General features: G+C 37.1%; 1 protein-coding gene and 2 pseudogenes across 1 annotated transcript; all 3 read left to right on the top strand.

Moving 5' to 3' along the window:
• The first annotated feature begins 162,639 nt into the window (after nt 1-162,639).
• LOC150093385 (uncharacterized) lies at nt 162,640-497,065 on the top strand. The gene is made up of 19 exons (XM_090414082.1): nt 162,640-162,766; nt 167,521-167,567; nt 190,293-190,509; nt 190,688-190,930; nt 218,724-218,971; nt 245,574-245,738; nt 277,065-277,382; nt 285,515-285,553; nt 300,133-300,235; nt 328,432-328,586; nt 364,101-364,204; nt 374,150-374,234; nt 404,496-404,627; nt 425,005-425,156; nt 441,454-441,559; nt 468,117-468,155; nt 475,024-475,113; nt 475,218-475,268; nt 489,646-497,065. Exons 2-19 carry the CDS (start codon nt 167,537-167,539, stop codon nt 489,735-489,737), a joined length of 2,370 nt encoding a protein of 789 aa, XP_090270208.1. The 5' UTR covers nt 162,640-162,766; nt 167,521-167,536; the 3' UTR covers nt 489,738-497,065.
• On the top strand, nt 180,820-181,527 carry LOC150093387 (proteasome subunit alpha type-2 pseudogene; annotated as a pseudogene).
• LOC150093386 (5S ribosomal RNA) lies at nt 449,256-449,373 on the top strand (annotated as a pseudogene).
• Nucleotides 497,066-544,601: the final 47,536 nt, after the last annotated feature.

The raw sequence follows: 544,601 nt of genomic DNA, 5'->3' as shown, positions 1-544,601 counted from the left end.
GTCCCAAGTAAAAGAAAGAATGAATGTGGAAGAATAATTTTACTGAATGCAGATGGTACTCTAGTGTTATTCTAGATGGTACTCTAGAATAACACTAGAAGATGGTACTCTAATTAAATTGAACAATTTAATTAGAGTACCATCTGCATTCAGTGATGGTACTGAATGCAGATGGTACTCTAATTAAATTGTTCAATTAATGAGTGTTCGCGTTTTTAAGATATCAACCAGGTGTATGCAACATGGTGCACAGTGCTTCTGCTACATTGGATGAAGAGTTAAGGTTCATGAAAATGAAGTTGAAGAGCTGTTGCATAACTTGGATACGAATTTTCTATAGGGACAGAAGGAATATCAGCCCATTTCTAAAGGAATGTTCAGCCGAGATGGATAGCCTTTTCACATATTTGTATAACTTGAGTCTCAGCTCAGGAGTGATGCAAGAATGGAAGGAATGTATGATAGTTCTTGTACAAGGGTGGTGCAAAAATTGATGTGTCTAACTACCGATCTATCAGTATCTGTGGTGTGTTAGTGAAGATTTTTAAAGAAGTTGGTAAGAACTCGCATTCAGAAATGGGTAGAGAGACAAGCTATATTCTATATGCAAGTCACAGAATGGGTTTATTAAAGGAAGGTCATGTTTTAGCAATTTGCTCATATCTCATAAGAATGTTATGGCCGAGTTGGATAAGGGGAATAGATACCCTATGACAATGTTGGAGTTTGCTAGAACTAGAGAATATGGGATTCGAATATAAACTCTTGACTTAGATTAGAGGATGTTGACAGACAGATCTCAACAAGTAGTATACAGTTGTGATGTGAATCTGCCATATTTAAAGTGTCCAGTGGTTGTACCTCAGGGTTCAGTTCCTGGGCCGTTGTTGTTCAATCTATACGTTAATGACATTAGAATGGGTCTAACAGGGGATGTGCAAATCTTTGCCGATGACGTGAAGATAGGCAGGGCAATCAGGGATGCTGTTGATATTCAGCAATTACAAAAAGATTTCAAAAGGCTGGAAATTTGGGCAAACGAAAATGGCTGTACCAGGATGAAAAATTGTTTCTCCTCTCTAGGACCAACTAACCCACTTTAAGTCGGCAAGCCTGCGCTTCCTGGATGTAATTCTAAATAAGGTCTTTTATCTAAAGGATTCCTTCAAAACCGGCTGATCTGCAGACTCAGGTATTAATAAAATATAAATATTGCAGGATGCCATGAATTTTACAGTGTTTATAAGTATACATGCCGGCCACTGAATTAGACGCCTTTATGCAATACTGTGTTGGACTTTCTTTAAACCGAATTACAGCCCATATGAGGTTGGACGTGATTTCACAAGATGTTGGACTGCATGTACATCAGCAACATACCAGGCGTTCAATAGACAGTCCTTTAACTAGCTCAGATTAAATGGTAGAAGACTTCTCCCGGATCTATTTTTCTAATATTCTCAATGGAGTTCAGATCCAAGCTTTGTGGTGGAGAGAAGATGGTGGTAGTAGCTGTCATATTCACTGAACAACTTCTGAAGAATTCTTGCATGATGGACAGTAGCATTGTCGTCCTTGAAACAGTCCTCACCTGCTGGATAAAAAGTGAACGTTGCAGGATGGACTTGACCAGTAACAATATTCAGAAATTCCTTGAAGAATACTTATCTTTCCAGCAATATCAGGGGACTCGTTCCGTACCAACAGAATATGCCACACACCAATTCAACTTTGAATTGTATTTACAAGGAAAGCTGGGTTCGTTGCTTAATGGGGCTTTGCAAACTCTCTGCCTCCCGTCGGTATAGAACAAGGTATATTGTGTCTTATCGGACCACATATCTTTTTTCCAGTCTTCTAGTGTCCTGGTATGGTGTTCCACCCCAATATAGACGAACCTTCCTGTTCTTCTAAGAAATCAGTGGCCAGTACCGATCCTCTGCGCATAGTTCGGTGAGATAAGGATCGGTAACAGCCTTCATTAAATGCTTCGGTCAATTTCTGCACACAGGAAGTTCTCTTTGTCCGTAAACGTTTTCGGACGACGGCGTTCTCGTGCATTACAGACTCTCTGCGGACCACAGTTACTTACTCCTATTAGACAAGCAACGTGGATTATTTTTCGCTGATTAAACATCTGAGATATCTCACCTTTTGAGAAGCAATTGAGCTCTGCTGTTTTCAAAATCGTGGCTCTGTTTCCCATTGGGATTGGAAACAGAGCCACGATTTTGAAAACAGCAGAGCTCTTTTGGCAATTACTGACCTATTATCATGATGTCCCGGTGTAACCATTCGCTTTATTCGTTATTCATTGTATCAAGGTTTTCTGGAAAGAAGTCCAGTTGACAATGAACTGAATAATTAATAGCATCTTGGCTTCCATCTTGGGATATTTTATAAAGTGATCAAGTGTTTTTCGTAATTTTCAGTTTTACTGTTGCTCAGAACCCTTCATCAGCAGATATGAACAAGCTCTAGGCTTCCAGTTCTCTTTCAGGGGAGTTTTTTTTTTTTTTTCGAACTGTTCTTCGTTTAATATTTTTTTTCTGTTTAGCATGTAGCAAACATATTTTCTTCAAATTTAGCCTCGGAATTTTTTTGAAATTTTGGAAATCTTATAGTTAATTTCATGTAATGCAGGTTCGGACATGCGCAAACATGTTCAAACGATGGTTACGTTCATTCTCCAGTTACCTCTACTTGTCTTGCGATTTAAAAAGCTAAAAATAGACAAAAAGTGACATTAATTTAACATTTTACTATTATCTCTGGCTAATTCGTTGATTAAATGTTCCAAAAGGTCATAAAAGTTCATATACACCATTGTCCAAAAAGAAACCGAACTTTTCGAAAATAGAAGAAACTAATGGCGCCACCTGTTGTATCGTTTTTGTTGTCGAAAGCGACAACCTTCATTGGTGTTGTGTCAACTGTTTATGACATTTGTTTCATTAGAAGCCGAGTTATAGTGCCAAGAGTGACAGGGTGTTTTGACGAACGGTCGGAAAATGAGTTTCAAACAGAGAACTGCGATTGACTTTTGTGTTAAACTTGGTAAAAGTTTTACCGAAACGAATCAAATGCTTCAAAAAGCATACGGTGATGAATGCTTATCCCATACTCAGGTTTACGAGTGGTTTAAGCGATTTCAAAGTGGTGGTGAGGACGGCGAAAAGCAGGGCCGTCCAAAAACTGGATTTCTACAAAGAAAACCCGAAATCGTTCTGATCAGTCGCCGTATTCACCTGATTTAGCACCCTGTGACTTCTTTTCTCTTCCCCCCGACTTCATTTGCCGATGAAAGGAAAACGATACGACACCTTTTAAAACGTTCATGCGGCAGTAACCACGACCCTCAACAGTATTCCGAAAACCGATATAAAAAACTCATTTAACGGAAGCCTGTGTTTTATTATCTATCAAAAGTTCGGTTTCTTTTTGAACAGAGGGTGTTGTGTTAAAAAATACTTATATGATGGATTTTGTATGGAAAATTTGAGTTCAGCACATTGTAGACATCTAATTAATCGCATTTACATTTTAATTCGTTGACAAGTGCCTTCAGTTGGAACAATATTGGAAATTTAATTTTATTGAGGCTTAATTATATCTTTGTAGATGGAAATAGATTTAAAAATTATGGAGAATAAAATAATTTGAATGTTTTGGATTCACGTAAGTTTACAGCATTTTTCACACGCGAGTTACTAATGGAAAGTTACAATTAGAAGCACTCGGGTGAATTTTATTGTACTCCAAACTATCTGTTCTTGTTTACAGAAAGTCTTAGGCGTTTCTGTTGATCGGTGGGTGACGTTTACGACACACTCAAGTTAGACGATGTTAATTATATACCAAGGAGTCTGGAGGTCACGCATTTGCGGAAAAACACGCAGACCTTGGTTTAAGGTCAGTGGCACTGAAAGGTGGGCAGGTGTGCGTGGGGAGTGGGAGGTATTTTGAAGGCGACTTTCCCTTCTAAGACTAGGAGGAAGGGATGTGATTGTCAAGTGGGTTGGCTGGATTTCTTCCTGGTGTTGTAGGAACATCTCGTATGCATGTTTTATGGGGAAGGAAACTATTTGGACAACATTCCAACGAACGGAGAGTTTTCAGCGTACACGGGAGGGGAAGTTGTAAATATCCCCTTTGCACCACTGGCATAGCCCTCATCTGGATGTTTACGCACTGAATTACATAACAGACAAAGAGCTTCCGCATACTTTGAAAATATATCTTTGCTCTATCGAAAGTCTGCCCTGAGGATTTATTTAAATGAAAACTACTGGAAAATGTCTCTTTTTAAGCTAAAACGTAATGTATTAGATGATGGAAAGAAATTCATCCAAGAATGCAGAAGCAAAAGAAAGCGAGGCCATGGAATATTTATTAATTTTATCATTTTTTTTCCCAACAAATGCCATACCTGACGGAATGTTTCGGGCATGGTCTTCTCCAGCAACTTTTTTATTTCTCAAAATTTTGAGGAACATTAATCTCCCAACTTTATTAACTTTTCTTTGTTATGATATTCGATGCCTTATTTATTTACCAAATATCTCGCTTTTTTTTACACATTTCGGTTGCCACTTGATGTGGTTGGACCAAATCGCTTGTCATTATTACTTTCATTGGGGTCTTGTTTTTCACCATTCAAGAATTATATAATAATGTTCAACCCACGTTTGACTAAAATTTGATAATGATCCCCTGTTCGTGTATCACCTATGTATTTACATATTTTGAAAAACTGTTGCGAAAGTCTTAGGGATTCGAACCAAGATCTCCTTCCAATTAAAGTGCATTGTTAATCCAAGTTATGGAGTCCGTATCTTGAAAGACATTTCGTAGCACTAGTTGTATTTAGTGTTTGCTGCTTGCTTCGTATATAATACGCATAAATATATAGCGTATTAATAGCAAACTATAACTCACATAGTATGGTTCTATTATATTAGAAAAATGATCCTTCGATTGTCGTCCTGAGTCTCCACCCGTCTTAACAAGATAACACACCACAACCCTGTTAGTGCTGTAGCAATATCATGTGTGACACTCGTGCAGTGGCGGCCGGTGAAAATTTTAAGTGGGGGTGCTGCATATACAAAATAAAAAAAGAAATCTTTTTTTCCTAATCAGTAACCAATTTATTAATATGTAAATTTACATATTAAACTTGCTTTATTAAAAATATTTCACCCTTACCATGAACACACACCAATAATAAAAGTTTCGTATCTCACAGAAATAACGCGCGCAAGCATACGATACACTGCCCAAACGAGCAGTGTCGGAATGACCTTGTAACGTGCAATCAGATGAATTTATCTCCTGTTAATCGACCTCTGGTCATTGCTTCTTAATTAAGAGGTCAGTTGGTAGTTGAGCAGATGAATTATTTGGTCTCATACATAGATAGCGGAATTTTATTCCCGATCCTATTTTAACTCCCACAAGCAGGTAAATTAAGACTAATAAGGGTACATATTAATAGGATTAATAAGTGAGCTAAAACTTAAATGGCAACTTAAATCTTCAACAAGGATCAAGAAAAGACAAAAGAAAAGAAAACGAAAAAAAATCATGTAGAAAATGTATTATAGTTCTCCATTTGTTTAACAGATGGCGTTGAGAGAGATGCTTCTTATGTTCTACTTTTAGAACATAAGAAGCATCTTTTAGAACGGACTACTTTTAGTCCGATCCTACTTCATACATATACGCACTGTTAGTGAATCTGATTTCAGCTAAGGCCATAGTGAAACACTTAACTGGTGTTCAAAGTTCGTTTCAGTGCAGGTGAGGAATAGTTCCGGCGAAATTTCTTTCTTTGTAGGAAACATAACCGATGAATTCGAAAAGAATTACTTCACTTCCGACACTCATAACAGTGGCTCTCTGCTTTCTTTCTTGTATAAAACGCTCTGCCGGCCTTGTAAGACGTATCTTTGCGGTGTGTCATGTTTACTTTCAATTGAAGTCGTAGAACCGTTATTAGTATGAAGTACTGAAGCGGTTCAGGTTCAGGAATTTGTGGGAGTGATATCGAGACGTCCACATTTAGATGCAAGGTAACTATGTCTAGTATTATTTCCAAGAAGGGAAAGGGGGGGGGGAGTAGGTGTGCGACCTCAGATGTAAACCAATACTTGAATCTATAAAATATTAGAAACACAGTACAAGAGCACTAATATTAAGAAATTAAAAATACCAAGCTTTTGTGTTGGATGTTTATGCTGAAGTTAATAACTATGTCATAGAATATGTGGCTGAGAAAGATTTATCCAAACGATTATCCTAGTTTTTCTCAAAAAACAACTAAAGCTAAAGATACAATATAGGATGAACCAACTTCCACGGAACGACTGTCAATGATGACACCAGCCATTTGATATGATCTAGGATGTAACTGGTCTCAATACTCCTTCTTAAACGATCCTTCCTAGCAGAAGACCATATCCATTGTGAGCCTAATATTTTGCAACTGTTATCAATAAAATTATGGCAGATCAAAATAAAATTGAAAAAAAACCTCCCATAGAATTGCCTTTGCAATTCTATGATATTTTGATCCATTTGGCTAGGCCAACTGGGAAAAGACGCATAGGTTCGTTTCCATTCACCATCTGGTTTCTGAGTTAGTTTATCTTTGACACAGACAATGTGGCTTTTTCCCACTGAAATTAAAAAAAAAGTCTATAGAACTCACGCTGTTTCCTATATAACATAAACCTGTTTGGATTTAGATTGTCGTACTCTCCTCCCGGAAAGTCTTGATTCACTGATGATCTTGAGCTCACTTGTTATTGAAGACTAAAGGATGAAGGCTGACTGCCCATGTCTTCAGAAGTTAGGGCTAAAAAGGCTCTACTTACTCCTTCTGAAAATAAAAGGCATTTTCGAATTATTCATTTATTTATTGCCTTTTAAGCCCTAACTTCTGAAGACATGGGCAGTGAAGACATGAGAAAATGTGGAACAGTTTTTCTTTGTTCACAGCCAAGACGAAGTGAAGACCAAGAATTTCTTGGACAGGGAACGAATAGAGAGAATGGTGGAATAAACAAGAGAGACGTGTGAAGGAAAAAAACAGTACAGAGAAGGAAAAAAAGAAAGTGAAACAGAATGAAAAACAAATGCACATACAAAAAAAAAGTAGAAAAACAGAATTTGGAGAAAAAGAAAGAGCTTGATTCATATTGTTATGTAACAGCTTGGGAAACATCCGGGCCTCACCAAATGCGATTGGTCGATCATGTAGAAAAATAACTGTCCATTCCAATACTAAAGGTCTCAAAATTACTGTGCTGGTCTATCCATAAATAGAGCTGCTTGTTATGAACACAACCAAGCCAATACGAAATCAGCGGTGTTCTTCGTCCGAAGCTGCCTGAGGTGTCGGAAGTAGTCTACCGTAGGCGGCATCCACGTCGTTCTCAGTCAATGACCTGACTGACCCTGCCGCACACCGTCAGAGGTCTACCTTGAACTTACGGTTAAAACTATCGTAGCCACTACAGGTTTTCGCAAGATTGCGTGCACCGAACGTATACAAACAAGTGCCCAAGCAGAAATCTTTTATCATTTTAGGAATTTGAACAAAACATGAAAGTCTTTTGGTTACTTCTGCTGGGAGTGGCATTTATACAAGAAATAAATGGATCACCGGAAGAAATTGAAGAAACGACTGTGGAAACGATTGAAGAGACTGAGGTAGCTCATGTAGATAACGTCGAAAAAATAGACGAGACAGCTGAAGAAACTGATGCGAAAACAGAGTTGGAAAAAAGTAAGCATATTTTAAAAAAAAAAAATCAAAAATTTGAGTATTTCTGTGTCTATGTAATTTATTTCCTTTGCTGAGATCAATAACACGTGAATTGCTTGTTAAATGTTGTTTATGGCACGCTGAAATTTGCATGCTTTAGCATGAGTATCACGTGTTATATTTGCTTCATCACAGGTCTGGAAATCATCAAGGATAACGTGAATATTTTATTGAAATTTTATTAAAACATTTTATTATAATTAATAATAATAATTTTTATAATTTATAATAGTCGTTAGAATTTTTTTTATTCCTTATCTGCAGCAATATATCTGTGTCGCTATTTAATTTATTTGCGTGGCTTAGATCGATAACACGTGAATTGCTGATTACATGTTTTTCATCGCGTGCAGAGAGTTGCATGCTTTGGCACGAGTATCACGTGTTATATGTGATCATCATAAGTCTCGGGATATCGTTACAAATAGCGAGAATATGTTATTGAAATTTTATTAAAAACATTTTATTAGAATTAATAATAATAATGTTTATAATTTATAATAATTATTATAATTATTCGATTATTTATTCCTTATATATAATATATAAGTAATATATTATTTTCCAAAGAAATCAGATGAGTATCAAATATATGCAATATTATTACATTTTGATAAAAATCCAGTACTGTGTTTTCAGATTAAAAAAAAAAAAACGTCTATAATTTATAAAATTTGGAATTGTCGTTATTTAAATTATTGTTCGCATGAATATATTAATAATCTATCTTATAATGTGTTTGGCCATAAATGCGTATATAAAAGATAAAAATTAAAATAAATAAACAAGGATTATGAGAGAAAGGAGAGAAGGGAGAAGATAAAGCTATGAGTGTCAATATACTGGGTAGATATCTCATGATACGTATATTGGCGTAGTCCCTTCGTTTTTTTGGGTGTCCCTCTGTCACCACTCCTTCTACAGCCAAATGTGTTCAAAACTGGAACACATTTGGTGGTAGTTAAGTGGTCTAGGTATAAATATGAATTTAGGTAATTTGTGAAGGTTATGTTATCGTAAATAGACTTAAGTCTCTCATTCTATTAATGTGTAGGCAGTCGAACATATCTGATACGCCTGTACTGAAACGGGTGTAGAAAATGGGTACTTTTTGGGGGGGAGGCTATACCGTATTAGGGAGTTTCGAACGTGTAGGTATATCTATCAATGAGCTAGAGAAGAAACTAGAAGACCCTGAAGACTCGGAATTACTAATATTATCAGAGAGTTTAGAATCTAACGTAGCGTTATATTAAAGCTCCACATGGAATATATTCCTGAAGTTATCTAAGAGGTAGTGGAGCAGGGTGACAGTTATAACAGCAAAACGTAATCGACGCACTGTGGCAAGTCAAGCTTGCAAGTCGGTTCCATTTAAGCAAAAGTATGCGGATAGGACAAATAGGTCTGTACTCCTGAAGGCCGGTAGCCTGCTGTCCTGTATCCATAGCTCATCGTTAAGCAGGTTTTTAATGGTCTTATATCAATGAAAATGGACAAGACACCAATGGGATAAAGCACTTGCTTACAATCGCGAGAATGCTCTTGAAAATAATCAAATGAAAATGACCTAAAGTTAAACAAGGAATATAATATTAATGGCGTTTATATAAAATCAATTTATAATGTACAATGGCCACTGCCCAAAGATTCTACATACACACACACACTCAATACGATAAATGACTTGATTACTATTGGACAGGAATTTCTCCTACAAACTTGGATTTTTATGAGGCAAAGCATGATCACCTGCGATAAATAGAATAAATACACTGAACTGTTCAGATTAATATTTTTCGCAATGTGAATTCAAACATTGCAATCGAAACAGGAGTGTTTCGAAAGAGACCATTCTAGATTAAAGCAACTCAGAGATTTCAATGGCCACTTCTAGCATACTTTCCTACAGAGGGACAAAAGAGTTCCTCTGACTTCTACACAGTACACGAACAAGCACACACATTTTTTTTAAAATTTTGATTTGATTTTTTAAACTTTTGATTTAAGCTACCCGCGACGCAGTGTACTATGACACATAGAATCTATTGGCTATGGTGAGAGAGCATGAAAATTTCTTTTGTTAAATTAAAAATTAATGAAATTTGAATTCTTTTAAAACATTGCAAGTTTCAATACAAACGACTCTAAGCATGATGAAAACTGGACCTTTTCTCTAGCCGAGTACACAGACCTACGATTTGCAAACTAATTATCGAAATAAAGAACTCAACCCGGTTTCATCATGAAATTTTCTGAAAATAAAATGCAAATATTCTACCTTTGCATTTCATTTGACGACAATAATTATTCAATATCAACAACTTTAAACTTCTGCTATGGCAGAGACTTCAAGAGAGAAAAAGAGGTCTCAACTTCACTCAAACTGAAAGAAAGTTGAAACTACTTTTCTTCATGCAGCATTTTCTGTTTTGTCATTTTCTGTAAGTTATCGTATCGACCAGAAAAAACATACAAATACAACTTTCACCTTTTATTATGAATCAACATGTTTGTCCCATAGGACTTTTAGAGCAATTCCCATTACGTCTAAAGTCCTCCCACCCTACATCCAGCAGAAAGATTTCCATCAGTCACACCACCCAACCCACTCCTATAGTGACTAAGAACATCTAGAACATTCGAAGTAAATAACTCAACCGGCTTTAGCACATTAATGCAAAGAAGCAACTCTACCTTTGCATTAATATGCAATGCCACAACATAAATCTTCTGATATGAAAAAAGAAACCATGCAAAGTCGCATAGTTTCTTTGCTCATGATCTCTTGCTCGCTCCAGAGATAACTCACAAGGAGCTATTTCAGCAATGTTAAAGCTTCTCTCATCTTCTATGACCCCAAACCACCACCTTCCTCAGCTAAACTTCTAGCAAAGTTGCAGTATACTTACAACCCACGCGTGTCTTCTTCCACACCTCCCACATCCTAAATTCCGCTACCTCTGTGAGTAATCTGCACAATGATCAAGCTTCGACGGGAATACTTCGAACTCAACCAAGCCTCTCCTCTTCACGCGTGCTTTCTGCTTCTTTTAATGATTCTGTAAAAGTTTCAGTCCTGTGAAGTTCCTTAACACTCCATAGATATTTTTACCAAGACTTTTACAAGAGCTCATTACCTTTATGGTATATAATCCCATAAGGGGTCCTGATAGAACGACTCATCAGAGATGATTGGCACTATTTATACAAAGATGGTAATTGTGACGTCATCGTTAAAAATTAAGTTGACAACAATAATGGCATTCGAAACATCTAAATTTAACTGAATTATTATTATTATGCAAACAAAGTGATATTGTTTAGACCAGATAGTCTCGCTCAAATACAATTCTTTGTTGGAATGAATACATCATTGCAAAATAGATAAAATTCTTGATGCGTTTTGTTGAAATCACATGAAGAATATTGTCAAAATAAGGGGTCTTACTCAAGTATGGATGGGCTAAGTATCCAAGTATGGTGATCATGTATTTCCTTTTGTAGTGTCTACTGTTAACTGTGAAAGTTTCCTTCTAAAATATACTTTTGAGAATTGGTATAAAGCGTCTCTGTTGCAGTTATATCATCGTCAGGACATCAACTATTTAAGGCTTTTTATTCGAATCTCGCTAGGGGCTTGGAAGTTAGTTATTGCTTATTGGTGGTAGATGAATATCAACGCCCAGTGTGAGACAACCGCTGATCCTATTGAAGGCCTGAAGTGGCTTGAAAAATGTCCGTGTGAGCTATCTAAAAACAAATGAAAAAAGTACAAAAAATTATAAAAATCAATAAAAATGTCAAACGTAATCCTTAGGCCATCCGCGATACAAATGCACAAAAGTCCATTGTTTAATTTACATTTTCTGCATCCGGAGAGTTCATCGAAAAGGCAATTAATCTAACGACAATTCGTCGAAAATGCAATTCATCGAAAAGGCAATTAATCTGAAAATTCGTCGAAAATGCAATTCATCGAAAAACAATTCACCGAAAATTTTAACTTTTCGAAAATGTTCTGATAAAACTGATCCATTTAATACAGATCCTGAACCGTGCATAATCAGAAAGCAATGCTACTTTAATAGGGAATATACAGAACAATATGGTTTCGTTTATACTGACTGAACTACGTAGGCTCCATTATTATTATTGTGGCTAGTAGTCATATGCGACTTCAATACAGCAATTATTATGGGATGAATTTTACTCAGATTCGCTATTGGAAACTTTTACATGAAAATGTCGAACCGTTCCAGTTTTCAGTTCAGCTATATTCGGGGCAACAAAGAAATCACGTGTCCAAATTATGTATTACAATAACTCTCTGACTTAGCGGAATTAGTAGAAGTTGACTGTACAAGAAGCTGTCTGCATGGTTAAGTTTTTGTTCCAAATGGATCACTTTTATCGTAACTTTATCGAAATTTTAAATTTTCGGTGAATTGTTTTTTTCGATGAATTGCATTTTCGACGAATTTTTGTTCGATGAATCGGTAATTTCGATGAAAATTCATCGAAAATTACCTTTTCGATGAATTTTCATGTAACCACATTTTCCACGATTGGAAATCTACGATAGGCTTTTTAACATTCACATAGTTTTAACTCTTTTAACTCTCACCCAGTAGGAAAGCAAAGAGCTTTTCCCTACAGCCTTTTCGTCATCGAGTCTTAGATAAAAGTAGTAGGAATACACCCGCCATCTGCTAAAAACTGGAATTTTTCCTCATTCACAATGAGCAACGCACAAGATCAAAGTACTAACCATTCGCATTGTCGTACTGAATGGTTATCGTATTGATCTTTCGACTGATTGGTTATAATTTATTCAATACGGGATGGTATAATAAATTCAAAAGTGGCGCTTAGTGATCACGTGATTTGAAGATTTGTTAAAGGTCCAACTGACTAGGAGTGTTGCATACGGCTTCTTTAATAGAACTTCCGATATGTACTAAGATTATTAATTAATAAAGTTGCAAACTTGGATGTCATGTAATGTTTGATTTTACGCTGGGAAGAATTATTGTAAAAATAGAAGGCCCCACAATTACTGATGTTGCCAGAGAGTTCGAAATCTCACATTACCTAGTACCCAGGCTGTGGGCTGCGCTTCAAACTAATGGAATGTATTTCAGACGTTTCCTAAGGGGTCGCTCTCGATCTACCACATTCAGAAGAACAGATTAGAAACGATGTTAAAACAGCTAAACGTAATCGATGCACCAAGGCAGGTCAGCATGCAGTTCGGCGCCATTCAAGCACAGTTACGTGAAACAAGTAGGCTTGTAGTCTGCATGCTTTTATCCACAGCTCATCGTAGAGAACTTTCATCTGGCTTGAAAGCGGTACCTGCTTATCATTGGGAAGGCATTTTATGCTTAATGGACGCACCGAGCTACTAGTACTGGAAAAAATAACTATGACTAGTGAACGATACTGCAACGAAGTTCTTCAACGTCATGTTCGATTTTCCCTTGGAGCTCTAGGCAAAGATTTCATTTTTATGAATTCTTAGAATCAATGATTGTAAAGGAATCAATTCACAGGTTGTGCAGAATGAATGATATAAGATTTTAGGACTTAAAATCTGAATTTGACGGAGAGAAGAATCTGTATATTGCTCACGGACACTGCACCTAAAAGGTTTTGTTGTTGTTCCTCTTCTTTGGTGCATCAATCCGAAGATCGGTTAGCTATAGCAACACATGATAACATCCTGTCTTGTGATCTCCTTTTTATCTCTTCATAACTCTTAGCGCCGGTTAGCCTCATTATGTTATTTATGTATGAAATTCTTGATCTGCCTCATGGTCTTTTTCCTTCTACAGTCCCCTCCATTATTTCTCTAATTAGTCCCTCATGCCTCATATGGCGTCCAATTAGGCTCTATCTTCTCTTATTGATGTGGTTCATTAGTGAACGCTCTTCATGAACTATATTTAGAACTTCTTCATTACTTTTTCTTTCTGCCCAACTAATTTTCAACGTCTTTCTCTAGCACCAAAGTTCAAATGCCTCAAACTTTTTGATGTCTTATTTTGTTAGCGTCCAGGTCTCAAAACCATATAATGCAATGTTCCATATGTATGTTTTCACCAGCCGTTTTTTGAGCTGGGTGCTAAGTCCTTTATTGGTAAAAATGTTTCTTCTGCTGAAGAATGCGTTTTTGGCCAAGATTGTTCGTGCTTTAATATCTGATTGGTTTCTTCCATCTTCCGTGATAAGACTTCCAAGATATTTAAAAGAAGATGCCTGTTGTATTAGGTTATTATTTATTTTCAGGTTTATTTTCATTGGATTTGCTTTACTTGTAATTAATAGTTTTGTTTTCTTAGAATTAATTTTTAGGCTGTACTGTGTGAAAACGTCTTCCATCTTTGTCAGGGTGGATTTCAGTTTGCCTTCGTTATCAGCTATATCATCCGCAAACCGTAGACAGTTAATATCAATTCCATTTATCTTAATTCCTGTTTCTATTAGTTCTTTCAATTTATTTATTGCATCTTCAATGTAGAGATTAAAAGTATATGGATGACCTTTTGGTGCTTATTAAATATGAGCCTTCTATCTCTCCAATATACCTTTATTGTTTTTAGGAGGTGAAACATTTGGTTCCAGTCCAGTCAATACTATCGAAGGTTTTCTCCAAGTCAAGAAAGACTATCAGAGTATTTTGATTCTTCTCAAGATACCGTTCTTCTTTCGATAACTGTTCTTAGAGCTAAGATTGCTTCTCTTGTCCCTTGCTGTTTCATGAATCCAAGCTGATCATTCCCAATATACTCTTCAGCCTTCTTTGTTAGTCTTTTTTGTATACCTTTAGTAGTATTTTAGAAGCATGTGATATAAACTTATTGTTCAATGATTTTCACAATTGTTTGCATTATTTACTTTAGGAATGAGTATGATAGAGCATTGTGAATAATCCACGACTTTCGGAATAATCCATGTTTCATATATATCCTTTATGATCTTGAAAAGCATGACTTAGTTATATTTCCTGGATATTTTATTAATTTTGAGGGGATGTTTTCAACGCCTGGTGCCTTGTTGGCCGACAATTCACTTAGTGCGCATTCAAATTCATCTTTTAACATAGTTGGACCAATTTCTTCAACATCAATTCTTGTTTCATCTTCCATAGCCTTGGCGTCTAGATCTTTTACACTATATAGATCTTCTAAGTACTCCTTCCATCTTTCCAAAATTTCTCCTTATCTATAAGTATGTTCCCCTGTTGATTTTTGATAAGTGTACTTTTGTCTTGCTTTTCTGGCTTATTCCTTTTATAAGGTTATAATCTTTGTCGATTCTCCCAGACTTTGTTAGATCTTCTATTTCTTCACATTTCTCTATATACCATTGTATTTTTGCTTCTTTACACTTTCTATTTATCATATTTTTTATACTTTTATATTTTTCTTTGCTTTCTTCATTTGGGGAGGTTTTGTATTTTCTTCTTTCATCTATTAAGTCTAGAATGACATGGGTAATCCATAGCTTTGCTTGTTCCTTAATTCTATGCAGTCATTGGCAGCCTTGATGATTGTATCCTTCAATTGAGTCCATTTTTCCTCTATTTTTCTTTTCCTTCTCTCCAGTTTTGATACTGTCATCAGTTTGCTGATTATAATTTCTATGATTTTCCTCTGTTTTCAGATTATGAATGTTCCATTTGGGCATTTTCGTTGGTTGGGACAGTTTTTTAAATTACAGATTGCATTTCATCAAAACCAAATTGTGGTTACTGTCAACATCAGCTCCCGGGTAATTTGTGCATGATTTTACTTGATATTTAAATCTATTCCTTGTCATAATACAATAGATTTGGTATCTCCTATATCCCCTGGTATCTTCCAAATATAAGTTCTTTTTGGTACCTCATACCAGGTATTAGCGACGAACAGATTGAACTGGTGGTAGAACTCCCAAAGTCCATCTCCTCTTTCATTTCAGCATGCAAGTTCATACTTTCCCACCTCTCTACCATCTATGTTGTAAGGTGTTTAAAGAAAGAGCTTTGTTTATCCAACATGCTGAAGTGCAGATTCAGGAAAACTGAAGCAATTCTGGTAGATGCAGATGAGTTTGTGTGCGTGAGAGAGCATAAAAGCGATGAGTGAGCGTGAGAAGGACCAACAAGTGCTGAATCCCGTCTCTTCATAAAAATACTGAATAGGGTAGTCAATACAGGAAGTTAAAGTGGTTGGGGCCTAAAGGAAATAACCGTTTCTGTATACTATTGCCAGAAGTATCAGGATCAAGAGGGAGGAGTTTTTGGCATTGTTAATGATACCTCGCCAATCGGCCATATCAGTCGGGATTTGAATTGTTGTGTGGAATGAAGCCATTCATTCCAGTTATCATGGTTAGTAGGCTAACTGTTGTTTACGTTATGATGATGGCAAATGATTCAGTTTCCCTTCCGGTTTGATGTGTGAGTTGGATTAGGGGAACAAGTTTTTGCTATGGATACTAACGTTCTCATACGAAGACAGTCTCTCAATTGGGGTATTTAATTTCTCTTTTAGAGAAAACCTTCATTCTTAAGAATTTTTAAAATTAAACAATTCCGAAGACCGGTTTAAAATTAAATTCGACATCCTTTATGCATTGTACCTGTGTTGATAGATGAGTTATATGAGTTACAATATTTGAATGAATTGTTACAATGATGAACAGATGAACGGGTAGATGTATCTGTGAGATTTTACTTTTATTTCCCTTTATTATTAACTCGAGCCTTCATTTAGGTACAATCGAGACTGCTTCAAAAAAAAAAGTCTGAATTCTTAAAAGACATTACAAATTTGTTAAAATTGGTTAAACGATCTGGTGTGTTGCAATGTTTGAAGAATAATCTTTGTCTGAATTAATTTGTCTTTATTAACGAACTTGTCCTTAAACACTATCCAAATTGTGACCTAAGGCCAATCCTCGTCCACCTCAAGCTTGCCTGGAATGTGAATGCAAACGTTTCGCGGACATTAACATTTTCCGATCGCAACTGTTGGCTGTGGCTGAATCTATACAGGTAGTATTACAACTTTTTACGCAAATTACTCCATAGGATGTTTTAAGGGCTTTCCAATTGTCTTGACATAGTAATTGCACCACATACACCTGAAGCATTCGCATTTGACTGCCCAACAAGTGCATTTGCAACTTCTTCAGTTACTTGCATACTTCAAGATTTACGCTCTCTTCCTAGATGGACTCATAAACTTCCTGTCTGTTTAAATGGACAATCCATGTGTCGCCTCGCATTTGGTATCACTGGGCATTTTCTTAAAGTCTTAGGTGTCTCTACGCGCGAACTGCTGCTGCATATTCCCAATGACTACAGAAACACTGCTCACACAATGCAAGTTCAGACAGAAAGAGACCCATCGCGCAAGACAAATGACTCTAGACTCAATCTTCGCTTCTTTCTGTATACCGCATTGCGGCTCACGTGGTATGCAAAATTTACTTTTTTCTCGCTCTGAGCGCAATATTTCCCCTATCAGTCATTTGTGAACTATTTTTTATTGCCAAATCTGTTCTCCATCATCTCAAAGAAGATCTGTTGACCAAATCTCTTCATGGAAAAATAGTTGATCTTGTTATCTCGTTTCATTATCGAAATATCCACCACATTTGAGGGACTTGTCCATTGATTCTCTCTACAGATTGCTCTGAATATGAGTACTTTCATTTTAAACATCTTGTAGAAAAGCTACGTTATTTTTTTAATATTTTCAAAAACAACAAACATATTGTCTAAATTTTGAACTTAATTATTTTATTACATTTTATATGCTCCAATGGGAATTTCAGAAGAAAAAGTGGAAGAAATTAAGAAACATTGAATAGCATTGAATGCTTCTTCAGTAACCTTACGGTTCGCAGCCTCGAAATGATTTCGACTAAATTTGGTACGTTGCTCTTTATGACGTCATTTATGATTTATGGAAAGAAATTCATCCCAATCAGATAAACAGGAAGCGGACTGTAATTAAGAGAACACCCGTCATATAAACAAACGAAGTGAATCAGTAGATCGATTTTGACACGAAATTTAGCACACACGTGTTTCTTAAGATGGTAATTAAAAGAGGAAAAAAAAACACGGCCTATTCGCCCGGAAATGAATGCAGTTTAAGACACAGAGAGATTTTCTTCTAAACAATCGCTTCCCCGACATCTTTCTTTCGTTTTGACGAAATTATCAAAAAGAACAACCGCTTACGGTCTCTGAAGTGACTGCCTGAATTGGAGCTAACGGAGGATATCGTCGAAAGTAAAGGAGAAGAAAGAAAACGTCAAAGAGCTAATTAAAAAGCTTGTCGTTAAACCGATTACGATAATTTATTGTCAAACTCTTGTATCGAATTAATTCAAAAATACATGATAATCTATACCATGTATATATTCAGGTGATTAATTAAAACAGTTAGCCAAGTACAGTTAACTCGATACCGATTGCAATTTTTTAAGCATCCATCTTATGAAACACAGTATGTAAGTTGTTAAGATGCAAGTTATCCTCTGAAAACTGTTCTGCTCTTCCATAACTTACGCCTTCACTTTAATCATGTTTCTAATAAAAATAAACACTTTACTTTTAAGAGAGCCTGTATAGCTCAGCGGATCATCTTGTGCATACACAGCGCTACACTGCCTGAAGAAATTCTTTAAGTTTAGTTCTGAAATTAAAGACTTAAGTTCGCTTCTAGTCACGGACTAGAGCAACTTTTGCTCATTACACACACACACACACACACACACACACACACACACACACACACACACACACACACACACACACACACACACACACACACACACACACACACACACACACACACACACACACACACACACACACACACACACACACACACACACACACACACACACACACACACACACACACACACACACACACACACACACGATTTGTTATTACTACTGCTTTATCGGTTTTTGCGATACTGTTGAGGGTCATGATGGTAACTGCTGCTTGAGCGTTTTCAACGGTGTCGTATCTCTTTCCTTTCATCGGCAAATGTGAACCTTTAAAAAACTCTTTGCACCTTTAAAAAAACAGAAGACAGAAAACCAGTTGGAGTTCACATTCATACGATTCGTGGTGTGTGTGGAAAGAATAATTTCTTTTCATCCGCTATGAGAATGGTCAATCGGACTTTTGTATCACACATCCTCAACCATTATGGTCGCTGACTTCTGAATCCGCTTCATCACTTCCTATGAACAGCTCCATTAATCTCTCTACCGACTCCCTTCCATCACATGTTACCTCAAGTAGTTATCTCTCAGTGAATGTATACAATCGTTTCTTCCTGCTGTATGATCTTTTCCCCTTCCAATCTATACCACCATAGTTGAATACCCCTAAATAATCAGTTGTCCTGCATTCATTGTAATTTGCTATGGGTGTTTTCCAGATCATCCCTGGAACAACACGTCCTATAGCATCAACCAACATCATATTTTGTCTTATTGGCTTTGATCTCACAGGAGACTGCTTTAAACGAACAGACACCATTCGGCCTATCTCATATTCTTTTTGGCTGCACATCTGCTATTATCAGCAGTACCCATCCTCCATCCTATCTTCTCGATCTCCACTGAATATACTAAACTCTTCATATTCTAGACCGCTAAGTACGTCATCTATTTGTTTTAGATGTAAACAGCACAGTAGGAAGTGAATCTCCCAAGGCATATAGGAACGTTTTTGCGCAAAGCTAATAATAATTGTATTTGTTGGACTTTTGCTCAGGATATGGACTGTTCATTACTAACGCCATGTTCCAACATAAAGATGTGCAAAAGTTCACTTGGAGTGAAGACACAAGAAATAAGCAAAGTTTCGCTGACTACGTCATTGGTGATAGTGATCTTTTCATGCTGGTTGAGGATAGAAGATTATCCAGAGGATTTGAAATTGTAAGAGTCCATCACTTAGTTTAGCAAACACTTTAAAAAATAATTATCGGTAGAGAGATTAATGGAGCTGTTCATAGGATCAGAGGAACTATCCATAACCAAGGTTATGGATAGTTATTCCCGTCGAAGCTTGATGATTGTGCAGATCACTCTCACAGAGGTAGCGGCATTTAGGAGTGGAGAGGAAGTGGTTGAAGACACGCATGGGCTGAAAGTATACAGCAACTTTGCCAGAAGTTTAACAGAGGAAGATGGTGGTAGGGGCTGTAGAAGCAAGGAACAAGGACATCGCTGAAATAGCTTTAATTCGTTCAATCTCTGAACTTGTGTTTTAGTTCTGTTTATGCAATGCCACAAGACCATGACTCCGTAGTATTGCGTGAACATTTATTTTCATGAAAGGTATAATTTTACCTCGAATGTTTTTTTTTCTTGTTCTTAATCACTATAGGAGTGGTTGTGCAGTGTGGCTGATGGAAATCTTTCTGCTGAGTGTTGGGTTGAGGACTTGAGACGTAATGGGAATTGCTCTGAAGTCTTATGGGACAACCGCATTCATTCATAATAAAAGATGAAATTTGAATTTGTATGCTATTTCTGTTCGATAGGAATAATTTACAGGAAATGAAAGAATGTGGTTGTCCCACATTCATTTTCTAAAATTTCATAAATAAAATTTTAGTACTTATGGGATTAAACTGGTATGAGTTCTTTACTTCGATAATTATTTTTCAAATCGTAGATCTGTCTACTTGGCAAGAGGACTAGTTTTCATCATGCTTATAGTGGTTTGAATTAAGTCTTGTAATTTTATAACAAAAACACACACAATCAGGTTTTCAAAAAGACAAACGTATAAGAGAAGGAATTTTCAATTTGAAAACATGTGAAGGAAGCCTCGATAACCAGAAAAGCGTATATCGTTGTCCTATTGATCACATCAAGGCATTTGATTCAATAGATCACAAGAAAATAACACATATCCTACAGAATAAGGGGTTAAGAGGAAAATACTTACGTATAATTACAAATATATACTGGAATCAAATGGCCTCAATAAGATATAAAAATGCATATTCTGACAACTTTGAAATCAAAAAAGGAGTAAGACAGGGATGTGTCTTATTACCCTTATTGTATAATATATATAGTGAGCAAGGTTTTAAAGATATTTTAGAACTGAAGGGTGTAAATGTCAGGGGTAGGAACTTGAACAACTTTAGGTATGCAGGTGACACAGCCCTTGTAGATGAATCTGATCTTCAAAACTTAGTCACAGAAATTTACAACAGAAACGTAGACATGGGATTAATTATTAACCTAAAGAAAACAAAGTGTATGATTATATTAAAAGAACCAATGAATTAAATAAACATAACTGTTAATAAAACGAAAAATGAACAGGTTCAGTCTTTCATGTTTTGGGACAAATGTTTACAGATGGAGAAAACTCCGTTAAAGAAATAAAAAGAAGTATAGAGATGGCAAGAAAAGCCGTTATCGATATGAAAACTGTTCTAATATCCAGAGATATTAACATAGACACAAGAAAAATATTAATAAAATGCTATGTCTGGTCAAGTCGTCTCAGCAACAGTAGTCTCATCTTTCTCATCGCATAATCTGTATTTGTTGTTATTATTGATGTTCAAAATGTTTGTTTTTTCATTGCATTAGTTTGTAATGCCTGTTCTTGAGCTGTTGGAATAAATCTTTCTGTTTCTTTTTTTAATATATCCATATTGTAGCCATTGCCAAGTCTTGTTCACGTCAATTTCTTCAGTATCTCGAAGAAATTGGCCATGCAAGGGTTTATCTTTCTAGCGCACACATCAGTTATTTCGATGTTCCTTTTTTGTAATCGAATTTGTTTTCTCTGTTGCTTTTAGAAGACCCTCTTGCGTAATTTATTGAAGCAGCAGGGAAAAATGTAATGTCCTCTAATGTAAAACTAATGTCTTCTTCTTCCACAGTCTGCCTCACTTGCAGCAGAACCCGCCCACGTGCTCCATGATAGGTACAACAGGTCAACATCACTTTATGGATGTAATGCTTGATGCATAGTCATTAATTTTCTCTTTTTGCGGTCCAGTTTGTTCAGGTCTTCTTTTGTCCAGTCTATTATGCCAGCTGTGTATCGGATCATTGGTATAGCCCCAGAATTGATTGCTCTAATTGTATTTAATCCATTTAGTTTTGTTTCCAGAATATTTAGCTCTTTTGGTGTATTCTGTTGTTGCCTGTTGTTTAACGTTTGAATGGAGACTATAACTGGCTTCTAATATTCCCAGGAATTTATAGTGTTCGTCAGCTGAAATTGCTTTTATATATTTCTCGTGATCAAAATTAAAATTGCTAGTATCATTAATTTTTCCTCGTTTAATAGACAAAATTGCGCATTTATCTAAACCAAATTCCATTTTGATGTCTTGACTGAAAATACGACCTGTGTTCAGTAAAGAGTCTATTTGCTGGGCTGATTTTCCATACAACTTCAAGTCATCCATATAGAAGATGGGAAATTTTAATATTACATTTAGGAATTTCACATCCATGAAATGTCACCATTGCTCTTCAAAGAAATGTTGAAGAGCAATGGTGACAAGAAATCACCTTAGAAAATTCCACGTTTAATTCTAATATCTCCGAATCCGTCATTATGGACTGTTCAAGTTGTTTTCCATGATTTCATAGCAGCAGCCAGAAACGAGCATAGGTTTTGCTAATTCCAACTATTTGTAGTGATTTTAGGATCCAGGAGTGTGGGAGGGAATCGAATGCTTTCTTATAAACTATCCTTGCCATGTTTAAGTTAGTTTTTCGTCTTTTTGAGTTTCTGAGAATCATTTTATTAATAAGGATCGGGTCTTTTGTTCCTCTAGATTTTTGAAAATTGCCTTTTCAAAAATCTAGAGGTATGATTGCAGTGAACAGCTCAAGCATAGTTGATAGGTATGTTATTTGACGATGGTTACTTGGGTCTGCATCCTTATCCTTATCTTTCATGAAGAGAAAAGTGCGCCCAGATATCATCCAGTCTTCCACTAAGCCTAACTCCAACAAATAATTAAATTGTGTTGCCGTTCGATCATGTAAACTGGTTAGATGCTTTAACCAAAATCCATGTAGTTCGTCTTTGCCAGGTGCACTCCAGATTTTTAATTTTCTAGCTTGAGCACTGACCACTTCTTTAGTGATAATGACATTTTGCATTTGTTTTTGTTTCATTTCTGATTTTAATTTCTTAATTAGTGAGGCACCCCTTTATTGTGTTCAATAGGATTATCCGAGTTTGACTTCTAAAATTCGAGTGTTTCTTCTTTTTCTGGCGAATGATTCTTTGCATTTGTATTCCTCTGGGGAGACTGAAAGAACTGAATTGACGTCGGTACAGTTGAAATTGCATCTTTTATACATATTGGTTTATTCTTGCTTCATATCTTTTAATTTTCTGTACAGTTACTATAATTCTTTGTTTTTGCTTTTCGATAAATTCAGCAATTGTTTTGTTGGACAAATTATATGCGTTTATCAGTTCGTTTTTGATGCTATTATTTTTCAGCGCCGCCCTTCTTTCAGACGCTTTAAGTTGCTCAGATCAGCTCGAAGTTCGTTGGCTTTTCGTTCCAACCGGATTTTCCATGGTGCAGATTGCTTCATCCTCAACGTTTGCGCTTGCGATTTGCAACCATGCTTCACTGTATTGATATAAGCTATGCGGTATAGAAGTTGATTTGTTTCCTTTATACTGTAGGATGTGATTGTTTCAATTACAGCATTTGCGTCTAAGAGGAGCTTTTTCAGCTTAGATTTATGTAAAGATTTTAATGGTGGTAGTCTTGTAAGATAATTTATGGAGTTCATATGTTCCAGTACCTCTGACTTCATTTTACGCTTTGCTTCTGTCAAAACATTCTGAGGTATGTTTGATGTTCAGCTTGATGTTCACTGAGTTGAATTCCAAAGTTAGTTTTAGTTACCTCCGGATGATTTGCTGTTACTGGAGGTTTTGGTTTATTACGTAACTCTTGGAGCTCAAGTTCAGTAAATATTTTGTTGCGGAAAATTAAATTCTTTCGGTTCATAAGTCTTTGTTCTGTTATTGCAGATTCTGGGAATTTTTGTTTCCAAATTAAATGCACACCTTTCTAAAACCCTATTTTTCTGGTGTTATCTGTAAAACATTTCATAACTTCTCTGTTTTCTTCTACAGTTCATTTTTTATGTTTGGTTTCTTCCAGTTGCTTTTCAGCTTCAGGCCCTGGATGCCCAGCAAGGAGAGCTGGGTCCTGTGGCAGCTCACTTGTCGCCTGATGCCCAGGTTCCCCAACATCCGATGCAGACCTTGATGATCCGGCCTCGACTGATCTGGTTTGGATTTCTTCTTTCTTTTCACCTTTAAGATGGGGGATGGAACACTGTTAGTCTGGCTCCTCAGTTGAGACCTGTCTGTAAACCCCACCGTCACGACAAGGAGGTGTTCCTCGAGGGATTATTATTATTATTATCATCATTACCTGTGACTTCTAGGAAGTCAAGGATTCATAGAGGGAGACTATAAATCACCAAAACCAGCTGTCATACTTTCCCTTTAATTCATTCACACTAGATGCATTCACTACCCATAAAGGCAAACTATCCCATTCACTCATTGCTCTTTGAGAGAAAAACCCTAGCTCTAACCCTTTTCTTGAGTGTGAACAAACTTAATTTCCATGGATGACCCCCCAGTGTTCTCTCCCCACCTTTCATATAACAAAGAATGTCATCAGACGATACCCTATAACACCCATTCAAAAGTTTATAGACTATCATATCATCCCTCTTTCTCCTGTTAATAAGAGTTTGCAATGCACATACTCGCAATCTAAATCTCATAATCTAGATATAATCTTTGTAACTCTTCTTTGCATCCTTTCCACAGCTTCTTTATCCGCTTCGAACTCGGGAGACCAAATCTGCGCATGTGCGCAATAATCCAAGAGTGGTCTTAGCAAATCCTTATAAAGAGGCAAAAATTATTCTCTGAGTAGTATTTGAAACTTTTGCTGTGCGACCTTTGAACTTCAAATTGCAATCCACCAATACGCCATGATCCTTCCCCTTCTCGGTTTCTTGTAGCATAATCCCTCTAATATAATACACCGCTGAAAATCTCATCTCGCCAAAGTGCATAACTTTGCACTCACTAACAATAAACTGACAGGCATTTTCGTTTGCCCAAATTTCCAGTCTATTCAAATCATTTTGTAAGTGATAAATATTAGTACCATTCCTGATTGCCGTACCTATCTTCGAATCATCGGCAAACAATAGCAAATCTGATATTAGATCCTTCTTGATGTCATTAATGTATAGATTGAACAATAATGGCCCAAGGACTGAACCCTGAAGTACACCACTGGACACCTTAAATCTGGTAGAGCACCCCCATCCTATATCACTTTTTGTTATCAGTCTGTGAACCATCCCGTGGTCCAAGTGAAGAGGTTATATTCCAATCCCATATTCTCCAGTTTATGCAACAGCCTTTTGTGTGGTATCCTATAAAATGCTTTAGAAATATCCAACATTATCATAGCATATCCATTCCCTTTATACAACTCGGCCGTAATATTGTTATAAAATATGAGCAAATTGCTAAAACATGACCTGTCCGTAGTAAACCGATGCTGCTTCTCTGGAAGTAGAGCTTATTTGTCAACACATTTCCGTGTGCGAGTCTTGCCAACTTCTCCAAAATCTTCACCACCACACTAGAGATACTAATAGGTCGGTAGTTAGACACATCAGTTTTTGCACCACCCTTGTGCAATGGAGCTATCATACATGCCTTCCATTCCTATGGTAACATTCCTGAGCTGAGACTCAAGTTATACAAATGTGTGAACGACCCAGCCAATTCAGTTTAAACATTCCCTTAGCATGAACTGATATTCCATCTGTCCCTGTTGAAAAATTCTTATCCAGGTTATGTAACAGCTATTCAACTTCATTTTCATGAACCTCTAACACTTCATCCAATGTAGCATTAGCAATGTGCATCGCATTGTTGATAATTTTGATACCATTGCATTCATTGTACATGTGAATACCTGTCAATTGAATTTATAAAGTCGATCAGTATGATATATACTGTCTAAGTTTATGAAAAGATTACTATATTTGATGTATTATTCGTTATTTTATTATTATTTTTTTAGTGACGATGTTTTTCACTAGTAAAACACTCATAAGAAAACAAATATGGATTATTTACTATAAACCAATTCAGTTTTTTGTTTATGCATGTAAATTCAGTGTGGCCAAATAGAACTAATCAGTCAATTAATGGATTTATTTCTTAAGGTTGAAACTAAGTCATCGGGAGTCTATTGTTTTCATCGAAACATGAAAAAAAAAATAGAAGTAGAAATATATGTGGAAAGTTTTTTTTTTTTTATCTTGGGTGTAAAATACCTTAAAGATAGCAAGAAATTTTATACTTGGTTTTAATTCTTTTCCCAAGTAAAGATATTCGGATGGGTAATGGTGAATCCAAGTCTCATCCATAATAATAAATCAACGCACAAAATCAGTTTTATTCTTGTTGAAACGGTCCAAGCACTGTTCAGAGATTTTCATGCGAGTGCGTTTTTGATCTGTTGCGAGCAAGCGCGGCACTCATCTTGCGCAAAGCTTTTTCATTTGCAATTCTTCATGTAAAATATATCCTGCACGTTCTTTTGAAATGCATGTAGTCTCAGCAATTTCACGTACATTGACTCGTCGGTCAAAGTACCATATCGTGCACTTGATCAATCATTTCTGGTGTTACACTTTTTGGACGTCCTTCACGTGGATCATCTTCAAGGCAGGTACGGTCACGTTTAAACTTGGCAGCCCATTTCTTAATTGTCGAAAAGGAAGGAGAAGAGTGCCCATAAACATTTATGAACTTCGAATGAATTTCTTTTGGAATTAACCCTTCTTTTACAAAGAATTTTATAACCCACGATACTCAATTTTATCCATTTCAAGGGAACACGTTTGCTTTAGACAGCTGTATAAAACAAACTACTTGATAGAGTGACTTGCAATTTCACATGAATACTTACCACAGATGTACCAACTTAGAAAAAAAAATCTTTCCGATAGTGTTGCCATCTATTGTCGAGGCCGAGAACCTTTCAGACCACACTCGTATATATATATAATGGGACCAAAAGCTAAGGACGCACCACATTTTTACCTCTTTATGGAAATATTTTCATGATTACAGACAGATGCGGACAGCAGTTTCTTGCCAGCTTAGAAATAAATTATATGATACAAACATATGTTATGCATTTCGTACAAATTAAATTGAAATACGTTTTTTCTAAAGTCGCAAATTTCCTAACGACATAGTTAAGGAATTAATGCATAGTACGTAAAGAAAACTATGCAAAGAGACACTTCAGTATGGAATATGTCTACTCCGAAGTGCGATGTGCAGCTCTCACAACGTTGTGTCATACTTAGCACCAAGTGATTCAAGAGGTCTTGATGCAAACTGGTCCACTCCTCCTTCAGAACAAGAATAAGGCTTTGTTTTATGGAGGGGAACATCGAACAGCAATGCGTCTCCATGCACCACAAACGTGTTCTTTTGGGGGGGGGTTAAGATCTAGGGGGGATGGCCACTTGATTCGAGTAATATCCTGATTCTCACAAATATCATCATCCTGCTCGTGTATGATGTGGTATGACATTGTCATCCATAAACATGAACTCTTCGCCAACAGCACCACGGAACAATTTAACATGACGCTGATGAATTTCGTTACAATACCTTTCACCAGTCATAATCCCTTTTTCCAGCGTTTGTATCTCGATGCATCCATTAAGCATAACGCCTCTCAAATTCATGACACCAGCACCACCTTATATATCACTTTCAAGAACATTCTCGCGATGGTAAGCAGGTATCGCTTTCACGTTAGATAAAGTGTCGTCTATAGTCAGAGGATACAAAACAACTCTCATCTCTAAAGAGTACTTTATCCCATTCTTATCTTGTCCAAGGTTTATGGATACCACACCATTGAAAACGTGCTGAATGATGAGCTGTGGATAAAGGAATGCAGACTACAGACCTTCGTGAAGTATGTAGGCCTAATTGTCGCAGACGGCTTGCCAAATATATCTCGGAAAATATCTCCACAAATACCTGCGTACTTTTGCTTTAAATGTAACAGACTTGCAAACTGATATGCCGTGGTGAATTGATTACGTTTTGCTATTGTAACGAAAAAAAATGCCGTTATTCTCGGTGGTAGTGCGAGGACGGCCCATTTAGAAAAGTGTGGAACAAATTGCCACAAGCTTTTCATCAGAAATTGTGGTTTTCATCTTCAGATATATCTTCCTTATTCAGCATATTCTATATCATGCCATGATCAATTCATTCTAGCAAAGAATTGTTGTGTTTGGTGTATAATTAGCTGATCTAAACAATATCACTCTGTTTGCATAACAATAATAATTCAGTTAAATTTAGATGCTTCGAATGCCAGTAGTATCTTATTGTTGTGAACTTAATTTTTATCGATGACGTCACAATTACCATCTTTGTATAAATAGTGCCAATCATCTCTGATGAGTCGTTCTATCAGGACCCCTTATGGGATTATATACCATAAAGGTAATGAGCTCTTGTAAAAGTCTTGGTAAAAATACCTATGGAGTGCTAAGAAACTTCACAGGACTGAAACTTTTACAGAATCATTAAAAGAAGCAGAAAGCACGCGTGAAGAGGAGAGGCTTGGTTGAGTTCGAAGTATTCCCGTCGAAGCTTGATCATTGTGCAGATTACTCACAGAGGTAGCGGAATTTAGGATGTGGGAGGTTGTGGAAGAAGACACGCGTGGGTTGTAAGTATACAGCAACTTTGCCAGAAGTTTAGCTGAGGAAGGTGGTGGTTTGGGGTCGTAGAAGATGAGAGAAGCTTTGACATCGCTGAAATAGCTCCTTGTGAGTTATCTCTGGAGCGAGCAAGAGATCATGAGCAAAGAAACTATGCGACTTTGCATGGTTTCTTTTTCATATCAGATTTATATTGTGGCATTGCATATTAATGCAAAGGTAGAGTCGCTTCTTTGCATTAATGTGCTAAAGCCGGTTGAGTTATTTACTTCGAATGTTTTAGATGTTCTTAGTCACTATAGGAGTGGGTTGGGTGGTGTGACTGATGGAAAGCTTTCTGCTGGATGAAGGGAGGGAGGACTTTAGACGTAATGGGAATTGCTCTAAAAGTCCTATGGGACAAACATGTTGATTCATAAATAAAAGATGAAAGTTAAATTTGTATGCTAATTCTGGTCGGTAGGATAACTTACAGAAAATGAGAGAACGCAAGAAAGCTGCGTGAAAGAAAAGTTGCAACCTTCCTTCTGTTGGAGGGAGGTTGTTACAAATTAAACTATATCAGACAGTTTAAGTTGTGACATTAAATAACCAATTATTATCATCAAATGATATGTGAAGGTAGAATCTTTTCTTTACGTGTCAGGAAATGTTCATACAGATAATTTCACTTATGTGATGAAACCGGGTTGAGTTCTTTATTTCGATAATTAGTTTACACATCTTATGGTCTGTGTACTCGGCAAGAGATAAAGTCTAGTTTGCATCATACTTAGAGTGGTTTTTATTGCTTGTTTTGAAGATGGGGACGATCATAACATTTTGCCAGTTTTCTGGTGGTAATTGCCAATTTAGGATCTCCTGAATTTCTGTGGTTCTTGCATTGTTACAGTGTTGACTCTAAGTCTTCAAAGGTAAAGGAGTCTGTTGAATTATTTGCAGATAATGGTTCTGAGAGTGCGTTGTCATTAATTGTTCCATAATTCTTTAAGTCTATTATTGACGTGTCTTATAAGTCTGTATGGTTTATGTTTGAGGTTTATCAATATTGTTTTCTAAATTGGTATCAAACTTGTTCCATTGAACTCTTTTACGTGTTTGTCTTTTTACCATTGCTCTTTTGTGTTTATATTCAATTTCATCCTCTATTTTGTTTGTGCTTAACCATTTTTATAGATCTTCCTGTTTTGGATTTATGATTGTCTTGATTTCGGGGTTCCAGTTACGAAGACCCTGTTTTTTTCTTTTTCATTTTTGTTTTTCATTCCCAAAATTTCTCTGGCTGAATCTCCTAAAATATTACAGTGATCATTCAGAGTAATTGTAATATTACAGCAGCTACCCTCATCTGAAGGTAGTTGCTGTGATATTACATTTATTGTTTGCTGACATAGTTTTCTTTTATCGGAATCAGATAATGAGCTAACTTTGAACCTATTTCTCGGTTGTCCAATGGATACTGGTATTTTATCCATCTTGGTGGAAATCGTATTGATGTCATAGATAAGTAATTATGGACTAATTATCAAAGATATGTGCCCATATAATAGATTTCGATCCTCTTGGTGACCCTCGAATTTATGAACGTCTTTCTATTTGAACATTGTATTCATTATTCTTAGATTAATGTAGATATAGAAATCGACTAATTTTTGGCCATTTTTATTTTTAACTAATTTTCCAAAAGTTCCGACATGAATTTGAAATTTCATATTACCTACGAGATCGTTTAAATCACCCAGCAATAGTAACATGTAATTTTTGTTTATTTTCTCTGTTATAATTCGGAGTTGGTTACAGAAGTCCAAAGTTTGGACTTCCATGGACTTCCTCTCCTCTGGAGTGTTTAATCCGAAAACGCTGAAATATCCTCTATTAACGTTCAATCTGAATTGTGATATTCTTTCGTTCCAGTATTTATAGTTACTGGAGTTGTCTTTAAGGGATTTGTGATTCATTATTGATAACCCTGCTCTTGCTTTCTGGTCTTCTTGTACTCCACTATAGATATGTATGTGGTTATCGATTTCTTGGGTTCTCTGATTTTACTTCTTTGTTTCAGTCAATACTACAATTTTGATTTCCTTATGATATACAGTTTTCTCTATTTGGGTTTTTTTGTGAGATAAACCTCTTAGATTCCTGGTAGCAAAATGAGTGATAATCTTTTCCCAGTCGGTGCTTTTAGCCGGTGTAGGGTCATTTCCATTTTGATCTGTCTTTGAGTTCTTCGTCTATAGTGACTGAGCTACGGAGACTCAATCAATATGATATACACTGTTAATAAATTTCTCTTTTAGTATATTATACTCGTACGTTAGTTTATTTTCTTTTTTCGGTGACGATATTTGTCCTCCTTAACCTACTCACCTACGATTCTATGATTCTCTATTTATTGGAACACTCGAGAATAAATTTCAATTATTTACCTATAAAACAATACAGTTTTATGTTTATGCACATTAATTCAATAGAAAAAACAGGAGCTAAACCGTTATTTAATCCGGACATTTCATAAGTTCAACAGGATACTTCATCACGGTACTTCTAATTTCTTCGTTCCATACATAATAATAGCTACAAATTTCCTAATGACACATTTAAGAAATTAATGCATTCGACGAAGATTCCACTGATAAATGTGATAGTACATATCATCAGGTGTAAACATAAATTTACATTTCTTTGTTCATAGACCGTTTACTCCATAACATATATCGTTTATTTATTTAATATTATTTTTTATTTTCTTTTTTTGTGTCATTATGTTTATCTGCAGATCGGAACTAATGTCCTACTTGATGAAATCCTTAATTCTCGATGTTAAAAGTTGCTTTATGGACATGAAGTTTAAAATTGTCATGAAGTGGTTTAGCAATGGGTAAATATTTACTAATGTCTCGCAGGCATTTCGGACATACATTCCAAGTTTGCGAATGTATATTTGGAATGTATATCCAATATGACATATTTACGAAATTTACGGCAAATTTCCCGTACATTTCCCTTTCGTAAATTTCCCGTAAAGAAGACCAGGAAATTAATATTTTAGTGGTCATAAATGTTCTAGGGGGTTTAGAAATTATTAGATTTGGGGCCGTTTTCCTACACGTTTTGTTATCTGCTTTTTTCAGAATTCTATTCAAACCATTTTCTATACTGGGATCACATCATGACCACTTTGTGTATGTTTTCAGAGTCGCTCTCCAAAAGATTCGATCTCCTTATAGCTTATGCTCGCTGCTTACTATCCGTAAATGCTTAAAGACAGGAAATTGGCTGCCCACTACTCTACAGAAGTTAGAGCTACAGGAGGGTTGTATCGTAATATTACTTATAGCCCAGTGAAAGAAATTCACCCACCTAACAGAATAAACGGAAGGGTGTCGCAATGGATGGATATCGTTCAGCACATCGAGAAGATACAGCAAAGATTTTGACACAAACTTTGGTAGTAACGTCTTCCTTCTTAACGTTGATAGAATTCTGAAAATTCGGTACAGATTCGGTCTAATCAGATAAATTGAATTCAGACAAACCATTCTGCTCATCTAGAGTTCAACCAGTTTTCATCATATTTGAAATGCTGTTTACCAACTCAGTATATTGTAGGAACTATGTAGATTTGACCAAAATATAGGATCCATTTGAGAATAAAGGAGATTAAACTTCTACGCGTCCATCTTTGAACCGAATATGTATTTATTCAAGTAATGCATGGTGTCCACAAATGTTTACCCTAATTCAACTGGCTATAATAGTTTAACAATGAAACTAACTGAATAAATTTTGTTGCAGGCAAACTTGGGCACTCCTAAAGTTTTCATATTGGTACTTTAGTACTGCGTTTTTCCACCAGGTGCGCTGCTGCTGATTTTCTTTAAAAATGGCTTCAGTACAGGAAAAAGCCTAATGTGTTCTGTGGCAAAATCTCCAGTTAGTGCATAGAATGTTTAAGGTACAGTATGCAAAGAACCCACTTGATGTCAAGCTCATTAAGTCATGGAAGACAAAGATTTTAGAAACAGGTTCAGTTCATAAGGGTACAAGCAGTGGCAGGCCATTGGTTTCCGAGGAGACAGTTGAGGCAGAGCTTCACTAGAACTTCAAATGCCAAGGAGTACAGTCCACAAAGTGGTACGCAAACGTTTGAAATTGTTTGCGTACAAAGTCCAAATTGTCCAGGAGATAAAGCCAGATGATCGTTCAAGGTGTGAAGAATTTGCTTACCTCATTTTGAACCGCACCGCATCGATGAGGATAATGAATTTTTGCAGCGTGTTTGTTTTTCTCTGATGAGGCAACATTCCACGTGAGTGGAGTAGTCAACAGACACAATATAAGGATCTGGTGACTACTCCACTCACGTGGAATGTTGCCTCATCAGTAGAGGAATTCAATCGATTAAGATAAATTCCGTATTGGTTCTAACACCATTCTGGAATGGCCATTTTAAGCCAATTTTGTCCCAAATTCTTGAGACCTATACATCTGAAGGTCTCAAGAATTTTGGAAAGTTAGCAAACATTGATAACTAGGAATAAATTAGAACTTTCTGAAAAAAAGTACTGAAATTATGTCACATTCAAATAGTTCGATCTATAATCATTTAGTTTGTTGAAGAAATGAACGACGTCAAGCATGATTGCCAATTATGTAATTATTTCAAAGGGATCGTGCATAAAGTTTGAACCTCTTAACAGCCAAAGCGCTTACAATTGACTACAAGCGAAAAATCTACCCACCCCTCACACTACTATCCCCACATTTAATCAACTTCCACGGATGATCTATTGTTTTGTACCTTCTAACTAAGTGGCGATCCTATTAAACCTTTTCTTGTTTTTCTTCATGTAGCTTCCTCAGTGAGAGGGTGCAGCACCTTACAGTTCTCTCTGTTGGTGGCTTTCCTTTTTGTTTCTGCATAGCCATGTGATCCTGTCCATGATCTTATATCTTAAATCCATTTCCTTCGTTTTTGCTTCTTGATCCTTTTCCCTTCTAAAATATTTTTTTCATTTTTTCATAATTTTTCCTTCTAAAACTGTTAGTATCCTCTGTCCTGCTAAACCTCTCAGTACATGTCCTGCCAATCTCATCTTTCTATGGATCATTTCCTGTAATAAACATCTCTGTGTTCTCATTCTCCGTAGGACATCTGTATTTGTCACATGTGTCCATGGGATTTTCAGAGCTCTCCTACAGCACCACATTTTAAAGGCCATTATCTGTTGCCTTACCCTCTTCTTGAATATCCAGGTCTCACTTCCATATGTGAAAATTGGCCACACTAATGTTCTTATCATTCTTTTCTTTGTCTCCATACTCACAGAACTTCTTTTCCTCTCTCATCATCTATTCAGACCGGGTAAAACCTTTAACACTGAAATTTCCATCCATTCAATTGTATTTGCGTCTGAAGGTTGTCTCATAACCTGGTGAAAAGAAGAAAACGACTTACTAATACATAGATATCAATGTTTGTATTAACTTTCCAATTAATTCTGATTTCTGATAGCAATGTACCCTAAAATGCAATTTCTCTACTAAATCTCCAAGATACCCGGATTGTCCCTTTCTTATTGCACAATTCCACCAATATTATGTCATTGAATACCTCATTATATTAAACTGGTTATGAGTATATTCATTTTAATTGAATTAACGCGATTGATGCCTACTTCGAGACTTCATTTCTTTAATCTTAAATAGGATCATTTATCAATCTCTTTGTTTTGTTTCGTAGTTTTGTATATTGCGTTTGGGCTTGAGATTCCTATGCCTATTTGGAGGGATAAAAACCCATAATTTCTGAGGGAAAATATCCACGCATCTCCCCATGATCCTGGTTAATTCAGCTTCAAACAAACCGACTAATTACGAAGGCTTTAATGGTCATTTAGAACTCAACGAAGAGAGTCTATATGCACATATAATCTCTCTTTAGTGGGTTGTTTTCTTCTTTTAGTTCGAGTTTTTTTTTCTTTTTGGGTTTCTGAAGTTTGTTAAGTATACTTCAAGGGAATATCGATTTGCGATTACTTAATATTTTCATGTATACCGAATAAATATTTCTTTCATTGTTTTCTGATCAATTATAGATGGCTCCGGACACTAGGTGGCTTTCCTTTTTGTTTCTGCATAGCCACCTAGTGTCCGGATTCTTCTATAATTGATCAGAAAACAATGAAAGAAATATTTATTCGGTATATATGAAAATATTAGCGTAGAGAATCCTGCTTCTCTACGCTTCAGTTCAAATAGGATAAATTTACTTAAATGAAGAGCCAATAGGCTTCACTTCGGCGATGTAATATTATTTAAAATAAGGGGATATTAAATCCCACATAATTTCAAAGTCGAACAAGAAACTCAAAGATAGGAATCAAAGCGTTTCATGCCAAATATAGTAACTATAAAAGTATCGGCGACTACTAGTGTAAGCTAAAATACGTAGTTCAACACTAGGGCAACTCGTTGAACTTTACCCATCTTTGCAACGAGTTGCCCTAGTGTTGAACTACGTGCTTTAGCTTACGTTACAGTCCGCCGAAACTTTTATAGTTACACTTTAGGGTAAACTGGAAACTATTAACTGTTTCTGATTTATTTTTGATCGCTGATTTCAAATATCTCTTCCATTGTTCTCTAACACGTAAGGACTTTACACAAAATGAATCTCAATATTACAGTAAAATAGCTTTAAAACGTTATATTAAGTAAAATAACAATATTTAAAATTTTCCGTAAACATTTTTGGAATGAAAGTATTGGGAAAAAAATTTTAATTAAAGTAATTAAAGATTAATCTTTAGTACATACTTTATATTTCGTTGTGGTGTCTTTTTTCTTTCCTTCAAAGCTTTTTTTTTTTTTAACTTTTTTCTGTGAATTCTTTTCCCGGGTCGTCTCTGTGCAACATCCATCAATAGTCCGCCATCATGTTGGCATTCCACCTGCCCTGATACCTTCATTCCATCTCCTTGATATCTTGGTGGAATCAATCTCCTTGCTCTTCGCTCATAGTTCCCAGATTCTCAGGAAAGTAGTCTAAATGAGAGTTGAGAAAGTGCACTTTTAAGCTCATGGCGCATCCCATGAGCTTAAAAGTGCTTGAGTTTCTGTAGCATGTCTTCCACAATCATTTTACAGTTGGGATCGTTCTGACTTCCTAAAACTTTAGCCACCACCTCTTTAAAAGCTTTCCACGCTTCTTTTTCAACAGTCGCCATTTTTTCTTCAAACAGTTTATCCTTCATAAGTTTCCTGATGTCCGGACCGATAAAAATGCAATTACAGGCATCCCTCGATTAATGCGGTTAATTAATCGTTTATCAAAATCGCGTTTACTAAATATTTGTACCTACATTATTTATTGCAATTTTTTTTACCAAAAGAAGTTATCAAGAGTCGTTTGAACAGTTTTAGTTTTCTTCTTATCGGCATAAATTCTATAAAATGTCAAACAAGCAATAAAACAAAAAAAAAAAAACACTGCAAAAACAATATATGATGGTACAAATTAAGTGAATGTTGAATCCAACATTATTTCAACATTAATTCATGATGGTTTATTTATTTTCAGTTACAATCTAGAAATTATTGAACAAAGAATAAAAAAAAAACAACTAAACTATACTATACTGACACCGGAGGTCGCGGTATTATCTCTCAGATACAATTTACTGTCAAATATCACAAACCTTTACATAACATGCGTTAAACCAAACTGACAGTAAAAAACAGTGCGGAATATCACTCGTAACATATGAATGCACAGCTACTCGTGACCTCCAAGCTATACACTGAATTGTATAAGAATATTTATATTAAACATTTGGCATGTATCTGTCAGATCAGCTGCGAGCTCCTCAGGATTAAAGGCGCATTAATCAAAACTTTTGCCGCGTATATCAAGAGATTGTCACAATTAATTTCGCCGAGTTAATCAAATCCGCGTTAAGCAAGGGATACCTACACTTACCTAGATAATCCCGGAAATTTTGGACAGATGTATTTAAAACACTCTCCTTCTTTCGAACAAAGCCTTGACAAATTGCTTCATCAATACTAGTGTTATGTGAAGCGTGGGTAAAAGGATTTTTTCCCGAGCAACCAAAGTTTCGTGTAACACATTTTTACTACCAGATTCTAGTGTGACTCTTTCTGGCCATTCCGTCTTGATCCAATGTTGCTCTCGATCTCGGCTGTCCCACTCGCACAAAAAGCACAATTTGGTGTATCCTCTTTGTTGCCCCAAAATCATAGATATAGACAAGAACGTGTGTCTGCGACAACAGGAAAGCCATCCGTTCTGCGAATCAGATTCAAAGTAGCCATCTGCACTTTTACCTGCATTACTCCTTCCCTCTCCTATCTTAAGAATGAGAAGTTTCGTGGAAATTTCTTTATTTACCATAAAAAGGCACTTCAAAAAAAGCACTTATACAACTAATTATCTGTAAATAAAGGAGAATGAAAATAAATACCGATGCGCTGAATTTAAATCCAAATACTACTAATAAAAATGATAAAATTAGAAATTGGGTAAAATTGGTGGATGATGGAATTTTTTTCACCTTTTAACAAAGCCTTGACATGAAAGTAATCTAATCAGGAATAATCAGTTTTATTTTGAAACGAAAACTACGTTACGGATAAATGATAGCAGGTCTGTGGAATGAACCTTATGAGAATAGGTTGAAAATTTGTGGGTTGCAGAAATTGGTTGATAGACGGAAAAGGGATGATATGATTGAGGCATTCAAATTACTGAAGGGTTTCTATAAGATTAATCCAGAAGATATTTTTGGGAATAAGACTGGTGGTGGGAGGACTAGGGGCCATGCATGGAAGCTGGGCAAGAGTGTGGTTAGCAGGGGTGTTAGAGCTAGGTTTTTTACTTGGAGAGTGGTGAATGAGTGGAATAAGCTTCCAGAGTCTGTTGTGGGTGCTACGACCGTGAATGAGTTCAAGGCGAGGTATGATAGATACTGTGTGAATGTCGAATAGTTGTTCTTGACATGATGTTAGGGCCTCCCTGGATGAGTCTATATATGCCCATACTACTACTACTACTAATAAATGATTCTAACACAATACATTCACGTTACGTTACCGGGAGTGTCTAGTAAAACAACTTGAAATTTAGTCATAGCAACAAGGAAACTTTATATGACCTTACAAGAAAACAGCATAACACCACAATCATTATGGTACCGGAAAGGGAATAAGCATTTTTATTCCCCGTTGGAGGTCTTTAAACTGAAAGGACAAAGCACGTTGTTTATTCCCTTGTACGTTGTTTACGATGATGGAAGGTTTTTCTTCCTCCCTGAAACTTGGGTTTTTCTTACCCCAAATCAAGCGAACCGGATAGAAAAACACATGCAGTGATATTCCTTTAGAGTTGTGTGTTTCTAACTGTGCTCCACCGACCAATGGCGTCCTTAAGTTCGAATGCGATTTGCGACCTCTGCTCATCTGTTTATCAGTTGAAACCTGATTGTAAAATCTTCAGGAATGATGATTTTTTTTTCAAGTTTTCCAATATTTTTACTCTGAATTCCTTCATATATTTTATTATTATATTCTGAGAAATCCTTTACATCAAAGGATTAATTAATTAATTAAATTATTATTACGTCAAGTAGCTTAGATGTGAAATATATTCACGTCTAAGCTACTTGCATAGAGAAGCTAATGACTTAGACGTGAATATATTTCACACACAAAACATTTTTCTGCTTACCTGGGAAAAGGATTAAAACCAAGTATAAAATTTCTTGCTATCTTTAACGTAATTTAACGAATGGCAATTCATCGAATGAACAATTCGTCGAAAAGACAATTCATCGAATGAACAATTCGTCGAAAAGACAGTTCATCGAATGAACAATTCGTCGAAAAGACAATTCATCGAATGAACAATTCTTCGAACGACATTTCATCGAAATTCACTTTTCGACAATTTCGGCATTTCTGACAATTCGTCGAAAATGCAATTCGACAAAAAAAATCGGTGGATTGTTTTTCGATTAATTGCATTTTCGCCGAATTGTCGTCCAATGAAATGTCGTTCGATGAATTGTTCATTCGATGAAATGTCTTTTCGACGAATTGTCATTCGTTAAATTGTCGTTCGATGAATTCTTTATTCAACGAATTGCTTTTTCGATGAATTGCATTTTATAAACTGCCTTTCGATTAACCGTCTTTCGACGAATTTTCATGGAACCCTCTACACTAGCTCTTCTATTAATGTGCATACAGTCGAACAGCATATGCCATACCGTGTGTACTGGAGCCAGTGTTTGTCATTTAATTCAAACATCGCAATCGAATCAAAACATCATTATGGGGAAAAAACAGGGGTGTGTTGAAAGAGACAATAATAATATCCTTTCTGATTCGAGACTCTGCATTTCTCGATGTTGACTCTTTTAACACACTCCTGTTTTCCCCTTTTTCTGGGTACTTCTGCCATATTTCAACACAAACTGTTAATAAAAATACCCCAGCGACCAATGTGCTGTGTTACTTCGGTTGACTACGGTGGCAGAACATAATATTGCACATCATTATGCAATATTATGTTCTAAATTAAAACATTCTAAATGTAATTTAGAATCTTTTAATTTAGAATATAAGATTTATGTTCTGTTTTAATATGAATCAACATGTTTGTCCCATAGGACTTTTAGAGCAATTCCCATTACGTCTAAAGTCCTCCCACCCTACATCCAGCAGAAAGATTTCCATCAGTCACACCACCCAACCCACTCCTATAGTGACTAAGATCATCTAGAACATTCAAAGTAAATAACTCAACCAGCCTTTAGCACATTAAGTACTAACCTTTTCTGTATGACAATTTGTAGGCATGCAAAGAAGCGACTCTACCTTTGCACTAACATGCAATGCCACAACATAAATCTTCTGATATGAAAAAGAAACCATGGGGGGGGGGGGGGGTGGGGGGGGGGGGGGGTGGGGGGGGGGGGGGGTGGGGGGGGGGGGGGGTGGGGGGGGGGGGGGGTGGGGGGGGGGGGGGGTGGGGGGGGGGGGGGGTGGGGGGGGGGGGGGGTGGGGGGGGGGGGGGGTGGGGGGGGGGGGGGGTGGGGGGGGGGGGGGGTGGGGGGGGGGGGGGGTGGGGGGGGGGGGGGGTGGGGGGGGGGGGGGGTGGGGGGGGGGGGGGGTGGGGGGGGGGGGGGGTGGGGGGGGGGGGGGGTGGGGGGGGGGGGGGGTGGGGGGGGGGGGGGGTGGGGGGGGGGGGGGGTGGGGGGGGGGGGGGGTGGGGGGGGGGGGGGGTGGGGGGGGGGGGGGGTGGGGGGGGGGGGGGGTGGGGGGGGGGGGGGGTGGGGGGGGGGGGGGGTGGGGGGGGGGGGGGGTGGGGGGGGGGGGGGGTGGGGGGGGGGGGGGGTGGGGGGGGGGGGGGGTGGGGGGGGGGGGGGGTGGGGCGATCTGACTTCAGATGACGTCACAATTATCATCTTTGTATAAATAGTGCCAATCATCTCTGATGATTCGTTCTATCAGGACCCCTTATGGGATTATATACCATAAAGGTAATGAGCTCTTGTAAAAGTCTTGGTAAAAATATCTATGGAGTGCTAAGAAACTTCACAGAACTGAAACTTTTACAGAATCATTAAAAGAAGCAGAAAGTACGCGTGAAGAGGAGAGGCTTGGTTGAGTTCGAAATATTCCCGTCGAAGCTTGATCATTGTGCAGATTACTCACAGAGGTAGCGGAATTTAGGATGTGGCGCGGTGTGGAAGAAGACACGCGTGGGTTGTAAGTATACAGCAACTTTGCCAGAAGTTTAGCTGAGGAAGGTGGTGGTTTGGGGTCATAGAAGATGAGAGAAGCTTTAACATCGCTGAAATAGCTCCTTGTGAGTTATCTCTGGAGCGAGCAAGAGATCATGAGCAAAGAAACTATGCGACTTTGCATGGTTTCTTTTTCATATCAGAAGATTTATGTTGTGGCATTGCAGGCATGCAAAGGTAGAGTCGCTTCTTTGCATTCCTGCAAATTGCCATACATAAATGGTTAGTACTTAATGTGCTAAAGGCTGGTTGTCATACAGAAAATGTTAGTATTTTCTGTATGACAATTTGCAGACATGCAAAGATAGAGTCGCTTCTTTGCATGTCTGCAAATTGTCATACAGAAAATGTTAGTACTTAATGTGCTAATGGCTGGTTGAGTTATTTACTTTGAATGTTCTAGATGTTCTTAGTCACTATAGGAGTGGGTTGGGTGGTGTGACTGATGGAAATCTTTCTGCTGGATGAAGGGAGGGAGGACTTTAGACGTAATGGGAATTGCTCTAAAAATCCTATGGGACAAACATGTTGATTCGTAAATAAAAGATGAAAGTTTTTCTGGTCTTTATGATAACTTACAGGAAATGAGAGAACGCAAGAATGCTGCACGAAAGAAAAGTGGTTGCAACTTTCCTTCCGCAGCATTTTTGCGATTTCTCATTTTCTGTAATTTGAAATGTGCCTATGAAGGTTTTATGTTATTACACATTGCATAATTTATTATCATCAAAGCACATGAAAATGTTTTTTGCATATCTTTGCATATTTCTTTGCATGAGAATTTCTTTGCATATCAGTAAACTGTCATACAGAAAAGTTCAGCACTTACGTGATGAAGCCGGATTGAGTTCTTTAGATTATTTTTCAAAACTTAGGTGTGTGATAAGGACCAGTTTGTTTCATGCTTAGAGAGGTTTGTGTTGAATCTTGTAATTTTTAAAGGAATTCGCATCTTGTTAATTTTTAATTTAACAAAATGAAATGGAATGTTATGTTATGCCACCATAGCCAACCGATTTAACTCATTATATTGAATAAGAATACGGTAAGGTGTCGCACGGATTAGATCGTCGGCTTGTCGAGAGCTCCTGAAAAGATTAGTATTATTTTGTGTTAACATTAGATATTTTACCAGAATTTTAAGTAGTATTGTTTGCTTTTTGTTTCTTGGTGTGCCTGTGCAATTTTTGTGTGTTTTCTGTTATTTTAATTATTATTTTTAAGAAAACATAGCGTACACATGGCACCGATAAAGAAAAAAATGGCGGCCAGGTCGCCATGCTTGCTTAAGAGTTTTGATGTAAAAGAATTTATGCAATGTGCTGTCTGTGAGATGTATGCCTTGCGAAGAGCGGTAGGAGTCTGGTTAGAAAGTGATAGTGGAGTTAATATGTGTATAAAGTGTAAAGAGAATGAGGACTTCAAGCGTGTTTCGTGTATCGAGACTGATATCGTTAACGGTAGTCAGAATGCAGAAAATGGCGGTGTGCTAGAGAATTGCGTGGTAGTGCCAGATAGGTGTGAGAGCGTCGCTGAAAGTGTAAATGAAGGTAGAAACACCGAAGGAATGGATGATTTGATCGATAATGAAAATGGTGAGATAAATGCGAGTAGCGAAATTGCCCGTTTGAATGGTGCGATACACAGAGCTAAAAGGCAACTGGAGCGTATGCAAAAATGTGTGTTGAACGTACCGACAAATAACCGGCGGAAGTCTGTGACGGCAAATAATAGAATGTACGTAAACGTCAATAAAATGAAGGAGCGAGTGCTGTATGGGGATTCGCTATTAAGAGGCGTAATAATTGAGAGTTTAACGAAGTCGTACCAGCCGGGTGCGAACATAAAGGACGTCAGCGAATCTATTCGACTGCAAAAACAGAGGGTGAAAGAGATGATAATAGTGGCAGGAACGAATGATTTGAAAGAGGACAAAATGGAAATGATAGAGGATGTGAGGGAGTTGTTTGAGGTAGCAAAAGAGAAGAGTGAGAGAGTTAGGATGGTGAGTATCTTACCGCGGTATGACAGTGAAGTGTTTAGAAGGAGGGCCATAATTGCCAATGACTTTATGCGTGGGTTATGCATGGAGAGTGGTGTGGAATTTGTGGATGTGTGGAATGAGTTCGATGGGCGAAAGGACTTATATAAGATGGATGGGTTACATTTGAATGGAGTTGGTGTACGGAGACTTGAAAGAGTGTTGATGAATGATGTGCAAGTGGATGTACAGACTCAGGGAAACTAGATTTATTAAGAGGAGGGGGAGTAGATATGCAGACTTTAGGGGGGGCAGTTAAGTGTATGAATGAGTACATTATGCCCGGGCGAGTACGACGGACAACAAATCAGAATGGGATAATTAGTATAAGGAATCAAAGTAGGGATGGGACAAATGGGCTTCTGCGATTCATGTACACTAATGCCAGGAGTATTAGGAACAAGAAGGAAGAGTTTTTGGCCATGGTTGGCACTTCCAGGCCACAGGTTGTCGGTATTAGTGAAACATGGCTGACAGAAGATGATAAAGCTAGTGGGATTGAATGCGATGGGTATAGCGTGTTCAGGAGTGACAGGGTGAATAAAAAGGGGGGAGGAGTGTTATTGATGATAGCTGATGAGCTTCAGCCAAGGAGTATAGAAGTTGAACTGCAGGATGGAGAAATAAGCACATTTGAGGCTGTTTGGTGTGAGATACAATCTAGCAGAACAAAATATACAATTGGGTGCTGCTATAGACCGGGTGATGGAGTGGATGGTGGGAATAGTATGCATAAGCAAATAGAAGAAATGAATGGAAGGAGGGCAATTATTATGGGTGATTTCAATTATGGTAACATTGACTGGAAAAAGGAGAGGGCACATGGGAGGAAGGAATTGGATTTTATGCAGTTATTAAGGGACAACTATCTACGGCAACATGTATTGGAAAATACCAGGGGGCAGAGAGTGCTGGACCTAGTAATTGCAACTGAGAATGTAGCTGTAACGAACATGACCATGTTGCCACCAATTGGTGAGAGTGACCATAAGGTCATGACTTGGGAGGTGGCTAAAGGAGTCGAATTTACAATTAAGACAGGGTATATGTGGAATTACCGGGCTGGTAAGTATGACAAGCTTAGGTGTGTGCTTGGCTCAATGCCATGGCATGTAAAACTGCAAGGGCTGGATGTTGATGGTGCATGGGAGGTGGTTAAGAACTGTTTGCAGGAGGCAATGGTTGACTGTATACCAAGAGTCCGAATAATAAATCAGGTAGGAGTTCAATGGATGAATAACACTATTAAGCTTGAGCTGCAAAAAAAGAAACAATTGTGGATGGAATTTAAGGAGAAGGGTGACCATCAGGTGCATGAACAGTATAAAGCTCAGGCCAGGATGGTAACAAGGGTGGTAAGAAAAGCAAAAGCAGATTACGAAAGGAAATTGGCCATGCAGGCTAAAGAGAATCCCAAACAGTTTTTTCAATATGTTGCAAGTAAAAGGAAAAATGCTCATGGTAGAATGATCTTAAAAAATGCTGAGGATAGGGAGGTAACTGAATTAGTCGATGTTGTGGAATTACTGAGCGAGCACTTTGCAAGAGTATATCATCCAGGTGGTGGCTTTGCGGAAATGGAGGAACCAACAGCTTATACTGGAATTGTGATGAATGAGGTAGAGGTAACTAGTCTATTACAGAACCTCAATGTCAATACATCTGTGGGATTGGATGGTATACCAGCTCGTGTCGTACGTGAAGCGGCCAAAGAATTGTCAGTGTCCTTGACCATTATGTTTAATTTGAGCCTCAGGACTGGGTCAGTCCCAAGGGGGTGGAAAGAGGGGAAAATAGTTCCACTGCACAAAGGTGGTTCCAAGGCTGCTGTTGAAAATTACCGGCCAATCAGCATAACAGGAATCATTATCAAGGTCTTAGAGAAAATAGTCAAGAGGAAAATACAAGATTGGATAGAAGAAAATGGGATACTGTATCGGGGACAGCATGGTTTTGTGAAGGGTAGGTCATGCCTCAGTAACTTGCTCACGTATTATAACACAGTGACGGCTGAACTGGATAAGGGTAATGGGTTTACAGTGATTCTGCTGGACCTTGCTAAGGCCTTTGACAGGATACCACATGGAATTCTAATCAGTAAATTGCAGCATATGGGAATGGACATAGGGTTGGTGAGATGGATAGGAGGGTGGTTGATGGAGAGATATCAGAGAGTGGTTTACTCAGGAGTAGAGTCCACAAGACGGCCTGTGACTAGTGGTGTACCACAAGGATCTGTTCTTGGACCACTGCTGTTTAATTTGTTCATAAATGATATAGGAAAGGATCTGAGAGTAACAGTTCATTTGTTTGCGGATGATGCGAAGTTGGGTAGGGCAATAGTGAATGCAGATGACGTCAAAATTTTGCAGGATGATTTGGATAGATTGGAGGTCTGGGCTAGGGAGAATGGATGTCAATTTAATGTGGCAAAATGTAAGGTTGTAAAAATGTAAAGTTTCACCCCAAAATGTATGTATTTTGGGGTGAAAAGATGGGAGGCAGTTTACTGCATTGGTGGAACCGTGCTCCAGGAAATTGATGAGGCACGAGATTTAGGATTGTTGGTGGATAAGGAATTGAAATTTAGGGGACACATTGCAAAAGTGGCCAAATCAGCTCATCAAATCACTTGGTTGCTGAAGAATACGTTGACAAGCAGAGACAAGCAGGTTATTGTTCCTCTGTATCGAGCCTTGATAAGACCTCATCTCGAATACTGTGCTCAGATTTGGTCACCTAGGTTTCTTCTTGATGGGGAGGAGGTGGAGAGGATCCAGAGGCGAGTGACCAAGATGATAGCAGGTCTGTGGAATGAACCGCATGAGAACAGGTTGAGGATTTGTGGGTTGCAAAAATTGGTTGATAGGCGGAGGAGGGGAGATATGATTGAGACATTCAAATTACTGAAGGGTTTCTATAAAATTGATTCAGAAGATATTTTTGAGAACAGGGCTGGTTGTGGGAGGACTAGGGGACATCCATGGAAACTGGGCAAAAGTGTGGTTAGTAAAGGTGTTAGAGCTGGGTTCTTTACTTTTAGAGTAGTGAATGAGTGGAATGCGCTCCCTGAGTCTGTGGTGGATGCTGTGACAGTGAATGAGTTTAAGGCGAGGTATAATAGAATGTATTAATGTCGAATAGTTGTGATGAAAATGATTTGGGGCCTCCCTTGATGAGTCTAATGACTCCCTGGAGTTGCCCGTAATAATAATAAAAAAAAAATTAAAAAAAATCAGCTAACACCTTTTTTATTCCCGTATACGGGAGTAGGCGAGGCCATTTAGCCCTATCTAACTTTTGGAGACTGAGTGGGCAGTTCAATCTCCACTGGTACCAATCGGAGATAGATGGCCCAAGGCTATCACTAATTAAGCAGTACACAGTGAAGAGAGACTGCTCAAATGTGCCGCCATCTCGTGGTCCCTAACCTTAACACAATATATTTAATGTCTGAAAATAATGTGAGTTCTACGGTCGATTTTCTTGAGTTTACGAGAAAATCGACCGTAGAACTCACATTATTTTTAGAATTATTTTTAGAACTCACATTATTTTTAGAACTCACATTATTAAAGATGGGAGGCAGTTTACTGCATTGGTGGAACCGTGCTCCAGGAAATTGATGAGGCACGAGATTTAGGATTGTTGGTGGATAAGGAATTGAAATTTAGGGGACACATTGCAAAAGTGGCCAAATCAGCTCATCAAATCACTTGGTTGCTGAAGAATACGTTGACAAGCAGAGACAAGCAGGTTATTGTTCCTCTGTATCGAGCCTTGATAAGACCTCATCTCGAATACTGTGCTCAGATTTGGTCACCTAGGTTTCTTCTTGATGGGGAGGAGGTGGAGAGGATCCAGAGGCGAGTGACCAAGACCAAGAGTGACCAACCCGCTTGCCTGTGCCAGAGATCGACTAACTCGGGAACCGGTCGAAAAAAGGCTTAGAAAAATTTCCTCTAGTCGGCGACTAGATTTGAACCACCAAATCCTTTCTTCGTGCGGTCAAGCGCTGTAGAATGCAAACGCCACTTCTACTGAGCTACACAGGCTCTTAATAATAATAATAATAATAATAATAATAATAATAATAATAATAATATTATTATTATTATTATTATTATTATTATTATTATTATTATTATTATTATTATTATTATTATTATTATTATTATTATTATTATTATTCTCTAGAAACATAGATCACAAGTAGCAATAATTAACATAAAAATGTGTACTTGCTCATCTATGATAACTGATGAGCAAGAACACATTTTAGAAGGCAGAAGTCTTTAGTCCCTCCGTAGGAAAGAGTTTTCTTTATTTCAATACAGTTTTAGTAGCGTATACGAACGTTCCCTGTTATCTTCGAGAACAAGGGTTAGGGTATCTGGTGGATATATATCGGGTAATTTTATCCCTTCGTTCAACAAGGTTTGAAGGAGACACATTCTGGAATATCCATTCCTTCAATATACCCGGAAGGAAGGCATGAAGCGATTACTTATCGCTGGTATACTTTTAATACAGTTTGTATTAAAAAGTATGTCAGAAGTAAACAGAAAAAGCAAAAACAGGTGTGTTTTGAAAGCGACATTAAGATCATTTCGATCATTCCATGCTGCATTTATTGAATGATAAGAGAGGATCTTAATGTCGCTTTCAAAACACACCTGTTTTTGATTTTTCTGTGTACCAGTTTTTCCCTTAATGGTGTTTTGATTTGATTGCGATGTTTGAATTCAATGACAAACATTTGCTCCAGTGCACGCGGTATGATATATACTATTCATCTGCATGCGCATTAAGAGAAGCGCTCGTGTAGAGTTCCATGAGAATTCATACCGCGTGTACTGGCGGAAATGTTCATTCAAAAACAGTTCATCGAAAGGCAATTTATCGAAAGACAATTCATAGAAAAAGCAATACGTCGAATGCACAATTCATCGAACGTCAATTTAACGAATGGCAATTCGTTGAAAAAGCAATTCACCGAAAATATTTGTGTTATGAAAGAATTCATAGAAAAAGTCATTTTCTTGTAAACTATTGTTTATAAGTGTTCGGTAACAATATCTAACGTTACAAAATAGAAAGGTTACAAAAGATACAGACAATTAGTTGCATTTTTAGAGCATTTTATGTAACTTTTCGCTATGACCACATTTAACGTTGTTTTATTAAATACTCCCTGCAACGTAAGCTGAATATGTGTTCGCATCATTTATCCGTATCGCAGTTTTTGCTTCAAAATAAAAATTATTATTGCTGATTGGAAGATATTGCAGTATCAGAATAGCCTAATCAGCTATTCTGATACTGCAATTGTTTTCTCATCAAGCGACATCCCAACCTTAAAACGTAACGAGGAATCTGATTTATTAAGCCTGCATACAAGGGTCAGTGAAAAAAAAAATCAAATCAGCATTCCGAAAACTAAATTTATCCTATTTGAAGTGAAGGGTAGAGAACCAGTCCTGGCAATAAAATATCACACCACCACCTGGGACTACAGAAGTGACTGCATTTGCAAAGCTCCTCAATGGGTCTACAGCTACCAGTATCTGGGCATACGCGTAGATCATACTCTAAAATGGAAAACCGATGTCGAATTTGTTACAACCAAATTAATACACTCATTGCATAGAAGGCGTGATATTAAATGCTTCGTATCTCATACATTTTCAGAAACAATGATATGCACTGGTGTACTGGAGAATTCGGTGTGGAATTTTTAGTTTAGGAGAGCATTCAAAAAATACATTTGGCAAATTGTATAAAACACACAACAGAATATTAAAGAATATCTTCATGTATAACCCTGCAGAGGTCGCGGTCGAAAAAATTGCAGCTTAAGTAACACTGAAAATAAAATACATGATGGTTTATTTATTTTGAATTACAATCTGAAAATTATTGAAAACAATAATTTCTAAGAAACAACGAAAAAAAGCAAAAATTTGCTGTTTTTTTCATTGTTTCCAAAGAACCAAATTAAAAAAACAACAATTAAAGCAATACAATACTGATATTAGAGTTCGCGGTATCTCTCAGATATAATTTATTATCAAATTGTACCTGAGAGATACTAGAATAACAAAAACAAAATCGCTGAATCTCTTCAAGATCTAATGGATTATCCAATCGATATATATTTTTCCAGCCATTTTCAACGGTAAAAAAAAAAAAAATAAATAAAAACCAATACTGTACTGAGATCGGAGGTCGCGGGGTCTCTCAGATACAATTTACTATGAAATATCACACTGGAAATTGGGCCAATATTAATTACAGTCCACGCACGCACGCACGCACGCACGCACTAATGAACACTTATCCGGATTCAACACCCATAACAGTCTATGTCACAGAACTCCTGTCATCCAACGCAGTAAATGTTCATCATCATCGTCATCAATTTCTTGAGATGTTCTTCAAGTGGTGTTCAGGCAAGTATGATGAGAGCAACACATGATTAAGTTTAGATTACTAGCAATTTTTTATCAACAATTTTCATCCAAATTAGTCTATTACTTAGCACATCGTTACTGTTCATATCAAATATTACGTTCTTCTAAAGCGCGTCTGGCCGAATCAATTCAAATAGATCTCTTGTATCTGTTGAGTCTAAACTTTGATCAAGTACATTAATTCTATCCAACTCTCAGTTTCGTTACTTAAAACTTGCTTGAGCACTGTCCTATATATGCTAATTTGCTTTTGACAAATCTTATTCCATATAAATTTATTCAGATGACTTCCTAACATACGATCTTTACTAATTCTGTTGAATATTTCCAAATTTAATTACCCAACTTCATGAATATTTTACTTGTTTTATAGGATCATCATTCAGAATGCAGCTGAAGTTTTTTATGCTCCTTCCTATTTTCACAGTTTTGGTCTTTTTGTTGTTAATGTTCATTCCAAATTGCACTGAATGTGTAGGAGTAAATCTTCATGTGCATAAAGAAAAGAACAAAATTTGATATCTCCAATTCTAATATCAGGTTTAATGCCATTCACTTTCAAAATAAGATCCATATTGATTATTGAATTTGAATAAGAGTGGAGATGATGTGCATCCTTGTCTTACACGTGATTTTATATCAAACCATCTTCCTGTATTTCCTACAATTCTAACTGCTCACTTAACACCAGCTACCTTTCCACGTTTCAACTTCTATCTCTGTATTCACATGTACTCAGGTTTGCATTTCTCTCGACAATTTTTTTCTTGAAGTGTTCGTTCGCTGATTGTTTCGTTCAACAGTCTTTCAAAGTCATTCCTCCAGACATCTAGGATATCTTTATCTTCAGTTTTCACGTCATCTTTATTATCATTCCTTTTTAGAGGTACTCCTTACTTCTTTTCTCCAGGACATTGTGCCACCTTCCTGAATATTATTTCCAACGTCTTCCTGTTATAGCTACTTTCATACATAGCTTAGATCTCTTACATTTGTTCTGTATCTTAGTTTGGTTGAAACACCTTGATTATGGGTTTTCCATTTTAGATTATGAACTACGCGTATGCCCACATACTGGTAATTTTGAAAATGCAGTCCCTTCTGTAGTCGCAGGAGGTGGTATGATATTTAATTGACAGGACTGGTTCTCTACCCTTCACTTCAAATAGGATAAATTTAGTTTTCGGAATGCTGATTTTCATTTTTGTTTCTGAATCATGTATGCAGGCTTAATAAATCAGATTCCTCGTTACGTGTTAAGGTTGGCATGTCGATTGATGAGAAAACTACTGCAATATCAGAATAGCTGATTTGGCTTCCTTTCAATTCCATTCTACGATCTTCCAATCAGCAATAATAATTTTTATTTTGAAGAAGCAAAAACTGCGATACGGATAAATGATGCGAACACATATTCAGCTTACGTTGGAGGGAGTATTTAATAAAACAACGTTAAATGTGATCATAGCGTATAGTTAGATAAAATGTTCTAAAATGCAACGAATTTTGTGTGTATTTTGTAACGGTTTTGTCGTTTGTCTTTTGTAACATTATTTATTGTTACCGAACACTTTTAAAGAATAGTTTGCAAGAAAAATGACTTTTTCTATGAATTCTTTCATAATTCAAATATTTTCGGAGAATTGCTTTTCCGACGAATTGTCATTCGATGAATTTCATTCAATCCATTGTCTTTTCGACGAATTGCCATTCGTTAAATTGAATTGTTTATTCGACGTATTGCATTTTCAATGAATTGTCGTTTGATGAATTGAATTCGAGAAACTGTCCTCCGATGATTTGCATAATAAACTGCCTTTCGATGAACTGCTTTTCGATGAAATTTCATGGAACTCTCTACACGCTTCTCTTAATGCGTATGCAGTCGAACAGAATATATCATACCGCGTGTACTGGAGCAAATGTTTGTCATTGAACTGAAACATCGCAATCGAATCAAAACACCATACAGGGAAAAACAGGAATGCATTGAAATAGACATTAAGATCCTATCTGATCATTCAATAAATGCAGTCGGGAATGATCGAAATGATCTTAATGTCTCTTTCAAAACACACCTGTTTTTGACTTTCTCTGTGTACTTCTGACATACTTTTTAATACAAACGGGATTAAAAGTAACCAGCCATAAAGCATCGCTTGATGCCTTCGTTCCGGGTATATTGAAGGAATGGATATTCTAGAATGTCTCTCATTCTAACCTTGTTGAAATAAGGCATAGAATTACCCGATATATATCATCAGATATCCTAAACTTTGTTCACGAAGATAACAGGGAACGTTCGTATACGCTACTAAAACTGTATTGAAATAAAGAAAACTCTTTCCTACAGGGGGACCATCGTGTTCTGCCTTCTTGTACATAAATGAGCAAGCACACATTTTTATGTTCATTATTGCTACTTGTGACCTACGTTTCTAGCGAATAATATATATGTTACATCAGTTGGCTACGGTGGCATAACATAACATTCCATTTCATTTTGTTAAATTAAAAATTAACCAACTCCGAATTCCTTTAAAAATTACAACATTCAACACAAACTTCTCTAAGTATGAAAGAAATTGGTTTTTATCACACACCTAAGTTTTGAAAGATAATTATCGAAGTAAAGAACTCAACCCGGCTTCATCACGTAAGTGCTGAACTATTCTGTACCACAGTTTACTGATATGCAAAGAAATTTTCATGCAAAGAAATATGTAAAGATATGCAAAAAACCTTTTCGTGTGCTTTTATGATAATAAATTATGCAATGTGTAATAACATAAAACCTTTCATAGGCACATTTCAAATTACAGACAATGAGAGATCGCAAGAATGCTGCGGAAGGAAAGTTGTAACCACTTTTCTTTCGTGCAGCATTCTTGCGTTCTCTCATTTCCTGTAAGTTATCATAAAGACCAGAAAAAGAAAACAAATTTAACTTTCATCTTTTATTTACGAATCAACATGTTTGTCCCATAGGACGTTTAGTGCAATTCCCATTACATCTAAAGTCCTCCCTCCCTTCATCCAGCAGAAAGATTTCCATCAGTCACACCACCCAACCCACTCCTATAGTGACTAAGAACATCTAGAACATTCAAAGTAAATAACTCAACCAGCTAACCTTTTCTGTATGACAATTTGCTGGCATGCAAAGAAGCGATTCTACTTTGCACTAATATGCAATGCCACAACATAAATCTTCTGATATGAAAAAAGAAACCATGCAAAGTAGCATAGTTTCTTTGCTCATGATCTCTTGCTCGCTCCAGAGATAACTCACAAGGAGCTATTTCAGCGATGTTAAAGCTTCTCTCATCTTCTATGACCCCAAACCACCACCTTCCTCTGCTAAACTTCTGGCAAAGTTGCTGTATACTTACAACCCACGCGTGTCTTCTTCCACACCGTCCCACATCCTAAATTCCATTACCTCTGTGAGTAATCTACACAATGATCAAGCTTCGACGGGAATATTTCGAACTCAACCAAGCCTCTCCTCTTCACGCGTGCTTTCTGCTAAAGGCTCTGTAAAATTCTGTAAAAGTTTCAGTCCTGTGAAGTTTCTTAGCACTCCATAGATATTTTTACCAAGACTTTTACAAGAGCTCATTACCTTTATGGTATATAATCCCATAAGGGGTCCTGATAGAACGACTCATCAGAGATGATTGGCACTATTTATACAAAGATGGTAATTGTGACGTCATCTGAAGTCAGATCGCAACAATAACATGCTGTTGCCATTTAAAACATCTACATTTGGCAGAATTATTGTTATGCAAACAAAGAGATATTGTTTAGATCATTTAATTGTAGACAAACAATTCATTCTAACCCCATTGTTTGTTGGAATGAATTGCTCGTTGCGTGATACATAAAATTCTGCATAAGTTTTGAAGTAACAAGAACAATATTTAGAATAAGGAGTCAGTCAAGTATGGATGGACAAATTAACCTGGTATAAGGTGAGCATGTATTACTCTTTGCAGTTTTTCTATTGTTAGCTATGAAGGTGCCTTCTAAAATATATTTCGAAGTTATGCGAGTAAAATAGTCTCAGGTTAGGAAGAAAGTTTTTTCCTCAAAACTATACTTTTTTATCTTGCAAAGGAGGCAACAGGAATTAAGCATATAATACTTTAGAAGTATTTTTAGCCATAGTTATAATCCTTTATAGTGCAATCATAATCAGTTACAGTCAGTTATAATCACTTACAACCACTTGGACTGGTTGACCAACCAACAGATTTTGAATTCGATGTGGACAATTCGATATACAATGGGCAGGGATAATGCTTGTAAGTGGGAGATAAATTTCAATTTGTACAAATATCCATTGTTTTATTTATATTTTATACGATTAGAAATCTTTTTAGCATTCATATACAACACTCTCCCCATTAGGAAGGAAACAAATTTTCCCATCAGCTTTTTCGACTAATGCAAATCAGGAATAAGCTGCCCCCCCCCCCCCTCCAACCACTTGAAACTTCGAATCTTTTCTCATTCACACTGAACAACTCGCGAGATGGAAGTACAAATTATACGTATAATCAAATTGAATGATTATCCTGTGCTATAATTCATCCAATACGGGAAGGTGTGATCGATCCGGAAGTGGCGTCTAGTGATTACCCAATTTTTAAGCTTTGTTAAAGGTCCTTCTGAATCGAATTGTTGCATACGACTTCGTTAATAGAGTTCTGAGTAGTGCTCATATTATTATTTGATTTAATCAAATTGCACATTATTTAAATTGTTTTGCGCATTTGTAAAACATTTAAATGCACATTAGTTAAAAAAATGCACATTATTTCTGAAGATTACAATTCTAAATTCAAGCGAATCATCTTGCCGCTATTTCCATAACTTATAATTCCAAACAGAAAGCGGGTACACACAAATTTTCTAATCGCATCGAAAGGAGTCACGTGATAGCACCCAACAGCATAAACAATAAAAGGCTGCGCTAGGGAAATTATGTTTGATGGAAGCCTTTTTCGTGAATGAATCAAGCCTCAGACTTCGTTATAATGTCTCAAAGACTTCACTAGATGATTTTACCAGGGGAAAAAATATTGGAACGCATGAAGAAGGCCGCAGAATTACCGATATTGCTGAGAGTTTGAAACGTCATATAGCGTTGTATCCAGACTCTAGATACAACTTCAAACCAATGGAATGTGTTCCAGACGTTTTCTATCTCGTGCAGAATATCTGTTTGCTGTTAGTGGTTTAGCTGTTATAACCAAAAATCTATCCTCATGCAGAACAAGAGGACATATTTTTGATTATAACAGCTAAAAATAATCGATACATCACTGCAGCTCAGGTTGCAAGTTAGTTCCATACAAGAACAGGTACACGGATATCTTGACAAACTGTGGGAACGTCTGCGACAAGCAGGCCTATACGCCCGAAGGCCTCTAGTACGCATGCTTTCACTCACAGCTGATAGAGCATGTTTCAGAGATGTATCGTTTTAGTATTGCATACGACTCTAGACGATACTTGATCTGCCTTGAAAGTGGCGCTGCTCACCATCGAGATTGTATTTTTGTAAGGGATAGACACGACGGTGCTGATGCCATGGTGTGGAGAGGCAATAGGATATATTTGACGGTGAGAAATGTTTGTATAATGTTCACGGACTGTCCCTAAATGGTTTTGGTGTTAGGGTTCTATTCAGGAAAACTTAGCAAATCGGGTGGATTCAGCTGAATGTGTGTGTGTGTGTGTGTGTGTGTGTGTGTGTGTGTGTGTGTGTGTGTGTGTGTGTGTGTGTGTGTGTGTGTGTGTGTGTGTGTGTGTGTGTGTGAATGCGTGCGAGATTGATAGCCAAGTTCGGAATCTATTCTCTCAAGAAAAGCACTGCATAGTATAGTCAATCAATGAAGTTAACATGCTCAGGGAGAAAACCCGATAAGAATCACAGATTCGCTAGTACGGAATAGTTCGCATGTCTTAAATTGCAATGCAAATGTCAACATAAAACACAAAAAGGAAATATGTGAATATTATTTGGCTGTATCAGTTTAAGGGCGATACATGTTTGTTGAATTTCATTCAGAAACTCATAGAAGTGTAAAAAGTGCTAACACTGAACATTGCAAAATGTCCAGTCTTTGCACATTAAAGAAACAGAAGACACAAAAACAGTCAGAGTTCACATTCGTACGATTCGTGATATGTAGGACTAAAAATCTCTTATCAGTCGCAACGAGACGAATAGTCAATATCAATTCCTTACTTGAATTGAAGACTAACTTCTTATGGATTTTTTTCATACAATCACCTAAAAGCAAAGGGAAAAAAATCTTTTTTTAAAATAAAATTAATATATTGTTGCTTCTGTACAGTTTAACAAAATTTTGCAAACCTCAAACAAAAATGTTCATTATAATAATCACTTCGGAAGAAATATGGCTAATTAAATCGATGTAAAAACAAAACTGATATATTAATATAGTAAGCTTTGTTTATTTAAATATGCCCTTTATATGGCAAGTGGTAAGGTGAGGTGAATGAGACCTGTGGAATAGCGTATTGTTCACCTAGATTCAGAAGAAACCATGAGCTGAGTCATTTTGATCAGGAGATTCTTATGGAATTTCACAAGTATGGTAGAGGAAAGTTGAACAATCGTGTAAATCCATCATATTTAGAATGTAGAATATGTTTCGCGAAAGCTTCGATCAACCACATTCCTAAGATGATCAATGGGACTGAGATTCAATAAATAAGGAAGTCAGTCGGTTGAGATAAAATCAGTATTGGTTATGTTGTCATTCTTGCATGTTTATTTTCACAGAGTACTTAATGTAAACAATGCTTACATTAAGCACTTCAATTGCTCTTGATGTTAATGCAAACAGTGCTTACATGAAGCACTTGAAATAAGCAATTAAGAGCGCTCCTCAAGTGTTTTGGGAGCGCTCTTAAGCTGTTCTTAAAGTGTTAGTCGTGACACCTTTGGACCTCGCAAGAAAGAAATTGGGAGCGACAGCACATATTGATAACTGTGATCTTTCTAAAGATTTGTCAAATATTGCGCAGTAACACGTTTCTTTCTATCATCATTTAGTTTATTGCAGAAATAAACGAATCACGTAGAAAGGAATTTTATCCAAGATCCCATTTCAAAGGGATCGTGGATAAATTTGAACCCATTAACAGACTCACCGTTCACATCTGACAATGGCTACACAGGAAATTCATTCACCACTCTGCAATCGAAAAATCTCGCAAATAGATTGTCAGCATGAAACACCAAAAAGGTAATACTCGTATGTGAATATTATTTGGCTGTATCGGTTTAAGTGGAAAATACATGTTTGTTGAATTTCATGCGAAACTCATAGAAATTCACACTACAATTCCAAACTTTATTCAACTACCAGGGATGATCTTGTTTTGGTTGTTTTCTTTTTTTTTTTTTTGGTATATCCTGGGATGCTTTACTTATATATATATATCCAGGTGTTGTTGCGGCAGTGTAATATTCTCGGTACTTAATTTTATACGTTCCTCTAGATGACTACCTTCTGTTTTCTACACTCCTTCAACCCGAGAGCACTGGAAATATTTATTTAGATTTTATGACATGCCTCGAGATGGTGCAAGAAATATAGTACTTCCAGTAGGTTATTAAATCTTTCACAACAAAATCTCTTTATCGTCCTCAAGTTATCAATTTGCTCTGCAGTCCTGGCCCTTTTCTCACTTACTAGTTATATCAACGTTTCCCGCTTAGGATCGATTTTTATAGTCAACAAACAGGCATATATTTTACACTATAAGACAGAGGGTAATCCTCTGTAACTCTCAAAAAAAAAAACCCTAAAAACAAACTTGCATGTATCTCTCTTCTATTAATATAAGGCACACATCATGTTATCTATCTAGCTTAAAGAAATATCATTAACAAATATCGTAATACTTGAATAATCGGCGTTAAAGACATGTTACGATTAATATAACATATTGTAGGCTTAGTTAAGAAACATCATACAAGATCGTTAGATAAAAATCATAACCCAGAATATTTCCTAGGAATTAGCTATACTCATTTTTATATGCAATCATCAAAATCCAGACAGAACAAGTCTCTAAAAGTTATTCTGGCAATTAATGCCCCTCTTACATGCATTTTGCCAGTTCTACAACCTATTCTTATAGCGTCCCACAGTCTAAATAAAACAATATTTAAACTTTTAACTCTTCTGTTGGGTTGCACTCTCCAATTCCATTGGCTGCGACTTCCTATGTTTCCTTTTCTTCGTCCCGGGTTTTGGATTTCATCTCCTTCGGGTCCTTGGGATACCGGTCATTCATCAAGTTGGCTCGCGGGATGTGGGTGACGATTCATCGGCGTGTTAATACACTGCCGAAGGGTCGCGAATTGTCAGGGCCTTCACTTAGATAAGCGGAACGGCTCACAGACAAGTTCAGCTGCTCTTCAGCTGATTCGTCCCCTGGTCATCTACGGTTCTGGGCTAAATGACGGCTCGCGACATGGCTTCCCTCCTTTGGCTTCCTCCTTGTCACGTCAGGGCATCACTCTTAGGCTTTGTATTAAATCGTTTCTTCCCTGTGCAAAATACTCCCTCTGTCTCTGGAAGTCCCGTCTTATATTCCATCAGTTCCGAGACACTGGGTTTAGTTTTCTAAACCCCATGCACTCCTTGCATGCACTTATGCGAACCCCTTACGTTGTCATATGATTAATGGTTTCTGGAGCCATCGACAAGCCCTTTCTTCTCCGTCTTCGTGTTCTAATCTCATTAAGTCAGCCAGCGGAACATCCGTTTGAATTTTGCCGCCCCCTTTTTGCATCGACCTGGAGGTCACTTAGGGTTGAACTTGTAAACAAAATTTCAAACGGTGTCCCGACAGCGCGTTTCCTTTAGCCTGCAAAGTTTTAAATCTTTTGTTCAAAGAGATAGCTAATTCCCGTTGGACTGTACACATGTTGCATACAATAATAAATGGTAAGAAAAAAGACTATTTACAGGTGTTTTTGGTTCTGCCTAACTGTAAAAACTCGATGCGTTCGTTATACAAAATTTATTCTTCTAGCATCGAATTTTAACAATGGCCCACCCTTCCTAAAAGTTTTTTTTTTCATACATTGAAATGTGGATGACAATATTTTTTATCGACGTGTTTTTAGGTCGCGGATCGAAGTTTCGACGGGGTGTGTGTGTGTGGGGGGGGGGGGTAGTGGCTAGTCTTCTCTAACTCTTCTAGATCTCAAGAAATATCTGGTTTGATGGAATTTCCTTTCTCCTGCATTCATCACGTTGCTGCTCCCTTTCTCCGGAATGTCATGGGATCTTTCTGATTCTTCATCATTCAGGTCTGGATACTCGCATCTGCGATATCGTGTGGTCCCTTCCTTCAGGGCATAATTTTTGAATAACCCCTTTGAAAATCTGATTTTATGGAATCTGGTATTTCCCCCACGGCGATCCACTGCTCCTTCCTTCTCTCTTTCTTTCAACCGGGGGGGGGTGACTCTACTTCTTCCTATGATTCTTTCCATTTCCTCCCCCAAACAGACTAGTCTATCATTTCTGATTTTATAAGGCCTTAGTCGAATGGAATGCATTGTTACTATTCCGTTTTGATCTTCCTGATCCTGAATTTTATAGGTTATGGGGGGGGGGGGGAGTTTTTCTCTCCTGATGCTCTCTTTCCGAATTTTCCTTCTATGTGTTTGATGGCAGTCTGCTCGAGTAGAACTAAATTTCCTGCCTTTAAGTCTTTATATTTTCTAAGTTTATTTATGTATGTTCTGGTTTTTTGGGCGCTGTTCCTGCTGGATTCAGCGATGATCTCATATGCCAGCTTATGTTTCTCGACCAGCGCATTCAAATACTCATCAATGTCCTAAAACCCCGTGTCAGCATGGGCATGCCTCAATAATTCATTTGGGAACTTCGGTTCAAATCCGTACAATACGACAGCAGAAGACTCCTTGATTGCTGAATGAATAGCCGTCCTGCATGCGAATAAGGTGTGGGATAAGTAGGAGTCCCATTTAGAAGCTCGACTATCAACCAGTTTTGCGAGAGTGTGCTTGAGCGTCTTGTTCAGCCTCTCGTACATTCCATTTCGTTGAGGGTGATAAGGGGTTGTGAATAATTTCTTAACTTTAAGCAGTTTTCACAACTGCAACATAATCTCTGCAGTGAAATTTGCTCCCTGATCTGATAGAAGTGTTTGAGGAGTCCCATACCTAGAAATTATTAACGTAAGGAATTTCGTTGCTACGGTCTTTGCTGTCTGGTCTTTCATCGCTGTTGCTTCAGGAAACCTAGAGAACATATCCATAGCTATGAGTATATATTTGTTCCCCTTCTGCATAGTGGGGAGCGGTCCGATTATGTCGATTGTCACAGCTTGAAAGGGTGTGACAGGAACTGGGAAAGGCTGCAGCAGAGCCTTTCCCTCAAATGTGGATCTAGCTTGACATATGTGGTAGGAGGAAACGTATGCAGTCATATCATTTCTCATTCCCTTCCAAATGTATCTCTCATTGATTCTGTGTGCCATCTTCTGTCTATCCCTTGGTGGCCAGCCAAATCCGAATCATAAAATGTGTAAAGTATCCACGGTATCATGGCGGATGGGGCCAGTATCCTCTCTCTCCATCTACCTCCTACCACTTGTCTGGAGAGTCGTCCATGTGGAGGGTTCTGAGAAAAGAGAATTCTTCTGGAGGGTCCTCCCCACTCTTTATTTTATCATACATGCTTCCCCAACTAGGATCTCTCTTCTGGGCTTCTATTATTAGGGGCTTCTCCCAGTTTTGGGGCTGGGGGTCTGCCTTTGATCTCCTCAATCCTATTAATACATATTGCATAATTAGCATTCTCTATGGGTTCCTCTCTTCACTATCAGAGCCTAGAGACCTGGACAGGTACTCAGCTACCACATTTTTCTTTCCTGAATATAATTAATGTCTAAGATGTATTCCTGCAACTCGAGGGTCCATCTAATTATTCTTTGATTTTTGTCCTTCATAGAAGCAATGAAGGATAGTGGTTGATGATCCAACCTTAGCACAACATGCTGTCCCATCAGTAATTGTTTAAGGTTTCATAGTGAGAAAACAATTGCCAGTGCTTTCTTTTCGATAACTGAATAGTTTATTTCTGATGATGACAGCTTCCTACTGATGAAGGCTACGAGGAGGTGGGGGAGAACAGTAATCCTCCCCCTCCATCTGTTCCAATATGGAGGCAATTGTGTCATGAGAGGAGTCTGCTGATAAAAAAAAAATGTTTCTCCAAATCATGGGTAAGCGAGGACAGGGGATCTTGTTAAGGCAAGATTCAGAGAATCATATGCATCTTGCTCTCCACCCTCACTTAAACCTTGTGCAATTCTTTGTTAATTTCACAATTGGCTCCATTAATTTTGAACAATTAGGGATGAATTTTCTGTAGAAATTGACCATTCCTATATAGCAGCGCACCTGTCTTACAGTTCTGGGGGTCCTTGCTTTAAGTATAGCACTCAGGTTGATAAAAATCTAACAAAAATCACTACTTCTGTGAAATTAATGCCAGAAACATGGGAAACTTGATATCCTGTACTTAATTATTTAGAAATTTGTCTAATGCTACCTATTGACATTGTTTGAGTTATCTGTAAACATTTCGTTCACATACTCGAAAATCCGACCTGTTAGAATTTGGTGGTTTTACAGAGAGACAGCAGATAATTTAACCCAAAAACGTGACTTAAACTCTTAAAGTTTGGTATAGAAAAAAAGGTTTGTACTCTCCAGATAACACAAATACAAAATTTACCTTTCCCCATACAAAGTAAGATAAGAATTTTACAGAGAGACTGCAAATATTTTAACCCATCATGAAAAATGCGATAGCTGATAATGTAATTGTGTCATTGGAAATAAATAAAGTACAAATGAATTATTTTTGTGGAATTTCTGTTGGTAGTTTTTCAGAGAGACTGCAGATAATTTAACCCAAAACATGACTTAAGCTGTTAAAGTTTGGTTAGAAAAAAGTTTTGTACTCTTGAGATAACATAAATACAAATTTTACCTTTCCCGACACAAAGTAAGATAAGAATGTTACACTAGAAAAACAGTCGTACGTCTCCTGAACTGATAATACCATGCAAAACATCAATGGGAGAATATGAGTCATGAAAAGGTGACGTTTGTATTTTCGTGTGGGAAGTATTATCAAACCCTCAAGTAAGACCAGGAGAATTCCAATCCCCCCCGTCAGAAAAGTTCACAAGTAGACACAACAATTATCGATTGCTAGCGGATATATTAGTCAGCAAAAGACAGTTTGAGCTTACACTCACCACCTTGGGAATACAAACATAGTATGTCCCAATGATAAGGAATTAATCGTATTCCAAATGGATAGAAAATCTAAGGGAATAAAAGTCAAATAGCTTTTCAGGTTGTTACAGAAATTTCGTTCTTTCAAACCAGTTTTGTGTGTTGTACTGAGGATAAAAATTCAACTATTTTGGAATATCTATTTGCATTAAGAAGAGTCATTCTGGAAAGACTGTAAGTAAATTTAAATAATCGTTAGAATTTCTAGACATACTAAAAGTTATTGTAAGCGTTTTAGAGTCCGTTTATTTTTAATTTATTTTTTTAAAATGCCATTTGGTTTTTCTCTTCACATAAACTAAAATAAGCACCATTACCCAAACATTTGTAAACAAGATAACGTTATTTCGAAAAAGAGGTTGCCATTTGCCAATAATCTTTTAGTGATATCACCTCCAACTGATAGTGATAACTTCGGAGCAAAACAAAAATGCATGTTTGATAGACACCAGCATATAATTAAATTATTCAGAAAAGCTAAAACAATGCCACCATCACGACTCTACTCCAAGAATTCTCACCGTTTAACAGGAAAGAAATACCCAAAAATGTATTGGAAAATTAGCACAGCTATCTATAGACAACTAAAGACAAAACATGACGACAATGACGGATGTGTGTCACCACCGAAAAATTCTAATATATCTTATCTCAAAAACATCGCCCACAATTCCATAGGCAAATCAAAACACCATGTGATATCACAGAGAGACAGATGTTTCTCAGGAATTTCCAAACATATAATGACACGATTACTTTCTCTAAATATCACCACAATGCTATACATGAACCAAAGACACCACGTGATGTCCCTGACAGAAGGGGGCCCAGCGAAATTCCAAACATTCCAAACTTCATCTTGTCACAATCCATCACCCATAATGCCATACACAAACCATTTACTTATCTACAAATCATAACAATACACATCCACGACACTGACGTCGCTTCCCTCATTCACCAAACCCCTATTTGGTTCATAGTGTCACCCCAATCACGACACGAATGCTTATCAGCAATATATCTCGGTTTTCCATTCAAAACAATAACATCACTTATTTACAACTAACAAATTACGTCACTTATCTACATCTGATAATAACAAACATTCACATCACGGTTCCTTATCTCATCTTATCATGATCTTGATCTGGTTAGAAGTATCCCACCAATCACGATATGATTCCTTATCTACTAATATATCTTCCTTTCCATTCAAAACAATAACGTCACTTATTTACAACTAACAAATTACATCATTTATCTACATCTCATAACAACACACACCCATGTCACGATTCTTTATCTTATCTTGATCTTGATCTGGTCACAAGTGCCCCACCAATCACAACACGAATCCTTATCTCTACCACACCCACAACTCCATACACGAACCAAAACACAAGAACTAAAGCTATTGACACATATACCCGAAGGGAAATTCCAAACATTCCAAACTCATGACGTCACAGACAATGATGTCATCATCTCAATAACCAATCACGTCACGATTCCTTATCTTATCTTGATCTTGATCTGGTTCATAGTACCTACCATACTACTGAGGATTTTTAATTGGAAGTGATCACAATTTAGTCTTGAGCAGGATAAAACTGAATTTCGTATTGAAAAGAATAACATGTAAGAACGTTTTAAAGCCAACAAAAGTTGAGCAGCTCTCAGATGTGAACTGCAGACAAAAATGTATTTTTAAGATAAGGATAGAAAAATCAAAACTCCACGGTGGACACAGGAAGCATATCAGAAGTTCCTGGCAAATAAGTCTGCTTATTTGTCATGGGAGGACTTTGACAAGAACATAGAAAATAAATATCAAGAAGATGGCAAAATATTCTGGAGGTTGTTGAAGAAGCTTACAAATGGAGGAAAGAGTGCTGTAAAAGCATTTAGAGATGATAAAGTTGACATGAAAACGGGAGAAAAAGATATCCTTGAAGTATGGAGTAATTACTTCGAAAAATTGCTGAATGAAAGAAGGAGTGATAGCATAGTGATAAAAAAACACTCAACTGGCATCCAGTCAAGAATACATATCCATACTTAAAGTAAAAAAAGCTATCAAAGGCTTGAAATGTGGAAAGGCAGCAGACGTAGATGACATTCGACAGTAAATGTTGAAGTATGGTGGTATAAAAGTCTTACAGTAGCTGCACTGCATAGTTCAGATGTCCTGGACAGAGGGACGAATTCCCGATGATTGGAGAGGAGCTCTCATAGTACCCGTATATAAAAAGGGAAATAAAACTGAATGTGAGAATTACAGAGGTATTTCCCTACTGAGTGTGCCTGGCAAGATTTATGCAAGTATACTTGAGGAACGGATGAGAAGAATTGTGGAAAAAAAGCTTGGTGAAGAACAAGCTGGACTCAGGCCAAATAGAGGATGTCAGGGTCAGATTGTCACTTTACGACAAATAGTTGAGAAATCATGGGAATATAACAAAAATCTGTATTTAAGTTTTGTCGATCTTGAAAAGGCATATGACAAGGTGCCAAGAGAGAAACTATTCAATTAGCTACAATTATATGGTGTCAATGGGGCATTATATCAAGCAATACTTAGTCTTCATTTGAGTTGTACGTCAGCAGTTAGAATTGAAGGAAGTACAGGAAGATGGTTTAATGTTAAATCTGGTGTGAAACAAAGATGCACATTATCCCCTCTGTTATTCATTATCTATATGGATTACATTATGAAGGAAAGTGGTATTAAAATTGATATCAAAATTGGAGATGTTAATATCAGTTGTTTGCTTTATACGGATGATGTTATACCTCTAAATTTATTTTATTTTATTTTTTATGTTGGGCCCATACACAGGAGGTTGATTGGTCAACCTATAGTACATTAGTACTGTGTATGGGTGATAAATCCGCTACAAGTCTGCAAGATTCCCTGATTAAATTGAATAACTGTTGTAATCGATATGGTAAGAAGGTCAGCAATAAAAAGGCAAAAGCAATGAAAATAGGTAGAATCGTTGAAAATATCAACTGCATTGTGAACGGAGAACCTGTGGAATAAGTAAAACATTTCAGCTACTACAGGCACGATTTTTAGTGAAGATGGTAAATTAAATATTGAAATAGACAACAGAATCAACAAAGCTGGTATGGTAGGAAGTCAATTTAATAAATTCATATAGAATAAGAGAGAAATTAGTCGGAACACTAAATTAGGCTGTATACAAAACAGTGTTCAAACCAGTTTTAACTTATGGATCTGAGAGCTGGGTCAGAAGTAAAACACTTGACCAAAGATTAGAGACCGCAGATATGAGAGTCCTGAGAAAGATTAGAGGCGTGAACAGATGGCATCAATGGCAATATCATATTAAAAACGAGGATATTAGGAAAGAACTTGACATTGTCAGCATCCAGGAATACGTTAGCTAAGCTAATCTCAGATGGTATGGTCACTTAAACAGAATGAGCGAGAAGGTCAGCAAAACAAGTGTTTTCTGCCAGGTTGACAGGAAATATAAGATCTGATAATGTTTGGACGATAGACGATATAAACGATAGAAATATAAGATCTGATAATGTTTGGACGATAGACGATATAAACGATAGAAATATAAGATCTGATAATGTTTGGGTCGACAAGTAACAGACTGATTTGGAGGAAAATTGTAGGTAGGAAGTTAGTAATGATGTAAATGTTTCATGTTGTGCTATCATATTCAGTTCACCCCTTGAGAGTACATGGCAGGAATTTGATGATGATGATGATGATTCATTTGCATATTCATTTATGCAAATGAATATTTTTGTGTTCCATTCTGAGTGTTTTTGAAAAAGTAATATGCATCTTTCTGTTTCAGTTTAGATTCCAAGTTTATGCAAGAAAATGTTATTTAATAGATGTTAAAAGAACGGTAGAAACTGATTGGAAATCAGCAATATTTTCCTTCCTTTATATCACTTCTTTAAAGAAAGAATAGAAAGAAAGAATGAAAGGAACAAAAAGAGAAATATTCATTAGCCTGGAGGAAACTTGTCTCACATACGCGAAAACCACAAATACAAACTTCTTTATGACAGAAGGCAGCTAACATAAAGAAAATGAAAAAAGTGGTCCTAGTTAAAGATCTGAATAGCAGAGTAGGAAATGAATCTCACCTGGCATATAGGACCATTCTGTGGAGAGAAAGGTGAAGCTAATAATAATGGTAAGTATTTACTCAAGACATGGACTGGGAATTACTAATATCATGTTCCAACATGAAGATGTGCACAATTTCACATTGAGAGAAGACACAAGAAATAGAAAGCCTCATGACTACACTGCTGATAGTAACATCGTCATCGTGGTTGGTTACAAGAGTGTACAGAGGATTTGAAATTGGAAGTGACCATCACTTAGCTTTAAGTAGTATAAAACTGAAGACCGCATTTCAATTGAACAGCAAAAACGTTTAAAAATAATTAAAGGTGTGAAGGTTTTATCTGTAAACTGTAGACTCACCTATACAAACATTATTGAATAAAACTGAAACAGTTTGAAAAGAACTGAACCTTGGAGTTTCACTAGAAAACTCTTAAGACAGCATTGACTGATAGTTTGTAAGGATAGAAATATAAAAAGAACATGGTGGACGCAAGAAGTTAATGAAGTAGTCCTCGATAAGGAGAAGTATCCCGAAATCTGTTAGCAAATACGTTGACAGATGGCCTAAAAGAATACCGATAAAATGTACGAGATCTAAGCTATGTATGAAAGTAGCTAAACAAAAGTAACAGGAAGACGTTGGAAAGAATTTGGGAAATAATATTCAGGAGGGTCGCACAATGTCCTGGAGAAAAGAAGGAAGGAGTACTCTAAAAAGGAATGATAATAAATATGATGTGAAAACCGAAGATAAAGATATCCTAGATGTCTGGAGGAACGACTTTGAAAGACTGTTGAACGAAACAATCAGCGAACGAACACTTCAAGAAGAGATTCTATCCAACTCTGAGTTTCATTACTTAAAGCTTGTCGTATATATTGCTAATTTAGTTTTGGACAAATCTTATTCCATATACCTTTATTCAGATGACTTCCTAACATACGAGCTTTACTAATTCTATTCAATATTTCCAAATTTAATTTGCCAACTTCACTAAAAACTGTGCCAGAATAGCTGAAATATTTTACTTGTTCTATAGGATCACCATTCAGAATGCAACTGACGTTTTCTATGCTCCATCCTATTTTCACAGTTTTGATCTTTTTGTTGTTGATTTTCATGCCAAATTGCACTGGATGTGTAGGAGTAAATCTCCATGTGCAGAAAGAAAAGAACAACAAAATTTGATGTCTCAAATTCCAATATCAGGTTTAATGCAATTCAAAATCTGTTGGTTGGTCAACTAGTCCAAGTGGTTGTAACTGATTATAACTGACTGTAACTGATTATGATTGCACTTGACTATAACGGATTATAACTACGGCGAAAAATACTTCTAAAGTAGAAAGGGGGATGATAAATCCATTTATGTTTTTTTATAGCCGGGTACGAAACTCGGATCGAAATCCCTAGAGTTTCAAGCCGAAAAACCATCGGCAGGCCCAAGGGTAAATGATCACGTGGGTAGTACAACAAAAGGGCAACTCCATGCAAAAGGTGGAGCAAGCTCTATCACTAACTTTAATATTCTCTCATAATGTAAAACCCAGCTCCTAAGAGATGTATATATATATTATGAGAAGAGGTCACTACCCAGACCGGTTTTAACCTTTTTGAGGTCTCATCAGTGAGTAGGTAGACCTGGAATATCAAGGGTTTAAGTGAACACGAACTTACATACCTCTACTATCGAATTGCCGAAGTGGTGTACTCCTATATTTAATCTTCATTACTAATTTATTAAGGCCTAAAGGCCATTTTACCGGCGAACATGTTAATAGACAGAGGGATGTTAAATCCGTTTATGTTTTTTCGCCGGTAAAATGGCCTTTCGGCTTATTATATTACTAATTATACTTTTAAAGTGTTATGTGCTTAATTCCTGTTGCCTCCTTTGCAAGATAAAAAAAAAACAATTTTGAGGAAAAACCTTTCTTCCTAACCTGAGACTATTATACTCGCAAAACTTCGAAATATATTTTAGAAAGCACCTTTCTAGCTAACAATAGGAAAACTGCAAAGAGTAATACATGCTCACCTTATACTAGGTTAATTAGTCCATCCATACTTGACTCACTACTTATTCTAAATATTTTTCTTGTGATTTCAAAACTTATGCAGAATTTCATCGATCATGCAACGAGGAATTCATTCTAACAAAGAATTGTGTATGTCTACAATTAAATGATCTAAACAATATCTCTTTGTTTGCATAACAATAATTCCGCCAAATGCAGATGTTTTAAATGGCAATAGCATGTTATTGTTGTGATCTGACTTCAGATGACGTCACAATTACCATCTTTGTATAAATAGCGCCAATCATATCTGATGAGTCGTTCTATCAGGACCCCTTATGGAATTATATACCATAAAGGTAAGGAGCTCTTGTAAAAGTCTTGGTTAATATATCTATGGAGTGCTAAGAAACTTCACAGGACTGAAACTTTTACAGAATCATTAAAAGAAGCAGAAAGCACGCGTGAAGAGGAGAGGCTTGGTTGAGTTCGAAGTATTCCCGTCGAAGCTTGATCATTGTGCAGATTACTCACAGAGGTAACGGAATTTAGGATGTGGATGGTGTGGAAGAAGACACGCGTGGGTTGTAAGTATACAGCAACTTTGCCAGAAGTTTAGCAGAGGAAGGTGGTGGTTTGGGGTCATAGAAGATGAGAGAAGCTTTAACATCGCTGAAATAGCTCCTTGTGAGTTATCTCTGGAGCGAGCAAGAGATCATGAGCAAAGAAACAATGCTACTTTGCATGGTTTCTTTTTTCATATCAGAAGATTTATGTTGTGGCATTGCATATTAGTGCAAAGGTAGAGTTGCTACTTTGCATGCCTGCAAATTGTCATACAGAAAAGGTTAGCTGGTTGAGTTATTTACTTTGAATGTTCTAGATGTTCTTAGTCACTATAGGAGTGGGTTGGGTGGTGTGACTGATGGAAATCTTTCTGCTGGGTGAAGGGAGGGAGGACTTTAGACGTAATGGGAATTGCGCTAAAAGTCCTATGGGAGAAACGTTGATTCATAAATAAAATAAGAAAGTTAAATTTGTTTTCTTTTTCTGGTCTTTATGATAACTTACAGGAAATGAGAGAACGCAAGAAAGCTGCACGAAAGAAAAGTGGTTGCAACTTTCCTTCCGCAGCATTCTTGCGTTCTCTCATTTTCTGTAATTTGAAATGTGCCTATGAAAGGTTTTATGTTATTATACATTGCATAATTTATTATCATCAAAGCACACGAAAAGGTTTTTTGCATATCTTTGCATATTTCTTTGCATGAGGATTTCTTTGCATATCAGTAAATTGTCGTACAGAAAAGTTCAGCACTTGATGAAGCCGGGTTGAGTTCTTTACTTCGATAATTATTTTTCGAAACTTAGGTGTGTGATAAGGACCAGTTTGTTTCATGCGTAGAGAGGCTTGTGTTGAATCTTGTAATTTTCAAAGGAATTCGAAGTTTGTTAATTTTTAATCTAACAAAATTAAATGGAATGTTATGCCACCATAACCAACTGATGTAACTTATCATATTATTCGCCAGAAACGTAGATCAAAAGTAACAATAATGAACATAAAAATGTGTGCTTGCTCATCTATGATAACTGATGAGCAAGCACACATTTTAGAAGGCAGAACTCTTTGTTTCTTCCGTTGGAAAGAGTTCTCTTTATTTCAGTACAGTTTTAGTAGCGTATACTAACGTTCCTTGTCATCTTCGAGAACAATGGTTAGGATATGTGATGGATATATATCGGGTAATTTTATCCATTCAAGGTTAGAATGAGAGACATTCTAGAATATCCATTCCTTCGATATACCGGGAGGGAGGCATGAAGCGATTCCTTATCGCTGGTATACTTTTAATACAGATTGTATTAAAAGCATATCAGAAGTACACAGAAAAAGTCAAAAACAGGTGTTTATTGAAAGATACATTAAGATTATTTCGATCATTCCGGACTGCATTTATAGAATGATCAGAGAGGATCTTAATGTCTATTTCAACGCATTCCGGTTTTTGTCCTTCTTAATGATGTTTTTGGAAGACACTGAAAATGGTGCTTACATTATCTGATACTTCATTTTACTCCATGACGTAAAGGACCTAAATTATAATTTAATCTTCAATGAATCACCTTTTAATTAACAAAATGAATTACTAAAGTGCAGATTAATATACCAACATTATTATTTCGTTCAACGTTGACGAACTATGATTGAGCATTGACAAGACGTTTCTAAAGTCAGAGAAATTGTTCGACTGTATACGCATTAAGAGAAGCGCTCGTGTAAAGAGATTCCATGAAATTTCATCGAAAAACAGTTCATCGAAAGGCAATTTACAGAATGCAATTCATCGAAATACAATTCACTGAAAAAGCAATACGTCGAATAAACAATTCATCGAACCGCAATTTAACGAATGGCAATTCGTCGAAAAGACCAATGCATTGAATGAAATTCATCGAACGACAATTCGTCGGAAAATCAATTGACCGAAAATGTTTGAATTATGAAAGAATTCATAGAAAACTTCGTCATTTTTCTTGCAAACTATTGTTGAAAAGCGTTCGGTAACAATATCTAAAGTTACAAAATACAAAAGTTACAAAAGATACACACAATTAGTTGCATTTTTAGAACCTTTTATGTAACTATACGTTATCACCACATTTAATGTTGTTTTATTAAATACTCTCTGCAACGTAAGCTGAATATGTGTTCGCTTATCCGTATCGTTCATTTATCCGTATCGCAGTTTTTGTTTCTTCAAAATAAAAATTATTATTGCTGATTGGAAGATCGTAGAATGGAATTGAAAGGAAGCCTATTCATCTATTCTGATACTTCTATAGTTTTTTCATCAAGCGACATACAACCTTAAAACGTAACGAGGAATCTGATTTATTAAGCCTGCATACAAGGGTCAGTGAAAAAAATCAAATCAGCATTCCGAAAACTAAATTTATCCTATTTAGTTTTCGGAACAAATATCATTGTGTGTGAAAATATATGAGATACGAAGCATTTAATATTACGCCTTCTATGCAATGTGTGTATTAATTTTGTTGTAACAACTTCGACATCGGTTTTCCATTATAGATTATGATCTACGCGTATGCCCAGATACTGGTAGCTGTAGACCCATTGAGGACCTTTGCAAATGCAGTCACTTCTGTAGTCCAAGGTGGTGGTGTGATATTTTAATGAAGGGTAGAGAACCAATCCTGTCAATAAAATATCACACCACCACCTGGGTCTACAGAAGTGACTGCATTTGCAAAGCTCCTCAATGGGTCTACAGCTACCAGTATCTGGGCATACGCGTAGATCATAATCTATAATGGAAAACCGATGTCGAAGTTGTTACAACAAAATTAATACACACATTGCATAGAAGGCGTAATATTAAATACTTCGTATCTCATATATTTTCACACACAATGATATGCACCGGTGTACTGAAGAATTCGGTGTGGAATTTTTAGTTTAAGAGAGCATTCAAAAAATATATTTGCCAAATTGTATAAAACACACAACAGAATATTAAAGAATATCTTCATGCTTAACCGTTCAGAGGTCGCAGTCGAAAAATTGCAGCTTAAGTAACCCTGCAAACAAATATAATACATGATAGTTTATTTATGTTGAATTACAATCTGAAAATTATTGAAAACAATAATTTCTAAGAAACAACGAAAAAAAGCAAAAATTTGCTGTTTTTTTCATTGTTTCCAAAGAAACAAATTAAAAAACAACAATTAAAGCAATACTATACTGATATTAGAGTTCGCGGTATCTCTCAGATATAATTTATTTTCAAATTGTATCTGAGAGATACTAGAATAACAAAAACAAAATCGCTGAATCTCTTCAAGATCTAATGGATTATGCAATCGAGATATATATTTCCAGCCATATTCAACAGGGTAAAAAAAAAAAAAAATTACTGTACTGAGATCGGAGGTCGCAGTGTCTCTCAGATACAATTTACTATGAAATATCACACTGGAAATTATGTCAATATTAATTACAGTCTACACACACACACACACACACACACACACACACACGTGCACGCACATATTCACAATGAACACTTTCCCGATTCAACAGCGCTAACGGTCTATGTCACAGAGCTAATTTCATCCATGGCAGTAAATGTTCATCATCACACCTTCTACATACCACATATTAAACCAAAACTGACTGCATAAACAGTGTGGAATATCACTCGTAATATATGCATGCGCAGCCACTCATGACCTCTAGATATGTGTAAGAATATTTGTATTAAACAATTTGTTCGTATCTGTCAGATCAGCCGCGGCCTCCGCAGGTATAATCACACCGCAGTTAACTGACCTGATTCATCTGCACTGTACCCTCAGGCAAGATGGTCTTATTTTCCTGTGTGTGTGTGTGTGTGTGTGTGTGTGTGTGTGTGTGTGTGTGTGTGTGTGTGTGTGTGTGTGTGTGTGTGTGTGTGTGTGTGTGTGTGTGTGTGTGTGTGTAATGAAAATAAAGGGGTCTGCAATATGATTTGTAGGAACATCCATCCTATTCCCAGATTTGGCTCCCTCTAACTTCTCTATCTTCACAAAACTAATACACTTCCTAGCTGGTCAGCGTTTCCTTCGAATCAAGAGGTGATTGCAGCTATAGAGGAGTATTTTGCAGATCTTACTGAGAATCACTACATTAAACCTAAAATCAGTTGATTGGTAAACTTATTTTTCATTTAAAAATTTTTACTACATGAAATTACTGGTAAAAACTATAGGAATGAAATTAAATAATGAAAATGTACAAAATTATAGCTTTCAAAAGGTTAAGGATTTTATTGTAAAGTGCGATTTTAGGTTTCTGATAAAATCTAATAAAGTTGTTTTGGAAAATGTAATATTTTTTTTTATAATAATTTGAGGATTCATGTTTATTAAAACTGTTTTGCTAATATATTATACAGACTTCTTAAAGATATAATAAAAATATGGAACGCAGCAGCTAATAATTATGAAAGCATAAAATTAAATATCCTCGAGTGAGGAAGTCAAAAAACTAATTGTGTGTATCTTTTGTAACTTTTGTATTTTGTAACTTTAGATATTGTTACCGAACGCTTTTAAACAATAGTTTGCAAGAAAAATGACTTTTTCTATGAATTCTTTCATAATTCAAACATTTTCGGTGAATTGATTTTCCGACGAATTGTCGTTCGATCAATTTCATTCAATGCATTGTCTTTTCGACGAATTGCCATTCGTTAAATTGCCGTTCGATGAATTGTATATTCGACATATTGCTTTTTCAGTGAATTGAATTTCAAAGAAATGCATTCTATAAATTGCCTTTCGATGAACTGTTTTTCGATGAAATTTCATGGAACTCTTTACACGAGCGCTTCTCTTAATGCGTATACAGTCGAACAGTTTCTCTGACTTTAGAAACGTCTTGTCAATGCTCAACCATAGTTCGCCAACTTTGAACGAAATAATAATGTTGGTATATTAATCTGCACTTTAGTAATTCATGTTGTTAATTAAAAGGTGATTCATTGAAGATTAAATTATAATTTAGGTCCCTTTACGTCATGGAGTAAAATGAAGTATCAGATAATGTAAGCACCATTTTCAGTGTCTTCCAAAAACATCATTAAGAAGGACAAAAACCGGAATGCGTTGAAATAGACATTAAGATCCTCTCTGATCATTCAATAAATGCAGTCTGGAATGATCGAAATAATCTTAATGTATCTTTCAATAAACACCTGTTTTTGACTTTTTCTGTGTACTTCTGATATGTTTTAATACAATCTATATTAAAAGTATACCAGCGATAAGGAATCGATTCCTGCCTTACTTCCGGGTATATTGAAGGAATGGATATTCTAGAATGTCTCTCCTTCTAACCTTGAACTAATGGATAAAATTACCCGATATATATCCATCACATATCCTAACCCTTGTTCTCGAAGATGACAGGGAACGTTAGTATACGCTACTAAAACTGTACTGAAATAAAGAAAACTCTTTCCAACTTTATTATTTCGTTCAAAGTTGGCAAACTATGGTTCAGCATTGACAAGACGTTTCTAAAGTCAGAGAAACTGTTCTACTGTATACGCATTAAGAGAAGCGCTCGTGTAAAGAGATTCCATGAAATTTCATCAAAAAACAGTTCATCGAAAGGCAATTTATAGAATGCAGTTCATCGAAATACAATTCATTGAAAAAGCAATACGTCGAATAAACAATTCTTGAACGACAATTTAACGAATGGCAATTCGTCGAAAAGACAATGCATTGAATGATTTTTATCGAACGACAATTCTTCGGAAAATCAATTCACCGAAAATGTTTGAATTATGAAAGAATTAATAGAAAAAGTCGTTTTTCTTGCAAACTATTTTTTAAAAGCGTTCTGTTACAATACCTAACGTTACAAAATACAAAGGTTACAAAAGACACTCACAATTAGTAGCATTTTTGAACATTTTATGTAACTATACACTATGACCACATCTAACATTGTTTTATTAAATACTCTCGGCAATCTAAGCTGAATATGTGTTCGCATCATTTATCTGTATCGCAGTGTCTGCTTCTTCAAAATAAAAATTATTATTGCTGATTGGAAGATCATAGAATTGAATTGAAAGGAAGCCTATTCATCTATTCTGATACTTCTATAGTTTTTTCATCAAGCGACATGCCAACCTTAAAACGTAACGAGGAATCTGATTTATTAAGCCTGAATACAAGGGTCAGTGAAAAAAAAATCAAATCAGCATTCCGAAAACTAAATTTATCCTATTTGAAATGAAGTGTAGAGAACCAGTCCTGTCAATAAAATATACCCTGAAAATATAATACATGATGGTTTATTTATGTTGAATTACAATCTGAAAATTATTGAAATCAATAATTTCTAAGAAACAACGAAAAAAAGCAAAAATTTGCTGTTTTTTTCTTTGTTTCCAAAGAACCAAATTAAAAAACAACAATTAAAGCAATACTATACTGATATTAGAGTTCGCGGTATCTCTCAGATATAATTTATTTTCAAATTGTATCTGAGAGATACTAGAATAACAAAAACAAAATCGCTGAATCTCTTCAAGATCTAATGGATTATGCAATCGAGATATATATATTTCCAGCCATATTCAACGGTTAAAAAAAAAAAAAAAAAATTACTGTACTGAGATCGGAGGTCGCAGTGTCTCTCAGATACAATTTACTATGAAATATTACTCTGGAAATTGTGCCAATGTTAATTACAGAATACACACACACACACACACACACACACACACACACACACACACACACACACGCGTGCACGCACATATTCACAATGAACACTTTCCCGATTCAACAGCGATAACGGTCTATGTCACAGAGCTAATTTCATCCATGGCAGTAAATGTTCATCACCACACCTTCTACATAACACATATTAAACCAAAACTGACTGCATAAACAGTGTGGAATATCACTCGTAATATACAGGGTGTTCGGGATAAATTTGACAGTTTCGTAAGGAAAAAGAAAATATTCTTTGTATCTATTAAATTTAATGAATTGACAAAAAAACATTACAGGCAGAGTTAATTACAATACTATCAACAAGATTTACTCAAAATAACCACCATTAGCATCGATCACAGCTTCAATTCTGCTTCGGAACCTCGAACAAGCTGATGCTACAGTCTCCCTGGGAAGGGCCGCAAAAACTGTTTTAATTTTATCCATTAACTGGGCTTTTGTATTACTGGAAGTGCGATTGGTGTCTTTTCAACTGCGCCCCATACAAAATAATCCATGGGGTTAAGGTCTGGGGAGTTTGGAGGCCAAACATTTGGACTGGTGAAGTTGTAGAAATTTTCAAACCATTTTTGACTTTTCCCAGAGGTGTGGCAAGGGGCAGAATCCTGCTGCCATACATACGGCCTACCGTTGGCTACCCTTGTTATCCAGGGCTTGACTACAGTTAGCAACTCCACGAACAAAGCCCGAATTCCAATGCCAGGGTTCTTCAAAACCTGTTCCTGCAGATTTGCGAGGAATTCTGCTGTACGAACGCAATCAGATCGTCTGCTAGGGATCTTTCTTCTTGCTACATCCTCGTAGTCACCATTGCAAGTCTCTAGTTCATGCCTGATTGTTTTTACTGTATTCAGGGAGCATTGGGCAGCAGTCGTAATATCCTTATTTTGATGGCGGGCACGAATCATCATGATACAAGTTATTCTCTTCCATGATTCAGGCGGGTTCCAGCTATCCATCCTTTCTGACATCTTGTATATGAATGAAGAAGGGTCCAAACTTTTAAATGAAGAGAAGTGTGTGTTAATACATGTAACTTACGGAAAAATATAATTAATTATAAATATGTCAAATTTATCCCGAACACCCTGTATGCATGCGCAGCTACTCATGACCACCTCTGGATATGTGTAAGAATATTTGTATTAAACAATTTGTTCGTATCTGTCAGATCAGCCGCGGCCTCCGCAGGTATAATCACACCGCAGTTAACTGACCTGATTGATCTGCACTGTACCCTCAGGCAAGATGGTCTAATTTTCCAGATACCCAAGGGAAAAAATGTCTGGTGTGGCATTTCACATTCGTGTCACAAAAATCTTTAACTGTCTTAACTCAGAAATGAGAAGTCGGAAGCAACCTTTAAGACAGACAGGATGTACGCTATTTCTTGGATTCATAAATGACTCTGAAATATTGTTTTATTTTATGCAAATAAACACTAATCAATTTCGGAGTAACTTGCAAATACAGTACTCGATGTGACTATACATATATACATTCATTGGGATGTAAAGAATGGTGAAGAACACCCACTGAAATGCCAACCTCACCTTCTCGTGGTATATCACGTTCTAAAAGTACAAACTATGCGCTGGCGACCAGGTTTGAGAAGTATAACACTAACAGAGCAAATGTTGTCAGAACTGCCTGTCCAGAAGTATCAGGTAGCAATCCTATCACTAGACATTTTCAGCAAAAGTCTTGGGGGAATCTCACACAGTTCAAATTTCACCCAAAGTAAAATAGCCGCAAAGACTGCCAGGGGATACAACCAGCATTCAGGGAAAAGGTAATCGAAACTGTAAGAATGAACATATAATGAAAATCTCAACTTGGAATGTAAGGACACATAATGAAGAGGAACTTGATGAACAACTAAATCTAGTCAACATAAGTTATTTCTACGTTATGCAGTCCAGTTCGATTTTTAAAACGGTGAAACCATCCTAAACTCACAGTAAAGCTTAGGATGGTTTCACCGTTTTAAAAATCAATATTAGATTTTGGATTTCGCTCACGATAAGCTTTACTGTGAGTATAGCATCTCAACCAGAATACAAAGTATCTAACGGTCGTCTTACGCTCTTGTTAGGAGCCAATGCAGAGGGAGACGTTAAACTCAAGCTTATATTAGTTTATCGTGAACGAAATCCAAAATCTAATATTTTGTGGAAATCATCACAATTGGAAAAGAACTGCGATTTAATGAACTGGATAAACTTAGATAAAGGATTCAACTAAGTATAGAATTTCTTGGTATCTTTAATTTATAGTATAATCAACTGGAAAAAACTTCTGACACTAATATACTTTAGTGATCAGCATTGATTGACGTTGGATAGCTGTAATGGTTTATTTATTGATGATTTATTTTTGACTTCCTCACGCGAGGATATTTAATTTTATGCTTTCATAATTATTAGCTGCTGCGTTCTATATTTTTATTAAATCTTTAAGAAGTCTGTATAATAAATTAGCAAAACAGTTTTAATAATCATGAATCCTAAAATTATTATAAAATATAAAATATTACATTTTCCAAAACATCTTTATTAGATTTTATCAGGAACCTAAAATCGCACTTGACGATAAAATCCTTAACCTTTTTAAAGCTATAATTTTGTACATTTTCATTATTTAATTCCTTGGCTATAGTTTTTACCATAAATTCCATGTAGAAAACATTTTAAAGGAAAAATAAGTTTCCCAATCAACTGAATTTAGAAGGTTTAAGCGAGGGACCGTCTTGAATCCCCTTGAGCAAATATAGAAAAAGAAATATACCGTGAGCTGTTGAGGACATATTCAGTATTTACCAAACATGAAATTTTGTCATCCAAAAACGAATTTTTAACAATTTATCAAGGCTTATTGTTTTTAATTACAAAGCAATTAAAACAATTTAATTATAGTGCATGAATAGTGTATTATTGGTCTGAAATGTTCTCGGTCTAAGAATGATATAATACTTAAATCAAAAATTAATTTATAATTTCAAAATAATTTTTATGTTTCAATAAAATCTCGTTTAAGACTAATACGTTTATTCCAGCGATGCTCCAGTGCAATTATCCCGTCCCTGTAGTGATTCTCAGTAAGATCTACAAAATTCTCCTCTATAGCTGCAATCACCTCTTGATTCGAAGAAAAACGCTGACCAGCGAGGAAGAGTATTAGTTTTGGGAAGATAGAGAAGTTAGAGGGAGCCAAATCTGGGGAATAGGATGGATGTTCCAACAATTCATATTGCAGATCCCTTAATTTTCACATTGCCAAAACACTTTTGTGGCCAGGCGCATTGTCCTGATGAAAGATGATATTTTTTTTTGCAAACCGGTTCTTTTCTCACGAATTTTCTTCTACTCTGGTTAGAAGATTAATAATATTCCGCATGTTATTGTTATACCCTTTTCAAGATAATTAATAAACCAAATGCCTTTATCATCCCAAAGCAGCCATTATCATGAACTTGTCTTCTGTGAACAAGGTCATGATATTGGCTGAACATCGGCTTCTGTCCACTGTTTTGACTGCTGTCTGGATTCTGGTGGGTAATGGTGAATCCAAGTCTCATCGATACTAATAAATCGACGCACAAAATCAGTTTTATTTTTGTTAAAACCTCCAAGCACTGTTCAGAGATTTTCATGCGAGTGCGTTTTTGATCTTCTGTGAGCAAGCGCAGCACCAATCTTGCTCAAACTTTGCAATTCTTCACGCAAAATATATCCAACACGTTCTTTCGAAATGCCTATAGTTTTATATTATTATTCATTCACTTTTACTCGCTGGTAATCTAATATGACATCGCGTACTGGATCAATGATTTCTGGTGCTGTTATACTTTTAGGACGTCCTTCATGTGGATCACCTTCAACGCTGGTACGGCCAAGTTTGGACCCGTCAGCCCATTTTTTAATTGTCGAAAAAAAGGACAAGAGCGCCCACAAACTTCTATGAACTTCGAATGAATTTCTGTTTGCGTTAAACCTTCTTTTACAAAGAATTTTATAACCACAAAATTTCATCCATTTCAAAGGATACAAACAACTATTTGGCTTCCGACGACTGTACAAAACAAACTACTTCATAGAATATCTTGTAATTTCAAATTGATGCTTATGAAAGATATATATATACCAAGTTAGAAAAGAAATCGTGACGATAGTGTTGGCATTTATTGTCTAGGCCGAGAACTTTTCAGACCCCCACGTATATATATATATATATAAACAACAGAATAAATTTCAACAGAACAGAATATCAGGTCGGATAGCTTCTCGAATGTGTGCATTATGTGTATTATGGGATACCAAGGCAATTGATACGAAGTCGTTGATCTCTATATACAGGTAGCCGCGTCGTAAGTTAAACATGTGAATTTAACGTGCAAACTTTGCTTAAACTTCAAATCAATGCCATGGAAGACAGATTTTTGGTTATAACAGCAAAATGTAATCGACGTACCACGGCAGATCAGCTTGAAGTAGCTTCCATTCAACACACAGATGCCACGATATCTTGACCAACTGTAGCAAGTAACTGTGACAGGTAGGCATATATGCCCGAAGGCTTGTATTGTTTCCCTTTATCCACAGCTCATTGTAGAGCACGTTTTATGTAGTGTAGTGTGGTTTTCATTAAAATTGTACAAGACATCAATGGGCGAATGGACTCTTTACAGATGAGAATCGTTTTATAGTCTTTCCCCCGATTCTACACGAAGCTTGATCTCGTGTGAAATTGATATTGGTTAGCATCGTGAGAATGTTCTTGATATGGATAAATATGGTGGTGCAGGGGTGATGGTGTGGGTAATCATTATGCATTGTAGAGGCGCCGAGCTACAAGAGCTGGAAAAGGGACTATGGCTAGTAAACGATATTGCACCGAAGATATTCGTTGTCATGTTCGATTGTTCCGTTGTACTGTAGGCGAAGAAATCATTTTTTATGAATGACAATGTCACAACACATCCGACACGAGCAGTGGAGATACGTCTGTAGTCCGAGGGTATTAATCTAATCGAGTATCCGGCACTTAACTCAGATTTCAGCCTCATAGAATATTTTTGGGACGCATTAGGAAGACGCAATGATGCTTGGAATTTCCCTCCAGAAAACAAACGAGGTATTGTGATTGTTCTAAAGGAGGAATGGGCCAGTTTGCCTCAAGAACTCAGAATCGCTTGGTGTTAAGCGTGGTACAACATTGAGAAACCTGCGTCGAAGATCAGGCGGACATACTTCATACTGAAATGTTTCTTTGCACATTTTCTGTAAGCAGTGCACATTCATTCCTTATGGCAACAGCCCATACAGTATCGTAACCATTAAACTTACTAATAAAAAGAATGGGCTCAAGCATGGAAATAAATATAAGATTATCAAAGTCTCTTTCATTCATCTAACAACTTAGTGTTAAATTAATTGAACATATTCTAATAAGAAATTCCTCAGATAAGTGAAGTTATGCTTGCAGAGCAGTAATAAGATAATGGCAAGGAGAACGACTGATCACTAGGACAGTACTCCACCATGTACAGGACTAGCTCCAGATCTGTCCTTGAATGCAACAGCGAAATTCCTTAAAGTATGGTCCTCACTAGGTTTTAAAAATAACAGAAACAAAAAGGCTTACTTCACTTTAACAAATTTAGCTTTGATTTCGATTGAAAGGGGGTGTTCTGCATATTAAAAATATGAATGTGGACGCAGCAATGGGATTGGATGGCATAACCGCTCGTGTATTTCGTGAATATGCAATAGAATTGGCTTGCTCCTGACTAAGTGTTTCAATCTACTTCTCATATCTGGCAGGGTTCCAAGGTAGTGGAAAGATGGTAAGATAGTACCGTTTCCTAAAGTTGGCTTTAAGACAGTGATAGCAAGCAACAGACCAATTAATATATTGGTAGTCGTTGTCTAAGTTTTGGAAAAATTGGTGAAATGTAAAATACAACAGTGAGTGGAAAAGAATGCAATAGCTATAGCTGGCAAGATGGCATTGCAAAGCCTTAGTTATTCATATTTTATAATAATAAATTGACAGCAGAATTGGATGAAGGTATTGGCTACACCATGATACTGCTCAACTTCCGCAAGGCATTTGACAGAATGCTAAATGGAAAATGATTTATAGAAACTAGAGCAAATAGAAATGGATGTGAAATTAGTGACATGAATGGGAGTGGCTGACAGACAGACACCAGAGATTGGTATATGGGGGAATGGAATCTAGAAGAATGATGTGACTAGTACCTTAACTGAGGGTACCAGGGAAAATAGTCTTTAATTTCTATATCATTGACATTTAAAAGTGGATATTCAGTTGATTGTTGATGATGCAAAACTAGGGGAAACCAATAGTTGATTAAGGTAATGTTGATATCCGGCAGGAAGACATAACAATGATGACGTCATTTGTTATGTCACAAAGAACAAACAAACATTGCAGCATGAATAAGTTCTAGAAGTTTTCTTTCTATGATTACAAACAAACGAATTGTTATGCATATCATTGTTGCCACTATATAAAAGGAGTGTGAGAGTGGTGAATTTATCGGGCAAAATACTTGAGTGTATAGAATAAAAGTCAAAGGCTATTTTTCTGACAACCTTAATAATAATGAAAGGTATAGAAATCCTTTGATGTTTATCTGCCAGTAAACGAAACTCTAAGAACTAGGACTAAGATCTATGAGTTTTATACTGATAAACTATCGGCAAATACAAGTGTAAGTAACCACATGGGAGTACAACACCACGGCAACTCGTATCAAAGGTGGAGCTAGTTCCCTCATTATCCTTGATATTTTCTCATAATGTAAAAATACAGCCCCTGGGGGATATAATACTGTAATTACATTATGAGGAGAGGTCACTATCCACACCGGTTTCAACCTTTTTTGAGGTCTCATCAGTGAATAGGTAGACCTAAAAGATAACAAGTTTTAAGTGAAAAGAACTTAAATACCTTCACTATACAAATGCCCTAAAGATATGCCTCTATATTATAACATAGAATAAAAGCCAAAAGATATTTTTCTGAATATCCTTTCGCTTTTATTCTATGTTATAATATACAGGTACACGTTTAGGGCATTCGTATAGTGAAGGTATGTAAGTTCTTTTCATTTAAACCTTGTTATCTTCCAGGTCTACCTACTCACTGAGGACACTTCAAAAAAAGGTTGAAGCCGGTCTGGGTAGTGAAATCTCTTCAAAAAGTAATTACAGTATTACATTCCCAGGGGCTGCGTTTTTACATTTGAAAAAATATCAAGGATAGTGAGGAAGCTTGCTCTACCTTTGATATGAGTTCACGTGGTGTTGTACTACCATGTGGTTACTTACATTTGGATTTGCCAATAATTTTTCGCTATAAAACTCATAGATCTTAGTCCTAGTTATTAGAGTTTCGTTTACTGGCAGATAAATATCAACGGATTTGTATCCCCTTCATTATTATTTGAGTGTATTTTAAGCTGGTTATAGAAAGGTTTCGTCCCGGTCGCGGTGTAATTCTTAAAGGAAATTATTCTGTTACTATTCTGTATTGGACACACTTCTGTGGGTCCAAGAGTGTGGAATATATATTTTTATCAGTTGTGTGCTTCCAACCGGCATCTGTTGATCTAAAAATGTTCTTTTATAGAATTAAGGGGCGGTTTTGGTGGGAATTTAAAATGCCACATAACGTGACATTTTATGTGGAGGCACATTTTTAAGAGGCCGGTATATAGTGGGATTATTGCGATTGTATTATTCTAATCAGGATAATCAGATAATGTTGTTACAGTAGAATAATCGATTTTGCTAATTTATTCCAGAATAAATTAAACTATATAAAATAAACTTTGAGGACTTACTATTAGGCGAACCAAGCAATGATAGAATCGTAGAAAAATAGAAACAATAAAAAAGCTTTGAAATGAGAAATTGATAGTGAAAGTTATTTGTGCATTTGGTCCCAGAGAGGTATAAGAAAATTTTCTTAAATAAAAATTTCGAGGCCACAGATATATTTTAAATTAAAGATACCAAGAAATATGCTTGGTTTAATCCTTTATCCAAGGAAGCCGATATGGGTAGTGACCCTTCCAGTTTCCATATCACACTGGAAATATCAATTTCCAGTGTGATATTTCATAGTAAATTGTATCTGAGAGACACCGCGACCTCCGATCTCAGTACAGTATTGTTGTTTTTTTTTTTTTTTTTTTTTTTTTTTTTTTTAACCGTTGAATATGGCTGGAAATATATATATATATATATCTCGATTGCATAATCCATTAAATCTTCAAGAGATTCAGCGATTTTGTTCTTGTTATTCTAGTATCTCTGAGATACAATTTGAAAATAAATTATATCTGAGAGATACCACAAACTCTAATATCAAGAACAAAATATTTGTTCTTGATATTATATTATATTTGTTTGCAGGGTACTTATGCTGCAATTTTTCGACTGCGACCTCTGAACGGTTAAGCATGAAGATATTCTTTAATATTCTGTTGTGTGTTTTATACAATTTGCCAAATGTATTTTTTGAATGCCCTCCTAAACTAAAAATTCCACACCGAATTCTTCAGTACACCAGTGCATATCATTGTGTGTGAAAATATATGAGATACGAAGCATTTAATATTACACCTTCTATGCAATGAGTGTATTAATTTTGTTGTAACAACTTCGACATCGGTTTTCCATTATAGATTATGATCAACGCGTATGCCCAGATACTGGTAGCTGTAGACCCATTGAGGAGCTTTGCAAATGCAGTCACTTCTGTAGACCCAGGTGGTGGTGTGATATTTTATTGACAGGACTGGTTCTCTACCCTTCACTTCAAATAGGATAAATTTAATTTTCGGAATGCTGATTTGATTTTTTTTTTCACTGACCCTTGTATGCAGGCTTAATAAATCAGATTAATCGTTACGTTTTAAGGTTGCATGTCGCTTGATGAAAAAACTATAGAAGTATCAGAATAGATGAATAGAGTTCCTTTCAATTCCATTCTACGATCTTCCAATCAGCAATAATAATTTTTATTTTGAAGAAGCAAAAACTGCGATACGGATAAATGATGCGAACACATATTCAGCATACGTTGCAGAGAGTATTTAATAAAATAACGTTAAATGTGGTGATAGCGTATAGTTACATAAAATGTTCTAAAAATGCAACTAATTATTGCTACTTATAATCTACGTTTCTGACGAATAATATGATGAGTGACATCAGTTGGTTATGGTGGCATAACATTCCATTTCATTTTGTTAAATTAAAAATTAACAAACTTCGAATAACAAACAATAGTCTGCAAGAAAAATGCCTTTTTTGTTAATTCTTTCATAATTCAAACATTTTCGGTGAATTGATTTTCCGACGAATTGTCGTTCGATGAATTTCATTCAATGCATTGTCTTTTCGACGAATTGCCATTCGTTAAATTGTCGTTCGATGAATTGTTTATTCGACGTATTGCTTTTTCAGTGAATTGTATTTCGATGAATTGCATTCTGTAAATTGCCTTTCGATGAACTGTTTTTCGATGAAATTTCATGGAATCTCTTTACACGAGCGCTTCTCTTAATGGGTATACAGTTGAACAGTTTCTCTGATTTTAGAAACGTCTTGTCAATGCTCAACCATAGTTTGCCAACTTTGAACGAAATAATAATGTTGGTATATTAATCTGTTCCATGTTGTTAATTAAAAGGTGATTCATTGAAGAATAAATTATAATTTAGGTCCTTTTACGTCATGGTGTAAAATGAAGTATCAGATAATGTAAGCACCATTTTCAGCGTCTTCCAAAAACATCATTAAGAAGGACAAAAACTGGAATGCGTTGAAAGAGACATTAAGATCCTCTCTGATCATTCAATAAATGCAGTCTGGAATGATCGAAATAATCTTAATGTATCTTTCAATACACATCTGTTTTTGACTTTTTCTGTGTACTTCTGATATGCTTTTAATACAATCTGTATTAAAAGTATACCAGCGATAAGGAATCGATTCCTGCCTTACTTCCGGGTATATTGAAGGAATGGATATTCTAGAATGTCTCTCCTTCTAACCTTGAACTAATGGATAAAATTACCCGATATATGTCCATCACACATCCTAATCCTTGTTCTCGAAGATGACAGGGAACGTTCGTATACGCTACTAAAACTGTACTGAAATAAAGAGAACTCTTTCCAACGGAGAGACCAAAGTGTTCTGCCTTCTAAAATGTGTGCTTGCTCCTCAGTTATCATAGATGAGCAAGAACACATTTTTATGTTTATTATTGCTACTTATGATCTACGTTTCTGGTGAATAATATGATGAGTTACATCAGTTGGTTATGGTGGCATAACATTCCATTTCATTTTGTTAAATTAAAAATTAACAAACTTCGAATTCCGTTGAAACTCACAACATTCAACACAAACCTCTCTAAGCATGAAACAAACTGGTCCTTATCACACACCTAAGTTTCGAAAAATAATTATCGAAGTAAAGAACTCAACCCGGCTTCATCAATTGCTGAACTTTTCTGTACGACAGTTTACTGATATGCAAAGAAATTTTCATGCAAAGAAATATACAAAGATATGCAAAAAACCTTTTCGTGTGCTTTGATGATAATAAATTATGCAATGTATAATAACATAAAATCTTTCATAGGCATATTTCAAATTTCAGAAAATGAGAGAACGCAAGAATGCTGTGGAAGGAAAGTTGCAACCACTTTTCTTCTATGGGACAAGTTATCATAAAGACCAGAAAAAGAAAACAAATTTAACTTTCTTATTTTATTTATGAATCAACATGTTTGTCCCATAGGACTTTTAGCTCAATTCCCATTACGTGTAAAGTCCTCCCTCCCTTCATCCAGCAGAAATATTTCCATCAGTCACACCACCTAACCCACTCCTATAGTGACCAAGAACATCTGGAACATACAAAGTAAATAACTCAACCAGCTAACCTTTTCTGTATGACAATTTGCAGGCATGCAAAGTAGCAACTCTACCTTTGCACTAATATGCAATGCCACAACATAAATCTTCTGATATGGAAAAAGAAACCATGCAAAGTAGCATAGTTTCTTTCTCATGATCTCTTGCTCGCTCCAGAGATAACTCACAAGGAGCTATTTCAACGATGTTAAAGCTTCTCTCATCTTCTATGACCCCAAACCACCACCTTCCTCTGCTAAACTTCTGGCAAAGTTGCTGTATACTTACAACCCACGCGTGTCTTCTTCCACACCATCCACATCCTAAATTCCGCTACCTCTGTGAGTAATCTGCACAATGATCAAGCTTCGACGGGAATACTTCGAACTCAACCAAGCCTCTCCTCTTCACGCGTGCTTTCTGCTTCTTTTAATGATTCTGTAAAAGTTTCAGTCCTGTGAAGTTTCTTAGCACTCCATAGATATTTTTACCAAGACTTTTACAAGAGCTCCTTACCTTTATGGTATATAATTCCATAAGGGGTCCTAATGGAATTATATACCATAAAGTATTGTTATGTATATGTATATACCATAAAGTATTGTTATGCGGAATTATTGTTATGCAAACATAGAGATATTGTTTAGATCATTTAATTGTAGACAAACACAATTCTTTGTTAGGATGAATTCCTCGTTGAATGATAGATGAAATTCTGCATAAGTTTTGATATCACAAGAAAAATATTTGGAATAAGGAGTCATTCAAATATGAATGGACTAATTAACCTAGTATAAGGTGAGCATGTATTACACTTTGCAGTTTTCCTATTGTTAGCTAGGAAGGTCACTTCTGAAATATAGTTTGAAGTATTTGTACAAACGTTCCCTGTCATCTTCGAGAACTGATGGATATATATCGGGTAATTTTATCCATTAGTTCAAGGTTAGAAGGAGAGACATTCTAGAATATCCATTCCTTCAATATACCCGGAAGGAAGGCATGAAGCGATTCCTTATCGTTGGTATACTTTTAATACAGTTTGTATTAAATGTATGTCAGAAGTACAGAGAAAAAGTCAAAAACAGGAGTGTATTAAAAGATTCAAGATCAATCTTAATGTCTATTTCAACGCATTCCAGATTGATCTTGAATCTTCATTAGATCTTGAATCTCTTCAAGATCTAATGGATTATGCATTCAATATATATATATTTCCAGCCATATTCAACGGTTAAAAAAAAAAAAAAAAAAAAAAAAAAAACAATACTGTACTGAGATCGGAGGTCGCAGTGTCTCTCAGATACAATTTACTATGAAATATCACACTGGAAATTGTGCCAATATTAATTACAGTCTACACACACACACACACACACACACACACACACACACACACACACACACACACACACACACACACACATATTCACAATGAACACTTTCCCGATTCAACAGCGATAACGGTCTATGTCACAGAGCTAATTTCATCCATGGCAGTAAATGTTCATCACCACACCTTGTACATAACACATATTAAACGAAAACTGATTGCATAAACAGTGTGGAATATCACTCTTAATATATGAATGCGCAGCTACTCATGACCACCTCTGGATATGTGTAAGAATATTTGTATTAAACAATTTGTTCGTATCAGTCAGATCAGCCGCGGCCTCCGCAGGTATAATCACACCGCAGTTAACTGACCTGATTGATCTGCACTGTACCCTCAGGCAAGATGGTCTAATTTTCCAGATACCCAAAGGAGAAAAAGTCCTGGAGTGGCATTTCACATTCGTATCACAAAAAACCTTAACTCTCCTATCTCAGAAGTGAGAAGTCGGAAGCAACCTTTAAGACAGACAGGATGAAGGCTATTTCTTGGATTCATAAATGCCACTGAAATATTCTTTTATTTAATGCAAATAAACACTAATCAATTTCGGAGTAACTTGCAAATACAGTACTCCGAAATTGATTAGTGTTTATATGCATTAAATAAAAGATTATTTTGAGAACGTGACTATACATATATACATTCATTGGGCTCTGGTGAAGAACACCCACTCAAATGCCAACCTCACCTTCTCGTGGTATATCACGTTCTCAAAGTACAAACTATGCGCTGGCGACCAGGTATTAGAAGTATAACACTAACGGAGCAAATGTTGTCAGAACTGCCTGTCCAGAAGTATATCGTACCAATCCTATCACTAGACGTTTTCAGCCAAAGGCTAGTAACCTGTCTTGGGGGAATCTCACACAGTTCAAGTTTCACCCAAAGTAAAAAAGCCGCAAAGACTGCCAGGGAAAACGACCAACATTCAGGAAAAAGGTAAACGAAACTGTAAGAAGGAACATATAATGAAAATCTCAACTTGGAATGTAAGGACACATAATGAAGAGGAACTTGATGAACAACTAAATCTAGTCAACATAAGTTATTTCTATATTATGCAGTCCATTTCGATTTTTAAAACGGTAAAACCATCCTAATCTCACAGTAAAGTTTAGGATGCTTTCAAAGATTTAAAAAATCAATATTAGATTTTGGATTTCGCTCACGATAAGCTTTACTGTGAGTATAGCATCTCAACCAGAATACAAAGTATCTAACGATCGTCTTACGCTCTTGTTAGGAGCCAATGCAGAGGGAGACGTTAAACTCAAGCTTATATTAGTTTATCGTGAACGAAATCCAAAATCTAATATTTTGTGGAAATCATCACAATTGGAAAAGAACTGGGATTTAATGAACTGGATTCAACTAAGTATATAATTTCTTCGTATCTTTAATTTATAGTATAACCAAGTGGAAAAAACTTCCGCAACTGATATACTTTAGTGATCAGCATTGATTGACGTTGGATAGCTGTAATGGTTTATTTATTGATGATTTATTTTTGACTTTCTCACGCGAGGATATTTAATTTTATGCTTTCATAATTATTAGAACTTGACGATAAAATCCTTAACCTTTTTAAAGCTATAATTTTGTACATTTTCATTATTTAATTCCTTTGCTATAGTTTTTACCAGTAATTTCATGTAGAAAAATTTTTAAATGAAAAATAAGTTTCCCAATCAACTGAATTTAGAAGGTTTAAGCGAGGGACCGTCTTGAATCCCCTTGAGCAAATATAGAAAAAGAAATATACCGCGAGATGTTGAGGACATATTCAGTATTTACAAAACATGAAATTTTGTCATCCAAAAACGAATTTTTAACAATTTATCAAGGCTTATTTTTTTTAATTACAAAGCAATTAAAAAAATTTAATTATAGTGCATGAATAGTGTATTATTGGTCTGAAATGTTCTCGGCCTAAGAATGATATAATACTTATATCAAAAATTAAATTATAATTTCAAAATAATTTTTATTTTTCAATATAATCTCGTTTAAGACTAATACGCTTATTCCAGCGATGCTCCAGTGCCATTATCCCGTCCCTGTAGTGATTCTCAGTAAGATCTGCAAAATACTCGTCTCCAACCTATTGATTCGAAGAAAAACGTTGACCAGCGAGGAAGAGTGTTAGTTTTGTGAAGATAGAGAAGTTAGAGGGAGCCAAATCTGGGGGAATAGGATGGATGTTCCAACAATTCACATTGCATATCCCTTAATTTTCAAATTGCCAAAACACTTTTGTGGCCAGGTGCATTGACCTGATGAGAAATTATATTTTTTTTGCAAACCGGGTCTTTTCTCACGAATTTTTTCTTCTACTCTGGTTAGAAGATTAATAATATTCCGCATGTTATTGTTATACCCTTTTCAAGATAATCAATAAACAAAATGCCTTTAGCATCCCAAAACACCGATACCACGACCTTCTCTTCTGTAAACAAGGTCATGATATTGGCTGAACATCGGCTTCTGTCCACTGTTTTGACTGCTGTTTGGATTCTGTTGGGTAATGGTGAATCCAAGTCTCATCGATAGTAATAAATCGACGCACAAAAGCAGTTTTATTTTTGTTAAAATCTGCAAGCACTGTTCAGAGATTTTCATGCGAGTGCGTTTTTGATCTTCTGTGAGCAAGCGCAGCACCAATCTTGCTCATTGCTCAACCTTTACAATTCTTCACGCAAAATATATCCAACACGTTCTTTCGAAATGCCTGTAGTTTTATATTATTATTCATGCACTTTGACTCGGCGGTAATCTAATACCACATCGTGCACTGGATCAATGATTTCTGGTGCAGTTATACTTTTTGGACGTCCTTCATGTGGATCACCTTCAACGATGGTACGGCCACGTTTGGACCCGTCAGCCCATTTTTCAATTGTCCAAAAAAAGGACAAGAGCGCCCACAAACTTCTATGAACTTCGAATGAATTTCTGTTTGCGTTAAACCTTCTTTTACAAAGAATTTTATAACCACACAATTTCATCCATTTCAAAGGATACAAACAACTGTTTTGCTTCCGACGACTGTACAAAACAATTTACTTCATAGAATCACTTCAATTGATGCTTATGAAAGATAAATATATACCAAGTTAGAAAACAAATCGTGACGATAGTGTTGGCATTTATTGTCTAGGCCGAGAACTTTTCAGCCCCCACGTATATATATATATATATATATATATATAAACAACAGAATAAATTTCAGCAGAAGAACAGAATATCAGGACGTATAACTTCACGAACGGCTAATGGACTCTTTACGGATGAGAATCGTTTTATAGTCTTTCCCCCGATTCTGCACGAAGCTTGATCTCGTGTGAAATTGATATTGGTTAGCATCGCGAGAATGTTCTTGAAAGGGATAAATATGTTGGTGCAGGGGTGTTCGTGTGGGCAGGCATTATGCATTATAGAGGCGCCGAGCTACAAGAGCTAGAAAAGGGACTATGGCTAGTAAACGATATTGCACCGAAGATCTTCGTTGTCATGTTCGATTGTTCCGTTGTGCTGTAGGCGAAGAAACCATTTTTATGAATGACAATGTCACAACACATCAAACACGAGCAGTGGAGACACTTCTGTAGTCCGAGGGTATTAATCTAATCGAGTATCCGGCACTTAACTCAGATTTCAGCCTCATAGAACATTTTTGGGACGCATTAGGAAGAAGCATTGATGCTTGGAATTTCCCTCCAAAAAAAACAAACGAGGTATTGTGATTGTTCTAAAGGAGGAATGGGCCAGTTTGCCTCAAGAACTCAGAATCACTTGGTGTTAAGCGTGGTACAACATTGAGAAACCTGCGTCGAAGATCAGGCGGACATACTTCATACTGAAATGTTTCTTTGCACATTTTCTGTAAGCAGTGCACATTCATTCCTTATGGCAACAGCCCATACAGTATCGTAACCATTAAACTTACTAATAAAAAGAATGGGCTCAAGCATGGAAATAAATATAAGATTATCAAATTCCCTTTCATTCATCTCACAACTTAGTGTTAAATAAATTGAACATATTCTAATAGAAATTCCTCCGATAAGTGAAGTTATGCTTCCAGAGCAGTATTAAGCTGAAAATAATGGCAAGGAGAACGACTGATCACTAGAACAGTACTCCACCATGTACAGGACCAGCTCCAGTTCTGTCCTTGTATGCAACAGCGAAATTCCTTAAGGTATGGTCCTCACTATGTTTTAAAAATAACAGAAACAAAAGGCTTACTTCACTTTAACAAATTTAGCATTGATGTCGAATGAAAAGGGGTGTTCTGCATATTAAAAATATGAATGTGAACACAGCAATGGGATTCGATGGCATAACCGCTCGTGGATTTCGTGAATATGCAATAGAATTGACTTGCTCCTGAATAAGTGTTTCAATCTACTTCTCATATCTGGCAGGGTTCCAAGGTAGTGGAAAGATGGTAAGATAGTACCGTTTCCTAAAGGTGGCTTTAAGACAGTGATAGCAAGCAATAGACCAATTAATATATTGGTAGTCGTTGTTTAAGTTTTGGAAGAATTGGTGAAATGTAAAATACAACAGTGGGTGGATAAGAATGCAATAGCTATAGCGGGCAAGATGGCATTGCAAAGTCTTAGTTATTCATATTTTATAATAATAAATTGACAGCACAATTGGATGAAGGTAATGGCTACAACATGATACTGCTCAACTTCCGCAAGGCATTTGACAGAATGCTAAATGGAAATCGATTTATAGAAACTAGAGCAAATAGAAATGGATGTGAAATTAGTGACATGAATGGGAGTGGCTGACAGACAGACACCAGAGATTGGTATATGGGGGAATGTAATCTAGGAGAATGATGTGTCTAGTACCTTAACTGAGGGTACCAGGGAAAATAGTCTTTAATTTGTATCCCCTTCATTATTATTAAGGTTGTCAGAAAAATAGCCTTTGACTTTTATTCTATACACTCAAGTATTTTGCCCGATAAATTCCCCACTCTCACACTCCTTTTATATAGTGGCAACAATGATATGCATAACAATTCGTTTGTTTGTAATCATAGAAAGAAAACTTCTAGAACTTATTCATGCTGCAATGTTTGTTTTGTTCTTTGTGACATAAAAAATGACGTCATCATTGTTATGTATTCCTGCAGGATATCATCATCACCTTTATCAACTATTGGTTTCCGCTAGTTTTGCATCATCAACACTCAACTGAATATCCACTTTTAAATGTCAATGATATACAAATTAAAGACTATTTTCCCTGGTACCCTGGTTTAAATGAAAAGAACTTACATACCTTCACTATACGAATGCGCCCTGAACGTGTACCTGTATATTATAACATAGAATAAAAGCGAAAGGATATTCAGAAAAATAGCTTTTGGCTTTTATTCTATGTTATAATATACAGGCATACCTTTAGGGCATTCGTATAGTGGAGGTATTTAAGTTATTTTCACTTAAAACTTGTTACCTTCTAGGTCTACCTATTCACTGATGAGACCTCAAAAAAGGTTGAAACTGGTCTTGGTAGTGACCTCTCCTCATAATGTAATTACAGTATTACATCCCCAGGGGATGTATTTTTACATTATGAGAAAATATCAAGGATAGTGAGGGAAGTAGCTCCACCTTTGATACGAGTTGCCGTAGTGTTGTACTACCATGTGGTTACTTACATTTGGATTTGCCGATAGTTTATCGGTATAAAACTCATAGATCTTAGTCCTAGTTCTTAGAGTTTCGTTTACTGGCAGATAAATATCAACGGATTTGTATCCCCTTCATTATTAATTGAGTGTATTTTAAGCTGGTTATAGAAAGGTTTCGTCCCGGTCGCGGTGTAATTCTTAAAGGAAATTATTCTGCTACTATTCTTTATTGGACACACTTCTTTGGGTCCAAGAGTGTGGAATATATTTTTTTATCAATTGTGTGCTTCCAACAGCCATCTGTTGAGAAATGTTCATTTATAGAATTAAGGGGCGGTTTTGGTGGGAATTTAAAATACCACATAATGTGACATTTTATGTGGAGGCACATTTTTAAGAGGGCGGTATATGGTGGGATTATTGCGATTGTATTGTTCTAATCAGGATAATCAGATAATGTTGTTACAGTAGAATAATCGATTTTGCTAATGTATTCCAGAATAAATTAAACTATATAAAATAAACTTTGATGACTTACTATGAGGCGAACCAAGCAGTCACAGAATCGTAGAAAAACAGAAACAATGAAAAAGCTTTGAAATGAGAAATTGATAGTGAAAGTTATTTGAGCCTTTGGTCCCAGAGAGATATAAGAAAATTTTCTTAAATAAAAATTTCGATGCCACACATATATTTTAAAGATACCAAGAAATTATATACTTGGTTTAATCCTTTATCCAAGGAAGTCGATATGGGTAGTGACCCTTCCCATAATGCTTAGCATTATATATACACACGTAAAGTTACGTGCTTTGCATTATGGGAGACTAAGGCAAGAGATGTACATTCCTTAGCTTCTATATATATACGAGTTGATCTAGTCCTGATTATATTTCCGATGCCAACTAGGGCAACTCGTATACATGAATGAAAGAGACCAAATTTATAGATGAAGAATTGCAAAGGATTATTCAGGAGGGTGATAATAATGATGGGAAAATATTAACGTCGAAAAAAATGGGCTCTTTTGGAAGCGTATGCCAACAAACACTTTCCTAGCTAAAACTTGGTCACAGAGTCTTTATCAGAACTACCAGAATTCCCCAGTTATTTCTACGTTATGCAGTCTAGTTCGATTTTTTAAACAGTGAAACCATCCTAAACTCACAGTAAAGCTTTATTGCGACTTTAGCATCTCAACCAGAATACAAAGTATCTAACGATCGTCTTACACGCTTGGTAGGAGCCAATGTACAAGGAGACGTTAAACTCGTGAGCGAAAGCCAAAATCTAATATTTTGTGGAAATCATCACTATTGGAAAAGACCTACGATATAATGAAGTGGATATAATTGGATAAAGGATTCAACCAAGTATATAATTTCTTCGTATCTTTAATTTATAGTATAACCAAGGGGAAAAACTTCTGATACTAATATACTTTAGTGATCAGCATTGATTGACGTTGGATAGCTGTAATGGTTTATTTATTGATTTATTTTTGACTTCCTCAAGCGAGCATATTTAATTTTATGCTTTCATAATTATTAGCTGCTGCGTTCTATATTTTTATTATATCTTTAAGAAGTCTGTGTAATATATTAGCAAAACAGTTTTAATAAACATAAATCCTCAAACTATTATAAAATATAAAATATTCCATTTTCCAAAACATCTTTATTAGATTTTATCAGGAACCTAAAATGGCACTTGACGATGAAATCCTTAACATTTTTAAAGCTATTATTTTGTACATTTTCATTATTTTGCTATAGTTTCTACCAGCAATTTCATGTCACAGAATATTTGTAAATGTTATATCTACGACATTTAAAATAAGTTTCCCACTCAACTTATTTTAGGATTTTTAAACGAGGGTCAAGGTCAAGATAGGAACTTTTTGAATTGGTAAAAAAAATATTGATTTTTAATTGATTCATACGGATATTAATTTCATATCATATAAAATTAGTATCTATATACCTGACCTTTTTTTACTTCAGATGATTACTTAAAATCTGATATAAAATATAATATTGTTTATAACAGATAAACAATATTATAGAGCCCCGTCGTCAGTTAATCATATGAATTTAAAGTGCAAACTTTTCTTAAACTCAAATCAATGTCACTGAAGACAGATTTTTGGTTATAACAGCAAAATGTAATCGACGTGCTACGGCAGATCAGCTTGAAGTAGCTTCCATTCAACACAGATGCCACGATATCTTGACCAACTCTAGCAAGTAACTGTGACAGATAGGCAAATGCCCGAAGGCCTGTAGTCTGTTTCCCTTTATCCACAGATCATCGTAGAGCACGTTTCATGTAGTGTAGTGTGGTGTTCATTATAATTGTACAAGACACCAATGGGCGAATGGACTCTTTACAGATGAGAATCGTTTTATACTATTTCCCCCGATTCTGCACGACACTTGATCCCGTGCAGAATCGGGGGAAAGACTATAAAACGATTCTCATCTGTCCTGCTTCACATTACGCAACTGTGAGTGACAGATTAACTGTACTGTTAAAATGTGGTCGTAAACCTGATAAGTCAGCAGTAATACACGCTGAACCAACCTAGAGATAGTTCCGTCATATTTCAAATATTAGAATTCTAAAATAATAAAATGAGAAAGTAAATTTATTTACGATGGCAAGAACTTCATAAATTACTTTAGTTCATATTGAAATATGACTCCGTCATATTTCAATATGAACTATATATGTGGTGTTCAGGCTAGCATGATGAGAGTTTATATTACTAGCAAATTTTTATCAACAATTTCCATCCAAATTAATTTATTGCTTAGCACGTCGTACTGTTCATATTAAATATTACATTCTTGTAAAGCATTTCTGGCCGAATCAATTCATATAGACCTAGTTTTTGAAAAATCTTAACATACGAGCTTTACTGATCCAAATTTAATTTGCCAACTTCACTAAAAACCATGCCAGAATAACTGAAATATTTTACTTATTCTATAGAATCACCATTCAGAATGCAGCTGAAGTTTTCTATGCTTCTTCCTATTTTCACAGTTTTGGTCTTTATGTTTTTTATTTTCATGCCAAATTGCACTGAATGTGTAGGAGTAAATCTTCATTTGCAGAAAGAAAGAACAAAATTTGATATCTCCAATTCTAATATCAGGTTTAATGCCATTCACTTTCAAAATAAGATCCATATTGATTATTGAATTTGAATAAGAGTGGAGATGATGTGCATCCTTGTCTTACACGTGATTTTATATCAAACCATCTTCCTGTATTTCCTACAATTCTAACTGCTCACTTAACACCAGCTACCTTTCCACGTTTCAACTTCTATCTCTGTATTCACATGTACTCAGGTTTGCATTTCTCTCGACAATTTTTTTCTTGAAGTGTTCGTTCGCTGATTGTTTCGTTCAACAGTCTTTCAAAGTCATTCCTCCAGACATCTAGGATATTTTTATCTTCAGTTTTCACGTCATCTTTATTATCATTCCTTTTTAGAGTACTCCTTCCTTCTTTTCTCCAGGACATTGTGCCACCTTCCTGAATATTATTTCCAACGTCTTCCTGTTATAGCTACTTTCATACATAGCTTAGATCTCTTATATTTTTTCTGTATCTTAGTTTCGTTGAAACGACTTGGATATGGGTTTTCCATTTTAGATTATGATCTACGCGTATGCCCAGACACTGGTAGCTGTAGACCCATTGAGGAGCTTTGCGAATGCAGTCACTTTTGTAGTCGCAGGAGGTGGTATGATATTTAACTGACAGGACTGGTTCTCTACTCTTCACTTCAAATAGGATAAATTTAGTTTTCGGAATGCTGATTTTGATTTTTTTTTCACTGAACCTTGTGTGCAGGCGTAATAAATCAGCTTTCTCATTACGTTTTAAGGTTGGCATGTCACTTGATGAGAAAACAATTCCAGTATCAGAATAGCTATTCAGGCTTCCTTTCAATTCCATTCTACGATCTTCCAATCAGCAATAATTTTTATTTTGAAGCAAAAACTGCGATACGGATATTTGATGCGAACACATATTCAGCTTACGTTGCAGGGAGTATTTAATAAAACAACGTTAAATGTGGTCATAGCGTATAGTTACATAAAATGTTCTAAAATACAACGAATTATGTGTGTCTTTTGTAACTTTTGTCTTTTGTAACGTTAGGTGTTGTTACCGAATACTTCTAAACAATAGTTTGCAAGAAAAATGACTTTTTCTATGAATTCTTTCATAATTCAAACTTTTTTGTTCGATAAATTCCATTCTATAAACTGCCTTTCGTTGAACTGTTTTTCAATGAATTTTTATCGAACTCTTTACACGAGCGCTTCTCTTAATGCGTATGGAGTCGAACAGTATATGTCATACCGCGTGTACTGGAGTCAAAACATCATTAAGGAAAAAACTGGAATGCGTTGAAATAGACATTAAGATCCTATCTGATCATACAATAAATGCAGTCTGGAATGATCGAAATGAATCATTTCGAATATTCCAGATCAAAATGAATACTTTTAATACAAACTTCTGACATACTTTTAATACAAACTGTATTAAAAGTATACCAACTGTATTAAAAGTATACCAGCGATAAAGCATCGCTTGATGCCGTCGTTCCGGGTATATTGAAGGAATGGATATTCTAGAATGTCTCTCCTTCAAACCTTTTTGCACTAAGGGATAAAATTACCCGATATATATCCATCAGATATCATAACCCTTATTCTCGAAGATAACAGGGAACGTTCGAATACGCTACTAAAACTGTATTGAAAGAAAGTACTCTTTCCTACGGAGTGACCAAAGAGTTCTGCCTTCATGTACACAGAAGTGCAAGCACACATTTTTATGTTCATTATTGCTGCTTGTGATCTACGTTTCTAGCGAATATGATGATGAGTTACATCGGTTGGCTATGGTGGCATAACATTCCATTTCATTTTGTTAAATTAAAAATTAACAAAATTCGAATTCCTTTAAAAATTACAAGATTCAACAGAAACCTCTGAAAGCATGAAACAAACTGGTCCTTATGACACACTTAAGTTTTGAAAAATAATTATCGATGTACAGAACTCAACCATGCTGAACTTTTCTGTATGACAGTTTACTGATATGCAAAGAAATATGCAAAGATATGCAAAAAACGTTTTCATGTGCTTTGATGATAATAAATTATGCAATGTATAATAACATAAAACCTTTCATAGGCAAATTTCAAATTACAGAAAATGAGAGAACGCAAGAATGCTGCGGAAGGAAAGTTGCAACCATTTTTCTTTCGTGCAGCATTCTTGCGTTCTCTCATTTCCTGTAAGTTATCATAAAGACCAGAAAAAGAAAACAAATTTAACTTTCTTATTTTATTTATGAATCAACATGTTTGTCCCATAGGACTTTTAGCTCAATTCCCATTACGTGTAAAGTCCTCCCTCCCTTCATCCAGCAGAAAGATTTCCATCAGTCACACCACCCAACCCACTCCTATAGTGACTAAGAACATCTAGAACATTCAAAGTAAATAACTCAACCAGCTAACCTTTTCTGTATGACAATTTGCAGACATGCAAAGAAGCAACTCTACCTTTGCACTAATATGCAATGCCACACATAAATCTTCTGATATGAAAAAAGAAACCATGCAAAGTAGCATAGTTTCTTTCTCATGATCTCTTGCTCGCTCCAGAGATAACTCACAAGGAGCTATTTCAACGATGTTAAAGCTTCTCTCATCTTCTATGACCCCAAACCACCACCTTCCTCTGCTAAACTTCTGGCAAAGTTGCTGTATACTTACAACTCACGCGAGTCTTCTTCCACACCGTCCACATCCTAAATTCCGCTACCTCTGTGAGTAATCTGCACAATGATCAAGCTTCGACGGGAATAGTTCGAACTCAACCAAGCCTCTCCTCTTCACGCGTGCTTTCTGCTTCTTTTAATGATTCTGTAAAAGTTTCAGCCATATGAAGTTTCTTAGCACTCCATAGATATTTTTACCAAGACTTTTACAAGAGCTCCTTACCTTTATGGTATATAATTCCATAAGGGGTCCTGATAGAACGACTCATCAGAGATGATTGGCGCTATTTATACAAAGACGTTAATTCTGACGTCATCTGAAGTCAGATCACAACAATAACATGCTGTTGCCATTTAAAACATCTGCATTTGGCGGAATTATTCTTATGCAAACAAAGAGATATTGTTTAGATCATTTAGTTGTAGACAAACACAATTCTTTGTTAGAATGAATTCCTCGTTGCATGATAGATGAAATTCTGCATACGTTTTGATATCACAAGAAAAATATTTAGAATAAGGAGTCAGACAAGTATGGATGGACTATTTTGGATATCTGATGGATATCTGATTGGATATCTGATGGATATATATCGGGTAATTTTATCCATTAGTTCAAGGTTAGAAGGAGAGACATTCTAGAATATCCATTCCTTCAATATACCCGGAAGGAAGGCATGAAGCGATTCCTTATCGGTGGTATACTTTTAATACAGTTTGTATTAAATGCATGTCAGAAGTACACAGAAAAAGTCAAAAACAGGAGTGTCTTGAAAGAAACATTAAGATCATTTCGATCTTCCCAGACTGCATTTATTGAATGATCAGAGAGGATCTTAATGTCTATTTCAACGCATTCCAGTGTTTGTCTTTCTTAATGATGATATGGGAAGACACTGAAAATGGTGCTTACATTATCTGATACTTCATTTTACTCCATGACGTAAAGGGACCTAAATTATAATTTAATCTTCAATGAATCACCTTTTAATTAACAAAATGAATTACTAAAGTGCAGATTAATATACCAACATTATTATTTCGTTCAAAATTGCCAAACTATGGTTGAGCATTGACAAGACGTTTTAAAGTCAGAGAAACTGTTCGACTGTATACGCATTAAGAGAAGCGCTCGTATGAAGAGTTCCATGAAATTTCATCGAAAAACAGTTCATCGAAATACAATTTATAGAATGCAGTTCATCGAAATACAATTCATTGAAAAAGCAATACGTCGAATAAACAATTCTTGGAACGACAATTTAACGAATGGCAATTCGTCGAAAAGACAATGCTTTGAATGATTTTTATCGAACGACAATTCGTCGGAAAATCAATTGACCGAAAATGTTTGAATTATGAAAGAATTAATAGAAAAAGTCGTTTTTCTTGCAAACTATTTTTTAACAGCGTTCTGGAACAATACCTAACGTTACAAAATACAAAGGTTACAAAAGACACTCACAATTAGTTGCATTTTTAGAACATTTTATGTAACTATACGCTATGACCACATCTAACATTGTTTTATTAAATACTCTCTGCAATCTAAGCTGAATATGTGTTCGCATCATTTATCCGTAACGCAGTTGTTGCTTCTTCAAAATAAAAATTATTATTGCTGATTGGAAGATCATAGAATTGAATTGAAAGGAAGCCTATTCATCTATTCTGATACTTCTATAGTTTTATCATCAAGCGACATGCCAACCTTAAAACGCAACGAGAAATCTGATTTATTAAGCCTGAATAATATCCTATTTGAAGTGAAGGGTAGAGAACCAGTCCTGGCAATAAAATATCTCACCACCTCCTGGGACTACATAAGTGACTGCATTTGCAAAGCTCCTCAATGGGTCTAGAGCTATCAGTATCTGGGCATACGCATCGGTTTTCCATTATAGATCATAATCTATAATGGAAAACCGATGTCGAAGTTGTTACAACCAAATTAAGATACACACATTGCATAGAAGGCGTAATATTAAATGGTTCGTATCTCATACATTTTCACACACAATGATATGCACTGGTCTACTGAAGAATTCGGTGTGGAATTTTTAGTTTAGGAGAGCATTCAAAAAATATATTTGGCAAATTGTTTAAAACACATAACAGAATATTAAAGAATATCTTCATGCTTAACCGTTCAGAAGTCGCGGTCGAAAAATTGCAGCTTAAGTAACCCTGCAAACAAATATAATACATGATAGTTTATTTATGTTGAATTACAATCTGAAAATTATTGAAAACAATAATTTCTCAGAAACAACGAAAAAAAGCAAAAATTTGCTGTTTTTTTCATTGTTTCCAAAGAAACAAATTAAAAAACAACAATTAAAGCAATACTATACTGATATTAGAGTTCGCGGTATCTCTCAGATATAATTTATTTTCAAATTGTATCGGAGAGATACTAGAATAACAAAAACAAAATCGCTGAATCTCTTCAAGATCTAATGGATTATGCAATCGAGATATATATATTTCCAGCCATATTCAACGGTTAAAAAAAAAAAAAAGAAAATACTGTACTGAGATCGGAGGTCGCGGTGTCTCTCAGATACAATTTACTATGAAATATCACACTGGAAATTGTGCCAATATTAATTACAATCTACACACACACACACATACGTGCACGCACATATTTACAATGAGCACTTTCCCGATTCAACAGCGATAACGGTCTATGTCACAGAGCTACTTTCTTCCATAGCAGTAATTGTTCATCATCACACCTTCTACATAACACATATTAAACCAAAACTGACTGCATAAACAGTGTGGAATATCACTCTTAATATATGCATGCGCAGCTACTCATGACCACCTCTGGATATGTGTAAGAATATTTGTATTAAACAATTTGTTCGTATCTGTCAGATCAGCCGCGGCCTCCGCAGGTATAATCACACCGCAGTTAACTGACCTGATTGATCTGCACTGTACCCTCAGGCAAGATGGTCTAATTTTCCAGATACCCAAGGGAAAAAATGTCCTGGAGTGGCATTTCACATTCGTATCACAAAAATCTTTAACTCTCTTAACTCAGAAATGAGAAGTCGGAAGCAACCTTTAAGACAGACAGGATGAAGGCTATTTCTTGGATTCATATATGACACTGAAATATTGTTTTATTTTATGCAAATAAACACTAATCAATTTCGGAGTAACATGCAAATACAGTACTCGATGTGACTATACATATATACATTCATTGGGCTCTGAAGAGTGGTGAAGTACACTCACTTCACCACTCTTCACAGTGGTGAAGTGGGTGTACTTCACCTCACCTTCTCGTGTTATATCACGTTCTCAAAGTACAAACTATGCGCTGGCGACCAGGTATTAGAAGTATAACACTAACGGAGCAAATGTTGTCAGAACTGCCTGTCCAGAAGTATATCGTACCAATCCTATCACTAGACGTTTTCAGCCAAAGGCTAGTAACCTGTCTTGGGGGAATCTCACACAGTTCAAGTTTAACCCAAAGTAAAAAAGCCGCAAAGACTGCCAGGGAAAACGACCAACATTCAGGAAAAAGGTAAACGAAACTGTAAGAAGGAACATATAATGAAAATCTCAACTTGGAATGTAAGGACACATAATGAAGAGGAACTTGATGAACAACTAAATCTAGTCAACATAAGTTAATTCTATATTATGCAGTCCATTTCGATTTTTAAAACGGTAAAACCATCCTAATCTCACAGTAAAGTTTAGGATGCTTTCAAAGATTTAAAAAATCAATATTAGATTTTGGATTTCGCTCACGATAAGCTTTACTGTGAGTATAGCATCTCAACCAGAATACAAAGTATCTAACGATCGTCTTACGCTCTTGTTAGGAGCCAATGCAGAGGGAGACGTTAAACTCAAGCCTACGTTAGTTTATCGTGAGCGAAATCCAAAATCTAATATTTTGTGGAAATCATTACAAATGGAAAAGAACTGGGATTTAATGAACTGGATACACTTAGATAAAGGATTCAACTAATTATAGAATTTCTTGGTATCTTTAATTTATAGTATAACCAAGTGGAAATATCTTCTGATATTAATATACTTTAGTGATCAGCATTGATTGACGTTGGATAGCTGTCATGGTTTATTTATTGATGAATTATTTTTGACTTCCTCACTCGAGGATATTTAATTTTATGCTTTCATAATTATTAGCTGCTGCGTTCCATTTTTATTATATATTTAAGAAGTCTGTATAATATATTAGCAAAACAGTTTTAATAAACATGAATCCTCAAATTATTATAAAATATAAAATATTGCATTTTCCAAAACATCTTCATTAGATTTTATCAGGAACCTGAAATCGCACTTGACGATAAAATCCTGAACATTTTTAAAGCTATCATTTTGTTCATTTTCATTGTTTTGCTATAGTTTTTCCAGCAACTTCATGTCGTAGGATATTTTTAAATGTTCTATCTACGACATTTAAAATAAGTTTTAGTTATTCATTTTTTATAACAATAAATTGAAAGCAGAATTGGATGAAGGTAATGGCTACACCATGATACTACTCAACTTCCGCAAGGCATTTGACAGAATGCTAAATGGAAAACAATTTATAGAAACTAGAGCAAATAGAAATGGATGTGAAATTAGTGACATGAATGGGAGTGGCTGACAGACAGACAGACTGACACCAGAGATTGGTATATTGGGGAATGGAATCCAGGAGAATGATGTGTCTAGTACCTTAACTGAGTGTATCAGGGAAAATAGTCTTTAATTTGGGTGTCATTGACATTTAAAAGTAGATATTCAGTTGAGTGTTGATGATGCAAAACTAGCGGAAACCAATAGTTGATAAAGGTGATGATGATATCCTGCAGGAAGACATAACAATGATGACGTCATTTGTTATGTCACAAAGAACAAACAAACATTGCAGCATGAATAAGATCTAGAAGTTTTCTTTCTATGATTAAAAACAAAGGATTTGTTATGCATATCATTGTTGCCACTATATAAAAGGAGTGTGAGAGTGGGGAATTTATCGGGCAAAATACTTGAGTGTATAGAATAAAAGTCAAAGGCTATTATTCTGACAACCTTAATAATAATGAAGGGGATACAAATCCTTTGATGTTTATCTGCCAGTAAACGAAACTCTAAGAACTAGGACTAAGATCTATGAGTTTTATACCGATAAACTATCTGTAAATCCAAGTGTAAGTAACCACTTGGTAGTACTACACCACAGAAACTCGTATCAAAGGTGGAGCTACTTTCCTCACTATCCTTGATATTTTCTCATAATGTAAAAATACATCCCCTGGGGATGTAATACTGTAATTACATTATGAGGAGAGGTCACTACCAAGACCAGTTTCAACCTTTTTTGAGGTCTCATCAGTGAATAGGTAGATCTAGAAGGTAACAAGTTTTAAGTGAAAATAACTTAAATACCTCCACTATACGAATGCCCTAATGGCATGCCTGTATATTATAACATAGAATAAAAGCCAAAAGCTATTTTTCTGAATATCCTTTCGCTTTTATTCTATGTTATAATATACAGATACACGTTTAGGGCATTCGTATAGTGAAGGAATGTAAGTTCTTTTAATTTAAACCTTGTTATCTTCCAGGTCTACCTACTCACTGATGAGACTTCAAAAAAGGTTGAAGCCGGTCTGAGTAGTGAAATCTCTTCAAAATGTAATTACAGTATTACATCCCCCAGGGGCTGTGTTTTTACATTATGAGAAAATATCAAGGATAGTGAGGAAGCTTGCTCCACCTTTGATACGAGTTGACGTGGTGTTGTACTACCAAGTGGTTACTTACATTTGGATTTGCCGATAGTTTTTCGCTATAAAACTCATAGATCTTAGTCCTAGTTCTTAGAGTTTCGTTTACTGGCAGATAAATATCAACGGATTTGTATCCCCTTCATTATTACTTGAGTGTATTTAAAGCTGGTTATAGAAAGGTTTCGTCCCGGTCGCGGTGTAATTCTTAAAGGAAATTATTCTGCTACGATTCTATATTGGACACACTTCTGTGGGTCCAAGAGTGTGGAATATATATTTTTATCAGTTGTGTGCTTCCAACCGGCATCTGTTGATCTAAAAATGTTCCTTTATAGAATTAAGGGGCGGTTTTGGTGGGAATTTTAAATGCCATAGGACGTGGCATTTTATGTGGAGGCACATTTTTAAGAGGGCGGTATATGGTGCGATTATTGCGATTGTATTATTCTAATCAGGATAATCAGATAATGTTTTACAGTAGAATAATCGATTTTGCTAATTTATTCCAGAATAAATTAAACTATGTAAAATAAACTTTGATGACTTACTATTAGACGAACCAAGCAGTGACAGAATCGTAGAAAAACAAACAATGAATAAGCTTTGAAATGAGAAATGGATAGTGAAAGTTATTTGTGCCTTTGGTCCCAGAGAAATATAAGAATATTTTTTTAAATAAAAATTTCGAGACCACACATATATTTTAAATTCTATACTTGATTATTATATAGAAATTATATAATTGGTTTAATCCTTTATCCAAGGAAGCCGATATGGGAAGTGACCCTTTCCATAATGCTTAGCATTATATATACACACATAAAGTTACGTGCTTTGCAATATGAGAGACTAAGGCAAGAGATGTACAGGCCATAGCTTATATATATATATATACGAGTTGCTCTAGTCCTGATTATATTTCAGATGCCAACTGTGGCAACTCGTATACATGGTTACTCTTAAAGATCGTTTGGTCTCAATGAAAGAGACCAAATTTATAGATGAAGAATTGCAAAGGATAAATCAGGAGGGTGATAATAATGATGGGAAAATATTAACGTCGAAGAAAATGGGCTCTTTTTTAAGGGTATGCCAACAAACACTTTCCTAGTTAAACATGGTCACAGAGTCTTTATAAGCACTACCAAATTCCCCAGTTATTTCTACGTTATGCAGTGCAGTTCGATTATTTAAACGATGAAACCATCCACTACCAGATTCCCAAGTTATTTCTACGTTATGCAGTCCAGTTCGAATTTTTAAACTGTGAAACCATCGCAAACTCACAGTAAAGCTTTATTGCAAGTTTAGCATCTCAACCAGAATACAAAGTATCTAACAATCGTCTTACGCTCTTGGTAGGAGCCAATGCACAAGGAGACGTTAAACTCAAGCTTATGTTTGTTTATCGTGAGTGAAATCCAAAATCTAATATTTTGTGGAAATCATCACAATTGGAAAAGACTGCGATTTAATGAAGTGGATATAATTGGATAAAAGATTCAACCAAGTATATAATGTCTTCGTATCTTTAATTTATAGTATAACCAAGTGGTAAAAACTTCTGACATTAATATACTTGAGTGATCAGCATTTGATTGACGTTGGATAGCTGTAATGGTTTATTTATTGATGATTTATTTTTGACTTCCCCACGCGAGCATATTTAATTTTATGCTTTCCTAATTATTAGCTGCTGCGTTCTATATTTTTATTATATCTTTAATAAGTCTGTATAATATATTAGCAAAACGGTTTTAATAAACAAGAATCCTCAAACTATTATAAAATATAAAATATTACATTTTCCAACACATCTTTATTAGATTTTATCAGGAACCTAAAATGGCACTTGACGATAAAATCCTGAACATTTTTAAAGCTATCATTTTGTTCATTTTCATTGTTTTGCTATAGTTTTTCCAGCAATTTCATGTCGTAGGATATTTTTAAATGTTCTATCTACGACATTTAAAATAAGTTTCCCACTCAAATGATTTTAGGAGGTTTAAGCGAGGGACCGTCTTTAATCCATTAGGGTGATAGGAACTTTTTGAATTGGTAAAAAAATATTGACTTTTAATTCGATTCATACGGATATTAATTTCATATCATATAAAATTAGTATCTATATACCTGACCTTTTTTAACTTCAGATGATTATATAAAATCTGATATAAAATACAGTATATTATTGTTTATAACAGATAAACAATATTATACAGCCCCGTCGTCAGTTAAACGTGAATTTAACGTGCAAACTTTGCTTAAACTCAAATCAATGCCATGTAAGACAGAGTTTTGGTTATAACAGCAAAATGTAATCGACGTGGCACGGCAGATCAGCTTGAAGTAGCTTCCATTCAACACTGATGTCACGATACCTTGACCAACTGTAGCAAGTAACTGTGACAGGTAGGCATATATGCCCGAAGGCATGTAGTCTGTTTCCCTTTATCCACAGCTCATCGTAGAGCACGTTTTATGTAGTGTAGTGTGGTTTTCATTATAATTGTACAAGACACCAATGGGCGAATGGACTCTTTAGAGATGAGAATCGTTTCATAGTCTTTCCCCCAATTCTGCACGACACTTGATCTCGTGTGAAATTGATATTGGTTAGCATCGCGGAATGTTCTTGAAAGGGATAGATATGTTGGTGCAGGGGTGTTGGTGTGGGTAGGCATTATGCATTATAGAGGCGCCGAGCTAAAAGAGCTAGAAAAGGGACTATGGCTAGAAAATGATATTGCACCGAAGATCTTCGTCGTCATGTTCGATTCTTCCGTTGTGCTGTAGGCGAAGAAATCATTTTAATGAATGACGATGTCATAAAACATCCAAAACGAGCAGTGGAGATACTTCTGTAGTCCGAGGGTATTAATCTAATCGAGTATCCGGCACTCAACTCAGATTTCAGCCTCATAGAACATTTTTGGGACGCATTAGGAAGACGCAATGATGCTTGGAATTTCCCTCCTGGAAACAAACGAGGCATTGTGCTTGTTCTAAAGGAGGAGTGGGCTAGTTTGCCTCAAGAACTCAGAATCACTTGGTGTTAAGCGTGGTACAACATTGAGAAACCTGCGTCGAAGATCACGTGGATACATTCCACTGAAATGTTTCTTTGCACATTTTCTGTAAGCAGTGTACATTCATTCCTTATGGCAACAGCCCATACAGTATCGTAATCATTAAAGTCACTAATAAAAAGAATGGGCTCAAGCATGGAAATAAATATAAGATTATCAAAGTCCCTTTCATTTATCTCACAACTTAGTGTTAAATAAATTGAACATATTCTAATAAGAAATTCCTCAGATAAGTGAAGTTATGCTTGCAGAGCAGTATTAAGCTGGAGATAATGGCAAGGAGAATGAGTGATCACTAGGACAGTACTCCGACATACACAGGATCAGCTCCAGTTCTGTCCTTGTATGCAACAGCGCAATTCCTTAAGGTATGATCCTCTCTAGGTTTTAAAAATAACAGAAACAAAAAGGCTTATATCACTGTAACAAATGTAGCATTGATGTCGATTAAAGGGGGTTTTCTGCATGTTAAAAATATGAATGTGAACACAGCAGTGGGATTGGATGGCATAACCGCTCGTGTATTTCGTGAATATGCAAAAGAATTGGCTTGCTCCTGACTAAGTGTTTCAATCTACTTCTCATATCTGGCAGGGTTCCAAGGGAGTGGAAAGAGGGTAAGATAGTACCGTTTCCTAAAGGTGACTTTAAGACAAGGGGTATTGGTGTGGGTAGGCATTATGCATTATAGAGCCGCCGAGCTACAAGAGCTAGGAAAGGGACTATGTCTAGTAAACGATATTGCACCGAACATTATAAAATTACTTATCACTAATTTTTAACAAAAACCTAAACTGTTAACTGAAAGGTGGCTTCAAGACAGTGATAGCTTGCTATCACTGTCTTAAAGTCAAAACTTAACAGTTTAAGTTTTTGACTTTAAGTTTAAGGTCAAAACTTAAACTGTTTAAGTTTTGGAAAAATTATTGATAAGTAAAATACAACACTGGGTGGATAAGAATGCAGTAGATATAGCGGGCAAGATGGCTTTGCAAAGTTTTAGTTATTCATATTTTATAATAATAAATTGACAGCAGAATTGGATGAAGGAAATGGCTGCACTATGGTTCTGCTCAACTTCCCCAAGGCATTTCACAGAATGCTAAATGGAAAACGATTAATAGAAACTAGAGCAAATAGAAATGAATGTGAAATTAGTTACGTGAATGGGAGTTGCCGACAGACAGACACCAGAGATTGGTATATGGGGGAATGTAATCTAGGAGAATGATGTGTCTAGTACCTTAACTGAGGGTACCAGGGAAAATAGTCTTTAATTTCTATATCATTGACATTTAAAAGTGGATAGTCAATTGAGTGTTGATGATGCAAAACTAGGGGAAACCAATAGTTGAGAAAGGTAATGATGATATCCTGCAGGAAGACATAACAATGATGACGTCATTGGTTATGTCACAAAGAACAACCAAACATTACAACATGAATAAGTTCTAGAAGTTTTCTTTCTATGATTATAAACAACATTAATTGTTAAGCATATCATTGTTGCCACTATATAAAAGGAGTGTAAGAGTGGGGAATTTATCGGGCAAAATACTTGAGTGTATAGAATAAAAGTCAAAGGCTATTTTTCTTACAACCTTAATAATAATGAAGGGGAAAGAAATCCTTTGATGTTTATCTGCCAGTAAACGAAACTCTGAGAACTAGGATTAAGATCTATGAGTTTTATGCCGATAAACTATCGGCAAACCCAACTGTAAGTAACCACTTGGTAGTAAAACACCACGTTAACTCGTATCAAAGGTGGAGCAAGCTTCCTCACTATACTTGATATTTTCTCATAATGTAAAAACACAGCCGTTGGGGGATGTAATACTGTAATTACATTATGAGGAGAGGGCACTACCCAGACCGGTTTCAATCTTTTTTGATGTCTCATCAGTGAGTAGGTAGACCTGGAAGATAACAAGTTTTAATTGAAAAGAATTTACATGCCTTCACTATACGAATGCCCTAAACGTTTGCCTGTATATTATAACATAGAATAAAAGCCAAAAGCTATTTTTCTGAATATCCTTTGGCTTTTATTCTATGTTATAATATACAGGTACACGTTTAGGGCATTCGTATAGTGAAGGTATGTAAGTTCTTTTCATTTAAACCTTGTTATCTTCCAGGTCTACCTACTCACTGATGAGACTTCAAAAAAGGTTGAAACCGGCCTGGGTAGTGAAATCTCTTCAAAATGTAATTACAGTATTACATCCCCCAGGGGCTGTGTTTTTACATTATGAGAAAATATCAAGGGTAGTGAGGAAGCTTGCTCCACCTTTGATACGAGTTGACGTGGTGTTTTACTACCAAGTGGTTACTTGCATTTGGATTTGCCGATAGGTTTTCGCTATAAAACTCATAGATCTTAGTCCTAGTTCTTAGAGTTTCGTTTACTGGCAGATTAACATCAACGGATTTGTATCCCCTTCATTATTACTTGAGTGTATTTAAAGCTGGTTATAGAAAGGTTTCGTCCCGGTCACGGTGTAATTCTTAAAGGAAATTATTCTGCTACGATTCTATATTGGACACACTTCTGTGGGTCCAAGAGTGTGGAATATATATTTTTATCAGTTGTGTGCTAACCGGCATCTGTTGATCTAAAAATGTTCCTTTATAGAATTAAGGGGCGGTTTTGGTGGGAATTTTAAATGCCATAGGACGTGGCATTTTATGTTGAGGCACATTTTTAAGAGGGCGGTATATGGTGGGATTATTGCGATTGTATTATTCTAAACAAGATAATAAGATAATGTTGTTACAGTAGAATAATCGATTTTTCTAATTTATTCCAGAATAAATTAATCTATATAAAATAAACTTCGATGACTTACTATTAGGCGAACCAAGCAGTGACAGAATCGTAGAAAAACAGAAACAATGAATAAGCTTTGAAATGAGAAATGGATAGTGAAAGTTATTTGTGCCTTTGGTCCCAGAGAAGTATAAGAAAATTTTCTTAAATAAAAATTTCGAGGCCACACATATATTTTAAATTCTATACTTGATTATTAATAGAAATTATATACTTGGTTTAATCCTTTATCCAAGGAAGCCGATATGGGTAGTGACCCTTCCCATAATGTTAGCATTATATATACACACGTAAAGTTACGTGCTTTGCATTATAGGAGACTAAGGCAAGAGATGTACAGTCCTTAGCTTCTTTATATACTGTATACGACTTGCTCTAGTCCTGATTATATTTCCAATGCCATCTGGGGCAACTCGTATACATGATTACTCTTGTATCTGCATCTATAAATTTGGTCTCAATGAAAGAGACCAAATTTATAGATGAAGAATTGTAAAGGATAATTCAGGAGTGTCATAATAATGATGGGAAAATATTAACCTCGAAGAAAATGGGCTCTTTTGGAAACTTGGTCACAGAGTCTTTATCAGCACTACCAGAAACCCCAGTTATTTCTACGTTATGCAGTGCAATTCGATTTTTTAAACGGTGAAACCATCCACTACCAGATTTCCAAGTTATTTCTACGTTATGCAGTCTAGTTCGATTTTTTAAACGGTGAAACCATCCTAAACTCACCGTAAACCTTTATTGCGAGTTTAGCATCTCAACCAGAATACAAAGTATCTAACGATCGTCTTACGCTCTTGGTAGGAGCCAATGCACAAGGAGACGTTAAACTCAAGCTTATGTTTGTTTATCGTGAGCGAAATCCAAAATCTAATATTTTGTGGCAATCATCACAATTGGAAAAGAACTGCGATTTAATGAAGTGGATATAATTGGATAAAGGATTCAACCAAGTATATAATTTCTTCGTATCTTTAATTTGTAGTATAACCAAGGGGAAAAACTTCTGATACTAATATACTTTAGCGATCAGCATTGATTGACGTTGGATAGCGGTAATGGTTTATTTATTGATGATTTATTTTTGATTTTCCCACGCGAGCCTATTTAATTATACAGACTTTAATAAGTCTGTATAATATATTAGCAAAACGGTTTTAATAAACATGAATCCTCAAACTATTATAAAATATAAAATATTACATTTTCCAAAACATCTTTATTAGATTTTATCAGGAACCTAAAATGGCACTTGACGATAAAATCCTTAACATTTTTAAAGCTATAATTTTGTACATTTTCGCGATGGTAATCGCGAAATTTACAAAATTTCTTCGTAAATTTACAAAATTTACGAAGAACTTTAGGAAACCATAATAAACACAAATAAAATAGGCTATTTACTAATAGAAGGGGACTTAAATGCCAAAATAAGAAACAGGAAATACAAACCAAACATAGGGAAATTTGGTGAGGACTCACGCATGTAATCAAAATGGTCATAAACTGCACGATTTTGTCATTTATTATAATATGAGAATAATGAACTGGAAGCCTTTCTCTAGATATCGAAACCTTAAACTTTTTCAAGCCACCTCTGGCCTCCAATAAGTGGGACGGTCGTCTCACACCAGGCGATGACATTTCTTCCACCTGAACACAATTGCCAACACCCATGTCGACGTCCGGATTAGAAACAGCAGCCTGTTGCTTGAGAGCGGTTATAATATCCATGCAGCCAAACAGGCCGACAGCCAGACGCGATGTATAAGCTTACTTGTCTGTGACAAGTAGACCTATACGTCCAGTCCTGTAGTCTGCGTTCGTTTATTCACAGCATATCGTAGAGCACGTTTTCAGTGTGTCCTTTCCAATTTTATGGACTATGACTGATGCGCTATCGTTCATCAGTCATAGTCCATTTTCCAGCACTTGTAGCCCTATGCACCCATTAAGCATAATGCCTCTCCAAACAATATCCCCAGAATCGCCGTATCTATTCTTTACAGATGAGAGTATTTTTACAGTCTTAGCACCGATTCTAGACGACAGTCGATTTAGCGTGAAAGATAAGATACTGCACAGTATCGCAAGAGTGTTGTTGTAACGGATAGATACGGCGATTCTGGGGATATTGTTTGGAGAGTCATTATGCTTAATGGGTGCATAGGGCTACAAGTGCTGGAAATGGACTATGACTGATGAATGATAGTGCACTGATGTTCAACGACATTTTAGATTGCTCGGTGGTTCTGTAAGCAAAGAATTCATTTTTATGGATGACAACGAGTACCCAAGCAGTAGAGATAAAGAACAAATGAAGACCGAGGATATTAATCGAATCGAGTGAATAACACACTCCCATGATCACTACCCCACAGAACACGTTTAGAAAGCAATAGGTAGACGCTTCGCTGCTAGAAAATTCTCCTCGAGAAAACCAACAAGACCCTGAGCCTTCCTAGGAACGAGCATTGGAATGGCTTGCATCAAATACGCCTGAATCACTCGTTGTTAAGCATGTTACACGTCGTGAGAGCTGCATCGTTGTACGCGGTGGGCATATTCAATACTGAAATATCTCTGTACGTAGTTTTCTGTAAGCCCTACACTACGTCCTTAGGAAATTTGTAACTTTTGCCAAAATCATATTACAATTCAATATTTACAAAAATTTATAACATATTTTTGTGTAATATATTATTAATTTTTCAATAAATGTATGCCCACATTTGGCTGTAATCATGAAATGTTTTTGATATGCAGATAAAAATGAAGTTCGTACTTAGCTTTTGACAGCAGTGTATTTTATCCTTACAGTCATAGTAAACAACTCTAGAGTAAGACAAAGACCTTTGCATAAATAAACTAGAAGCAATTTTAAAGATGTAAAATTTGTTCATAAGCATGTTTTCATTTTCATCACTAATATTTCATTTTGTTAATTAAAAGGTGATTCATTGAAGATTAAATTATAATTTAGGTCCCTTTACGTCAAGGAGTAAATTGAAGTATCAGATAATGTAAGCACCATTTTCAGTGTCTTCCAAAAACATCATTAAGAAAGACAAAATCTGGAATGCGTTGAAATAGACATTTCATGATTACAGCCAAATGTGGGCATACATTTATTGAAAAATTAATAATATATTACACAAAAATATGTTATAAATTTTTATAACAATTTGAAATACAATTTGAAAATAAATTATATCTGAGAGATACCGCGAACTCTAATATCAGTATAGTATTGCTTTAATTGTTGTTTTTTAATTTGGTTCTTTGGAAACAAAGAAAAAAACAGCAAATTTTTGCTTTTTTTCGTTGTTTCTTAGAAATTATTGTTTTCAATAATTTTCAGATTGTAATTCAACATGAATAAACTATCATGTATTATATTTGTTTGCAGGGTTACTTAAGCTGCAATTTTTCGACCGCGACTTCTGAACGGTTAAGCATGAAGATATTCTTTAATATTCTGTTATGTGCTTTAAACAATTTTCCAAATATATTTTTTGAATGCTCTCCTAAACTAAAAATTCCACACCGAATTCTTCAGTACACCAGTGCATATCATTGTGTGTGAAAATGTATGAGATACGAACCATTTAATATTACGCCTTCTATGCAATGAGTGTATTAATTTTGTTCTAACAACTTCGACATTGGTTTTCCATTATAGATTATGATCAACGCGTATGTCCAGATACTGGTAGCTGTAGACCCATTGAGGAGCTTTGCAAATGCAGTCACTTCTGTAGTCCCAGGTGGTGGTGTGATATTTTATTGACAGGACTGGTTCTCTACCCTTCACTTCAAATAGGATAAATTTATTTTTCGAAATGCTGATTTCATTTTTTTTTTCACTGACCCTTGTATGCAGGCTTAATAAATCAGATTCCTCGTTACGTTTTAAGGTTGGCATGTCGCTTGATGAAAAAACTATAGAAGTATCAGAATAGATGAATAGGCTTCCTTTCAATTCAATTCTATGATCTTCCAATCAGCAATAATAATTTTTATTTTGAAGAAGCAGACACTGCGATACGGATAAATGATGCGAACACATATTCAGCTTAGATTGCAGAGAGTATTTAATAAAACAATGTTAGATGTGGTCATAGCGTATAGTTACATAAAATATTCGAAAAATGCAATTAATTGTGAGTATCTTTTGTAACTTTTGTATTTTGTAACGTTAGGTATTGTTACCGAACGCTTCTAAAAAATAGTTTGCAAGAAAAATAACTTTTTCTATTAATTCTTTGATAATTCAAACATTTTCGGTCAATTGATTTTCCGAAGAATTGTCGTTCGATAAAAATCATTCAATGCATTGTCTTTTCGACGAATTGCCATTCGTTAAATTGTCGTTCCAAGAATTGTTTATTCGACGTATTTCTTTTTCAATGAATTGTATTTCGATGAACTGCATTCTATAAATTGCCTTTCCTTTCGATGAACTGTTTTTTGATGAAATTTCATGGAACTCTTTACACGAGCGCTTCTCTTAATGCGTATACAGTCGAACAGTTTCTCTGACTTTAGAAACGTCTTGTCAATGCTCAACCATAGTTCGCCAACTTTGAACGAAATAATAATGTTGGTATATTAATCTGCACTTTAGTAATTCATTTTGTTAATTAAAAGGTGATTCATTGAAGATTAAATTATAATTTAGGTCCCTTTACGTCAAGGAGTGTTTTTCAATGTAGTTTTCATAGTTATGCAATGATTCCTGGGATTTATTGTAGCGTTTACTTCAAGCAGTTCATTGACAGTGTTGTCGCAGTTTTCATATAAAATAAGGTGGCCTGGAAGTATTTAAATATCTGCGGGATTGTAATTTTGGATGGGCGCAACAGGTCTTTCCCAAGTTATATCCTGTTGCAATTCCGCTTCACATTACGCAACTGTGAGTGACAGGTTAACTGTACGGTTGAAATGTGGGCGTAAACCTGATAAGTCAGCAGTAATAAACGCTGGACCAACCTAAAGATAGTTCCGTCATATTTCAAATATTAGAATTCTAAAATAATAAAATGAGAAATTTAAGTGTATTTACGATGGCAAGAACTTCATAAATTACTTCAGTTCATATTGAAATGTGGATAGTACATGCATTCACAATGAACACTTATCCCGATTCAATACCCTTAACATTCTATGTCACAGAACTCCTGTCATCCAAAGCAGTAAATGTTCATCATCATCGTCATCAATTTCTTGAGATGTTCTTCAAGTGGTGTTCAGGCAAGTATGATGAGAGCAAAACATGATTAAGTTTAGATTACTAGCAATTTTCATCCAAATTAGTCTCTTATTTTCTTATTTCTATTACCTAGCACGTCAGTACTATTTATATCAAATATTACGTTTTTCTAAAGCACTTCTGGCCGAATCAATTCAAATAGATCTCTTGTATCTGTGGAATCTAAACTTTGATCAAGTGCATTAATTCTATCCAACTCTCAGTTTCATTACTTAAAAATTGCTTGAGCACTATCGTATATACTGCTAATTTAGTTTTTGACAAATTTCTATCTTATTCCATATACATTTATTCAGTTGACTTCCTAACATACGAGCTTTACTAATTCTGTTGAATATTTCCAAATTTAATTTGCCAACTTCACTAAAAACTCTGCCAGAATAGCAGAAATATTTTCCTTGTTCTATAGGATCACCATTCAGAATGCAGCTGAAGTTTTCTATGCTTCTTCCTATTTTCACAGTTTTGGTCTTTTTATTGTTGATTTTCATGCCAAATTGCACTGGATGTGTAGGAGTAAATCTTCATATGCATAAAGAAAAGAACAAAATTTGATGTCTCCAATTCTAATATCAGGTTTAATGCCATTTACTTTCAAAATATGATCCATATTGATTATTGAATAAGAGTGGAGATGATGTGCATCCTTGTCTTACACGTGATTTTATATCAAACCATCTTCCTGTATTTCCTACAATTCTAACTGCTCACTTAACACCAGCTACCTTTCCACGTTTCAACTTCTATCTCTGTATTCACATGTACTCAGGTTTGCATTTCTCTCGACAATTTTTTTCTTGAAGTGTTCGTTCGCTGATTGTTTCGTTCAACAGTCTTTCAAAGTCATTCCTCCAGACATCTAGGATATCTTTATCTTCAGTTTTCACGTCATCTTTATTATCATTCCTTTTTAGAGGTACTCCTTACTTCTTTTCTCCAGGACATTGTGCCACCTTCCTGATGGGGGGTGGGGGGGGGGGGGGGTGGGGGGGGGGGGGGGTGGGGGGGGGGGGGGGTGGGGGGGGGGGGGGGTGGGGGGGGGGGGGGGTGGGGGGGGGGGGGGGTGGGGGGGGGGGGGGGTGGGGGGGGGGGGGGGTGGGGGGGGGGGGGGGTGGGGGGGGGGGGGGGTGGGGGGGGGGGGGGGTGGGGGGGGGGGGGGGTGGGGGGGGGGGGGGGTGGGGGGGGGGGGGGGTGGGGGGGGGGGGGGGTGGGGGGGGGGGGGGGTGGGGGGGGGGGGGGGTGGGGGGGGGGGGGGGTGGGGGGGGGGGGGGGTGGGGGGGGGGGGGGGTGGGGGGGGGGGGGGGTGGGGGGGGGGGGGGGTGGGGGGGGGGGGGGGTGGGGGGGGGGGGGGGTGGGGGGGGGGGGGGGTGGGGGGGGGGGGGGGTGGGGGGGGGGGGGGGTGGGGGGGGGGGGGGGTGGGGGGGGGGGGGGGTGGGGGGGGGGGGGGGTGGGGGGGGGGGGAATTATCCGCGTGGTTAGCCTAGTGACTTTGCGCTTCGCAACCATATGCCTGGTGAAGGAGTGTCCTGGGTTCGATTCTCGTCGACGACGTGAGGATCTTAAGGATCTTCCTCAGCCATAGCCAAGTTAGCCGGTCTTGGGCATGGACGGTAGGGTTTTTCCCCAGTTTATCCTGGGGTTTTTCATCCTGGAAACTGACAAACCTGCCCCGTGAACACACGGGGCCGGTTTGAGTGACGAACCAGCCGCGTTAATTTTGTCTTGAATCCCTCATTAGGGGACTCTACCCGTCCTAAAGGGATGCATGAGATCAATCAATCAACACATAATTAAGGTTTCTTCTTCTTTCTGATCCATCAGATGATGGATTGAGTCCTCTACATGCAAATTTTTGCTATCTGGTTGTACCTCTGGCCATTTCTATCATCTCTCTGAAGCTCGATAATTGTGACTTTTCCTTCAAAGAGTGTAACCAAATTCTTCGCCCCGCCTCTTGATCGTTTCCCTTCAATGATTCCATTCAAGACTAATTTCGTAATCTTTAAAAGGACATTCAGTGGAATTGTCTAAACCATCTTAATTGCTGCTTAAGAATTACAACTATGATATAGTTTAATTCGTGTTTGACTTGCGCATTTGTTTTGTGACCAGTGAATATTATTTATTTTTCATAAGCATTTTGAATGCTCTAAATTTTTGTATTTTTTGCTGATTGAATGTCCATGTCTTGGCTCCATACACTGTGTAGGTATAATAATGGTTTTTATAGAATTTTAGTTTGATGGATTTTGAGATGCTGTCATTCTTCCATATTGTGTTTACTATAGTCATATTAGACCATACTTTGTTAATTTTGTATATTACTGTTTCTGTATTGTTGGGGTTGTGAGTAATAAGACCTCCAAAATATGTAAATTGCGTTACTTGTTCAACGATATAATTTTTTAAGTTTATTGAAAATTTTCCTGATCTCTTTCTATTTTCATTGCTGTAGTTTTGTTTACACTGATTTTCGTTCCAAAAGTTTTGCTTTCTTCTTTTAAAATTTTCTATCTTTTTTTCCGATTGTTCTTTAGATTCTGCAAGAATAATAGTAACGTATGCATATTTAGCGTGGTTGATATTCGTGCCAGTTATTTGTAAACCTGGCTATGGATTTGTATTTCTTCGAACTAGTAAATAAATTTGGTGAGCGTGAGCAATTCTTCATGTCTCCTTTTTCTACTTTTAATTTGTCTGTTTTTATTTTATTAAATTTGACAGTTGCTTTAGTATCTTTATAATAATTCGTAATAAAGGTCTGTAGTTCTGAATGTAATGTCATAGATTTTAAGAGATTTATAATCTTATTCCTGTCAGTGGAACAAAAATGGAACCATTAGGTTTCAATTAGGTTTTTTTGTAATACAATAAGACTACAAACTTGTATCTCATCTGGTTATTTGTACCTGTGAGTAATGATAGCCTACGTATCAATGTCGTCACTACGTGATCTGCAGAGATACCTCTTTGCACCTTGCTGAATAGAAGAATTCTGCTGTTATGAAGTTATGAATAATTCAGTATATTTATTAATGTTTGTTTATTTCAAATGAACTTCCTACTAGAAATAAATAAGCGCAGGAATAAGAAGAAAATTTATGTCGTGTCAGCAAATGACGTGAATTTTTCGGTCTGGTTGGCCGAGTATAGTTACTTTCCAACCAACAAGCTTTCCAACTAACATAAAAATTGCAACAGATCTCTTCGTTCTCCACGGTATTAATTTATTATAGGTTTGCAACCTCTCATAGGTAGGATATATATATTATATATTATTAAAAAATCAGCTAACGCCTTTTTGTTCCCGTATATACAGGGAGTAGGCGAGGGCATTTTAGCCATAACTAACTTTTTTGGAGACTGAGTGTGCAGTTCAATGTCCACTGGTACCCAATCAGAGATAGCTGGCCTAAAGCTATTTAATCGGTACGCAGTGAAGAAAACGGCTAACAAGTGCTGTCATCTCGTGGTCCTTAACCCTAACACATATTTTTAATGTCTGAAAATAGCGTGGGTTCGATGGCCGATTTTCTTGATTTTCCGGGAAGAAAAATCCGCTTACCCGTGCCATAGATCGACTAACTCGGGAACTGGTCAAGAAAAGGCTTAGAAAATGTTCCTCTAGTCGCCGGCTAGATTTTTACCCAAGTCTTTCTTCGTGAGGTCAAGCGGCGTAGAGTGCAAATACCACTTCTACTGAGCTACACAGGCTGTTATATGTTATTACAATATAATTATTATATGATTATTAACTATTAATAAATATTTATTAATAGTTAATTATTAATAAATATAATTAAAAAAAATGGGAAAACAGAAATGTTATTGATCAAATTCTTATTTTTCCTAAAGCGCCACATTTTTATACTAAAAGAATGCAGTTACTTACACGTGCGTGGAGAGGTGTAAAAGAAAAAAATCACTCCAAACAGAGAGAACTGACTTTGAACATACATCAAAAATACATACTACTGAAGTTTCTTAATGCCTTTGTCGTTTTAAGATATGTTCAAGTACCCTCTCTTTGATGTAAACAAATTATATTTATTCCGATAATCCATAAAGTCTTAGAAAGATAAAAAGAATCCATAAAAAAGAAAGAACATGTTAAGTGGATGATATCTGCCAACCATTAACATCGAAATGTTGCACAGGTGTTATCGGAATCACATATTCTTTCCGCTTATCAGACGATGTCTTTCTATATTTTCTGACCTAGTCAGTTCACTCGGCCTTTAGAAAAAATTGGGTGCGCCGTTAAGTATATATTGCATTGATGCCAATTATTATTGCTGTATTCGCACTTAAAGGAAAAATATTTAACACGTGATTTTCTAGAAACTTTTTTCAGAAATTAATACATATTATACAGTAATAAAGGTTAATAAATAAAGATATAAATCTTGGTTTATTCAGAAATAGTTACTAATCACATTATAAATTTAAATACAAGCAATAATTAAAAATTTTAAAAAATTAGGCTTTCATTTTGCTTTACAAAGAGAGAGATTAGAGCGCCTCCGTAGCGCAATTGGAAGAACGACGGTACATTGCGCCCTTCGATTGGAACAGGCCTAAGTTCGATTCTCGTCGCGACAGGAGGAATCTTTATCTGGTCGATTTCAATCGAAGGTGAGTTAGCCGATCTCATACGGAGGTAGCAGGGTTTTTTCTCCCGGAAACTCGGGTTTTTCATCCCGCATACATACAAATCGGCCCTTCAGAACACACGCAATTTACAGACAAAAATTACTAGTTTGGTGGTGTTGGAGGTGGGCGGTAGATGGCGTTGATGGAGATGATTCGTAGTAGAGGTTAGGTGTAGAGACAGTTGTAGGTGTCCTCCCGCGATGAGTCTTCGGACTCCTTGGAGGTATCAGGAATAATAATAATAATAATAATAATAATAATAATTAGATATCTTGTAAAGAGTTTTGGCATATGTGCAACACAGATGTCTTTCAAATCTAATATCTAATGTAATCTAATATCAAATCTTGCTCTCTCTTTCTCCCTCTCTCCGCAAAAAAAAATATAGTCTTAATTTTTAATTCGTGTTAAAGTTTTGAATAATTAAACAATATTAATAGTTAAATATTTGTTAATATTTATTTTTTCATAGCGTGTATCATATTTCATTATTTACGCCTTTAACTGTTGTTGACTAAAAGCAGGCGGCGCTGCTATTGCTAATATATATTATATCACATATATAATATTGACATCGAAAATGTGTTAAAACTACGTTTTTGTCTTTCGATTCACCTATGTGAAAATGATAAGTAATCAATTTCAAGAGCAATACCTAACAAAAAAAAAAAAACAACCTATATTTTTGTTAAACTTTTCGAACGAGTTTGTTAACATTCGGTGAATACACCGTAATTTTCATTTTCATACATGACGACAGACTGTTTTTTTTTTTTCAACTTATTTGTAATAAAATTCCCTATTATTGTTATAAGAGAGTACTAGAATTCACTGCGGAATGCACTCTACTCTACTCCACTCCGCTACACACATCCCACTGTCTCACCTTCTATTTAATTCTCCTACTACACACAATTACCATAATCACGATCTACCGTTATGGGGGGGGGGGGGATTCATGTTAGAGAATATTTGCTCACAGAAGTATGTCGATCTGAATAGTAAAATTTAATGGTTTTTCAAGTTCTTTCTATAGTTTGTGATGTCCTCTGTTATGTTCTATTCCATCTTATTCCCTCAGCAATACAGCTGGTTGGGGTAGCTATATCCTACCATACTAGGGAGATGATTATGAGCAAGATGGTTTCCGGTTGCCTTCCTTGCTGTACTATGTTTTATGACTGTAGCCGTGTGTGTTCACGGAAGCGGTTTGCCTGTTTAAAGGGATGAAAAACCCTCCATCTCCGTATGAGGCCGGTTACTCACCTTTAGTCGAAAGAGACCAGATAAAGGTTCCTCAAGTCACTGATGGGAATCGAATCCAGGTTCTTTCCGACCAAATGGCTTCGTCTATACTGACCGCTTGCTCACAGCAGATCAAAAACGCACCCGCATGAAAATCCCTGAGCAGTGCTTGGATCGTTTTAACAAGCGTAAAACTGATTTTGTGTGTCGATTTATTACTATGGATGAGACGTGGATTCACCATTACACACGAGAATCCGAACAGCAGTCAAAACAGTCGACAGAAGTCGGTTGTTCAGCGCCAAAGAAGACAAAGTCAGTTCCACAGCAGGAAAGGTCATGGCATTAGAGTTTTTGAATGCTAAAGGCATTTTGTTTATTAATTATCTTGAAAAGGGTAAAACAATAACAGGGGAATATTATTCCGATCTTTTAACCAGACTAGAAGAAAAAATTCGTGAAAAAAGACACGGTGTTTGCAGAAAAAAAAAAAATCATCTTTCATCAGGACAATAAACCTGCCCACAAAAGTGTTTTGGCAATGGGAAAAATTAAGGGATCTGCACTATAATTGGTTGAATATCCACCCTATTTCCCAGATTTGGTTTCCTCTGACTTCTATTTCTTCCAAAAACTAAAACTGTTACTCGCTAGTCAGCATTTTTCTTCAAATCAAGAGGTGATTGCAGCTCTTACTGAGGACCACTAAAGGGACGGGATAATGGCACTTGAGCATCGCTGGAATAAATGTACTGTATTAGTCTTAAATGAGATTATGTTGAAAAATAAAAATAATTTTGAAATTTATAAATTCGTTTTTTCATTATTAGACCGAGAAATTTTCAGACTACGTGTAGGCGCAAACTTGACTTACTTGTCTGTTTGCTTACTTGGGAAAAAGGATTAAAACCTAAGTTATAAAATTATAATATATATATATATATATATATATATATATATATATATATATATATATATATATATATATATATATATATATATATATATATATATATATATATATATATATACATTATATATATATATTTGAGTATTGGTGATAATCCACTTCCTTGAATGAGACCTCTAGTGGTTTTACTTTTTTTTTCGGTTATTTCATTATTAATTTTAAATTAATTAATTAATTAATTTCATTTTTATTTTAATGCAGCTTTCTTCCATTACATTTGCTATTGCTTTTGTGGTTTGAGGCGGAGCTTTCAATTCATACAATACATTGATTCATTTTGTTCTGTTAATTTGATGGTATGCTTTCTCATAATCCAGGAAGGTCATATATGTCGGCTGGTTAAATTCTATTCTTTTTTCTATAATTTGTTTGAGTGTAAATGTGGGATCTGTGCAGGATCTTCCTGTCTCAAAGTCGCATTGTTCTTCTCCAATAATTTCTTCGGCCCATGGTGTTAAGGATATTCCTCTGTAGTTTCCGTAATCACTTCTGTTTCCTGTTTTGAATATGTTTATGACTATTGCTGTCTTCCATTCTTGTGGGATGTTTCCTTCTAATCGTAATTGAAATGGTTTAGAGCTGTATTTGTATAGTTCTGAATTTATTCCATCTTCTCCAGTAGCTTTTCTATTTTTTAGTATTTCTAATATTTCTTCTAGATCATTTAACTGTATTTATGCTTCATTTGTTTCTTGACTTCTTGTTTTATTTCAATTTGATTATTATTGTTTAGAAGCTGAGTGTAGTGATTGGTCCATTCCTTTGTGGAGGTGCCTTCTAATTGTAGATTATCCTTTGTTTGAGTTATTTGTTTAATGATTTTTTGTAGCTCTTTAGTTGAGCTCCATTCATGTCATACTTTTATCTTGATACAAATGTTTCCCAGTCTTGTTTTCTAATTTTCCTGGTTTCTCTTCTTGTTATTGCTCTGATTCTTTTATATTCTATTTCATTTCCTATAGTTCTGTCGTTTAACCGTTCAAGGTACGTTTCTTTTTTCTTTCTTATTAAAGATTCTATTTCTGGATTCCAGATTCTGAGTCCTTTCATTTTCTAGATCTGTATCTTCATTTATTTTCTTTGTATGATTTGTAAGATATATATATATATATATATATATATATATATATATATATATATTTATTTATTTATTTATTTATTTATTTTTTACTTTAGTGTAATATAGGTTAAACATACCAACAAATTTTATATACAGTACTTGATTTTAATCCTTTACCCAAGTAAGCTAAACAAAGTTTTGCACGTGAAATATATTCACATCTAAGCTAATTGTATAATGACTTTGTCTAATGACTTCGTATCACTTGCCTTAGTATGTATCCCATACTGCAAAGCACATCCCCTTTCGGTGTATAATGCAATGCAAGTGGGAAGGGCAGTACCCAGACCGGTATCGACCTTTATTGAGGTCTGTTCAGTGGGAGCGAAGTAGCTTAGACGTGAATATATTTCACGCGCAAAACTTCCTTTTGCTTACATGGGAAAATGATTAAAACCAAGTATATAAAATTTCTTGGTATCTTTAACGTGTATTACACCGAAGGTAAAAAAACTTTCTACATCTTTCTCTCATCCAAAGATTTTTATTAAGAAAGTCAAGCACCTTTTGTCTACTTGTATATGATATATATATATTATGTATATACATATCATATACAAGTATATAATTCTAAGCACAAAAGACCTAAAGCCATCCTAAACCCCCTCACTGAGGATTAATCTCCTAGCCCAATCAGGGCGAGCAATATAGCTCATAAACTCTTTCCACTCACAGTCTCTGTTAAGATAGCCGGGAATATGAAAAGCTTTTGCTTCACCCGTTAAGCCAGTAATGTTACTAGTTACTATACAAGTATATATGAATTGGCATCCTGGGAGGGTAATGGATGGCAATGCTGTAGCCAATGAAGTTCTAACTGAGGCTCGGCTGATGCTGTTACCCTCCTGCCATGATCAGAGCTTTATTTATATTATATTTATATTACATATATTATATACAAGTATATAATGAAGTAGGATGGAGAACGTGATTGAAAGATGGCGGCTCGCGTGTTAGTGTTTCGTGTCGTGTATTATTGATGGTGAACTGTGAATGAATTTGACTGATATGTTTTTAGAGATTTATGCATATTCATTAGTAATATCAGTTAATTGCTTGCTGCCATAAACAGGCACTTTATTTTCCATACTGGTTCATCCAGGTAAGTCAATTGAATTTACAAGAGCGATACGCTAGGCCTACTGCCGTTAGTATCGCCATTGTTGTATTTCATATCGTGACATCTTATTGCTGGTAGACACCTTAGCGTGTCTACGGGATTTGCTAGTGGATCTTCAAAAGTCCACAGGATTATCTTTACCTGCTCGGAACACCTGAGCAATCTCTACTCTTTCTCCATCCGTGTCTTAACACATTTCCAAATTATAATCATGGCAAAACTGCTGAATGGGGCCAAATTCGAGGAAGTATACTTCGAATTCCTCAGACTAGGAAGGCTGCTGAGTGATAATTGGCCAGGAAAAGTCAAACTCTTTGACACATTCCCCCCCACAGCAGTCTCAGAGGATAATATGGTTGACATGAGTGAAGAGCCCATAACTCTGAAGCAATCAGATTTAGCACACTTCCCAAGTATGCAAGATGCTACATCACAGGACAGCAGTTATCATACCTTGGAAACAGATACAGAGTTCCAATTGGTGAAAAAGAAGAGGAAAATCTTCACCAATGTGGAAGAACCCAAAACAACAGGGTATAGTCATAAACAAAAGATATCACCAGTAATAATAAGGGATAAGGAAAAATGGATCCCTGTCTCATCAGTCCTAAGAGAACAAAACATCTCATTCTTATTGGCTAAAAACTCAGATGAGGGAGTTAAAAATATACAACCCACTAATGTCTCGGATCACAGATAGATGACCAGATTTATGGACAATGCTAACGTCCCATATCACACCTTCACTTTACCCAGTGAAAAGAACCTGAAGGTTGAGTGATACCTTCAGCTATCCCCTACGTTGGATAGCTGAAGGTATCACTTCTGAAGATGTGTCTACTGATCTCTCCAGACAGGGCCTGTCCCCAGTTAAACTTAGCAGAATGCTCAGATCAGATAAAAGACCAATGTCTTTGGTGCTGGTGGAAATAAACAACACACAAAAGCAGATCTCCCAACTGAGCCTCTCAGAAAAAGAGCATCTGCAGGTCAGTTTCATAGATGCCAAAGGTTTGGTCATGCCCAAAAATTATGTAAGGCAGCCTTCAGGTGCTGGAAGTGCGGCGAGGGACACCAGACCATCTCTTGCACCAAACCTCGCACAACTCCCGCATGCTGTGCAAATTGCAGAGGACCTCACCCCGCTAACTACAAGGGATGCCTTTCGAATCCAAAAAATCGAGGACCAACAAAAGTCAATCTTCCTCCGCCACGTAACAATGTCTTAAGCAACCAAACAAATCATCTTCCAGTCCGAAACTCCTTGCCTTCTACCTCACAAGAAGGAACAACCATGACCAAAACGTATGCTGAGGCTGCAAGAACTAAGCCTCCTACATCTCTCGAGCTAGAAAGCTCCAACATAACATCCGTTTTAACAGCCTCACTTGCCACTATGCTGTAAGTATTCAGCAAACATGCCCCTCAACATCTTCCAGAAAGAGATTCCTGCAAAGCACTCAAAACATTATAACAGCCATCTGTCATGAATAATAAATTCAAACCAAAATCTCTTAAGATAATAGCATGGAATGCAAATGGATTGATGAACAAGATTCTGGAACTTCAAGAATTTTCAACTCGTCTCAGTGCTGATATCATCTTGATTGGTGAAACACACCTAAGATCAGCTAATAACCCAAAAATCCGTGGATACACTATGTACCGAAATGACAGAATTGGCACAAGAGGTGGAGGCACAGCCATATATATAAAGAGTTATTTTGAATCATAATACAATAGACAAGCCCAAAACAGTAAACCTGGAGGTGACCGGTCTGGAGGTACATACCTTCAATGCTGGGAGTCTCAAGATCTTTGCTGCTTATAACACTCCAAGCATTCCTCTGCTGACAACAGATCTGGACTCCATACTTTGTCCAAATGACTCCATAATAATAGCAGGAGATTTCAACTCAAAACACACATCTTGGAACAGCTCATCAACTAACACCAAAGACCGCACACTTTTCAGCTATGCAATGCTCAACTCTGTTGTAGTGGCCGGCCCCACTGAGCCAACCCATTTCAGCCCTTCGGGTGGCTCGGATGTGCTGGACATTTTCATCTTTAAAAATTTAAGATACCAATTCAAATTGGAATCAGTCAACGAATTATCTTCTGACCACAGTCCCATAGTGCTTAATCTAGGTTCATCAGATCAATTCTCTCCTCTGCACACATTCATACCATGGGACAAGTTAGCCAAGGTTCTTCCTGATCATATTGGTCCGGTGCCCAATATCAGTAAAAAGGAAGAGATTGACACAGCAATAAATACCTTAACCATACAAATTCGGAAAGCAATTGAATCCGTCACACAATCCACTGTCTTCAACCCAACCAACCATCCCTGAAGAAATCATGGATCAAATCAGAGCAAAAAATAGAGCCAGGAAGAGATACCACAATACAAGAGCCCCACAAGATAAAAAAGTATTGAACAATCTAAGCAGGCAGGTCCGAGAAGCTCTTCAAAAGCATAGAATCCATCAATGGGAAACCAAATTGGCTAACATCAACACTGATGATCATACTGTATGGAAATTCTTAAGAGCAATCCGCACCAAAAAGCAACTCATACCCCCTATACAAACCGAGGAAGGGACAGTTCACAAAGATGAAGAGAAAGCCGAAGCACTAGTAGATAACCTAGAATCCCAGTGCAACCCGTCGTATACAAATTTAAATATCAACCTTATGTACAAGATACATCGTCATGTTAGGACAACCTTAAGACAGAACACAGGTACCTCCGAACATATCATTCCTACAAATCCAACAGAAATGATAAATATCATCTCCTATCTAAACAATAAAAAAGCTCCAGGACCGGATGGCATAACTAACAGAATAGTAAAACTACTTCCAAGAAAGGCCATAGTCCATCTCATAAACATTACAAATGCCATCTTTAGATTCCAGCATTTCCCTACTACATGGAAAACAGCCACAATCATACCACTGAAGAAGCCAGGAAAAAATGCTCACCTTCCCGAAAGCTACGGACCCACAAGCCTATTATCCAGCCTCGGAAAGGTGACAGAGAAAGTGATCCTCTCAAGATTCCAAGCAGAAACAGATAAGTTATGAATTTTGCCTAATGAACAGTTCGGATTCCGTAGGGCCCATAGTACAGCGCAACAAGTGCACCGGCTGGTAGAAATCATTACTAAAGGTTTTAACTGGAAACTCAATACAGCTGCCATCTTCATCGACGCAGAGAAGGCGTTTGATAAAGTATGGCATCAAGGTCTTCTCTACAAACTGATAAAATTTAATTTTCCAGTCAGGTTAATAAAGGTAATACATTCTTACCTGAAAGACAGATATATGCAGGTCAGGGTAGGCGAAACGGTTTCGACCAGACGCAGGATCTCGCAGGCGTACCTCAAGGATCTCTTCTGGCACCTCTCCTGTTTTCAATCTATGTAGCAGATATCCCTCTGAACCCAAGAACAACATTCACTGCATTATGTGCAGATGATACTGCACTGATGGCAAGATCGCTCAGCCCAAAACTGGCAACTAAAAGACTACAATCTAGCATACACACTCTTAGAAAAGTGGATGGTAGACTGGAGGATCCAAGTTAACCCCCAGAAAATCTCACCTATATTGTTTACTAGAAAGAAAGTCCATACCATGGAGGATATTTATTTATTGGGAGTAAAGATTCCATGGCAGACTGAAGTTAAATATCTTGGAGTGATTCTTGATAGTAAACTCCTATTCAGCAAACATATTAGTTACATTACCTCAAAGACATCCAACGTCTTAGCACAGCTCTACCCTATGATCAACAGACAAAGTAAACTGGACACGCAAACAAAATTAACAATTTACAAGATGGTAATTCTACCGGTTATCACTTACGCATCGCCAGCATGGAGCCACACCGCAAATTCGAACATTCTAAAACTTCAGAGATTACAGAATAAGTGCCTGAGGATGATTCTGGATGCCCCTTGGCTCATAAGAAACACCCAAATCCATAGAGAAGTTAATATCCCTTATATCTCTTCCTTTCTCATAAATCTAGCTGAGAAGTTCTTTACCAAGACAAGTAACCATCAAAACCCGTTAATCAAGGAAGCCTCGGAATATAATGAAGAAGAAATCAACAAATATAAAAGGCCAAAATCTATTTTAAGTTCAGCTGAACACAACTAACTTCACTGCCCTCAATGGGCGAGCATATAGCTCACAAACACTCCATTCAAAGTTCTTCCATTACAAGACAAAGGGGACTATGAAAAGCGATTTTGCTTCACCCATCTAGCCAGAATGTTAATGTTAATGTTAATACACGTATAATGTATAATGACTTTGTGTAATGACTTCATATCACTTGCCTTAGTATGTATCCCATACTGCAAAGCATACCCCCTTTCAGTGTATAATGCAATGCAAGTGGGAAGGGCAGTACCCAGACCGGTATCGACCTTTATTGAGGTCTGTTCAGTGGGAGCGAAGTAGCTTAGACGTGAATATATTTCACGCGCAAAACTTCCTTTTGTTTACATGGGAAAAGGATTAAATCCAAGTATATATATATATATATATATATATGTTAAGAATACCAAGCAATTTTTAAAACCTGGTTTTACTCCATTTCCCAAGTAAGCAAACAGACAAATAAGTCAAGTTTGCGCCTGCAAGTGATGCAAGTCTAGCTGATCCTACAGGTAGTGCAAGACCAAGACAACTCATGGTAAAGGTGGCATGAGCTCCGATCACTAATCTTTATATTTACCCTTAATGCCAAAACACATCTCCAAGAAGGAGATGCATGATGTTTTGTATTAAAGGCAAGAGCCACTACCCAGACCGGTTTCGACCTTTATTGAGGTCTCATCAGTGGGAGCTAGGCTAGAAATACCAAGATTTAGTAATACAGAGCTCATAAGTATTTTACCAGAACAAGTTGCCATAAGGTGTTTTAACCTTATTAAATAAAAATCTCTGGAGGAGATATAAATGTAGAAAGTAAATGTAGAAAGCAATGCAAGTGGGAAGGGCAGTACTTTCTACATTTATATCGCCCAGATCCACCGGAACATAAATATCCCTTGCATCTCTCCACTACTACGCTCCCTAGCAGAGAAATTCTTTATGAAGACATCTACGCATCCAAACCAACTAATACAGCAAGCCGCTAACTATGACGGTAATGACGGCTGGAAACATAAAAGATCGAAAGCCATCCTAACACCCAACAACGAATAACCACTTCTGCCCACTCAGGGCGAGCTAAAATAGCTCACAAATCTCTCCCATCACTGCTCCCGAAACAGACAACAGGGAACATGAAAAGCGTTGAGCTTCACCCTCTGCGCCATATATGTCCTGCGCCCTGCATGATATGACTTCCGAGTAAGAGCCGAAAAAAAAAAGATGGCGGCTCGTGTGTTAGTTTTTCGTGTCATGTATTATTGATGATGAATTGCGAATTTGATTGATATGTTTTTAGCGATTTATATTTATGCTTATTCATTAGTAATAGTAGTTAATTGCTTGCTACCATAAACAGTCACTTTATTTTCCATAGTGCTTTATCCAGGTAAGTCATTTGTAATTACAAGGGCGATACGCTAGGCCTACAGCTGCTAGTATCGACTTTGTTTGTTTCTTATAGTGACATTTTATTGCTGGCAGACACCTAAGAGTGTCTACGGTATTTGCTAGTGGACCCTCAAAAGTCCACAGGATTATCTTTACCTGCTCGGGACACCTGAGAAATCTCTACTCTTTCTCCATCTGTGTCTTAACACATTTTAAATTATTGAAATGGCAAAACTTCTGAATGAGACCAAATTCGAGGAAGTATACATGGAATTCCTCAGACTAGGAAGGCTGCTGAGGAATTGATAATTGGCCGGGAAAAGTGAAATTGTATGACACTTTTCTCCCCGAATGTGTCTCAGACGTTGTCGCTGAAGATCATTTAGAATCGGTGCCTTCTACTCCTTCAGACTTTGTAGAAGTGCGCGCACGCAAAAAGCGAAGAACACCAGATGAACCGCACAATGACAATACTGAAATGGAACAGAATTCTCAGGGTTCGGACGCCGCTATTTCTCCCAAAGAAAAGGTGCCTCTGATCATCCTTAGAGAAAAGCATAAGTGGGCAGATTTAAGATCCACAATGTCCAATTTGCATATTGGCTTCATTAAGGCCAAAAACATGGATGAAGGCATAAAGATCCAGCCAGCAACAGTGACAGACTATAGAAGGTTGACCAAAGATCTAGACTACAGAGGCATCCAGTATCATACCTTTGCGCTCAGCTCCGAAAAAACTTAAAAGTAGTCCTTTGGTGTCTATGAAGACATTGACACAGCAGAAATAGCCGTTGACCTAAATTCTCAGTATATGCCTCCAGTCAAGGTCAGCAGAATGTACCAAGCAGACAAGACTCCCATGCCATTAGTCCTTGTTTAGATTCATAAAATACAAGGATATCTACAACTTAAAAACAGTCTGTGGTCTCATCGTCACATCGGAACCACTCCGTAAAAGATCATCTTCTGGGCAGTGCCACGGGTGCCAGAAGTTTGGCATGCCCAGAATCTATGCAGAGCGGAATTTAGATGTTTAAAATGGTGAGACAGCCACGCAACCAATACCTGCACAAAGCCGAGGACCATCTCGGCCAAATGTGCCAACTGCAGTGGCCCTCATCCTGCGAACTACAAAGGATATACTCAGCATCCAAAGAACAGACGGATGGAGGCAATCAATCAGCCCTCCTCCTACAGTACAAGAACACCAGAGGCCTAGACATCAAAACCGGAGACTCAGCGGCCAGAGTCGGAGACCCCCAATAATAGAGACACCCAAATGCAAACAAGAAGTTATGCCGATGTGACCCGTACAATTAGACCAATTCCAGAACAAAATCAACCAACAGCACTTAAAAACCAACAGCTGTTATTACCGCCTCACTAGCAATCATGCTACAAAATTTCAGCCTATCAAACCCTACTGAAACCTCCACAAAACGATTTCTTCGTGAAACGCAGGTGATCCTCACAGCTCTCATAAATGAATAGTAACAAACTCATTCCAGCATCTCTTCAGATAGTTGCTTGGAACGCAAATGGCCTCAAAAACAAAATTCTGGAACTCCGAGACTTCACATATAGGTATCAACCAGATGTTATTTTAATCAGTGAAACTCATTTAAGACCCTCAGACAATCCTATAATAAGGGGCTATCACCTATACAGAAATGACAGACTACTCTACAGAGGCGGCGGCACTGCCATCTTCATTAAAAACTACATTAAGCACCACTCTGTGAGCAATCCTTCAACCACTAACCTTGAGATCACAGGAGTGGAAGTAGTCACCAGCTCCACTGGCAAACTGAAAATCTACTCAGCTTACAACCCTCCCCGAAAATCTCTACTTCACTCTGATCTAAATGCCATCTTATGCATCAGAGAGCCCACCATTATTGCCGGGGATCTGAATTCCAAGCATCCTGCGTGGAATTGTACAACCACAAACAAGAATGGTTGCATCCTTTCCAATTACTTAGGATCAAGCAACGCTGTTGTAGCAGGCTCCACCGAATCAACTCATCTCAGTACGTTGGGCACTGCTGACATCCTGGATATAGCTATCCTGAAGGATATTAAACTTCAATTCAGCATCATATCTATGGATGAACTATCATCCGATCACAATCCAATTCTACTACAGCTGGGAAATCAAGAATACCTGTGTCCTCCTTCCCACTCCTACATAGCATGGGAAAGACTGTCAGCAGCACTCAAGGATTATATTGGACCTGTTCCTCACATACGCACAAAAGAAGAAGTAAAAACTGCAGTTACAAATCTCACACAACAAATTAATTATGCTATAAAGGTAGCTTTCTCCTACAAATCTGCCCGCAAGCCAGATCGTTTGCCTGAAGACATCATGAACTTGATCAGAGACAAAAACAGACCTAGGAAAAGATTCCGTAACACGTGTGCACCACAAGATAAAATAAATCTAAACAGATTAAATGGGGCAGTAAGAGATGCTCATAGAGACCAAGTATGGGAGATGAAAAGTTATCCTCCATTTCACATACTGATCACTCCATCTGGGGACTACTGAAAAATATCAAAAACAAAGACAGATCCCTTCCCCCAATATTCTCTGACCAGGGCCTTGCTCACACAGATGTAGACAAAGCAGAAGTTATAGCATACAACTTAGAGGAGCAATGCAGGCCTTCGTATGGAAACCTTGACTTTGACCACATATATAAGATTCACAGCAAGGTCAGACACTCACTCAAACTTCCACCAGCACTGACCATATTGCACCAACATCACCTGCTGAGATATATGACATTATTAAAAAAATTAAAGAACAAAAAAGCTCCTGGGCCAGACGGCATTACTAATCGGGTGATTAAACTTCTTCCCCGAAAAGCAGTAGTGCACATGACCAGTATAATAAATGAAATTTTAAGATTTCACTGTTTTCCTTCCACCTGGAAACTGGCTGACGTAATTCCTATACATAAGCCAGGCAAAGACCCACACCTACCGCAAAATTATCGTCCAATCATCTCAAATCTCTGTAAGGTTGCAGAGAAGGTCATCCTCTCACGACTCCAAACCTCAGTAAATGACCTAACATCCTCCCTAAAGAACAGTTTGGTTTCAGGCAACACCATAGTACTACCCAGCAAATCCACAGAATTGTCGAATACATTACCACCAGCTACAACTGGCACCAGTGCACAGGCGCTGTTTTCCTAGACTTATCCAAAGCATTTGACAAAATCTCGCATTTTTGGACTCCTGCACAAACTCATCTCAGCCGGTACCTCACTAAAAATGGTTCATTTAATCCATTCTTATCTTCAGAATAGATCACTGCAAGTAAAAATCAACGGTTCTACATTCTCCCAGCGCCACACCTTTGCTGGAGTGTCGCAGGGATCTCTATTGGCTCCATTGCTGTTCTCTATATACATGTCAGACATCCCGCACAATCCGATGACTTCCATTTTGGCCCAATATGCGGACGTTACGGTAATACTAACCAGATCTCTCAGACCCCATTTCATTCCAGAAAGCTTCAAGAAACATTCTAAAGCTGGAGGGTTGGTTCTCTAAGTGGAGGAACTCAACCCCCAGAAAAGCTCAGCCGTTCTTTTCTCAAAAAAGGCCAATGTCTCCTGTAGGAGATGTGTTAGTATTCAATACTAAAATTCCCTGGCAGACAGAAACAAATTACCTGGGTGTAATTCTCGACAAAAAGCTATCTTTCAATCAGCGCATGCTATCTCCTGTGCGAAACTGACTGATTCACCTTAGTTGAAAAAGCCCATATAAAATTTTTCTCGTCACGACAAGAATCGAACTCAGCGTGCACAAAGGCATATAAAGCCATAGCTCAGATCTATCCGCTAATTAATAGAAATAGCAACAGAATCAAATTGCAACTATACCAGATGACAATTCATCCTATAATCACCTACGCCTCTCCGGCCTGGAGCCACACCTCTAATGCTAAGATTATCAAAATACAGCGAGTGCAGAACAAGTGCTTGAGAATGATTCTGAACGCCCCGTGGTATGTTAGAAACAATCAACTCCACAGAGACACAAATATTCCCTATATTTTCTCTTTTCTACAATTCTTAGCAACCAAGTTTTTCCTTAGGACGTCCACACATTCCAACTATTTGGTTCAGCAAGCTGCAGCATACGTCCAACGGACATATTCAAATATAGAAGACCAAAACCTATATTAGCCTCCTTTAGTGATGCATAATCTCCATGCTCATTTAGGGCGAGCAATCTGTTCATAAATTTTACCTTCACTGTAACCACAACAGATAGCGGGGAATATGAAAAGCACCTTGCTTCACCCCTAAAGACATAAATGTCAATTGTCACTTCCGCGGCGGGAGATCGACCGTGAGATGCGGTGATTAATACCCTTGGAGGGTAAAGAATGGCAATGCTGTAGCATAATGAAAAGAAAACCCGACTTTCCTACAGAAAAACCCTGCTATCTCATTTGTGAAACTGACTGATTCACCTTAGTTGAAAAAGCCCATATAAAATTTTTCTCGTCACGACAAGAATCGAACTCAGGTCTTTTTTCAGTCGAAGAGTGCAATGTCCCGTTGTTCTTCCAGTGACGCTACAATAGACATTACTGGTTTAGTGACTTGATTGTATCAATGGCTGAAGCATATATTATACTTCTTACATCGCAATCAACTGGATATGGGATCCATCGTATGTTGTCAATTGGAGATAGCTTTTCTGGAGATATAGGAATAACTGGCTGATAACTTTAAATTTTATTTAAACTTGAAAAATTTTCAGATGGATCATCTCCATATTCTTGACTAATGAACTGCGATGTATTGGCTTAATTCATCGAGACGTTAAAAAAATAGTTTAAAAATTTACGAACTGTTTCTAGAAAATCGGAGAGAATTTATTTCACACACACACACACACACACACACACACACACACACACACACACACACACACACACACACACACACACACACACACACACACACACACACACACACACACACACACACACACACACACACACACACACACAACAACGCACTTAGAAATATAAATTTATTTGGTTTCAAACCAAATAATGAACAAACACTGAATTCAGTTTCTCAAGAAATTGAATCAATAGACGGCTCGCTCGAACATCGTTGCTGACTAAGCACGTAAGCATTAAGAACGAAGATTTATTCTCGTTATGTATTATCTTTTACTTTTTATTTCTGAAATAAACATGACGTCCGGCCATCAAACAAAGAATTTTTCATCCATGGTGAAACAACATGATCGAGAAATGAACGAAAATGAATCATTTCGTCATTCACTTTAACAAGAGACTCTGGAATATCCTTGCAGTATGGTCATCGGAAATATTGGTGAGCCACAGGTGACAATTCTGGTTCAAGAAGTCCAGGAATTCTTCAGATAATTTCATGGATTTCAACGCAAACGAATAGTCGCTTGCTTTTATGTTTACCAATTCTATAATAACGATAGACAACAACCGTTTTGTGTATGATTTACGAGCTTGTTTTGAGTCAACATTACTCAAAAATAGTAATTTCATTAAAAATGGTATAGAAACTGTTTTGATTAATCATGTTTATGACATAGAATAAGGGAGTTAGTCCTCTTCAAATGAAATTATTTAACTAAAATGTGAATCAGTGGGGACTATGAAATCTAGGGTTCACCATTGTGAACGTCTGCTATTATTTCTTTTGCCAACAAAAAATTAAGAAGTTCTACTATGTAAAGATCCATGGATTTTACAATGAAATTCATTGAACGTGAATTGAATTCCTCAAGTTTATTATGAATGTTTTTTTTTTCTGCGTGAAAAGTTAAAGATAGTTAAATCGGTTTCAGAGTTAATAGCAGATTCACTTCGAAATATTGATTAGAACCTTTCATGAGGACAGGCACTTTCTTCATGAAAGGGTCTCATGAATGTGTGTGTGTGCTTGCGTTTTGTTTTTCAGTATGCCAACAATTAATCACGTGAGTTATTATCCCATGGAGGATTTTTCATTTACATACAAAGAATTTTAATTTTCTATATTGGACAAAACTGTTAAAAGGCCATATTCATGACTGTAACAGGTAACTGAATTAAATCACTGTTTATCAGGATGGTTAAAGATGAACAACTGATTTGTATCCTTTATGGATATAAATATTTTTGTTTCGAGTTTTTAGCCAAATTAAAAAATGGCAAAATAAAATAAAAAGCTTACACTGCAGTCATTTCTTTAAAAAAAAAATTCTCTCTTTCCTCCAATTTTCCTTCGTGTGCACTCTTCCCTTTTTACTATTTATTAGAATAAACATTTTACGATATTTCTGTTTAGTGAAACTGAAGGCAATCTGCCCTAACAATAGCGGTGGTTCATTAAAGATTGAGATGTCAACACTCAGTTGATACCCCACTTATGATGTTATTATTATTATTATTATTATTATTATTATTATTAGTAGTAGTAGTAGTAGTAGTAGTAGTAGTAGTAGTAGTAGTAGTACTGGTAGTATTCCACCGATTAAATATAATAATCCATGCGCACAACAATAACAGCATTTATACTTGTATTTAAACTCACATGTAGCCCATAGTGTTTGCTTTTTCATTTTATTTATTTTTGTTTTGTTTTTTGTTTTTATAGGATTGTCGCGACAACAGAGGTCCCTTGTCGATACGATGAGAAACACCTTACATATGATAGCACCACTGACAGGCATCACCCTAATGATATTTGTTGTGGAGCCGTTTGATTACGTGTTGCCTCCATCCCCACGTCACTATACATATCGAAAGGGGTCGCGCCATCTCAAGCGCCACAGAGAAGGTGATTCAGTTACTAGCAACTATGGAAAATAATGGGAATGAAGATGTAGAGACCAGTGATGGCAGCTCTTCGCAGAACGTGAAGATGGAATCTAAGAAGCAGATGACTGCAACAGGTGAAATGATTCGTCAGATGAGGTAAGCATATGACGAGAAACATATAAGCAATCTAAATATTTTTGATTTTTGGTGAATATCGATGCGATTAAACAAACAAATTTTTGAATCACAGTTTTAGTAATAATTTAAAAATACTCTTCAAGCATTTCCGGTTATATTTTAAAACGAAAAGTTAATCATAATAACCGATCAAAAGTATCATTAATAGCTTTCCTTTTTTTCCTCTTTTTTGTAGTGATCCTACATGGTAAAGGATGTAAACCTTAAGTACTTTATTATCATGTGTGGTTGAGCGATTCAAGGTGACACAAGGTGACGTTATTGGCATTCATTTTTACTAATTATAAGTAAAGTGACTCAAAAAATAGGTTGCAACGATTACCAAACAGACATGAGCATTTGAAAATGATTACATTCATCTCTTTCTCAATGACTCGAGGAATATTTAAGAAAATTATTATTGCTAGTTCAATTGACCAGCTCCCATCGCATTATTCTCGAATAATCGGGATAATCGTTTCTGAAAGTAGCCTTCCTCATGAGAAAGAGCTGATTTCGTGGTCAAGTGGACAGCACATCCAATCGGAAAAATGACAGATATGTGTTCAAATTCCTGTGAAAAATAGAGGGCTCTGAAAGTCTTTATGTGGCAGTTTACTTTTTCAATTGTCTTTAAAAGGTTTGGAGTGTAAGTATATCAGATTATCAAACTGTTTGCTCAATAGAGTACAAAAAAGAGAGCCATCTTTGCAACACTGCCTTCGTGTCATCCAGTTAACAGTAAAAAAGGGAAAGAAAAATAAATCGACTACTACCTTTTATTCCATGATAGGAGTTTGCGAGAACGTTTAGCCCTGACCGACAATTAAAGACAGCTCATCAGCCAATCACAGATGGGTGGTTGCGGTTCAAGGTCATCCTTACTTCCCTACAACTATTATTATTATTCTTGACACCTCCAAGGAGTCCAAAGACTCATTGCGGGAAGACACCTACAACTCTCTCAACTGATATATATATATCAGTTGAGATATATATATATATATATATATATATATATATATATATATATATATATATATATATATAAATCTAAATGTAAATTTGAAAATTGATACAAAAATATAAATAGAAATGTTAATCAGTACTTATAAGCTACATGTAATATAAGCATTGTAATGCAATGCTTATATTGATAGGAGCATGTAGGAATAAATTACCTCCTGGTAGGGCTACTATTGGGAGGAACACACACACACACACACACAGATAAATGCTTATTAGAGAGTAGTGATTTATAAGGAATATGTTTGTAATTAGAAACTGGTTGTCGATAATATTAATCGGAAAAGAGATATTCGATTTGAACGTTATTGTATTATCATTTGGTAAGGACGACAGGTCTTCGAAGAAGATAATTATTTTTTTTACTGTAAAGAACATGGATTTTTTTTTTGTTTTTGGTTTCCTTCCATTAATAATCCTAGCTGGAGGTAATTTATTCCTACATGCTTCTCTGCGTACAATGCATATATAGGGTGTTTCAAAGAGAATGACCCGATTTCAAATAATTATATTTAATAACGAAAATGTGTACAGTTACAAAATAAATTACCAAGTATGAAGTAAGGCCTGAAGTTTCACTCACCACAATTACAAATGCTCAATGTGCCCTCCACCTGCTGCACGGACAACATCAAGCATATAGCTGAATTCACCCCAAACGCGTCTGAGAGTGTCTTCTGTCACAGAATTTACTGCAGCCGTGATTCTGGTTCTGAACTCATCCAAGTCAGTGGGTGATAGAGGAACATAAACACAATCTTTAATGTATCCCCATAAAAAGAAGTCACAAGGTGTGATGTCTGGAGATCTTGGAGGCCAAGAGCCAGTCCTGTAACATTTCAAGATAAGAGTTTCCCGTAACAGTGCTTTCCTCAAAAAGATTGGGCCATAAACCTTTCTAACAGAAACCGCGCAAAAAACATGGCGCAAAAACACTCTCTGCCAAGGACGTTCTCATGGTACAAGTAGCATTTATTTGTGGTTCGTGGTTGCAGAGATATATCGTTTACAAATCGGGACATTTTCTTTGAAACACCCTATATTACATGTAGTTTACAAGCAGTGGTGTAGCCAGAGCTTTTACCGCCCGGGGCGGTCCCTGAGTTTGCCGCCCATCTCAATACATACCAAACAATAGTACAGAAACTCAAAACGACGTATAGGGAAATAGATTTAAACACTATGTTTATTTTTGAAGTAAAACTTTAATTTCAACTTTCTAATGCTATTTTTCGTGCTTTTCTATTAGCAAAACCGTCGATGACATTGGCGAAGTCTATTTCATAGTAATGTTGGTAATTCTTAATCAATTTTATTTAGAAAAACTCCTCCAACAACTAGCAACACTTATAGCATTTGTGAGGAAAATTCGCAGTTGTATTACAATATTTTGAACTCAGTTCTCGAGACTGTATTTTAGAATTAACTGCAAAAGTTCAGTGTCGCCCGGAGCGGACCCCCTACCCACGCCTCTGCTTACAAGTACTAATTAATATTTATGTTTATATTTTGTATCAATATTCATATTTGTATTTATATTTTTTCATCAAAATGTACGTATTTCAACCTTTACAATCATGTTTATATTTTTATATATGCATATATTTCCACTATATAATTCATATATTATCAGTAATTTGTTACATTACAGCTACTGGCAGTTGAACTTATTGGCAAAGTTAATTAATTCTGAGTAACACTTTTGGATAAGTCTTTTTTGACAGAAGTGATGACGTGTTGTATTAGCGGGATCCAGATGGAGTAGAGTAGTTGACATTCGCAAAGTACGTGATCGACAGTCTGTTGAAGGTGTGGACAATAAATGCATGATATTAATTCCAGGATATGATATCTGTGTAGGTAGTGTCTTAGTTTTCGATGTCCCATTAATAGCGTGGTTAAACCTGAAGAGATGGCGTGTTCTTTACTGCGGAGTCTGCTTTTGATATACTTGACAAAAATTCTTTTGTTGTTGATCCATTTTTTTTTAGGTTTTCCATTCTTCTTCCCACAAGTCTAGGCTTCTTTCTTCCTTCTGCAAGTGTTTTTATAGCAGATTTCGGGTACTTTTTGTAAGTTGTTTCTAGCTGCTTCTTTAGCCAACTGATCCGCTCTCTCTTTCCCTGCAACCCCAGTATGTGCGTTCACCGAGCAGAACTTGATTTCCCATCCCTCTAGAGTGAGATTCCAAACCAAATTTCTTGTCTATTCTATTAATGCAATATGGTTGTTCTGGTTTTTTTATACCGTCTATAGTGCTTCTACTATCACTGTAAATTGTTCCTGTCTTCGGATGAGGGGTGCTGAGTTCTAATTCACGGAGATATGTAAATTAATGAACTATAGCGAGTTGTTCTGCTTGGTTGTTGGAAGAGAGAGCATGCAGTCTCGAGCATCGTTCTTATATAATGAACTGCCTGTTATATGCAATGAAAGAACAACCGACGTTCCTTTCGGTTTTGCTTCAGTGTATATTTGGAAGTCGTCACTTTCAGAGCTTTCCTTCTCCTTAATATTTGTTCTCTTTGCTGGGTGAGGCCACCTACTCTAGTGAAGCAGACGTTCGCAGCAATTTTGATCGATGTTGGAATTTTCGTTATATATTCCGGAAGTGCGTCATATATAAAAGAGAATTCTTGCATTTTTTAGGCAGATCGGTGTTATAGCTTCAATAATCCAATCTGCCTGGAAAGATATTGTCCTGTTCCCTTCAATCATACTGTTTAGTTTTTGGCGATGTTTCTTATATTTTAGTGCATATTACCAATCAGATATAGCATTAGATATCAATGGTAGTATAGCTCGGTATATATTGTTTTCAGCTCTCGTTGGTCTAATCCCCATTTCCTTGCCGACTTAGCTCGAAGATTTACTATTTATAAGCTTTTTTTTTTCTTTTTCGACAGCATATAAGATGTGCTTGTTGAAGGCAAATTCTTCATCCCTTGTTACACTTAGGTATTTTAGCTCACAGCTGCCTCGAGAACTTCCCTGTTTAGGAAGTTTGTTTTGATTTTTTGCGTGAGATGTGGAGCACCTTAGACTTGGTGCTATTTGAAGGAAACTTTCTTCTCTCGTGCCCACTCTGCAATTTTAAAGAGTATGTTCATTATTGGGCGTTACTTCTAACTGTAAGCCGTCGCTTCCCTGAATCGTTATCATCGCATCATTGGTGAAAGCTATGATTATGTTTCAGTAGTGAAAGGAAGTCTTAATAGCGAGTCATACTGGATGTTCCAGAAATCCGGTCCACAGCATGAACCTAGCCTCGTTTGAATTCTTTTATTACAGCTGTGGTTTTTAATGTCATGGTTATTTTTCTCTCTGTAAAATAATATTTTGTAAGGTGGAGTCGTTTTTTTCTACATTTTGTATCATGAGACAAGATAAAGAATGTCGAAAAGCTGTTTCTTTTCTGTGAAAAAAGATTTGCATCTGTTTCACTGAAATCAACAACGATCTAAATAAACACATCAACCAAAGCGTGAACACTTAATGAAAAGTCTCATAGCTAACTTATTACCAATTGCATGCCTGGTTGACCAAGTGGTTATTAAATCTACTCTCCAGCCAAGTGGCTGCAGGTTCGAATCCAGCCGTGGCCATGGGTGTTCGTGATTGTCTCTAAAAATACTAGTGGTGGTGGTTGCCAGTAGATGGCGTGAGTGTAGATGATGATGGTAGTAGCGATATGGTGTAGTTGGTAGCGGTGAAGATGGAGAGTTGTAAACTAGGTGCTCTCTCTCGATGAGCCTTTGGACTCCGTGGAGTGTCACGTAATTAATAATAATAATATCAGGCCTGACGCCACTTTCTTTCATAATGTGATCCATATACATGATAAATAAGTGTAGATTTAATGTGCGTCCTTGTCTTACACCTGATTTCCCAGCAATTCCTCTTACTTTATTCCTTCGATTCTAAGTGTTCAATTACATATATATGGGCTATGCAGTGGCGGCTCGTGGCTTGAAATCGTGGGGGTGCTGGAACTTTCGAAATGTACATACACACTGTAAGCACAGTGTATATGTGTTTGGATAAAATATCAAAATTATAGTAAAAATTAAAAAAAATTATTAAACATGAAAAAATATCGTTTATTATCGATAAAATTATACAGTTTGGTATAATTCAAAATTACTTAAAAATAAAATCAATTCCTTTAATTGTAATTAAAGGAATGGATTTACAATTTTTGGACATTACACTTAAATCTTTTAATTGTAATGTCCAAATATTTAAAAAGACGGAGTAAACATGATAAGCACTACGAACACTCTACTACTGGCGCAAACTACATATAAACAACAGTGGAACTGTGCGACGGACAGTGCCACATTACGCTAATAGCTCGCATCTCACTATGACGCGCATATGCTTGCGCGAGTAGCAATATGACACTGCGGTAAGCACAATGCTGCTAGCATCCTTCGCCCTCCTAAGTGCTACAAGATGGATTTTTATTATTTTTTATACAAAATAAGAGAATTGTATAGGATTGTTGATGATAAAATTTAATATTACAAACAAATATAAATAAATTAATAAATATGTTTATATATCGAGAAAAATTGGGGTGCTGCAGTTCTGCAGTGCTTATGCACGAGCAGCTCCTATTAGTATTAAGGGAGATCATGTTGAAAAATAAAAATAATTTTGAAATTGTAAATTCGTTTTTTCATTGTTAGGCCGAGAACTTTTCAGACCACCCTGGTATATAATATACAATTTCGTGGTATGTTTAATTTATAGTATAACCAATTGAAAATATCTTCCAACAAAGCCACCTAATGTTTCTGGATTACCTCATTTTTCCATTCTAGAAATCTTGTCAAGAAACAGAATAGAGGAATACAAAACATAGCGTCTATAGTGCTTCTACTGTCATGCAATGCAAGATTTCGGATACCATTTAGAAGCTACTACTTTGGCAGATTGTCGCTGTTCATTAACCCTGTAGAGGTTGCTGCTGAACTGACAGATACAAACAAATTGTTTAATATAAATATTCTTACACATATCCAGTGTATAGCTTAGAGGTCATGAGCAGCTGGGCATGCATATATTACGAGTGCTATTCCACACTGTTTATGTGATCAGTTTTAGTTTAACACGTGTTATGTAAAGGTGCGTGATATTTCATAAATTGTATCTGAGAGATACCGCGACCTCCGATGTCGGTATAGTATTGGTTTAGTTTATTTATTTATTTATTTACCGTTGGAAATGGCTGTGAAAATATATCGATTGGATGATCCATCAGATGTTGAAGAGATTCAGCTATTTTGTTACTCGAGTCCGATGATGAGAATGATAGAGTCGAATGCGAAAGTGATATTCGATAGTAAATTGTATCTGAGAGATACTGCAAACTCCGATGTCAGTACAGTTGGTTTAGTTATTGTATTTTTCTTTGTTTCTTTGTTCAATAATTTATAGAATGCAAAAATGCAATAAAATTAAAAAAAAACACTGCAAATATAATACATGATGGTTTATTTATTTTTAGTTACAATCTATAAATTGTTGAACATAACTAAAAATAAATAAACCATCATGTATTATATTTGCAGTGTTTTTTTTTAAATTTTATTGCATTTTAGCACATACTAGTAATGAATGTGTCTCACAGATACATGCGACCTACGCTGCAATTTTTTCGAACGCGATCTCCGTACGGTTAAATAGTTAAGGATATATATATGGGAAGATTAACGATCAAAGCTGTATAACTGAGAGGAGACCTCCACATAGCCTTTAATAGAATGCGGAGAACAAACCAGGACTTCTGACTTAATGTCCAATCCTGACCATCTCGCGGTGCGTATCTACCTGGATACTGAACAGACGAGGATGGGATGGCAATTTGGGATTTAGCCGACCAAATTGTACCCTCCACATGGATGAAGAATGATTACTCCTCTCCAGGCAAGTGGTATGAGGTAGATGGAGAGAGAGGATACTGGTCCCATCCGCCATGATACCGTGGATACTTTACACATTTCATGATTCGGATTTGGTTGGCCACCAAGGAATAGACAGAAGATGGCACAGAATCAATGAGAGATACATTTGGAAGGGAATGAGAGATGATGTGACTGCATACATTTCTTCTTGCTACATATGTCAAGCTAGATCCACATTTGAGGGAAAGGCTCTGCTGCAGCCTTTCCCAGTTCCTGTCACACCCTTTCAAGCTGTGACAATCGACATAATCGGACCGCTCCCCACTATGCAGAAGAGGAACAAATATATACTCATAGCTATGGATATGTTCTCTAGGTTTCCTGAAGCAACAGCGATGAAGGACCAGACAGCAAAGACTGTAGCAATGAAGTTCCTTACGTTAATAATTTCTAGGTAGGGACTCCTCAAACACTGCTATCAAATCAGGGAGCAAATCTCACTGCAGAGATTATGTTGCAGTTGTGTAAACTGCTTAAAGTTAAGAAATTATTCACCATCCCTTATCACCCTCAACGAAATGGAATGTGCGAGAGGCTGAACAAGACGCTCAAGCACACTCTCGCAAAACTGGTTGATAGTCGAGCTTCTAACTGGGACTTCTAATTATCCCGCACCTTATTTTCATGCAGGACGGCTATTCCTTCAGCAATCAAGGAGTCTTCTGCTGTCGTATTGTACGGATTTGAACCGAAGTTCCCAAATGAATTATTGAGGCATGCCCATGCTGACATGGGGTTTTAGGACATTGACGAGTATTTGAATGCGCTGGTCGAGAAACATAAGCTGGCCTATGAGATCATCGCTGAATCCAGCAGGAACAGCGCCCAAAAAACCAGAACATACATATATAAACTTAGAAAATATATAGACTTAAAGACAAGAAATTTAGTTCTATTCGAACAGACTGCCATCAAACACAAAGGAGGAAAATTTGGAAAGAGAGCATCAGGACCATTTGTGATCATAGAAAAACTTTCATCCGTGACCTATAAAATTCAGGATCAGAAAGATCAAAACAGAATAGTAACAGTGCATTTCGATCGACTAAGGCCTTATAAAATCAGAAATGATAGCCTAGTCTGTTTGGGGGAGGAAATGGAAAGAATCATAAGAAGGAGGGGAGTCACCCCCCTGGTTGAAAGAGAGAGAGAAGGAGGGAGAAATGGATCGCCGTGGGGGAAATACCAGATACCATAAAAACAGATTTTCAAAGGGGTTGTTCAAAAATCATGCCCTGGAGGAAGAGACCACATGATATCGCAGATGCGAGTATCCAGACCTGAATGATGAAGAATCAGAAAGATCCCATGACATTCCGAAAAAATGGAGCAGCAACGTGATGAATGCAGGAGAAAGGAAATTCCATCAAACCACATATTTCTTGAGATCTAGAACAGTTAGAGAAGACTAGCTACTATCCCGCCCCCAAGAGAAACTTCGATCCGCGACCTAAAAACAAGTCGATAAAAATTATTGTCATCCACATTTCAATGTATGCATTTTTTTTTTTTTTAGGAATGGTGGGCCATTGTAAAAATTCGAAGCAACAAGAATAAATTTTATATAACGAACGCATTGAGTTTTTACAGTTAGGCAGAACCCAAAACACCTGTAAATAGTCTTTTATATTACCATTTAGTATTGTATGTCACATGTGTACAGTCCAACGGGATTTAGCTATCTCTTTGAACAAAAGATGCAAAACTTTCAAGGCTAAGGGAAACGCTCTACAGTCGGAACGCCGTTCGAAATTTTGTTTACAAATTCAACCCTAAGTGACCTCCAGGTCGATGCAAAAAGGGGTAGCAAAATTCAAACGGATGTTCAGCTGGCTGACTTAATGAGATTAGAACACGAAGACGGAGAAGAAAGGGCTTCTCGAAGGTTCCAGAAACCAGGAATCATATGACAACGTAAGGGGTTCGCATAAGTGCATGCAAGGAGTGCATGGGGTTTAGAAAACTGAACCCAGTGTCTCGGAACTGATGGAATATAAGACGGGACTTCCAGAGACAGAGGGAGTTTTCTTGCACAGAGAAGTAACGAGCATAGGAGGAGACGATGTGATATAAAGCCTCAGAGTGATGTCCTGAGGTGTCACAGAGGAAGCGAAAGGTGGGAAGACATGCCGCTAGCCGGCATTTTGCCCAGAAGCGTAGATGACTAGGGGACGAATCAGCCCGTGAAGGCCCTGACAAATGGCGACCCTTCGGCAGCGTATTAACACGCCAATGAACCGTCACCCACATCCCTCGAGCCAATCTGATGAGTGGCCGGTATCCCAAGGACCTGAAGGAGGAGAAATTCAAAACCCGAGACGAAGAAAAGGAAACATAGGAAGTCGCAGCCAACGGAATTGGATAGTGCAACCAACAGAAGACAGTCCACGTGAGTTAAAATATTGTTTTATTTAGACTGTGGGACGCTATAAGAATCGGTTGTAGAACTGGAAAAATGCATGTAAGAGGGGCATTAATTGCCAGAATAACTTTTAAAGACTTGTTCTGTCTGGATTTTGATGATTGCATATAAAAATGAGTATAGCTAATTCCTAGGAAATATTTTGGGGTATGATTTTTATCTAACGCCTATGTATAATCTTGTATGATGTTTCTTAACTAAGTCTACAATATGTTATCTTAATCGTAACCTTATCGCCGATTATTCAAGTATTACGATGTTTGTTAATGATATTTCTTAAAGGTAGATAGATAACATGATGTGTGTCTTATATTAATAGACGAGATATATGGAAGTTTGTTTTTAGTTTTTTTTTTTTGAGAATTACAGAGGATCACACTCTGTCTTATAGTGTAAAATATATGCCTGTTTGTTGACTATTAAACCCTATGTTGCATTTTTAACGAATTTTTTGCCTAATCTTATTTTTAATTGCAATACACGGATCCTAAATAAAAATCGATCCTAAGCGGGAAACGTTGATATAAATAGTAAGTGAGAAAAGGGCCAGGACTGCAGAGCAAATTGATAACTTGGGGACGATAAAGAGATTTTGTTGTGAAAGATTTAATAACCTACTGGAAGTACTATATTTCTTGTACCATCTCGAGGCATGTCATCAAATCTAAATAAATATTTCCATTGCTCTCCGGTAGAGGGAGTATAGAAAACAGAAGGTAGTCATCTAGAGTATTAAAGGGGAACTTATAAAATTAAGTACCGAGAATATTAAACTGCCGCAGCAACACCTGGATATATATATATAAGGAAAGCATCCCAGGATATACAAAAAAAGAAAACAACCAAAAAATATAACAATATCGTAGCATCGACTGAATATATAATAGGAAACACAACGAAATATTACACCGTTGGTCCTGAAAACTAGCTTTTCAAAAATTCCTACATCCATGATGGTCAAGCTACAGAAGAACAAACGCCATAGTCACTGACGCAATATAATACTTCAACCCCACATGCTGAACAATCGCCAACTTCACCTAAATGGTATCTAATGATCCTCCCTCAGGGTCAGTGAAGTCACGTCAGCCGCAAAAGCTGCAAAGGTAAGACAGACGAAAATGACGTATACTGCAATGCAAAATGACATTAAAACTGCATTAAAATAGAGACGGTTTAAATTCAACTAAAGCAATAAAAAAAGACGACGGGGAAGCTGACGTGAGCGTTTTCCTAAGAAACTTCAGGGGACCAAATATTAGAAGACATAAATGCTATTAAAGTAGAAATTAGAGGCGATAACTCCTCGATAAGAAAGGAATTAGTTCTTTTGATTTAATCAAAAGAACTAATTCCTTATGAACTAAATCATTATAAGGTCTCAAAACCATTTTTGGATTCCCTAATCAATCCCTAAGTAGATGGACATATCAAACTAACAGTCTACCGTCAACCAACACACACTGGACGTATCTTTCTTTTCAAATCAACTCACCATATTTCCCAGAAGCTCAGCATAATACATTTCGAAATAGCTCTACGAACATCATCTCAGAAGAAAAAGAACTCTATGATGAAATTACTCATATATCAGAGACAATAAAAAATGGCTATCCAAAGAATCTAATGAACAAGATTCTTCATAGAAATCCCCCGCAACAACAACAACAACAACCTACCATCACTCAATACAGTTCATCCTTAGTTATTCCTTATGCAGTTACAGTGTCCGAGAAGATCGCAAACTTTTTAAACCTTTCAACATCAGAGTTGCGTTCACACCGGTCAAGACTGTCCGTCACGTTTTAAGATCGTCAAAAGACATTAATCCTTTTTTTCAAACAGGCTGGAGTGTACAACATCCCATGTGCTTGTGGTCTAAACTATATAGGACAGACAGTGAGAAGCCTCGAAATCCGAAAAAAAGAACATATAGGCGATGTTAATAACAACAGAACAGACAATTCAGGTCTAGCCCATCATTTTGCGATTACAAACCCATACCATTGATTGAGATAGTAGCTCCATGCCTTATCTAGAAGAAGACTTCCGTTGTAGAAATTTCAAAGACGTTGTAGTCCTCCGTTCTGGAGAAAATCTTAACAGAAACCAGTCAATGATAATAGCTGACTTATGAAAAACATTAATAAGATCACTGAGTCTGCCAGAGTTTAATTTTGCTCAAAACTACAGAGCGTGCTCTCACAACAGTGACTAACACAACACGCTGTCTGCGTGTAATGTTACGCATCCTGTTTTAATTTTTAATTTATACGATAGTGGGGGGGGGGGGGTGGGGGGGGGGGGGGGTGGGGGGGGGGGGGGGTGGGGGGGGGGGGGGGTGGGGGGGGGGGGGGGTGGGGGGGGGGGGGGGTGGGGGGGGGGGGGGGTGGGGGGGGGGGGGGGTGGGGGGGGGGGGGGGTGGGGGGGGGGGGGGGTGGGGGGGGGGGGGGGTGGGGGGGGGGGGGGGTGGGGGGGGGGGGGGGTGGGGGGGGGGGGGGGTGGGGGGGGGGGGGGGTGGGGGGGGGGGGGGGTGGGGGGGGGGGGGGGTGGGGGGGGGGGGGGGTGGGGGGGGGGGGGGGTGGGGGGGGGGGGGGGTGGGGGGGGGGGGGGGTGGGGGGGGGGGGGGGTGGGGGGGGGGGGGGGTGGGGGGGGGGGGGGGTGGGGGGGGGGGGGGGTGGGGGGGGGGGGGGGTGGGGGGGGGGGGGGGTGGGGGGGGGGGGGGGTGGGGGGGGGGGGGGGTGGGGGGGGGGGGGGGTGGGGGGGGGGGGGGGTGGGGGATGTATGTAATTTATCTGAGAAATAATAAAATGTTAAAAAAAAATTATTATTATTATTATTACTGCTGCGAAGGCTATATGGCAGAGAGATTGCCTTGTTTTCTGAAACGAAAATGACAACAGCGGCAAGCTGCTTATTTTTTCACCTAAAGCTGGAATTGCATTATAAGTCTCATTATTATAATTCTTATAATTTATTATAATGAATTTAAAAATTTTGATAGTTTTAAAAAAGTACCAGGGCATCGCCCTGCCGCACCCTGGCCCGACTACACTCCTGCTACATCCCATACATAAACATAACAACAACATAAATAATGAAGGCTAAATCCCACTCTCTTCATAAAAGCTAACCCAAGCTTCGAAGTAGGTGGGATTAATTCGCCTCACTTATCTACACGTAATCCTTATAATCAAAGAATGCAAATTATGTAACAAAACAGTCAGTAAAATGTATTACAATAATGAAGATACTGATATTAAAAAAAATGTGTATATGTAAATAGGCTGTATTATAATAATAAGCTATGATATTGATATTGGAAAAAAAAAACGTACATTTATATTTAAAAAAATCACTGTACTCTACAGTGATTTTTTTCTACATTTGTACTGAACAGAAAATGTTCAGTACAAATGTAGTGTATATATGTAATACTCTGTATGATGATAAATAAAATGTTATTACAGTTTATTACATATTATTATTATTATTATTATTATTATTATTATTATTATTATTATTATTATTATTATTATTCGTATAACACGACGTATCTTATCGACATAACATATCGTATAAAACGACCTACAACAACTCTCTACATCCCCACACCCTTCATCAACTCATAAGGTTCTTTTGTGAGATCACATCAGATACCCACGCAACTCAACGGCCTACCAAGAAAGTTAAAACACGTAGATAACTACAGAACATTAAAAAACGAACTCTGGAAAATATACCAACAAAGTTAAGAAACCATTAACAATAATATGCACATCGCAAATCACTAGCATCCAATGCCTACATCCCATACATAAACAGCAACAACACAAATAGTGAAGGCTAAATCCCACTCTCTTCATAAAAGCTAACCCAAGCTTCGAAGTAGGTGGGATTAACTTGTCTCACTCATCTACAAGTAATCCTTATAAGCATATGCAGAAATTTGTATGAATAATCACTCTTTCTCAAACTTAAAAAAAAAAATTTTATTATTATTATTATTATTATTATTATTATTATTATTCCTAGATCTACAACAATACCTAGACCTATTATCGGCATACAACATAACCCCATCCATACAGTCGTATACACGAGAAGAGATAGTCGGAAACACAACAACCTCAACCTGCATTGATCATATAAATATAAGGGCACCCCCCCCCAAACAGCCACACAGCAGCCGTCATAACATGCAAACCAGCAGACCATTATTTCACAGCATTGCAGTTACACACTGAACCAGAACCCATAAAAATCACTGAGACTACAAAACAGTATCATAGCATTGTAAACGAAGCAATAGTGAACGATGAAATCAGAAAAACAGACTGGATGCAGATAGCATCTCTAGACTCTGCTGAAGCTGTATATAATAATCTTAATCTTGCATTTAACAAAATATATAACAAAGCATTAACAAAAATAAAAATACGCCCCAAACGAAACAAAATCCATGGATAACAGACAACATACTAACAGACATACAAAGAAAAGATGCCCTATGGAAACAACTTAAGAAGTCGCCAAACAATATCGCTTTAAAAGCTGAATACAAAAGAAAACGGAATCTCCTAACAACCAAGATTAGAACGGCAAAAAGAAACTATTACAGCAACAAATTAACAACAGCGCAGAATGACATAAAGGAAACCTGGCACCTGATTAATGAAATGCTGGACAATATACACAGACCCACTGCCTCAGAAACAATAAAACACAGCTTTCCCTGCGACCACAAATCCCTCAAACAGCTGGCAAACAACTTTAATCAGCACTTCGTGAACTCTGTCCAAAAGCTACAAGAAACAACCTTTCCTCACACAAACGAACATTCTCCACTAGGTCCACGAGCAACCCAGTCGATGTGGTTCCCCACAGTAACAAAAGAAAAACTATCACTGGCAATTCAACAAATTAATCCTAACAAAGGACTGGGGATAGACGGAATCAGACCAAAAGACATCAAGAAACACTCAACCGACCTACTTCCAGTTATACAAAAACTGTTAAATAAAATCTTCGAAACGGGACACATACCTGAAACACTGAAGACTGCACTAATCACATCCATACACAAACAGGGAAAAAGAAACATAATAAGTAATTACAGACCTATCGCCACGCTGCCTGTAATCAACCAAATCATGGAGCGCATTGTACATCAGAAACTCTCCACATACGTTGAAAAATTTCAAAGCATACCCAAAACACAATATGCCTTTCAAAAAAATAAAGGAACAGCAACACTCCTGGAAGATTTCACAGATCTAATAAACGCTGCATTGGATAAAAACAGAATAACATTAGTGGTATTCATTGACCTAACAAAAGCATTTGACACACTAACACATAAAACCTCGTTAACGAAACTTACCCATATCGGAATTGGAGGTCGTCTACTCCAGTGGTTTAAAGCATACACGAAAAACAGAAAGCACATCACACGTATAGGATCAGCACACAGCAAAGAGGTACATGTAACCTGTGGAGTACCGCAAGGAGCTGTCCTATCTCCCATTCTATTTAACATATACACACACGACATAAGCCAACTCCCCCTAAAAAGTAAAATCTTCCAGTATGCAGACGACACTGCAATAGTATCCATTCACAACACTGCAAAAATCGCTTACAAAAATATGCAACACGACATCAATCAAATCACTAACTGGTTAACCGAAAACGGCATATATATAAACCCTAAAAAAACATGATATTCAAAAACCCCCAAACCCTGCCCATAGAAACTAAATATCTCACTATCAAACATTCATCCTCCTATACACAAAGTGCAGAACCTAAAATCACAACCATCACACAGGTGAAAACAACACGCTACCTTGGACTTCACTTCGATGCAGATCAAAGTTTTAATAGCCATACAAACTACCTACATACCAAGCTTAGGATAATAGCAAGCAAATATACAGATTAAAAGACATTGCCCCAACCGACATAAAAATACTAATCTATAAAGCATTATGTGAAATCATTTTAAGATATGCAATCACATCATACGCATTCTGCGCAGACTACAAACTTAACAGGCTACAATGGTTGCAAGATAAAATGATAAAACTGATATTCTGGGAACAACCCACTCTTATGCAGGAAGCATGGACAAAACACAAAATATTTAAGGTGAAACACTTACGCCACTACACAGTCATGTTAAAACACTACTACAGCCCAACATATAGAGTAACCAGAACAACATATCAAATAACAAGACCACAGTCAACAAACTACATAACATATAAGTACAACAATCATCACTTCAAAGCCACCCGAAACTTCTACGTACCTGACATGATAAACAAACTGCCGTTCGACAACAGAAACCTAGGAACATACAGAGAGCTGAAACAGACACTATATAAATATTATAGCGAGAATGAAAATTAGAGCAATTCCTGTTTCTCTCTCCCCCACCACACATACACAAACACACACACACAAACCTACGACAACCCCCCCTCCCAAAAAACTATCACTACAAGAACACAAAGAAACAAACACACCATGTCTAAATCCAACCCTATTTGCACAAAAAAAAAAAAAGTTAAACTGTAATAGCAGTCGAAGTCTTTCAAGCACGTACCAACAAACAGTAAAATCAACACCTGGCTTGTGAACACTATAGGAACACTACCATGAAACCACCACCCTCTGTCATCTATTATCTTCCTGATATAAGCTCTGCTAAGCTTAGAGGAAGAAAATTACTAACTTGCAAGTATCTGTTATACACACTTGTAATGCATTATAAATATTATATACATATAATTACTACAGCAACTATGTATGCAATTCATCTGAGACATAAAAAAAAAAAATTCTGTATAATCCTTATTGTAAATACTGTAAATATTATTGTATGTAACTTATACTGAGACATAATAAAATGTAAAAAAAAAAAAAATATTATTATTATTATTGAATTGTGTGTGTATGCTGCATTACTGCATTGTATCGTGAATTGTGTGCACATTGGTGCCAATCCATATTTAGCTAGTTTAAAAAAATGTATATTCATATTTATAAAATGTACTCTGCATTTTGTATATCGAATTTTCGCACTGTACAGAAAAGATAACATGTTTTTCACTGTGTGTGTGCAGATACTCTTTGTGATAGTAAACCTTATCATTTTCATTGTAAAAACAAAAACAAATAAGTCGTTTATAAAAATTAAAAAAAAAAAAAAATTATTATTATTATTATATTCTAAATTCAAAAATTCTGTATAAACCTTATTGTAAATATTGTAAATATTATTATTGTATGTAATTTATACTAAGACATAATAAAAAAAAATTATTAAAAAAAAAATATTATTATTATTATTATTATTATTATTATTATTATTATTATTATTATTATTATTATTATTATTATTATTATTATTATTATTATTATTCGAGGCGGTGGTATAATAATATTTACCAAACATAAACTAGAAGTAACAGAAATAAACTATAAATTAGAATACGCAGAAAACATATGCATCGAAATTAAAAACATCAAGCAAGAAAACTCCCTGATATTAAACGCAATATACAGACCACCCAATTTAAGCACCACAAAATTCTTAAAAGAACTAAACAGATTGCTTTCAGCCACGAAAGTAGGCACCTCAAAATACTTGATAATAATAGGAGACATTAATATAAACATTAGGAAACATAAAAAACTATGCCCCCAAACGAAACAGAACAATACCTAGACCTATTATCGGCATATAACATACAGTCGTATACACGAGAAGAGATAGTCGGAAACACAACAACCTCAACTTGCATTGACAATATAAATATAAGGGCCCCTCCAAACAGCCACACAGCAGCCGTCATAACATGCAAACTGGGAGACGATTATTTCACAGCATTGCAGTTACACACTGAACCAGAACCCATAAAAATCACTGAGACTACAAAACAGTATCATAGCGTTGTAAACGAAGCAATAGAGAACGAGAAATCAGAAAAACAGACTGGATGCAGATAGCATCTTTAGACTCTGCTGAAGCTGTATATAATAATCTTAAACTTGCATTTAACAAAATATATAACAAAGCATTAACAAAAATAAAAATATGCCCCCAAACGAAACAAAATCCATGGATAACAGACAACATACTAACAGACATACAAAGAAGAGATGCGCTATGGAAACAACTTAAGAAGTCGCTGAACAATATCACTTTAAAAGCTGAATACAAAAGAAAACGGAATCTCCTAATAACCCAGATTAGAACGGCAAAAAGAAACTATTACAGCAACAAATTAACAACAGCTCAGAATGACATAAAGGAAACCTGGCACCTGATTAATGAAATGCTGGACAATATACACAGAACCACTGCCTCAGAAACAATAAAACACAGCTTTCCCTGCGATCCCAAATCCCTCAAACAGTTGGCAAACAACTTTAATCAGCACTTCGTGAACTCTGTCCAAAAGCTACAAGAAACAACCTTTCCTCACACAAACGAACATTCTCCACTAGGTCCACGAGCAACCCAGTCGATGTGGTTCCTCACAGTAACAAAAGAAGAACTATCACTGGCAATTCAACAAATTAATCCTAACAAAGGACTGGGGATAGACGGAATCAGACCAAAAGACATCAAGAAACACTCAACCGACCTACTTCCAGTTATACAAAAACTGTTAAATAAAATCTTCGAAACGGGACACATAGCTGAAACACTGAAGACTGTATTAATCACACCCATGCACAAACAGGGAAAAAGAAACATAATAAGTAATTACAGACCTATCGCCACGCTGCCTGTAATTAACCAAATCATGGAGCGCATTGTACATCAGAAACTCTCCACATACGTTGAAAATTTTCAAATCATATCCAAAACACAATATGGCTTTCAAAAAAATAAAGGAACAGCAACACTCCTGGAAGATTTCAGAGATCTAATAAACGCTGCATTGGATAAAAACAGAATAACATTAGTGGTATTCACTGACCTAACAAAAGCATTTGACACACTAACACACAAAACCTTGTTAACGAAACTAACACGTATCGGAATTGGAGGTCGTCTACTCCAGTGGTTTAAAGCATACACGAAAAACAGAAAGCACATCACACGTATAGGATCAGCATGGAGCAAAGAGGTACATATAACCTGTGGAGTACCGCAAGGAGCTGTCCTATCTCCCATTCTATTTAACATATACACACACACGACATAAGCCAACTCCCCCTAAAAAGTAAAATCTTCCAGTATGCAGACGACACGGCGATAGTATCCATTCACAATGCAAATATCGCTTACAAAAATATGCAACACGACTCAATCCAATCACTAACTGGTTAACCGAAAACAGCATATATATAAACCCTGGAAAAACAAAGCTAATGATATTCAAATACCCCCAAACCCTGAGGATAGAAACTAAATATCTCACTATCAAACATTCATCCTGCTATACACAAAGTGCAGAACCTAAAATCCAACCATCATACAGTTGAAAACAACACGCATCTTGGACTTCACTTCGATGCAGATCAACGTTGGAATAGCCATACAAACTACCTACATACGAAGTTTAGGATAATAGCAAGCAAACTATACAGATTAAAAGACATTGCCCCAACCCACATAAAAATACTAATCTATAAAGCGTTATGTGAAAACATTTTAAGATATGCAATCACATCATACGCATTCTGCGCAGACTACAGACTTAACAGGCTACAATCTTTGCAAGATAAAATGATAAAACTGATATTCTGGGAACAACCCACTCTTATGCAGGAAGCACGGCCAAAACACAAAATATTTAAGGTGAAACACTTATGCCTCTACACAGTCATATTAAAACACTACTACAGTCCAACATATAGAGTAACCAGAACAACATATGAAATAACAAGACCACAGTCAACAAAGTACATAACATATAAGTACAACAATCGCCACGGCAAAGCCACCCGAAACTTCTATGTATCTGATATGATAAACAAACTGCCGTTCGACAACAGAAACCTAGGAACATACAGAGGGCTGAAACAGGCACTATATAAATATTATAGCGAGAATGAAAATTAGAGCAATTCCTGTTTCTCTCTCCCCCACCACACACACACACACACACACACACACACACACAAACCTATGACAACCCCCCCCCCTCTCAAAAACTATCACTACAAGAACACAAAGAAACAAACACACCATGTCTAAATCCATCCCTATTTGCGCAAAAAAAAAAAAAAGTTAAACTGTAATAGCAGTCGAAGTCTTTCAAGCACGTACCAACAAACAGTAAAATCAAACCTGGCTTGTGACCAGTATAGGAACATAACCATGAAACCATCACCCTCTATCATCTATTATCTTCCTCAGATAAGCTCTACTAAGCTTCGAGGAAGAAAATTATTAACTTACAAGTATCTGTTATACACAATTGTAATGCGTTATAAATATTATATATATATAATTACTACAGCAACTATTTATGCAATTCATCTGAGACATAAAAAAAAATAATAATAAATAAATAAATAAAATAAATAAATAAATTATTATTATTATTATTATTATTATTATTATTATTATGTATATTCTAAATTCAAAAATTCTGTATAATCCTTATTGTAAATATTGTAAATATTATTATTGTATGTAATTTATACTGAGACATAATAAAATGTTAAAAAAATATTATTATTATTATTATTATTATTATTATTATTATTATTATTATTATTATTATTATCATTATTATTATTAGAGCACGTATAAAGTTTTATAGATACGCTTAAACACTGGTATTTGATATGTTTAAATTAAATTCGCATATTGTTTTAAAGTTTTTTAATTCACTTTAAATTTTACTACACAAGAAATTATATTCTTCTTTTCATTCTTAGGTGATCTTTGCCTAAAAAAACAATAAGGTCTGAATGAACCAAATTCATCATTTGTTTTTTTTTGTATACTGCTCGAGTTGATTTCGTTTCGAGTGGCACATATAACCCTTGTAACTCGTAAAGGTGCAATGCAAACTTTCATTTATAGTAGGTATGGATAAAAACAATAATAGTATACGAAACAAGGAAATGTTACTTAATGAAGGTGGAAATATTCCATAATGGTTTTATAAATTGAAGTTTAAAAGAGCAAATACGTTATTGTTATTTATGAAGCAATTAGCAAAAAATGTTTTATTGAAAATATGTAATATTCTTAAAGACATTAAATATTTTTACGAATTACAGAAATGCAAAATCCCTACTTTTTTGACGGATGGAAACACTGATAAGCAATATTTCATTCAAATAAGTCTCTATTCCATTTGGAAGAAATGTATATCGAAATGCAGACGATACCACACAATTCCACAGGCATCAACAATGCCCTCTACGAAACTCACAAAATATAAACGTACTAAACACTTTATTTATATCGTAATCCAATTATAATAATACTAAAACACTAATGTTTAAAGCAAAAATCGCAGAATCACTTGCCCACTACCACCAGCCATTGTCCTTAAATTAATTATAACATATACTGAATATTTAGGCCTCTATATACGCTACTAACGGAAAACACATATAAAAATACCACAATAGCCAACTCTTAATCATTGCATTAAAATTCTTACAAGTTAAAAATATGATACCAATCAGCACTAAGAAAACTGTCTATCTATCTATCAGGATATTAAAATCATCTTAAGATATAGCATAGCAGTGTATTCTAATATCGAAGACAGATATCTGTAGAAATTAGGAATACTGGCCAGAAGAATCATTTCCACGATCATTTGAAGACCGAATATACAAGAAACATTGACCAACACTTTAATGGATACATATAAAATTCTAAACATACCAAACTTGAGACAATTACTTCAATGAGGACTGAATGGAGAATTTACTGCATACTCAGCCTCATATGGTGGTGGAAGGTCGTTTTCCCTCCAGGAAACTCCGGTTATTATGTCCAAAGCCATTAAGCCATAATCTTAATAGCTTTGGCCGTATTTCAGAACAACGGAACTGCCTTACCACAAAAGTGAAAGATATATAAACAAAGTCGACTATCTAAGAGATTGAAGAGAAAACACCACTTATGATGTTCCTCAAAACATAAATGGTATACGTTAACTTTACTTTCTTAAATAAAACACTGTTATGCTTACGAAGACATGAATGGAATTATATTGCAAAAATACGCTACCTGGAAAAAGAAAGTCAACTGACATCACCCCCTATGGGCAAGGTACATCGTGCCATGTAACGAGCTTGTAGCTGATATAAATTGGAAGAATATGATGCTCCCAAGTCAGCGCAAATGTGTTCAGGATGAAATGACCGCGAGAAGTAAATGAAGGAGTTTAAACGAGCATTAGGAGAGTACATGTTGAAGATCTACCTGTTCGGCAAACTGTTCACAAATCAGGCGATTTCAGATCGACATTCTTAGATGATACCATTCTTAGACGGAAGCGAAGGAATTCAACTGTAAATGCTACCCGCAGTGGACGACCGTGCACTCCCGAACTTGACCGTCGTCTGGAACCAAAGATAATATGTAAAAAGCTCCATTCGTCTATGGATACGTTGAATGCGAAGTTTTAGGACACTATTCTCGACTGGAACACGATTCTGCACAACAAGCATTCAGAATCGAGGCTCACAAGATGGGTTTCCATGATAGGACTGCAATACGCAAGAACCACATTACCCGAACTAACATCCAGCTTCAGTTTCAGAGGTGCAAAGGGCGTGTACAAGGGGACGTGAAAGCTTGGAAATCTGTTATGGAGGGACAAATCATGGCACATCCTCTACTGAGAAGATGGATGGGTGTGGGTGTGACAGATGCTCGATTAGCATATCCCTTGATACACTCGATGAGCGTATCTCAGAGTGCGTAATCCCAACTATGAAATTCGAAGGTGTCGGTGTGATGGTATGATCCAGTTTTTCTTGGTTTGGCCTCGGACTCTGTTTGTGGTGCCAATAACATTGAACTCCGAGAGGTGTCTGAACATTCTTGACAACGCAATGCTTCCTACTTTGTGGCGTTTCTACGGAACTGACCATTGTCTCCTTAAGCAAGACAAAGAACTGTGTCATAAGGCTGTTGCTGTAGCTGCGTGATTTGTGTAAATAAACGTAATAAAACGGCATTTTATGTAGTTAATATCAAATTTGGATTATACAATGCAGTATTAGGGGCGGCCTATAAAAGTTTGCACCCTGGCAGCAAATACCCTTGGCGTGCCACTGATTATCTCGTTAATCGGTGTGGCATTTAATGAAGGCCGTTCCCGACTCATATCTCATCGAACTGTTCGCTAGGATATGAAGAGGATCGGTATTGGCTTAGCAGTCGCCTATACGGACAAACACCGATTTGTGCGAAAAACCGGAAAGTTCATATACGGTGATATCAGGAACACTGTAGACTGAATACTGAAAGACTGGAAAAAAGTCATGTGATCCGAGAAGTCATGGTACTTACCGACGGAGTTTGGCGAAATCCCCATGAAGCAATGAACCCAGCTTGTCTTGTAAACACAACTCAAGGTTCTGAAGGTTGTGTAATGGTATGGGACATGTTCTGTTGGTAACGAAAGGGTTCCCTGATATTTGTCGAAAATCGGGTGTCCTCCAAGGAATAGCTGAACATTGCTACCAATGAAGTCCGTCCTGCAATGCTGACTTTTTATCCAGCAGGTGATAGTTGTTTCATGGACGACAATGCTACTGTCCATCATGCAAGAATTGTTCAGCAGTGGTTCAGCAAGCATGACAACGACTTCCACCATCTTCCCTGACTACAACAAAGCCCGGATCTGAATCCCATTGAGAACGTATCTGACATGTTAAAAAAAAAAAAAAAAAAAAAAAGATCAGGGAGCAAAATCCTCTTCCGTCAAATTCGAGCCTGTTAAAGGAGTGTCTGGCGAATGATGTAGACCAGAGGTCGGCAACGCAGTGCCCACAGTGAATCTTTAGCGCGCCCTCAGAGAAATTATTGTAAACTGCTTTGGAGCTCGCAGCAGTAATTTTGCAGTGTAGATCCAAGTATATCTGAGAGATACATTCATTACTAGTATGTGCGAAAATGCAAGAAAACATAAAGAAAAAACACTGCAAATATAATATATGACGGTACAAATATTGTGTCCAACATTATTTCATAGCCGAATATAGAAACTACAAGAGTTTCGTGCCGAATATATAGAAACTAAAAGTTTCGGCCGATGGAAGCATAAGTAGTACCTTATGGGCACCTCGTAGTGCCCATAAGGTACTACTTATGGGCACTCCAGACGTCTTTCCTTAGTATTTTCCATAAATACAAGGCACATCTTGTAGAGGTCAGCAACAAATCAAACTACTTATGATCAGAGGTCTCTCGTCCACTCGCATCTGATCTGACAGATACATGCTAATTGGTAACATGAATATTCTTTGATCGTTAAAGAATATTAAATTTTCTTATTTAAATTATTTTTTAATTTAAATAAGATTTAAATCAGGAGGTGTTGGCAACGCAGCGCCCGCGAGCGTCATGGCGCCCACAGTATTGTGCCCTTCATATTAAAAAGGTTAGCGACCACTGAGACGAATCCAACACCTTTTGGAATCTATGTCAAACTGCATTTGCTGTAATTCGGACTAAAGGAAGTTCAACACAGTATTAAAAAAAGTTTTTAATTCAGTAGCTGGTGTGTGTGTGTGTGTGTGTGTGTGTGTGTGTGTGTGTGTGTGTGTGTGTGTGTGTGTGTGTGTGTGTGTGTGTGTGTGTGTGTGTGTGTGTGTGTGTGTGTGTGTGTGTGTGTGTGTGTGTGTGTGTGTGTGTGTGTGTGGTTCTTGGGAGAAACAGTACGAGGAAGTCGGTCCTAAAGAACAGAGATCAATGAAATGAAAGCAAGGGAGGAGAAGTTAATTTGATGGTAACTGGTTGCGTTTTTACACAGTGAGAAGAAAGCTCAACTTAGCTGAATATATTCATATAAAAAACGAATTGATAACTTCGATAAGCACAGCCAAGTGCAAAAATACATTTCACAATTAACACTCTATTTTGTTCTTTTGATGTTTTTTTTAACAAAAACTTAAAAATCAAGAGCGAACCATGGAGTTGATGCACTGTGGGAAATATACATTGGAGCACATTGTTTCTGTTGTAACTAAAAATGAATGACGGGTTTCTATTCAATACTTAGAATTCACCCTTCTGTAAATGTCTGGCATGTTTTTGGGCACGAGGTGTACACACAGTAACTGAAAGTGTTCTATTGCTATCTTTCCTTAATGAAGAATATTTGAACGTTACTTCTCATTTCAAATGGACTGAGAGTAATTTTTACCTTATATTCTGAACAATGATGATGGCAGAAATATTGTATATAAACAAAAGTGCTTAAAAAGTTCAACACATGTTTATATGCTTTGGACGAGAACAGAAGCTAATATAATAATACACCTGTTCTTAATAAATTTGGAGGAAAAAACTTAAAAAAAAAGAAACGAACTGTAAGCAAGTCTGTTTTTATTATTTTCAAGTGTTTTTTTTTCAGTCAAAATTAAGTAAGAAATGTTGGTAAAATTATCAGTTATACTTGTAAATTCTTCTGTTGTCGACCACATATGTTGTCGGCTAATAGTATCATATTCCAGAGGATTTGCGCTTCCGGATAAACGTTCTCACAAAGAAAGATATAAAAAAACGCACTTAAATAATATCACTACAATGCCAGGGCGAAGTTCACTCATAGAATGTCTCTTCTTGTTTGAGTAAGATAACGGTTCAGTGTCTCACGAACAGTCAGTGTACCACTCTGGATACAAAAGGTGTGAGAGAAAAAAAGGGCGGCTGTTCTTTATCAAGAAGCGGACATTTGTAGTTGTGTACGAATAATTGGAAATATTTTATCGTGGAACTCAGGTAAGCATTTACATAAATTCATAAGTCGATGTTTCTATCATTTTTTTTAAACTGAAGATTACTTAAAAAAATAATTGGTATTCAAACGGTAGAAGAGCAATTAGCTAAAGTCGTCATCCGTGGAGTATTACAATCTTGTAAAATTCGTGTTGTTAGCTAAACACAGTTTAGTTGAAGTTACAGCTTCTCAGTGTTCCTCTGTATTTTTATTAGGGTTAGAAAACTAACACAGTAATTACTGCATTTCAAAGTGCAAATAATAGAAATTGGCATACATTATACGTGTATATATATATAAATGCTTATGTAGTTACATCACACAACAGGCCAAACGTTATTTCTACGCGAAAACTATACTTTATGTAGCTCTAATATAATACTATTAATAAATAATTGACAAACATCGCGTAATTAATAACGAAATAAATACCACAACCTGCTAAGATTTTAAAGAATATGTGTTCATTCTTTGGCGTATCTTTCTTTTAATTTTTACTTCCATAACCACTTTCATGTAGACTTACTTGAACTTATTAAACCCATCCGTATTCCATTAAAATAATAATATTTATGAAAAAACATATACTGTTAAGCTAAAAGCAGCTTCTTAATCAATGTTGCAAAATCCATAACGTTACTGCTGCTTACTAGAAGATATGGTTCTAGTCCTAGACTATGTGGCGCCAATGGCGAGAAACATCTGGAGTGTCCCCCACTACAGCATAAGATTCTCTGACTTTTTTTCTTATTGACTGTCATATTATTGTAGAATATCATAATGACCATGAAACTAAACTTTTAACGATAATAATATGCTCATTTCTTGTTACTCAGGAAGTTTGTCTTGTTAGGGATACTTTTGAGCTTTGACTTAACATGCTGTAACCTGTGTCCTGGCGCAGCATGACTCTTGATGTCTTTGAAAATAACTAACCGGCTTCTAACAAGGTTCTATTGAACTTAGTACTTCCAACGTTCAGCGCGCTGGATATCCATCTGATACTAAAGCAAATCAGTTATGAGTATTTGCATGACTATTATACAATTACCTCTTATCTATAGAAGAAAATGAGATACAACAAAATATTAGGTTCAATAACTTTTTCGAAAGCCCTCGTGAAAAAATTCACGAGGACTTTCGAAATGATGTGAGGCCCTACTAGGGCATTTCCCAAAGTGTGGTAAGAGGAAGGTGGTAAGAGGCAAGAATAAATCACTAAAATTCAAAAGACATGAAATTTCCAAAACGAATGGACGGCACTTCACAGTACTGGCTGCACCAACTACAACTAAATGTCTGTTTTTGTCCATCAAATGATAGATAATACAACAGCTAAAGTGAAGATCATGTGTAGCTCAGTGGATGTGGCGTTTGCGTGGCTTCACCGCCCGAAGGAAGACGAAGTTTTGAATCTAGTCGGCAACTAGGGAGAATTTTTCTAAACCGTTTTTCGACTGGTCCCGAGTTAGTCGATCTCTGGCACGGATAAGTGGTTTTTTTTTTTTTTTCTCCCGGAAACTAGGATTTTTCGTTCCCTAAACTCAAGAAAATCGACCGTAGAACCCACTCTATTTGCGTTAGCTGATTTTTTTTATTTTTATTTTATTTTTTTTTTTATAACAGCTAAGTTAGGAATAAGTTGCCGAAAAGAAGGCATAACTCTTATCCGTAAATCTTACTTGGTTTTTCTCGAATTTATAAAAAAACTAATGTATAAATATTTCAAATAAATAATTCTTCTTCTTCAACCCATCTGTCCTTTAGTTCGGGTAGAGTCTTCAGATGTGAGGTCACGGCGAATTAATGGAGTTGGCATGCCACTTCTATGCTGCATCCCTCTGAGGATAAGTATTTTAAGTCTGTAGATATCTGTGTTCACCGTATAAAAAACCGTTTCCATGAGGGGTAACCCTCTACCTTCGTATAAGACCGGTTAAGTTCACCATTTGATTGAAAAGACATGATCAAGATTCCTTAAGTCCTAGAAGAGGGTTTTTTTAAAGGCGGGTCTTTTCAACCAAGTGGCTTGTCCATATCAACTGAGCTACGCAACCTCCAAATAAAATTAAAGGGTAAATTAGTAGAGAGAAAGCAAGCCAAAAGGCAGTTAACCCTAAAGACCTTAACACATATATTCATGTTTACGCTCTTGGTACGGTTTCTACTCAAGGCTTCCATCATTTGAACCCCATCAGTCTATTCTTCCAGGGTAAGTTAATACCAAAAACTGGAGATAAAACTGGAGATAAAACGCCACAATCGCGGTGAATTTGTTTTCTTTTCTTCATCCTTCATGAGTTATTAAATTCTACTCATGAAATCGATTTGAATGTGTTGCAATAAATGAAGCAACATCTAAAAAACTTGCAAAATAGATATGATTGTGAAACCCTTTTGTTATCAGTCTTCAAATATTGCCAAGTAGCTTGTCAGAAGAGAAACACTTAGAGATACTTTCAAATGGATTCCTGATTCGAAATATCAACCCAACTCGGACAAACAGCTGACGTACTTATTACCCTCTGCAATTTTTTAAAATCTCGTACACAGTGCGAGTTTGAATTCTTTATACTTGCTAATAGAGCTTTTTGCTACGTAATATCCGTGTTAAACTTGAAAATATTGAACCTGACACCTTTGTCCTAGTATCTGGTCACAAACAGTTATATTCTTAATATTATATAATTTGTTTATATAAAAGTTAAACGTTTTCAATTTTTTTTCAATAAAAGTATTAATCCAATACGTTTTTCTATAGCCCTAACTTTCCATGTTATCTTCCTCTAGGACGGTGGCACGCCGATAAGGTCGTGCCTTAAAGTGATACTCGACTACTGTGGCTTTAAGAAACACTGGACTGGAGAAACATGACCTTAAATCCCTCACTGTTTTATTAATATGATTACCCTTTCTATACTCATAATTTATGTAGCTGTACTATCTTGTATATTAAACGTCTGTTACTTATTGTGTAGTATACAATCCCTTTACAAGGGTCTGAGCGAAGTGAAACTTCATTGAAAAATTCAAGTCCCTCCTTCCGATAAAAATTAAGTCAGTTATTGCAAATAATTAATTCTTATAAATAAATAAATAAAATAATAATAATATTTTAGAGATATCTTCTTGTGAATCGAGGCCTCCGCCAAACTACTATACCGTCTCTCTCTCTCTCTCCATTTCTCTCTTGAGGTATTGTCTTTAACTGAAATTATATTTCCTTAATTCCAATCTGTTAATGATATGGTTTTTAAAATCATGGCCTCTTGTACTTTTGCCTTGTATCATTTTTCATGCCATTCCATTTATTCATCGACTGGCAAATCAACATAATCTCTTCATGAAAAATGATTCTCTCATAATTGCAATTCATAATTCTCTACCTTTCTTCATAAGTCACATCTTCCGTTCCCGTTGATCTCCATTTTGCATGAAAGGCATTAATGCTTATTGAAGATGTCAAATATTTAATTAATCAAAGAAAATTATACAAAGTTTCTCCCATTCTTTATTAATCATTTATTTATTTATTTAATTTATTGGAATCATTTATTAATCCCAATTGCATTGGGATTATTAATAAATGAATCCGATAACACTTTCAATTTTCAGAGATCTGAAGAATAAAAATCATATTTTTTCCCATCTTTCCATTCTTGAGAAACAGTAGAAACTCTGTTTTAGACGTATAAAGAATCTTGTAAAACAGACGAATATAATTTATAATAAAAATTTATAATCGAATTCATTAACAGATAGAATCGTTTGTTTGTTTTTAAGCAAATCCTAGTCACCTCTATCTGAAACTGGTTAACTCATCTTCAGCTGAAGAACTCTTATAAAGGGTCCTATCGTTCTACGTGGGATCTATATATTGAGGAAATATAAAACGTGGGCCTAAATGTTTTGTCCAGTGAAATCAAATATAATACATAAAAAATTAAGGAAAGCCCTTGAAGCAATGCGAGCTAAGATATTGTGAACCTTGTTCATGGTGTCATATTATTTTTGCATATTATTTGCCATATGCAAAAATATCATATGTTTATGCTAGAAACCTGATATGATCATTATCCATAACTAACTTACAGTTATCAATACTGATTATCCGCAGTTACTGAATAAGTGGTCAATTAATTTAGAAGTGTCATGTTGGATTATCTTCCTTTTCGTTCTACACATTTATCATACTATTAGCCATATTTACTGTACGCCCACAGATGCGACACCTTTCGACACTTCTGCGCATGTCAGAAGATGGAGAATCCATTCCGATAATAGGGTAAATAAATGCGTTTCGTGGGATGAGTGTTTATTATTATACGTGGTAAAATTAAATTTTCTTTTATGAAAATTCTAGTTCTTAAAGTGGTAACTATATTACTTATAGTTATATAAGTAGTATAGCATCACATGCTTTATACGTGAATTTTCCAACTGTACAATAGTTGGAAAATTTACGTATGTGATTTCGCATGTTGGTGACCAATTCGTACAATCTTTATTTCTTTCTCCCCTTCCGCATGAATTGACTAATCTTGGCACATTGCCAAGCTCGGTTCTATGAAGTGTGGACGTACAATACTAATGTATAGCTAATTGAACTGTCATAATCTTATATTACAATATTTGAGTGGTATAATTTCATACGTACTATTTTTAACGATGTTTATTATGTTTTTAGTAATGAGCCTGAATATGTAATCAAATACCTTTTTCCAAGTCAGATACTCTTTTATTTTTATTATTATAGACTGAAATTCACCATTATGAAGTTCTTAACTGTAGTCTTCGAACTTGGTAAGTATCACTATTGTCATAAGTATTTTAGCATTCTTGAAAAATATTTCAGAAATCTTCTAAACATATATTAATATTTTATAATGATAATCTTTTGACGACACAATAATTTTTATCTTGCTTCTTTTTTGCTTAACATAATTATAATTTATATTCCTACAATATAATCAGTGGTTATCTGGGTATTGTTTGCCTAACTTGTGGTAATCCGGAAAATTAAATGCAGAGTACTGTTTCTGAATATTCATTAGAGACTATTCTACCGGCGTATAAAATTCCAGTTTGTAGTGAAGAAGAAGACATATCAAGAAATTACGTAGTTGTTTCCGTGTTTCTCAGTTCCATTGATTCATATATAGGTTGAGATCTTAGGTTCTCTTCGTGAGGCATAAGGGTTACTTTGTTCATCAAACTTGCAACACAGTTTATTTCATAGATGATGCTGAAGGAATAAGGAAGAGTACTATGCAGTGGTCACTGCCACCTGCATAAATAAATAAATAAATAAATAAATAAATAAATAAATAAAAAAACATGCCAAAGAAGGGTACCTTCAGAATCTCAGAAAATGATGTGCTAATCATTGCTCTAACATTACAAGTCTAAGTTTTGTATGATAATCTCGCACATGAAAGGTTGAAATTCGTGGGTAAGCAAGAGTTAAATGGCGTGGAAAGAACCCTGATCTACAGACTATACGTGGTCTTTTTCATGAAGCTCCACACGTAACATCCTATGTTATTGTTGCATTGCCTCTACTTATTCTTCTCCATCGTAATCTGGTATATCCAAAACAACAACAGCAAAAAAAAAAAAAAAAACCTGCGGTTACTGGAACAAGCACTCATTACCACCACAATAATAACAAGCGAGTCCGCGTCCTTCACCTAGTAGCTACTTCTCTAATCAAACAGTCAAAACTGCTCATTTCAGATATTCCCACTGTGGGCCAAAATTTCAGAACCAAAAGATTTCGCCATTGTTATTCCCAATCCGTGGATAGGATTCCGTCCATCATAAGAGGATCTACGTTGCTAATGTAGCTTCTTGGGGGGATTTATATAAAAAAAAATAATTTGAGTATTTGATATTATTATACAAAACATTATATACAACTATTTTGCGTTTTATTGACTTTATTCTGTTAAATGCCAAAATCTTTGTTCTATTAGAAATTGTTCTCATAACATATCATCAACAAAAGGCTAGATTGTGCAGTGCTAACTAAATTTATCATCTTATTAGAAATCAATATTTCTACATCAACACTAAATTCAATAACATATCTTCTTCTTCTTCTTCTTCTTCGTCTATGATCTCTTATGCTTTTAAGCGTCGAGATTTTGCCAAAGAGATTTCCATGCCGTCCTGTCCAAGGTTTGTTGTTTTGCTTCTTTCCAGTTAATTCCCTTCTTTTCCAATTTTTTCTTTAATTTCCTTTTGCCAACCTTTCCTGGGTCTGCCTATGCATCTTTTTCCTATTTTCTGGCTTTCGTATACAGTTTTTGCTATTCTTCCTTCTTCCATTCGATTGAGATGTCCAAACCATCTCATTTGGGCTTGTGTGATGAATTGATTCAGAGGTGCAACTTGAAGGCTGTCTCTTATGGTTTGATTTCTTATTCGGTCTAGTCTTGTTTTTTGTGCCACTTTCCTGAGATATTTCATTTCAATTGTTTGTAGTTTATTTGTGTTTCCTGTTGTTAAACACCAAGATTCACAACTGTATGTTAATGTTGGTAGAAACACTGAACGGTACACTGCCATTTTGGTATTTTGGGTGACGTCTTTCTTATCTAGGAGTGGGCCTTTCATTGCATAGAATAGCTTTGTTCCCCCTCTTATCCTGTTGTTAATTTCTGTGTCTAGTCTACCATCTTCTTGTATACATGATCCCAAGTATTTAAAGGATTGGACTTGTTCCACTTGGTGATTCTCTATTTTTATTATGTGTTTCTGTTGGTTTCTAGATATGATCATTGTTTTAGTTTTATTTATATTTATGGCCATATTCCTTTTCTTTGTTTCTTCAATAACATATTTAGTTTGTAATTTCATTTTAATACAATCCTAACTTATTTGCTTGTTTATACGTAGATACTGCATTGCTTTTTTTTTTGAACGTATATTGTTTACTCATTTCTCTTTGATTATCTATGTACTGCTGTAACCTTTGCTGTAATTTTATCTCTATGTATATACTGATTTGCTTTGGCTTCATTTTCGTACGTGCATATTGTTTACTAGTCTGTCTTTGTTTATGCATTGCTGTAACCTTTGATCTGGTGTATTGCTGTAAGTTTTGCTATGGAATGGTTCAGTATGACCTTTGCTATTCTTGCACCAATAAACCATGAACCAACCAACCAACTATCCTATTTGCTTTGCTATTCTTTTAATGCACTGTTCGACAAAATGGAAAAATCACTTAGAAAATATGGTGTAACTGTTGTAATTTGAGAATGAAGCTGGTCAAAATTGGGTAGGGTGGTGTATAATAAAATAACAAAGAAATTATTATTATTAATTTATTATTTGTAATAATAATTATTATTACTAATTATTATTAGCTGTATATTATTATATAGGTATCTCCATGGAGTCAGAAGACTCATCACGAGAAATCCATTATTCACACAATACCTGTCATACTCCTTCCTAAACTCATTCACTGACGAAGTACTCACAGCCACCTCTAACAACCCATTCCACCCATCCATTCATCACCCTCCAATCAAAATACATAGCCCTAACACTTTTGCTAGCCACACTCTTACACAATTTTAATCGGTAACCCCTCGTTCTTTCCCTTCCTGTTATATACTCAAAAAGTCTTCAGTGTCAATTCTCTAAAAACCTTTAATAACTTATTTGCTTCTATCATGTCTCCTCTTTTTCATGTATCAAGTATTTTTTGAAGATTTTCAATCTAATATCATAGGTAACAATACAAAGATCTTCCACAATCTCTGTCACTCGCCTATGGATCCCATCCACCACTTCTTCATCATCATGAAACCCAGGTGTCCAGATTTGTACGTAGTAGCCTAGACTTGTCCTGGCCTTTTTTAACGCAAACAATACTCCCGCCCCTCCTTGCTTGTCAGTGTGTTCTTCAACAACCACGTAATCTGATGTGCTGTTTTTGGCTACCTTTCCAATATGTCCTCTGAACTTCAATTACATGTCCACAATCATGCTTAAGTCTCTGAACTCATCAGTTTCCTACAGTTATTTCCATCAATATACTACGTAGCTTGTGATCTCTTCTTCCAAAGTGAATCACCTTACACTTGACCACATCAAACTAGGAGCTGTTCACTTTCGTTCATACTGCCAGTCAATTTAAGACATCCGCAGGATCTCCATTGGCTTGGTTTTCGTGCATATTTACAATACGCTTGAAATTAGCATCACAAAACATCAGTATAGCATATGATCTCCTCTAATGGCTAAAGAAGCTTGAGAGCGCTGGACTATACTCGATATAAGGGTGGTCTATAAGATTATGTGACCATAAATTCAATTTTTCCACCAGAGCAGGCTCCACTTCACCTTTGTTTTCATAGGCATGAATAATCGTGTGCAGACCTGTTGAATGGCAGTTAAATTTTTATTGGATAATCGGAATTCACATACCAGAATTCCTATTTTATAAAATATCCACCTTAAGATACTGTTAAAAATTTAAATATTCATGCGAGACATTTTGTTGTGTTAATTTTGTCAAGCAATGTATTTCATGGATGTACGAGTGTAAATAAAAAAAAAAAAAAAGAAAACAGAGATTGGAAACAAGCGCCTTACACTTTTATTTTTTATCCCTTCAATAGTTATAAAAATAAATAAAATAAATAAATCCTCCAATGCATTTTATTTCCCAAAGAAGTATAAAAATCTTTAGGCCCAAATGTCTATTCGAAATCGATATCGTATGTTCAAATATGCCGCCAACTGGTTTTGCTAATTATGGTTTTACTAATAACTCTAAAAAGTTTATTTCTTTAAACTAGATTAACAGGGTTTCATAATTTATGAATAGGAATACGAAGCTTTAAGTCGCGATTCTCTTTTCGTTTTTCATTGTTTTAGTTCTAGTTCACGGTTTTAGTTCTAACAGATAATGTGATAATGATGATATTTGATTATCAAAGCTTAGCTTGATATCGAGCTCTCCCAACACAGCCAACCAGCGGCTACTTTTGCACACTAACTGTCATACTTCGCTTTGAACTGGTTCAGTCGGCCTGGTTGGCCGAGTGGTTAGCGTATCCCCTCTCCAGAGTTTCGAATCTGCCAAGGGCATGGATGTTTGTGATTATCCTACTAACCAATTACCATATGTACTGTTGTAACCTGTGTCCTGGCGAAGTATGACCTTTGATGTGTTTGCGCCATAAAAAAATCAAATCAATCAATTAGCTCATTTATGAATAAGCTGACTCAGGCATTACATCCCAATCGTTCACCACTCTCCAAGCAAAAAAAAAAAAAAAAAAAAAAATGTACTCCTTAGATCTTTCCTAACTACACTTCTACTCAGTTTCTAGTGTAATTTTTCCTACACCAGTAACTCTACTGAAATATTTTCTCATAATAATATAATACTAAAAATCTTCTTCTTCTTTCACTATGCCTTATCCCATGTTAAACGGGGTCTGCGCACCGATCTTTAACCTTCCTCTTCCAAGTTCTCCGGTCCAGGGCGTCCTTCGGACTCCATCCTTTCTCCTTAAGATCCTCTGTCACCTTATCCCTCCACCTGAGCTTGGGCCTGCCTCTTTTCCTCCTTCCCTCCAACTCCATATACTCCACTCGTTTACCAACATACTCCTCACCCTTCCTCTCTACGTGTCCGAACCATCTGAGCCTACTTTCTTGTATCTTCTTGCCAATTGGTCCCACCTTAACCGTCTCTCTGATGTAGTCATTCCTTATCATGTCCTTCTTTGTCACACCACTCATCCATCTCAACATCCGCATCTCCGCTATCTCCATCTTCCTCTCCTGTGCCTTTGTTATAGGTCACGTCTCCGCGCCATGAAGCATCGCTGGCCTCACCACCATCTTATACAGTTTTCCTTTCCTCTTACAACTCACTCTCTTGTCGCACAGGACCCCGCTTCTTCCTCCAGTTCATCCAGCCGCATGTTATTCGGTGCTGAATATAATATAATATAATACTAAAATAATATAATATAATACTGAATATAATATTAAAAATAAAAATTAATAATATAATTTTAAAATATATATAATAATAAAAGTTTTCTATAATTTTTTCACCCATGATAATCATTACGTAAATTATATCTCTATCATATCCATTCCCTTGGGGCCTATCAAACAATTTCTGTAACCTAAAAATCTTCAATCTAACCTCATAAGAGATATTGCGTAGACTTTCCACCATATTGGTCACTCCCCTCTGAATCATCTCCACCTCTTCCAAATCCTCAAGAAATCCAGATGGCCATATCTGTGCACAATATTCTAGATGGGGTCATATCATGGCCTTCTAAAGCTGTATAATTACCTCCTTATTTCTGCTTATTCGTGTTCTACAATAACAGGCAATCCAATGAACTATTTTAGCTACTTTTGCATTATGAACTCTGAACTTTAACAGTTCGCTAGCACGTCCAAATTCCTAGCCTGATTGATTTCCTGCAGTTCAGTAGAGTACACAGTTGGCCATCTTTTTCATTCCAAAATTCATAACCTTATACTTTGCCGCATGAAATTTTCAGCAGTTTTCTTTTCCCCATATTATCAGTTAAATCCTGCAGGATCTGTACACCATCTTTATTAAGAATTATTCTACGAGTACATCATCGGCAAACAACTGAGTATTTTTCCTCAGATCATTCCCATTATTAAAATTTAATAATTCTTTTACAACAAATTAAAATGTAAGATATATTAATATTCGGCATACCGAACATTCCTTAAAGGGCAGAAAGAAAACAGATAATGATTTCCTTGAATCTTGTAAAATTAGTTTTATTTATTTAATTATTTATTTTTAACCGGACTTGTAATAGAGCAAAAGTCATTATAAAAGTGAAGATTCAAAAATATATAAAGGGATAAACCTATGAGTTAGAAACTTAAAATAATATAATTGTGAATAAAAATTTGATTTATCAGATAATATGAATGTAACAATTTATATGCATCAAATGTACCTGCTGTGGGTTGGAATCCCACCGCTGGTATGGATGGCTGTGATCATCTTTAGGTTGACGATGAACTTCATGGCTCGGAGCGAGACCATCACACTGCTTATTGGGGACTGGAAGTGGCTTTAAAGATTTCCATGTTTCGTTTCTAGAGCAGGATTTCTGGAATTAGCCAAAAATGAATAAAAATACAAAACGATATATAAAATCAATCAAAATTCTTAGCTTCCCAATAGCAGGAATCTACTAAGGTTACAGATATATCCACAGTGGGAGAGAGCTACATAAAATATAAAGATTAGAAATTAAGAACTTCTAAAATACATGAAAAATCATCAAAATACATGAAGTACGCAAATCTTTCCATTCTTATCATACATTCTCCACAATATTAGAAAACTGGATCTTAATCTCTGCTGAGCTCTATGAGCGCACTTAGAGGAACGGAGATACTAAAACTGTAAAGTTGTTGCATAGAGAATTAAATGTTTAATTACTTCGCACCGTTATCCAATAATGAATCTAAAATAGGATATGCAGGAGTTCGACCTACTTCTTTTGGGAGTAAATTTAAAAAAAAAAAAAGAGAGAGAGAGAGAGAGAGAAGAGGCCTAACATGAACAATAACTGTTATACCTTGCCTTAAATTAATTTCGAGAACACATTTCATTTTATCCACTACTCTCCATACAAAAACGAAACAAACAAACAAAAAAAAAGCCATACTCTCATGCACATTGTACAATTTCCCGGCACGGCTTCTTGTACCTATTCGTTCAGCTTTGAAAATATCATTATTAGGTGACACTTCCAAGGAGTCCAAAGATTCATCGAGGGAGGGCGTCTACAACTCTCCGTCTCTACCACCAACTACAGTGAACCCAAATCATCTACACCAACGCCATCTACTGCCCACCACCACTAGTATTTTCACAGACAATCACAAATATCCGACGAATCTCCGTTCGAATCTCGCCCAAGGCGTGATTCGAATCCGCAGCCTTTTGGCTAGAGAGCGGATACATTAACCACTCGACCAACCAGGCTGGCATATCTTAGGTACACATCTGGTAAGTTCCTCCAAACAGTTTATTTGCATCAATCATATAACACCCTTCTTCTGCTTATTCACCAAGGTCTGTAAATTACATTCACTCAGTCTATCGTGATAACCAATATTTCACAAACCTAATACTATCTTTGTTATTCATCTACAAACCTTTGACAAGAGAACAAATCTGTACATAGTGTAATCTAATGAAAGCTTTGACAGTGAAATTAAAATTACCACGTCTACCTTTTTTTTACTTCAGTTTTCTTATTATAACAACATTTTTTAACCTTTTCATCACTTTTGCAACACGTTCTTTGAAATTCATCTACCTATTCACTATTATCAGCAGATCTCTTGCTTCCACCAAATACAATACAATACAATGCAATACTAATACGGTCAGTGGCTCACCCAGGGGAACTAATTCCCCCCCCCCCCCAAATACCCTATAGATCTCGGGGATCACGGCCGCTGTGAACACAAGGCGAACGAAGTAGCGCTCGGTTGGACCGAGCGCTACTTCGTTTGCCCGAGCCTGGCCAGAGGAGATCACGGGTATCATGTATTGGCGATCACTGGAGATGCTCAGTCATAGGTCGTAAACAATGCGTACTGTGTATTCTCAAATCGTCTACTCAACTCGCCCTCCCCCCAAGATTAAATCCTAAGTGCGCCACTCAATACGGTACACAATGTTGCATTTCGGAGTTAAAAAGGTCACGCTTACATGTATATCGATATTAAGCCATTGGAAATACTATTAGCATGCAGATTTAACAGCTCTCATCCCCGAATAGGAGAGTAACAATTGAGCCTTGTGAGGCTCAATTGTTACTTTCCTCCTCCTCCTCCTAGAGATGCAATATTTCTATGCGTATTTCATATTTATAAAAGAATCAGCCCTCTGTACAACAGCCCAAGTCACCTGAACGATTATACTAATCCATTTGCTGTAACTTATACACCACTCTATTGTGTTGTAATCTGTCACATGCCTTCTTAAAATCCAGAAATATCAATTTCTGAAACCCTCACTCATTCGCCACTAACTAGATTACTGAAAGTAAACTTTGTTTTAACACACAGAATTTTCTTCTCGTCTGCCCAGTGCTGTATCCTATTCCTAATCAATCTCTTTAAAACCATAGAAGCCACTTCAGGATATTCAAACTGGTTTGTATTAAATACACACCAGATTTTTTTTTGTGTGTGTGTTTTTTTCTTTTGCACTTATGAAATGGAACACTTGCTTTCTGTTCGCTGCTCTGTGATCTATACAGAAGCAAAGCTCTCATTAAACTAATGAGAGATGGACAGCTAGTAAAACAGCGGGCGTGAAATGCAGCGAGAAAGTGATTCAAGACATAAAATTGACAAGAGGCCAGATACGTGAGAACTTTTCTGAGAAAGGGATATATGTGGAAATATAAAGAAGCCATGAGAAACTCACTCAGGAGATTTCTTGCAACTATATCACGGAATGAGAAATTGGAACTGTCTGGTGGAGGCAAAGTCCGAATGTTTTCCAAAGGTCAAGAGGGCAAATAAGATAGGTGACATGAGGCATGCAATCTGGAAGAAGGCATTAAGGAAGTAATAGATGAGTGGTGATAAACAACTGCATGAGTAGCCATAGAAAGGGACTCGTGGTATGGGTAGCAAAACTGCACTATAACCAGGAGTTAGCAAATGAAGCAAAAAATAATAAGAATAAATAAATTAGAGGGATACTTTCGCATGTGGTTTCTATATAGAATGTAGAGGCCACATCATTTGAAAGAAGGAATATAGTAGAAGAAAATATGAACATTAACGGATGATATTAGTTGGTGAAAATGATGGAATGATAACAATATCGATGGATATAGTTCAGATATTAAATAAGCAATTTATAAAGGCATTTTATCCTCTCAGTGTGACATTGTACAGTGGGGAGGAAGGAGGAGGTACTGAAGGTGAATAAGCAGGGATGTATGATGAATTGAGTAAACGTGGTGTAAATAAAACTGTAGGGCTTGATCATATATTACCGGATATTTTGAAGGAATATTCCAGAGAGCTAAAAACAGATTTCAAGCATTTTTTAAGATGAGTCTTACACTGGCCAAGTTCTAAAGGAATGGAAAGAGAACAAAATTATTGCACTTCATATGGGAAGAAACAAGACTAATGTTTCGGATTATAGGCTACTCTGCGTGATTAGAGTTATTATTAACGTGTTAAAGAGGTTGGTGAGGACTAAAATTCAGAATTGTGTTGAGAACATCGGCATTCTTTCTCTGTGGTGTACAGCATGAATTTGCTAAACGGAGATTGTGTTTTCGCGATCCACTTAATTACCATAATAAAATGACAAATGCATTGGATAAGGTGATGCATACAGAGTAGTAGATTTAGATCTTACAAAGATGCCTTATGGAGAATGCTTATGGAGAATGATATCCAGAAGAGGAAAGTCACTGGCGATGTGACCCAACAGCCTTTTGGAATTGTTGTTTAACTTGTATTCTAATGATATCGGGAAAAATTTGAATAGTAATCACTTGCCAGATTATGCAAAACTGGGAACAATTATAAGGAGTAGAGAAAATGTAGTATTACAGGAAGATTTGAATAGAGCGGATGAATGGATAAATGAGCGGGTTTAATGGTTCAGTGTTGCAAAGGTTTCAAAATATGAGAGCAAACATGGGATGTGGAGTATACATTTTATTGAATTCGTAGAAGAGGCGGAAGCGATGATGAATCAGGTGTGAGGATGGTACAACACATTCTGGCAATTAAGGGAACACTGATATATAGAAGTAAGGAGGTTATATATATATATATATATATATATATATATAATTATGAAATTTAAATTTTCAATGATAAAAAAATTCAACAAGACAAATGAAATTGAGCCGAGAGTTCCTACTAGATCTTTCAAGCAATTTTAATTTAAAATTTTAATACAAACAGTTCGTATCACTCTGTCCTAATGGAGGTTACTTGGTACACGAAAAGACATGCATTTTGTTTTAAACTTTGTTTAAGGTTTTTTTTTTTTTTTTAGTTATTGAAAATTAATTATAGAATACAGCTGCACTTATCTGCAACGATGCGGCGAGAAAAATATAAATTAAAAAAGTAATTAAAATGTTTAAAAAATGTTCTCTAACATGCGCTTTAAATACATTTTGCGTACGCTTGATGGTATGCTTACCACAAGTTGGGAAACACTGTTTTAAAATAGTATTAATTCTAGAATAAAGCTTCAACAAAATAATCAACATACGGAGGTAGCAGGGTTTTTATTCCCAGAAACTCGGATTTTTCATCCTGCATACTAGCAAATCGGCAAATCGAACACACACACACACACACACACACACACACACACACACACACACACACACACACACACACACACACACACACACACACACACACACACACACACACACACACACACACACACACACACACACACACACACACACACACACACACACACACACACACACACACACACACACACAAATTGATAGATAATACATACAGTAGCGAAAATATTAATCCGAACACTCACATTTTAAAGAATTTCGCAAGAAAATAAGTTTCTACTTTTTTTATATGTGCCCCTCTGTTCTTAATAAGTTCGTTAATTAGCTTAGGCATAGACTCTACCAACGCAAAACCCATTTTTTTATTTCTGCATCTTGAAATTATACTTTTATAATGGATTGTATTAAGTTAAGTTATCCTTTATATCACAATTTAATGCTCCAAATCTCTTTATCACTATGGCCCACGAATTTTCTAGTGAGTTAATGACAAGAGAGTTACCTGGCCACTGAAGCAATTAGATAATGTGATTTTTGAGGAACTCTTTCACTTTTTTTGAAGTGTGGCATGGAGCGAGAGCCTGATAGAAGATGACTTTGTTGTCTTTCTAGATGTGGGACCACTGTTTTCAACAATAGTTTTATGCATTTAGTCACTTTTCATCATACCGTCAACAGGCACAAGTGTTACTGAACTCTCACGTGTAAAATAACCTCAGCACATCTTCTTAGCTGGGTGTTTAGGAGCGTGTTGAAGGTGGGTGGGTTGGTGGGAGAAGTCTTCATGGCGATAATTTGCGAACTTAGGGTACTCGCTTTCCTTGTACAATGGCTCTTATCTCAGAATATGACCTTTTTCCACTTCTCAAAAGTCTAATCTTTCTAGATGTTTGTCCACTGGAGCATCTTTCACTCCATGGCCTTCATCAACAGTTGTTTCTCTCTTTTGGTCTGTGGGCAGTCCAACCTGCTTTCAACAATCTTTGACGGACTGTCATGTGAGAAACATTAATCCAAGTCTTTATTTGATCCTACAGCAGAAAATCATGGGTTCGTTTTTCGCCCATATTTTCCTTTTCAGTTAAGAGAAAAGGTAGCTGTCTCCCTAAAAGTCTTTAAAATGATATTAACAATACCCAACCAACACCACACTCATTAGCAATTTGTCTTTCAGTCTTGGATGTGTGGTGAGAAAGAGTACATATTTTTGAACGCTTCCTTGGGATGTATCCATTTTATAGCTATACAAAATGAATAAAACGCTATGACTATCAAACTTGTTTACACTATTAAAAACGCGTAGCATTATTAGTAAACATCGAAGAGAAAACAGTTAAAACATGCACCACACTTAACCAAAATAGTGAACTAAAACCAAAACCGAAAATAGTAAATCGAAACCAATAATAAAATTATTGTGAGCTAAAACAAAAATGAAACTAAAACTAAAAACTTGACGAAACTTCGGTTTATTCGGATTAATTTGCTGGTTACTGTACTAGTGGTGGGCGGTAGATGATGCTGTTTGTTGATGTTAGTAGTGTTGTGTAGTTGTATGGTTTCCTGAGGGAGACGGTGAGTTGTAGCGCAGTGGCATGATGAGTCCATCGACTCCTTGGAGGTGTCCTGTAATAATAATAATAATAATAATAATAATAATAATAATAACTTTTGCCTTGTTTACACTTACATAAATCAGTTCCACCCAACAAAATAATTCTCTCATAGTTATTCTTTCTCTTGGTTACTACAAAACAGAGTTGTCCTTAGCCAGTTCTGCTAGTTTCCTTCCATAGAATTTCTCCATTCTTATTCTGACTGTATATCTGCTAATTTTCTAGATGTACCTAGTCTGTTATTGCTATCATCAAATATTTCTTAACTATTTCCCACGAAATATTAATCTATTTTCCTTCAAGTTCCCTTTCCAACTGTACTGGTTCAAGTTGATTTTCGACCTTTCATAATCTTCTACTATCCAGTCCCCCCCCCCATATATATATATATATATATATATATATATATATATATATATATATATATATATATATATATATATATATATATATATATATATATATATATATATATATATATATATATATATATATATATATATATATATATCTTCGCACCGTCCAGATCAGGACTGTATGATGATACTCGCTCAATTGCTGTCACTTTTGATACCTTGTTCATAGTCTCATGCTATACTAATATCCTTAACCCCCTTGCTCCATCAATCACAACTATATAAGATAGGGATCGCATAAGAACTTAAGAAATTCCCTTTCTTTACTCCCTCATATACTATTTCTTTCTCCTTATTTTATGTTAAACTTTTTGTAATAGCTAAAGCAATTTGCTTGAACATTTCTATTTCATTCCCAGGCTTGTAGCATATTTCCCCATAACCTCCGCTTCACACTAAGTAAATACTTTCAGAACTACTATCACAACCATTGCCATTCTCGACTTTAAATTGATACAATTGATTTGCCTCATCAGCACTTACTCTCTTGATTAAATAAGAAGTTTTAATTATAATAATTATACGGATATGAAACAATGACAAGGTAGCGTTGCTTGTATCTTCCCTTCAGTAAACATAACTCTAGACGATCTTGGAAAGCAAGAGGTTCTTCGTTAGGTGTTTGTTATTTGACAGGTAGAATTTATTTAACGAAAACATGTCCAGTGAGCGTTACAAGTTTTCTTTAACAACATTTAGTCCTACTGGAAAATTAATGCAGATTGAATATGCTCTAGCCGCTGTGGTTGCAGGTTCGAAGTCAGTTGGAATCAAAGCATATAATGGAGTTGTGCTAGCTGCTGAGAAGAAACATAAGTCAATCCTTCAGGAAGAGGAAAGCGTTAATAAAATCGTAATGATAACAAAAAATGCAGGAATGACATATAGCGGTATTGGTCCTGACTTCAGATTGCTGGCAAGAAGGGCACGGAAATTAGCCCAATCATATCATACATTGCACAATGAATTAATTCCTGTAAATCAGTTAACAGAAAAGATTGCTTATGTTATGCAGGAATTTACTCAGACTGGAGGCGTTCGCCCGTTTGGTGTTTCTGTTCTTTTAGCAGGATTTGATGCCAATGGAAATCCTAAGCTTTTTCAGTGTGATCCGTCGGGCGCCTACTTTCCTTGGAACGCCGCAGTAATGGGAAAAGATGAAGTGAATACTAAAACATTCCTTGAAAAAAGATATACCAGTGATATAGAATTGCAAGATGCAATTCACCTTGCTATTTTTGCCCTGAGAGAAGGATTTGAAGGAACAATGACGGAAAATAATATTGAAGTTGCTACGTGCACCTCTGAACAAGGTTTTCGGAGACTGACTCCTGCCGAAATTAACGATTATATGGCAGTTATGTAATTGGAATGTTTAAAGCAATGCTTTTGATTATGTTATTATATTTTATAGGTATAATTTAATATTATTATTATTGCAGTGCAGCTTTTGTATTAAACATATGAAGAGATTTCACATATATATATATATATATATATATATTCTCCATAGTCTCATGAGTGCTGTATTGTTATTATTGCACTGCAGTTTTTGTATTAAACACATGAAGAGATTTCATAAAATATAAAATGTTGGAAATATTATTTCATAGATTTTTGCTAAAGAAAATCACATTTCTTAATACAGTATTTCTTTTAGATGTCATTATAGCTGTATATTACTAGTCATAATAGGCTGTTTGCTTTTTATATTTGGCTTCATTTTCTAAATTTCAAAACACTCCATTTACTTTATAGGACCAGCTTATATACTTTATGAAAAGAATAACTATGAAACATGCTTTATAGTAAAATTAGCTGTTTAAACTACTGTAAATGGAAATTTCAATATTAAGTTGGTTTCTATTATTATTTTATTTTATTTTTTAAGTAAATGGTATGCATTTGTATAGTGTTTCTCTTTTTATAACATACCTTGGAAATTCATGAAATGGCTTTTTTATAATATGCAAATAAAAATTCATATGAATTATTGTATCCCATTGAAATATTTTGGGTGCACCAATTTCTGTGTTTATATTACAAAGCACTTCCACCCTAAAATTGATTGTTACAGATCAGATATTCTTAACAAATACTCAACTATACAGTTTTGTGATGTAAAAATTAATAAATTCATGAAATCTTAAAATGGTCTGTTTGGGAGCAACTAACTGGCTATAGCTGACATGTTTTCATGTGAGCCATCTCCTCTCTATAAAACCATTTAGCATATCTCAAATGATTTCAGTTTTACATCCGTTTTTAGTTTTATGATTTTGATGTTATGCCGAAACTTATATAAGTTTTTTTTTCAATAAATATAAAAAGAAAGTAACATATTAAGTAATGTAAAATACAAATCAAAATAAAGTATAATAACTTGGTAAAGCAAATAGAAACAAGAATAATGAATGAATGTTATACAGATTACAAAACAAAGAGCAACTTCCATTCCTGAAAGTTGTGAGCAAGAGGGTGAGGAATGGTTTCTTTGCATGGAGAATGGTTGAGCTGTGGAATGTGTTCTTAATAGGGTGGTGAGAGCATGAACTGTGAATGAATTTAAGGAGTATTTATGATAGATTAGATGGGTATACTACATTGAGTCTTATGATTCCATGGTGGTCCTGAATAATAATAATAATAATAATCCGTGTTGCTCTCTATGTAATCGGTGTATATCTGTAATGTGTGACATATGCTAGTCATTCAGTACATGGATATACACGTTTGCAATTGGGTGGGTATGTGGTATCTGTGATGATATTGTGTTAGCTATTGTAATGAATCTGAGATTTCTGCTGTTCATTTTTTTTCTCCTTTTTTGTTCCCACCCACAGAGGGTTATTTGCAATAGTACATTTTGTACTATTGGTGGTAGGCTAAGGATTTTTGTATTATATTTTTATCAGTTTTATATATATATATATATTATTAGAATTTTTAATTTAATTTTTTTCATAGGCTGGAAACCTAGCTCTAGAGACTAAACCAGGAACTTTTTTTCAGGCCACTTCAATCCTCCAATAAGTGGGACAGTGGTCTCACACCAGGCAATGAAATTCATCTCCCACCTAAAGACAATCACAAACATGTCAAATATAAACAAACATACCCACAGCCTGTTGATTAGAGAGTGGGTACATTAACCACTCAGCCAACCAGACTGGCATTTGTTTTATGTTTTCATTTCACTTCAGGAGGACCAATGGGATTTTGTAGAACAATCCTGTAGCTGTATACAAGAAATTGTGAATTGTGAATATAGCCAAAGGATTGAGGTGGTAAACACAACCATAGATGACTTCTTATTAAGATTTACCACCATATCTATCACTGAATTCATGTTGATATAACTACTAGGTGTATGAATTTAATTAGAAAATGCATTTCCAGTTTTAATGTAAGATATTATTATTACAACACAGGCATCTCCATGGAGTTAGTTGACTTACTGTGGGAAGCCCACACTGACCATTATTCATATAATACCTATCATACCTGACTTAAACTCATTCATTATCAGGGCACTGCCAACTACCTCTGACAATCCATTCCAGTCATTCACTACTCTCTCCAGGCAGAAAATCTTCTCTGCATACTTTCCTAACTCCACTCTTATACAACTTCCAGGGATGACATCTAGTTCTCTCTCAACTCATCATGTGTTGGAAAATTAGTTTTGTATCAATCTTATAGAACCCTTCTAGCAACTTAATAAGTTTCAATATCATGTCCCCCTCTTTATGGCCTGTAAACAAACTTTACATCCCACACACACGTATCTTCAATCTGTTTTCATGGGGAGCACTCCATAGACTCATTACCATCTCTGCTTGTACCCTGGTTATCTCCACCACATGCTCATCCCCAAGATACATAGGTGACTAATCAACTGTATCATGGCATTATAAAGAGGAATAATAACCTCTCTCTCTCTCCACTTTTCAGTGTGTTTTTCAACATCCAAGTAATACTTTAAGCTCTTTTGCTAACTTTTTCAGTATGCCGAACTTCAACTGTTTGTATATCATCATTGCCAAATCCCTAGCCTCATCAGATTACTGTAATTCACAGCCATCAATATAACAGAGAATGTAATCTTTCCACCCCAAAGTGAATAACCTTGAACTTTGCCAGATTAAACTGACAACTTTGTGGATATATAATCCAGTGAGTAGGGTTTTACACTTTCCTCAAGTTAGTGAGAGTGATCACCAGGATTATGGCTATGCATATGAAGACTTTTGTGAGGAAAGGATATATATGGAATTATAAGGTTTGTGATTACGACAAGCTTAGGCTTAGAGCTGTAGCATGGAACAAGAAGTTGAGTGGTAAGGAAATAAATGCTGCTTTGGGGACAGATAAAGAAATACATAACAGCATCCATGTGTGAATGTATTCTGAAGGCCAAAAGTCTGAATGAGATAGGTATAAATGGATGAATATAGAGTTTAAGCATGAAATCTGGAAAAATAAGGTCATTTGGAGGCAGTACAAAATGAATAATGGTAATAATCAGTTACATGAAGAGTACAGGGGCGGGCTGGCCATATGTGCAATGTGTGCGATGCACACAGGCTCCAATATAGTAAAGGTGCCCAAGAGGAGGAAATAGAAGGTTGGTCAATTGGTAGAGCCTCTGCTACTAATTGCTCAGTTAAGTAAGTTTGAGTGCGGTTAGTAGTTGGAAGGAGGGCCAATCGTTCGATGCTGTTGGCACACTCTCCCTCGATGAGTCTTTGGACTCCCTGGAGGTGTCAAATAATAATAAAACATTTTTTTAAAGTGACTTTTTATTGGGGGGGGGGGGGATAGGAGCGCCAACTAAAGTTTTGCACACAGGCGCCGGACACTACTGGCGTGGTAGAATGGTAACTGCTGCAGAAGACACTGTGAGCTATTCAGCGATCAATTTATAAGGGTGTTCATTCTGATCAGGGAGGAATCATGAGGAACTTAAGTGTAGAGGACATAGGAGAGGATGGCTTAATTGTGAGTGAGAAGGAGGTATTTGAGGAAATAACTGATATCAATAAGGTGATAGGATTTGATGACATATCACCATGCATCTTAAGGGAATGTTCCAGGGATTGGCAGTAGCACTGGCATCCCTGTTTAATAAGTGTCTTCAGCAGCATAGGCTCCAAGGGTGTGGAAGGAGGGTAAAATTGTTCCAGTGCATAAAGGTCATGATAAGGCTGTAGCTTCAAATTATAGGCCAATCTGTATATCTAGAGTTGTGATGAAGGTACTGGAGAGCTTGATGAGAAGTAGGATACAAAAATGAGTTGATAACAGCTGTATTCTCTGTGGTGCATGAGTTTGTTAAAGAGAGATCATGTTTTACTAATTTAGTAATGCACTATACCAAGGTAAAAAATATCTACCTTGAACAGGGAAGATGCATATTGGGTATGCAGGGGAGTACATGTAAGTGGTGTACTTGGATTTTGCAAAATCTTTTGATTGACAAACTTATTATTTAGTGGATGATGACACAACGGCCATGAGGACCTTTTTACAGGAAAGTACGGCACCATCACAATCCCTCTCCCCTAATTTAATCTGGGCTCGGGACCAGCTTAGCTGATTAATCAGGCCTATGGTTGGGTCTTAAATATTCCTGACTGTAATCCATGTTTGCCTGTTCTGGGAATGAAAAGCCCAAGTATCCAGGTGAAAAAAAACCCCGAGCTCCGTAGGAAATTGGCTAACTCGCCTTCAGTCGAAAGAGACCCGATAAAGGTTCCTCATGTCACTGACAGGAATCGAACCCAGGTCTTTCCTACTAAAGGATTTCGTCTATGCTGGTTGAGCTACGGAGGCTCTATGACAAACTGTTAAATAAATTGAAACAGATGGGATTGGATAATAGACTTCTGAGTAGGATCAGTGACTGGCTGTCAGATAGGTATCAGAAAGTTGTATATGGGTGTGCAGTGGCTCGAAAGAGGAAGGTCACTAGTGGTGTACCGCAGGGGACAGTTTTGGGACCATTGTTGTACAATTTGTATGTTAATGATATTGGGAAGTATTTCACTAGTGATATCCAGCTGTTTGCAGATGATGCAAAATTAGGGAGAGCAATGCAGAGTCAAGTGGATGTTATGGCCTTACAGGAGGACTTGAATAGATTAAATGAATGGACAGGTAAGTGGGACTATCAGTTCAATGTTGCAAAGCGTAAGGATTTTGAGATTTGGTAAGCAATGATGGGATGCAAAGTACATACTTGGTGGGGAAACTTTAAAAGTAGAGGAGATGAGAGATATAGGAGTGATAGTGGACAAGTACCTGAAATTCAGGGGCCACATTGCACAAGTTATGATGATGTCACATCAGATAATGGCAGTTATGTGGAGGGGACTCTGACATGCAGAAATAAAGAGGTTATGATACCACTGTATAAGGCCTTGATCAGGTCTTATGTGGATTATTGTGCACAGATTTGGTTGTTGGGTTTTCATGGTGATGAGAATATGTTGGAAAGAGTCCAGAGAAGATTCACAAAAGGCGGTCAGTGATCTTTGCAATGTGGAGTACAAGGGCAGATTGAGAGAATGTAAGTTGCAAAGCCTCATGAATAGGAAGAACGGGGGGGAGGATTTGATTGAGACATAAGCTAGTCAGGTGTTATCAGGTCGAAATGGAAGAGTTCATAGAATGGGAGAGAGAGGGGTAGAACAAGTGGCCATCGCTGGAAACTCTATAAAGAGGATGCAAGGAGAATGTTCTTTGCATTGAAAGTGGTTGGTGAGTGGAATGCATTGCCTGAGTGTGTTGTGAATGTAATAATATGTTCTATAAGATGGTGACTGAAGTGAGAGAAGGGTCCTAATTAACCAGATTGCCCTCTTTTGAATATCAAGTATTTTCAGAGATGTGTACTGAATCAGTTTAAGGCATGGTTGGATAAGAATTGTGTGCAATAGTGACCTCCCACGATGAGTCTGATTCCATGGAGGTCAGATAATAATAATAATAATAATATTTTAAAAAATCTCATTATGAGCAGAATCAAACTAATACTTGAACTAAGACTTTATTTAAATAAAACTATTCAAAGCCATTCACACATTATTTTTGTACTTGAAGTGAAGGACATGGCACATGATATTCCACATTTTCTCTAGAATATGGGGAACATTTTCTAGCCCTTCATGCCCATTCTTTTCTGTGACTAGCAGGGGCGGCTCGTGCATAGTCACTGCAGAACTGCAGCATCCACAATTTTTCTTGATACATAAATATATTTATTAATTTATTTATATTTGCTTGTAATATTTAATTTTATCATCAACAATCCTATACTATTCTCTTATTTTGTATAAAAAATAATAAAAATCCATCTTGTAGCACTTAGGAGGGCGAAGGACGCTAGCAGCACTCTGTTTTACCACAGTGCTATATTGCTACATGCGTAAGCATATGCACGTCATAGTGAGATGCAAGTTATTAGCGTAATGCAGCATTGTCTGTCACGCTGTTCCACTATTGTTTACAGTATATGCAGTTCGCACCAGTAGTAGGGTGTTCATAGTGCTTATCATGTTTACTCTGTCTCTATAAATATTTGGACATTACAATTAAAGACATAACATTTGTTATAGTTTTTATTTTGGAACATTATTGGGGTTATGATAATGGATTTGATTTTCAAGTAATTTTGAATTATACTAAATTGCATAATTTTATCGATAAACTATTTTTTCATGTTTATTTTTTACCATAATTTTGATATTTTATCCAAACACTTATACACTGTACTTACAGTGTGTATGTATATTTCGAAAGTTGCAGCCCCCCCAAGATTTCAAGCCATGAGCTGCCACAACTCAATTTTGTCTCCCAGAAACTTTTCTTTTTCCTTTAGCAAAAAAAGATTGATTGGCAATCATATGTAGTTGATAAAGCATTTTCCATTTTGATCTTATCTACCATTGCATTAACTCTAAACAAGCCAATTTAAAATGTTTACTTATTTTTTTATATATAATCCTACACACAAGAAATTGCAAAGCCTATAGTACATCAGTATAGGCAAGTAATCAAGACGAAACTTGATTACTTGCTATGCTTTTTGAACAACTTGAGGCTCGTTGTTAAACTGTGTGAGGAAAAAAAGTTCCTCACAAAGCAAACAGGTAAATGGAATGAAAGAGAAGAACGAGACAAGTAGTTTGAAGCTGGACAGCAAACAGATGTCAAATAGTAGCATCTTGTGTAAATGTTTGTAGGCTTGAGAGACAGTGGACATGAAAATATCTGTAGAAGAGGCCTAAGACAGACACAGCATGTTTGGTGTGAGTCTGAGAGAGAGGGATCACTTGTGTAGGGACTTGAGATAAAGTGGAGGAATTGGTGTCTACCAGTTTGCTGGATCAGCACTCATGAAAATATCTGTAGTTTTTTCTACAGATGTCAAGCAAGTTTGAGTGAGGTTAGTGGTTGGAAGGAGATCAATCGTTTGATGCTGTTGGCACACTCTCCCTCGATGAGTCTTTGGACTCCCTGTAGGTGTCTAATAATAATAAAGCAATCAAAATACTACTAATAATGATAGTGATATCATAAATTATTTACAAAACAGAACCACTTATCTATATGGCACATGTACCTTGCAACGTTCTGCCATGTCATTACATGCTGCCTTCTGATGTGGTGACACGGACATAGTTTCACATATATTCTTTTTTCACCAGTGCCCTTGTAGTTGGCCACTAGAAAGAAAATTTCTACCTCATTAATAATAACATTCCCTCTTATGTTAAAATTAGGTGAATCCAATCCCACATACTCTCTATGACATATTGTTATAAAGGTAGCTGTTCCTTAGAATTTGAAGACATTTCTTGTTTCCAAATACTACCTCCAACCAATCTATATTTCTATATGGAAAATCCCATGTAATGATCATTCTCTTTGTTATTCGCCAAGTCACTCTTCTGAAATATTTCAAAGCTGTCACTCTGCATTTTCATGCTTATAATCATATCCTGCTAAACATCTCATTTCATCTGCCTCCACCTTACACTATACAGCCTCAGAACCACTGCTTCTATTATTTCCTTATATATCCACCTTGAGTGGATATAATTCCTCTGCTGTCATCAGCATTCTCTCCCATCCTTTTGCCTTTCCTATCTGCACTGAAAATACCATATCCTTCCATGTATTCTCATCAGTATTTCATCCATTGTGGCACATTGTGACCTTCAGTTGGAAAAGAGTTGAGTTTGATTCTCATCATGATTAGAGGAATCTTTATGTGGTATTTTCAATTGAAGTGTTAACCAACCTCATATGGAGATAGCAGGTTTTTTTCCTCCTCTAAACTCATGTTTTTCATCCCTCATACAGGCAATTGGAAATCCTAGTATGTATGCAATTTATGGAGGGAAACTATTAGTGATGGTAAGTGGTGCTGTATGTAGTTGGTGAATTTTAGCTTAGGTCTGTAGATGGAGATTTTAGTAGCGTAGAGACAGTGAGTTGCATAGAGTGGAATGCCTTTCCACAATGAGTCCTTGGACTTTAGGTGTTATGTAATAATAATAATAGTCCTCATTTTTGGACAAACCAAGTCAGTCAACAAAGTCTTTCTTCTTGTTCCTGATTCCCAACCTACACTAATTCTAAGATGTAATTCCTTGCCAGGTATTGACCTCCTTTGTGATTGGATCACTATGCTGTATTTTTTCAAGCATAGCCAATGCCTATACCATTGCATCATTCCTACGACAACCATTGGACCTACCCACTTTCAGTTCTGTATCACCCTCTCACTCTCTCTCATTTCCCTGTTTTTGCATTCCCACATCTTACTCCTTGCTCTTCTGCTTTTTCACTGACTATCCATTACTGCTCCTTCATTTTTACTTTCCTTGCTTGTCTGTTCTCTTATATCTTCTTTTACTTTCTTCAGTCTGTGCTTCATTATGGCAATATCTTTCATTATTTTTGATCTTTATCTCAAGTCGCTACTATCGTATAGCTGTTCTTCCCAGTTTAAAAATAAATAAATAAATAATAAATTGACATATATAAATTTATTATTTAGGATACTCAAAGTGACATGATTTTTGTTGATGTATTATTCAATATATCTTATTATACTTCTAGGAGTGCTTTTTACACTTTCGTTTTCTTTGTCACTTAATGATTTTCGTCAGGAGTTTGAAAAGATGTGCTATAATAAGAGTAATGGAGAAGATTTGGTAAATGGGCAGGAATTGCCAATGTCTACAAGTATTGAGTATTTTATCTCTATAGTGGAACAACTAGAACGTAACTATACCAGTCTAACAATTGAACAAATAGTGGAAAGTCTTTTAACTAAGTAAGTAAAGCACTTTTGTTTTTTCAGTATAAATAACTGCACATTTATATGAGACAAATTGTACATCACTTTTTTTTTGTATAATCAGCTTTACATCTAATATAGTAAAAGTAATATTATTAAATCATGTTATTTGCTATAATTTTAAATATGAAAATCCTTACTTTATCAATTTCAGATTTAGTATTCAAGACTTGCAGTATATGATGGTAGCTGGAATAAATGTATTTGATACTGATGCAACAAAAAAGCCGCATGACATCCTTACAAAGACTTTGTTAAAGTTGAATTCAGATAGAGATTATTTGAGATATAATATGTTCACCCCTAGTCAGAAGTGTACCCTTTACTACATGCTTTCCCACACTATGAATTATACAGCTAGAGAAGGAGAATATACTTATCAAAGTAGGAAACTGTGGTATGTACTCATTTCATTTGTATCTGTCAGAACTCAAACATTTCATACATAAACTAATTAGTGTTTGCCTGTGTATTCTTAATTTGCTTATTTGAAAAATATCCCATCATGAAATGTTAAATTTTCTTCCACTTGAAAGTGGAAGGGCTTAGAAACTCAATAATGAATTTTCATCTGTCACTTATCATCATCGTCAAATTCCTGATATGTATCCTCAGGAGGTGTACAGAATAATTATGATAGTACTACATGAAAAAGCTACACCATTACTATCTTCGAGTTAACAATTTTCCTCTAAATTAATCTGTTATCTGTTCTGTGTTCCTAATCTTTTTTCTGCCAATCTGGTAAAGAACACTTGTTTTGCTAATCATTCCTTTCTTCCATTCTCTTTAAGTGAAAATACCACCTGGGATTAGGCTTACAACACATTCCTGAATGTGGTAGTGGAGCTAACAATGGCAAGTAAGTTATTTTATAATATCCTCATTTTTAATGTGATACTGCCATCTGTTCACTCCACTAAACTTTCTCAGAACTCTCATATCAGAGGTCTCCAGTCTTTCATTAAGCGTGTTGTTTCTAACCCAGCTCTCGGATCCATAATTTAAAATTGGTTTGAATATTGTCATGTATGCAACTAATTTAGTGTTTTGACTAATTTCTTTTTATTCCATATAAATTTATTCAGTTGACTTCCTACCATACCAGCTTTACTAATTTTATTGTCTATTCCAATATTTAATTTACCATCTTCACTAAAAATTGTGCCTAAATAGCTGAAATGTTTCACTTGTTCTATAGGTTAACCATTCAGGATACAGTTGATGTGTTCAATGTTTCTGCATATTTGGATTGTCTTTGTCTTTTGATTTTCATACCAAATTTATTACAACTTAAGTGATATAATAACAATGAAAGAATTAAAGGACAACCTAAGTAAAAAAAAAGAAAAAAAGAAAAATGGTAAATCAGAAGAAGATGGGATAAACTCCGAACTGTATAAATTTGAAATTATTTTTTAAATAAAATATATATAAATGGACAAATACCAATAGAATGGAATATGAGTATAGTAATACCTATATATAAAAAGAGGGGTAAAACAAAACCTGCTAATTACAGGGGTATTGAATGAATGCTACAAAATATATAGTAGAATACTTAATGAAAAATTTTAAATATACAGTGAAAAAATATTATTAGAATATCAAAATGGATTTAGAAAAGGACTCTACAATGGATGCAGGTTATTGTTTAAAACTACTTATAGAGAGAAGAAGAGAATTTAATTTAGAAACTCATCTTTTGTTTATAGATTATGAAAAAGCATTTGACAAAGTAAAAAGATATATACAGTTTGATATATTACAAAGAATAAATATACCTAATAGTTTATTACGTGCAATATTAAATATATACAAAGATAATAAAATGATAATAAAAATATGTCTGAAAAACAATCTAAATCCAAGAAGTAAGACAGAGATGGCCTATGTTTATAAAACTTTTCAATATTTATATTAATGAAATATTAATAAGGTATTCAATCAATAAGGTATTATTACCCAAGACCCTATGGAGTCAAAGACTTATCTAGGATGTCATTTTATCAAACACACAGCTCATCATACCATTCTTTAAACACACTCAAATTCTCTGCAGAGACCACACTCTCAGGCAAGGCATTCCAATCATTCACAACTCTGCATGAAAAAAAACCTGCTTGTCCCTCCCCTACTCACAACCTCCTTATACAGTTTCAGGGATGACCTCTGGTTCTCCCCTGATCTCCCACTGTTTTCTGTAGAACCTATCCAACACTGATCCTATAATAGCTTATAGGATCAGTGTTGGTTATAACCCCTTACTAACTTGTAGGTCTCTATCATATCTCCCCTCTTCCTCCTGTCAGCCAGACTCTGCAAATTGCATCTTCTCAATCTTTCCTCATACTCGACATTCCAGAGGTCAGAAAATACCTTAGTCAGTCGCCTCTGGAACCTCTCAAACATCTTTTCATCCTTCTGAAAACCAGGCGACCAAATCTGGGGACAATAGTCCATGTGTGGCCTAATCAAAGCCTTATACAAAGGAACAAGAATCTCCCTACTTCACACGTCAGTGTCCTCCACATCATTCCCAGAAGCTTGGGTGTTGTCTTCACAATTTTGGCTATGTGTCCCCCTAAATTTCAGATCCTTATCCACTATCACCCCCAGATCTCTTATTTCCTCCAACTCTGACAATTATTGGGATCACTGAGACATGGTTGACAGAAGGGGATATAATAACAGGAATAGAAGTCGCTGGGTATAGCATTTTTCGTCAGGATAGGAGGGGAAAACGTGGTGGTGGTATCCACTATCACCCCCAGATCTCTTATTTCCTCCAACTCTGACAATTATTGGGATCACTGAGATGTGGTTGACAGAAGGGGATATAATAACAGGAATAGAAGTCGCTGGGTATAGCATTTTTCATCAGGATAGGAGGGGAAAGCGTGGTGGTGGGGTACTGCTTATGATAAGTGATGACCAATGTCCTCTAAGAGTGGAGAATTTGGAAGGAAGTGAGACAAATGATTTTGAGAGCATATGGTGTGAGGTAGAGGTAGGCAAGACAGGATATTTAGTGGGGTGTTGCTACAGACCCAGGAGCACAGAGGATGGGGACCAGGAGATGTTTAGACAGTTAAGTTTGGCAAGTGCAAGAAGAATGATTGTTATGGGAGATTTTAACTTCAGTAGTATAAATTGGAGAGAGGAAGATGCATGTAGCAATAGGGGAATGGAATTTCTAGAATTCTTGAGGGACAAATGTCTTAGGCGACATGTAACAGAGGGAACAAGAGGTTCAAGAGTTTTAGATTTGGTTATAGCATCAGAAGAGTTGATAATAACCGAGATGACATCTCTCCCACCAGTTGGAGAGAGTGACCATATGGTTTTGACTTGGAAAATGAATAGACATGCAGGAGTATCAAAGAGACGGGAACTTATGTGGAATTATAATGCAGGTGATTATAATAGTCTTAGACGTCAATTTCAGGAAGTTTCATGGAGGGAGGAATTGGAAGGCCGGGATATCGTTAGTGCATGGGAAATTGTGAAAGAATATTTGTTAGCAGCAATGGTAAGTTGTATACCACGAGTGAATAAGAGGACACAATTTGGAGTAAAGTGGATGACAAACAATATTAAACAGTTATTGCATGTGAAAAAGAGGCTATGGAAGAGATATAAGGAGACAGGTGAAGAGAGGATGCTTCAAGAATATAAGACACAGGCCAGAAGAATGACTAGTGTGGTAAGGAAAGCAAAACTGGAATATGAGAGGAGACTGGCCCTAAGATCAAAAGAAAATCCTAGGGAATTTTTTAGCTATGTGGCCAGTAGGAGGAGAAATGACTGTGGAAGAATGATATTGTGGGATAAAAATGGGAATAGAGTTATTGATGCAGAGGACATAGTGGAATTGTTCAATGATCACTTTATTGGAGTATTTCATCCTGGAGGAGTCAGTTTTAATGCTAGAGGGATAGGGCAGGTTCAGGGTTTAGAGGTACAGGAGGAGAGTGTGTTTCAGATACTGAGAACTCTTGATGTCAATAGAGCTTTGGGACTGGATTGTATTTCACCATGAGTTTTGAGAGAATGTGCTAGGGAACTGACAGTGCCTTTAACCTGGCTTTTCAATGAAAGTCTGGCTTCAGCAAAGATGCCCAGGGAATGGAAGGAAGGTAAGATAGTGCCATTGCATAAGGGTGGTAACAGACTGGAAGTGTCTAATTATAGACCAGTCTGTGTGTCATCAGTAGTTGTTAAGATCTTGGAGAAAGTAGTGAGGGACCGTATACAGCACTGGGCAGATGAGGGTAATGTTATCTGTGAGAGTCAACATGGATTTGTGAAAGGGCGCTCTTGTTTTAGCAATATGCTAGCCTTTTATAATAAAGTTACAAGAACATTAGATGAGGGAAAGGCATATACTGCAATTTTCTTAGACTTAGCAAAGGCATTTGACAGGGTGCCACATGATAAGCTGATATTTAAGTTGCAACACATGGGTCTGGATGTCAGATTGGTCAACTGGATTCAGGATTGGCTGTCTGATAGGTATCAGAGAGTTGTGTATGGTGGAGCAGTTTCAAGGAGGCAGAAGGTTACAAGACGGGGTCCCACAGGGCTCAGTACTAGGACCTATATTGTTTAACCTTTATATCAATGACATTGCCAGTGGATTGCAAGGGGATATTCAGTTGTTTGCAGATGATGTGAAGCTGGGAAGGATTATTAGTAATAGTGCAGATGTGGTAGCCCTGCAAGAGGATTTGAATAAGCTAGAGAGATGGGTAAATGAATGGGGGTGTCAGTTTAATGCAGCAAAATGTAAGGTCTTAAGGTTTGGGAAACATCGATGGGATGCTGCATACTCTATGGGAGGAGTTATACTGGAGGAAGTAGGGGAGAAAAGAGATCTTGAGGGTAATGATTGATAGAAAACTAAAATTCAGGGAGCATATTGCAAATGTGATGAAGGTAACACAGAGGATTGCTGCAATAATGAGAAGGACACTGCCCTGCAGAGATAAGAGAGTTATCATTCCGTTGTATAAGTCTCTGATCAGACCACACTTGGATTATTGTTCTCAGATTTGGTCCCCAGGATTTGAAGGGGATAAATTAACTGTGGAAAAGATACAAAGACGGATGACAAAGATGGTCTCAGGACTGTACAAGGATAGTTATGAGAATCGGCTGAGGGAATGTGGACTGCAGAGTTTAGCAGATAGAAGGAGAGGTGATATGATTGAGATTTTTAAACTGTTGAGAGGTGGTTACAGGGTTGACACTGGGGAGTTCTTTCACTTGGTTGAACAGCGGGAAGGAGTGATGACAAGAGGCCATCCCTGGAAGTTACAAAAGGAAACTGTGAGCAAGAGGGTGAGGTGGTTTCTTTGCATGGAGGGTGGTTGAGCCGTGGAATGCATTACCTGATAGAGTGGTGAGGGCGAGAACGATCAATGAGTTTAAGGAGTGGTATGATAGACTTTGTGTTTCTTAGGGGGAATCTCCCCTCGATGAGTCTTGACAGACTTTATGTTCTTAGGAAGGACCTCCCACGATGAGTCTTTTAACTCCATGGAGGCCTGAATAATAATAATATCCTCACCAAGCATAAATTCTGCATCCCATTTTTGTTTTCCAAATTTTAAAACCTTAAATTTTGTAATATTGAACTCGCATCCCCATTCCCATGTCCAATCACTCAATTTATTCAAATCTGTCTTCATGTAAGGCCATAACATCTTCTGTACTCTTCGTGGTTTGTTCCAACTTTGCGTCATCTGCAAACAGCTGAATATCTCCATCCAAATCTTCACCAATATCATTAATGTGCAAGTTAAACAGCAATGGCCCTAAAACAGACCCCTAAGGCACACACTAGTAACTTTCCTTTTCCTGGATATCGCTCCCCCATACACAACTTGTTGATACCTATCAGATAGCCAGTCTCCAATCCAATGCACCAATCTAATATCCAAATTCATCCACTCTAGTTTGGCTATCAACTTATCGTTCGGTAATCTATCAAATGCCTTTGCAAAATCTAAGTATATTATGTGTATCCTTCTCCATGGAAACAGTCACCTTATTGTAATAAGTGAGAAGATTACTAAAACATGACCTCCCTTTAGCAAATCCAAGCTGTTCATCAAAGATAATACCATTGTTGTCAACCCAATTCTGGATCCTAGTTCTCACAAGCTTCTCCAACAACTTAGCTACAACATGTGACACACAGATAGGCCTATAGTTTGATGCTTGAGTTCTAACACCTCCTTTATGAAGTGGCACAATCATGCCCTCCTTCCACTCCTTAGGAACTTGACCAAGTGCAAGACTCGTATTAAAACAATAGTTCAAGGCCAGCATCAACTCCCTGCAACATTCCTTCAGAATACATGGGGATATATTATCAAGTCCCACAGCCTTATTTACATCTAGTTTGCTCAGCTCCCCATACACCTCTTACAGTCAGTCTCTCTTCCCCATCATCAACTGCTCTCAATCTCTCCATGAAGTCACACTCACAAGATTGAAAGAACTTTATGAATTGCTCATTAAGTATCTCCACCATACCTTCTGCAACAGCTGTCTTTATACAATTTTCTACAATCAATGTCATCTTTCCATAATCATTCTTTCTTTTGCTGGTTACATATCGAAAGAACTCCTTAGGATTTTTTTGGCTTCATTAGCTAACTGCCTCTCTTTAGCTACCCTCACCAACCAAGTCACCCGCCTTGCCTGGTCTTTGTAGTTCAGTAAGTTATTTCCACTTCTCTTATGCTGCCTCCATAATGCCCTTTTTCTCTGTATTGCATACTTAATCTCTTTATTCATCCATTTATGGATGAATACATTGGAATACATTTAGACATTGCATCTACTACTAGATATTTTTAAAATATTCCCCAAGCTGCATTGATCTCTTTTTCCAGCTAACTCCTCATTCCCTGCTACACCTGCAAGCTGTCTCCTGAGCTCTTTATAATCATCCCCCCCCCCCCCCATGTAGTTCCACATATACCCTTTTCTTACAGAGGTCCTCACATTGCTGGCAACCACCCAGGTAATCACCTCATGGTCACTCTCACCAATTGGTGGGTGATTTAACACTTCATTTATAATTACATCCTCTGATGAGATGACCAAATCCAAGACCCTCAATCCTCGTGTGCCCTCTGTACATACTGTCTGAGGTAGTTATCTCTCAAAAACTCAAGAAACTCATTTTTTTACTTCCAGTTGCTATCTCATCATTCCAGTCTATATTGCCATAATTAAAATCGCCCATAATGATCACTCTTTTCTTATTTGCTTGGCTAATTTGATTATACATTTCATAGTCACTACCATCCACATTTCCTGGTCTATAACAACATCCAACCAAGAATATCATTCCATTCACTTCTATCTCACACCATACTGCCTCAAAACCACTTGCAATATTTCCCTCTTCCATCTCTACTTTGTATGGACATAACTCTTTCTCTATAATCAATAGCATCCCCCTCCCTTTTTACCCCTTCTATCCTCATGAACCACATCATATCCTTCCATTTCTATTCCTTTCAGGATGTCGTCTTCATCTAACCATGTCTCACTTATTCCAACAATTTTTGGGTGAACACACTCAATTAGTGCAATTATTTCATCTGCATTGTTCCTTACACTTCCAACATTTGTATATAAACACAACAGCTCATTCCTGGATCTACAGCTAGTTCCACTGATAACACTCATTCAATGTGATCTCTCCATGCTCCTCTGTATTGAGTCAAGCATTTTGAGGGAGCTTTTAGGAGCCCCACTCCAAATGTGAGAGCTGTATTCGATAGCTGGGCAGATTTATGATTTGTATAATGTTAACAGCTGTTTAGAGGTGAAGTAGCATCTTGAGCAAAAGAGAAAATCTAGTTTTTTTGGAAGCTGAGGATGCAATGGTTGTGACATGTTTATGCCAGGAGAGGCTTGATGTCAGGGTAATTCTGAGAAGAGAAATCTCAACTTGTCTGGGAATTTGAGTGTTATCAAAATCAATGCTGGGGGAAAATGGTTCTTTTTTGTGAGAAATAAAACAGAACTGGGTTTTACTAGTGTTGAAGTTAACGAGGTTATCTGAGCCCCATTGGAAGATGTCTTGGAAGTCAGAATTAAGGGCAGTGGTGGTTGATTTGTGGGTTGAAGTGAGTTGTGTAGAGTAGGGTTTGTCAAATGAAAGGGAAGAGTGTAATATACTGTTATCTGCAAAACTGTGTATTGGGTTAGAGGTCAACTGAAGTAAGTCACTGATATATAGAAGGAAGAGGATCGGCAAGAGAACTGAACCTTGTGGGACCCCAGCATTAGTTGGATGGTGAGAGGAGAGGGAACGTCTACCATCACACATAGTGTGCATCCAGACAGGAAGCTGGCAATCCATCTGCAGAAGTCCTGAGACAGTCCAAATGATGGGAGTTTGCTTAGTAAGCTTTGTGCCAGACTCGGTCAAAGGCTTTAGAGATATCAAGTGCAACTACTTGGGATTCTCCAAATTTCTCCATGGCATTTGTCCAGCGACGGGTGATGTATGAGAGTAGATCTCCTGTTGATCGGCTTCAACGGAATTCGTACTGGTGGTCGCTTAATAGCTGGGTACCTTTGAGGTAGATTAGGAGTTGAGAGTTGATGGTTTTCTCCATCACTTTAGATAGGACTGAAGTGAGTGAGATAGGGCAGTAGTTAGATGGCAGTAATTTGTCACCCTTTTTAGGAATAGGTTGAATATAGGCCAGTTTCCAAGCTTTGGGATATTTACCAGTGGAGTAAGAGAGTGTGTACAGATGGCATAGGATAGGAGTCAGTTCTGGTGCACAGACCTTCAGGACAATTGGAGGAATGATGTCAGGGCCAGGAGACTTTTCTGTATCTAATTTAGACAACAGGTTTATGGTATCTTTTTGGGAAAAGGATACAGGGGGCATTGTATGTTGGCCAGTTGGAATGATTGGAGGGCATTTGCCATTGTCAGTTATGTGTGCATTGGAGGAAAGTGTAAAGCCAGGAGTTTAGCTTTTTCTATGGATGATGTTGCAATTGAGCCACCTGGGTATGATAGAGGTGGGAATATTGTTATGGCCAATTGCCTTGGCAAGAGACCAAAAGGCATGGCTGCCATTTGGACAGGCTGCAAGCTTCCTGCTTTTTGCCCGTTCAAATTCTGTTTTAGAAGCATTGGTAATTTTCTTGCATCTGTTTCGGGCTTCAGTATAGGCATTGAAGGAGGATGGGGTTCTTGATTTGAGCCAGCTGTGGTATCCCTGATTTTTCATTTGTACAGCCTTGGCACATCTTTTGGAGAACCAAGGTTTAGTTAGGGGATGGCAGTTCTGAGTGGTGTGGGGAATGTATGTTTTCATGCCAGTGAGGATTACTTTGGTGATACGTTCGGTGCATATGTTTGGGCTGAAGACTGGAAACAATAGTCCAACTATGGGAATGAAGCATAGTAGTCTCAGAGACTGTGTGTTGAGGCTAAAGTGATGTGGAGAATTCATGTTGGAGGTTTAATGGAATATTATCAGCACTAAGAAAGGATTAAAACTAATTTTAATACTTCCAATATTTCGTCTCTGTCACAGACACATCTTCAGGGATTACAAAAAAACTTTTTGTGACAACACACACACAAATAATTAAAACTTTCCAAAATTTGGGAAACATTAATTATCAGAGATCCCTCTTTACATCCTAGACCACCTGCAAATGCCCATAGAGGGTGCACCACCTAGATAGGACTTTAGTTTCACTCACTATTGTATTGTATTTGTGTGTGTGTGTTGTTACAAAAAGCTTTTTGTAATCCCTGAAGATGTCTCTGTGATGAAGAGGAAATATTAAAATTAGTTTTAATCCTTTCTCAGCTGATAATATTCCATTAAACCTTCAACATGGAGTCTCAGAGACTGTCCCATTTGGCACTATTATAATGCCAAACTACTCTTGTGTGGAAGTGAGTGTGTATGTGTTGTTGCATGAGGAGGAGATGAGCACTAGGTTGTGGTCAGAATTACCCAGGGGGCTCACTACATTCACTGCATATTTGGAGGGAGTCATTAGTAAGGAAGAGATCTAGGGTATTGAGGGAATGGTTTGGGTTATCTGGTATTCTGGTCGGTTTTTGAACAATTTGTGTAAGGTCATTAGTAATGGCAGATGTTTCAGCATCTCTGCCTGCAGGATCTGTATAACTGGAAGGGGAAAGCCAATTGATCTGGAGATGGTCTTGATTTGGAGGATGAATGGTGAGTAAAAGTGACTAACTTGCAGAGAGAGAGAGATAGATGAGTTGAACGAGGAGGTGGAATGTCTCAGGAATGAGAAGAAGTATGAGAGATGAGAGTAGGCGAATGGAAGAGATGACATTAAAATCACCCAGGAGGATGATTTCACTGTTAGGAGAGTGGGACTGGAGAATTTTCAACTTTTAAGGAAAGGAAATGAAAGAGTTCAGAGTGATTGGTGGTATTAGGAGAGCGATAAAGACAGCAGATGAATTTGACTGAGTGGGGGAGGGATATCTTCAGCCAAAGAAGGTCGAAGTTGGGCGATTCTAGGTTAGGTGTTCTCTGGCAGAGTATGCCAGAGCAGATATATGCACAGATGCCACCCTTGGATCAAAAGGATATCTTCAGCCAAAGAAGGTCGAAGTTGGGCGATTCTAGGTTAGGTGTTCTCTGGCAGGGTATGCCAGAGCAGATATATGCACAGATGTCACCCTTGGATCAAAAGGAGTTAAATAGTGTATAGTTAGGAAGGTTGAGATGAATAGTGCTGAGAGAAGGTGAGATTTGAGTTTCTGTTGAAAAGAGTAGGTGGGGTTTGGTACACTGCAGATGGTAGTGCACGCTATACTAGTATAAATATAGTTTATACTTGTAGTACTGTGTAAGTAAATTAGCTTACAGTAGAGCATATAACATAGTATTTAGCGTTCAGCCAAGGAAGAACTACTAAAACTGAATGCTAAATACTATGTTATATACTCTACTGTAAGCTAATTTACTTACTGATAAGTTAATTATGGCGGCAGCTGCAGTTCCAATTACAAATGGTGTGTCACCAAGTCCTCTCCCATTCAAGGACTCTATTTTGTGTAACATAATACAGGGTTTTGTGGCATGTATGCATCCCAGCAGTTGGATGTGGCAGTGAGAGAAGGGGGAGTATGTATATGTGTAAAATGTAGGCAATGGGTGGAACTCAGTGAGTTAGATATCATGACAACTGACCTCATTTGCATCAGGAATGGGAGAATCTCGAGATACGAGTAGTGTGATAGTTGAGAATAACAAGCAATAACAAGCAAAATATGAATGAAAAAATAAGAGTGGGGAGTGTGGAAGACCTGAATGATTGTAAAGTTTCGAAATTTTCAGAGATGGTCTTGATTGGGAGGATGAATGGCAAGTAAGAGTGACTAACTTGCAGAGAGAGATAGATGAGTTGAAAAAGGAGGTGGAATGTCTTGAGAATGAGATGAGAAGTATGAGAGATGAGAGTAGGCGAATGGAAGAGATGAATGCAAGGCAAATCAGAGGAGGAGTGAGAGAGAGTTATGGAAATGATAGAAGAGGAGAGAATAGAAATGGTAGAAGACAGAGGGAATGGGAGAGACGTATGAGAATGAAGAGAATAGAAACAGTAGAACAGAGAGAATGAGAGAGAGAGAGAAAGAGGTATGGGAATGATAGAAGAGTAGAGAATAGGAGCAGTAGAAGAGAGAGAATGAGAGAGAGAGGTATGGGAATGATAGAAGAGGAGAGAATAGAAACAGTCAGAGAGATGAAATGAGAAGAATGCGAGGGAGTGCTGATACCAGGGATAGAGTGATGCCAGGACAGCAGGTAAGTAGGGAAACACTGAGAAAAAATGGTTAGAGGAGAGAGAGAGAGAGAGATTGAGGGATGCAGGTGAGAAATCAAGGAACAGAGTGGTAAGAGGTGTGATGTATGGAGACTTGATGATCTGTGGTGTGTAAGATAGGATGCCACAGGAGTGTTTACCTGGAGGAACGAAAGAAGGTGTGGCTATGGCAATTAGGCGGGGTGAGAGGGTGAATGAAATGATTGAGATGGTGGGCACAACTGACTTCAGAGGTAGTGTAAATCGAGTGGCAAGAGATTCTGAGATTCATGCTTGAGGTTGTACAAAAGAAAATGCAGAGAGGAAAGATTGTGTGTGTGTGTGTGTGTGTGTGTGTGTGTGTGTGTGTGTGTGTGTGTGTGTGTGTGTGTGTGTGTGTGTGTGTGTGTGTTACCCAGGTACGATAATGAGCAGTTTAGCAGAAGAGCATTAATAATGAATAGCATAATAGCCAGAATTCGTCAGAAGAGAGGATTGGAATATGTAGATACTTGGAGGACATTTGGGGACAGAATGGAACTGTATGCGAGAGACCACTTCTATTTGAATGAGAACGGACATAGACATCTGGAGAGATTGCTGTTTTCTGAATGAGTTGGTATGTCAATGCAGGGAAACTAGAATTTCCTGGATGGATGGTAGCTGGAGTGGCCTCTTGTGGGAATGAGTGCTTCAGGAAAGGGGAAATGACATCAGGTAACACTGAGTCCAGTGGAAACTGAATGGAATAATGATAAGTATAGAAGCTGTGACATTTTTATACTTTATACCAGGAGTATCTGGAATAAAGGAAATGAATTGGTGGCACTGATAGCATTAGCCTGGCGAAAGATTATTGAGATCACTAAGATGTGGTTGACGGAAGATGATATAATAACAAGAATAGAAGAAGCAGGGGGCAGCATGACCAATATCACAGAAAAGAGAACATATGTGGAATTATAAGGTGGGTGGTTATAATAGTCTTAGATATCAAGCTGGGGCAGTTCCATGGAGAGTGGAATTGGAAGGCCAGGATATCATTAGTGCTTGGGAAATTGTAAGGAATATTTGTTAGCAGCAATAGTAAGCTGTATTCTACGAGCGAAGAAGCGGACACAATTTGGTATAAAGTGGATGACAAACAATATCAAGCAGGAACTGCAGGTGAAAAAGAGATTGCAGAAGAGATATAAGGAGAGGGGTGGAGAGCAGAAGCATGAAGAATATGACTCAGGCCAGGAGAGTGACCAATATCGTAAGGAAGGCTAAACTAGAATATGAGAAGAGACTGGCACTAAAATCCAAAGAAAATTCTAGAGAATTTTTTAGCTATGTGACCAGTAGGAGGAGAAATGATTGTGGAAGAATGACATTGTGGGATAAAAATGGGAATAGAGTGACTGATGCAGAGGACATAGTGGAGTTGTTTAATAAGCACTTAATTGGAGTATTTCATCCTGGAGAAGAAGGTTTTAATACTAGAGGAGTAGGGTAGGTTCGAGGTTTAGAGGTGCAAGAGGAGAGTGTGTTCCAAATACTGAGTACTCTAGATGTCAGTAAAGTTGTGGGACTGGATTATTTTACTACTGCTTTTGAGAGAATATGCTAAAGAACTGACAGATACTGTGACCTGGCTTTTCAATGAAAGTCTGGCTACTGGAAAGATACCCAAGGAATGGAAGGAAGGTAAGATAGTGCCGCTGCATAAGGGCAGTAGTATGTATTAGAAATTAGTGAAGGACTATATACAGCATTGGGCAGATGAGGGTAACGTTATCTGTGACAATCAACATGGATTTGTTAAGGGGTGCCCTTGCTTTAGTAATATGATTGCCTTTTATAATAAAGTGACAAGAGCAGTTGATGAGGAAAAGGCATATACTGCCCCATTTTTTTTGGATTTTGCAAAGGCATTTGACAGGGTACCACATGATAAGCTGATATTATGTTGCAGCACATGGGTTTGAATGTCAGGTTAGTCAAATGGATTCAGGATGGGCTGACTGATAGGTATCAGAGAGTTGTGTATGGTGGGGCAATATCAAGGAAGCAGAAGGTTACAAGTGGGTTTCCACAGGGCTCAGTACTGGGACCTGTATTGTTTAACTTTTATCAATGACATTGTCGATGGATTGCAAGGGGATATTCAGTTGTTTGCAGATGTGGTGACCCTGCAAGAGGATTTGAATAAACTACACCAATGGTTCCCAACCTTTTTCCACTTGTGTACCCCTTTTAAACCCATTTCTATAAATTGTACCCCTTGTTTTTAAAATAGCTGTTTGTAAATTCTGACACTTTTGCAGTGCCTCAGAAGATGCAAGATACAGTCCTAAATCTCAAAATTCATGTACCTCTGAACGGCCAAGCATGTACTCCCATCATATACTTGCCACCGGTTGGGAACCAATGAACTAGACAAATGGGCAAATGAATGTGAATGTCGGTTTAATGCAGCAGAATGTAAAGTCTTGAAGTTTGGGATACATCGATGGGAGGCTGCATACTTGATTGGAGTAGGCTGTACTGGAGGAAGTAGGGGGAGACGAGATATGAGGTTGATGATTGATAGAAATCTGAAATTCAGGGGACATATTGCAAATGTGGTGAAGGTAACACAGAGGATTGCTGCAATAATGAGAAGGACATTGACCTGCAGAGATAAAAGAGTTTTCATTCTGTTGTATAAGACTCTTATCAGACTCACTTAGACTATTGTTCTCAAATTTGGTTCTCAGGATTTGAAGGGGATAAATTAACTATGGAAAAGGTGCAGAGGCAAATAAAAAGATGGTTTCAGGACTGTACAACATTAGTTATGAGAATCGGCTGAGGGAATGTGCACTTCAGAGTTTGGTGGATAGAAGGAGAGGTGATATGATCGAGAATTTTAAACTGTTAAGAGGCAGTTACAGGGTGGACACTGGGATGTTCGTTCACTTGGTGGAGCAGCGAGAGGGAGCGATGACAAGGGGCCATCCCTGGAAGTTATGAAAGGAAGCTGTGAGCAAGAGGGCTGAGGAGTGGTTTCTTTGCATGGAGGGTGGTGGAAGCGTGGAATGCATTGCCTACTGCAGTGAGAGCAAGAACGGTCAGTGAGTTCAAGGAGTTGTATGATAGACTTTGTGTTTCCTAGGAAAGACCTCTCACAATGAGTTTCTTGACTCCATATAGGCCTGAATAATAATAATATTAATAATAATAATAACAAAATCAGATCGTACATGTAAACCAAATGACCAACACCCGATATCCTAAACAAATAATAAAATACAACCCAACTGGAAAGAGATAGCCAAGTAGACCTGAAAAGAGTATATTAGATGGATAATAAGACTGGAACAGACCAGTATAGTCTATATCTGTAATTAGTGTTATGATGAAGGTGATAATTTATTATAACAATTATTCACTTTAGTCAAGGAGTCTTGCAAACTTGTACTGGATTTATGCAGAAGGATAACATCTGCATAAATTAAAGAGCTATGATTAACATTGTCAATTTTGATATCAGATTTACTACCACTTTCCTTTGTAATGTGCACCATATAGATAATGAATAGCAGTGGAGATAATATGCACCCTTGTTGCACTCCTGATTTTACCTCAAACCATCTTCCTGTGCCTCCTTCAAGTCTAACTGTGGATTTGCAGCTTAAACAGAGATTATGTATTGTTTAATATAAATGTCCCATTCATACCGTATAACTAGCATTTTGAAGAGCTTTCCTCTTGGCACCTTGTCATATACCTTTTACAGATCAACAAAACTTAAATACTGTGAGTAGGGTTTCACACTTTCCTCCAGTTGGTGAGAGTGATATATGGAGTAAGTATTTGGTCTCTTCACTGTAAGATCTCCTTCCAATTTTGCTGTGAAGTTATTCCATGTTTCTCTATTCTTTTTTCAACATGCTTTTTTGTATTTATAATTAATTTTTGCTTCTAGTGATTTTGTGTTATATACAATGTTTATATGCTTATTTCTTATCTTTGATATGGAAGTACAAGGCTGGTGATTATGACAGACTTAAGAGATAGCTTGATGCTATAGCATGGAATGTAGGAGTTGAGTGGTAAGGAAATAGATGCAGCTTGGGAAATGACAAAGAAACACATAACAGCATCAATGCATTCACACTTTGATACTGTTATGTATCAATGTGTGAATAACAGCATCAACGTGTGAATGCATTCTGAAGGCCAAATGGCTGAATAAGGTAGGTGTAAAATGGATGAATGAGGGCTTAAGCATGAAATCTCGAAGAAGAAGAATGTACTTCAAAGGCAGTATAAGAAGAATAATGGTAATAATTAATTACATGAATTTCATATTCCTTGGCATTTTGTAAGTATTTGGTCTCTTCACTGTAAGATCTCCTTCCAATTTTGCTATGAAGTTATCCCATGTTTCTCTATTCTTTTTTCAACATGCTTTTTTGGCTATTGCTTTTTTTGTATTTATAATTAAATTTTGCTTCTAGTGATTTTGTGTTATATCCATTGTTTATATGCTTATTTCTTATCTTTGATTATTGCTTCAATGTTTTCATCCCAGTTTCTTATTCAATTTCTCCTCTTTCATTTACTTTTTATTCCAAGGTAGGTTGTTGCTGCATTTATTAATACATTATTAAATTATTCCAGTCTATCTCTATATCATCATTTTTTTTAATTTGCTCTAGTTTCCCATTTATTCTTTGCAAATAAAGATAGTTGATACTTTCGTCATCAAAGAGTTCAGTGTGGCAGTGTGATGGTATGTTCCAGTTTTTCCTGGTTTGGCCTTGGACCCCTGAACTTTGAACTCCAAGAGGTATCTGAACATTCTGGACAATGCAATGCTTCCTACTTTGTGGTGTTTCTATGGAACTGATTATTGTCTCTTTCAGCAAGACAATGATTGTGTCATAAAGCTGCTGCTGTAGCCGTGTGGTTCGTGGACATGAATTTCACCACACTTTATTGGCCTCCCCAGAACCCTCATCTCAGCTCTACTGAACTTCTAAGGATGAACTGGCGTGTTGGGTAAGGTCCCCACAACAGTCCAGAACCTCATTACATATATGCCTACAGAAAGAATGGGCCAAAATTGCCATTGATCACTACTACATGCTTCTGGAAAATATGTCCCATAGGATTGCTGCAGTCATCACAGTGAAAGGAGGTCCTTCATCTTATTAAGGTGGATGCCATGGCTGTTCCTCATGCTATGTGTCCATTGACTTCTTTCCAGTCAGTGCATTTTTCATTTTTCTTGTGCATATTCACTTAAATTACTTCAATCTAATCACCAATTATTTGGATTACCTTTCCACATGACTGATAATTAGGAAATCCTATCTACTAAGTGGTGCTTCTGTATATCCATTTGACATATGTCATCATTGTTTAAAATATTTCCTCCTTAATTGTTCTTTCATTTTAATGAAAAACCAAAAGTAAGTCAAAGCGAGCAAGACTTAGAAAAACTCCAGTTGACAAATAATTAGAATTAGACAAATATTCAGCTTTCCACACATTGCTAGCGTCAGGGGGACTAAGTCAAAGTTAGAGAGGTGAGACCTGTGTTACAGAAGCAGGGCTAAATATATCAATATGTTTTAGTCTGTGTAATTATTGATTGATTGAACTACAAAACTGTTTAAAAACTCTGATCCTTTTCTGTCTATTCACCCATTTATTTCTACATCCAGCATCCATACTTTTCATGCAGTGTCTACCCATCCACTGCAACTTCCCCCCATTTCCCTGTCTATCTTGCATTCTTGTTCTCTCATCCTTCTCACTCACAGTGCGAAGTTTGAGTTTCTCCTACCCTACTTTCCAGCATTTTCACACCACTTCTTCTAGTCTAACCAAGTGCAAAATAAACTTCCAACATGGTTTACTAAAATAAACTTGTGTATGTACTGTGTTATTAAGTTTTACATTACAGTACAGTAGCTTTTTTCTATCAGTTACTTCATTTATTTACAGAATTAAATCGATGTACCATTAGAATCTGATTATTTTTGTCTTAAACGCTAGCTATTGTTGCCTCTTGGGGGAAATTCGCTAATCTGAATGAACATGGTTTTTATTAGTTCGGATTAGCGAGATATCACTGTATATGTTAAAGTCCTGTTTGCAGAAACAGGCACACAGCATGAAGTGTGGGATGGACTGAAAGAGTGAATTCTTCAAGACTAAATTTGGCAGATGAGTGCAATAGTGTTCACGGGGGGGGGGGGGGGGGGGGGGGGGGTCACTATAGATTTTTTTTAAGGAGCACTGTTGTTTCAGTTAGTTGGTCACATTGTATAATAGATTAGCAAGACTAGTGGAAGAGAGAAATGTATATATTGTAATTTTTCTCTATTTTGCTAAAGCATTTAACATGTTGCCATATTGCAGGTTGATATATAAGTTGCAATATGTGGATTTAAATATCAAGTTAGTTGATTGGCTGTCTGATTGATATCAGAGTTGTGTTTTTTTGAAAAGCAGTATTAGGTAGATGGCAGACTGCAGGTGAAACTCTTCAGAAGTCAGTTTTGAATCATTGCTCTGCATCTTTATGCCAGCAATAGTTTTACTACATTGCAGGGAGGTATTCAGTTATTTATGGATGTTGTAAAGCTAGGAAGCATTAATAGTAATAGTACTGGTGTTGTAGTTCTGCAGGAGAATTTGAATAAGCTTGAAAGGTGAGAAAATAAGTAAAGATTATAGTATAATTTATCTCAGTGTAATATGAACTTTGTGATCTACAGATGGTTACTCTGTTGCAGGAGGAAGTAGAGGAGATTAGGGATCTTGAAGTGATGATGGATAGAAATCTACCAAGGAATATATTGCAGATGTGGTGAAGACAACCCAGGGGATTGCTATAACACTGAGAAAGAATTTGATCAGTTGTGGTAAGGATCCATTGTGTAAGGTCCTGCTCTGATCACATCTGGAATACTGTGCTTAGATTGGACCATCAGATATGGAGGAGATAAAGAAAAACTTTAGAGAGAGAGAATAAAAAGGCAGTTAAAATGAAATCAGTAATGTAAAGTGTTGGTGTTATAAGGGTAAATTAAGGGCATTAACCTCACATTTAGAAAAAGGGATGATTTGATTGAGACATTTAAGCTGTGAGACTACTGCCCCACTTATTGGAGGCCTGAAATGGCTTGAAAAAGTGTCATGTTTAGTCTCTTAGAGCAGGGTTTCTGAACTATGAAAAAACAAATAAAATACAAGAAATATATAAAATTAATAAAATTAACAAAATCCTTAGACCACCCATAGTGCAAATGTACTAAGGTTTACAAAAACTTTTGTGGGTGGGAGCCACATAAAAAAAAATAAATAAATTGCAGAAAAAGTTGGATGGACACAGAATTAGATCAAATGACAGAACAAGGATAGAGACAAGGAGAGTGGACCATCCTGACATGTGAGGGAAGTGAGTAATTTGTTTGTTTACATAGAGAATAGTAGCTGCATGGAATGTATTGTTTGAGAGGCAATAGATTCCATGAGAGTGCAAACATTAAATGTGTTCACAGAGTGATACAGAATATTTTGTGGCATCTAAAGCAGACCTCATAATTCCATGAAGATTTGAGTAACAATAATGATGATAGATAGGCTGCAGATTGAGTGAGACTTGCTTTGATGAATCCTTTGAGATTTATTATAAATAATAATTAACAATATAATAATAATAATTATTATTATTTATTTATTAATATTAATTAATATAAATGCTAAATTATTATTAATAATTTAATTACACACACACACACACACGCACATATATATATATATATCTTGAATGAACAAGATGAACTACAAAAAGAAATAAATCAACTCTCGCTTATCTTTAAACAAAATGGTTACTCTGAAAAAACGATTAAGAAATTTCTTCTGGATCCTCCTAGACAGTGTACCACAGGAACTAGTAATTTTAAAGGCAGCATCTCCATCCCATATATTAGCACAGTCTCTAACAAATTAGCAAAAGTCCTTAAAAAATATAACATCATTCACCACCCTTCCAAAAATCCATTCTCTAATCAGCCATCCAAAGCCTCCTCATCACAACCTAAAATATCCAGGTGTATATAAATTATGGTGCGATTGCAATATCCCTTATTTCGGACAAACTAACAAATCTGTTGAGCAACGTATAGAAGAGCATAAAAGAGACATCGCTTACAAAAGATCACATGCAACTGCGTTATCCAGTCATGTTCTTTTTTCAAATAATCCTAATGATGATCAACAAAGCCACTCCGTTTGCTGGGATTGATCAGAAAATATTTTTCGCTCTGATGATGAGTTTGAGAGAAAAATTATAGAATCAAGGGAAATCCTTCTGAATCCTGTCCACTTAAACAACAATTTGAGTTATGACATCCCAGATAGCCATGCTGCAGTTATTCAATATTGACGTTCACGTGAGTCTGCACGCATACTTGCAATAAACAATGGCACGTCTATTAGAACAACTTGAAAAAATACATTTTTTATGTATCAATTATATGTGGCGATATTTTACCTGTAATTTCAAGTTTTTAGATACTTCGATGTTTATTACTATTCTCTTCCTTTAAGAATACCTGATGAAAGCTATTATAAGCCGAAACTAGTTGTATTAATCTTATTAAATCTTTATAAGTAATCTCGGTTTTTAAGTCATTAAATCTATTTTAAAAAAAAAAAAAAAAATATATATATATATATATAATTTATATAATTATATATAAATAATATAATATATAATAATATGTAAACAAATTGCATAATATATATATATATATATATATATATATTGTGATTATTCATATTTACTCAGTAGAAAATATTATAAATTATTTTAAATGACTGATACTGAGAGATAAAGAGATGACATGGTTAATTTAAAGAGATACTACTAGTTTCGTTGAATGGATCAACTTCTTCAGGTATCACAGATGAAAGAAATATACAAAAAATAACAGAGACTTAAAAATTGCATTAACAGTACTAGTCCAAAAAAGCAGTAGTACATTTTGAAAACAGTAATGCGAGCATGAGTTCCAAATAAAAGTTGACTACGTGCTGTCACGAGTGCGCCAGTATTGAACAGAGGCAATGTGTGCATCAGAAAGATTGAAACTTAGGGAGTTATTTATATGGGAAGAATCTAAGGCAATTCCTCTGGATTCGGCAAGTTCATCATAGCACACATGGATATTAGAAGTTTGTGTCCAGTCCACAATGTGTTGGCGGCCTTCATCTGAGTTAACGGAGAAATGAACATGGCTAGAGAGAACGCTGGCTCTAGTCCTGTTGTAGGAAATATCTCTACGGTGTTCTTCCAAAGGTAGAAGGATGGATTTAGCAGTTTGGCTGTAGTATGGCTTTCCACAATCACATAAGATCTTGTAGACTCCTGGAGACTGAGTTGGAAGATGTTTCTCTTTAGGTTTACTAAGTATGGAGCTAAATTTTGGGAGTGTAGTGAAGCAAGTTTTGAAGTTAAATTTCTTGAGAATTTTAGCTAGTTTTGGTGAAAGAGAGCTGATGTGAGGAGAAGAAATAAAGGCTCTGGGGAAAGAGGGATCTTCAGAAGCAGTTGAGTGATGGAGAGAAAGAAATTTTTCAATCTTATTAGGAGAGAAACCATTATTGATAAAAGTCTTTTTAAGAAAAAGGAGTTCATTTTCAATTTCTGTTTTTTCTGTTAGTAAAGATTTGGCCCGGTGTGCTAAGGTAGAAATAATACCAAATTTTTGCGGAGGGTAGTGATGGGAAGAAGCATGAAGGTATCTGTCAGTATGAGTAGGTTTTCTAAAAATTGAGATTTTAATACTTTCAGAACATCTGGTAAGTTTCAGATCTAGAAAGGGGAGGCGGTCATCAGATTCCAGTTCGAAGGTAAAAGAGATTTTTTCATGAAACTTGTTTAGGTGGTCCAAAAATAAATTGAGGTTGTTGACACTGTCTTCCCAGATGAGGAATATATCGTCTACATAACGATACCAAAATTTTGGTTTAAGGGGGAAGGAGTTAATAACTTTTTCTTCAAAATCGTTGAGAAATATATCTGCGAGAATCGGAGAAAGTGGGCTGCCCATAGCTAAAACTGAGTTTTGTAAGTAGATCTTATTGTCATATTTGAAGTATCCTGACTTTATGCAATGGGAGAGTAAAGCAAAGAGTTTTTGGATAATTTGTTCTTAAGAAGATTGAAGACTTCTTGAGCAGGAACATTTGTGAAGAGAAAGACATTATCGAAACTAGCCATTAAATCTGTTGTTTTAAGTTTGATGTCCTTGATTTTTGATACAAAGTCAGCTGAGTTTTTAATATGAGAAGAGGAAATTCCAGAAAGATTTCTTAAAAAGTTGCGAGGTACTTAGAAAGGTTGTAGGTAGGTGAGTGTATCCCTTCAACTATTGGTCTGAGCGGGACGTTTGCCTTGTGTATCTTGGGGAGACCATATAATCGAGGGATTAAAGGATGAAATGATCTAAGTGAAAGACAGATGTTTCTTGGTAACTCCAAGGTGGTTTTTAATAAATTATTAGTCCTATTGTGTAATTCAATTGTTGGATCACTGTTAAGTTCAGAGTAAGTATCATTGTTTAAAAGTTCCAAAATTTTATTATGGTAATCAAACTTGTCTAAGATGACAGTCACATTCCCTTTGTCAGCAGGTAGAATCACAATGTCATTATTATTTTTTAAAGACTTAATAGCTGCTCTTTCAGAGTAAGAGATGTTGTCTGGGTGGTCTAGCATGATTTATGGTGAAAATGGCTTCTGTACGAAGGAGGTTAGCTTCTTTGATTGGTAATAAAGATGCCACCTTTTCTATCTTCGTTAAGAGTTGTTCTTTAGATATGGAGGTAGGAGCAGTGACAAAATTAAAACCTTTAGCAAGTATACTTTCTTCTGCCGAAGACAGTTGTTATCAACTTTTTGAAAAAAGTTGATAACAACTTTTTTCAAAAAGGTAGAATTAAAATGAGAAGTTTGACGGTCTTGCATATATTTAAGAGAATCAAATTTTCTGATTAGGTTAATTTTATTAGAATTCTGAATTTTAGAAACTTTAAGAGTGCTAATTTATTTTAAATGGTTCCAAGATGAACTGTCTAGAGAATTAGATAAACGGGTTTCAAAATAGGACTTCTTTGAGAAATAAGTGGCAAGACAACGTTTGGTTTCAAAAATTATTAATAAATATATTTAATATTTATTAATATAAATAAATATTAAATATTAATATTATTATTTATAATAATAATATAAATAATAATATTACAATGTTAATTATGAGGATCGGCTGAGGGAATGTGGCCTGCAGAGTTTGGTAGATAGAAGAAGAAGAGGTGATATGATCGAGAAATTTTTAAACTGTTGAGAGACAGTTACAAGGTGGAACATAGGGAGTTCTTTCACTTGGTGGAGCAGTGGGAAGGAGCAATGACAAGGGGGCCATCTCTGAAAAGTACAAGAGGAAGTTGTGAGCAAGAGAGTGAGGAGTGGTTTCTTTGCGTGGAGGATGGTGGAACCGTGGAATGCATTGCCTGATAGAGTGGTGAGAGAGCAAGAACTGTCAATGAGTTCAAGGAGTGGTATGATAGACTGTGTGTTTCCTAGGTCTCTTGACTCCATGGAGGCCTGAATAATAATAATGATAATAATAATAATCATGATAATCCACATGTATGAGCATCAACAGGTAACAGCTAATTAAATTGCTCACCAGCTGCTGCTGAATGGAAAATTCCCTAAAAAGCACCCAAAAAATAAGATACTTAGAACCCCAAGTGAGGAACAAAATATGATTAACTCAGATTTCACCATCACTGAACTCAATGCTGCCATAAACCTATTAAAACCTAGAAAATCTGCAGGCCTTGATGATATCTGTAATGAACAAATTAAACATTTGGATCCAGGAGTGAAGAGTGGTTATTAAACCTATACAATACTTGCCTCAGAACCCTAAGAATACCAACTATCTGGAGACATGCTAAAGTGGTGGCCTTTCTGAAACCAGGGAAAACTCCAACTGAAGCAAAAAATTACAGACCTATATCACTACTCAACATTCTCTTTAAACTCTATGAACGATTAATTTTGAATAGGCTACAACCCCTAATTGAACCCCATCTTATTGCTGAGCAGGCTGGTTTTTGACCAGTGAAAGCCTGTACATCACAAATTCTCACCCTCACTCAATATATAGAAAATGTGTATGAGCAAAAACTAGCCACAGGAGCAGTCTTCAGCATATGATACCATAAACCATCTCACACTCAGAAATAAAATATACAGAATAACTAGAGACTATCACCTTGTCCTCCTGATCCAATCACTTTTGGAAAACAGATGATTTTTTGTGGATGGGAAGAGCCTCTGGCATTCCCCCCAAAATGGCCTCCCCCCAGGGAAGTGTGTTATCACCATTACTTTTCAACATCTATGTCAATGATTTCCCCATCTTTCCAGGAACTAGAAATTTTATCTATGCTGATGACCTTACCATAGCTACTCAATCAGAAAATTTCAAGTTCATTGAAACTACTCTATCATTGATTGCCTTAAATAGTCTAACCACATATTATAGCAGTAATGAATTAAACCAAACCCTTTGAGAACCCAGACTGACCTTTTCCATCTTAACAGTAAGGAAGCCAACAGGAAGCTACAGATTTCTTGGGAAGGCTCTAACATAGAACATTCCTGGAACCCAATTTACCTTGGTGTGACTCTTGATTGCACTCTTCCATATAAAACACACATAGAAAACACTGAAATGCAAGAAACTGAATGCAAGAAACAATATACTAAGAAAGCTTTCCTCCTCCAATTGAGGTGCAGACCCTAGCACAGTGAGATCTTCTGCCTTGGCCCTCTGCTATTCTTCTGCTGAATATGCCTGTGCAGTATGGTCCAGATCTGCCATGCTGAAAAACTTGACCCAGCTTGAAAGCTTCCGCTTAATTACAAGATGCCTGAAACTAACACTGCTAAGAGATCAGTATACTTTGGCTGGTATTGCACCCCTTCGATTTGAAGATCTGCATTCTCAGCTGAAAAAAAAAAACCCATGAGCCATTAGTAGCAGAGGCTACTAATGGCTCATGCAAAAAGTTAAGCAAGTTTGAATGCGTTTAGTAGTTGAAAGGGGTGCAATTGTTCGATGCTGTTGGCACACACTCCCTCGATGAGTCTTTGGACTCCCTGGAGGTGTCACATAATAATAATATTTTACTTATTATTCAATGTATAATTCACCTATCAAATTTAGCTATTCTCATTTGTAGTTATTATAATTATTATTATTTAGGCTTCCAAGGAGTCAAAAGACTCGTCGCGGGAGGTCCTTTCTAGGAAACACAGTCTATCAAGACTCAACATGCGAGTTCCCTCCCAGGAAACACAAAGTCTATCATACCACTCCTTAAACTCGTTCACCGTCCTCGCTCTCTCCACTCTATCAGGCAATGCATTCCACGATTAAACCACCCTCCATGCAAAGAAACCACTTCTCACCCTCTTGCTCACAGTTTCCTTTCGTAACTTCCAGGGATGGCCCCTTGTCATCACTCCTTCCCATTGTTCAATCAAGCAAAAGAACTCCCCAGTGTCAATCCTGTAACCACCTCTCAACAGTTTGAAAGTCTCAATCATATCACATCTCCTTCTTCTATCCACAAAACTCTGCAGTCCACATTCCCTCAGCCGATCCACATATTTTGTTATCTGCCTGTGTACCTTTCCACAGTTAATTTATCCCCTTCAAATCCTGGTGACCAAATCTGAGAACAATAGTCTAAGTGTGATCTGATCAGGGTCTTATACAACGGAATGATAACTCTTTTATCTCTGCAGGTCAACGTCCTTCGCATTATTGCAGCAATCCTTTGTGTTACCTTCACAATCTTTGGAATATATCCCTTGAATTTCAGGTTTATATCAATCATCAAACCCAGATCTCTTGTCTCCCCTACTTCCTCCAGTATGTCTCCTCCAATAGAGTATGCATTGTCCCATCGATGTGTCCCAAACTTCAAGATTTACATTTTGCTGCATTAAATTGAACCCCCATTGCCCATCTGTCTAGCTTATTCAAATCCTCTTGCATGACTACCACATCTGCACTATTACTGATAACCCTGCCCAGCTTCACGTCATCTGCAAACAACTGAACATTTCCCTGCAATCCACTCACAATGTCATTGATATAAAGGTTAAACAATATAAATCCCAGTACCAAGCCCTGTGGGACCCCACTTTGACCCTCTGGCTCCTTGAAACTGCCCCACCATACATAACTCTCTGAAACCTATTGGGCAGCCAATCCTGAATCCGGTTGACTAACCTGACAACCAAACCCATGTGCTGCAACTTAAATATCAGCTTATCATGTGGCACCCTGTCAAATGCCTTCGCTAAATCTAAGAAAATGGCAGTATATGCCTTTCCCTACACTACTGCTCTTGTAACTTTATTGTAAAAGGCTAGCATATTACTAAGACAAGAGTGCTCCCCTCACAAATCCATGTTGACTCTCACAGATAACATTACCCTCATCTGCCCAATGTTGTATACGGTCCCTGACTAATTTCTCCACGATCTTAACAACTACTGATGACACACAGACTGGTCTATAATTAGACACTTCCAGTCTGTTACCACCCTTATGCAATGGCACTATCTTACCTTCCTTCCATTCCCTGGGCATCTTTGCTGAAGCCAGACTTTCATTGAAAAGCCAGGTTAAAGGCACTGTCAGTTCCCTAGCACATTCTCTCAAAACTGAAGGTGAAATACAATCCAGTCCCAAAGCTTTATTGACATCCAGAATACTCAGTATTTATAACATGTTCTCCTCCTGCACCTCTAAACCTCGAACCTGTCCTATCCCTTTAGTATTAAAATTTCCTCTTTCAGGATGAAATACACCAATAAAGTGTTCATTGAACAATTCCACTATGTCCTCTACATCTGTTACTCTATTCCCATTTTTATCCCACAATGTCATTTCTCCTCCTATTGGCCACATAGCTAAAAAATTCCCTAGGATTTTCTTTGGATCTTAGAGCCAATCTCTTCTCATACTCCAGTTTTGCCTTCCTTACCATACTAGTCACTCTCCTGGCCTGTGTCTTATATTCTTCATGCATCTGCTCTTCACCTTCTCTTTATTCTCTTCCATAATAACCTCTTTTTACAGATGTAGCTCCTGTTTAATATTGTTTGTCATCCACTTTACACCAAACTGTGTCCTCTTCTTCACTTGTGGAATACAGCTTACTAACAAATATTCCTTCACAATTTCCCAAGCACTAATGATATTCCCTGCCTTCCAATTCCTCCCTCCATGAAACTTCCCCACATTGATGTCTAAGATTATTGTAATCACCTGCCTTATAATTCCACATATATTCCCGTCTCTTTGATACTCCTGCATGTCTATTCATCTTCCAAGTCAAAACCACATGGTCACTCTCTCCAACTGGTGGGAGAGATGTCATCTTACTTATTATCAGCTCTTCTGATGCTATGGGCAAATCCAAAACTCCTGAACCTCTTGTTCCCTCTTTTACATGTTGCCTAAGATATTTGCCCTCAAGAATTCTAGAAATTCCATTCCCTTCCTGCTACATGCATCTTCCTCTCCCCAATTTATACTGCTGTAGTTAAAATCTCCCATAACAGTCATTCTTCTTGCACTTGCCAAGCTCAACTGTCTAAACATCTCCTGGTCCTCACCCTCTGTTCTCCTTGTTTTAACACCCCACTAAATATCCTGGCTTGCCTGTCTCTACCTCACACCATATGCTTTCAAAATCATTAGTGTCACTGCCTTCCAAACCCTCCACTCATAGAGGACATAAGTCATCACTTATCATAAGCAGTACTCCACCACCATGCATTCCCTTTCTATCCTGCTGAAAAATGCTGTACCCTGCTACTTCTATTCCTGTTATTATATCCTCTTCTGTCAACCACATCTCAGTGATCCCAATAATCTTTGGCCAGGCTGATGCTATCGGTGCCACCAATTCCTCTCCTTTATTCCGGATAATCCTGACATTAGTATAAAGCATAAAAATGCCATATTTCTATACTCAGCATTATCCCCTCTAGACTCCCCTGGGCTTACCGCTACCTGATGTTGTCCCCCTTCTACCAAGTACCCTTTCCCACATGTATCCTAATTTGTTGTAAATAATGTTGTACCACTTGCTTACTGCTGTACCACTTGTGTTTGGATATGAAATAAATAAATCATGATAATAATAATAATAATAATAAAACTAAGAAAATTATTTAATTAAAGTTATATTTTACAGGAATGGTGCTTTTGCATCACAAGCTGAAACCAACATGCCTCGTGAACAAGGAGTGGTAAGCTTGAAAGGTAATAATGTGCATGGCATTGCTTTAGCTAAAGTCCTACAAGGTATCCTGATAGGTTTAAAAGAAAGTGAAGATAATTCAAAACCATTTTCACTTATCTACAGAGATATGAATGGAAAGAGTGATACCATTTCTGTGCCGTCTGGAACAATTAAATCATTATATGCTACTACAATATCAGGTAAGAGAAAATATATGACTATATTTATCCAGAATCAAAAACTTGTTACAAATAACCAGCCTATATATATATATTAACATTTCTATTTTTCATGAATGTTTATTATTATTATACCTTAATGGAATTAAAAGGCTTACTGTGGAAGGCTCGCCCCGTATTCCACAACATATATATATATGTATTGTGGAATCCATTACAATTTACAATATATATATTTTAGGGCTAGGGAGATGGTTCATTTGAGGCTGTCTGGTGTGGGATAGAGGTCAACAGGACAAATTATATCGTTGGATGTTGCTACATGGCTTTGTTAAAGGGAGATCGTGTTTTACTAACTTATGTACTATAACAAGGTGACAAATACCTTGGACAGGGGAGATGCACATACAATGGTGTACTTGGATTTTACAAAAGTTTTGATTGACTGCCACATGACAAACTGTTAAATAAATTGAAACAGATTGGGTTGGATAACAGACTTCTGAGTTGGATCAGTGACTGGCTGTCAGATAGGTATCAGAAAGTTGTATATGGGGGTACAGTATCAAAAGAAGGTTACTAGTAGTGTACTGCAGGGGGTCAGTTTTTGGACCATTGTTATTGAGTTTGTATGTTAATGGGATGGGTTTAACTAGTGTTCTGCAACTGTTTACAGATGATGCAAAATTGGTGAGAGCAATGCAGAGTTAAGCAGATGTCATGGCTTTTCAGGAGGACTTGAATAGATTGCATGAATTGGTGGGTAAGTTCAGTGTTGCAAAGTGTAGGGTTTTGAAATTTGATAAGCAGCGATGGGATGCAAAGTATACACTTGGTAGGAAAACTTTCTCTCATCTCATGGTGAGATGTGAGATCTGGAAGTGGTGGTGGACAAGGACCTGAAATTCAGGGGCCACATTGCACAAGTTGTGAAAACATCACATTGGATAATGACAGTGATTCAGAAGACCCTGACCCTCAGAAATAAAGAGGTTATGATGCCATTCTCTTAGGGCTTGATTAGGCTTCAGATGGATTATTGTGCACAGATTCAGTTACCAGGTTTTCATGGTGACGGGATGTTGGAAAGGGTCCAGAGAAGATTCACAAAGGTGTTCAGTGGTCTTTTGAATGTGGAGTATGAGGACAGATTGAGTGAATATAGAATGTAAATTGCAAAGCCTCATGAATAGGAGGAAGAAGGGAGATATAATTGAAATAACCTCCTTCCAGACATATTACTTACCACTTGCCAATCAGTCGCTCAAGCTCACGTTTTGTCCTGTGAAGGAGTCCATGTAAGCATGCAATTTCATTCTGTGCTAGCATCACATCATCCACGTTACTCTCAGCTACTTTCTTCTAACTCTCAACCATATTTTGTGCACTATCTTTTACTGCTTTCTACTGCATCCTCCATGACACCTTGACAATTCTGTCTTACCATATTTACTCGAATGTAACTCGCACTTTTTTCCCCAAATTTAAAGTTAAAAAATGGTAGTGCGAGATATATGCGTGGATTTTTGGAAACTAAAGTTTTTCAGGAAAAAATTAAATTGATGTTTATAATGACATCCTCAGTATTCACTATAATCTATAATTGCTCAGATTATTTATAAAATTAATGCATTTAAATTTTTATTATCAACGTTATTTACTTGATCGCTACTCACTTTCATCATGCAATATATTTGAATCTTTAGTGATAATGCTTCTGTAATTAAATTAAAACACAGTTATTGCTTATTCTTTTATCATTTCAGAATCATAAGATCACAATGATTTTTAAAAAAACTGAAAATGGACAAGAATCTCCTATTCGCTATTGCTACTTCCAGTCTGTAGAGTGGTTTCCTTGAGTGCATTGTTAAGGTCATCTACCCAAATATTGTCAGCTTCACTCGCATTCAGGGCATTAGAGATGCCGTTTTTTTAAAAAAAAAAACTCTTGGCAAAATCATGTCCCAAGCTCTCAAAATTCAGTTGCACAACAGTTCGAATGATGGTCTCTTTAATCTTCCCTGCCAGGGTCAGGTCATAGCTGCCGGCTGTCATCCACTCTGTGTAGAATTTTTGTACATAGTCCTTGAATGATTTGTTGATCAATACAAGGGCCATAGACAAGGTGTAAGACAAACAGGAATAATGGCCACATCCGAAAGTTGTTTAACTATTTCAGGTTCTAAGTGTTCACAGGAACTAACCCACATAAGGATAGTTGGATGACAAAATAAGCCCCTGGCCATTTGTTCCAAACTGTTCTAGTCCAGTGGTGAACCATTGCAGTGTCTATCCATCATTTTTCTTGAACTCTTACATGAATTCCATGAAGAAATTTCCCCTTCAACATTGTTTTTCTTTTGAATATTATGTAAGGAGGCAACTTTCTTCCATCTGCTCTAATTGCAGCAGTGATTGTGCATCACTGTTTTTCACTTCCAGTTGTGTACATTATCACAATTTTTACCGTTTTCTGTTATTGTTGTTTGGTTGCGAGATGCAACAACAAATGCAAGTTGATGATTGTTGAGTTGAAATGCTGATTCTCTTCAACTGAAGTGAATTGGCATTTCCGAAATATATGAAACTGCCATAACAACATAATAAATTTAGTTTAATCCTTTATCCAAGTGTGAGCAAACAAAGTTTGTGCCTGAAAATATCTTCAGGACTGGGGTAAGGTGGTACAACACCGGGACAACTTGTTGCAAAGGTGGAGCAAGCTACCAACACTCCTATCTCAGTATCTCCTATAATGCAAAACACATCTCTTTGCGGATATGTCTAATGTTATGCATTAAGGGAAGAGCCTAAGAGCCAAAAGCAATGCTTCTGCCTAGTATCTCCACTTGGGTCTGGCTCCCACTGAAGAGACCTCAATAAAGGTCGAAACTAGTCTGGGTAGTGGCCCTTCCCTTAATGCATAACATTAGACATATCCGCAAGGAGATGTGTTTTGCATTATAGGAAATACTGAGATAGGAGTGTTGGTAGCTTGCACCACCTTTGCAACGAGTTGCTCCAGTGTTGTACCACCTTACCCCAGTCCTGAAGATACTTTCAGGCGCAAACTTTGTTTGCTCACACTTGGATAAAGGATTAAACTAAATTTATTATACTCTAACCAAGTGAAAAATCAACTGCCATAACAACACCCACTATCCATTTCTTAAAGTTTTAAACTTTTTTTCGTGTGCGAGATATATATATGAAACATTTTAATTTATTTTTTCGTAAAGTAAAATCAGGGGCACAAGATATATGCAAGGGCAAGTTATATTCGAGTGAATACAGTATATCCTTATTATCAGTGACTTCATTCTTTTGCGACTTGCATTTCTTATATTCATTTACAAAGCATTTCCGACAAATAGTTTCTCCATTCTCTCTCTCTCGTACCAAAAACCATTCAGCAACAAATACATTGAACTAAATCCTGCTTGTTGATATGGGCCAACATCAATGTCTTGGTTGCCATTTTTCTCATGTAAATTGGTGTCATAATGAAAACAATTCTGAAAAGAATATCGATAATAGATGACTAAAACAACACGACTTAACTACACAGTCAAAATAAACAAATTTAAATCATCCTGCAGGATATCTACATCACTTTTATCAACTATTTCTCTCCCCAGTTTTGCATCATCAGTAAATGAAATTTAAGGAATTTGTAACGTATACTGGAATATTAATTAAAAGAAACTTTAATTAATATTTAATAAATGCCTCCTATATTTCTGCAATGTCACATTGCCATCTTCATGGGAACATACAACTATGGTACGTGCACACAGGCACTACAAAAATCAAATGAACAGAAGAGAGAAAACTACTGTTGTTCCTACAGTCCTAAAGGTGCCCCCTAGCAGGCTATATTGGGTTATCTTGGCTGTTGGGCTGAAGTTCTCAAGATGCAAGCTTCCCAAATTTGGGGCAGTCTCATGCACCCAAATTTGTTGAGGTTTGGTAAGCTTTTAGAGCTGAGGCTGATTCCATGAACAATCTTTCATATTTAAATTTGCTGCGATGTATTGACGTGGCTTTCTTCCAACATATTCTGTGGTGGGTATCCAGAGCATGGTCTGCAAGCCCAGAGTGGCTGTACTGTTTAAACCAGATGTAGTCTTTGTGTTCCAAAATCCTGACATTTGCTGTCCAGCCTATTTGGTCAAAGTAGGACAGTTTACAGCTGCAAGGGATGTGGTATATCCACAGGTAGGTCTAGGGGAAGTGGTTGGTCTTTGGTGGAGCTGATAAGGGATGCCAATTTTTTATATGGTTTGTAACAAGAAATCAGGTCATATTTTTTTAAGATTTTGGTTAACTTTTCAGAGGTGTCCCAGATATAGGAAATGGTGATGGATCTAGTGTAATCTTTGTTATGAAGCGGGGGGGAGGGGGGTAGTTAACTGGTTTTAATATTTTTTGAATTTTTTGGGGGCTGTAGCCATTGTCTAAAAAAGTGTTAAGGATGTGGTTTAGTTCAGTGGTTAGGGCATTGTCATCTGAACAGATTAATTTTGCCCTGTTACATAGTGTTTTTATAACCCCATATTGTTGTGGGGGGGAGGAATTGCTGGTGAATGTATCTGCCTGTATTGGTGGGTTTTCTGTAAACAAAGAAAACCAAGGATCCATCAGGCTGGCGAGTGATTAGAGTGTCTAGGAAAGGGAGACTGTTGTTTTTCTCTTTTTCCAAGGTGAACTGGATTCTGGGGTGTGTTAAGGAGGAGGGGAATGTATCTGAGCCATGTGGCCAAATAGCGAACACATCATCAACGTAGTGAACCCAAACAGTGGGTTTTTGTGGGGCTGAGTTTAAGGCGTTCTCTTCAAAAGTCTCCATAAAGAAGTTGGCCAGGGGTGGGGAGAGTGGTGAACCCCTGGCTGTCCCCCTCTATCTGTTTGTTGATAGTGCCCCCTCCCTCTATCTATTTCCAGGTCCCTTGCAGCTGTAAACTGTCCCACTTTGGCCAAACAGGCAGGACAGCAAATGTCAGGATTTCGGAACATAAAGACTACATCTGGTTTCACCAGTACAGCCACTCTAGGCTTGTAGACTATGCTCTGTATACCCGCCACAGAATACATCGGAAGAAAGCTGCGTTAATATGCTGCAGCAAATGTAAATATGAAAGATTGTTCATGGAATCAGCCTCAGCTCTAAAAAACTTTCCAATCCTCGACAAATTTGGGTGACTGCTCCAGAGGGAAGCTTGCATCTTGAGAACTTCAGCCCAACAGCCAAGACAATCCAATATAGCCCACTAGGGGGTACCTTTAGGACTCTAGGAACAACAGTAGTTTTCTCTCTTCTGCTTCATTTGCTTTTTGTAGTGCCTGCATGCACGTATCATAGTTGTATGTTCCCATGAAGATGGCAATGTGACATTGCTGAAATATAGGAGGTGTTTAGTATTATAAAAAAATGTAATAGTCATTATGAATAATAGGAGGTGTTTATTAAAGTTTCTTTATATTCCAGTTGTAAATTCCTTAAATAAATATAGTCGTATTGCCAATGAATAAGCCTATCTACAAGAATTATCATCAGCAAACAACTGAATATACCCTCTTAAATCTTTCCCTATATCATTGATATACAAATAAAGAGTAGTGGTCCTAGTACTGAACCATGCGCTACTCCACTAGTCACCATCACTCTCCTATATTCCATCCATCATATACTACAATCTGGTGTCTATCTGTCAGCCACCCCTATCATGCTACAAGCCTCATATCCATTCCCATTTAAAATAATTAAAAGAAAACTTAAAAGAAAACCATTTAAAGAAAACTATTACAACTCCAGCTGTTGTAATAGTTTTCCATCTGGTATTCTGTCAAATGCCTTGACAAAGTCAAGCAGTATAATGATATAGCCATTAGCTTTATCCAACTCTGCTGTCAGTTTATTATAAAATGTGAATAATTTCTAAAACACACCTCAAGGGCTCACTTTAGTGAGTATGGGCATAGCAAACCCAAGGTACCAGATGCTGGACCATGTCTTACTTCATGTAATATACATCTGTTATATTATTCTGTAGACTGGTCCCTCCCCTTCTTTCTTTGCTTCTTTCTCCTCTCCTTGCTCCTTCCCCCTGATGCTATTAAAGTATTTGAGGGCTAGGGGTGAATCTTTCCTATCTTGGTAAGTCATTTCGTCTTATGCAGCCACCAAAGGAGGCAAGCTAGCCGCAATAGGTGCTGGTCCCAAGCCCGGATAAATGGTAAGGGTTGATGTCAGGAAGGGCATCCGGTCGTAAAACTTCACTGCCAGCTCTAGCTATGATATGAGTCAAAGAGAAAATGATATAAGGGCTAGGGCGTACCCCTTAAGCGATGCGCAACCACATCGCCATACAGCTGCGAGAAGTGGAGGGCCACCGCATCAAGGGTGGGTGCGGTTAAAGAAACGAGCCCAGCAGTTGGAGAGGATGTTGCGAGTGGGAACACTCACAAAACAGGAACTATCCTTTACAAAGCCATGCTGCCTACTATAGAGTATTATATCCCTATTCCACCCACTGTTGTATTTTACCTTTCACCAACTTTTCCAGTACTTTAACAACCACTCCTGATATATTAATTGGTAGTTTGCTACATCTGTCTTGGAGCCACCTTTATGTACTGCTACTATCTTACCCTCTTTCCACTCCCTTAGAACTCTACCAGAGCTGAGACTTAGATTGAACAACTTCATCAGAGGCAATGCCAATTCTCTTGCATATTCATGTAGTACACAGGCTGATATGCCATCCAGTCCCACTGCTGTGTTTACATTCATGTTTTTTAATATGCTGAACACCCCTGTTCATCTACCTCATTGTTGAGATGCATATCTGTAACAGCAGAAACTGTAAAATCACCACCAGGATGATACACCTTTGCAAAATGATCACTCAGCAACTCAACTATTTCTGTCGGTTTAGTCACCTTCCTATCATGAGCATTGTTTAAAGTCTACCATAGTCATTTTCCCTCTTACTTGGTACACAATGAAAAAAACTCTTATTGGCTTACTGGTTTCTTTGGCTAATTCTCTCTCATAGTCTGATTTGGCCTTCCTTACCATACTAATCACCATTCTTGCCTGCACCTTGTGGTGTTCATGAGTATGCTGATCACTTTTTTTTTCTTTATATATCCTCCAAAATGTTTCTCTTTTTTTTTTCTTTCTTTCTTTTTTTTTTTTTTTGCAGCTCTTGCTTTATATCCCTACTCATCCACTTAATTCCAACTTGGTTTATCTTTCTGACCTTGGGTATGTAGTCTGATATTGCTACCCTCAAGCAATCTCAGACCACTTGCTATGCACTACTGACATTCTCCAAGATGACTCCTGAGTTTCTCATAATCTTCACCTTATAGTTGATGATTATGAAAAGTGACCATTCAGTTCTTGTTCTGGGAAGTTGCCAAGAATGTGGAGTTCTATGTCAAAAAGGGGTTTACATAGAACTCCACATGCTTGGCAACTTCCCAGAACAAGACTGAATGGTCACTTTTCCCAATTGGAGGCAGAGTGTCTATCTTGGTTATGGATACATCTTCTGATACTATTATCAGATCCAACACTCTCAAACCACTTGTTCCCTTTATAACATGTTGTTTCATGTAATTATTCCTTAGCAGCTGTATAAATCTCACTTCTCTCTTGCCATTACAAGAGCATTAGATGAGGGAAAGGCATATACTGCCATTTTCCTAGACTTAGCAAAGGCATTTGACAGGGTGCCACATAATAAGCTGATATACAAGTTGCAGCACATGGGTCTGGATGTCAGATTGGTCAACTGGATTCAGGATTGGCTGTCCGATAGGTATCAGAGAGTTGTGTATGGTGGAGCAATATCAAAGAGGCAGAAGGTTACAAGTGGGGTTCCACAGGACTCAGTACTGGGACCTATATTGTTTAACCTTTATATCAATGACATTGTCTGTGGATTGCAAGGGGATATTCGGTTGTTTGCAGATCATGTGAAGGTGGGAAGGGTGATTAGTAATAGTGCAGATGTGGTAGCCTGCAAGAGGATTTGAATAAGCTACATAGATTGGCAAATGAATGGGGTGTCAGTTTAATGCAGCAAAATGTAAGGTCTTAAGGTTTGAGACACATCAATGGGATGCTGCATACTCTATGAGAGGAGTTAAACTGGAGGAAGTAGGAGAGACAAGAGATCTGGGTTTGATGATTGATAGAAACCTGAAATTTAGGGGACATATTGCAAAGGTAGTGAAGGTAACGCAGAGGATTGCTGCAATAATGAGGACACTGACCTGCAGGGATAAAATGGTTATCATTCCGTTGTATAAGACTCTGATCAGACTACACTTAGACTATTGTTCTCAAATCTGGTCCCCAGGATTTGAATGGGATAAATTAACTGTGGAAAGGGTACAAAGGTGAATAACAAAGATGGTGTCGGGACTGTACAATGTTAGTTATGAGGATAGGCTGAGGGATTGTTGACTGCAGAGTTTGGTCGATAGAAGAAGGAGGGGTGATATGATTGAGACTTTTAAACTGTTGAGAGGTAGTTACAGGGTTGACACTGGGGAGTTCTTTTGCTTATTTGAACAGCAGGAAGGAGTCATGACAAGGGGTCATCTTTGGAAGTTACGAAAGGAACGGTGAGAAAGAGGGTGAGGAGTGGTTTCTTTGCATGGAGGGTGGTTGAACCATGAAATGCATTGCCTGATGGAGTGGTGAGAGTGGAAACGGTCAATGCATTTAAGGAGTGGTATGAAAGACTTTGTGTTTCCTAGGAGGGACCTCCCACGATGAGTCTTTTGACTCCATGGAGGCCTGAATAATAATAATAATAATAATAATAATAATAATCATCATCATCATCATCAAATTCCTGCTATGTACCCTCAAGGAGTGTACAGGATATGACAGTACTACATGAAAAAATTACATCATTACTAACTTCCTATCTACAATTTTCCTCCAAATCAGTCTGTTACTTGTCAAGACTCCAACATTATCAGCTCTTATATTTCTATCGTCTAAGGCACTTTGTACCGTATCAATCCACCTATATCTTGGTCTTCCTCTGGGTCGTTTTCCTGCCAACCTGACAGAGAACACTTGTTTTGCTAATCTTTCCTCTCCCATTCTATTTAAGTGACCATACCACCTGAGATTAGCTCTGCTAATGCATTCCTGGATGCTGACAATGTCAAGTTCTTTCCTAATATCCTCATTTTTTAATATGATATTGCCATTGATGCCATCTGTTCACGACTCTAATCTTTCTCAGGACTCTCATATATGCGGTCTCTAGTCTTTGGTCAAGTGTTTTACTTCTGACCCAGCTCTCAGATCCATAAGTTAAAACTGGTTTGAACACTGTCTTGTATACAGCTAATTTAGTGTTCCGACTAATTTCTCTCTTATTCCATATGAATTTATTCAATTGACTTCCCACCATACCAGCTTTGCTGATTCTGTTGTCTATTTCTATATTTAATTTACCATCTTCAGTAAAAATTGTGCCTAAGTAGCTGAAATGTTTTACTTGTTCCACAGGTTCTCCATTCACAACACAGTTGACATTTTCAATGATTCTGCCTATTTTCATTGTCTTTGTCTTTTTATTGCTGACCTTCATACCATATCTATTACAACAGTTATTTAATTTAGTCAGAGAATTTTGCAGACTTGCAGCAGATTTATTTAGAAGTATAACATCATCCGCATAAAGCAAAGAGCTGACATTAACATCTCCAATTTTGATATCAGGTTTAATACCACTTTCCTTCATAGTGTGATCCATATAGATAATGAATAACAGAGGAGATAATGTACATCCTTGTCTCACACCAGATTTAACATTTAACCATCTTCCTGTACTTCCTTCATTTCTAACTGCTGACTTACAACTCAAATAAAGACTAAGTATTGCTTGATATAATGCCCCATTGACACCATAACTGCAGCGTATTGAATAGCTTCTCTCTTGGCACCTTGTCATATGCCTTTTCCAAATCGACAAAACTTAAATACAGATCTTTGTTATATTCCCATGCTTTCTCGACTATTTGTCGTAAAGTGAAGATCTGATCCTGACAGCCTCTATTTGGCCTGAATCCAGCTTGTTCTTCACCAAGCTTTTCTTCCACAATTCTTCTCAACCGTTTCTGTATACTGGCATAGATCTTGCCAGGAACACTCAGTAGGGAAATACCTCTGTAATTCTCACATTCAGTTTTATTTCCCTTTTTATATATGGGTACTATGAGAGCTTTACTCCAATCATTGGGAATCCGTCCCTCTGTCCAGGCATTCTGAACTATGCAGTGCAGCCACTGTAACACTTTTATACCACCATACTTCAGCATTTCTGGTCGAATATCATCTACTCCTGCTGCCTTTCTACATTTCAAGCCTTTGATGGCTTTTTCTACTTCAAGTATGGATATGTACTCCTGACTGCATGCCTGGTCAGTGTTTTTTATCACTGTGCTGTCATCACTGCTTGTTTCATTTAGCATTTTTTCAAAGTAATTACTCCATACTTCAAGGATATCTTTTTCTCCTGTTTTTATTTCACCTTTATCATCTTTAACTCCTTTTACAGCACTCTTTCCTCCATACCTAAGCTTCTTCAACAACCTCCAGAATATTTTGCCACCTTCTTGATATTTATTTTCTATATTCTTGCCAAAGTCCTCCCATGACTTTTGTTTAGCTAGTTTAACACACTTTTTAACTTTCTTACATTTGTCTCTGTATTCTGTAAGAGTAAAAGCTGACTTATTTGCCAGGAACTTTTGATATGCTTTCTTCTTTTCCTTCACTGCCTCTTTAACTTCCTGTGTTCACCTGGGAGTTCTGATTTTTTTATCCTTGCACACAACCTCACCACATGCCTCTCTGGCAGAATCAATCAATGTTTTCTTCAGAGTTTGCAACTGAATCTCCAAGATTTGATACCTGTTCTCAAACTCTTTCATTTTCTTTTCAATAATCTTTCTGTATTTTAGTCTACAGTTCACATCTGAGAGCTGCTCAACTTTTATTCGCTTTAAAACTTTCTTACATGTTATTCTTTTCAATATGAAATTCAATTTTATCCTGCTCAAGACTAAATAGTGATCACTTCCAATTTCAAATCCTCTGTACACTCTGGTGTCCTGCACCAGGGAGAAAACATCACTATCAACAGTAACATAGTCAATTAGACTTTTCTTATTTCTAGCCTCTTCTCTCCATGTGAATTTGTGCACATTTTTATGTTGGAACATGGTGTTAGTAATAACCAGTCCATGTCCTGAGCAGAATTCCAACAGGTATTTGCCATTATTATTAGCTTTGCTCATTTCTCCAAATTTTCCCAAAATATTTTTGTATGTCTCGCAATCATTTCCTACTCTGCTATTTAGATCCCCAACAAGGAACCAACTTTTCCTTTTTCATTGTGTCAGTTGCTTTTTCTAGAGCATCAAAAAATTCCTCCACTTCTACCTTAGTAGAACCTTCTGTGGGACCATAGGCACAAATAAGTCTCATTGTCCAGTTCCCCATTCTCATATTTGCCCACATTACTCTACTTGAGACTGACTGCCATTCAAGAAGATTAGCCTCGTATTTTGTGTTGAATACTATGGCTACTCCTTCTTTTCCTTGATTGTTATTGCCTGAATATAACATTTTGTATTTATTGCTTAGAAAGATCTCACCAGTTTTGGTCTTTTTTGTTTCAGTCACCCCTATTATCGATCTGGTACTTATCTAATTCCTCAGCTAGCTCTATTTCTTTGCCATTCAGGCTTCTTACATTGATAGTACCGATCTTTAACTCTGGTGATGTTGAGTTGGGGTTTGTTTTCAGATTTGTTCCAGTAGCTGACTTTTCGCTGTTCGCCCTGGTTCCCTGGCGAAAACAACGGGGGCCTTGTTTAACCGGGTGACGCCCCAGCCGGCATGAAATTTTGTCATGTTGTACCATCATTTTTTATTTTGGTTTAACCAATAAGAATACAATTTGGTCGGCTAAATCCCAAATTGCCAGCTCATCCTCGTTCGTTCAGTATCAAAGTAGATACCCAACAGGGTGCACCACAAGAAGGTGAGGATTGGACATTAGGTCAGAAGCCCTGGTCGGTTCTCCACATTCCTTTAAAGGCTATGTGGAGGTCTCCTCTCAGTTATACAGCTTTGACCCTCAAGCACCCCTAATAATAATAATAATAATCGTGGTGAAAGTGTGGTGAGAGTTTGTCTTTTGGAGAAGTTAACTGATTGTGAATTTGGTTGATGGGTTTGTAGGTAGTGATAAGTTAATATTTTCTCATAATTTTGCCACTCGTTCAGAGATGCTTTTAATATATGGTATAGGAGTCGTGTGGACTTCTTCTTGTCTAAGTTGCTGTGTAGAAGATTGTTAATTATTTTCTGTGTTATTCTTTAATTGTATGCATTTTGTAGAGCTGGTTTGCTTGATAGTTTCCAATATTTGTTTAAGACATCCTTTGGAGGAACAAATAAAATTCCTTATTGTTGTTTTCTGTCCAAACTGATGATATCTTGTGATATGTAAGATGAAAAATCTGTATAACAAATCAATTTTTCTTGTGGTATATGTGTGATTCTATAATAATGGATATCCCACAGGTTTCATTATACAGGAAAAAATGTTTAAGCAAACTGGCTTAGTTAAGAGAAGAATAATATTATGATTGAATTTCATTATGCTATACTGACTGGAATGAAGTGATGGCATCTGGGAGAAAGTAAAATTTGCAATGAGTCTTTTAATACAGAGATCCGATCTGGTATTAATAATAAAATGAATTAATTCCTTGAAATATCAAGGGGCAACTATCTTAGCCAGTTTATAAGTGAGGGCACACCAGGCTTGAGAGTCTTAGATCTGATTTGTTTCATTAATTAAATACCATGAATTGGCATAATGAAAAGAATTATAAAAACAGAGGTAAAATCCTTTATTAATCTAGAATTTTCACTTAAGTATCTAATTTTTCTCCAGTTGGCAAATGTGACCTTGCTTGTAACTAGTCATGTGAGAACTTCTGTGAGGACAGGATATACGTGGAACTACAGGGCAACGATTATGAAAGAATGGTGCCAATATAAATTATAGCATGAAAAAAGGAGTCAGGTGGAATGGAGACAGATGCTGCTTGTGCACTGATCACAAGAGAGATATTTAACAGCAGCGATGTCCGAGTGTATTCCAAATGTAAAAAGGCTAAATAAAGCAGGAGTAAAATAAATGTGCAGATTAAATATGCAATCAGGAAAAAGAAAGCTTTATATAGGCAGCACAGGATGAAGGATAATAATCAGTTACATGAGAAATACAGAGTGGGAAAGGAAGTTGAATCAGTAAGGTGTTAGCAAAAGTGTAGTGTGAGCATAATTTAGCCAATCAGGCTAACAAACATCCTTTTCAGTTATTTCAATATGTGGTAAGTAGAATAAATAATGATTACAAGAGGTTGATGTGTCTATATGAAAATAGTAGACTGCTAACGAGGATATAGTTTAGTCAATGAGCACTTTTTCATGATATGAATGCAACATCATGAGGAGCTTGAGTATACAGGATATGGTGGAGGAAGGACTGATAAAGAGTGAGCATGAGGCATATGAATAGTTAGGTGAACTTGTTAATAAAGCAGTAGAACTTGATAACATATCACTTCATGTTTTAAAAGAATGCTCCAGAATGCATTAATAGTACACATCCATACCTTTTTAACAAAGTCTTTGCAATAGGATGAATCCCAAAGTCCTGGAAAGAGGATAAAATTGTTTCCCTTCCAAAAGAGGAGCTAATAAGACTTAGACTACAAATCGTAGGCCAATCTGTGTGTCTGGGGTTGTGATTAAGGTGTTTTGAGATTTTGGTGAGGCTAGAATTCAGAATTGGATTGAATAGAAGTTTTCTTTGTGATTGTCAGAATGAATTTGTTAAATGGAGATCATGTTTTATCAATCTGCATATGTACTACAACAAGGTGAAAGATTCATTGAACAAAAGGAGATGCATATATAGAGATGAACGTTTGCATTTGAATGAGGAAGGACGTAGGCATCTGGAGAGATTGCTGTTCTGAACGAGTCAGTGTGTCCCAGGGAGGATGATAGCAGGGGTGGCCTCTTGTGGGAATGGATACTTGGGAGAAGGGAGACAATGTCAGGTAAGACTGAGCCCAGTGGAGTCTAGAAGGGATAATGCTGGGTATAGAAACAATGGCATTTATATGCTGTATACTAATGCCAGGAGTATCCGGAATAAGGGAGAGGAATTGGTGGCGCAGATAGCATCAGCCTGGCCAAAAATTATTGCGATCACTGAGACGTGGTTGACAGAAGGGGATATAATAACAGGAATAGAAGTCACTGGGTATAGCATTTTTCGCCAGGATAGGAGGGGAAAGCGTGGTGGTGGGGTGCTGCTTATGATAAGTGATGACCTATGTCCTCTAAGAGTGGAGAATTTGGAAGGTAGTGAGGCAAATGATTTTGAGAGCGTATGGTGTGAGGTAGAGGTAGGCAAGACAGGATATTTAGTGGGGTGTTGCTACAGACCCAGGAGCACAGAGGATGGGGACCAGGAGATGTTTAGACAGCTAAGTTTGGCAAGTGCAAGAAGAATGATTGTTATGGGAGATTTTAACTTCAGTAGTATAAATTGGAGAGAGGAAGATGCATGTAACAATAGGGGAATGAAATTTCTAGAATTCTTGAGGGACAAATGTCTTAGGCAACATGTAACAGAGGGAACAAGAGGTTCAAAAATTTTGGATTTGGTTATAGCATCAGAAGAGTTGATAATAACTGAGTTGACGTCTCTCCCACCAGTTGGAGAGAGTGACCATATGGTTTTGACTTGGAAAATGAATAGACATGCAGGAGTATCGAAGAGACGGGAACTTATGTGGAATTATAAGGCAGGTGATTATAATAGTCTTAGACGTCAACTTCGGGAAGTTTCATGGAGGGAGGAATTGGAAGGCCGGGATATCACCAGTGCGTGGGAAATTGTGAAAGAATATTTGTTATCAGCAATGGTAAGTTGTATACCACGAGTGAAGAAGAGGGCGCAATTTGGAGTAAAGTGGATGACAAACAATATTAAACAGGAATTGCATGTGAAAAAGAGGCTATGGAAGAGATATAAGGAGACAGGTGAAGAGATGCATGAGGAATATAAGACACAGGCCAGAAGAGTGACTCGTGTGGTAAGGAAAGCGAAACTGGAATATGAGAGGAGATTGGCCCTAAGATCCAAAGAAAATCCTAGGGAATTTTTTAGCTATGTGGCCAGTAGGAGGAGAAATGACTGTGGAAGAATGATATTGTGGGATAAAAATGGGAATAGAGTGACTGATGCAGAGGACATAGTGGAATTGTTCAATGAACACTTTATTGGAGTATTTCATCCTAGAGGAGTCAGTTTTAATGCTAGAGGGATAGGACTGGTACGAGGTCTGGAGGTACAGGAGGAGAGTGTGTTTCAGATACTGAGTACTCTGGATGTCAGTAAAGCTGTGGGACTGGATGGTATTTCGCCACGAGTTTTGAGAGAATGTGCTAGGGAATTGACAATACCTTTAACGTGGCTTTTCAATGAAAGTCTGGCTTTGGCAAAGGTGCCCAGGGAATGGAAGGAAGGTAAGATAGTGCCATTGCATAAGGGTGGTAACAGACTGGAAGTGTCTAATTATAGGCCAGTCTGTGTGTCATCAGTAGTTGTTAAGATCTTGGAGAAAGTAGTGAGGGACCGTGTACAGCATTGGGCAGATGAGGGTAATGTTATCTGTGAGAATCAACATGGATTTGTGAAAGGACGCTCTTGTTTTAGCAATATGCTAGCCTTTTATAATAAAGTTACAAGAGCATTAGATGAGGGAAAGGCATATACTGCAATTTTCTTAGACTTGGCGAAGGCATTTGACAGGGTGCCACATGATAAGCTGATATTTAAGTTGCAGCACATGGGTCTGGATGTCAGATTGGTCAACTGGATTCAGGATTGGCTGTCTGATAGGTATCAGAGAGTTGTGTATGGTGGAGCTGTTTCCAGGAGGCAGAGGGTTACAAGTGGGGTCCCACAGGGCTCAGTACTAGGACCTATATTGTTTAACCTTTATATCAATGACATAGCCAGTGGATTGCAGGGGGATATTCAGTTGTTTGCGGATGATGCGAAGCTTGGAAGGATTATTAGTAATAGTGCAGATGTGGTAGCCCTGCAAGAGGATTTAAATAAGCTAGATAGATGGGCAAATGAATGGGGGTGTCAGTTTAATGCAGCAAAATGTAAGGTCTTGAGGTTTGGGAAACATCGATGGGATGCTGCATACTCTATGGGAGGAGTTATACTGGAGGAAGTAGGGGAGACAAGAGATCTGGGGTTGATGATTGATAGAAACCTGAAGTTTAGGGGACATATTGCAAAGGTGGTGAAGGTAACACAGAGGATTGCTGCTATTATGAGAAGGACACTGACCTGCAGAGATAAGAGGGTTATCATTCCGTTGTATAAGTCTCTGATCAGACCACACTTGGACTATTGTTCTCAGATTTGGTCCCCAGGATTTGAAGGGGATAAATTAACCGTGGAAAGGATACAAAGACGGATGACAAAGATGGTTTCAGGACTGTACAAGGATAGTTATGAGGATCGGCTGAGAGAATGTGGACTGCAGAGTTTGGTGGATAGAAGAAGGAGAGGTAATATGATTGAGACTTTTAAACTGTTGAGAGGTGGTTACAAGGTTGACACTGGGGAGTTCTTTCGCTTGGTTGATCAGCGGGAAGGAATGATGAGAAGAGGCCATCCCTGGAAGTTACGAAAGGAAACTGTGAGCAAGAAGGTAAGGAGTGGTTTCTTTGTGTGGAGGGTGGTTGAGCCGTGGAATGCATTGCCTGATGGAGTGGTGGGAGCGAGAACGGTCAGTGGGTTTAAGGAGTGGTATGATAAACTTTGTGTTTCTCAGGGGGGGACTTCCCCTCGATGAGTCTTGACAGACTTTATGTCTTAGAAAGGACCTCCCTCGATGAGTCTTTTGACTCCTTGGAGGCCTGAATAATAATAATAATAATAATAATAATAATATATGGTGGATTGAGTTTTTTCAGAGATCTTTGATTGTTTGCACACATAACAAGCTGGTAACTAAATTGAAATGGTGGATAGGATAAGAGACTAGTAAGTTGAAAGGTGAGTGACTGTCTGATAGGTATCAGTAGGTTGTGTATTGGGAAGCAGTATTCCAAAATGGGAAAGTCACTACCTGTGTAAATTATAATAGACAAGAAATTATTCTTGTTTTAATCTTATATCCAAGTGTAAACAAAGTTTGCACATGAAGTATCCTCATGACTAGGCTACTTGTATACAGAGGCTGTTAACTTTCCATCATTTGCCTTATTATCCCATAATGCAGAGCACACTTTCTTTAAGATATATATTGTGCATCTTTCACTTATTGTTTTGTGTGTTCTGTGTATGTTATTACAATTTTTATATTGTATCCCTGAAGATGCCTCTGTGATAGAGATGAATATTGAAACTGTTATATATGTAATTGTTTTATGTAATTGAAATATTAAAACCTGTGTTTAATTATATCTCTAGGCTGTATTCATTCCATTTAACCTAATTTTGAGATTGTTCAACCTCCCTACCGGCCAATGTGGATGAAATAGTGACACCAAATTGCACTTCGTATCCATGTTATTCAATGGGTATTAGAGCTTCATATCCAGATTTATCTGGACGTCTGTAGACGTCGTGGCCAGTTGGGGGGTTAACTTGTACATTAATGATATTGGGACAGGCTTAACTATAGATGTATGCAGTCATTGCAGATGATGCAAAGTTGGGAAGAACTATGAGGAGTAGAATGATGTTTTGGCCTTACAGGAGAATCTCAATAGACTGTGTGAGTGGACTGCGTATTCAATGTTACATAGCATAAGGACTTGAAATTTTGTAAGCAAGGATGGAATGAAGAGCATACAATTAATGGAAATTTTGAAGGAGATGAAGAGATCTGGAAACAGTATTGGACAAAGACTTGAAGTTTAGGGGTCACGTTAAAACTGTGAAGACATCACAACAGATTATGGCATTGACGAAGTGGACCATAACATTTAGAAGCAAAGAAGTTATGAGCATATTTATACACAGTAGTTAATAGATGCCTTGATCAGGACATATATGGATTTTCAGGTTGATGAGGATACCTAATAGAGGGTCCAAAGAAGATTCTCTAAGGTGGTATCATGCATCATGCTTCTGGAATGTGAGATATGAAGACAGATTGAGTGAATGCTGTTTGCAGAGCTTTTTGACAGCATAATGTGGTGAAGGGTTGTTACTAGATTAATATGGAGGAGATTTTTCAGAGAGAGAGAGAGAGGGGGGGGAATTTAGAACAAGAGGCCATTCCTGGAAACTATATACAGAAGTTGTGAACAAGGGGAGTCTGTCCGTTTTATCGATCTGTGTTCTTTGTCACAGCCAGCAATGTTATTGCCATCAAGTCTGCCTCATCTTTTCTCTCTATTTTCTTTGTTTTCTTATCCTTTTCGTTTTTTTTTTTTCAGAGAGTTTTAATGTGTTGGGCTTTTCTTCCTGTTTATTGTAAATTCTGTATATATATATATATATATATATATATTGAGAATGAAAAAAATGAAAAAAAGGTTGAGAATGAAAAAGCTAAAATACTCTGGGATTTCAAAATCCAGACTGACAAAAGCTGGGAATGTAATACACCCGATATCACAGTGGTTGAAAAAAGTGAAAACCAGGGTGTTAAGTTTATCGAAATATCAGTACCAGGAGATAGTTGGATTGACAACAAAGAAAATGAAAAAATTACAAAATATCGCGATTTGCAAATTGAAGTTGAACGAATCTGGCAAAAGAAAACGAAAGTTGTTCCCATAATAATAGGTGCTTTAGGCGCCATCCCTAAAACATTGAAAAACATCTAGAAACATTCGAGTTAGATGGATTAAAAATTGGGCAGCTGCAAAAGGCCGCTTTGTTTGGCACAGCTTTCATTTCCAGAAAGTATTTCCACAACTCATAGGCCCTTGGGTAGGGCTCGAATTAGTGGAATATAACCAGCTTTTTCTTAAGACTGAGGAAGCAAATCAAGTTTTGATGAATATTATATATATATATATATATATATATATATATATATATATATACACACACACAACAATTTGTAGTATTAACTCGGAATTGGGATATGTTCATATTTATATATACTGACTATAACCGAGACTAGAATAACAATTAAATTTATTCAAAACGCAACATGTTTCATTGGATTGTCCGACTTCTTCAGGTGTGGGAACATAGAAAGCAAATAAACACTATAAGAAACATCGTATCACTATAAAAACGACTATTATAAAATTCAGTTAGCTTTGAACTGTAGCTATAGTCCATGTTGAAGTTCTATTGTTAGGCAGCTGCGTGGGTCTGATTTCATGAGTGTGCCAATATCGGATAGCAGAGCTGAAAGAGTCCTGTAGATTATAGCTAGGGTGATGAAGAGCTAAAAAATGAACTACAACATCTACAAAGAACTTTCACAAGTAATGGCTACTCGTCGAAAACTATTAATAAGCATCTATACCACCGCCATCAAAACAACTCAGAAACACAAGACAACCCCAAAGGTTATATCTCCTTACCATACATCAGCTCGCTCTCCATGAAACTAAGAAGAATTTTACGGAAGTTCAACATAAAAACCTGTTTCTCTACTCTTCCTAAACTAAGATCAATTTTAAGCAAATACAAACAAGCTCATAATCATCTACATTTCCCAGGAGTGTACAAAATCACGTGTGACTGCGGGAAGCAATACTATGACCAAACTGAAAAATCCATCCTCCTACGCCTGGAAGAACACCAGAGGGACATTGCCTATAAAGAACTAGAGCAAGTGCACTGTCAAGCCATGCACTGTTTTCAGTAAACACAAATGATAAAGGCCATCAACATAAGATAAACTGGACAACATATATATGGACACGTCATATATGAACACGTCATATATGCCGTGACGAGGTGGAGCGCCATATAGTCGAGTCTAAGGAAATTGTTATGGACCCTCATCACATAAATTATAACCTTAGCTATAATCTACTGGACTCTTTCAGTTCTGCTATCAGATATTGGCACACTCGTGAAATCAGACACATGCAGCTGCTTAACAATAGAACTTCAACACGGACAATAGCTACAGTTCAAAGCTAACTGAATTTTATAATAGTCGTTTTTTATAGTGATACAATGTTTCTTATGGTGTTTATTTGCTTTCTATATTCTTACGCCTGAAGAAGTCGGACAATCTGATGAAACATGTTGTGTTTTAAATAAATTTAATTGTTATTCTAGTCTAGGTTATAGTCAGTATATATAAATATGAATATATATATATATACAGGGTGTTCGGGATAAATTTGACATATTTATAATTAATTATATTTTTCCGTAAGTTACATGTATTAACACACACTTCTCTTCATTTAAAAGTTTGGACCCTTCTTCATTCATATACAAGATGTCAGAAAGGATGGATAGCTGGAACCCACCTGAATCATGGAAGAGAATAACTTGTATCATGATGATTCGTGCCCGCCATCAAAATAAGGATATTACGACTGCTGCCCAATGCTCCCTGAATACAGTAAAAACAATCAGGCATGAACTAGAGACTTGCAATGGTGACTACGAGGATGTAGCAAGAAGAAAGATCCCTAGCAGACGATCTGATTGCGTTCGTACAGCAGAATTCCTCGCAAATCTGCAGGAACAGGTGTTGAAGAACCCTGGCATTGGAATTCGGGCTTTGTTCGTGGAGTTGCTAACTGTAGTCAAGCCCTGGATAACAAGGGTAGCCAATGGTAGGCTGTATGTATGGCAGCAGGATTCGGCCCCTTGCCACACCTCTGGGAAAAGTCAAAAATGGTTGTCTGAAAATTTCTACGACTTCACCAGTCCAAATGTTTGGCCTCCAAACTCCCCAGACCTTAACCCCATGGATTATTTTGTATGGGGCACAGTTGAAAAAGACACCAATCGCACTTCCAGTAATACAAAAGCCCAGTTAATGGATAAAATTAAAACAGTTTTTGCGGCCCTTCCCAGGGAGACTGTAGCATCAGCTTGTTCGAGGTTCCGAAGCAGAATTGAAGCTGTGATCGATGCTAATGGTGGTTATTTTGAGTAAATCTTGTTGATAGTATTGTAATTAACTCTGCCTGTAATGTTTTTTTGTCAATTCATTAAATTTAATAGATACAAAGAAGATTTTCTTTTTCCTTACGAAACTGTCAAATTTATCCCGAACACCCTGTACTTATTTAGCTCCCAATTTATTCAATCCACTAACTTTCACACTAAGATATGAAACTAACCCAAACAAGTACAAAATTCCAATGAAGGATATATTTTTTTTCTCACAGGAACAAGGAAGCTTTAATCAAAATAATTGCATAAATGATTGGATTTAGCATACTTGTATTCAAAGATTCAGTTTCATCTGTAAAATGATAAATTTAAATGCTATTTAAATTTATCATTTTGGAAGGCTTATTAGAGAAATTCCTCTGTACTTCTTACATTCAGCTTAATTCCATTTTTTTAAAGATAGGTACTATTGAGAACCCTCTCCCATTATATGAAATTCGACCTTCTCTGACCAGCCCCTCTGAAGTAAGTAACGTGGTCGCTGCAACCATTTATACCTCCATATATAAAGATTACTGGCTGGAAAATCATAAATTCAAGTTGCCTTTCAACATTTCAAATTTTTATTGGCTTTTTCTATTTCATTATTGATAAGTATTTTTGTTTGAATTTCCCCTTGAGAAATTTCTTCTCGAAGAGTTCGATTATTTCAATTAACAGTCTTTCAACGTAATTACTCCAGACAATCTCGGATATCCTTCTCTTCATTTTGTGTAACTTTACCATCTTTGATTTCTTTTACGACATTTTCCTTCCTCCATTTCTAAGCTTTTGCACATCCACCAGAACCTTTTGTCACATTCTTGATATATATATATATATATATATATATATATATATACACTTTTGGTAGTCTTTCTTCTTTTGAACAATTGCTTTAACATTTTGTGTCTACAATGTCATTGTTATTTTTCTATCCTGGAAGCAAATGCAGCACCTGTGTTCCTAGCTGATCAATCGATGTTTTTTTTCAGGGTATGCTACTTTGATTCTGACGTTTGATTTGTTCAAGTCCTTCCAATTTCAAATCCTTTGCATACTCTCGTATTCTGAACCACCAGGTTGAAGATATCAGTATCAACAATGTCTTAGATCCTGAGATCTTCTTATTTCTCCTTATGAAACGACCACGTCTTGATCAGAAGTCCACCAAATAACATATCATTAGCTTTGCCGTTTTCTCCAGATTTTTTCTAAATATTTTTTTTTTCGTATACACCTGGAGACACATTTCCTACTCTGATATTCACGTCTCCAACAATGACAACCTTTTCCCATTTTCTTCATGTCGGATGCCTTCTATTATTACAAGAAATTTTCTTCACCTTTTCCTTAGAACATGCTTTCGGTCTATAAGCACACAGTTAGAATTTGCTCTAATAACAGTAATTAAAATTGCCTTTAAATTAAAATGTTTATGTTCTTGTTTAATGTTGAATACTATCGCTACACCATCCTTTTTTTGGATCGTTATATCGCGAGTATAATATCCTATACTTATTATATAGAAAGAACTCCTCTGAATTTGTCTTCTTTCTTTCAGTGATTCCATTTATATCCAAGTGGTATTTGCCCAGTTCTTCTGCTTCCTTTCCATTAATAATCGTTATATTGATGGTTGCTGTCTTCAGTTGTAATGACGCTTGGCTTGATTTTTTTCTAGATGTTGGCTTGAGTGTATGGAAGTGAAGATATTGTAATTAATTCACTTAATCATTGATCTGAAATCGAAACATTTCAATATCTTTAGGAGATGTTGCACCGAAATATTCGGGAAGTACCTACGATGAACATATAAAAAAGCAATTATTTAATTTATGAGATATATGAGATACAATGTGGGAATAAATTCTCATTTATTCCCATATTCAATATGGGAATAAATGAGATGAATTCAATATCTCCCCCCAAATATGGGGGGAGATATTGAATTCATCCATCAGCAACTTAGTGCAATGAGTGAAGGCTTGGTGATTATTATGGGGGATTTTAATTACGGTGATATCAATTGGAAGGAGGAAATATCACGTAGCAAAAAGGAAATGGAATTCATACATCTTCTACGAGATAATTACTTGAAACAGCACGTAACTGAAGGGACACGTGGTGTGAGAGTGTTGGACCTGGTTATTGGTTCAGAGGTTATATGCATAAGTAAGGTGTCCTCGTTACCTCCAGTTGGTGAAAGCGATCATGTGGTATTGACTTGGGAGGTTGCAAAATCTGTGGATTTTTCTATTAAGAAGGGGTATGTACGGAACTACAGGTTAGGCAATTATAACAAGCTTCAGATTGAGCTTGCAGCCATCCCATGGCAGAACATATTGCAAGGGAAAGATGTTAGCAGTGCTTGGGATAAAATCAGCGGGTATCTGAGGAAAGCAATATCAGATTGTGTCCCCATGGTTAGGAGGTCAAACAAGGCAGACATTAGATGGATGAGCAGTAGTATCAAGCTTGAACTGCAAAAAAAGAAAATGTTATGTAGAATTTACAAGGAGAAAGGCGATCAGGACACCCATGAGCAGTACAAGGCTCAAGCTAGGAAGGTTACCAGCATAGTAAGAAAAGCTAAATCAGATTATGAGAAGACCTTAGCCAAAGAGATCAAGGGTAATCCCAAAGAGTTCTTCCGCTATGTGGCAAGTAAGAGGAAGAATGACTTCGGAAGGATAACCTTAGTGGGTGCTGATGGTATTGAGGTGACAAAATCAGATGTAATAGTCGAGTTACTGAGTGATCACTTTTCAAAAGTCTATCACCCAAGTGAGGATATCTCTATACCTACAGCAATACCTAATGTGAGAATTGAAGCTAAAGAATCAGAGGTCTTAAATATATTGCAAAGCTTAAATGCAAACACTGCGGTAGGCTTAGATGGAATATCAGCTCGGGTGTTGCGTGAATGTGCAAATGAATTGTCAACCCCTCTCACCTGGATATTTAACTTAAGTTTGAACTCTGGTATGGTCCCTAGGGAGTGGAAGTTAGGCAAAGTGGTTCCTTTGCATAAGGGTGGCTCTAAAACTGCAGTATTGAATTACAGACCAATCACCATCTCAGGAGTAGTGGTAAAAGTATTGGAAAAGTTGGTTAAAGACAAAATTCAAGAATGGGTGGATCAGGATATGATACTCTATAGAGGCCAACATGGTTTTGTTAAAGGTAGATCCTGCCTTAGCAATCTATTAACTATTCATAATAGAATAACATCTGAGTTGGACAAAGGAACTGGCTATACAGTGGTACTTCTGGATTTTGCTAAGGCTTTTGACAGGATACCCCATAGAACACTGTTACGCAAATTGGAGCAGATGGGAATGGATATTAAATTGGTGATATGGATAGGAGAATGGCTCAGGGAGAGATACCATAAGGTGGTGTATGGAGGAGCCGAGTCCAAAATGAGGCAGGTGACCAGTGGTGTGCCTCAGGGCTCTGTGCTTGGGCCAGTGTTGTTTAATTTGTATATAAATGATATAGGAAATGGCTTAAAGGGAGATATTCAGTTGTTTGCTGATGATGCAAAGTTGTGTAGTGCAATAAAAAATCAAGCTGATGTTGAAAGTTTGCAGGAGGATTTAAATAAGCTGGTAAAATGGGCAAAAGATAATGGATGTCAGTTCAATGTGGAAAAGTGTAAAGTCATGCATTTTGGGATTAAAAGATTACCAGCTGTGTACTACATCGATGGAAAGGTACTCCAAGAGATTGATGAGGCTAGGGACTTAGGGGTATTGGTAGATAGGGAGATGAAGTTCAGAGGACACATTGCTAAGGTGTCCAAGATTGCACATAGGATTACTTGGTTGTTGAGGAACACACTGACATCCAGGGATAAAGAGGTTATTATTCCCCTTTATAAAGCATTGATACTTCCACATTTGGATTACTGTGCTCAGGTCTGGTCACCTGGATTCCTTGGAGATGAGGAGGCTGTGGAGAGGGTTCAGAGAAGAGTGACCAAGTTGGTGAGTGATATAAAAAATGCTCCCTACATTGAAAGATCAAGAGTTTGTGGATTGCAGAGATTGGTTGATAGGCGAAGAAGAGAGGATATGATAGAAACATTCAAATTACTAAAAGGTTTTTATAGGATTGATGCAGGGGAAATGTTTCAGCTGTGTGATAGTGATGGAAGAACAAGGGGTCATCTCTGGAAATTAAAGAAGAGTGTGGTTAACAAAGGTGTCAGAACAAGGTTTTTTGCCTGGAGGGTGGTGAATGAGTGGAATTCATTGCCTGACTTAGTTGTGAGCTCTTCATCTGTAAATGAATTCAAGAAGAGATATGACAGATATTGTTTTGCTAGTTTGGGTCTCCCGCGATGAGTCTACTGACTCCATGGAGATACCCGTAATAATAATAATAATAATAGAATTTGACTATAATACTTTCACAATTCTTTTTTTTTCTACACTTTCCATGTTTTTATTTTATTTAATCATATATTATAATTTTAATTTTAATATCCTTTTCTAACTAGACTGTGACATGCCTTTTCCTACAGGAAGTGTTTATCATCTCCTTTTCTTGAAAATACAGGCATATCTTTGCATAATTTTGTCTCTTCTTGTTAGATTATAGAAGAATGGCTCAAAATTTGATAGGACCCTTATTCTAGAGCTAACAATATATATATATATATATATATAGGTGGAACAAGATAGTGTTTGTAGATATGTATATTGCCTGTTTTGGAGAGGATTCTTTGCATGGAGAGTGGTTGGTGAGGGCAGAAACTGTGAATTGATTTGGCGCGATTTGACAATGCTTTTGTGTGAAAGTGAGTCTCTTGACTCCATTGAGGTATGTTGGTAATAATAAACATCAATAATAATTGAAAGGTTAGATAGCTGAAAATAAAATTATTTGGTACTGTATCAGAAATTAGGCACACTAACCCATTTAAGGGTCTTTAATTGAAGGTTTGTTTGGTCATTTGACAGATAGATAACTATAAATGAAGAGATATTCAAAAATGAAATATTTTGTTCCTGTAATAAATGATCCTCATGTAATATGAAACTAAGTATATCCATTGAAAAAGACATATTAAAAAATAAAAAATGAAAGAAAGAAAAATAAAAAAACTGAAAGGAAAATGGATTGACAACGAATTTGTTTGTCATTTTTTTTCTTTTTTTAGTGTGCACTGAGCCAATTTTAATTAATAATTAATTATATTTCATCCATAATTAGACAAATAAGCAATCTTATTTGTTTGGTTTTAAGTGGGTACAAATATTATTTTAAATTTTGTTTTGAAGATTCTAATATGACTAAGGTTCATTTTAAATTCTGAGTAATAATGAAATCAATTGAATTATTATTTTTGTTTACAGATATTATAGCAATGTCAGCAGTATCTCTTGGAAGTGAGGGATTTAAGCGATATTTCGGTAATGGATATTGGAATTCTTCGTTATGTCCAACATATTATAAGTTTGATGATATTCAAGGATTAGATGCATTTGGTACTTATTCGCTTATACGAGGGGGTATCGATGGTAAGTTTCATAGGCATTTATTGTTTATGGTCATGATATTAATGTTATCTGTAACATGTGCTAATGTGTATTATTCTCACAAAATATTTATTTGAGATTATGTAGAAATACATCCTTTGATGATATGTCTAGTATTTTTTGAAGCATAAAATGTCTTATTCACATTGAATATATATTCAGAACTAATTCAGTTTAGAAACTGATATCATACTTCCATAATCATTCTCTTTTCTGCTGACCACATGGCAAGAGGATTCTGTGGGATTTTTTTTTTTTTTTTTTGGCCTCGTTAGCAAACTGCTGCTCATACTTCACTTTTTGCTCTCCTTACCAAGCAAGTCACCTTTCCAATCTGCTCTTTGCAGTTCTCATGCAACTGATTACAGTATTAACACTCGTCTTATGCTATCTCATTAAATCAAACAACATAGAACTCAGACTTTTTACCAGATTTTATAAAACTATCATTATTCAGATTACGCATACATCACATCTTGTCATACACAATTTGCTCAGGTACACTACATGTAAAAATTGCAAGTGGTGTTAATTATTATTATTAGTAGTATTAGTATTCAGGCCTCCATGGAGTCAAGAGACTCATCGTGGGAGGTCCTTCTTAGGAAACACAAAGTCTATCATACCACTCCTTGAACTTATTGACCATTCTTGCTCTCACCACTCTCTCAGGCAGTGTATTCCACTGTTCAACCACCCTTCAAGCAAAGAAACTACTCCTCACCCTCTTGCTCACAGCTCCTTTCATAACTTCCAGGGATGGCTCCTTTGTTCATCGCTCCTTTTCACTGTTCCACCAAGTGAAATAACTCCCTAATGTCCACCTTGTAACTGCCTCTCAACAGTTTAAAAGTCTCGATCATATCAACTCTCCTTCTTCTATTGTACAGTCCTGAAACCATCTTTGTTATCTGCCTGTACCCTTTTAACAGTTAATTTATCCCCTTCAAATTCTGGGGATTTGGAATGGAAATGTAATCTGGAAATGTAGTTAATGCAGTGTATAGTAGGTGTTCACATGGCTTACAGATAAGTCTTTTATTTAGTTTAGTGAATATTAATAATTTTAGTAATTATTTTTATAGTATTTTACTTTGTCGAGACTGTAAAGTTAAGGGTGTGTGTGTGTTTTTGTTTTTGTGTGTTGTGAAATTTAATATATGATATCATTCAGAAAGTGTTTTTCATGGCACAAGTAATGCATATAAAGAAAACAGTAGTCAAGACTTCCTGTTCACTGCATTCAGCGTGAGATATTTTGTATGATATAGTGTATGTATTCATTGTCAAGAGTGAATGCTTTATGGTACGAAAGAAAGAGTGTGTCATGAATGTTTTGTCTGCAAGTGAAAGAATGTGAGTCATGGAAAGTGAGAGAATGAAGTGACTAATATTAATGATATAACGAGAGATAGAGAAAGAGAATGTTGTAGAGAATGTGGAAGGAGTGATCAATAGTGAGTGAAATATGAATGAGAGCATGAAATAAGTGGCTGAAAGTAATGTGCATGATGAAATGTTAGTAAAGAGCTAAATAACACACTTATGGCATCCTTTACAGGATGCCATAAAATGGAGCTGAAGCAACTGGAAAAATGATACATCAGGAAAGAAATAGATGAGTGAATGGGAAAAATATAAAAGTTTGAGAAATTGGAAATAAGAAGAAGGTATTGTATAGAGATCTGATAATAAGAAGTATATTTAATGAGAAAGTGACAAAAGCATATGTCCCAGGTACAAAGATCAAGGATGTTAGTGAAGCTGTTAGCTTGCAGAGGGGAGAAGTGCAAGAATTGCTTGTTTTGGCTTTCACAAATGATTTGAAGTGTGAGAAATATGCAATTAGTTCGCCTGGTTGACAAATAGTTGGCATGTCCACTCTCCAGCCAAAAGGCTGAGAATTCGAATTTTACCATGAATGTTTGTGATTATCTTTGGGTGGGAGATGAATTTGGTCATCTGGTGTAGGTGATCACTGCCCTGCTTATTGGAGGGCGTGGAGTTGCTTGAAAACAGCCATGTTTGGTCTCTTGAGCAGGGTCCAGACTATATAAAAAATAAATGAAAAATACAAAAAAAAAAGAAAGAAAAAAAAAAATATATATATATATAAATTGATAAAAATAGACAAAAATACTAGATTTACTAATAAATCTGGTAAATCTAGATTTATTAGTAATCTAGTACATTAGTAGATTTACTAATAACGTTTCGCAGGTGGTAGCCACATAAAAAAATTAATAAAATAAATAAAAAAATTAGAGAAAATATGCAAATATGAAAGAGTTGCTGATAACAGCTAAAAAGAAGAGCAAAAAAAATAAAGATTTTGAGTCTGCTGAGAAGATGGGCGATAATTGCATATGAATCAATAAAATCATGCAGGAGGAATGGTGTATAGTTTATAGAAAAATAGAATGAATTTCATGGACAAAAGGAAAATTAATTTTATTAATGGATGACATTTGAACAGTTTTGGAGTTAGATGCTTAGAAAGGATGTTGTTCTGTGAGTAGTTGAAAGTACAAAATAAAATAAACTAAAGGCATTTTATAAGACTGACACAAAAGAAATTGAAAAATTTCTTTTGTGTCAGGAATATGTAGTCAGATTGAGACAAATGAGTGCATGTATGTACAGAAATTATTATTAACATTTAACTTCCATGGAGTCAGACTCTCATCATGGGAGGTACACATTATCACACACGAAGCTCATCCAACCATACCATGAACTGATTCAACGTGTATACATGCACAACACACTCAGGCAATGCATTCCACTCTCCATGCAAAGGACCTTCTACTCACTCCTCTGCTCATACCCTCCTTATATAGTTTCCAAGGATGGCCTCTATTTCTCTCTATCATATCTCAATCATATCCTCCTCCTATTCAAGCTTTGCAGTTTACATTCTCTAATTCTGTTCACATTCCAAAGACCACTGACCACCTTTGTGAATCTTATCTGGATCCTTTCTAACATATCCTCCTCATTATGAAAACCCGGTGACCAAATGTGTGCATAATAATCCAGATGAGGCCTGATCAAGGCCTTATACAATGACATCATTACCTCTTTATTTCTGCATGTCAGGGTCTTCCACATCATTATGATTATCTGATGTGATGTCCTTGTCCACCACCACTCCCAGATCTCTCATCTCCTCTACCTTCTTTAAATTTCCTAACCAAGTATACTTTGCAAGTGGAGCTGTCACTTCATCGTTGGTTACCAAATCTCAAGCCTTACACTTTGCAATATTGAAGCGACAGCTCCACTTACCTGCCCATTCATGCAATCTATTCGAGTTCTCCTATAAGGCCATAACATCTGTTGACTCTACATTGCTCTCCACAATTTTGCATCATCTGCTAACAACTGCATATCACCAGTTAAACCCATCCCAATATCATTAATATACAAACTGAACAACAGTGGTCCCAAAACTGACCTCTGCAGCACACCACTGGTGACCTCTTTCAGGATACTGCATCCTATATACAACTTTCTGATACCTATCTGACAGCCAGTCACTGATCCAACTTTTATTATTTATATTTATATGTATACTCCATGGAATCAGACTTATCATGGGAGTCCCACACTATCCATTAACACAATACCTATCATATATCTCATTAAACACATTTACTGTTGTGGCACTCACAATCACGTGTGACAATCCATTCCACTCATTACCACTCTCCAAGTAAAGAACTGTCTGCACACCCTTACTAACCACACTCTTAGATAACTGCGAAGTGTGACTCCTTGTTTTCTCCCTACTCCCAATATATTGAAAATTGTCTTTTGTATTAATCTTATAGAATCGCTTTAGTAACTTTTACGTTTCTATGATATCCCCTTTCCTCTGCATCTCAACCTACACACCTTCAATCTGTCCTCATAGGGAACATTCCATAGATTTGTCATCAGCTTGGTCACTTGTCTCTGAATCCTCTATATCTCCTCCTGATCCCCAAAAAACTCAGATGATCAAATCTGTACACATATGGCAGAATCATAGCCTTATAAAGAAGTCAATAATCCCCTCTATCTTTACTTGTCAGTGTGTTCTTCAAAATTCATTTAATCCTCTGAACTATTTTGCTAATTCTTGAAATATGTCCTCTGAATTTCAAATCTCTGTCCACCATCACTCCTAGATCCCTAGCCTCATCAGTTTCCTTCAACTGGAACCATCATCATCATTATTATTATTATTAAACAAGACCTCATGGAGTCAAAGACTCATCTAGGAGGTCCTTTTATCTCACACACATCTCATCATACCGCGTCTTAAACACATTCAAACTCCTTGCAGACACCACACTCTCAGGCAAGGCATTATAATCACTCGCAACATCTGCACGAAAAAACCTGCCTTTCACTCCCCTACTCACACCCTCTTTATACAGTTTCCAGGGATGACCTCTGGTTCTCCCCTGATCTCCCACTATTCTCTGTAGAACTCCTCCACCATTGATCCTATAACAACCCCTTACCAACTTGTAGGTCTCTATCATATCTCCCCTCTTCCTTCTCTCCACTAGACTCTGCAAATTACATCTTTTCAATCTTTCCTCATACTCGACATTCCAGAGGTCAGAAAACCTTGGTCAGTCGCCTTTGGACCCTTTCCAACATCTCTTCATCCTTCTGAAAACCAGGTGACCAAATCTGGGCACAACCATGTGTGGCCTAATCAAAGCCTTATACAATGGAACAAGAATCTCCCTACTTCTACACGTCAGTGTCCTCCACATCATTCCCAGAAGTCTTTGTGTTGTCTTCACAATTTTGGCGATGTGTCCCCTAAATTTTAGATCATTATCCACTATCACCCCCAGATATCTTATTTCCTCTACTTCCAACAATATATTCTCACCAAGCATAAATTCTGCATCCCATCTTTGTTTTCCAAATTTTAAAACCTTACATTTTGCAGCATTGAACTCACATCCCCATTTGCGTGCCCAATCACTCAATTTATTCACGTCTTCTTGCAAGGCCACAACATCTTCACTACTCTTTATAGTTCGTCCCAACTTTGCATCATCTGCAAACAACTGAATATCTCCATCCAAATCTTCGCCAATATCATTAATATACAAGTTAAATAGTAACAGCCCTAAAACAGATCCCTGAGGCACTCCACTAGTGACTTTCCTTTTTCTGGATATTGCACCCCTATACACAACTTGTTGATATCTATCAGATAGCCAGTCTCCAATCCAATGCACTAATCTAATATCCAACCCCATCTGCTCTAGTTTGACTGTCAACTTATCATGAGGTACTCTATCAAAAGCTTTTGCGAAATCCAAGTATATTACTGTGTATCCTTCTCCTCTGTCCAAGGAAGCAGTCACTTTATTGTAATAAGTAAGTAGATTACTAAAACATGACCTCCCTTTACCAAATCCATGCTGTCCATCAAAGATTATACCATTGTTGTCAACCCAACTCTGGATTCTAGTTCTCACAAGCTTCTCCAACAACTTAACCACAACACCTGACACACAGATAGGCCTATAGTTTGATGCTTGAGTTCGATCACCTCCTTTATGAAGTGGCACAATCTTGTCCTCCTTCCACTCTTTAGGGACTTGACCAAGTGCAAGACTCGTATTAAAAAAATATGTCAAAGCAGGTGTCAACTCTCTGGCACATTCCGTCAGAATATGCGGTGATATATTATCAAGTCCCACAGCCTTATTTACATGTAGTTTACTCAACTCCCCAAACACCTCTTGCTCACTTACAGTCAGTCTCTCCTCCCCATCATCAACTGCTCTTAATTTCTCCATGAAGTCACATTCACAACATTGAAAGATCTTTATGAACTGCTCATGAAGTATCTCCACCACACATTCTGCAACAGCTGTCTTTATACCATTTCCTCCAATCAATGTCATCCTTCCATAATCATTCTTTCTTTTGCTGGCTACATATAGAAAGAACTCCCTAGGATTCTTTTTGGCTTCATTAGGTAACTGCTGTTCATACCTCTCTTTAGCTACTCTCACCAGCCAAGTCACCCTCCTTGCCTGGTCTTTGTAGACCTCATGAAATTGGTTACTTCCACTTCTCTTATGCTGCCTCCACAATGCCCTTTTTCTCTGTATTGCATGCTTAATCTCTTTATTCATCCATCTCACACCTACCTTATTTAACCTTCTCACCCTTGGAATACATTTAGACATTGCATCTACTAGATAGTTTTTGAAAATCCCCCACGCTGCATTGATCTCTTTTCCAACTAACTCCTCATTCCATGCTACACCTGCAAGCTGTCTCCTGAGCTCTTCATAATCACCCCCCCCCCCCCGCCTTGTAGTTCCACATATACTCTTTTCTCAGAGGGGTCCTTACACTGCTGGTAATCACCTCATGTTCACTCTCGCCAATTGGTGGATGATTTGACACCTCATTTTTAATTACATCCACTGATGAGATGACCAAATCCAAGACCCTTAATCCTCGTGTGCCCTCTGTTACATACTGACTGAGGTAGTTATCCCTCAAAAACTCAAGAAACTCATTTTCTTTACTTACAGTTACTATCTCTTCATTCCAGTCTATATTGCCATAATTAAAATCACCCATAATGATCACCCTTTTCTTATTTGCTTGGCTTATTTGACTATACATTTCACTATCACCACCATCCACATTACCAGGTCTATAACAATATCCCACCAAGTATTTGATTCTATTCACCTCTATCTCACACCATACTGCTTCAAAACCACTGGCTCCATTTCTCTCTTGCATCTCTACCTTGTATGGACATAACTCTTTCTCTATCATCAATAACACTCCCCTTCCCTTTTTACCCCTTCTATCCTCACGAAACACATCATACCTTTCCATCTCTATTCCTGTCAGGATGTTATCCTCATCTAACCATGTCTCACTTATTCCGACAATCTCTGGGTGCACAGACGCAATTAGTGCAACCATTTCATCCGCCTTGTTTCTTATACTTCTAGCATTGGTATACAAACACAACAACTCATTTCTGGATCTACAGCTAGTTCCACTGATACCACTCACTCGATGTGATCTCTCCATGCTGGACTGGGGCCATTTCCCTTTCTGCTGTTACGAAGCATGTCATCTTTCATCCAAAAGTGCATTACCTTACATTTTAAATTGACAACCATTATCCTTTACCCATACTGCCATTTTATTTAAATCATCCTGTAAGATATCTACATCACCTTCATCAACTATTGCCTTCCCCAGTTTTGAATCATCAGCAAACAAATGAATAGCTCTAGGTATACTGTACTAGTCACCTTGATTTCATTCCACCATACGCCAACCTCTGATATCCATCAGTCACCCCTATCCATGCAACTCAGCCACATATCCATCAGTCATCCCTATCCATGCAACTCAGCCACATATCCATTCCCATTTGCTCCAACTTATGCAATAGTTTTCCTTGTGAAGTCCAGCAGTATCATGGCATAGCCATTTCCTTTATCTAATTCCATAGTAATTTCACCGTATTATCAAATGTGAATGTCCACTATATTCCTGTGCACCCACTTCTGAATGTTACTTTTTAACCAACTTTTCCAATATTTTAACCACCACTCCAGAAATACTGATCGGTCTGTAATTTGCTGCTTCTGTTTAGGAACCACCTTTATGTAATGGAACTATCTTATCCTCTTTTCATTCCTGTGGAACCTTGCAAGAGCTGAGACTTACATTAAACAACTTCAGAAGAGGCACTGCTAATTCACTTTCACAATCTCATACCATCCAGGCCCACTGTTGTATTCACATTGATATATTTTAATATACTGAGTTCATTAACCTCAATTCTCACATCAGTCTGTCACCTCAGTAACTGCAAAATCACCACCTGGACGATATACCCTTGCAAAGTGATCACTTAGTAACTGAACTATTTCTTCTGCTTCTATCACTTTCCTACTATCAGTGCCGAGAAAAGTAATCTTTTTATAATCATTCTTTATCTTACTTGCTATGTGAAAAAACTCTTTTGGATTTACTTTGGCCTGCTTAGCTAATTTTCTTTCAAAATCTGATTTAGCCTTCCTTACTATACTAGTTACCCTTGTTGGTTGTGCTTTATGTTTCTCATGAGCGTGCTGATCACCTTTTTGTTTATATTCCTTCCACAATGCTTTCTATTATATTGCTACTCATCCACTTAATCCTTACACAGTTTATGCTCCTAACCCAGTGTTTCTCAATGTGGAGCAATTTGAATATTTTGGGGGGCAATTAGAAAATGTACATGTACACATTTATATTATACTTTTTCAGAATTTGGCTGACTATTATGCTAGGGGAAGGGGGGCCATCAAAATCTTTGAGACATTGAAGTGGGGCATGATCCAGAAAAGGTTGAGAAACACTGTCCTGATCTTAGGTGTGCACTCTGATACTGCCTCACTCAAACAATCCTTGATTGCTTCCCATGCACTAATAACATTCATTCCATGTAGTATCTTACCATGGCACCGCACCAATTCTTTATCCTATTTTATATTATTATTATTATGATGATTCAGGTCTCCATGGTGTCAAAAGACTCATTTTGGGAATCCCACCCTAGAAATTATATATTTGATTTAATCCTTTATCCAAGTGTAAGCAAACAAAGTTTGCGCCTGAAGTATATTTTCAGGACTAAGGCAACTCTTGGATACTGCACACTATATACATATAAGCATAACTTCTCATCACTTGCCTTAGTATCCCATAATGCAAAGCACATCTCCTTGCAGACATTTATAATGCTATGAATTAAGGGAAGAGTCACTTCCCACACTGATAGTGACCCTTCATTGAGGTCTTATCAGTGACAGCCAGACTCAGAGGGGGTGATACTAAGTTGGAAGTAATGGAGAAGTCATATTTCTGTATACCAGTTGCCAAAAAGTGTCACATCTTATTATTAAAATTCTCTGGATTAAAGATAAGTTGGAAGTTTTTTTCACTTGGCTGGGTCTGGCTCCCACTGATGAGACCTCAATAAAGGTCGAAACTGATCTGGGTAGTGACTCTTCCCTTAATGCATAGCATTATACATGTCTGCAAGGAGATGTGCTTTGCATTATGGGATACTGAGGCAAGTGATGAGAAGTTATACCACCTTTGCCACAAATTGCCCCAGTCTTGAGAATATAATTCAGGCACAAACTTTGTTTGCTTACACTTGGATAAAGGATTAAACCAAATATATAATTGGTAGCATAGCCAAGTGAAAAAACTTCCATCAACTTATCTCTAATCCAGAGAATTTTAATAATGTGTGACACCTTTTGGCAACTGGTATATGCACTGTCGGTGGCAGGTTATTTTGCACCCTAGGCAAAGTTTACAAGTGCGCCCCTTATTTCACAAGTTATGCCTCTTATTTCATAAACTAAAATGTTTCTAATTGACATTAAACAAAATAAAATTGTCTTTCAGGTTAAATTAATAGGGCTTTTTTTTATTTTCTTTTTTAATTAATTTTAAAATTCTCTTTTATAATTCCATAAAAAAAAAAAGTTATAAAATACCAAAATTTAATATTTTAAAATGTTAACGTTTTAAAATATTTATTTTAACTGAATTTTAAATAGCAGTAAGTTCAAATCATTTAGGTAAGGAACAAAAAAGAACGAAGAGTTAAATAGTAAAATTGTGTGAGGGATAAGGAAAAAAATCGATACCTAAATCATATATCACTATTTAATTTTGATATTTTAGTAAAGTATGAATAAAGTATAGCTTGAAGTTTTGCACCCTAGGCGGTTGCCTAGTTTGCCTAAATGGTCATGCCGGCCCTGGGTATATGGAAATATGACTTCTCCATTACTTCCAAGTTAGTATTACCACCTCTGGGTCTGGTTCCCACTGATGAGACCTCAATAAAGGTCGAAACCGGTCTGGGTAGTGACCCTTCCCTTAATGCATAGCATTATACATGTCCACAAGGAGATGTGCTTTGCATTATGGGATACTAAGGCAAGTGATGAGAAGTTATACCACCTTTTCCACGGGATGCCCCAGTCCTGAAAATATACTTCAGGTACAAACTTTGTTTGCTTACACTTGGATAAAGGATTAAACCAAGTATATAATTTCTGGCATAGCCAAGTGAAAGAACTCCCACTCTAGAAAACACCAAAGTCTATAATACCACTTCTTGAACTCATTGACTGATTGTGCTCTCACCACTCTATCAGGCAATGCATTCCATGGTTCAACCACTTTCCACACTCCTACAAGCTCTCTCCATCACCCAACTTTGTATCATTAGCAAACAACTGAATATCTCCCTTTAAATAATTTCCTATATTATTTGTGTACAATTTAAACAAGGCGAGTCCAAGCTCAGAGTCTTATTATTATTACATGACACCTCCAAGGAGTCCAAAGACTCATCAAGGGAGGGCACTTACTCTACAACTCTCTGCCTCCACCACTTAATCAACCAACTACAGCGAAGTGCCACTACCATCATCATCATCTACACTAATGCCATCTACTGCCCATCACCACTACTAGTATTTATTTTGTCTGAAAATTGCACGTGTACTCTAGGCCTATTTGTCTGTATGTGGGATGAAAAACCTGAATTTCTGGGAGGAAAAAACTCTGCTACCTCCATATGAGATCAGCTAACTCACCTTCAATTGAAAAAAACCCATCTAAAGATTCCTCTCATCATGATGAGAATTGAACTTCACCTTTTAAAATCAGAGGGTGCATCATACTGTCATTCTTTCAATTGCCCTACAGAGGCACTTATTCTTGTGGAACATAACTGGTCTCTTGCTTCCACCTGGACTCTGCTCCTCCATACTTTTTAGTATCTCTCCATCAGCTACTCTAGTATCCAAATTACCAGTTTCATATCCATCCCAATATGTTCAAATTTTCTAACATTATCCTATCAAATGCCTCAGCAAAAATCTGTACATATTATTGTAGCCATTCTCCTTGTCCAACTCAGCTGTCACTCTTACTAGGAAAGGTAAGACAAACATTAAAAAGCCATGCTTCCTCCCCAGAGAGTATCATATCCATTCATGATTCTGTCTTTAACCAACTTTAATTTTCGTGTACTTTTACCGCAACTTCCAACTCAGTGATTTCCCTATAATTTTCTACTGCACTGGTGTTAAAGCCTCCTTTATGAAAAATGAATCTTATCACCATCCTTCCACTTCCTTGGGACCTTACCAGAGTTAAGACTAAAGTTAATTAGCTTAGTAAGAGCTTTAGCCCTTACTAAGCTGATTAACTCTTTAGCTCTGTATAGCTTTAGAGATATATATCTGTATAGTATTTATATTTTTATCTGTATTTATATTTATATCTGTATGGTATTTTTGGCAGTCTATTATTGCCCATTCGATTTAGATGTTCTAATAATTTTTGTTTATATTTACTTATACAATGGTTAATCGGTTTTATACACAGGAATTGTAAAATTTCTTCATTTGTTTTATAGTTCCACTTCAAATATCCAGCTGTTTTTCTGAGAAACTTCATTTCTGATATTTGAATCCTTTCATTGTAACTGTTAATATTTGGTCCCTTTACACTAAGTATGAGAAATTTTCTTTTGGATTTATTAGTGGACCATAGTTCTTTATAAATATATACAATTGTTGACAAGTTTTGCCAGCTTAAGTCTGTCTGGCTTCTTCAGGACAAGAAATGGGTACACTAATGTTAAATGCAAAAAAAAGAATGAAGTAACAACAGTTAAATTAAAATTGAAATTAAAATGACGCGTAACATCAAGAGCATGGAGTCTTAGTCATTGTTTGTTGATTGCGTTTTATAGTTTTGTGCAAAGTTGAGTTCTGCTAAACATAGTGAATTTATTAAGCTTTTCCAAATGTCTTTTAGTATCATGCCTTGATTTCTGTTGAGATTGTCTCCTGTCCGGAGTACCACTGCAGCTTCTTTAAAGTTTCTACATCTGAAATCTTCTTCAATCTACGGCATGGAGCTGTTGTCCCAATCGATGGAGTGCTTCGAAATCGAGAAATGATGTGCTAATCCTGATGTATCTGTTCTGTTGTTGTTCACATCCCCTATATGTTCTTTTTTTCGATTTTCTAGGCTTCGTGATGTTTTGCCTATATAATTCAGTCCACACGAACATGGGATGTTATATACACCTGCGTACTTGTAGAAGACGATGCTGTCCTTAGGAGATCTTAACATGTCTCGTGTAGTTTAAATAGGTTTGAAGGCAACCCTGATGTTGAAAGACCTCATGATTTTTGCTGTTTTTGTTGAAATTGAGCTGGCATAAGATATGACGGTGGACGATGTATACTGCATGACTGGAGGTTGTCGCCGTGGGGGGTTGTTTCTATTGAGAATCTTTTGGATTATATTTTTTAGGTAACCATTTATGACTAGAGTTTGAGATATGAGTGAGAGTTCATCAAGCAGATCTTTTTCTTCTGTGATGATATTTGTTGCTGTATTTTTAAGCATATGTATAATGCTAAGTTTTTGTGCATGATGGTGAGTAGATTTAAAGTGAAGATAACGCCAATGTCTGTATGTTTGCAGTAGATTGTGAGCTTGATTTGTCCATTCTCTTGTTTTTTTATTAGCGTGTCCAGAAAAGGTAATTGATTGTTATTTTCTAACTCTAACATGAACTTGATTTTTTGGTGGAAAGAATTTATTTTTTGAAGGAACTCATGTAAGGCATTTTCTGAGTCTTTCCAAATAATGAAGACATCATCCACGTATCTTCACCAGACTAATGGTTTCGGATTTATTTTGGATAGGATGTCAGCTTCTAGTTTTTCCATGAACAGATCCATGCAAGGTGGTGACAAGGGACTGCCCATGACTAAGCCATCAAGTTGTTCATACATTATATTATTTACTTTAAAGTAGTTTGATATGAGACAATGGCAGAAAAGTTAAGCAATGTCGTGTGGATAGAGATTTTCTATGATCTTAATCACTTCTTCAACTGGTACGTTTGTGAATAATGACACTACGTCTAGGCTTGCAAGTATGTCTGTATTTGAGATGTTGATACCTTTTAATCTTTCACTGAAATGCTTAGAATTCATTATAAAAGAGTCAGATTTCTTTATCTTCTCTTTCAACAGACCGGCTAGGTTTTTGGCTATTAGGTATGTTGGAGAATTTCTACCATCCACAATCGGGCAGAGTGGAACCTGGACGGTAGAGAGTTCATAAAGTGGTGATAATGGATGTAGAGATTTTAGATTTCACTGTAATTCCAGAGGCCATCTAGTTATATCATGTATTGAGAGACTGGTCTCTTTGTGGTTTTTTTTATGGTTGGATCTACATCTAATATATGATAGGTAGACGTGTCAGAAACTAAATCACTGATCTTCATTATGTAATCCTTGGTATTCATAATAACTGTTGAGTTGCCTTTGTCTGCTTTTAGGATGATAATCTCTTTGTTCTTTCTTAATTTTGAGAGCGCTCTTCTTTCAGAGGAGGTAATATTACGTTTTGGTGGTTTTGAGGTAGAGTGCTTTTTAATTTTATGTCATTTGCTACCGCCTCTGAAAATGAAGAAAGTCTTTTTTCAATGTTGCTTATAAAATCTATTTTTGAGATGTGATTTGGAGTTATTGCAAAGTTGAAACCTTTTTTTAATATGTCTGATTCCTGTTTAGAAAGAGTGTAGTCCAAAAGGTTGAAAATAACTTTATCATCCGGGTGACATGGTCTAGAGTTGCATTTCCTTTGGTAAAGTCTATCGAATTTTTTAATTTGTGATTCTTGACTAGATTGAAAAACTTTGTTGTAACTATTTTGTACCATGTGGTCAATTATGCTCCAAATGTTATTATCTATGTTATTAGAGATGTCATCGAAAAGATCTAAGCATTTGAGGTCTATTTTATTCAGTATGTATCTAACATGCTGGATTTTTTCACGTGGTAAGGCTAAAGAGGTTTTAAAGTAAATCCATTTTGCTCTTATAGATTTTATCTGTTCTTTAATGATTAGGAACTTAGGAATGCTATTAAACTGTCTGCATCTTTTAAAGAAGGTTATATGGTTAAGCAATCTTGCTTTTTTTGCATTTTAGTTTTTCAAAGGAACGTACCTTGTGCTTTGTATATCCACCTAGATTATTCATGCCTTACATGAGTTCCTTCAAAAAATAAATTCTTTCCACCAAAAAATGAAGTTCATATTAGATTTGGAAAATAACAATCAATTACCTTTTCTTGACACACTAATAAAAAAAACAAGAGAATGGACAAATCAAGCTCACAATCTACCGCAAACCTACAGACACTGGACGTTATCTTCACTTTAAATCTACTCACTATCATGCACAAACACTTAGCATTATACATATGGTTAAAAATACAGCAACAAATATCATCACAGAAGAAAAAGATCTGCTTGATGAACTCTCACTCATATCTCAAACTCGAGTCAGAAATAGTTACCCGAAAAATATAATCCAAAAGATTCTCAATAGAAACAACCCACGGCGACAACCTCCTGTCATGCAGTATACATCGTCCATTGTTACACCTTATGCTGGCTCAGTTTCAACAAAAATAGCAAAAATCATGAGGTCTTTCAACATCAGGGTTGCCTTCAAACCTGTTCAAACTACACGAGACATGTTAAGATCTCCTAAGGACAGCATCATCTTCTACAAGTATGCAGGTGTGTATAACATCTCATGTTCCTGTGGACTGAATTATATAGGCCAAACACAGATACCTCAGGATTAGCCCATCATTTCTCGATTTCGAACCACTCCATCGATTGGGACAATGGCTCCATGCCATATATTGAAAAAGATTTCAGATGTAGAATCTTTAAAGAAGCTGCAGTGATACTCCGGACAGGAGACAACCTCAACAGAAATCAAGGCATGATACTAAAAGACATTTGAAAAAGCTTAATAAATTCACTATGTTTAGCAGAACTCAACTTTGCACAAAACTATAAAACGCAATCAACAAACAATGACTGAGACTCCACGCTCCATGCTCTTGATGTTACACGTCATTTCAAATTTAATTTAACTGTTGTTACTTCATTCTTTTTTTATCATTTAACATTAGTGTATCCATTTCTTGTCCTGAAGATGCCAGACTGACTTATGCTGGCAAAACTTGTCGATGATTGTATATATTTATAAAGAACTATGGTCCACTAATAAATCCAAATGAAAATTTCTCATACTTTGAATCCTTTTTGATTTTCTTTCTTATGGTCCATGTTTCACTTCCGAGTAATAAAGTTGGCTTAGACAGAAAGTTATATAGTCTAATTCTGGTGTGTTTTTGTACAGGATGGATTAAGCATATTATTTATTATGTCATTTACTTTAACAAAATTCAATATTTTAATATCTATATCTTTTTCATCTTCATACGAAAATCACATCTGGTGTTTGAAAGTATTTGCTTTTTCTAATATTTTGTTATCTATCATTATTTTACTTCTTATTGGTTTTCTCCTTTGAAAGCCATTATTATTAATATATGAAGACCACATGGAGTCACATCTAGGATGTCCCTCGTCATATACAGCTCATCATACTCTACCTTAAACACATTCAAATTCTCTGCAGACACCATGCAATGCATTCCAATCATTCACAACTTTCCACGCAAAAAACCTACTTCTGGTCAGGTCATTTGTTCATACACCCTCCTTATACAGTTTTCAGGGATGACTTCTTGTTCTCCCTCAATCTCTCACCATTTTATGAAAAATCTCTTGAACATTAATCCTGTAACAACCCCTTACCAACTTGCATGTCTATCATATCGTCCCTCTTCCTCCTATCTGCTAGACTCTGCAGATTGCATCGTCTCAACCTTTGTTCATATTCAACATTCTAGAGATCAGAAATTATTTTCATCAATTGCCTCTGGACCCTCTCCAACATCTCTGTATCCTTTTGAAAATCAGGTGACCAAATCTGTGAACTGTAGTCCATATGTAGCCTGATCAAGTCCTTATACAATGGAACCAGAATCTCCTTACCTCTACAAGTCAGTGTCCTCTGCAGCTTGATTTCATTGTGTTGTCCTCACAATTTTGGCAATATGTCGTCTAAATTTTAGATAATTGTCCACTATCTTTATTACCTTGCACGTCCACTATCTTACAACTCACCAATAAAGACTGGTAATGCAGAAGGAAATGTTAAGGCAAATTGGTCTGGCTAATAAGAAAAGGGTAATGATAAGACATCATATAAAAATGACAAAGAGTTATGTTGATTTATAAGACAGCGTGCATAAATGGTGGTGAGTTAGTGGCAGTGAGTTGTAAGATAGTGGATTTTCAAGGTAGTAAAGATGCAATTTGCATAAATGGCACTGAAAAACTAATTGAAGACATGAAAGCAGAGTTGGTAAAGATGAGGCAAGAGATTGTACCTATGAGGAGAATTATGGATTTGCATGGGAATGCAAGGAAGAATGGGACAAAAGATTTCAAAGAAATATTGAATGATTTGAGAGTAACAGTGTATGGAGATTCAACAATAAATGGTGTGGTGAGAAAAAAGGTGCACCAGGCCTATTTTCCAGAAGGTAGAATGAACAGTGTAGTTAAATCATTGGATAAGAGGAGTACACCAGCAAAAGAGTTGGTAGTGGTAGTTGGCACGAATGATTTCAATGGTAACAAGAAAAATGTAAGAAGGGATGTCATGAGTCTCTTAAGGAGAGTGAAAGATAACACTGTGATAGATAAATTGGTCAGTGTTACCCAGGTATGATGATGAGTTGAGAAGGGAAGTGAAGATTATGTATGCTAGCAGAGTTGTGTGAGGAGAAAGGAATTCATTTTGTGAACTCTTTTCTCACCAACTGACTCACACCAAATCCATTTGAATGGATTTGGTGTGAATCAGTTGGAAACTGTTGCTGCAAGAGAGAGAGAGAGAATGACTGAAGTGAATGTAAGATCTGAGGAAGCAAGTGGTGCGGGGGAAGAGCAGTAGAGTAAGATAGGCAAGATTGTGAATGGAGAGGTGAGTGGCACAAGTTAAGAGAATGAGATAGAAAAAACACAGAGTGGACAGGGAAATGAGGAAGGTCAGGGTGGATAGGGGAACACTGCATGAAAAGTGTGGATGATGGTTTCAGGAGTAGATGTGTAAGTGCACAAGAAATGATTAAGGCAGTCAAGGATGTTGAGGTGACATTTAGGTCTGGGGAGGGGTGTAATGTCAATGATGATAGATAGGAATGGACAGGGGGAGTGTGGAGGAGCCATATCTAAGAAGTGGAGTTAGTGGGACTTGTTATAAAAACAGAAATGAGCTAGCGTGTATGTTTACAAATGCTAGAAATATCCGAAACAATGAAAATGAAATTGTAGCATTGATAGAGTTCATTCACCCAAAAATTGTTGGTATAAGTGAGACATGATTGAATGAGGATGACATTCTGACAGGAATGGAGATGGAAGGATATGTAGTATTTCGTGAAGACACACAAAGCAAAAAGGGAGGAGGACTGTTATTGATAATGGCAAAGAAGTTTTGGCCATCCAGGCTGGAGATGCAGGGAACAAATACTGACAGTAGTTTTGAAGCAGTATGGTGTGAAGTGAGGTGGGTAGGATGAAATGTTTAGGTGTTGCAATAGACCTGGTAATGTGGAAGTCAGTGAAATGGAAATGTTTAGACAAAATGGTCTGGCTAATAAGAAAAGAGTGATCATTATGGGCGATTTCAAGTATAGTAATATAGGCTGGAGTGAAGAGACAGCATCAGGAACCAAAGAGAATGAAAATTTCTTGAGTTTTTAAGAGATGACTACCTTAAGCAGTATGTAACAGAGGCCACCCATGAATCAAGGGTCTTCGATTTGATTATCTCTTCAGAAAATATTCTAGTAAATGAAGTGCCACATCTTTTTCCATTTGGAAAAAAAGAGACCATGAAGTGATCACTTGGGTGGTAGCCAGCCATATCAGGACATTTTCTGAGAAAGAGTTATATGTGGAACTATAAGGCAGGTGATTATGACAAACTCAGGGAGTGGCTTGCAGCGATATCATGTAATGAGCAATTGGATGGATAAAAAATCTATGTTGTTTGGTCTCTATTCAGGAAGTATCTGGCAGAGGCAATGACTGAGTGTATTCTATACAAAATAAATAATGGAAAAAACTCACGTAGAAAGATTATTTAATAGTATAATTTTCACCTGTGTGTCACAGGCATCTTCAGTACATTAAGCTCAAAATTAAACACTAACTGACAATTCAAACAAAATTTTGAGCTTAATGTACTGAAGATGCCTGTGACACACAGGCGAAAATTATACTATTAAATAATCTTTCTACATGAGTTTTTTTCGTTATTTATTTTGTATCGATATGTCTACTCACGGTATACCTCTTTTAAAACTGAGTATTCTGAAGGTCAATATATTAAATAAGGTAGGTGTAACATGGATAACTGAAGAGGTGAAGGATGCAATCTGAAAGAAAAAGGCTTGTAGAGACAGCACATGAGGAGTACAAAGAGCAAGCAAGCAAGCAATGATATATTTTTTATATGTGACAGAAAGAATGAAAGGACAAAGCTATTTTTTATTAGCTTTGTCCTTTTCTCTAAAATTTTGCTAAACCATTTGTGTATGTTTAAGATTCATCTACTCATGTTATTTTTTTAAGTGATCTGCCCTTCTCCTGTGATTTAAAAAATTCTACAAATGGGGACTGTAAAGTTTTGATAAAACCTAGAACAAAAATGATATTAAAGCAACTTATATAACAACAAGAAAGAATATATATTAAAACCCTTCGGCCCTGATGTCTCATCAAATGGTAATAATTTGTTCTTTTTCTTTTAGTATATATAAGAAGACATGTCAGAGATTTTGAAGAAATTCAATGACACAAAGGAGCAGGCGATCATTACGTTTTTCATACTGTAAAAAAAATCCACAACTGAGATTCACCAAACTTTGTGTGAGACTTTGGGGGACTTATGTCCGAGCATATCCAACAGTTGCCAGATAGGTGGCCAAGTTTAAAACTGGGCATCTTCAGACAAGAGATGCCACCAGTCCAGGAAGACCTTCCACACTGATCCCACCTGAAAACATTAATGCACATGCTAGGATCCTTGATGAGAGATGAATACCAGCAAAACATTGCAAAGACTCTGCGGATATCCAGGGAATGAGTTGGGGTCATCATCCACCAACATCTGGACATGCAGAAACTCTCAGTGAAGTGGATCCCCAAGTGTTTGAATGCTGACCAAAACAGAGAATGCGTGATGTCATCTCAAGGGATTTTGGGTCATTTTGAGAAATCAGGCGCAAATTTTTGGCTCATATTATTATTATTATTATTATTATTATTATTACCCCAAGACCTCATGGAGTCAAAGACTCATCTGGGAGGTCTTTTTATCACACACACAGCACATCATACCATGCAATGAACACATTCAAACTTCTTGCAGACACCACACTCTCAGGCAAGGCATTCCAATCATTCACAACTCTGCACGAAAAAAACTTGCCCCTTACTCCCCTAATCACACCCTCTTTATACAATTTCCAGGGACGACCTCTGGTTCCCCCCCCCCCCCGATCTCCCACTATTTTCTGTAGAACTTCTCCAGCATTGATCCTATAACAACCCCTTACCAACTTGAAGGTCTCAATCATATCTCCCCTCTTCCTCCTGTCCACCAGACTCTGCAAATTACATCTTCTCAATCTTTCCTCATACTCAACATTCTAGAGGTAAGAAACTATCTTAGTCAATTGCCTTTGGGCTCTTTCCAACATCTTTTCATCCTTCTGAAAACCAGGTGACCAAATCTGGGCACAATAGTCCATGTGTGGCGTAATCAAAGCCTTATTCAATGGAACAAGAATCTCTCTACTTCTACACGTCAGTGTCCTCTGCATCATTCCCAGAAGCCTTAGTGTTGTCTTCACAATTTTGGCTGTGTGTCCCCTAAATTTCAGATCCTTATCCACTATCACCCCCAGATCTCTTATTTCTTCCACCTCCAACAATATATCCTCACCAACCATAAATTCTGCATCCCATCTTTGTTTTCCAAATTTTGAAACCTTACATTTTGCAACATTGAACTCACATCTCCATTTTCGTGCCCAATCACTCAATTTATTCAAGTCTTCTTGTTAGACCACAACATCTTCACTACTCTTCATGGTTCATCCCAACTTTGCATCATCTGCAAACAACTGAATATCTCCATCCAAAATCTTCACCTATATCATTAATATACAAGTTAAACAGTAATGGCCCCAAAACAGACCCCTGAGGCACTTCACTAGTGACTTTCCTTTTCCTGCATATCGCACCCCCATACACAACTTGTTGATATCTATCAGATAGCCTGTCTCCAATCCAATGCACTAATCTAATATCCAACCCCATCTGCTCTGTTTTGACTATCAGTTTATCGTGAGGTACTCAATCAAATGCCTTTGCGAAATCTAAGTATATTACTGTGTATCCTTCTCCTCTGTCTAAGGAAGCAATGTAATAAATAAGTAGACATGACCTCCCTTTAGCAAATCCATGCTGTCCATCAACGATAATACCATTGTTGTCAACCCAACTCTGGATCCTAGTTCTCACAAGCTTCTCTAACAACTTAACCACAACACCTGACACACAGATAGGCCTATAGTTTTATGCTTGAGTTCGATCACCTCCTTTATGAAGTGGCGCAATCTTGCCCTCCTTCCATTCCTTAGGGACTTGACTGAGTGCAAGACTCATATTATAAAAATATGTCAAGACAGGTGTCAACTCCCTGGCACATTCCTTCAGAATACGTGGTGATATATTAACAAGTTCCACAGCCTTATTAACATCTAGTTTACTCAACTCCCCATACACCTCTTGCTCACTTACAGTCAGTCTCTCCTCCCCATCATCCACAGCTTTCAATCTTTCCATGAAGTCATATTCACAAGATTGAAAGTCCTTTATGAATTGCTCATTAAGTATCTCCACCACACATTCTGCAACAGCTGTCTTTATACCATTTTCTCCCATCATTGTCATCCTTCCATAATCATTCTTTCTTTTGATGGCTACATATCTAAAGAACTCCTTAGGCTTCATTAGCTAACTGCTGTTCATACATCTCTTTAGCTATCCTCACCAACCAAGTCACCTTCCTTGCCTGGTCTTTGTAGACCTCATGGAATTGGTTATTTCCACTTCTCTTATGCTGCCTCAACAATGCCCCCTCTTTCTCTGTATCGCATGTATCCATCTCACACCTACCTTATTTAACCTTCTCACCCATGGTATACATTTAGACATTTCATCTACTAAATATTTTTTGAAAATCCCCTAAGCTGCATTGATCTCTTTTCCAGTTAACTCCTCATTCCATGCTACACCCACAAGCTGTCTCCTGAGCTCTTCATAATCACCCCCCTTGTATTTCCACATATACCCTTTTCTCACTGAGGTCCTTACACTGCTGGTAATCACCTCATGTTCAATCTCACCAATTGGTGGATGATTTGACACCTCATTTATAATTACATCCTTTGATGAGATGACCAAATCCAAGACCCTCAGTCCTCGTGTGCCCTCTGTTACATACCATCTGAGGTAGTTATCCCTCAAAAACTCAAGAAACTCATTTTCTTTACTTCCAGTTGCTATCTCATCATTCCAGTCTATATTGCCATAATTAAAAATCGCCTATTATAATCACCCTTTTCTTATTTACTTGACTAATTTGATTATACATTTCATTATCACCACCATCCACATTGCCTGGTCTATAACATCATCCCACAAAGTATTTGATTCCATTCCTCTATCTCACACCATACTGCCTCAAAACCACTGGCACTATTTCCCTCTTGCATCTCTACTCTGTATGGACATAACTTTTTCTCTATCATTAATAGTGTTTCCACCTCCCTTTTTATTCCTTCTATCCTCACGAAACAGATCATATCCTTCCTTCTCTATTCCTGTCAGGATGTTGTCCTCTTCCAACCATGTCTCACTTATTCTGACAATCTTTGGGTGAACAGATGCAATTAATGCAACCTTTTCATCTGCCTTGTTTCTTATACTTCTAGTATTTGTATACAAACACAACAGCTCATTTCTGGATCTACAGCTAGTTCCACTGATGCCACTCACTCGATGTGATCTCTCCATGCTCGACTGGGGCCATTTCCCTTTCTGCTTATTCATATTGTGACTGTTGATGGAATATTGCTTCATTACTATGACCCAGAATGAAACAACAGTCAATGGAGTGGAGACCCAAATCCAAAAGTCAACAGGGAAGGTTTTTTTCCATTGTCGTTTGGGATATGGATGGTGTAATCCTTACCTAGTGCCTCAAAAAAGGTGAAACTGTTACAGCAGTAGTTTGTTCAACAGTTCTGAAGAAATTGAAGGAAGTTGAAGGTAAAATGCCATGGGAAACTGAGCAAAGGCTTGTTGCTTTTGCAGAACAATGCACCTGCTCACACTTCTCATGAAACCCAGCAGACAATGCACAACATGGGCCCTCAGTATCTGCCTCACCCACCCTATTTGCCTGACCTGGCTCCAGCTGACTATATCCTATTCCCAAATTTAAAGAAATGCTTGAAAGGAACAAAATTTACCACAGATGATAAATCATATCTTTAGCTGAGGACTGGTTTGTGCGACAAGGGAAAGCAAATGATTTCTAAATGATGCAGCATCATAACAAGTGTATATGAGTGTATATGTATATTCTACATGAGGAATATGTAGAATAATGTGTAAGTTACATGGTTTTACCTCAATTCCTTCATAGTGATTATCACAACTTTTCAGCACACCCTTGTACTTCCTACTTCTTTACTACAAGATATACTTGAGCACCTTAGGCACAAATAGATAGATAGATAAAACAGAATAGCTACTCCTTCCTTATCCTGATCACTCTTGCATGAATATAGCACCTTATACTTATCCTTTAAAAGTATCTTGCCTGTTTTAGTCTATTTTACCTCATTAACACCAGTCATATGAACATAGTATTTCTTTAGTTCCTCTGCTAGCTCCACTTTTTCTGATATTTATGGGACCTGTTTTAGTTTTGTTGCATTTGAGGTTATTCCAGTAGCAGGATCCTTGTTTAACTGGGCATTTCCTCAGTTGGCATCACTTTTGATAATGCGCCATCATGTTTGTTTGCAGTTTAAACCAAACAGAGTGTACCGTGAAAAAGTGAGAAACAAGCTTCGGTCTCCACATTTCTTACTGTCTAACTAGAGGTATCCTCCAGTTAGCTAAATTTGATCTAAACCTAGAAGGCGAAGTGTTGTCCATTGAAACAGTACTGCACGTGTTATTCAGATAAATCTTTTATTTTAGTAACCTTTCATGGTTAATCGTTATTGATGGTACAGTAGATGGCACTTATTATGATCACTTTGGGACAGTCGCTTTTCGATAACAATAATAACTGACTGATAACATTAAGCTAGGATATAAGAAATTGCATCATTTATTTCAGTTTATTGTTATGAACATTATTTAATTTAATTTATTGTTATAAACAACTTTTTAATAAGCAACAACACAAAATTTATTTTAAAAACTTATCTAATGTTATCTGTCGTTTCTTTGAACATAGTTCATGTGTCTGCTGGTCACCGGCAGGCACATGAACAGTATAAAGCGCAGGCCAGAATGGTAATGAGTGTGGTAAGAAAAGCAAAAAAGGATTATGAAAGAACATTGGCCATGCAGGCTAAAGAGAATCCTAAACAGTTTTTTCGATATGTTGCAAGTAAAAGAAAAAATGTATATGGCAGAATGATTTTAAAGAATGCCAATGGTAGGGAGGTAACCGATTCAATTGATATAGTTGAGTTACCGAGTGAGCACTTTGCAAGAATATATCATCCAGGTGGTAACATTGCAGAAATGAATGAACCAATAGATTATACAGGAATTGTGGTGAATGAAGTGGAGGTGAGTAGTCTATTGCAAACCTCAATGTCAATACATCTGTGGGATTGGATGGTATACCAGCTCGTGTCGTATATGAAGCGGCTAAAGAATTGTCAGCACCCTTGACCATTTTGTTTAATTTGAGTCTTGGATCTGGGTTAGTCCCGAGGGGGTGGAAGGAAGGGGAACTAGTTCCACTGCATAAAGGAAGTTCCAAGACTGCTGTTGTAAATTACCGACCGATTAGCATATCAGGAATCGTTGTCAAGGTCTTGGAGAAATTAGTCAAGAAAAGAATACAGGATTGGATAGATGAAAATTGGAATATTGTATGGGGGACAACATGGTTTTGTAAAGGTAGATCATGCCTCAGTAACTTGCTCACATTTTATAACACAGTGATGGCTGAACTGGATAAGGGTAATGGGTTTACAGTGATTCTACTGGACCTTGCCAAGGCCTTTGACAGGATACCACATGGAATTCTAATCAGTAAAAAAAAAAAAAAAAAAAAAAATCTATATCCATCCCCATCTGGAGCAGATGGGGATGGATAGGAGGGTGGAGAGATACCAGAGAGTGGTTTATTCAGGAGTTGAGTCCAAAAGACAGCTTGTGACTAGTGGTGTGCCGCAAGGTTCAGTTCTTGGACCACTACTATTCGATTTGTTCATCAATGATATAGGAAAGGATCTGAGAGGAAGTGTTCACTTGTTTGCTGATGATGCAAAGTTGGGTAGAGCAATTGTGAGTGCACAGGATGTCAGAATTTTGCAGGATGATTTGGATAGTTTGGAGGACTTTGCTAGGGAAAATGGATGTCAATTTAATGTGGCAAAGTGTAAGGTTATGCATTTTGGGGTGAAAAGATTAGCAGCAGTATATCACATTGGTGGAACTGTACTCCAGGAGATTGATGAGGCCAGGGATTTGGGGGTGTTGGTGGATAAGGAATTGAAGTTTAGGGGGAACATTGCAAAAGTGGCTAAATCAGCTCATCAAATCACTTGGCTTCTGAAAAATACTTTAACAAGCAGAGACAAACAAGTTATTGTTCCTCTGTATTGAGCGTTGATAAGACCCCATCTAGACTTCTGTGCCCAGATATGGATGCTAGGGTTTCGTCTTGATGGGGAGGAGGTGGAGAGGATCCAGAGACGAGTAACCAAGATGATAGCAGGTCTGTGGAATGAACCTTATGAGAACAGGTTGAAGATTTGTGGGTTGCAAAAATTGGTCGATAGGCAGAAAAGGGGTGATATGATTGAGACATTCAAATTACTGAAGGGTTTCTATAAGATTAATCCAGGAGATATTTTTGAGAACAGGACTGGTGGTGGAAGGACTAGGGCCATACATGGAAGCTGGGCAAGAATGTAGTTAGCAGGGGTGTTAGAGCTAGGTTTTTTACTTGGAGAGTGGTGAATGAGTGGAATAAGCTGCCAGAGTCTGTTGTGGGTGCTGTGACCGTGCATGAGTTCAAGGCGAGGTATGATAGATACTGTGTGAATGTCGAATAGTTGTTCTTGACATGATGTTAGGGCCTCCCTCGATGAGTCTGTCGACTCCTTGGAGTTGTCCGTAATAATAATAATAGTAGTTCATGAATAAATTGCTCATACTCATAATGTATTTCAAAGTTTGTCGCTTTATGTTGCACACCACATCGAAGTATTCGTACAGCTTCTTGCATCTAGGCATTGTTGGAGGAGCTTCTAAAATTTGTTCTTCTCTACTTGTATTAGGTTCGCTTTCTTCTATTAGTTTAAAGTTCTCATCAGAAGCAGTTTGACATATTTCTGACACTGCCATTGTAGCCACCACTTCAACGTTGTTATCAGCATCTAACCAATTTTCAAATTCTTCTTTTGACATACCATCTGGTGTTTTAATTAATAACTTGTAAAATATTCAAATTCTTTAGAAGAAGAAGTTTCAGAGTTTCTTTAAAAAATCCATCTTTTTGGAAGCAGTTTTCAATAGTCTTCTCTGAGACCTGCTTCCATGACATTGCTACCAAATGCAATGCATCAAGAAGGGAAATCTTTTTTGCAATTGCACTTGCATCAGATTGGTCTTTTATATAATCAAGTTCAGCATAATTCTTGTATGAACTTCCTCCCTGCAATAATAAGCTTTAAAAACTCATATGATACCTTGGTCACATGGTTGAATTAACAATGTAGTGTTCGAAGGCAAGAAAATTACATTGATGTTCTTTAACGATAAATTGTTTGCAGTTGTCTACTAACAAGACAATTTTTCACTTTAATTTAAGATCTCATTTATCTAACCAGTTCTTGAAAATGTCATTAGTCATCCAAGCATTTACACTAGAACAGTAGTCAACAGACAAACTTTTGATACCTTTAAAACACTGAGGATTTTTACTTTTTCCAATCACTAGAAGCTCTCTTTCTCACCTTTCATATTAGCACAATAAAGAATTGTCACTCGCTCTTTTGAAGATTTAAATCCTTTAGTATAGTAAAACCTTGATATATCGGACTAATTCAAGCGAGGGGATGTCCATTAAATCCGGAAGTCCGTTATATAATAAAGTAGATTTTCTGAATGCATTGGCCGGCACGCATTAAAACTGCCGCAGAAAGTCACGCCACTTGACAAAAGAACCAATTACAGCATGATTGATGTGATCACGTGCTATTCATTCACTGAACATGTTTTATGAGTGGTGACTCATTTATGTCGGCTAAATTACTACAGTGTTTTTCCAACATATAATGGCCTATTCACCAAAATTTGTTAAAAATAGCAAAACATTAATAACAAAAAAAACCTGTTAATTTAATTATAAGCAAATCTTGGTTGAAAGCATTTTAAATTTAACAGGATGTTAATCTTCACATGTGACATACGGACTGGAAATTTTGTCTGTTAAATCCGAAGTCCGTTAAATTGAGGTCCATAAAATCGAGGATTTACTGTACTTTCATTTTTAAACAAATAAGCATGCTCGGGCATTGCACAAAAATAGAGTCCTGTTTCATCTGCATTGTAAATATCCTCGGGAGAATATTTAGCAATAATTTTTGGCTACTCGGTGTTAATCCATGCATCAGCTGATAAAAAATGAGCACATTTTTCTTCACCATGAATACGCTTGTACACAATATTCTCTTGCTTTTCCCACCTGTTAAACCATCCATCAGTTGCAGTGAAATTTTCTTTGCCCATTATTTTTGCAAGTTGTGCTTTTTGATGCATCAAAGGCCCATTAATTGAAACATTCTTTTCACAAACATTACTAAGCCAAATTTTTAATGCTGATTCAACTTGAGTATTTTTACTAGATCGGACTCTCTTCTGATCCATGTTCTCATTAGTAAGAGCTGAAGTTTCAATGTTTGATTTGTTTTTTTAAGATCTTACACAAGAGCAGTTGTGAAATTTTTAACTTTTGTTATTAAATGTGTAGTGGATGAGTAGGCGCACAAGGTCTGTTTTCAAGGGGGAGGAGGATGAATAGGATGATTAATGCCCCGATATGAGAAGTATATGGTTACTCAAAATTTCAACTTTATTACAGTATTAAGGTCATAATCAGAAATAGATAGAGGAGAGGTCCACTTGTAGGATGGAGGAGATTGAGACTTTTGTCTGATCGATGAAGCGACATATGACAGGAGTATACACACAGCCAAGGTGGCGATGAGCCATAACGCGTGCCACCAAAGAGTAGTAGAAAACCGCCCAATAATAAAAGAGAAAAGCAAAGGAATAATGAAATAATAAAATGAATTACGATGAATATAATAATAGTAAGAATATGTAGCCAGCAAAAGAAAAAGTGATTATGGAAGGATGATATTGATAGGAGAAAATGGTATAAAGGCAGCTGTTGCAGAATGTGTGGTGGAGATGAGCAATTCATAAAGGTCTTTCAATCTTATGAATGTGACTTCATGGAGAGATTGAGAGCTACAGATGATGGGGAGGAGAGACTGACTGAAAGTGAGCAAGAGGTGTATGGGGAGTTGAGTAAACTAGATGTTAATAAGGCTGTGGGACTTGATTATATATCGCCATGTATTCTGAAGGAATGTGCCAGGGAGTTGACACCTGTCTTGACATATTTTTTTAATACGAGTCTTGCACTCGGTCAAGTCCCTAAGGAGTGGAAGGAGGGCAAGATTGCGCCGCTTCATAACGGAGGTGATCGAACTCAAGCATAAAACTATAGGCCTATCTGTGTGTCAGGTATTGTGGTTAAGTTGTTGGAGAAGCTTGTGAGAACTAGGATCCAGAGTTGGGTTGACAACAATGGTATTATCTTTGATAGACAGCATGGATTTGCTAAAGAGAGGTCATGTGGTCATGTTTTAGTAATCTACTTACTTATTACAATAAAGTGACTGCTTCCTTGGACAGAGGAGAAGGATACACAGTAATATACTTAAATTTTTGCAAAGGCTTTTGATAGAGTACCTCATGATAAATTGATAGTCCAACTAGAGCAGATGGGGTTGGATATTAGATTAGTGCATTGGATTGGAGACTAGCTATCTGATAGGTATCAACAAGTTGTGTATGAGCTAGCGATATCCAGGAAAAGGAAAGTCACTAGTGGAGTGCCTCAGGGGTCTGTTTTGGGGCCATTACTGTTTAACTTGTATATCAATGATATAGGTAAAGATTTGGATGGAGATATTCAGTTGTTTGCAGATAATGCAAAGTTGGGAGGAACCTTGAAGAGTAGTGAAGATGTTGTGGCCTTGCAAGAAGATTTGAATAAATTGAGTGATTGGGCACGAAAATGGAGATGCGAGTTCAATGTTGCAAAATGTAAGGTTTTAAAATTTGAAAAACAAAGGTGAGATGCAGAATTTATGGTTGGTGAGGATATATTGTTGGAGGTGGAAGAAATAAGAGATCTGGGGGTGATAGTGGATAAGGATCTGACATTTAGGGGACACATAGCCAAAATTGTGAAGACAATACAAAGGCTTCTGGGAATGATGCAGAGGACACTGACTTGTAGAAGTAGGGAGATTCTTGTTCCGTTGTATAAGGCTTGATTAGCCCACACATGGACTATTGTGCCCAGATTTGGTCAGCTGGTTTTCAGAAAGATGAAGAGATGTTGGAAAGGGTCCAAAGGGGTATGACTAAGGTGGTTTCTGAACTCTGGAATGTCGAGTATGAGGAAAGATTGAGAATATATAATTTGCAGTCTGGTGGACAGGAGGAAGAGGGAAGATATGATAGAGACCTACAATTTGGTAAGGGGTTGTTATAGGATCAATGCTGGAGAAGTTCTACAGAAAATAGTGGGAGATCGGGGGAGAACCAGAGGTCATCCCTAGAAACTGTATAAAGAGGGTGTGAGTAGGGGAGTGAGAGGCAGGTTTTTTTCATGCAGAGTTGAGAATGATTGGAATGCCTTGCCTGAGAGTGTGGTGTCTGCAAAGTGTTTGAATGTGTTCAAGGCACGGTATGATGAGCTATGTGTGTGTGTGTGATAAAAGGAAATCCCAGAGGAGTCTTTTACTCCATGAGGTCTTGGGGTAATAATAATAATAATATATGCTGCTTGGAAAGAAGTCAATAGATACCATATTGTGAGGAACAAACAGCCGTGGCACCAACCTTAATAAGATATAGGACCTCTTTTGGCTGTGATGATTGTAGCAATCCTATGGGGCATACTTTCCACAAGCTTATGATAGTGATCAATACTGTTGTGGTGAAGACATCCCTTGACTTCACCTGATACTCTAGTTCATCCCACAGATGTTCAGTAGGGTCGAGATCAGTGCTCTGTGCATTGTCAAGTGTGGCAATGTTTGTGTCCACAAACAATGCAGTTTACAACAGCAGCCTTATGATACAATGGTTAGTTCCATAGGAACACTATGGACAATTCAGAATTATGGACAGTGCAATACTTCCTACAAAGTAAGAAGTATTGCATTGTCCATAATGTTCAGATGTCTCCCAGAGTTCATTGTTCATAATACCACAAACTGAAGTCCTAGCCCAAAACAGAACCATATATCACAATGCCACCTCCAAATTTCATATTTGGAGTTATGTACTCTGGTAAGAGACTTTCACCAGGGAACTTGCCAGATCTACATGTGTCTATCTGCTTGGTAGAAGGTTTAGTGTGATTTGTGATATTGTGATCTTACTATGGAAATCCATGTTGTGAGTCTTGGTTCTGAATGTTTTTGTGCAAATTCATGTTCCAGTCAATGCCCTGAACTCTGCATTCAACATGTCGTCAAATAGTGGTTTTTACATATTATCCTTTGTAGCAACCTAGGTCAAGTTCAGTGAGTGTGGTGGGTTATCCACTATGGGTAGTACTTACAATTGACTCCCCGCACTTCCTTTTCAGTATGGTATCACTGATTGTTGACCTGGGATGATCCAATTTGTCAACAGTTTGCTGAACAGATAGGCCTGCAACATAACATCCTATCACAATGCCTCTTTCAAACTCTGTCAGTTCCTTTCTTACAGCCATTTCACCCCAACACAGCACTTGGGAACATCATATTTGTGTGCAATTTATACTGGCTACCAACACTTGGCTTGTTACATGGCACAATGTACCTTGCCTTTGAGATGTCTGTTGACTTCTTTCCAAGCAATGTGTGTGTGTGTGTGTGTGTGTGTGTGTGTGTGTGTGTGTGTGTGTGTGTGTGTGTGTGTGTGTGTGTGTGTGTGAGAGAGAGAGAGAGAGAGAGAGAGAGAGAGAGAGAGAGTGTCTTTCAGACAAAGCATTATTTTCTGAGGGTGAAATTTTTTTGAACCATCAAAATCGAACCAAAACAATTTACAGGGGGGGGGGGGGATTGCTTCTCTGGACTAAATCCTCAAAGACAGATATCCTGGAACCTAAACATTAATTGGTTTTGTAGGATAGAAATATATTTCAAAAAAAAAATTGTTCCACTCTGGAATAATTGTCTGAAGATAAAAAAGGATTCATTCTTTGGATATTTACTTCAATCCCTGTTCATTGGTCTTCTTTTAATACAATTTACATTTTTTACACTCAAAGACAGAGCATTCCTCATAGGAATTCTTCTCAGGATTTCTGTTGGAAATGTTTTATGTGTCCTCTTCACTTTTTTTTGCAATGTATACATTGAACAAACACCGCATCTCACATTGTTGTTTTCAATAAGAATAATATATTTTCAGTATTATTCTTAAACAGTCGAAGATTTCATAACATTTTAATAACAATTTAATTTGGTTTCATAATCTGAAATAATAATTATAATCATAATATGCTATTACAGAATGAAATGGAACACCTCAAAACAAATATTTTGTTTTTGTTTTTTTTAACAGGACTTGTCTTAGGAAGACACATTCGAAAGATTAAGTTAAACAACAACAAACTGAAGCTAAGCCAGTTATTGCAAATGTATTACTTAAACCAAGGAGGTATTCCAGAAGTTCAAGATGGTTCGGTTTGCAGTCGAAGAAGAAACATTGATAACTTAAGGGAGACATTGAAAGAGGAAGCCACTAATTATGCTCGTTTGTATATGTATATCAAGTTTAAGAAGCAAGGACCCTTAAATCCAAATGTAGAGCGTTCTTTAAATAATGCTCTCAACACTATTTTGCTCCAACCCCCAAGTGATCTATTTGATACCATTTTTGGTAAGTACATTTATTGATTTCATTTTATTTATTATTTATTATTATTATTATTAACAGCAGACCTCCATGGAGTCAAAAGAATCATCATGGGAGTCTTTTGACTCCCATTAAACTATGCTTTAAACTCCTTCAATGTATCTGTCATCACCACAATGTCAGGCAATGTATTCCACTCACCAACCACTCTCCATGAAAAGAACCTGCTCACACCCTCCTTATACAACTTCCAAGTATGTCCCCTTGTTCTACCCACTTCTCCCATTCTCAAAAAATTTCATTCCCATTTAACCTGGTAACAACCCTTTACCAACTTAAATATCTCAGTCTTATCCTCTCCCTTCCTCCTCACCTTTGCAAACTGCATTCCCTCAATTTGTTCTCATATCCCTCATAGCAAAGACCAGTTGAAAACTTAATCTTTCTTCTCTTGCCCCTTTCCAACATCACCACGAAAACCCAGTGAATAGAAATCTGTGCACAATAATCCATACTAGACCTAATCAAAACCTTATACATTGGAACCATAACATCTTTATTTCTACAGGTTAAGTTTAAAATTATATATATAAATAACATGTAGTAAAATAATAAAATAACATATAGATAACTTCTTAATATATAAACATTATCAGTACAATCATCAAACAACAATACAAACTAAATTCAAAAAAAAAAAAAAAAAAAACATTAGCACAACACATGCTTAAATTGGAATCCCTCTATACAGTCACGCATTTATGAATTAAACCTAATTGGGCTGTAAAAATTAAATTAAAATATAATGGATAAATTTATTTATACACTTGAGGATAATAACTTTCCAGACTTTTGGAACAGTGAGACAGTCGTTTCGATTAAGATTAAGTCTATAACATAAGGCTTTAGCATTTCTTTATATAAACATTCATGTTTATATATGGATCTAGGTAATAGTTTAATGTTTTGCAATTGGATCCTGTGATTAACGTTTTCAGATCCATGTTGTGCAAGGCCAGATTTATGAGGTTTGATAAGACAGATGTGGTCTTGATGTTCAGAGATATGTTTATTTATAGATGAAAAAGCTTAAATCTGTACCATGGCATAAAACACTGCAGGATAAGGATGTTAGTAGTGCATGGGATATAGTTAAGGGTCATCTAGAAGAAGTTGTATTAAATTGTATATCTAAGGTAACGAGGGTTAATCAGATAGGAGTTAGATGGATGAGTAATATCATTAAGCATGAGCTGCAGGAGAAGAAAATGTTGTGGAAGGTATATAAAGAGGAAAGGAAAGACCAGAAAATTCATAAGAAGTACAAGGCTCAGGCAAGAAAGATGACCAGCATGACAAGGAAGGCAAAATCAGATTATGAGAAGGATCTAGCCTAGCAGGCTAAAAGAAATCTCAGAGTTCTTTCAGTACATGATAAGTATGGAGATAATGACTATGGAAGAATAACCTTAATCATTTCTGATGATGACAAGATGAGAGAAGCTGATAAAATAGTTGAGTTACTGAGTGACCAATTTCCAATGGTATGTCTTCCAAGTAAGGTTACTGCTATAACATATGTGACAGACACTAATGTGGGAACAAAGGTGGATGAATTGCAGGTTCTTAGGATATTGCAGAATCTCAATGTAAATACAGCTGTGGGATTAGATGGAATATCATCTAGGGTTTTTATAAGAATGTGCAAGGGAACTGGCAATGCCTTTGACTAGGTGCTTTAATTAAAATCTCAACTGTCGTAGAGCTCCAAGGAAGTGGAAAGAGGGCAAAATAATTTCTTTGCATAAGCGAGGTACTAAGACTGCAGAAGCAAATTATAGACCAATCAATATCTTAGTTGTGGTGGTAAAAGTACTAGAAAAATTGGTCAAAAAGAGAATTGAAGAATGGGTAGATAAAAATATAATACTGTATGAGGGTCAACATGATTTTGTGAAGGGTCAATCATGCCTTACTAATTTAATAACTTTTTATAATAGAATAACAGCTGAGTGGGATAAAGGAAATAGCTAAACAAAAACTTTGCTGGATTTTGCAAAGGAATTTGACAGAATACCACATGGAACACTGTTATGCAAATTAGAACAAATGGGGATGGACATGACACTGATTAAGTGGATAAGAGGGTGGCTGCTGGACAGATATGAAAAATGGTATATGGAGGAGCAGAATTGAGACGAAGATAGGTGACTACTGGTGTGTTGCAAGGTTCAGTGCTGAGACCATTGCTGTTTAATTTGTACATAAATGATATAATAACCTGAAAGGAAATATTTAGTTGTTTGCCAATCATGCGAAATTAAGTAGGGAATAGTTAATCAAGGCAATGTGGAGAGCTTGAAGGATGATTTAAATAGACTGTCAGTATGGGCAAAAGATAATGGTATTAGTCTAATGTGGAGAAATGTGAAGTTATGCATTTTGGGAAAAATAGATTACAAGCCATGTATCATATTCATAGTGAAGAATTTATGGAAACACAACGAATGTTAGAATAATTACTATATTTATTGTTAAGAAAGTAACATTTGACGTTTCGACCTCTGTATTCAGTTCATCATCATCAAGAAAACATACATATATACTGATATAAGATACATGACACTACACTATACAAAAGTAAGATGAATCTAAATGTTTGTTAATCATTTACCCTAGCCTGACTTCTGGTGTGAAAAAAAAAAAAAAAAAAAAAAAACAGAACTGCATTAAACAATTTTTAAAATCCTCTTGTATTAAGATTTTCTTCTGTTTGGGGATGTTCGGGGTTGAAGATGGGTCCTCCAAATTCTTGGAATAATTAATCCATCATTCTTGTTCGGATGTGGATGATGTTTCAGCATTTCACAGGCTGCTTTGAATTTTCTTTCAAACCAGGTTTTGGTGCAGTGTAGAGACTTGATGCCTTTCTAGTCAGTTCTGTGACATGATTGGAGTGCACGATCTGACAGGCCTGTTTTACCATACTGGAGGTATTTAATATGCCGTTTGTGTTCATCTTTTCTAATTGGGATGGTGCATCCTGTTTTCCATATGTAAGGTAGATTACAAGATACATTGAATCTTGTAAACCCCTGGGTGGCCAAATTATGGAAAAGGATCTTTGGAAGAGCTAAGTAAATTTCGTAATTTTGCTGGGGACTGAAGGTTGTCTTAATATTGTATTTATGTAGTGCTCTATTTATTTTTTTACAAAATGCCCCTAATGTATGGTATGGCTATGGCATTGTAATCTTTTTTGCTTTTAGTTGCATTTTTATGGATGATCTTGTGAACTGTTTTTTTATTGTAGCCATTTTTTTACAAATGTATGGTTAATAATTTCAGATTCTTGGTTCAGAGCTTTTTCATTGGAGCCATTTGCTAGGGATCTCTGTTTGAAGGTGCTGATGACCCCTAGTTTTTTGTGTTGATGGTGGTATGAATTTTTATGTATGTATTGTGTAGGTTTGCTGTAAACTGTGAAGGGGAGGCTGCCTGAGGGAAGACATGTGACAAATGTGTCTAGAAAAGAGAGTTATTGTTTTTGATCTCAATGTCAAATTGGATATGTTTGTGTTGTTTGTTCGGGTGGCTTAGGAATATATTTAATATTTCATAGCTTTTATTGTAGTTCACCATTTGGTATGTGTTGTGGTCAGATACCAATTGGTTCATTTTTTTCAGGTATGCTGTCTAATAATAATGTTTTTTTATTGTAGCCATTTTTTTACAAATGTATGGTTAATAATTTCAGATTCTTGGTTCAGAGCTTGTTCATTGGAGCCATTTGCTAGGGATCTCTGTTTGAAGGTGCTGATGATCCCTAGTTTTTTGTATTGATGGTGGTATGAATTTTTATGTATGTATTGCCCTGTGTGTAGGTTTGCTGTAAACTGTGAAGGGGAGGCTGCCTAAGGGAAGACATGTGACAAATGTGTCTAGAAAAGAAAGAGAGTTATTGTTTTTGATCTTGATGTCGAATTGGATATGTTTGTGTTGTTTGTTCAGGTGGCTTAGGAATATATTTAATATTTCATGGCTTTTATTGTAGTTCACCATTTGGTATGTGTTGTGGTCAGATACCAATTGGTTCATTTTTTTTCAGATATGCTGTCTAATCAAGGGCAACAGTAGCATTGCCTTTATCCACTTTTGTAATAATGATGTCTCAGCTATTTTTTAAAGATTTACAGGCCAGTTTTTCTGCTTTGGTTAGGTTCGCTATTAGTTTTTCTTTGTTTTTAAGTAACATGTGCTTGCCAAGTGTCTGCAATCCTCTCCAGAATATCCCAAATATCAGGATTTTTGTAGCTCGATAGCTCTAATTTTTGTTGTAAAAACATTGACTTGGGTAACTGCTGAATTTTTCTGGCCTCATGAATTTGTTCTCTCAACAAAGCTTTTTCCAAACAGGCATAAATATGGAGCACTTTGGCAGAAGTAAACTTCTTTATTAGCTTAATTCAAGTTAATCATCAAATTGCTGTCTCTACATCATTTTAGAAAGGCTAGCCAATTAATTAACATAAAAATACATTACTTAAAAGCTGTTACTTAAGAACAAAGAAAAACTAATAGTGAAGTTTCAAGTACTAAAACAACAAGAAAGCAACAGACAATCCAGACGCCATGCCTGGAGGAACAGCCAATTACAAACCAATGATACAAGGGGCAGTCAATCACCTACAAGCAAAGTTAGGAGAACCAACCACCAGCTAATCATAGCAAGGTTATCAACAAATCCAGCTACAACCTTAATGAAGGAGAACTCTCACTTCTGTAAATAGGCCTGAACTACTCCATTGCACCAAGGTCAGTTAACAAATTAGATTTCATTTATAACATTGAAAGAGGTCTAAAATCCCTCCCTTCCAATATAGCTGACAAAATATGAATGGAAACATCGTGCATATTAAACTCTAATAAAGAACTAAGTTGCAACCTAACCAGAGTATAAAAATTGGCCCTTAAATCTCTAAAAAATAACCAACACATTGTTATTACAAAAGCTGATAAACGCAATGCTACCACTGTCCTTGATTGGACAGCATACCCGAAAAAAAAAAAATTAACCAATTGGTATCTCACCACAAAACATACCAAATGGTGAACTACAAAGTTCGTCAAAAAAGAAAACAACAGAATTAATCAAATCGGTGATTGCATGGGCAGAAGAAAGAAAGAAAAAAATTAATACTGCATTATGCCCACTCTCCCAGAATTTATGGTCTGCCAAAATTATACAAAATAAACACACCGCTATGACTGATAGTTGAAGGAATCGACAGCCATAATTATCACCACAAGTTTCTTTAACCAAGAAACTAGTGGCCACATTTCCCCCTCCTACATAAAAAAATACACAACACTTCACAAACAAAATTAGAAACATCACTCTCAACAACAAAAATTTATTAGCTTTGCCATAACTGCCCCTTTCACTAATGTCCCAATCAATGACACCATTCTTCTCTTACAGAAGATATTTCCATCCGATATCATGGCCTTCTTTGTCCACGTACTCCAACCCGGGTATTTCATGTGGCAAAATAATTTTTACCTACAAAAAGAAGGTATGACCATGGGCTTAGCACTTTCTGCCCAATAGCTAACTTTTACATGGAGGACTTTGAGCATTGAGCTTTAGATTCGGCCAGTCTAATGTCCAAAGTGTGGTTCAGATATGTTGATGATATCTTCGTATTTGGCCCCACAGCCACGAATCATTAAATACATTCCTAAGCCACCTAAACAAACAACACAAATGTATCAAATTCGACATCGAGATCGAAAACAACTCTCCTTCACATTCTACCGCAAAGCTACACACACCAGCCAATACATACATAATAATTCATACTACCATCCAACACAAAAACAAGGAGTTATCAGCACCTCAAACACAGAGCCCTAACAATTTGCTCTAATGAACAAGTTCTGAAGCAAGAATTTGAAATTATTAACCAAACATTTGTAAAAAATGGCTACAATAATTAAAAAAAAAAACAGTTCACAAGACAGTCAAAAAACAGTCCATAAAAATGCAGTTAAAAGCAAACAGGATTACAATGCCATTAAGGGCATTTCGGAAAAAATAGATAGAACACTACTTAAATACAATATTAAGAAAACCTTCAACCCCCCCCCCCAAGCAAAATTAAGAAATTTACTTAGCTCTTCCGTATTTTGCCCACCCAGTGGTTTACAAGATTCAATGTACCTGTAACCCTCTTTGCATAAGGGAAACAGAACACACCATCCCAAGTAGAAAAGATGAACACAAACGCCACATTAAATACCTCCACTATGGTAAAGCACTATGGTAAAAAACAGGCCTGTCAGGATCACGCACTTCAATCATGTCACAGAATTTTCTGGAAAGTCAGCAAGTCCCCACACTGCACCAAAACCTGATTTGAAAGAAAATTCAAAGACGCCTGTGAAATGCTGAAACATCATCCACATCCGAACAAGAATGATGAATTAATTATTCCAAGAATTTGGAAGACCCGTCTTCAACCCATATAGTATCCAGAACATCCCCAAACAGAAGAAAATCTTAATACAAGAGGACTTTAAAAAACGTTTAATGTAGTTCGGTTTTTTTTTTTTTTCATACCAGAGGTCAGGCTAGGGTAAATGATTAACAAATGTTCAAATTCGTCTTACTTTTGTATAGTGTAGTGCCATGTATCTTGTATCAGTATATATGCATGTTTTCTTGATGATGACCTGAATAAAGAGGTTGAAATGTGGAATGTTACTTTCTTAATGATAAATAAAATAATTATTCTAACATGTGTGTTGTGTCTCCATAAATTCTTCACTATGAATGCTGGCCATCTTGTAACCTTAAAGGAAAGACATGTATCATATTTATTGCACTGTGCTCCAGGAAATAGATGAAGCTAGAGATTTAGGGGTGGTGGTCCCAAATGTGATTACTTAGCTCAGGTCTGGTCCCCTGGGTTTCTTGTAGATGAGGAAGCAGTGAAAAGGATTTAGAGGTGAGTGACCAATGGTGAGGGGCCTGTGGAATGTCCTTATGAGGACAGATTGAGTATGTGTGGATTGTACAAGATGTTTGTTAGAAGAAAAAGATGGGATTTGATAGAAACATTTTAAGTTGCTTAAAGGGTTTTATAGGATTTTATAGGTTTTTTTCATGCAGAGTTGTGAATGATTGGAATGCCTTGCCTGAGAGTGTGTCCGCAAGGAGTTTGAGTGTGTTTAAGACACGGTATGATGAGACGTGTGTGTGATAAAAGGACCTCCCAGATGAGTCTTTGACTCCATGAGGTCTTGGGTAATAATAATAATAATAAAATAACTCAGGTATCTATCTATCAGATAGATATCTGAGAAAAGTATATCATAAAATAGAATTCTGCAGAAATGGCTAGAGCAACTCGTAAATGCCAGTGAATGTATTCCCTTTAAGCTCTCTGGTCAAATTTCATATGAACCTTTTATAGTTTCTGTATTCGGCTTTGAAATAATGATGGATTTAATATCCACTTGATTTTTATAATTTTTGCAATTCTGGGCTGAAGCTTTTTGGCTCTTTATTTTAGTAAATATTTTTACTCACTGATCAAGAGTTCGCTTACAGAAAATACACCTCTCCATTTCAAGTTCCTTAGTATTGATTGAGAGTTTTGCTCTCCTAAGGTTTCTTCTTGGTCTCTGATGAAAACCAACCAGTTTGAAAAGCTGTCAGACCAGTGAAACCTTATCAAAATGGACCAATCGGTGGTGAATATACAGACGCTTGGGCATAGCTATCAAGTCTCCTATAAGGTCCGGCTAGGACAACTCGTAAATGCTGGCGAGTGTATTCAAGTAAGCTTTCTGGTCAGATTTCATATGAAACTTTTATAGTTTCTGTATTCAGCTTTGAAATAATGCTGGATTTAATATCCACTTGATTTTTATAACTATAATGTGTTATAAAAATTTTAGTTAAGGCAGCTTTCATTATGTGAAATAATAGAAATTTCTGGAATAGATTTTTGAAATATTTGAAGTGTTTTTGAAAATTAACTATAGTTACTAAGAGTAAATTTAATAAGAATAAGTTTTTACATATCATTATAATAATTAAAAAGTTATAGCTGTTAATTATGACTTTTTTGTCTTTTTCAATTTTAAAGAGGAGAATGACTGCACAGATCTTCAACCAAACTTTAATGGTAAGTTACCTTTTCATTTAAAGCTTGTCTGTTTTGTCATTCCAATTCTAACTCCCACCAGTTTCTAAAATTCACCTTGACATGTACAAAAAAACTAGTTTAGCTTATATATGGTTGAATGTAGACTTCTGTTTATTGACCTCGGGAATAGTTTGTGGCTAAAGTTGGAAGGACACAACAACAACAACAACAGGATGTACCGATAGTTCCTCTGTTGTGCAATTGGTAAAACAATGAGGCATTGCACCCTTTAATTGGATCTGAGTTCAGTTCCTGTATGCAGGATGAAAAACCCCAAGTTTCCAAGAGGACTCCTACCTCTGTATGAGATCAGCTAACTCACCTCCAATTGAAAAAGTCCATATAAAGATGAATTAGCTGATCTTACAGAGGCAGCAGGACTTTTCTCCCAGAAACTTATGTTTTAATCTTGAATACAGGCAAAGTGACCAAGACGACACACACAATTTAGAGATGAAATACTAATGATGGTAGCAGGCAGTAGATGGTGTTGCATATTGATGGTAGTGGTGGTGTTGTTGTTATTGTAGTTGGAAGATTAAGTACGGTAGATGGTGAGATTGTGTGTAGTGGACTAGGGTACTCTCCCATGATGAGACCTTAGAGATGTCACATAATAATATTAAGGGTAATATATTTAGCCGGCCTGTTGGCCGAGTGGTTAGCATATCCGCTTTCCAGCCAAAAGGCTGCGGGTTCGAATCCCGCTGTGGCATGGATGTTTGTGATTGTCTGTGAAAGTGGTAGTTGGCAGTAGATGGCGTTGGTGTTAGGTGATGAAGGTTAGTGGAGTATTAAGACGAAGAGTTGTAGAGTAGATGCCCTCCCTCGATGAGTCCTTGGACTTCCTGGAGGTGTAATGTAATAATAATAGTAATAATAATTGCAAAGGGTTCTAAAATGAAGAAGCAGAAAGGGAAATGGCCCCAGTCCAGCATGGAGAGATCACATCGAGTGAGTGGTATCAGTGGAACTAGCTGTAGATCCAGAAATGAGTTGTTGTGTTTGTATACCAATGCTAGAAGTATAAGAAACAAGGCGGATGAAATGGTTGCACTAATTGCGTCTGTGCACCCAGAGATTGTCGGAATAAGTGAGACATGGTTAGATGAGGATGACATCCTGACAGGAATAGAGATGGAAAGGTATGATGTGTTTCGTGAGGATAGAAGGGGTAAAAAGGGAGGGGGAGTGCTATTGATGATAGAGAAAGAGTTATGTCCATACAAGGTAGAGATGCAAGGGGGAAATGGGGCCAGTGGTATTGAGGCAGTATGGTGTGAGATAGAGGTGAATGGATTCAAATACTTGGTGGGATGTTGTTATAGACCTGGTAATGTGGATGGTGGTGATAGTGAAATGTATAGTCAAATAAGCTAAGCAAATAAGAAAAGGATGATCATTATGGGTGATTTTAATTATGGCAATATAGATTGGAATGAAGAGATAGCAACTGGAAGTAAAGAAAATGAGTTTCTTGAGTTTTTGAGGGATAACTACCTCAGACAGTATGTAACAGAGGGCACAAGAGGATTAAGGGTCTTGGATTTGGTCATCTCATCGGAGGATGTAATTATCAATGAGGTATCAAATCATCCACCAATTGGCGAAAGTGACCATGAGGTGATTACTTGGGTGGTTGCCAGCAGTGCAAGGACCCCTGTGAAAAAAGGGTATATGTGGAACTACAAGGGGGGTGATTATGAAGAGCTCAGGAGACAGCTTGCAGGTGTAGCATGGAATGAGGAGTTAGCTGGAAAAGAGATCAATGCAGCTTGGGGGATTTTCAAAAAATATTTAGTGGATGCAATGTCTAAATGTATACCACGGGTGAGAAGGTTAAATAAGTTAGGTGTGAGATGGATGAATAAAGAGATTAAGCATGCAATACAGAGAAAAAGGGCATTGTGGAGGCAGCATAAGAGAAGTGGAAGTAACCAATTTCATGAGTTCTACAAAGACCAGGCAAGGAGAGTGACTTGGTTGGTGAGAGTAGCTAAAGAGAGGTATGAACAGCAGTTAGCTAATGAAGCTAAAAAGAATCCTAGGGAGTTCTTTCGATATGTAGCCAGCAAAAGAAAGAATGATTATGGAAGGATGACATTGATTGGAGGAAATGGTATAAAGACAGCTGTTGCAGAATGTGTGGTGGAGATACTTAATGAGCAGTTCATAAAGATCTTTCAATCTTGTGAATGTGACTTCATGGAGAGATTAAGAGCAGTTGATGATGGGGAGGAGAGACTGACTGTAAGTGAGCAAGAGGTGTTTGGGGAGTTGAGTAAACTAGATGTAAATAAGGCTGTGGGACTTGATAATATATCACCGCGTATTCTGAAGGAATGTGCCAGAGAGTTGACACCTGCCTTGACATATTTTTTTAATACGAGTCTTGCACTTGGTCAAGTCCCTAAAGAGTGGAAGGAGGGCAAGATTGTGCCACTTCATAAAGGAGGTGATCGAACTCAAGCATCAAACTATAGGCCTATCTGTGTGTCAAGTGTTGTGGTTAAGTTGTTGGAGAAGCTTGTGAGAACTAGGATCCAGAGTTGGGTTGACAACAATGGTATAATCTTTGATGGACAGCATGGATTTGCTAAAGGGAGGTCGTGTTTTAGTAATCTACTTACTTATTACAATAAAGTGACTGCTTCCTTGGACAGAGGAGAAGGATACACAGTAATATACTTGGATTTCGCAAAAGCTTTTGATAGAGTGCCTCATGATAAGTTGACAGTCAAACTAGAGCAGATGGGGTTGGATATTAGATTAGTGCATTGGATTGGAGACTGGCTATCTGATAGGTATCAACAAGTTGTGTATGGGGGTGCAATATCCAGGAAAAGGAAAGTCACTAGTGGAGTGCCTCAGGGATCTGTTTTAGGGCCATTACTATTTAACTTGTATATTAATGATATTGGCGAAGATTTGGATGGAGATATTCAGTTGTTTGCAGATGATGCAAAGTTGGGACGAACCATAAAGAGTAGTGAAGATGTTGTGGCCTTGCAAGAAGACTTGAATAAATTGAGTGATTGGGCAAGCAAATGGGGATGTGAGTTCAATGTTGCAAAATGTAAGGTTTTAAAATTTGGAAAACAAAGATGGGATGCAGAATTTATGCTTGGTGAAAATATATTGTTGGAAGTAGAGGAAATAAGAGATCTGGGAGTGATAGTGGATAAGGATCTAAAATTTAGGGGTCACATCGCCAAAATTGTGAAGACAACACAAAGACTTCTGGGAATGATGAGGAGGACACTGACATGTAGAAGTAGGGAGATTCTTGTTCCATTGTATAAGGCTTTGATTAGGCCACACATGGACTATTGTGCCCAGATTTGGTCACCTGGTTTTCAGAAGGATGAAGAGATGTTGGAAAGGGTCCAAAGGCGACTGACTAAGGTAGTTTCTTACCTCTGGAATGTCGAGTATGAGGAAAGATTGAAAAGATGTAATTTGCAGAGACTAGTGGAGAGAAGGAAGAGGGGAGATATGATAGAGACCTACAAGTTGGTAAGGGGTTGCTATAGGATCAATGGTGGAGAAGTTCTACAGCGAATAGTGGGAGATCAGGGGAGAACCAGAGGTCATCCCTGGAAACTGTATAAAGAGGGTGTGAGTAGGGGAGTGAGAGGCAGGTTTTTTTTCGTGCAGAGTTGTGAATGATTGGAATGCCTTGCCTGAGAGTGTGGTGTCTGCAGGGAGTTTGAATGTGTTTAAGACCCGGTATGATGAGATGTGTGTGAGATAAAAGGACCTCCTAGATGAGTCTTTGACTCCATGAGGTCTTGTTTAATAATAATAATAATAATAATAATAATAATAAAATAGGAAGGGTAGTTTGTGTGTTGCTCAGGTATGACAATAATGAATTGTGGCAGAGAGCAAATCTCTTAAATGGAATGTTAGCAGGAATGTGTGAAGAAATAAGAGTGCAGTTTGTGATTATGTGGGATGAGTTTTAGGAATGAATGGAACTGTATCAGAATAATGGAATGCATCTGAATTGTTTTGGAATGAGTCATTTGGAAAAGTTGCTGCTAGAAGGAAGTGTAATGAGTGATGCAAAAAAGGTATCACTGTAAGTAAGAGATTATGTGAATGAACAGGAGAGTGGACCTGACTAATTTAATTGTGAATAAAAGTAGAATGTGAGAACAGGAATGCAAGTTGGATGAGGAAACAGAGTTAGGTCAGGAAGACACGGTAAGGTGAGTAGATTCTGAAAGTAGTAATGAATGCTTATATTATTATTATTATTATTACCCCAAGACCTCATCGAGTCAAAGACTCATCTGGGAGGTCCTTTTATCACACACACACACACATCTCATCACATACCGTGTCTTAAACACACACAAACTCCTCGCAGACACCACACTCTCAGGCAAGGCATTCCAATCATTCACAAATCTGCACGAAAAAAACCTGCCTCTCGCTCCCCTACTCACACCCTCTTTATACAGTTTCCAGTGATGACCTCTAGTTCTCCCCTGATCTCCCACTATTCTATGTAGAACTTCTCCACCATTCATCCTATAACAACCCACACCAGACTCTGCAATTACATCTTCTCAATCTTTCCTCATACTCGACATTCCAGAGGTCAGAAACTACCTTAGTCGATTGCCTTTGAACCCTTTCCAACATCTCTTCATCCTTCTGAAAACCAGGTGACCAAATCTGGGCACAATAGTCCATGTGTGGCCTAATCAAAGCCTTATACACGGAACAAGAATCTCTCTACTTCTACACGTCAGTGTCCTCCACATCATTCCCAGAAGCCTTAGTGTTGTCTTCACAATTTTGGCGATGTGTGCCCTAAATTTTAGATCCTTATCCACTATCACCCCTGATCTCTTATTTCCTCTACCTCCAACAATATATTCTCACCAAGCATAAATTCTGCATCCCATCTTTGTTTTCCAAATTTTAAAACCTTACATTTTGCAACATTGAACTCGCATCCCCATTTTCGTGCCCAATCACTCAATTTATTCAAGTCTTCTTGTAAGGCCACAACGTCTTCATTATTCTTTATGGTTCATCCCAACTTTGCATCATCTGCAAACAACTGAATATCTCCATCCACATCTTCGCCAATATCATTAATATACAAGTTAAACAGTAATGGCCCTAAAACAGATCCCTGAGGCACTCCACTAGTGACATTCCTTTTCCTGGATAACGCACCCCATACACAACTTGTTGATACCTGTCAGATAGCCAGTCTCCAATCCAATGCACTAATCTAATAGCCAACCCCATCTGCTCTAGTTTGACTGTCAACTTATCATGAGGTACTCTATCAAAAGCCTTTGCAAAATCCAAGTATATTACTGTGTATCCTTCTCCTCTGTTCAAGGAAGCAGTCACTTTATTGTAATAAGTAAGTAGATTACTAAAACATGACCTCCCTTATGAAATCCATGTTGTTCATCAAAGATAATACCATTGTTGTCAACCCAGCTCTGGATCCTAGTTCTCACAAGCTTCTCCAACAACTGACGCACAGATAGGCCTATAGTTTGATGATTGAGTTCAATCACCTCCTTTATGAAGTGGCACAATCTTGCCCTCCTTCCACTCCTTAGGAACTTGACAAAGTGCAAGACTCGTATTAAAAAAAATATGTCAAGGCAGGTGTCAACTCCCTGGCACATTCCTTCAGAATATGCAGTGATATATTATCAAGTCCCACAGCTTTATTACATCTAGTTTACTAAACTCCCCATACACCTCTTGCTCACTTACAGTCTCTCCTCCCCATCATCAACTGCTCTCAATCTCTCCATGAAGTTGCATTCACAAGAATGAAAGATCTTTATGAACTGCTCATTAAGTATCTCCACCACACATTCTGCAACAGCTCTCTCTACATATCGAAAGAACTCCCTAGGATTCTTTTTGGCTTCGTTAGCTAAATGCTGTTCATACCTCTCTTTAGCTTCTCTCACCAACCAAGTCACCCTCCTTGCCTGGTCTTTGTAGATCTCATGAAATTGGTTATTTCCACTTCTCTTATGGCGCCTCCACAATGCCCTTTTTCTCTGTATCACATGCTTAATCTCTTTATTCATCCATCTCACACCTACCTTATTTAACCTTCTCGCCCTTGGAATACATTTAGACATTGCATCTACTAGATAGTTTTTGAAAATCCCCCAAGCTGCATTGATCTCTTTTCCAGCTAACTCCTCATTCTACACTACACCTGCAAGCTGTCTCCTGAGCTCTTCATAATCACCCCCCCCCCCGCCTTGTAGTTCCACATATACTCTTTTCTCACAGGGGTCCTTACACTGCTGGTAATCACCTCATGGTCACTCTCACCAATTGGTGGAAGATTTGACACCTCATTTTTAATTACATCCTGTAATGAGATGACCAAATCTAAGACCCTCAGTCCTCGCGTGCCCTCTGTTACATACTGTCTGAGGTAGTTATCCCTCAAAAACTCAAGAAACTCATTTTTGTTTTACTTCCAGTTGCTGTGTCATCATTCCAGTCAATATTGCCATAATTAAAATCACCCATAATGATCACCCTTTTCTTATTTGCTTGGCTAATTTGACTATACATTTCACTATCACCACCATCCAAATTACCTGGTCTATAACAACATCCCACCAAGTATTTGATTCCATTCACCTCTATCCCACACCATACTGCCTCAAAACCACTGGCATTATTTCCATCTTGCATCTCTACTTTGTATGGACATAACTCTTTCTTTATCATTAATAGCACTCCCCCTCCAGTTTTACTTCTTACATCCTCACAAAACACATCATACCCTTCCATATCTATTCCCGTCAGGATGTCATCCTCTTCCAACATGTATCACTTATTCCGACAATCTTTGGATGAACAGACGCAATTAGTGCAACCATTTCATCTGCCTTGTTTCTTATACTTCTAGCATTTGTATACAAATACAACAGCTCATTTCTGGATCTACAGCTAGTTCCACTGATACCACTCACTTGATGTGATCCCTCCATACTTGGCTGGGGCCATTTCCTTTCTGCTTCTTCATTTTAGAATCCTTTTCAATTCCAACTGTTTCCTCTTGATTCTTGGTCATCCCATCCTTTCCTGCCTACACATGCTCTCACCTCCTCTTTGGACATCCACTTTTCTCACACTGTGTACCCCTGTCCACCCTAAGCATCCCCGTTTCCCTGCTCCTCTTACGCACCCATTCTCTCGTTATATGTATATGTAGATGGAATGGAATGCATGAGGGGGTCTGGAGAAAGAATGTAAGCAGACATGAGCAAATGAAGAGAGGTCACAGATAGGGTGCAGCATGAATAGGACTGGTTATAGACCAGTAAATGAATTGTTATGCTTATTTACATAATCAATATATTCAGAGCAGCCTTAATAGGAAACATGTACCATGTCATGGATTAATAACCCAATTCTGTATACAACAATCTTTACTGATATCTCCAAAATCTTCACAGCCACAGAAGACGTACAAACATGTATAGTTTTATGCCTTCACTCTGCTATCACTCTCAGTCTCATGCAATGGTGTTATCTTACCTACCTCCCACTCTTTATGAACTTTTCCCATACACTTTTGTTAAACAGCCATGTTGTTGGCATGATCAATTCTTTAGTACATTCCCTTAAATCATGAGGTGGTTAAACTTGACAGTCCCACTGTCTCACTAACGTCTGGAGTATTAGTTAGCATTTGAAATACAACGTCTTCATTCACTTCTAATCCTTATCTCTTCCCATTGCTCTAGAAATTAAACCTGCTTTTCTAGGATGAAATCCATTAAATCCATGCAGATACATAATAGAGGCATTAAATGATTTCATTATTTAATTTGCATTGGTAATTTATATGCCACCTTTATATAACAAGGTCATTTGTTCATAAAAAGCTCCTACTAGCCATATAACAAAAGAATTCCTTAGGATTTTCCTTGGATCACAGTGCTGATCTCTTCTCACATTCAAATTTTGTTTTCCATACTGCACTAGTCACTTTCCTGGCTTGAATCGTATATTGCTCATACAGCTAGTCTCCACCTTTTTGATTTTAATAGGCACATACTTTACAAATTGCATACCTCTTTTCACTTGAGGTATGCAATTTGCCATTGCATCTGATAAATATTTCTTAACCTAACTCCCAGGCTTTTGATCATTCCTTCAAATTCTTCTATCAGGAACCATCCCTGGTTTATGGCCATTACTGTTTAACTTATATATTAATGATATTGGTGTAGATTTGGATAGAGATATTCAGTTTTGCAGATGATGCAAAGTTGGGACAATCCATGAAGAGTAGAGAAGATGTGGCCTTACAAGAAGACTTGAATAAATTGAGTGATTGGGTAAGAGAATGGGGGATATGAGTTCAATATTGCAAAGTGTAAGTTTTTAAAATTTGAGAAACAAAGGTGGGATGCAGAATTTATGCTTGGTGAGGATATATTGTCAGAGGTGGAGGAAATAAGAGATCTGGGGGTGATAGTGGATAAGGATCTGAAATTTAGGGGATACATTACCAAAATTGTGAAGACAACACAAAGGCTTCTGGGAATGATGCAGAGGACACTGACTTGTAGAAGTAGGGAGATTCTTGTTCCATTGTATAAGGCTTTGATTAGGTCACATGGATTATTATGCCCAGATTTGGTCACCTGGTTTTCAGAAGGACGAAGAAATGTTGGAAAGGGTCCAGAGACAACTGACTAAGGTAGTTTCTAACCTCTGGAATGCCGAGTATGAGGAAAGATTGAGAAGATGCAATTTGCAGAGTCTGGTGGATAGGAGGAAGAGGGGAGATATGATAGAGACCTACAGGTTAGTAAGGGGTTGTTATAGGATCAGTGTTGGAGAGGTTCTGCAGAAAACAGTGGGAGATCAGGAGAGAACCAGAGGTCATCCCTGGAAACTGTATAAGTAGGGTGTGAGTAGGGGATTGAGAAGCAGGTTTTTTTCATGCAGAGTTGTGAATGATTGGAATGCCTTGCCTGAGAGTGTGGTGTCTGCAGAGAATTTGAGTGTGTTTAAAGCATGGAATGATGAGCTGTGTGTATGATAAAAGGACCTCTCAGATGAGTCTTTGACTCCATGGGGTCTTGGGTAGTAATAATAATAATAATAATCCCAAACCTGCCTTATAATTCCATATAAATTCCTTTATTCATGATATTTCTGTATGTCAGTTCATCCTCTCAGTTAAGAACACGTGGTCACTGTTTCATTGAAGGCTAGGATGACATCTCAGTTACAATTAGTTAAGATCTTCCATAATGACCACTTGCTTTGCAGTTTCCAGACCGATATGTCTAAATATTTTATGCTCATCACCAATTGTGTTTTTTTATCCTGCAGCAACATTCTACTAAATATTGGTGCCATTCCTTCCAAATTCTTTACTTTGCAAAGACATAATTACCACTTATCACAACATTCCTTCCCCTCCTTTAACTCATACTATCCTGCTGAAATATATTAACCTTCCTATTTCTAATCCTGTCAGGACATCTTCTATTAAGTACATTTCACTGATTTCAGTCATCTTTAGACAGGATGAGACTATCAATGCTGCCAATTCATTTTCCTTATTCCTGATACTCCTGACATTTGTCTGGAGAAACATCAGTGCATGAGTCCTATACCCATTATTATTCAGTTTGACTCTACTTGGCTTTGTAGTATACCATATATCTTCCCATCTTCCAAACATTTGTATCTTCAAAAGGCTAATCTTGCTACTGTCCATCTTGGAAACTCTAGTTTCCCTATCCTGACATTCACTTGCTCAGAGAACAGCAGTCCCTTGAAATGCTCACATTACATGTTCAAATGTAGCTGTGTTCTGTCATCAAAATACACTCCAAGCAGCATCCATATATTTTAGACCTTCCTTTCAACATATTCTTGCTATCATTTCATTCATTATTGCTGCACTTCTCCTCAATTCTGCATTATCTTGTCTAGACAGTGTATACTATCTTCTCTCTCTGATGCTTTTTCTACTGTACGATCTCTAACATCGGCCTTCAAATCTCTTGCCAGCCAATTCACACCACCCTGATACCATTCATACCAACCATGACTGTCACTTCATCCACATTCTCTCTTCACTTTGTAACACTTTATTGTCACTCCATTCAAGCATTCCTCTTGAAAATAATGAAAAATATCATTAATGGCATCTTGAAGACCCAGCATTTAATTAGTAATTACCAATATGGATATTGCCACTCCTGCTCCACAGCAGATTTCCAAGCTAACCTTACCCAGCTTTGGATTCAAGCCATGGAAACTTTGGGGAAAACTTATGATTACCCTTGATATTTCCAAGACAACTGATCGAGTCAGGCATTGCAGCCTTCTTACCAAGCTATCATCTTATGGTCTTCCTCCTATCCTTTGTGAATAGATTTCTAACTTCCTCTCTACATTCTGTGCATGTAGTCATGGATGGTTTCCTCTCATCAGATTTTTTCATAAAGCTGAAGTACCCCTACACCCTTCCTACTATACAATAATAACTTTCTTTCACTGACATCCACTCCTGCTCATAGTTTTTGCTGGTGACAGAACACTCCATTTTAATTCTTTATTCACAAATCCTTGTAGTGTTCAAATGACTCAAGCTTGAAGGTCTTCTACTCCTTAAAAACTGATCTCCTTGCTGCCATTCTCAAATGGGATGAAGAGAAAGGAGTGCACTTTGTCAATGTGTTGATTGAATTTGAGGTACGAATGGAACTGTATAAGAGTGGTGGACTGCATCTCAATGGTTTTGGAGTGAGTCTGGAAAGACTGCTGCTGAAAGGAAGTGTAATGATTGATGCAAACAAGGTATTAGTGGAAATCAGAGATGATGTACATGAGCAGGAGAGTGGATCAGATGAGACTGATAAGACTGTGAATGGAGATGAGAACGTGAGAAAAGGAATGCAAGTCGGATAGGGAAACAAGGTGGGCCAGGAAATTCAGGGACAGAATGTAAGGCAAGTAGATTCTGAAAACAGTAATGACTGCATGCATGTAGATGGTCAACATAAGAATGAAATAGCCTAGAATACATGAAGGGGGGGTAGGGATTGAGTCTGGAGGATTATATTGGATAGAAGGTGAGCAGACAGAAGTAGGTGTGGAGAAGTCACAGATGAGGAGGCAGCATGGTAGGAATAGTTATAGACCAAGAAATGAATTGTTATGCTTATTTACAAATGCCAGGAGTATCACACAAGAGAGATGAAATTGTTACATTGATTAAGTTTATTTGCTCAAAATGATTGGAATAAGTGAAACATGGTTGGATCACAATGATATCATGATGGGAATAGAAATGGAGGGATGTGATGTTTTCATGAAGATAGGAAAGGTGAGAAGGAAGGAGAGTGCTGCTGATGATACCAGGAATGTATGTCCACACAAGGTTGAGATAAGGGGAAAAAGTGGCAATGGTTTTGAAGCAGTATGGTGTGAAGTGGAGATTGATAGAGTGAGATATTTGGTTGGGATATTTGTATATTGCTACAAATCAGGAAGCATGTAGGGTGGATACAAAGAAATATATAGGCAACTTGGCTAAGTGAGCAAGTGATGACGATTGATCATTATGGATAATGTCAGTTATGGTACTATTGATTGGAATGAAGAGATAGCATCGGAGAATAAGAAGAATAAATATCTTGAGTTGTTAAGGGAAAACAATCTTAGGCAGTATGTAATGGAAGGCCCACAGTGGTTAAGAGTCTTATTTCTGGTTTTATCATCAGAGGATGTGATTGTAAATGGAGTGTCTAATCTTCCCCCAGTTGGTGAGAGTGACTATAACGTCATCACTTGGGTTACAACCAGTCATATGAGAACATCTATAGAAAAGAAAGATGAGGTGGTTTTGAAAGAACATCTTTCAAAACCACCTCATCATGCTCTTAAAAAACCAGGAGTCTACAAAATCCATTGCTCTTGCGGGATTTGCTACGTAGGACAGACAAGAAGATCTGGAGAAATACACATGGCTGAACACCAAAAAGACATACAATACAAAAGAGAACAAAAAATGGGTGTTGCTTTCCATACCACTTCCACTGGACACGATGTACTCTGGCAAAAAACAACAATGTCATACATAGAAAACAACAGTTATATAAGAAAATTTAAAGAAGCTTCTAATATGCTAAAAAACCCAACCCAATGCAATAAAAATCAAGGTTTAATTCTCCATCAAGTGTGGTCAGCTCTAATAAAAAATCTACCTCAATCTGAGCTCGGACTGTATGAACGAGAAGAACAAGAACACGTGACATCGTCCAGTATTGTTCACCGTCAATAACGTTTTATATCTGCATTCTGTTATTTGAGTTTATGAATAGCCAGATGGTTATGATTTGTATTTATTAATTCTCTGGAGATCAGGAGACAACTAGCAGTTATAGTATAGGAAAAAGACAGATACTGCTTGGGCATTGATAAAGAGCTGTTTATTGGCAGCAATGTCTGAATGTATTCCAGGGTGAAAAGGCTAAATTAGGTAGGATTAAAATGGATGAATGCAGAGATTAAGCATGAAATCTAGAAGAAAAAGACACTAGAGGCAATGCATGTTGGTAATAATCAGTTGCATAATCAAAAGAGCAGGCTAGAAGACTAAGAAAAATCCTAGTGAGCTCTTTCAATATGTGGCATATAGAAAGGACAATGACTGTGGGAGGGTGATGCTAGTTAATGACACTGGCAGATTAATAACCGGTACAGAGAGTATAGATGAAGTATTCAGTCATCAGTTTATCAATATATTTTATCCTCATAAAGGCAACATCAGAAGAAGCTGGAGTGTAGAGGGTATAGTTGAGAAGGGACTTATGATAAATGAGCAGGAAATAAATGAGGAATGAAGTAAACTTGATATTAATACAGCAGTAGGGTTTGACAATATATCACACTGTGTCTTAGGGAATGTGCTAGGAATTAATGGCACCTTTGGCACACCTGTTTAACATGTCTAGCAAACAGGGTGAGTCCCATAGGAATAGATGGTGGGAAAAATTGTTGTACTACTTCACAAAGGATATGGAGGGGGGCGGGGTATACATCTGAAGCTACAAATTATAAGCCAGTCTATGTGTTTGGGTATTGTTTTTAAGGTGTTAGAGAAGCTGGTGAAGACTAGGATTTAGAAATAATTGCTAATAGGAATGGTCTTTATGATGATCAACATGAGTTTGTTAGGGGGGGGGAGGTCATGTTTTAGCAATCTGCTTACATATTACAAGGTAACAAATTTACTCAATGAAAGGGATGCATGTACAATGATGTATATGGAATTTTTAAAGGCCATTGATAGACTTCCATGACACACTATTAGTTAAATTGAAACAGATGGGATTAGATAACAGACAGTTGAGTTGGATAGCTGATTGGCTGTGAGACAGGTATCAGCAGGTTGTGTATGGAGGAATGGTATCCCAGAAGAGGATGGTCATTAATGGAGTGCCACTGGGATCTATTTTGGGATCATTATTGTTTAATTTGTACACTAATGACATTGGGATTGGATTTAATGGATATTTGCTTTATTTGCTGATGATACAAAGTTGAGAAGAACCATGAGAAGTAAAGCAGATGTTGTGGCCTTGCAGGAGGATCTGAATAAACTATGTGAGTGGGCAAATAATTGAAGCTATCAGTTTAATGTTGCAAAGTGCAAGATCATGAAATTTGGTAGGCAAGATATTAATTAATGCAGAGTATATAATTAATGGAGAAATTTTGAGGGTAATGGAAGAAATGAGAGATCTGGGAGTGATGATGCAGAGAAACTTGAAGTTTAGGGATCATTGCTAAAATCGTAAGAACATCACAATAGCTTGTGGCAATAATGAGGAGGACATTGACATGCAAAACAAAAGGTTATGGTTCCTTTGTATAAGGCTTTGATCAGGCCACATATGGACTATTGTACACAGATTTGGTCGCCTGGTTTACAGAGGATGAGGATATATTAGAGAGGGGTCCAGAGAAAGTTTACTAAATTAGTGTCTATGGAATGTCAGATGTGAGGAGAGATTGAAGGAATGCAACTTACATAGTCTTGTGAATAGAAGAAGAGGAGGGGATATAATTGAGACATATAAGTTGGCGAGGGATTGTTACCAGATTAAGATGGAGGAGATTTTTCATGGAATAGAGGTGGGCAAATGGAGAACCAGAGGCCATCCCTGGAAGCTGTATAAGGGGGGGGGTGAGCAGAGGAGTGAGAAGCAGGTACTTTTACAGAGAATGATTAGTGAGTGGAATGCATTGCATGAAAGTGTGGTGAGTACAGAAACTGGGAATGGGTTTAAGGCACAGTTTGATAATCATTTTTATGAGAAAATATGGACATCCCACGATAAGTTCTTTGATCCCATGGATGCCATTATCAGATAATAGTGGTAATAATAATAATAACAATAATAATTAATAAAATTTTATTATTAACATCTCTTTTTTTTTTTAAAACAACCAAATTGTGAAATATAAAACTATCATAACTGAGATTAATAAATTTCTTTTAGATCCAAAATGTGAAGCTTCTACTGATCTTTTTGTTATTTTGGATGTGCGTAGTAACCTTGGCAGTAGTGAAGACATTTTTGGTAACCAGAAATATTTAGTCGGGTATGTGTTTTACTTGATCATTTTGAATATATATATATGTGTGTGTGTATATACACTAGACCCCCCCCCCTACTTTTATGACCTAATTCCTGAAAAAACATCGTTACACAAGCCATTGTAAATTAATTCTTAATTTCCTATATGCTCAATGTTATTAATTGAAGTTCCTGAACTATATAATTCCACACCATAATGATATGTAAATAATGAAATAATAAATAAACACATTTATTTAATTATTCAAAAAGTGAAAATGTTACAGGATTTACTGTTTACAGTTCTTAAAATAAAAATCTACATTAATTAGTTTTCTTTTGAAAGAAACGAAAAACAGGAAGGGCCCTTTTTTCCTTTTCTCAGTAAATTTTTCCTGACCATGGTTAATGCCTTCAACTTCCATTTTTTTAAAAATTGGGTAATCAGTTTCCAAATTTTTCTAACTAGAAATCAACTTTTCAATGCCTCTGTAATGTATAAGTTGAGATAGGATAAGGTTTTCAGTATCATCTTCTTCAGTAGTTCCTTAGTCTGCCATTTCAATAGTTTTTTTACTTATGGATCAATAATCTTTCCTTTTTATGCAAGCTTGACAATTCATTTACATCTCCAGTAGATATCTAGAGCAAACCGATTTGCTATTCCAATCACATTCCCTTTTCCAAAGTAGATTCAAGCTTTCAAAGTCTTCAATTAATTGTGAGGAGAATTTCAAAATCCATTCAAATTGGATTTGACAAGTTCATTCTATGCATCTGTAATGGTTTTATATCATTCGAGTGCTGAATTGAAATAAGATTCAAACCATGGAGAGACATTGGCAGACTTGGAAGAAAACATTGATTGAGTCAGCCAGAGAGGCATCTAGTCAAGTCATATGCAGGGAAAGAAAAATCAGAACTCCTATGGTAAACTCTCAGGAAGCTAAAGAAGCAGTCATAAAAAAAAATAATAATAAAATAAAATAAATAAAAAAAAGAAGAAGCCAAAAAGTGGTCACAAAAAAAAAAAATTATTATTTTTATTATTGTCTGACCTCCATGGGGTCAGAGACTCATCATGGAAGGTACACACTATTACACACAATGCTCATCCAACCGTATCTTAAACTGATTCAATGTGTCTACATTGAACAATTGTTGTTCAATTTGTATGTTAAGTACCTTCACCACAACCCCAAATATATAGATTGGCCAATAATTTGAAGCTACAGTCTTATCACCACCTTTATGCCATGAACAATTTTACTCTCCTTTTGCTCCCGTGGAACCTGTGCTGTTGTAAGACTCATATTAAACAGGCATGCCAATGCTACTGCCAATTCCCTTAAGATGCATGGTGATATGTCATCAAATCCTATCACCATATTGACATCAAGGTTATTTATTTCCTCAGACACCTCCTGCTCACTCATAATTAAGCCATCCTCTCCTATGTTCTCTACACTTGAGTTTTTTCATGATTTCACCCTGATAAGGATGAAACATCCGTATATAAATTTTTCACTGAATACTTCAGTGATGCTTTCTGCTGCAGTTACTATTCTACCTTTTTAATCCATTAACATCATCTTATCATAATAACTTTTCCTTCTATTTGGCACATCTGAAAAACTCTCTAGGGTTTTTCTTTGACTGATTTGCCTAATTTCTGCTCATACTGTAGTTTTGCTGTTCTTATCAACTGAGTTATCTTCCTGACTGCTCTTTATACTCCTCATGCAATCGATTGCTACCATTATACATCTTGTACTGCCTCCAAAGTACCTTCTTCCAGATTTCATGCTTAAACTCCTCATTCATTACATTATTCATTCTTTTGGCCTTCAGAATACATTCACACATTGATGCTGTTATGTATTTCTTTGTCACTTCCTAAGCAGCATTTATTTCCTTACCTCTCAACTCCTCATTCTATGCTATAGCTCCAAGCTGTCTCTTAAGTTTGTCATAATCACCAGCCTTATAATTCCACATATATCCTTTTCCTCAGAAAAGTCTGCATATGAGTAGCCACAACCTGGGTGATCACTTCATGATCACTCTCACCAACTGGAGGAAAGTGTGAAACCCACTCATAATTATATCCTCTGATGTAATGATCAGATCTAAAACTCTCGATCCTCGTGTGAGCTCCTTTATGTGCTGCCCGAGACAGTTATCTCTCAAGAACTCGAGAAATTCATTTTCCTTATTCTGAAATACTATCACTTGATTCCAATCTCTACTGTCATAATTAAAATCACCCATAATAATTACCCTTCCTGTGTTTGCTAATCCAAGTTGTTTATACATTTCTTCATCACTATCCTCTACATTTCTGGGTATATAGCAACATCCAATTAAATGTGTATTCCTGTCAACCTTTACATTACACCACACTATATCATAACCATTACCACTATTTTTCTCTTTCATGTCTGCCTTATGTCGACATAATTCCCCTGCTGTCATCAGCAGCACTCTCCCTTCTTTCTTGTCCTTTCTATCCTTGTGAAAAATACTGTATCCTTCTATTTCTATTCCCGCTAGAATATCATCTTCATTCAACCATGTTTCACTTATTCCAATGATTTTAGGGGAAATAAACTCAATCAGTGAAACCATTTCATCTCCCTTATTTCTGATACTTCTGGCATTTGTAAACAAACATAGTAATTCATTTTTAGGTCTATAACCATTCCTATCCAAGCCGCTTGTTGGCTGTGATTTCTCCACCACACCTACCCAATCATCTCTATTACCACTCACCACATATATTATGCTCAGTTTTAACTTCCCCACCCACATCACAATATACTCCATCTTTATACACATTCACTGCCACTTTCAGCATTAACTTTCTCTATGCCATATCTCTCTGTCCACCCAGGCTTCCCCGTTTCCCTGTTCCTCTTGCATTCCTTTTCTCGCTTCATCTTTCTCCGCTTCATCCACTCCATCTTCAGCAGATCTTCACCCACTTTCACTTCATTCAGCAACACGTTTTCCAGTCTCCGCACACCAAATCCATTCAGATGCAAACCATCCATCTTGTATAAGTCCTTTTGCTCATCAAACTCACTCCACACGTCCACAAACTCCACACCACTCCTCCTGCATAACCTGCGCATAAGATCATTTGCAATTATGGCCCTCCTTCTCAACTCTTCTCTGTCTCACTCTTTTCTTTTGCTACCTCTAGTAACTCCTTCAGGTCCTCTCTCATAGTAAATTTATCACCTTTTAAATTATTTGTTCCTGCCACTACTATCATTTCTTACACCCCTCTGCTTTTGCGCTCTAATAGCCTCATTTACATCCTTAATTTTCGCACTCAATATTGCAGGAATAATAGCTTATATGGGAAATTAGCTGAATAGTACGTAGGCTGTTCAGTAAGTTATAAGACTATATTTATACAGAAAACAGATTACCTTTAATTGTCATCATTTATATGGTCTTTTTCGAAGTAACTACTGTGAGACGCAATGCATTTGTCCCAACGTTGCGTCCACTTCTTAAACACATGTGAAAGTCCTTTTTTTGAGAGTTCTTTCAAACCGCCTCCACAGCTTTTACACATACTTTGTTGCTTTCGAAATGGCGGCCTATTATTCTATTATTCTTGAGCTGAGGAAACAGCCAGAAATCGCAAGGTGCGAGATCAGGACTGTATGGAGGGTGTGGTAGGATATCTATTGTTCTTCTGCAAAACGTCCACTACACAACCAGCAATATGTGGCCTTGCATTATTGTGGTGCAATAAGAAGCAATTCTTCAGCAATTGACGCTTCCTTTTGACATGCTGTACCATTGTCCATAAAACATCCGCATAGTATGAGCCATTTACAGTATTCCCGGGTTCTACAGTGTGTTGGTAAACAATGCCTTCGTAGTCAAAAAACATTATGGTCATAACTTTTCCAGCCGATTTTACAGTTTTTGCTTTCTTCGGGGTAGGCGAAGATGGATGCTTCCATTCACTGCTTTGTTGTTTCATTGTAGGGTCATAGTGATACAACCAAGCTTCATCGGCTGTAATGATGCGTTTTAAGAAGTTGTCGCCTTCTTGTTCCAGTCTTTCTTTCCATTCTGTGCACACATCCACTCGATGCTGCATTTGCTCTGGTGTCAAGAGTTTGGCAATCCATCGGGCACAAACACGTTTCAGTCCCAAATGTTCAGCCATGATTGAGTGAACACTTCCCACAGAAATATTCAGGACAGCATGCAGCTGGCGTACTGTAATTCTGCGATCCTCCTTGATGATAATCGCTGCTGTGTTGATCATTGTCTCTGTGATGGACGTTGAAGGTCTTCCCTCACGTTCAGGATCTTCCACATTTTGCCTTCCTTCCTTAAAAGTTTTATGCCAGCAAAAAACACTTACCCTCAACATTGCTTCATAGTGGAAAGCTTCGCGTATCATGTTAAAAGTGTCCGATGCCGATTTTTGCAAATGCACACAAAATTTAATCGCATAACGCTGTTCCAAGGACGCTTCCATTTCGGCGGCTTGTAGGCGCGCCGAAACAAGCTTGTGTTTGGTCACATGACACTCTGGCACATCAGCCCGTATACGCCATCTAGCAATTTCTTTTGTTAATACAGAAGCAACATTTCTTTATTCCACAGAAATTAATATTGTGATGAGTGGTTTCGCGACAGTAAAATTAGTCTTATTACTTATTGAACAGCCCTCGTATATTACAAAACCTTAATGTGAATACATCTATGGGATTGGATGGTATACTAGCTCGGGTCTTATGTGAAGTGGCTAAAGAATTGTCAGTTCCCTTGACCATATTGTTTAATTTGAGTCTTGGGTCTGGGTTAGTCCCGAGGGGGTGGAAAGAGGGAAAATTAGTTCCACTGCATAAAGGAGGTTCCAAGACTGCTCTTGACAATTACCGACTGATCAGCATATCAACAGTCGTTGTCAAGGTTTTGGAGAAAGTAGTCAAGAGAAAAATACAGGAATGGATAGATGAAAATGGGATACTGTATGGCAGACAGCATGGTTTTGTGAAGGGTAGATCATGCCTCACTAACTTGCTTACATTTTATAACACAGTGACCGCTGAACTGGATAAGGGTAATGGGTATACAGCTGGACCTTGCTAAGGCCTTTGACAGGATACCACATGGAATTCTAATCAGTAAACTGCAGCATATGGTAGATACACTAATCACTTGTGATTGTCTGTGGAAATGCTGGTGGTGGTGAGTGGTAGATGGCATTGGTGTAGTTGGTGGAGACAGAGAGCTGTAGAGTAGGTCCCTCCCCTTGATGAGTCTTTGGACTCCCTGGAGGTGTCACATAGTAATAATAATAATATTCACTCCCCATTTAAGAATTCTCATAATATGTGGGCAGTTGTCTTTGGTAAATTGTTTCACAAATAGATCTAACCCAGTTCTCAAATCCATAAGTTAAAATGTGAGCATGGTCTTTTATACTACTATTTTAATGTTTTGATTAATTCCTTTATTATTCCACATAAATTTATTCACATGACTTCTACTTCTAGATTTGCTAATTCTGTAGTCTATTTCTATATTTGTCATCTTCTCTAAAAATTGTGCAAAACAGCTGAAACATTATACCTATTCTATAGGTTCTCCATTCAGAATACACTTAAAGTTTTCCACTGGTTATTTTCATGTCTTTAGTCTTTTTATTGCTGATTTTCATGTCATATTTGTTAAAGTAGTTATTCAATTTAGTTAAGGAATTCTGTAAACTTGTACTAAATTTATTTAAGAGAATAGCATTATCTGCATAAAGTAAAGAGCTGAGATTAATACTCCAATTTTGATATCACATTTAATATCAATTTCGTTTCTATTGTGATCCATAAAGATAATGAAGGAACCCATCAGACCTTCAATTCTAACTGCTGGTTACAATTGAAATATCAACTATGTATTGCTCAATATAATGTATCATTTACACCAGTGCTTCCCAAACTTATGGATGTAAAGGCCCCTTTGTTAAAAATTAAAATATTTCACGTCCTCCCATTGAAAAAAAAATCATAATACAGACATATATTATTATAATATTTAATGTATTTATATTTAATACAATTTATATTCAAGATTTTGCGTTTGTAAGCTTTTTTGTGCTTCTTATCAATACCTTTGAAATAAAACCAGGCTAGCAAATTTTCATTTGTCAGCCTGATTTCGTTTGCCAGGGCCTGGCTGGCCAAGTGGTTAGCGTATCTGCCTTCCAGCCAAAAGGCTGCGGGTTCAAATCTCGCTGTGGGCATGGATGTTTGTGATTGTCTGAGGAAATACTAGTGGAGGTGGTGGTCGGTGGTAGATGGTGTTGGCATAGTTAGTGGATTGAGTGGTGGAAACAGAGTTGTACAGCAGGTGCCCTCCCTCGATGAGTCTTTGGACTCCCTGGAGGTGTCAAATAATAATAATAATAATAAAAACTTATATGAATAAGCATATATTTACTAATATTCATTAAGCAGCGAAATATGCAGGAAGCAACATTTGTGAACCAACACCAATGTGTGATTTTTTATCCATTAAATATAAAAAATAACAAAAAAAATAATAAATAATAAATAATAAAAATTAAATACGTTTCTTTTAAGATTAAGAAAAAGAACTACTTAGTCTTAAAACATTTTAAATTTGTTTTCATTATTTCATGGCCCCCACACAACAAAACTTATGGTCCCCAATCGGGCCGTGGCCCACAGTTTGGGAAGTGCTGATTTACACCATATAACTGCAATATTTTGAACAGCTTTTCTCTTTGCTTGCTGTATGCTTTTTTCAATATACAAAACTTAAATACTGATCCTTGCTATATTCCTATGATTTCTCAATGATTTGTCTTAAATAAAAGGCTGATCATGATGACCTTTATTTGGCCTGAACCTGGTTTGTTCTTCTCAAAGTATCTGTTCCACAATTTTTTGCAGCCTCTTCTCAAGTGTGCACAGCTATATCTTTCCTTGAACGCTCAGTAAGGAATTTCATTTGTAATTCAGTTACATTTCCCTTTTATAGATGAGTGCCATTAGCACTATTACAATAATTTGGAATTTGACTTTCTGGCCATGCCTTCTGAATTATTTAGTAAAGAACTGATGTAAAATTTTTATATCTTCTTATTTGAGCATTTCTGATCAAATAAGATCTATCCAGCTGCCTTCCCACACTTCAGATTTTTGATGGCTGCAAGTGTTGATTGATATTACTCCTCATGGCATTTGTCTTGAATATTTTCTGCACACTGTTTTGTCATTTCTTGTTTCATTTCACAACTTTCAATGTAATTACTCCAAACATCTAAGATATCTTTATCTCCAGGTTGCATGTTACTTTTATCTTCTCTGATTCCTTTTATAGTATTCTTTCTTCCATTTCTAATCTTCTCAATAGCTTCACAAATATTTTGTCACATGCTGACTTACTTTCTAAGAACTTTCAATATGATTTCACTGGAGAAACTTTTGCTAGATGGAAGCAATGTGTGATGTGTGCAAGAGATGAAGTGAAAAATCAGGAGATTAGTACAGAAGAGACAGAAGTGCTTTGCAGTGAAAACAGAAGCAGTGTGAGAGATTATTATTATTATTATTATTATTACGGACAACCCCAAGGAGTCCTTACTCATTGAGGGAGGCCCTAAACATCATGTCAAGAACAACTTAACATCCACACAGTATCTATCATACTTTGCCTTGAACTCATTCACAGTCATTGCACCGACAACACTCTGGCAACTTATTCCACTCATTCACCACTCTCCATGCAAAAAACCTAGTTCTAACACCTTTGCTAACCACACTCTTGCCCAGTTTCCATAGATAGCCCCTAGTTCTCCCCCCACCAGACCTGTTCTGAAAAATATCTTCTGAATTAATCTTATAGATATCCTTCAGTAATTTGAATGTCTCAATCATATCACCCCTCTTCCACCTATCAACCAATGTCTGCAATCCACAAATCTTCAACCTGTTCTCATAAGGTTCATTCCATAGACCTGCTATCATTTTGGTCACTCACTCTGGATCCTATCTACCTCTTCCCCATCAAGAAGAAACCCTGGTGGCCAGATCTGGGCACAGTAGTCAAGATGAGGTCTTATCAAGGCTCGATACAGAGGAACAATAACTTGATTGTCTGTACTCATCAAAGTATTCTTCAGTAACCAAGTGATTTGATGAGCTGATTTAGCCACTTTTGTAATATGCCTCCTACACTTCAACTCCCTATCCACCAACACCCCCAAATCCCTGGCTTCATCAGTCTCCTGGAGTACAGTTCTACCAATGTGGTATACTGCTGCTAACCCTTTCACCCAAAAATGCATACCTTGCACTTTGTCACATTAAATTGATATCCATTCTCCTTAGCCCAGTCCCCCAGTATATCCAAATCATCTTGCAAAATTTCGACATCATGTTCATTCACTATTGCTCTATCCAACTTTGCATCATCAGCAAACAAATGAATAGTTCCTCTCAGATCCTATCCGATATCATTAATGAACAAATTAAATAGTAGTGGTCCTAGAACAGAATGCTGTGGCACACCACTAGTCACAGGCAGTCTTTTAGACTCTACGCCTGAATAAACTACTCTCTGATAGCTCTCCGTCAACTACTCTCTGATATCTCTCCATCAACCACCGTCCTATCCATCCCCATATGCTGCAGTTTGCTGATTAGAATTCCATGTGGTAGTCTGTCAAAGGCCTTAGCCAGGTCCAGCAGTATAACTGTAAACCCATTACCCTTATCCAGCTCAGCCGTCACTGTGTTATAAAATGTGAGCAAGTTAGTGAGGCATGATCTACCCTTCACAAAGCCATGCTGTCCCCCATACAGTATCTCATTATCATCTATCCATTCCTGTATTCTTCTCTTGACTACTTTCTACAAAACCTTGACAATAACTGTTGATATGCTGATCGGTCGGTAATTGTCAAGAGCAGTCTTGGAACCTCCTTTATGCAGTGGAACTATTTTCCCCACTTTAAACTCCCTCGGGACTATCCCAGACTCGAGACTTAAATTAAACAAAATGGTCAACGGCACTGACAATTCTTTTGCCACTTCACATGAGACCCGAGTTGGTATACCATCCAAATCCACAGCTGTATTCACATTAAGGTTTTGTAATATACTATCCACCTCCATTTTATTCACCTCAATTCCTGTATAACCTGTTGGAGCTTTCATTCCTGCTTGTGTAGAGGCTTAAGTGCTGTGAGGACATTATGTTGGAGGTTTAATGGATTTTTTACAACACTCGAAAAGAATTAAATTAGAATTTAATACTTCCTATATTTCGTCCTAGTCACTAGGACTACGGGGATTACAAAAACAATTACTGTAACATGCACACAAAAACTTACAATACTAAGCCCAACCACGTGGGTGACACTAAAGTCCTATCTAGGTGGAGCGCCCTCTAAGGGTGGTAATAGGTGGCCTGGAATGTAAGGTGGGACCTCTGGTGATGAGTGTTTCCCAAATCTTCGGAGGCTTAATGCAACCGTATTTGTTAAGATTTGGTTGGTTTCTGAGAGCTGCTGCTGCTTCTAAGAAAAGTCTCTCTTTCTTGAATTTGCTGTGGTGGAGCATGGTGGTTTTCTTCCATGATACTCTGTGGGTGGTGTCCAAAACATGGTCAGCCAAGCCTGAATGGCCATAGTTGTGTTTAACGATGTATGACTTGTGTTCCTCCAGGCGGATGGATGCTGATCTGCCTGTCTGTCCAATTACCTTAATACCAGCGAATACAATCGTAAAATGAACATTATCCTCCGCGATCGCGCTACCTACATCCCGCTAGAACACGACCCCACAAAAACACAAGTTAAGAAATTAAAAATCTTATTAAAAAAGTAACCTCCTGGCCCCCTGACATCACGAAAAAACTTAAACCTTTCCACTCCCATCCCCCCCGAATATACGGTTTACCAAAAATCCACAAACCCAATTCCCCACTCAGACCTATAGTAGATGCCACCAATGCACCTTGTTACAGACTGTCTAAACAGCTGGCCAACTCTCTGTTCTCCCTCACCGGAAATTCAGCTTCCTATATAAAAAACTCGATCCACTTTAAAGCCCTCACAGAAAATTTAACCTTGAACAATACAGACATATTAGTAAGCTTTGATATCTCCTCTTTGTTTACCAATATTCCCTTAACTGACACTTTATCTCTCTTAGAAAACGTTTTCCCCTCTGACATCTTAGATCTCTTTTCCTTTGCCATCAACTCTGAGTATTTCTCTTGGAATAACAAAATCTACAAGCAGATAGAAGGAACCGCCATGGGTTCCCCCCTCTCACCTCCCCTTGCCAATTTCTGTATGGAAGATTTTGAAAAACGAGCCATAGACTCAGCCCCACTCAAACCTTCTATCTGGCTAAGATATGTAGATGATGTGTTCTCCATTTGGCCTCATAGCCCAGACACGTTAGACTCCTTCCTCGGTCATCTCAATAGCCTACATCCAAGAATCCAGTTTACTATGGAAAAGGAAAAGAACAATTGTTTACCCTTCCTAGACACCTTAGTCATGCGCCTACCTAATGATACACTTGCCTTCACTGTATACGGAAAACCCACACACACAGGCAGATACATTCACAAACTCTCCCACCACCACCACCCCTCACAACAATATGGCATCATTAAAACCCCTACCAAGAGAGCCCACAATCTTTGTTCCAGTGGAACCGCCCTCACTACTGAGCTTAACCACATACACAGAACTTTCCTCTCCAATGGCTACAGCGAACACAGTATCAAAAAAATAATCAATTCCTCCCCCATTCCCCGTCCCTCTCGTCAACAAGATTTTAAAAATGCCATCACCATACCCTACATCCGAGGCACTTCGGAAAAAATAGCCAAGATACTAAAAAAGTATAACCTACACACAGCATATAAGCCCTACTGCAAACTTGCTACCCTTATCTGTTCTACGAAAGATCAGCTCCCTCCTCTCTCTTTCTGCTTGGAGTTTACAAAGTACCCTGTTCCTGTAAGCTTGCATACTTTGGACAGACAGGCAGATCAGCATCCATCCACCTGGAGGAACACAAGTCGTACATCGTTAAACACAACTATGGCCATTCAGGCTTGGCTGACAATGTTTTGGACACCACCCACAGAGTATCATGGAAGGAAACCACCATGCTCCACCACAGCAAATTCAAGAAAGAGAGACTTTTCTTAGAAGCAGCAGCAGCTCTCAGAAACCAACCAAATCTTAACAAATACGGTTGCATTAAGCTTCCGAAGATTTGGGAAATACTCATCACCAGAGGTCCCACCTTACATTCCAGGCCACCTACTACCGCCCTTAGAGGGCGCTCCACCTAGATAGGACTTCAGTGTCACCCACGTGGTTGGGCTTAGTATTGTAAGTTTTTGTGTGCATGTTACAGTAATTGTTTTTGTAATCCCCGTAGATGTCCTAGTGACTAGGACGAAATATAGGAAGTATTAAATTGTAATTTAATTCTTTTTGAGTGTTGTAAAAAATCCATTAAACCTCCAACATAATTTCATTCCTGCAATATCACCACCTGAATGATATACTCTTGCAAAGTACTCGCTCAGTAATTCCACTATATCAACTAATTCAGTTACCTCCCTACCATCGGCATCCCTTAAAATCATTCTGCCATATACATTTTTTCTTTCACTTGCAGCATATCGAAAAAACTGTTTGGGATTCTCTTTAGGTTGCGTGGCTAATTTTCTTTCATAATCAGCTTTTGCTTTCCTTACCACACTCGTTACCTTTCTGGCCTGTGCTTTATACTATTCATGTGGCTGCAGGTCACCTTTCTCCTTAAATTCCCTGTACAGTTGTTTCTTTTTTTTTCAGCTCAAGCTTAATTCTGTTATTCATCCATTTAACCCCTACTTGATTTACTATCCAGACTCTAGGTATACCATCAGCCATTATCTCCTTCAAACACTCCTTTACCACTTCCCATGCACTATCAACTTCCAGCCCTTGCAGTTTACATGCCATGGCACTGAACCAAGCAATCTCCTGAGCTTGTCATACTCACCAGTCCGGTACTTCCACATGTACCCTTTCTCAATTGAAAATTCCACGCATTAGGCCACCTCCCAGGTCAAAACCTTTTGGTCACCCTCACCAATTGGTGGTAAAGTGGTCATATTCATTATAGTCAAATTCTCTGATGCAATTACTAGTGCATCTCTGATGCACTTACTGCAATTACTCTGATGCAATTACTGATGAATCATCATCATCATTCGCAAACAACTGTAGTCCCATGGCAAAATGGAACCCTACAGAAATCCACTATCATACCATATCTTAAATCGTCCACCATTTGCACTATCACTACCCTCTCAGACAACCTTTTATTCTCCTACCACTCTCCATACAAAAAATGTACTTCTAAACCTTAACAAATCTGTGTTGACCTGGATAAGTAATATTGCCTGTAATCTGCTAAATTCCGTTTGACAAGCTTTGGTGTTAATGCAACAGCTGTAATCTTCCCTCTCTGATATTGCTTGCTACCATATACAACTTTCTGATGTCTATCAGAAAGCCAGCTACTAATCCAGTCTACTAACCAGATGTAATAACCTATGTGTTGCAAATTAAAAACCAACTTGTCATATGGTACTTTGTCAAATGCCTTTGCAAAATTTAAAAAATGGCAGTGTATGCCTTAAACTCATCCATTGCTCTTGTTATACCATAGGAGGTAACCAGATTACTAAACAAGAGCATCCCTTAACAAATCTATGCTGACCTGGATAAATAATATTGTCCTGTAATCTGCCCAATTCTGGTTGACAGGCTTTGGTGTTGGACATTAATCATAACTTATTTTTACAGTTTTATGGTCTCCTTCTTCCTACCCCTCCCCAAACACAAGAACAAAAACACCACTATTCCTATTCCACATATCTGAGGAACATCTGAAAAGACAGTCAGAGTTCTAATAAAATAAAACATTAACATCACATTCAAACCACATGTCAATTAATAACTTTCATCTGCTCTCCTAAATACAAGTGGCATCCTCTAGCATATCCTGGAGTGAATAAAGCTCCCTTTGTGAATTAGCTTACTATGGACAGACAAGATCTGTTATGATCTGCCTGAGAGAACATAACAAATACATTCAGTACCATTATTATGGAAAGTCAGGACTGGCAGACCACACTCTGGAAACCTCTTCACACAAGATCAGATGGAAGAAAACTAATGTGTTAAATAGAAGTCATTACAGGTCAAAAAGATTATTTTTAGGGTCTGCAATAGCTATGAAGCATTCTCCTAACCATAATAAGTATGGCTGCATTAATTTACCAAAATTTTGGGAGACTGCCACCTAAGATCATCTCCTTCACAATTGTAATACTTCTTTTATAGAACATTAGCAAGCATTAAATTAGGAATTAGATCTTTTGTCCATTACAATTTGAATGATTTCACTCTGTTGCATGAAAATTGTAATATGTTGTTTGTTCTGAAGATGCTAGCTTGAAATCCAGCAAAATATAATCAATGAATAAACATCTTTTTATAATTTACTTTTATGTTATAATACTCTTAAAATAAGTTATGAATTCCTAATTCTGTATGAGTTTGTACCATTTTCTCCAAAATCTTAACAACAAAAGAAGAAATGCAAACAGGCCTAAAATTTGATGCCTTCATTCTACCACCACCACCACCACCACCTTTTTTAAGTAATATTATCTTACTCTCCTATGCTCCAGGAACTTGTCCTGTTGAAGACTTTCATTAAACAGTCAAGTTATTGGCATGGTCAGTTCCACATCTCATGGCAAAATATCATCTAGTCCCCCCGTTATACTGACATTTAATGTACTCAGTATTTGAAAAACATCCTCTTCGTTTACTTTTAACACTTCACCACTCCTTATATCTCTAGGAATAAAGCCTACTATACCAAGATAGAACACTCTAATACAATAATCATTAAATAGCTCAATTATGTCATCTTTATTGGTCACCTGAGTCCCATTTCCATCCAAATTCACTTTTCCCCCTGCTTGCCACATAATGAAAAATTGGAATTCTCCTTGGATTGCAGTTCTAGTCTCCTCTCAAATTCTAATTTTTCTCTTCTTACAATGTTAATTACTTTCCTAGCCTGAGCCTTATATTCCTCATGCAACTATTCTCCACAGCAGGCTTTGTTCCATAATCTCTTTAATACTTCAAGATTAAAGTTAAATTAAATTCCAGATTTATACTTGTATACTTAAACATTAATAATTTATTAATTAAACTGAATTTTTACATATGTATTACATAACTATATACATATAACATAACCCTTTCATATACAGTCACAAAAATGATAGAAATAAAGGATTTTCACACAGAAATATTTCGCCATAGTAATAGTATAGAAATTTCAGCAGCAAAACAATGCATGCAGAATCTACATTAGGGGGAAAAAAATCCATGTAAAACAAGTCTTTTTTCAGATAAAAATTCCTTTTCCCTTTATTTTATAGTCAGCTTAATAAGAAGTGTTCCTTCGAGATAGAAGTATCAGCAGAGAGCACTAAATCAGGTTTTCTTTGTACTACTGTCAAACAGCATACAGACTTTGATCAAGTTCGTCCTATCTCAATATAGAATTTCCAAGAAAAACAGTGATCCTAATATGTCAAGTAGCTTTGTTCAGCTCATAAATATTTCCGTTAAACGTTGTGAATTTTATAGAAAATTCTGATAATGATTCTTCCTACTATTAATGGTTATTCACATGAATCGACTATTCTTGGCATTTTGCCAAGAATAGTCTATTCATGCTGAAGGGGAGAAAGAAATGAAGGATGTATGAATTGGTCACCAACATGCAAAACCACGTGCTTTCTTGTCTGTCGCTATACTAGTAGTTTTTTTATTATTAATTTTTATGATGGATCCGTTCTGTTGTTAAACGTTTGAGTAGCTCTTGCAAAAGAATATTGAATAATGTGCTTACATTATTCAGTATTCGTCAAAAAAGAATCGTTAAAACACAATCTCCTTGTTCCCCTTTCTCAAGTCATAAAACATGCAAATGCAATTGCGGACATATCAGGGTCGACTGTTAAAAGAATTCATAGGGAATCAAAAGGTGAAGGTAAGCCAAAATTTAAATTGCTTAAAAAAAAGCACCCAAGAAAGAAAACCATCGAAACCGTAGCTTTGAATGATTTTGATGTAGACGTTATAAGAAGAACTATTCACGAATTTTACATGGTTGAGAAAAGAGTGCCAACTGTTCTGAAATTGATTCCTGTGCTTAAAGAAAAAATTAATTTTTTTTGGAAAAGAGAAACTTTAACGAAAATACTTCAAGAAATCGAATTTTGTTTCAAAAAGTCCCAGAATGAAAGGAAACTTATCATGGAGCGAAGTGACATTGTTTTATCTAGAACGCAGTATTTGAGGATCAGGGAGGAGAAAATACCAATTGTGTTTCTAGATGAAACTTGGATTGATAGTAATTTAACTTATGGAAAAGGTTGGCAGTCTAAAGAAGAATGTGGAGTGCTACAAACCGGAAATGCCTCGCAGCGCATAATAATTTTGTGTGCGGGTGGAGAAATGGATTTTTTACTGAATTCAAACTTACTATACAAAGCCAATTCAACTACTGGAGATTACTATGGGCAAATGAATTGTATGATCTTCGAAAAGTCAGCAGAAGAAAAACTGATTCCAAACCTTCCTAAAAATGCTGAAGTTATACTTGGTAATGCTTCATATCACTCTATTCGATTAAGCAAAGTTCCAAATTGGTCTAATAAGAAGCAAGTTCTTATGGATTGGCTCTCTGCAAATAACATTTCTCATTCCCCAGATATGCGAAAAATTGAATTGCTTAATTTGGTCAAAATAAACTCGCCCACAACTAAACTATTTAAATTCGACACAATGCTCAAAGAGCATAGATTTCTAGCTTTGAGGCTACCACCATATTATTGCAATATTAATGCTATTGAGTATGTTTGGGCAGAAGTGAAAAGTTTCATTTGCCATCGCAACATAACTGGGGATATTGACATGTCGAAACTTTTTAAGTTTTCAGAACAGGTGATTGAAAGTATCACAGTTCAAAACTGGGGAAAATATTGCTCTCATGTCACCTGATTGGAAAATATGTATTGGGACAGAGACGGAATTATCGAAGAATTATGCAAACCTTTGATGATCAGTTTAAGTGAAAGTGATGGCGATTCGGACACCGATTCAGATGACTCTGAAGATTAAAAGGATTTGACAGTGGTATTTTTTTTCCAACATTTTTTTTTTGCATGGATTTGTTAAAAGAGTCACAACAATTCATAAATAATTAATCGGTTTAGGACATTAAAGTGTCTCAGTTCTCTCAACTGTAAGTTTAGAATATCTAAGTTCATTTGAAAAAATTTCTGTTTTTCTGTATAATTATTTTTATTTTATAGAAAACTTTCTTAAAAATAAATTTCGTGAAATTTTTGTTTTATGCTATATGTTTTTTAATTTTGTTAATATTCTACGTGCATTTTTCCAACTGTTATACAAGCAAAATAGTTGCTCTTTAAAAACTACGATGTTCGTAAAAGAAAAACTAAATTTTCCAACCTGTAATAATAAACAAACCCATCCCAGAAGACAGATTGATTACCCTATTATCGGAATGGATTCTCCTTTTTGGGACATGCGCAGAAGTGTCGAAGGATCTCTAATCGGTGGGCGAACTATACCATAAGTATAGAGAATGAGAGAACAAGTCTGCAAGACAAACAGGGTAGCTCAGAGTAGACAGGCGAGAACAGCATGATTGAACACAGCAAAGGTTGATGCTCCAAGAAGATGTGAATGTGTGTGCAGACAAAACAGGAAGTGGGGGGGGATGACCTGAGATCAAGGGAAAACAGCTGGATTTGAAAAAGGAGAAAAAGAAATGGCTCCAGTTAAGTATGAAGAAGTCACATTAAATAAGTGGAATCAGTTGAACTTGCTATACATACAGGAATGAGCTGCTATGTTTGTATACAAATGCTAGAAGTGTAAACAAGGCAAATGAATGTGTTGCATTAATTGAGTCTGTTCACTCAAGAATTGTTGGAAAAAGTAAGACATGGTTGGTTGAGGATGACATCCTGACAGGAATAGAGATGGAAGGGTATGATGTGTTTTGTAAAGATAGAAAGTGGGGGGTGCTAATGATGACAGAAGGTAGAGATGCAAGAGGAAAATAGTGCCAATGGTTTTGAGGCAGTATGGTCTGGATAGATGTGAATAGAATGAAATGAAATACTTAGTCGGGTGTTGTTATAGACCTGGTGATGTGAATGGGACTGAGCATGAAGTGTATAATCAAATTAGCCAAGCAAATAAGAAAAGGGTGATCATTATGGGTGATTTTAATTATGGCAAAATAGATTGAGATGATGAAATAGCAACTGGAAGTAAAGAAAATGAGTTTCTCGAGTTTTTTAGTGACAACTGCTTCAGACACTATGTAACAGAGAGCACACGAGGATTGAGGGTCTTGGATTTTATCATATTATCAGAGGATGTAATTATAAATGAGGTCATATCACCCTTGAGTTGGTCAGAGTGACCATGAAGTGATTACCTGGGTGGTTGCCAGCAGTGTGAGGATCTCTCTGAGAAAAGGGTAGTATATGTGGAACTACAAGGCATATGATTATAACGAGCTTAGGAGACAGTTTACAGGTGTAGCATGGAATGTGGACAAAGTCACATGAACAAAGATCAGTGCAGCTTGGGGTATATTCAAGAACTATCTAGTAGAAGCAATGTCTAAATGTATTCCAAGGGTCAGAAGGTTAAATAAGATAAGTGAGAAATGAATAAATGAAGAGATTAAGCATGCAATACAGAGGAAAAAGGCATAATGGAGGCAGCATAAGAGGAGTGGTAGTGATCGGTATCATGAGGATTACAAAGAACAAGCAAGGAGAGTGACTTGGTTGGTAAGGGTAGCAAAAGTGAAGTACGAGCAGCAGTTAGCTAATGAAGCAAAAAGAATCCTAGGGAGTTCTTTCGATATGTAGCGAGCAAAAAAAAGAATGATTATGGAAAGAATTGGATTGCAAAATAGGATATGAAAATATGGGTTGCAAAATAGTATAAGAAAATATGGGATGCAAAATGGTATAAGAAAAACTGCTGCTGAGGATATAGTTGTGGTACTTAATGAGGAATTTATAAACATCTTTCATTCTTGTGAATGTAACGTCATGGAGAGTTTGAGAGCAGCTGATGAGGAGGAGAGACTGACTGCAAGTGAGCAAGAGGTATATGGGGAATTAAGCAAACTTGATGTTAATAAGGCTGTGGGATTTGATAATATATCACCACATATTTTGAAGGAATGTGCCAGGGAGTTGGCATCTGCCTTGACATATTTGTTTAATATGAGTCTTGCATTGGGTAATGATGGTAATAGAACTCAAGCATCAAATTATAGGTCTATTAGTATGAAGCCATCCCCTTATTACAATAAGGGGATGGCTTCACTTGACTGAGGAGAGGGATACACAGTAGTATACGGTTTGCAAAAGCTTTTGATAAATTATCACATGATAAGTTGAGAGTCAAACTAGATGGGGATTGGATATTAGATTATTGCATTGAATCGCAGATTGGCTATCTGATAGATATCAGCAAGTTGTGTGTGAAGGAACAACATCCTGGAAGAAGAAAGACACTAGTGGGGTGCCTCAGGGGTCTGTTTTAAAAGCATTGCTGTTTAACTGTATGCTAATGATATTTTCGAGGATTTGGGTGGGATATTCAGTTTGTAGATGATGAAAAGTTGGACGAACTATGAAGAGTAGAGCAGAAGCAGATGTTATGACCTTACAAGAAGAATTGAATAGATTGGATGAATGGGCATGGTAGTGTGGGATGCCAGGTCAATGGTGCAAAATGTAAGGTTTTAAATTTTGGGAAACAAAGATGGGATGTAAAATTTACTCTTGGTGGGGATATATTTTTGGAGGTGGAGGAAATAAGAGATCTTGGAGTGATAAAGATCCAAAATTTAGAAGATAAATTGTCAAAATCATGAGGGGCAACACATCGAATTTAGGAATGATGCAGAGGGCACTTATTTGTAGAAGTAAGGAGATTCTTGTTCCATTGTATAAGGCTCTGATGAAAAAGAAGAGATTTTGCAAAGAGTACAGAGGTGACTGACTAAGCTATTTTCTGATCTCTGGAATGTTGAATATGAGGAAAGGTTGAGAAGATGCAATCTACAAAGTCTAGTGGACAGAAGGAAGAGGTATGTTATGATAGAGACCTGCAAGTTAGTAAGGGGTTGTTATAAGATCAATGTTGAAGAGGTTTAACAGAGAATGATGTGAGATCAGGGAAGGAGAAGAGGTCATTCCTGGAGGCTGTATAAGGAGGATGGGAACAAGAGAGTGACAAGTAGGTTTTTTTGCATGCAGAATTGTGAATAATTGGAATGCCTTGCCTGAGAATGTGATGTCTGCAGAGAATTTGAGTGTGTTTAAGGCATGGGATGATGGGATGATGAGCTGTGCATATAACAAAAGGACCTTCTGTCTCTGACACCATGGGGTCTTAGGGTAATAATAATATTAATTAGTCTGTAGTTTGCTTGCTATGTGTTGGAGCTAGGGTTGCCACCTTTTGGTAAGTCCAAAGAGGGACACACTTATCGAATATGAGTCTTCCTCTCCTCTAAATATATAAAATGAAAAATCCAAAGTTGAATATGTAATTCTAACCTTATAAAAAATTAAAAGATTGAATACATTGGTACCGGTATTACTGATTTAATAATATTTGTATTTTAAATATATAAGTTGTCCCGCTTAGGTGTAATAGGGACTCTGAAAGTTTTCTTAAAATTCGGGATGTCCTGCCTAATTCAGGACAGGTGGCAACCCTAGTTGGAGCCACCTATATGCAGTGGTACTGTCCTACCTTCTTTCCACTCCCTTTTAACCCTGCCAGAGATGAAACTTAGATTAAACAACTTCATCAAAGGCAATACCAATTCTTTTGTTCATTCATGTGGTACACGGACTTTTATGCCATCCAGTCACACTGCTGTGTTCACATTCATATTTTTTAATGTGCTCAACACCTCCTGTTCATCTGCTTCAATGTTGATATGCATCTCTATAACATCAACATCTGTAAAATCGTCACCTGGATGATACACCTTTGAAAAATTATCACTCAGCAACTCAGCTATTGCTTTTGGTTCAGTCACCTTTCTACCATGACAATTGTTTACAGTCATCCTACCATTGCCATTTTTCCTCTTACTTGCTACATAACAAAAATCACTCTTTTGTTTACTTTGGCCTGTTTGGCTAATTCTATCTCATAGTCTGATTTGGCCTTTCTTACCATACTAGTCACCATTCTTGCTTGCACTTTGTAGTGTTCGTGAGTATGCTGATCACTTTTTTTTTTTAATTTTTATTTCCTCCACAGTGTTTTATTTTTTTGCAGCTCTTACTTTATATCCCTACTTGGAGGCACAGTGTCTACCTGGTTATGGATAAATCTTCTGATGCTATTAGCAAATCCAACACTTAATCCATCTACTTAATTCCAACCTGATTTATCTTCCTGACATTGGATATGCTGTCTGATTCTGCTACTCTCAAGCCAATTCAGACCACTTACCATGCACTACTGACATTCTTTCCTTGAAGGTTCTCAAGCCATGACACACTTTTCTAAGATGACTCTGCATTTATCACAAATACCAGCCTTATGGTTGAACATAAACTTTGTGACAGAGAACTTGACATGCTTGGCAACTTCCCAGAACAAGACTGAATGGTTGCTCTCTTCAATTGGAGGCACAGTGTCTACCTGGTTATGGATAAATCTTCTGATGCTATTAGCAAATCCAACACTCTTAAACCTCTTGTAAACTCTAAAACATGTTTCATGTAATTATCCCTAAGCAATTGTATAAATCTCACTTCCATCTTGCCATGCCCCCTTTCCTACCTCTAGTCAATGTCCCCATAGTTAGTCTCCCCTAATAATTGTTTGGCCTGCACTCATTGTGCTAATCTGCTGATATATGGCATCTTCCTGTGGACTCCCAGTTTATAGCAGCACCCGACAACATATTTTGTCCTATTTGACTTTGTCTTACGCTAGATAGCCTCAAATGAATCAACTCCCTCAGACCTAAAATCTTCTTTAACTTCTAATTTTGATGGTTATAATTCTTCAGCTATCATCAATAATACCCCACCTCCTGTCCTGTTCCTTCTATCCTCCCTGAAAATACAATACTCTTCATATTTTATCCCTGTAACTATATCATTTTGATATAGTTACAGGGATAGTATAGTCATCAGTATAGTTTGATACTGATGACTATACCTTTTGGCAAAGTTGAGCTGACTAATGCCAAAAACACTTCATTCTTTTCCTGATATTTCTTGCATTCATGAACATGCATTTTAACATCCCTTTGTAATAGTTACCCTTGTGTAATGTCATTACCAATCCATTCATATCAGTAACCTGTGAAATCCCAAAATCGGCATTGCATAATCATTACTGTACAGTGTACACATGCTTGATTTCATCCTCCCTAATATCTAGTTTCCCTGGTTTTGCACTAGCACACTCTCACTAAACAACACTTTCTTCAAACATAGAACTCCAAAAACCATTTTAATGTAGTCCATCTGTATTTATATATAAGTCCTTTCATCCATCAAATTCACCACACATATCAATAAATTGCACATTATTCCTCCTGCACAATCATCTCATTGCCCTTCTTCCCAGCTCTCTCCTATTATGCTGAGGCAGCAGACTTACAATCTTTACTTTTTTACTCTTCAGTTTTGCTTCCATTAACAACTGTTTCATATCTGCTCTCATTGCATATTTCTCACCTTTCAAATCATATGTGCCAGTCCGAACAATTAACTCATTCGCTTCTTTCTTCTGCATGCTTACTGCATCACTAACATCCTTTATCTATTCACCTGGAAAACATGCTTTCATCACTTTCTCATTAAATATACCTCTTATCATTGAATCCCCATATAATACTTTCTCTTTTCTTCCAATTTCTTGCACTTTTATGCTTTTCCCATTTACTTTTTCTTTCATTCACCATCCTTCTGTATCACACGCAATCATTTCTCTCGTCACTCAAGCTCATGTTTTATCCTGTGAAGGAATCTGCATAAGTCTCCAATTTCTTTCCGCATTAGCATCTCATCATCCACATTATTACTTTCAACCACTTCCTTCAAACTTTCATTCATATTTTCTGCATTATCATTCACTGCTTCCGCTACATTCTCCACAACACTTTGACAATTCTTCTTGTATCCTTATTTTCAGTTGCTTCCAGTCTTTCATGACTTGCACTTTTAATACTGGCATACGAAACATTTCTGAAAAATATTTTCTCCGTTCTTGCTCTGATACCACAAACCATTCTCTCCAAGCAATGACTAAATTAAACACACACTACACTGTACAAAATCCTGCACTTTGATATAAGTTAACATCGATGTCTTGGTCACAATTTTTCTCATATGCATCAGTGCTATAACGAAAAACGTTTCTAAAATTATATCACTTAATAGTAGTTGAATTTTATTATTATTATTTTATTTCATTATTACCCCAAGACCTCATGGGGTCAAAGACTCATCTGGGAGGTCCTTTTATCACACACACAACTCATCATACCGTGCCTTGAACACATTCAAACTCCTTGCAGACACCACACTATCAGGCAATGCATTCCAATCATTTACAACTCTGCATGAAAAAAACCTGCCTCTCACTCCCCAACTCACACCCTCTTTAACCAGGGATGACCTCTGGTTCTTCTCTGATCTCCCACTATTTTGTGTAGAACTTCTCCAGCATTGATCCTATAACAACCCCTTACCAACTTGTAGGTCTCTATCATATCTCCCCTCTTCCTCCTGTCCACCAGACTCTGCAAATTACATCTTCTCAATCTTTCCTCATACTCAACATTCAGAGGTAAGAAACTACCTTAGTCAATCACCTTTGGACCCTTTCCAACATCTCTTCATCCTTGACCAAATCTGGGCACAATAGTTCATGTGTAGCCTAATCAAAGACTTATACAACGGAACAGGAATCTGCATACTTCTACGTCAGAGTCCTCTGCATCATTCCCAGAAGCCTTTGTGTTGTCTTCACAATTTTGGCTATGTGTCCCCTAAATTTCAGATCCTTATCTACTATAACCCCCAGATCTCTTATTTCTTCCACCTCCAATAATATATCCTCACCAAGCATAAACTCTGCATCCTATCTTTCTTTTCCAAATTTTAAAACTTTACATTTTGCAACATTGAACTCACATCCCTATTTGCATGCCTATCACTCAATTTATTCAAGTCTTCTTGTAAGGCCACAACATCTTCACTACTCTTCAGGGTTCATCCCAACTTTGCATCATCTGCAAACAACTGAATATCTTCATCCAAATCTTTACCTATATCGTTAGTATACAAGTTAAACAGTAATGGCTCCAAAACAGACCCCTGAGGGACTCCACTAGTGACTTTCTTTTTCCTGGATATTGCTCCCCCATACACAACTTGTTGATACTTATCAGATAGCCAGTCTCTAATCCAATGCACTAATCTAATATCCAAACCCATCTGCTCTAGTTTGACTATCAATTTATCATGAGGTACTCTATCAAAAACTCTTTGCAAAATCTAAGTATATTACTGTGTATCCTTCTCCTCTGTCCAAGGAAGCTGTCACTTTATTGTAAGTAAGTAAGTAGATTACTAAAACATGACCTCCCTTTGGCAAATCCATGCTGTCCATCAAAAATAATTATTATTGTTTATTATTATTATTCTTTCTGGTAACTTTAGGGAATCGTTAGACTCATCGATAACTATACGACATTCTCACAGTATCTATCATACCTTGCCTTGAACTCTCTCACCATCATAGCACCCACAACAGACTCTGGCAGCTTATTCCACTCATTTACCACTCTAAAAGTAAAGAACCCAGCTCTAACACCCCTGCTAACCACACTCTTGCACCGCTTCCATAGGTGTCCCCTAGTTCTCCCACCACTAGTCCTGATCTCAAAAATATCCTCTGAATTAATCCTATAGAATTCCTTTAGCAATTTGAATGTCTCAATCATATCTCCCCTTTTCCGTGTATCAACTAGTTTCTTTCTGCAACCCACAAATCCTCAACCTGTTCTCATATGGTTCATTCCATAGACCTGCTATCATCTTAGTCACTTGCCTCTGGATCCTCTCCACCTCCTTCCCATCAAGAAGGAACCGAGGTGACCAAATCTGGGCACAGTAGTTGAGATGAGGTCTTATCAAGGCTCGGTGCAGAGGTACAATAACTTGCTTGTCTCTGCTCGTCAAGGTATTTTTCAACAACCAAGTGAGTTGATGAGCTGATTTAGCTACTTTTGCAATGTGTCCCCTAAGCTTCATCTCCCTATCCACCAACACTCCCAAGTCCCGGGCCTCATCAATCTCCTGGAGTACAGTTCCACCAATGTGGTATACTGCTGCTAATCTTTTCACCCCAAAATGCATAATCTTACATTTTGTCACATTAAATTGACATCCATTCACCTTAGCCCAGAACTCCAATCTATCCAAGTCATCCTGCAAGATTTTGACATCTTCTGCATTCACTATCGCTCTACCCAACTTTGCATCATCAGCGAACAAATGAACTGTTCCACCTTGATCCTTCCCTATATCGTTAATGAACAGATTAAACAGCAGTGGTCCAAGAACAGAACCCTGTGGCACACCACTAGTCACAGGCCGTCTTTTGGACTCTACTCCTGAATAAACTACTCTTTGATATCTCTCCATCAACCAACCACCTATCCATCTCACCAACCCTATATCCATTCCCATATGTTGTAGTTTACGGATTAGTATTCCATGTGGTATCCTGTCAAACGCCTTTGCCAGGTCCAGCAGTATCACTGTAAACCCATTTCCCTTATCCAGTTCAGCCGTCACCTTGTTATAAAACTTGAGCAAGTTACTGAAGCATGATCTACCTTTCACAAAGCCATGCTGTCCCCTGTACAGTATCTCATTTTCATCAATCCATTCCTGTATTTTTCCCTTGACTACTTTCTCCAAGATCTTGACAACCACACCTGATATGTTGATCAGTCGGTAATTTATTCAACCGTAGTCTTGGATCCTCCTTTATGCAGTGAAACTATTTTCCCCTCTTTCCACTCCTTTGGGACTAAACCAGACCCGAGACTCAGATTAAACAACATGGTTAAGGGCACTGATAATTTCTTAGCCGCGTCACGCAAGACCCGTGCCAGTATACCATCCAATCCCACAGATGTATTCACATTAAGGTTCTGTAATAGACTATTCACCTCCACTTCATCCATCACAATTCCCGTATAAACTAATGGATCCTTCATTTTTTCAATGTCACCACCTGGATGATATACTTTTGCAAAGTGCACGCTCTGTAACTCCTTTATATCGACTGATTCAGTGACCTCCTTACCATTGTCATTCCTTAAAATCATTTTGCCGTGTACAGTTTTTTTTCTTGCTTGCAGCATATTAAAAGAACTGTTTGGGATTCTCTTTTGCTTGCATAGCCAGTTTCCTTTCATAATCCGATTTTGCTTTTTTTTACCACACTCTTTACCCTTCTGGCCTGCGCTTCATACCGTTTATGTACCCTGCAGGTCACTTTTCTCTTTAAATTCCCTCCACAGTTGTTTCTTTTTTGCAGCTCAAGCTTAATGGTGTTATTCATCCATTTAACTCCTACTTGTTTTACTATTTGGATCCTAGGTATACAATCAGCCATAACCTCCTGTAAATGCCTAGTATTTTCAATTACATGCTGTCTCAGATAGTTATCCCTTAATAATCGAACAAAATCCATTTCCTTCCTCACATGTGTCCTTTCCTCCTTCCAATCAATGTTACCATAGTTGAAATCCCCCATAATAATTACCCTTCTTCCACTCATTTCATCAATTTGTTTATGCATACTATCTCCACCATGTATTCCATCACCTGGTCTATAGCAGCACCCAACTGTATATTTTATTCTGCCAGTCTCAATCTCACACCAAATAACCTCAAATGAGCTCCTTTCACTATCCTGCAATACAACTTCAATCTCCTTGGCTGCAATTCATCAGCTATCATCAATAACACCCCTCCCCCCATTTTATTCTCTCTGTCCCTCTTAAACACACTATAACCTACACATTCTATCCCACTAACTATATCATCTTCCGTCAGCCATGTTTCATTAATACCAATAACCTGTGGCCAGGAAGAGCCAATCAAGGCCAAAAATTCTTCCTTCTTGTTCCTAATACTCCTGGCATTAGTATACATGAGATGCAGTGATCCCTTTGTCCCACCTATATCTTGATGCGTTATTCTAAATGTCCCATTCTCATTTTTTTGTCCTTAGTGCTGGCTCGGGTACATTATATACATTCTTACACTCAACTGTCTCACTGATGTCCACATATCCATTCCCCTTCTCCTTGGTAGTTCTAGTTTCCCTGGTTCTGTACATCCATTTTCACTTCATTCAGCAACACTTTTTCCAGTTTCCGCACACCAAGTATATTCAAATGCAGGCCATCCATCTTGTATAAATCCTTTCGCCCATCAAACTCATTCCACACCACACCGTCTGCATAACCTGCGCATAATGTCATTTGCGATTATGGCCCTCATTCTAAACTCCTCTCTGTCATACCGTGGCAACAGACTCACCATTCTAACTCTGTCACTCTTTTCTTTCACTACCTTTAACAATACTTTCAAGTCCTCTCTCATAAAAAATTTATCACCTTTCAATTCATTTGTACCTGCCACAACTATTAATTCTCTCACCCTCTGTTTTTGCACTCTAATACTCTCACTTACATCCTTAAATTTTGCACCCGGTAAGTACAAATTAGTTAAACTCCCATCTATCACTCTTCTTAATAACGAGTCACCATACAACACTCTTTCCTTCATTTCAGAAACTCTCCCAGTCTTACACTATTTATTGACATTAGCCGAATCACTCTGGAAAGAGTTTTACAGGTGCTCTAATTGCCATTGCACATTTTGTATTACTGCGCGCAACCTACCGATCTCACTTCCTACAAATAATTCCTCATTTTTTTTATCGTTCAAACCATTTTTTCTCTCTCTCTCTCTGTATAGCTGCTTTCACTCTTTCTTTGATCACCACTCTCATTGCCATCTTGTACATCGCAATTCCCTATCAAGCCACTATTTTCACTCACATTCTGGCTTTCTTCAACCATAACTGTCTCACAACCTGACACATACTTCAACTCCTCACTTTGCTTACACTTTCTGCACATTCTCCCACCACTTTCACTTTCAATCCAAACTCCAGCCTCATTCGGGAATGCATACATCCCACACACATCACATTGGACAAACTCTCTCAGATTATAGTTTTTGAACAATGACGTCGTATTTTTGGACGCCATTATCTTATGTTGCATTGGCGCCATATTCAAATCTATGATGTATCGTTAAATACTAAATTAAATAATGGAATTCACACCAAAATCACACAGACACAACAAGCTACCAAAATTATACAATATTATGTTATGATTTTAACCTATATTCTAATTTTCACTCAAAATTATACTTGGCTTTTGGGAGCTCTCTGAAAACACAACCGACCATCTAGCCCTCTCAATCCTCCCAACTCTGAATCCTAGTACTCACAAGCTTCTCCAACAACTTAACCACAACACCTGACACACAGATAGGCCTATAGTTTAATACTTGAGTTCAATCACTTTCTTTATGAAGTGGCACAATCTTGCCCTCCCTCCACTCCTTAGGGACTTGACCGAGTGCAAGACTCGTTTAAAAAAATATGTCAAGACAGGTAATAAACAAGACCAATTAACAACACAGTCAAAAATAAACAAAATAGTAAATAGTACCAAATATGTATAACAATATTGCTAATATCTACCAAAAAATAATGACTTAACTAAGCAACACATATATGCCATCGAATACTAAGGATGATGCTAGTGCCCTCCAAGATAGAGGAATTATATTTATTTTATTTTATTTAAAATAGAAGAATTTTCTTTTCATTTTTTCCAGAAATCTATCGAGTAAGCTAGATGTCAGAGCAGATGGCAGCAGTATCAGCATATTTTATAATACACAGCAGATGGCTAGACAGGATCTAGATAGCATTGCATATAACATTACATCTAATGGCTGTCCTGAGTGTTTGGTCTCCTGGAATAATCCAAGTGAGTACTCCCTACATTTTTACTTCATTTCAGAATCAAAACAAAAACTTATCTGGAAAAAAAAAAAAAAATCATGCAGCAACTAACTGACTACATTATATCACATTGCTAGTGACTGAAGAAAAATAGAATAAAATTTTATAGCTGAAGATTATTAAGTCACTAGGAAATACTTAATGGTTATAAGTCAAAAAAGAATTTTTTTTTTCTTTCAGGAGTATAAACAGGACTTATATATAGCTGGGTTTAATTTTAAAACCTATTTTAAATTAAACTGGTTTTAAAGCAGCTTACCATATCAGTGCTTTACCAGGGTTTCTCTGGCATCATCAGGGTTTTTATTATTATTATCTTAACACCACGTTGTTTTCGCCAGGGAACCAGGGCGAACAGCAAAAAGTCAGTTACTGGAACAAATCTGAAAATAAACCCCAACTCAACATCACCAGAGTTAAAGATCGGTACTATCAACGTAAGAAGCCTGAATGGCAAAGAAATGGAGCTAGCTGAGGAATTAGATAAGTACCAGATCGACATAATAGGGGTGACTGAAACAAAAAAGACCAAAACTGGTGAGATCTTTCTGAGCAATAAATACAAAATGTTATATTCAGGCAATGACAATCAAGGAAAAGAAGGAGTAGCCATAGTATTCAACACAAAATACGAGGCTAATCTTCTTGAATGGCAGTCAGTCTCAAGTAGAGTAATGTGGGCAAATATGAGAATGGGGAACTGGACAATGAGACTTATTTGTGCCTATGGTCCCACAGAAGGTTCTACTAAGGTAGAAGTGGAGGAATTTTTTGAGGCTTTAGAAAAAGCAACTGACACAATGAAAAATGAAAAGTTGGTCCTTGTTGGGGATCTAAATAGCAGAGTAGGAAATGACTGTGAGACATACAAAAATATTTTGGGAAAATTTGGAGAAAAGAGCAAAGCTAATAATAATGGCAAATATCTGTTGGATTTCTGCTCAGGACATGGACTGGTTATTACTAACACCATGTTCCAACATAAAAATGTGCACAAATTCACATGGAGAGAAGAGGCTAGGAATAAGAAAAGTCTCATTGACTATGTTATTGTTGATAGTGATGTTTTCTCCCTGGTGCAGGACACCAGAGTGTACAGAGGATTTGAAATTGGAAGTGATCACTATTTAGTCTTGAGCAGGATAAAATTGAATTTCATATTGAAAAGAATAACATGTAAGAAAGTTTTAAAGCGAATAAAAGTTGAGCAGCTCTCAGATGTGAACTGTAGGCTAAAATACACAAAGATTATTGAAGAAAAAATGAAAGAGTTTGAGAACAGGAATCAAACCTTGGAGATTCAGTGGCAAACTCTGAAGAAAACATTGATTGATTCTGCCAGAGAGGCATGTGGTGAGGTTATCTGTAAGGATAAAAAAATCAGAACTCCCTGGTGGACACAGGAAGTTAAAGAGGCAGTGAAGGAAAAGAAGAAAGCATACCAAAAGTTCCTGTCAAATAAGTCAGCTTGTGCTCTTAGAGAATATAGAGACAAATGCAAGAATGCTAAACACTGTGTAAAACTAGCTAAACAAAAGTCATGGGAGGACTTTGGCAAGAATATAGAAAATAAATATCAAGAAGGTGGCAAAATATTCTGGAGGTTGTTGAAGAAGCTTAAGAATGGAGGAAAGAGTGCTGTAAAAGGAATTAGAGATGATAAAGGTGACATGAAAACGGGAGAAAAAGATATCCTTGAAGTATGGAGTAATTACTTTGAAAAACTGCTAAATGAAACAAGCAGTGATGATAACACAGTGGTAAAAAACACTGACCAGGCATGCAGTCAGGAATACATATCCATACTAGAAGTAGAAAAAGCCATCAAAGGCTTGAAATGTGGAAATGCAGCAGGAGTAGATGATATTCGACCAGAAATGCTGAAGTATGGTGGTATAAGAGTCGTACAGTGGCTGCTCTGCATAGTTCAGAAAGCCTGGACAGAGGGACGAATTCCCGATGATTGGAGTAGAGCTCTCATAGTACCCATATATAAAAAGGGAAATAAAACTGCATGTGAGAATTACAGAGGTATTTCCCTACTGAGTGTTCCTGGCAAGATCTATGCAAGTATACTTGAGAAACGGTTGAGAAGTATTGTGGAAGAAAAGCTTGGTGAAGAACAGGCTGGATTCAGGCCAAATAGGGGCTGTCAGGATCAGATCTTCACTTTACGACAAATAGTCGAGAAAGCATGGGAATATAACAAAGATCTGTATTTAAGTTTTGTCGATCTGGAAAAGGCATATGACAAGGTGCCAAGAGAGAAGCTACTCAATACGCTTCAGTTATATGGTGTCAATGGGGCATTATATCAAGCAATACTTTGTCTTTATTTGAGTTGTAAGTCAGCAGTTAGAATTGAAGGAAGTACAGGAAGATGGTTTAATGTTAAATCTGGTGTGAGACAAGGATGTAATTATCCCCTCTGTTATTCATTATCTATATGGATCACATTATGAAGGAAAGTGGTATTAAACATGATATCAAAATTGGAGATGTTAATGTCAGCTCTTTGCTTTATGCGGATGATGTTATACTTCTAAATAAATCCGCTACAAGTCTGCAAGATTCTCTGACTAAATTGAATAGCTGTTGTAATAGATATGGTATGAAGGTCAGCAATAAAAAGACAAAGACAATGAAAATAGGCAGAATCATTGAAAATGTCAACTGTGTTGTGAATGAAGAACCTGTGGAACAAGTAAAACATTTCAGCTATTTAGGCACGATTTTTACTGAAGATGGTAAATTAAATATAGAAATAGACAACAGAATCAGCAAAGCTGGTATGGTGGGAAGTCAATTGAATAAATTCATATGGAATAAGAGAGAAATCAGTCGGAACACTAAATTAGCTGTGTACAAGACAGTGTTCAAACCAGTTTTAACTTATGGATCTGAGAGCTGGGTCAGAAGTAAAACACTTGACCAAAGACTAGAGACCATAGATATGAGAGTCCTGAGAAAGATTATAGGCATGAACAGATGGCATCAATGGCAATATCATATTAAAAACGAGGATATTAGGAAAGAACTTGACATTGTCAGCATCCAGGAATGCGTTAGCAGAGCTAATCTTAGGTGGTATGGTCACTTAAACAGAATGGGCAAGGAAAGATTAGCAAAACAAGTGTTCTCTGCCAGGTTGGCAGCAAAACGACCCAGAGGAAGACCAAGATATAGTTGGATTGATACGGTACAAAATGCTTTAGACGATAGAAATATAAGATCTGATAATGTTGGAGTCTTGACAAGTAACAGACTGATTTGGAGGAAAATTGTAGATAGGAAATTAATAATGATGTAATTTTTTTCATGTAGTACTATCATATCCTGTACACCCCTTGAGGGTACATGGCAGGAATTTGATGATGATGATGATGATGATGATAAGACCACTATAGAGTAACTGACTCATCTAGGAGATCCTTTTTGTCATACACAGAGCTCACGATATATGCATTAAACACAAATTCTCTGCAGAAACCACACTCTCAGGCAATACATTCCAATCATTCACAACTCTCCATTCAAAAAACCTGCTAATCACTCCATTCTTCACACCATCCTTATGCAGCTTCCAGGGATGAGCTCTTGTACTTCCCTGCTCTCCCAAATTTTTCTGTAAAACCTCTTCAATATTGATACTATAACAACCCCTTAACTTGTAGGTCACTAGGCTCTTAGATTACATTTTCTCAATCTTTCCTCATATTCGACATTCCAGAGATCAGAAAGTACCTTAGTCAGTTGCATATCTCCCCTCTTCCTCCTGTCCACCAGACTCTGCAAATTACATCTTCTCAATCTTTCCTCATATTCGACATTCCGGAAGTCAGAAACTACCTTAGTCAATTTGGCTTTTGGACCATTTCCAACATCTTTTCATTATTCTGAAAACCAGGTGACCAAATCTGGGCACAATAGTCCATGTGTGGCCTAATCGAAGACTTATACAACGGAACAAGAATCTGCCTACTTCTACATGTCAGTGTCCTCTGCATCATTCAAGAAGCCTTTGTGTTGTCTTCACAATTTTGGCTATGTGTCCCCTAAATTTCAGATCCTTATCTACTATCACCCCAGATCTCTTATTTCTTCCACCTCCAACTATATATCCTCACCAAGCATAAATTCTGCATCCCATCTTTGTTTTCCAAATTTTAAACCCGTACATTTTGCAACATTGAACTCACATCCCCATTTGCATGCCTAATCACTCAATTTATTCAAGTCTTCTTGTAAGGCCACAACATCTTCACTACTCTTCATGGTTCGTCCCAACTTTGCATCATCTGCAAACAACTGAATATCTCCATTCAAATCTTCACCTATATCATTAATATACAAGTTAAACAGTAATGGCCCCAAAACAGACCCCTGAGGCACTCCACTAGAGACTTTGTTTTTCCTGGATATTGCTCCCCCATACACAACTTGTTGATACCTATCAGATAGCCAGTTTCCAATCCAATGCACTAATCTAATATCCAACTTATCTGCTCTAGTTTGACTATCAATTTATCATGAGGTACTCTATCAAAAACCCTTTGTGAAATCTAAGTATATTACTGTGTATCCTTCTTCTCTGTCAAAGGAAGCAGTCACTTTATTGTAATAAGTAAGTAGATTACTAAAACATGACCTCCCTTTAGCAAATCCATGCTGTCTATCAAAGATAATACCATTGTTGACAACCCAAATCTGAATCCTAGTTCTCACAAGCTTCTCCAACAACTTAACCATAACACCTGACATACAGATAGGCCTATAGTTTGATGCTTGAGTTTGATCACCTCTTTTATGAAGTGACACAAGCTTGCCCTCCTTCCACTCCTTAGGGCAGGGGTGGCCAACCTATGGCACATGTGCCAAAAGTGGCGCATCGCATGATTAGAAGTGGCGCACTGAACCCCAGAGAAAAATTTTAAAAAATGTTCTATACGATTTATATATATATATATATAAACACACAATTAACCTACCACTGAATTCTAGAGTGCGCACTTATTATACTTATTTGATCTTGAAGCAACAAGCACCGGCAAATGCTGACATGCGTCACTAGTTACTCAATCAGTTTACAGCTGACTCTCGTGTCATAACGTTCGATGAACTTCTGATTCGATGTGACTGAACAATCCCATGTTTTCGAGGATTTCAGTTCTTTAAGTTTAAGATAAGATTTCTGTTTTCATGAAGGCTTAATATAGTTCTGTAAATTTAAAAATAAATGTTTTCATTTTGAATGCGTTTGTCAAGTTCTTTCTCGCTCAACTAATTTTCTGATTACTGAAATATGCAATTATTCAGTGTATTTGTATGTGTGTGTATTTTTATGTTTTTTTTAATACAATATCTTTCCTTTTTATTTAAGTATAGTAGGTTTATTCCTAAAATTGAACTGATCATCAGCAAAGCTTTCGTAATGAGGATGTTTCGCTTGTGCGTGTGATTGCCAGCTGATCGAATGTTTTATGGCAGGAAGCGATCTCGTATTTCATTGGACATAATATATTATGAGAGAGAGAGACAAAAACTCTCTATGAAAAATATATATATATATATATATATATATATATGTGATTTTTAAACTTATAGAACTGTATTTGGCCGTCAAGAAAACAGGAATCTTATCTTAAACTTGTAGAACTGTTTTTGAATGTTCATAATGTTAAAAACAATAAAATAATTTAAATAAATTATTTAATAATAAGCTTTACTTTTTGGGATATTTTTTTTTACAGTCAGTAACCCATTAATTTGCAAAAGAAAATGAGCAGAAGAAAAGCAAAAGGTGATAGCAAGCACCAGTTTAATGGACTGTGGGAAAATGAGTTCTTATTTATTGCGGGTCGTTCAGGAAAACCGTTGTGCATTGTTTGTGAAAGCATTCTCTCAGATAATAAAAGACACAGACACTATAGAAAACATCAAGCTGAATTAGAAGAAAAACTGAAGTTAGTTCCTGGGTCTGAGTTGCGGAAAGAATATGTGGTTATGAAAAAGGAAGAAATAAAAAAAGAGACAAAATATATTTGTGAAACAAAGTTGTGAAGGTGTGGCAATGCTGGAGGTGTCTTATGAAATTTCCTTTGTATTGGATAAAAAACACAAGCCTTTCTCTGATAGAGAGAAAGTTGTTAAGCCCTGTCTTGAAAAATTTGCAAAATGTCATGGTGATAAGAATGTTGAAAGAAAAGTAAACCAAATTGCTCTGTCCAAGCAAACAATTACAAGACGCATCGAAGAACTTTCCCATGATGTTAATGAGCAATTCACAGTCCATGTTCATGCTTGTTCTTTCTTTTCTTTAGCCTTGGACGAATCAGCTGACATATGTGAAGTAGCACAATTAAGCATATTTATAAGAGGAATTGATGGTAATTTTAACATCTTTGAAGAACTTATCGGTCTTGAGTCATTTCATGGAAAAAAAGAGGGTCAGACATATTTGACAAAGTAAAGTCATGTCTAGAAAATCAACAACTAGAATCTAGTAAGCTCATCAGTGTTTGCACTGATGGAGCACCGTCAATGGTAGGTAGAGTTTCTGGGACTTTAACTTTACTTGAAAGGTTTTTAGGTCATTCTCTACTAAAGTATCATTGTATTATACATGAAGAATCTCTTTGTGGGAAAACTCTAAATTTGAAGCATGTTATGATACCAGTTGTAAAGTGTGTGAATAAAATTAGAGCAAGAGGGTTAAACAGAAGAGAATTCAGAGAATATTGTGAACTGCTAGATATGGAATATGGTGAACTCTTCCTTCATTGTGAGGTGTGCTGCGCTTTCTAAAGGACAAGTTCTCAGTAGATTTTGGAAGCTGAAAGAAAGTGTTCGTAATTTTCTGGAAGAGAAGGGTGAGCTGCATGAGGTAAAAGCCCTGTTGTGTGATGAGAAATGGCTATTTGATTTAGCATTTTTAGATGATGTTACCAGCCACCTCACTGATCTAAATTTGAAACTGCAGGGCAGGAACCAGTTGTTTCCTAGCTTAGTAAATGACATCAGTGCATTTAGAATGAAATTAAAACTGTTCATCTCCAAGTTAGAAAACGGGGATTTAAGTCAATTTCCACATTTAAAAGAACAACCTGTTGAAGATAATGGCAACTTTACAGAATATACTGAGAAACTAAGATTATTGCAAGAGTTCTTTAACAGTCGTTTTAGCGATTTTGCCGAAGAAGAAGACTGCATACTTACATTTATAAATCCCTTTTCACTTAGTGAACAAAAAATCTTGACGATGTCTAGTAACATACAAATGGAACTTATTGATCTCAGAACCAATTCTTTATTGAAAATGAAATTTAATGAACTTCCATCACTCCCAGATGCTTCTGATATAATTAATTTCTGGCAATCGTTGCCCTGTGAACATTTTCCAGACCTGAAAAAATTTGTTCAGAGTTATATCTGTCATTGTGAAACTACATACAGATGAGAACAAGCATTTTCATCAATGAAAATGATTAAGAACAAACTACAGTTGTGACTGGCTGATTCAAATTTCAAAAACTGATTGATGCTTTCTGTAACTGATTTAACTCCAAACACAAGCTTAGCAAAAGCAAAGCAATTTCAAAAGTCTCAATAAAATAAATAATAAATCAATAAAGTAATCATATGAAATTGAAATTTCATGTGATTACTTTATATGAAATCCTTTTATTTAAAAGTGTCTATATTACCATATATATATAATAAAGCATTCATGCATAACTGTTAAATATATCCATATTATCTTATTTTAAAAGGGCTGAAAAGTGGTATAAGTTGGCGCATCTTAACTTTAAAATTAAAAAATTGATGCACGAACTATAAAAGGTTGGCCACCCCTGCCTTAGGGACTTGACCGAGTCTAAGACTCATATTAAAAAATATGTCAAGACATGTGTCAATTCCCTGGCACATTCCTTCAGAATACGTGGCGATATATTATCAAGTCCCACAGCCTTATTAACATCTAGTTTACTCAACTCCCCATACACCTCTTGCTCGCTTACAGTCAGTCTCTCGTCCCCATCATCTACTGCTCTCGATCTCTCTATGAAGTCACATTCACAAGACTGAAAGACCTTTATGAATTGCTCATTAAGTATCTCCAATACACATTCTGTAACAGCTGTCTTTATACCATTTTCTTCTATCAATATTATCCTTCCATAATCAGTCTTTCTTTTGCTGGCTATGCATCAAAAGAACTCCTTAGGATTCTGTTTGGCTTCATTATCTAACTGCTGTTCATACCTCCCTTTAGCTACCCTCCCAAACCAAGTCACCTTCCTTGCCTGGTCTCTGTAGACCTCATGGAATTGGTTATTTCCACTTCACTTATGCTACCAACACAATGCTCTCTTTCTCTGTATCGCATGCTTAATCTCTTTATTCATCCATCTCACATCTACCTTATTTAACCTTCTCACCCTTGGAATACCCTTAGACATTGCATCTACTAGATAGTTTTCGAAAATCCCCCAAGCTGCATTGATCTCTTTTCCAGCTAACTCTTCATTCCATGCTACATTCGCAAGCTGTCTCCTGAGCTCTTCATAATCGCCCCCTTGTCAATACTTGGCTTTTTTTTTTTTTAAGGTGAGCCCATACATGAGAGGTTGGTTGATCAACTTATAGTACATTAGTACCATGTGTTGGATCCTGAATGAGAAAATTTTGAGAAGAAATTATTTATTCAGGATTTAACCTGCAAAAACTAACAACTAAAGGAGATTCCTGCACTTCAGCAGAAAATAGAGAAAACTTGTTTACTGTATGTGAAAGTATGTAAATTACTAAGATCTTATTGTATCATATTTAACCCGAGATCAAAGTGAGAATTTGTATCATAATATAGTATTTGTGTAAGGAAAATAATTTAGTTCATTACGATATCCAGTGTATTGTAAGTCTCCAGACAATTTTAAGTCTGGAGACTTACAATACACTTACAATACAATAACAGTCCAAAGGTCGTGTGCTATCCACCCAGATTGGCGTAAAGCTGGGGGCAATAACATATGTGGAAGGTGACAGAGGCACGCTTTCCAAGAACAGCACCCTAACAGCAAAGGGAGAGCAAAGGATCAACTTGGGGACATAAAATAAAGAGTGTCGTGTGAAAAGATACGGTGCATATAAGGAGATGCGTGCCATATCTCTCTCTCTCTCTCTTGTTCCTGATTCCTGCTTGGTGATTTTGACTGGTGGCTTGTGAAAGACGTGCATAGGTGTTGCGAGGTAGAACAGCTGGCCTTTTCCTGAAGATGCCTAAGAAATTCTATGCGGAGCTGTTCATGAATTATCGGCCTTGCAGAATCGTGCCAATCGCTGGATGTCCCATCGGAACGAGTGGAGAAAGTCCCCTAAGACGTGGTAGCAATATGTGTTCGTATCCGGTAGCAGAATTCAAGGACAGTGTGAGCTTATCGCCAGATGCAGACGGAATAAGCAGAAGGTAACCAGACCACGTGGAAGCGACATATTGTCCAGAACAGAATCGGTAATGTAGAATATTTCATTGTATGTTTCAGAATTGTTAGAGGAAGAAAAAACATGTCTAAGCATAAAGTATGGACAATTAATAGGGGACTTTAGTAAGAATTCCTTTTTGAAAATAACTAGTAACCTTTAGCAGAGATTGTCTGGAGCCAGTTATATTATTGAATGAGATTGAACCTGAAAAAAAATGAAATGGGTATTACTGAGAGCTTTTAATTGAAAACCTTAAGAATGTGTATATGTGTAACTTAAGAATAGTGTGAGGAAAGAGATTACAGGGCAATGTGCAATGTGATATAGCATTTTGAACTAATTTAGCGTGAACTGATTTTATTTAGCATGTACTCATTTCTTTAGCATTAAATATACGTTGCCTTTTAACTGAAATAGTTGATTTCCCAATAAACATGTTTTATTACATATGCCTCAGTAATGCCTGATTGTAAGGACAAATTATCACTTATAAAAAAATAGAACCTTAGCAGGAAGAATTTAGAAGTTATATAACGATAGATTACAGATCACGACTGCAAAGTACCAGAAATCTTTATAAGCGTAATGAAGAGTAAAGTAATGTGTGTATGAATTAAGATCTAGGATTATTTCCCTGAGCAAGAATCTTTTCTGTTATAGGATACTGGCTGGCACAGCATAATACAAATTTTGCCAGTATCTGAAGAGGAAATAACCCTGGATAGAAATAAGATAGGCTAGATCAATAGAATAGATAATAGCAGATATTGAGATAATAAAGAAAGAAAATCGTAGAAAGTAACGACGTAACAATGGTACAGCTGACAGGATATGATTAGGGCTCCTAAATTTAAGGTTAAATAATCCATAATCAGTGTAAGTTGGTTTTGACTTCACATCAGGCAGTCAGGCAATTTTGGGAAAATGGAAATTTGATAATAGGCTCTGTGTTAGATTGTAAGCTAAGGTGCAAGTATGTCTCTCCCGAGAAGCTCTGTATTAGACAATTCGGAATTTTTCCGAACAATTAACCCTCAACAAGTATTCCTACAGTTCTCAGGGGAAGAGACTGATGATGTGATCACATTTTTCGACTCTATAGAAGAACTGAGAAAGATTGGCAGATGGTCTAACTTCCAACTTCTTGTGCTGCTACGCAGTAATTTGGTAGGGAAGGATAAAACCTATTTTCATTCATCACCAATCATGAAAGAAACCCGTGATTACTGTGAGTTTAAAGAGACCCTAATCTCGCAATTCTCCAGAGTAAAGAATGTAGGACCAAACCTCTGGAAGCTCCAGAAGATGGTACAAGGGGAAAGGGAGAAAGTATCAGATTTCTACAACAGATTACTGACTCTCTCAAATACCTTTAACATCTCAAGTGAAGACAACCGACATTTAATCTGGGCAGTCTTCCAACATTTCAGGATAGGTTTGAGTTAAGAGAAACAGCATTTGGAAAGGGCATAAGAAATTTAGCAGAGTGTTATAAGGCTGTAACAGAAAGAGAACAACTACTAAGAGACATCAGTCCCACAGCCGCTTCAGGGTATGTCAATGTAATTAAGGAAGAGAAAGGTAATAGTAATGACCCAGGTTCTGTGAAAAAATGTAAAGAAAAGGGGGAGCAACAGAAAACACAAAAGCGGAACGAGGAGTATAGAGCTGAATCAGTTTGTCAGGTAACAACTAGCATTCCCGATCAAAACGAGATCCATTCCATAATTAAACAGGAAGTCGAAAGACTACAACAGCCTGTTATGGAACGCCTCGATGTGGTGCTAAACCAACTGAAGACAGGCTCTATGAAAAACTCAGAGGATTCTTTCTCCCAAGATGAGAGAACCATTGAGTTAATACATAGAGAAGTTGAAAGAATGCAGAGACCATTATTAGACAAACTGGATACAGTGATGCAAAGGTTAGCAGAGTTATCTGTTAGTGATGCTACAGGATCTCCTTTGTCTTCGGACGGTGATAATGAGAGAAGTAACTGGAGAAAATTCCAGGGTGCTACACTTGCAATAAAATTGGGCATCTTGCCCGCAATTGCTTTAGCAGAAGGAGAACCAACCCCCAGAAATGAATCAAGGTCACACTTTTGCACCAAACAAGTCTGGAAAGGGGAAGGAAGAAATCAGGGACAATTACTTGGAATTTCGGTTGAGGGAAGGATATCCGGAAAAGAATTCAGGGCGTTAGTTGACACCGGTTCCCAAGCTTCCATCATATCTAAAAATTTCTTCAAGAACTAGAACCACTTGTGAGAAAAGGAGTCACTTACCTTAAAAGACCAGTTAAACTATTAGGAATATCCCCCTCCCCCTCAAAAAATTCACGCGCTAAAGTCAGTACGATTGAAGGTCAAACTACCTGAATACAACATGCGTGTTTGGCATGAGTTTTTGGTTCTGCCTAGAACCTCTCTCCCACACTTGAAGTTAATTCTAGGAAATAATTTCCTAATAAATTACAAATTTTCGTGTAACTACTTGAGGAGGGAATTAAATTTTCTCGGAAGAAGAAAATTTACTGGGACAAATCAGAGGTCACAGACTCAGAGAATAAGAAACATCCAAATTGACAAGTCCCAGTCAGAAAGTAAGGTAGAATTGTCAGAGAGAAATATAGACCATGTGGCCCACAGTCAATCTGAATCAGATGAGATCGCCTCATCGAATGAAAAGGAATGCCCTGATGTGGACAATGCTAAAGATCTTAAGATGTCCATAGATAATGATATTTCAAATGAAGAACAGAATATCTTTTTCCAAGGGACCTTGGGAGTCAACTATGCAGGCATTGAAGGTAAAAGAAAGGGAACTTATAGAAAAGGTAAGGGTGACACAATCATATTTCGGAAAGAGCACAGTGAGCATAGCAGGGCAATTGGCATAAACAAGACAATTAAGGATGACACCGAATATATAATTTTACCCAGACACAAATTTGAATTGGGTCCCAAGCGAAATAGAAGGGTTTTCCCCAGAGAGCTGAGGGAAGTATAAAAAGAGTTTCTCTGAAGAAGCAGAAAAACTCTTTTATTTGAAGGGGGGAGACCTTTGTTGGATCCTGAATAAGAAAATTTTGAGAAGAAATTATTTATTCAGGATTTAACCTGCAAAAACTAACAACTAAAGGAGATTCCTGCACTTCAGCAGAAAATAGAGAAAACTTGTTTACTGTATGTGAAAGTATGTATTCCTTTGTATGTAAATTACTAAGATCTTATTGTTATTTAACCCGAGATCAAAGTGAGAATTTGTATCATAATATAGTATTTGTGTAAGGAAAATAATTTAGTTCATTACGATATCCAGTGTATTGTAAGTCTCCAGACAATTTTAAGTAACAGTCCAAAGGTCGTGTGCTATCCACCCAGATTGGCATAAAGCCGGGGGCAGTAACATATGTGGAAGGTGACAGAGGCACGCTTTCCAAGAACAGCACCCTAACAGCAAAGGGGGAGCAAAGGATCAACTTGGGGACATAAAATAAAGAGTGTCGTGCAAAAAGATATGGTGAATATAAGGAGATGTGCACCATATCTCTCTCTCTCTCTGGTTCCTGGTTCCTGCTTGGTGATTTTGACTAGTGGCTTGTGAGAGACATGCATAGGTGTTGCGAAGCAGAACAGCAGGTCTTTTCCTGAAGATGCCTAAGAAATTCTACACGGAGCCGTTCATGAATTATTGACCTTGCAGAATCGTGCCAATCACTGGATGTCCCATTGGAAAGAGTGGAAAAAGTCCCCTAAGAAGTGGCAGCAATATGCGTTCATATCCGGTAGCAGAATTTAAGGACAGCGTGAACTCATCGCCAGATGCAGACGGAATAAGCAGAAGGTAACCAGACCATGTGGAAGCGACATATTGTCCAGAACAGAATTGGTAATGTAGAATATTTCATTGTATGTTTCAGAATTGTCAGAGGAAGAAAAAATGTGTGTAAGCATAAAGTATGGACAATTAATAGAGGACTTTAGTAAGAATTCCTTTTTGAAAATAACTAATAACCTTTAGCAGAGATTGTCTGGAGCCAGTTATATTATTGAATGAGATTGAACCTGAAAAAAAAATGAAACGGGTATTATGAGAGCTTTTAATTGAAAACCTTAAGAATGTGTATATGGGTAACTTAAGAATAGCTTGAGGAAAGAGATTACAGGTTGTGCAATCTGATATAACATTGTGAACTAATTTAGCATGAAATGATTTTATTTAGCATGTACTGATTTCTTTAGCATTGAATATATGTTGCCTTTTAACTGTAAAATATTTGATTTCCCAATAAACATGTTTTATTACATATGCCTCAGTAATGCCTGATTGTAAGGACAAATTACCACTTATAAAAAAATAGAACCTTAGCGGGAAGAATTTAGAAGTTATATAACAATAGATTACAGATCACGACTGCAAAGTACCAGAAATCTATATAAGCATAACGAAGAGTAAAATAATGTGTGTATACCTTAAAATCTAGAATTTTTTCACTGAGCAAGAATCTTTTCTGTTATAGGATACTGGCTTGCACAGCCTAATACAAATTTTGCCAGTATCTGAAGAGGAAATAACCCTAGATAGAAATAAGATGGGCTAGACAATAGAATAGATAATAGCGGATATTAAGATAATAAAGAAAGAAAATAATAGAAAGTAACGACCTAACACGTGTATGGGTGATGGGTTTGGAAAGAAGGTACTTGTTCACATTTTATTTGAATGACTGTATATCATGTTCCTTGGGGAACACAGCAAGGGGAAGACTGTTCCATATTACAACACTTGCAGGGTGGAGGAGAAGGAACTTGTTCTGTGGGTGAACTGTGAAGGGATGTTGAGCAGCAACTGCACTTGTTCCAATGAGCTTAGTACTCAGTGGGGGAATTATTGATGTTATTTCAGATGAACACTTTCCATGGAAATATTTGTAGAATACACGTAGTGCAGAGAATGATCGTCTGTGTGAAAATCAGGGGAGTGAATTTGTAAAAGATTGGTCATTAATAAGTCTGATCTCCTGTATTGAGTCAAGCATTCTGAGGGAGCTTTTGGGGCCCCACCCCATATGTGAGAGCAATATTCAATGGTTAGGCAGATTTCTGATTTGTATAAGGTTAGCAACTGTTCAGGGGTGAAGTAATGTCTTGAGCAAAAGAGAAATCCTAGTTATTTAAATAGGCCTGTTGAAAATGTTGAAATGAAGCCTGTTGGCTCTTTATCTTTATATTTGAGAAATCCTAGTTTTTTAGAAGCTGAGGATGCAATGGGTTTTATGTGTTTATGCCAGGAGAGGCTTGATGTCAGGGTAATTCCAAGAAGAGAAATTTCAAATTATCTGGAAATTTGGGTGTTGTCAAAAATAATACTGGATGAAAATGGTTCTTTTTTATGAGAAATAAGACAGTACTTGGTTTTATTAGCATTGAAATTGACTAGGTTATCTGAATGCCATTGGAGGATGGCTTGGAGATCAGAATTGAGGGCAGTGATGGTTGATATTCTGTAGGTTGAGGTAAGTTGTGTGGAGTAAGGTTTATCAGAAGAAGGGGAGGAGTGCAATGTACTGCCATCTGCAAAGCTGTGTATTGGATTGAAGGTCAGCTGAAGTAGGTCATTGATGTATAGTAGGAAGAGAGTTGGTGAGAGGACAGAACCTTGTGGAACCCCAGCATTAGTTGAATGGTGAGAGGATAAGGAACAATCCACCACCACACATAGTGTGCATCTAGACAGAAAGCTGGCAATCCAACTACAGAGATCTTGAGATAGACCAAACAATGGCAGCATGCTTAGTAAACCCTTGTGCCAGACCCGGTCAAATGCTTTGGGGATATCAAGTGCAACCACTTGAGATTCACCAAACTCCTCCATGGCATTCGTCCAGAGATGGGTGACATATGTGAGTAGATCTCCTGTTGATCGGCAGCAACGAAATCCACGCTGGTGGTCATTTATTAGACACGTAGTTTCAAGATAGTGCAGGAGTTGGGAATTGATGATTTTTTCCATTACTTTAGATAGGACTGAGGTGAGCAAGGTTATGGCATGGTCATTACTAGACCTTTAATTTTAGTTCTGCAAAATATATATAAGCTCTTTCTAAGATTCAACACAGGACAAATTTTTGTGATCACTTCTGATCCTTTGAAGAGTCTCTTGCTTATAGTGGTTTCTTTGTAAAATAAATTTTTATTCCATTTGTTGCAGTGGTCTGTGAATGTATCATAGTTGAAAAGTCCAGTTTTCCATGTTGTGAGGATTAGAGCCTTGGTGTTTCTATTTGAATGCAGGGCTTACCATTTCATCATAATAAGAAAACTTACATGAGGAAGGGTGTAATAGACTACTGGATGAGAGGGAAAAAGCAGGTGCACTTTAGTTGATGACTGTGTAATATCTTTGTTGGCTGCACCATTGTAACGATTGATGTCTAATGCGTTTTTTTTTTTTTTTTTTTGTAATATCTTTATTCTAATTAGCAGTGCGCTTTTGCTTTTGTAACCTTCCTCACTTATTTTATTACGTACTACGTTTATCCACCTTTCGCATTTACTAGTCATATGTCTATGAACACTGAAAAATTTATTTCTTAAGACTGTGCCACCAGTATTTCTATATCGGCATAAGACTCAGTAATGAGTCCGATAGATCTCTCTCTCACTAGCATAAATTCCCTCAGTAAAGTTTACGTAAACATTCGTGGTTTCACAAGCACTTAAACTAAGCTTGATATGCCTTAGTTGTTTCCCGCTCACAAGTCTGAGTTTATTTAGGAACAGTGCATCGTAATTTAAAGAATCAGGCAGCACTCTATTGACATATAAATAAAACACATTTATTTACATTAATATCAATGTACATTAATTAAACGATAGGGAGGTTACTCTCTCTACCTATCTGTTAGACTTTCAGCATAAAGAAACAGTTTCCCTTTTCAATACTAATTAACTATACAATGCAATTACTCAGTTACTTCTCTGCTTATTAAATCAAATTATTGAAAACTCTTATTTACTCACTAAGAGGTTTGCTAACTATGCCAAATTATTTCACAAATCTTATGCCAATCATTACCGTTCCAAATGACTCTCTTATGGACATTTCTTATTACTATTAAACTAATTCTTATCAGTCTATCTATAACATCTCCTAGATTATAAAAGGAAATGTACAAAAAAACAAAAACAAACTCACAGAGGCTCTGTATCGCACATTCAATCAAAAGTCTTGCACTAAAGTCTCTATGGTTTTTCTTTCATCTCAGGTCTTGGGGTTCCTTCAGGAGTGTCTTGCATCAGCAGTATCTCATCAGGAATTGGCGGGCTGTGGACTGCAACCTGTGGAACTCGAATAGCTCTGGCAAGAGGTTGATCTCTCGCGGCAGGACTTCCGAACAAAACTGCTTCTGGTATTTACATCGGCTGTTCTCTCGTCATTCCCAATTTTCTCCTCTGGCATGGGCTCACCGTAATGTCCAGTCCTCTGGATCCTATTCCCGATATTTCTGCTTCTTCCGATAACTCTCTGCTGACTGCCGACGACTGGCTTCTTGATTGCCGACTGCGATAGCTCTAACTGCCACCTCCGATGACTGTAACTGCCGCCGACTGGCTCCCCCTGATGTTCGGCTCAGTCCCTTTTTATTACACCTTCTGCAGGACCTTTCACAAAAGGTTGTAACCCCCGAAAAATTCGTCACAACTCCTTGATCTTTTTTCAAGACCGACCTGTTCTTTCTTCTCCTCCGTGCATTCCTTTGATTGTATCTTGTCAGGCAGCAGAAACTTGTCTGAACCTTTCAGATCTCTCAGGCACTGACTTTGAAGGTGTTTATGCGCAGAGCTCATAAGCAATTTTCTCATACACAAAAATTGTAAACAACTTTCTTATGCCTTCATATAGAGCTATTATTTATACAAAGTTCTGGTGGCAAAGCATTGCCTTTGTTTTTGACATTCAAAAATATTCTTGTTAAAGGAGTAAATACAGTTAATTCCCATAGGATTATTTACAGTAATATTTAGCATAAAACATACAGAGGCAAAAGGTTATTTTTGTAACATTCGTAACCGATTTTCTTTTCTCTTCCTTCCACTTATACGTAAACACTTTTTATAACTGTAAACACTTTTAACAATAAACGGCACTCATTAAATAATTCTTCTAAGTAATAACTAAATTAATCATCGGTCACAATACACATAAACAAACGTTGTTGCATAAAGTAATACTGATCACTCATGAAATAAGGCAACACAACAATTCCTTAACTTTGGGTTTTATATGCACAGTTGTTCATTCATCCGGCATTCAATTAATTCTTTAGGCACTATAATTCCAAACACAGCTAACGGTAAACTTCAACTTTTACAGCCTCAACTATTCTCCAGTAACTTAGTGCTTTGCTTCAAGGTTCTGTATGTCCTTGAAAGGTCGGCCCTGAAATTGAATCTCAACTCAAATATCGCAAGTCTATTTAGTAGTCACTCAGCTGTCTTCCATAGCTATAATTGTTATTCTACAATTTATTAGTTAACCGCCTCTCAACGAGTAGACTTTATTAGCTGCTTGAGTGACTTGCCGACTCGCTATTATCGCACTGTGATTTTCGAATGCCAAATGCTCCGATTCCAACCTAATGCCAAATTCCCTCTAATAAATCTCCAATTCTCTTTTTTCCAGCGTTCCTCACTTTTTATATCCGTTCTTCCCACCTAAATCATTCTCGTGATCTCTTTAACTTTCCAGTAAACTTTCAGCATTTTCCCTCACGCCTTGTAACACACTCATTCAAGCTTACTTACATACGTCTCCATGACAACAAAACAAAACGTAATAAAATTGAGCTATTGCATAACGTTAAACTTTTACAAACAGGAACAAAATAAGAATATTTACATTTCAATTAATGCACAGTAAATTATCAAATACAAGTTCTTATAATATTAATACAGTAATAAATAAAATAGCTTAATAATATTTAATACAGTCTTTTCATTATTAATACATATATCTTTGATTAAATAATTAGATATTAGACAAAATTAAAGTAGTTATATGAATATTAAATTGTAAAATAAGTTGTTTACATTAAATAATATTTACAAGTCTAGCCTTTGTGATGGAAGATCATGTTGGATTCAGAAGCGAATAATAATTACTCTAATCTCTACATAATCAGAATCCAACAAAGGCTTACTCTTCCTTTGAAAAATTTTTCTTTAAAGAAAAATTTTTCACACTAGACTCACAAGTGGAGAAAACTGACTTCTTATCTCCCTTCCAAGATATTAAATAACACTTAGTTTGAATATAATTGGATTTCTTATTACAGTCTATGTATATATTTCTCCGCATTTTTCCACTTGAGTTCTTGCTAATATTAGTACAAGGAAAGACTTGTTTCCTATTCCTATAGTGAGATAATGTTCTTTCAGAGCAGAAATCATGTTCTCTATCACTAGAATTGAGTCTTAGTTGTCTTACAACTTGGTGATTTGTTCCATGATGTAGTTTGATTATTTTGGCAAAATTAACTTCAACTGTTAATTTATTTTTAGTGGCAACTTCTGATTCAGGTTTGGGTACTACTTATTGTGACGGTTCATCAGTGATAAGTTGTGTTTCAGGCTGATTGTGCACATCAGAATTAGTATCACTATGCTTCACAGTTGGTTTAGTCATAGACAGCTCTACCTTATCTGGAGCAATTTTTTTATTAGGTATTCAAAACCTTTCCCTTTGTGTCCGTGTTCTATCATACATATAATTGCCAGCTCTTCTGATACTTCTTTTCCTGCTCATTAGGGATATTTCTTTTCTAAAAAAATCACAGGAGAATTGATACTTTTCCAAGAAATTTGTCCCTAGTATAATGTGGGAGCTTATGTTGGATGTAGTGGGGACAACAAGTAAATCTTGCCACACACATAGTCCAAATTCTGGTAGGTATATCCTTGCATGAAGTTTCTCATATGCCATGAAGCTTGAGTTTGAGAGAGTATTAATTCTTACAGGTTCTCTCAGCTTGGCAGTGCTTTTCCATAATTTGTTCTTCAAGGTTAAGAAATAATCCATTTTAATGATAGAGGCATTGCATCCTGTATCTAATAAGATGTCACATTTAGAGCCCAGGATATCTCCTCTAACTCTCATCATTCTTTCATTAGGTGCTTGGTGTTTCTGAATTCCATTATTTCTTCTGAGGGGTTTGTATCCAAACTTCAAGTCCCATCTGCTATTAGAGTAGTTTCCCTTGTTATAGAAACAATTCCTGGCATAATGTCCAACTTTGTTGCAATTATAACATTTGGGAGGATCTCTATGTTTTGTCTCTGTCTTAGGTTGAGGGATAATAGACATCTGTTGTTTAACATTATCTAGTCCTTGAATTACCTTATCTAGACGAGCTAAAATGGGTTGACTTTGTTTTTCCACTTCATGTTTAATCATCTTATTAATTTTATCAGTTGTGGGGTTTTGATCTTCTTGAGACTTTAAAGTAATAGCTGATAATTATCTCAAAACCTCATTAAGACTATCCATTATTGGCTGATTTAACCTATTTACTTCCTGGTGAATTAAGGTTTGCACTTCTGTCATCAGCCTTTTGTCAAATTGTTCTTTACTTTCAGTTATGCAATTAATACTACTTGGATTTTCTCCAATATTCTTTCCTTTTCCTTTTTCATCCTTACTCTTTTCAACTTCAGATTGGTTCAAGGAACAACCAGTCTTATTTACAACATTTACAAGACCTACACTGGCTGTGAGGGATAAAGGTCTCCTAACATTTGTTCTTTTTCCTTGACACTTTTGAGACACTCTTCTAAGGTGGAAATTTTCTTCTTATAGGCTGTTTCTCTTAATTCTTGCCTAACACCTTGTCTAAATTGTTGGAATACAGCCCAATCTAAATATGGTTTATCCTCATTAGTCACATTTAAACTGTTGGCTAGTGTCAATAAACGATTGTGGAAATCAGCGACAGTTTCTTTATCTTCTTTTGTAAAACTCTCTGTAACTTCCATAAATTTGGGTAATACTTCTTAATTTTGAGAACTGTGAAATCAAGTTATCCTTAAATTTCTGATAATCTAATGTTTCTTTTAGCACTGGAGATGAGTACAAAAAGGTTTTAGCCTTGCCTATTAATTTACTTCTTAATAATATAAGTAATTGGAAATCAGTCCAGTTAGCTATTTCCCTAAGTTTTTCAACATAAGTAAAAAAGGACAGTACATCATCTGATTCTTCACCTGAAAACTGAGGAGAAACTTGTTGTGGGTTAACTGTACGAAAAAAATCACTATCTTCCATTTTAGAGCTAGATGCATCAGCCATATTAATCTATTAACGACAACCTTAAAAAAAATTCAGAATTCCAAAATAACTTCTCTGTTTGCCTGATTCTAGTTTACAACCAATTCACTTGATTCCTTTAAATTATTTTTAAAGTTTCTGAGATCACTTTTTCTAATACTATCTTAAAATTAATGCTCGATATTTTAACTAATATTAGTGGAATCAAATCCTGTTGACTGCTGCGCCATTTTGTTGGATCCTACTTCTATCAATTTATACCTTGGATCCAATATATGGTTATTACGATATTCTTAACTAGTTGATAGGTTGCAAGTTGATTTCTAATTCAAATATAAAGAAAATTTATATTTAAAGATTGCGCCACTTTATATCTGAATTAGTTCAATAATTGAAGATAAACCAACTCTTAACCACCTTTCCCCTTATATGATGTTATTTTATATACTGGCTGAGTATATTTAACTTACTTAATCTTCCCGCTTTGGTTCGAATATTTTATGAATGGTGCAGTAAAAGAGATTCAGGCAAAATACAACTTTTCATTAACAAAAACATATATAAAAAAAAAAATAAAAAAAAATCAGCTAACGCCTTTTTATTCCCGTATATACGGGAGTAGGCGAGGCCATTTAGCCCTATCTAACTTTTGGAGACTGAGTGGGCAGTTCAATCTCCACTGGTACCCAATCAGAGACAGATGGCCCAAGGCTATCACTAATTAAGCGGTACGCAGTGAAGAGAGACGGCTCAAATGTGCCGCCATCTCGTGGTCTCTAACCCTAATACAATATATTTAATGTCTGAAATAATGTGGGTTCTACGGTCGATTTTCTTGAGTTTACAGGACGAAAAACCCGAGTTTCCGGGAGGAAAAACCTGCTTGCCCGTGCCAGAGATCGACTAACTCGGGAACCGGTCGAAAAAAGGCTTAGAAAAATTTCCTCTAGTCGCCGACTAGACTCGAAACCAAGACTTCCTTCGTGCGGCCTAGCGCGGTGGTGTGCAAACGCCACATCCACTGAGCTACACAGGCTTCAAATCACTTCAAATCACTAATTAAGTTATTATAATCACTTCAGCCTTTCTGATAACACTGTTATACAAACTCAGACAATGGTAAATTTGTCATCTCTAATACAGTCTTCTCACAGTTCCTTCATTTCCAAAATACAATAAAATCGCAGTAACACCGCTTTACAAGCAAACACTTTTAAATTTTCACTTCAGTTAATCTTCGCAATAGTTATTGTTAACATAAGGAAATTCTAGGATGAAACGCACACACTTTTCTATATAGAATACTAAAGGTTGGAATAGTCTTACCGATAATCTTTTCTCTTCCTTCCACTTATACGTAAACACTTTTTATAACTGTAAACACTTTTAACAATAAACGGCACTCATTAAATAATTCTTCTAAGTAATAACTAAATTAATCATCGGTCACAATACACATAAACAAACGTTGTTGCATAAAGTAATACTGATCACTCATGAAATAAGGCAACACAACAATTCCTTAACTTTAGGTTTTATATGCACAGTTGTTCATTCATCCGGCATTCAATTAATTCTTTAAGCACTATAATTCCAAACACAGCTAACAGTAAACTTCAACTTTTACAGCCTCAACTATTCTCCAGTAACTTAGTGCTTTGCTTCAAGGTTCCGTATGTCCTTGAAAGGTCGGCCCTGAAATTGAATCTCAACTCAAATATCGCAAGTCTATTTAGTAGTCACTCAGCTGTCTTCCGTAGCTATAATTGTTATTCTACAATTTATTAGCTAACCGCCTCTCAACGAGTAGACTTTATTAGCTGCTTGAGTGACTTGCTGACTCGCTATTATCGCACTGTGATTTTCGAATGCCGAATGCTCCGATTCCAACCTAATGCCAAATTCCCTCTAATAAATCTCTAATTCTCTTTTTTCCAGCGTTCCTCACTTTTTATATCCGTTCTTCCCGCCTAAATTATTCTCGTGATCTCTTTAACTTTCCAGTAAACTTTCAGCATTTTCCCTCATGCCTTGTTCCACACTCGTGCAAGCTTACTTACATACGTCTCCATGACAACAAAACAAAACATAATAAAATTGAGCTATTGCATAACGTTAAACTTTTACAAACAGGAACAAAATAAGAATATTTACATTTCAATTAATGCACAGTAAATTATCAAATACAAGTTCTTATAATATTAATACAGTAATAAATAAAATAGCTTAATAATATTTAATACAGTCTTTTCATTATTAATACATATATCTTTGATTAAATAATTAGATATTAGACAAAATTAAAGTAGTTATATGAATATTAAATTGTAAAATAAGTTGTTTACATTAAATAATATTTACAAGTCTAGCCTTTGTGATGGAAGATCATGTTGGATTCAGAAGCGAATAATAATTACTCTGATCTCTACATAATCAGAATCCAACACTGTTAACTCTGTGGAATTAGTTACCTAATAATAATAATAATAATTTTCATTCCCAAATTTGTTCCAGCTGTTTTTCATGGATATGTTTATTAATGCAACATTATCTACATAAAGCAAAGAAATGAGTTTGATATCTCTGATTATAGTATCAGGTTTAATGCCACTTTATTTCATAATATAAATAAAGTAGGTGTGAAACGGATAAATGAAGAGATTAAGCATGCAATACAGAGGAAAAAGGCATTATGGAGGCAGCACAAGAGGAGTGGTAATAATTAGTTCCATGAAGATTACAGGCAAGTAGGCTGACATGGTTGGTAAGGGTAGCAAAGGTGAAGTATGAGCAGAAGTTAACTAACGAAGCCAAAAAGAATCCTAGGGAGTTCTTTCGATATGTAGCCAGCAAAAAAAAAAAAAAAAAAGAATGATTATGGAAGGATGACATTGTTGGAGAAAATGGTAAAAGAAGATCTGCTGTGAAAGATATAGTAAAGATACTTAATGAGCAGTTCATAAAGGTTTTTCATTCTTGTGAATGTGAATGGAGAGTTTGAGAGCAGTTGATGATGAGGAGGAGAGAATGACTATAAGGAAGCAAGAAATATATGGAGAATCTTTGACTCCTTGGGGTCTTTAGGATAATAATAATAATTCTTGGAGGTGGCAAAATGTTCAGGATGATGTGAAAAATCGTAGTTGTTGATTATTAGTGCTGTTGAAAGATAACTCATTTTTTCATAATTTAGTTACTAATAATAAGTTAATTTATTGTGTTTTTTATATAGGTGTTTGATAGACTGAGTTATTTAGTTTGAAATAAACCTTGTATTTTTGTTTAAATTAGATATTTTCAGTATGGTGCCAATTCATGATTAAACAATAGCAGCCATGATGCCCTTGTTAGGTGAACTGTATTTGTGTGATTTTGTTCAGTGTATGTGGGTGTGTCATTGGGAAATGAAGGATTTTTGGAAGGAGGATGAAAACTAGTGAATGTTTGAAAGTGATTTCTTGTTGGCTGGAGAAAATGAAGCACATATTAATAGAATAGACAGTATTAATGATAGACTGGAAAATGTTAATGTTAGAATTAACATTGTTTGTACATCCAGTGGTGGAAGTTCAGGAGAGCAAGTGGACTGCAAGAAAAATATAGCACATCTGCATGTTATCCTTCACAGGACAAGCACAATATTAAAAAATTGCAGAAATATCAAGAGATTAACAAGGTTCAAAAAAGAAAAAAAAAACATGTCTGAGGTATGGATTAAGATCATATGAATAAACAGAAACTAGATACAGATAAAATTTTGTATGAAGATTCTATGATGAGAGCTTTACAAAATCTTGTTAATGAAAGCTTAACAAAAGTTTGTTTCCTTGATGCAAAAATTAATAACATTAGTGATACTATCAGGATGCAGAAAGGTAAGTGAAAGAATTGTCTTATTTGGCTCTAATGACCTGAGAGGTGATAAGTATTCTATCAGGGAGGATGTGAAGAAGTTGGTAAATAAACAAAAGTTTGCCTCTGTCATGCACTATGATAAAGGCAAACTTAGGAGGTGGGCATTGATAGTAACCAAGTCAGTTTGTGTAGATGAAAGGATATAGGAATTGTAGATGAATTTGATGGAAAGAAGGGTCTGTATAATGCTGATGAAAATGTACCTAAATGGCTTTGGTGTTAGGTGTCTAGAGAGAGCTTTATTCACCAAGAGTGCTGAAGTGCAAAGTCAGGGAAACTTAAGCAATTAGAGTGCATATAGGTGTCTGTGAAGGCACCCATGATGTGAATGAGTCTGATAATTATTATTATGATGATGATTAAAGTTCTCCATGAAGTCGCAACATTCATCATGGCAGGTCCACACTATAAAGCAGTCTATCATACCACTCCTTGAACCCATTGTCCGTTCGTGCTCTCACCACCACCACTCTATCAGTCAATGCCTGATAGAGTGGTAACAACCATATCAAATAGGGTAGTCAATTTAGGAAATAAAGGTGGTTAAGAGCCTAAATGGATGCTACAGCTTGATACAAATTGTCGGTATCAGGAACAAGGAGGAGTTTTTGGTACATTGTATAGTGCAACCTTGCCTAAAGTTATAAGCATTAGTGAGACTTAGCTAACATTAGCTGATATAGTTACAGGGATAGAATATGAAGGGTTTAATATTTTCAGAAAGGATAGATAAAAAAGGATGGGGCAGGGGTAATTCATCTGTTATCATCTGCTGATGATAGCAGATGAATTAAATATATGGTTGATTGCTGCTATAGGCCAGGAAATTCCAGAGATGATTATTATTTTTATTTATTATTATTATTATTGCCCCAAGACCTCATGGAGTCAAATACTCATCTGGGAGGTCCTTTTATCACACACTGTTCATCATACCGTGCCTTGAACACATTCAAACTCCTTACAGACACCAGGCTAAAATAGCCGTTAATTATGTTAATAGTGCCTATCACTCCCCTACTCACACCCTCTTTATACAGTTTCAAGGGATGACCTCTGGTTCTCCCTCGATCTCCCACTATTTTCTGTAACACTTCTCCAGCATTGATCCTATAACAACCTCTTACCAACTTATAGGTCTCTATCATATCTCCCTTCTTCCTCCTGTCCACCAGACTCTGCAAATTACATCTTCTCAATCTTTCCTCATACTCGACATTCCAGAGATCAGAAACTACCTTAGTCAATTGCTTTTGGACCCTTTCCAACATCTCTTCATCCTTCTGAAAACCCGGTGACCAAATCTCGGCACAATAGTCCATGTGTGGCCTAATCAAAGCCTTATACAACGGAACAAGAATCTCCCTACTTCTACATGTCAATGTCCTCTGCATCATTCCCAGAAGCCTTTGTGTTGTCTTCATAATTTTGGCCATGTCCCCTAAATTTCAGATCCTTCTCCACTATCACCCCCAGATCTCTTATTTCTTCCACTTCCATCAATATATCCTCACCAAGCATTAATTCTGCATCCCATCTTTGTTTTCCGAATTTTAAAACCTTACATTTTGCAACATTGAACTCACATCCCCATTTACATGCCTAATCACTCAATTTATTCAAGTCTTCTTGTAAGGCCACAACATCTTCACTACTCTTCATGGTTCGTCACAACTTTGCATCATCTGCAAACAAATGAATATCTCCATCCAAATCTTCACCTATATTGTTAATATACAAGTTAAACAGTAATGGCTCCAAAACAGATCCCTGGTACTCCACTAGTGACTTTCCTTTTCCTGGATGTCGCTCCCCCCCCCATACACAGCTTGTTGATACCTATCAAATAGCCAGTCTCCAATCCAATACACTAATCTAATATCCAACCCGATCTGCTCTAGTTTGACTATCAATTTATCATGAGGTACTCTATCAAAAGCCTTTGTGAAATCTAAATATATTACTGTGTTTCCTTCTCCTCTGTCAAAGAAAGCAGTCACTTTATTGTAATAAGTAAGTAGATTACTAAAACTTTATTGTAATTACTAAGTAGATTACTAATGACCTCCCTTTAGCAAATCCATGCTGTCCATCAAAGATATTGAGTTGGGTTGACAACCATTGTTGGCAACTCAATTCTGGATCCTAGTTCTAACAAGCTTCTCCAACAACTTAACCACAACACCTGACATACAGATAGGCTTATAGTTTTATGCTCGAGTTCAATCACCTCCTTTATGAAGTAGCACAATCTAGCCCTCCTTCCACTCCTTAGGGAGTTGACCGAGTGCAAGACTCATATTAAAAAAATATGTCAAGACAGGTGTCAACTCCCTGGCACATTCCTTCAGAATATGTGGCGATATATTATCAAGATCCACAGCCTTATTAACACCTAGTTTACTCAACTCCCCATACACCTCTTGCTCACTTACAGTCAGTCTCTCCATGAAGTCACATTCACAAGATTGAAAGACCTTTATGAATTGCTTATTAAGTATCTCCACCACACATTCTGCAACAGCTGTCTTTATACCAGTTTCTCCTATTAATGTCATCCTTACATAATCATTCTTTCTTTTGCTGGCTACATATCGAAAGAATTCCTTAGGATTCTTTTTGGCTTCATTAGCTAACTGCTGTTCATACTTCCCTTTAGCTACCCTCCCCAACCACGTCACCTTCCTTGCCTGGTCTTTGTAGACCTCATGGAATTGGTTATTTCCACTTCTCTTATGCTACCTCCACAATGCCCTCTTCTCTGTATCGCATGCTTAATCTCTTTATTCATCCATCTCACACCTACCTTATTTAACCTTCTCACCCTTGTAATACACTTAGACATTGTATCTACTAGATAGATTGTCTTTGAAAATCCCCCAAGCTGCATTGATCTCTTTTCCTTCTAACTCCTTATTCCATGCTACACCTGCAAGCTGTCTCCCGAGCTCTTCATAATCACCCCCCCCCCCACACACACACACACTTGTAGTTCCACATATACCTTTCCTCACAGAGGTCCTCACACTGCTGGCAACCACCCAAGTAATCACCTCATGGTCATTCTTCCCAATTGGTGGATGATTTGACACCTGATGAGATGACCAAATCCAAGACCCTCAATCCTCGCATGACTTCTGTTACATACTGTCTGAGGTAGTTATCCCTCAAAAACTCAAGAAACTCATTTTCTTTACTTCCAGTTACTATCTCATCATTCCAGTCTATATTGCCATAATTAAAATTGCCCATAATGATCACCCTTTTCTTATTTGCTTGACTAATTTGATTATACATTTCATTATCACCACCATCCACATTGCCTGGTCTATAACAACATCCAACCAAGTATTTGATTCCATTCACCTCTATCTCACACCATACTGCCTCAAAACCACTTGCACTATTTCCCTTTTGCATCTCTACTTTGTATGGACATGATGTGGAAGACATACATCAACAAATTAGTACATTGAGTGCAGGTCAAGTAATTAGTATGGGAGGATTTCCTATGGAAATCTAGATTGGAAGGAAAGATCATGTGGTAGGAAGGAAATGGAATTTATACGCCTACTGAGAGATATTTACTTGAGGCAGCATGTGCTGGTTGGTACTCCTCGTATGAGAGTATTGGATTTGGTCATAGGATCAGAAGAACTATCCATAACTAAGGTAGCCACACTGCCTTCAGTTGGGAAGAGTAATCATATATTCTTTACTTGGGAGATTGCAAAACATGAGGAACATTCTCTCAAAAAGGGGTATATATGGAAATGGAAGAAAGGTTATTATGACAAGATGAAGCTTGAAGCTGAGCCAAGGCATAAAAACCTGCAAGGGAAGGATTCTTAGTAATGTATGGAAAATAATTAACCCTTTAACTGCTGAGACCTTATTATTACAGGCTCGGAAATACATGCCTGCTTTGCTGAGCCCGTATATGTATGGTTGGTGCTCCTCCCATATTCAGACAATTTTTTAGTATGGAAAGAATCATCGTAAGGTATTCAAACTTCGCGGGTCGGTTCCTCTATCTATTGCCAACCGATTGAAGTTAATTTGACTTGGGTTTCTGTCCTTGTATGACATCTAAAGAGAAAATTTTGAACTGGTGCAACTAATCATATGCAGCAGGATGCATAAACCACGTGACTGCAGGGATTTCATAAATGTCACAATATGGCGTCTACCAGTAAATATCCATATTATCTTACCGATGAACAAATTGATGAATTGTTAACAACAAATGAGTCAGGAGCAGAATTGTCCAAGTTAAGTGAATTGTGTACTTCAGATGAAGAAGATCCTGGTGATATAAGTGTTACAAGTGAGCAAGATAGTGACAAAAGTCTCAATACAAAAGTGCATAAGCAAATGCGTACCAAAGATGTATTGTTCAAGTGGTATGATGATGCATTTACTCCAAGTGTACATGAATTTGATAGCAGCAATTGAGGAATAATCACAGGTAATATCACTGATGATTCTTCAGCTTTAGATATTTTTGAACATTTTTTTACCATAGAACTAATGACAACAATAGCTGACGAAACAAGTTTCATACCTTCACCACAAATAATAGACCATCTACACCATCCTCACGACTAAAGCAGTAGAAAAATACCACCCCTCAGGAACTTTACATTTTTTCTAGCTATTACACTGCTAATGACAAGGGTAAAAAAAAATTCTGAATATTGGTCTACAGATCCTCTCCTCTCAACCCCCCAGTTTTCTGATTTGATGGCCCGGGACAGATTTTTATTGTTAATTAGATTATTGCATTTTAGTGATAATGAAAATCAAAAGAAGGAGACAGATTATATAATTTGAAATTTGTAATTGAAAGTCTAAGAAAAAGTTTCAGCGAAATGTTCTACCCTTTTCAAAATTTGTGTATAGATGAAAGTCTTGCTCTTTTCAAAGGTAGATTATCATTTGCCTATACATTCCTTCAAAAAGAAGTCAATTCGGAATAAAACTATTTCTCATCTGTGACTGTGAAACAGGTTTCATCATATATTTCATAGTGTACACTGGGAAGGACACAGACATCCTTCCTGAGCGTGACCTTGGTGTGTCAGGTGCAGTTGTGAAAACACTTATGATGAAATATTTACATAGGGGTCACACACTATGGATCGACAACTGGTATTCCAGCCCTCTACTTTTCGACTGGTTGCATAAAAACAAGAACAATGCATGTGGTACAGTCAGGAAAAATAGAAAGGGAATGCCTAAATTTTCACAGAAACTAAATAAGGGACAAATAGAAGCAAACCATACAGACAATATTCTTGCAATAAGGTGGCTTGACAGGAGAGAAGTTTCTATGCTGACAATATTGCATGAAAATGATGTTACACAGATGGACAAAAAAGATTGACAGACAGGAGAGAATATTGTGAAACCACATTGTGTAGTGGATTACAATGTCAACATGGGTGCTGTAGACAGGACAGATATGATGGTCACTTCTGTTGAGTGTATGAGAAAAACTATGAAGTGGTACAAAAAACTATTTTTCCACCTTCTGGACATGACCATACTAAATTCCCACTGTCTCTATAATGTAAAATTTGAAAAAAAAACAAAAACTTAGCAGACTACCAACTCATGCTTATCAGGGAAATAATTCAAAAGTACCATATCATCAGAACAACAGGGAGGTTGAAAGGATGTCCATCACCTGGAGATCAACCACTGCATCTCAAAGAAAGGCATTTCCCTTCTCTTGTACCTTCTACTGAGAAGAAGAAGAATGCAACTCGAGTTTGTTATTATTATTATTACCCCAAGACCTCATGGAGTCAAAGACTCATCTGGGAGATTCTTTTATCACACACACACATCTCATCATGCCGTGTCTTAAACACACTCAAACTCCTTGCAGACACCACACTCTTAGGCAAGGCATTCCAATCATTCACAACTCTGCACAAAAAAAATCTGCCTCTCACACCTTCTTTATACAGTTTCCAGGGATGACCTCTGGTTCTCACCTGATTCACTCCGTGTACAAAGGGCTGTACACGGAGCTAAATTTTTAGCTCTGTATACATTCCATGCTAAATTTTTAGGATTTTCATACCCTGGCACTTGGTAAGCTTAGTAATAACTGTGTTGTAAATAATAGTGCTCTTTATATATTTTGATTAATTTCTACATAAATTAATGTGTGTAATTTGCATAATCAAGTGGACATCCCTTGATTATGCAAATTTTATAAAACACTATTATTGCCATTTTTGTGAGTGAACTAGTGTATATCAAGAATGTATGATGCTGTCTGGACTTCTTACTTCAGTAAGAATTTTAATTGATTTTATTTATAAATTTTTTGCAAAATTAATTCAGCACATGGGACAATGTCAGTAGAATATAAAAATAAAATCAGCAGTTAAAGAGTTAAGGGGCATATGGAGGAAGTAATATCAGTCTTTACACTGAAGGCAAGAATAGTTAATCAGGTATGAGTTAGATGGATAAGTAGTATCAGCAAGCAGTAGCTACAAAGAAAGAAAGTATTATAGAAGATATATAAGAAGAAAGGGTGATCAGCAAGCTCAGAAACATTACAAAGGTCAGATAAGAAAGGTGAAAGGTGATCAGCATGGTAAGGAAGACAAAATCAGATTACGAAAAGAAACTAGCCAGCAGACTAAAGGAAATCCTGAAGTGTTCTTTCATTACATGGTGAGTAAGAGGAAGAATGACTATGGATGGATAACCTTAATGAGTGCTGATGGTAACAAGATGACAGAAGCAGATAAAATAGTTGAGTTACTGAGTGACTACTTTGCAAGGGTATACCATCCAAGTGAGGGTACTACTGAGACATATTAACAGGGACTGATGTGAGAACAGAGGTGGATGAAGTGGAGGTTCTTATGATATTGCAGTATCTCAATATAATTACAGCCATGGGATTAGATGGTATATCAAATCATGTTTTAGGTAGTCATTCTGATTTAAGTTTGGGTGGTGTAGAAGTGTTTCGGTACTCTCTCTAAATAACTGTTCAAACCTATAACTGCACAAATGTAAATGTTGAGTACTGGACTAAGAGGATATTGTGGTCAGTGTATGCTCCATGCTGAGCAAGGACAGATTTTTCAGGTTTATTGTTGTTAATATAAGGTGTTCCTTCAATTGGTTTCATGAATGTCTGATTGCCCTACCCTGAAAAATCTGGCCTTGTTTAGTATGGAGTGGATACAGACTACAATATCCTCTACTCCAGTACTCATCTTTTATGTTGGTGCCTTTTTAGGTTTAAGCAGTTATTTAAAGAGAGAGGTCTGAAGCACTTCTACTCCACCCAAACTTAAATCAAAATGGCTGCCTATCCATTCCCAAGATATGGGAGAGCCTCATCCTTATAAATGGCAATGACAGGCAATAGTGTACCCCCCCTTTTTTTTTTAATATAATGCTGTGCCATTCAGTCATTTTATTTTTCTAAATTTTCTTAATTTTTGTATTTCAACTAATTTTAGTTTTAACTTTAATTGTAATTTTATTTGATTTTTAACTATGTATGGTGGCATTCCAGCATTCAGTTCATCTCTGTAAATAGGATTAACATTCTTTATTATAGCTTCACCTTGTGATTCACCCATTAATTTCTGGGTGAAATATTTGGAACAATAAAAAATTATTAATTCTTTATTCTTGTGTATACATGATGTGCCTAATAATCTTGTTGCCTGTGTGCTTTTTGCTGTTAATGAGCTTTCTGATTCCATTTATCATTATATTCTCTCCACAACAAAATATTCTTTTTTTTTTCCTGGAGCTCCTTCATCATCAGCATGATTGGCTGAGTGTTTAGATCCTCTCTCCAACAATAGGCTGTGAGTTTCAATCCTGCCATGGGCATGGATGTTTGTGATCATCTTTAAGTGGGAGATGAATCTGATCATCTGGTGTGACTGCCACCCTGTTTATTGGAGGCTTGAAGTGGCTTAAAAATTTCCATGTTTGTCTCTAGAATAGGGTTTCTCAATTATGTAAAAAATGTATTTTTTATATGGTCAAATATTTTAAAAAATACTTAGCTCAACCATGGAATGAATGTATGATAAGTTTACAGGAATGTTTTATGGGATGGGAACCTCATAGGGGAAAAAAAAAGATCCATCTCATCTATTCAATTCCATCTGATTTATCTTTATCTTCCTGATGAAATTGTTAATGGTGCATTAACAATTTCAGTGCTTACATTCCTCACTTCTTATTAGACTACATGATTGTTTTACCCAGTTCAGTGGAAAGATGGCTAGCTACCTTGTTTATGGATGGATCCTTGGAATCTGTCACTAAATCCAACACTCTCAATTTGTGCACACATTTCTCATTTAGTCACATGGGTTTCTTGTGAATAAAGAAGTGATGGCCCCTGGATCTTCCTTTAAAGTTTGTGGGTTGCAAAAGCTGGTTAATAGAAAGAAAATAGGAATATTATATAAAAGTATAAGTTACCAAAAGGATTTTATAGGACTGTGCAGAGGAAATTTTTCAGTACATAACTGGTGAGGAGGGGGGTGGAACCAAGGGGTCTTCTCTAGACATTGAATAAGAGTGTGGTCAGGAATGTCAGGTTTTTTTTTACATCTATGCTTGGAGAACAGTTAATGAGTGAGATAGATTGCCAGTCTGTTAGTGCTCTGTCAGTGAAAGTGTTCAAGGAGAAGTATGATAAGTATGTGAATAGTTAAATAGTGTGGGTCTCCCATGAAGAGGTTTGATACTTTATGAAGATGTCTGTGTGATAATAGTATTAATAATAATGCTGTCATCAGCAATACCTTCCCTTTCTCTCTATCTTTCTCTCAAAATACAATACCACTTGTATATATGTCTTTCTCTTTCTAATATGTAAATTTTTTTAAAGTTCAGCTAACTAATGCCAAAAACTCCTCACCTTTGTTCCTCATGCTTTTGGCAGTATTATTATTATCTTCTTGACCTCTAAGGAGTCACAAGGCTCACCATGTGAGGTCAATCCTAGTCAATACAAAGCCTATTATTCCACTCCTTAAACACCATTTGCACTTTTACCACCTTTTCAGGCAATGCATTCCATGCTCCTACCATTCTCCATGCAAACAGCTACCCTTTTATTCACTACTTCCTTTTATAACTTCCAGAAAGGCCCTCTTATCTTCATTCCTTCCCTGATTTGACCATATGAAAAAATCTCCTTAGTGTTAATATGATAATAACCCTTAAAAAACAGCTTAAATGTTTCAATTATATTCACTCCTTGTCTTTCCACCAAACTTTGCAGTCTGCATGCCTTCAGTCTATCATTATAATCAACATTGTACAGTCTTGATATCATTTTTGTCATCTATCTCTGCACCACCTTCAAGGTTACTTCATCCCTTACAAATCCTAATGACCAGATCTGAGCACAGAAATCAAGGTATGGTCTGATCAAAGTTTTATACAATGGGATCACAACCCTTTTATCTCTCATAGTCAATGTCCTCCTCAATACTGCAGCAGTTCTCTGAGCTATTTTCACAACCTTTGCAATATGTCCTCTGAACTTCAAACTTCTATCTACAATCACCTCAAGATCCCTTTGCTTCTTCCACTTCTTCCAATAAAGCTCCACCAAGTGAGTATGAAGCATCCCATCTGTGGATCCTGAATTTTAGAACTTTACATTTAGTAGCATTAAACTGTGTCAACTATGTTATCTGCATTGGTCACCTGAGTCGTACTTCCATTTTATTCTTGGATCTCAGTTGTCTCAAGGATGCCTTTGCTCATGTTCTCCACCTCTTTTGGCATTATTATTATTATCTCCTTGACCTCCATGGAGTCACAGTACTTATCATGGGAGGTCAGCTTTAGTCAACAGAGTCTATCATAGCGTCCTTAATAAACTCATTAGTATATGAATATTCCCCTTCATCCCTATCTATCTTTGCCTATTTTAATGATTTCCCCATTGAGATTTGAGCCTATGAAATTATGTTCAGCCTTTGATTGTCAAACTCAGTTTCTTCAGGGATGACTGCGCTTATGCTCAGGCTTCCTTTAGGCAACATATTGATTCATTTACAATCATAACCTTTTTTGGTTCCTTTCCATCATACTTTGTAAAAATTAAATCTTTACTCCTCTCTCTCTCTCTCTCTCTCTCTCTCTCTCTCCTTTTTTCACATCTTCTCTTTTTCTATAATTTTTTTCAAATCATTCTTACATTCCAAAGCTATAAACTTTTTCAAAAGTTGATGACTTTGAAATGTGTGAATTTTATTCAGAAGTGTCATTAATGTTTTAAATTTTTGCACTAACATACATAATTTTGTCATTCTCCCATCAAGCACACCCTGATGACCATACAATGCTGAATGCTGTATTCTTACGCTGTCTTATTTTCTCACATTCTTTCACAGTTGTATGTCACTTCTCTTCTTTCTCTTTTTATCTGTACCACTCTTCAGGCATTACTCCAGTCAACATTGCTATGAGAACACAACAGGACTTTGTTGTGTTATTGCAGCAGTGCTGTATGAGATTTAGTACTAATAAAGTATAATTATTTTGTTATTTTCATGTGACGTCACTGGTTAGCAATGAATTATACCTGTATCTTAACAAAAATTCAACAAGAAAATGTTAGTTGAAATGAACTGTCATGTATGGCTATAAAACAGTTGATTTTTGCTGTTCATTCATTTTTGATGTTAGTGATAATAATAACGATGATGATGTTGTTGTTTTTTTTTTAGGAACATCGACAGCAGTTGAGGATGCCACTATTTTTACAAAGCTGAATAGCACCCTGGTGGATTTTGAAGAGAAAAAGGCTTTTCTTCCTGGAGTTCCTGCAAAAGTATGTTATGCATTTGGGAAGTATTACAAATAGTAATAATGAAGCACACCTTAATCATAACAATCATAACAGTAATAAATTGTGAATCACATTAACATCCTTTCTTTCCAAGAATAATGTCAGTATATGGGCTTCTCTCAACAAATCCCTTTCCAAGCATCAGTTGTTTCTTGTTATTTGGCATTATTATGAATAAGATTAATTTGTAAGGAAAGTGTTGCTACTTTTGGAATGAATGTAGTGGTGTTTAGAACTGTGCTGAAAAAATAGTGATTTAAATTGTATAATGTAGCTTTTTTCCTTTTGTAATAGTGCTTTTCATGTGTGTGTGTGGGGGAGGAGGAGGGGGGGCTGGATATTATAGGTATTCTTCTGTGATGTTTGTTATCATTTGTTGGTTATCAGTGTTCTTGTTGTTTGTTTTCCTGTTGGTAGTTTTGAAACATGAGGAACTGCATATCAGCAGCATGAAAGTTGCAGTCGTGGATTTTTCTCAGTGAATTCACTATGAAAATTGTTAAAAATATAAACAGTTTATGGACTCCTGTTGGTAATTTTGAAACATGAGGAACTGCATGTCAGCAGCATGAAAGTTGCAGTCGTAGATTTTTCTCAGTGAATTGACTATGAAACCTTCAGAACACACGCAATTTACAGACAAAAAAATACTAGTTGTGGTGGGCGGTAGATGGAGATGATTCGTAGTAGAGGCTCGGTGTAGTGGTTGAGACAGCTGTAGGTATCCTCCCGCAATGCGTCTTTGGACTCCTTGGAGGTATCAGGAATAATAATAATAATAATAAAAATTGTTAAAAATATAAACAGTTTATGGACTCATAGAGTGAATGACAAGAAGAAAAGTATCAGAGTGTGTGAGAAGTGTAATCATGGGCTGGGGAGTTTCAAAAAAGGAGAATAGTGTTGCTAAGAGTAGTAAGAAAATAAATGAAAGCAGTAATAATAAGTAATGAAATTGGAGTTAAAAGATTAGGCAAGAGTTGATAAAAATGAAGAATGAAATGAGGTGTCTGGAGGATGAAACTGAATGTCTAAAGAAGCGATTGACTAATATAAATGAGAAGGTAGAAGTTATCAATATTATTATTATTATTATTATTATTCAGGCCTTCATGGAGTCAAAAGACTCATCGTGGGGGGTCTCTCCTAAGAAACACAAAGTGTCTATCAAGACACATCGAGGGGAGGTCCTCCCCTAAGAAACACAAAGTCTATCATACCACTCCTTAAACTCTTTGACCGTTCTCGCTCTCATCACTCCATCAGGCAATGCATTCCATGGTTCAACCAACCTCCACGCAAAGAAACCACTCCTCACCCTCTTGCTCACAGTTTCCTTTTGTAACTTCCAGGGATGGCCTCTTGTCATCACTCCTTCCCGCTGTTCAACCAAGCGAAAGGACTTCCCAGTGTCAACCCTGTAACCACCTCTCAACAGTTTAGAAGTCTCAATCATATCACCTCTCCTTCTTCTATCCACCAAACTCTGCAGTCCACATTCCCTCAGCTGATCCTCATAACTATCCTTGTACAGTCTTGAAACCATCTTTGTCATCCGTCTTTGTATCCTTTCCGCAGTTAATTTATCCCCTTCAAATCCTCGGGACCAAATCTGAGAACAATAGTCTAAGTGTGGTATGATCAGAGACTTATACAATGGAATGATAACTGTTTTATCTCTGCAGGTCAGTGTCCTTCTCATAATTGCAGCAATCCTCTGTGTTACCTACACCACCTTTGCAATATGTTCCCTGAATTTCAGGTTTCTATCAATCATCAACCCCAGATCTCCAGTCTCCCCTATTTCCACCAGTATAACTCCTCCCAGAGAGATTGCAGCGTCCCATCAATGTTTACCAAACCTCAAGACCTTACATTTTGCTGCATTAAAACATCTGCACTATTACTAATAATCCTTCCCAGCTTCACATCATCTGCAAACAACTGAATATCCCCTTGCAATCCACTGGCAATGTCATTGATATAAAGGTTAAACAATATAGATCCTAGTACTGTGGGACCCCACTTGTAATCCTCTGCCTCCTTCAAACTGCTCCACCATACACAACTCTCTGATACCTATCGGTCAGCCAATCCTGAATCCAGTTGACCAATCTGATATCCAGACCCATGTGCTGCAACTTAAATATCAGCTTATCATGTGGCACCCTGTCAAATGCCTTCGCTAAGTCTAAGAAATTTGCAGTATATGCCTTTCCCTCATCTAATGTTCTTGTAACTTTATTATAAAAGACTAGCATATTGCTAAAACAAGAGCGCCCTTTCACAAATCCATGTTGACTCTCACAGATAACATTACCCTCATCTGCCCAATGTTGTATATGGTCCCTCACTACTTTCTCCAAGATCTTAACAACTACTGATGACACACAGACTGGCCTATAATTAGACACTTCCAAACTGTTACCACCCTTATGCAATGGCACTATCTTACCTTCCTTCCATTCCCTGGGCACCTTTCCTACAGCCAGACTTTCATTGAAAAGCCAGATTAAAGGCACTGACAGTTCCCTAGTACACTCTCTCAAAACTCATAGTGAAATACCATCCATTCCCAAAGCTTTACTGACATGCAGAGTACTCAGTATCTGAAACACACTCTCCTCCTGTACCTCTAAACCTCGAACCAGCCCTATCCCTCTAGCATTAAAACTGATGCCTCTAGGATGAAATACTCCAATAAAGTGTTCATTGAACAATTCCACTATGTCCTCTGCATCGGTCACTCTATTCCCATTTTTATCCCACAATATCATTCTTCCACAGTCATTTCTCCTCCTACTGGCCACATAGCTAAAAATTTCCCTAGGATTTTCTTTAATGAAACATATATCAAAGAATGATCATATGATGTCAAATGAGGATTCTGTCAATAGAAGTATGATGAATAACAGGATACAAAAAGGAGAGCAGAAATAATAAAAGTGAAGATTGCTGAGTCCTGTGAAGCAAACAGTGTTCAGTTTGAAAATGCATATGACTTTCTTCCTGTTGGAATGGCTGTTGATGGATCGAATCTGAATGTGTTGAGTGTTTGATATTTAGTGAATGCTGTTTGTCAGAGACACCAGATACACAATAAAGTTAGTGCAGCTGACAGTCAGAGAGAGAGAGAGAAAGAGAGAGAGAGAGATTGTGAAACATGTTTTGGAAGGACAGTAGAAAAGAGATACAATGGAAAAGAAATTAGTATAGTAGGACAGAGTGATGAAATGTATAAAGGTGAGAATGAGAGAGATATGAATGGGAATCAGAGTCAGGAACATGGAAATGGGAGAGGGTAGAGTGAAGAGAGATATTATTATTATTTTTTTTTATCATCCTCATCATCATCCTAAGACCCCATGGAGTCAAAGACTCATTATGGAATGTCCTTTTGTCATATACATAGCCCAACATGCCATGCCTTAAACACATTCAAATTCTCTACAGACATCATGCTCACAAGCAATGCATTCCAGCCATTGATAACTCTTGATGCAAAAATAAACCTACTTCTCACTTCCCTGCTCACAAGCTCCTTACACAGCTTATGGGGATGACCTCTTGTTCTACTCTGATCTCACACCATTTTATGAAAACCACTTCAACATTAGCCTTATAACAATCCCTTTAAAACTGCATGTCTCTAATCTTATCACCCCTCTTCCTCTTATCCATTAGACTCTGTAAATTGCATCTATTCAACCTTTCTTCATTTCAACCAGAGATCAGAAACTACCTTAGTCAATTGCCTCTGGACCCTTTCTAGCATCTCTTTCCTTTTGAAAACCAGATGACCAAATCTGTGCACAATAGTCCATATGTGGCTTAATCAAGACCTTATACAATGGAATCAGAATCTCCTTACTTCTACAAGTCGGTGTCGTCTGCAGCACTTCCAGATATATATTCACTGAAATTTCATATATATTCCTTCCTTAAAGAAGTCATCATATTGATGGCCATCATCAAGCAATTACCTCATATTCACTCTCTTAAATTCAAAAAAAAAAAATAATAATAATAAAAAGACAGGATATTTAGTGGGGTGTTGCTACAGCCCCAGGAGCACAAAGAGTGGGTACCAGGAAATGTTTAGACAGTTGAATTTGGCAAGTGCAAGAAGAATGATTGTTATGGGAGATTTTAACTACAGTAGTATAAATTGGGGAGAGGAAGATGCATGTAGCAATAAGGGAATGGAATTTCTAAAATTCTTGAGGGACAAATGACTTAGGCAACATGTAATAGAGGGAACAAGAGGTTCAAGAGTTTTGGATTTGGTTATAGCATCAGAAGAGTTGATAATAACTCAGATGACATCTCTCTCTCTCACCAGTTTGAGATCATATGGTTTTGACTTGGAAAATGAATAGGCATGCAGGAGTATCAAAGAGACGGGAACTTATGTGGAATTATAAGGCAGGTGATTATAATAGTCTAAGATGTCAACTTGGGGCAGTTTCATGGAGGAAGGAGTTGGAAGGCCAGGTTATCATTAGTGTGTGGGAAATTATGAAAGAATATTTGTTAGCAGCAATGGTAAGTTATATACCACGAGTCAACAAAAGGACACAATTTGGAGTAAAGTGGATGACAAACGATATTAAACAGGAATTGCATGTGAAAAAGAGGCTATGGAAGAGATATAAGGAGACAGGTGAAGAGAAGATGCATGAAGAGTATAAGACACAGGCCAGAAGAGTGACTAGTGTGGTAAGAAAGACAAAACTGGAATATGAGAGGAGATTGGCCCTAAGATCCAAAGAAAAATCCTAAGGAAGTTTTTAGATACATCGCCAGTAGGAGGAGAAATGACTGTGGAAGAATGATATTGTGTGATAAAAATGGGAATAGAGTGATTGATGCAGAGGACATAGTGGAATTGTTCAATGAACACTTTATTGGAGTACTTAATCCTGGAGGAGTCAGTTTTAATGCTGGAGGGATTGGTCAGGCTCGAGGTTTAGAGGTACAGGAGGAGAGTGTGTTTCAGATACTGAGTACTCTGGATGTCAGTAAAGCTGTGGGACTGGATAGTATTTCACCACGAATTTTGAGAGAATGCGCTAGAGAACTGACAGTGCCTTTGATCTGGCTTTTCAATGGAAGTCTGGCTGTGGGAAAGGTGCCCATGGAATGGATGGAAGGTAAGATACTACCTTTGCATAAGGGCGGTAGCAGACTGGAAGTGTCGAATTATAGGCCAATTTGTGTGTCATCAGTAGTTAGTAAGATCTTGGAGAAAGTAGTGAAGGACCATATACAGCATTCGGCAGATGAGGGTAATGTTATCTGTGAGAGTCAACATGGATTTGTGAAGGAGCGCTCTTGTTTTAGCAATATGCTAGCCTTTTACGATAAAGTTACAAGAGCGTTAGAAGAGGAAAAGGCATATATTGCCATTTTTTTAGACTTAGCAAAGGCATTCGACAGGGTGCCACATGATAACCTTATATTTAAGTTGCAGCACATGGGTCTGGATGTCAGATTGGTCAACTGGATTCAGGATTGGCTGTCCAATAGGTATCAGAGAGTTGCGTATGGTGGGGCAGTTTCAAGGAAGCAGAGGACAAGTGGGATCCCACAGGGCTCAGTACTGGGACCTATATTGTTTAACCTTTATATCAATGACATTGTCAGTGGATTGCAAGGGGATATTCAGTTATTTGTGGATGATGCAAAGCTGGGAAGGATTATTAGTAATAGTGCAGCATTGTTAGCATCAAATCCTGCAAGAGAATTTGAATAAGCTAGAATAGATAGGCAAATGAAAGGGGATGTCAGTTTAATGCAGCAAAATGTAAGGTCTTGAGGTTTGGGAAACATCGATGGGACACTGCATACTCTATGGGAGGAGTTATATTGGAGAAAGTAGGGGAGACAAGAGATCTGGGGTTGATGATTGATAGAAAACCTGAAATTTAGTGAAATTTAGGAGGTGAAGGTAACACAGAGGATTGCTGCAATAATGAGAAGGACACTGACCTGCAGAGATAAAACAGTTATCATTCGATTCTATAAGACCCTGATCAGATCCCATTTGGACTATTGTTCTCAGATTTGGTCCCAGTGATTTGAAGGGGATAAATTAACTATGGAAAGGGATGGTTTCAGGACTGTAGAATGGTAGTTATGAGGATCGGCTGAGGGAATGTGGACTGCAGAGTTTGGTGGATAGAAGAAGGAGAGGTGATATGATTGCAACCTTTAAACTGTTGAGAGGTGGTTACAGGATTGATACTGGAGGAGTTCTTTCACTTGGTTGAACAGCAGGAAGGAGTGATGACAAGAGGCCATTCCTGGAAGTTACGAAAGAAAACTGTGAGCATTCAGGATTATATTTATAATTATTATTATATATAATTTATAATTCTTATTATTATTATCATACCAGTGATTGAACTCATTTACCGTTCTTGTTCTAACCACTCTCTCATGTCATGCATTCCATGGTTCAACCTCCCTCCACACAAAGCAACCACTCCTCACCCTCTTGCTCACAGTCCCCATTTGTAACTTCCAGGGATGGCTCCTTGTCATTGCTCCTTCCTGCCATTCCACCAAGTGAATGAACTCCCCAATGTCTACCCTGTAACCACCTTTCAACAGTTTAAAAGTCTCGATCATATCACCTCTCCTTCTATTCACCAAACTCTCTGCAGTCCACATTCTCTCAGTCGATCCTCATAACTGACATTGTATAGTTCTGAAACCATCTTAGTTATCTGCCTCTATACCCTTTCCACAGTTAATTTATCCCCTTCAAATCCTGGAGACCAAATTTGAGAACAATAGTCTAAGTGTGGTCTGATCAGGGTCTTATGCAATGGAATGATAACCCTTTTATCTGTGCAGGTCAGCGCCCTTCTCAATATAACAGCAATCCTCTGGGTTACCTTCACCACCTTTGCAATATGCTCCCTGAATTTCAGTTTTCTATTAATTATCACCCCCAGATCTTGTCTCCCCTACTTCCTCTAGTATATCTCCTCCCATTGCGTATGCATCCTCCCATCGATGGATCCCAAACTTCAAGACTTTACATTTTGCTGCATTAAACCGACATCCCAATTTATTTGCCCATCTGTCTAGTTTATTCAAATCCTCTTGTAGGGCTGCCACATCTGAACTATTAATAATAACCCATCCCTGCTTCACATCATCTGCAAAGAACTGAATATCTCCTTGCAATCCATTGACAATGTCATTAATATAAAAGTTGAACAGTACAGGTCCCAGTACTGAGCTCTGTGAAACTCCACTTGTAAGCTTCTGCATCCTTGATATTGCCCCAACGTCGCAACTCGCTGATATCTATCAGATAGCTAATCCCGAATCCATTTGACTAAACTGACTTTTAAACCCATGATCTGCAACTTAAATATCAGCTTATCATGTGGAACATGATAAGCTGATATTTAATCAAATGCCTTTGCAAAATCCAAAAAAATGGCAGTATATGCCTTTCCCTCATCAACTGCTCTTGTCACTTTATTATAAAAGGCAATCATGTTACTAAAACAAGAGCGCCCCTTAACAAATCCATTTGGATTCTCACAGATAACATTATCCTCATCTGCCCAATGCTGTATATAGTCCCTCACCAATTTCTCCAAGACCTTAACAACTACTGATGACACACGAATGGACCTATAATAAGACACTTCCAGTCTACTACTGCCCTTATGCAGCAGCACTATCTTACCTTCCTTCCATTTCTTGGTTACCTTTCACACAGCCAGACTTTTATTGAAGAGCTAGGTCAACAGAGCTGTCAGTTCTTTAGCACATTCTCTCAAAACCCTTGGTGAAATACCATCCAGTCCCACAGCTTTATGGGTATCCAGAGTACTCAGCATTTGGAACGCACTCCTCTTGCACTTCTAAACCCTGAACCTACCTTTTCCCTCTTGTATTAAAACCTTCTCCAGGATGAAATACTCCAATAAATTGCTCATTGAACAACTGCACTATGTCCTCTGTATCAGTCACTATATTCCCAGTTTTATCCCACAATGTCATTCTTCCACAATCATTTCTCCTCCTTCTGGCCACATAGCTAAAAAATTCCCCACGATTTTCTTTGGATCCTAGTGCCAATCTCTTCTCATATTCCAGTTTTGCCTTCCTCACTATACTGGCCACTCTCCTGGCCTGCATCTTATATTCTTCATGCATCTGCCCTCCACCCCTCTTCTTATATCTCTTTCATAATCTCTTTTTTAACTACAGTTCCTTTTTGATATTGTTTGTCACCAACTTTATGCCAAATTGTGTCTGCTTCTTCACTCATGGAATATAGCTTACTATTGCTGCTAACAAATATTCCTTCACAATTTCCCATGTGCTAATGATATCCTGCCTTACAATTCTGCCCTCCATGGAACTGGCCCCTAGTTGATACCTAAGAGTATTATAATCACCTGCCTTATAATTCCACATATGTTCCCTTTTCTTTGATACACCTGTATATCTATTCATCTTCCAAGTCAAAACCACATGGTCACTCCCTCCAACTGGTGGGAGAGATGTCATCTCAGGTATTATCAGCTCTTCTGATGCTATGACCAAATCCAAAACTCTTGAACCTCTTATTCCCTCTATTATATGTTGCCTACGACATTTGTCCCTCAAGAATTCTAGAAATTCCATCCCGTTATTACATGCATTTTCCTCTTCCCAGCTTATATTGGTATAGTTAAAATCTCCCATAACAATCATTCTTCTTTCGCTTGCCAAGCTCAACTGACTAAACATCTACTCCCCACCCTCTGTGCTTCTTAGTTTGTAGCAACACCCCACTAAATATCCTGTCTTGGTCACTTCTACCTCACATCATATGCTTTCGAAACCATTAGTGTCACTGTCTTCCAAAGCCCCAACTCTTAGAGGACATAAGTCCTCACTTTACATAAGCAGTACTCCACCACCATGTTTTCCTTTCCTATCCTGCTGAAATATGCTATACCCTGCTATTTCAATTCCTGTTATTATATCATCCTCCATCAACCACGTCTCAGAGATCCCAATAATCTTTGGCCAGGCTGAAGCGTCACCAATTCATCTCCTTTATTTCGGATACTCCTGGCATTCGTATAAAGCATAAAAATGTCACTGCTTCTATACCTATCATTATCCCCTCCAGACTCCAGTGAATTCAGCGTTACCTGATGTCATCCCCCTTTCCCCCACCCATTCCCACAAGAGGCCACCCCTGCTACCATCCACCCCAGGGAATTCTAGTTTCCATTGCATTGACACACTGACTTGTTCAGAAAACAGTAATCTCTCCAGATGCCTTCGTCCTTCCTCATTCAAATGCAAGCGGTCTCTTGCATACAGTTTCATTCTGTCTTCAAATACCCTCCAAACATCCACATATTCCAATCCTCTCTTCTGACACATTCTGGGTATTATGTTATTTAGTATTACTGCTCTTCTGCTCAGCTCATCACTATCATACCTGGGCAACATACACACACATCTTTCCTCTCTGTTTTTTCTTTTGCACAACCTCAAGCAGGATACTAAGAGAATAGTAGCTAATAAGAGAATAGTAACTCTCCTCCTGTTCAGGACAGTTCCTAATTTTCATGACTTATTCACTTGCAGTTATTAGCAAGTGGCCTAATTAAATTCAGTATACACTTGTGCAAAATGATATCACCCTTAGAAAAATCTAAGAATGATATCATCTCAGATTTTTTTGTTATTGGCTGTTTTGAATATAAGGAAGTTTCTCTTCTCTTATGATATTATTATGCTAAATCTTACTAAAAATACATTTTCACTTAATATAGATTAACACTATAGTTAAGCTTTGAATTGAATAACTGAATAATGACTTCATACAAAATATTTTAGTTATTTATCTGTAAATGATATATATTATAATGTCATTTAATTATATGTATCTTTTAGGTAGTAGTTTATTTCAATTTTGGTAATCCTAGAGATGATAGAAAATTAAGGGATGCTGTGTGGACAGTTCAATATTATCATAGAGGTATGTGCTCACATAATACTTAATGTTTAAAATGTTAAGATGCATTTTTTCTTTCTTTCTTTCTTCTTAGAAAGAAAGAAAGAAAAAAATTATTTTATTATTTTTTATTATTTTATTTGATTATTATTCACAGATCTCCCATTAATTCAGTAGACCTATCATGGGAGATCTCATTCAACCAACAGTATGTTGTACCTACTAATTCATACTTTTCAAATTAATGATAAATTTTGTCAATGTATTCCTCTCATCTCTCCTTCTCTTCATGTAAAAAGCTGTTCCTAACTCCTTTACTCACTACATACTCACTCATACATAAATTTGAGACATGACTTCTCATTCTTCTTCTTTCTCTCTTATAAATAATCCTTTTGTATTTATCTGGTAAAAAATCCTCATCAGTTTAAACAACTAGATTTTGGTTTAATCACTCAGCATTTCTCCATCACTACAGAAATCAAGTAAACAAATCTGAATACACACAGTATTCCATGATGTGGTCTGATCTAGGTCCTGTACTGGAGCAGTACCTCTATGCTACTATTCCCTTATCTCTATTGGCAATGTTTGCCTTATCATAATAGCTAGCAATATGCTAAGTGGTCTTCATAACTCCTGTAATGTGTCTGCTGAACTTCAAGTTTCTTTCAACTGCCATTCCTAGATTCCATGTCTCATCCACCAGCACAATTCTGCCAGTAGTGCACACTGTTATGCTTCCATATTAAGAAGTGTTATGGTTATGGAAGAACTTCAAGAATTTCCATAACCATTATCTTAAACAGTGATCTCAGCATCCTCCAGTGAGGTAAAAATAATTTAGTGAACTTTAATTCAAAGATTACTCTTACATCACTGTTTTCTGTATTATTTCTCATAAGAAAAATCTCACTTCACTACCCTCCTCTCCCTCTCAACTTCTGATAATATTTAGATCTCCAGGTTATCAGATTTCTCTCTTTGGGCTGGCTTACACCTCGAGCCTTTCATGATGTAAGCACATTACATTCATAGCTTCCTCAGCCCCCAAAAAACTAGTATCCTCTTCTGCTCAAGACACAACTTCTCACCTGTACCATTCCAAACACTACATGAATCTCTAAATCAATGAAACTATATTATTATTATTATTATTTGACACTTTCAAGGGGTCCAAAGACTCATCAAGGGAGGGCACTTGCTCTACAACTCTCTGTCTCCACCACTACAATCCACCAACTGCAACCACCATCATCTTCTACACCAATGCCATCTACTGCCCACCACCACCACTAGTATTTTCACAGTCAATCACAAACGTCTGTGCCCACAGCAGGATTCGAACCTGCAGCCTTTTGGCAGGAGAGCAGATATACTAACCACTCAGCCAACCAGGCCTCACTTAGAATGCACTTGATACTATTCAGTTGATGGTATGCTTAACAGATGGTAGGTCTTCTGTCTTAGATTTGCTCCAATCACTTTCTCATAGTTGCCTTTTTTTTCTACATTTCATGAGCGCTGCTCCACTGAACTGACCACCACCATTCCTCTACTTTTTTCTAATCATGCAAAATCAAGCACAGCTGCAGATTAATGTCCATAAGCAGCTTCAAACATATCAAATCAATTTTTCATCCACTCTTTTCATTCCATTTACTTCTGTCCTTTGGAACAGCCTTATCTATGCAGTTTTCCCCAAAATGTCAAGAAAGTACTAAGGCAAGTGATGTGAAGTCATTAGCCTCTATATACGAATTGCCTAGTTATGAAGTTACTTCCATGCAAACTTTCTTTGCTTATACTTGGATAAAGGATTAAATGAAGAATATAATTTCTTGACATCCTTAATTTAAAGCATAACCAAGTGGAAAAACTTTCAACATCTATCTCTAATCCAGAGTATTTTAGTAATAAGGTATGATACCTTTTGGCTACTTGTATATGGAAATATGATTTCTGCATTACTTCAAACTTGGTAGCACTTCTAGTTTGGCTCCCACTGATAAGAGCTCAATAAAGATCAAACAGGTTTGGGTACTGACCCTTTCTATAATGCATACATAATATTATACATGTCTGTAAGGATATGTGCTTTGCATTATGGGATACTAAGGCAAATGATGTGAAGTCATTAGCCTCTATATACAAGTTGTCCAGTTGCGAAGTTACATCACATGCAAACTTTGTTTGTTTACACTTGGATAAAGGATTAAATCAAGAATAAAATTTCTTGGCATCTTTAATTTATAGTATAACCAAGTGGAAAAACTTTCAATAACTTTTTATCATCATAAACATTTGAAGATCCCCAGTCAATCCACATGAAATATTATTAACAAGTGAGTCAACCAATAGGGACCCAAGAATAGAACCTTGAGGCAACTTGTCACTTTCCTTTTCTGAGGAAAGTTACTCGTGCTAGTGTCTAACAAATGCCTTTGCAAAGTACAAGAAAATCACTGTATATGAATGCATTTGTCACCTTATCATAAAATGTAACTAGATTGCTAGAACACGACCTGTCCTTCACAAACCCCTGCTGACCATAGAAAATCTTATATCCATCAATCCAATCCTGTATTCTGTTCCTAACCAGTTTCTCCAACACTTGGACCACAACTTCAGATATACAGACTGGTTTATAACTGATTCTGTCCTACTGGGGAATGTGATGACTGAAGAGGTGGAAGATTTGAAGGATGTAGCTGATTGTGTACTGAGTGAGAGAGAGGAAGTGGAAAGTGTGAAAAATGAATTGATTCATGTAAATGGAGAGATTAGGATGCTTGAAAAGCTAACCGGCATGGCATGAACAAGATTAGGAGTCAGAGAAAGTTATTTCAATGAGAGCAGGAGAGAGAATGTGCAAACAAGGGATGATTGAAAGTTGAGAGAGTACAGAGCAACAGATAAAGAGGTAAACGAGAAGACAGATAATAAAAGAGGGGGCTACACAGCGCTCTGTACTGGTAGTTTAACCTTTCTGTCAATGATATTATCTGAATTGCAGGAGTTGTTGCAGATGATGTGAAGCATGGAAAGGTTGGTTATTAGTAATAGTGCTGATATGATAGCCCTTCAGATGAATTTGAACAAATTGGACAGATGGGCAAATGAATTGGATGTCATTTCAATACAATGAAGTGTAAGGTTTTGAACTTTGAGATCCACAGATGAGAGGTTTCATATTCTATTGGTGGAACTATATTAGAGGAAGTAGAGGAGGCAAAGGATCTTGGAGTTATAGTCAATAGAAATTTGAAGTTTATGGCACATATTGCAAAGGTGGTGAAGGTATCTTAGAGAAATGCTTTTACATTAAGAAAAATTTTGATGATAAGAGAAGGAAAAAACATGGTGATTCCATTGTATAAAGTCCTTATCAGACCATATCTGGATAACTTGCTCAACTCTGGTCATCAGAATTTGAAGAGGATGGAGTAATCTTGGAAAGAATACATAAGTCAGAAATGATATCAGGACTGTATTGTTGGTTATGAGGAGAGACTGAGGTCATACAAACTGCAGACCTTGGTGAATAGAAGATAAAGGTCTGATGTGATGGAGACATTTAAGCTGTTGAGAGGTCTTTACAGGATTGATACTGGAGAGGTTTATCATACAGTAGAAAAGGGGCAAGAAGCAAGGACGAGTCATTCCTGGAAATGTGAACACAGATGGTGAGTAAGAGAATTGGAAGTGGCTTTCTTTTTTGCATAGAGGTTTGATAGACCATAGAATGCATTGCCTGATTGGATGGTGCATGTGCAGATGGTTAATGTTTAAATAATGGTATGATGACTTTTGTGTTGTCTAAGATGAGCCTCCCAGAATGAATCTTTTGACTCTGTGGAGGTCCTGAATAATAATAATAATAATAACAGTCTTATGCAGCAGGTGTCAATTGGTCAGTTGGATAATTCCTTTGCTCTCCAGCTAAGTCTATGGGTTCATATTCCATTATAGAATGAATGATTTGTCAAATCGGACTGATATGCATTAGCCTTTGTAGCCTGTTGTATGTTTGATTGATATGGAGTGGTATGATAGACTTTGTGTTTCCTAGGAGGGACCTCCCTCGATGAGTCTTGATGGACTTGTGTTTCTCAGAAAGGACCTCCAGCGATGAGTCTTTCGACTCCATGGAGGCCTGAATAATAATGATTTTTAGTGGAACCTGTGGCATAGTAATTAAATAATAAAGTAGCACGTAAAAACCACAGTGAAATCTTTAATTAGTAAAAAGACAGATATTTCGTACTAAAAATAATAGTACATCTTCAGTGTCTGTAACAGTAATAGGAATGGAATACAGGCAAATGTTCGGTGGATCACCTATTAAAATACAATTGTTACCGTGTGCTAGGAAATAATAGAAATAACAAATTTAATCTATTAAGATAAATGGTTTTTTTTTACATGAGATAAAAGTCTCCCAGATCTTTGAGAGAGACATACAGTCATTCTATTTAAATTTGGTCGGTGTAAGATAGTTTCCTTTCTTTGAATAAGTGTTCATATTTGAATCTGCATCTATGGAGGAGAACTGCTTTATCCCACTGGACACTATGAGTAGAGTCAATACTGTGCTGTGCCAGAGCAGACTTCAGAGGTTTGTTATAATCAATGTAATATTGATGTTCTTTTTTCAACAAAACAGCCAGTTTGTCCAAAATAAGAGACATCACATTCGCAAGGTATTTGGTAAATGCCAGCCAAAGATAGAGAGGACGGTTTATCCTTTGTAGAAGGTAATAAAAAAGAAATTTTGTTGATAGGAATATATGTTGGGATCAGTTGATGCTTTTTCAGAATTCTACCTATAGGTTCTGAGATTCCTGGAATGTATGGAATAGGAACTCTGCGGACAGTTGAAGAAACTTTAGGTGTTGGAACATAAGAGTCAAGTATCTGTTGGATTTGATTGGAGTTGTAATCATTTGATTCCATTAACTTTTTAATGATGGAAAGTTCTTGTTGTAAGATTATTGGGGAAGAGCAAACTTTATGTGCTCTAGGAATTAGAGATTTAAGAATACCAAATTTTTGAGACATGTGGTGCGCAGACTTTTTGTGAATGTATCTGCCAGCAAAAGTGGGTTTTCGAAAGACGCTTGTAGATAAGGTACCAGAAGATGTTCTAGTAAGGAGAATATCCAAAAATGGTAAAGTACCAGAGTTTTCTTTTTCCATAGTGAATTGGATGCATGGGTGAAGGTTATTTATCTGTTGTAGAAAAGTGGAAAGTTTATCTTCAGTGTGTGTGGCCAAATAGCAAAAATATCATCAACGTAACGGTACCAAAGAGATGGTTGAAAATGAATGGATGAGAACATAGTATCTTCGAATTGTTTCAAATAGTAGTTTGCCAAAGGTGGAGACAAAGGGCTACCCATGGCAGTACCTTCAATTTGTTTGTAGATTTTGTTTTTCCAACTGAAATAACCTGAGTGGATGACATATTCGAATATCCTTGCAATATCTGGAGGATAATCTTCGTATAATGAATTGACTGTGTCGTTTAATGGGATATTGGTGAACAGAGAAATGATGTCAAAACTAACTAATATTTCAGAATCTGTAATTTTTATATCCTTGATTTTTTCAAGAAAATCTGTTAAGTTTTTGATATAGGATCTGGAATGAACAGTGGGAGCACTTAAGGAACGTGATAATATTTTTGCAATCCTATAAGTTGGAGAGTCAATGCAATTCACGATAGGTCATACAGGACAGCCTTCTTTATGGATTTTTGGGAGTCAATAAAGATGAGGAGTTCTTCCAAAGTAGGTGAGTATTTTATCTACATAGTTCGGATCCCAACTTATAACCTCATCAAATAATTTATTTAGCTGTTTAATTTGCGAATTAGTAGGATTACGTGATCTCTTGGTAGATCGTGGTGTCTTCTAATGTGCTGGATACTTTTGTCTCATAGTCAGTCTTATTCATAACTACAATAGCTTTTCCTTTATCAGCTTTAGAAATGGATATTGTATTATCTTTTCTTAAAGAAGTTAGACCTTTAATTTCAGCATTTGATAAACTGCATGGAGGTAATTAGCTTTTGAATAAAGAAGTCGCAACTTCAAAACGTAGTTTGTTGACATCTTCACTGAAATTAAAGGTCTAACTTCTTTAAGAAAAGATAATACAATATCCATTTCTAAAGCCGATAAAGGAAAAGCTATTGTAGTTATGAATAAGACTGACTATGAGACAAAAATATCCAGCCAATTAGGAGACACCACGACCTACCAAGAGATCACACGTAATCCTACTAATTTGCAAATTAAACAGCTAAATAAATTACTTCATGAGGTTATAAGTTTGTATCTGAACTACGTGGATAAAATATGCACCTACTTTGGAAGAACTCGTCTTTATGGATTCACAAAAATCCATAAAGAAGGCTGTCCTGTATGACCTATCGTAAATTGCATTGACTCTCCAACTTATAGGATTGCAACAGTATTATCACGTTTCTTAAGTGCTCTCACTGGTCATTCCAGATCCTATATAAAAAACTCAACAGATTTTCTTGAAAAAATCAAGGATATAAAAATTACAGATTCTGAAATATTAGTCAGTTTTCACATTATTTCTCTGTTCACCAATATTCCATTAACCGACACAGTCAATTCATTATACGAAGATTACCCTCCAGATATTGCAAGGATATTCGAATATGTCATCCACTCAGGTTATTTCAGTTGGAAAAACAAAATCTACAAACAAATTGGAGATACTGCCATGGGTAGCCCTCTGTCTCCACCTTTGGCAAACTACTATTTGAAACAATTCGAAGAGACTATGTTCTCAACCATCTCTTTGATACTGTTACGTCAATGATGTTTTTGTTGTTTAGCCACATACTGAAGATGAACTTTCCACTTTTCTACAACAGATAAATAACCTTCACCCATGCATCCAATTCACTATGGAAAAAGAAAACTCTGGTACTTTACCATTTTTGGATATTCTCCTTACTAGAACATCTTCTGGTACCTTATCTACAAGCGTCTTTCGAAAACCCACTTTTGCTGGCAGATACATTCACAAAAAGCCTGTGCACCACATGTCTCAAAAATTTGGCATTCATAAATCTCTAATTCATAGAGCACATAAAGTTTGCTCTTCCCCAATAATCTTACAACAAGAACTTTCCGTCATTAAAAAGTTAATGGAATCAAACGATTACAACTCCAATCAAATCCAACAGATACTTGACTCTATGTTCCAACACCTACAGTTTCTTCAACAGTCCACAGAGTTCCTATTCTGTACATTCCAGGAATCTCAGAACCTATAGGTAGAATTCTGAAGAGGTATCAACTGATCCCAACATATATTCCTATCAACAAAATTTCTTCTTTATTACCTTCTACAAAGGAATAAACTGTCTTCTCTATCTTTGGCTGGCATTTACCAAATACGATGCGAATGCGATGTCTCTTATTTTGAACAAACTGGCCATTCTTTGGAAAAAAGAATAAAAGAACATCAATATTATATTGATTATAACAAACCTCTGAAGTCTGGTCTGCCGCAGCACAGTATTGACTCTTCTCATAGTGTCCAGTGGGATAAAGCAGTTCTACTCCATAGAAGCAGATTCACATATGAACGCTTATTAAAAGAAAGTTGTGAAAACTATCTTACACCAACTGAATTTAAATAGAAATGACTGTATATCTCTCTCAAAGATCTGGGAGACTTTTATCTTATGTAAAAAAACCTTCTTCTTCTCTTCCGTCTAAGACGGGTTGAGTCTTCTCTTGAGCAGGATCTTCCAGTCTTCTCTATTCCTTGCTGTTCGAAAAAGTTCCTTATATGTTCTGCATCCAGAGATGTTCTTTATTAATTTCAGCCAGGTAATTCTTGGTCTTCCAGGTTTTCTTTTTTCAGTTGGAAAAGTATTGATTAGGACGTTAGGAAGTCTGTCTGCATCCATGCATACAGTGTGTCCAAACTATCTCAGTTGTTGTTTTCTAATTTTTTCTATTATTATCTTTATATACAATAGTTCTTGTCTGACTGTGATGTTTGTTTTCTTTTCTATCCAACTTGTTCTATTTATTTTTCTTAAGCATTTCATTTCAAATGTCAGCAGTTTTTTCTCCTCTCTTTTTTTAACTGTCCACACTTCTGCTCCATAGATGACTGTTGGTATAATTATTGCTTCATATAATTTGATTTTGGCTTGTTTAGATATCTTGTTTGTTTTCCAGATTTTCTGTAATTTTCCCATGGTGGTCCATCCTATCGCTATTCTGTGTTTGATTGTTTTGAGTTCATCTATTGTTTCTGTTAGTTTTGATCCAAGGTATATGAAATTGTCTACTTGTTCTAATTGTTCTCTGTTTAGGGTGGCTGAGATGGTAGTTTTGTTCCTCCCTATTTTCATCACTTTTGTCTTTTGTATATTTATTGTCATGTCATATGTTTTACAGGTTTCGTTTAGCTTGTTGATCAACTTTGTAGTTCATTTGGGGTTCTTGCAAGAAGGACGAGATCATCTGCATATTTGATATTATTTATGTTTAAACCATTGACATTGATTCCAGGCTCATTGTCTATTGCTTATTTACAACTTCTTCTAGATATATGTTGAATAGGCATGGGGATAATGGGCATCCTTGCATTACTCCTTTTTGGATCTCTATGGGTTCTGTTGTGAGTGTGTCCTTTTTAATTATTGCATTTGTCTTAGAGTAATATTTTATCAGAAACTGTATTATATATTTGTCTATTGCTTTTTCTAGTAGAATTTTGAGAAGGATTTCTCTGTTGATGTTATCGAAAGCTTGTTTAAAGTCCACAAAACAACAATATAGTTCTTTATGGTCTTCCCAGCTGAGTTCTGCTAGTTGGTGCAATGTGAAAATTTGGTCTATTGTTGAATAGTTTCCTCGGAAATCAGCTTGTTCTATGCCTATCATTTCTTCGTAGGTTTTTTTTAATCTATTTTGTATAATTCTTATGAATATTTTATAGGACGTTGAGGGAGTAAATTGATTGGTCTGTAATTTCTGCAGTCTCTTTTGTCTCCTTTCTTGTATATTGGGATGATCTTTCCAGTTCTCCAGTCAACTGGGATCTCTCCTGTTTGTAGTATTTTATTGAATAGGGTTGTTAAATATTCTATTGATATGCTGCCTCCATATGACCACAGTTCAGTAGGGATAGTATCAATGCCTGGTGCTTTATTGTTTTTCATCTGTTTTATTGCATATCTAACTTCTTCTTGTAAAATTTTTGGGTGATCATTATTTTCTTCTATTGTTGGCATTGTAGTTTTGTTTCCTTGGTGGAAGATAGTCTTAAAATGGTTTGACCAGATTTTTCTTATATATTCAATATTCCCGGTTTCAGTCATCTTGTTGTTTATCATTGTTACTGCTTTTGCTGAGAATTTCTTTGTAATTTCTCTTACAGCATCATGGAAGACTTTTAGGTTGTTTTGTTGGTATGCTTCTTGGCATTTCTTAGCTTTTTCTTCTAACCATTTTTCTTTGGCATTTTTGCATACGCTGTCAACTTTATTTTTTAGTGCTCTGTATTTTTCTCTATTCTCTTCATTGTTTTGTTGGTTTACAAGTATCTTGGCCTCTCTTTTCTCTTCTGTGGTAGCTATGATTTCTTGGGTTATCCACTGTTTATTTTGGGTTTGGAACCTAGAGTGTCTTTTGCAACTGATAACACTGTTTCTTTTCCTTCTTCCCAGAATTTTCCGCTGTTCTGTAAGATGGAGGGTTTTAATTTCAAGCACATCTGTTCTAAAAATCGACTTCTGCTTGAGTAAAAAAACCATTTATCTTAATAGAATAAATTTGTTATTTCTATTATTTCCTAGCACGCGGTAACAATTGTATTTTAATAGGTGATCCACCGAATGTTTGCCTGTATTCCATTCCTATTACTGTTGCAGACACTGAAGATGTATTTCACCTCCACCTTAATTATTTTTCCAAAACTTTCATCATATACATTTTAAGGTTTCAGCAGGTGAAGGAAGGCCATGGGCTACAACCACAGTGGGTGATTGATTTCTCTGATTATCCACTCACTGAAACAGGAGTGCTGCCCTGAATCAGCCACAGTGTTATCTCGCATTGGCTACGGGAAAGTTGGTATCTGCTTCCACTGTATGCAGAAGGCTTCATGAAGGTGGTGTGTGTGTGCTAGGTAACGGATAATCTGCATGCCCTCCGCTTTCTTATGCCACAGGAGAGAGTGTTTGAAATGTCTCAGGCTCCATGTCAACTGGACTCAAGACTAATGGGAGTTGGTATTGCTTACAAAGAAGTCCCGATTTTCTCTGTAAAGTGATACCAGGCATACTCTGATCAAGAGAGAACCAGAAATATGTTATTATCTCTCGAATATCTGTCCCTTTTACTGACCTGTATGTTCTTCCTAGAAGAACCATGAATGCTGCAACTTACAGAGATGAGGTCCTAAAATACTATGTTCCATATGTGGATGCAAAAGGGGGAGATATTATCCTACAAGACAATCATTGAGGCAAGCTTATGGACCACTCTATCTTCAAGAAGAGACATCATACATATGGACTGGCCAGCTAGGTTGCCTGACCTTAATCCTATTGAGCATATCTGGGATTTATTTATTTAGCATATGATGATACAATGGCCATGAGGCCCTTTTTACAAAAAGGGCCTCACAGAAGTACAGCACCATTTCATCCCCCACCCTAATTTTATCCGGGCTCAGGACTGGCATAGCTGATGAATCAGGCCTATGGCTGTGTCTTAGGTATTCCTGATTGTAATCTGTGTGTATTCATGGGGCCAGTTTGTCTGTTTTGGAGACGAAAAGCCTGAGTTTCCCAGTGGGGGGAAAACCCTACCTCTTTATAAGACTGGCTAATTCACCTTTTGTTGAAAGAGACCAGATAAAGGTTTCTCACATCAAGGATGGGAATCGAACCCAGGTCTTTCTGACCAAAGGGCTTTATCTATACCAACTGAGCTACAGAGGCCCATATCTGGGATGCTCTAGATTGATGTGTTGCTGGTCTCAATCCCCTCCCCCCTTCCCAAAATCTTGAGAGACTTAGGAGACCTTTCCAAAAATCGGCTAGAGAGATACTTAGGTAAAGGCCATTAAAAGTTTGCTGTTGAAACGATAAGTTTTTAATTTTGTAGTAAATTAGTGATTTAGATTTGTGTTTTAATGTTTATTTTTTGTAACTTAGCATAACTGAGTGATTGTGGAGCTTTGTTTATTTGAAAAGCCATTTTCTTTACTATTTTTTAAGCCTGCAGTGAATGATAACAACATGGCGATATGATTAAGATCTGCATGTCATCTGGCATGAAAATCAAACATAATTAATGGCTTGGACTTTTCAACAATGGTTTGTTGATGTGAATGTGGAGAGTGTATTTGTGGAGAGACTGAACAAGAGATTAGAGAGGTATCAATATGTCGAAAGTGTGATATTCTGTTAAACTACAAGTTATTAGTAAATGCAAAACTGACTCATAGGATGAAAGAGTGCATAATTGTGGGAGAAAATCACAGAATGGAAGCGAGTGAGACTATGGAAGTGAAAAAAAGTATAACTGATGAAACAAAGCAAGTGATACTGTGAAAGCAAAGGAAAACAGGAATACAGAAATGAAAGAAAAACAAATGACAGACTGACTAATAGTGTAATTTCCACAATGTAATAACTCTTGAAAAATGAATTGAGCGAATGAGAAGCGAGATGAAAAACGTGTAGTGAGGTGAAAAGTTTGGTGGATAAGAATGTAAGAGTGTAAAAAGTTAGGTGAAATGTAAGAGTGTGAAGGAAAACAGGGAACAAAGATGTGACATGATTAAAGAATAACAATATATTGAGATTCCATTATTAGAGGTGTGGTAATTATTATTATTATTTGACACCTCCAGGGAGTCCAAGGACTCATCGAGGGAGGGCACCTGCTCTAAAGCTGTCTCCACCACTCAATCCACCAACTGACCACAACTACACCAACACTGTCACCTCTGACCACCACCACCACTGGTATTTCCACAGACAATCACAAACATCCATGCCCACGGTGGGATTCGAATCCACAGCCTTTTGGCTGGAGAGTGGATATGCCAACCATTCGGCCAGCTAGGCTGACAAATTATTATTACATGACACCTCCAGGTAGTCCAAAGACTCATCGAGGGAGGGCACCTTCTCTACAACTCTGTCTCAATCAACTACACCAATGCCATCTACCACCTACCACGACCACTAGCATTTCCACAGACAATCACAAACATCTATGCCCACGGTGGGATTCGAACCCACAACCTTTTGGCTGGAGAGTGGATACACTGACCACTCGGCCAACCAGGCTGGCAGTAAATAACAGATATCAAAAGGTGTGTTTTCCAGGAGGGAGAATTAGCCTGATAATTGATGCGATGAATGCAGAAGATCAGGAGAGAGAGGAACTTGTGAGACTGAGATGGTTTTACAACCATTAGAATAGTCATAGTGTGAGAGATAATGATGAGAGAATATGAATGAAAATATAGATTGACAGTGAAACAGGGAGTTGAGAGAGATAGGGAGAGAGAGAGTAAGGAGAGTGAATGGTGGAAGTAGTAGTGAATGTATGTATGAAAATGGTTAGCATGGAAATGGTATGGCCTTGGATGTAATTGAATCTGAGTAGATAGATAAGGATTAGTGGTGATAAAGGCATTGGGAATGGCTAGGTGCAGGGAAATCACAACCAACAGGTGGCATAGAACTGCTTATGGACCTCTAAGTGAATTGTATTTATTTACAAATGCCAGGAGCATCAGACATAAGGGAAATGAATTGGTTTTGCTGAATGAGTTTAAATTATTGGAATAAGGGAAACATGTTTGGATAACAATGATATCTTCACAGGAATAGAAATTTTACTTTTTTTTATTCATATGGTGTACCTCATCCATCCCTTAGGGCTAGTTGAACCATCCTAATGAAGGATTGAGTATGTATTTATGACTTTAGATCCATCTATGTTCATGAGCCGGTTTGCTTGTTCTGAGGGATGAAAAATCCACGTTTCTGGGTGAAATAACCCTCTACCTCCTATGAGACTAACTAATTCACCTTCAGTCAAAAGAGACTAGATAAAGAAAGTAAAGAAACTGGAATCAAACCCAGATGTTTCCAACCAAAGGACTTCATCTAAACCAACTGAACTACAGAGGCTCAGGAATAGAAATGGAAGGGTATAATGTTTTTCATGGGGAGAGAAATGGACAAAAGAAGGGAGGGGAATGCTGTTGATGATAGTAGGCAAATTATGTCCACACAAATTGGAGATGCGAGAGGGGAAATAGTGGCAATGGTTTTGAGTCAGTATCATATGAGGTGGAAGTTGGCAAGAAGAGATATTTAGTCAGATGCTGCTATATTCTGGAGAATATGGTGAAAGAGAGAGAGATGATAAAGAAATGTAGAAGCAAAGTGAGTTAGCAAAAGAAAGAAGGGTGATTATTATGGATGATTTTAATTATGATGGGAATGAATTGAAATAATATAAGAGGACAAAATTTGGTGTAAAGTGGATGACAAACAATATTAAACAGGAACTGCATGTGAAAAAGAGGCTATGGAAAAGATATAAGGAGACAAGTGAAGAGCAGCTGCATGAAAAATATAAGACAGGCCAGGAGAGTGACTAGTGTGGTAAGGAAGACGAAACTGGAATGTGAGAAGAGATTGGCCCTAAGATCCAAAGAAAATCCCAGGGAATTTTTTAGCTATGTGGCCAATAGGAGGAGAAATGATTGTGGAAGAATGACATTGTTGGATAAAAATGGGAATAGAGTGACTAATGCAGAGGACATAGTGGAATTGCTCAATGAACACTTTATTGCAGTATTTCATCCTGGACGAGTAAATTTTAATACTAGAGGGATAGGGCAAGTTTGAGGTTTAGTGGTGCAGGAGGAGAGCATGTTCCAAATACTGAGCACTCTGGATGTCAATAATTAAGCTGTGGGACTGGATAGTATTTCACCACAAGTTTTGAGAGAATGTGCTAAACAACTGATAGCTCCTTTGACCTGGCTTTTCAGTGAAAGTCTGGCTATGGGAAAGGTGCTCAGGGAATGGAAGGAAGGTAAAATAGTGCCATTGCATAAGGGCAGTAGCAGACTGGAAGTGTCTAATTATAGGTCAGTTTGTGTGTCATCAGTAGTTGTTAAGATCTTGGAGAAATTAGTTAGGGACCGTATACAGCATTAGGAAGATGAGGGTACTATTATCTGTGAGAGTCAACATGGATTTGTTAAGGGATGCCCTTCTTTTAGTAATATGCTAGCCTGTTACAATAAAGTTACAACAGCAGTAGATGAGGGAAAGGCATATACTGCCATTTTCTTAGATTTAGCGAAGGCATTTGACAGGGTGCCACATGATAAGCTTTGTCAACTGGATTCAGAATTGGCTGTCCGATAGGTATCAGAAAGTTGTGTATGGTGAGGCAGTTTCAAGGAAGCAGAGTGTTACAAGTGGGGTCCCACAGGGCTCAGTACTGATACCTATATTGTCAGTGGATTGCAGGGGGGGGATATTCAGTTGTTTGCAGATGATGTGAAGCTGGGAAAGGTTATTATTAATAGTGCAGATGTGGTAGCCCTGCAAGAGGATTTGAATAGCTAGACAGATGGGCAATGAATGGGGGTTTAATTTAATGCAGCAATATGTAAAGAAGTTTGGGATCCATCGATGGGAGCAAGCATACTTCATTGGAAGAGCTATACTGGAAGAAGTAGGGGAGACAAGAGATCTTGAGGGTGATGATTGATAGAAAACTGAAATTCAGGGAGCATATTGCAAAGGTGGTGAAGGTAACCCAGAGAATTGCTGCAATACTGAGAAGGATGCTAACCTGCAGAGGTAAAGGAGTTATCATTCCGTGGTGTAAGACCCTGATCAGACCACACTTAGACTATTGTTCTCAGATTTGGTCCCCAGGATTTGAAGGGGATAAATTAACTGTGGAAAGGGTACAGAGGCAGATAACATAGATGATTTCAGGACTGTACAATGTCAGTAATGAGGATCGGCTGAGAGAATGTGGACTGCAGAGTTTGGTGGATAGAAGGAGAGGTGATATGATTGAGACTTTTAAATTGTTGAGAGGTGGTTACAGGGTTGACACTGGGGAGTTCGTTTGCTTGGTTAAACAGTGGGAAGGAGTGATGACAAGGGGCCATCCCTGGAAGTTACGAAAGGAAATTGTGAGCAAGAGGGTGAGGAGTGGTCTCTTTGTATGGAGGGTGGTTGAACCATGGAATGCATTGCCTGATAGAGTGGTGAGAGTGAGAACGGTCAATGAGTTTAAGGAGTGGTATGATAGACTTTGTGTTTCCTAGGAGGGACCTCCAATGATGAGTCTTTTGACTCCATGGAGGCCTGAATAATAATAATATAAAAATATATATAATATAAAAATTTTAATAATATAGATTGGAATGAAGAGACAGCACTTGGGTATATGGAAAATGAATCTGAGAGACAACTATCTTAGACAGTATGTAAGGGTGGGCACTTGAGGATTGCAAATCTTTGATCTAATCATTTCATCAGAGGATATTAATGTAAGGTAGGTGTCACATTTCTCCATTGGTGAAAGTGACCATTGGTGACCTTGGGTGGTTGCCAGATATATGAAGAAAGGATATATATGGAACTACAAGGCTGTTTATTTTGAGAGGATTAAGAGATAGCTTAAAATGAAGATTAAGCAGAAGGGGGCTGAATGCTGCTTGGGATTTGACCAAAACATATAACATTCATGTGTAAATATATTCTCAAGGTCAAAATGCTAAATTCATTTGCACATTGATGTTGTTATGACAGGATTTAGCACAAAATATGGAAGAAGGGGATACTGTGGAGGGAGCACAAAACGAACAATGATAACAGTCAGTTGCATGAGGGGTATAAATAGTAAGCCAGACAGATGACTCAGTTGGTAAAAATAGCAAAAATTCAGTATACACAGAAATTAACAAACAGACAAAGAGAAATGCTACTGAGGTTTTTAGATATGTCACAAGTAAAAGGAAGAATAATTATGGTAAAAAAATAAAAAAAATTTGGCCACCACACGAAAATTGGAATTTCGTGTGGTGGCCAAATTTTTTTTATTTAGTTTTTATTGTGCTCAAAATAAGTTAATATATTATTTATATGCTTTTATTATTATGTACATAGGATTTATGTACTCTAAATATATATTACGCGATATCGCGTGATATGTAATTCGGTCAAATAAGTTATATATTTTACAAATAAAAAATATTTAAATATAATAATTATAACTTTAATTATCAGTCTTTTATAATCACATAGAATTTTTAAAAATAACGTACAAATAGAAAAAATAATTATCAAAAATCAACATTTATAGGGAACTTAACAAGTTTTGGTTTCGTTGGACTAATTGGTTTCGTAATTGCACATATTATAATATCACTAAAAATCTTATATAACTACTGAACTTACTCTAAATTGTAAATCACTTACATATTCAAAAAATAAAAAAGGGGTACAAAATATAAAATTATTTAGCAGTGCAATCATGCAATTCAAAAAAACAGTCAAAACATAATGGGGGAGAACCTGGACATTTTTTACATTCAGTGGTGGTGTTTACCCTTTTTATATTTTTATAACAATTTCTGCAATCCTTTCTGGACGTTGCGTTTACTGTTTTGCCGGTGCTGAGACATCGCGGTTTGGTTTTTTTAATTTTAGTTAGCTTGTGTTGGTCTCGGTCTCCACGTGTCTTCTGTGTTATTTGTGGGTCAGATGTTATTTCTGGCAAATAGGATTCAATAATTTTTTCCCTGAAATCATAAAGTGTCATGCTCTTCTGATTAGAATATTTGTTATAAAGTACCCGAGCATTTATCAGACTCATCATCAAAGTATGTATAAAAATTTTCATATACCAACGTAAAGTGTTCCTTTCGAATGGGTAGTAACTGAGCATTTGATCTTGTAGATCAACGTCGGACATGTTTTTGTTGTAATTTATGATGGCTGCAGGTTTCGTTGCCACAGTGCCGCGTCTGGTGGTCACTTCTTGCATTTCGTCAGGAAATTCAGTAGATATGTAATTTATCTCCCTTTTGTCCTTCCATTTCCCTATATGGACACCGTTACGACACTGTGATACATTTTCGCCTTTTTTTAGTTTTTTTGTAATTATGCTGTTTGGGTTATCTTTACGTTTCTTGTTCAATGTGCCGGTGCAATATGTATTTTGCTCCAATAGTTTGGCAGCTAAACTGTAGCTGTTATAAAAATTATCCATGAACACTGCATGGCCAGCATTCAATTTTCCCTCTAATAACTTTTCCACTATATTTTCTGTGTGGCCTTTCCCAGCAGTTACATCTAACGTACTGGCAAAAACATGCACTTTTAGGATGATACCATTTGGTTCCGCAAGTACATGCAACTTGATTCCATATTTATGTCTTTTTCCCTTGATGTACTGGCGGAAAATAAGTCGACCACGCCATAAAATCATCGATTCGTCTAAAGACAAATTTTTACCGGGGTAATAAATACACTCCATAACATTATTGAAATTATCTATTACTAATTTGCATTTATCCATGCGATCGGCATTATTTTGTTCATCAACAAAATGAAGACATCTTAGAATTATTTGAAATCTATTTCTCGACATATATTGATGGAAAACTGAGTTATATAAACGGTGAATTTTCCAGTAATCAACAACGCGATTCATTTTTGCTGTACTAGTGTGTAATAGTAACCCAATAAAGATTTTTAGTTCTTCTAGAGTGAGCGACTTCCATTGTGTAATTCGAGACTGAACCTGATTAGATGAATTTTTCAAGTTTTTTGCGTATCTATTTGAGAAATCGACTATTTTTTGTAAATAATCTTCACTGACAAATAAATCAAAATAATCCCTCGGATTATTCGGCGCTGGCACTAGTAGTGCATTTGTCCGAGTAAAGGGAATTTCCCTCATAGAACTGAAGTCGGTACTCCAACATGTCTTGGAAACTGCACGCGATGGCTGGTCAGGCGGACATTGTGGTGGTGACGCAGTTATTGCAAATGGCGTCGCAGAACTAGAAGGAAAAACGGGACGAACTGAGATTTGATTGAAGGATATTTGTTTTTCATTTACAACCTCATTATTTTGTTTCACCTGCAACTGCGAAGCTTCGTCTTCTTCGGATTCCGAGTCACTTTCACTATCAACAGATTCATAGTTTATATCATCGATATCACCCCCTGCATAAAAGTCGTCGTCCGAATCCAGTAATAACTCTTCCACCTCTATACTTTTTAGACGTTTTTTTGCATGATCCGGCATTGCGCTGAGTCTTTTCGAGGGTCCTGGTTGGTCACTCATATTAGAAAAAACAAAAACAATACTCAAAATAAATAAAAACCAAACTTCAAGCACACTAAATCAACGAATAACTAAACAAAGTCGTCGCCTTGTCCGAACGCTGCCACTGTGCGCACGGGCTAACATAAACAATAGACGATGGCTGGCGGCCATCCCCACTCCACGAAAGTCTATCCCTTCCCTAGTGGCGAATATAAATATTACGCGCCGTTTCGCTGTGGCCGCTGTACTATTCCGCTTAGAAACTTGATAGCGATAACGCGTGATCGGCCGTTTGGTGACAACTCGCATCACGCGATATCGCGTGATTGGCAATTAACGTGCTAAGATGCTCAGTGCAGTGAACAGTTAATCAGAGAGAAACCAGAAGAAGCTAATATATAAATGTACATATAATGTATAAATAAGTTTGATGTTAATAGAATGTGGTGACAAATCACCACATATCTTAAGGGAATATTTTGTAGAGTTAGCAGTAGCACTGGCATCTCTGTCTAATAAGAATCTTACAACAGCATAAGTCCCAAGAGAATGGAAAGGAGGTAAAATTGAAAAAAAAAAAAAATAGGTGGTGATAAGATTTTGGCTACAAATCATAGTCCAATGTATACATCTGGAATTAGGTATTGGAATGGTTAAGGTATTGGAAAGATTGGTTAGAACTAGGATACAGAAATGGGTTGATAGCAGTATTCTCTATGGTTGTCATTGGGTGTTAAAGGGAGATCATGTTTTATTGACTTACTTATGTACTATAACAAGGTGACAAATGTATTGGAAAAGAGAGATGCATACACAGTGGTAAAATTAGATTTTGCAAAGGCTTTTGATAGACTGCCACATGACAAGCTACTGAATAAACTGAAAGAAATGGGATTGAATGTAGGTTCAGTATACCAAAAGAGGAAATTCACTACTGGTGTATCACAGAGATCTATATTGGGTTATTGTTGATCAACTTGTATATAAATGATACTGAGGTTTAACTGGAAATATGTAACTGTTTGCTAATGATGCAAAATTGGGGGAACAGTGGAGTTAAACAGATGTTGTGGCCTTACAGGAGGATGAACAGATTTAATGTTCCCAGTTCAAGGGTGCAAAGTGTAATTCCACGTATAAATTTCTTAGTTGTCGCGCTGTTATTCGTATCAAAGTTTCTAGAGCTGACACGTAAATAAATAATTTAATAACTAGAATTAATTATTTAAGTAGGTTTCTGTTACGGAAACTTCAACATGAATAATTGCAAAGTGTCAAAGTTTTACTATTATGATTATTATTCCAAAAATTCCCAAGAAGACTCATAATGGGCAGTCCCTTTGTCATACACAGCTTATCATACCATGCCTTAAATACATTTGAATTCTCTCCAGACACCACACTCTCAGGCAATGCATTCCAGTGTTCACAACTCTCCATGCAAAAAACTTACTCCTGAATCCCTTGCTCACATCCTCCTTATACCCTTATACAGATTCGAGGGATGATCTATTGTTCTCCACCCCATCTCCCACCATTTTATGAAAAACCTCTACAACTTTAACACTACAACAACATTTTATCAACTTGTACATCTCTATAATATTACCTCTCTTCATCCTATCCACTAGACTCTGAAAATTGCATCTTCTCAACTTTTCTTCATACTCAACATTCCCGATACCTGAAATTACCCTAGCCAATCATCTTTGGACCATTGCTATTATTTCATTATTCTTTTGAAAACCAGTGATGAAATCTGTGCACAATAGTCCTTACAATATATCCCCACCAAGTGTAAATTCTACATCCCATCTTTGTTTTCCCAATTTTAAAACCATACATTCAGCATGATTTTTACTCCATTTGGGGTCATTATCATGCATTTCAAGGATTTAAGGCTGTTTTGGCTTAATTTCCAAGCCTTTTCAGAAAACAACCAGGTTCTTTTTTTCCTAATGGTTTATAAATGAACTTATTTTTGGTTAGTCTTCCCATTTGCATTCTTTTAAAATGCTCTTTCGAATTGTATTTCTTTACTTGATTCTGAAGATTATCTTTAGAATCAGGAATTATTGCCGATCATCAAGCAAAGAGAAGTTTGCCTTTAGTAATCTCCTGTTTCATTGCTTAGTGATAACCAGCAAATTTTTTGAAATGTCTATTTGTTTAAGTGCTTGACATTAGTGTTTTTTTTTTTAAGATTAACCTGTTCTTTTTAGTATAGTTCCACAAAATGTGTAAATATCTATTGGATTATTTTATGTCTAACTTATATTCTTTACGTGCACTGCTTTCTTGAAAACCTCAAGTGCAAAGAGTGCAGTATTTTTAGGAAGCCAAACAGGATTGGAGATGAGGGGCATGCTGCTAATGATATGAAATGTTTGAATCAAGTTAGAGTTGCGACCTATGACTGCAATACTAGTAACAGTTTTTCATGTGGCAGTGAGTTTGAAGCTATCTGGTGTGAGGTGGAGTCTAACAAGATTAAATACACAGTGGGGCATAGATACAGACCTGGGGAATTGGTTACTAGTGATGAAGAAATTAATCAGCAAATAAAACAATGGATGTGAAAAGTATAATCATAATGGGAGACTATCCAAACATTGATTGTGTAGCTGTGAAATTGCATGAGAAGAATGAAACTAAATTTATTGAGCTGTTACGATAAGCAGCATGTGATAGAAGGATCTCAAGATTAGTGTTAGATCTGATTATAGTGTTTCAGGTTTTGGTTAAAGATGTAGCTATTGTCTGCGGTTGGAGATGGTGATTATGCAATACTCACTTGGGAAACGGCTAAGCTTATGAATGTTCCGTTCAAAAAAGTTTTTTTTATTGCCTGCCTGGTTGGCCGAGTGGTTAGCGTATCTGCTCTCCAGCCAAAAGGCTGCGGGTTCGAATCCCGCCATGGGCATGGATGTTTGTGATTGTCTGTGAAAATAGTGGTGGGATTGGCAGTAGATGGCACTGGTGTAGATGATGAAGGTAGTTGTAGTTAGTGGAGTGGTGGAGACAAAGAGCTGTAGAGCAGGTGCCCTCCCTCGATGAGTCCTTGGACTCCCTGGAGGTGTTATGTAATAATAATAATAAACATTTTGCAACATTGAACTGGTATCCTCTTTTTGTGCCCATTCACTCAGTCTATTCAAGTCTTCTGTAAGACCACAATATCTGCTCTTCACCTCATAGTTCATTCCAACTTTGGATCATCTGCACTAAAAATCCCCATTCAAATCTTCCATAATGTGAGTAGCATATGGGTTAAAGATCAGTGGCCCTAAAACAGACCACTGAGGCACACCATTAGTGACTTTCCTCACCCAGGATATTGATCTCCCATACACAACTTGCTGACATCTATCAGATATCCAATCTCCAATCCACTGCATTAGTATAATATTCACGCCCATCCACTCTAGTTTCGTTATCAACATATCATGCAGTAATCTATCAAAAGCCTTTGCAAAGTCTAAGTTTACTACTGCATGTCCATCTCTTACATTAAATGCTTCTGTCACCTTTTTTTAATAAGATGACTGCTGTCACCTTATTACAATAAGTAATTAGTAAGTAGATTATTAAAACATGACCTTACCTTAGCAAATCCATGCTCGCAATCAGAAATTATAATTTATAATTATTATAATTTAATAATTATAATAACGAAAGCAATGGGATGACCAGGGATCAAGAGGGAACAGTTGGAATTGAAAAGGGTTTTAAAATGAAGAAACAGAAAGGGAAATGGCCCCAGTCGAGCATGGAGAGATCACATTGAGTGAGTGGTAGTATCAGTGGAACTAGCTGTAGATCCAGAAATTAGCTGTTGTGTTTGCATACAAATGCTAGAGGTATAAGAAACAAGGCAGATGAAATGGTTGCATTAACTGCATCTGTTCACCCAAAGATTGTCGGAATAAGTGAGACATGGTTGGAAGAGGATGACATCCTGACAGGAATAGAGATGGAAGGGTATGATGTGTTTCGTGAAGACAGAGGGGGTAAAAAGGGAGGGGGAGTGCTATTGATGATAGAGAAACAGTTATGTCCATATAAAGTGGAGATGCAAGAGGGAAATAGTGCCAGTGGTTTTGAGGCAGTATGCTGTGAGATTGAGGTGAATGGAATCAAATACTTTGTGGGATGTTGTTATAGACCAGGTAATGTGGATGGTGGTGATAATGAAATGTATAATCAAATTAGCCAAGTAAATATGAAAAGAGTGATCATTATGGGTGATTTTAATTATGGCAATATAGACTGGAATAATGAGATAGCAACTGGAAGTAAAGAAAATGAGTTTCTTGAGTTTTTGAGAGATAACTACCTCAGGCAGTATGTAACAGAGGGCACACAAGTGTCTTGGATTTGGTCATCTCATCACAGGATGTAATTGTAAATGAGGTATCAAATCATCCACCAATTGGTGAGAGTGACCATGAGGTGATTACCTGGGTGGTTGGCAGCAGTGCAAGGACTTCTGTGAGAAAAGGGTATATGTGGAACTACAAAGGGGGGGGGTGATTATGAAGAGCTCAGGAGACAGCTTGCAGGTGTAGCATGGAATGAGGAGTTAGCTGGAAAAGAGGTCAATGCAGCTTGGGGGATTTTCAAAATCTGTTTAGTAGATACATTGTTTAAATGTATTCCAAGGGTGAGAAGATTAAATAAGGTGGGTGTGAGATGGATGAATAAAGAGATTAAGCATGCAATACAGAGAAAAAGGGCATTGTGGAGGCAGCATAAGAGAATGAGGCCTACAAAGACCAAGCAAGGAGGGTGACTTGGTTGGTGAGGGTAGCTAAAGAGAGGTATGAACAGCAGTTAGCTAATGAAGCCATAAAGAATCCTAGGGAGTTCTTTCGATATGTAGTCAGCAAAAGAAAGAATAATTATGGAAGAATGACATTGATTGGAGTAAATGGTATAAAGACAACTGATGCAGAATGTGTGGTGGAGATACTTAATGAGCAGTTGATAAAGATCTTTCAATCTTGTGAATGTGACTTCATGGAGGGATAGAGAGCAGTTGATGATGGGGAAGAGAGACTGACTGTAAGTGAGCAAGAGGTGTATGGGGAGTTGAGTAAACTAGATGTTAATAAGACTGTGGGACTTGATAATATATCACCACATATTCTGAAAGAATGTGGAAGGGAGTTGACATCTGTCTTGACGTATTTTTTTAATATGAGTCTTGCACTCGGTCAAGTCCCTAAGTAGTGGAAGGAGGGCAAGATTGTGCCACTTCATAAAGGAGTTGATCGAACTCAAGCATCAAACTATAGGCCTATCTTTGTGTCAGGTATTGTGGTTAAGTTGTTTTAGAAGCTTGTGAGAACTAGGATCCAGAGTTGGGTTGATAACAATGGTATTATCTTTGATGGACAACATGGATTTGCTAAAGGGAGGTCATGTTTTAGTAATCTGCTTACTTATTATAATAAAATAACTGCTTCCTTGGACAACGGAAAAGGAATCCTTTATCCAAGTGTGAGCAAACAAAGTTTGCACCTGAAAGTATCTTCAGGACTGGGATAAGGTGGGCAAGGAGTCATCCTGGATAAGGTAGTACAACACCAGGACGACTCCTTGCACCATCGTATGTACCACCCTATGTTGTGCCACCTTATCCCAGTCCTGAAGATACTTTCAGGTGCAAACTTTGTTTGCTCACACTTGGATAAAGGATAATTAAATTTATTATATTCTAACCAAGTGAAAAATAATCTTTCAACAGTAATATATTTGGATTTCACAAAGGCATTTGATAGAGTACCTCTTGATAGGTTGACAGTCAAACTAGAGCAGATGGGGTTGGATGTTAGATTGGTGCATTGGATTAGAGACTGGCCATCTGATAGATATCAACAAGTTGTGTATGGGGGAGCAATATCCAGAAAAAGGAAAGTCATTAGTGGGGTGCCTCAGGGGGTCTGTTTTAGGTCCATTGCTGTTTAACTTGTATATTAATGATATATTTGAAAATTTGGATGGAGAGATTCAGTTGTTTGCAGATGATGCAAAGTTGGGATGAACCATGAAGTGTAGTGAAGATGTTGTGGCCTTACAGGAAGACTTGAATAGTTTGAGTGATTGGGCACGGAAATGGGGATGCAAGTTCAATGTTGCAAAATGTAAGGTTTTAAAATTTGTTAAACATAGATGGGATGCAGAATTTATGCTTGGTGAGAATATATTGTTGGAGGTAGAGGAAATAAGAGATCTTGGGGTGATAGTGGATAGGGATCTAAAATTTAGGGGACACACAGCCAAAATTGTGAAGACAACACAAAGGCTTCTGGGAATGATGCGGAGGACACTGACATGTAGAAGTAGGAAGATTCTTGTTCCGTTGTATAAGGCTTTGATTAGTCCACACATGGACTATTGTGCCCAGATTTGGTCACTGGGGTTTCAGAAGGATGAAGAGATGTTGGAAATGGTCTAAAGGAGACTGACTAAGGTAGTTTCTGACCTCAGGAATGTTGAGTATGAGGAAAGATTAAGAAGATGTAATTTGCAGAGTCTGTTGGACAGGAGGAAGAGGGAAGATATGATAAGGGGTTGTTATAGGATCAATGCTGGAGAAGTTTTACAGAGAATAGTGGGAGATCAGGGGATGTTATCCCTGGAAACTGTATAAAGAGGATGTGAGTAGGGGAGTGAGAGGTAGGTTTTTTCATATAGAGTTGTGAATGATTGGAATGCCTTGCCTGAGAATGTGGTGTCTGCAAAGAGTTTGAATGTGTTTAAAACACAGTTTGATGAGCTGTGTGTGTGTGATAAAAGGACCTCCCAGATGAGTCTTTGACTCCATGAGGTCTTGGGGTAGTAATAATAATAATAATAATAAAATACAAATATGTGTAGACATACATCAACTCCTTGGCATATTCCTTCAAAATTTGTGGTGATTTATTATGAAGCCCTTCTGCCTTATTAACATGAACTTTTCTCAATTTCCTATATACCTTTTGCTCACTCACATTTATTCTCTTCTCTTCATCATCCACTGCTCACAAACGCTCTATAATGTCACATTCATTCACAAGGATAAAAGACCTTTACAAACTGCTCATTAAATATCTCAACTATATGCTCTGCAGTAGTTATCCTTATTCCATTTTCTCCAATAAATATCATTCCACCATAATTTTTTTTTTTTCTGGCTGTATGCCAAAAGAAATCTTTAAGAACCCCCTTCCCCAGATTAGCTAAATACTGCTCATAACTGCACTTTTGCTACCATTACCAACCAAGGTATTGAGTGGCAATAATCATTGAAATGATTATTGCCACTCATCTTACATCTCACAATCTCCTCATTCACCCATTTTACACCTTCTATATTTAATGTTATGACTCTTGGAATACCATTAAACATTGCTTCTACTTGATAGTTCTTAAGTAGCACCCAAGTCATGTTGATCTTCTTTTCACCTAATGCCTTATTCCATTCTATAGCTGCAAGCCATCCCCTGAGCTTCTCATAATCACATCCTTGTAGTTCCACATATAACATGTCTTCACAGAAGTCCTGACATGGATGGCAACCACCCGAGGTAATGACTCTGTAGCCACTCTCACCTTAGAAGTATTATATTATGGTATTATCTTTGATGGACAGCATAGATTTTCTAAAGGAACGTCATGTTTTAGTAATCTACTTATTACAATAAGGTGACAGCAGCAGCATTGGATGTGGGAGATGGATACACAGTAGTATACATAGCCTTTGCAAAGGCTTTTGATAGATTATCACATGATAAGTTTATAGTCAAACTAGAGCAGATAGAGTTGGATATTAGACAGATTAGAGAGTGCACATATACGAAGAAAATGTAGGAAATCGGAAGAATTTTTGAGTTGGAAATTAGTATAACAGACCTCACCAGCGATCAGTAGCATTGTGTCAGAGGCAGGAGAATGCCGACCTAGAGAGAGAGACAAGTAGTAATGGACGGTAACGATAGCAAGCAAAATGTAAATGAAAAAATAAAAGTGGGGAGCAAGCGTGGGTAGCTTGCAGAGAGAGATAGATGCATTGAAAGAGGAGGTGGAATGTCTTGGGAATGAGTTGAGAAGAAGCATGAAAGAAGAGATTAAGGGAACGGAAGTGATAAATGCAAAGCAAATCAGAGTTAGAGAAAGTTATAAGCATGATAGAAGAGGAGAAAATAGAAACAGCAGGAGAGAGGGAATGAGAAAAATACAAGGGAGTGCTGGAACCAGGGACAGAGTAATGCTAGGACAGCATGTAAGTAGGGGAACAAAGGAAAAAAGTATTAGATGAGAGAGAGAGGAATGCAGGTGAGCAAGGAAGGAACAGTGTGGTAAGAGATATGATGTATGAAGACTTAATGATCTGTGGTGTGCAAGATAGAATGCCTGAGGAATGTACGCCTGGAGGAACAATACAAAGTGTGGCTATGGCAATTAAGCAGGTTGAAAGGGTGGATGAAATGATTGTAATGGCGGGCATGTATGACTTGAAAGGCAGTGTGAATCAGGTGGCAAGAGATCTGAGCTTCATGCTTGAGGTTGTACAGAAGAAGACTCAGAGAGAGAAGATTGTGTGTGTGTGTGTGTTACCCAGGTATGATAATGAAGAGCTGAAGAGAAGAGCATTAATAATGAATAGTATGATAGCCAGAATGTGTCAAAAGAGAGGCCTCGAGTACCTGAATGCTTGTTAGGCATTTGAGGACAGAAAGAAACTGTATGTGAGAGATGGCTTGCATTTGAATGAGGAAGGACGTCGATATCTGGAGAGAATGTGTTCTCTGAATGAGTCAGTGTGTTACTGCAGGGAAACTAGAATTGTACTGCTTCAGACCACCTTTTGAGTGCATCATAATCACCTGCCTTATAGTTACCCATATATATATATATATATATATCCCTTCTTAACTGGAATTTCCACATGTTTTGTTACCTTCCAAGTCAAGACCACATGATCACTTTCCCCTAGTTGAAGACAATGTAGTCACTTTAGTTATGGATGGACAGGTCTTCTGACCCTATAACAAGATCCAACACTCTCATATCCCAAGTGTCCGTGCAGTTAGCCTAGTGGCTTTGCGCTTTGCAACCATATGCCTGGGGAAGGAGTGTCCTAGGTTCGATTCCTGTCAATGACATGAGGAGCTCGAAGATCTTCCTCAGCCATAGCCAAGTTAGCCAGTCTTGGGCGTGGACAGCAGGGTTTTTCCCACCAGTTTATCTGGTGCTTTTCATTCCGCAAGCAGGCAAACCGGTCTGAGGACACACACAGATCACAGTCAGGAATACTGACCCAGCCATAGGCCTGATTCTTCAGCCTATGCCGGTTCCGGAGCCTGGATAAAATTTGGTGGGACTAGATGGTACCGTGAACTCCCATAAAAAGGGGAACTCTGTATCATCACATGGAATTTATTTATTTATATCCCGAGTCCTTTCTGTCACATTCTGCTTCAAGTAATTATCTCTCAGATTCTGTTAATTCCATTTCCTTTCTGCCATTGATCTTTACTCCTTTCAGTCTATGTCTCCAAAGTTGAAGTCTCCCTATAATAATTACTTGCACTCATCGAACTTATCTGCTGATACATATCTTCATAATAATTTCTGGCACCCTTTGGGCTCGAGCAGCAATATATTTTGTCCTATTAGCCTCAGTCTCACACCAGATTGACTCAAAATAGCAGCCATCTACCAACTGACTCCTAATTTTGTTGGCTGCAATTCATCTGCTATCATCAGCATTACCCCACTCCTGTCCTATATACTCTATCTGCCCTGAAAATACTAAATTCATCACATTCTATCCATGTAACTATGTCATTTGCTGTTAGCCAAGTCTCACTAATGCCTATACCTTTTGGCAAGGTTGCACTAACCAATGCCAGTAAATCCTCACTCCTGTTCCTGATGCTTGTAGTGTTAGTATATAGAAACTGTAGTATCCCCTTAGGCCCCTGATCACCTTTACATGCTGAATTAACTATCCCATTCGATATTGTTGCCTGAGAGACTAGATTCTGCATTTTTTGTTCATTCACATGCACACTCATTTAGTTTGAGTGCCTTCATACACACCTGTCTACATCCACTTTAATTGCTTTAGTTTTCCTGACTTTGCATTTCCACATTCACTCTCACTGAATAAAGCTCTCTTCAGCCATCTAACTCTGAATCCATTTAAGTGCAGTCCATCAGCATTGTACAAATCTTTGTCCATCAAACTTAGGCCATAGGTCAACTAACTCTACATCATTCCTTCTGTGCAACTTTACAACTATTGATTTATTCTGTATAACTATTGATTTGTTAGCTATCATTTCCCTCATTTTCAGTTCACCTCTATCATAGTGTAGCATCAGACACACAAACTTCATCCTGTCATTCTTCTTTTTTGCTTCTTCCAACAATTATAATTGACATCATCCCTCATACAATATTTCTCACCTCTCAGGTCACTGGTTCTAGCCAAAACAATTAATTCTTTTACCTTTCCTTTCTGCATTCTGACAGTATTACTGATATTATTAATTACTGTGGTTTACGTGTGTATGTTTAGTTATTATTAAATTTTGCACCAGGAAAACAAGATTTTGTATAACTCCCCTTATCATAGAATTGCCATAAATAATTATTTGCTTATGCTCATTCTGTCAATTATTCTTACAAGTTTCTTTTTGGTTTCAGACCACCCATTGTTTTTTTTCTGTTTTCAGTTCGACTGACCTTTTACTATTTCTGCAACCCTTCAATCTCACATTTTTGTTTTGTGAAGGACTACATGCAAGCACACAATTTCTTTATTCAGGTCTTCTATGTTCTCCTGAACCTCTGCTGCACTTTCAGTATTAATACCAATATTTACATTTTCCAGTCTTGTATCGATGCTCTCTACTCTGTTATCATGTAATTTATTCTCTCCATATTCCCTTTCAAAGCATTTATTACACGTACACTCTCATATTTGCTCTTCTTCCATATCATATTGCTTTTCACCAAATTTTATAAAAATTCATCATACAGTTTCTGAGTTATTGTGATTTTTCTCTTTGTTCCTTAATTTATGGAAACCAGTGTACATATTAGTGTTATGTTTAAAGATTTTATAACATACATTACTTACAGTTAGTTGGCTATCTTACATTATATCATGCTTAAAAAAATAAATAATATGGAAAATAATTTTTCATATTATTTTATTTTATTTTTTGCATTGTTACAGACCATTATTATATATACGTACTTGAATAACAATTTCATATTAGTGGGGAGTATCGCTTATAAAATGCAGTCCTGGAAATATTTTGTAATAAAAATTCAGAGCTATTATTTGGTTCCAGAGAATAAGACTTGGTGGTTTGCAATAAAAATATTATGTTGAAAGGAGTTTGCATGTCATAAATGGTTGGGAACTACTGATTTATATCTTCAGACAGGAACGTGCCCAGGGTAAACTTTTATTGGCCGCTCCTTAATATTATATTAGTTAAATTTTACGATGTAGGATATACCAAGAAATGAATATAATTACTATTAATGATTATACTGCATTGTATAATCCAAATTCGATATTAGTTACATAAAATAAATATTGGATATTTGTTTCTTGCCGCCCAGGTGCAGTGCACCCTTTGCACCCTCGGGTTGGCACGGCCCTGTCTGTTGACCAATTGATAATTAACTATAATAATAAAAGTTATGATCTTCATCCATTTTTGTTTATAAGAAATAGGTATTGGCATTATTATATTTGAACTGTATATATTTCAGCATTTTAAGTTGAAACTTATCAGTAATCAATCTCTATATCTCCTATATTTTCTAACTACCAAATTAGTTAACTTTTGGTGTTAAATTTCAGATGTGCCTGTTCTTACAATTGGATCCAACAAGGATGCGTTAAGTAGCATGTTAGGTGGCAGAAAAGATGATGTGTATTCAAATGATGAACCATCAGTGCTGGCTAAAAAACTTCTAGAAAGAATATGCAAAAGTAATTATTTTATTTGCTTTAAAATATAATTATTTTATTATAATTTGTCTTATTGTCATTATCCACACCTCTGAAACTCAGATGGTAACAACAAGTCTCTTTCATTGAAAAGATCTGATGCAAATCCTGTCTAGACAGAGAGAACTTTTAGGTTACTTGGTTGGTTAGTTGGTAAGGGTAGCAAAAGTGAGGTACAAGCAGCAGTTAGCTAATGCAGCCAAAAATAATCCTAGGGAGTTCTTTTGATATGTAGCCAGCAAAAAAAAAAAAGACTGATTATGGAAGGATGACATTAATTGGAGAAAATGGTGTAAGGACAACTGCTGCAGAAGATATAGTGGAGACACTTAATGAGCAGTTCATAAAGGTCTTTCATTGTAATGTGACTTCGTGGAGAGATTGAGAGCAGTTGATGATGGTGAGGAGAGACTGACTGGAAGTGAACAAGAGGTGTATGGGGAGTTGAGCAAATTTGATGTTAATAAGGCTGTGGGACTTGATAATATATCATCATGTCTTCTGACAGAATGTGCTAGGGAGTTGACATCTGCTTTAATATATTTTTTTTAACATGAGTCTTGCACTGGCTCAAGTTTCAATGGAAGGAGGGCAAGATTGTGCCACTTCATAAAGGAGGTGATAGAACTCAAGCATCAAATTATAGGCCTGTCTGTGTGTCAGGTGTTGTGGTTAAGTTGTTGGAGAAGCTGGTGAGAACTAAGATCTAGAATTGGGTTGACAACAATGGCATTATCTTTGATGGACAGCATAGATTTGTTAAAGGGAGGTCATGTTTTAGTAATCTACTTATTACAATAAGGTGATGGCTTCCTTTGACAGAGGAGAGGGATATGCAGTAGTATACTTAGATTTTGCAAAGGCTATCGATAGATTACCACATGATAAGTTGATAGTCAAACTAGAGTGGATGGCGTTGGATATTAGATTAGTGCATTGAATCGGAGATTGGCTATCTGATAGATATTAACAAGTTGTGTATGGGGGAGCAGTATCCCAGAACAGTCAAGTCACCAGTGGTGTGCTTCAGGGTTCTATTTTTAGGGCCATTGCTGTTTAACCTGTATGTTAATGATATTGCCAAAGATTTGGATGGAGATATTTAGTTGTTTACAGATTTGAGACAAATTATGAAGAGTAATTTGTTAAAGGGAGATGTTGTGGCCTTACAAGATGACTTGAATAAATTAAGTGAATGGTCACAGGAATGGGGGATGCCAGTTCAATGTCGCAAAAATGTAAGTTTTAAAATTTGGGAAACAAAGATGGGATGCAGAATTTATGCTTGGTAGGGATATATTATAGGAATTATAGGGATATATGCTAACTGGCGCTAAGAGTTATGAAGAGATAAAAAGGAGGTCACAAGACAGGATGTTGTCATGTGCTGCTATATTTATCAATTTTCGGATTGATGCACCAAAGAAGAAGAAGAGGGATATATGTTTTGATGTGAAGGAAATAAGAGATCTTGAGGTGATGGTGAATAAGGATCTAAAATTTCAAGGACACATTGCCAAAATTGTGAAGACAACACAACTAATTCTTGTAATGATGCAGAAGACACTGACTTGTAGAAGTAAGGAGATTTTTGTTCCATTGCATAAGGCTCTGATTAGGCCACACATAGACTACTGTGCACAGATTTGGTCACCTGGTTTTCAAATGGATGAAGAGATGTTGTGAAGTGTCCAGAGGCTGCTTATTAAGGTAGTTTCTGATTTATGGAATGTTGAATATGAGGAAAGGTTGAGAAGATGCAATTTACAGAGTCTAGTGGAAAGGAGGAAGAGGGGTTCTACAGAAAACAGTGGGAGATCAGAGGAAAACAAGAGGTCATTCCTGGAAGCTGGATAAGGAGAGTGTGAGCAAGGGAGTGAGAAGCATGTTTTTTGCATTGGAAGTTGTGAATGATTGGAATGCATTCCCTGAGAGTGTGGTGTCTTCAGAGGATTTGAGGATAAGGCACAGTATGATGAGCTGTGGGTACGATGAAAGGACCTCCTAGATGAAGTCTTGGGGTAATAATAATAATAATAATAACTATTCTCTAATGATTCTATATTATTTTTGACCATCTAATGAATGCAAGAAATTAACAAAAACTGGGTTGTATATTGGCCGAAGGATTTTAATAATTGATATTAAGTAAAAAACACCAACAAGTTTTGCCAACTTAGCTGTCTGGCTTTGTCTAGGTATATAAAAGAGATAGAAAAGAACTTAAACTGTTCATGAAGGAATGAACCGAATACAGTTGTATTTTTTACAAATACAGAAGAATGCATACATCAAACGTATGGAGTGTGTATGATATCAACTGTTGTTATGCAGGAATGTTCTGTAATTAGCAGCAAAATTTAACTCTGGCATGCTTAATGATCTTATGAGGGTCTTCCAAATATCAGCTAGAATTAAACCTTGATTTCTATTGAGGTTGCGTTTAGAACTGATGACTGCTATAGCTTCTTTTATGTTTCAGGAGCGGAAATCTTCCACTAAATAGGGCATGGAGCTTTTGTCCTATTCGATGGTATTGTTTGTCCTCAAGAAATGAAGGGCTAACCCAGAGTTGTCTTCCTTGTTGTTGTTTACATCTCCAATGTGTTCTCTTTTCCTTATTTCCAAACTTCTTAAGGTCTGACCAATGTAATTTAATCAACATGAACAAGCGATGTTATAGACTCTGGCATATTTGAAGAAGGCATAACTGTCTTTTGGAGATTTTAAAAAGTGGCAGATAGTATTTAAAGGTTTACAAGTCACTCGCATTTCATGTAGCTTGAGGAGTGTATAGTTCGCCCACCGTTTGTATGTCCCTGCTTCGCGTCTTTCCAAGAATAGTCGATTCATGCTGAAGGGGAGAAAGAAATGAAGGACGTCCGAATTGGTCGCCAACACGCAAAATTACGTGCTTTGTAGGTAAAATTTTCCAACTGTTATACAAGCAACATAGTTAACTACAATAATCATAAGAGAGAAGTTAATTTTCCGACCGGTAATAATAAACAACTCATCCCACAATACGGACTGATTACCCTATTATCTAAATGGGTTCTCCTTTTTCTGAGATGCGCAGAAGTGTCGAGGGACCTCTAATCGGTGGGCGAACTATAGCAATCTTTTTAGAAATTGTCCCAGCATAAGGAATGGTTTCAGGACTGTACAAGGATAGTTATGAGGATCGGCTGAGGGCATGTGGACTGCAGAGTTTGGTGGATAGAAGAAGGAGAGGTGATATGATTGAGACTTTTAAACTGTTAAGAGGTGGTTACAGAGTTGACACTGGGGAGTTCTTTCACTTGGTTGAACAGCGGGAAGGAGTGATGAGAAGAGGCCATCACTGGAAGTTATGAAAGAAACTGTGAGCAAGAGGGTGAGGAGTGGTTCTTTGTGTGGAGGGTAGTTGAACCATGGAATACATTGCCTGATGGAGTGGTGGGAGCTAGAACGGTCAATGAGTTTAAGGAGTGGTATGATAGACTTTGTGTTTCTTAGGGGGAACCTCCCCTCGATGAGTCTTGACAGACTTTATGTTCTTAGGAAGGACCTCCCACGATGAGTCTTTTGGAGGTCAAATGCTGAATAAGGTAGATGCAGATGGATGAATGGGGAGATAAAGCATGAAATCTGAAAAAAGAGATACTCTGGAGGCAACACAAGATGAATAGTGGTAGCAGTCAATTGCATGAGGATTATAAAGAGCAGGCAGGGAGGTGACTCAGTTGATAAGAAGAACAAAACTACAGTATGAGCAGAAATTAGCAAATCAATCCAATCCATTTTTCAGACATATGGCAAGTAGAAGGAAAAATTATTATGGTAAGATGATGTTAATGGATTAAAATGGTAGAATAGTAATTGTAGCAGAAAACATCATTCAACACTTTATTGTAGTATTTCATCCTGGAGGAGTCAGTTTTATTGCTAGAGGGATAGGGCAGGTTCGAGGTTTAGAGGTACAGGAGGAGAGTGTGTTTCAAATACTGAGTATTCTAGATGTCAATAAAGCTGTGGGACTAGATGGTATTTCACCACGAGTTTTGAGATAATGTGCAAGGGAATAGACAGAGCCTTTGACCTGGCTTTTCAATGAAAGTCTGGCTGCAGGAAAGGTGCCGATGGAATGGAAGGAAGGTAAGACAGAGCCATTGCATAAGGGCAGTAGCAGACTGGAAGTGTCTAATTATAGGCCAGTTTGTGTGTCATCAGTAGTTAGTAAGATCTTAGAGAAAGTAGTGAAAAATCTTATACAGCATTGGGCAGATGAGGATAATGTTATCTGTGAGAGTCAACATGGATTTGTGAAAGGGCGCTCTTGTTTTAGCAATATGCTAGCCTTTTATGATAAAGTTACAAGAGCATTAGATGAGAGATAGGCATATATTGCCATTTTTTTAGACTTAGCGAAGGCATTTGACAGGGTGCCACATGATAAGCTGATATTTAAGTTGTAGCACATGGGTCTGGATGTCAGATTGGTCAACTGGATTCAGGATTGGCTGTCCGATAGGTATCAGAGAGTTGTGTATAGTGGGGCAGTTTCAAGGAAGCAGAGGATTACAAGTGGGGTCCCACATGGCTCAGTACTGGGACCTATATTGTCTAACCTTTATATCAATGACATTGTCAATGGATTGCAAGGGGATATTCAGTTGTTTGTGGATGATGCGAAGCTGGGAAGAATTATTAGTAATAGTGCAGATGTGGCAGCCCTGCAAGAGGATTTCAATAAGCTAGATAGATGGGCAAATGAATGGGGATTTGATTTAATGCAGCAAAATGTAAAGTCTTGAGGTTTGGTAAACATCGATGGGATGCTGCATTCTCTCTCTGGGAGGAGTTATACTGGAGGAAGTAGGGGAGACAGGAGATCTGGGGTTGATGATTGATAGAAACCTGAAATTTAGGGGACACATTGCAAAGGTGGTAAAGGTAACATAGAGGATTGCTGCAATTATGAGAAGGACACTGACCTGCAGAGAGAAAACAGTTATCATTCCATTGTATAAGTCTCTGATCAGACCACACTTAGACTATTGTTCTCAGATTTGGTCCCCAGGATTTGAAGGGGATAAATTAACTGTGAAAAGGGTACAAAGGCAGATAATAAAGATGTTTCAGGACTGTACAATGATAGTTTTGATGATCGGCTGAGGGAATGTGGACTGCAGAGTTTAGTGGATAGAAGGAGGAGAGGTGATATGATTGAGACTTTTAAACTGTTGAGAGGTGGTTACAAGGTTGACACTGGGGAGTTCTTTCGCTTTGTTGAACAGCGGGAAGGAGTGATGACAAGAGGCCATCACTGGAAGTTACAAATGGAAACTGTGAGCAAGAGGGTGAGGAGTGGTTTCTTTGCATGGAGGGTGGTTGAACCATGGAATGCATTGCCTATTGGAGTGGTGAGAGCGAGAATGGTCAATGAGTTGAAGGAGCGGTATGATAGACTTTGTGTTTCTTAGAGGGGACCTCCCCTCAATGAGTCTTGATAGACTTTATGTTTCTTAGAAAGGACCTCCCATGATTAGTCTTTTGACTCCATGGGGGTCTGAATAATAATAATAATAAAGTATTCAATGAATTATTTATAAGTGTGTGTTATCCTCATCAGGGTGAAATAATGAAAAACTCAAGTGTAAAGAAAATAGAAGAGGATGGCTTAATTGTGAGTGTGCAGGAGGTATATGACAAAATAAATAAGCTTGATGTCAATAAGTCAATAGGATTTGGTGACATATTACCACATTTTAAGAGAATGTTCTGTTCCAGGGAATTGGCAGTGGCATCAGCATGCCTTCTGTAATATAATACGAGTCTTTCAACAGCACAGATTGCAAGAGAGTGGAAATAAGGTAAAACTGTCCCACTGCATAAAGGTAGTGATAAGGCTGTGGCTACAAATTACAGGCCATGAAGTTGTGGTTAAGGTATTGGAGTGATTGGTGAGAACTAGGATACATAAATGGGTTCATAACAGCAGTATAATCTGTGGTGGTCAGCATTGGTTTTTGTTAAAGAGAGATCATGTTTAACTAACTTACATATAGGTAACTAACTTATGTACTATAACAAAGTGACAAATGTCTTGGACAGGGGAGATGTATGTACAGTGGTATACTTAGATATTGCAAAAGCTTTTGATAGCAAACCACATGACATGCTGTTAAAGAAATGGAAAAAATGGGAAACACTTCTGAGTTGGATCAGTGACTGGCTGTCAAATAGGTATCAGAAAATTGTACACTTTAATAGAGATAGAGGAGGTGAGAGATCTGAGAATGGTGGTGGACAACGACCTGAAATTGAGGGGCCACATTGCACAAGTTCTGAAGACATTACATTGGTTAATGGCAATGATGTGGAGGACCCTGACATGCAAAAATAAAGAAGTTATGGTGCTACTGTATGAGGCCTTGATAAGGCTTCATATGGATAATTTTGCACAGCTTTGGTCACTGGGTATGATGAGGATATGCTAGAAAGGGTCCAGAGAAAATTCTGAAAGTGGGTCAGCGGTGTTTAGAATGTGGAGTATGAAGACAGATGATTGAAAGAATATAAATTTCAAAGTCTCGTGAATAGGAGGAATGGGAGAGGATATTATTATTATTATTATTAAACAAGACCTCATGGAGTCAAAGACTCATCTAGGAGGTCCTTTTATCTCACACACATCTCATCATACCGGGTCTTAAACACATTCAAACTCCTTGCAGACACCACACTCTCAGGCAAGGCATTCCAATCATTCACAACTCTGCACGAAAAAAACCTGCCTCTCACTCCCCTACTCACACCCTCTTTATACAGTTTCCAGGGATGACCTCTGGTTCTCCCCTGATCTCCCACTATTCTCTGTAGAACTTCTCCACCATTGATCCTATAACAACCCCATACCAACTTGTAGGTCTCTATCATATCTCCCCTCTTCCTTCTCTCCACTAGACTCTGCAAATTACATCTTTTCAATCTTTCCTCATATTCGACATTCCAGAGGTCAGAAACTACCTTAGTCATTCTTGTCTCAATATTATTGAGACATATAAGTTAGTCAGGGGTTGTTATCAGATTGACATGGAAGAAATTTTTAATAGAGTGGGAAAGGAGGAGGAAGAGTGGAACAAGAGACTCTTCCTGAATTTTATAAGGAGGGTGTGAGCTGAGGGGTGAGGAGCAGGTGCTTTTCATAGAGAGTGGCGTGTGAGTGGAATGCTTTGCCTGAGTGTGTTGTGAATGTAGACACATTGAATCAGTTTAAGGCACAGTCGGATGAGCTTTGTGTGTGATAATGTGTAATGAGCTTCTGACTCCATGGAGGTCAGATGGTAATAATTCTTTAATTATCACTTTACTTCATATGTCATCCTGCAAAAAGTAGGTTTTATTGCTAGAGAAGATGGGGAGGATTCAGAGTTAACAAGTGCATGAGAATGATGTGTTTTGAATATAAAGTTATTATTATTACTATTACTATTATTACGGGCAACTCCAGGGAGTCATTAGACTCATCGAGGGAGGCCCCAAATCATATTCATCACAACTATTTGACATTCATACAGTATCTATCATACCTCGCCTTAAACTCATTCACTGTCACAGCATCCACCACAGACTCAGGGAGCGCATTCCACTCATTCACTACTCTAAAAGTAAAGAACCCAGCTCTAACACCTTTACTAACCACACTTTTGCCCAGTTTCCATGGATGTCCCCTAGGCCTCCCACAACCAGCCCTGTTCTCAAAAATATCTTCTGAATTAATTTTATAGAAACCCTTCAGTAATTTGAATGTCTCAATCAAGTTCTCTGGAAGTCAGTAAGAAAGTGGGACTGGATTGAATTTTACCCACATGTTTTAAGAGAATATGCTAAGGGAGAATAAACTTGAATATGAGAATATTCAAGATTTTGGTAGATTCTTCTACCTCAAGTTATAATATGTACTCCTGTTTGCATTCCTCTTGAAAATTTTCTGTTGTTCTGTCGTTGCTTCTTTTGTTTAACAATCATTCAAAGTAATTAGTCTACTTGCAGTACAAAATTTACTATAGGATTGCAAATAATCTTTCGTCGGTAGGTGCAACAATAAAAATTACTCTAGACATCTAGGATATTCATATTTTCAGTTTTCTTATCACCTTTATGATCTTTGATTCCTTTTCCAATGCTCTTTCCTTCATTTCTAAGCTTTTTCAATAACCTGCAGACCATTTTGTTACATTTCTGATACTTGTCTTCTTTATTTTTACTGAAGCCTTCTCATGACTTTTGTTTACTTTACTGATGACTCACTTAGCTCTCTTACATTTTTCTCTATATTCTTTTAGGTCAGCTAATGACTTATGAATGCCAGCAAAGGTTGGTCGATTGGTAGAGTCTCTGCTACTAATGGCTCACGCAGAAAGTTAAGCAAGTCTGAGTGTGGTTAGTAATTGGAAGGGGTTCAATTGTTTGATGATGCTGACACTCTGCTGAGGATTGCCCATTCTCATAGGGTTAACTTTGGCCTGTAAATTGATGTATGTCAGACCTCTGTGCCCTCGGGGCATGTGGGTATATGACAATGGCAAATGACTTATGAATAAGTCAGTTGTCATTGCTATCCCCAAACCAGGAAAGGATTCAACACATGCAAATAATTATCAACTGATTGCTCTGACCAGCTATCTTTGTAAGATGCTAGTTAATGCCAGACTTCTCTGGTATTTAGAAAGCAATGATCTCTCCAATACACAATGTGGGTTCCATTCAACATCGTTCAACTTTAGACCATTTGGTTCGTTTAGAAACTTGTATAAAAGATGCTACTTGTATTAAAAGACCTCTAGAGAGGATGGGGAGGATTCAGAGTTTACAACTGCATGAGAGTGATGTGTTTTGAATATAAAATACTCTGGAAGTCAGTAAGAGAGTGGGACTGGATTGGATTTTGCCCACGTTTTAAGAGAATATGGTTCTGGGTCTAAAAGGACACCTTCCTGTATTTATTAAAAATTTTCTGTCCAAGTGAACTTTCCAAGTCAGAGTGGGAAGTACACTATCTCGACCATATCATCAAGAACAGGGTGTTCCCCAAGTTTGGGAGAGAGAAAGACAATCGTACCGATTCAGATTTGTCCGATGTAAAAGGGATTTGTGACTTTCTTTGAAAAGGCATTCATATTTATTATTATTATTATTACATCACACCTCCAGGGAGCCAAAAGACTCATCGAGAGAAGGCATCTACTCTACGTCTCACTACTCCACCAACCTGTTTCTGTAGAGAAGACGAGCTTCATCCCACCAGACACTGTGTTTAGCATCAATACTGTGTTGTGCCAGACCAGATTTTTGAGATTTCATGTATTCAATATAATAGTGATGTTCCTTAATTCTTTATTCCACTTCTTCTCCATTGAAGCAGGTTTAAATATGAATGCCTTTTCAAAGAAAGTTGCAAAGCCCTTTTACATTGGCCAAATCTGAATCGGAATGATTGTCTTTCTCTCTCTCTCTCACAAAAGTGTGAGTGATTCTTATCTTATGTAATTACTAAAAATAGTTTTAATAATATTTTAATAATATTATTTATTAATATTAATTTCTAGCACATGGCAACAGTTTTTAATTGGTAAACCACCGACTGCTGTGTGTACCTCGTATTTCCCGTTCGTTTGATTTGCTTGTTTCAATACATTGATGTACTGTTATTTTCAGTACGAAATATCTGTACTTTCATTTCATTAAAGTAAATTACTGTGGTTATCGTGTAATTGTTTAAATTACTAATCACCTGCTTTGATTGATACTTCTGCATGCCTGTTCATCCTCCACATGAAGATTACATGTTCACTCCTACCATCAGAAGCAGAGATGAGATCTCAGTTATAATCATATCCTCTGATGCAAGGACCAAATACAAAACTTTTGAACCTCATGTTCTCTTTTACTGCATGTTGCTTAAGACATTTCTTGTTCATGAATTCCAATAATTTCATCTCCTTTTTACTATATCAGTACTCAGTTTGTTGCTTTGAACTCCAGACCTCTTTTACTAAATAACCATCTACAAAATAATCTAACATTTTACTAGATAATTCAGTAAAATGTTAGATTATTTGCTAAAGTAATTCTCTGGGACCAAACAATCTCCACACTTACATGATCTACTATCATCTTAATCCAATAGCTGGATATCCTTCAGTGACCTCTCTCCAAAACTTATTATTATTATCATATGAGCACCTCTGTGGAGTCTGAAGACTCATCGCGGGAGACCCGATCTATCCACACAATTTACCATACCTCTCCTTGAACCCATTAACAGAAAAAGCACTCACAACTATTCAAATTAAGTGGATATTGAATCCGACATTATTTCAAAGTTGAATAGAGAAACTACAAAAGTTTTGTGCAGAATATAGAAACTATAAAAGTTTCGGCAGATCCAAGCATAAGCAAATCTTTCATGACAGGGAAATTTGTGGTAAAGGTGGAGTAAGCTCTGATCACTTTCCTGTATTTCCAATAATGTAAAACACATCTCCTTGCAGACAAATATCATGCTTTACATTATGGGGGGGGTCACTACCTAGACCGGTTTCAACCTTTGTTAAGGTCTCATCAGTGGATCGGTAGACCCAGATGTAAATACCCAGGTTGAAGTGATGCAGAAGTTATACTTGACCATACAAGTTGCCAAAAGGTGTCACATCACAAAAGGCACCAAGAATTACTGAAATAAAGGGCCAAAAGTGTTTTTGAGTAAATTGAGTGCTAAATTGTTTCTCTGAATACGAGTGTACTTCAGTGGTTGTTTTTTGGAAGTTAGTTGCTGTCGCAATATAATATATTTTGGTACCGTCGGAATCGAACGCGTAACGGTGGAAGACAAAACGAAGCTAAGTTACTGTATTTAGTTATATTTCATTTTATTTAATTATATTTAGTACTTAAATGTTCTGATGTTTGTACTTTTTTTTCCTCTTATTTATTAATTGAATAATTATTAAAGATTACGCTACTCGGCAGTAAGGAATGATGGTGGATTCAGCAGCAGTCGCAAGTGGCGTAACGCCAAATCCTCCGCCATTTAAGAACTCAGTTATTAGCAATATCATAAGGGACTTTGTGGCATGCAGTACTTGCGGCATGTATGCGTCTCGGGAATTACATATGTGACTTGTTAAAGAGAGTGGAGAGCGTATGTGCGCAAAATGCAGGCAGTTGGAGGAAATAAGTACATTAGATATATCAATATCCAACTTTGTTGCTCCAGGAACGGGGAATGAATGTTAGGAAGACAAGTAGTATGATAGGAGAGAATGAGAAAATAATAGTTGATAGTGTGGAAGGTGTGAGTGACTGTGAAAGTTTAGGAGATGGTTTTGTTTGGGAGAGTGAATTTAGATTAAGAGTGACTGACCTGCAGAGGGAGATAGATGAGTTGAAAGAGGAGGTGGAATGTCTTGTGAATGAGAGCAGAAGTATGAAAGATAAGATTAGGAGAATGGAAGAGATAAATACAAGGCGAATCAGGGTAGGAGGGAGAGAGAATTTAGGGAGTATGAGTGAGAGGTATGGGGATGCTAGAAGAGGAGAGAATGGAAACAGTAGAAAAGAGGGAATGAGAGAGAGGTATGGGAATGCTAGCAGACGAGAGGATGGAAACAGTAGGAGAGAGAGATATGGAAGTGCTAGAAGAGGAGAGAATGGAAACGGTAGGAGAGATGGAATGAAAGAGAGGTATGGGAATGCTAGAAGACGAGAGGATGGAAACAGTAGTAGGAGAGACAGAATGAGAGAGGGATATGGAAGTGCTAGAAGTGGAGAAAATGGAAACAGTAGGAGAGAGGGAATGAGAGAGATGTATGGGAGTGCTAGAAGAGGAGAGAATGGAAACAGTAGAAGAGAGAGAGGTATGGGAATGAAAGAAGAGGAGAGAATGGAAACAATAGGAGCGAGGGAATGGTAAGAGGTATAATGTATGGCGACTCAATGATCCGTGGTGTTCAAGATAGGATGCGTGAGGAGTGTTTGCCAGGAGGAACAATAGAAAGGGTGGCTATGGCAATTAAGAGAGGTGAAAGGGTGGATGAGATGATTGTGATGGTAGGAACGAATGACTTGAGTGGTAATGTAAGTCGGGCAGCGAGAGATATGAGATTTTTGCTTGAGACTGTACGGAAGAAGACAGAGAGAGGAAAAATAGTGTGCGTGTTGCCTAGGTATGATAATGATGAGCTGAGCAGAAGAGCGGTGATATTGAATGGCATAATAGCGAGAATATGTGACAAGAGAGGACTGGTATATGTGGATGCTTGGAGTGTGTTTGAGGAAAGAGAGGAATTGTATGCGAGAGACCATTTACATTTGAATGAGGAAGGACGTAGGCATCTAGAAAGATTGCTGTTCTGAATGAGTCATTGGGTCCCAGGGAGGATGATAGCAGGGGTGGCCTCTTGTGGGAATGAATACTTGGGAGAAGGGAGACAATGTCAGGTAACACTGAGCCCAGTGGAGTCTAGAAGGGATAATGCTGGGTATAGAAAAAATGGCATTTATATGCTTTATACTAATGCCAGGAGAATCCGGAATAAGGGAGAGGAATTGGTGGTGCAGATAGCATCAGCCTGGCCAAAAATTATTGCAATCACTGAGACGTGGTTGACAGAAGGGGATATAACAACAGGAATAGAAGTCGCTGGGTATAGCATTTTTCGTCAGGATAGGAGGGGAAAGCGTGGTGGTGGGGTACTGCTTATGATAAGTGATGACCTATGTCCTCTAAGAGTGGAGAATTTGGAAGGAAGTGAGACAAATGATTTTGAGAGCGTATGGTGTGAGGTAGAGGTAGGCAAGACAGGATATTTAGTGGGGTGTTGCTACAGACCCAGGAGCACAGAGGATGGGGACCAGGAGATGTTTAGACAGCTAAGTTTGGCAAGTGCAAGAAGAATGATTGTTATGGGAGATTTTAACTTCAGTAGTATAAATTGGAGAGAGGAAGATGCATGTAGCAATAGGAGAATGGAATTTCTAGAATTCTTGAGGGACAAATGTCTTAGGCAACATGTAACAGAGGGAACAAGAGGTTCAAAAGTTTTGGATTTGGTTATAGCATCAGAAGAGTTGATAATAACTGAGTTGACGTCTCTCCCACCAGTTGGAGAGAGTGACCATATGGTGTTGACTTGGAAAATGAATAGGCATGCAGGAGTATCAAAGAGACGGGAACTTATGTGGAATTATAAGGCAGGTGATTATAATAGTCTTAGACGTCAACTTCGGGAAGTTTCATGGAGGGAGGAATTGGAAGGCCGGGATATCACCAGTGCGTGGGAAATTGTGAAAGAATATTTGTTATCAGCAATGGTAAGTTGTATACCACGAGTGAAGAAGAGGACGCAATTTGGAGTAAAGTGGATGACAAACAATATTAAACAGGAATTGCATGTGAAAAAGAGGCTATGGAAGAGATATAAGGAGACAGATGAAGAGAGATGCATGAGGAATATAAGACACAGGCTAGAAGAGTGACTAGTGTGGTAAGGAAAGCGAAACTGGAATATGAGAGGAGATTGGCCTTAAGATCCAAAGAAAATCCTAGGGAATTTTTTAGCTATGTGGCCAGTAGGAGGAGAAATGACTGTGGAAGAATGATATTGTGGGATAAAAATGGGAATAGAGTGACTGATGCAGAGGACATAGTGGAATTGTTCAATGAACACTTTATTGGAGTATTTCATCCTAGAGGAGTCAGTTTTAATGCTAGAGGGATAGGACTGGTTCGAGGTCTGGAGGTACAGGAGGAGAGTGTGTTTCAGATACTGAGTACTCTGGATGTCAGTAAAGCTGGTGCACTGGATGGTATTTCACCACGAGTTTTGAAAGAATGTGCTATGGAATTGACAGTGCCTTTAACGTGGCTTTTCAATGAAAGTCTGGCTTTGGCAAAGGTGCCCAGGGAATGGAAGGAAGGTATGATAGTGCCATTGCATAAGGGTGGTAACAGACTGGAAGTGTCTAATTATAGGCCAGTCTGTGTGTCATCAGTAGTTATTAAGATCTTGGAGAAAGTAGTGAGGGACGGTATACAGCATTGGGCAGATGAGGGTAATGTTATCTGTGAGAATCAACATGGATTTGTGAAAGGGCGCTCTTGTTTTAGCAATATGCTAGCCTTTTATAATAAAGTTACAAGAACATTAGATGAGGGAAAGGCATATACTGCAATTTTCTTAGACTTGGCGAAGGCATTTGACAGGGTGCCACATGATAAGCTGATATTTAAGTTGCAGCACCTGGGTCTGGATGTCAGATTGGTCAACTGGATTCAGGATTGGCTCTCTGATAGGTATCAGAGAGTTGTGTATGGCGGAGCAGTTTCCAGGAGGCAGAGGGTTACAAGTGAGGTCCCACAGGGCTCAGTACTAGGACCTATATTGTTTAACCTTTATGTCAGTGACATAGCCAGTGGATTGCAGGGTGATATTCAGTTGTTTGCAAATGATGCGAAGCTGGGAAGGATTATTAGTAATAGTGCAGATGTGGTAGCCCTGCAAGAGGATTTGAATAAGCTAGATAGATGGGCAAATGAATGGGGGGTGTCAGTTTAATGCAGCAAAATGTAAGGTCTTGAGGTTTGGGAAACATCGATGGGATGCTGCATACTCTATGGGAGGAGTTATACTGGAGGAAGTAGGGGAGACAAGAGATCTGGGGTTGATGATTGATAGAAACCTGAAGTTTAGGGGACATATTGCAAAGGTGGTGAAGGTAACACAGAGGATTGCTGCTATTATGAGAAGGACACTGACCTGTAGAGGGTTATCATTCCGTTGTATAAGTCTCTGATCAGACCACACTTGGACTATTGTTCTCAGATTTGGTCCCCAGGATTTGAAGGGGATAAATTAACTGTGGAAAGGATACAAAGACGGATGACAAAGATGGTTTCAGGACTGTACAAGGATAGTTATGAGGATCGGCTGAGAGAATGTGGACTGCAGAGTTTGGTGAATAGAAGAAGGAGAGGTGATATGATTGAGAATTGTAAACTGTTGAGAGGTGGTTGCAGGGTTGACACTGGGGAGTTCTTTCGCTTGGTTGATCAGCGGGAAGGAGTGATGACAAGAGGCCTTCCCTGGAAGTTACGAAAGGAAACTGTGAGCAAGAGGGTAAGGAGTGGTTTCTTTGTGTGGAGGGTGGTTGAGCCGTGGAATGCATTGCCTGATGGTGTGGTGGGAGTGAGAATGGTCAGTGAGTTTAAAGAGTGGTATGATAGACTTTGTGTTTCTCAGGGGGGGGGACCTCCCCTCGATGAGTCTTGACAGACTTTATGTCATAGGAAGGACCTCCCTCGAGAGTCTTTTGACTCCTTGGAGGCCTGAATAATAATAATAATAATAAAAGGCTTCACTTCAGCAATGCAAAATTATTCAATTAAGTGGATATTGAATCCAACATTATTTCAAAGCCGAATAGAGGAAACTATAAGAGTTTCATATCGAATATAGAAACCATAAACATTTCGATGGATCCAAGCATAAGCAAACCTTTCATGACAGGAGCAACTCGTGGCAAAGGTGGAGTAAGCTCTGCTCACTTTCCTTAGTATTTCCCATAATGTAAAGCACATCTCCCTGTGGATATGTGTGATGCTATACATTATGGGGGAGGTGGAGGTCACTACCTAGACCAATTTCGACCTTTGTTGAGGTCTCATCAGTGGATAGGTAAATCCAGATGTAAATACCCAGGTTGAAGTGATGCAGAAGTTATACTTTACCATACAAGTTGCCAAAAAGTGTCACAGTGATCAGAGCTTACTCCACCTTTACCATGAGTTGCCCCTGTCATGAAAGGTTCGCTTACGCTTGGATCCGCCGAAACTTTTATAGTTTCTGTATTTGACACGAAACTCTTGTAGTTTCTCTATTTGGCTTTGAAATAATGTTGGATTCAATATCCATTTAATTTGAATAATTTTGAATCGCTGAAGTGAAGCCTTTTGGCACTTTATTTCAGCACTCACAACTGACTGTGGCAACCCATTCCAACCACTCTCCAAGCAAAAAAATCTAGTCTTGAAATCACTACTGACCACACCTTTATTCAACTTCCAGGGATGACCCCTTGTTCTGGTCCCTCTAGTCAAATGCTGAAACATTTCCCCTGCATCTATCCTATAAAACCCTTTAAGCAACTTAAACGTTTTTATCATATCAGCTCTTTTTCTCCTATCAACCAACTTCTGAAATCCACACATGTTCAATCTAATCCTCATAGGGCACATTCCACAGGCCAGCTTTGTCACTTGCCTCTGAACCTCTCCATTAATTCCTCATCCCCAAGAAACCCAGGGGACCAGACTTCAGCAGAGCAATCAAGATGTGAGCATATCAAGGCTTTATAAAGAGGAATTACAACTTCCTTATCTCTACTTGTTAATGTGTTCTTTACTAGCCAAATAATCTTATATGCTACCTTAGCAATCTTAGTAATATGTCCTTTAAACTTTAACTCTCTGTAAACCGCCACCACTAAATCTCTTTCCTGGAGTACAGTGCCATCAATGTGATAAACAGCTTGTAATCTATTTATCCCAAAGTGCATAGCTTTACATTTCTCAACATTAAACTGACACCCATTAACTTTTGCCCATACTGAAGACAACACAAAGGCTTCTGGGAATGATGCAGAGCACACTAACGTGTAAAAGTAGGGAGATTCTTGTTCCGTTGTATAAGGCTTTGATTAGGCCACACATGGACTATTGTGCTCAGATTTGGTCACCGGGTTTTCAGAAGGATGAAGAGATGTTGGAAAGGGTCCAAAGGCAACTGACTAAGGTAGTTTCGGACCTCTGGAATGTTGAGTATGAGGAAAGATTGAGAAAATGTAATTTGCAGTCTGGTGGAGAGGAGGAAGAAGGGAGATATGATAGAGACCTGCAAGTTGGTAAGGGGATGTTATAAGATCAATGCTGGAGAAGTTCTACACAAAATAGTGGGAGATCGGGGCAGAACCAAAGGTCACACCTGGAAACTGTATAAAGAGGGTGTGATTGGGGAGTGAGAGGCAGGTTTTTATCATGCAGAGTTGTGAATGATTGGAATGCCTTGCCTGAGAGTGTAGTGTCTGCAAGGAGTTTGAGTGTGTTTAAGACACGGTATGATGAGCTGTGTGTGTGTGATAAAAGGACCTCCCAGATGAGTCTTTGACTCCACGAGGTCTTGGGGTAATAATAATAATAATACTAACAGTCTATTTAAATCTTCCTAATTTTCCTAGCCTATTACTCTACCTAATTTCGCATCATCAGCAAATAACTGAATATTTTCTTTCAGGTTATTTCCTATATCATTTATGCACAAATTAAACAGCAATGGTCCCAGCACTTAAACTACCACTAGTCACCTGTTTTTACCTCGATTCTGCCCCTCCATATACCACGTTTATAAATTTCTCCAGCAGCCACCCTCTTATCCACTTAACCAGTGTCATGTCCATCTCTATTTGTTCTAATTTGCATATACACTTTATCATTCCAAACTTGAGGAATTGTGCTTGAGGTATAGATTTGAGGAATTTGTGGATAAGGGAAATGGCTACACCATAATACTGCTGGACTTTGCAGAATCCTCTCAAAACTATTTCATGTATACCACATGGAAAACTATTAGAAAAGTCGATACAAATGGGAATGGATATGAAGTTAGTAGCATTGATTGAGGGGGGGGGGGGGCTGACAGACACCAGAGAGTAATATATGGTCAAATGGAATCTGACTAGTGGAGTATCTCAGGATCCAGTACTGAGGTTACTATTCTTTAATTTATATATCAATGATATAGGGAAAGATTTAAGGGAAAGGGGGAGTTCAGTTATTCACTAATGATGCAGAACTGAGGAGAGCAATAATTGATAAAGATGATGTGGATATCCTGCAGAGTGATTTAAATAAATTATAATTGTGGGCAATGGTTGATGATTGTCAATTTAATGTTGCAAAATGTAAGGTTATGCACTTTGGGATGAAAAGATTGCATACTGAGTATCACTGATGAGGCTAGGGACATGGGACTAATGCTGGACAGAGAGTATATTGCAGATATTTCAGAGAGCATATTGCAAAAGTTGGTAAAATAGCTCATATAATTACTTGGATGTTGAAAACACACTAACAAGTAAAGATAGAAAAGTTATTATCCCTCTTTATAAGGCTATGGTTTGGCCACATCTATCTTAACTGCTGTGCACAGATTTGGCCACCAGGGTTTCTTGGGGATAGGGAGGATTCAGAGATGAGTGAATAAACTGAGGACAGGTCTGTGAAATGTTTCTTATGAGGATAGGTCAAAGGTGTGTGGGTGGGTGACAAAGTTTAGTAGATAGGCAGAAAAAAGGGGATACAATAGAGAGAGACTTATAAGATATTAAAGGGGTTTTATAAAATTGACACAAAGAAAATTTTTCAATATATGACAAATAGTCAGAGAACTAGGGGTCATCCGCAGAAGTTGTGTAAATGTGTGGTTAGTAAGGGTAGGCGAACTACATTTTTTGCATGGAGAGTAATGAATGAGTGGAATGGATTACCAGAATTAGTTGTGAGTTCCCTGACAGTGAATGCATTTAAGGAGAAGTATGATTGGTTTTGTATTTATGATAGTTAGCTTGATTCTCCAGACTCCTTGGAGATACCATATAATAATCATAATAATAAACGTATAAACACTTGCATCCACCCACAAGCAATTTATATAGTATAACTTTTATCATGTACTCTGAAATGGTGCCAATTCTGAAACTAGAATTCTACATCATTCTTCTCGTAGAAAGGCTTATGCTTTGGTTGCACATGATTATTAAATAACTTAAGGAATTCACAATGTATGGTGGTATATAAATTAAAATAAACTTTAATATGTACTTCCTATATTTCGGTAGTGTCACGTTGCCATCTTCATGGGAACATAAGATTAAGAAACGTGCACGCAGGCACTAAGAACAGCAAATGAGGTAGAAGTGAGGAAACTATTGTCTTTCCTAAAGTCCTGATGGTGCCCCCTAGTGGGCTATATTACTTATTCTTGGCCGTTGGGCTGAAATTCTCAAGATGTACGTCTCCCAAATTTGGAGCATTCTCATGCATCCAAATTTGTTGAGGTTTGGCATGTTTCTTAGGGCTGAAGATGATTCCATGAATAGTCTTTCAAATTTATACTTGCTGCAGTGTATTACTGTAGCTTTCTTCCACTGTTTTCTGTGGCGTGTATCCAGAGCATGGTCTGCAAGCCCAGAGTGGCTGTAATGGTGAAACCGGATGTAGTCCTTGTGTTCCGAAATTCTGATATTCGTTGACCTGCCTGTTTGGCCAAAGTATGACAGCTTACAGCTGCAAGGGATCTGGTATACACCAGATAGGTGTAGGGGAAGTGGCTGGTCTTTAGTGGAGCAGATAAGGGATGCCAATTTTCTATATGATCTGTAACAAGAGGTCAGGTCATGTTTATTCAGGATTTTGGTAATTTTTCCGAGGTGCCTCAGATGTAGGGAATGGTAGAGTAATCTTTCTTGTGAAGGGGGGGGGCTGTGGTTTACTGATTTTAGTATTTTTTGGGGGGGTTGTAGCCATTGGCTGAGAAAGTATTAAGGATGAGATTTAGTTCAGTAGTTAGAGCATTGTCATTTGAATAGATTAGTTTAGCCCTGTTGTATAGTGTCTTAATAACTCCGTATTGTTGTGAGGGGGGGGGGGATTGTTGGCGAATGTACCTGCCTGTATGGGTAGGTTTTCTATAAACTGAGAAACCAAGGTTCGATCAGGCTGGCAGGTGACTAATGTCTAGAAAAGGGAGGCTGTTATTTTCCTCTTTTTCCAGGGTGAACTTGATTCTGGGGTGTTGGTTGTTTAAGTGCATTAAGAAGGAAAAGAGTGTATCGGAGCCATGTGGCCAAATAGCAAACACATCATCAACGTAGCAAAGCCATATGGTAGGTTTTTGTGGGGCAGATTTTAAGGCTTTCTCTTCAAGTCTCCATAAAGAAGTTGACCAAGGGTGAGGAGAGTGGTGAACCCATGGCTGTCCCCCTCTATCTGTTTGTAGAATTTTCCCTGCCAAATTTCTGGTACTCTCTACTATGAGAAAAGGATATTATCATCACAGTTACCTACTATATCTAGAAAATTTTAATATGTTGATTATATGCCATTTTTAGGTAGCAGTTCTGAGGACAAGGGCATGGCTGCTGATTAATAGCTGTACATTTTTATATGCATGCACTTGTGCATTAAATATAATATAAAACATGTTACCCATATTCTCAAATATTACATTAATAATAATTGGTCTATTTTTTTTATCAGCCCCATCTACCTTACAGTATGAAGAATGTGATAGTAGGGATGTCAATACAGAAGCCAAATACATATATACTGGTTTTGTAACTCCTAATCATGTTCAGTACTGGGCTATGTATCCAGAATATTTCCTAAAAAGTTTTGGTTATGAATTTATTGTAAGTATATCTGTGAATTAGATTTTTGTTATATTTCAACATAACATTTAATATCATATATCATAATGAAATTACTTTTTCATATTACACAGTGCAGTGATTAGTATGGTAAGAAGTATAAAAATGAGAATGGTGTTATAAAAATTTTATTAATGGTTCCATCTAAAACACATGATTTAAAAGATTGATTGTTCCTTGATTGGTGTGTACATTGTCATTATCAATATTCACTATATTAAAAAATGTTATGAGAGCTAAAGCTTAAGTATATTTGTTTATGGTGATAATTGTCTATCTTGATAAAGAATCACTAAAAGATAATGAACATCCTGGACCATTAAAAACAGTTCATACACTAGAATTAATTGAAAAAGTTGAGGAAATTGTAACCAATGATGTGCAAATGCAATACTCAGAATGATTTCAGGAGATCTATATATTAATAAGAAAATAATTCTTCAAATAATTACTTAAGATTTGAAGAAAACAAAGGTTTGCACACAGTTTCTTCTGCTTGCATTAGACATTGATCAAAGAGAAGAGCAAGTTAACTGAACACTGTAGAGAATTGAAACATCTGAAAGAAATCAAACTTCCTGAATGCAACTATTGTCTTCATTACATTCCAGGGATGACCTCTGGTTCTCCTCTGATCCTCCTCCTGTCCGCCAAACTCTGAAAATTACATCTTCTCAATCTTTTCTCATACTCCACATTCCAGAGGTTGGAAACTACCTTAGTCAGTCTCCTCTGGACCCTCTCCAACATCTTTTCATTCTTCTGAAAACCAGTTGAACAAATCTGGGCACAATAGTCAATGTGTGGCCTAATCAAAGCCTTATACAATGGAATAAGAATCTCCCTACGTCTGCACATCAGTGTCCTCTGCATCATTCCCAGAAGCCTTTGTGTTGTCTTCACAATTTTGGCTATGTGTGCCCTAAATTTCAGATCCTTATCCACTATCAGCCCCAGATCTCTTATTTCTTCCACTTCCATCAATATATCCTCACCAAGCATTAATTCTGCATCCCATCTTTGTTTTCCGAATTTTAAAACCTTACATTTTGCAACATTGAACTCACATCCCCATATACATGCCTAATCACTCAATTTATCCAAGTCTTCTTGCAAGGCCACAACATCTTCACTACTCTTTATGGTTCGTCCCAACTTTGCATCATCTGCAAACAACTGATTATCTCCATCCAAATCTTCGCCAGTATCATTAATATACAAGTTAAACAGCAATGGCCCTAAAACAGCCCCTGAGGGACACCACTAGTAACTTTCCTTTTCCTGGATATCACTCCCCCATACTCTTCTTTAACATCTTTGATGATTGAGAATTACCCTCCCTTTTTTAATTGTACAAACAGCTGCTTGACTTTTGATGGAAAAAAATTGGATTAGTTTGATATGTTTAACATTTATACCTTGCTCCTGTAGAGCAGTTTTTCCCAGAATGTGGTACGTTACCTTCCAAAGGGTATGTGGAAGGTCTTTAGGCAGTAGGAGGCACTTTTTTTTTTAATTTTGATTACCAGTTTTTTATATTTTTGTCACACTCAAATTATACAAAAGTATAATTTGAGTGTGACAAATTTTGCAAATAAGCACAGGTCTATTTCAATAACTAAAATACCTAAAGGAAATTATCTTGGCATGTATCAGCTGAACTCTGTTAGAGTGTGTCTGGTTGATGGAATGATCATGTTCAAACCAAGTAGTTTGAACTGTTTGCATTAAATGTTTAAATTCAGATAGTTCAAACAACATGGTTTGAACTCTCCACTAAATTTTCAAATTATTGACATCTTAAATTGGAATGATCCTCAGCAATTGTTTCACCATCTGTACGTGCATCTATACATGTTTATAGTGTTTGTGTCACCAGCTGTATTCTTGATGGAGCCCCCATCTACAGCTTAAAACAAGAAATATATTCCCAGATTTCACCAAACTAATTTTTTCTCAACAGAAACAATTTCATTAATTTCATTAAACTTATTATTATTATTATCATCATCATCATCCCCCAGACCTCCATGGAGTCAAAGACTCATTGTGGAGTCCCTCTAGCATACACCATACACACAATTCATCATTACTATGGCTTAAATACATTCATATTCTCTGCAGACACCACACTCTCAGGCAATGCATTCCAGTCAGTCACCAGTCTTTGTGCAGAAATCCTGCTTCTCTCTCTTTTGCTCACATCCTCCTTATACACCTTTTGGGGATGACTTTTTGTTCTCTCCCAAACTTCTACCATTATATGAAAAAACCTAATCAACAATAAGACCTCCTTACCAAGTTATAAGTTTCTATCATATCACCTCTCCTCCTCCTATCCACTAGCCTATGTAAACTGTATCTTCTCAACCTTTCCTCATACTCAACATTCTAGAAACCAGAAACCACCTTGATCAATTGCCTCTGGATCCATTGCAATATCTCTTCATTCTTTTAAAAACTAGTTGACCAAATCTCTGCACAATAGTCCATATGGACCAGAATTTACTTACTTCTACAAGTCAATGTTCTCCTCATCATTGTCAGAATTCCTTGTGCTATCCTCACAATTTTAGTAATGTGTCCTATAAATTTTAGTTCCCTATCTACCATCACAGTCAGATCTTTTATTTCCTCCACCTCCTCCAATAAATCCTCACCATGTATACTACATCCCATCTTTGTTTTCCAAATTTTAAAACCTTACACTTTGCAACATTCAACTTAAACTCCCATTCATTTGCTTAGTCTATTCAAGTTCTCTTCTAAAGCCACAGTATTAAAGCCAAAACATCTGCTCTACTCCTCATAGTTCTTCTCAACTTTGTATTATCTGAAAACAACTGAATATCCCCATTCAAATCTTCTCCAATATCATTAAAACATAGGTTAAACACTAATAGCCCTAAAACACATTACTAGTTACTTTCCTCTTCTGGGATATTGCTCCACTATATACAACTTACTGATAAATCTCCAATCCAGTGTACTAATCTAATATATAACCCCATCCATTCTAGTTTAACTCTCAGCTTATTGTGTGGCAGTCTATCAAAAGCCTTTGCAAAATCTAAGTATACTACTGTGCATTCATCTTCTTTGTCCAATGCACCTGTAACCTTGTATAAGCAGATTTGCTAAAGGAAGGTAATGTTTTAGTAATCTGCTTATTTCAAAAAGAATGTCACTGTTGTCAAACAAATTCTGGATGATAATAATAAATTTACTTTAATCCTTTATCCAAGTGTGAGCAAACAAAGTTTGCGCCTGAAAATATCTTCAGGATTGGGGTAAGGTAGTACAACACCGGGCAACTCGTAGCAAAGGTGGACCAAGCTAACATCACTCCTATCTCAATATCTCCCATAATGCAAAACACATCTCCTTGCAGATATGTATAATGTTATGCATTAAGGGAAGGGCCACTACCCAGACTAGTTTCGACCTTTATTGAAGTCTCTTCAATGGGAGCCAGGCCCAGAAGTGGAGATACCAGGCAGAAGCAATGGCGAGGTCATCTTTACCTATTGCAGTTGCCAAACGGTGTGCCACTTTTTTATTAAATTACTCTGGATTTAGAGAAAGATGTTGAAAGTTTATTTTTCACTTGGTTAGACTATAATAAATGTAGTTTAATCCTTTATCCAAGTGTGAGCAAACAAAGTTTGCACCTGAAAATATCTTCAGGACTGGTAGGTAAAGATGACCTCGGCATTGCTTCTGCCTGGTATCTCCACTTCTGGGCCTGGCTCCCACTGAAGAGATCTCAATAAAGGTCGAAACTAGTCTGGATAGTGGCCCTTCCCTTAATGCATAACATTATACATATCTGCAAGGAGATGTGTTTTGCATTATGGGAGATATTGATATAGGAGTGATGTTAGCTTGGTCCACCTTTGCTATGAGTTGTCCGGTGTTGTACTACCTTACCCCAGTCCTGAAGATATTTTCAGGCACAAACTTTGTTTGCTCACACTTGGATAAAGGATTAAACTAAATTTATTATAGTCTAACCAAGTGAAAAATAAACTTTCAACATCAGCAATACTCCTGATAATTCTACTTAAATGTGCATCATCAGCAAACATTTGAAGATCCACATGAAATATCATTAACAAATGAGTTAAACAGCAAGGACACACAGATTGGCCTATAATTTGAAGCTTGAGTTCTGTCATCCCTCTTATGAAGCAGTACAATCTCACCTTCATTATATGAAGGTGAGATTGTAATATGAATCCACTCCTTTGGATTCGTATTACAAGAGTATGTCAAGGCAGATGTCAACTCCTTGGCACATTCCCTCAAAACACACACAATGATATGTCATCAAGTCTCACAGCTTTATTAACATCAGCTTTTCTCGATTCCCCACATGCCTCTTGTTCACTCACTAGTCTCTGATCACCGATCCAAAAGTAGGGAAATTTATATTTATACTGCGCCACCCTATTCTTAGATTAGTCTATATAAATAGTAGGATCAGTTCTAAATTAAGTTAACAGTCATCTCATTAGGCCGAATCATCTATTATCATTTTTACTTGGGGTTCCCGCAAGATTCGAATATTTATGAACGGTGCAATAATAAGGAATTCAGGCAAACACAATATTTAGATCAACAAAATAAAACATTTAATATATGATATGGTTAACAAATACAAGAACTCTATTTTAAAATGGAACTATACAATTAACTTAACACTTCTCCTTAGGTCACTGATGCTAATTCAATGTTCTAACTTTCATATACTATTCACAGTCTCAAAAACACAAATCTTCTTATCTCAAGTTAATATAACAATTTCACATCTTATTCAGTCTTCACAAATCTATCAGCTCAATGTTTATATTCACAGCAGGCAATAAACTACGTAAGCTATATTCCAAGCAAATATATTCCCGGACCTTGAGCATCGGAGATATATTACAGTTAATGCTAGAATAGAGAAACTTATACAACTACTCTTACCAGACAAATTCTTCAATACATCAAATTATTGAGAGAGCACTTATGAATTAACTTAATTAACATTAGCGGAACACACATAACAAATATTCTCCATAGTTTAAACTGTATTACTGTAAGTCGCACTTCACTATTCCAAACAACAGTAATTAGGTACTAATATCTTTTCCTGTTCACTTTTCTCCAAGTAACCAATATAACCTTTTCCTAGGGCAACATAGAATTTAATCGTAATCCAGATTAACTGGAACTAGTCAGAATTTTCGCATTGACTGTCCAGTTTCCTTTTATCTGATTACGGCATCAACCTTTCTTCATAACAACAGCAGTTTTCGCTTATAACATTAAACTTTATGTTTCACTTCTTATAGGTTCACTTCCGAACACTATACTCATAAATTTCTGCCCTGAGGATTATATAATCTTGGTTCCGCAAAACTCTCTCCTCCTTCTTAATAATAATTCTTCTCTTCCTTTCTATCTTATCTCTGACCTTCCCTCTTCTTTTCCTTTCTCTCTCTATATCTCTCTCTATATGACCTTCACTCCCACCTTACGTTCGAACGCCACGCTCTACTCCACTCGTGGTTGTTTACGCGTGCGTCTCCATGACAACAGACTGCACGTAAACATTTCGCTAATGTAATGTATGGTCTAATATTATTCATGAGTGATTACATAACATTAAATATTTCACAAATAAAAACAACAGAATATTTAAGCTACTTCTTTAACTTTTTGATTACGTATACAGTTAAATATAAATTAACACTTTACGTTACACCATATATATTTAGTTACACAAAATTCTAAACATATTATTATTTTATAAGTTAATAGCAGGTCAGATTTTTAGTAAATATTTAATTAGTAATTCTTAATTAAGGAATAATAAACAATTTTATATAAACCATGATTAATATTTAATAAGCAATGTTAAATGTGAATGAAAAATAATAAATTACATAACATAGCTTCATTCACAATTTAACACATATTAATTTAGCAATTTCTTATAAATTTCAAGGTGTTGAACATGAATATGACAATGAAAGTGCAAAATTGGCTATGGTTTGTGAGAGATCTGCAATAGGTTCTTATTTCACAGAGCAATATGGACTTATCACATATACTGGTAAATGTCTGCTTCTATGTCCGATGTCGCCTTGTCTATCGCTTGTTTATTATAATCAAAGTAATAATAATAAATTATAAAATAGTAATGAAATTGTTATTGGAGGGTTCCAGTAACAATTTCTTTACTATTTTATAATTATATATATATATATATAATGTCAAAGTATATGTCCAAACCACTTATCCCTTCTAATTTTGATCGATTTTATTAGATTTCTTATTTCTTTTATCTCTCTCAGGACTTGTTGGTTTGATTTTTTTTCTGTCCATTTTATTTTGTTCATGCGACGCCAGCACCACATTTCAAAAGCCTCCAATCTTCTCTGCCTAGAATCCAGGTTTCACATCCATGCAGTGCAATGCTCCATATTGTACATATAATTCGACAAGATGGACTTGTGTAAAGAATAACTGAAGGCAAAATAGAGGGGAAAAGAAGAAGAGGCAGACCAAGGAAAAGCTTTCTTGACCAAGTCAAAGACAGGACGGGTTTGAGGAGTTACCAGGAGGTTAAGAAGAAAGCCAATGACAGAGCGGAATGGAGGATATTGCTGCTGAGCTACCAGTCCCAAGACTGATGCAACTGATGATGATATATATATGATATATTTATAATATATAAACATATATATATATATATTTATTTATCATCATCATCATCATGCATATCAAGGATTTAGGCCTAGCATGGCCTGTTACGGCCTTAGAAGTCATTGTTGAATCGTTTAAGAGGACGTCCTGTTTTTTTTTTTCCCTAATGGCTTGTACTTTAAGGCTTGTTTTGGTAATCTTTCTGTTTTCATTCTTTGAACGTGTTCCATCCATTTATGTTTATATTTTTAAATTTTTTCTATTACTGGTTCTTGGCTTAATTCTTTCATAATTTCTTCATTTCTTTTGTGATCAAATAGGGCATACTTTGCAGTTTTTCTTATAAACTTCATTTCTGCTGTTGTTAATCTTTGTTTGTCCTTTTGTTTTATTGTCCAGATTTCGCTTCCATACATTAAGACTGGTAGGGCTAATGTATTGTATACTTTTAGCCTGGTTTGTTTTTGAACTAGGGTTGGTTTAAATATAGAGTTAATTACACCTGTTATTTTTAAATATTTTGCAATTTTTACGTTTATATCTTTTTCATTTTCATATGTCTGTTCTAAGATCTTTTTATCTATTACTATTTTAGTTCTTGCTGGATCTTGTCCTTTAAAGGCCATAGTTTTTGATTTTTCTGTTGATATTATCATACCATAATCTTTGGCTATCTAATTTAGATCTAAAATAGCTTTCTGTAAATTATCTTCAGAATTTGTAATTATTATTTGACCGTCGGCAAAGAGGAGAGTGTTTAAGTTTACTGTAGGAGAAAGTTTAATTCCTTGATGTAAATTTTTATTCCATATTTCATTTAAGTAGATATTAAAAAGAGTTGCTGAGAGGGGACATCCCTGTCAGACCCCTTGGTTTATCTCTCTTGTATATGATAGCTCATGATTTAATCTTATTTGTATTTGATTATTTTCATATATACTTGTGACAGCTTTTAGGATATTATTGGGTATTTGTCTTTCTTTTAATATGTTAAATAATATGCTTCTTTTAACTTTATCAAATGCTTTTTCAAAGTCAATATGTGTTTCTAAATTGTATTCTCTTCTTTTCCCTATTATTAATTTTAGGCAAAAGGCCAGGTTTATACATCATCGTCCTTTTCTAAATCCATTCTGTACTTCTAAAATAAAGTTTTCGGAATATTTCATTAGTTTGTTATTTAAGATTCTGCTATATATTTTATAACAGGAATTTAGTATACTGATACCTCTATAGTTTTTAGGGTCATCTCTAACTTTTTTAAAGATAGGAATCACAATTGCTTTTTTCCATTCTATTGGGGGGATACCAGTTGAATAAATTTTATTTAAAAATAATAAGAGTCTTTCTTTGAATCTTGTTCCATCCAAATCTTCACCAATGTCATTAATATACAAGTTAAATGGTAATGGCCCTAAAACAGACCCCTGAGGCATTCCACTAGTGACTTTCCTTTTCCTGGATATTGCACCCCCATACACAACTTGTTGATACCTATCAGATAGCCAGTCTCCAATCCAATGCACTAATCTAATATCCAACCCCATCTGCTCTAGTTTGACTGTCAACTTATCATGAGGTACTCTATCAAAAGCTTTTGCGAAATCCAAGTATATTACTGTGTATCCTTCTCCTCTGTCCAAGGAAGCAGTCACTTTATTGTAATAAGTAAGTAGATTACTAAAACATGACCTCCCTTTAGCAAATCCATGCTGTCCATCAAAGATTATATCATTGTTGTCAACCCAACTCTGGATCCTAGTTCTCACAAGCTTCTCCAACAACTTAACCACAACACCTGACACACAGATAGGCCTATAGTTTGATGCTTGAGTTCGATCACCTCCTTTATGAAGTGGCACAATCTTGCCCTCCTTCCATTCTTTAGGGACTTGACCAAGTGCAAGACTCGTATTAAAAAAATATGTCAAGGCAGGTGTCAACTCTCTGGCACATTCCGTCAGAATACGCGGTGATATATTATCAAGTCCCACAGCCTTATTTACATCTAGTTTACTCAACTCCCCAAACACCTCTTGCTCACTTACAGTCAGTCTCTCCTCCCCATCATCAACTGCTCTTAATCTCTCCATGAAGTCACATTCACAAGATTGAAAGATCTTTATGAACTGTTCATTAAGTATCTCCACCACACATTCTGTAACAGCTGTCTTTATACCATTTCCTCCGATCAATGTCATCCTTCCATAATCATTCTTTCTTTTGCTGGCTACATATCGAAAGAATTCCCTAGGATTCTTTTTAGCTTCATTAGCTAACTGCTGTTCATACCTCTCTTTAGCTATAATAAATTTAGTTTAATCCTTTAACATCTTTCAACATCTTTCTCTTTAGCTACTCTCACCAACCAAGTCACCCTCCTTGCCTGGTCTTTGTAGACCTCATGAAATTGGTTACTTCCACTTCTCTTATGCTGCCTCCACAATGCCCTTTTTCTCTGTATTGCATGCTTAATCTCTTTATTCATCCATCTCACACCTACGTTATTTAACCTTCTCACCCATGGTATACATTTAGACATTGCATCTACTAAATATTTTTTGAAAATCCCCCAAGCTGCATTGATCTCTTTTCCAGCTAACTCCTCATTCCATGCTACACCTGCAAGCTGTCTCCTGAGCTCTTCATAATCACCCCCCTTGTAGTTCCACATATACCCTTTTTTCACAGGGGTCCTTGCACTGCTGGCAACCACCCAAGTAATCACCTCATGGTCACTTTCACCAATTGGTGGATGATTTGACACCTCATTTATAATTACATCCTGTGATGAGATAACCAAATCCAAGACCCTCAATATTTGTGTGCCCTCTGTTACATACTGTCTGAGGTAGTTATCCCTCAAAAACTCAAGAAACTCATTTTCTTTACTTCCAGTTGCTATCTCATCATTCCATTCTATATTGCCATAATTAAAATCACCCATAATGATCACCCTTTTCTTATTTGCTTAGCTAATTTGATTATACATTTCACTATCACCACCATCCACATTACCAGGTCTATAACAACATCCCACCAAGTATTTGATTCTATTCACCTCTATCTCACACCATACTGCCTCAAAACCACTGGCCCCATTTCTTTCTTGCATCTCTACCTTGTATGGACATAACTCTTTCTCTATCATCAATAGCACTCCCCCCTCCCTTTTTACCCCTTCTATCTTCACGAAACACATCATACCTTTCCATCTCTATTCCTGTCAGGATGTCATCCTCATCTAACCATGTCTCACTTATTTCGACAATCTCTGGGTGCACAGATGCAATTAGTGCAACCATTTCATCCGCCTTGTTTCTTATACTTCTAGCATTGGTATACAAACACAACAACTCATTTCTGGATCTACAGCTAGTTCCACTGATACCACTCACTCGATGTGATCTCTCCATGCTGGACTGGGGCAATTTCCCTTTCTGCTTCTTCATTTTAGAACCCTTTGCAATTCTATCTGTTTCCTTTTGATCCCTGATCATCCCATTACTTTCCTGCCTACACATGCTCTCACCTCCTCTTGGAGCATCCACCTTTCTCACGCTGTGTATCCCTGTCCACCCTGAGCCTCCCCGTTTCCCTGCTCCTCTTGCACACCCATTCTCTCATTTTCTATACTCATACCACTCACTTCCCCATTCATTTCCACTCCTTCAATCTCTCCTGTCTTACTCTCCTGCTCTTCCACATCACTCCCCTCTCGATCTGATTCATTCTTTCTATTCACTTCTCCACTTTCCAGCAGCAGTCTCTCCAAGCGACTCACACCATAACCACTCAAATGCAGTCCATTGCTCCCATACAGCTCACTTCGTCCCTCAAACTCATTCCACACATTAACAAACTGTACTCCCATCTCCTCACACATTTCAGCCAGAATATCATTCATAATCCTTGCTCTCTGCCTGATTTCACCACAATCATACCTAGGCAACACACTGACTACCCTTCTTGTCACACTATTCTCCTTTATCTTTCCAAGCAGTCTCCTGACATTCATTTTGACATGCTCTTTGTTCTCTCTCAAATCATTTGTACCAATTAATACAATTAACTCTTTTGCTCGTTTCCGCCTCATATTAAATGCCCCAATCACTCTACTCATTTTACCGCCTGGAAAACATACCTTGTGCATTTTATCCTCTAGCACACCTTTAATAATGGAGTCACCATACAACGCCACTCACTCATCTTTTGTTAACTCTTTCATGCCATCATGATTTATTTTAATAGTTTTGACCTGAATTCTCTTAATTTCATTCTGCATCCATTTCATTTCTTGCTTCATGCAATCCAATTCACCTTCCGAACCTCGCGACACATTCTATCATTAAATCTTTCTAACTTTCTAACTCTCGACCCCCTCTTCTCACTTTCCCTCTCATTCATCCTTCTTTGTTTCCGTACTTTCAGTCCAACATATGTCCAACTTTCATTATCATTCTTCTCACTTTCACTCTCACATATCTTTCTTTGTTTCCATACTTTCGGACTAACATGTGTCCAACTTTCGGTATCATTCTTCTCACTTTTACTGTCATTCATCTTTCTTTGGTTTAGTACTTTCGTTTCAACATGCATCCAACTTTTGCCATCAGTCATTCTTTTTTCGCTGTCATTCATTCTTTTGATATTTTTTACTTGCGATTTCTGCATCACGCCATTTCTACTTTCATTCGTTCTCTCAATTTCGTTTCTTTCCTCCTCACTTTCATCCCTTTTAACATCCGTTACGGTTGTCAAATCGCTCTTTTTCTTTTTTTTTGATTTTTTAACATTTTTTCTTCTGTCTTTCTCACCATCCTTCTCTTTCAAACGTGCACTCGCGACACAATCGGTACTAGCACTTTCTGTCATCACCTTCATATTCGCATTCATCAATTCCTCGTTCAGGTCACATTTCGCACACACCCTTCTTCCATCCGCACTAACCATCCACAAATCATTTATGTAATCAAAGGAATACATATAACAGACCTCACACTTAACGAACCGAAATCCAAATTAAAATCATGGAATGACAATGCCGCCGCCATTTTTTTTTTTTTTTCTCTGCAGGTTACTCGGTCTAATATTTAAGTTTTCGTATTAATTTAAGCAAGAAAAAAAACCCCACACTAATAATATCGGTAGCGTACAACGTTTACATCCGCTCTTACTTAAACAATTACGCATATATACTTAATTATTCCTAGTAAAACTTATCTAAATCAGGAGCTCTTCGAAACACGTCCATAGCGCTTGACCCACTAGCGCCCTCTTCAATGTTAAGCCATTTTATTTCTTCAATATTAAGCCATTCTATTTCTATTTCTTCATTTTGTTTTATTTTATCAAGATATTGGTTAATTCTTTGTTCATATAGCCATTGTGCATTCCTGTCATTCAATAGTCTAGTTTTATAAACAAATGTTTCAATTTTCTTTCTGTTCTTGTTACTTGTAGCCATTTAGGTGGTAATCTTAATTTTATTTTAACAAGGAAGTGGTCACTGCTTATTTCATATCCTCTGTGAACTCTAACATCTAGTGAAAATTTTGATGTCATTTAATATAAAGTAATCTAATATTGATTTCCATCATCCTCTTGCTGCCCAAGTATATTTATGTATGTCTTTATGTTTATAGAAGGAATTCATTATTTTTAGGTTATTATAAACTACAAAGTCAGTCAATTTTTTACCATTCCTGTTTAGAGTATGTTCTCCATGTATTCCTATATTATTATTAATTTTCGTGTTTCCAATTCTTGCATTTAAGTCTCCTGCTAAAATTACATAATTATTTTTATTTATTTTATTATATATGTTTTGCAGCTGATTATAAAAATCAATATTATCCTGTTCTCTTCCTTCTTCTGGGGCATATAAACCAATTATTGTTAAATAGCCTCTATCTATTTTTATTCTAGCTTCTATCATTCTTCATTCCATAATTTATAATGTTTTAACTGTTTTGAAAGGGAGTTATGAATCCAAATCATGACTACTGTGTGTGCTCTTTGGTCTCTGTCGACTCCACTGTATATCACATTAAAATTTTTGGTTCTCATAGTTCCTTTTAATTTCTTTTTTGTTTTACTGATATTTTAAAATTTCTTTCATTTAATAGTTGGTTTAATTCTATATCTTTATATGCTATTTTTGTTTTACCTTTTCCATTCCAGGGTCGTTTCCCATAGATTCAATCTGATTATCTTTTTCTGTCAGCTTACAAGTAGAATTATGTTCTCCATGTAAGGGGACTAGCCTGACAATGGAATAGTTCGGTGGTAGGGCTGCTACCTTAAGGTTTCTGAACTAGCCTTCTTCCAAATTTAAACCCATACGAGGAATAGAGTATATTGAAGGGGAAAAGAGTAGATTATAGAAGAATTATACTAAGGTTTATAGAGAGGGCATAGTTGTAAGGCCAGAAAAGATCCCATGGCCCTCGAGTACTCTAATAGCATAAGGGTCATAAAATAAGAAGATTTGGCTGATAAGGCCTTATAGGAAAGATTAAAGTAAGTGGATCTTCCTCAAAGTAGAAGAAGAAGAGGATAGATCCAGCTAGGGGTCCATGGGAGTGCTGTTTCTCTTACAATCAAGATGATTGGCCCAGTTGGTCCACGAGTCCTTATTCACTATATTCGGACCATCCCCACCATACATGCATGCACACGCACACACATGGTAGGCTCCCCTATCCGCCACCCAGGGGACGTGCTCTCTAGGGGTTACAGGGTCCCCCCGATTTATTTATTTATAATTTTTTTAATTACACACACACACACACACTATTTTACAAAAGGATTTTGGATACCTAGTTGTGGTCAAAAAATGCATTTTAATTACATTTCTAGTACTAAGTGAGACCACCTTTGGCCTGAATGACAACTACCTTAAGTGCATGCTTTCAACCAATTTCTGATATGTTGCAACAGGAATATTTTTCTATTCCTTGCACAAAGCTTCCCCCCCCCCCATTGCTGATGCTGGCCTCTGTGGTCCTGAGCCAATTTGGCATTCTAATTCAGTCCAAAGATGTTTAATAGGGATGAAGTATGGTCTCTGAGCAGGCTGGCCCAGCACATTAACATTGCTTTCTGGTAACCAGTCTCGGACATGCAGTGTACCATGGCATAGAGAATTGTCATGCTGAAACATGCAAGGGCCACTGCCAAAGTGCTTCCACATAAAGTTGTCCAGGATGTGCCTTTACGTGCCTCCATAGTGCAATTGGAAGAACGGCGGTACATTGCGCCCTTCGATTGGAATAGGCCTAAGTTCGATTCTTGTCATGATGGGAGAAATCTTTACATGGACTTTTTCAACTGAAGGTGAGTTAGCCGATCTCATATGGGGGTAGCAGGGTTTTTTCTCCCTTTAACTCGGATTTTTCATCCTGCATACAGACAAATTGGCCCTTCAGAACACGCAATTTACAGACAAAAAATACTAGTTGTGGTGGTGGGCAGTAGATGCCGTTGATGGAGATGATTAGTAGTAGAGGTTTGGTGTAGTGATGGAGACAGTTTTAGGTGTCCTCCTGCGATGAGTCTTTGGACTCCTTGGAGGCATCACGAATAATAATAATAATATCCAGGTACCCATCAGATCCCCATGTCATGGTTTTGGGCACATCCACCAATGAACCAAGCCCCATCCAACTGAAATCCTCGTACTATTATCGTGCCTCAACCAAACTTGACAGTTGGAATGATGCAGTCCTGCCAGAACTGTTTCCCAAGTAATCTCTAGATCTCAATACGACCATGAGAGTGAAACATTTGGAAGTGTGATTCATCGCTCCACAGAACCCTTTTCCAATCTTCTGGTCCAGGAAGAATGTGAAAGCACCAGTCCAAAGTTTAAGCGATTTCAAAGTGATTGTGAGACGCTTGAGGACAACAAAAAGCCAGGCCATCCAAAAACTGAACTGAGCAAAGTTAACATCCAAAAAGTGCATGATTTCATCAAAGAAAACCCGAAATCGTCCATGAGATTGATTGAAGCTGAATTCGGGATTCCAAAATCAACCGTGCACAACATTTTGACCGAGAGTTTGGGTTCGTAAATTGAATTCGCAATTTGTTCTCCACAAGTTGACCAACAACCAAAAAATGTATCAAATTGAACACTCCAAGGACCTCATTAAAACTGCTCTTAAGGACTCAAACTTGCTTGAAATGATCGTTACTGGTGACGAAACATGGTGTTTTGAGTATGAGCCTGAAACAAACCACCAGAGTGCTGAGTGGAAACCACCAGAAGAGGGGCATCTGAAAAAAAAGTCGCTTGGAGAAGTCAAAAGTAAAGACAATGCTGATTTGTTTCTATGATTCCAAGGGCATTATCCACAAAGAATTTGTTCCACCTGGCCAAATGATCAATGGTGAGTTTTATCTCGAAGTTTTGAACCGATTGATAGTGAGAATTCATCGCATATGGCATGAATATCGTGATGCAGACAGCTTGGTCACTTTTGCACGATAATGCGCTATCTCATCGTTCGAACATTGTGAGAGAGTTTTTGAGCAAAAACTAAGTTTGTGTGTTGGATCTTGCCGTATTCTTGATTTAGCACCCTGTGACTTCTTTCTCTTTCCCCAACTTCATTTGCCGATGAAAGGAAAGAGATACAACACAACAATACAACACAAAAAATGTTCAAGCGGCAGTAATCACGATCCTCAACAGTATCCCAAAAACCAATATAAAAAACTCATTTAACGAATTAATTGACCATGCCAAACGCTGTATCGAAGCTGAGGGAGAGTATATTGATTGAAATAAATGATTTGAATAATTATAATTGGCTTCTGTTTATTTTCTATCAAAAGTTTGGTTTCTTTTTGGACAGAGGGTGTATTAGCAAACTTACACAGACACTCTGAATATTTGCATGCGGTAGGATCTGAAATTTGCATGGCACAAAAGGTGTTGAAATACTTTTGTCAACATAGTGTTCATGAGAGCCTCCATAGCTCACTTACTATAGAAACCCTTTGGTTGATAAACCTAGGTATGAATTCTATTTAGGATGTGCAGAACCTTTATCAGGGCTCTTCAGCTCAAATGAATTAGCTGGTCTCACATTAAGGTGACAAGGTTTTCACTACCAGAAACTCAAGTTTTCATCCTATAAAACGGGCAGTTTACAGGTGGTCAATCCTATCTATTTTGTCAATTTACAGTCATAGTAGACAATGCAGATAAGATTAACCACCCTATCATAAGCAGTATTGGATTCCCAAGTAACTGAGTTACTTGGGTGTAATAGGCCATTGAGCCTAACAAAGATGGGATGAATGAGTTATATATATATATATATATATATATATATATATAAAGGAGAAAGGTGGTCTTCCTACAAAATTATTCCTTGTCTAAAATTAAGCTTCTTCAAACGTATCTTGGTTTTTCCCTCACCCCTCCTCTTAAAAGTTTCCTTAGTCTTTTTTCTCTCCCCAGTTACTCTATATTATACTTGGAGGTGGTATGCAAAGGAGGAAAAATGCTGAAAATTATTATTCTGTAATACTATTACTTATGATTTTCATAAAAACTAATTTTATTTTATAGTTCACTGGTGCTGAAGGTGATATTAAAGTGTGCTATACGAGAAATTACAATACCTATATGTATGACATGCTCACAAAAGGAGAATGTAGGGAGACAAGTGCAGAAGGTAAGTTGTCAAACTATATAATAAATAACTATGCTGCAAGAATTTCTATTCTCTAAAAATTCTTCAATTTCATAAGGGTGTATACTATTTCCTGTTTAACTTCATACCAGGTACAAGTCAAGAGACATACAAACTATTAATTTATATGTTAGCTTATCATTGTACATATTATTCACTTGCTAATGCTTTTGACTGGAATTTTGTAAGTTTGCTGGAGTCTTCTTCACATTATTTATATTTTCTCTTAGTTCTTTTGAGTAGACATTGGAAGTTTTTCCAACTTCCAACTTGGTTATACTATAAATTAAAGATGCCAAGAAATTATATTCTTGGTTTAATCCTTCATCCAAGTGCAAGCAAATAAAGTTTGCATCTGAAGTATTTTCAGGACAGGGCAACTCGTATATAGAAACTAATGACTTCACATCATTTGCCTTAGTATCCCATAATGCAAAGCACATATCCTTATGGACATGTATAATGCTATGCATTATGGGAAGGGTCACTTCCCAGACTGGTTTTGACCTTTATATATGTGCTTTGCACATATCCTTATGGACATGTATAATGCTATTATGAGAAGGGTTACTACCCAGACCAGTTTTGACCTTTCCCATAATGCATAGCATTATATCTGTAAGGATATGTGCTTTGCATTATGGGATACTAAAGCAAGTGATGTGAAGTCATTAGTTTCTATATACGAGTTGCCCTGTCCTGAAAATGCTTCAGGACAGGACAACAGGACAAAAGGCTGCCGTTTTAAATCCCGCTGTGGCCATGGATGTTTGTGATTGTCTGTGAACATACTAGTGGTGGTGGTGGTGGTGAGAGGTAGATGGAGTTGGTGGATTGAACGGTGGAGACAGAGAGTCATAGAGTAAGAGCCCTCCCTCGATGAATCTCTGGACTCCCTGTAGGTGTCACGTAATAATAATAATAATAATAATATTTTGTTTGTTTACACTTGGATATTAAACCAAGAATATAATTTCTTGACATCTTTAATTTTTGAGTAGATATTTTCTGTCATGAGACATCAAGAAAATACAAAGATCAGAGAAACTCAATCCAACCACATCATATCCACTTAAAAAAAAAAAAAAAAAACTTGTCTTAAGCACCAAAATATTTATAAAAACAAATTTCCTCTTTCTTCTCTCTCTCTCTCTCTCTCTCTCGACTTTTCTTCATGCTTTTTTGTAGCTATACCTTCATGATTAATGAATTAATAATAAAGTTTAATGATTTCCTTATGGTTTTGAGGTTGATGCCTCAATAACTGTATTGTGATAACTCAAACATAGATATGAAAAAGATATTCCTGAACCGCAGATAAAAAGAATGAATAGCTCAGAAGCTGTCTAAATTGCATTGTTATGAAAATGGGAAGTGAGTATTAGACACAAAAGGTAAGCATAAAGAATTGAGGCAAAGTGGCAGAGCAATACAAGTGAAGGAGTGTGAAAAGGAATTCAGAGAGGATGTGAAAGAGTGATGAATGAATAAAGACAAAAGTATTGTGGACAGATTATTATTATTATTACTCAAGAACTAATGGAGTCAAAGATTCATCTGGGAGATCCCTTTATCACACACACACACACAGCTCATCATACCGTGCTTTGAACACATTCAAACTCCTGCAGACACCACACTCTCAGGCAAGGCATTCCAATCATTTACAACTCTGCACAAAAAAACCTGCCTCTCACTCCCCTACTCACACCTTCTTTATGCAGTTTCCAGGGATGACCTCTTGTTCTCCCCTGATCTCCCACTATTTTCTGTAGAACTTCTCCAGCATCGATCCTATAACAACCCCTTACCAACTTGTAGATCTCTGTCATATCTTCCCTCTTCCTCCTGTCCACCAGACTCTGCAAATTGCATCTCCTCAATCTTTCCCATACTCGACATTCCAGAGGTCAGAAACTACCTTAGTCAGTCGCCTTTGGACCCTTTCCAACATCTCTTCATTCTTCTGAAAACCAGGTGACCAAATCTGGGCACAATAGTCCATGTGTGACCTAATCAAAGCATTATACAATGGAACAAGAATCTCCATACTTCTACACGTCAGTTTCCTCCGCATCATTCCCAGAAGCCTTTGTGTTGTCTTCACAATTTTGGCTATGCGGCCCCTAAATTTTAGATCCTTATCCACTATCACCACGAGATCTCTTATTCTACCTCCAACAATGTATCCTCACCAAGCATAAATTCTGCATCCCATCTTTGTTTTCCAAATTTTAAAACCTTACATTTTGCAACATTGAACTCACATCGCCATTTCCATGCCCATTCACTCAATTTATTCAAGCCTTCCTGCAAGATCACAACATCCTCACTACTCTTCATGGTGTGTCCCAAATTTGCATCATCTGCAAACAATTGAATATCTCCATCGAAATCTTCACCTATATCATTAACATACAAGTTTAACAGTAATGGCTCTAAAGATCCCTGAGGCACTCCGCTAGTGACTTTCCTTTTCATTTTTTCATTTCCCTTTCTGCTTCTTCATTTTAAAACCCTTTTCAATTCGAACTATTTCCTCTTGTTCCCAGGTCATCCCATTCCTTTCCTGCCTACACATGCTCTCACCTTCTCTTGGAGCATCCACCTTTCTTACGCTGTGTACCCCTGTCTACCCCGAGCCTCCCCATTTCCCTGCTCCTCTTGCACGCCCATTCTCTCATTTTCTATACTCATACCACTCACTTCCTCATTCATAATCACCTCTTCAATCTCTCTTATCTTACTCTCCTGCTCTTCACATCACTTCCTGCTTGATCTGATTCATTCTTTCTATTCACTTCTCCACTTTCCAGCAGCAGTCTCTCCAGGTGACTCACACCATAACCACTCAAATGCAGCCCATCGCTCCCATATAGCTCACTTCATCCCTCAAACTCATTCCACACATTAAAAACTGCACTCCTGTCTCCTCACACATTTCAGCCAGCATATCATTCATAATTCTTGCTCTCCGCCTCATCTCACCACAGTCATACCTAGGCAACAAGCTGACCACCCTTCCTGTCACGCTATTCTCTTTTATCCTTCTAAGCAGCCTCCTAATATCCATTCTGACGCTCTCTTTGTCCTCTGTCAAATCATTCGTACCGATTAAAACCATTAACTCCTTTGCTCGCTCCCTCCTCATATCCAATGCCGCAATCACTCTACTCATTTTACCACCTGGAAAACATACCTTATGCATCTTATCATCCAGCACACCTTTAATAATGGAGTCACCATACAACGCCACTCGTTCATATTTCGTGAACTCTTTCATGCCATCATGATTTGTTTTAATATTTTTTAACCAAATTTTCTTAATTTCATTCAGCCTCTATTTCCTCTCTTTCCTCATCCAATTGAATTCAACTTCCGGATCTCGCATCACATTCTCTCTATCATTCAATCTTCCTAATTTTCTAACACTCGACCCCCTCTTCTCACTTTCACTCTCATTCATCCTTCTGTGCTTCCGTACTTTTGGTCCAACGTGCGTCCAACTTTCGCTATCATTCATTCTTTCGATTTTTTCTACTTTCGATTCCTTTATCATGCCGTTTCCAATTTCCTTCTGCCACTCTCGTCACTTTCGATTCCTGCATCATGCCATTTCCAGTTTCATTCATTCTCTCAATTTTGTTTCCTTCCACCACTCTCGCCTCACTTTCATCCTTTTTAACATCCAGTACAGATTTTTTAATTCTTTCGCCTCTCTTTTACACCATCCTTCTTTTTCGAATGTGCACTCATTTTCCCTGTGACATTCTCGCTACTAACACTTTCTGTCATCAATTTCATATTTGCATTCATCAATTCCTCATTCAGGTTGCACTTCGCGCACACACACACACCCTCTTTCCATCCGCCCTAAATATCGACAAATTTATGTAATCGAAAGAGTACATATAGCACACCTCACACTTGACGTAATGACTGTAGTCTAAATTAAAATCATGGAATGACAAAGCCGTCACCATGTTTTTCTGCCGGTACTGCTCTAAGGTCTAATAATAACAAATTCGTAGTTAATTTGGAATTATTTCTGTAATTATGCTATAAAACTCTGTAGTACAACAATCACACCAAAAACCACAATAATACACCAAAAATACCATCAGATCAAAGAAAACAATCAACAAATCAACAAAAATCACAGATCTTTCAGGAGCTTTCTAACAGCACGTTATTTCACTTATTATTATTATTATGTCACTCCTCCATGGAATCCTAGGATTCATCATAGTAGATCATTTAATACCACACAGCTACTGTCTACAGAATTCACCATCCACACTATGTGATTTATCACTTCTAAACACTACATAATTCACCATCTACACAGCACACCTTGCATTTATTATTATTATTATTTGTCACACCTCCAAGGAGTCCGAAGACTCATCGCGGGAGGGCACCTACTATACAACTGTCTCCACCACTATACCGAGCCCCTACCAATCATCTCCATCAACGCCATCTACCGCCCACCACAACTAGTATTTTTTGTCTGTAAATTGCGTGTGTTCTGAAGGGCCGATTTGTCTGTATGCGGGATGAAAAACCCGAGTTTCTGGGAGAAAAAACCCTGCTACGTCTGTATGAGATCGGCTAACTCACCTATGATTGAAAAAGTCCACATAAAGATTCCTCCCATCACGACGAGAATCGAACTTAGGCCTATTCCAATCGAAGGGCACAATGTACTGTCGTTCTTCCAATTGCGCTACAGAGGCACATTCTTGAATGAATTATTATTATTATTGTTGTTGTTATTATTATTATTATTATTATACTGACATCTCCATGGAGTCAGTAGACTCATTGTGGGAGACCCAAACTATCCACACAATATCTGTCATACCTCTTCTTGAACTCATTGATGAACTAAGCACTCACAACTGAGTCAAGCAATGTAAAAATTCACTCACCACTCTCCAAGTAAAAAATCTAGTCCTCACACCCTTGTTAACCACACTTTTACTTACTTTCCAGGGATAACCTCTTGTTCTTCCACCCACTGCTAAAATAGTTCCCCCTGCATCAATCTTATAAAACCTCATAGTAACTTAAATGCTTCTATCAAATCTCCTCTTCTTTGCCTGTCAACCGACTTCTATAATCCACAAACTCTCAATCTATCAATGTAGGGAGCATTCCTTACACCATGGACCAACTTGAACTCAGATTTTTCCATTTAAATAATGCAATGTCCCATAACTAGAGAATAACACATATGCCACAGTAAAATAAATTTTTTATTTTATTATGTAAATATTTCATCTTATGTATCATAAGACATTATCAGTACGATTATTGAACATGGTAGACATGTTATTTTCTAGTTATATGGATACTCCACATGTGTTATTATACAAAAAAGCAATGTCCCATCATTGTTCCAAATGCACTACTGAGGCTTATGAGGATTAGAATAGAGTACACGAAATTCCGGAATAAGCTGAAGTGTATGTGTGCAAGATAAATTGGGCAATTTGAAAAGATTGAGGAACAGAAGTGAAAGGCAAGGTGGACAATAAAGTAACAATTAAGCTAGAAAAAGAAAATGGCTGTTCAGATACTGCTGGACTTTACAAAGGCATTTGAGAATACTGCATGGAAAACTATTACATAAGTTGATACAAATGAGAACAGCTATGAAGTTAGTGGCATGATTTTGGGAGGCTGACAGACACCAGTGAATAGTATATGAGAGCAGAATCCAAGAGAATATAGAGTCTCAAGGGTCTGTACAAGGGCCACTGCTATTTAATTTGTATATTCATGATATACGGAATTATATGAGGGTGGAAGAGTATTCAGTTTTTTGCTGATGATGCAAAACTGGGGATGACAATAGTTACTAAAGATGATGATTTAAATAAATTGGCAGTGTGAAAAATACTCCCATTACTACAGACCAAAGTTGTAGGTTGCAAATTTTAGTTGTGGAGGAAAATAAGGAACATGATAGAAACTCATAATTTATTAAAAGGATTCTTTAAGATTGATAAAAAATAAAAAAAGGAAATTTTTCCATACATGACAAGTTGAGAGAGAACTAAGTTCACTTCTGGAAGTTGTTTAAGAGTGGACTGTAAAGATATGAAAACTAGGTTGATTTTTTGCTTGGAGAGAGGTGAATGAATGACTGGAATCGATTATGAGAAGCAGCTGTGAGTGCTCTGACAGTGAATGAGTTTAAGGAGATGTATGATATGTCTTGTATGAATAATAGTTGTTATGGACCTCTCACAATGAGTCTTCCAACCCCACAGAGATGCTCATCATAATAATAATGATAATGAAAATAATAATCATTATTATTGTTATTAATAGCTTTAATGGAACATGTGCGCTAAACATGTTAAAGTAAGTTTCATGGCTTACACAAAATGTAACAAAAATTATATAGAATTTATTTAAAAACTCCAATATATTTAAACTCCAATATATTTCATCCAATGCTATGTGGACATTGTGAAGGAGATAGATGGCTTACTACATTCAAAAGATGAATCAAAATAATGATTTTGATATGCATCATTTATGACTCATTATTTTGAATTTATATTTTGAATGTAGTTAATGGTCTATCTCCTTGATGATGTTCATGTAAAATTGAATGAAATATATTGGAGTTTTAAATAAATTCTGTATAATTTTTGTTACATGTTTAAGCTGTGAAACTTGCTTTAATATTACTGTTACTATTAACCATGCTTCTCCATGAAGTTCCACAAATCATCACAAGAGTACCACACTCGCACATTCACTATCAAAGCACTCACAGCCCATCTATCATATTCATTCATTCATTCACTGACTATTCCCCAAGCAATTATCCTCAGGGCCTTGCTAACACAGCCAGAGATGATCCCTTCTTTTTTTTTTTTCTTCTCTCTCTGGTATACCATCCAATCCCACAGATGTATTGACATTGAGGTTTTGTAATAGACTATTCACCTCCGCTTCATTCACCACAATTCCCATATCAGCTATTGGTTCATTCATTCCTGCAATGTCACCACCTGGATGATATACTCTTGCAAAGTGCTCGCTCAATAATTCCACTGTATCAACTGATTCGGTTACCTCCCTACCATCAGAATTCTTTAAAATCATTCTACCATATACATTTTTTCTTTTACTTGCAACTTTTATTTCCCTATTCTGTGTTTTCACTTAATCACATTATCACTCTTGGCACACAGTTGTATGCACAGTTATAATAATTTTTCACACACATCCCTACTACCCCTAAAACTAGAATTGATCTTCACTTCTCACAGCTATTCCCAATGTCATTCCCATCTACTAGGTACAAATGTTACTGGCGGAGAGAAAAGGTATATATATATATGTGTGTGTGTGAAGCATATATACCATAAGCATAGCATTATACAGATTCTGTAATATATTTTCCAAAACTCTGATTCTTAAATGGTGGAGGACTAAGCAACAATAATTTAAACAATGTATATATGACAACTGTCATGATAGTAAGATATGATGAACAAGATGCAATGCCAAACAATTAGCATGACTTAATTAAACCAGTGTTCTTTAAATCAAAATTACCAGATGATGACTCAAATGTTCTTCCACTAGCTATAAAGAACAGGACTGTAAATTTGATGTAGGAGAAACTAAAAAGCATTGAATCAGGTAACATGTCAGCGGCCAGATTGGTTTCAAAGCACCAGTTCTCGTCTGATCACTGAAGTTAAGCAAACCTGAGCTTAGCTAGTACTTGGGAGGGTACCAGCTGGGAACCCTGGGTGCTGCTGGCATTAATCATATTAATAGTGACGACTTATCTCCTCTAAGAGTGGAGGCTTTCGAGGGCAGTTACACTAATGATTTTGAAAACATATGGTGTGAGGTAGAGGTGGGCAAGACTGGATATTTAGTAGGGTATTACTACAAACCAAGGAGCACAGAGGGTGGGAACCAGGAGATGTTCAGACAGTTGAGCTTCACAAAAATGCAAGAAGAATAATTGTATGGGAGATTTTAACTACAGCAGTATAAATTGGAGAGAGGAAGATGCATGTAGCAATAAGGGAATGGAATTTCTAGAATTCTTGAGAGACAAATGTCTTAGGCAACATGTAATAAAGAGAACAAGAGGTTCTCTTGTCATCTCACTTATTATCAGCTATTCTGATGCTGCATTATACAGCATCAGAATAGCTGATAATAAGTGAGATGACAGTTGGACAGAGTGACTATGTGGTTTTGACTTGGAAGATGAATACACATGCAGGTGTCGTGACGTTGTTTTCTTCATTTTGTGTTCGAATCCGCCATCTTGTTACAAGTCACTTTCATAAAATAAAACACAACTAATTGTAAATTGATCACTAATCCAAGGGTAGAGAAATTTCTATTATACTGCGCCACTCTATCCTTAGATAATTCTATATGAAATAGTGGGATCAACTCAAAGTTAGTTAGCAGTCTTTTCATTCATTCAGGCCGAAGTATTTATTTTCTTTCTGGGATTCCCGCTAGATTCGAATTTTTGTGAACGGTGCAGTAAAAAGAAATTCAGGCAAATACAATAGTTAGATTAACAAATGAAGCATTTAATATAGGTCATATAACACATACATAAATTTTACTTCTAATTTTTAATAGTAGAAACAAGTCAAACATTAAGTCAAGTTAATCACATTAGCACAATCTTTCAAGTCTTCACATGCACTTTCTCAGCTTCTGGGTTACAAAGTTTCTACACTTAAATAAATATAATAGAATATCCAATCTAATCAGTTTTCACACATTTCTCAGTCATGCTATAAGTTCAAAATATCACATGCACTAATAGTTGAAAATATCTTTCAAACAATTCTTATCTCCAACTCTCAATCACGAAGAGTTTCCACAGTTAAAGTTAGATTAAGCATAGTGTAATTAACACACAATTCTTCAAACATTGAAATAATACACTATGATAGACCTTACCGGAATTAGTTCCTAGTACATCAATTATGTTGTGAGCAAACTTTTGGAATTTATTTATCTTACTTAAAAAAAAACACATCTACAAGACTTATCCACAGTTATACTTAAAGCACTATCAATCGCACTTCAGAATTCTAGACATCAATTACAGGGTACTTCAACTATCCTTGTTACCACTCATAGACTAATTAAGACACTGTGAGGTTCTTTTTAGGGCAAATCGGAAATAAGCCGCAATTCTAGACCAGTTGGGTTTATTCAGAATTCTTCCTTAAACGTCCAGCTTTTTATTTTATCCAATTGTAGCATTAATTTCCCTTCTATTATTACTGCTGATTTCACTTTCAGCTAACTATAAAATTCGTTTCGTCCTTGCTCACTTATAAAAATTATCCACTTAACTCCTACCCTTAAGAACCTTTTATTTACTTCTACTTCTCTAGTTTATCCCCTTGCTTCCTTTCACTTCCAAGTTTCTGTCCCCACTCTCTTACCTCCTATATATTTTCTCTTCTTTATTTCGCCCACGCTCTGTTCCACTCGCGCTCGTTTATTTCACGCGTCTCTATGACAACAGATAAACGTAAACATTCTCGCCAATGTTACATTAGGCTATACTACTACATTGAGTTATTACATAACGTTAAGCTTTCACAAAATAGGAATAATTAGAATATTTGCTTTTCAATAAATGCGTAGTTAAATTGCAAATATAAGTTCTTATAATATTGACATAACAATAAATAAAAGAGCTTAATAATATTTAATACAGAATCTTATTATCATTAACACATTCCTTTGATTAAATAATTAAATATTTGATATAATTAAGGTAGTTATATGATATCAAATTATAATTTATGTTATTTACATTAAATAATATTTACAAATTTAGCTCTTGTGATGGAAAATCATGTTGGATTCTGAATCAAATAACATTTATTCTAATCTCTACATAATCAGAATCCAACACAGGTGTATCAAACAGAAGGGAACGTATATGGAATTATAAGGCAGGTGATTATAATAGTCTTAGATATCAAGCTGGGGCAGTTTCATGGAGGGAGGAATTGGAAGGCCAGGATATCGTTAGTGCTTGGAAAATTGTGAAGGAATATTTATTAGCAGCATCAATAGTAAGCTGTATTCCACGAGTGAAGAAGTGGACACAATTTGGTGTAAAGTGGATGACAAACAATATCAAACAGCAACTGCATGTGAAAAAGAGGCTATGGAAGAGATATAAGGAGTCAGGTAAAGAACAGATGCATGAAGAATATTAGAAGCAGGCCAGGAGAATTACCAGTATGATGAGGAAGGCAAAACTGGAATATGAGAAGAGATTGGCACTAAATTTACTGGAGAAGTAAATTTTAATACTAGAGGGATAAGGCAGGTTCGAGGTTTAGAGTTACAAGAGAAGAATGTGATCCAAATACCGAGTACTCTGGATGTCAGTAAAGCCATGTGATTGGATGGTATTTTACCACGAGTTTTGAGAGAATGTGCTGAAGAACTGACAACTCCTTTGACTTGGTTTTTCAATGAAAGTCTGGCTACGGGAAAGGTGCTCAGGGAATGGAAGGAAGGTTAAGATAGTGCCATTGCATAAGGGCGGTAGAAGACTGGAAGTGTCTAATTAGAGGCCAGTTTGTATGTCATCAGTAGTTGTTAAGATCTTGGAGAAATTAGTGAGGGACTGTATACAGCATTGGGCAGATGAGGGTACTGTTATCTGTGAGAGTTAACATGGATTTGTTGAGGGGCGCTCTTGATTTAGTAATACGCTAGCCTATTATAATAAAGTTACAAGAGCAGTAGATGAGGGAAAGGCATATACTGCCATTTTCTTGGATTTAGCAAAGGCATTTGACAGGGTGCCACATGATAAGCTGATATCTAAGTTGCAGCACATAGGTTTGGATGTCAGGTTGGTCAACTGGATTCAGGATTAACTGTCTGGTAGGTATGAGAGAGTGTTGTATGGTGGGGCAGTTTCAAGGAGGCAGAAGGTTACAAGACGAGGTCCCATGGGGCTCAGTACTGGGACCTATGTTGTTCAACCTTTATATCAATGACATTGTTAGTGGATTGCAGGGGGATATTCACTTGTTTGCAGATGATGCGAAGCTGGGAACGGTTATTAGTAATAGTGTAAATGTGGTAGCCCTTCAAGAGGATTTGAATAATCTAGACATATGGGTAAATGAATGGGGGTGTTGATTTAATGCAGCAAAATGTAAGATCTTGAGGTTTGGGACACTTCGATGGGACACTACATACTCTATTGGAGGAAGAAGTAGGGGAGACAAGAGATCTGGGGTTGATGATTGATAGAAACCCGAAATTCAGGGGACATATTGCAAAGGTGGTGAAGGTAACACAGAGGATTACTGCAATAATGAGTAGGATGCTGACCTGCAAAGATAAAAGAGTAGTAGATCAGGGTCTTATATAATGGAATATCATTCCATTGTATAAGACCCTGATCAGACCATACTTAGACTATTGTTCTCATATTTGGTCCCCAGGATTTGAAGGGGATAAATTAACTGTGGAAAGGGACAAAGGCAGAAGTTACGAAAGAAAGCTGTGAGCAAGAGAGTGAGGAGTGGTTTCTTTGCATGGAGGGTGGTTGAACCATGGAATGCATTGCCTGATAGAGTGGTGAGAGTAAGAACAGTTAATGAGTTTAAGGAGTGGTATGATAGACTTTGTGTTTCCTAGGAGGGACCTCCCACGATGAGTCTTTTGACTCCATGGAGGCCTGAATAATAATAATAATTTCACATAAAGATAATTAGGTAGTCAGAATTGATTATAAAATCGCCATGAATTAACGTTATATTTAATAGCGATTCAATTATAAAACATGTGATTGATGACCATGAGTTTACTTCAAGTTTTCCAAGTGCTAAAATAAAAAATTTAAGTAATGTAACTTGTTAAGGTTAAGTTATTAAGATTATGGTTAAGATATTGGAGAAATTGGTAATTTTTCCAATTAGGAATTCAGAACTGGTTGGATAGGAATATGATACTTTAAAGGGTGATTATGGTTTTGTAAAGGGGCAGGCCTTGCCTTAGTAATATGCTTACTTCTTATAATAAAGTGACAATGGAGTTGGATAAAGGAAATGGCTACTTAGTAAATGGGGATGGATATGAATCTGGTGATTTAGATTACAGGTGGCTGATGGATAGATATCAAAGAGTGGATTAGCCTGGCCCTCAAGCGGGTTGCCGCTAGAGGGCCAGGCAAATGGTCGTGTTTTCAGGGAGCTCCCGAAAGCTAAGTACAATTTTGAATGGAAATTAGAATATATGTTAAAATCATAACGTAATATTGTCTAAATTTGGTAGCTTGTTGTGTCTGTGTGATTTTGGTGTAAATTCTGTTAATTTAGTATTTAACGATACGTTTCATAGATTTGAATATGGCGCCAATGTGACGTAAGATAATGGCGTCCAAAAATACGACGCCATTGTTCAAAAACTATAATGTGAGGGAATTTGTTCAATGTGATGTGTGTGGAATGTATGCATTCCCAAATGAGGCTGGAGTTTGGATTGAAAGTGATAGTGGTGGGAGAATGTGTAGAAAGTGTATGCAAAGTGAGGAGTCGAAGTATGTGTCAGGTTGTGAGACAGTTATGGTTAAAGAAAGCCAGAATGCGAGTGAAAATAGTGGCTTGATAGGAAATTGCGGTGTACAAGATGGCAATGTGAGCGGTGATCTAAGAAAGAGTGAGAGCAATTATACAGAAAGAGAAAATGGTTTGAATGATAAAAAAAATGAGGAATCATTTGTAGGAAGTGAGATCGCTAGGTTGCGTGCAGTGATACAAAATGCGCAGCGGCAATTAGAGCACCTGCAAAACTCTTTCCAGAGTGAGTCGGCTAACGTAAATAAACAGCGTGGGAGAGTTTCCGAAATGAAGGAAAGAGTGTTGTATGGTGACTCGTTATTAAGAGGAGTAATAGATGGGAGTGTAACTAAATCGTACTTACCGGGTGCGAAATTTAAGGATGTAAGTGAGAGTATTAGAGTGCAAAAACAGAGGGTGAAAGAATTAATAATTGTGGCAGGTACGAATGAATTGAAGGTGATAAATTTTTTATTAGAGAGGACTTGAAAGTATTGTTAAAGGTAGCGAAAGGAAAGAGTGACAGAGTTAGAATGGTGAGTCTGTTACCGCAGTATGACAGAGAGGAGTTTAGAAGGAGGGCCATAATCGCAAATGACATTATGCGCAGGTTATGCGGACGGTGTGGTGTGGAATTCGTGGATGTGTGGAATGAGTTTGATGGGCGAAAGGACTTATACAAGATGGATGGTCTGCATTTGAATGGACTTGGTGTGCGGAGACTGGAAAAAGTGTTGCTGAATGAAGTGAAAATGGATGTGCAGAACCAGGGAAACTAGAACTACCAAGGAGGGGGGGGGGGGAGTGGATATCCAGACATCAGTGAGACAGTTGAGTGTAAAAATGTATATAATGTACCTGAGCCAGCACTAAAGACAAAAAATGGGAATGGGACATTTAGAATAACGCATCAAGATAGGGGTGGGACAAAGGGATCACTGCAATTCATGTATACTAATGCCAGGAGTATTAGGAACAAGAAGGAAGAATTTTTGGCCTTGATTGGCTCTTCCTGGCCACAGGTTATTGGCATTAGTGAAACATGGCTGACGGAAGATGATATAGTTAGTGGGATAGAATGTGTAGGTTATAGTATGTTTGGGAGGGACAGAGAGAATAAAATTGGGGGAGGGGTGTTATTGATGATAGCTGATGAACTGCAGCCAAGGAGAATTGAAGTATTGCAGGATAGTGAAAGGAGCTCATTTGAGGCTATTTGGTGTGAGATTGACACTGGCAGAATAAAATATACAGTTGGGTGCTGCTATAGACCAGGTGATGGAATAGATGGTGGAGGTGGTATGCATAAACAAATTGATGAAATGAGTGGAAGGAGGGTAATTATTATGGGGGATTTCAACTATGGTAACATTGATTGGAAGGAGGAGAGGACACGTGAGGAAGGAAATGGATTTTATTCAATTATTAAGGGATAACTATCTGATACAGCATGTAATTGAAAATACTAGGGGTGTGAGAGTGCTTGACCTGGTAATTGCATCTCAAAATTTGATTGTAATGAATATGACCATGTTGCCACCTATTGGTGAGAGTGACCATAAGGTCTTGACCTGGGAGGTGGCTAAAGGTGTGCAATTTGTGATAAAGACAGGGTATATGTGGAATTACCGTGCTGGCAAGTGACAAGCTTAGGAGATTGCTTGGATCAGTGCCATGGCATGTACAACTGCAAGGACTGGACGTCGATAGAGCATGGGAAGTGGTCAAAGAGCATTTACAGGAGGTTATGGCTGATTGTATACCTAAGGTCCGAATAGTGAAACAAGTAGGGGTTAAATGGATGAATAACACCATTAAGCTTGAGCTGCAAAAAAAGAAACAACTATGGAGGGAATTTAAAGAAAGGGGTGACCTGAAGGCACACGAACGGTATAAAGTGCAGGCTAGAAGGGTAACGAGTGTGGTAAAAACAGCAAAAGCCAATTATGAAAGGAAACTAGCTATGCAAGCAAAAGAGAATCCCAAACAGTTCTTTCAATATGCTGTAAGCAAGAAAAAAACTGTACATGGCAAAATGATTTTAAGGAATGACGATGGTAAAGAGTTCACTGAACCAGTCGATATAGTGGAGTTACTGAGCGGGCACTTTGCAAAAGTATATCATCCAGGTGGTGACGTTGAAACAATGAGGGAACCATTAGTTTATACGGGAATTGTGATGAATGAAGTGGAGGTGAATAGTCTATCACAGAACCTTAATGTGAATACATCTGTGGGACTGGATGGTATACTGGCACGGGTCTTGCATGAAGCGGCTAAGGAATTATCAGCGCCCTTGACCATGTTGTTTAATCTGAGTCTCGGGTCTGGCTTGGTCCCGAAGGCGTGGAAAGAGGGGAAAATAGTTTCACTGCATAAAGGAGGATCTAAGACTATGGTTGCAAATTACCGACCAATCAGCATATCAGGAGTCGTTGTCAAGGTCTTGGAGAAAGTAGTCAAGGGAAAAATACAGGAATGGATTGATGAAAATGAGATACTGTACAGAGGACAGCATGGCTTTGTGAAGGGTAGATTATGCCTCAGTAACTTGCTCAAGTTTTATAACAAGGTGACGGCTGAACTGGATAAGGGAAATGGGTTTACAGTGATACTGCTGGACCTGGCAAAGGCGTTTGACAGGATACCACATGGAATTCTAATCCGTAAACTACAACATATGGGAATGGATATAGGGTTGGTGAGATGGATAGCTGGGTGGTTGATGGAGAGATATCAAAGAGTAGTTTATTCAGGAGTAGAGTCCAAAAGATGGCCTGTGACTAGTGGTGTGCCACAGGGTTCTGTTCTTGGACCACTGCTGTTTAATCTGTTCATTAATGATGTAGGGAAGGGTCTAAGTGGGACAGTTCATTTGTTCACTGATGATGCAAAGTTGGGTAGGGCGATAGTGAATGCAGAAGATGTCAAAGTCTTGCAAGATGACTTAGATAGATTGGAGTTCTGGGCTAAGGAGAATGGATGTCAATTTAATGTGACAAAATGTAAGGTTATGCATTTTGGGGTGAAAAGATTAGCAGCAGTATACCACATTGGTGGAACTGTACTCCAAGAGATTGATGAGGCCAGGGACTTGGGAGTGTTGGTGGATAGGGAGATGAAGTTTAGGGGGCACATTGCAAAAGTAGCTAAATCAGCTCATCAACTCACTTGGTTGTTGAAAAATACCTTGACGAGCAGAGACAAGCAAGTTATTGTACCTCTGTACCGAGCCCTGATAAGACCTCATCTCGACTACTGTGCCCAGATTTGGTTACCTCGGTTCCTTCTTGATGGGGAGGAGGTGGAGAGGATCCAGAGGCGAGTGACTAAGATGATAGCAGGTCTATGGAATGAACCATATGAGAACAGGTTGAAGATTTGTGGGTTGCAGAAACTAGTTGATAGGTGGAAAAGGGGAGATGTGATTGAGACATTCAAATTGCTAAAAGGATTCTATAGGATTAATTCAGAGGATATTTTTGAGATCAGGACTGGTGGTGGGAGAACTAGGGGACACCCATGGAAGCTTGGCAAGAGCGTGGTTAGCAGGGGTGTTAGAGCTGGGTTCTTTACTTTTAGAGTGGTAAATGAGTGGAATAAGCTGCCAGAGTCTGTTGTGGGTGCTATGACAGTGAGTGAGTTCAAGGCAAGGTATGATAGATACTGTGAGAATGTTGAACAGTTGTGTGAACATGATGTTTAGGGCCTCCCTCGATGAGTCTAAGGACTCCCTGGAGTAGCCCGTAATAATAATAAATAATAATAATAATAATTATGGAGGAGATGAATCCAGTCATCAGTACATGTTTTTATGCTATTTAATTTGTACATCAGTGGTATAGGAAATAATTTGATAGGAAATATTTGGTTGTTTGCTGATGCTGCAAAACTGGGAAGAGCAATAGTATATGAAGGTTGACTTAAATAGACTGGTAGTATGAGCAAAGGTAAATGGCTTCCAGTTTATGTCTCCAAGTGCAACATGATTCGCTTTCGGAAGAAGAGACCTCAAGCTCTGTATTATATTGATGAAATTGAACTGCAGAAAACTGATGAGACTAGGGAGTTGGGGATGATTGTGGATAGGGAGTTGAAGTTTAGAGGACATATTGCAGAGGTAGCCAACACAGCATGTCAAATTATGTGGTTGTTGAACAACATACTAACAAGCAAGGATAGAAAAGTTCTGGACTTCAGATCTGGACATCCAGATTATGTGGGATCCAGAGGTGAGTGACAAAGATTGTGTCAGGTCTGTGGAATGTTCCATATGAGAATATATTGAGGATCTGCAGGCTTCAAAAACTGGTTGATAGATTTTTTAAAAGGAGGAAACCTGCAGAATCCATAATTTCAAAAATGAATGCTGATCACCGTGTAACATTAAAAGAAAGGAGGAAACATGCTAGAAGCATATAAGCGATTGGAAGGGTGTTTCATAGGTTATAGAATTCAAAAAAAGTCTTTTTTTTTTTTTTTTCAGTACATGGCAGGAAGGGAAAGAATGAGGGGGTTACCCATGGAAATTGTGGAAATGTGGCTAGCAAGTTTGTTAGGACAAGATTTTTTGCTTGGAAGTTGACAAATGGGTTGCCACAGGTGATTGTGGGTGATTTGTCAGTGAATGAGTTTGACACATATGATAGGTACTGTTTGAATAATGGCTAGTGTTGCCAATTAATGAAATAATGATAACTTAAAAGTGAAAAGCAGAAAAGAAAAGTAAAAGAAATGGTAGGAACAAAACAATTTGTCTGGTAATAATTGCAGTACGAGATTGAATGTGAAAGGACTGTTGGAAGAAGCAAGATTGAAGGATGAGAAAGTGAAAATATTTAGTATATTACTTAGACACTACAGAAAATAATTAAGAATGATGTTTATGCAAATGTTCTGGCTATGTAGAAAGAACATTTGAATTATTATTATTATTATTCAGGCCTCCATGAGTCAAAAGACTCATTGCGGAAGGTCCTTCCTAGGAAACAAAAAGTCTATCAAGACTCATCGTGGGGAGGTCCCTCCTAGGAAACACAAAGTCTATTATACCACTCCTTAAACTCATCCATTCTCACTCTCACCACTCTATCAGGCAATGCATTCCACAGTTCAACCACCCTCCATGCAAAGAAACCACTCCTCACCCTCTTGCTCACAGCTTCCTTTCGTAACTTCCAGGGATGGCCCCTTGTCATCACTCCTTCCCGCTGTTTAACCAAGCAAAAGAACTCCCCAGTGTCAACCCTGTAACCACCTCTCAACAGTTTAAAAGTCTCAATCATATCACCTCTCCTTCTTCTATCCACCAAAATCTGCAGTCCACATTCCCTCAGCCGATCCTCATAACTATCCTTGTACAGTCCTGAAACCATCTTTGTCATCCATCTTTGTATCCTTTCCACAGTTAATTTATCTCCTTCAAATCCTGGGGACCAAATCTGAGAACAATAGTCTAAGTGTGGTCTGATTAGCGTCTTATACAACGGAATGATAACTCTTTTATCTCTGCCGGGCAATGTCCTTCTCATTATTGCAGCAATCCTCTGTGTTACCTTCACCACCTTTGCAATATGTCCCCTAAATTTCATGTTTCTATCAATCATCAACCCCTACTTCCTCCGGTATAGCTCCTCCAATAGAGTATGCAGAATCCCATCGATGTGTCCCAAACCTCAAGACCTTACATTTTGCTGCATTAAACCGATACCCCCATTCATTTGCCGAAGAATGAATTTGAAAAACTCACCCCACACACCAAATACCCCTATCTTTGCAACATCAGCAAATAGATGTATGTCAAATCCTTCCCAACGCCATTAATTTACAGATTGAATAACAATGGACAAAGAACTGATCCTTGTGGCACAGTTCTTCAAAATTAAAACCTTAAATCTTCAAAACCTACCCCCCCCCCTTTATACCACTTTTTGATATCTGTTGGTCAGCCATTCTCTTATCCATGCCAATAATTTATAATCCAATCCCATATTTTCAAATTTATGTAACAGTCTTCCATGTGTCAAAAGCCTTAGCAAAATACAAAATTATTATGGTGTATCCATTCCCCTTGTCTAGCTGACTGGTAATAACATTATACAATGTTAGCAAGTTCTTAAAACACGACCTTCCTTTAGTAAATCCATGCTGTTCATTGCAGAGTAGAGATTCTCTGTCAGCCCATTTCTGAATTCAAGTTGAATGAAGTTTTCCAAAATCTTCATCACCACTCCAGAGATACTGATAGGTCAAGAGTTGGATATATTGGTCTTTGTACCACCTTGTGTAATCGGCTTACCATACATTCTTTCTACTCTTGTTGAATCTTTCTTGTTCTGAGACTCAAATTATATAGCATGATCAGAGGAATAGCCACTTCACCCGAACACTCTTATAACATCTGTGCTGATATCCCATCAGTCCCTATTGAATTCTTATTTAGTTTGTGCAACAGCTCGAATACCTCCTCCTCATATGAGTTTCTTCATACAGTGAAGATGTAGCAGTGAGCTCAATGTTACATACACCACTGAATAATCTCTTCTATCAGTCACCTGCATACCATCTGCATTCGGTAGAGTTATTCTTTCACAGTCATTCTTATTTTCACTTGCAGCATAACAATAGATTTCTTTTGGGTTATTTTTAGGTTGCAGAGCCAGTTTGTTTTCATACTCGGACTTAGCTTTCCATACAAACAGTCATGCACTCTTCTGGCCTGTTGCTTATAATTTTCAAAACTGACAAAACTGAAATTTGAACTTTAGGGATACATTCTGATATTGCATCATTTAAGTATTTTTTTAAACATTCCCCATGCACTGTCAATATTCTTCCCAGCCAACAATTGATACTATGGTGCAGAACTTAGTATACTTCTCAGGTGGTTATAATTTCCTGCTTTGTAGTTTAGCATGCAACCTTTTCTGAATGGAGCATTCATAAACTCATCCATTTCCCAAGTGAGTACTACAGGATCACTATCACCAACTCTAAGCAGATTAGTTATATCTTTAATTAAAAAAAAACCTCTGACACTATAATCAGATCTAACCCTCTTTCACCTCAATTTCCTTTTCACCTCAATTCACATGCCACTTGAAGAAATTGTCTTGTAATAGCTCAGTAAATTCAGTTTAATTTTTCTCATGAGATTTTACAGTTACCCAACCAATGTTCAGATAATTAAATTATCTGAACATTATGATTATTTATTACTCACTCATCATCTTTATTTGGTAATGCATTTCTTCTTTACTAGTAACTGATGCATAGTGGGATGTTGCTACAAACCACTAGGTGTTTGTAACTACATCCCACTATGTATTTGATCTTATTTGACTCCAACTCATGCAAGATGGCTTCAAACTCACTGCTACATGAAAAATTGTTACTAGTATTGCAGTCATAGGTTTCAACTGTAACTAGATTCAAGTCATCTAATATCATTAACAGCACATCCTCCTCCTCCTCTCCTATCCTGTCTATACCATTTAGTTCAGTATGTCTGCTTCTAATAGCCAGGTCTCACTAATGCCTACATTATGAGGCTTGAAAGCATTGACCAAGGCAACAAACTCTACCCCTTTGTTTGCGATACTCTTAGCATTCTTGTATAGACATGATAAGTTTACCTACATGCTTTTTTTGTATACTCTCATCTGTTAAATAAGATCTCTTCTTATCTAGTGCCTTACTTATGTCAATATCTTTTCACGTGCTTGATAGGTCCGAATGAGACGAGCACAAAATCATTCTCTCCTCATAATCATTTCCATAATAATACCCATTCCATCATTAGCATAGTTACATAATATTGTCACTTTTACACACAGATTTTCACCATTCCTCCTTATCATAATTGAGTTTATCTGACACTCTCTGTTAGGTCTTTTTTTCAAGACTCCTGATACCAAACACATTCAAGTATAGGCCATATCTCTTATACAAATCCATTCATCCCTCAAACTCAATCCACACATCTAAAAACTCAGCATCCATTCCTTTTTTAAGAAAGAGATTAAGATATGAGATGAGATTGGAGTCAGGCTCAGGAAAATTCAAGAGGAAGACTTAAGAAAGAGATTAAGACAAGATGGCAAGATAGAATAGGAGCAAGGGAGGGAGAGAGCATAGGATAGAGAAAGAGAATAGGAGCAAATGGTAGAGAAAGAGAGAGGAGAGCAAGGGATAGAGAGAAAGACAATAGGAGCAACAGATAGAGAGGAAGTTAGAAATGGTTGGAAGGTAGATGATAAGCGAGAGAACAAGGAGGAAGAGTGTTAGAAGAAAGAGAGTGTGGGATGCAGGTATAAAAGGAATGAGGAGTGCTTGTCTAGAGAAACAATAGAGCAATAAAGTGAGGTCAGAATGTGGATGAGATGATAGTTATGGTTGGTGCAAGTCATCTGAGAGGTAGCATGAATGGATGATGAGAGATCGGATGTCAATCTTAGAAATTTTCCAGCAGGAAAATGTAAGAGGGTAGATAATGAGTGTATTGTTCAGATATGATAATGCAGAATTGAGAAAGAGAGCAGCAATAATGAACTACATGATAGTGGGAATATGTCAAAAGAGAGGTCTGGAATATGTACATGCATAGAGTGCATTTGAGGATAGAAGAGACTGCATCTGAGAGATGGACTACATTTGAACATGAAAGGATGTAGGCATCTGTAGATTGTTATTTCTGGGCACAAGAATGTAGGGAAGAGAAACTACAGTTACCAGGGCTGGTAGCAGGGATTGCTTCTTGTGAAGATAGTTGCTTGGGAGATAAGACAATGTATGGTATATTGCAGAGTTAAATAGAGGGAATAATAATTATTTTTGGATAATCAGAGTCCCCCATAACAATTACTCATTTTGCATGCATCATATTTATTTGGTAATGCATTTTGTCAATAGCAACCAATCTAATAGGGTTGTATCAACACCTCACTAGGTATTTAAACTTATACTGACACCTCTCACCAGATAGCGTCAAACTCACTGCCACATGGAAAATTGTTGCTAGTGTTGCAGTTATAGTTTTATACCCTAACTGGTCTAAAATCATCCAGTATCTTTAGCAGCACATCCCATTCTTTCCTATCCTGTCTGTCCTTCCTAAAATACTGTACTACCCTGTGCACTTGATATCAGTTAGTATGCCTGCATCTTATAGCCAATCATAAATGCCTACAAACTGAGACTCTAGTGTGTTCACCAAGGCAACAAACTCTACCCTTTGTTTCTGATATCCCTGAACATTTGTATGCAGACATAATAAGTTACCTGCATGTTTTTTTATATACTCATATCCATAGTCTGTGACCCAGTTGGATAACTTTCTGACATCTTTGCACTTGCTTAATAAGTCCAAACTGGATCAACACAAAATTGTTATTTTCTCATAATCATTTCTATGATAATGAACATTCATCTCATTAACACAGTTGCATAGCATGGTCACTCTGTTACACAGATTCTTACCATTTCTCCCATCATATAATCTAGTTTCTCTGACTTTCTGTGTTAGGTTCATACAAGTTAATAATTCTGCAGACTTCTGATAATAAACACATTTATGGGTAGGCCATCCCTTTATACAAGACCATTCTTCCCTCAAACTTACCCCACACACCAAATACACTGAAATATTTTTACATTCAGCTTTGAAATAATGATGGATCTAATTATTATTATTATTATTATTACCCCAAGACCTCATGGAGTCAAAGACACATCCAGGAAGTCTTTTATCACACACACACCTCATCATACCGAACCTTAAACACATTCAAACTCCTTGCAGACACCACACTCTCAGGCAAGGCATTCCAATCATTCACAACTCTGCACAAAAAAAACCTGCCTCTCACTCTACTACTCACACCCTCTTTGTACAGTTTCCAGGGATGACCTCTGGTTCTCCCCTGATCTCCCACTATTCTCTGTAGAACTTCTCCACCATTGATCTTATAACAACCCCTTACCAACTTGTAAGTCTCTATCATATCTCCCCTCTTCCTCCTCTCCACCAGACTCTGCAAATTACATCTTCTCAATCTTTCCTCATACTCAACATTCCAGAGGTCAGAAACTACCTTAGTCAGTTGCCTTTGGACCCTTTCCAACATCTCTTCATCCTTCTGAAAACCTGGTGACCAAATCTGGGCACAATAGTCCATGTGTGGCCTAATCAAAGCCTTATACAATGGAACAAGAATCTCCCTACTTCTACACGTCAGTGTCCTCTGCATCATTCCCAGAAGCTTTTGTGTTGTCTTCACAATTTAGGCAATGTGTCCCCTAAATTTTAGATCCTCATCCACTATCACCCCCAGATCTCTTATTTTCTCTACCTCCAACAATATATTCTCACCAAGCATAAATTCTGCATCCCATCTTTGTTTTCCAAATTTTAAAACCTTACATTTTGCAACATTGAACTCGCATCCCCATTTCCGTGCCCAATCACTCAATTTATTCAAGTCTTCTTGACAACATCTTCACTACACTTCATGGTTCATCCCAATTTTGCATCATCTGCAAACAACAGAATATCCCCATCCAAATCTTCGCCAATATCATTAATATACAAGTTAAATAGTAATGGCCCTAAAACAGACCCCTGAGGCATTCCACTAGTAACTTTCCTTTTCCTGGATATCGCACCCCCATACACAACTTGTTGATACCTATCAGATAGCCAGTCTCCAATCCAATGCACTAATCTAATATCCAACCCCATCTGCTCTAGTTTGACTGTCAACCTATCATGAGGTACTTTATCAAAAGCCTTTGCAAAATCCAAGTATATTACTGTGTATCCTTTTCCTCTGTCCAAGGAAGCAGGTCACTTTATTGTAATAAGTAAGTAGATTACTAAAACATGACCTCCCTTTAGCAAATCCATGCTATCCATCAAAGATTATACCATTGATGTCAACCCAACTCTGGATCCTAGTTCTCACAAGCTTCTCCAACAACTTAACCACAACACCTGACACACAGTATTCTTGTTGAGAGGCTTATACGCTGGTTAGACATAATAACTAATATTTAAGGAATTGACAGCGTATACTGGAAATATAGATTAAATAAACTTTAATATACACTTTCCGATATTTCGGCGAACGTCACGTTGCCATCTTCTTGGGAACTTACTAAAAAGACTAAAAAAACTGTCCTACTTTGGCCAAACAGGCGGGACAGCAAATATCAGAATCTCAGAACACAAGGATTACATCCGATTTCACCAGTACAGCCACTCTGGGCTTGCAGACCATGCTCTGGATACTCGCCACAGAATAAGATGGAAGAAAGCCACAGCAATACACCGCAGCAAGTTCAAGTATGAAAGACTATTCATGGAATCAGCCTCGGCCCTTAGGAACATGCCAAACCTCAACAAATTTGGATGCATGAAACTGCCCCAAATTTGGGAAACTTTTATCAAAAGAACTTCAGCCCAAAGGCCAAGAACTACCAATATAGCCCGCTAGGGGGCACCATCAGGACTTTAGGAAAACGCTAGCATCCTAGCCTAAGCCTCATTTGTTGTATTAGTACTTGTGTGCACGTGTCTTTTTAGTAAGTTCCCAAGAAGATGGCAACGTGATGTTCACCGAAATATCGGAAAGTGTATATTAAAGTTTATTTAATCTATATTTCCAGTATATGCTGTCAATTCCTTAAATATTAGTTATTATACCTGACACACAGATAGGCATATAGTTTGATGATTGAGTTCGATCACCTCCTTTATGAAGTGGCACAATCTTGCCCTCCTTCCACTCCTTAGGAACTTGATCAAGTACAAGACTCGTATTAAAAAAATATGTCAAGGCAGGTGTCAACTCTCTGGCACTTTCCTTCAGAATACACGGTGATATATTATCAAGTCCCAGAGCCTTATTTAGATGTAGTTTACTCAACTCCCCAAACACCTCTTGCTCACTTACAGTCAGTCTCTCCTCCCCATCAACAACTGCTGTCAATCTCTCCATGAAGTCACATTCACAAGATTGAAAGATCTTTATGAATTGCTCATTAAGTATCTCCACCACACATTCTGCTACAGCTGTCTATATACCATTTTCTCCAGTCAGTGTCATCCTTCCATAATCATTCTTTCTTTTGCTGGCTATATATCGAAAGAACTCCCTAGGATTCTTTTTGGCTTCATTAGCAAACTGCTGTTCATACCTCTCTTTAGCTACTCTCACCAACCAGGTCACCCTCCTTGCCTAATATCCACTTTACTTATATAATTTTGCATCACTGAACTGAAGCCTTTTGGCTCTTTAGTAAATACTTTTACGCACCGACCGATAGTTCGCTTACAAAAAATACACCTCTCCAACATTTCAAGTTTCTTAGTACTGAATGAGAGTTTTTGCTCTCTTAAGGTTTCTGTTTGGTCTCTGAGAAGAACCAACCAGTCCAAAACAGCTGGGAGGCCTGTGAAACCTTATCAAAATGGACTAATAGAAAGCAAATATGTAGACGCTTTGGCGGCACCTATGTTTTCTAAGTGGTTCGTGCTAAGGCAACTCGTAAATGCAGTGAGTGTATTCCCATAAGCTGTCTGGTCAACTTATTTTTATGAAACTTTCATAGTTTCTACATTCGGCTTTGAAATAATGCTGGATCTAATAATATCCGCTTTACTTATATAATTTTGTATTGCTGAAATGAAGCCTTTGGCTCTTTATTTTAGTAAATCATTTACTCTAGTCTAATGAAAATTGCCCTATTTTAGTTTTCTGTAAATCTCTGAAGATGAAATAATTGCCATTGTGAACCAATAGAAGAATTGATAACCATGTTAAATACCATATTGAATGAAAGCATATTAAAAAGTCATCAATTTCAAAGTCACATATTTTAAACTTAACCACGGTCTGCCCAGTTAGCCGAATGGCTATGCGCTTTGCAACCATATGCCTGGGAAAGGAGTGTCCTGGGTTCAATTCCCATCACAGATGTGAGGAGTTTAGGATCTTTCTCAGACATAGCCAAGTTAGCTGGTCTTGCATGTGGACTGCAAGGTTTTTCTGCCAGTTTATCCTTCTGTATGGTTGAAGTTAAATGAATTGAAAACCCTCGACATCGCAAGGTAAAAGTGGTGAAAAGGAAGAAGAAGAAGAAGAGATGTAATGTAATGTAAAGCATTGATATTGACTTAAGAGCTTACAATATCAAAGTTTCCTTGGTGTGGTTTTCTTTAGCATTCCCATGTTAGAAAATTGTATTATTCTGCATAAGTGGACTCTCGGTCACTGCACAAATTGTAATAGTTGAGTGTTTACTTATGTAAAATACAGCTTTTCAATGTGAGATTGCTATGGTATTGAAAATAGAGTTCTTCCCTTTTAAGATTTCTGTCTAGTTTTGGATGAGAACCAACAATTTGAAACAGCCATCGTACCTGTGAAATCATAATCAAAAGCATTAATAAAAGGCAAACATGTGGGCTCCTGGGCAGGTTCATTTCTTTTAAATAATGCCATATCAAGGCAGTAAAGGTTAAAGGTATATTCTCACAAGCTTTCAGACCAATATTGAAGCTTTTAATTAAATTTGAAATATTTGGCTTTTAAATAATGATTGATTTTTAATACCCTTTTGTTTAATAGTTTCACATCACTAAACTGAAGCCTTTTAGTCTCTTTCTTTGACTATTAATTTTTTTGCCTTCTCTGATGCTTTCCTTAGAATTAAGTAATGGTTACATTGATGTTTTCATACTTATAATTTTTATAGATATTCTCAATGATATTTTAATCCTATTTTCATAGATATTTTATATTCGTAACACTTCCCTTTCAATCTCATACTAAAATGGAACTAAGGGAATTGTATCTTGACCAATGTAAATACATGAGAAAGCATCACATTTAGTAATAATAAAATTTATTTTTCTGTAGAAAGGACCATAAGATTTTCGGGTAGGAATCCTTGCAAAGGTAAGCATTTAAATTCAGTCAGTTTTTCTAATACTTTTAGATGATGTTTTGGATTTGTATTCTTTTTTTTTCACAGTTTTACTGTCATTGTAATTTGGGAGCTTGATAAACAGGAGGAGATGGCATGTTCAGATATCATTGAAAAAAACTATGGTCCTACACAAAAGCATTTTCTTAGATTTTACGAAAAGCTATGAAACCTTACTTCATCATTTCAGTCTGAATAGAAATGATGAACTGACATTATCTTATGGGAAATCATTTTTCTTCATATACTTTGCCATAGTGAATAATTTTAAAAAAATTATTTTTGATATATATGTATATATAACTTTTTTAAAAATATCGTTAGTACCTAAAGCTACTTCAGAATGGGTCTCTCTATGTCATTTATGTGTAACTCACACATTCTCATTGTTGCATAATTGTTTTGTTACTTGTTCATTTAATTATTAATTGTAAATTTAATTTAAATTTCTTAGTGCAGATGCTCTGGAAAATTTTATGGAAATAAAATTCTTGTATAAGTTATCCATTGTTCATTATTGTCTTTAATTCAGTGTCTACTGATTTTTGTATTCTTTGCAACATATCCTCTGAACATCAAATTTCTACCTACTATCACTCCAAGATCATTTTCTCCTTACATGTTCTCCAGTATAGCTCCACCAAGAGAATACGTAGTCTTCCATCTGTGTATCCCAAATTTCAGAACTTGACGTTTAACTGTATTATACTAATATCTCCATTCATTTTGCCACCTTACTGAAATCTTCCTGAAGAACCATAACATAAGCACAATTATTAATAACCCTCCCAAGCATCATGTCATCTGCAAACAACTGACTATCTCTCTATAATCCAGAGACAGTATCATTGATATAATCGTTTTAATAATAAAATGGTCCCAGTATTGAACCATGTGGAACTCTACTTATAGCCTTCATATTTATAAGACAGGGAATGAGAGAGAGTTACAAAAATGATAGAAGAGGAGAGAATAAAACAGGGGATAATGATAGGTATAGAAGCAGTGGCAGGGAATGAGAGAGAGTTATGGGAATGATAGAAGAGGAGAGAATGGAAACAGTCAGAAAGAGAGAATGAGAAAAATGCAAGACAGTGCTGGAACCAGGGATAGAGTGATGCCAGGACAGCAGGTAAGTAGGGGAACACAGAGAGAGAGGGAGAGGGGGGGGGGCTGCAGGTGAGCAATCAAGGAACAGACTGGTAAGAGGTATGATGTATGGATACTGAATGATTCCGTGGTATGCAAGATAGGATGCCAGAGGAAGTTTGCCTGGAGGAACAATAGAAAGAGTGGCTATGGCAATTAAGCAGGGTGAAAGCGTAGATGAGATGATTGTGATGGTGAGCACAAATGACTTAAGAGGCAGTATAAATTAGGTGGCGAGAGATCTGAGATTCATACTTGAGGTTGTACAAAAGAAAACGCAGAGAGGAAAGGTAGTGTGTGTGTGTGTGTGTGTGTGTGTTACCCTGAGCAGAAGAGCAGTAATAATGAATAGCATAACAGCCAGAATGGGTCAGAAGAGAGGATTGGAATATGTGGATGTTTGGAGGGCATTAGAGGACAGGAAGGAGCTGTATGCAAGAGACTGCTTCCATTTTAATGAGAAAGGACGTAGGCACATAGGAAGAAAACAGCAACCTGGAGAGATTGCTGTTTTCTGAAAGAGTTGGTGTATCAATGCAGAGAAACTAGAATTCTCAGGATGGTAGCAGGAGTGGCCCCTTGTGGGAATGGGTGCTTGGGGGAAGGGGGACGACATCAGGTAACACTGAGTCCTGTGGAGTCTGGAGGGGATAATGATATGTATAGAAGCAGTGACATTTTTATGCTTTAGACTGACTAATGCCAGGAGTATATCTTCCATCAACCACATCTCAGTGGTTGACGGAAGATGATGATAACAGGAATAGAAGTAGGGTACAGCATTTTTTGGCAGAATAGGAAGGGAAAATGAAGTGGGGAAGTATTGCTTATGATAAGTGATGACTTATGTCCTCTAAGAGTGGAGGCTTTGTAAGACAGTGACACTAATGGTTTTGAAAGCATATGATGTGAGGTAGAGGTGGACAAGACAGGATATTTAGTGGGATGTTTCTACAAGCCGGGGAGCACAGAGGGTGGGGAGCAGGAGATGTTTAGGCAGTTGAGCTTGGCAAGCGCAAGAAGAAGGATTGTTATGGAAGCTTTTAACTGCAGCATTATAAGCTGGGAAGAGGAAAATGCATGTAGTAATAAGGGAATGAAATTTCTGGTATTCTTGAGGGACAGATGTCTTAGGCAACATATAATAGAGGGAACAAGAGGTTCAAGAGTTTTGAATTTTTTCATAGCATCAGAAGAGTCGATAATAACTGAGATGACATCTCTCCTACCAGTTGGAGAGAGTGACCATGTGGTGTTTTGACTTGGAATATGAATAGACATGCAGAAGTATCAAAGAAAAGGGAATTTGTGTGGAATTATAGGCAGGTGATTATAATAGGCTTAGATATCAACTTGGGGCAGTTCCATGGAGGGCAGAATTGGAAAGCCAGGATATCATTAGTGCATAAGAAATTGTGAAGGAATATTTGTTGGCAGCAATAGCAAGCTGTATTGCACGAGAAGAAGAGGACACAATTTGGTTTAAAGTGGATGACAAAGAATATCAAACAGGAACTGCAGATAAAAAAGAGATTATCGAAGAGATATGAGGAGAGAGGTGGAGGGCAGATGCATGAAAAATATAAGATTCAGGCCAGGAGAGTGACTAATATGGTGAGGAAGGCAAAACTGGAATATGAGAAGAGACTGGCACTAAGAACCAAAGATAATCCTAGGGAATTTTTTAGCTATGTGACCAGTTGGAGATGAAATGATTATGGAAGAATGACATTGTGGGATTAAAATGGGAATAGAGTGACTGGTACAGAGGACATAGTGGAGTTGTTCAATAAACACTTTATTGGAGTATTTCTTTCTGGAGAAGTAAGTTTTAATACTAGAGGGATAGGGCAGGTTCAAGGTTTAGAGATGCAAAAGAAGAGTGTGTTCCAAATATTGAGTACACTGAATGTCAGTAAAGCTGTGGGACTGGATGGTATTTCACCAAGGGTTTTGAGAGAATGTGCTGAAGAACTGACAGCTCCATTGCCCTGCCTTTTCAATGAAAATCTGACTAGGAAAGGTATCCAAGGAATAGAAGGAAGATAAGATAGTGCTATTGCATAAGGGTGATAGAAAACTGAATGTGTCTAACTATAGGTCAGTTTGTGTTTTATCAGTAGTTGTAAAGATCTTGGAGAAATTAGTGAGGGCCATACTGCCATTTTTTTGGATTTTGCAAAGGCATTTGACTGGGTGCCACATAATAAGCTGATATTTAAGTTGTAAAGATGCAAAGAACCACTTCTCCTCCCTCCCTTACTCACATCCTCCTTATACAGCTTCCAGGAATGGCCTCTTGTTCTACTACTTCCTTCCTCTACTCGACAAAAAAAAAAAAAAAAAATCTCAACATCAATCTGTTAGCAGTTCTTCACCAACTTATGTATCTCAATTATATTCAATCTCTTTCTTCTATTCACAAGCCTCTGATAATTGTGTTCCATCAATCTGTCTTCATATCCAAGATTCAAAAAACCCAACACCAACTTAGTGAATCTTTTCTGTGTGCTGCAAATTATTCTATATTTGCTCCAATTTATGTCAAGATGTCCATGTAGTTTGCTGTAAAATGTCTTTGCATAATCCAGTAGTATCATGGTATAGCCGTTTCCTTTGTCCAACTCAGCTGTCACTCTGATATAAAAAAAGTGAGTGAATTAGCAATAAATTATTAAGATGATTTACTGAGACTTAAATAGCTTGGTCAGGGATATTTCCACTTCTCTTGCACATGCACTGAATAAATCATATTGGTGATTCATTCTCATTATGCCAAGCACCTCCAGTTTTTCTACTTCTATTCTGACATTGGTTTCTGTCACAGTGGCAACTGCGACATTTCCACCTGCATGATATACTCTTGCAAAGTTATCATTTAGTAACTCAGCTCTTTCTTCTGTTTCTGTTACTCACCATACAGTGAAAGACCTCTTTAGGATTTCCATGCCCTACTCAGTTAATTTCCTCTCATAATCTGATTTTGCCTTCCTAATTTTCCTTTGTATTGCTCATAAGTATACTGATCACCTTTTTCTTAATTTTTCCTCCCCAATGTTTTCTTTTTTTTTTCCATCTCTTGCTTGATGATGCTGCTCATCCATTTAACTACCACATGATTTATCCACCTGATCATGGGTTGGCAGTCTGATGCTTCTTCCCTCCCCTGACCATTTCCTATCCACTACTGACATCTTTCCCATGTTGCTTCTTAAGCCATGGCACTTCTCCAAGCTGTTTCCTAAGTTTGTTATTAGATAAGAAGGTTGACAGATATTGTTATGTTCAGCTATGAGGGATGTTTCAGTTAGAATGGAGATTGATAGTTCTGATAGCTAATACATGGTGTCCACATTGGACCTCACTAGTTTCAATGTGTTGCTACTACTTAATTGTATGGACCATGGTGTCAAAATTGTACAAATGAGAAGGAACACTGACGAAATTTTTGTAAAAAAAATTCTGGATGAAACTTGTAGGGTCTCTGGAACATTTGAACAACCCAAACCTTACATATTTCCACGTTTTGATTTTTTACCATTCTTTGAAACTTGGGAGGTTTAGTGTGGACACCCTGTACTATACTGTTGGAAGAAACAATGGTAAAGTTTGCCCATGTGAGTCAGTTTTCTGTACTAGGAAAGAAGGGATGTTGTGTAAAGAAAAGCTAGACTATTGTTATTCTCTTTTTTATAATAAATTGAATTCTGTAATGCAGAGGTGGAAGAGGAATGTGTCTAATATGTTAACCATGTGGCCAAATTAGAGACCATATCACAATTATCATAACCAGATAGAAAGTTAAAGGTCACTGAGTGAAGGTCAAGAGCATCCTTTCAAAATGCTCCATTTAAAAACTAGCAAAAAAAAAAAAAAAAAAAGGTGAGAATCATAGCATTGCGTATTTTTTTCTTTCAAGAAGTAAACAACATAGATGACAAAATGAAATAGCTGTCATGTCAAAACTGCCCAGAAATGTTTAAAAATAAATTTTGGATTAAAATGAATCCAAACTAGCATCCATTGAAGGGCCTTCATGTGGCCTCAAGTCTAATCATTGCCACTTTGTCTTATTATATGAGGTGGAAGAGGAATGTGTCTAATATGTTGACCATGTGTGTGTGTGTGTGTGTTACAATCCTTTATGCTATCTCTGATAAGACCTCTGTGATGTAAAGAAAATACTGGAGTCATTTAATCATCACTGAAGACAACACAAGAAATTAATGTTGTCTTTATCCTATTAAATTGTCAACATGATCTACTTTTTACTATTTATTATACGAGGGTTGTTTGAAAAGTTTGGTAAAAAAATAAGTTAAACACATTTTTTTGGAAAAAAATCACTTTTATTTCTCAACATAGTCTCAGCTTTATTTCACCTTTATTTCTCAACATTTGGTCTAGCAAGTTTCCAATTTTTTCATCCCATCTAAAAAGTAGGATTTGTCAAATTGTGCAAAATAGTCATTGACAGCCTTGATAACATCCTTGTTTGAAGAATTTTTTTTCTCTCTGAGCCAAATGTTTAAGTTTGGGAACAAGAAGAAGTCACATGGGACCAAATACGGTGGATGTGGAACCAATTTGAACCTCAATTCGTGCAATTTTGCCATTGTGACGGCTAATGTGTGGGATGGTGCATTGGCTCTTGATGAAAGAGCACTTTTTTTGTGCAGCAATCTTGGCCATTTTTTTCTTCAGTTCTTCTTTTAAATGGCCCAACAACGATGCATAATAGACTCTTGTTATTGTCTTACCCTTTTCCAAATAGTCTATCATGATAATTCCTTGGAAATCCCAAAAAACATTCTGACATTCAGGTGACGAAACGGTCTTCACTTTTTTTTGGTGCCCTTTCACTGGGCATTGCAACTGTTTTGACTGCTGCTTGGACTCGGGTGTGTAGTGGTGGTGATAAAATATTCATCTACAGTCACCCATTGATGCAAAAAATCCTGCAAATTGCAATTAAACTTTGCCAAACACTGCGTTGAAATGTCTTTTCGCATGCGTTTTTGATTGACAGTCAACAATCGTGGTACCCATCGTGCACACAGCTTTTTCATGTGCAATTTTTCGTGCACAATATTATACACCCATTCAGTTGAGATGCCTACAATCTCAGCAGTCTCATGCACCTTCACTCGGTGGTTTTCCATAATGATACCATGGATTTTGTCAATCATTTCCTTCATAGTGACCTCAGTTGGGCATCCAGTGCATGCTTCATCTTCGATGGACTTACAACCACGTTTAAACTCATTATCCAAAAATAAATAGTTTTTAATGCTGCATTTAACTCGGCTTTGATCTGCACAGCTGTCCACTTCTTCAAAAATGGTGTATCATTCACAAGTGTTTTATCACTGCATGAAACTTGTTTTTCTCCATTTTTATGAAAAATGCAAACATGGTCATTTTAAATGTTTGCCAAAAGAGAACTACGTGTCACAATGGCTAAAATTTTGCCAGGGGTCATGAAAAGATGATACATGCTGACACTGGTATGAATGAACGAATTGTGTCAGCGTCTATTGGAAATTTATCAAACTTTTCAAACAACCCTAGTTAAGGTCCTTAACATTTTCTAAGGATCTTATTAAAAAATGGCATATATATAGATATATACTATACTTCAAAACCTATGCATTTTTTTTACTAATATTTTGTTTTTGGTATTGTGTGCAGGGCGCAAACTTCACAACTGTGATCCATTTTACTTTGCTGTGATTGGTAAAGGTGGAACTTCTGATTCTTATTCTGAGCCAAAATGCAATGGTAAATTTTATCTGCTTCAGATTTAAGAATTTAAAGATACATTACTCTTTTATAATTTATTCATGCTATATTTCCACCAATACAATGGTGTATCATTCTTTCAGATCAAAGGTGTAGGTCAAGCAACCAAATTAAATTTACTGTGGCACACGAAGGTAAGCTATAATAAACTGCTAGAATAACCACATTTAAATTTATTTAAAATTGGGTAATAGATATTCATTTACTGCAAGTTAAATATCTTTGCCAGCTTGCTTTATTAATTCACTTTATTAAAATGTGATGTTTTCATTTGTTTAAGAACATGTTATCATCATTTTCTACTGCATATTCTCAAGAACATATATGGCACATAACAGATATACCAAGTGAAAAAATCTTTCAATGTCTATCTCTAATCCAGAGTATTTTAGTAATAAGAAGCAAAATATGACTTCTGCATTACTTCAACCTTGGTATCCCTTCTGGGTCTGGTTCCCACTGATGAGACCTGAATAAAGCTCAAAACTGATCTGGATAATGGCCCTTCCCATAATCCATAGAATTATGCATTATGTATTACTATACATAATGTATAATAATACATTATGGAATACTAAGGCAATAGATGTGAAGTCATTAGCCTCTATATACAAGTAACCCAGATGTGAAATTACTTCACATGCAAACTTTCTTTGCTTACCCTTGGATTCAGGATGAAATCAAGAATATAAATTCTTGACAGCTTTATTTTTAAGGTGAAAAGGTAATTGTAAGCAATTTATCTATACTGATGCCAGAAGTATCAGAGTCAGTTAGAGAGACCATTGCAGCAAGGAAGAATGAGTGATGTGAGCAAGAGAGCAGAAGTAAGAGGTTAAGCAAGAGATCAGGAAAACCGAACTGGTGAGACTGAAGTTATTGTAAATGAGAACAGTACTAGGAGTGATAATGATAGAAAGAGAATTCCCGATGGACAGGAAAATGGGGGGGGGGACAAGGAGACATAGTACAGGGTGTCCCAAAATTCACGCAAGATTTAAATTTAGCGCCATTTGTGCGATAGTGTTGCCAACGAGAAAAAGAAGACAGCGTGACAGCTGACAGTTCAGGGTTATTAAAAATGGAGCACAATGCATTTTCATTGTTGAGCAATATTTTAAAAATAATGAAGGTTTGGCAGCTACAGTTTGCAACTTTCGTACAAAATATGGTCGGAATAGTGATTTAACTTCATCAACTGTGAAAATATTAATTAAAAAATTCAAGGAAACTGGATCAATTAGTGATCTTATACACTCTGGCTGTCCTTCAACAAGTCATTCAACAGAAAACATCAAAGCAGTTCGTGCGAGTGTTGCTGAGAGTCCAGGAACATCAATTCGGCACCGTGGTCTTGAATTGGGCATTTCGAGAAGCTCCCTACAGTGTATTCTCATGAAAGATTTGCATCTTTATGCTTACAAAGTTCAATTGACTCAAGAACTGAAGCCTACTGACCACACACACACAGTGAAGAGAGTTTGTTGAATGGATTATGGAACAACAACAAGTGGATGCTTATTTTTCGAACAAAATCATCTTCAGCGATGAGGCTCATTTTCATCTTGATGGCTTCATTAATCGAAAAAATTGTTGCATTTGGGGTTCAGAAAATCCACGAGTGATTGTTGAGAAACAAATGCATCCACAACGTGTCACTGTTTGGTGCGGATTTTGGGCTGGAGGCATCATTGGTCCATTCTTCTTCGAAAATGCGGCTGGTAAGGCAATAACAGTTAATGGTGCTCGCTATCGCGACATGATAATCCAGTTTTTTGTGCCTAAATTGCAAGATATCGATGTGGATGACATGTGGTTTCAACAAGACGGTGCCGCATGCCATACAGCCTGAGAAACAATTCAATTACTGTATGAGTCATTTCTTGGTCGTGTCATTTCCCATTTTGGTGATCAAAATTGGCCGCCCAGATCATGTGACTTTAATGCCGTTGGACTTTCTTTCTTTGGGGTTTTTTGAAGTCTAAGGTTTATGCCAACAAGCCCACAACCACCCACACCTTGAAGGAGGAAATTGAGCGCTGTATCAACGAAATTCAGCCACATTTATGCAAAACGGTCATGGAAAATTTCGACAAAAGAGTGCGTATGTGCCAGCAAAGCCGTGGAGGCCATTTACCCGACATGCTATTCCATGCATAACCCTATACTGTATACTTTATGAATCAATAAGAAATTACAATTTTTAATTAAAAACCTGTGTTTTCTATCAAAATTACTTCTTGTGTGAATTTTGGGACACCCTATATAAGGAGAGTGGATGCTGGAAGTAATAGTGGATATGTGTTTGAGGATGTCAGTGTGGGAATGGGATGTAGTTGTGTCTAAAGAGATAGATAGGTTAAGTGGTGATAAAGGCAGTTTTGAATAGATAGGTGTGGGGAAATCACATCTCACAAATGGCATGGGCAGGACATTATAAACCTAAAAGTTAATTGCTATATTTATTTACAAATACCAGAAGCATCAGGAATAAGGAGATGAAATGATTTCATTGAAAGTAAGAGTTTACCTACCCAAAAATTTTTAAGCAAAACATAGTTGGAAAAGGATGATCCTGATGGAAATAGAAATAGAAATGGAAGGATGAGGGTTTCTCTCTGTGAGAAAAAGACAGGAAAAGAAGAGAAGGGGAGAGAGAGAGAGATGCTGTTGATGATAGAAGGTGAATTATGTTCATGCAAAGTGGAGATGTGAGATGTAAATAGTGGCAATGGTTTTGAGTCAGTATGGTGTGAGGTGGAGGTTGACAGGAAATGATATTTAGTTGGATGCTGCTATAGGCCAGGAAATGTGGAGGGTAGTGATGAAGAAATGTATAAGCAACTTGGATTAGTGAACAAGGGAAGGGTAATTTTAATTATGGCTGTATAGATCGGAATGAAGAGATGGCATTTGGAAATAAGGAAAATTAATATTCTGAGTTACTGAGAGACAGCTATCTCAGGCAGAATGTAGAGATCACACTAGGATAGAGAGTTTTAGATCTGATCATTTCATCACAGGATGTGATTGTGAGTGGAGTTTTGTACTTGCCTCCAGTTGGTGAGAATGATCATGAAGTAACCACCTAGGTTGTGACTAGCCATATGAAGATGTCTATGAGGAAAGGATATACATGGAATTAGAATGCTGAATGCTGGTGTTTATCAAAAGCTTAGGAGACAGCTTGGAGCTATTGTGTGAAATAAGATGTTAAGTGGGTGAGAAATAAATGCTGCATGGGAACTAACCAAAAGATATTTAACAACATCAATGTGTGAATGTATTCTGAAGGTCAAAATACTGAATAAAGTAGATGAAATGGATGAATAAGTAGAGTAGATTATGCATGAAATTTGGAAGAATAAGATATTGTGGAGGCAACACAAGATGAATAATGATAGCGATCAAATGCATAAGGAGTATAAAGAGCAAGCTAAGAAGGTGAGGTGACTCAGTTAGTAAGAAAACAGCAAAACTACTGTATTAGCAGAAATTAGCAAATCAGTCAATAAAATCTCGAGAGAGTTTTTTAGACATGTGGAAAGTAGAAAAACGATTATGATAAGTTATTTAAGTTAAAGGATATTACATCCCATATTGTTTCTTAGCCGAATATAAGAAACTCAAAGAGTTTCATGCCGAATATAGAAACTATATAAAGTTCGGCGATTCCAATCATAAGCAAATACCTGGGTAGTACAGCAACTGACCCTTAAGGTAGTGCAAGCTGAGGCAACTCATAGCAAAGGTGGAGCAAGTTCCGATCACTATTCTTGATATTTACCCATAATGTGAACTTAGCTCCTAGGAGCTGTATACTGTTCTACAGAAGCTAAGTTCACATTATGGGTAAATATCAAGAATAGTGATCGGAACTTGCTCCACCTTTGCTATGAGTTGCCTCAGCTTGCACTACCTTAAGGGTCAGTTGCTGCACTATCCAGGTATTTGCTTACGCTTGGAATCACCAAACTTTATATAGTTTCTATATTCGGCATGAAACTCTTTGAGTTTCTTATTCGGCTAAGAAACAATATGGGATGTAATATCCTCTAACTTAAATAAGTTATGTCGCCGAATTGAAGCCTTTGGCTCTTCATATATTTAGTGATTATGATAAGATTATGTTAATAAATAAAAATGATAGAATAGTAACATAATTAAGGTATTCAGTAAACAATACATAACGGTGTTACATCCTCATCAGGGTGAAATCATGAAAATCTGAAGTGTAGAGGACATAGAAGAGGATGGCTTAATTGTGAGTGAGCTGAAGGTATATGTGGAAATAAGTAAGCTTGAAGTTGATAAGGCAATATGATTTGACCAATTATATATTTGGTTTAATCCTTTATCCAAGTGTAAGCAAACAAAGTTTTTCGCCTGAAGTATATTCAATACTGGGGCAACTCATGGTAAAGGTGGTATAAGTTCTCCTCACTTGCCTTAGTATCTCCCATAATGCAAAGCACATCTCCTTGCGGACATGTATAATGCTATGAATTAAGGGAAAGGCCACTATCCAGACCAGTTTCAACCTTTATTGATGTCTCATCAGTGGGAGCCAGACCCAGAGGTGGTGATACTAAGATGGAAGTAATGGAGAAGTCATATTTACCTATACCAGTTGCCAATCATGCTCATCATGTCAAGTACAACTATTCGACATTGACACAGTGTCTATCATACCTTGCCTTGAACTCATTCACGGTCGTAGCACCCACAACAGACTCTGGAAGCTTATTCCACTCATTCACCACTCTCCAAGTAAAAAACCTAGCTCTAACACCCTTGTCAACCATGCTCTTGCCCAGCTTCCATGCATGGCCCCTAGTCCTCCCACCACCAGTCATATTTTCAAAAATATCTTCTGGATCAATCTTATAGAAACCCTTCAGTAATTTGAATGTCTCAATCATATCATCCCTCCTTCACCTATCGACCAATTTCTGCAACCCACAAATCTTCAACCTATTCTCATAAGGTTCATTCCACAGACCTGCTATCATCTTGGTCACTCGTCTCTGGACCCTCTCCACTTCCTCCCCATCACGAAGAAACCCTGGTGCACAGTAGTCCAGATGGGATCTTATCAAGGCTCGATACAGAGGAACAACAACTTGTTTGTCTCTGCATGTTAAAGTATTTTTCAGAAGCCAAGTGATTTGATGATCTGATTTAGTCATTTTTGCAATGTGCCCCCAAAACTTCAATTCCCTATCCACCAACACTCCCAAATCCCTGGCCTCATCAATCTCCTGGAGTACGGTTCCACCAATGCGATATACTGCTGCTATTCTTTTCACCCCAAAGTGCATAACCTTACACGTTGCCACATTAAATTGACATCCATTTTTCCTAGCCCAGTCCTCCAAACTATCCAAATCATCCTGTAAAATTTTGACATCCTGTGCACTCACAATTGCTCTACCCAACTTTGCATCATCAGCAAACAAGTGAACACTTCCTCTCAGATCCTTTCCTATATCATTGATGAACAAATTGAAAAGCAGTGGTCCAAGAACAGAGCCCTGCGGCACACCACCAGTCACAAGCCGTCTTTTAGACTCCACTCCTGAATAAACAACTCTCTGGTATCTCTCCTTCAACCACCCTCCTATCCATCTCACCAACCCTATATCTATCCCCATCTGTTCCAGTTTACTGATTAGGGTTCCATGTGGTATCCTGTAAAAGGCCTTGGCAAGGTCCAGTAGTATCACTGTAAACCCATTACCCCTATCCAGTTCAGCCGTCACTGTGTTATAAAACATGAGCAAGTTACTGAGGCATGATCTACCCTTCACAAAACCATGTTGTCCCCCATACAATATCCCAATTTCATCTATCCAATCCTGTATTCTTTTCTTGACTAATTTTTCTAAGACCTTGACAATGATTCCTGATATGCTAATCGGTCGGTAATTTACAACAGCAGTCTTGGAACTGCCTTTATGCAGTGGAAATATTTTCCCCTCTTTCCACCCCCTCGGGACTAACCCAGACCCAAGACTCAAATTAAACAAAATGGTCAAGGATACTGACAATTCTTTAGCTGCTTCTCATACGACACGAGATGGTATACCATCCAATCCCACAGATGTGGTGACATTGAGGTTATGCAATAGACTACTCACCTCCACTTCATTCACCACAATTCCCGTATAATCTACTGGTTTATTCGTTTCTGCAATGTCACCACCTGGATGATATATTCTTGCAAAGTGCTCACTCAGTAACTCAACTATATCAACTGATTCAGTTACCTCCATACCATCGACATGCTTTAAAATCATTCTGCCATGTACATTTTTCCTTTTACTTGCTACATATTAAAAACTGTTTAGGATTCTCTTTAGCCTGCATAGCCAATGTTCTTTCATAATCCAGTTTTGTTTTTCTTACCACACTCGTTACCCTTCTGGCCTGTGCTTTATACCGTTCATGTGCCTGCCGGTCACCTTTCTCCTTAAATTCCCTCCATAGTTGTTTCTTTTTTTGCAGCTCAAGCTTAATGGCGCTATTCATCCATTTAACCCCTACTTAATTTATTATTCGGACTCTAGGTATACAGTCAGCCATTGCTTCATGCAAGCACTTCTTAACTGTCTCCCATGCACTATCAACTTCTAGCCCTTGCAGTTGTACATGCCATGGCACTGAACTAATCAAACTCCTAAGCTTGTCATACTTACCAGCCCGATAATTCCACATGTACCCTGTCTTAATTGAAAATTCCACACCTTTAGCCACCTCTCAAGTCAAGACCCTATGATCACGCTCACCAATTGGTGGCAATGTGGTCATATTTGTTACAGCCAAATCCTCAGATGTAATTACTAGGTCAAGCACTCTCTGACCCCTAGTATTTTCCATTACATGCTGTCGCAGATAGTTATCCTTTAATAACTGCATAAAATCCAATTCCTTCCTCCCATGTGTCCTCTCCTCACTCCAATCAATGCGACCATAGTTGAAATCTCCCATAATAATTACCTTCCTTCCACTCATTTCTTCTATTTGCTTATGCATACTGTCACAACCATCTTTTCCATCACCTGGTCTATAGCAGCACCCAATTGAATATTTAGTTCTGCTAGCCACAATCTCACACCAAAATGGCCTCAAATGTGCTCTTTTCTCTATCCTGCAATTCAACTTCTGTTCTCCTTGGCTGCAGCTCATCAGCTATCATCAACAATACTCCTCCCCCCCATTTTATTCTCCCTGTCATTCCTGAACACACTATACCCATCACATTCAATCCCACTAGCTATATCATCTACAGTCAGCCATGATTCACTAATACCAATAACCTGTGGTCTGGAAGTGCCAACCATGGCCAAAAACTCTTCCTTCTTGTTCCTAATACTCCTAGCATTAGTGTACATGAATTTAAGACCCCCATTTGCCCCAACCCTACCTTGATGCCTTATATTAACTATCCCACTCTGATTTGTTGTCCTTATTCGCTCGGGCTTATTATATTCATTCATACATTCAACTGCCTCCCTAAGGACTGTATATCTACTCCTCCCCCCTTAATAAATCTAGTTTCCCTGAATTTGAACATCCACTACATTCAGCAACACTTTCTCAAGTCTCCTTACACCGTAACCGTTCAAATGCAAGCCATCCATCTTATATAGATCCTTTCGCCCATCAAACTCACTCCACACGTCCACAAATTCCACACCACTCGTCATACATAACCCATGCATAAAGTTATTCGCAATTATGGCCCTCCTTTTAAACATTTCACTGTCATACCGTGGCAAAAGTCTAATCATTCTAACTCTCTCACTCTTTTCTTTTGCTACCTCAAACAATTCATTCAGGTCTTCTGTCATTTCCATTTTATCTCCTTTCAAATCATTCATACCTGCCACAACAATCATTTCTTTCACCCTTTCCTTTTGCTTTCTAATAGACTCAGTTACATCCTTTATGGTTGCACCAGGTTGGTACGATTTTGTCAAATCCTCTACTAACACACCTCGTACTAACGAGTCTCCATACAGCACTCTATCCTTCATTTTGTTCATGTTCACACTCATACGCCTATTTTTCCTGTCATACTTTTTGTTATTGGCTGGTTCATTCAGTCGACTTTTGCTCATTGCTCTAGCTGCTGTTTTGCTCTTTGTATCGCACCATTCATCAACGCGATCTCATCTATCTCATCTTTTTTATTCTCTGTAAAACCATTAATACTATCATTCACACTTTCTACATTCACACTCTCACAATTCTCTGGTACAACTTTGTCGTTTCTTGTCATATCCCTATTTTCTTCATTCTGAAGTTTGACAAAAATATCGCACTCACGATCCGAAATACACTTCATTTCCTCATTCTCCCTACATTTTCTACACACATTCACTCCTTTATTATCATCATCTAACCACACTCCGACTGCACTCCGCAAAACGTACATTTCGCAGATAGTATACAGAATTATCTCCTTTATATTACCATTCTTGAAAGAAGATGGCGAACCATCATTACTGGCCGCCATTTTCCTTCGTACTGGAGCCATACTTACTAGTAACGTATTATATCAAATTATAAATTATAGAACACCAAAAACACACAAAAGATGCACTAAGATATTTAAGGCAAACAAAACTACGCAATATTAAAGTAAATTTATCAACGATAACTGAAAATACACTTATCTTATCAGCTTTTACAAACACTACACACTACGAATCCCTCTAGCCCATATTGGTTAGATGGATTGGCGATTGGCTCTGAGTCTATACCATCAAGTTATGTATGATGGAGCAGTGTATCAAAAAAGAAGGGTATGCTCCAGGGTTTTGTTCTTGGGTCCCTGCTATTTGTAAATGATATATCATGTGGATTGACAGAGGATCAGTTGTTTGCTGATGAAGCAAAGTTGGGGACAATTATAAGTAGCACTGCTGGTGTTAATTCCCTTCTGGAAGATTTGAATAGACTTTTGACTTGGACAAAAAAGTGGGTTTGTAGTTTTAATATTAATAAGTGCAAGGTGTTGCCTTTTGGAGTGCAGAAATATAAGGCTATGTACTGTATTGATGGTGCCATACTGCAGAAAGTGGATGAGATTCAATATTTTGGAGTGATTGTTGACAGTAGACCGAAGTTTAGAGGACATATTGCTAGTATTGCAAAGGCTGCACATCCTAGTGCTACCATCATAAGAAGTACTCTAATATGAAGGAATAAAGACGTGGTTGACCCATTGTATAAAGCACTGGTCAGACCGCAAATCTGATCACCTGGTTTTCAGTGTGATGTGGAAACATTGGAGAGGGTCCAGAGATGAGTGACTAAGATAATAACAGGACTTTGGATTGCTGGCTATGGAGAGGTTAAAGAAATGTGGATTGCAGAGTTTAGTGGATAGGAGGGAAAGAGGTGATATGATAGAAACATTTCAGTTAGTGAGAGGATTACATTGGATTAAGATTAATACAGAGGAGATTATAAAAAGAGTAGAAGGCAAGAAGGGAAAAAACCAGAGGTCATCCCTCAAAATTATGTAAGAGTGTGATGAAGATTTTTTTTTTTTATATATATATGGGGAATTGTCAGTGAATGGAACACATTACCAAAATGTGTTGTTAATGCAAGGGGTATTAAAGATTTTAAGAATCAGTATACTAAATATGTTGTCAGTTGAAGGAACTTCCCATGATGTGTCTGCCAACTACATGAAAGGTGTAATAATAATTATTATTTATACAGTTATTATAGCTTTTTATACAATTAATATACAATTATTATAGCTTGTTTTCATTTAGGAGTGTCCCTTATTTTAAATACATTGGCTTTTTACTCAAGAATTTTTAGGGCATTATAAGCATATATTTACCTCTAAAATATCTCAAATTTGAGATATTTTAGAGGTAAATATATGCAGACTAATAGAGGAAGAAATTTTGTACATACCTTGTTTGGATGTTAGGATGTCTTCGTTCTCCATACTTCTGCTGTTAGGCCGTTAAAGGGGTAGGAAACGTGGGGGAGGGGGTGTTGAGGCAAGGTGGGAAAATTAAATTAGAAAAACCCGTATTTTTTTTTAAATAATATATATATACATATATATATTATTATACTTAAGGACACTTTGGGAAAAGGAAGGGATTTATGGGAAAGAGGGGTGGGGGGGGCATTAATGGGGTGTGAGCCATCTCGATCATGTTATTGTCATCAGAACATTTCGGGATAAGTGTAGGGCTATGTCCCGTAATAATAATAATATTTTACAGAAGTAAATACAAGACTGTTGCTTGAATCCACCTCTACCTTTAATAAACAGTTCTAACTTAAATAAGTCTGGATGCATAAAACTATCTCAAATCTGAGATATTCCCAACATCCAAGAATGCCCAACCCATTTGGCACAATGTGTAACTTAAAGACTGGTATTGTTTCTTCCCATTAGTTTCTCTTACTCATGTAGTGCTTGTGTGCACATTTCTTTACTTGCTTGTTGTTACCTGAGACATATAAGCTGGTCAGGGGTTGTTATCAGGTAGACATGGAAGAGATTTTTCAAAGAATGGGAGAGGGGAGTAGAACAAGAGGCCATTGCTGGAAACTGTATAAGGAGGGTGTGAGCAAGGGAGTGAGAGGCAGGTTCTTTGCATGGAGGGTGGTTGGCGAGTGGAATGCATTGCCTGAGTGTGTTGTGGATAGGGACACATTGAATCAGTTTAAGACGCGGATGGATGAGCATTGTATACAGTAGTGAGTATCTCCCACGATGAGTCTCTGAATCCATGGAGGTCAAATGCTAATAATAATAATAATAACAACTTGATTTTGGCAAAATATAGGAAATAATAATTAAATTATTTTAGTTATTTTATTATCTGTGTTGTCATTTCATTTCTAAAATTACTATTATAGCTTTCTACCATATCAATCTTACTTATCCTATTATCAATTCATAGAAGTAGGTCTTAGTAGAGGTTTACTACTACAGAAACCACCCGTTCATCGAACCATCAAAATAACCCTTAATTAAATGACCTAACCTAATCTAACCTACCCAACTTCTCATAGCACCATATAACTGTACTTAATTATCCAAGACCTTTCAATTAACAGAACAGCAACTTATCTTCCTGATGTGATCAGATAAATAGTGGGTTGTAGCATAATATATTAATGCAAAATAAGTGTATTGGCCAAATTACTAAAAATATTCCCCCCCCACACACACACAAATGGCTTCCTACTAATAATGACCCACAGGATGAGATCCATTCTCCACTAAGAAAAAAACAGCAGCCATAATACTATTTCATTCATGACTTTCCAACACAAGCTAGTGTTCTGGCAGACTATTACAAAATAAAATAATCTCACTACTGTTACCTATTATCATTATTGTCACCATTTGCTTGTGTTTAATCACAAGGGATATACAGTTTTTTTACTTGGTTATAAAGTATATTAGACTAAACAAGATTTTATATTCTTGTTTTAATTCTTACCCAAGTGTAAGCAAACATAGTTTTCATGTGAAGTATCTTTCGACTAATCTACTTGTATATTAGGAGATAAGGAGAGGGATGGAGGACAGATACACAAAGAATATAAGACGCAGGCCAGGAGAGTGACCAGAATGGTGAGGAAGGCAAAACTGGAATATGAAAAGAGATTGGCACTAAGATCCAAAGAAAATTCTAAGGAATTTTTTAGCTATGTGGCCAGTAGCCAGAGAAACGATTGTGGAAGAATGACATTGCGGGATAAAAATGGGAATAGAGTGACTGATGCAGAGGACATAGTGGAGTTGTTCAATGAGCACTTTATTGAAGTATTTCATCCTGGAGGAGGTTTTAATACTAGAGGGATAGGGCAGGTTCAGGGTTTAGAGGTGCAAGAGGAGAGTGTGTTCCAAATACTGAGTATTTGGGATACCAGTAAACATGTTGGAGTGGATGGTATTTCACCACGGGTTTTGCGAGAATGTGCTAAAGAACTGACAGCTCCATTGACCTGGCTTTTCAATAAAAGTCTCGCTGCGAGAAAGGTACTCGGGGAATGGAAGGAAGGTAAGATAGTGCCACTTCATAAGGGGAGTAGTAGACTGGAAGTGTCTAATTATAGGCCTGTTTGTGTGTCATCAGTAGTTGTCAAGGGCTTGGAGAAATTAGTGAGGGACTATATACAGTGTTGGGCAGATGAGGGTAACGTTATCTGTGACAATCAACATGGATTTGTTAAGGAGTGCTCTTGATTTAGTAATATGATTGCCTTTTATAATAAAGTGACAAGAGCAGTTGATGAGGGAAAGGCATTTACTGCCATATTTTTGGATTTTCCAAAGGTGTTTGACAGGGTGCCACATGATAAGCTGATATTTAAGTTGCAGCACATGGGTTTAAATGTCAGGTTAGTCAAATGAATTCAGGATTAGCTGACTGATAGGTATCAGAGAGTTGTGTATGGTGGGGCAATATCAAGGAAGCAGAAGGTTACAAGTGAGGTTCCGCAGGGCTCAGTACTGGGACCTGTATTGTTCAACCATTATATCAATGATAATGTCAATGGATTGCAAGGGGACACTCAATTGTTTGCAGATGATGTGAAACTGGGAAGGGTTATCAGTAATAGTGCAGATGTGGCATCCCTGCAAGAGGATTTGAATAAACTAGACAGATGGGCAAATGAATGGGGATTTCAATTCAATGCAGCAAAATGTAAAGTCTTGAGGTTTGGGATCCATCAATGGGAGGATGCATACTCGATTGGAGGAGCTTTACTGAAGAAGGTAGAGGAGACAAGAGATCTGGGGGTGATGATTGATAGAAAGCTGAAATTCAGGAAGCATATTGCAAAGGTGGTGAGGGTAACTCAGAAGATTGCTTCAATACTGAGAAGGACACTGACCTGCAGAGATAAAAGCGTTATCATTCCGTTGTAAGACTCTGATTAGACCACACTTAGACTATTGTTCTCAGATTTGGTCCCCAGAATTTGAAGGGGATAAATTGACTGTGGAAAGGCTACAGGAAAGGGATAACAAAGATGGTTTCAGGTTAGGTTACAATATGAGTTATGAGGATCGACTGAGAGAATGTGAACTGCAGAGTTTGGTGGATAGAAGAAGGAGAGGTGATATGATCGACACTTTTAAACTGTTGAGAGGCAGTTACAGGGTAGACATTGGAGAGTACTTTCACTTTGTGGAATGGCAGGAAGGAGCGATGACAAAGGGCCATCCCTGGAAGTTATGAAAGGAGGCTGTGTGCAAGAGGGTGAGGAGTGGTTTCTTTGCGTGGAGGGTGGTTGAACCATGGAATGCATTGCCTGAGAGAGTGGTTGGAGCGGGAACAGTCATTGAGTTCAAGGAGTGATATGATAAACTTTGTGTTTCCTAAAAATGACCTCCCATGATGAGTCTTTTGACTCCATGGAGGCCTGGATAATAATAATAATAATAATAATAATATATTCCCAGATTCATTTTGACTTCAATAAAGGTCAAAATATTTACTGAATATACACACCTGAAAAGGAAGTGTGCTTTGCATTATGGGATACTAAGGCAATTGATGTGAAGTAGATTAGTCAGGCTGTTTTTGGAATCAACTTTAAAACATTCCCCAAAACTCAACAAGTATGGTTGTATCACTAAAATAAAGAGCCAAAAGGCTTCACTTCAGCAATGCAAAATTATATAAATTAAGTGGATTTTACCAAAAATCTAGGAGACAGTTATTTTAAGATTAAATTAATACTTGTTAATTCTCTTTTAATCCAACAAAAGATACCACCGATTAGGACTTTAGCTCCTTATGTTGTCTTGTGTTTAGCTACTTGTGTTGTCTGTTCCAATTTTTAAACTGGTCCCACTGTTAACTAATTGTTGCTGTTCACATACAGTGACAAACTGTTTTGTACTTTGAAGATAGTGGATATAACATAAAATAAAATATCAGCAATAAGTTAAATAAATATTAATTATGAACTGCAAACACATAAGCCTTTCTACCTCTTAGTCCTGATGCCTAACATCCTTGCTAACCAGTCTTACACAGTTTCCATGAATGAGCCCCTTGTTCTCTCCCTTCCTGCCATGTACTGTAAAAAGTCTTCAGTGTCAATTCTACAATTGTTTTTGGAATCAGCAATTTTGGAATCTACAACTACCAACAACAGTATTTGTTATCTGTAAATTACATGTATTCTCATGGCCAGTTTGCCTGTATGCAGGATGAAAAAACCCAAGTTTCTAGAAGAAGAAACCCTGTTACCTCCATACGAGATCAGATAACTCACCCCTTCAAATGAAAAAGCCCATATAAAAATTCCTCTCATCATGACGAGAATCAAACTCAGGTCTTTCCAATCGAAGGACACAATGTTTCGTATTTTTATTTATCTGTTTGGTTTTTGATGTTTTATCAGTGATGTGCAAACTGAAGCTCTAGTATATATTTAAATTTATTATATAATATAAGTTTTATAATATTTGTTTAAGACTTCAGTATTTACTTTCAGGTATAGCATGCAGTGGAACTACATCACTTGTGTCATCTTTTGCAGTCTTATCTCTATTCAGTATGCTGTACATTATGAATATACATGTTTAATCATGTTGTAATGTTATTGTGTATATATATGGATCGATAGATTTGTTTGTTTCAGTAGCAAACAATCTTGTCAGCTTTGTATAAATTCTGTTTTGTACCGCAATAGTAAGATATATCAGGACTTGGTGGCTCACTTATATCACACAAAAAATTTTTCTTACTGTGACTGTCCAATATAAACCAGTATTGAAATAACTTGAAAACTTGACATCGCAAAATATCAAATTTAACCAGAATTTATCCAGCCCGAAGCATTCAAAGTGAATGAAACAAATCAATGTTATTAAGTTTGCTCACTCTGCAAAATGCAAAATGGTCTATCTTAATGAAAATATCACTAAAAATGAGAAAAATGTAAAACAAAATTGCATTCTTGTTGAGTATACTTAGAGGTTCATAAAATAATAAAAACAGATTTTCAAACCAAGATTCATTTCAGTGGTGTTGGTGATGATGTTATGAGTTGGTCATTAGGAAAAGGGGAATATTATCTAAACTAAAAAAAATGTGCATACTGTAAAAAAAAATGATGATGATGAAGCTTTTGACTTTTTTCAAATGGAAATAAACATAAGTAGGTTTTGGGGATTTGTGAAAAATTTTAATTTAAAATGGGGAGGGGAAATAAAAAATTAAATCAAAATGAGAACTGCTGAGAAGGGCATGTGTGTGTGAGAGAGAGTGAGTGGTTGAGTAGAGTGTAAGTAGTGAGTAGTGTGTGTGAGAGATAGAGTACCGATGTTTATTTTCATATTATGAAGGATAATAAATTTAAGTTTTTCTGTTTTCTGAGTTTCATTTTTTTCTTTCTTTAATGCATTGCTTTCAGTTTCTAATTAATCAGTATTATCATATTAATACTAAAAATTTAGAAAACAAAATTATTTACATAATGTATGAAATAAGAAAAACTCAAAATTTAACGGTAAATTTATTTATTTATTCATTTTTTAAGAGAAGTGGAAGAATGAAGAGGAAGTTCATAAACTAAAATAAAAGTAATATTAGGACTCGATAAGTGGACTGGCTTTTCCTTAACCCAAGTTACTACAATAGAATGGTTAATCTTTCTCTGCAGTCTATCATATCATATAAACAGTAATATGCCTTTTGTGCTCCATGGTTTAACACCACACATCTTATGTTTTACCTCAGTACTCTATCCTACTTGACTGCCATCTTCTGTAACATGGATGCAAGAGTATATTCAGCCCCTTTCAAAAAAAAAAAGTGATAAAAAAAGTTCTATTAAATGCATTACCCTCACTCACCTTATTTTTATCTAACATAATGAAAAAGATCGTTATCAGTCAACTTCTTCACCATGCAGAAACCCACCAGTTAATTAACAATAACTATCCTCAATTTGCAATAAATCACCCTGCCTACATTCTCATCCATATACACATACAACAGAAAGGTTTGCAAAACCTGTGTTGTCACTCTTGAAATTTCCAAGTAGGCAGCCAAGAATAGCTGCCTACTTGGCAAAAAATCACACTGTGCTCTGCCTTCCTCACCAATTTCCTTACCTTTACGCCTGCCTAGTCGGCTGAGTAGTTATCGTATCTGCTCTCCAACCAAGAGGCGGCTGTGGGTTCAAATCCTGCTGTGTGCATGGATGCTTGTCATTGTCCCACTATTTGTGATTGTCTTTTGGCAGTAAAGTCTTGTAGCACTATGAGGTATGGGATGACCATTCAGCATCTAGTGACACCAGATGTGAATACCTAACACATTCACTTAATACCCACAGTGATATCTCATCCCATTAACCTAACGGAAAACTAATAAGGATATATTATTGGAACAGAGATGGATGAATTGGAGGTTCTTAGGACATTGCAGAATCTCAATGTAAATACAACTGTGGGAATAGATGGGATATCAGCTCGGATATTGTGAGAATGTGCAAGGGAAATGGCAATGCCTCTGACTAGGCTATTTAATTTAAGTTTAATCATGATAGAAGCATTCAAGTTGCTTAAAGGATTTTATTGAATCATTGCATGGAAAATGTTTCATCATTTGGCTAGAGGGGACCAGAACAAAGGGTCATCCCTGGAAGTTGAATAAAGGTGTGGTTAGTAGAGACGTGAGAACTACATTTTTGCTTGGAGAGTTATGAGTGGAATGGGTTGCCCGAATCAGTTGTGAGTGCTTTATCTGTAATGGGATCAAAGAGAGATATGATAGATTGTGTGGATAGTTTGGATCTCCCACAGTGAGTCTTCAGACTCCATGGAGGTGCCTGTACAAAAATAACAATAACAATGTAAGACTGCTACAGAGCTCTATTCTTTCACATACTGTCTATCTCCCTCCTATACATGAATGATCTTTAATTTATCTCAAATACTAACCTTTGTTTTGCTGATGATAGTATTCCATTCTTCTCCATTTCACAGATCTTGAAGTGTTCTAATCAATATTACAAATGTTCTAATCAATATTCCCTCTGATTTTTGCCTTCCCATGTATGCATGAAAAAACATTTTGTATGCAAGCTTCCAGTCTCAATGTATGTGGTAGTCTGTGCTCATGCTTAAGTAGGGTCGCTGTTTGAGTCTCCTACACATCCTCTTGTCTTGGGCTGTAACCACATCTGAGTTCTTCATCCTGAAATCCTCCTATACCAGCTCCCTCCATCTCTTCTTTGGCCACCCACAGTTCCTCCTCCCCCTGCACATATATCTGCATGACCTTTCTTCCCACATACTCATCTTCCCTCTTCATCACATTACCAAGCCATCTCAACCTTACTTCCTATATCTTCGCTTCTAAGTTCATAACTTTTACTGTTCTCCTTGCATAGTAATTTCTCAAACGATCCTTTCTGGTCACACTACACATCCACCTAAGCATTCTCATCTTTGATACCTCCATCCTGCTGATGTTATTTTTCCTCAGAGCCACAGTTTTCTTAGCATATGTCAGGGGTGGGCAAATTCTTCAGTAATAAGAGCAGCATATAATACATTTTTGAATGTTCAAGAGCCACAGAAAATATTATTTTAAAATTGTTTTCATAAATAATAAAAAATACAACTATATAGTAGTCCTACTCACCAAAGAAGAATATGTTTAATCTCTACTCATTGAAGGCTTTGATTGATTCTTCCTTTGTGCAGTTAATAGTTTAAAATCTGGGTAGTAGGATGTCAAAACTGTTCTAAAAAGCTCGGTGAGGTGGCTGTTAATGGGGATAGCACTTGACAAATTTCATTACAGAGAAGAGAAATTCACAGCAGTAAGTTGTCTCAAAAACAGAGAGTAGTCGGAAGCCAGTTTTCTGAAGATTGAGATACTTTGCTTCTGGGATTTGTTTCCAAAAGTCAATTACAGATAAGCTTTTATGTACTAGCTTCAAACCCACATCTTCTTGCAGTTCAATAAGCTCTGTCTCTATCAAAGCAACATCCATGGTAAAAGGTGCAACAACAGGACATCCATTGTTGATGACATCAATCACACAAGGATTCACAAGAAATTCAAAACATGGCTTTAACTTTTTTAGTTTCTCAAACCTATTCTCCAAATCATTATAAAGTGTTTCTAAGTTTCCTTTGCACATTGTTTCAGTTAAAATAGTCCTCCCATTGTTGGTTAAACACTCTCATTTCTTGTTCATATTTCTGTTTTATACTCTTCTATTATTCAGTCATTTTAAACAAGGGTTTTATAACTTTCACTGAAATCAGTCTTAATTATTTATTAATCAGAAAAGTACTTATCTACACTAAAATTCACTAGTTATGTTCTGCTACCACCACAAGCACATAACTTGTGTTTACTGCATGAAGAGTGATGATGCAGAGTCCAGGCAACAGAAGCGGTGGGTAATGCAACGATCACAGGAGTCACTTTTGGAACTAATTTTGGCAGGAGCGACACAGGCCATACAATGCCAAAACACTGTTTACCAACCAAATACGATAATAAAATCCACATTAACAACCCTTTTGGCCAGTACCATTTAAAAGTTAAAAATGTAAAGTTTCAAAATATATGTTTTTTACTTATCTTTAAAGCATTTACGAAATAAAATATTCTAATGTTGGTACATACTATACTACTACTACTTCTCTTCCGTCTAAGACAGGTTGAGTCTTCTCTTGAGCAGGATCTTCCAGTCTTCTCTATTCCTTGCTGTTCGAAAAAGTTCCTTATATGTTCTGCATCCAGAGATGTTCTTTATTAATTTCAGCCAGGTAATTCTTGGTCTTCCAGGTCTTCTTTTTTCAGTTGGAAAAGTATTGATCAGGACGTTAGGAAGTCTGTCTGCATCCATGCGTACAGTGTGTCCAAACCATCTCAGTTGTTGTTTTCTAATTTTTTCTATTATTGTCTTTTTATACAATAGTTCTTGTCTGACTGTGATGTTTGTTTTCTTTTCTATCCAACTTGTTCTATTTATTTTTCTTAAGCATTTCATTTCAAATGTCAGCAGTTTTTTCTCCTCTCTTTTTTTAACTGTCCACGCTTCTGCTCCATAGATGACTGTTGGTATAATTATTGCTTCATATAATTTGATTTTGGCTTGTTTAGATATCTTGTTTGTTTTCCAGATTTTCTGTAATTTTCTCATGGTGGTCCATCCTATCGCTATTCTGTGTTTGATTGTTTTGAGTTCATCTATTGTTTCTGTTAGTTTTGATCTCTATCGTACGCTTTCTCCAGATCAATAAACACCAGATGTAGCTCCCATTGTTTCTCTCAAAATTTTTCTATCATCTGCCATAACCCAAAGATAGCATCTGTCGTCAATCGACCAGGCATGAAGCCAAATTTCTCCTTTGCAATCTCCACCTCCTTCCTCAGTCTTCCATTAAGAACCCTTTCTAGGATTTTCATTGTATGGAACATCAACTTTATTCCTCTGTAATTCTTAGTCTTGTGCATCTGCTTCCCCCTTGTAGATGGGAACAAGAATACTTTCTCTCCACTCCTCAGGTATATTTTCTTGTTGGCAAACTTTTATGAACAGGTCCCACAGCAGGTCAATTCCCTCTTCCCCCAGTGCCTTCCATTCCTCCACTTGGATCCTATCAAGGGCCCACTGATTTTCCATTCTTCATCCTCTTTATAGCCTCCTTCACTTCCACTCTACTGACGTTCTGACCATTCCCTCATAAGGCTGCCCATCTTCTCTGTGAGTCCTCGCATTTACCTCATTCAAAAGCCCTTCAAAGTATATTCTCCATCTGTTTCTTATATCCACATCCCTCCTTAATATTCTTCCTCCAGAGTCTTTGATCTGCCTCACATGTAAGATGTCCTTTGATGCCTTATTTAGTGACTGCACTATAGACATGCTAAACAAATATGCCTCTGCAACTTGCTGACATTGACATGTGTTTGCCCACATGGTGCAAGCTAAAAGTAATTAATTAAAATTTATTAAGTTGGAATGGGTTAGAATGATGTTGGAGTGAAGACACTGTAGAAATTATTAAATAAAATAAGTGATAGGTACACTATAGACACAAGTGAGATTTTGCAGTTCATGAATGGTGGCAGTAGAACTCAGGGTAATGAGGTGTGAAATGGGCTCCCATTAGATGTTGTGAGCACATCTTCAGTGTGTTCAAGGAGCAATAACAAGTTCTTGGACTCCTTGGAAGTACATTCATAATGATAGTAATAATAATAATGGATTTATCAGAAGCAGCAGGATATCAGGTTACATTTGCTCACTTTATTTAGATAGTCACTTGAAAAATTAACTAATTCCTTTTGCAACTTCCAGGAATGGCCCCTTGTCCTTTCCCTTGTTCTGTAATATATGAAAAATCTTCCCAGTGTTAATCCAATAATAACCCTTGAACAGTTTAAATGTCTCAATCATATCCCCCTTTGTCTTCTATCCACCAAACTGCAGTCTACATGCCCTCAGCCCATCCTCATAATCCACATTGTACAGTCCCGATAAAGATTATTTTTGTTTTCTGTCTTCTGTCTTTTACACCCAATCCAAGGTTACTTCATTCAAATCACAGTGACCAGATCTGAGCACAGAAATGCAGATTTGACCTGATCAAAGCTTTATGCAATGGGGAACACTACTCCTTTATCTCTTGTGGTCAATGTCCTCCTCAATATTGCAATATGTTCTCTGAACTTCAAATTTCTATCTGCAATCACTCCAAGATACCTGGCTTCCTCCACTTCATCAAGTATAACTCCACCAAATATGTGGAACCCAAATTTTAAAATATTACATTTAGTGTTACGTTAAACTGACATCTCCATGCATTAATTGCTCACCTTTCCATCTTATTCAAGTCATCTTCAAGAGTCAAAATATCAGCAATATTCCTAATAACCCTCCCAAGCTTCACATCACCGGCAAACAATTGAATATCTCCCTGTAGTCCTGTAACAATATATCATTGATATAAAGATTGAACAGTAATGGTCCCAGTACTGAACGCTCTGGAACTCTACTTGAAATCTTTCTACATTATAATTCCTACATTGTAATCTTCTCTAAAACTTTCTCTGATTTCTATCAGAAAGCCAGTAACCAATCCAGTAACCACTAATTTGATATCCAAACCAATATTTCTTGATTAAACAATCAATGATTAAGCTGACTGCATTTGCAAACCATTTATTAGTGCAAAATGAATAGCATAAAATTTAGCTTTGTTCTTTTAATGCCATATAATGGGATTGGTTTTGTATTAGAACATTGTTTCCAATTTTAATTAACATTTATATTCAAACAAAAGTGTAATAATTGTTTAAAGCAATGGAGTTTTTAAGAGAAAAGCTGGAAGATGCATGAAGTATGAATGTGTGACATTACATTTCACAAAGTCAAGCATTCACAAAAAAGGACATAAGTGAGCCAAAAATTTCGTATACCTAAAACTTATTTCATCATTATATCATTTTTTCTTTATGGCATTTTAGCTTTCATATTCAATGTTCTCAAACAATATTTACTGTTAATTTTATTCTGTATGCCATTTCTCTACATGTCTATTAAATTTTGTATATTTAATGGTCATGTAAACTAGAAAATACAATGAAGTAATATTTAATTCAAAGGCACTCACATCTTTTTTAAATGCATTTATATTCAGCATTGGTTATTATGCACTTTTATATTATAAATGCTTAACCTTTTGTATATTGGACAGTAATATAATTACATCATTATACTATATTAAGTACAGAACTTCTGTGCTATTTACAAAGTGCCAACAAATTTATCAGACAGATTCGAAACCATCAATGTTTTTCTTACATAACTGTGAACCTGTGTCAACTATTTCATATTGTTTTGTAAAGAAATAAAGTTTTTACTTTCTCTAACAGAATACTATTTTTTTGACAATCTTGACCAATAACACTGACTAAAAATAGAATATTAGAGCATTTATTACACTTTTATTATACAAAATAGAATTTAAAAGATTTTATCTACAATTACTTTAAAAAAAAACAGTATAGTACACAACAGTAACAATTGCCAGCCTGGTTGGCCGAGTGGTTACGCTTTCCGCTCTCCAGCCAAAAGGCTGCAGGTTCGAATCCTACCATAGGCATGGATGTTTGCAATTGTCTGTGAAAATAGTGGTGGTGGTCAGCAGTTGTACAGCCGACTGTACAGTAGATGATGAAGGTTATAGTTAGTGAAGTGGTGGAGATGGAGATTTGTAGAGCAGGTGCCCTCGTTTGATGAGTCTTTGGACTTCCTGGAGGCGTTATGTAATAATAATAATAATAAAAACAAATAGGAAATGGAAGGAAGATAAGATAATGCTGCTGCATAAGGGCGGTAGCAGACTGGAAGTGTCTAATTATAGGCCAGTTTGTGTGTCATCAGTAGTTGTTAAGGTCTTGGAGAAATTAGTGAGGGACTATATACAGCATCGAACAGATGAGGGTAATGTTATCTGTGAGAATCAACATGGATTTGTTAAGGGGCACCCTTGCTTTAGTAATATGATTGCTTTTTATAATAAAGTTACAAGAGCAGTTGATGAGGGAAAGGCATATTCTGCCATTTTTTTTGGATTTTGCAAAGGCATTTGACAGGGTGCCACATGATAAGCTGATATTATGTTGCAGCACATGGGTTTGAATGTCAGGTTAGTCAAATGGATTCAGGATTGGCTGACTGATAGGTATCAGAGAGTTGTGTATGGTGGGGCAATATCAAGGAAGCAGAAGGTTACAAGTGGGGTTTCACAGGGCTCAGTACTGGGACCTGTATTGTTCAACCTTTATATCAATGATATTGTCAATGGATTGCAAGGGGACATTCAGTTGTTTGTGGATGATGTGAAGCTGGGAAGTGTTATTAGTAATAGTGCAGATGTGGTAGCCCTGCAAGAGGATTTGAATAAGCTAGACAGATGGGCAAATGAACAGGGTGTCGGTTTAATGCAGCAAAATGTAAGGTCTTTAGGTTTCAGACACTTCATACTCTATTGGAGGAGTTGTACTAGAGAAAAAGTAGGGGAGACAAGAGATCTGGGGTTGATGATTGATAGAAACCTGAAATTCAGGGGACATATTGCAAAGGTGGTGAAGGTAACACAGAAAGGATTGCTGCAATACTGAGAAGGACGCTCACCTGCAGAGATAAAAGAGTTATCATTCCATTGTATAAGACCCTGATCAGACCACACTTAGACTGTTATTCTCAGATTTGGTCCTCAGGATTTGAAGGGGATAAATTAACTGTGGAAAGGGTACTGAGGGAGATAACAAAGATGGTTTCAGGATTGTATGATGTTAGTTATGAGGATCAGATGAGGGAATGTGCACTACAGGGTTTGGTAGATAGAAGAAGCTGAGGTGATATGATTAAGACTGTTAAACTGTTGAGAAGTGGTTACAGAGTTGACACTGGGGAGTTCTTTCACTTGGTTGAACAGCAGGAAGGAGTGATGACAAGGGGTCATCCCTGGAAGTTACGAAAGAAAGCTGTGAGCAAGAGGGTGAGGAGTGGTTTCTTTGCATGGAGAGTGGTTGAACCATGGAATGCATTGCCTGATAAAGTGGTGAGAGTAAGAACAGTTAATGAGTTTAAGGAGTGGTATGATAGAGTTTGTGTTTCCTAGGAAGGACATCCTGCAATGAGTCTTTTGACTCCATGGAGGTCTGAATAATAATAATAATTCCATCAACATCAGGTTGCAAAGTGATTTTTGCAACCAGACTTTCTTCTGCCGGGGAGAACACATTCCACACCATTCCATGCTCTGTCATTTCGTTTCCAGATCAAACTGAAAACACCAACTTTCATCACCAGTGACAATTTTTTGCAGTACATCACGATCTTGATCAACTGCATGGATGAAATTCTGACAACACATAACCCGCTGCTCTATCTGTTAGTGTGTCGATGTGTGTGTGGCACAAACCTCAAACAAATCTTCTTCTTGTTCAAATCTCTTTCTAATATTAATTTTGCCATTTATCAAGCTGTACAGCAAGTAGTCTAGTGGTTATTCACTACTAATCATGGGCAACAATTTCCCTAGCTTTCACCACATTTTCACTTATCCATTCAGAAACTGGCCATTCACAGCGTGGCTCATCCTCCAGGTACTCCCTCCCCTCTTTAAATGTTGAAAACCAGCAGAAAAAAAACAGCCTACCTTATTACTACAGACCTGAAGTAGCTTTAAAAAGTAGTTTTGATCCCTAAAAGAGAACTGGATTATATAATACCATACTCTATCAAGGTAAAATGTATGATAGGTTTATTATTATTATGCATGCTTCTCTAGGTCGAGAGTTTTTTTACCACTTGAGATATGCTTTTAGAGAACCAATTCCCAAACCACTTGCAAAAAATAGTCTGGGATTGGGGAGTTGGGATGAGGGTCCTCATACCTGCAAAGATTATTCCAGTTGTTATTCACATAATGCACATGCTTGAATCCGAAAAGGCAAAATAGTAATTGGACCATAGAAAGGAGAAGTAGAAATAATTTTGGTTTCTCCATTTGGTACCACTGTGGTGCCAAAAGGTACACGAACACTATTGGAATGAAAGAAGGTACCAAGTTTTTGGAGGCTATGGATGTTATGTGTTTTGTACCAAGATAGACTAAATGTGAAAATCAGATCAAGAATAGAATACTGACCTTGACTACAAATTGGAATATTATCAAAAGTAACGATGAGTGAATAAGAAACAAGACCGGAACATGTTTTGGTAGCACTGAAATTTACTAAATTTTCTTCACCCCAGTTAGAATCATTTCCACACAATTCTTCACAGATAACTCATTGAAGTAAAAGCTCATCACGGAGAATATTCTTTGCAGAGAAAATTAATTGCATAGAATATTCTTTGCAGGGAAAATTCTTCATGAGGTAAGTGATATAATATTTTAATGATATGCATATATAAAAAACAAATGCAAAACAAGAAATATTTTAGAAAATGTAGTCTCTTTCTGTATTTATTTATTTAATTAGATTTCTTTCATTTAGCTTTTTTGCAATATTTTTATTCTGTATTAAAGTGAACAAAATATTTTTTTTTATTTTACACATAAGTGAGTTCCCTAATTTCTGTTTATTTCTTAATATATATATATTTTCTTACTTAGATACTACTGACACTTTAGATGGGATATTAATATTTTACAAAAGTGTGACAGGGTGGATGGTTAGTCAGAGAACCAAATTTAAGAATATTTATCTATTTTTGTAACATTTCCCTAGTTTTCTATACACTTTTTTTTTTTTTTTTTTTTTAAACTGAACTAATTCAGAAGATGAAGTTCTTTAAATTATAGGATACCTGTATATTTTGGAACTAACTTCACTTTGTTTTGTTTTACAAGGGTAGTGTAAGACTATATGTGCACGTGCTGAGTAATTATATTAACAAAAGTGATGGAGAAATTGCATAAATCATTTCATGCTGTAAATCACTTTAAGGCAAACTTCCCACCTGTGACTGAAACAATAATTTTTGTTTCAGTGAAATTGATATTTGATATTTGTCTTCTTAACTGAAAAAAAAAAAAAAAAGTATTCATGCTCCCAAATTGAAATACATAATTAATTCTTACAAGAGAATTACTTAACTATGCAGTTAACTACTCAACCAACCAAACTGACTATCTAGTCAACAGTTTGAAATATATAGCTAATTATCTTTTGAACAGTTCAAAAATAAACTACATTTTATTTATTTGTTTATTTATTTATTTTTTATGTACATCTGTTGCTTATGCAGACAGGCATGTCATCTTGCACACCAACGTTTTTCCAACTCAAACAAAATATAGCTACTAATTATACAAAAATGGGATATTTATAACTTCCCACTGGGATTAGCCCTCTGAGAAGAGCCCTTTGAACATTCTAGGAATTTCAGAACTCCCAATGTTTATAACAGACAAACTGAGCAGAAAAGTAAAAAGAACTTGAAGAAATAGGCTATAAGTTTTCTCTCCTCTGCAAGATCCACCATTATCAAAACAGTAATTCTCCCTGTGATTCACTTTACACACTTAACAGAAATTGAAGAAGCTGCTCTGTACAACCACTTATTTTAAACAATTAAAATCAGGAAGTTGAATTCAAGCATATACCTTATCAACTCAAAGGGATTTTGAATCCCTTTGAGACTCAAATCCTTCAGTTCTCATCCCCCAAGATATTGTTACATGTAAACTTCTATCAAAATCATGAAGAAATTTTTTTTACCCATCCAATTAATCATCTGGGATTCTCTATCCCACTTTGGATTGGATAACTAAAAAGGACTGTATGCAGAGGTGAACCCTATGCACTGTTTAGACATATGCAACTAATTATACAAGCTCACCTTAAATGCATCAATCTATTATCAGTTAAAGCTAACCAGACTACAAAGAAATTTTTAGATATCATAATCATCGATACCCAGCCTCAGCACATTTGTTGGAATCTTTCTATGTGCTACAAGGAGTAGTCTTCTTTTTTTACTTCTGTCTGTCTGCTGGTAAAATGCATTGGGAGGTATGTTTGTAGTGCTTTAAATGTCCCCATGCTCACGAAAGAAGAAATCATATTATTACAGCTCTCTCCACCAGTCACTAAGAAAAGACTTTAAAATTCAAATAATCACCTCTGAGTGATGATAATTATTATTATTATTGCATGGGCACCTCCATGGAATCCTAGGTTCTCATCATAGGAAACCCAAATTATCAGCACAATATCTATCATACCTCTCCTTGAAATCATTAAGAGAAAAAAGAACTCACAACTGACTTGGGCAACCCATTCCATCCATTCACCACTCTCCAAGCAAACAATCTAGTCCTAACACCATTGTTAACTCTTGTAATGCCACAGTTGTCCTCAGTGGCATGGAATATAATCAAAAAATGGATATTATTCTCTGAGATCACATTACCTACATCCTACGAGATCACGATATCCCACAAAAAAAAACCCAACTTAAAAAATTAAATTACTTAAATCTTCCTGACTGCTGGACATTACAAAAAAACTTAAATTCTTCAGTTCTCATCCCCCAAGATGTATGGTTTGCCTAAAATCCACAAACCTAATTCCCCCACTAAGACCTATAGTAGATGCCACTGATGCTCCATGCTACAAATCAAAACAGCTGGCTAATTCTCTTAAACCCATCTTAAAACCTTGGTTGAAAATCTAACTTAAAATAATGGATGATAGAGATATATATGGAAAATATATATGTATAAAAGTAAAAAAATGTAGAAAAAATATATAAATGGAGAAATATGGAAATAAAATATGATGGAGATAATATGCATCTACAAATAGACTCAGTGAGTAGAGGATAGGTAATTATTATGGGGATTTCAACTATGGGAACACAGAATGGAAGGAGGAGAACACACACGGGAGGAAAGAAATGGATTTTATGCAGTTATTAATATAATGGAATTAATATAATGAAAAAGCATATAATGGAATATACTAGGGGTTCGAGAGTGCTCGATCTAGGAATTGCATCTGAGAATTTGTCTATAATGAATATGACCACTTTGCCACCAATTGGTGAGTGTGATCATATGGTCTTGACCTAGGAGGTGGATAAATGTGTGGAATTTTCAGTTAAGACAGGGTATATGTGAAATTACAGGGCTGGTAAGTATGACAAGCTAAGGAGATTGCTGGGATCTGTGCCATGGCATGTAAAATTGCAAGGGCTGGATGTTGATAGTGCATAGGAAGTGGTAAAGGAGTGGTTCAGGGAGGTAATGGCAGACAACATACTTAGGGTCAGGAGAGTAAATCAAGTAGGAGTTAAATGGATGAATATAATCATCAAGATGGAGTTACAAAAAAAAGAAAGAAACACCTGCTGTGGATGGAGGGAATTTAAAGAGAAAAGTGACCAGTAAGGCATAGGCCAGAAGGGTAACTAGTGTGGTAAGAAAGGCAAAAGCAGATTATGAAAGGAAGTTAGCAATGCAGGCTAAAGAGAATCCCAAACAGTTCTTTCGATATGCTACAAGTAAAAGAAAGAATGTATGTGGTAGAATGATTTTAAGGAATGCCGATGATAGGGAGGTAACTGAATCAATCAAAATAGTAAAATTACTAAATGAACACTTTGCAAGAGTATATCATCCAGGTGAAGATATTGCAGGAATCAGAGAGCCAAAGGCTTATACGAGAACTGAGGTAAATGAAATGTAGGTGCATGGCATATTACAGAACCTTAATGTGAATACAGCTGGGGGATTGAATGGTATACCAGCTCGAGTTTACGTGAAGAGGCAAGGAATTGTCAGTACCCTTGACCATATTGTTTAATCTAAGTCTCAGCTCTGAGTTAGTCTCAAGGAGATGGAAAGAGGGGAAAACAGTTCCTTTGCATAAAGGAGGCTCCAAGACTGCTGTTGCAAATTACCGACCGATCAGCATATCAGGAGTCTTTCTCAAGGTATTGGAGAAATTAGTCAAGAGCAAAATACAGGAATGGATAGATTAAAATGGGATACTGTATGGGGTGGGGGAGGGAGCAGCATGGTTTTGTGAAGGGTAGATCAGGCCTCAGTAACTTGCTCGGGTTTTATAATACAGTGACAACTGAGTTGGATAAAGATAACGGGTTTACAGTGATACTGCTGGACTTTGCAAAGACATTTAACAAGATACCCATGGAATTCTAATCAATAAACTACAGCACATGGGGATGGATATAGGGTTGGCAAGATGGATAGGATGGTGGTTGAGAGAGAGAGATATCAGAGAATAGTTTATTCAGGAGTAGAGTTCAAAAGAAGGCCTGTGACTAGTAGTGTACTGCATGGTTCTGTTCTGTTCTTGGACCGCTACTGTTTAATTTCTTCATTAACGATACAGGATAGGATCTGAGAGGAACTGTTCAGTTATTTGCTGATGATGCAAAGTTGGGTAGAGCAATAGTTAATACAGATGATGTCAAAATATTGCAGGATGATTTGGATAGATTGGCAGACTGGGCAAAGGAGAATGAATATCAGTTTAAAGTGGCAAAGGGTGAGGTTATGCATTTTGGGTTGAAAAGATTACCAGTTGCATATCACATTGGTAGAGCTGTACTCCAGGAAACTGATGATGCCACAGCCTTGGGAGTGTTAATGGATAGGGAGTTAAAGTTTAGGCAGGCACATACAAAAGTGCTAAAGCAGCTCATCAGATCACTTTGCTACTGAATAAAGAATACCTTGATGAGTAGAGACAAGCAGGTTATTGTTCCTCTTTATAAAGAATAAATTACATGATAAACACAGTAATTAACTTTAATGAAATGAAAGTACAGATATTTCGTACTGAAAATAACAGTACATCATCAGTGTGTAGAAACAAGCAATCAAAGGAACCGGATTACAAAGTACATACAGCAGTCGGTGGTTTAAAAACTGTTGCTGTGTGCTAGAAATGAGTATTAATAAATAATAATATTAAAAATATTAAACTATTTTTGATATTTACATAAAATAAGAACCTCCCAACTCTCAGGGGACCCTGTAACCCCTAGAGAGCGCATCCCCTGGGTGGCGGATAGGGGAGCCCACCATGTGTGTGTGTGTGTGTGTACATGCGCGTGCGTGTATATATATATATATGGTGGGGTGGTCCGAATATACTGAATAAGGACTCGTGGACCAACAGGGCCATAAGGGGTAATCATCTTGATTGTAAGGGAAGCGTGGCACTCCCATGGACCCCTAGCTGAATCTATCCTCTTCTACTTTGAGGAAGATCCACTTTAATCTTTCCTATAGGGACTTATCAGCTAACTCTTCTTATTTTATGACCCTTATGCTATTAGAGTACTCGAGGGCCATGGGGTCTTTTCATTTCTGGCCTTACAACTACGCCCTCTCTATAAACCTTACTATAATTCTTCTATAATCAACTCTTTCCCCTTTCAATATACCATATTCCTCCTATGGGTTTAAATTTGGAAGAAGGCGAGTTCAGAAGCCTTAAGGTAGCAGCCCTACCACTGAACTATTCCATCGTCAGGCTAGTCCCCTGATATGGAGAACATAACCATACTTGTAAGCTGACAGAAAAAGATAATCGGATTGAATCTATGGGAAACGACCATGGAATGGAAAAGGGAAAACGAAAATGGAAACGACAAAATATAATGCACATAGCAAACTGGAATGTAAGAGGAATAGCATATAAAGAAATAGAATTAGACCAGTTATTAAATGAAAAAAATTTTAAAATAGCAGTAATCACTGAAACAAAAAAGAAATTAAAAGGAACTATGAGAACTGAAAACTTTAATGTGATATACAGTGGAGTCGACAGAGACCAAGGAGCACAAGCAGGAGTCATGATTTTGATTCATAACTACCTTTCAAAACAGTTAAAACATTATAAATTATGGAATGAAAGAATAATAGAAGCTAGAATAAAAATAGATAGAGGCTATTTAACAATAATTGGTTTATATGTCCCAGAAGAAGGAAGAGAACAGGATAATATTGATTTTTATAATCAGCTACAAAACATATATAATAAAATAAATAAAAATGATTACATAATTTTAGCAGGAGACTTAAATGCAAGAATTGGAAACACGAAAATTAATAATAATATAGGAATACATGGAGAACACACTCTAAACAGAAATGGTAAAAAATTGATTGACTTTGTAGTTTATAATAACCTAAAAATAATGAATTCCTTCTATAAACATAAAGACATACATAAATATACTTGGGCAGCAAGAGGATGGAAATCAATATTAGATTACTTCATATTAAATGAAAAGACATCAAAATTTTCACTAGATGTTAGAGTTCACAGAGGATATGAAACAAGCAGTGGCCACTTCCTTGTTAAAATAAAATTAAGATTACCACCTAAATGGCTACAAGTAAACAGAAAGAAAAATTGAAACATTTGTTTATAAAACTAGACTACTGAATGACACAAATGTACAATGGCTATATGAACAAAGAATTAACCAGTATCTAGATAAAATAAAACAAAATGAAGAAATAGAAATAGAATGGCTTAATATAAAAACGATACTAAATGCAGCAGCAAATGAAAGCTTAGGAAAAACCAAAAAATTCAATAAAAGAAAAAATTAAAGATCTGGGATGATACAATCAAAGAAATAATCAAAAAGAAAAAAGAAGCCTATCACAAATGGTTAAGCAGTAAAAGATTAGAAGATGAAATAGAATATAAAAGAATAAGAGCCATAGCTAAAAGAGAAGTCAGAAAAAGACAGAGAATCATGGAATAAATTTGTTTCTAATTTAGAACATGATTTATATAAAATAAGTCCCAATGTATATAAGATTTTGAAACACTTAAATGCAGATACCAAAGAAAACATAAAATTAAACACTGAATTGAAATTAGAAGAATTTCTAAATTACTACACACAACTGTGGACAGACAAATATTTTAAAAAAGACAACTGGCAAACAATTAACGAAAATGAAAAGGAAATAACTGAAGAAGAATTAGAAATCAGCCTGAAAGAAACAAGAAACGGAAAATCACCTGGAGAAGATAAGCTAGGTTCAGAACTATATAAATACGCAGGAACAAGATTCAAAGGAAGACTCTTATTATTTTTAAATAAAATTTACTCAACTGGTATCCCCCCAATAGAATGGAAAAAAGCAATTGTGATTCCTATCTTTAAGAAAGGTAATAGAGATGACCCTAAAAACTATAGAGGTATCAGTATACTAAATTCATGTTACAAAATATACAGCAGAATCTTAAATAACAAACTAATGACATATTCTGAAAACTTTATTCTAGAGGTACAAAATGGATTTAGAAAAGGACGATCATGTATAGACCCAGCCTTCTGCCTAAAATTAATAATAGAGAAAAGAAGAGAATATAATTTAGAAACACATATTGCATTTATTGACTTTGAAAAAGCATTTGACAAAGTTAAAAGAAACATATTAAAAGAAAGACAAATACCAAATAATATCCTAAAAGCTGTCACAAGAATATATGAAAATATTCAAATACAAATAAGATTAAATCATGAGCTATCATATACAAGAGAGATAAACCAAGGGGTCCGACAAGGATGTCCCCTCTCAGCAACTCTTTTTAATATCTACTTAAATGAAATAATAATAAAATGGAGTAAAAATTTACATCAAGGAATTAAACTTTCACCTACAGTTAACTTAAACACTCTCCCCTTTGCCGACGACCAAATAATAATTACAAATTCTGAAGATAACTTACAGAAAGCTATATTAGATCTAAATGAGATATCCAAAGATTATGGTATGATAATATCAACGGAAAAATCAAAAACTATGGCCTTTAAAGGACAAGATCCAGCAAGAACTAAAATAGTATTAGATAACAAGATCTTAGAACAGGTGAATTCATTTAACTACCTAGGATGTATGATCACTTATGAAAATGAAAAAGATATAAACATAAAAATTGCAAAATATTTAAAAATAACAGGAGTAATTAACTCTATATTTAAACTAAACCTAGTTCAAAAACAAACCAGGCTAAAAGTATACAATACATTAGCCCTACCGGTCTTAATGTATGGAAGCGAAATCTGGACAATAAAACAAAAAGACAAAGATTAACAACAGCAGAAATGAAGTTTATGAGAAAAACTGCAAAGTATACCCTATTTGATCACAAAAGAAACGAAGATATTATGAAAGAATTAAACCAAGAACCAGTAATTGAAAAAATTAAAAAATATAAACATAGATGGATGGAACACGTTCAAAGAATGAAAACAGAAAGATTACCAAAACAAGACTTAAAGTACAAGCCATTAGGAAAAAGAAAACGAGGACGTCCTCTTAAACGATTCAGCGATGACTTCTAAGGCTGGAACAGGCCATACTAGGCCTAAATCTTTGATACGTATGATGATGAAGAACCTCCCAAACTTTTGGGAGAAAGAGAGAATTGTTCTGATTTAGATTTGGCCAGTGTAAAAGGGCTTCACAACTTTGTTTGAAAAGGCATTCATATTTAAACCTGCATCTGCAGACAGATAAGATGACTTTTATCCTACTTTAGTGTCAATACTATGTTGTGCCAGACCAGAATTTTGAGGTCTCATGTATTCGATATAATATTGATGTTTATTAATTCTTTTTTCTACAGAACGGCCTGTTTGTCCAAAGTATGTTATATAACATTCAAACAGTACCTGATAAACGCCAGCTAATGATAGAAGGTGCCAGTTTGTCTTTGTAGATGGCAACAGATGAGAAAATTTGTTAATCAGAAAATATGTGGAAATGAGATGATACTTCTTCAAAATTCTACCGATTGAGATGTCAGATATATAAAAAGGATTGGAACCCTGCAGTCTGTTGAAGAATCCTGAAGTGTTGGAATGTAGGAGTCCATTATCTGCTGGATTTGACTAGAGTTGTAACCATTAAATTCTAATAACTTTTTGATAATAAGAAGTTCTTGTTGTAAGCTTGAGGGAGAGGAGCACACCTTATGTGCTCTATTAATTAAGGACTTGATAACAGTAGTTTTTTGAGAGGTGTGATGAGCAGGCTTTTGATGGATGTATCTGCCAGTGAAGGTAGGTTTTTGATAAACACTGGTTGATAAATTACCAGAGGCTGTGTGTGTTAGGCAGATGTTCAAGAATCGTAAACTACCAGCCTTTTCTTTTTCCATAGTGAACTGAATGCATGGGTGAAGGCAATTGATCTGTTGCAGGAGTGGTAAGTTCATTTTCAGAATGAGGCCAAATAGCAAAGATATCATCAACATAACAAAACCAATGAGAGAGTTGGAGATGAATGGATGAGAACAAGGTATAAGAGAACACAATGTGAGAAAGGTGGATGCTCTAAGAGGAGGTGAGAGCATGTGTAGGCAGGAAAGGAATGGGATGACCAGGGATCAAGAGGAAAGAGTTGGAATTGAAAAGGGTTCTAAATGAAAAAGCAGAAAGGGAAATGGCCCCAGTCGAGCATGGAGAGATCACATCGATTGAGTGGTATCAGTGGAACTAGCTGTAGATCCAGAAATGAGCTTTTGTGTTTGTATACAAATGCTAGAAGTATAAGAAACAATCAGATGAAATGGTTGCGCTAATTACGTCTGTTCACCCAAAGATTGTCGGAATAAGTGAGATATGGATGGAAGAGGATGACATTCTGACAGGAATAGAGATGAAAGCGTATGATATGTTTCATGAGGATAGAAGGGGTAAAAAGGGAGGTGGAGTGTTATTGATGATAGAGAAAGAGTTATGTCCATACAAAGTAGATGTGCAAGATGGAAATAGTGCCAGTCGTTATGAGGCAGTATGGTGTGAGATAAAGGTGAATGGAATCAAATGCTTAGTGGGATGTTGTTATAGACCAGGTAATGTGGATGGTGGTGATAGTGAAATGTATAGTCAAATTAGCGAAGCAAATAAGAAAAAGGTGATCATTATGGGTGATTTTAATTATGGCAATATAGACTGGAATGATGAGATAGCAACTGGAAGTAAAGAAAATGAGTTTCTTGAGTTTTTGAGGGACAACTACCTCAGACGGTATGTAACAAAGGGCACACGAAGATTAATGGTCTTGGATTTGGTCATCTCATCAGAGGATGTAAATATAAATGAGATGTCAAATCATCCACCAATTGGTGAGAGTGACCATGAGGTGATTACCTGGGTGGTTACTTGCAGTGCGAGGACCCCTGTGAGAAAAGGGTATATGTGGAACTACAAGGGGGTAGTGATTATGAAGAGCTCAGGAGACAGCTTGCAGGTATAGCGTGGAATGAGGAGTTAGCTGGAAAAGAGAACAGTGCAGCTTGGGGGATTTTCAAAAACTGTTTAGTAGATGCAATGTCTAAATGTATTCCAAAGGTGAGAAGGTTAAATAAGGTAGGTGTGAGATGGATAAATAAAGAGATTAAGCATGCGATACAGAGAAAAAGCGCATTGTGGAGGCAGCATAAGAGAAGTGAAATAACCAATTTCATGAGGTCTACAAAGACCAGGCAAGGAGGGTGACTTGGTTGGTGAGAGTAGCTAAAGAGAGGTATGAACAGCAGTTAGCTAATGAAGCCAAAAAGAATCCTAGGGAGTTCTTTCGATATGTAGCCAGCAAAAGAAAGAATGATTATGGAAGGATGACATTGATTGGAGAAAATGGTATAACGATAGCTGTTGAAGAATGTGTGGTGGAGATACTTAATGAGCAGTTCATAAAGATCTTTCAATCTTGTGAATGTGACTTCATGGAGAGATTAAGAGCAGTTGATGATGGGGAGGAGAGACTGACTGTAAGTGAGGAAGAGGTGTTTGGGGAGTTCAGTAAACTAGATGTAAATAAGGCTGTGGGACTTGATAATATATCACCGCATATTCTGAAGGAATGTGCCAGAGAGTTGACACCTGCCTTGACATATTTTTTTAATACGAGTCTTGCACTTGGTCAAATCCCTAAAGAGTGGAAGGAGGGCAAGATTGTGCCACTTCATAAAGGAGGTGATCGAACTCAAGCATCAAACTATAGGCCTATCTGTGTGTCAGGTGTTGTGGTTAAGTTGTTGGAGAAGCTTGTGAGAACTAGGATCCAGAGTTGGGTTGACAACAATGGTATTATCTTTGATGGACAGCATGGATTTGCTAAAGGGAAGTCATGTTTTAGTAATCTACTTATTTATTACAATAAAGTGACTGCTTCCTTGGACAGAGGAGAAGAATACACAGTAATATACTTGGATTTGGCAAAGGCTTTTGATAGAGTACCTCATGATAAGTTGACAGTCTAACTAGAGCAGATGGGGTTGGATATTAGATTAGTGCATTGGATTGGAGACTAGCTATCTGATAGGTATCAACAAGTTGTGTATGGGGGTGCGATATCCAGGAATAGGAACGTCACTAGTGGAATGCCTCAGGGGTCTGTTTTAGGGCCATTACCATTTAACTTGTATATTAATGACATTGGTGAAGATTTGGATGGAGATATTCAATTGTTTGCAGATGATGCAAAGTTGGGAAGAACCATGAAGTGTAGTGAAGATGTGGCCTTACATCAAGACTTGAATAGATTGAGCGATTGGGCATGGAAATGGGGATGTGAGTTCAATGTTGCAAAATGTAAGGTTTTAAAATTTGGAAAACAAAGATGGGATGCAGAATTAATGCTTGGTGAGAATATATTGTTGGAGGTAGAGGAAATAAGAGATCTAGGGGTGATAGTGGATAGGATCTAAAATTTAGGGGGACACATCACCAAAATTGTGAAGACAACACAAAGGCTTCTGGGAATGATGCGGTGGACACTGACGTGTAGAAGCAGGGAGATTCTTGTTCCATTGTATAAGGCGTTTGAGTGTGTTTAAGACACGGTATGATGAGATGTGTGTGTGTGTGTGATAAAAGTTCCTGCCAGATGAGTCTTTGACTCCATGAGGTCTTGGAGTAATAATAATAATATATCTTCTACGTGGTTCAAAAAATAGTTTGCCAAAGGTGGAGATAGAGGGCTATCCATGGCAACTTGTCTATAGATCTTGTTTTTCCAGCTGAAATATCCTGATTGTATAACAAATATAAATATCTTTGCAATATCAGGAAGGTAATCATCATATAGTAAATTAACAGTGTCAGATAATGGAATGTTGGTAAAGAGGAAAACAATGTCAAAGCTGACTAACAAATCCGATTTTTGTATTTGAATATCCTTGATTTTTTCAAGAAAATGTGTGAAATTCTTAATGAATGATCTGGATTGTCCAGTGTGAGAGTTAATAAATATGACAGAAATGTAGCAATTCTATAGGTGGGAGAGTCAATACAGTTCACTATGGGTCTTAATGGATAACCTTCTTTATGAATTTTTGGAGGCGATATAAACCGTTTAGCGATTGGTTTACAAATTTTTAATTGGTAAACCACTGACTGCTGTATGTACTTTGTAATCCGGTTCTTTTGATTTCTTATTTCTACACACAGATGATGTACCGTTATTTTCGTACTTTCATTTCATTAAAGTTAATTACTGTGGTTATCGTGTAATTTATTATTCATAATCATGCCACAGGTACCTTATAAAGATTGTTCCTCTTTATCAAGTTTTGATAAGACCCCACCATGACTACTATGCACAGATCTGGGCACCAGGATTTCTTGGTGATGAGGCGGAGGTGGAGATGATCCAGAGACAAGTGACCAAGATGGTAGCAAGTCTATGGAATGAACCTTACGATAACAGGTTGAACATTTGTGGATTACAGAAACTGGTTGATCGACTGAAAAGGGGTGATATGATTGAGACACAAATTACTGAGGGTTTGTTACAAGATTAATTCAGAGGAAATTTTTCAGAACAGGTGTCTTGGTGGGAGAACTAGGGACCATTCATGGAAACTGAGTAAAAGTGTAGTTAGCAAGGGTGTTAGAACTGGGTTTTTTACTTAGAGAGTAGTGAATGAGTGGAATAGGTTGCCAGAGTCTGTTGTCGGTGCCATGACTGTGAGTGAAAAGCAAAGTATGATAGATACTGCAGAAATGCTGGATAGTTCTTGACATGATGTTTAGTGGTTCCCTCAATGAGTCTAAGAACTCTTTGGAATTGCCAGTAATAATAATAATACAGATATATTGGTAAGCTTTGACATCACCTCACAGATAGAGGGAACTGTTTTTCCTTCTGATATCTTTTCCTTTGCCATTAATTGTAATTATTTTTCTTGGAAGAACAGAATTTACAAACAGATAGAGGGAACTGCTATGGGTTCCCCCCCTCTCACCCCTCACCAATTTTTACATGGAAAATTAAAAAACAAGCCATAGACTCAGCCCCCCCCTCACACCGTCTATCTGGCTAAGATATTATTATTATTATTATTATTATTATTATTCCTGATACCTCCAAGGAGTCCGAAGACTCATCGCGGGAGGACATCTTCAACTCTCTCTACACCTTACCTCTACTACGAATCAACGCCATCTACCGCCCACCTCCAACACCACCACAACTAGTAATTTTTGTCTGTAAATTGCGTGTGTTCTGAAGGGCCGATTTGTATGTATGCGGGATGAAAAACCCGAGTTTCCGGGAGAAAAAACCCTGCTACCTCCGTATGAGATCGGCTAACTCACCATCGATTGAAATCGACCAGATAAAGATTCCTCCCGTCGCGACGAGAATCGAACTTAGGCCTATTCCAATCGAAGGGCGCAATGTACCGTCGTTCTTCCAATTGCGCTACGGAGGCGCTTAAGATATGTAGATGATGTGTTCTCTATTTGGCATCATGGCCCAGACACATTAGACTCCTTCCTCAGCACCTCAATAGTCTATCCAAGAATCAAATTTACAATGGAAAAGGAAAATAACAATAGTTTACAATTCCTAGACACCTTAATAACATGCCTTCCTAACGGTAACTTCTCCTTCGCTATATATAGAAAACCCACTCACACAGGCAGATGCATTCACAAACTTTCCCACCACCACCCCTCTCAACAATATGGCATTGTTAAAACTCTAATCAATAGAGCCTATAATCTTTGTTCCAATGGAACTTCTCTTTCAATCGAATTCAGTCACATACACAACACCTTCCTTTCCAATGGCTACAGTGATTACAGAATTAAAAAAGTAATCAGATCCTCCCTCATTCCTCTACCATCGCTTCAGAAGGACTTCAGAAATGCCAACACCATCCCCTGCATCCGTGGCACATCAGAAAAAATAGCCATGTCTTTAAAAAGTACACAGCTTTTAAGCCCCACTGGAAACTTGCTATCTTTATCCATTCTACAAAAGATCAGCTCCCTCCTCTCTCAGTGCCTGGAGTATATAAAGTACCCTGTTCCTGCAAACTAGCTTACTTTGGACAGAAAGGTAGACCAGCAATGATCTGTTTAGAACACAAATCATACATCTGCAATCATGACTATGGACTATGGTCAGTCTGGTCTTGCAGACCATGTATTGGATATAACCCACAGGATCTTCTGGAAGAAAATCCCATGCTCCACCATAGTAAATTTAAAAAGGAAAGACTGTTTTTAGAATCTGCAGCAGTACTCATAAATCAACCCAATTTAAACAAATACAGATGCATAAAACTTCCCAAAATTCACGAAACAATAATTGTCAGAAGTCTCACTTGGCATCCTAGGTCATCTACAAATGCCCTTAGAGGATGCACCACCTAGATAGGACTTTAGAGTAACCCACATATTTCATTTAGCATTGTGTTGTCTTAGTGTGCGCATGTGTGTTACAGGAGTTATTTGTAATTCCTGAAGATGTCTCAGTGACTGAGATGAAATATTAGAAGCATTAAAATTAGTTTTTAATCCTTTCCTAGTGATGCAAATATTTCATTAAACCTCCAACTTGATGTTAACCACACTCTTACCCAACTTCCAGGTATGCCCACTTGTTGTTCCCCCTCTAACCAAGTGCTGAATATTTCCTTTGTATTAATCCTATAAATCCTTTAAGTAACTTAAATGTCTCTATCATATCATCCCCCCCCTGCTCCTTTTTTGCCTATCAACCAACTTTTGCAACACAAACCCTCAATATATCATCATAGGAAGCATTCCACAGACCACTCGCCTCTGGATCCTCTCCACCACTTCCTCATCCCCAAGAAACCCAGGTGACTAGAAACCTGAGCACAGTTACCCAGATGTGTACATATCGAGGCTTTATAAAGATGAATGATAACTCTCTTATCTCTGCTTGTTAGTGTGACTTTTAATAGCCAAGTTATTCTGTGAGTTACCCTTGCTACTTGAACAATACGTGCTCTAAACTTCAACTCTTTATCTACAGTGCAACTCTGCATCAATTTCCTGAAGTACAGTTCCCAATCTTTGTATCCCCAGATTCATAACTTTCCACTTTTCCACATTAAAGTGATATACATTGTGTTTGACCATTGTTGTTATGTTCTATCAAGTCGTTTTTGACTCCTGGTGATTCTTTGAACATACATTCTCCATTCAGAACTGTCCCTGGCCGATATCTTTGACCATACTGTCAACCTATTTAAATCATCCTGCACGTTCTCTACATCACCACAATTAACTATTACTATTAACTACCCAAATTTGCATAATCAGAAACTAACTGAATATCTCCCTTCAAATTATTTCCTAAATCATTTATGTGCAAATTAAACAGAAGTGATCCAAGCACAGAACCTTGCGGCGATACTAGTTACCTGCATTCTCTTGGATTCTACTCCTCCATATACTACCTTTTGGTATCTGTCCATCTTTTATCCATAAACTGCTTCAAAGAAGTCAATGGACATCCCTGTGGGTAAGCTGCATCATACCATGTAACAAGTCATGTTTGTACCTGGTATAAATTGGAGAAATATGATGCTCCCAAATCAGGGCAATTGTATCTGGGTGAAATGGCTGCAAGAAGGGAACTGACAGAGTTTGAAAGATGCGTTGTGATAGGATGCCATGTTGCAGGCCTATTTGTTTAGCCAATTATTAACAAATTGGGCCACTCAGGAACAATCTGAAGTGGAAGTAGAGGGAATCAACTGCAAGTGCTACCCACAGCGGATGACCCACCACACTTACGAAACGTGACCACAGGTTGTTACAAAGGATGATATGAAAAAAACTGCCATTCGTCAGCTGGCATATTGAATGTGGAGTTTTGGGCATCAACTGGAATACGATTCTGCACAAAAAACATTCAGAACTAAGGCTCACAACATGCCCCCTCATTACCCGAACCAACATGCTGTGTTGTCTTCAGTAATATAAAGACTGTGTGCAGTGGAAAGTGTTATGAAGCAATGAATCATGCTATACCCTCTATTGAGAAGACAAGTGTGGGTGTGGCAGACATCCAGTGAACATCTCTTACCAGAGTGCATAACTCCGACTATGAAATTCGGAGGTAGTGGTGTGATGGTATGGTCCTGTTTTTCCTGGTTTGGCCTCGGAACTCTGTATGTGGTGCCACCAACATTGAACTCCAAGAGGTATCTAAACATTCTGGACAATGCAATGCTTCCTGATTTGTGGTGTTTCTACGGAACAGATCATTTTCTCTTTCAGCAAGACAATGCACCATGTCATAAGGCTGCTGTAAGTTTGCGGTTTGTTTATATGAACATCACCACACTTGACTGGCCTCCACAGGGCCCTGATCTCAACCATACTGAATATCTGCAGGATGAACTTGTGTGTCAGGTGAGGTCAAGAGATGTCCACCCTCAACAGTCCAGGACTTCATTACATGTCTACAGGAAAAATGGTCAAAAATTCCCATTGATTGCTTTTGTACACTTGTAGAAAGTATGCCCCATTGCATTGCTGCAGTCATTGCAGCAAAAGGAGGTCTTACATCTTATTAAAGCAGCCACCATGGCTGTTTGTTCCTCACACCACGGTGTTTGTTGACTTCTTTCTAAGCAGCATATCACCAGTTTTATATCCATCCCCCATTTATTGCAATTTATAACAGAGTTCATAATATGCAAATGTGACAATAAAATTGACTGCAAAACTCTATGCCTTCTATAAAGTGGGACCCTTTTACAGCTTGCTATCTAAATTCCTCCTCCTAGAACAATTTATCCTGGGGGGGGATTTAAAGTTTTCAACCTGTGGTATTCACCTATTGCACTCTGTAATTTAAGAGCAGCATCAGTATGACTTTGGTTCCTTTTGTTATATTCGGATTTTTTTAAAATCCATTTAGAACCAGCATAAGTTGTTTTTCATAAATGAGTAACTAGAATTAGCAATCATGGGGAAAGTTCTAAACAATCCTGAGTAGCAAAGGCCAACAAGGTAGAACGGACTCAAGAGGGGGCGCCCACCCAGGTATGGATTCTTCATCGTCCTTCTTCCATCTCATGACTAGCTCCAACCAGTCAAGATTCATCCAGATAGACAAGGCTACAATATTAACTTATAACTTGAATGCTGTTACTGAGGTATTGACTTAGAGAAAAGAAAGAAGTGTCTAAAGTGATGGAAAAGATTCTCAGCAGTCAACTTCCTCAACACCTTGAGAACTGCTATCTAATTAGTGACCATCAGTGTGGATTTTGACAATCTAGATCCACAGAAGATCTCCTTGGCCTGCATCACACACCTTTGGACCTATTCCATGGAAAGGTTTGGAGAAACTTGTGCTGTTGGTCTTGACATCCTCAAGGCTTTTAATAGAGTCTGGCATGAAGGGCTTCTCAACAAATTACCATCATTTGGACTGCCTTCATCCTTGTGTAAATGGAGTGCCACTTTTCTCTGAGATCAATCCAAACGTGTAATGGTGGATGATGTTTTCTCCTCAGACTCTCCTGTCAATGCTGGTGTCCCTCAAGGCTCTGTCATTTCATTGACCCTCTTTCTAACTTATATAATCAACCTGCTCTCTATATCTGCAAACCCTATTCATAGTTTTGCTGATGATAGCGCACTCCACTTGTCCTACTCATATGACAACCCTTGCAGCACTCAAGCATCTCAAACTTCAAAGATTATCTGTAATAAGTGCCATGAACACTGATCTCCACAGTATCCTTGATTGGAGTGCAAGCAACCTAGTCAATTTCAGTGCTTCCAAATCACAGTTTTGCTTCTTTTCTCCTAAAAAAAGATCTCAAATCTTCTACACTTACTTTTGATAAAACTCAGTTCAACAGTCAAGACCAAATCTCCAAAGCAAGGACTGACTCTTACTCCAAACCTTTCCACACAATCATATCACCTTTATAGCAGGATCAGCTTCCAAAAAACTTGCCATCCTTTTTCCACTCAACATGGTACTTCCCTGCTGAATAATTACTTACTGTGTATAAATTTCAAATTCAACCAATAATTGAATACTGCTCTCGTGTTTGGGGTGGTGCACCTATGACCTCCCTAAAAATTCTTGATGCTATTCAAAAAAGAGCAGTCTGGTTGATTAATGACACTTCTTTTACAGACTCTCTGCAGCCAATATGGATTTTCTATTTCCCCAAAAAAATCACTTTTTGCATTATGTCTCTTCTACAGATATTTCCATGGCAATTTTCAGCAGAACTTTTATCCATTATGCTTTCCATTTTTGCTAGATGTAAAGGAACTTGAGCATCAGCTCCTCAACATCCTTATATTTCTTTTTTCTTTTCTAAATCACTTAGGGAATTGAAACAACGTAGATCCGAATATAAATTAAATTATACTTTAATAAATATTTCCGATATTTCGGCAATGTCACATTGCCATTTTCAAAAGGAACTTACATAAAGGCAGTTGCACACAGGCACTAACAATACAGTAACTGAGAATGAAGATATTAAGCTATCGTTCTCCTAGAAGTCCTGATAGTGCCCTCTATTATTATTATTATTATTATTATTATTAAACAAGACCTCATGGAGTCAAAGACTCATCTAGGAGGTCCTTTTATCTCACACACATCTCATCATACCGGGTCTTAAACACATTCAAACTCCTTGCAGACACCACACTCTCAGGCAAGGCATTCCAATCATTCACAACTCTGCACTAAAAAAACCTGCCTCTCACTCCCCTACTCACACCCTCTTTATACAGTTTCCAGGCATGACCTCTGGTTCTCCCCTGATCTCCCACTATTCTCTGTAGAACTTCTCCACCATTGATCCTATAACAACCCCTTACCAACTTGTAGGTCTCTACCATATCTCCCCTCTTCCTTCTCTCCACTAGACTCTGCAAATTACATCTTTTCAATCTTTCCTCATACTCGACATTCCAGAGGTCAGAAACTACCTTAGTCAGTCGCCTTTGGACCCTTTCCAACATCTCTTCATCCTTCTGAAAACCAGGTGACCAAATCTGGGCACAATAGTCCATGTGTGGCCTAATCAAAGCCTTATACAATGGAACAAGAATCTCCCTACTTCTACACGTCAGTGTCCTCCTCATCATTCCCAGTCTTTGTGTTGTCTTCACAATTTTGGCGATGTGTCCCCTAAATTTTAGATCCTTATCCACTATCACTCCCAGATCTCTTATTTCCTCTACTTCCAACAATATATTCTCACCAAGCATAAATTCTGCATCCCATCTTTGTTTTCCAAATTTTAAAACCTTACATTTTGCAACATTGAACTCACATCCCCATTTGCTTGCCCAATCGCTCAATCTATTCAAGTCTTGATGTAAGGCCACATCTTCACTACACTTCATGGTTCTTCCCAACTTTGCATCATCTGCAAACAATTGAATATCTCCATCCAAATCTTCACCAATGTCATTAATATACAAGTTAAATGGTAATGGCCCTAAAACAGATCCTTGAGGCACTCCACTAGAGACTTTCCTTTTTCTGGATATTGCACCCCTATACACAACTTGTTGATATCTATCAGATAGCCAGTCTCCAATCCAATGCACTAATCTAATATCCAACCCCATCTGCTCTAGTTTGACTGTCAACTTATCATGAGGTACTCTATCAAAAGCTTTTGCGAAATCCAAGTATATTACTGTGTATCCTTCTCCTCTGTCCAAGGAAGCAGTCACTTTATTGTAATAAGTAAGTAGATTACTAAAACATGACCTCCCTTTACCAAATCCATGCTGTCCATCAAAGATTATACCATTGTTGTCAACCCAACTCTGGATCCTAGTTCTCACAAGCTTCTCCAACAACTTAACCACAACACCTGACACACAGATAGGCCTATAATTTGATGCTTGAGTTCGATCACCTCCTTTATGAAGTGGCACAATCTTGCCCTCCTTCCACTCTTTAGGGATTTGACCAAGTGCAAGACTCGTATTAAAAAAATATGTCAAGGCAGGTGTCAACTCTCTGGCACATTCCTTCAGAATACGTGGTGATATATTATCAAGTCCCACAGCCTTATTTACATCTAGTTTACTCAACTCCCCAAACACCTCTTCCTCACTTACAGTCAGTCTCTCCTCCCCATCATCAACTGCTCTTAATCTCTCCATGAAGTCACATTCACAAGATTGAAAGATCTTTATGAACTGTTCATTAAGTATCTCCACCACACATTCTGTAACAGCTGTCTTTATACCATTTCCTCCGATCAATGTCATCCTTCCATAATCATTCTTTCTTTTGCTGGCTACATATCGAAAGAACTCCCTAGGATTCTTTTTAGCTTCATTAGCTAACTGCTGTTCATACCTCTCTTTAGCTACTCTCACCAACCAAGTCACTCTCCTTGCCTGGTCTTTGTAGAACTCATGAAATTGGTTACTTCCACTTCTCTTATGCTGCCTCCACAATGCCCTTTTTCTCTGTATTGCATGCTTAATCTCTTTATTCATCCATCTCACACCTAACTTATTTAACCTTCTCACCCGTGGTATACATTTAGACATTGCATCCACTAAATATTTTTTGAAAATCCCCCAAGCTGCATTGATCTCTTTTCCAGCTAACTCCTCATTCCATGCTACACCTGCAAGCTGTCTCCTGAGCTCTTCATAATCACCCCCCTTGTAGTTCCACATATACCCTTTTTTCACTGGGGTCCTTGTACTGCTGGCCACCACCCAAGTAATCACCTCATGGTCACTTTCACCAATTGGTGGATGATTTGATACCTCATTGATAATTACATCCTCCGATGAGTTGACCAAATCCAAGACCCTTAATCCTCTTGTGCTCTCTGTTACATACTGTCTGAGGTAGTTATCCCTCAAAAACTCAAGAAACTCATTTTCTTTACTTCCAGTTGCTATCTCTTCATTCCAGTCTATATTACCATAATTAAAATCACCCATAATGATCACCCTTTTCTTATTTGCTTGGCTTATTTGACTATACATTTCACTATCACCACCATCCACATTACCAGGTCTATAACAACATACCACCAAGCATTTGATTCTATTCACCTCTAGCGGGCTAAGTAGGCGTTCTTGGCCGTTGGGCTGAAGGTCTGCTGATGTATGCCTCCCAAATTTGGGGCAGTCGCATACAACCAAATTTGTTGAGGTTTGGAGAGTTTCTTAGGGCAGAGGCTGATTCCATAAATAATCTTTCGTATTTATATTTGCTCCGGTGTATTACTGTAGCTTTCTTCCACCGTATTCTGTGGCGTGTATCCAGAGCATGGTCTTCAAGACCAGAATGGCTATACTTGTAAAACTGGATGTAGTCCTTGTGTTCAGAAATTCTGATATTCGCTGTCCTGCCTGTTTGGCCAAAGTACGACAGCTTACAATTGCAAGAGACCTGGTATACACCAGGTAGGTCTAGGGGAAGTGGTTGGTCTTTGGTAGAGCGGATAAGGGATGCCAATTTTCTGTAAGGCCTGTAACAGGAAGTGAGGTCATGTTTTTTTAGAATTTTGGTAATTTTTTCTGAGGTGCCTCGGATGTAGGGAATGGTGATGGATTTAGAGTAATCTTTTTTGTGGAGGGGAGGAGGAGGGGGGGCTGTAGTTTGTAGGTTTTAATATTTTTTGGATTTTTTTGGGGGGGTAGCCATTGGCTGAGAAAGTGTTGAGGATGTGATTTAGTTCAGTGTTAAGGGCTATGTCGTTAGAACAGATTAGTTTAGCCCTGTTGTATAGTGTTTTTACCACTCCATATTGTTGTGAGGAGGGGGGGTGGGATTGTTGGTGGATGTATCTGCCTGTATGGGTGGGTTTTCTGTAAACTGAGAAAACCAAAGTTCCATCAGGCTGGCGGGTGACTAGTGTGTCTAGGAAAGGGAGGCAGTTGTTTTCCTCTTTTTACAGGGTGAACTTGATTCTGGCATGTTGGTTGTTTAAGTGTGTAAGGAAGGAGAGGAGTGTTTCAGAGCCATGTGGCCAAATAGCGAACACATCATCAACGTAGCGAAGCCATATGGTTGGTTTTTGTGGGGCAGAGGCTAAGGCTTTTTCCTCAAAGGTCTCCATAAAGAAATTGGCCAAGGGTGGGGAGAGTGGTGAGCCCATGGCTGTCCCCTCTATTTGTTTGTAGAATTTTCCCTGCCAAACGAAATAGCCTGAGTTCATTGTGAACTGAAATAGGGCTGAGATATCGGGGGAAAATTTAGCTTGGATTAGCTCTAAAGTTTCCTTGAGTGGGACATTTGTGAATAAGGAGGAGACGTCGAAGCTGACCATTATGTCAGTATGTTGGAGTGTAAGGTTTTCTATGCTGGCTTTGAAGTGGGATGAGTTTTTTATGTGTGATGGTGTGTTGCCAGTATAGTGTGTGAGCTCTTTGGCCAAATGTTTAGCTAATTTGTATGTGGGGGAATCCATGCCATCCACTATGGGACGTAATGGCACATTTTCTTTATGTATTTTTGGGAGTCCGTAAATACGGGGGGGTATAGAGTTAAACGGTTTTAATCTGTTGGTAACTTCTACAGGCCAAGAAGTGACTTTCTTAAGGAGCCTGTGAAGTTTTCTAATTTGTGAGTTGGTGGGGTTGTAATTGATAGGGAGGTAAGTAGCCCGATCTAATAGAAGAGCATTCAGCTTACCTTTGTAGTCCTTTTGGTTAAGTACTACAGTTGCATTTCCCTTGTCCGCTTTGTTGATAACTAATTCTTTATTATTTCTCAATTCCTGTAGGGCTTTAAATTCCTTGTTGGATATATTGGTTTTGGGTGGTTTTGCTATGGAAAGGACACAAGCTACATCCAGTCTTACACTGTTGGCGATTTGATGTGGAAGATGGTGGATTCCTCTTTCAATCTGGATCACCTTCCACATCAAATCGCCAACAGTGTAAGACTGGATGTAGCTTGTGTCCTTTCCACATCTTTGGTTTTCTCAGTTTACAGAAAACCCACCCATACAGGCAGATACATCCACCAACAATCCCACCCCCCCATCCTCACAACAATATGGAGTGGTAAAAACAATATACAACAGGGCTAAACTAATCTGTTCTAACGACATAGCCCTTAACACTGAACTAAATCACATCCTCAACACTTTCTCAGCCAATGGCTACCCCCCAAAAAAATTCCAAAAATATTAAAACCTACAAACCACAGCCCCCCCTCCACAAAAAAGATTACTCTAAATCCATCACCATTCCCTACATCCGAGGCACCTCAGAAAAAATTACCAAAATTCTAAAAAAACATGACCTCACCTCCTGTTACAGGCCTTACAGAAAATTGGCATCCCTTATCCACTCTACCAAAGACCAACCACTTCCCCTAGACCTACCTGGTGTATACCAGGTCCCTTGCAGTTGTAAGCTGTCGTACTTTGGCCAAACAGGCAGGACAGCGAATATCAGAATTTCTGAACACAAGGACTACATCCAGTTTTACAAGTATAGCCATTCTGGTCTTGAAGACCATGCTCTGGATACACGCCACAGAATACGGTGGAAGAAAGCTACAGTAATACACCGGAGCAAATATAAATACGAAAGATTATTTATGGAATCAGCCTCTGCCCTAAGAAACTCTCCAAACCTCAACAAATTTGGTTGTATGCGACTGCCCCAAATTTGGGAGGCATACATCAGCAGACCTTCAGCCCAACGGCCAAGAACGCCTACTTAGCCCGCTAGAGGGTACCATCAGGACTTCTAGAACGATAGCTTCATATCTTCATTCTCAGTTACTGTATTGTTAGTGCCTGTGTGCAACTGCCTTTATGTAAGTTCCTTTTGAAAATGGCAATGTGACATTGCCGAAATATCGGAAATATTTATTAAAGTATAATTTAATTTATATTCAGATCTGCGTTGTTTCAATTCCCTAAGTGATTTAGAAATGCATAACCAACGTATAAGCCTGTCTACGAGAATCAACATCCTTATGGTTGATCTACATACTCACTGAATCTGTTACTCACAGTCATCTTTCATTCCTTCCACCTCAATTCTGTGGAATAGTCTCCTCGTGAAGCATTTCCAAAGGACTACAATCTCCAACAGTTCAAGAAGAATATCAACAGATTACTGTACTCCTGACCCCAGTGGTACACTCAGGATTTAATCTTGGAGGGGGCCGAGCACTCGAGATCAATCAAGATTTAATCTTGGGGGGGGGGGGGGTAAGTAAGCAATTTGAGAATACACACTGTGCATTGCATACGAGCTATGACTGAGAATCTGCAGTGATCGTCAATACATGATACCCGTGATCTCTTCTGGCTCGGCTCGGGCAAACGAAGTAGCATCCCAGCACCACTTCATTTGCTTGCGTTCACAGCGGCCAGGATTCCCGAGAGCTATAGGGTATTCCCACCTTATGTGACTGTTAATTCATAAGTAGCATAGAAACAGAAGACACGACACAACATAAATTTAAAAAAAAAAAAAGAATTTTAATTAGGAAAAGATTTTTGGAAATTTTCTAGTGTTTTTTCTTTTGGGGTTAGCCAGGACCCCTCCCCCCCCTCCCTGGATGTGCCAATGCCTGAACCTTCCCACAGATGGCATTTGCTTGCTATAGGGTTTTCTGCCTTTTGTGTGTGGGATATATATATATATATATATGATATTTTATATTTGAATTTTATTGACTAGAAACACCGAGATAAGGCAAAAACTTTAATTAGAACATAACTAGTTTCAGAACGCCGACTTCTTCAGGTGTACATACTATCACAAAAAACTGGAAAATTAGGAAGATAAAAAAGTGAACTTATCATATAAACTAGTTGTGTTCTAATTAAAGTTTTTGTCTTATCTTGGTGTTTCTAGTCAGTAAAATTCTAATATAAAATGTCTACAATCTGAGTAAATACCCTTAATAATATATCTATGATCTTCTTCTTCTTCTTGAGCTTCACGAACCCTTAAAGTTCTTAGAGCAAGCACCACAGTTCTCCATTTTTTCCTATCTTTAGCCCACTACTTCCAGTTTTGCAGCTTCAGCTCTTTCATGTCCATTTCATTGTTATCCATCCATCTTCTACAGGGTCTTCCTCTAGGACGTCTTCCATTTGGGTGATGTAGAAAGGTTCTCACTAGTCTGTTATCCTCCATTCTTTCCAGGTGACCTAACCATCTCATGCAACTAGCTCTGATTTCATTTATTATTAGTGGCTTCTTATAAAGTTCATAAAGTTCTTTATTCGTTCGCCTTCTCCATTCATCTGTCACAGGATCTTTCACCGGACCAGATATTTTTCTCAAGATTTTGTTTTCGAAGCATTATAATTGATCTTCACCAGCTTTTGTTATATTCCATGTCTCTGTACCATACTAATGCGACTGGTCTAATTAGCATTCTGTAGTTATTTATTTTAGATTCATATGACAGATTTTTAGATGAGAGGAGGTGCTGAAGTGAGAAATATGATTTATTACTTGCTTGGATTCTCATCTTTATTTCTGTTTGGATCTTATTATCTTTAGTTATTATAGAGCCTAGATATTTAAATTGTATTGAGTTTTTCAATATCATATCAGCAAATTGAATAGTTGATGGCTTATTGAGATCATTATCTCTAGATACTTTTAAATATTCTGTTATATTTTGGTTAATATTAAGACCTATATTTTGGAAGAGGTTTTAAGGTTTATAAAAGTTTCAGTTATATCATCTGCATGTTCTGCTATAATATCAATGTTGTTGTCTGCATACCCCAGGAATGATGCAGAGCATGACAAAGTACTTTATGTTATTTCTCGAATTACTTTTTCTAAGGCTATGTTGAATAGTATCAGTCTCATCATTATCCCCCACAAAAGTTTCAAATTATTTCGACACTTGGACATCGGGCTCGTTCCCTTCTTTATGATGAGGAGGAACTAAACAAAGAACTTAATTTCCTCCGGACTATATTTCAACTGAATGGCTATTCATAAAAAACTATTAAAAAATTCCTATTTAATCCACTCCCTCGCCATAATGAGGATACAACAAGTGTTAAAGGTAACGTTTCTCTACCTTACATCAGCTCCGTCTCTCCCAAATTAGCCAAGGTTCTTTGACAATACAACAAACGGACTTTATTCACACCTCTACAAAAACTCCGCTCCTTACTGAGCAGACCTAAACCTGGGCATAACAATCTGAAGTATCCCGGTATCTACCAGATTTGGTGCGGTTGTGATAAGCCATACTTTGGCCAGACAGAGAAATCCATTGAGCTATATACATCAAGGAACATCAGAGAGACAAGTTACAGAAGAACGCGAGCCAGTGCTCTTTCTAGCAATGTTCTGTTTTCAACAAATTCTAATGAAGAGAACCATGCCTGTCCAGTACTATGGGACAAGTCTACTAATATTTTCTGTTGTTCCAATGAATTAGAGAGAAGAATAGTAGAATCTAAAGAAATTATTCTCAATCCTATACATCTCAATAACAGCCTAAGTTATAACCTGTCTGACTATCGCTACGCTGCTATACAATACTGGCATACACAAAATTGGGAGCGCATGCCTACGCCCAACAATGAAGTCAGAGAGAGAATGTTTTTAAATACACAAATGTTAATGCATTAACATTGATATGCATACGCTACCTTTTTTGTACTGTTTAGAGTTATTTGCTTTACGGTTCTTATTAGTTTTTTCTTTTATTTTTTTGTACCTGAAGAAGTCTGTTAAAGACAAAACTAGTCGTGCCATTAAAATTTGTTTTATTTCTCATCTTGGTTTCCCAGTCGTTTAATCCTAACACACACACACACACACACACACACACTGGGATACCAGGTTAATTTGATGTGAAGTTATCTGCATCCATATACAAGCAGCCTAGTTGGGCCGTAACTTTGTGTGCGCCAGCTTTTGTTTGTTTACACTCGAGCAAAGGAAAAAGAGAAGAATATAATGGATTGTTTGGAAAGTACTTTCATGGGCTGCAGTTTTTCGAACAGCAACAAAAAAAAAAAAAAAAAAACTAGACTTAATAAAAGGAGATGACACTTTGACCTGCAAAGCTTAAATTCTTTTAAAATGACTAATTCAAATTTATTTTACAGATAATATGGATCCCAAAACATATATGAATATTCTTATTACCACATATTTGTTGAATTTTCAAATTTTACTTTATAGGATTTATTTTATTTAGTAATGAACTTAATAACTGGACTGAAAATAATGTAAGATTGAAAATGTGGAAAAAGTTCAGAAGCAATAAACGTATGCAGAAAACATGAAACAGTAGGTTTATGTTGGAGTTCCTGGATTAAAAACTATGCAGAAACAAGAATGAAATCGATAATTTGCTAAATAAACTAAATATTTACAAACCTTTGAACAAAGTCTCCACTTTCCTTAGAAAAATTAAGGAATACAAGATCTTCTCTTCTTCCCAGGTGTCCACAGTATCCCCTCTCAATGAGATACAGTACTATGGACAGACAGTGTGCATCACAATAATCAGAAGAAAAGAACATAAAAAATATATTTGTCATGGACAACCAAAAAGCAGACTTGTTAAATATGCTTTAGATGAAGTCCATTTCATCAAATAAAGAAAAGAAAAAATTACTACACACATCCCAGTTTAAATCACGGACACTGTTCCTAGAAACTGTTTCTAGTGTATCTTTAATGTACCTTTGATAATGCCTTGAGTTTGCAAACAGGTGTAAATATTTAGTAAATTTTCTTATTCAATTCCTATTTCTACATAATTTTTAATCCAGAAACTGCAACATGAATCACTACAACTACAGAAATCTGAATGTGGAAATGAAACAGTGGGAATATAATACAATACAACTATAAAAAGGACAAAAGGCTAAAAGTCTGTAATATAATGAAAAAAATAAAAATCTTTTGTCAAGTATAATCTGTTTTTATGCTAGACACTGGGGAGACTTTTCATATAGCTGAACAAGGGGAAAGAACAAAGACAAGGATCCATCTCTAGAAGCTTCAAAAATAAGTGATGAGTAGAGGGTGAGATGTGGCTCTTTTGCATGGAGGATGGTTATACCATAGACTGCACTGCCTGATAGAATGATGAATGTGCAGATGGTAAATGGGTTTAAGAAGTGGTATAATGGCCTCACAATTGAGTCTTGTGACATCATGGAGATCTTGAATAGTCATAATAATAATAAAAGGAAAATCACCTACTACATCAAATATAGAGCAAAAATATGTCAAACATAATTAAAATTCCTTCTTTTATACATGTTCTCAAATAACTAATAAATATAATAATAAAATAAATAAAATAAAAATATTGGTGATTACTAATTGTGTTGTGCTGTACCATAATAGTGTTGAGATTCAGCAGAATGTACTTGTAGATTTTCCTTTCAAGTCTTAAATCTTGAAAATTCAGTAATTTCATGCAGCACAGCAGATTTTCTGCAAAGCCAGTCAAAATCAAATGGATAATCCAGTAATGCACTGAAAAGGAAATTATTAAAAAGAGTGATTTGAAAACCGTAACGGATGTTAAAAGGGAGGAAAGTGAGGTGAAAGTGGCGGAACGAAAGGAAATTGAGAGAACGAATGAAACTAGAAATGGCGTGACGCAGAAATCGAAAGAATGGATGATAGTGAAAAAAGAATGAATAATAGCGAAAGTTCGATGCATGTTGGACTGAAAGTACAGAAACAAAGAAAGATGAGTGAGCGTGAAAATGGGAAGAATGATAGCGAAAGTTGGACACATGTTGGACCGAAAGTATGGAAACAAAGAACGATGAATGAGAGTGAAAATGAGAAGAGGACATGAGAGTAAGAAAGTTAAAAAAATTGAATGATAGAGAGAATGTATCGCGAGATTCGGAAGTTGAATTGGATTGGATGAGGCAAGAAATGAAATGGATGCAGAATGAAATTAAGAAAATTCGGGTAAAACCTATTAAAATAAATAATGATGGCATGAAAGAGTTAACGAAAGATGAGCGAGTGGCATTGTATGGCAACTCCATTATTAAAGGTGTGCTGGAGGATAGAATGCACAAGGTATGTTTTCCAGGTACTAAAATGAGTAGACTGATTGAGGCATTGGATATGAGGCAGGAGCGAGCAAAAGAGTTAATAGTATTAATAGGTATGAATGATTTGAGAGAGGACAAAGAGTGTGTCAGAATGGATATCAGGAGGCTGCTAAGAAGAATAAAAGAGAATAGTGTGATAAGAAGGGTAGTTAGCGTGTTGCCTAGGTATGACTGTGGTGAAATGAGGCAGACAGCAAGGATTATGAATGATATGCTGGCTGAAATGTGTGAGGAGGCAGGAGTACAGTTTGTTAATGTGTGGAATGAGTTTGAGGGATGAAGTGAGCTGTATCAGAGTGATGGACTGCATTTGAGTGGTTCTGGTGTGAGTTGCTTGGAGAGACTGCTGCTGAAAGGTAAAGAAGTGAATAGAGAGAATGAATCAGATCGAGTGGGAAGTGATGTGGAAGACCGGGAGAGTAAAACAGGAGAGATTGAAGAGGTGATTATGAATGGGGAAGTGAGTGGTATGAATATAGAAAATGAGAGAATGGGTGTGCAAGAGGAGCAGGGAAACGGGGAGGCTCAGGGTGGACAGGGGTACACAGCATGAGAAAGGTGTATGCTACAAGAGGAGGTGAGAGCATATGTAGAAAGGAATGGGATGACCTGGGATCAAGAGGAAACAGTTGGAATTGAAAAGGGTTCTAAAATGAAGAAGCAGAAAGGGAAATGGCCCCAGTCGAGCATGGAGAGATCACATCGAGTGAGTGGTATCAGTGGAACTAGCTGTAGATTCAGAAATGAGCTGTTGTGTTTGTATACAAATGCTAAAAGTATAAGAAACAAGGCAGATGAAATGATTGCACTAATTGCGTCTGTTTACCCAAAGATTGTCGGAATAAGTGAGATATGGTTGGAAGAGGATGACATTCTGACAGGAATAGAGATGAAAGGGTATGATGTTTTTCGTGAGGACAGAAGGGGTAAAAAGGGAGGGGGAGTGCTATTGATGATAGAGAAAGAGTTATGTCCATATAAAGTAGAGATGCAAGAGGAAAATAGTGCCAGTGGTTTTGAGGCAGTATGGTGTGAGATAGAGGTGAATGGAATCAAATACTTGGTAGGTTGCTGTTATAGACCAGGTAATGTGGATGGTGGTGATAGTGAAATGTATAGTCAAATTAGCGAAGCAAATAAGAAAAGGGGTCTACAAAGACTAGGCAAGGTGGGTGACTTGGTTGATGAGAGTAGCTAAAGAGAGGTATGAACAGCAGTTAGCTAATGAAGCCATAAAGAATCGTAAGGATTTCTTTTGATATATAGCCAGCAAAAGAAAGAATAATTATGGAAGGATGACATTGATTGGAGAAAATGGTATAAAGACAGCTGATGCAGAATGTGTGGTGGAGATACTTAAAGAACAGTTCATAAAGATCTTTCAATCTTGTGAGTACGACTTCATGGAGGGATTGAGAGAAGTTGATGATGGGGAGGAGAGACTGACTGTAGGTGAGCAAGAGGGCTATGGGGAGTTGAGAGTAAACTAGATGTTAATAAGGCTGTGGGACTTGATAATATATCACCACGTATTCTGAAAGAATGTGCCAGGGAGTTGACACGTGTCTTAACATATTTTTTAATACGAGTCTTACACTCAGTCAAGGTCCTAAGGAGTGGAAGAAGGGCAAGATTGTGCCACTTCATAAAGGAGGAGATCGAACTCAAACAACAAGCTATAGGCCTATCTGTGTGTTCAGGTGTTGTGGTTAAGTTGTTGGAGAGGCTTGTGAGAACTAGGATCCAGAGTTGAGTTGATAACAATGGTATTATCTTTGATGGACAGCACGGATTTGCTAAAGGGAGGTCATGTTTTAGTAATCTACTTACTTATTACAATAAAGTGACTGGTTCCTTGGATAGAGGAAAAGGATACACAGTAATATACTTGGATATCACAAAGGCTTTTGATAGAGTACCTCATGATAGGTTGAGAATCAAACTAGAGCAGATGGGGTTGGATATTAGATTGGTACATTGGATTGGAGACTGGCTGTATGATAGGTATCAACAAGTTGTGTATGGGGGAGCGATATCCAGGAAAAGGAAAGTCACTAGTATAGTGCCTCAGGGGGTCTGTTTTAGGTCCATTACTGTTTAACTTGTATATTAATGATATAGGTGAAGATTTACTATTATTATTATTATTACCACCGTAAGACCTCATGGAGTCAAAGACTCATCTGGGAGCTCCTTTTATCACACACACACAGCTCATCATACCGTGTTTTAAACACATTCAAACTCTTTGCAGACACCACATTCTCAGACAAGGCATTCCAATCATTCACAACTCTGCACAAAAACAACCTGCATCTCACTCCCCTACTCACACCTTCTTAATTACAGTTTCCAGGGATGACATCTGGTTCTCCCACTATTCTCTGTAAAACTTCTCCAACATTGATCCTATAACAACCCCTTACCAATTTGTAGGTCTCTATCATATCTCCCCTCTTCCTCCTGTCCACTAGACTCTGCAAATTACATCTTCTCAATCTTTCCTCATATTCAATGTTCCAGAGATCAGAAACTACCTTAGTCAGTCTCCTTTGGATCTTTTCCAACATCTCTTCATCCTTCTGAAAACCCGATGACCAAATCTGGACACAATAGTCCATGTGTGGCCTAATCATAGCCTTATACAACTGAACAAGAATCTCCCTACTTTTACACGTCAGTGTCCTCCGCATCATTCCCAGAATCCTTTGTATTTTCTTCATAATTTTCACGATGTGTGCCCTAAATTTTAGATACTCATCCACCATCACCCCCAGATCTCTTATTTCCTCTACCTCCAACGATATATTCTCACGAAGCATAAATTCTGCATCCCATCTTTGTTTTCCAAATTTTAAAACCTTTCATTTTGCAACATTGAACTCACATCCCAATTTCCGTGCCCAATCACTCAATCTATCCAAGTCTTCCTGTAAGGCCACATCTTCACCACACTTCATGGTTTGTCCCAACTTTGCATCATCTGCAAACAACATATTATCTCCATCCAAATCTTCGCCTATATCATTAATATACAAGTTACACAGCAATGGACCTAAAACAGACCCCTGAGGCACTCCACTAGTGACTTTACTTTTCCTGGATATCGCTCCCCCATACACAATTTGTTGAAACTTATCAGATAGCCGGTCTCCAATCCAACCCCATCTGCTCTAGTTTGACTGTCAACCTATCATGAGGTACTTTATCAAAAGCCTTTGCAAAATCCAAGTATATTACTGTGTATCCTTTTCCTCTGTCCAAGGAAGCAGGTCACTTTATTGTAATAAGTAAGTAGATTACTAAAACATGACCTCCCTTTAGCAGATCTGTGCTGTCCATCAAAAGATAATACCATTGTTTTCAATCCAACTTTGGATCCTAGTTCTAACACGCTTCTCCAACAGATAGGCCTATAGTTTGATGATTGAGTTCGATCACCGTCTTTATGAAGTGGCACAATCTTGTCCTCCTTCCACTCCTTAGGAACTTGACCGAGTGCAAGACTCATATTAAAAAAATATGTCTAGGCAGGTATCAACTCTCTGGCACATTCTTTCAGAATACATGGTGATATATTATCAAGTCCCACAGCATTATTAACATCTAGTTTACTCAACTCCTCATACACCTCTTGCTCACCTACAGTCAGTCTCTCTTCCCCATCATCAACTGCTCTCAATCCCTCCTTGAAGTCACATTCACAAGATTGAAAGATCTTTATGAACTGCTCATTAAGTATCTTCACCACACATTCTGCATAAGCTGTCTTTATACCATTTTCTCCAATGGAGATATTCAGTTGTTTGCAGATGATGCAAAGTTGGGATGAACCATGAAGTGTAGTGAAGATGTTGTGGCCTTACAGGAAGACTTGAATAGATTGAGTAATTGGGCACAGAAATGGGGATGTGAGTTTAATGTTGCAAAATGTGAGGTTTTAAAATTTGGAAAACAAAGATGGGATGCAGAATTTATGCTTGGTGAGAATATATTGTTGGAGGTAGAGGAAATAAGAGATCTGAGCCAGATAGTGGATAATGATCTAAAATTTAGGGAACACATCGCCAAAATTGTGTAGACAACACAAAGGCTTCTGGCAATGATGCAGAGGACACTGACGTGTAGAAGTAGGGAGATTCTTGTTCCGTTGTATAAGGATTTGATTAGGCCACACATGGACTATTCTGAGAACCCGTTGACGAGATTTGGTCACCGGGTTCTTAGAAGGATGAAGAGATGTTGGAAAGGGTCCAAAAGAGACTAAGGTAGTTTCTGACCTCTGGAATGTCGAGTATGAGGAAAGATTGAGAAGATGTAATTTGCAGAGGCTAGTGGACAGGAGAAAGAGGGGAGATATGATAGAGACCTACAAGTTGGTAAGGGGTTGTTATAGGATCAATGCTGGAGAAGTTTTACAGAGAATAGTGAGAGATCAGAGGAGAACCAGAGGTCATCCCTGGAAACTGTATAAAGAGGGTGTGAGTAGGGGAGTGAGAGGCAGGTTTTTTTCGTTGAGAGTTGTGAATGATTGGAATGCCTTGCCTGAGAACGTCGTGTCTGCAAAGAGTTTGAATGTGTTTAAAATATGGTATGATGAGCTGTGTATGTGATAAAAGGACCTCCCAGATGAGTCTTTGACTCCATGAGGTCTTGGGGCGGTAATAATAATAATAATAATTATTATTATTATAGTATGGGCACTTCCACGGAGTCGAAAAACTCATCACTGGAGAACCAAACTATAAACACAATCCATCATGCCTCTCCTTTGACAAAGTGCTAGCAACAGACAAACTGGCAACCCTTTGCATTTGTTCATAACTATCCAAGCAAAAAAAAAATCTAGTCCTTGCACTCCTACTAACCACACTTTTACTCAACATTTAGAAATTACCTCTTTTTCTGCACCTCTAGCCAAGTACTGAAACATTTCCCCTGCATTAGTCCTATAAAAACGTTTAAGTAACTTAAATGTTTTTATCATATCCCATCTTTTTTTTTTTTTGTCTATCAACCAACTTCTGCATTCCAAACACACTCAATTTATCCTCATAATGAACATTCCACAGACCACTCACGATCTTGGTTGCTTGACTGTGAATCCTTCCTGCAACTTCCTTATTCCTAAAAAACCCAGGAGATCAGGCCTGAGCACAGTAATACAGATAGGACATGTCAAGGCCTTAGAAAGAGGAATAACTTTCTTATTCCTCTTTATAAGTCTTTATTAGTGTGTTCCTCAATAGCCAAGTAATTTAATGAGCTACCTTAGCAACAATATCTCCTCTAAATTTCAACTTTTTGCCTATCACCACCCTTAAATCTTACCTTCATCTATTTCCTGGAGTACATTTACACATCAATGTGATACACAGCTTGTAATCTATTTATCCCAAAATGCATAACTTTACATTTCCCCACATTAAACTAATATATTTTTCTTTTTTCTTTTGTCCATACTGACAGCCTATTTAAATCATCCCGCAAGCTCTCCACATCGCCTTGATTCATTATTGCTCTATCTAATTTTGCATCATCAGCAAACAACTGATTATTTCCTTTCAGGTAATTTCCTATTATTTATGTACAAATTAAACAGTGGCGGTCCTAGCAATGAACCTTGCAGAACACCAGCTTTCACCTTGATTCTGCTACTTTGTATATGACTTTCTGATATCTGTCCAGCAGTCTTATCCAGATAACCAGTCATATCCATACCCATTTATTCTAATTTGCATAACAGAGTTCTATGTGGTATTCAAATGCCTTTGCAAAATCCATCAGAATTATCGTGTAGCAATTTCTTTTATCCAACTCAGCAGTTGACTTAGTTGAAAACAAATTGGCTGATAAAAGAACAACAGCTATGTAAAGGGAAAATGTGTCTGAAAAATTAGATATATGAAGAGCCAAAGGCTTCAATTCAGTGACATGACTTGTTTAAGTTAAGGGATATTACATCCCAAATTGTTTCTTAGCCAAATAAGAAACTCAAAGAGTTTCATGCCGAATATAGTAGAAACTATATAAAGTTCGATGATTCCAAGCGTAAGCAAATACCTGGATACTGCAGCAACTGACCCTTAAGGTAGTGCAAGCTGAGGCAACTCATGTCTAAGGTGGAGCAAGCTCCGATCACTATTCTTGATATTTACCCATAATGTGAACTTAGCTCCTAGGAGCTGTATTACTTTGGCTCTTCATATATCTAATAATTTATTAGGACACCTTTCGGCAATACTCATAGAAGGGTTGTAAGTTCTGTTCGCTACAAACTTGATATTAACTAGGTCTGCCTACTCACTGATGAGACCTCAATAAAGGTTGAAACCGGTCTGGGTAGTGACCTTCTCTCATAATGTTGAACAGTAATACAGCTTCTAGGAGATAAGTTCATATTATGGGTAAATATCAAGAATAGTGATCGGAGCTTGCTCCACCTTAGACATGAGTTGCCTCAGCTTGAACTACCTTAAGGGTCAGTTGCTGCAGTATCCAGGTATTTGCTTACGCTTGGAATCGCCGAACTTTATATAGTTTCTACTATATTCGGCATGAAACTCTTTGAGTTTCTTATTCGGCTAAGAAATGATTTGGGATGTAATATCCCTTAACTTAAACAATGTGTCTGAAAAGAGAAATAGTGACAAATTAGATTCTACAAGGTTCTATCTTAGTCACTGCTGTTTGGCTTATTAATGATAATATGAATGATATGAGTGGAGATATTAAGTTTTTGCAGAAGACACAAAGTTCGTGATACTTATCAAGAATGATGCTGTAGGAATTCAATATAATAATTTGCAATTTGGAATTCAAATATGGAAACCTGAATGATATATTGAAAGAACTGTAGTACAGAAAATAGAGGAGGCAGAGCTGTGTCAAGAATTCTGACACCAACTTTTGACAGAATACTTTATTATTTAGTATTATTTGACAGCTCCAGGGTGTCTAAGACTCATTGGGGGAGGGCACCTACTCTACACTTCTCTGTCTCCACCACTCAATCTCATCCACCTATCATTCACCAATTGCATCATCTACTGTCCACTACAGGCAATTTTCACAGACAACCAGAAACATCCATGCTGATGGCGGGATTCGAACCCACAGCCTTTTGGCTTGAGAGTCTTAAGTATGCTTGGCTAACCAAAACCTATCCAATATTTTATAGCAAAAACATAAATCGCAAGACAGTTGTCATCTCCATTTAAGACAGCGAAAATGAGTCCTTATGATTTAAATCTAGGTCTTTCAAGGAGAAGGATACATGTTCTTATGAGTATATCACATTCTTTCTGAAAATTTTTTCTATGATGTTCACTTCTCAGTGGACAGAAAAACAGAATACACTACATCAACAATTTAACATGCAAAGAATGCTCTGCGACATTAAATATAACATGCAGGTAAAAACTATCGACAGTATTTTATTATGATATAATTCCATTAATTGGTTGCATTAATTGAGTCTGTTCACCCAAGAATTGTTGGAATAAGTGAGACCTGGATGGATGAAGATGACATCCTGACAGAAATAGAGATGATAGGATATGATGTGTTTCGTGAAGATAGAAAAAGGTAAAAGGGGAGTGGGAGTGCTATTGATGATATAGAAAAAGTTATGTCCACACAAGGTGGAGATAAAGAGAGAAATAGTGCCAATGTTTTGATGAAGTATGGTGTAAGATAGAGGTGAATAGAATGAAAATACTTAGTTGGATGTTGTTATAGACCTGGTAATGTGGATGGTAGTGACCATGAAATATAATTAAATTAGTCCAGCAAATAGCAAGATGGTGATCATTATGGGTGATTTTAATTATGACAATATAGATTATGATGAGATAGCAACAGGAAGTAAAGAAAATTAGTTTCTTGAGTTTTTGAGGGACAACTACCTCAAGCAGTATGTAACAGAGGGCACACGAGAATTAAGGGTCTTGGATTTGATCTTCTTATCAGAGGATGTAATTATAAATGAGGTGTCAAATCACCCTCCAGTTGGTAATAGTGACCATGAAGTGATTACCTGGGTGCAGGGGTGCGCTGACCATATGTGCAATGTGTGTGACGAACACAGGTGCCATGATAGTAAAGGCTCCAAAGAGAAGGAAATACTTTAAAAAAAAAACGTTTTTTTTTAAAGTGATTTTTTTATTGGAGGGGGGGGGCACCAACTAAAGTTTTGCACACAGGTGCCGGACACTACTGGTGCACCCCTGTCTGGGTGATTGCTAGCAGCGTGAGGACCTCTGTGATTACTTACAGCTCAGAAGACAGTTTGCAGGTGTAGCACAAAGGGAGCAGTTGGCTGAAAAGGAGATCAATGCAGGTTGGGTGATGTTCAAGAACTGTCTAGTAGAAGCAATGTCTAAATGTATTCCAAGGATCAGAAGGTTAAATAAGGTAGGTGTGAAATGGATGGATGAATGAAGAGATTAAGCATGTGATACATTGAGGAAAAGGGCATTACGGAAGCAGCATAAGAAGAGTGGTAATAATCAATTCTGTGATGATTACAGGCAAGGGGACTTGGGGTAAGGGTGGCATGGGAGATCATGTTTTAGTAATTTACTTACTTATTACAATAAGCTGACAGCTGCATTGGATTAGGGAGATGCATACAAAGTAGTATACTTAGATTTTGTAAAGGCTTTTGATAGCTTACTGCATGAAAAGTTTATAGTCAAACTAGAGCAGATGGGGTTGGATGTTAGACTAGTGCATTGGATCAGAGATTGTCTATCTGATAGGTATCAGCGAGTTTTGTATGGGAGAGCAATATCCTGGAAGAGGAAAGTGACTAGTGGCATGACTAAGAGATCTGTTTTAGGGCACTGATATTTAACCTATGTATTAATGATATTGGGGAAGATTTGGATGGGGATATAGAGCTGTTTGCAGGATGATGCAAAGTTAGGACTATGAGGAGTAGAGCAGATGTTTATGGCCTTATAAGAAAACTTGAATAGACTGAGTGAATGGGCATGGGAGTGGAGATACCAGTTCAGTGTTGTGAAATGTAAGGTTTTAACATTTGGGAAACAAAGATGGGATGTAGAAATTTACTCTTGGTGGGGATATATTGTTGGATGTGGAGGAAATAAGAGATCTTGGGGGTGATGGTGGATAAAGATCTAAAATTCTAGAGGACATATTGCCAAAATTGTGAGAACAACATAACAAATTCTGGTAATGATGCGGAGGACACCCATTTGTAGGAGTAAGGAGATTCTGGTACCATTGTATTAAGCTCTTGATTAAGCCACATATGGGCTATTGTGCACAGATTTGGTCACCTGGTTTTCAAAAGGACGAAGTGATGTTGGAAAGGGTCCAGAGGAGATTGACCAAAATAGTTTATGATGTCTGGAATGTTGAATATAAAGAAAGGTTGAGACAATGCAATTTACAGTCTAGTGGATAAGAGGAAGAGAGTTGATATAATAGAGACAAGTTGTTAACGGCTTGTGATAGGACTGGCATTGAAGAGATTTTTCATAAAATGGTAGGAGATTGAAGTGAACTAGAGATCATCCCTGGAAGTTGTATAAGGAGAGTGTGAGCAAGGGGGTGAGAAGCATGATTTTTGCATTGGGAGTTGTGAATGATTGGAATGCATTCCCTGAGAGTGTGGTGTCTGCAAAGAATCTGAATTTGTTTAAGATGCAGTATGATGAGCTGTGTGTATGGCACAAGAACCCTCCTAAATGAGTCTGTGAAAAAGCATTCCTCTTTATAAAGCCTTAATACAACTGCATCTGGATTACTGTGCTCAGGTCTAGTCACCTGGGTTTCTTGGGGATGAGGATGTGGTGGAGAGAATCCAATGGTGAGTGACAAAGATGATGAGTGGTCTGAAAACATTCTATTAAACTGGAAGGTTGTGGATTGAAAAATTGGTTAATAGCTGAAAAAGGGGATATATGGTAGAAGTTATTTAAGGATTTTATAGAATTGATGCAGGAGAAATGTGTCAGCACTTGGCTAGAAGAAGCAGAACAAGAGATCATCCCTGGAAGATGAGTAAAGGCATGGTTAATAAAGGTGTGAGGACTAGATATTTTGCTTGGAGAGTGGTGAATGAATTGAATGGGTTATCTGAATCAGTTGTAAGTGCTTAGTCTGTTAATGATTTCAAGAAGAGGTACAACAGATATTGTGTTAAGAGTTTGGGTCTTCCACAATGAATGTTATGACTCCATGGAGGTGCAATAATAATAATAATAATAAAGTAAATACATAGATTGTACATGAGGAATGTTGTGCAGTTTTTAACCTGGCGTTGATAAGGTGGGGTGTCACAGACCCCAAAGATATAGAAAGAAATAACTGTGATACCCCACCTTACTAACGCTGGGTTAAATGTGAAGAATGAATGTAATGGATAAAATGACTTATATGACTGCTGGTTTACACTTGAAAGGATCTGGAGCTAGCTGTTTGGAGAAAATGTTCTTCAGTGAGAGTGAAGTGCAAAGTCAGGAAAGGAAGAGTTAATGGGGATGTAGGCAAAGACCTCCAGGTCTAAAATACTTGTAATGGCACCACTGAAGCAAGTGAGTGTGAGAATGACCAAATATGCTGAATGTGGTCTCTTGGGTAACAAATTTCAGTGGAATAGTTAACACAAGGTGTAAAGGTGTTGAAAGTTTTTTCACTTGGTTATACTATAAAATAAAGATGTCAAGAAATTATATTCTTGGTTTCATCCTTTATCTAAGTATAAGTAAAGTTTGTGTGTGAAGTAACTTCACAACTGGAGTACTTGTATATAGAGGCTAATGACTTCATATCAATTGCCTTAGTATCCCATAATGCAATGCACATATCCTTACAGACATGTATAATGCTAGGCATTATGGAATGGACCACTACCCAGACTGGTTTTGACCTTTATTGAGATCTCATCAGTGGGAGTGAGACCCAGAAGTGATACCAAGGTTGAAGTAATGCGGAAGTCATATCTCCATACAAGTAGTCAAAAGGTGCCATGCCACACTTTATTACACTTAGATAAAGGATGAAACCAAGAATATAATTTCTTGGCATCTTTATTTTATAATAATAACCAAGTGAAAAAACTTTCTACATCTATCTCTAATCCAGAGTAGTTTAGTAATCGACTACTTATATATGGAAATATGACTTCTGCATTATTCAACCTTGTATCGCTTCCGGACTTGGCTCTCACTGATGAGAGCTCAGTAAAAGTCGAAACTGATCTGGATAGTGGCCAATCCCATAATATACATGTCTGTAAGGATATGTGCATTGCATTATGGGATACTAAGACAATTGATGTGAAGTCATTAGCAGTTGTGACGTGCAAAGTTTGTTGTTTGCTTACACTTGGATAAAGGATTAAACCAAGAATATACAATAATTTCTTGACATCTTTATTTTTAAGGTGTAAAAGTTGTTGTAAGCAATTTATGTATACTGATGCCAGAAGTATCAGCAATAAAAAACTGTTTTTGACATCAGATGGTGTAACTTGGTTAAATGTTATAAATTAAAGATACCAAGAAATTATATTCTTGGTTTAATCCATAACCACATCCCCCCCCTCTCAACTGGCCATGATATCTATAGACATCGAGCTAAATCTAGATACGATTCTGTAACACCCGTTGAATAACATAGATAAGAAGTGCAATATGGTCTCCCTATTTCATCCACCTCAGCCGGTAGGGAGATTAATCCAAGTGTAAGCAAAAAAAAGTTTACGCATGAAGTAACTTCACGACTCATATGTAGAAGCTAATGACTTCACATCGCTTGTCCTAGTATCCCATAATGCAAAGTACATATCATTACAAACATGTATGATGCTATGCATTATGGGAAGGGTCACTACCCAGACAAGATTCAACCTTTATTGAGGTCTCATCAGTGGGAGCCAGACCTAGAAGTGATCCCAAGATTGAAGTAATGCAGAAGTCATATTTCCATATACAAGTAGTGAAAAGGTGTCACACCTTATTACTAAAATACTCTGAATTAGAGATAGATGTTGAAAGATTTTTTCCATATATATAAATTGAAAGGTATTTCCATATACAAATAGGTTAACACCCCTACCGGCTGAGGTGGATAAATAGCGAGACCGAAACTGCACTTCTTATCCATGTTATTCAAGAGGTGTTACAGAATCGTATCGTGATTTAGCTGGATATCTATAGACATTCTGGCCGGTTGGGGGGGGGGGGAGATTAATTAAAACAATTAAAATTAAATAATTAAAACAAGTTAGTTAAAATTTATAAGAATTAGTGAAACCTGGTCGATAGAAGATGACTTAGGGGTAGAATGCGAGGTTTGGGAATGATATAGAGTATAGGATGGAGGGAGAAATTTTGTTAATGAAAGCAGATAAATTGCAGCCAAAAAGCGTAGGAGGCAAGCAAGAGGATAGAGATGCAAGTGGTGTGTGAAATCTTCCCTACAACAATAGATTGATATTTATGGATTACAAAAGTTGGTTGTTAGGTAGATAAGAAAGGATGTGATAGAAATGTATAAGTTGCTAAAAAGGATTTTATAGGATTGATGTAGATCAATTTTTCAATACATGACTGTGGGGTGGGGTTGGGAAGAAAGGAGTCATTCAAAAGAGAAAGGATGTGATAGAAATGTATAAGTTGCTAAAAAAGATTTCATAGGATTGATGCAGATCAATTTTTCAATACATGACTTTGAGGTGGGTTGGGGAAGAAAGGAGCCGTTCATGAATATTGAATAGCTTTAGAAGTACAGGAGGAGAGTGTGTTTCAGATACTGAGTACTCTGGATGTCAGTAAAGCTGTGGGACTGGATGGTATTTCACCATGAGTTTTGAGAGAATGTGCTAGGGAACTGACAGTGCCTTTAACCTGGCTTTTCAATGAAAGTCTGGCTTTGGCAAAGATGCCCAGGGAATGGAAGGAAGGTAAGATAGTGCCATTGCATAAGGGTGGTAACAGATTGGAAGTGTCTAATTATAGGCCAGTCTGTGTGTCATCAGTAGTTGTTAAGATCTTGGAGAAAGTAGTGAGGGACCGTATACAGCATTGGGCAGATGAGGGTAATGTTATCTGTACGAGTCAACATGGATTTGTGAAAGGGCGCTCTTGTTTTAGCAATATGCTAGCCTTTTATAATAAAGTTACAAGAACATTAGATGAGGGAAAGGCGCATACTGCAATTTTCTTAGACTTAGCGAAGGCATTTGACAGGGTGCCACATGATAAGCTGATATTTAAGTTGCAGCACATGGGTCTGGATGTCAGATTGGTCAACTGGATTCAGGATTGGCTGTCCAATAGGTATCAGAGAGTTGTGTATGGTGGAGCAGTTTCAAGGAGGCAGAGGGTTACAAGTGGGGTCCCACAAGGCTCAGTACTAGGACCTATATTGTTTAACCTTTATATCAATGACATTGCCAGTGGATTGCAAGGGGATATTCAGTTGTTTGCAGATGAGGTGAAGCTGGGAAGGATTATTAGTAATAGTGCAGATGTGGTAGCCCTGCAAGAGGATTTAAATAAGCTAGATAGATGGGCAAATGAATGGGGGGTGTCAGTTTAATGCAGCAAAATGTAAGGTCTTGAGGTTTGGGAAACATCGATGGGATGCTGCATACTCTATGGGAGGAGTTATACTGGAGGAAGTAGGGGAGACAAGAGATCTGGGGTTGATGATCGATAGAAACCTGAAGTTTAGGGGACATACTGCAAAGGTGTTGAAGGTAACACAGAGGATTACTGCAATTATGAGAAGGACACTGACCTGCAGAGATAAGAAGGTTATCATTCCGTTGTATAAGTCTCTGATCAGACCACACTTGGACTATTGTTCTCAGATTTGGTCCCCAGGATTTGAAGGGGATAAATTAACTGTGGAAAGGATACAAAGACGGATGACAAAGATGGTTTCAGGACTGTACAAGGATAGTTATGAGGATCGGCTGAGGGAATGTGGACTGCAGAGTTTGGTGGATAGATGAAGGAGAGGTGATATGATTGAGACTTTTAAACTGTTGAGAGGTGGTTACAGGGTTGACACTGGGGAGTTCTTTCGCTTGGCTGAATAGCGGGAAGGAGTGATGACAAGAGGCCGTCCCTGGAAGTTACGAAGGGAAACTGTGAGCAAGAGGGTAAGGAATGGTTTCTTTGCGTGGAGGGTGGTTGAACCGTGGAATGCATTGCCTGATGGAGTGGTGGGAGCGAGAACAGTCAATGAGTTTAAAGAGTGGTATGATAGACTTTGTGTTTCTTAGAGGGGACCTCCCTCGATGAGTCTTGACAGACTTTATGTTCTTAGGAAGGATCTCCCACGATGAGTCTTTTGACTCCATGGAGGCCTGAATAATAATAATAATAAAATAATAATAATAAGGGCTTCAGAACTAGATTTTTTTTCTTAGTGAGCAGTGAATATAAGTGAAGTGAGTTGTCATAGTCAGCCATGGGTGTTTTGTCAGTGAATGAGTTCAAGTAGAGGTATAAGTATTGTAGGACTGATCCCAACTATACCAATGCCATCTACCACCAACCACCACTGGTATTTCTACAGACAATCACAAATATCCATGCCCATGGCAGGATTCGAACCTGCAGCATTTTGGCTTGAGAGTGGATACACTATCCATTCCCTATGTATATTTCCCTATTCATAAATGAATAGGGAAATTTCTAAATGATAACATCCTATGCCAAGGTCTCTTTATTACCATTGCAATCTATTAATGTTAAACCTCTATCATTATTGTTATTCTTACATATCACATAATGGAAGAATTCCCTTGAATTTCCTCTAGCTTGATTCCAAACCCATTCTCATGCTTTATTAATCTGTTTTATCCATAGCTCATCATTCCACTTTCTTTGGAACAGCCTTTGTCATGAAGTTTTTCTTAACAACTACAGCATCCAGTTTTAAAATAAATGTCAACCTCTTTCCCTACCCTCACCTATTCCCTAATATTTGACACTAATGTGACACAGATTTTTTTTTTTTAAATCTCTCGTGTGCAAAACTGATATATACATATAAATCCCATAACAGTGATGTGTATTAACTATACAGTTGCTCATAATCATCCATGTTAGTGTTCCACATACATTCCTTCTCCTGCTAACTAATTCCCCACTCCATACTTCATGATGGCTTTCACTAGCTGGCAATTAATACCTTCCATTAGGATTCCTATTGCTCACTTAATTGGTATAAACATTTCATGATCACTGCTCTCCACATTTTAACAACCACATGCCATTAGATATACTGTCCTATTTATTTCAACTTCACACCAAATAGCAGCAGAGCAATTACATATGGTATTTTTCAACTCCACACTAGGTGGGCACAATTCATCTGCTATTATTAACAGTACTCCCCTTCTTCCTGGAAGATTCTACATCCTTCCTTTTTTATTCCCATCAATACATGTCATCTTTAGTTAAGTTTGACCTTTAACTGAGTTCAAAACAAGCAAAATGAGTTTAAAAAAAGTAGGCATGACTTTTTGTTGTGCAAAAACTCATGTCT

This window comes from Typopeltis vanoorti, chromosome 24 (genome assembly GCF_054136105.1).
Source record: "Typopeltis vanoorti isolate ZY-2024b chromosome 24, IOZ_Tvanoo_1.0, whole genome shotgun sequence".
Classification (NCBI taxonomy): domain Eukaryota; kingdom Metazoa; phylum Arthropoda; class Arachnida; order Uropygi; family Thelyphonidae; genus Typopeltis; species Typopeltis vanoorti.
Note: the sequence above shows the minus strand (reverse complement) of the source record. Positions and strands in the feature narration are given on the sequence as shown.

Coding starts and splice junctions, on each gene's coding strand:
- LOC150093385 (XM_090414082.1), top strand. CDS start 167,537: ATGAAGTTCTTAACTGTAGTCTTCGAACTTG. Junction 300,236..328,431: donor AACCAGAAATATTTAGTCGG/GTATGTGTTTTA, acceptor CATTTTTTCCAG/AAATCTATCGAGTAAGCTAG. Junction 425,157..441,453: donor GTTTTGGTTATGAATTTATT/GTAAGTATATCT, acceptor TTTATTTTATAG/TTCACTGGTGCTGAAGGTGA.